Here is a 576,716-nt window from a genome sequence, read left to right as displayed (position 1 = left end):
TCATACTCTGGGTTCCACATGAATGATGTAGCTGAAGGAAGAATCCCTTAAACCTGGAGAGTTGAGACCCGTGGAATGGGTACCATGCAATATGACTTCAAAGGGTCTTCATTTGCTCACCGAACCTCTCCAATCCTATCATTGCTGCATTTATGCCCCTGTACACACGCTTGATTCTCTTTCGGAGACATAGCAATCCATAGGTTTAAAATACTTACAAGGCAGGTACATTCTTAGGCGTTTAAGATGGGGTGTTGTGTCCATTTCGTTGAGCAAGGAGTAGCTCTTGTCTATTACATATTTGGCTTAAGGAACTTTATCTGTGCTCATTTCAATCTCTGGTTTTATGCAGCACCCCAACTCACCTTTCCCCTTAAGCAAGCATAAGGTGGTTTTCTAAATTTGAGACCCTGTTCTGTTTTGTAATCCAGTTCCTGTGTAGCCAAGTTTACATTCCGTGTATTAGTGATATCTTATGATGTTTCTTTTTCTGTGTGACTTATTTCAGTTAGAATCATCATACCTGAACCCACTAATTTTCTGCTACAGGCCTGTTGACATAGATTTCATTGCTGAGTGATATTGCATTGTACGTAAGTTCCAGAAATTCTTTACCCATTTTTCACTTTCTGCGATATTGAACATGTACCATATACGAGGTTCTTGTAAACAGAGCCTTCCCAAATTTTGGGTGGCTGTGTCTTTTTGATTTTAATTTCCCTAAACTATAGGACCATAAGTGGAAGTGCCCTAGGCTCTGTTGCTTTGTTTTTCAGATGTTTCAGGAAACACCATACACTTCTCCAGAGTGGCTGTTGGCAATATACATCCCGCCCTTCAGCATAACAAGGCTCCCAGTTCTCCATGGCCTGTCCTGCCTTTCTGGATTTTACACTTTTTTCAGATGGCCCTTTTGACAGGGGGGAAGTGAGACTTCATTGTAGTGCAGATTTCCTTTGCAAGCTTGCTTGGTTGGCCAAGAAGTGTGTATGCGTTTTTTCCTGAATATATTCAGGAAAAAACGCATACACCATTTTTGGCCAAGTGCATCATTGTGGACGTTCTGCCTCTTTTCCTATGCTTTAAATGCAATTCCAGTCTACCTCCTGAAATCGGTTTCCTGTAATTCTGCCCCGCTCTCAAGTCCTCTTGGCAGCCTTACTTCAGTATATTCATGGACGATAGCTGTCATTTATAACTCTGCAGGTTTGTGAATTACAGTGTCCCTGAGCTCCTTTCTTCAACTCGCTTTCTTGTGAGCTGGCCGCAACACCGCAGGATTGCTTCAGGCCCTAATCTGGTTTCGGCACGGCAGGTTGAGCCTTTGGTTAATTCCTCTTCCTGGTGGGAAATGAGAGTTAAATTTGCCCGTCCAGACACCTCCAGCTAGTCTCTCATTGGTTCTCCCTATTCCTGTTCATCTTCCGCAGAAATTGCAAACTGGGCCAAACAGGAGGTTAAAGGCATTGACTCTCCAGGTCGGGAGAGTGTTAGTAAAGCGTCTGGAATGTTGCACCCGAGTACCAGGGGACGAGAACTGAGACATATTGGAACACGTCTCCCGATCACACGGTTGATCATACTCTGGGTTCCACATGCATGTTTCAGCTGAAGGAAGAATCCCTTAAACCTGGAGAGTTGAGACCCATGGAATGAGTACCATGCAATACGACTTCAAAGGGTCTTCGTTTGCTCACCGAACCTCTCCAATCCTATCACTGCTGCGTTTATGCCCCTGTACACACGCTTGATTCTCTTTCGGAGACATAGCAATCCATAGCTTTTAAGATACTTTCTAGTCAGCTACATTCTTAGGCGTTTAATATGGGGTGTTGAGTCCATTTCGTTGAGCAAGGAGTAGCTCTTGTCTATTACATATTTGGCTTAAGGAACTTTATCTGTGCTCATTTCAATCTCTGGTTTTATGCAGCACCCCAACTCACCTTTCCCCTTAAGCAAGCATAAAATGGTTTTCTAAATTTGAGACCCTGTTCTCTTTTGTAATCCAGTTCCTGTGTAGCCAAGTTTACATTCCGTGTATTAGTGATATCTTATGATGTTTCTTTTTCTGTGTGACTTATTTCAGTTAGAATCATCATACCTGAACCCACTCATTTTCTGCTACGGGCCTGTTGACATAGATTTCATAGCTGAGTGATATTGCATTGTACGTAAGTACCACAACTTCTTTATCCATTTTTCACTTTCTGTGATATTGAACTTGTTCCGTAAACGAGTTTGTTGTAAACAGAGCCGTCCCAAACATACGGGTGGCTGTGTCTTTTTGATTTTAATTTCCCTAAGCTATAGGGCCATAAGTGGAAGTGCCCTAGGCTCTGTTGCTTTGTTTTTTAGATGTTTCAGGAAACACCATACACTTCTCCCGAGTGGCTGTTGGCATATACATCCCGCCCATCAGCGTAACAAGGCTCCCAGTTCTCCATGGCCTGTCCTGCCTTTCTGGATTTTACACTTTTTTCAGTTGGCTCTTTTAACCGGGGTTAGGTGAGACTTCATTGTAGTGCAGATTTCCTTTGCAAGCTTGCTTGGTTGGCCAAAAAGGGCGTATGCGTTTTTTCCTGAATATATTCAGGAAAAAACGCATACGCCCTTTTTGGCCAAGTGCATCATTGTCGACCTTCTGCCTCCTTTCCTATGCTTTAAATGCAATTCCAGTGTACCTCCTGAAATTGGTTTCCTGCAATTCTGCCCCGCTTTCATGTCCTCTTGGCAGCCTTACTTCAGTATATTTTTGGACGATAGCTGTCATTTATAACTCTGCAGGTTTGTGAATTACAGTGCCCCTGAGCTCCTTTCTTCAACTCGCTTTCTTGTGAGCTGGCCGCAACACCGCAGGATTGCTTCAGGCCCTAATCTGGTTCCGGCACGGCACGCTGAGCCTTTGGTTAATTCCTCTTCCTGGTGGGAAATGAGAGTTAAATTTGCCTGTCCAGACACCTCCAGCTAGTCTCTCATTGGTTCTCCCTATTCCTGTTCATCTTCCGCAGAAATTGCAAACTGGGCCAAACAGGAGGTTAAAGGCACTGACTCTCCAAGTCGGGAGAGTGTTAGTAAAGCATCTGGAAAGTTGCACCCGAGTACCAGGGGATGAGAACTGAGACATATTGGAACACGTCTCCCGATCACATGGTTGATCATACTCTGGGTTCCACATGCATGATTTAGCTGAAGGAAGAATCCCTTAAACCTGGAGAGTTGAGACCCGTGGAATGGGTACCATGCAATATGACTTCAAAGGGTCTTCATTTGCTCACCGAACCTCTCCAATCCTATCATTGCTGCATTTATGCCCCTGTACACACGCTTGATTCTCTTTCGGAGACATAGCAATCCATAGGTTTAAAATACTTACAAGGCAGGTACATTCTTAGGCGTTTAAGATGGGGTGTTGTGTCCATTTCGTTGAGCAAGGAGTAGCTCTTGTCTATTACATATTTGGCTTAAGGAACTTTATCTGTGCTCATTTCAATCTCTGGTTTTATGCAGCACCCCAACTCACCTTTCCCCTTAAGCAAGCATAAGGTGGTTTTCTAAATTTGAGACCCTGTTCTGTTTTGTAATCCAGTTCCTGTGTAGCCAAGTTTACATTCCGTGTATTAGTGATATCTTATGATGTTTCTTTTTCTGTGTGACTTATTTCAGTTAGAATCATCATACCTGAACCCACTAATTTTCTGCTACAGGCCTGTTGACATAGATTTCATTGCTGAGTGATATTGCATTGTACGTAAGTTCCACAAATTCTTTACCCATTTTTCACTTTCTGCGATATTGAACATGTACCATATACGAGGTTCTTGTAAACAGAGCCTTCCCAAATTTTGGGTGGCTGTGTCTTTTTGATTTTAATTTCCCTAAACTATAGGACCATAAGTGGAAGTGCCCTACGCTCTGTTGCTTTGTTTTTTAGATGTTTCAGGAAACACCATACACTTCTCCCGAGTGGCTGTTGGCAATTTACATCCCGCCCATCAGCATAACAAGGCTCCCAGTTCTCCATGGCCTGTCCTGCCTTTCTGGATTTTACACTTTTTTCAGTTGGCCCTTTTGACCGGGGGCAAGTGAGACTTCATTGTAGTGCAGATATCTTTGCAAGCTTGCTTGGTTGGCCAAAAAGGGTGTATGCGTTTTTTCCTGAATATATTCAGGAAAAAACGCATACGCCCTTTTTGGCCAAGTGCATCATTGTCTACGTTCTGCCTCTTTTCCTATGCTTTAAATGCAATTCCAGTCTACCTCCTGAAATAGGTTTCCTGCAATTCTGCCCCACTTTCAAGTCCTCTTGGGAGCCTTACTTCAGTATATTTTTGGATGATAGCTGTCATTTATAACTCTGCAGGTTTGTGAATTACAGTGCCCCTGAGCTCCTTTCTTCAACTCGCTTTCTTGTGAGGTGGCCGCAACACCGCAAGATTGCTTGAGGCCCTAATCTGGTTCCGGCACGGCACACTGAGCCTTTGGTTATTTCCCCTTCCTGGTGGGAAATGAGAGTTAAATTTGCCCGTCTAGACACCTCCAGCTAGTCTCTCATTGGTCCTCCCTATTCCTGTTCATCTTCCGCAGAAATTGCAAACTGGGCCAAACAGGAGGTTAAAGGCAGTGACTCTCCAAGTCGGGAGAGTGTTAGTAAAGCATCTGGAATGTTGCACCCGAGTACCAGGGGACGAGAACTGAGACATATTGGAACACGTCTCCCGATCACACGGTTGATCATACTCTGGGTTCCACATGAATGATGTAGCTGAAGGAAGAATCCCTTAAACCTGGAGAGTTGAGACCCGTGGAATGGGTACCATGCAATATGACTTCAAAGGGTCTTCATTTGCTCACCGAACCTCTCCAATCCTATCATTGCTGCATTTATGCCCCTGTACACACGCTTGATTCTCTTTCAGAGACATAGCAATCCATAGGTTTAAAATACTTACAAGGCAGGTACATTCTTAGGCGTTTAAGATGGGGTGTTGTGTCCATTTCGTTGAGCAAGGTGTAGCTCTTGTGTATTTCATATTTGGCTTAAGGAACTTTATCTGTGCTCATTTCAATGTCTGGTTTTATGCAGCACCCCAACTCACCTTTCCCCTTAAGCAAGCATAATTTGGTTTTCTAAATTTGAGACCCTGTTCTCTTTTGTAATCCAGTTCCTGTGTAGCCAAGTTTATATTCCGTGTATTAGTGATATCTTATGATGTTTCTTTTTCTGTGTGACTTATTTCAGTTAGAATCATCATACCTGAATCCACTCATTATGCTGCTACGGGCCTGATGACATAGATTTCATTGCTGAGTGATATTGCATTGTACGTAAGTACCACAACTTCTTTATCCATTTTTCACTTTCTGCGATATTGTACTTGTACCGTAAACCAGGTTCTTGTAAACAGAGCCGTCCCAAACTTTGGGGTGGCTGTGTCTTTTTGATTTTAATTTCCCTAAGCTATAGGACCATAAGTGGAAGTGCCCTAGGCTCTGTTGCTTTGTTTTTTAGATGTTTCAGGAAACACCATACACTTCTCCCGAGTGGCTGTTGGCATATACATCCCGCCCATCAGCATAACAAGGCTCCCAGTTCTCCATGGCCTGTCCTGCCTTTCTGGATTTTACACTTTTTTCAGTTGGCCCTTTTGACCGGAGGGAAGTGAGACTTCATTGTAGTGCAGATATCCATTGCAAGCTTGCTTGGTTGGCCAAAAAGGGCGTATGCGTTTTTTCCTGAATATATTCAGGAAAAAACGCATACGCCCTTTTTGGCCAAGTGCATCATTGTGGACGTTCTGCCTCTTTTCCTATGCTTTAAATGCAATTCCAGTCTACCTCCTGAAATCGGTTTCCTGCAATTCTGCCCCTCTTTGAAGTCCTCTTGGCAGCCTTACTTCAGTATATTTTTGGACGATAGCTGTCATTTATAACTCTGCAGGTTTGTGAATTACAGTGTCCCTGAGCTCCTTTCTTCAACTCGCTTTCTTGTGAGCTGGCCGCAACACCGCAGGATTGTTTCAGGCCCTAATCTGGTTCCGGCACGGCACGCTGAGCCTTTGGTTAATTCCTCTTCCTGGTGGGAAATGAGAGTTAAATTTGCCCGTGTAGACACCTCCAGCTAGTCTCTCATTTGTTCTCCCTATTCCTGTTCATCTTCCGCAGAAATTGCAAACTGGGCCAAACAGGAGGTTAAAGGCACTGACTCTCCAAGTCGGGAGAGTGTTAGTAAAGCGTCTGGAATGTTTCACCCGAGTACCAGGGGACGAGAACTGAGACATATTGGAACACATCTCCCGATCACATGGTTGATCATACTCTGGGTTCCACATGCGTGATTTAGCTGAAAGAAGAATCCCTTAAACCTGGAGCGTGGAGACCCGTGGAATGGGTACCATGCAATATTACTTCAAAGGGTCTTCATTTGCTCACCGAACCTCTCCAATCCTATCACTGCTGCGTTTATGACCCTGTACACACCCTTGATTCTCTTTCGGAGACATAGCGATCCATAGGTTTTAAGATACTTACTAGTCAGGTACATTCTTAGGCGTTTAATATGGGGTGTTGAGTCCATTTCGTTGAGCAAGGAGTAGCTCTTGTCTATTACATATTTGGCTTAAGGAACTTTATCTGTGCTCATTTCAATCTCTGGTTTTATGCAGCACCCCAACTCACCTTTCCCCTTAAGCAAGCATAAGTTGGTTTTCTAAATTTGAGACCCTGTTCTCTTTTGTAATCCAGTTCCTGTGTAGCCAAGTTTACATTCCGTGTATTAGTGATATCTTATGATGTTTCTTTTTCTGTGTGACTTATTTCAGATAGAATCATCATACCTGAATCCACTCATTATGCTGCTACGGGCCTGATAACATAGATTTCATTGCTGAGTGATATTGCATTGTACGTAAGTACCACAACTGCTTTATGCATTTTTCACTTTCTGCGATATTGAACTTGTCCCCTAAACGAGTTTCTTGTAAACAGAGCCGTCCCAAACTTAGGGGTGGCTGTGTCTTTTTGATTTTAATTTCCCTAAGCTATAGGACCATATGTGGAAGTGCCCTAGGCTCTGTTGCTTTGTTTTTTAGATGTTTCAGGAAACATCATACACTTCTCCCCAGTGGCTGTTGGCAATTTACATCCCGCCCATCAGCATAACAAGGCTCCCAGTTCTCCATGGCCTGTCCTGCCTTTCTGGATTTTACACTTTTTTCAGTTGGCCCTTTTGACCTGGGGGAAGCGAGACTTCATTGTAGTGCAGATTTCCTTTGCAAGCTTGCTTGGTTGGCCAAAAAGGGCGTATGCGTTTTTTCCTGAATATATTCAGGAAAAAACGCATATGCACTTTTTGGCCAAGTGCATCATTGCGAACGTTTTGCCTCTTTTCCTATGCTTTAAATGCAATTCCAGTGTACCTCCTGAAATTGGCTTCCTGCAATTCTGCCCCGCTTTCAAGTCCTCTTGGCAGCCTTACTTCAGTATATTTTTGGACAATAGCTGTCATTTATAACTCTGCAGGTTTGTGAATTACAGCGCCCCTGAGCTCCTTTCTTCAACTCGCTTTCTTGTGAGCTGGCTGCAACACCGCAGGATTGCTTCAGGCCCTAATCTGGTTCCGGCACGGCACGCTGAGCCTTTGGTTAATTCCTCTTCCTGGTGGGAAATGAGAGTTAAATTTGCCTGTCCAGACACCTCCAGCTAGTCTCTCATTGGTTCTCCCTATTCCTGTTCATCTTCCGCAGAAATTGCAAACTGGGCCAAACAGGAGGTTAAAGGCAGTGACTCTCCAAGTCGGGAGAGTGTTAGTAAAGCATCTGGAATGTTGCACCCGAGTACCAGGGGACGAGAACTGAGACATATTGGAACACGTCTCCCGATCACATGGTTGATCATACTCTGGGTTCCACATGAATGATGTAGCTGAAGGAAGAATCCCTTAAACCTGGCGAGTTGAGACTCGTGGAATGAGTACCATGCAATATGACTTCAAAGGGTCTTCATTTGCTCACCGAACCTCTCCAATCCTATCATTGCTGCATTTATGCCCCTGTACACACGCTTGATTCTCTTTCGGAGACATAGCAATCCATAGGTTTAAAATACTTACAAGGCAGGTACATTCTTAGGCGTTTAAAATGGGGTGTTGTGTCCATTTCGTTGAGCAAGGTGTAGCTCTTGTGTATTACATATTTGGCTTAAGGAACTTTATCTGTGCTCATTTCAATCTCTGGTTTTATGCAGCACCCCAACTCACCTTTCCCCTTAAGCAAGCATAAGTTTGTTTTCTAAATTTGAGACCCTGTTCTCTTTTGTAATCCAGTTCCTGTGTAGCCAAGTTTACATTCCGTGTATTAGTGATATCTTATGATGTTTCTTTTTCTGTGTGACTTATTTCAGTTAGAATCATCATACCTGAATCCACTCATTATGCTGCCAGGGGCCTGATGACATAGATTTCATTGCTGAGTGATATTGCATTGTACGTAAGTACCACAATATCTTTATCCATTTTTCACTTTCTGCGATATTGTACTTGTACCGTAAACCAGGTTCTTGTAAACAGAGCCGTCCCAAACTTAGGGGTGGCTGTGTCTTTTTGATTTTCATTTCCCTAAGCTATAGGACCATAAGTGGAAGTGCCCTAGGCTCTGTTGCTTTGTTTTTTAGATGTTTCAGGAAACACCATACACTTCTCCCGAGTGGCTGTTGGCAATTTACATCCCTCCCATCAGCATAACAAGGCTCCCAGTTCTCCATGGCCTGTCCTGCCTTTCTGGATTTTACACTTTTTTCAGTTGGCCCTTTTAACCGGAGGGAAGTGAGACTTCATTGTAGTGCAGATATCCTTTGCAAGCTTGCTTGGTTGGCCAAAAAGGGCGTATGCGTTTTTTCCTGAATATATTCAGGAAAAAACGCATACGCCCTTTTTGGCCAAGTGCATCATTGTGGACGTTCTGCCTCTTTTCCTATGCTTTAAATGCAATTCCAGTCTACCTCCTGAAATCGGTTTCCTGCAATTCTGCCCCGCTTTCAAGTCCTCTTGGCAGCCTTACTTCAGTATATTTTTGGACGATAGCTGTCATTTATAACTCTGCAGGTTTGTGAATTACAGTGCCCCTGAGCTCCTTTCTTCAACTCGCTTTCTTGTGAGCTGGCCGCAACACCGCAGGATTGCTTCAGGCCCTAATCTGGTTCCGGCACGGCACGCTGAGCCTTTGGTTAATTCCTCTTCCTGGTGGGAAATGAGAGTTAAATTTGCCCGTGTAGACACCTCCAGCTAGTCTCTCATTTGTTCTCCCTATTCCTGTTCATCTTCCGCAGAAATTGCAAACTGGGCCAAACAGGAGGTTAAAGGCACTGACTCTCCAAGTCGGGAGAGTGTTAGTAAAGCGTCTGGAATGTTTCACCCGAGTACCAGGGGACGAGAACTGAGACATATTGGAACACATCTCCCGATCACATGGTTGATCATACTCTGGGTTCCACATGCGTGATTTAGCTGAAAGAAGAATCCCTTAAACCTGGAGCGTGGAGACCCGTGGAATGGGTACCATGCAATATTACTTCAAAGGGTCTTCATTTGCTCACCGAACCTCTCCAATCCTATCACTGCTGCGTTTATGACCCTGTACACACGCTTGATTCTCTTTCGGAGACATAGCGATCCATAGGTTTTAAGATACTTACTAGTCAGGTACATTCTTAGGCGTTTAATATGGGGTGTTGAGTCCATTTCGTTGAGCAAGGAGTAGCTCTTGTCTATTACATATTTGGCTTAAGGAACTTTATCTGTGCTCATTTCAATCTCTGGTTTTATGCAGCACCCCAACTCACCTTTCCCCTTAAGCAAGCATAAGTTGGTTTTCTAAATTTGAGACCCTGTTCTCTTTTGTAATCCAGTTCCTGTGTAGCCAAGTTTACATTCCGTGTATTAGTGATATCTTATGATGTTTTTTTTCTGTGTGACATATTTCAGTTAGAATCATCATACCTGAATCCACTCATTATGCTGCTACGGGCCTGATGACATAGATTTCATTGCTGAGTGATATTGCATTGTACGTAAGTACCACAACTTCTTTATCCATTTTTCACTTTCTGCGATATTGAACTTGTCCCGTAAACGAGTTTCTTGTAAACAGAGCCGTCCCAAACTTTGGGGTGGCTGTGTCTTTTTGATTTTAATTTCCCTAAGCTATAGGACCATAAGTGGAAGTGCCCTAGGCTCTGTTGCTTTGTTTTTTAGATGTTTCAGGAAACACCATACACTTCTCCCGAGTGGCTGTTGGCAATTTACATCCCGCCCATCAGCAAAACAAGTCTCCCAGTTCTCCATGGCCTGTCCTGCCTTTCTGGATTTTACACTTTTTTCAAATGGCCCTTTTGACCGGGGGGAAGTGAGACTTCATTTTAGTGCAGATTTCCTTTGCAAGCTTGCTTGGTTGGCCAAAAAGGGCGTATGCGATTTTCCTGAATATATTCAGGAAAAAACGCATACGCCCTTTTTGGCCAAGTGCATCATTGTCGACGTTTTGCCTCTTTTCCTATGCTTTAAATGCAATTCCAGTCTACCTCCTGAAATTGGTTTCCTGCAGTTGTGCCCCGCTTTCAAGTCCTCTTGGCAGCCTTACTTCAGTATATTTTTGGACGATAGCTGTCATTTATAACTATGCAGGTTTGTGAATTACAGTGCCCCTGAGCTCCTTTCTTCAACTCGGTTTCTTGTGAGCTGGCCGCTACACCGCAGGATTGCTTCAGGCCCTAAACTGGTTCCGGCACGGCACGCTGAGCCTTAGGTTAATTCCTCTTTCTGGTGGGAAATGAGAGTTAAATTTGCCCGTCCAGACACCTCCAGCTAGTCTCTCATTGGTTCTCCTTATTCCTGTTCATCTTCCGCAGAAATTGCAAACTGGGCCAAACAGCAGGTTAAAGGCACTGACTCTCCAAGTCGGGAGAGTGTTAGTAAAGCGTCTGGAATGTTGCACCCGAGTACCAGGGGACGAGAACTGAGACATATTGGAACACGTCTCCCGATCACACGGTTGATCATACTCCGGGTTCCACATGCCTGATTTAGCTGAAGGAAGAATCCCTTAAACCTGGAGAGTTGAGACCCGTGGAATGCGTACCATGCAATATGACTTCAAAGGGTCTTCATTTGCTCACCGAACCTGTCCAATCTTATCAAAGCTGCGTTTATGCCCCTGTACACACGCTTGATTCTCTTTCGGAGACATAGCGATCCATAGGTTTTAAGATACTTACTAGTCAGGTACATTCTTAGGCGTTTAATATGGGGTGTTGAGTCCATTTCGTTGAGCAAGGAGTAGCTCTTGTCTATTACATATTTGGCTTAAGGAACTTTATCTGTGCTCATTTCAATCTCTGGTTTTATGCAGCACCCCAACTCACCTTTCCCCTTAAGCAAGCATAAGTTGGTTTTCTAAATTTGAGACCCTGTTCTGTTTTGTAATCCAGTTCCTGTGTAGCCAAGTTTACATTCCGTGTATTAGTGATATCTCATGATGTTTCTTTTTCTGTGTGACTTATTTCAGTTAGAATCATCATACTTGAATCCACTCATTATGCTGCTATGGGCCTGATGACATAGATTTCATTGCTGAGTGATATTGCATTGTACGTAAGTACCACAACATCTTTATCCATTTTTCACTTTCTGCGATATTGTACTTGTACCGTAAACAAGGTTCTTGTAAACAGAGCCGTCCCAAACTTTGGGGTGGCTGTGTCTTTTTGATTTTAATTTCCCTAAGCTATAGGACCATAAGTGGAAGTGTCCTAGGCTCTGTTGCTTTGTTTTTTAGATGTTTCAGGAAACACCATACACTTCTCCTGAGTGGCTGTTGGCAATTTACATCCCGCCCATCAGCATAACAAGGCTCCCAGTTCTCCATGGCCTGTCCTGCCTTTCTGTATTTTACACTTTTTTCAGTTGGCCCTTTTGACCGGAGGGAAGTGAGACTTCATTGTAGTGCAGATATCCTTTGCAAGCTTGCTTGGTTGGCCAAAAAGGGCGTATGCGTTTTTTCCTGAATATATTCAGGAAAAAACGCATACGCCCTTTTTGGCCAAGTGCATCATTGTGGACGTTCTGCCTCTTTTCCTATGCTTTAAATGCAATTCCAGTCTACCTCCTGAAATCGGTTTCCTGCAATTCTGCCCCGCTTTCAAGTCCTCTTGGCAGCCTTACTTCAGTATATTTTTGGACAATAGCTGTCATTTATAACTCTGCAGGTTTGTGAATTACAGTGCCCCTGAGCTCCTTTCTTCAACTCGCTTTCTTGTGAGCTGGCCGCAACACCGCAGGATTGCTTCAGGCCCTAATCTGGTTCCGGCACGGCACGCTGAGCCTTTGGTTAATTCCTCTTCCTGGTGGGAAATGAGAGTTAAATTTGCCCGTCCAGACACCTGCAGCTAGTCTCTCATTGGTTCTCCCTATTCCTGTTCATCTTCCGCAGAAATTGCAAACTGGGCCAAACAGGAGGTTAAAGGCACTTACTCTCCAAGTCGGGAGAGTGTTAGTAAAGCGTCTGGAATGTTGCACCCGAGTACCAGGGGACGAGAACTGAGACATATTGGAACACGTCTCCCGATCACATGGTTGATCATACTCTGGGTTCCACATGCATGATTTAGCTGAAGGAAGAATCCCTTAAACCTGGAGAGTTGAGACCCGTGGAATGGGTTCCATGCAATATGACTTCAAAGGGTCTTCATTTGCTCACCGAACCTCTCCAATCCTATCACTGCTGCGTTTATGCCCCTGTACACATGCTTGATTCTCTTTCGGAGACATAGCAATCCATAGGTTTTAAGATACTTACTAGTCAGGTACGTTCTTAGGCGTTTAATATGGGGTGTTGAGTCCATTTCGTTGAGCAAGGAGTAGCTCTTGTCTATTCCATATTTGGCTTAAGGAACTTTATCTGTGCTCATTTCAATCTCTGGTTTTATGCAGCACCCCAACTCACCTTTCCCCTTAAGCAAGCATAAGTTGGTTTTCTAAATTTGAGACCCTGTTCTCTTTTGTAATCCAGTTCCTGTGTAGCCAAGTTTATATTCCGTGTATTAGTGATATCTTATGATGTTTCTTTTTCTGTGTGACTTATTTCAGTTAGAATCATCATACCTGAATCCACTCATTATGCTGCTACGGGCCTGATGACATAGATTTCATTGCTGAGTGATATTACATTGTACGTAAGTACCACAACTTCTTTATCCATTTTTCACTTTCTGTGATATTGAACTTGTCCCGTAAACGAGTTTCTTGTAAACAGAGCCGTCCCAAACTTTGGGGTGGCTGTGTCTTTTTGATTTTAATTTCCCTAAGCTATAGGACCATAAGTGGAAGTGCCCTAGGCTCTGTTGCTTTGTTTTTTAGATGTTTCAGGAAACACCATACACTTCTCCCAAGTGGCTGTTGGCAATTTACATCCCGTCCATCAGCATAACAAGGCTCCCAGTTCTCCATGGCCTTTCCTGCCTTTCTGGATTTTACACTTTTTTCAGATGGCCCTTTTGACTGTGGGAAGTGAGACTTCATTGTAGTGCAGATATCCTTTGCAAGCTTGCTTGGTTGGCCAAAAAGGGCGTATGCGTTTTTTCCTGAATATATTCAAGAGAAAATGCATACGACCATTTTGGCCAAGTGCATCATTGTGGACGTTCTGCCTCTTTTCCTATGCTTTAAATGCAATTCCAGTCTACCTCCTGAAATCGGGTTCCTGCAATTCTGCCCCACTTTCAAGTCCTCTTGGCAGCCTTACTTCAGTATATTTTTGGAAGATAGCTGTCATTTATAACTCTGCAGGTTTGTGAATTACAGTGCCCCTGAGCTCCTTTCTTCAACTCGCTTTCTTGTGAGCTGGCTACAACACCGCAGGATTGCTTCAGGCCCTAATCTGGTTCTGGCACGGCCCGTTGAGCCTTTGGTTAATTCCTCTAACTGGTGCGAAATGAGAGTTAAATTTGCCCGTCCACACACCTCCAGCTAGTCTCTCCTTGGTTCTCCCTATTCCTGTTCATCTTCCGCAGAAATTGCAAACTGGGCCAAACAGGAGGTTAAAGGCACTGACTCTCCAAGTCGGGAGAGTGTTAGTAAAGCGTCTGGAATTTTGCACCCGAGTACCAGGGGACGAGAACTGAGACATATTGGAACACGTCTCCCGATCAAACGGTTGATCATACTCTGGGTTCCACATGCATGTTTTAGCTGAAGGAAGAATCCCTTAAACCTGGAGAGTTGAGACCCGTGGAATGGTTACCATGCAATATGACTTCAAAGGGTCTTCATTTGCTCACCGAACCCATCAAATCCTATCACTGCTGCGTTTATGCCCCTGTACACACGCTTGATTCTCTTTCGGAGACATAGCGATCCATAGGTTTTAAGATACTTACTAGTCAGGTACATTCTTAGGCGTTTAATATGGGGTGTTGAGTCCATTTCGTTGAGCAAGGAGTAGCTCTTGTCTATTACATATTTGGCTTAAGGAACTTTATCTGTGCTCATTTCAATCTCTGGTTTTATGCAGCACCCCAACTCACCTTTCCCATTAAGCCAGCATAAGTTGGTTTTCTAAATTTGAGACCCTGTTGTGTTTTGTAATCCAGTTCCTGTGTAGCCAAGTTTACATTCCGTGTATTAGTGATATCTTATGATGTTTCTTTTTCTGTGTGACTTATTTCAGTTAGAATCATCATACCTGAATCCACTCATTATGCTGCTACGGGCCTGATGACATAGATTTCATTGCTGAGTGATATTGCATTGTACGTAAGTACCACAGCTTCTTTATCCATTTTTCACTTTCTGCGATATTGAAGTTGTCCCGTAAACGAGTTTCTTGTAAACAGAGCTGTCCCAAACTTTGGGGTGGCTGTATCTTTTTGATTTTAATTTCCCTAAGCTATAGGACCATAAGTGGAAGTGCCCTAGGCTCTGTTCCTTTTTTTCTTAGATGTTTCAGGAAACACCATACACTTCTCCCAACTGGCTGTTGGCAATTTACATCCCGCCCATCAGCATAACAAGGCTCCTAGTTCTCCATGTCCTGTCCTGCCTTTCTGGATTTTACACTTTTTTCAGATGGCCCTTTTGACCTTGGGGAAGTGAGAGTTCATTGTAGTGCAGATTTCCTTTGCAAGCTTGCTTCGTTGGCCAAAATGGGCGTATGCGTTTTTTCCTGAATATATTCAGGAAAAAACACATGCGCACATTTTGGCCAAGTGCATCATTGTCGACGTTCTGCCTCTTTTCCTATGCTTTAAATGCAATTCCAGTCTACCTCCTGAAATCGGTTTCCTGCAATTCTGCCCCGCTTTCAAGTCCTCTTGGCAGCCTTACTTCAGTATATTTTTGGACGATAACTGTCATTTATAACTCTGCAGGTTTGTGAATTACAGTGCCCCTGAGCTCCTTTCTTCAACTCGCTTTCTTGTGAGCTGGCCGCAACACCGCAGGATTGCTTCAGGCCCGAATCTGGTTCCGGCACGGCATGCTGAGCCTTTGGTTAATTCCTCTTTCTGGTGGGAAATGAGAGTTAAATTTGCCCGTCCAGACACCTCCAGCTAGTCTCTCGTTGGTTCTCCCTATTCCTGTTCATCTTCCGCAGAAATTGCAAACTGGGCCAAACAGGAGGTTAAAGGCACTGACTCTCCAAGTCGGGAGAGTGTTAATAAAGTGTCTGGAATGTTGCACCCGAGTACCAGGGGAGGAAAACTGAGATATATTTGAACACGTGTCCCGATCACACGGCGGAACATACTCTGGGTTCCACATGCATGTTTTAGCTGAAGGAAGAATCCCTTAAACCTGGAGAGTTGAGACCCGTGGAATGGGTACCATGCAATATGACTTCAAAGGGTCTTCATTTGCTCCCCGAACCTCTCCAATCCTATCACTGCTGCATTTATGCCCCTGTACTCACGCTTGATTCTCTTTCAGAGACATAGCAATCTTTAGGTTTTAAGATACTTACTAGTCAGGTACATTATAAGGTGTTTAACATGGGGTTTTGAGTCCATTTCGTTGAGCAAGGAGTAGCTCTTGTCTATTACATATTTGGCTTAAGGAACTTTATCTGTGCTCATTTCAATCTCTGGTTTTATGCAGCACCCCACCTCACCTTTCCCCTTAAGCAAGCATAAGTTGGTTTTCTAAATTTGAGACCCTGTTCTGTTTTGTAATCCAGTTCCTGTGTAGCCAAGTTTACATTCCGTGTATTAGTGATATCTTATGATGTTTCTTTTTCTTGTGACTTATTTCAGTTAGAATCATCATACCTGAACCCACTCATTTTCTGCTACAGGCCTGTTGACAGAGATTTCATTGCTGAGTGATATTGCATTGTACGTAAGTACCACAACTTCTTTATCCATTTTTCGCTTTCTGCGATATTGAACTTGTACCATAAATGAGGTTCTTGTAAACAGAGCCGTCCCAAACTTTGGGGTGGCTGTGTCTTTTTGAATTTAATTTCCCTAAGCTATAGGACCATAAGTGGAAGTGCCCTAGGCTCTGTTGCTTTGTTTTTTAGATGTTTCAGGAAACACCATACACTTCTCCCGAGTGGCTGTTGGCAATTTACATCCCGCCCATCAGCATAACAAGGCTCCCAGTTCTCCATGGCCTGTCCTGCCTTTCTGGATTTTACACTTTTTTCAGATGGCCCTTTTGACCGGGGGGAAGTGAGACATAATTGTGGTGCAGATTTCCTGTGCAATCTTGCTTGGTTGGCCAAAAAGGGCATATGCGTTTTTTCCTGAATATATTCAGAAAAAAACGCATACGCCCTTTTTGGCCAAGTGCATCATTGTCGACCTTCTGCCTCTTTTCCTATGCTTTAAATACAATTCCAGTCTACCTCCTGAAATCGGTTTCCTGCAATTCTGTCCCGCCCTCAAGTCCTCTTGGCAGCCTTACTTCAGTATATTTTTGGACGATAGCTGTCATTTATAACTCTGCAGGTTTGTGCATTACAGTGCCCGTGAGCTCCTTTCTTCAACTCGCTTTCTTGTGAGCTGGCCGCAACACCGCAGGATTGCTTCAGGCCCTAATCTGGTTCAGGCACGGCACGCTGAGCCTTTGGTTAATTCCTCTTTCTGGTGGGAAATGAGAGTTAAATTTGCCCGTCCAGACACCTCCAGCTAGTCTCTCATTGGTTCTCCCTATTCCTGTTCATCTTCCGCAGAAATTGCAAACTGGGCCAAACAGGAGGTTAAAGGCACTGACTCTCCAAGTCGGGAGAGTGTTAGTAAAGCATCTGGAATGTTGCACCCGAGTACCAGGGGACGAGAACTGAGACATATTTCAACACGTCTCCCGATCACACGGTTGATCATACTCTGGGTTCCACATGCATGTTTTAGCTGAAGGAAGAATCCCTTAAAACTGGAGAGTTGAGACCCGTGGAATGGGTACCATGCAATATGACTTCAAAGGGTCTTCATTTGCTCACCAAAACTCTCCAATCCTATCACTGCTGCGTTTACGCCCCTGTACTCACGATTGATTCACTTTCAGAGACATAGCAATCCATAGGTTTTAAGATACTTACTAGTCAGGTACATTATTAGGCATTTAATATGGGGTGTTGAGTCCATTTCATTGAGCAAGGAGTAGCTCTTGTCTATTCCATATTTGGCTTAAGGAAGTTTATCTGTGCTCATTTCAATCTCTGGTTTTATGCAGCACCCCAACTCACCTTTCCCCTTAAGCAAGCATAAGTTGGTTTTCTATATTTGAGCCCCTGTTCTGTTTTGTAATCCAGTTTCTGTGTAGCCAAGTTTACATTCCGTGTATTAGTGATATCTAATGATGTTTCTTTTTCTGTGTGACTTATTTCAGTTAGAATCATCATACCTGAATCCACTCATTATGCTGCTGTGGGCCTGATGACATAGATGTCATTGCTGAGTGATATTGCATTGTACGTAAGTACCACAACTTCTTTATCCATTTTTCGCTTTATGCGATATTGAACTTGTACCGTAAACGAGTTTCTTGTAAACAGAGCCATCCCAAACTTTGGGGTGGCTGTGTCTTTTTGATTTTAATTTCCCTAAGCTATAGGACCATAAGTGGAAGTGCCCTAGGCTCTGTTGCTTTGTTTTTTAGATGTTTCAGGAAACACCATACACTTCTCCCGAGTGGCTGTTGGCAATTTACATCCCGCCCATCAGCATAACAAGGCTCCCAGTTCTCCATGGCCTGTCCTGCCTTTCTGGATTTTACACTTTTTTCAGATGGCCCTTTTGACAGGGGGGAAGTGAGACTTCATTGTAGTGCAGATTTCCTTTGCAAGCTTGCTTGGTTGGCCAAAAAGGGCGTATGCGTTTTTTCCTGAATTTATTCAGGAAAAAACGCATACGCCCTTTTTGGCCAAGTGCATCATTGTCGACCTTCTGCCTCTTTTCCTATGCTTTAAATGCAATTCCTGTCTACCTCCTGAAATCGGTTTCCTGCAATTCTGCCCCGCTTTCAAGTCCGCTTGGCAGCCTTACTTCAGTATATTTTTGGACGATAGCTGTCATTTATAACTCTGCAGGTTTGTGAATTACAGTGCCCATGAGCTCCTTTCTTCAACTCGCTTTCTTGTGAGCTGGCCGCAACACCGCAGGATTGCTTCAGGCCCTAATCTGGTTCAGGCACGGCACGCTGAGCCTTTGGTTAATTCCTCTTCCTGGTGGGAAATGAGAGTTAAATTTTCCCGTCCAGACACCTCCAGCTAGTCTCTCATTGGTTCTCCCTATTCCTGTTCATCTTCCGCAGAAATTGCAAACTGGGCCAAACAGGAGGTTAAAGGCACTGACTCTCCAAGTCGGGAGAGTGTTAGTAAAGCATCTGGAATGTTGCACCCGAGTACTAGGGGAGGAAAACTGAGACATATTTGAACAAGTCTCCCGGTCACACGGTTGATCATACTCTGGGTTCCACATGCATGTTTTAGCTGAAGGAAGAATCCCTTAAACCTGGAGAGTTGAGACCCGTGGAATGGGTACCATTCAATATGACTTCAAAGGGTGTTCGTTTGCTCACCGAACCTCTCCAATCCTATCACTGCTGCGTTTATGCCCCTCTACACATGCTTGACTCTCTTTCGGAGACATAGCAATCCATAGATTTTAAGATATTACTAGTCAGGTACATTCTTAGGCGTTTAATATGGGGTTTTGAATCCATTTCGTTTAGCAAGGAGTAGCTCGTGTCTATTACATATTTGGCTTAAGGAACTTTATCTGTGCTCATTTCAATCTCTGGTTTTATGCAGCACCCCAACTCACCTTTCCCCTTAAGCAAGCATAAGTTGATTTTCTAAATTTGGGACCATGTTCTGTTTTGAAATTCAGTTCCTGTGTAGCCAAGTTTACATTCCGTGTATTAGTGATATCTTATGATGTTTCTTTTTCTGTGTGACTTATTTCAGTTAGAATCATCATACCTGAATCCACTCATTATGCTGCTATGGGCCTGATGACATAGATGTCATTGCTGAGTGATATTGCATTGTACGTAAGTACCACAACTTCTTTATCCATTTTTCGCTTTATGCGATATTGAACTTGTACCGTAAACGAGTTTCTTGTAAACAGAGCCATCCCAAACTTTGGGGTGGCTGTGTCTTTTTGATTTTAATTTCCCTAAGCTATAGGACCATAAGTGGAAGTGCCCTAGGCTCTGTTGCTTTGTTTTTTAGATGTTTCAGGAAACACCATACACTTCTCCTGAGTGGCTGTTGGCAATTTACATCCCGCCCATCAGCATAACAAGGCTCCCAGTTCTCCATGGCCTGTCCTGCCTTTCTGGATTTTACACTTTTTTCAGATGGCCCTTTTGACGGGGGAACTGAGACTTCATTGTAGTGCAGATTTCCTTTGCAAGCTTGCTTGGTTGGCCAAAAAGGGCGTATGCGTTTTTTCCTGAATATATTCAGGAAAAAACGCATACGCCCTTTTTGGCCAAGTGCATCATTGTCGACCTTCTGCCTCTTTTCCTATGCTTTAAATGCAATTCCAGTCTACCTCCTGAAATCGGTTTCCTGCAATTGTGCCTTGCTTTCAATGCCTCTTCATAGCCTTATCTCAATATATTTTTTGAAAATTGTTGGCCTTTATAACTCTGCAGGTTTTTGAATTGCAGTGGCCCTTAGCTCCATTTTTCAGCTCTTATTTTTGTTATCTTGCCTCATAACCACAGGATTCCTTCAGGCCCTATTCTTCTTCTGGGGCACCTTGCTGTGCCTTTGGTTTATTCTTCTTACTGATGTGAAATTAGAGTGACATGTGCCCATTGAAACTGTTACAGCTAGTTTCTCACTGGTTCCCCCTATTCCCATTCATCCTCCGCACTAACTGCAGACTGTGCGATACCAGAACTTAAAGGCATTGACTCTCCATGTGGGGATATTGTTAGTAAAGCGGCTGGAATGTCGATCTGGAGCCCCAGGAGAGGAAAAATGATGTGTGTTTTAGAAACCTTTCCCGATCATATGGTATACCAGTCGCTGGGTTTTCCAAGCATGGTTTAGCTGTAGGAAGATTCCCTTCAACCTGGAGTTTTGGGACCCTTGGAATGAGTAGCATGAAGTATTGCATTAAACTTTTGGCAGTTGCTCACCAAAGCTCACCAATCCTCTCAGCCCCAAGTGTCCAGCCTTATGTCTTATCCAGCTGTGGGTTTATATGTGGTCAATCCAGGTTGCATCACAGCCCCTGAGCAAATTTTGTAAGAATTTTTCTCTCTTTCATTGTTTCTGCGTTTTGTTTTTAAAATTTATTTCTATAATGGGGTTTAGCTCATTTTCACTGCTGTGTTTGTGCCGCTCTGCACACACTTGATTCCCTTATGGAGATATATCAATACATGGGTTTTAAGATTCTTATTACTCAGATATATTTCTCTGCGGTGTATAGGGTGTGTTGAGGCCAGTTCATTGAGCAAGGTGTAGATCTTGTCTAATATCTATTTGGTTTATTGAACGGTATCTGTGCTAATTTCAAACTCTGGTTTTATGCATCACCCCACCTCTCCTTTCCCCTTAAGCTGACATAAGTGTGTTTTCTAAATGTGAGACACTGTTCTGTTCTGTAATTCATTTCTTGTGCAGCCATATTTACCCTCCCTCTATAAGTGATATCTTATGATATGTTTCTTTTTCTGTTTGACTTATTTCAAGTAGTATTATCGGACCTAAATCCACTCTTTATCCTTCTACTAGCCTTATTACCTTGATTTCATGGTGAAGAGATATTCCATTGTACATAAGTACCACATCTTCTTTATCCATTGTTCTCTTTCCTGGGATATTTAAGGTGTACTGAAGTTGAGGTTCTTGTAAACAGAGTAGCCCTAAACTGTGGTGTGCTTGTGTCTTGTTGATTTTTAGACTTCCCTAGATATACTCCCATGATTGGAAGTGTCCTATGCTCTGTAGCTCTGTTTTTTAGATGATTTAGGAACCACCATACACTACTCCAGAGTGGCTCTCGGCAGTTCACACACTGCCCATCAGCGTATAAAGGCTCCCTGTTCTCCATGGCCTGTCCTGCATTTCTGGTTTTTACAAATTTTTAGGATGGCCCTTTTGACCGGTGGGAAATGAGACTTCTTTGTTGTGCACATTTGCATTGCTTGCTTGCTTCGTTGCCCATAAAGTGCGTATGCGTTTTTTCCTGGATATAATCAGGAAAAAACGCATACGCCCTTTTGGGCCAACTGCATCATTGTCGAAATTCTGCCGCTTTTCATGTGCTTTAAAGACGAGTCCAATCTATCTCTTGAAATCTGTTTCTTGCAATTCTGTCTTGCATTCAGATCCTCTTCTTTGCCTTACCTCAACATATTTTTGGACGTTAGTTTTCATTTATAACTCTGCAGGTTTGTGAATTGCAGTGACCCTGAGCTCCATTTTTTAAGTTGCTCTTTTGTGAGCTGGCCTCAAACCCGCAGGATTGCTTCAGGCCCTATTTTGGCTCCGGCGAGGCGGGCTGAGCCTTTTTTCAATTCTTATTCTTAATGGGAAATTAGAGTGATATGTGCCCGTCCAAACCCCTACAACTATTCTCTCATTGGTTCCCCCTCTTCCCATTCATCCTCCTCACAATTTGCAAAATGTGTGAAACAGAAGTTGAAATGTGCTGATTCTCCAAGTGGGGAGATTCTAAGTAACGTGGCTGGAATGGTGAACAGGTGCACCAGGAGAGGATAAATGAGCTGCATTTTAGACACATCTCCCGATCACATGGTGTACAGTCCTCTGGGTTTTCCATGCATGTTTTAGCTGTAGGTAGATCCCTTGAACCTGCAGATTTGGGACCCATTGAATGGGTACCAGGTAGTATTACTTTAAAGGGTGTGCATTTCCTCACCCAACCTCACATTTCTCTTAGTGCAAACAGTTTGCAGCCTTATGTCTCATCCTGCTGTGGGTCTAGATGTGTTCAATCCATGTTGCATCACCGTCCCTGAGGAAAAGTTGTAAGAGGTTTTCTCTGTCTCTCTGTCGTTTATTTTTTTCAATTTATTACTATATTGGTTACAGCTGATTTTCAAAGCTCTGTTTCTTGCTGCTGTACATCCACTTGATTCACGTACAGAGAGACATCAGTAAATTCTTTTTCAGATTCTTACCAGTCGTATATATTCTTTTCCGGTGACTTGAGTGTGCTGAGTGCAGTTCTTTTAGCTACCGTGTAGGCCTTGTTGATTATCAGTTTGGTATTTGGAATGGTATCTTTGCTAATTTCAACCTCCTGGATGATGCCTCACCCCTCCCCACCTTTCCCGTTTAGCAGCCTTATGCGTCTTTTCTACATATTTGACTATGTTTTTGTTTTGTAATTTATTTCATGTGTAGCCATTTTGGATTCCACCTTTAAGTGATATCTTATGATATGTGTCTTTTTCTTTTTGAATTATGTCACTTAGAAAGATCATACGTAACTCCTCCGGAGTTGTTACAACTGGCCATATTTCATTGATTTCCAGGCTGAATAATATTCCACTCTATCTAAGTACCACATCTCTATCCATTTTTTCCCTCCAGAGACATTTAAGTTATATCCTAGTCGAGGATCTTTTAAACAGAGAGGGGGTAAACATTGGGGTGCCTGTGTCCTCTCAATTTTTGTTTTTCCCAAGATATACGCCCATGAGTGCAAGTGCCCTATGCTCTGTAGCTCATTTTTTAGATGCTTTAGTAAACACAATACACTTCTCCAGAATGGCCGTTGGCAATATACATTTCCACTATAAGTCTCACAGGGCTCACTCTTCTCCTTGCCCTGTCCTGCATTTCTGTTGTTTACGCTTTATGAGGATGGCTCTTCTGACTGATGCGAAGTGATATCTTTTGTAGTATTGACTTCCAGTGCCCACCTGTTTGGTTGGCTAAAAAAGTGTATGCCCTTTTCTTGAATATATACAGAAAAAAACGCATACACCCTTTTTGGCCAACTGCAATGTTGGCAATGTTCAGCTCCTTTTCTTGTGCTTAATGGCGAGTCCTTTCTACCTCCTCAAATCCCTTTCCTGCCATTCTCCCTTGCTTACAAGTCCTTTTCTCTGACTTTCCTCAAGACATTTTTCAGTGATGGATATTTTCAACTCTGCAGTTTCATGAATTTTACTGCCCCTGAGTTCCATTGTTCAACTTGTGTTTATGGGAACTGGCCACAAAGCAGCGGGATTTCCTCAAGCCCTATACTGTTTCCATGGGCAATCCTAGCCTTTGGTCAGTTCATCTTCCTGATTGGAAATTAGAGTGACATGTGCCTGTCTGAACACCTAGGACTTGTCTCTCATTGTTCCTCATCCTTCTGCTTCATCCTCTGGACAAATTCCAAACTGTACACAACAGGATGTTGACAGTGCTGACATCTCCAAGTGGGGAGACTGTTAGTAAAGACGCTGGAGGGGTGAACCCGAGCACCAGGAGATGAGGAGATGAGATGCTTTTTCCAAACTCTTCCCGATCAGACGGTATATCATCCTCTGGGTGTGACAGACATGTTTTAGCAGTAGGAAGAGTCCCATTCATGTAAGGAGAACACCAGGGCTTTTTCAAAATCAGTGTCTCCCCGAAACCCAAACTGGAGAATTTTTTAAGCTACGGCTACACATATGTTCATTAAGGGCCTTGGGAAGTAGGCAGAGTCCAAACTTTAGATGATTGAAGTCTTCAGGGTCAGAAGCACTCACCACCAGCTTCCCTTAGGTTACACTTTAACTGTCATTGATAGATGATGTCAATAAAAATATCTATTCTTTTTCAGATTATTTCCCCTTATAGCTTATTGCAAAATGTTGAGTGTAGTTCCCTGTGCTATACAGTAGTTCCTTGTTGATGATCTATTTTATACATGGCAGTGTGTATGTGTTAATCCCAAACTGTTAATTTATCCCTCCTCCCACCTTTCCCCTTTGGTAATAATAAATTATAAGATTTTATACTTCTCAGAAATGGGGGAGCTGAAAGAGAGGTATCATTTTCAATGGAAAAGCATTTAAAACAAGATTGAAGCTTTAACCAAGATTATTAGATGTACATCCTTGGAAAGAAATCACTTCGTTTCTCTAATATTGACCTGACAAATAAGACAAACCTTTTCACTGAACTTGCTTATAATAAAGTGATGGAAATATCAAATGGAAGTGTTAGAAACATCTTATTTTACCCGAGCCTTATACACTGTTCTATGTTAACTACAGTTTGGCTCACACATCTGTTCATTGAGGTTACAATAGTCTCAATTTCTGTTACTGATCCTCCAGAGTGGACCCCAACAAGTGTCCCCCTGCCCAGTGTCATTGGGGCCAACAGATCGAGACTGAGTTTGGTTCACAAGCAAAGGTAACTTTATATTTTGATCAGAGAATGGAGAGGTGAGAGCATGCACTACCCCGTGGGCTGTGGGCTGGGCTGCTGTGTAGAGATCCTGTCAGAGTCAGTGGGAGGGAGGGGGCGGAGCTCTCGAGGGCCGGGTTGGCTGCAGCTCAGGCTCTATATCGCGGAGTCTGCACTGGGCCCCAGGAGCTGAGGTGTCGTCCCAGCCATTCTGCACTAGGAAATCTGGTCTGAAGTGCCGGGTGTGGAACCTCTGCATGCGGGACCCTAGGAGCACATGAAATTAGACAAAGCACAAAGGATAAAAACGGTTAGACTTGACTTTATTGCCCAGATTCTATTTTTATCTCCCAGGGATTTTTAATGGGCTTTGCTGGGGACAAACCCCTCCTCTGCCTTTTGTCCCGTTCCTCATTCTTGGAGTGCTGAGGGTGCAGACCCTTCTTCTGTAACTGCTGAGTGCTGAGTTGGGAGCCCTCATACCCGGGGGCGAGGGTCAGAGCTTCTTCCCAGCAGCCTCCAGATGACGTTGATTGTCCCCAGGCCCCCTGCCTCCCTGCTCGTCCACCTGAGCACCAGCATTGGAAATGTTATAGATTCTAATGACCTTTAAGGGTCCAGGAAAGAGATGTGCAGAGACGCTGTGGGGACCGGTGTCACCCCGCCCCACATTTGTTCGGCCACCTTAGGCTGAGCGTTTCTGCCAGCCTAGATGCTCTGACCAGTAGTCTGCGCTTTCTTCAATTAGGCCCCTGAATTAACGTACAAACAGCACCAGGTGTCAGAGCCCTGCCCGCTCAACTCCCAGACAGTCCAGGGTCAGTGCTGATCAAGGACCATGATGGCCACTGAGTCAACAGCCTTTTTTTTTTTTGAACAGTAAATTAAAGGACCATTTTGGGGGTTTTTTTGTATTTATTTATTTGTTGGCTATGCTAGGTCATTTCTGTGTGAGGGCTTTCCCTATTTGCGGCAAGCGGGGGCCACTCCTCATCGCGGTGCGCAGGCCTCTCACTATCGCGGCCTCTCTTGTTGTGGAGCACAGGCTCCAGACGCGCAGGCTCAGCAGTTGTGGCTCACGGGCCTAGTTGCTCCGCGGCATGGAGGATCCTCCCAGACCAAGGCTCGAACCCGCGTCCCCTGCATTGGCAGGCAGACTCTCAACCACTGTGCCACCAGGGCAGCCCACCTCAACAGCCTTTTGAAGTAAACAGGAGTCCAGCCAGTCTCATTGGCCACCATCATCACGGTGTCTGTAGGCTTTTCTATGGTGACAGTGTGATATACGGTTCCCCCGCCAAGATTATTAGCTCCCCTCTGGGTGCAGTAAGTCCTGCAAGCAGTAGTCTACTCTTTTGGGACACACTCTTGTTGTTTTATGAGAGAAACTCCAGGTCAAGTGATGTTCACATGAGTCGTCATGGTGCCCTGTTGCTCCCGTTTATCTCTCTGGATGTTGGAGTTGGAAGGCCTCCTCACTCGAGGTTGGTGTGCCCACAGAGCGAACCCTGCAACTTCAGAGCATGGTTGGTGGTTAGGATCACCACGTGGGGTCCTTTTCCCTTAGGAGGGAGGTGGCCTTTGGGGCTGCTGATTTCCAGGTTTTTAGATACCGCCAGTATCTTGGCCAGATGTGGCAGTGGGCCAAGCCCCTTGGTGACCGTAGTTTATCCTACCTGGATGGCATTCTTGCATTGTTCCATTTCAAGTGGTCCCAGTTTTTGCACTAATTCTCCAATGGCGATTCACCTTTCACCGGGAATGTAAAGGTCAAAGGGTTTAGCTAAATTAGGGAGTTCCAGGGCAAGGGTCTGAATTGACTGCTCTTTCCATTCTTGAAAGGCCACTTCTGGATTCTATTCAAAAGGATCATCAACTTTTCCTTTCAGTGTTTCATATAGAGGCCCAGCTAGTAGACTGTAGTTAGGGATCCAGAAGCAGCAAACCCTGGCCTCCCCAGGAACCCCTAAGCTGTCTTCTAGTTTTAGAAAGGGGTAAGGCTGAAAATGGTTTCTTTCCTTTCCTGGGATGGGCTTCTCCGACCTTCTGTGAGAATGAAGCCCAGGCAGGTCACCGCAGTCTGTGATATTTGAGCTTTTTCTTGGACAACTTCTATCCTTTATTGGCTTGGTAGTTCAGAGGCCTCCTTAGTAGGGCTGGCGATCAGAATGTCGTCTGCGTACTGAAGGAGAGTTTCCTTTTCCAGAGGTAGAACTTTTAGGTCTTTAGCTAAGCTTTCCCCAAAGATGGTGTGGGAATTTTTGCACCCTTGGGGCAAGACGGCCCAGAAGTATTGTTTTAGTTGTATGTTGAGTCCTGCCACTCACAAGCCAAAATTTCTTGTGACTCTGGGACTAATGGAATACAAAAGAAGGCATCATTGAAGACTAATACAGAATACCATGTCCTGGTGGTTGGTAGAATGACCAGCAGGGTGTAAGAATTAGGAGCAGTTGGAGGTATATCCTCGGTGGCTTCACTGACTGTCCTGACATCCTTTACCAGGTCCCCAGCGCCCATGGGGCTCCCGTGGTCAGACCAATCCCAGAATATTGAGCTCACCTGGGCAGGTACCCCACCCCCACCCCAGCTCACGGGGCTCTCGTGGTCAGGCCCCTCCCAGGATACAGAGCTACCCTTGCAGGTACCGTGGCTGGGCTGGGCACACAGGAACCGTGCACATAGCCCTCATTGCAGAGCATCCCCAGCTCACCTGTCGCTCAGAGCTGACACAGAACACCTCAGAGCAGGACTTGAACTAACAAACAGCAGCTGCGACAGGTCTGTGACCCTGGGCATCACTCTGTGCGGCCTCCCTCCACCTGGTCTTCCAGAGACTTCCACTGCACCCGGGGCACCAGGCCTCTGTCTCCAACCACCACCCACCCCTCCTCTCCCTGACTCCTGGGTTCCTCTCATTAGGAGAGGGTTTTCTTGAAGTTGTCTCCCACTCATGGGCCAGATAAAATGATTAGAAAACAAGCCAAAGCTGCAGCCCCTTGTCTATCCTGACTCTCAGGAGCCCACACCTGTTCCTTGGACCTGGCCGGTTCAGCAAGTTCCATTTTCTGCAACTGTGAGCCCCTGAGGGGTGATGATTGGCTGACCTGGGCAGCCTTACCGTGCCGGCCAGCCCTCCCCAGGTGTGCCTGGGTTGAGATCAATATAAATACCACTCCAGGCAGCAAGAGCCCCTGCAGCCATGCCTGACGCCATTTTCTCTGCCCTGTCAGCAGTCTCGGGGCTGGGCTGGTGGGAGGGAGTGAGAGGCCACGGCTTTGTGGGTGGCCCAGTGTGAGTGGGGCTCTGCTGGACTTTCTGCAGCAGTTGCCAGGCTGCCACCTGCTAAAGAAGAGGATTTGTCACCTATACCTGCTGCTGGAATTTCTCCCTGGGCAGAGGTGAGAAAGGAAAAAAGCAGTGGGGGCAGGGACAGGACGGGTATCTCAGGCAGGGAAATGGAAATCTTCCAGAAGAGCACCCAGGGCCAGGACCATCCTGGCTGGCCTGCAGGCACCAAGTCGGCCAGCATGCTGTCACTCGTGTGGCTCTATGGCCCTTCCTCTAGGCTTTCAAGTCCTTGTATATATTCAGGTGTTTTACCTGGGACGGGTGGGAATAGTTCAGCAGCAACTGGCCTGGGGCTCAGCTCACGTTTACTCACAGATGCCTCGGCACGGTGCCCCAGCTTTGCAATGAGGACGCTTGTTGCGTGGGGGCTGCTGGCTGAATGGGAGACGATTCCCCACCACTGACCAACTTCAGAATTGTTTACAACTGGAGCAAGTGCCCTGATACGGTTTTCCTCTGTGGAACTGGTGGGTTCTGTGTTTTTTTTCTCTTTTTCGTTTTTGGTTCAAGGTAGATTTTATTCCTCTTTTTTGTATTTACAGATATAAGCATGGAAATAATTTATTCATATAAATACATGTATGTGAAGGGAATAATTGTTTTTTCTGTTTTATTTTTTAAATTTTATTTCTTTTTAATTTTGAATTTTATTTTATATTTTTATACAGCAGGTTCTTATTGGTTATCTATTTTATACATATAAATGTATACATGCCAATCCCAGTCTCTCAACTCCTCCCACCACCACCCCCCCAACAGCTTTCCCCCCTTGTTGTCCATACGTTTGTTGTCTACATCTGTTGCTCTATTTATGCCTTGCAAAATGGTTAACCTGTACAGTTTTTCTAGGTTCCACATATATGCATGAATATACAAGATTTGTTTTTCTCTTTCTGACTTACTTCACTCTGTATGACACTCTCTAGATCCATCGACGTCTCTACAAATGACCCAATTTCATTCCTTTTAATGGCTTAGTAATATTCCATTTTATATATGTACCACAGCTTTATGCATTCGTCTGTCTGTGGGCATTTAGGTTGCTTCCATTACCTCGATATAGTAAAGAGTGAGGCAATGAACATTGCAGTGAATGTCTCTTTTTGATTTATGGTTTTGTCTGGGTATATGTCCAGAACAGGGATTGCTGTATCATATGGTAATTCTACTGTTAGTTTCTTAAGAAACTCCATATTGTTCTCCATAGTGACTGTATCAATTTATATTCCCAACAATAGTGGAAGAGGGTTCCTTTTCTCCACACCCTTTCCAGCATTTTTTGTTTATAGAATTTGTGATGATGCCCATTGTACCAGGTGTGAGGTGATACCTCATTGTTCAGTCCATTTCCTTGAGTAAGGGTTAGGTCTTGTCTATTACATATTTAGCTTATGGAACGGTATCTGTGCTAATTTCAAACTCTGGTTTTATGCAGCACCCCAACTCACGTTCCCCCTTAAGCAAGCATAAGTTGGTTTTCTAAACATGAGACCCTGTTCTGTTTTGTAATTCAGTTCATGTGTAGCCAAGTTCTCATTCCATGTATTAGTGGTACCTTATGATGTTTCTTTTTCTGTGTGACATTTTTCACTTAGAATCACCATGCCTCAATCCACTCATTATGCTCGCACGGGCTTGGTGACATAGTTTTCATTGCTGAGAGGTATTCTGTTGTTCGTAAGTACGGCAACTTCTTTATCCATTATTTGCTCTCTGGCATATTTAACATGTGCTGCAGAAGAGGTTCCTGTAAACAGAGCCATCCCAAATTTTGGGGTGGCTGTGTCTTTTTGATTTTAATTTCCCTAAGCTATAGGACTATAAGTGGAAGTGCCCTAGGCTCTGTTGCTTTGTTTTTTAGATGTTTCAGGAAACACCATACACTTCTCCCGACTGGCTGTTGGCAATTTACATCCCGCCCATCAGCATAACAAGGCTCCCAGTTCTCCATGGCCTGTCCTGCCTTTCTGGATTTTACACTTTTTTCAGATGGCCCTTTTGACCAGGGGGAACTGAGACTTCATTGTAGTGCAGATTTCCTTTGCAAGCTTCCTTGGTTGGCCAAAAAGGGCGTATGCGTTTTTTCCTGAATATATTCAGGAAAAAACGCATACGTCTTTTTGGCCAAGTACATCATTGTGGACGTTCTGCCTCTTTTCCTATGCTTTAAATGCAATTCCAGTCTACCTCCAGAAATCGCTTTCCTGCAATTCTGCCCCACTTTCAAATCCTCTTGGCAGGCTTACTTCAGTATATTTTTGGACGATAGCTGTCATTTATAACTCTGCAGGTTTGTGAATTACAGTGGCCCTGAGCTCCTTTCTTCAACTCGCTTTCTTGTGAGCTGACCGCAACACCGCAGGATTGCTTCAGGCCCTAATCTGATTCCGGCATGGCACGCTGAGCCTTTGGTTAATTCCTCTTCCTGGTGGGAAATGAGAGTTAAATTTGCCCGTCCAGACACCTCCAGCTAGTCTCTCATTGGTTCTCCCTATTCCTGTTAATCTTCCGCAGAATTTGCAAACTGGGCCAAACAGGAGGTTAAAGGCACTGACTCTCCAAGTCGGGAGAGTGTTAGTAAAGCGTCTGGAATGTTGCACCCGAGTACCAGGGGACGAGAACTGAGACATATTGGAACACGTCTCCCGATCACACGGTTGATCATACTCTGGGTTCCACATGCATGTTTTAGCTGAAGGAAGAATCCCTTAAACCTGGAGAGTTGAGACCCGTGGAATGGGTACCATGCAATATGACTTCAAAGGGTCTTCATTTGCTCACCGAACCTCTCCAATCCTATCACTGCTGCGTTTATGCCCCTGTAAACACGCTTGAGTCTCTTTCGGAGAGATAGCAATACATAGGTTTTAAGACACTTACTAGTCTGGTACATTCTTAGGCGTTTAATATGGGGTGTTGAGTCCATTTCGTTGAGCAAGGAGTAGCTCTTGTCTATTCCATATTTGGCTTAAGGAACTTTATCTGTGCTCATTCCAATCTCTGGTTTTATGCAGCACCCCAACTCACCTTTCCCCTTAAGCAAGCATAAGTTGGTTTTCTAAATTTGAGACCCTGTTCTGTTTTGTAATCCAGTTCCTGTGTAGCCAAGTTTACATTCCGTGTATTAGTGATATCTTATGATGTTTCTTTTTCTGTGTGACTTATTTCAGTTAGAATCATCATACCTGAATCCACTCCTTATGCTGCTACGGGCCTGATGACATAGATTTCATTGCTGAGTGATACTGCATTGTACATAAGTACCACAACTTCTTTATCCATTTTTCACTTTCTGCAAAATTGAACTTGTACCGTAAACGAGGTTCTTGTAAACAGAGCCGTCCCAAACTTTGGGGTGGCTGTGTCTTTTTGATTTTAATTTCCCTAAGCTATAGGACCATAAGTGGAAGTGCCCTACGCTCTGTTGCTTTTTTTTATATGTTTCAGGAAACACCATACACTTCTCCAGAGTGGCTGTTGGCAATTTACATCCCGCCCATCAGCATAACAAGGCTCCCAGTACTCCATGGCCTGTCCTGCCTTTCTGGATTCTACACTTTTTTCAGATAGCCCTTTTGACCGGGGGGAAGTGAGACTTCATTGTAGTGCAGATTTCCTTTGCAAGCTTGCTTGGTTGGCCAAAAAGGGCGTATGCGTTTTTTCCTGAATATATTCAGGAAAAAACGCATACGCCCTTTTTGACCAAGTGCATCATTGTCGACGTTCTGCCTCTTTCCCGATGCTTTAAATGCAATGCCAGTCTACCTCCTGATCGGTTTCCTGCAATTCTGCCCCGCTTTCAAATCCTCTTGGCAGCCATTCTTCAGTATATTTTTGGATGATTGCTGTCATTTATAACTCTGCAGGTTTGTAAATTACAGTGCCCCTGAGCTCCTTTCTTCAACTCGTTTTCTTGTGAGCTGGCCGCAATACCGCAGGATTGCTTCAGGCCCTAATCTTGTTCTGGCATGGCACGCTGAGCCTTTGGTTAATTCCTCTTCCTGGTGGGAAATGAGAGTTAAATTTGCCCGTCCAGACACCTCCAGCTAGTCTCTCATCGGTTGTCCTTATTCCTGTTCATCTTCCGCAGAAATTTCAAACTGGGCCAAACAGCAGGTTAAAGGCACTGACTCTCCAACTCGGGAGAGTGTTAGTAAAGTTTCGGGAATGTTGCACCCGAGTACCAGGGGAGGAAAACTGAGACATATTGGAACACGTCTCCCGATCATACGGTTGATCATACTGTGGGTTCCGCAAGCATGTTTTAGCTGAAGGAAGAAACCCTTAAACCTGGAGTGTTGAGACCCGTGGAATGGGTTCCATGCAATATGACTTCAAAGGGTCTTCATTTGCTCACCGAACCCATCAAATCCTATCACTGCTGCGCTTATGCCCCTGTACACACGCTTGATTCTCTTTCAGAGATATAGCAATCCATAAGTTTTAGATACTTACTAGTCAGGTACATTCTTAGGCGTTTAATATGGGGTGTTGAGTCCATTTCGTTGAGCAAGGAGTAGCTCTTGTCTATTACGTGTTTGGCTCAAGGAACCTTATCTGTGCTCATTTAAATCTCTGGTTTTATGCAGTACCCCAACTCACCTTTCCCCTTATGCAAGCATAAGTTGGTTTCCTAAATTTGAGATCCTGTTCTATTTTGTAATTCAGTACCTGTGTAGCCAAGTTTACATTCCGTGTATTAGTGATATCTTATGATGTTTCTTTTTCTGTGTGACTTATTTCAGTTATAATCATCATACCTGAATCAACTCATTATGCTGCTACGGGCCTGATGACATAGATTTCATTGCTGAGTGATAGTGCATTGTACGTAAGTACCAGAAGTTCTTTTTCCATTTTTCGCTTTCTGTGATATTCAACTTGTACCGTAAAGGAGGTTCTTGTAAACAGAGCCATCCCAAACTTTGGGGTGGCTGTGTCTTTTTGATTTTAATTTCCCTAAGCGATAGGACCATAAGTGGAAGTGACCTAGGCTCTGTTGCTTTGTTTTTTAGATGTTTCAGGAAACACCATACACTTCCCCCCAGTGCCTGTTGGCAATTTACATCCCGCCCATCAGCATAACAAGTCTCCCAGTTCTCCATGGCCTGTCGTGCCTTTCTGGATTTTAAACTTTTTTCAGATGGCCCTTTTGACTGGGGGGAAGTGAGACTTCATTGTAGTGCAGATTTCCTTTGCAAGCTTGCTTGGTTGGCCAAAAAGGGCGTATGCGTTTTTTCCTGAATATATTCAAGAAAAAACGCATACGTCCTTTGTGGCCAAGTGCATCATTGTCGACGTTCTGTCTCTTTTCCTATGCTTTAAATGCAATTCCAGTCTACCTCCGGAAATCGCTTTCCTGCAATTCTGCCCCACTTTCAAGTCCTCTTGGCAGGCTTACTTCAGTATATATTTGGACGATAGCTGTCATTTATAACTCTGCAGGTTTGTGAATTACAGTGGCCCTGAACTCCTTTCTTCAACTCGCGTTCTTGTGAGCTGGCCACAATACCGCAGGATTGCTTCAGGCCCTAATCTGATTCCGGCATGGCACACTGAGCCTTTGGTTAATTCCTCTTCCTGGTTGGAAATGAGAGTTAAATTTGCCGGTCCAGACACCTCCAGCTAGTCTCTCATTGGTTCTCCCTTTTCCTGTTCATCTTCGGCAGAAATTACAAAGTGCGCAAAACATGAGGTTAAAGGCACTGACTCTCCAAGACGGAAGAGTGTTAGTAAAGCATCTGGAATGTTGCACCTGAGTACCAGGGAACGAGAACTGAGACATATTGGAACCCATCTCCCGATCACACGGTTGATCATACTTTGGGTTCCACATGCATGTTTTAGCTGAAGGAAGAATCCCTTAAACCTGGAGAGTTGAGACCCGTGGAATGGGTACCATGCAATATGATTTCAAAGGGTCTTCATTTGCTCACCGAACCTCTCCAATCCTATCACGGCTGCATTTATGCCCCTGTACACATGCTTGATTCTCTTTTGGAGACATAGCAATCCATAGGTTTTAAGATACTTACTAGTCAGCTACATTCTTAGGTGTTTAATATGGGGTGTTGAGTCCATTTCGTTGAGCAAGCAGTAGCTCTTGTCTATTACATGTTTGGCTTAACGAACTTTATCTGTGCTCATTTCAATCTCTGGTTTTATGCAGTACCCCAACTCACCTTTCCCCTAAGCAAGCATAAGTTGATTTTCTAAATTTGAGACACTGTTCCGTTTTGTAATTCAGTTCCTGTGTAGCCAAGTTTACATTCCCTGTATTAGTGATATCTTATGATGTTTCTTTTTCTGTGTGACTTATTTCAGTTAGAATCATCATACCTGAATCCACTCATTATGCTGCTACGGGCCTGATGACATAGATTTCATTGCTGAGTGATATTGCATTGTACGTAAGTACCACAACTTCTTTATCCATTTTTCGCTTTCTGCGATATTGAACATGTACCGAAAACGAGGTTCTTGTAAACAGAGCCGTCCCAAACTTTGGGGTGGCTGTGTCTTTTTGATTTTAATTTCCCTAAGCTATAGGACCATAAGTGGAAGTGCCCTACGCTCTGTTGCTTTTTTTTTATATGTTTCAGGAAACACCATACACTTCTCCAGAGTGGCTGTTGGCAATATACATGCCGCCCATCAGCATAACAAGGCTCCCAGTTCTCCATGGCCTGTCCTGCCTTTCTGGATTCTACACTTTTTTCAGATAGCCCTTTTGACCTGGGGGAAGTGAGACTTCATTGTAGTGCAGATTTCCTTTGCAAGCTTGCTTGGTTGGCCAAAAAGGGCGTATGCGTTTTTTCCTGAATATATTCAGGAAAAAACGCATACACCCTTTTTGACCAAGTGCATCATTGTCGACGTTCTGCCTCTTTTCCTATGCTTTAAATGCAATGCCAGTCTACCTCCTGATCGGTTTCCTGCAATTCTGCCCCGCTTTCAAATCCTCTTGGCAGCCATTCTTCAGTATATTTTTGGATGATTGCTGTCATTTATAACTCTGCAGGTTTGTGAATTACAGTGCCCAGGAGCTCCTTTCTTCAACTCGTTTTCTTGTGAGCTGGCCGCAATACCGCAGGATTGCTTCAGGCCCTAATCTTGTTCTGGCATGGCACGCTGAGCCTTTGGTTAATTCCTCTTCCTGGTGGGAAATGAGAGTTAAATTTGCCCGTCCAGACACCTCCAGCTAGTCTCTCATTGGTTCTCCCTACTCGTGTTCATCTTCCGCGGAATTTGCAAACTGGGCCAAACAGGAGGTTAAAGGCACTGACTCTCCAAGTTGGGAGAGTGTTAGTAAAGCATCTAGAATGTTGCACCCGAGTACCAGGGGAGGAAAACTGAGACATATTGGAACACGTCTCCCGATCATACGGTTGATCATACTGTGGGTTCCGCAAGCATGTTTTAGCTGAAGGAAGAAACCCTTAAACCTGGAGTGTTGAGACCCGTGGAATGGGTTCCATGCAATATGACTTCAAAGGGTCTTCATTTGCTCACCGAACCCATCAAATCCTATCACTGCTGCGCTTATGCCCCTGTACACACGCTTGATTCTCTTTCAGAGATATAGCAATCCATAAGTTTTAGATACTTACTAGTCAGGTACATTCTTAGGCGTTTAATATGGGGTGTTGAGTCCATTTCGTTGAGCAAGGAGTAGCTCTTGTCTATTACGTGTTTGGCTCAAGGAACCTTATCTGTGCTCATTTAAATCTCTGGTTTTATGCAGTACCCCAACTCACCTTTCCCCTTATGCAAGCATAAGTTGGTTTCCTAAATTTGAGATCCTGTTCTATTTTGTAATTCAGTACCTGTGTAACCAAGTTTACATTCCGTGTATTAGTGATATCTTATGATGTTTCTTTTTCTGTGTGACTTATTTCAGTTATAATCATCATACCTGAATCAACTCATTATGCTGCTACGGGCCTGATGACATAGATTTCATTGCTGAGTGATAGTGCATTGTACGTAAGTACCAGAAGTTCTTTTTCCATTTTTCGCTTTCTGTGATATTCAACTTGTACCGTAAAGGAGGTTCTTGTAAACAGAGCCATCCCAAACTTTGGGGTGGCTGTGTCTTTTTGATTTTAATTTCCCTAAGCGATAGGACCATAAGTGGAAGTGACCTAGGCTCTGTTGCTTTGTTTTTTAGATGTTTCAGGAAACACCATACACTTCCCCCCAGTGCCTGTTGGCAATTTACATCCCGCCCATCAGCATAACAAGTCTCCCAGTTCTCCATGGCCTGTCGTGCCTTTCTGGATTTTAAACTTTTTTCAGATGGCCCTTTTGACTGGGGGGAAGTGAGACTTCATTGTAGTGCAGATTTCCTTTGCAAGCTTGCTTGGTTGGCCAAAAAGGGCGTATGCGTTTTTTCCTGAATATATTCAAGAAAAAACGCATACGTCCTTTGTGGCCAAGTGCATCATTGTCGACGTTCTGTCTCTTTTCCTATGCTTTAAATGCAATTCCAGTCTACCTCCGGAAATCGCTTTCCTGCAATTCTGCCCCACTTTCAAGTCCTCTTGGCAGGCTTACTTCAGTATATATTTGGACGATAGCTGTCATTTATAACTCTGCAGGTTTGTGAATTACAGTGGCCCTGAACTCCTTTCTTCAACTCGCGTTCTTGTGAGCTGGCCACAATACCGCAGGATTGCTTCAGGCCCTAATCTGATTCCGGCATGGCACACTGAGCCTTTGGTTAATTCCTCTTCCTGGTTGGAAATGAGAGTTAAATTTGCCGGTCCAGACACCTCCAGCTAGTCTCTCATTGGTTCTCCCTTTTCCTGTTCATCTTCGGCAGAAATTACAAAGTGCGCAAAACATGAGGTTAAAGGCACTGACTCTCCAAGACGGAAGAGTGTTAGTAAAGCATCTGGAATGTTGCACCTGAGTACCAGGGAACGAGAACTGAGACATATTGGAACCCATCTCCCGATCACACGGTTGATCATACTTTGGGTTCCACATGCATGTTTTAGCTGAAGGAAGAATCCCTTAAACCTGGAGAGTTGAGACCCGTGGAATGGGTACCATGCAATATGATTTCAAAGGGTCTTCATTTGCTCACCGAACCTCTCCAATCCTATCACGGCTGCATTTATGCCCCTGTACACATGCTTGATTCTCTTTTGGAGACATAGCAATCCATAGGTTTTAAGATACTTACTAGTCAGCTACATTCTTAGGTGTTTAATATGGGGTGTTGAGTCCATTTCGTTGAGCAAGCAGTAGCTCTTGTCTATTACATGTTTGGCTTAACGAACTTTATCTGTGCTCATTTCAATCTCTGGTTTTATGCAGTACCCCAACTCACCTTTCCCCTAAGCAAGCATAAGTTGATTTTCTAAATTTGAGACACTGTTCCGTTTTGTAATTCAGTTCCTGTGTAGCCAAGTTTACATTCCGTGTATTAGTGATATCTTATGATGTTTCTTTTTCTGTGTGACTTATTTCAGTTAGAATCATCATACCTGAATCCACTCATTATGCTGCTACGGGCCTGATGACATAGATTTCATTGCTGAGTGATATTGCATTGTACGTAAGTACCACAACTTCTTTATCCATTTTTCGCTTTCTGCGATATTGAACATGTACCGAAAACGAGGTTCTTGTAAACAGAGCCGTCCCAAACTTTGGGGTGGCTGTGTCTTTTTGATTTTAATTTCCCTAAGCTATAGGACCATAAGTGGAAGTGCCCTACGCTCTGTTGCTTTTTTTTTATATGTTTCAGGAAACACCATACACTTCTCCAGAGTGGCTGTTGGCAATATACATGCCGCCCATCAGCATAACAAGGCTCCCAGTTCTCCATGGCCTGTCCTGCCTTTCTGGATTCTACACTTTTTTCAGATAGCCCTTTTGACCTGGGGGAAGTGAGACTTCATTGTAGTGCAGATTTCCTTTGCAAGCTTGCTTGGTTGGCCAAAAAGGGCGTATGCGTTTTTTCCTGAATATATTCAGGAAAAAACGCATACACCCTTTTTGACCAAGTGCATCATTGTCGACGTTCTGCCTCTTTTCCTATGCTTTAAATGCAATGCCAGTCTACCTCCTGATCGGTTTCCTGCAATTCTGCCCCGCTTTCAAATCCTCTTGGCAGCCATTCTTCAGTATATTTTTGGATGATTGCTGTCATTTATAACTCTGCAGGTTTGTGAATTACAGTGCCCAGGAGCTCCTTTCTTCAACTCGTTTTCTTGTGAGCTGGCCGCAATACCGCAGGATTGCTTCAGGCCCTAATCTTGTTCTGGCATGGCACGCTGAGCCTTTGGTTAATTCCTCTTCCTGGTGGGAAATGAGAGTTAAATTTGCCCGTCCAGACACCTCCAGCTAGTCTCTCATTGGTTCTCCCTACTCGTGTTCATCTTCCGCGGAATTTGCAAACTGGGCCAAACAGGAGGTTAAAGGCACTGACTCTCCAAGTTGGGAGAGTGTTAGTAAAGCATCTAGAATGTTGCACCCGAGTACCAGGGGATGAGAACTGAGACATATTTGAACATGACTCACGATCAGACGGTTGATCATAGTCTGGGTTCCACATGCATGTTTAGCTGAAAGTAGAATCCCTTAAACCTGGAGAGTTGAGACCCGTGGAATGGGTACCATGCAATATGACTTCAAAGGGTCTTCATTTGCTCACGAAACTTCTCCAATCCTATCACTGCTGCGTTTATGCCCCTGTACTCACGCTTGATTCTCTTTCAGAGACATAGCAATGGATAGGTTTTAAGATACTTACTAGTCAGTTACATCCTTAGGCGTTTAATATGGGGTGTTGAGTCCATTTCGTTGAGCAAGGAGTAGCTCTTTTCTATTCCATATTTGGCTTAAGGAACTTTATCTGTGCTCATTTCAATCTCTGGTTTTATGCAGCACCCCAACTCACCTTTCCCCTTAAGCAAGCATAAGTTGGTTTTCTAAATTTGAGACACTGTTCTGTTTTGTAATCCAGTTCCTGTGTAGCCAAGTTTACATTCCGTGTATTAGTAATATCTTATGATGTTTCTTTTTCTGTGTGACTTATTTCAGTTAGAATCATCATACCTGAATCCACTCATTATGCTGCTACGTGCCTGATGGCATAGATTTCTTTGCTGAGTGATATTGCATTGTACGTAAGTACCAAATTCTTTATCCATTTTTCACTTTCTGTGATATTGAACTTGTACCGTAAATGAGGTTCTTGTAAACAGAGCCGTCCCAAATTTTGGGGTGGCTGTGTCTTTTTGATTTTAATTTTCCTAAGCTATAGGACCATAAGTGGAAGTGCCCTAGGCTCTGTTGCTTTGTTTTTTAGATGTTTCAGGAAACACCATACACTTCTCCCAAGTGGCTGTTGGCAATTTACATCCCACCCATCAGCATAACAAGGCTCCCAGTGCTCCATGGCCTGTCCTGACTTTCTGGATTTTACACTTTTTTCAGATGGCCCTTTTGACCGGGGGGAAGTGAGACTTCATTGTAGTGCAGATTTCCTTTGCAAGCTTGCTTGGTTGGCCAAAAAGGGCGTATGCGTTTTTTCCTGAATATATTCAGGAAAAAACGCATACGCCCTTTTTGGCCAAGTGCATCATTGTCGACGTTCTGCCTCTTTTCCTATGCTTTAAATGCAATTCCAGTCTACCTCCTGAAATCGGTTTCGTGCAATTCTGCGCCGCTTTCAAGTCCTCTTGGCAGCCTTACTTCAGTATATTTTTGGACAATAGCTGTCATTTATAACTCTGCAGGTTTGTGAATTACAGTGCCCCTGAGCTCCTTTCTTCAACTCGCTTTCTTGTGAGCTGGCCGCAACACCGCAGGATTGCTTCAGGCCCTAATCTGGTTCTGGCACGGCACGCTGAACCTTTGGTTAATTCCTCTTCATGGTGGGAAATGAGAGTTAAATTTGCCCGTCCAGACACCTCCAGCTAGTCTCTCATTGGTTCTCCCTATTCCTGTTCATCTTCCGCAGAAATTGCAAACTGGCCCAAATAGGAGGTTAAAGGCACTGACTCTCCAAGTTGGGAGAGTGTTAGTAAAGCATCTGGAATGTTGCACCCGAGTACCAGGGGAGGAAAACTGAGATATATTTGAACACGTGTCCCGATCACACGGCTGATCATACTCTGGGTTCCACATGCATGTTTTAGCTGAAGGAAGAATCCCTTAAACCTGGAGAGTTGAGACCCGTGGAATGGGTACCATGCAATATGACTTCAAAGGGTCTTCATTTGCTCACCGAACCTCTCCAATCCTATAACTGCTGCGTTTATGCCCCTGTACACACGCTTGATTCTCTTTCAGAGACATAGCAATCCATAGGTTTTAAGATACTTTCTAGTCAGGTACATTCTTAGGCGTTTAATATGGGGTGTTGAGTCCATTTCGTTGAGCAAGGAGTAGCTCTTGTCTGTTAAGTATTTGGCTTAAGGAAATTTATCTGTGCTCATTTCAATCACTGGTTTTATGCAGCACCCCAACTCACCTTTCCCCTTAAGCAAGCATAAGTTGGTTTTCTAAATTTGAGACCCTCTTCTGTTTTGTAATCAGGTTCCTGTGTAGCCAAGTTTACATTCCGTGTATTACTGATATCTTATGATGTTTCTTTTTCTGTGTGACTTATTTCACTTAGAATCATCATACCTGAATCCACTCATTATGCTGCTACGGGCCTGATGACATAGATTTCATTGCTGAGTGATATTGCTTTGTACGTAAGTACCACAACTTCTTTATCGATTTTTCGCTTTCTGCGATATTGAACTTGTACCATAAACGAGGTTCTTGTAAACAGAGCCGTCCCAAACTTTGGGGTGGCTGTGTCTTTTTGATTTTAATTTCCCTAAGCTATAGGACCATAATTGGAAGTGCCCTAGGCTCTGTTGCTTTGTTTTTTAGATGTTTCAGGAAACACCATACACTTCTCCCCAGTGGCTGTTGGCAATTTACATCCCGCCCATCAGCATAACAAGGCTCCCAGTTCTCCATGTCCTGTCCTGCCTTTCTGGATTTTACACGTTTATCAGATGGCCCTTTTGACCGGGGTCTAGTGAGACTGCATTGTAGTGCAGATTTCCTTTGCAAGCTTGCTTTGTTGGCCAAAAAGGGTGTATGCGTCTTTTCCTGAATATATTCAGGAGAAAATGCATACGCCCGTTTTGGCCAAGTCCATCATTGTCGACGTTCTGCCTCTTTTCCTATGCTTTAAATGCAATTCCAGTCTACCTCCTGAAATCGGATTCCTACAATTATGCCCCACTTTCAATTCCTCTTGGCAGCCTTACTTCAGTATATTTTTGGACGATAGCTGTCATTTATAACTCTGCAGGTTTGTGATTACAGTGCCCCTGAGCTCCTTTCCTCAACTCGCTTTCTTGTGAGCTGGCCGCAACACCGCAGGATTTCTTCAGGCCCTAATCTGGCTCCGGCATGGCACGCTGAGCCTTTGGTTAATTCTTCCTCCTGGGGGGAAATGAGAGTTAAATTTGCCGTCCAGACACCTCCAGCTAGTCTCTCATTGATTCTCCCTATTCCTGTTCATCTTTCGCAGAAATTGAAAACTGGGCCAAACAGAAGGTTAAAGGCACTGACTCGCCAAGTCGGGAGAGTGTTAGTAAAGCATCTGGAATGTTGCACCCAAGTACCAGGGGATGAGAACTGAGACATATTTCAACACGTCTCCCGATCACACGGTTGATGATACTCTGGGTTCCAGATGCATGTTTTAGCTGAAGGAAGAATCCCTTAAACCTGGAGAGTTGAGAACCATGGAATGGGTACCATGCAATATGACTTCAAAGGGTCTTCATTTGCTCACCGAACCTCTCCAATCCTATCACTGCTGCGTTTATGCCCCTGTACACACGCTTGATTCTCTTTTGGAGACATAGCAATCCATAGGTTTTAAGATACTTACTAGTCAGGTACATTCTTAGACGTTTAATATGGGGTGTTGAGTCCATTTCGTTGAGCAAGGAGTAGCTCTTGTCTATTACATATTTGGCTTAAGGAAGTTTATCTGTGCTCATTTCAATCTCTGGTTTTATGCAGCACCCCAACTCACCTTTCCCCTTAAGCAAGCATAAGTTGGTTTTCTAAATTTGAGACCCTCTTCTGTTTTGTAATCCAGTTCCTGTGTAGCCAAGTTTACATTCCGTGTATTAGTGATATCTTATGTTTCTTTTTCTGTGTGACTTATTTCAGTTAAAATCATCATACCTGAATCCACTCATTATGCTGCTATGGGCCTGATGACATAGATTTCATTGCTGAGTGATATTGCATTGTACGTAAGTACCACAACTTCTTTATCCAATTTTCGCTTTCTGCGATATTGAACTTGTACCGTAAACGAGGTTCTTGTAAACAGAGCCGTCCCAAACTTTGGGGTGGCTGTGTCTTTTTGATTTTAATTTCCCTAAGCTATAGGAGCATAAGTGGAAGTGCCCTTGGCTCTGTTGCTTTGTTTTTTAGATGTTTCAGGAAACACCATACACTTCTCCAGAGTGGCTGTTGGCAACTTATATCCCACCCATTAGCATAACAAGGCTCCCAGTTCTCCATGGCCTGTCCTGCCTTTCTGGATGTTACACTTTTTTCAGATGGCCCTTTTGACCGGGGGGAAGTGAGACTTCATTGTAGTGCAGATTTCCTTTGCAACCTTGCTTGGTTGGCCAAAAAGGGCGTATGCGTTTTTTCCTGAAGATATTCAGGAAAAAACGCATATGCCCTTTTTGGCCAAGTGCATCATTGTCGACGTTCTGCCTCTTTTCCTATGCTTTAAATGCAATTCCAGTCTACCTCCTGAAATCGGTTTCCTGCAATTCTGCGCCGCTTTCACGTCCTCTTGGCAGCCTTACTTCAGTATATTTTTGGATGATAGCTGTGATTTATAACTCTGCAGGTTTGTGAATTACAGTGCCCCTGAGCTCCTTTCTTCAACTCGCTTTCTTGTGAGCTGGCCGCAACACTGCAGGATTGCTTCAGGCCCTAATCTGGCTCCGGCATGGCACGCTGAGCCTTTGGTTAATTCTTCCTCCTGGGGGGAAATGAGAGTTAAATTTGCCCGTCCAGACACCTCCAGCTAGTCTCTCATTGATTCTCCCTATTCCTGTTCATCTTTCGCAGAAATTGAAAACTGGGCCAAACAGGAGGTTAAAGGCACTGACTCTGCAAGTCGGGAGAGTGTTAGTAAAGCATCTGGAATGTTGCACCCAAGTACCAGGGGACGAGAACTGAGACATATTTCAACACGTCTCCCGATCACACGGTTGATCATACTCTGGGTTCCACATGCATGTTTTAGCTGAAGGAAGAATCCCTTAAACCTGGAGAGTTGAGAACCATGGAATGGGTACCATGCAATATGACTTGAAAGGGTCTTCATTTGCTCACCGAAACTCTCCAATCCTATCACTGCTGCGTTTATGCCCCTGTACTCACGCTTGATTCTCTTTCAGAGACATAGCAATCCATAGGTTTTAAGATACTTACTAGTCAGGTACATTCTTAGGCGTTTAATATGGGGTGTTGAGTCCATTTCGTTGAGCAAGGAGTAGCTCTTGTCTATTACATATTTGGCTTAAGGAACTTTACCTGTGCTCATTTCAATCTCTGGTTTTATGCAGCACCCCAACTCCCCTTTCCCCTTAAGCAAGCATAAGTTGGTTTTCTAAATTTGAGACCCTCTTCTGTTTTGTAATCAGGTTCCTGTGTAGCCAAGTTTACATTCCGTGTATTAGTGATATCTTATGATGTTTCTTTTTCTGTGTGACTTATTTCAGTTAGAATCATCATACCTGAATCCACTCATTATGCTGCTATGGGCCTGATGACATAGATTTCATTGCTGAGTGATATTGCATTGTACGTAAGTACCACAACTTCTTTATCCATTTTTCGCTTTCTGCGATATTGAACATGTACCATAAACGAGGTTCTTGTACACAGAGCCGTCCCAAACTTTGGGGTGGCTGTGTCTTTTTGATTTTAATTTCCCTAAGCTATAGGACCATAATTGGAAGTGCCCTAGGCTCTGTTGCTTTGTTTTTTAGATGTTTCAGGAAACACCATACACTTCTCCCCAGTGGCTGTTGTCAATTTACATCCCGCCCATCAGCATAACAAGGCTCCCAGTTCTCCATGTCCTGTCCTGCCTTTCTGGATTTTACACTTTTATCAGATGGCCCTTTTGACCAGGGTGAAGTGAGACTTCATTGTAGTGCAGATTTCCTTTGCAAGCTTGCTTGGTTGGCCAAAAAGAGCGTATGCGTCTTTTCCTGAATATATTCAGGAGAAAATGCATATGCCCGTTTTGGCCAAGTGCATCATTGTCGACGTTCTGCCTCTTTTCCTATGCTTTAAATGCAATTCCAGTCTACCTCCTGAAATCGGATTCCTGCAATTATGCCCCGCTTTCAACTCCTCTTGGCAGCCTTACTTCAGTATATTTTTGGACGATAGCTGTCATTTATAACTCTGCAAGTTTGTGATTACAGTGACCCTGAGCTCCTTTCCTCAACTCGCTTTCTTGTGAGCTGACCGCAACACCGCAGGATTTCTTCAGGCCCTAATCTGGCTCCGGCATGGCACGCTGAGCCTTTGGTTAATTCTTCCTCCTGGGGGGAAATGAGAGTTAAATTTTCCCGTCCAGACACCTCCAGCTAGTCTCTCATTGATTCTCCCTATTCCTGTTCATCTTTCGCAGAAATTGAAAACTGGGCCAAACAGGAGGTTAAAGGCACTGACTCTCCAAGTCGGGAGAGTGTTAGTAAAGCATGTGGAATGTTACACCCAAGTACCAGGGGACGAGAACTGAGATATATTTCAACACGTCTCCCGATCACACGGTTGATCATACTCTGGGTTCCACATGCATGTTTTAGCTGAAGGAAGAATCCCTTAAACCTGGAGAGTTGAGAACCATGGAATGGGTACCATGCAATATGACTTCAAAGGGTCTTCATTTGCTCACCGAACCTCTCCAATCCTATCACTGCTGCGTTTATGCCCCTGTACACACGCTTGATTCTATTTTGGAGACATAGCAATCCATAGGTTTTAAGATACTTACTAGTCAGGTACATTCTTAGGCGTTTAATATGGGGTGTTGAGTCCATTTCGTTGAGCAAGGAGTAGCTCTTGTCTATTACATATTTGGCTTAAGGAAGTTTATCTGTGCTCATTTCAATCTCTGGTTTTATGCAGCACCCCAACTCACCTTTCCCCTTAAGCAAGCATAAGTTGGTTTTCTAAATTTGAGACCCTCTTCTGTTTTGTAATCCAGTTCCTGTGTAGCCAAGTTTACATTCCGTGTATTAGTGATATCTTATGTTTCTTTTTCTGTGTGACTTATTTCAGTTAGAATCATCATACCTGAATCTACTCATTATGCTGCTATGGGCCTGATGACATAGATTTCATTGCTGAGTGATATTGCATTGTACCTAAGTACCACAACTTCTTTATCCATTTTTCGCTTTCTGCGATATTGAACTTGTACCGTAAACGAGGTTCTTGTAAACAGAGCCTTCCCAAACATTGGGGTGGCTGTGTCTTTTTGATTTTAATTTCCCTAAGCTATAGGACCATAAGTGGAAGTGCCCTTGGCTCTGTTGCTTTGTTTTTTACATGTTTCAGGAAACACCATACACTTCTCCAGAGTGGATGTTGGCAACTTACATCCCGCCCATCAGCATAACAAGGCTCCCAGTTCTCCATGGCCTGTCCTGCCTTTCTGGATGTTACACTTTTTTCAGATGGCCCTTTTGACCGGGGGCAAGTGAGACTTCATTGTAGTGCAGATTTCCTTTGCAAGCTTGCTTGGTTGGCCAAAAAGGGCGTATGCGTTTTTTCCTGAATATATTCAGGAAAAAATGCATACGCCCTTTTTGGCCAAGTGCATCATTGTGGACGTTCTGCCTCTTTTCCTATGCTTTAAATGCAATTCCAGTCTACCTCCTGAAATCGGTTTCCTGCAATTCTGCGCCGCTTTCAAGTCCTCTTGGCAGCCTTACTTCAGTATATTTTTGGATGATAGCTGTCATTTATAACTCTGCAGGTTTGTGAATTACAGTGCCCCTGAGCTCCTTTCTTCAACTCGCTTTCTTGTGAGCTGGCCGCAACACCGCAGGATTGCTTCAGGCCCTAATCTGTTTCGGGCACAGCACGCTGAGCCTTTGGTTAATTCCTCTTCCTGGTGGGAAATGAGAGTTAAATTTTCCCTCCAGACACCTCCAGCTAGTCTCTCATTGGTTCTCCCTATTCCTGTTCATGTTCCGCAGAAATTGCAAACTGGGACAAACAGGAGGTTAAAGGCACTGACTCTCCAAGTTGGGAGAGTGTTAGTAAAGCATCTGGAATGTTGCACCCGAGTACCAGGGGAGGAAAACTGAGATATATTTGAACACGTGTCCCGATCACACGGCTGATCATACTCTGGGTTCCACATGCATGTTTTAGCTGAAGGAAGAATCCCTTAAACCTGGAGAGTTGAGACCCGTGGAATGGGTACCATGCAATATGACTTCAAAGGGTCTTCATTTGCTCACCGAACCTCTCCAATCCTATCACTGCTGCGTTTATGCCCCTATACACACGCTTGATTCTCTTTTGGAGACATAGCAATCCATAGGTTTTAAGATACTTACTAGTCAGGTACATTCTTAGGCGTTTAATATGGGGTGTTGAGTCCATTTCGTTGAGCAAGGAGTAGCTCTTGTCTGTTATATATTTGGCTTAAGGAACTTTATCTGTGCTCATTTCAATCTCTGGTTTTATGCAGCACCCCAACTCTCCTTTCCCGTTAAGCAAGCATAAGTTGGTTTTCTAAATTTGAGACCCTCTTCTGTTTTGTAATCAGGTTCCTGTGTAGCCAAGTTTACATTCCGTGTGTTACTGATATCTTATGATGTTTCTTTTTCTGTGTGACTTATTTCAGTTAGAATCATCATACCTGAATCCACTCATTATGCTGCTACGGGCCTGATGACATAGATTTCTTTGCTGAGTGATATTGCTTTGTACGTAAGTACCACAACTTCTTTATCCATTTTTCGCTTTCTGCGATACTGAACTTGTACCATAAACGAGGTTCTTGTAAACAGAGCCGTCCCAAACTTTGGGGTGGCTGTGTCTTTTTGATTTTAATTTCCCTAAGCTATAGGACCATAATTGGAAGTGCCCTAGGCTCTGTTGCTTTGTTTTTTAGATGTTTCAGGAAACACCATACACTTCTCCAGAGTGGCTGTTGGCAATTTACATCCCGCCCATCAGCATAACAAGGCTTCCAGTTCTCCATGTCCTGTCCTGCCTTTCTGGATTTTACACTTTTATCAGATGGCCCTTCTGACCGGGGTGAAGTGAGACTTCATTGTAGTGCAGATTTCCTTTGCAAGCTTGCTTGGTTGGCCAAAAAGGGCGTATGCATCTTTTCCTGAATATATTCAGGAGAAAATGCATACGCCCGTTTTGGCCAAGTGCATCATTGTCGACGTTCTGCCTCTTTTCCTATGCTTTAAATGCAATTCCAGTCTACCTCCTGAAATCGGATTCCTGCAATTATGCTCCGCTTTCAACTAGTCTTGGCAGCCTTACTTCAGTATATTTTTGGACGATAGCTGTCATTTATAACTCTGCAGGTTTGTGATTACAGTGCCCCTGAGCTCCTTTCTTCAACTCGCTTTCTTGTGAGCTGGCCGCAACACCGCAGGATTTCTTCAGGCCCTAATCTGGCACCGGCACGGCACGCTGAGCCTTTGGTTATTTCCTCCTGCTGGGGGGAAATGAGAGTTAAATTTGCCCGTCCAGACACCTCCAGCTAGTCTCTCATTGATTCTCCCTATTCCTGTTCATCTTTCGCAGAAATTGCAAACTGGGCCAAACAGGAGGTTAAAGGCACTGACTCTCCAAGTCGGGAGAGTATTACTAAAGCATCTGGAATGTTGCACCCAAGTACCAGGGGACGAGAACTGAGACATATTTCAACACGTCTCCCGATCACACGGTTGATCATACTCTGGGTTCCACATGCATGTTTTAGCTGAAGGAAGAATCCCTTAAACCTGGAGAGTTGAGACCCGTGGAATGGGTACCATGCAATATGTCTTCAAAGGGTCTTCATTTGCTCACCGAACTTCTCCAGTCCTATCACTGCTGCGTTTATGCCTCTGTACACACGCTTGATTCTCTATCGGAGACATAGCAATCCATAAGTTTTAAGATACTTACTAGTCAGGTACATTCTTAAGCGTTTATTATGGGGTGTTGAGTCCATTTCGTTGAGCAAGGAGTAGCTCTTGTCTATTCCATAATTGGCTTAAGGAACTTTATCTGTGCTCATTTCAATCTCTGGTTTTATACAGCACCCCAACTCACCTTTCCCCTTAAGCAAGCATAAGTTGGTTTTCTAAATTTGAGACCCTGTTCTGTTTTGTAATTCAGTTCCTGTGTAGCCAAGTTTACATTCCATGTATTAGTGATATCTTATGATGTTTCTTTTTCTGTGTGACATATTTCAGTTAGAATCATCATACCTGAATCCACTCATTATGCTGCTATGGGCCTGATGACATAGATTTCATTGCTGAGTGATATTGCATTGTACTTAAGTAACACAACTTCTTTATCCATTTTTTGCTTTCTGCGATATTGAACTTGTACCATAAACGAGGTTCTTGTAAACAGAGCCGTCCCAAACTTTGGGGTGGCTGTGTCTTTTTGATTTTAATTTCCCTAAGCTATAGGACCATAAGTGGAAGTGCCCTAGGCTCTGTTGCTTTGTTTTTTAGATGTTTCAGGAAACACCATACACATCTCCCAAGTGGCTGTTGGGAATTTACATCCCGCCCATCAGCATAACAAGGCTCCCAGTTCTCCATGGCCTGTCCTGCCTTTCTGGATTTTACACTTTTTTCAGATGGCCCTTTTGACCAGGGGGAAGTGAGACTTCATTGTAGTGCAGATTTCCTTTGCAAGCTTGCTTGGTTGTCCAAAAAGGGCGTATGCGTTTTTTCCCTGAATATATTCAAGAAAAAACGCATATGCCCGTTTTGGCCAAGTGCATCATTGTCGACATTCTGCCTCTTTTCCTATGCTTTAAATGCAATTCCAGTCTACCTCCTGAAATCGGTTTCCTGCAATTCTGCCCCGCTTTCAAGTCCTCTTGGCAGCCTTACTTCAGTATATTTTTGGACGATAGCTGTCATTTATAACTCTGCAGGTTTGTGAATTACAGTGCCCCTGGGCTGCTTTCTTCAACTCGCTTTCTTGTGAGATGGCCGCAACACCGCAGGATTGCTTCAGGCCCTAATCTGGTTCTGGCATGGCACGCTGAGCCTTTGGCTAATTCCTCTTCCTGGTGGGAAATGAGAGTTAAATTTGCCTGTCCAGACACCTCCAGGTAGTCTCTCATTGGTTCTCCCTATTCCTGTTCATCTTCCACGGAATTTGCAAACTGGGCCAAACAGGAGGTTAAAGGCACTGACTCTCCATGTCGGCAGAGTGTTAGTAAAGCGTCTGGAATGTTGCACCCGAGTACCAGGGGACGAGAACTGAGACATATTTGAACACGTCTCCCAATCACACGGTTGATCATACTCTGGGTTCCACATGCATGCTTTAGCTGAAGGAAGAATCCCTTAAACTTGGAGAGTTGAGACCCGTGCAATGGGTACCATGCAATATGACTTGAAAGGGTCTTCATTTTCTCACCGAACCTCTCCAATCCTATCACTGCTGCGCTTATGCCCCTGTACACATGCTTGATTCTCTTTCGGAGACATAGCAATCCATAGGTTTTAAGATACTTACTAGTCAGGTACCTTCTTAGGCATTTAATATGGGGTGTTGAGTCCATTTCGTTGAGCAAGGAGTATCTCTTGACTATTACATATTTGGCTTAAGGAACTTTATCTGTGCTCATTTCAATCTCTGGTTTTATGCAGCACCCCAACTCACCTTTCCCCTTAAGCAAGCATAAGGTGGTTTTCTACATTTTAGGCCCTGTTGTGTTTTGTAATTCAGTTCCTGTGTAGCTTAGTTTACATTCCGTGTATTAGTGATATCTTATGATGTTTCTTTTTCTGTGTGATTTATTTCAGTTGAAATCATCATACCTGAATCCACTCATTATGCTGCTATGGGCCTGATGACATAGATTTCATTGCTGAGTGATATTGCATTGTACGTAAGTACCACAACTTCTTTCTCCATTTTTCGCTTTCTGCGATATTGAACTTGTACCGTAAACGAGGTTCTTGTAAACAGAGCCGTCCCAAACTTTGGGGTGGCTGTGTCTTTTTGATTTTAATTTCCCTAAGCTATAGGACCATAAGTGGAAGTGCCCTAGGCTCTGTTGCTGTGTTTTTTAGATGTTTCAGGAAACACCATACACTTCTCCCGAGTGGCTGTTGGCAATTTACATCCTGCTCATCAGCATAACAAGGCTCCCAGTACTCCATGGCCTGTCCTGCCTTTCTAGATTTTACACTTTTTTCAGATGGCCCTTTTGACCGGGGGGAAGTGAGACTTCATTGTAGTGCAGATTTCCTTTGCAAGCGTGCTTGGTTGGCCAAAAAGGGCATATGCGTTTTTTCCTCAATATATTCAGGAAAAAACGCATACGCCCTTTTTGTCCAAGTGCATCATTGTGGACGTTCTGCCTCTTTTCCTATGCTTTAAATGCAATTCCAGTCTACCTCCTGAAATCGGTTTCCTGCAATTCTGCCCCGCATTCAAGTCCTCTTGTCAGGCTTACTTCAGTATATTTTTGGATGATAGCTGTCATTTATAACTCTGCAGGTTTGTGAATTACAGTGCCCCTGAGCTACTTTCTTCAACTCGCTTTCTTGTGAGCTGGCCGCAACACCGCAGGATTGCTTCAGGCCTTAATCTGCTTCCGGCACGGAACGCTGAGCCTTTGCTTAATTCCTCTTCCTGGTGGGAAATGAGAGTTAAATTTGCCCTTCCAGACACCTCCAGCTAGTCTCTCATTGGTTCTCCCTATTCCTGTTCATCTTCCGCAGAAAATGCAAACTGGGCCAAACAGGAGGTTAAAGGCACTGACTCTCCAAGTTGGGAAAGTGTTAGTAAAGCATCTGGAATGTTGCACCCGAGTACCAGGGGACGAGAACTGAGACATATTGGAACACGTCTCCCGATCACATGGTTGATCATACTCTGGGTTCCACATGCATGTTTTAGCTGAAGGAAGAATCCCTTAAACCTGGAGAGTTGAGACCCGTGGAATGGGTACCATGCAATATGACTTCAAAGGGTCTTCATTTGCTCACCGAACCTCTCCAATCCTATCACTGCTGCGTTTATGCCCCTATACACACGCTTGATTCTCTTTCGGAGACATAGCAATCCATAGGTTTTAAGATACTTACTAGTCAGGTACATTCTTAGGTGTTTAATATGGGTTGTTGAGTCCATTTCGTTGAGCAAGGAGTAGCTCTTGTCTATTCCATATTTGGCTTAAGGAACTTTATCTGTGCTCATTTCAATCTCTGGTTTTATGCAGCACCCCAACTCCCCTTTCCCCTTAAGCAAGCATAAGTTGGTTTTCTGAATTTGAGACCCTGTTCTGTTTTGTAATCCAGTTCCTGTGTAGCCAAGTTTACATTCCATGTATTAGTTATATCTTATGATGTTTGTTTATCTGTGTGACTTATTTCAGTTAGAATCATCATACCTGAATCCACTCATTATGCTGCTATGGGCCTGATGACATAGATTTCATTGCTGAGTGATATTGCATTGTACGTAAGTACCACAACTTCTTTATCCATTTTTCACTTTCTGTGATATTGAACTTGTCCCGTAAATGAGTTTCTTGTAAACAGAGCCGTCCCAAACTTTGGGGTGGCTGTGTCTTTTTGATTTTAATTTCCCTAAGCTATAGGACCATAAGTGGAAGTGCCCTAGGCTCTGTTGCTTGGTTTCTTAGATGTTTCAGGAAACACCATACACTTCTCCCGAGTGTCTGTTGGCAACTTACATCCCGCCCATCAGCATAACAAGGCTCCCAGTTCTCCATGGCCTGTCCTGCCTTTCTAGATTTTACACGTTTTCAGATGGCGCTTTTGACCAGGGGGAAGTGAGACTTCATTGTAGTGCAGATTTCCTTTGCAAGCTTGCTTGGTTGGCCAAAAAGGGCGTATGCGTTTTTTCCTGAATATATTCAGGAAAAAACACATACGCACTTTTTGGCCAAGTGCATCATTGTTGACGTTCTGCCTCTTTTCCTATGCTTTAAAGGCAATTCCAGTCTACCTCCTGAAATTGGTTTCCTGCAATTCTGCCCCGCTTTCAAGTCCTCTTGGCAGCCTTACTTCAGTATATTTTTGGACGATAGCTGTCATTTATAACTCTACATGTTTGTGAATTACAGTGCCCCTGAGCTCCTTTCCTGAACTCGCTTTCTTGTGAGCTGGCCGCAACACCGCAGGATTGCTTCAGGCCTTAATCTGGTTCCGGCACGGCACGCTGAGCCTTTGGTTAATTCCTCTTCCTGGTGGGAAATGAGAGTTAAATTTGCCCGTCCAGACACCTCCAGCTAGTCTCTCATTGGTTCTCCCTATTCCTGTTTATCTTCCGCAGAAATTGCAAACTGGGCCAAACAGGAGGTTAAAGGCACTGACTCTCCAAGTCGGGAGAGTGTTAGTAAAGCATCTGGAATGTTGTACCCGAGTACCAGGGGACGAGAACTGAGACATATTGGAACACGTCTCCCGATCACATGGTTGATCATACTCTGGGTTCCACTGAATGTGGAACTCAAAGAAGGAATGTTTTAGCTGAAGGAAGAAACCCTTAAACCTGGAGAGTTGAGACCCGTGGAATGGGTACCATGCAATATGACTTCAAAGGGTCTTCATTTGCTCACCGAACCTCTCCAATCCTATCACTGCTGCGTTTATGCCCCTGTACACACGTTTGATTCTCTTTTGGAGACATAGCAATCCATAGGTTTTAAGATACTTACTAGTCAGGTACATTATTAGGCGTTTAATATGGGGTTTTGATTCCATTTCGTTAAGCAAGGAGTAGCTCTTGTCTATTACATATTTGGCTTAAGGAACTTTATCTGTGTTCATTTCAATCTCTGGTTTTATGCAGCACCCCAACTCACCTTTCCCCTTAAGCAAGCATAAGTTGGTTTTCTAAATTTGAGACCCTGTTCTGTTTTGTAATCCAGTTCCTGTGTAGCCAAGTTTCCATTCCGTGTATTAGTGATAACTTATGATGTTTCTTTTTCTGTGTGACTTATTTCAGTTAGAATCATCATACCTGAATCCACTCATTATGCTGCTACGGGCCTGATGACATAGATTTCATTGCTGAGTGGTATTGCATTGTACATAAGTACCACAATTTCTTTATCCATTTTTCACTTTCTGCGATATTTAACTTGTCCTGTAAACGAGGTTCTTGTAAACAGAGCCGTCCCAAACTTAGGGGTGGCTGTGTCTTTCTGATTTTAATTTCCCTAAGCTATAGGACCATAAGTGGAAGTGCCCTAGGCTCTGTTGCTTTGTTTTTTAGATATTTCAGGAAACACCATACACTTCTCCCTAGTGGCTGTTGGCAATTTACATCCCACCCATCAGCATAACAAGGCTCCCAGTTCTCCATGGCCTCTCCTGCCTTTCTGGATTTTACACTTTTTTCAGATGGCCCTTTTGACTGGGGGGAAGTGAGACTTCATTGTATTGCAGATTTCCTTTGCAAGCTTGCTTGGTTGGCCAAAAAGGGCGTATGCGTTTTTTCCTGAACATATTAAGGAAAAAACGCATACGCTCTTTTTGGCCAAGTGCATCATTGTCGACGTTCTGCCTCTTTTCCTGTGCTTTAAATGCAATTCCATTCTACCTCCTGAAATCGGTTTCCTGCAATTCTGCCCCGCTTTCAAGTCCTCTTGGCAGCCTTACTTCAGTATATCTTTGGACGATAGCTGTCATTTATAACTCTGCAGGTTTGTGAATTACAGTGCCCCTGAGCTGCTTTCTTCAACTCGCTTTCTTGTGAGCTGGCCTCAACACCGCCGGATTGATTCAGGCCCTAATCTGGTTCCGGCACGGCACGCTGAACCTTTGGTTAATTCCTCTTCCTGGTGGGAAATGAGAGTTAAATTTGCCCGTCCAGACACCTCCAGCTAGTCTCTCATTGGTTCTCCCTATTCCTGTTCATCTTCCGCAGAAATGGCAAACTGGGCCAAACAGGAGGTTAAAGGCACTGACTCTCCAAGACGGGAGAGTGTTAGTAAAGCGTCTGGAATGTTGCACCCGAGTACCAGGGGACGAGAACTGAGACATATTGGAACACGTCTCCCGATCCCACGGTTGATCATACTCTGGGTTCCACATGCATAATTTAGCTGAAGGAAGAATCCCTTAAACCTGATGAGTTGAGACCCGTGGAATGGGTACCATGCAATATGACTTCAAAGGGTCTTCATTTGCTCACCGAACCTCTCCAATCCTATCACTGCTGCATTTATGCCCCTGTACACGGTTGATTCTCTTTCGGAGACATAGCAATCCATAGGTTTTAAGATACTTACTAGTCAGATACATTCTTAGGCGTTTAATATGGGGTGTTGAGTCCATTTCGTTGAGCAAGGAGTAGCTCTTGTCTATTCCATATTTGGCTTAAGGAACTTTATCTGTGCTCATTTCAATCTCTGGATTTATGCAGCACCCCAACTCACCTTTCCCCTTAGGCAAGCATAAGGTGGTTTTCTAAATTTGAGACCCTGTTCTGTTTTGTAATCCAGTTCCTGTGTATCTAAGTTTACACTCCGTGTATTAGTGTTATCTTAAGATGTTTCTTTTTCTGTGTGACTTATTTCAGTTAGAATCATCATACCTGAATCCACTCATTATGCTGCTACGGGCCTCATGACATAGATTTCATTGCTGAGTGATATTGCATTGTACGTAAGTACCACAACTTCTTTATCCATTTTTCACTTTCTGCGATATTGATTATGTACCGTAAACGAGGTTCTTGTAAACAGAGCCATCCCAAACTTTGGGGTGGCTGTGTCTTTTTGATTTTAATTTCCCTAAGCTGTAGGACCATAAGTGGAAGTGCCCTAGGCTCTGTTGCTTTGTTTTTTAGATGTTTCAGGAAACACCATACACTTCTCCCGACTGGCTGTTGGCAATTTACATCCCGCCCATCAGCATAACAAGGCTCCCAGTTCTCCATTGCCTGTCCTGCCTTTCTGGATTTTACACTTTTTTCAGATGGCCCTTTTGACCGGGGAGAAGTGAGACTTCATTGTAGTGCAGATTTCCTTTGCAAGCTTGCTTGGTTGGCCAAAAAGGGCGTATGCGTTTTTTCCTGAATATATTCAGGAAAAAACGCATACGCCCTTTTTGGCCAAGTGCATCATTGTCGACGTTCTGCCTCTTTTCCTATGCTTTACATGCAATTCCAGTCTACCTCCTGAAATCGGTTTCCTGCAATTCTGCCCCGCTTTCAAGTCCTCTTGGCAGCCTTACTTCAGTATATTTTTGGACGATAGCTGTCATTTATAACTCTGCAGGTTTGTGAATTACAGTGCCCCTGAGCTCCTTTCCTGAACTCGCTTTCTTGTGAGCTGGCCGCAACACCGCAGGATTGCTTCAGGCCAAATTCTGGTTCCGGCATGGCACGCTGAGCCTTTGGTTAATTCCTCTTCCTGGTGGGAAATGAGAGTTAAATTTGCCCGTCCAGACACCTCCGGCTAGTCTCTCATTGTTTCTCCCTATACCTGTTCATCCTCCACAGAAATTTCAAACTGGGCCAAACAGGAGGTTAAAGGCCCTGACTCTCCATGTCGGGAGAGTGTTAGTTAAACTTCTGGAATGTTGCACCCGAGTACCAGGGGACAAGAACTGAGACATATTGGAACACATCTCCCGATCACACGGTTGATCATACTCTGGGTTCCACATGCATGTTTTAGCTGAAGGAAGAATCCCTTAAACCTGGAGAGTTGAGACCCGTGTAATGGGTACCATACAATACGACTTCAAAGGGTCTTCATTTGCTCACCAAAACTCTCCAATCCTATCACTGCTGCGTTTATGCCCCTGTACACACGCTTGATTCACTTTCAGAGACATAGCAATCCATAGGTTTTAAGATACTTACTACTCAGGTACATTATTAGGCGTTTAATATGGGGTTTTGAGTCCATTTCGTTGAGCAAGGAGTAGCTCTTGTCTATTACATATTTGGCTTAAGGAACTTTATCTGTGCTCATTTCAATCTCTGGTTTTATGCGGCACCCCAACTCACCTTTCCCCTTAAGCAAGCATAAGTTGGTTTTCTAAATTTGAGACTCTGTTCTGTTTTGTCATCCAGTTCCTGTGTAGCCAAGTTTACATTCCGTGTATTAGTGATATCTTATGATGTTTCTTATTCTGTGGAACTTATTTCAGTTAGAATCATCATACCTGAATCCACTCTATGCTGCTACGGGCCTGATGACATAGATTTCATTGTTGAGTGATATTGCATTGTACGTAAGTACCACAACTTCTTTATCCATTTTTCACTTTCTGTGATATTGAACTTGTACCGTAAACGAGGTTCTTGTAAACAGAGCCGTCCCAAACATTGGGGTGGCTGTGTCTTTTTGATTTTAATTTCCCTAAGCTACAGGACCATAAGTGGAAGTGCCCTAGGCTCTGTTGCTTTGTTTTAGATGTTCCAGGAAACACCATACACTTCTCCCGAGTGGCTGTTGGCAATTTACATCCCGCCCATCAGCATAACAAGGCTCCCAGTTCTCCATGGCCTGTCCTGCCTTTCTGGATTTTACACTTTTTTCAGATGGCCCTTTTGACTGGGGGGAAGTGAGACTTCATTGTAGTGCAGATTTCCTTTGCAAGCTTGCTTGGTTGGCCAAAAAGGGCGTATGCTTTTTTTCCTGAATATATTCAGGAAAAAAAGCATATGCCCTTTTTGGCCAAGTGCATCCTTGTCGTCGTTCTGCCTCTTTTCCTGTGCTTTAAATGCAAATCCAGTCTACCTCCTGAAATCGGTTTCCTGCAGTTCTGCCCCGCTTTCAAGTCCTCTTGGCAGCCTTACTTCAGTATATTTTTGGACGATAGCTGTCATTTATAACTCTGTAGGTTTCTGAATTACAGTGCCCCTGAGCTCCTTTCTTCAACTCGCTTTCTTGTGAGCTGGCCGCAACACCCAGGATTGCTTCACGCCCTAATCTGGTTCTGGCACGGCACGCTGAGCTTTTGGTTAATTACTCTCCCTGGTGGGAAGTGAGAGATAAATTTGCCCGTCCAGACGCCTCCAGCTACTCTCTCATTTTTTCTCCCTATTCCTGTTCATATTCCGTGGAATTTGCAAACTGGGCCAAACAGGAGGTTAAAGGCAATGACTCTCCAAGTCGGGAGAGTGTTAGTAAAGCATCTGGAATGTTGCACCCGAGTACCAGGGGAGGAAAACTGAGACATATTTGAACACGTCTCCTGATCACACGGTTGATCATACTCTGGGTTCCACATGCATGTTTTAGCTGAAGGAAGAATCCCTTAAACCTGGAGAGTTGAGACCCGTGGAATGGGTACCATGCAATATGACATCAAAGGGTCTTCGTTTGCTCACCGAACCTCTCCAATCCTATCACGGCTGCGTTTATGCCCCTCTACACATGCTTGATTCTCTTTCGGAGACATAGCAATCCATAGATTTTAAGATATTACTAGTCAGGTACATTCTTAGGCGTTTAATATGGGGTTTTGAGTCCATTTCGTTGAGCAAGGAGTAGCTCTTGTCTATTACATATTTGGCTTAAGGAACTTTATTTGTGCTCATTTCAATCTCTGGTTTTATGCAGCACCCCAACTCACCTTTCCCCTTAAGCAAGCATAAGTTGATTTTCTAAATTTGGGACAATGTTCTGTTTTGAAATTCAGTTCCTGTGTAGCCAAGTTTACATTCCGTGTATTAGTGATATCTTATGATGTTTCTTTTTCTGTGTGACTTATTTCAGTTAGAATCATCATACCTGAATCCACTCATTATGCTGCCAGGGGCCTGATGACATAGATTTCATTGCTGAGTGATATTGCATTGTACGTAAGTACCACAACTTCTTTATCCATTTTTCACTTTCTGCGATATTGATTATGTACAGTAAACGAGGTTCTTGTAAACAGAGCCATCCCAAACTTTGGGGTGGCTGTGTCTTTTTGATTTTAATTTCCCTAAGCTATAGGACCATAAGTGGAAGTGCCCTAGGCTCTGTTGCTTTGTTTTTTAGATGTTTCAGGAAACACCATACACTTCTCCCGAGTGGCTGTTGGCAATTTACATCCCGCCCATCAGCATAACAAGGCTCCCAGTTCTCCATGGCCTGTCCTGCCTTTCTGGATTTTACACTTTTTTCAGATGGCCCTTTTGACCCGGGGGAAGTGAGACTTCATTGTAGTGCAGATTTCCTTTGCAAGCTTGCTTGATGGCCTAAAACTGCATATGCGTTTTTTCATGAATATATTCAGGAAAAAACGCATATGCCCTTTTTGGCCAAGTGCATCATTGTCGACGTTCTGCCTCTTTTCCTATGCTTTAAATGCAATTCCAGTCTACCTCCTGAAATTGGTTTCCTGCATTTCTGCCCCGCATTCAAGGACTCTTGGCAGCCTTACTTCGTATATTTTTGGACGATAGCTGTCATTTATAACTGTGCAGGGTTGTGAATTACAGTGCCCCTGAGCTCCTTTCTTCAACTCGCTTTCTTGTGAGCTGGCCGCAACACCGCAGGATTGCTTCAGGCCCTAATCTCGTTCCGGCACGGCATGCTGTGCCTTTGGTTAATGCGTCTTCCTGGTGGGAAATGAGAGTTAAATTTGCCCGTCCAGACACCTCCAGCTAGTCTCTCATTGGTTCTCCCTATTCCTGTTCATCTTCCACAGAAATTGCAAACTGAGTCAAACAGCAGGTTAAAGGCACTGACTCTCCAAGTCGGGAGAGTGTTAGTAAAGCGTCTGGAATTTTGCACCCGAGTACCAGGCGACGAGAACTGAGACATAATTGAACACGTCTCCCGATCACACGGTTGATCATACTCTGGGTTCCACATGCATGTTTTAGCTGAAGGAAGAATCCCTTAAACCTGGAGAGTTGAGACCCGTGGAATGGGTACCATGCAATATGACATCAAAGGGTCTTCGTTTGCTCACCGAACCTCTCCAATCCTATCACGGCTGCGTTTATGCCCCTCTACACATGCTTGATTCTCTTTCGGAGACATAGCAATCCATAGATTTTAAGATATTACTAGTCAGGTACATTCTTAGGCGTTTAATATGGGGTTTTGAGTCCATTTCGTTGAGCAAGGAGTAGCTCTTGTCTATTACATATTTGGCTTAAGGAACTTTATTTGTGCTCATTTCAATCTCTGGTTTTATGCAGCACCCCAACTCACCTTTCCCCTTAAGCAAGCATAAGTTGATTTTCTAAATTTGGGACAATGTTCTGTTTTGAAATTCAGTTCCTGTGTAGCCAAGTTTACATTCCGTGTATTAGTGATATCTTATGATGTTTCTTTTTCTGTGTGACTTATTTCAGTTAGAATCATCATACCTGAATCCACTCATTATGCTGCCAGGGGCCTGATGACATAGATTTCATTGCTGAGTGATATTGCATTGTACGTAAGTACCACAACTTCTTTATCCATTTTTCACTTTCTGCGATATTGATTATGTACAGTAAACGAGGTTCTTGTAAACAGAGCCATCCCAAACTTTGGGGTGGCTGTGTCTTTTTGATTTTAATTTCCCTAAGCTATAGGACCATAAGTGGAAGTGCCCTAGGCTCTGTTGCTTTGTTTTTTAGATGTTTCAGGAAACACCATACACTTCTCCCGAGTGGCTGTTGGCAATTTACATCCCGCCCATCAGCATAACAAGGCTCCCAGTTCTCCATGGCCTGTCCTGCCTTTCTGGATTTTACACTTTTTTCAGATGGCCCTTTTGACCCGGGGGAAGTGAGACTTCATTGTAGTGCAGATTTCCTTTGCAAGCTTGCTTGATGGCCTAAAACTGCATATGCGTTTTTTCATGAATATATTCAGGAAAAAACGCATATGCCCTTTTTGGCCAAGTGCATCATTGTCGACGTTCTGCCTCTTTTCCTATGCTTTAAATGCAATTCCAGTCTACCTCCTGAAATTGGTTTCCTGCATTTCTGCCCCGCATTCAAGGACTCTTGGCAGCCTTACTTCGTATATTTTTGGACGATAGCTGTCATTTATAACTGTGCAGGGTTGTGAATTACAGTGCCCCTGAGCTCCTTTCTTCAACTCGCTTTCTTGTGAGCTGGCCGCAACACCGCAGGATTGCTTCAGGCCCTAATCTCGTTCCGGCACGGCATGCTGTGCCTTTGGTTAATGCGTCTTCCTGGTGGGAAATGAGAGTTAAATTTGCCCGTCCAGACACCTCCAGCTAGTCTCTCATTGGTTCTCCCTATTCCTGTTCATCTTCCACAGAAATTGCAAACTGAGTCAAACAGCAGGTTAAAGGCACTGACTCTCCAAGTCGGGAGAGTGTTAGTAAAGCGTCTGGAATTTTGCACCCGAGTACCAGGCGACGAGAACTGAGACATAATTGAACACGTCTCCCGATCACACGGTTGATCATACTCTGGGTTCCACATGCATGTTTTAGCTGAAGGAAGAATCCCTTAAACCTTGAGAGTTGAGACCCGTGGAATGGGTACCATGCAATATGACTTCAAAGGGTCTTCATTTGCTCACCGAACCTCTCCAATCCTATCACGGCTGCGTTTATGCCCCTCTACACATGCTTGATTCTCTTTCGGAGACATAGCAATCCATAGATTTTAAGATATTACTAGTCAGGTACATTCTTAGGCGTTTAATATGGGGTTTTGAGTCCATTTCGTTGAGCAAGGAGTAGCTCTTGTCTATTCCATATTTGGCTTAAGGAACTTTATCTGTGCTCATTTCAATCTCTGGTTTTATGCAGCACCCCAACTCACCTTTCCCCTTAAGCAAGCATAAGTTGATTTTCTAAATTTGGGAGCATGTTCTGTTTTAAAATTCAGTTCCTGTGTAGCCAAGTTTACATTCCGTGTATTACTGATATCTTATGATGTTTCTTTTTCTGTGTGACTTATTTCAGTTAGAATCATCATACCTGTATCCACTCATTATGCTGCTACGGGCCTGATGATATAGATTTCATTGCTGAGTGATATTGCATTGTACGTAAGTACCACAACTTCTTTATCCATTTTTCACTTTCTGCGATATTGATTATGTACCGTAAACGAGGTTCTTGTAAACAGAGCCATCCCAAACTTTGGGGTGGCTGTGTCTTTTTGATTTTAATTTCCCTAAGCTGTAGGACCATAAGTGGAAGTGCCCTAGGCTCTGTTGCTTTGTTTTTTAGATGTTTCAGGAAACACCATACACTTCTCCCGACTGGCTGTTGGCAATTTACATCCCGCCCATCAGCATAACAAGGCTCCCAGTTCTCCATGGCCTGTCCTGCCTTTCTGGATTTTACACTTTTTTCAGATGGCCCTTTTGACCGGGGAGAAGTGAGACTTCATTGTAGTGCAGATTTCCTTTGCAAGCTTGCTTGGTTGGCCAAAAAGGGCGTATGCGTTTTTTCCTGAATATATTCAGGAAAAAACGCATACGCCCTTTTTGGCCAAGTGCATCATTGTCGACGTTCTGCCTCTTTTCCTATGCTTTACATGCAATTCCAGTCTACCTCCTGAAATCGGTTTCCTGCAATTCTGCCCCGCTTTCAAGTCCTCTTGGCAGCCTTACTTCAGTATATTTTTGGACGATAGCTGTCATTTATAACTCTGCAGGTTTGTGAATTACAGTGCCCCTGAGCTCCTTTCTTCAACTCGCTTTCTTGTGAGCTGGCCGCAACACCGCAGGATTGCTTCAGGCCAAAATCTGGTTCCGGCATGGCACGCTGAGCCTTTGGTTAATTCCTCTTCCTGGTGGGAAATGAGAGTTAAATTTGCCCGTCCAGACACCTCCGGCTAGTCTCTCATTGTTTCTCCCTATACCTGTTCATCCTCCACAGAAATTTCAAACTGGGCCAAACAGGAGGTTAAAGGCACTGACTCTCCATGTCGGGAGAGTGTTAGTTAAACTTCTGGAATGTTGCACCCGAGAACCAGGGGACGAGAACTGAGACATATTGGAACACATCTCCCGATCACACGGTTGATCATACTCTGGGTTCCACATGCATGTTTTAGCTGAAGGAAGAATCCCTTAAACCTGGAGAGTTGAGACCCGTGTAATGGGTACCATACAATACGACTTCAAAGGGTCTTCATTTGCTCACCAAAACTCTCCAATCCTATCACTGCTGCGTTTATGCCCCTCTACACATGCTTGATTCTCTTTCGGAGACATAGCAATCCATAGATTTTAAGATATTACTAGTCAGGTACATTCTTAGGCGTTTAATATGGGGTTTTGAGTCCATTTCGTTGAGCAAGGAGTAGCTCTTGTCTATTACATATTTGGCTTAAGGAACTTTATTTGTGCTCATTTCAATCTCTGGTTTTATGCAGCACCCCAACTCACCTTTCCCCTTAAGCAAGCATAAGTTGATTTTCTAAATTTGGGACAATGTTCTGTTTTGAAATTCAGTTCCTGTGTAGCCAAGTTTACATTCCGTGTATTAGTGATATCTTATGATGTTTCTTTTTCTGTGTGACTTATTTCAGTTAGAATCATCATACCTGAATCCACTCATTATGCTGCTATGGGCCTGATGACATAGATTTCATTGCTGAGTGATATTGCATTGTACGTAAGTAAAACAAATTCGTTATTCATTTTTCGCTTTATGCGATATTGAACTTGTACCGTAAATGAGGTTCTTGTAAACAGAGCCATCCCAAACTTTGGGGTGGCTGTGTCTTTTTGATTTTAATTTCCCTAAGCTATAGGACCATAAGTGGAAGTGCCCTAGGCTCTGTTGCTTTGTTTTTTAGATGTTTCAGGAAACACCATACACTTCTCCCGAGTGGCTGTTGGCAATTTACATCCCGCCCATCAGCATAACAAGGCTCCCAGTTCTCCATGGCCTGTCCTGCCTTTCTGGATTTTACACTTTTTTCAGATGGCCCTTTTGACCGGGGGGAAGTGAGACTTCATTGTAGTGCAGATTTCCTTTGCAAGCTTGCTTGGTTGGCCAAAAAGGGCGTATGCGTTTTTTCCTGAATATATTCAGGAAAAAACGCATACGCCCTTTTTGGCCAAGTGCATCATTGTCAACGTTTTGCCTCTTTTCCTATTCTTTAAATGCAATTCCAGTCTACCTCCTGAAATCGGTTTCCTGCAATTCTGCCCGGCTTTCAAGTCCTCTTGGCAGCCTTACTTCAGTATATTTTTGGATGATAGCTGTCATTTATAACTCGGCAGGTTTGTGAATTACAGTGCCCCTGAGCTCCTTTCTTCAACTCGCTTTCTTGTGAGCTGGCCGCAACACCGCAGGATTGCTTCAGGCCCTAATCTGGTTCCGGCATGGCACGCTGAGCCTTTGGTTAATTCCTCTTCCTGGTGGGAAATGAGAGTTAAATTTGCCCGTCCAGACACCTCCAGCTAGTCTCTCATTGGTTCTCCCTATTCCTGTTCATCTTCCGCGGAATTTGCAAACTGGGTCAAACAGGAGGTTAAAGGCACTGACTCTCCAAGTCGGGAGAGTGTTAGTAAAGCATCTGGAATGTTGCACCCGAGTACCAGGGGATGAGAACTGAGACATATTTCAACACGTCTCCCGATCACACGGTTGATCATACTCTGGGTTCCACATGCATGCTTTAGCTGAAGGAAGAATCCCTTAAACCTGGAGAGTTGAGACCCGTGGAATGGGTACCATGCAATATGACTTCAAAGGGTCTTCATTTGCTCACCGAACCTCTCCAATGCTATCACTGCTGCGTTTATGCCCCTGTACACACGCTTGATTCTCTTTCGGAGACATAGCAATCCATAGGTTTTAAGATACTTAATAGTCAGGTACATTCTTAGGCATTTAATATGGGGTGTTGAGTCCATCTAGTTGAGCAAGGAGTAGCTCTTGTCTATTACATATTTGGCTTAAGGAACTTTATCTGTGCTCATTTCAATCTCTGGTTTTATGCAGCACCCCAACTCACCTTTCCCCTTAAGCAAGCATAAGTTGGTTTTCTAAATTTGAGACCCTGTTCTCTTTTTAATCCAGTTCTGTGTAGCCAAGTTTACATTCCGTGTATTAGTGATATCTTATGATGTTTCTTTTTCTGTGTGACTTATTTCAGTTAGAATCATTATACCTGAATCCACTCATTATGCTGCTACAGGCCTGATGACATAGATGTCAAGGCTGAGTGATATTGCATTGTACGTAAGTACCACAAATTCTTTATCCATTTTTCACTTTCTGCGATATTGAACTTGTACCGTAAACGAGGTTTTTGTAAACAGAGCCGTCCCAAATATTGGGGTGGCTGTGTCTTTTTGATTTTAATTTCCCTAAGCTATAGGACCATAAGTGGAAGTGCCCTAGGCTCTGTTGCTTTGTTTTGTAGATGTTTCAGGAAACACCATACACTTCTCCTGAGTGCCTGTTGGCAATTTGCATCCCGCCCATCAGCATAACAAGGCTCCCAGTTCTCCATGGCCTGTCCTGCCTTTCTGGATTTTACACTTTTTTCAGATGGCCCTTTTGACCGGGGGGAAGTGAGACTTCATTGTAGTGCAGATTTCCTTTGCAAGCTTGCTTGGTTGGCCAAAAAGGGCGTATGCATTTTTTCCTGAATATATTCAGGAAAAATCCCATACGCCCTTTTTGACCAAGTGCATCATTGTCGACGTTCTGCCTCTTTTCCTATGCTTTAAAGGCAATTCCAGTCTACCTCCTGAAATTGGTTTCCTGCAATTCTGCCCCGCTTTCAAGTCCTCTTGGCAGCCTTACTTCAGTATATTTTTGGACGATAGCTGTCATTTATAACTCTACATGTTTGTGAATTACAGTGCCCCTGAGCTCCTTTCCTGAACTCGCTTTCTTGTGAGCTGGCCGCAACACCGCAGGATTGCTTCAGGCCTTAATCTGGTTCCGGCACGGCACGCTGAGCCTTTGGTTAATTCCTCTTCCTGGTGGGAAATGAGAGTTAAATTTGCCCGTCCAGACACCTCCAGCTAGTCTCTCATTGGTTCTCCCTATTCCTGTTCATCTTCCGCAGAAATTGCAAACTGGGCCAAACAGGAGGTTAAAGGCACTGACTCTCCAAGTTGGGAGAGTGTTAGTAAGGCGTCTGGAATGTTGCACCCGAGTACCAAGTGACGAGAACTGAGACATATTTGAACACGTCTCCCGATCACACGGTTGATCATACTCTGGGTTCCACATGCATGTTTTAGCTGAAGGAAGAATCCCTTAAACCTGGAGAGTTGAGACCCGTGGAATGGGTAACATGCAATATGACTTCAAAGGGTCTTCATTTGCTCACCGAACCTCTCCAATCCTATCACTGCTGCTTTTATGCCCCTGTACTCACGCTTGATTCTCTTTCAGAGACATAGCAATCCATAGGTTTTAAGATACTTACTAGTCAGGTACATTCTTAGGCGTTTAATATGCGGTTTTGAGTCCATTTCGTTGAGCAAGGAGTAGCTCTTGTCTATTACATATTTGGCTTAAGGAACTTTATCTGTGGTCATTTCAATCTCTGGTTTTATGCAACACCCCAACTCCCCTTTCCCCATAAGCAAGCATAAGTTGGTTTTCTAAATTTCAGACCCTGTTCTGTTTTGTAATCCATTTCCTGTGTAGCCAAGTTTACAGTCCGTGTATTAGTGATATCTTATGATGCTTCTTTTTCTTGTGACTTATTTCAGTTAGAATCATCATACCTGAATCCACTCATTATGCTGCTACGGGCCTGATGACATAGATTTCATTGCTGAGTGGTATTGCATTGTACGTAAGTACCACAACTTCTTTATCCATTTTTCACTTTCTGCGATATTGAACTTGTAGCGTAGACTAGGTTCTTGTAAACAGAGCTGTCCCAAACTTTGGGGTGGCTGTGTCTTTTTGATTTTAATTTCCCTAAGCTATAGGACCATAAGTGGAAGTGCCCTAGGCTCTGTTGCTTTGTTTATAGATGTTTCAGGAAACACCATACACTTCCCCCCAGTGGCTGTTGGCAATTTACATCCCGCCCATCAGCATAACAAGGCTCCCAGTTCTCCATGGCCTGTCCTGCCTTTCTGGATTTTACACTTTCTTCAGATGGCCCTTTTGACTGGGGGGAAGTGAGACTTCATTGTAGTGCAGATTTCCTTTGCAAGCTTGCTTGGTTGGCCAAAAAGGGCGTATGCGTTTTTTCCTGAATATATTCAGGAAAAAATGCATACGCCCTTTTTGTCCAAGTGCATCATTGTCGACGTTCGGCCTCTTTCCTATGGTTTAAATGCAATTCCAGTCTACCTCCTGAAATCGGTTTCCTGCAATTCTGCCCCGCTTTCAAGTCCTCTTGGCAGCCTTACTTCAGTATATTTTTGGACGATACCTGTCATTTATAACTCGGCAGGTTTGTGAATTACAGTGCCCCTGAGCTCCTTGCTTCAACTCGCTTTCTTGTGAGCTGGCCGCAACACCGCAGGATTGCTTCAGGCCTTAATCTGGTTCCGGCACGGCACACTGAGCCTTTGGTTTATTCCTCTACCTGGTGGGAAATGAGAGTTAAATTTGCCCGTCCAGACACCTCCAGCTAGTCTCTCATTGGTTCTCCCTATTCCTGTTTATCTTCCGCAGAAATTGCAAACTGGGCCAAACAGGAGGTTAAAGGCACTGACTCTCCAAGTCGGGAGAGTGTTAGTAAAGCATCTGGAATGTTGTACCCGAGTACCAGGGGACGAGAACTGAGACATATTGGAACACGTCTCCCGATCACATGGTTGATCATACTCTGGGTTCCACTGAATGTGGAACTCAAAGAAGGAATGTTTTAGCTGAAGGAAGAATCCCTTAAACCTGGAGAGTTGAGACCCGTGGAATGGGTACCATGCAATATGACTTCAAAGGGTCTTCATTTGCTCACCGAACCTCTCCAATCCTATCACTGCTGCGTTTATGCCCCTGTACACACGTTTGATTCTCTTTTGGAGACATAGCAATCCATAGGTTTTAAGATACTTACTAGTCAGGTACATTATTAGGCGTTTAATATGGGGTTTTGATTCCATTTCGTTAAGCAAGGAGTAGCTCTTGTCTATTACATATTTGGCTTAAGGAACTTTATCTGTGTTCATTTCAATCTCTGGTTTTATGCAGCACCCCAACTCACCTTTCCCCTTAAGCAAGCATAAGTTGGTTTTCTAAATTTGAGACCCTGTTCTGTTTTGTAATCCAGTTCCTGTGTAGCCAAGTTTCCATTCCGTGTATTAGTGATAACTTATGATGTTTCTTTTTCTGTGTGACTTATTTCAGTTAGAATCATCATACCTGAATCCACTCATTATGCTGCTACGGGCCTGATGACATAGATTTCATTGCTGAGTGGTATTGCATTGTACATAAGTACCACAATTTCTTTATCCATTTTTCACTTTCTGTGATATTTAACTTGTCCTGTAAACGAGGTTCTTGTAAACAGAGCCGTCCCAAACTTAGGGGTGGCTGTGTCTTTCTGATTTTAATTTCCCTAAGCTATAGGACCATAAGTGGAAGTGCCCTAGGCTCTGTTGCTTTGTTTTTTAGATATTTCAGGAAACACCATAAACTTCTCCCTAGTGGCTGTTGGCAATTTACATCCCACCCATCAGCATAACAAGGCTCCCAGTTCTCCATGGCCTCTCCTGCCTTTCTGGATTTTACACTTTTTTCAGATGGCCCTTTTGACTGGGGGGAAGTGAGACTTCATTGTATTGCAGATTTCCTTTGCAAGCTTGCTTGGTTGGCCAAAAAGGGCGTATGCGTTTTTTCCTGAACATATTAAGGAAAAAACGCATACGCTCTTTTTGGCCAAGTGCATCATTGTCGACGTTCTGCCTCTTTTCCTATGCTTTAAATGCAATTCCATTCTACCTCCTGAAATCGGTTTCCTGCAATTCTGCCCCGCTTTCAAGTCCTCTTGGCAGCCTTACTTCAGTATATCTTTGGACGATAGCTGTCATTTATAACTCTGCAGGTTTGTGAATTACAGTGCCCCTGAGCTGCTTTCTTCAACTCGCTTTCTTGTGAGCTGGCCTCAACACCGCCGGATTGATTCAGGCCCTAATCTGGTTCCGGCACGGCACGCTGAACCTTTGGTTAATTCCTCTTCCTGGTGGGAAATGAGAGTTAAATTTGCCCGTCCAGACACCTCCAGCTAGTCTCTCATTGGTTCTCCCTATTCCTGTTCATCTTCCGCAGAAATGGCAAACTGGGCCAAACAGGAGGTTAAAGGCACTGACTCTCCAAGACGGGAGAGTGTTAGTAAAGCGTCTGGAATGTTGCACCCGAGTACCAGGGGACGAGAACTGAGACATATTGGAACACGTCTCCCGATCCCACGGTTGATCATACTCTGGGTTCCACATGCATAATTTAGCTGAAGGAAGAATCCCTTAAACCTGGAGAGTTGAGACCCGTGGAATGGGTACCATGCAATATGACTTCAAAGGGTCTTCATTTGCTCACCGAACCTCTCCAATCCTATCACTGCTGCATTTATGCCCCTGTACACGGTTGATTCTCTTTCGGAGACATAGCAATCCATAGGTTTTAAGATACTTACTAGTCAGATACATTCTTAGGCGTTTAATATGGGGTGTTGAGTCCATTTCGTTGAGCAAGGAGTAGCTCTTGTCTATTCCATATTTGGCTTAAGGAACTTTATCTGTGCTCATTTCAATCTCTGGATTTATGCAGCACCCCAACTCACCTTTCCCCTTAGGCAAGCATAAGGTGGTTTTCTAAATTTGAGACCCTGTTCTGTTTTGTAATCCAGTTCCTGTGTATCTAAGTTTACACTCCGTGTATTAGTGTTATCTTAAGATGTTTCTTTTTCTGTGTGACTTATTTCAGTTAGAATCATCATACCTGAATCCACTCATTATGCTGCTACGGGCCTCATGACATAGATTTCATTGCTGAGTGATATTGCATTGTACGTAAGTACCACAACTTCTTTATCCATTTTTCACTTTCTGCGATATTGATTATGTACCGTAAACGAGGTTCTTGTAAACAGAGCCATCCCAAACTTTGGGGTGGCTGTGTCTTTTTGATTTTAATTTCCCTAAGCTGTAGGACCATAAGTGGAAGTGCCCTAGGCTCTGTTGCTTTGTTTTTTAGATGTTTCAGGAAACACCATACACTTCTCCCGACTGGCTGTTGGCAATTTACATCCCGCCCATCAGCATAACAAGGCTCCCCGTTCTCCATGGCCTGTCCTGCCTTTCTGGATTTTACACTTTTTTCAGATGGCCCTTTTGACCGGGGAGAAGTGAGACTTCATTGTAGTGCAGATTTCCTTTGCAAGCTTGCTTGGTTGGCCAAAAAGGGCGTATGCGTTTTTTCCTGAATATATTCAGGAAAAAACGCATACGCCCTTTTTGGCCAAGTGCATCATTGTCGACGTTCTGCCTCTTTTCCTATGCTTTACATGCAATTCCAGTCTACCTCCTGAAATCGGTTTCCTGCAATTCTGCCCCGCTTTCAAGTCCTCTTGGCAGCCTTACTTCGTATATTTTTGGACGATAGCTGTTATTTATAACTGTGCAGGGTTGTGAATTACAGTGCCCCTGAGCTCCTTTCTTCAACTCGCTTTCTTGTGAGCTGGCCGCAACACCGCAGGATTGCTTCAGGCCAAATTCTGGTTCCGGCATGGCACGCTGAGCCTTTGGTTAATTCCGCTTCCTGGTGGGAAATGAGAGTTAAATTTGCCCGTCCAGACACCTCCGGCTAGTCTCTCATTGTTTCTCCCTATACCTGTTCATCCTCCACAGAAATTTCAAACTGGGCCAAACAGGAGGTTAAAGGCCCTGACTCTCCATGTCGGGAGAGTGTTAGTTAAACTTCTGGAATGTTGCACCCGAGTACCAGGGGACAAGAACTGAGACATATTGGAACACATCTCCCGATCACACGGTTGATCATACTCTGGGTTCCACATGCATGTTTTAGCTGAAGGAAGAATCCCTTAAACCTGGAGAGTTGAGACCCGTGTAATGGGTACCATACAATACGACTTCAAAGGGTCTTCATTTGCTCACCAAAACTCTCCAATCCTATCACTGCTGCGTTTATGCCCCTGTACACACGCTTGATTCACTTTCAGAGACATAGCAATCCATAGGTTTTAAGATACTTACTACTCAGGTACATTATTAGGCGTTTAATATGGGGTTTTGAGTCCATTTCGTTGAGCAAGGAGTAGCTCTTGTCTATTACATATTTGGCTTAAGGAACTTTATCTGTGCTCATTTCAATCTCTGGTTTTATGCGGCACCCCAACTCACCTTTCCCCTTAAGCAAGCATAAGTTGGTTTTCTAAATTTGAGACTCTGTTCTGTTTTGTCATCCAGTTCCTGTGTAGCCAAGTTTACATTCCGTGTATTAGTGATATCTTATGATGTTTCTTATTCTGTGGAACTTATTTCAGTTAGAATCATCATACCTGAATCCACTCTATGCTGCTACGGGCCTGATGACATAGATTTCATTGTTGAGTGATATTGCATTGTACGTAAGTACCACAACTTCTTTATCCATTTTTCACTTTCTGCGATATTGATTATGTACCGTAAACGAGGTTCTTGTAAACAGAGCCATCCCAAACTTTGGGGTGGCTGTGTCTTTTTGATTTTAATTTCCCTAAGCTGTAGGACCATAAGTGGAAGTGCCCTAGGCTCTGTTGCTTTGTTTTTTAGATGTTTCAGGAAACACCATACACTTCTCCCGACTGGCTGTTGGCAATTTACATCCCGCCCATCAGCATAACAAGGCTCCCAGTTCTCCATGGCCTGTCCTGCCTTTCTGGATTTTACACTTTTTTCAGATGGCCCTTTTGACCGGGGAGAAGTGAGACTTCATTGTAGTGCAGATTTCCTTTGCAAGCTTGCTTGTTTGGCCAAAAAGGGCGTATGCGTTTTTTCCTGAATATATTCAGGAAAAAACGCATACGCCCTTTTTGGCCAAGTGCATCATTGTCGACGTTCTGCCTCTTTTCCTATGCTTTACATGCAATTCCAGTCTACCTCCTGAAATCGGTTTCCTGCAATTCTGCCCCGCTTTCAAGTCCTCTTGGCAGCCTTACTTCAGTATATTTTTGGACGATAGCTGTCATTTATAACTCTGCAGGTTTGTGAATTACAGTGCCCCTGAGCTCCTTTCTTCAACTCGCTTTCTTGTGAGCTGGCCGCAACACCGCAGGATTGCTTCAGGCCAAAATCTGGTTCCGGCATGGCACGCTGAGCCTTTGGTTAATTCCTCTTCCTGGTGGGAAATGAGAGTTAAATTTGCCCGTCCAGACACCTCCGGCTAGTCTCTCATTGTTTCTCCCTATACCTGTTCATCCTCCACAGAAATTTCAAACTGGGCCAAACAGGAGGTTAAAGGCACTGACTCTCCATGTCGGGAGAGTGTTAGTTAAACTTCTGGAATGTTGCACCCGAGAACCAGGGGACGAGAACTGAGACATATTGGAACACATCTCCCGATCACACGGTTGATCATACTCTGGGTTCCACATGCATGTTTTAGCTGAAGGAAGAATCCCTTAAACCTGGAGAGTTGAGACCCGTGGAATGGGTACCATACAATACGACTTCAAAGGGTCTTCATTTGCTCACCAAAACTCTCCAATCCTATCACTGCTGCGTTTATGCCCCCGTACTCACGATTGATTCACTTTCAGAGACATAGCAATCCATAGGTTTTAAGATACTTACTACTCAGGTACATTATTAGGCGTTTAATATGGGGTTTTGAGTCCATTTCGTTGAGCAAGGAGTAGCTCTTGTCTATTACATATTTGGCTTAAGGAACTTTATCTGTGCTCATTTCAATCTCTGGTTTTATGCGGCACCCCAACTCACCTTTCCCCTTAAGCAAGCATAAGTTGGTTTTCTAAATTTGAGAATCTGTTCTGTTTTGTAATCCAGTTCCTGTGTAGCCAAGTTTACATTCCGTGTATTAGTGATATCTTATGATGTTTCTTATTCTGGGTGACTTATTTCAGTTAGAATCATCATACCTGAATCCACTCTATGCTGCTATGGGCCTGATGACATAGATTTCATTGTTGAGTGATATTGCATTGTACGTAAGTACCACAACTTCTTTATCCATTTTTCACTTTCTGTGATATTGAACTTGTACCGTAAACGAGGTTTTTGTAAACAGAGCCGTCCCAAACTTTGGGGTGGCTGTGTCTTTTTGATTTTAATTTCCGTAAGCTACAGGACCATAAGTGGAAGTGCCCTAGGCTCTGTTGCTTTGTTTTAGATGTTCCAGGAAACACCATACACTTCTCCCTAGTGGCTGTTGGCAATTTACATCCCGCCCATCAGCATAACAAGGCTCCCAGTTCTCCATGGCCTGTCCTGCCTTTCTGGATTTTACACTTTTTTCATATGGCACTTTTGACTGGGGGGAAGTGAGACTTCATTGTACTGCAGATTTCCTTTGCAAGCTTGCTTGGTTGGTCAAAAAGGGCGTATGCTTTTTTCCCTGAATATATTCAGGAAAAAAAGCATACGCCCTTTTTGGCCAAGTGCATCATTGTCGACGTTCTGCCTCTTTTCCTATGCTTTAAATGCAAATCCAGTCTACCTCCTGAAATCAGTTTCGTGCAATTCTGCCCCACTTTCAAGTCCTCTTGGCAGACTTACTTCAGTATATTTTTGGACGATAGCTGTCATTTATAACTCTGCAGGTTTGTGAATTACAGTGCCCCTGAGCTCCTTTCTTCAACTCGCTTTCTTGTGAGCTGGCCGCAACACCGCAGGATTGCTTCAGGCCGTAATCTGGTTCCGGCACGGCACGCTGAGTCTTTGGTTAATTCCTCTTCCTGGTGGGAAATGAGAGATAAATTTGCCCGTCCAGACGCCTCCAGCTAGTCTCTCATTGGTTCTCCCTATTCCTGTTCATCTTCCGCGGAATTTGCAAACTGGGCCAAATAGGAGGTTAAAGGCACTGACTCTCCAAGTCGGGAGAGTGTTAGTAAAGCATCTGGAATGTTGCACTCGAGTACCAGGGGAGGAAAACTGAGACATATTTGAACACGTCTCCCGATCACACGGTTGATCATACTCTGAGTTCCACATGCATGTTTTAGCTGAAGGAAGAATCCCTTAAACCTGGAGAGTTGAGACCCGTGGAATGGGTACCATGCAATATGACATCAAAGGGTCTTCGTTTGCTCACCGAACCTCTCCAATCCTATCACTGCTGCGTTTATGCCCCTCTACACATGCTTGATTCTCTTTCGGAGACATAGCAATCCATAGATTTTAAGATATTACTAGTCAGGTACATTCTTAGGCGTTTAATATGGGGTTTTGAGTCCATTTCGTTGAGCAAGGAGTAGCTCTTGTCTATTACATATTTGGCTTAAGGAACTTTATTTGTGCTCATTTCAATCTCTGGTTTTATGCAGCACCCCAACTCACCTTTCCCCTTAAGCAAGCATAAGTTGATTTTCTAAATTTGGGACAATGTTCTGTTTTGAAATTCAGTTCCTGTGTAGCCAAGTTTACATTCCGTGTATTAGTGATATCTTATGATGTTTCTTTTTCTGTGTGACTTATTTCAGTTAGAATCATCATACCTGAATCCACTCATTATGCTGCTATGGGCCTGATGACATAGATTTCATTGCTGAGTGATATTGCATTGTACGTAAGTAAAACAAATTCGTTATTCATTTTTCGCTTTATGCGATATTGAACTTGTACCGTAAATGAGGTTCTTGTAAACAGAGCCATCCCAAACTTTGGGGTGGCTGTGTCTTTTTGATTTTAATTTCCCTAAGCTATAGGACCATAAGTGGAAGTGCCCTAGGCTCTGTTGCTTTGTTTTTTAGATGTTTCAGGAAACACCATACACTTCTCCCAAGTGGCTGTTGGCAATTTACATCCCGCCCATCAGCATAACAAGGCTCCCAGTTCTCCATGGCCTGTCCTGCCTTTCTGGATTTTACACTTTTTTCAGATGGCCCTTTTGACCGGGGGGAAGTGAGACTTCATTGTAGTGCAGATTTCCTTTGCAAGCTTGCTTGGTTGGCCAAAAAGGGCGTATGCGTTTTTTCCTGAATATATTCAGGAAAAAACGCATACGCCCTTTTTGGCCAAGTGCATCATTGTCAACGTTTTGCCTCTTTTCCTATTCTTTAAATGCAATTCCAGTCTACCTCCTGAAATCGGTTTCCTGCAATTCTGCCCGGCTTTCAAGTCCTCTTGGCAGCCTTACTTCAGTATATTTTTGGATGATAGCTGTCATTTATAACTCTGCAGGTTTGTGAATTACAGTGCCCCTGAGCTCCTTTCTTCAACTCGCTTTCTTGTGAGCTGGCCGCAACACCGCAGGATTGCTTCAGGCCCTAATCTGGTTCCGGCATGGCACGCTGAGCCTTTGGTTAATTCCTCTTCCTGGTGGGAAATGAGAGTTAAATTTGCCCGTCCAGACACCTCCAGCTAGTCTCTCATTGGTTCTCCCTATTCCTGTTCATCTTCCGCGGAATTTGCAAACTGGGTCAAACAGGAGGTTAAAGGCACTGACTCTCCAAGTCGGGAGAGTGTTAGTAAAGCATCTGGAATGTTGCACCCGAGTACCAGGGGATGAGAACTGAGACATATTTCAACACGTCTCCCGATCACACGGTTGATCATACTCTGGGTTCCACATGCATGCTTTAGCTGAAGGAAGAATCCCTTAAACCTGGAGAGTTGAGACCCGTGGAATGGGTACCATGCAATATGACTTCAAAGGGTCTTCATTTGCTCACCGAACCTCTCCAATGCTATCACTGCTGCGTTTATGCCCCTGTACACACGCTTGATTCTCTTTCGGAGACATAGCAATCCATAGGTTTTAAGATACTTAATAGTCAGGTACATTCTTAGGCATTTAATATGGGGTGTTGAGTCCATCTAGTTGAGCAAGGAGTAGCTCTTGTCTATTACATATTTGGCTTAAGGAACTTTATCTGTGCTCATTTCAATCTCTGGTTTTATGCAGCACCCCAACTCACCTTTCCCCTTAAGCAAGCATAAGTTGGTTTTCTAAATTTGAGACCCTGTTCTCTTTTTAATCCAGTTCTGTGTAGCCAAGTTTACATTCCGTGTATTAGTGATATCTTATGATGTTTCTTTTTCTGTGTGACTTATTTCAGTTAGAATCATTATACCTGAATCCACTCATTATGCTGCTACAGGCCTGATGACATAGATGTCAAGGCTGAGTGATATTGCATTGTACGTAAGTACCACAAATTCTTTATCCATTTTTCACTTTCTGCGATATTGAACTTGTACCGTAAACGAGGTTTTTGTAAACAGAGCCGTCCCAAATATTGGGGTGGCTGTGTCTTTTTGATTTTAATTTCCCTAAGCTATAGGACCATAAGTGGAAGTGCCCTAGGCTCTGTTGCTTTGTTTTGTAGATGTTTCAGGAAACACCATACACTTCTCCTGAGTGCCTGTTGGCAATTTGCATCCCGCCCATCAGCATAACAAGGCTCCCAGTTCTCCATGGCCTGTCCTGCCTTTCTGGATTTTACACTTTTTTCAGATGGCCCTTTTGACCGGGGGGAAGTGAGACTTCATTGTAGTGCAGATTTCCTTTGCAAGCTTGCTTGGTTGGCCAAAAAGGGCGTATGCGTTTTTTCCTGAATATATTCAGGAAAAATCCCATACGCCCTTTTTGACCAAGTGCATCATTGTCGACGTTCTGCCTCTTTTCCTATGCTTTAAATGCAATTCCAGTCTACCTCCTGAAATCGGTTTCCTGCAATTCTGCCCCGCTTTCAAGTCCTCTTGGCAGCCTTACTTCAGTATATTTTTGGACGATAGCTGTCATTTATAACTATGCAGGTTTGTGAATTACAGTGCCCCTGGGCTCCTTTCTTTAACTCACTTTCTTGTGAGCTGGCCGCAACACCGCAGGATTGCTTCCGGCCCTAATCAGGTTCCGGCACGGCACGCTGAGCCTTTGGTAAATTCCTCTTCCTGGTGGGAAATGAGAGTTAAATTTGCCCGTCCAGACACCTCCAGCTAGTCTCTCATTGGTTCTCCCTATTGCAGTTCATCTTCTGGAGAAATTGCAAACTGGGCCAAACAAGAGGTTAAAGGCACTGACTCTCCAAGTCGGGAGAGTGTTAGTAAACCGTCTGGAATGTTGCACCCGAGTACCAGGGGATGAAAACTGAGACATATTGGAATACGTCTCCCCATCACATGGTTGATCATACTCTGGGTTCCACATGCATGTTTTAGCCGAAGGAAGAATCCCTTAAACCTGGAGAGTTGAGACCCGTGGAAATGGTACCATGCAATATGACTTCAAAGGGTCTTCATTTGCTCACCGAACCTCTCCAATCCTATCACTGCTGCGTTTATGCCCCTGTACACATGCTTGATTCTCTTTCGGAGACATAGCAATCCATAGGTTTTAAGATACTTACAAGTCAGGTACATTCTTAGGCGTTTAATATGGGGTGTTGAGTCCATTTCGTTGAACAAGGAGTAGCTCTTGTCTATTACATATTTTGCTTAAGGAACTTTATCTGTGATCATTTCAATCTCTGGTTTTATGCAGCACCCCAACTCACCTTTCCCCTTAAGCAAGCATAAGTTGGTTTTCTAAATTTGAGACCCTGTTCTGTTTTGTAATCCAGTTCCTGTGTAGCCAAGTTTACATTCCGTGTATTAGTGATATCTTATGATGTTTCTTTTTCTGTGTGACTTATTTCAGTTAGAATCATCATACCTGAATCCACTCATTATCCTGCTACGGGCCTGATGACATAGATGTCATTGCTGAGTGATATTGCATTGTACATAAATACCACAACTTCTTTATCCATTTTTCCCTTTCTGTAATATTGAACTTGTACCGTAAAGGAGGTACTTGTAAACAGAGCCGTCCCAAACTTTGGGGTGGCTGTGTCTTTTTGATTTTAATTTCCCTAAGCTATAGGACCATAAGTGGAAGTGCCGTAGGCTCTGTTGCTTTGTTTTTTAGATTTTTCAGGAAACACCATACACTTCTCCTGAGTGGCTATTGGCAATTTACATCCGGCCCATCAGCATAACAAGGCTCCCAGTTCTCCAAGGCCTGTCCTGCCTTTCTGGATTTTACACTTTTTTCAGATGGCCCTTTTGACCGGGGGGAAGTGAGACTTCATTGTAGTGCAGATTTCCTTTGCAAGCTTGCTTGGTTGGCCAAAAAGGGCGTATGCGTTTTTTCCTGAATATATTCAGGAAAAAACGCATACGCCCTTTTTGGCCAAGTGCATCATTGTTGACTTTCTGCCTCTTTTCCTATGCTTTAAATGCAATTCCAGTCTACCTCCTGAAATCGGTTTCCTGCAATTGTGCCTTGCTTTCAATGCCTCTTCATAGCCTTATCTCAATATATTTTTTGAAAATAGTTGGCCTTTATAACTCTGCAGGTTTTTGAATTGCAGTGGCCCTTAGCTCCATTTTTCAGCTCTTATTTTTGTGATCTTGCCTCATAACCACAGGATTCCTTCACGCCCTATTCTTCTTCTGGGGCACCTTGCTGTGCCTTTGGTTTATTCTTCTTACTGATGTGAAATTAGAGTGACATGTGCCCATTGAAACTGCTACAGCTAGTTTCTCACTGGTTCCCCCTATTCCCATTCATCCTCCGCACTAACTGCAGACTGTGCGATACCAGAACTTAAAGGCATTGACTCTCCATGTGGGGATATTGTTAGTAAAGCGGCTGGAATGTCGATCTGGAGCCCCAGGAGAGGAAAAATGAGGTGTGTTTTAGAAACCTTTCCCGATCATATGGTATACCAGTCGCTGGGTTTCCCAAGCATGGTTTAGCTGTAGGAAGATTCCCTTCAACCTGGAGTTTTGGGACCCTTGGAATGAGTAGCATGAAGTATTGCATTAAACTTTTGGCAGTTGCTCACCAAAGCTCACCAATCCTCTCAGTCCCAAGTGTGCAGCCTTATGTCTTATCCAGCTGTGGGTTTATATGTGGTCAATCCAGGTTGCATCACAGCCCCTGAGCAAATTTTGTAAGAATTTTTCTCTCTTTCATTGTTTCTGCGTTTTGTTTTTAAAATTTATTTCTATAATGGGGTTTAGCTCATTTTCACTGCTGTGTTTGTCCCGCTCTGCACACACTTGATTCCCTTATGGAGATATATCAATACATGGGTTTTAAGATTCTTATTACTCAGATATATTTCTCTGCGGTGTATAGGGTGTGTTGAGGCCAGTTCATTGAGCAAGGTGTAGATCTTGTCTAATATCTATTTGGTTTATTGAACGGTATCTGTGCTAATTTCAAATTCTGGTTTTATGCATCACCCCACCTCTCCTTTCCCCTTAAGCTGACATAAGTGTGTTTTCTAAATGTGAGACACTGTTCTGTTCTGTAATTCATTTCTTGTGCAGCCATATTTACCCTCCCTCTATAAGTGATATCTTATGATATGTTTCTTTTTCTGTTTGACTTATTTCAAGTAGTATTATCGGACCTAAATCCACTCTTTATCCTTCTACTAGCCTTATTACATTGATTTCATGGTGAAGAGATATTCCATTGTACATAAGTACCACATCTTCTTTATCCATTGTTCTCTTTCCTGGGATATTTAAGGTGTACTGAAGTTGAGGTTCTTGTAAACAGAGTAGCCCTAAACTGTGGTGTGCTTGTGTCTTGTTGATTTTTAGACTTCCCTAGATATACTCCCATGATTGGAAGTGTCCTATGCTCTGTAGCTGTTTTTTAGATGATTTGGGAACCACCATACACTTCTCCAGAGTGGCTCTCGGCAGTTCACACACTGCCCATCAGCGTATAAAGGCTCCCTGTTCTCCATGGCCTGTCCTGCATTTCTGGTTTTTACAATTTTTTAGGATGGCCCTTTTGACCGGTGGGAAATGAGACTTCTTTGTTGTGCACATTTGCATTGCTTGCTTGCTTCGTTGCCCATAAAGTGCGTATGCGTTTTTTCCTGGATATAATCAGGAAAAAACGCATACGCCCTTTTGGGCCAACTGCATCATTGTCGAAATTCTGCCGCTTTTCATGTGCTTTAAAGACGAGTCCAATCTATCTCTTGAAATCTGTTTCTTGCAATTCTGTCTTGCATTCAGATCCTCTTCTTTGCCTTACCTCAACATATTTTTGGACGTTAGTTTTCATTTATAACTCTGCAGGTTTGTGAATTGCAGTGACCCTGAGCTCCATTTTTTAAGTTGCTCTTTTGTGAGCTGGCCTCAAACCCACAGGATTGCTTCAGGCCCTATTTTGGCTCCGGTGAGGCGGGCTGAGCCTTTTTTCAATTCTTATTCTTAATGGGAAATTAGAGTGATATGTGCCCGTCCAAACCCCTACAACTATTCTCTCATTGGTTCCCCCTCTTCCCGTTCATCCTCCTCACAATTTGCAAAATGTGTGAAACAGAAGTTGAAATGTGCTGATTCTCCAAGTGGGGAGATTCTAAGTAACGTGGCTGGAACGGTGAACAGGAGCACCAGGAGAGGATAAATGAGCTGCATTTTAGACACATCTCCCGATCACATGGTGTACAGTCCTCTGGGTTTTCCATGCATGTTTTAGCTGTAGGAAGATCCCTTGAACCTGCAGATTTGGGACCCATTGAATGGGTACCAGGTAGTATTACTTTAAAGGGTGTGCATTTCCTCACCCAACCTCACATTTCTCTTAGTGCAAACAGTTTGCAGCCTTATGTCTCATCCTGCTGTGGGTCTAGATGTGTTCAATCCATGTTGCATCACCGTCCCTGAGGAAAAGTTGTAAGAGGTTTTCTCTGTCTCTCTGTCGTTTATTTTTTTCAATTTATTACTATATTGGTTACAGCTGATTTTCAAAGCTCTGTTTCTTGCTGCTGTACATCCACTTGATTCACGTACAGAGAGACATCAGTAAATTCTTTTTCAGATTCTTACCAGTCGTATATATTCTTTTCCGGTGACTTGAGTGTGCTGAGTGCAGTTCTTGTAGCTACCGTGTAGGCCTTGTTGATTATCAGTTTGGTATTTGGAATGGTATCTTTGCTAATTTCAACCTCCTGGATGATGCCTCACCCCTCCCCACCTTTCCCGTTTAGCAGCCTTATGCGTGTTTTCTACATATTTGACTATGTTTTTGTTTTGTAATTTATTTCATGTGTAGCCATTTTGGATTCCACCTTTAAGTGATATCTTATGATATGTGTCTTTTTCTTTTTGAATTATGTCACTTAGAAAGATCATACGTAACTCCTCCGGAGTTGTTACAACTGGCCATATTTCATTGATTTCTAGGCTGAATAATATTCCACTCTACCTAAGTACCACATCTCTATCCATTTTTTCTCTCCAGAGACATTTAAGTTATATCCTAGTCGAGGATCTTTTAAACAGAGAGAGGGTAAACTTTGGGGTGCCTGTGTCCTCTCAATTTTTGTTTTTCCCAAGATATACGCCCATGAGTGCAAGTGCCCTATGCTCTGTAGCTCATTTTTTAGATGCTTTAGTAAACACAATACACTTCTCCAGAATGGCCCTTGGCAATATACATTTCCACTATAAGTCTCACAGGGCTCCCTCTTCTCCTTGCCCTGTCCTGCATTTCTGTTGTTTATGCTTTATGAGGATGGCTCTTCTGACTGATGCGAAGTGATATCTTTTGTAGTATTGACTTCCAGTGCCCACCTGTTTGGTTGGCTAAAAAAGTGTATGCCCTTTTCTTGAATATATACAGAAAAAAACGCATACACCCTTTTTGGCCAACTGCAATGTTGGCAATGTTCAGCTCCTTTTCTTGTGCTTAATGGCGAGTCCTTTCTACCTCCTCAAATCCCTTTCCTGCCATTCTCCCTTGCTTACAAGTCCTTTTCTCTGACTTTCCTCAAGACATTTTTCAGTGATGGATATTTTCAACTCTGCAGTTTCGTGAATTTTACTGCCCCTGAGTTCCATTGTTCAACTTGTGTTTATGGGAACTGGCCACAAAGCAGCGGGATTTCCTCAAGCCCTATACTGTTTCCATGGGCAATCCTAGCCTTTGGTCAATTCGTCTTCCTGATTGGAAATTAGAGTGACATGTGCCTGTCTGAACACCTAGGACTTGTCTCTCATTGTTCCTCACCCTTCCGCTTCATCCTCTGGACAAATTCCAAACTGTACACAACAGGATGTTGACAGTGCTGACATCTCCAAGTGGGGAGACTGTTAGTAAAGACGCTGGAGGGGTGAACCCGAGCACCAGGAGATGAGGAGATGAGATGCCTTTTCCAAACTCTTCCCGATCAGATGGTATACCATCCTCTGGGTGTGACAGACATGTTTTAGCAGTAGGAAGAGTCCCATTCATGTAAGGAGAATACCAGGGCTTTTTCAAAATCAGTGTCTACCCGAAACCCAAACTGGGAAATTTTTTAAGCTACGGCTACACATATGTTCATTAAGGGCCTTGGGAAGTAGGCAGAGTCCAAACTTTAGATGATTGAAGTCTTCAGGGTCAGAAGCACTCACCACCAGCTTCCCTTAGGTTACACTTTTACTGTCATTGATAGATGATGTCAATAAAAATATCTATTCTTTTTCAGATTATTTCCCCTTATAGGTTTTAGCAAAATGTTGAGTGTAGTTCCCTGTGCTATACAGTAGTTCCTTGTTGATGATCTATTTTATACATAGCAGTGTGTATGTGTTAATCCCAAACTGTTAATTTATCCCTCCTCCCACCTTTCCCCTTTGGTAATAATAAATTATAAGATTTTATACTTCTCAGAAATGGGGGAGCTGAAAGAGAGGTATCATTTTCAATGGAAAAGCATTTAAAACAAGATTGAAGCTTTAACCAAGATTATTAGATGTACATCCTTGGAAAGAAATCACTTCGTTTCTCTAATATTGACCTGACAAATAAGACAAACCTTTTCACTGAACTTGCTTATAATAAAGTGATAGAAATATCAAATGGAAGTGTTAGAAACATCTTATTTTACCCGAGCCTTATACACTGTTCTATGTTAACTACAGTTTGGCTCACACATCTGTTCATTGAGGTTACAATAGTCTCAATTTCTGTTACTGATCCTCCAGAGTGGACCCCAACAAGTGTCCCCCTGCCCAGTGTCATTGGGGCCAACAGATCGAGACTGAGTTTGGTTCACAAGCAAAGGAAACTTTATATTTTGATCAGAGAATGGAGAGGTGAGAGCATGCACTAACCCGTGGGCTGTGGGCTGGGCTGTTGTGTAGAGATCCTGTCAGAGTCAGTGGGAGGGAGGGGGCGGAGCTCTCGAGGGCCGGGTTGGCTGCAGCTCAGGCTCTATATCGCGGAGTCTGCACTGGGCCCCAGGAGCTGAGGTGTCGTCCCAGCCATTCTGCACTAGGAAATCTGGTCTGAAGTGCCGGGTGTGGAACCTCTGCATGCGGGACCCTAGGAGCACATGAAATTAGACAAAGCACAAAGGATAAAAAAGGTTAGACTTGACTTTATTGCCCAGATTCTATTTTTATCTCCCAGGGATTTTTAATGGGCTTTGCTGGGGACAAACCCCTCCTCTGCCTTTTGTCCCATTCCTCATTCTTGGAGTGCTGAGGGTGCAGACCCTTCTTCTGTAACTGCTGAGTGCTGAGTTGGGAGCCCTCATACCCGGGAGCGAGGGTCAGAGCTTCTCGGCAGCAGCCTCCAGGTGACGTTGATTGTCCCCAGGCCCCCTGTCTCCCTGCTCGTCCACCTGAGCACCAGCATTGGAAGTGTTATAGATTCTAATGACCTTTAAGGGTCCAGGAAAGAGATGTGCAGAGACGCTGTGGGGGCCGGTTTCACCCCGCCCCACATTTGTTCGGCCACCTTAGGCTGACCGTTTCTGCCAGCCTAGATGCTCTGACCAGTAGTCTGCGCTTTCTTCAATTAGGCCCCTGAATTAACGTACAAACGGCACCAGGTGTCAGAGCCCTGCCTGCTCAACTCCCAGACAGTCCAGGGTCAGTGGTGATCAAGGACCATGATGGCCACTGAGTCAACAGCCTTTTGAAGTAAACAGGAGTCCAGCCAGTCTTATTGGCCACCATCATCAAGGTGTCTGTAGGCTTTTCTATGGTGACAGTGTGATATACGGTTCCCCCGCCAAGATTATTAGCTCCCCTCTGCGTGCAGTAAGTCCTGCAAGCAGTAGTCTACTCTTTTGGGACACACTCTTGTTGTTTTATGAGAGAAACTCCAGGTCAAGTGATGTTCACATGAGTCGTCATGGTGCCCTGTTGCCCCCGGTTATCTCTCTGGATGTTGGAGTTGGAGGGCCTCCTCACTCGAGGTTGGTGTGCCCACGGAGCGAACCCTGCAACTTCAGGGCATGGTTGGTGGTTAGGATCACCACGTGGGGTCCTTTTCCCTTAGGAGGGAGGTGGCCTTTTGGGCTGCTGATTTCCAGGTTTTTAGATACCGCCAGTATCTTGGCCAGATGTGGCAGTGGGCCAAGCCCCTTGGTGACCGTAGTTTATCCTACCTGGATGGCATTCTTGCATTGTTCCATTTCAAGTGGTCCCAGTTTTTGCACTAATTCTCCAATGGCGATTCACCTTTCACCGGGAATGTAAAGGTCAAAGGGTTTAGCTAAATTAGGGAGTTCCAGGGCAAGGGTCTGAATTGACTGCTCTTTCCATTCTTGAAAGGCCACTTCTGGATTCTATTCAAAAGGATCATCATCTTTTCCTTTCAGTGTTTCATATAGAGGCCCAGCTAGTAGACTGTAGTTAGGGATCCAGAAGCAGCAAACCCTGGCCTCCCCAGGAACCCCTAAGCTGTCTTCTAGTTTTAGAAAGGGGTAAGGCTGAAAATGGTTTCTTCCCTTTCCTGGGATGGGCTTCTCCGACCTTCTGTGAGAACGAAGCCCAGGCAGGTCACCGCAGTCTGTGATATTTGAGCTTTTTCTTGGACAACTTCTATCCTTTATTGGCTTGGTAGTTCAGAGGCCTCCTTAGTAGGGCTGGCGATCAGAATGTCGTCTGCGTACTGAAGGAGGGTTTCCTTTTCCAGAGGTAGAACTTTTAGGTCTTTAGCTAAGCTTTCCCCAAAGATGGTGTGGGAATTTTTGCACCCTTGGGGCAAGACGGCCCGGAAGTATTGTTTTAGTTGTATGTTGAGTCCTGCCACTCACAAGCCAAAATTTCTTGTGACTCTGGGACTAATGGAATACAAAAGAAGGCATCATTGAAGACTAATACAGAATACCATGTCCTGGTGGTTGGTAGAATGACCAGCAGGGTGTAGGAATTAGGAGCAGCTGGAGGTATATCCTCGGTGGCTTCACTGACTGTCCTGACATCCTTTACCAGGTCCCCAGCAGCCCATGGGGCTCTCGTGGTCAGACCAATCCCAGAATATGGAGCTCACCTGGGCAGGTACCCCACCCCCACCCCAGCCCACGGGGCTCTCGTGGTCAGGCCCCTCCCAGGATACAGAGCTACCCTTGCAGGTACTGTGGCAGGACTGGGTACACAGGAACCGTGCACATAGCCCTCATTGCAGAGCACCCCCAGCTCACCTGTCGCTCAGAGCTGACACAGAGCACCTCAGAGCAGGACTTGAACTAACAAACAGCAGCTGCGACAGGTCTGTGACCCTGGGCATCACTCTGTGCGGTCTCCCTCCACCTGGTCTTCCAGAGACTTCCACTGCACCCGGGGCACCAGGCCTCTGTCTCCAACCACCACCCACCCCTCCTCTCCCTGACTCCTGGGTTCCTCTCATTAGGAGAGGGTTTTCTTGAAGTTGTCTCCCACTCATGGGCCAGATAAAATGATTAGAAAACAAGCCAAAGCTGCAGCCCCTTGTCTATCCTGACTCTCAGGAGCCCACACCTGTTCCTTGGACCTGGCCGGTTCAGCAAGTTCCATTTTCTGCAACTGTGAGCCCCTGAGGGGTGATGATTGGCTGACCTGGGCAGCCTTACCGTGCCGGCCAGCCCTCCCCAGGTGTGCCTGGGTTGAGATCAATATAAATACCACTCCAGGGAGCAAGAGGCCCTGCAGCCGTGCCTGACGCCATTTTCTCTGCCCTGTCAGCAGTCTCGGGGCTGGGCTGGTGGGAGGGAGTGAGAGGCCACGGCTTTGTGGGTGGCCCAGTGTGAGTGGGGCTCTGCTGGACTTTCTGCAGCAGTTGCCAGGCTGCCACCTGCTAAAGAAGAGGATGTGTCACCCATACCTGCTGCTGGAATTTCTCCCTGGGCAGAGGTGAGGAAGGAAAAAAGCAGTGGGGGCAGGGACAGGACGGGTATCTCAGGCAGGGAAATGGAAATCTTCCAGAAGAGCACCCAGGGCCAGGACCATCCTGGCTGGCCTGCAGGCACCAAGTCGGCCGGTATGCTGTCACTCGTGTGGCTCTATGGCCCTCCCTCTAGGCTTTCAAGTCCTTGTATATATTCAGGTGTTTTACCTGGGACGGGTGGGAATAGTTCAGCAGCAACTGGCCTGGGGCTCAGCTCACATTTACTCACAGATGCCTCGGCACGGTGCCCCAGCTTTGCAATGAGGACGCTTGTTGCATGGGGGCTGCTGGCTGAATGGGAGACAATTCCCCACCACTGACCAACTTCAGAATTGTTTACAACTGGAGCAAGTGCCCTGATACGGTTTTCCTCTGTGGAACTGGTGGGTTCTGTGTTTTTTTTCTCTTTTTCGTTTTTGGTTCAAGGTAGATTTTATTCCTCTTTTTTGTATTTACAGATATAAGCATGGAAATAATTTATTCATATAAATACATGTATGTGAAGGGAATAATTGTTTTTTCTGTTTTATTTTTTAAATTTTATTTCTTTTTAATTTTGAATTTTATTTTATATTTTTATACAGCAGGTTCTTATTGGTTATCTATTTTATACATATAAATGTATACATGCCAATCCCAGTCTCACAACTCCTCCCACCACCAACCCCCCCAAGAGCTTTCCCCCTTGTTGTCCATACGTTTGTTGTCTACATGTGTTGCTCTATTTATGCCTTGCAAAATGGTTAATCTGTACAGTTTTTCTAGGTTCCACATATATGCATGAATATACAAGATTTGTTTTTCTCTTTCTGACTTACTTCACTCTGTATGACAGTCTCTAGATCCATCGACGTCTCTACAAATGACCCAATTTCATTCCTTTTCATGGCTTAGTAATATTCCATTTTATATATGTACCACTGCTTTATGCATTCGTCTGTCTGTGGGCATTTAGGTTGCTTCCATTACCTCGATGTTGTAAAGAGTGAGGCAATGAACATTGCGGTGAATGTCTCTTTTTGATTTATGGTTTTGTCTGGGTATATGTCCAGAACAGGGATTGCTGTATCATATGGTAATTCTACTGTTAGTTTCTTAAGAAACTCCATATTGTTCTCCATAGTGACTGTATCAATTTATATTCCCAACAATAGTGGAAGAGGGTTCCTTTTCTCCACACCCTTTCCAGCATTTTTTGTTTGTAGATTTTCTGATGATGCCCATTCTACCAGGTGTGAGGTGATACCTCATTGTTGAGTCCATTTCCTTGAGCAAGGGGTAGGTCTTGTCTATTACATATTTAGCTTATGGAACGGTATCTGTGCTAATTTCAAACTCTGGTTTTATGCAGCACCCCAACTCACCTTTCCCCTTAAGCAAGCATAAGTTGGTTTTCTAAACATGAGAGCCTGTTCTGTTTTGTAATTCAGTTCATGTGTAGCCAAGTTCTTATTCCATGTATTAGTGGTACCTTATGATGTTTCCTTTTCTGTGTGACTTTTTTCACTTAGAATCACCATGCCTCAATCTACTCATTAGGCTGGTACGGGCCTGGTGACATAGTTTTCATTGCTGAGAGGTATTCTGTTGTATGTAAGTACTGCAATTTCTTTATCCATTATTTGCTCTCTGGCATATTTAACTTGTGCTGCAGAAGAGGTTCCTGTAAACAGAGCCATCCCAAATTTTCGGGTGGCTGTGTCTTTTTGATTTTAATTTCCCTAAGCTATAGGACCATAAGTGGAAGTGCCCTAGGCTCTGTTGCTTTGTTTTTTAGATGTTTCAGGAAACACCATACACTTTTCCGGAGTGGCTGTTGGCAATTTACATCCCGCCCATGAGTATAACAAGGCTCCCAGTTCTCCATGGCCTGTCCTGCCTTTCTGGATTTTACACTTTTTTCAGATGGCCCTTTTGACCGGGGGGAAGTGAGACTTCATTGTAGTGCAGATTTCCTTTGAAAGCTTGCTTGGTTGGCCAAAAAGGGCGTATGCATTTTTTCCTGAATATATTCAGGAAAAAACGCATACGTCCTATTTGGCCAAGTGCATCATTGTCGGCGTTCTGCCTCTTTTCCTATGCTTTAAATACAATTCCAGTCTACCTCCTGAAATCGATTTCCTGCAATTCTGAACCGCTTTCAAGTCCTCTTGGCAGCCTTACTTCAGTATATTTTTGGACGATAGCTGTCATTTATAACTCTGCAGGTTTGTGAATTACAGTGCCCCTGAGCTCCTTTCTTCAACTCGCTTTCTTGTGAGCTGGCCGCAACACCGCAGGATTGCTTCAGCGCCTAATCTGGTTCCGGCACAGCACGCTGATCCTTTGGTTAATTCCTCTTCCTGGTGGGAAATGAGAGTTAAATTTGCCCGTCCAGACACTTCCAGCTAGTCTCTCATTGGTTCTCCCTCTTCCTGTTCATCTTCCGCAGAAATTGCAAACTGGGCCAAACAGGAGGTTAAAGGCACTGACTCTCCAAGTCGGGAGAGTGTTAGTAAAGCGTCTGGAATGTTGCACCCGAGTACCAGGGGACAAGAAATGAGACATACTGGAACACGTCTCCCGATCACATGGTTGATCATACTCTGGGTTCCACATGCATGATTTAGCTGAAGGAAGAATCCCTTAAACCTGGAGAGTTGAGACCCGTGGAATGGGTACCATGCAATATGACTTCAAAGGGTCTTCATTTTCTCACCGAACCTCTCCAATCCTATCACTGCTGCGTTTATGCCCCTGTACACACGCTTGATTCTCTTTTGGAGACAAGCAATCCATAGGTTTAAGATACTTACTAGTCAGGTACATTCTTAGGCGTTTAATATGGGGTGTTGAGTCCATTTCGTTGAGCAAGGAGTAGCTCTTGTCTATTTCATATTTTGCTTAAGGAACTTTATCTGTGCTCATTTCAATCTCTGGTTTTATGCAGCACACCAACTCACCTTTCCCCTTAAGCAAGCATAAGTTGGTTTTCTAAATTTGAGACCCTGTTCTCTTTTGTAATCCAGTTCCTGTGTATACAAGTTTACATTCTGTGTATTAGTGATATCTTAAGATGTTTCTTTTTCTGTGTGAATTATTTCAGTTAGAATCATCATACCTGAATCCACTCATTATGCTGCTATGGGCCTGATGACATAGATTTCATTGCTGAGTGATATTGCATTGTACATAAGTACCACAACTTCTTTATCCATTTTTCACTTTCTGCGATATTGAACTTGTACCGTAAACGAGGTTCTTGTAAACAGAGCCGTCCCAAACTTTGGGGTGGCTGTGTCTTTTTGAATTTAATTTCCCTGAGCTATAGGACCATAAGTGGAAGTGCCCTAGGCTCTGTTGCTTTGTTTTTTAGATGTTTCAGGAAACACCATACACTTCTCCAGAGTGGCTGTTGGCAACTTATATCCCGCCCATCAGCATAACAAGGCTTCCAGTTCTCCATGGCCTGTCCTGCCTTTCTGGATTTTACACTTTTTTCAGATGGCCCTTTTGACCGGGGGAAAGTGAGACTTCATTGTAGTGCAGATTTCCTTTGCAAGCTTGCTTGGTTGTCCAAAAAGGGCGTATGCGTTTTTTCCTGAATATATTCAGGAAAAAACGCATACGGCCTTTTTGGCCAAGTGCATCACTGTCGACGTTCTGCCTCTTTTCCTATGCTTTAAATGCAATTCCAGTCTACCTCCTGAAATGGGTTTCCTGCAATTCTGCCCCGCTTTCAAGTCCTCTTGGCAGCCTTACTTCAGTATATTTTTGGACGAGAGCTGTCATTTATAACTCTGCAGGTTTGTGAATTACAGTGCCCCTGAGCTCTTTTCTTCAACTCGCTTTCTTGTGAGCTGGCCGCAAGAACGCAGGATTGCTTCAGGCCCTAATCTTGTTCTGGCATTGCACGCTGAACCTTTGGTTAATTCCTCTTCCTGGTGGGAAATGAGAGTTAAATTTGCCCGTCCAGACACCTCCAGCTAGTCTCTCATTGGTTCTCCCTATTCCTGTTCATCTTCCGCAGAAATTGCAAACTGGGCCAAACAGGAGGTTAAAGGCACTGACTCTCCAAGTCGGGAGAGTGTTAGTAAAGCGTCTGGAATGTTGCACCCGAGTACCAGGGGACGAGAACTGAGACATATTGGAACACGTCTCCCGATCACACGGTTGATCATACTCTGGGTTCCACATGCATGCTTTAGCTGAAGGAAGAATCCCTTAAACGTGGAGAGTTGAGACCCGTGGAATGGGTACCATGCAATATGACTTCAAAGGGTCTTCATTTGCTCACCGAACCTCTCCAATCCTATCACTGCTGCATTTACGCCCCTGTACACACGCTTGATTCTCTTTTGGAGACATAGCAATCCATAGGTTTTAAGATACTTTCTAGTCAGCTACTTTCTTAGGCGTTTAATATGGGGTGTTGAGTCCATTTCTTTGAGCAAGGAGTAGCTCTTGTCTATTACATATTTGGCTTAAAGAACTTTATCTGTGCTCATTTTAATCTCTGGTTTTATGCAGCACCCCAACTCACCTTTCCCCTTAAGCAAGCATAAGTTGGTTTTCTAAATTTGAGACCCTGTTCTCTTTTGTAATCCAGTTCCTGTGTAGCCAAGTTTACATTCCGTGTATTAGTGATATCTTATGATGTTTCTTTTTCTGTGTGAATTATTTCAGTTAGAATCATCATACCTGAATCCACTCATTATGCTGCTATGGGCCTGATGACATAGATTTCATTGCTGAGTGATATTGCATTGTACTTAATACCACAACTTCTTTATCCATTTTTCACTTTCTGCGATATTGAACTAGTCCTGTAACGAGTTTCTTGTAAACAGAGCTGTCCCAAAGTTTGGGGTGGCTGTGTCTTTTTGATTTTAATTTCCCTAAGCTATAGGGCCATAAGTGGAAGTGCCCAGGCTCTGTTGCTTTGTTTTTTAGATGTTTCAGGAAACACCATACACTTCTCCAGAGTGGCTGTTGGTAATATACATCCCGCCCATCAGCATAACAAGGCTCCCAGTTCTCCATGGCCTGTCCTGCCTTTTTGGATTTTACACTTTTTTCAGATGGCCCTTTTGACCGGGGGGAAGTGAGACTTCATTGTAGTGCAGATTTCCTTTGCAAGCTTGCTTGGTTGGCCAAAAAGGGCGTATGCGTTTTCTCCTGAATATATTCAGGAAAAAACGCATACGCCCTTTTTGGCCAAGTGCATCATTGTCGACGTTCTGCCTCTTTTCCTATGCTTTAAATGCAATTCCAGTCTACCTCCTGAAATCGGTTTCCTGCAATTCTGCCCCGCTTTCAAGTCCTCTTGGCAGCCTTACTTCAGTATATTTTTGGACGAGAGCTGTCATTTATAACTCTGCAGGTTTGTGAATTACAGTGCCCCTGAGCTCCTTTCTTCAACTCGCTTTCTTGTGAGCTGGCCGCAACACCGCAGGATTGCTTCAGGCCCTAATCTGGTTCCGGCACGGCACGCTGAGCCTTTGGTTAATTCCTCTTCCTGGTGGGAAATGAGAGTTAAATTTGCCCGTCCAGAGACCTCCAGCTAGTCTCTCATTGGTTCTCCCTATTCCAGTTCATCTTCCGCAGAAATTGCAAACTGGGCCAAACAAGAGGTTAAAGGCACTGACTCTCCAACTCGGGAGAGTGTTAGTAAAGCGTCTGGAATGTTGCACCCGAGTACTAGGGGACGAAAACTGAGAAATATTGGAATACGTCTCCCGATCACACGGTTGATCATACTCTGGGTTCCACATGTATGTTTTAGCCGAAGGAAGAATCCCTTAAACCTGGAGTGTTGAGACCCGTGGAAAGGGTACCATGCAATATGACTTCAAAGGGTCTTCATTTGCTCACCGAACCTCTCCAATCCTATCACTGCTGCGTTTATGCCCCTGTACACATGCTTGATTCTCTTTCGGAGACATAGCAATCCATAAGTTTTAAGATACTTATTAGTCAGCTACATTCTTAGGCGTTTAATATGGGGTGTTGAGTCCATTTCGTTGAGCAAGGAGTAGCTCTTGTCTATTACATATTTGGCTTAAGGAACTTTATCTGTGCTCATTTCAATCTCTGGTTTTATGCAGCACCCCAACTCACCTTTCCCCTTAAGCAAGCATAAGTTGGTTATCTAAATTTGAGACCCTGTTCTGTTTTGTAATCCAGTTCCTGTGTCGCCAAGTTTACATTCCATGTATTAGTGATATCTTATGATGTTTCTTTTTCTGTGTGACTTATTTCAGTTAGAATCATTATACCTGAATCCACTCATTATGCTGCTACGGGCCTGATGACATAGATGTCATTGCTGAGTGATATTGCATTGTACGTAAGTACCACAACTTCTTTATCCATTTTTCGCTTTCTGCGATATTGAACTTGTACCGTAAACGAGGTTCTTGTAAACAGAGCCGTCCCAAACTTTGGGGTGGCTGTGTCTCTTTGATTTTAATTTCCCTAGGCTATAGGACCATAAGTGGAAGTGCCCTAGGCTCTGTTGCTTTGTTTTTTACATGTTTCAGGAAACACCATACACTTCTCCCGAGTGGCTGTTGGCAATTTCATCCCGCCCATCAGCATAACAAGGCTCCCAGTTCTCCATGGCCTGTCCTGCCTTTCTGGATTTTACACTTTTTTCAGATGGCCCTTTTGACCATGGGGAAGTGAGACTTCATTGTAGTGCAGATTTCTTTTGCAAGCTTGCTTGATTGGTCAAAAAGTGCGTATGCATTTTTTCCTGAATATATTCAGGAAAAAACACATAAGTCCTCTTTGGCCAAGTGCATCATTGTCGACGTTCTGCCTCTTTTCCTATGCTTTAAATGCAATTCCAGTCTACCTCCTGAAATCGGTTTCCTGCAATTGTGCCTTGCTTTCAATGCCTCTTCATAGCCTTATCTCAATATATTTTTTGAAAACAGTTGGCCTTTATAACTCTGCAGGTTTTTGAATTGCAGTGGCCCTTAGCTCCATTTTTCAGCTCTTATTTTTGTGATCTTGCCTCATAACCACAGGATTCCTTCAGGCCCTATTCTTCTTCTGGGGCACCTTGCTGTGCCTTTGGTTTATTCTTCTTACTGATGTGAAATTAGAGTGACATGTGCCCATTGAAACTGCTACAGCTAGTTTCTCACTGGTTCCCCCTATTCCCATTCATCCTCCGCACTAACTGCAGACTGTACGATACCAGAACTTAAAGGCATTGACTCTCCATGTGGGGATATTGTTAGTAAAGCGGCTGGAATGTCGATCTGGAGCCCCAGGAGAGGAAAAATGATGTGTGTTTTAGAAACCTTTCCCGATCATATGGTATACCAGTCGCTGGGTTTCCCAAGCATGGTTTAGCTGTAGGAAGATTCCCTTCAACCTGGAGTTTTGGGACCCTTGGAATGAGTAGCATGAAGTATTGCATTAAACTTTTGGCAGTTGCTCACCAAAGCTCACCAATCCTCTCAGCCCCAAGTGTGCAGCCTTATGTCTTATCCAGCTGTGCGTTTATATGTGGTCAATCCAGGTTGCATCACAGCCCCTGAGCAAATTTTGTAAGAATTTTTCTCTCTTTCATTGTTTCTGCGTTTTGTTTTTAAAATTTATTTCTATAATGGGGTTTAGCTCATTTTCACTGCTGTGTTTGTGCCGCTCTGCACATACTTGATTCCCTTATGGAGATATATCAATACATGGGTTTTAAGATTCTTATTACTCAGATATATTTCTCTGTGGTGTATAGGGTGTGTTGAGGCCAGTTCATTGAGCAAGGTGTAGATCTTGTCTAATATCTTTTTGGTTTATTGAACGGTATCTGTGCTAATTTCAAACTCTGGTTTTATGCATCACCCCACCTCTCCTTTCCCCTTAAGCTGACATAAGTGTGTTTTCTAAATGTGAGACACTGTTCTGTTCTGTAATTCATTTCTTGTGCAGCCATATTTACCCTCCCTCTATAAGTGATATCTTATGATATGTTTCTTTTTCTGTTTGACTTATTTCAAGTAGTATTATCGGACCTAAATCCACTCTTTATCCTTCTACTAGCCTTATTACCTTGATTTCATGGTGAAGAGATATTCCATTGTACATAAGTACCACATCTTCTTTATCCATTGTTCTCTTTCCTGGGATATTTAAGGTGTACTGAAGTTGAGGTTCTTGTAAACAGAGTAGCCCTAAACTGTGGTGTGCTTGTGTCTTGTTGATTTTTAGACTTCCCTAGATATACTCCCATGATTGGAAGTGTCCTATGCTCTGTAGCTCTGTTTTTTAGATGATTTAGGAACCACCATACACTTCTCCAGAGTGGCTCTCGGCAGTTCACACACTGCCCATCAGCGTATAAAGGCTCCCTGTTCTCCATGGCCTGTCCTGCATTTCTGGTTTTTACAATTTTTTAGGATGGCCCTTTTGACCGGTGGGAAATGAGACTTCTTTGTTGTGCACATTTGCATTGCTTGCTTGCTTCGTTGCCCATAAAGTGCGTATGCGTTTTTTCCTGGATATAATCAGGAAAAAACGCATACGCCCTTTTGGGCCAACTGCATCATTGTCGAAATTCTGCCGCTTTTCATGTGCTTTAAAGACGAGTCCAATCTATCTCTTGAAATCTGTTTCTTGCAATTCTGTCTTGCATTCAGATCCTCTTCTTTGCCTTACCTCAACATATTTTTGGACGTTAGTTTTCATTTATAACTCTGCAGGTTTGTGAATTGCAGTGACCCTGAGCTCCATTTTTTAAGTTGCTCTTTTGTGAGCTGGCCTCAAACCCGCAGGATTGCTTCAGGCCCTATTTTGGCTCCGGCGAGGCGGGCTGAGCCTTTTTTCAATTCTTATTCTTAATGGGAAATTAGAGTGATATGTGCCCGTCCAAACCCCTACAACTATTCTCTCATTGGTTCCCCCTCTTCCCGTTCATCCTCCTCACAATTTGCAAAATGTGTGAAACAGAAGTTGAAATGTGCTGATTCTCCAAGTGGGGAGATTCTAAGTAACGTGGCTGGAACGGTGAACAGGAGCACCAGGAGAGGATAAATGAGCTGCATTTTAGACACATCTCCCGATCACATGGTGTACAGTCCTCTGGGTTTTCCATGCATGTTTTAGCTGTAGGAAGATCCCTTGAACCTGCAGATTTGGGACCCATTGAATGGGTACCAGGTAGTATTACTTTAAAGGGTGTGCATTTCCTCACCCAACCTCACATTTCTCTTAGTGCAAACAGTTTGCAGCCTTATGTCTCATCCTGCTGTGGGTCTAGATGTGTTCAATCCATGTTGCATCACCGTCCCTGAGGAAAAGTTGTAAGAGGTTTTCTCTGTCTCTCTGTCGTTTATTTTTTTCAATTTATTACTATATTGGTTACAGCTGATTTTCAAAGCTCTGTTTCTTGCTGCTGTACATCCACTTGATTCACGTACAGAGAGACATCAGTAAATTCTTTTTCAGATTCTTACCAGTCGTATATATTCTTTTCCGGTGACTTGAGTGTGCTGAGTGCAGTTCTTTTAGCTACCGTGTAAGCCTTGTTGATTATCAGTTTGGTATTTGGAATGGTATCTTTGTTAATTTCAACTTCCTGGATGATGCCTCACCCCTCCCCACCTTTCCCGTTTAGCAGCCTTATGCGTGTTTTCTACATATTTGACTATGTTTTTGTTTTGTAATTTATTTCATGTGTAGCCATTTTGGATTCCACCTTTAAGTGATATCTTATGATATGTGTCTTTTTCTTTTTGAATTATGTCACTTAGAAAGATCATACGTAACTCCTCCGGAGTTGTTACAACTGGCCATATTTCATTGATTTCCAGGCTGAATAATATTCCACTCTACCTAAGTACCACATCTCTATCCATTTTTTCTCTCCAGAGACATTTAAGTTATATCCTAGTTGAGGATCTTTTAAACAGAGAGGGGGTAAACATTGGGGTGCCTGTGTCCTCTCAATTTTTGTTTTTCCCAAGATATACGCCCATGAGTGCAAGTGCCCTATGCTCTGTAGCTCATTTTTTAGATGCTTTAGTAAACACAATACACTTCTCCAGAATGGCTGTTGGCAATATACATTTCCACTATAAGTCTCACAGGGCTCCCTCTTCTCCTTGCCCTGTCCTGCATTTCTGTTGTTTACGCTTTATGAGGATGGCTCTTCTGACTGATGCGAAGTGATATCTTTTGTAGTATTGACTTCCAGTGCCCACCTGTTTGGTTGGCTAAAAAAGTGTATGCCCTTTTCTTGAATATATACAGAAAAAAACGCATACACCCTTTTTGGCCAACTGCAATGTTGGCAATGTTCAGCTCCTTTTCTTGTGCTTAATGGCGAGTCCTTTCTACCTCCTCAAATCCCTTTCCTGCCATTCTCCCTTGCTTACAAGTCCTTTTCTCTGACTTTCCTCAAGACATTTTTCAGTGATGGATATTTTCAACTCTGCAGTTTCATGAATTTTACTGCCCCTGAGTTCCATTGTTCAACTTGTGTTTATGGGAACTGGCCACAAAGCAGCGGGATTTCCTCAAGCCCTATACTGTTTCCATGGGCAATCCTAGCCTTTGGTCATTTCATCTTCCTGATTGGAAATTAAAGTGACATGTGCCTGTCTGAACACCTAGGACTTGTCTCTCATTGTTCCTCATCCTTCCGCTTCATCCTCTGGACAAATTCCAAACTGTACACAACAGGATGTTGACAGTGCTGACATCTCCAAGTGGGGAGACTGTTAGTAAAGACGCTGGAGGCGTGAACCCGAGCACCAGGAGATGAGGAGATGAGATGCCTTTTCCAAACTCTTCCCGATCAGATGGTATACCATCCTCTGGGTGTGACAGACATGTTTTAGCAGTAGGAAGAGTCCCATTCATGTAAGGAGAACACCAGGGCTTTTTCAAATTCAGTGTCTCCCCGAAACGCAAACTGGGAAATTTTTTAAGCTATGGCTACACATATGTTCATTAAGGGCCTTGGGAAGTAGGCAGAGTCCAAACTTTAGATGATTGAAGTCTTCAGGGTCAGAAGCACTCACCACCAGCTTCCCTTAGGTTACACTTTAACTGTCATTGATAGATGATGTCAATAAAAATATCTATTCTTTTTCAGATTATTTCCCCTTATAGGTTATAGCAAAATGTTGAGTGTAGTTCCCTGTGCTATACAGTAGTTCCTTGTTGATGATCTATTTTATACATAGCAGTGTGTATGTGTTAATCCCAAACTGTTAATTTATCCCTCCTCCCACCTTTCCCCTTTGGTAATAATAAATTATAAGATTTTATACTTCTCAGAAATGGGGGAGCTGAAAGAGAGGTATCATTTTCAATGGAAAAGCATTTAAATCAAGATTGAAGCTTTAACCAAGATTATTAGATGTACATGCTTGGAAAGAAATCACTTCATTTCTCTAATATTGACCTGACAAATAAGACAAACCTTTTCACTGAACTTGCTTATAATAAAGGGATGGAAATATCAAATGGAAGTGTTAGAAACATCTTATTTTACCCGAGCCTTATACACTGTTGTATGTTAACTACAGTTTGGCTCACACATCTGTTCATTGAGGTTACAATAGTCTCAATTTCTGTTACTGATCCTCCAGAGTGGACCCCAACAAGTGTCCCCCTGCCCAGTGTCATTGGGGCCAACAGATCGAGACTGAGTTTGGTTCACAAGCAAAGGAAACTTTATATTTTGATCAGAGAATGGAGAGGTGAGAGCATGCACTACCCCCTGGGCTGTGGGCTGGGCTGCTGTGTAGAGATCCTGTCAGAGTCAGTGGGAGGGAGGGGGCGGAGCTCTCGAGGGCCGGGTTGGCTGCAGCTCAGGCTCTGTATCGCGGAGTCTGCACTGGGCCCCAGGAGCTGAGGTGTCGTCCCAGCCATTCTGCACTAGGAAATCTGGTCTGAAGTGCCGGGTGTGGAACCTCTGCATGCGGGACCCTAGGAGCACATGAAATTAGACAAAGCACAAAGGATAAAAAAGGTTAGACTTGACTTTATTGCCCAGATTCTATTTTTATCTCCCAGGGATTTTTAATGGGCTTTGCTGGGGACAAACCCCTCCTCTGCCTTTTGTCCCGTTCCTCATTCTTGGAGTGCTGAGGGTGCAGACCCTTCTTCTGTAACTGCTGAGTGCTGAGTTGGGAGCCCTCATACCCGGGGACGAGGGTCAGAGCTTCTCCCCAGCAGCCTCCAGGTGACGTTGATTGTCCCCAGGCCCCCTGCCTCCCTGCTCGTCCACCTGAGCACCAGCATTGGAAGTGTTATAGATTCTAATGACCTTTAAGGGTCCAGGAAAGAGATGTGCAGAGACGCTGTGGGGGCCGGTTTCACCCCGCCCCACATTTGTTCAGCCACCTTAGGCTGACCGTTTCTGCCAGCCTAGATGCTCTGACCAGTAGTCTGCGCTTTCTTCAATTAGGCCCCTGAATTAACGTACAAACAGCACCAGGTGTGAGAGCCCTGCCTGCTCAACTCCCGGACAGTCCAGGGTCAGTGGTGATCAAGGATCATGATGGCCACTGAGTCAACAGCCTTTTGAAGTAAACAGGAGTCCAGCCGGTCTTATTGGCCACCATCATCACGGTGTCTGTAGGCTTTTCTATGGTGACAGTGTGATATACGGTTCCCCCGCCAAGATTATTAGCTCCCCTCTGGGTGCAGTAATTCCTGCAAGCAGTAGTCTACTCTTTTGGGACACACTCTTGTTTTATGAGAGAAACTCCAGGTCAAGTGATGTTCACATGAGTCGTCATGGTGCCCTGTTGCCCCCGGTTATCTCTCTGGATGTTGGAGTTGGAGGGCCTCCTCACTCGAGGTTGGTGTGCCCACAGAGCGAACCCTGCAACTTCAGGGCATGGTTGGTGGTTAGGATCACCACGTGGGGTCCTTTTCCCTTAGGAGGGAGGTGGCCTTTGGGGCTGCTGATTTCCAGGTTTTTAGATACCGCCAGTATCTTGGCCAGATGTGGCAGTGGGCCAAGCCCCTTGGTGACCGTAGTTTATCCTACCTGGATGGCATTCTTGCATTGTTCCATTTCAAGTGGTCCCAGTTTTTGCACTAATTCTCCAATGGCGATTCACCTTTCACCGGGAATGTAAAGGTCAAAGGGTTTAGCTAAATTAGGGAGTTCCAGGGCAAGGGTCTGAATTGACTACTCTTTCCATTCTTGAAAGGCCACTTCTGGATTCTATTCAAAAGGATCATCATCTTTTCCTTTCAGTGTTTCATATAGAGGCCCAGCTAGTAGACTGTAGTTAGGGATCCAGAAGCAGCAAACCCTGGCCTCCCCAGGAACCCCTAAGCTGTCTTCTAGTTTTAGAAAGGGGTAAGGCTGAAAATGGTTTCTTCCCTTTCCTGGGATGGGCTTCTCCGACCTTCTGTGAGAACGAAGCCCAGGCAGGTCACCGCAGTCTGTGATATTTGAGCTTTTTCTTGGACAACTTCTATCCTTTATTGGCTTGGTAGTTCAGAGGCCTCCTTAGTAGGGCTGGCGATCAGAATGTCGTCTGCGTACTGAAGGAGGGTTTCCTTTTCCAGAGGTAGAACTTTTAGGTCTTTAGCTAAGCTTTCCCCAAAGATGGTGTGGGAATTTTTGCACCCTTGGGGCAAGACGGCCCGGAAGTATTGTTTTAGTTGTATGTTGAGTCCTGCCACTCACAAGCCAAAATTTCTTGTGACTCTGGGACTAATGGAATACAAAAGAAGGCATCATTGAAGACTAATACAGAATACCATGTCCTGGTGGTTGGTAGAATGACCAGCAGGGTGTAGGAATTAGGAGCAGCTGGAGGTATATCCTCGGTGGCTTCACTGACTGTCCTGACATCCTTTACCAGGTCCCCAGCAGCCCATGGGGCTCTCGTGGTCAGACCAATCCCAGAATATGGAGCTCACCTGGGCAGGTACCCCACCCCCACCCCAGCCCACGGGGCTCTCGTGGTCAGGCCCCTCCCAGGATACAGAGCTACCCTTGCAGGTACCGTGGCAGGGCTGGGCACACAGGAACTGTGCACATAGCCCTCATTGCAGAGCACCCCCAGCTCACCTGTCGCTCAGAGCTGACACATAGCACCTCAGAGCAGGACTGGAACTAACAAACAGCAGCTGCGACAGGTCTGTGACCCTGGGCATCACTCTGTGCGGTCTCCCTCCACCTGGTCTTCCAGAGATTTCCACTGCACCCGGGGCACCAGGCCTCTGTCTCCAACCACCACCCACCCCTCCTCTCCCTGACTCCTGGGTTCCTCTCATTAGGAGAGGGCTTTCTTGAAGTTGTCTCCCACTCATGGGCCAGATAAAATGATTAGAAAACAAGCCAAAGCTGCAGCCCCTTGTCTATCCTGACTCTCAGGAGCCCACACCTGTTCCTTGGACCTGGCCGGTTCAGCAAGTTCCATTTTCTGCAACTGTGAGCCCCTGAGGGGTGATGATTGGCTGACCTGGGCAGCCTTACCGTGCCGGCCAGCCCTCCCCAGGTGTGCCTGGGTTGAGATCAATATAAATACCACTCCAGGCAGCAAGAGCCCCTGCAGCCATGCCTGACGCCATTTTCTCTGCCCTGTCAGCAGTCTCGGGGCTGGGCTGGTGGGATGGAATGAGAGGCCACGGCTTTGTGGGTGGCCCAGTGTGAGTGGGGCTCTGCTGGACTTTCTGCAGCAGTTGCCAGGCTGCCACCTGCTAAAGAAGAGGATGTGTCACCCATACCTGCTGCTGGAATTTCTCCCTGGGCAGAGGTGAGGAAGGAAAAAAGCAGTGGGGGCAGGGACAGGACGGGTATCTCAGGCAGGGAAATGGAAATCTTCCAGAAGAGCACCCAGGGCCAGGACCATCCTGGCTGGCCTGCAGGCACCAAGTCGGCTGGCATGCTGTCACTCGTGTGGCTCTATGGCCCTTCCTCTAGGCTTTCAAGTCCTTGTATATATTCAGGTGTTTTACCTGGGACGGGTGGGAATAGTTCAGCAGCAACTGGCCTGGGGCTCAGCTCACGTTTACTCACAGATGCCTCGGCACGGTGCCCCAGCTTTGCAATGAGGTCGCTTGTTGCGTGGGGGCTGCTGGCTGAATGGGAGACGATTCCCCACCACTGACCAACTTCAGAATTGTTTACAACTGGAGCAAGTGCCCTGATACGGTTTTCCTCTGTGGAACTGGTGGGTTCTGTGTTTTTTTTCTCTTTTTCGTTTTTGGTTCAAGGTAGATTTTATTCCTCTTTTTTGTATTTACAGATATAAGCATGGAAATAATTTATTCATATAAATACATGTATGTGAAGGGAATAATTGTTTTTTCTGTTTTATTTTTTAAATTTTATTTCTTTTTAATTTTGAATTTTATTTTATATTTTTATACAGCAGGTTCTTATTGGTTATCTATTTTATACATATAAATGTATACATGCCAATCCCAGTCTCTCAACTCCTCCCACCACCACCACCCCAACAGCTTTCCCCCCTTGTTGTCCATACGTTTGTTGTCTACATCTGTTGCTCTATTTATGCCTTGCAAAATGGTTAACCTGTACAGTTTTTCTAGGTTCCACATATATGCATGAATATACAAGATTTGTTTTTCTCTTTCTGACTTACTTCACTCTGTATGACACTCTCTAGATCCATCGACGTCTCTACAAATGACCCAATTTCATTCCTTTTCATGGCTTAGTAATATTCCATTTTATATATGTACCACAGCTTTATGCATTCGTCTGTCTGTGGGCATTTAGGTTGCTTCCATTACCTCGATATTGTAAAGAGTGAGGCAATGAACATTGCGGTGAATGTCTCTTTTTGATTTATGGTTTTGTCTGGGTATATGTCCAGAACTGGGATTGCTGTATCATATGGTAATTCTACTGTTAGTTTCTTAAGAAACTCCATATTGTTCTCCATAGTGACTGTATCAATTTATATTCCCAACAATAGTGGAAGAGGGTTCTTTTTCTCCACACCCTTTCCAGCATTTTTTGTTTGTAGATTTTCTGATGATGCCCATTCTACCAGGTGTGAGGTGATATCTCATTGTTGAGTCCATTTCCTTGAGCAAGGGGTAGGTCTTGTCTATTACATATTTAGCTTATGGAACGGTATCTGTGCTAATTTCAAACTCAGGTTTTGTGCAGCACCCAACTCACCTTCCCCCTTAAGCAAGCATAAGTTGGTTTTCTAAACATGAGACCCTGTTCTGTTTTGTAATTCAGTTCATGTGTAGCCAAGTTCTCATTCCATGTATTAGTGGTACCTTATGATTTTTTTTTCTGTGTGACATTTTTTACTTAGAATCACCGTGCCTCAATCCACTCATTATGCTGGTACGGGCCTGGTGACATAGTTTTCATTGCTGAGAGGTATTCTGTTGTACGTAAGTACCGCAACTTCTTTATCCATTATTTGCTCTCTGGCATATTTAACTTGTGCTGCAGAAGAGGTTCCTGTAAACAGAGCCATCCCAAATTTTGCGGTGGCTGTGTCTTTTTGATTTTAATTTCCCTAAGCTATAGAACCATAAGTGGAAGTGCCCTAGGCTCTGTTGCTTTGTTTTTTAGATGTTTCAGGAAACACCATACACTTCTCCAGAGTGGCTGTTGGCAATTTACATCCCGCCTATCAGTATAACAAGGCTCCCAGTTCTCCATGGCCTGTCCTGCCTTTCTGGATTTTACACTTTTTTCAGATGGCCCTTTTGATCTGGGGGAAGTGAGACTTCATTGTAGTGCAGATTTCCTTTGCAAGCTTGCTTGGTTGGCCAAAAAGGGCGTATGCGTCTTTTCCTGAATATATTCAGGAAAAAACGCATACGCCCTTTTTGGCCAAGTGCATCATTGTCCACGTTCTGCCTCTTTTCCTATGCTTTAAATGCAATTCCAGTCTACCTCCTGAAATCGGTTTCCTGAAATTCTGCGCCGCTTTCAAGTCCTCTTGGCAGCCTTACTTCAGTATATTTTTGGATGATAGCTGTCATTTATAACTCTGCAGGTTTGTGATTACAGTGCCCCTGAGCTCCTTTCTTCAACTCGCTTTCTTGTGAGCTGGCCGCAACACCTCAGGATTGTGTCAGGCCCTAATCTGGTTCTGGCACGGCACGCTGAGCCTTTGGTTAATTCCTCTTCCTGGTGGGAAATGAGAGTGAAATTTGCCCGTCCAGACACCTCCAGCTAGTCTCTCATTTGTTCTCCCTATTCCTGTTCATCTTCCGCGGAATTTGCAAACTGGGCCAAACAGGAGGTTAAAGGCACTGACTCTGCAAGTCGAGAGAGTGTTAGTAAAGCGTCTGGAATGTTGCACCCGAGTACCAGGGGATGAGAACTGAGACATATTTCAACACGTCTCCCGATCACATGGTTGATCATACTCTGTGTTCCACATGCATGTTTTAGCTGAAGGAAGAATCCCTTAAACCTGGAGAGTTGAGACCCGTGGAATGGGTACCATGCAATATGACTTCAAAGGGTCTTCATTTGCTCACCGAACCTCTCCAATCCTCTCACTGCTGCTTTTATGCCCCTGTACTCACGCTTGATTCTCTTTCAGAGACATAGCAATCCATAGGTTTTAAGATACTTACTAGTCAGGTACATTATTAGGCGTTTAATATGTGGTGTTGAGTCCATTTCGTTGAGCAAGGAGTAGCTCTTGTCTATTACATATTTGGCTTAAGGAACTTTATCTGTGCTCATTTCAATCTCTGGTTTTATGCAGCACCCCAACTCACCTTTCCCCTTAAGCAAGCATAAGTTGGTTTTCTAAATTTGAGACCCTGTTCTGTTTTGTAATCCAATTCCTGTGTAGCCAAGTTTACATTCCGTGTATTAGTGATATCTTATGATGTTTCTTTTTCTGTGTTACTTATTTCAGTTGGAATCATCATACCTGAATCCATTCATTATGCTGCTACGGACCTAATGACATAGATGTCATTGCTGAGTGATATTGCATTGTACGTAAGTACCACAACTTCTTTATCCATTTTTCACTTTCTGCGATATTGAACTTGTACCGTAAACGAGGTTCTTGTAAACAGAGCTGTCCCAAACTTTCGGGTGGCTGTGTCTTTTTGATTTTAATTTCCCTAAGCTATAGCACCATAAGTGGAAGTGCCCTAGGCTCTGTTCCTCAGTTTTTTAGATGTTTCAGGAAACACCATACACTTCTCCCGAGTGGCTGTTGGCAATTTACATCCCGCCCATCAGCATAACAAGGCTCCCAGTTCTCCATGGCCTGTCCTGCCTTTCTGGATTTTACACTTTTTTCAGATGGTCCTTTTGACCAGGGGGAAGTGAGACTTCATTGTAGTGCAGATTTCCTTTGCAAGCTTGCTGGGTTGGCCTAAAAAGGCGTATGCTTTTTTTCCTGAATATATTCAGGAAAAAAAGCATACGCCCTTTTTGGCAAGTGCATCATTGTCGTCGTTCTGCCTCTTTTCCTATGCTTTAAATGCAAATCAAGTCTACCACCTGAAATCGGTTTCCTGCAATTCTGCCCCGGTTTCAAGCCCTCTTGGCAGCCTTACTTCAGTAGATTTTTGTACGATAGCTGTCATTTATAACTCTGCAGGTTTGTGAATTACAGTGCCCCTGAGCTCCTTTCTTCAACTCGCTTTCTTGTGAGCTGGCCTCAACACCGCAGGATTGCTTCAGGCCCTAATCTGGTTCTGGCACGGCACGCTGAGCCTTTGGTTAATTCCTCTTCCTGGTGGGAAATGAGAGTTAAATTTGCCCGTCCAGACACCTCCAGCTAGTCTCTCATTGGTTCTCCCTATTCCTGTTCATCTTCCGCAAAAATTGCAAACTGGGCCAAACAGGAGGTTAAAGGCACTGTCTCTCCAAGTCGGGAGAATATTAGTAAAGCGTCTGCAATTTTGCACCCGAGTACCAGGGGATGAGAACTGAGACATATTAGAACACATCTCTCGATCACACGGTTGATCACACTCTGTGTTCCACATGCATTTTTTAGCTGAAGGAACAATCCCATAAACTTGGAGAGTTGAGACCCGTGGAATGGGTACCATGCAATATGACTTCAAAGGGTCTTCATTTGCTCACCGAACCTCTCCAATCCTATCACTGCTGCGTTTATGCCCCTGTACTCACGCTTGATTCTCTTTCAGAGACATAGCAATCCATAAGTTTTAAGATACTTACTAGTCAGGTACATCATTAGGCGTTTAATAAGGGGTTTTGAGTCCATTTCGTTGAGCAAGGAGTAGCCCTTGTCTATTACATATTTGGCTTAAGGAACATTATCTGTGCTCATTTCAATCTCTGGTTTTATGCAGCACCCCAACTCACCTTTCCCCTTAAGCAAGCATAAGTTGGTTTTCTCAATTTGACACCCTGTTCTGTTTTGTAATCCAGTTCCTGTGTAGCCAAGTTTACACTCCGTGTATTAGTGTTATCTTATGATGTTTCTTTTTCTGTGTAACTTATTTCAGTTAGAATCATCATACCTGAATCCACTCTATGCTTTACAGGCCTGATGTCATAGATTTCATTGCTGATTGATATTGCATTGTACGTAAGTACCACAACTTCTTTATCCAGTTTTCACTTTCTGCGATATTGAACTTGTACCATAAACGGGGTTCTTGTAAACAGAGCCGTCCCAAACTTTGGGGTGGCTGTGTCTTTTTGATTTCAATTTCCCTAAGCTATAGGACCATAAGTGGAACTGCCCTAGGCACTGTTGCTTTGTTTTTTCGATGTTTCAGGAAACACCATACACTTCTCCTGAGTGGCTGTTGGCAATTTACATCCCGCCCATCAGCATAACAAGGCTCCCAGTTCTCCATGGCCTGTCCTGCCTTTCTGGATTTTACACTTTTTTCAGATGGCCCTTTTGACTGGGGGGAAGTGAGACTTCATTGTAGTGCAGATTTCCTTTGCAAGCTTGCTTGGCTGGCCAAAAAGTGTGTATGTGTTTTTTCCTGAATATATTCAGGAAAAAACGCATACGCCCTTTTTGGCCAAGTGCATCATTGTGGACGTTCTGCCTCTTTTCCTATGCTTTAAGTGCAATTCCTGTCTACCTCCTGAAATCGGTTTCCTGCAATTCTGCCCCGCTTTCAAGTCCTCTTGGCAGCCTTACTTCAGTATATTTTTGGACGATAGCTGTCATTTATAACTCTGCAGCTTTGTGAATTACAGTGCCCCTGAGCTGCTTTCTTAAACTCGCTTTCTTGTGAGCTGGCCGCAACACCGCAGGATTCCTTCAGGCCCTAATCTGGTTCCGGCACGGCACGCTGAGCCTTTGGTTAATTCCTCTTCCTGGTGGGAAATGGGAGTTAAATTTGCCCGTCCAGACACCTCCAGCTAGTCTCTCATTGGTTCTCCCTATTCCTGTTCATCTTCCGCGGAATTTGCAAACTGGGCCAAACAGGAGGTTAAAGGCACTGACTCTCCAAGTCGGGAAAGTGTTAGTAAAGCGTCTGGAATGTTGCACCCGAGTACCAGGGGACGAGAACTGAGACATATTGGAACACGTCTCCCGATCACACGGTTGATCATACTCTGGGTTCCACATGCATGTTTTAGCTGAAGGAAGAATCCCTTAAACATGGAGAGTTGAGACCCGTGGAATGGGTACCATGCAATATGACTTCAAAGGGTCTTCATTTGCTCACCGAACCTCTCCAATCCTATCACTGCTGCGTTTATGCCCCTGGACTCACGCTTGATTCTCTTTCAGAGACATAGCAATCTTTAGGTTTTAAGATACTTACTAGTCAGGTACATTCTTAGGCGTTTAATATGGGGTGTTGAGTCCATTTTGTTGAGCAAGGAGTAGCTCTTGTCTATTACATATTTGCCTTAAGGAACTTTATCTGTGCTCATTTCAATCTCTGGTTTTATGCAGCACCCCAACTCACCTTTCCCCTTAAGCAAGCATAAGTTGGTTTTCTAAATTTGAGACCCTGTTCTCTTTTGTAATCCAGTTCCTGTGTAGCCAAGGTTACATTCCGTGTATTAGTGATATCTTATGATGTTTCTTTTTCTGTGTGACTTATTTCAGTTAGAATAATCATAACTGAATCCACTCATTATGCTGCTACGGGCCTGATGACATAGATTTCATTGCTGAGTGATATTACATTGTACGTAAGTACCACAACTTCTTTATCCATTTTTCACTTTCTGTGATATTGAACTTGTCCCGTAAACGATTTTCTTGTAAACAGAGCTGTCCCAAACGTTGGGGTGGCTGTGTCTTTTTGATTTTAATTTCCCTAAGCTATAGGGCCATAAGTGGAAGTGCCCTAGGCTCTGTTGCTTTGTTTTTTAGATGTTTCAGGAAACAGCATACACTTCCCCTGAGTGGCTGTTGGCAATATACATCCCACCCATCAGCATAACAAGGCTCCCAGTTCTCTATGGCCTGTCCTGCCTTTCTGGATTTTACACATTTTTCAGTGGCCCTTTTGACCGGGGGGAAGTGAGACTTCATTGTAGTGCAGATTTCCTTTGCAAGCTTGCTTGGTTGGCCAAAAAGGGCGTATGCGTTTTTTCCTGAATATATTCAGGAAAAAATGCATACGCCCTTTTTGGCCAAGTGCATCATTGTCGACGTTCTGCCTCTTTTCCTATGCTTTAAGTGCAATTCCAGTCTACCTCCTGAAATCGGTTTCCTGCAATTTTGCCCCACTTTCAAGTCCTCTTGGCAGCCTTACTTCAGTATATTTTTGGACGATAGCTGTCATTTATAACTCTGCAGGTTTGTGAATTACAGTGCCCCTGAGCTCCTTTCTTCAACACGGTTTCTTGTGAGCTGCCCGCAACACCGCAGGATTGCTTCAGTCCCTAATCTGCTTCTGGCACGGCACGCTGAGCCTTTGGTTAATTCCTCTTCCTGGTGGGAAATGAGAGTTAAATTTGCCCGTCCAGACACCTCCAGCTAGTCTCTCATTGGTTCTCCCTATTCCTGTTCATCTTCCGCAGAAATTGCAAACTGGGCCAAACAGGAGGTTAAAGGCACTGACTCTCCAAGTCGGGAGAGTGTCAGTTAAGCATCTGGAATGTTGCACCCGAGTACCAGGGGAATAGAACTGAGACATATTAGAACACGTCTCCCGATCACACGGTTGATCATACTCTGGGTTCCACATGCATGTTTTAGCTGAAAGAAGAATCCCTTAAACCTGGAGAGTTGAGACCCGTGGAATGGGTACCATGCAATATGACTTCAAAGGGTCTTCATTTGCTCACCGAAGCTCTCCAATCCTATCACTGCTGCGTTTATGCCCCTGTACTCACGCTTGATTCTCTTTCAGAGACATAGCAATCCATAGGTTTTAATATACTTACTAGTCAGGTACATTATTAGGCGTTTAATTTTGGATTTTGAGTCCATTTCGTTGAGCAAGGAGTAGCTCTTGTCTATTCCATATTTGGCTTAAGGAACCTTATCTGTGCTCATTTCAATCTCTGGTTTTATGCAGCACCCCAACTCACCTTTCCCCTTAAGCAAGCATAAGTTGGTTTTCTAAATTTGAGACCCTGTTCTGTTTTGTAATTCAGTTCTGTGTAGCCAAGTTTACATTCCGTGTATTAGTGATATCTTATGATGTTTCTTTTCCTGTGTGACTTATTTCAGTTAGAATCATCATACCTGAATCCACTCATTATGCTGCTATGGGCCGATGACATAGATTTCATTGCTGAGTGATATTGCATTGTACGTAAGTACCACAACTTCTTTATCCATCTTTCGCTTTCTGCGATATTGAACTTGTACTGTAAACGAGGTTCTTGTAAACAGAGCCGTTCCAAACTTTCGGGTGGCTGTGTCTTTTTGATTTTAATTTTCCTAAACTATAGGACCATAAGCGGAATTGACCTAGGCTCTGTTGCTTTGTTTTTTAGATGTTTCAGGAAACACCATACACTTCTCCTGAGTGGCTGTTGGCAATTTACATCCCGCCCATCAGCATAACAAGGCTCCCAGTTCTCCATGGCCTGTCCTGCCTTTCTGGATTTTACACTTTTTTCAGATGGCCCTTTTGACTGGGGGGAAGTGAAACTTCATTGTAGTGCAGATTTCCTTTGCAAGCTTGCTTGGTTGGCCAAAAAGGGCGTATGCGTTTTCTCCTGAATATATTCAGGAAAAAAAGCATACGCCCCTTTTGGCCAAGTGCATCATTGTGGATGTTCTGCCTCTTTTCCTATGCTTTAAATGCAATTCCAGTCCACCTCCAGAAATCGGTTTCCTGCAATTCTGCCCCACTTTCAAGTCCTCTTGGCTGCCTTACTTCAGTATATTTTTGGACGATAGCTGTCATTTATAACTCTGCAGGTTTGTGAATTACAGTGCCCCTGAGCTCCTTTCTTCAACTCGCTTTCTTGTGAGCTGGCCGCAACACCGCAGGATTGCTTCAGGCCCTGATCTGGTTCCCGCACGGCATGCTGAGACTTTGGTTAATTTCTCTTCCTGGTGGGAAATGAGAGTTAAATTTGCCCGTCCAGACACCTCCAGATAGTCTCTCATTGGTCCTGCCTATCTCTGTTCATCTTCCGCAGAAATTGCAAACTGGGCCAAACAGGAGGTTAAAGGCACTGACTCTCCAAATCGGGAGAGTGTTAGTAAAGCGTCTGGAATGTTGCACCCGAGTACAAGGGGACGAAAACTGAGACATATTTGAACACATCTCCCGATCACACGGTTATCATACTCTGGGTTCCACATGCATGTTTCAGCTGAAGGAAGAATCCCTTAAACCTGGAGAGTTGAGACCCGTGGAATGGGTACCATGCAATATGACTTCAAAGGGTCTTCATTTTCTCACCGAACCTCTCCAGTCCTATCACTGCTGCGTTTATGCCCCTGTACACACGCTTGACTCTCTTTCGGAGACATAGTAATTCATAGTTTTTAAGATACTTACTAGTCAGGTACATTCTCAGGCGTTTAATATGGGGTGTTGAGTCCATTTCGTTGAGCAAGGAGTAGCTCTTGTCTATTCCATATTTGGCTTAAGGAACTTTATCTGTGCTCATTTCAATCTCTGGTTTTATGCAGCACCCCAACTCACCTTTCCCCTAAAGCAAGCGTAAGTTGGTTTTCTAAATTTGAGACCCTGTTCTGTTTTGTAATCCAGTTCCTGTGTAGCCAAGTTTACATTCCGTGTATTAGTGATATCTTATGATGTTTCTTTTTCTGTGTGACTTATTTCAGTTAGAATCATCATACCTGAATCCACTCATTATGCTGTTACGGGCCTGATGACATAGATTTCATTGCTGAGTGATATTGTATTGTACGTAAGTACCACAACTTCTTTATCCATTTTTCACTTTCTGCGATATTGAACTTGTACCATAAACGAGGTTCTTGTAAACAGAGCCATCCGAAACTTTTGGGTGGCTGTGTCTTTTTGATTTTAATTTCCCTAAGCTATAGGACCATAAGTGGAAGTGCCCTAGGCTCTGTTCATCTGTTTTTTAGATGTTTCAGGAAACACCGTACACTTCTCCCGAGTGGCTGTTGGCAATTTACATCCCGCCCATCAGCATAACAGGGCTCCCAGTTCTCCATGGCCTGTCCTGCCTTTCTGGATTTCACACTTCTTTCAGTGGCCGTTTTGACCGGGGAGAAGTGAGACTTCATTGTAGTGCAGATTTCTTTTGCAAGCTTGCTTGGTTGGCCAAAAAGGACTTATGCCTTTTTTCCTGAATATATTCAGGAAAAAACAAATACGCCCTTTTTGGCCAAGTGCATCATTGTCGACTTTCTGCCTCTTTTCCTATGCTTTAAATGCAATTCCAGTCTACCTCCTGAAATCGGTTTCCTGCAATTCTGCCCCGCTTTCAAGTCCTCTTGGCAGCCTTACTTCAGTATATTTTTGGACGATAGCTGTCATTTATAACTCTGCAGGTTTGTGAATTACAGTGCCCCTGAGCTCCTTTCTTCAACTCACTTTTTTGTGAGCTGGCCGCAACACCGCAGGATTGCTTCAGGCCCTAATCTGCTTCCGGCACGGCATGCTGAGCCTTTGGTTAATTCCTCTTCCTGGTGGGAAATGAGAGTTAAATTTGGCCGTCCAGACACCTCCAGCTAGTCTCTCATTGGTTCTCCCTATTCCTGTTCATTTTCCGCAGAAATTGCAAACTGGGCCAAACAGGAGGTTAAAGGCACTGACTCTCCAAGTCGGGAGAGTGTCAGTTAAGCGTCTGGAATGTTGCACCCGAGTACCAGGGGAATAGAACTGAGACATATTGGAACACGTCTCCTGATCACACGGTTGATCATACTCTGGGTTCCACATGCATGATTTAGCTGAAGGAAGAATCCCTTAAACCTGGAGAGTTGAGACCCGTGGAATGGGTACCATGAAATATGACTTCAAAGGGTCTTTGTTTGCTCACCGAACCTCTCCAATCCTATCACTGCTGCGTTTATGCCCCTGTACACATGCTTGATTCTCTTTCGGAGACATAGCAATCCATAGGTTTTAAGATACTTACTAGTCAGGTACATTATAAGGCGTTAAACATGGGGTTTTGAGTCCATTACGTTGAGCAAGGAGTAGCTCTTGTCTATTACATATTTGGCTTAAGGAACTTTATCTATGCTCATTTCAATCTCTGGTTTTATGCAGCACCCCAACTCATCTTTCCCCTTAAGCAAGCATAAGTTTGTTTTCTAAATTTGAGACCATGTTCTGTTTTGTAATCCAGTTCCTGTGTAGCCAAGTTTACATTCCGTGTATTGGTGATATCTTAAGATGTTTCTTTTTCTGTGTTACATATTGTAGTTAGAATCATCATACCTGAATCCACTCATTATGCTGCTACGGGCCTGATGACATAGATTTAATTGCTGAGTGATATTGCATTGTACGTAAGTACCACAACTTCTTTATCCATTTTTCACTTTCTGCGATATTGAACTTGTGCCGTAAATGAGGTTCTTGTAAACAGAGCCGTCCCAAACTTTGGGGTGGCTGTGTCTTTTTGATTTTAATTTCCCTAAGCTATAGGACCATAAGTGGAAGTGCCCTAGGCTCTGTTGCTTTGTTTTTTAGATGTTTCAGGAAACACCATACAATTTTCCCAAGTGGCTGTTGGAAATTTACATCCCGCCCATCAGCATAACAAGGCTCCCAGTTCTCCATGGCCTGTCCTGCCTTTCTGGATTTTACACTTTTTACAGATGGCCCTTTTGACCCGGGGGAAGTGAGACTTCATTGTAGTGCAGATTTCCTTTGCAAGCTTGCCTGGTTGGCCAAAAAGTGCGTATGCTTTTTTTCCTGAATATATTCAGGAAAAAACGCATATGCCCTTTTTGGCCTAGTGCATCATTGTCGACGTTCTGCCTCTTTTCCTATGCTTTAAATGCAATTCCAGTCTACCTCCTGAAATCGGTTTCCTGCAATTCTGCCCCGCTTTCAAGTCCTCTTGGCAGCCTTACTTCAGTATATTTTTGGACGATAGCTGTCATTTATAACTCTGCAGGTTTGTGAATTACAGTGCCCCTGAACTCCTTTCTTCAACTCGCTTTCTTGTGAGCTGGCCGCAACACCGCAGGATTGCTTCAGGCCCTAATCTGGTTCCGGCACGGCACGCTGAGCCTTTGCTTAATTCCTCTTCCTGGTGGGAAATGAGAGTTAAATTTGCCCGTCCAGACACCTCCAGCTAGTCTCTCATTGGTTCTCCCTATTCCTGTACATCATCCGCGGAATTTGCAAACTGGGCCAAACAGGTGGTTAAAGGCACTGACTCTCCAAGTCGGGAGAGTGTTAGTAAAGTGTCTGGAATGTTGCACCCGAGTACCAGGGGATGAGAACTGAGACATATTTGAACATGACTCACGATCACACGGTTGATCATAGTCTGGGTTCCAAATGCATGTTTAGCTGAAGGAAGAATCCCTTAAACCTGGAGAGTTGAGACCCGTGGAATGGGTACCATGCAATATGACTTCAAAGGGTCTTCATTTGCTCACCGAACCTCTCCAATCCTATCACTGCTGCGTTTATGGCGCTGTACTCACGCTTGATTCTCTTTCGGAGACATAGCAATCCATAGGTTTTAAGATACTTATTGTCAGGTACATTATTAGAGGTTTAATATGGGGTTTTGAGTCCATTTCGTTGAGCAAGGAGTAGCTCTTGTCTATTACATATTTGGCTTAAGGTACCTTATCTGTGCTCATTTCAATCTCTGGTTTTATGCAGCACCCGAACTCACCTTTCCCCTTAAGCAAGCATAAGTTGGTTTTCTAAATTTGAGACCCTGTTCTGTTTTGTAATTCAGTTCTGTGTAGCCAAGTTTACATTCCGTGTATTAGTGATATCTTATGATGTTTCTTTTCCTGTGTGACTTATTTCAGTTAGAATCATCATACCTGAATACACTCATTATTGTGCTACGGGCCTGATGACATAGATTTCATTGCTGGGTGATATTGCATTGTATGTAAGTACCACAACTTCTTTATCCATTTTTCACTTTCTGCGATATTGAACTTGTACCGTAAACGAGGTTCTTGTAAACAGAGCCGTCCCAAACTTTGGGGTGGCTGTGTCTTTTTGATTTTAATTTCCCTAAGCTACAGGACCATAAGTGGAAGTGCCCTAGGCTCTGTTGCTTTGTTTTTTAGATGTTTCAGGAAAAACCATACACTTCTCCCGAGTGGCTGTTGGCAATTTACATCCCGCCCATCAGCATAACAAGGCTCCCAGTTCTCCATGGCCTGTCCTGCCTTGCTGGATTTTACACTTTTTTCAGATGGCCCTTTTGACCGGGGGGATGTGAGACTTCATTGTAGTGCAGATTTCCTTTGCAAGCTTGCTTGGTTGGCCAAAAAGGGCGTATGCGTTTTTTCCTGAATATATTCAGGAAAAAACGCATACGCCCTTTTGGCCAAGTGCATCATTGTCGACGTTCTGCCTCTTTTCCTATGCTTTAAATGCAATTCCAGTCTACGTCCTGAAATCGGTTTCCTGCAATTCTGCCCCGCTTTCAAGTCCTCTTGGCAGGCTTACTTCAGTATATTTTTAGACGATAGCTGTCATTTATAACTCTGCAGGTTTGTGAGTTACAGTGCCCCTGAGCTCCTTTCTTCAACTCTCTTTCTTGTGAACTGGCCGCAACACCGCAGGATTGCTTCAGGCCCTAATCTGGTTCCGGCACGGCATGCTGATCCTTTGGTTAATTCTTCTTCCTGGTGGGAAATGAGAGTTAAATTTGCCCGTCCAGACACCTCCAGCTAGTCTCTCATTGGTTCTCCCTATTCCTGTTCATTTTCAGCAGATATTGCAAAATGGGCCTAACAGGAGGTTAAAGGCACTGACTCTCCACGTCGGGAGAGTTTTAGTAAAGTGTCTGGAATGTTGCACCCAAGTACCAGGGGACGAGAACGCAGACATATTGGAACACGTCTCCCGATCACATGGTTGATCATACTCTGGGTTCCACATGCATGTTTTAGCTGAAGGAAGAATCCCTTAAACCTGGAGAGTTGAGACCCGTGGAATGGGTACCATGCAATATTCCTTCAAAGGGTCTTCATTTGCTCACCGAACCTCTCCAATCCTATCACTGCTGCGTTTATGCCCCTGTACACATGCTTGATTCTCTTTCGGAGACATAGCAATCCATAGGTTTTAAGATACTTACTAGTCAGGTACATTCTTAGGCGTTTAATATGGGATGTTGAGTCCATTTCGTTGACCAAGGAGTAGCTCTTGTCTATTACATATTTGGCTTAAGGAACTTTATCTCTGCTCATTTCAATCTCTGGTTTTATGCAGCACCCCAACTCACCTTTCCCCTTAAGCAAGCATAAGTTGATTTTCTATATTTGAGACCCTGTTCTGTTTTGTAATCCAGTTCCTGTGTAGCCAAGTTTACATTCCGTGTATTAGTGATATCTTATGATGTTTCTTTTTCTGTGTGACTTATTTCAGTTAGAATCATCATACCTGAATCCACTCATTATGCTGCTACGGGCCTGATGACATAGATTTCATTGCTGAGTGATATTGCATTGTACGTAAGTACCACAACTTCTTTATCCATTTCTCGCTTTCTGCGATATTGAACTTGTACCGTAAACGAGGTTCTAGTAAACAGAGCCATCCCAAACTTTGCGGTGGCTGTGTCTTTTCGATTTTAATATCCCTAAGCTATAGGACCATAAGTAGAAGTGCCCTAAGCTCTGTTGCTTTGTTTTTTAGATCTTTCTGGAAACAGCATACACTTCTCCGGAGTGGCTGTTGGCAATTTACATCCCGCCCATCAGCATAACAAGGCTCCCAGTTCTCCATGGCCTGTCCTGCCTTTCTGGATTTTACACTTTTTTCAGATGGCCCTTTTGACCAGGTGAAAGTGAGACTTCATTGTAGTGCAGATTTCCTTTGCAAGCTTGCTTGGTTTGCCAAAAAGTGCGTATGCGTTTTGTCCTGAATACATTCAGGAAAAAACGCATACGCCCTTTTTTGCCAAGTGTATCAGGGTCGACGTTCTGCCTCTTTTCCTATGCTTTAAATGCAATTCCAGTCTACCTCCTGAAATCGGTTTCCTGCAATTCTGCCCTGCTTTCAAGTACTCTTGGCAGGCTTACTTCAGTATATTTTTGGACGATAGCTGTCATTTATAACTCTGCAGGTTTGTGAATTACAGTGCCCCTGAGCTCCTTTTTTCAACTCGCTTTCTTGTGAGATGGCCGCAACACTGCAGGATTGCTTCAGGCCCTAATCTGGTTCCGGCACGGCACACTGAGCCTTTGGTTAATTCCTCTTCCTGGTGGGAAATGAGAGTTAAATTTGCCCGTCCAGACACCTCCAGCTGGTCTCTCATTGGTTCTCCCTATTCCTGTTCATCTTCCGCAGAAATTGCAAACTGGGCCAAACAGGAGGTTAAAGGCACTGACTCTCCAAGTCGGGAGAGTGTTAGTAAAGCGTCTGGAATGTTGCACACGAGAACCAGGGTTTGAATACTGAGACATATTTGAACACGTCTACCGATCACACGGTTGATCATACTCTGGGTTCCACAAGCATGTTTTAGCTGAAGGAAGAATCCCTTAAAGCTGGAGAGTTGAGACCCGTGGAATGGGTACCATGCAATATAACTTCAAAGGGTCTTCATTTGCTCACCGAACCTCTCCAATCCTATCACTGCTGCGTTTATGCCCCTGAACACACGCTTGATTCTCTTTTGGAGACATAGCAATCCATAGGTTTTAAGATACTTACAAGTCAGGTACATTCTTATTCGTTTATTATGGGGTGTTCAACCCATTTCTTTGAGCAAGGAGTAACTCTTGTCTATTACATGTTTGGCTTAAGGAACTTTATCTGTGCTCATTTCAATCTCTGGTTTTATGCAGCACCCCAACTCACCTTTCCCCTTAAGCAAGCATAAGTTGGTTTTCTAAATTTGAGACCCTGTTCTGTTTTGTAATCCAGTTCCTGTGTAGCCAAGTTTACATTCCTTGTATTAGTTATATCTTATGATGTTTCTTTTTCTGTGTGACTTATTTCAGTTAGAATCATCATACCTGAATCCACTCATTATGCTGCTATGGGCCTGATGACATAGATTTCATTGCTGAGTGATATTGCATTGTACGTAAGTACCACAATTTCTTTATCCATTTTTCGCTTTCTGCGATATTGAACTTGTACCATAAATGAGGTTCTTGTAAACAGAGCCGTCCCAAACTTTGGTGTGGCTGTGTCTTTTTGATTTTAATTTCCCTAAGCTATAAGGCCATAAGTGGAATTGACCTAGGCTCTGTTGCTTTGTCTTTTAGATGTTTCAGGAAACACCATACACTTTTCCCGAGTGGCTGTTGTCAATTTACATCCCGCCCATTAGCTTACAAGGCTCCCAGTTCTCCATGGCCTGTCCTGCCTTTCTGGATTTTACACTTTTTTCAGATGGCCCTTTTGATCTGGGGGAATTGAGACTTCATTGTAGTGCAGATTTCCTTTGCAAGCTTGCCTGGTTGGCCAAAAAGGGCGTATGCGTTTTTTTCCTGAATATAATCAGGAAAAAACGCATACGCCCTTTTTGGCCAAGTGCATCATTGTCGACGTTCTGCCTCTTTTCCTATGCTTTAAATGCAATTCCAGTCTACGTCCTGAAATCGGTTTCCTGCAATTCTGTCCCGGTTTCAAGTCCTCTTGGCAGCCTTACTTCAGTATATTTTTGGACGATAGCTGTCATTTATAACTCTGCAGGTTTGTGAATTACAGTGCCCCTGAGCTCCTTTCTTCAACTCCTTTTCTTGTGAGCTGGCCGCAACACCGCAGGATTGCTTCAGGCCCTAATCTGGTTCCGGCACGGCACACTGAGCCTTTGGTTAATTCCTCTTCCTGGTGGGAAATGAGAGTTAAATTTGCCCGTCCAGACACCTCCAGCTAGTCTCTCATTGGTTCTCCCTATTCCTGTTCATCTTCCGCAGAAATTGCAAACTGGGCCAAACAGGAGGTTAAAGGCACTGACTCTCCACGTCGGGAGAGTGTTAGTAAAGTGTCTGGAATGTTGCACCCAAGTACCAGGGGACAAGAACGGAGACATATTGGAACACGTCTCCCGATCACACGGTTGATCATACTCTGGGTTCCACATGCATGTTTTAGCTGAAGGAAGAATCCCTTAAACCTGGAGAGTTGAGACCCGTGGAATGGGTACCATGCAATATTCCTTCAAAGGGTCTTCATTAGCTCACCGAACCTCTCCAATCCTATCACTGCTGCGTTTATGCCCCTGTACACATGCTTGATTCTCTTTCGGAGACATAGCAATCCATAGGTTTTAAGATACTTACAAGTCAGGTACATTCTTAGTCCTTTATTATGGGGTGTTGAGTCCATTTCGTTGAGCAAGGAGTAGCTCTTGTCTATTACATATTTGGCTTAAGGAACTTTATCTGTGCTCATTTCAATCTGTGGTTTTATGCAGCACCCCAACTCACCTTTCCCCTTAAGCAAGCATAAGTTGATTTTCTAAATTTGAGACCCTGTTCTGTTTTGTAATCCAGTTCCTGTGTAGCCAAGTTTACATTCCGTGTATTAGTGATATCTTATGATGTTTCTTTTTCTGTGTGACTTATTTCAGTTAGAATCATCATACCTGAATCCACTCATTATGCTGCTATGGGCCTGATGACATAGATTTCATTGCTGAGTGATATTGCATTGTACGTAAGTACCACAACTTCTTTATCCATTTTTCGCTTTCTGCGATATTGAACTTGTACCGTAAACGAGGTTCTTGTAAACAGAGCCATCCCAAACTTTGCGGTGGCTGTGTCTTTTCGATTTTAATATCCCTAAGCTATAGGACCATAAGTAGAAGTGCCCTAAGCTCTGTTGCTTTGTTTTTTAGATCTTTCTGGAAACAGCATACACTTCTCCGGAGTGGCTGTTGGCAATATACATCCCGCCCATCAGCATAACAAGGCTCCCAGTTCTCCATGGCCTGTCCTGCCTTCTGGATTTTACACATTTTTCAGATGGCCCTTTTGACCAGGTGAAAGTGAGACTTCATTGTAGTGCAGATTTCCTTTGCAAGCTTGCTTGGTTTGCCAAAAAGTGCGTATGCGTTTTGTCCTGAATACATTCAGGAAAAAACGCATACGCCCTTTTTTGCCAAGTGTATCAGGGTCGACGTTCTGCCTCTTTTCCTATGCTTTAAATGCAATTCCAGTCTACCTCCTGAAATTGGTTTCCTGCAACTCTGCCCTGCTTTCAAGTCCTCTTGGCAGGCTTACTTCAGTATATTTTTGGATGATAGCTGTCATTTATAACTCTGCAGGTTTGTGAATTACAGTGCCCCTGAGCTCCTTTCTTCAACTCGCTTTCTTGTGAGCTGGCCGCAACACCACAGGATTGCTTCAGGCCCTAATCTGGTTCCGGCACGGCACGCTGAGCCTTTGGTTAATTCCTCTTCCTGGTGGGAAATGAGAGTTAAATTTGCCCGTCCAGACACCTCCAGCTAGTCTCTCATTGTTTCTCCCTATTCCTGTTCATCTTCCGCAGAAATTGCAAACTGGGCCAAACAGGAGGTTAAAGGCACTGACTCTCCAAGTCGGGAGAGTGTTAGTAAAGCGTCTGGAATGTTGAACCTGAGTACCAGGGGCGAGAACTGAGACATATTGGAACATGTCTCCCGATCTCACGGTTGATCATACTCTGAGTTCCACATGCATGTTTTAGCTGAAGGAAGAATCCCTTAAACCTGGAGAGTTGAGACCCGTGGAATGGGTACCATGCAATATGACTTCAAAGGGTCTTCATTTGCTCACCGAACTTCTCCAATCCTATCACTGCTGCGTTTATGCCCCTGTACACACGCTTGATTCTCTTTCGGAGACATAGCAATCCATAGGTTTTAAGATACTTACAAGTCAGCTACATTCTTAGTCGTTTATTATGGGGTGTTGAGCCCATTTCTTTGAGCAAGGAGTAGCTCTTGTCTATTACATGTTTGGCTTAAGGAACTTTATCTGTGCTCATTTCAATCTCTGGTTTTATGCAGCACCCCAACTCACCTTTCCCCTTAAGCAAGCATAAGTTGTTTTCTAAATTTGAGACCCTGTTCTGCTTTGTAATCCAGTTCCTGTGTAGCCAAGTTTACATTCCGTGTATTAGTGATATCTTATGATGTTTCTTTTTCTGTGTGACTTATTTCAGTTAGAATCATCATACCTGAATCCACTCATTATGCTGCTATGGGCCTGATGACATAGATTTCATTGCTGAGTGATATTGCATTGTACATAAGTACCACAACTTCTTTATCCATTTTTCGCTTTCTGCGATATTGAACTTGTACCCTAAATGACGTTATTATAAACAGAGCTATCCCAAACTTTGGGGTGGCTGTGTCTTTTTGATTTTAATTTCCCTAAGCTATAGGACCATAAGTGGAAGTGCCCTAGGCTCTGTTCCTCTGTTTTTTAGATGTTTCAGGAAACACCATACACTTCTAACCAGTGGCTGTTGGCAATTTACATCCCGCCCATCAGCATAACAAGGCTCCCAGTTCTCCATGGCCTGTCCTGCCTTTCTGGATTTTACACTATTTTCAGATGGCCCTTTTGACCGGGGGGAAGTGAGACTTCATTGTAGTGCAGATTTCTTTGCAGGCTTGCTTGGTTGGCCAAAAAGTGCGTATGCGTTTTTTCCTGAATATATTCAGGAAAAAACGCATACGCCCTTTTTGGCCAAGTGCATCATTGTGGACGTTCTGCCTCTTTTCCTATGCTTTAAATGCAATTCCAGTCTACCTCCTGAAATCGGTTTCCTGCAATTCTGCCCCGCTTTCAAGTCCTCTTGGCAGCCTTACTTCAGTATATTTTTGGACGATAGCTGTCATTTATAACTCTGCAGGTTTGTGAATTACAGTGCCCCTGAGCTCCTTTCTTCAACTCGCTTTCTTGTGAGCTGGCCGCAACACCGCAGGATTGCTTCAGGCCCTAATCTAGTTCCGCCACGGCACGCTGAGCCTTTGGTTAATTCCTCTTCCTGGTGGGAAATGAGAGTTAAATTTGCCCGTCCAGACACCTCCAGCTAGTCTCTCATTGGTTCTCCCTATTCCTGTTCATCTTCCGCAGAAATTGCAAACTGGGCCAAACAGGAGGTTAAAGGCACTGACACTCCAAGTCGGGAGAGTGTTAATAAAGCGTCTGGAATGTTGCACCCGAGTACCAGGGGACGAGAACTGAGACATATTTCAACACGTCTCCCGATCACACGGTTGATCATACTCTGGGTTCCACATGCATGTTTTAGCTGAAGGAAGAATCCCTTAAACCTGGAGAGTTGAGACCCGTGGAATGGGTACCATGCAATATGACATCAAAGGGTCTTCATTTGCTCACCGAACCTCTCCAATCCTATCACTGCTGCGTTTATGCCCCTGCACACAATCTTGATTCTCTTTCAGAGACATAGCAATCCATAGGTTTTAAGATACTTACTTGTCAGGTACATTCTTAGGTATTTAATATGGGGTGTTGAGTCCATTTCGTTGAGCAAGGAGTAGCTCTTGTCTATTACATATTTGGCTTAAGGAACTTTATCTGTGCTCATTTCAATCTGTGGTTTTATGCAGCACCCCAACTCACCTTTCCCCTTAAGCAAGCATAAGTTGGTTTTCTAAATTTGAGACCCTCTTCGTCTTTGTAAACCAGTTCCTGTGTAGCCAAGTTTACATTCCGTGTATTAGTGATATCTTATGATGTTTCTTTTTCTGTGTGACTTATTTCAGTTAGAATCATCATACCTGAATCCACTCATTATGCTGCTATTGGCCTGATGACATAGATTTAATTGCTGAGTGATATTGCATTGTACATAAGTACCACAACTTCTTTATCCATTTTCCACTTTCTGCGATATTGAACTTGTACCATAAATGCGGTTCTTGTAAACAGAGCCGTCCCAAACTTTGGGGTGGCTGTGTCTTTTTGATTTTAATTTCCCTAAGCTATAGTACCATAAGTGGAAGTGCCCTAGGCTCTGTTGCTTTGTTTTTTAGATGTTTCAGGAAACACCATACACTTCTCTGGAGTGGCTGTTGGCAATTTACATCCCGCCCATCAGCATAACAAGGCTCCCAGTTCTCCATGGCCTGTCCTGCCTTTCTGGATTTTACACTTTTTTCAGATGGCCCTTTTGACCAGGGGGAAGTGAGACTTCATTGTAGTGCAGATTTCCTTTGCAAGCTTGCTTGGTTGGCCAAAAAGGGCGTATGCGTTTTTTCCTGAATATATTCAGGAAAAACGCATACGCCCTTTTTGGCCAAGTGCATCATTGTGGACGTTCTGCCTCTTTTCCTATGCTTTAAATGCAATTCCAGTCTACCTCCTGAAATCGGTTTCCTGCAATTCTGCCTTGCCTCCAATGCCTCTTCATAGCCTTATCTCAATATATTTTTTGAAAATAGTTGGCCTTTATAACTCTGCAGGTTTTTGAATTGCAGTGGCCCTTAGCTCCATTTTTCTGCTCTTATTTTTGTGATCTTGCCTCATAACCACAGGATTCCTTCAGGCCCTATTCTTCTTCTGGGGCACCTTGCTGTGCCTTTGGCTTATTCTTCTTACTGATGTGAAATTAGAGTGACATGTGCTCATTGAAACTGCTACAGCTAGTTTCTCACTGGTTCCCCCTATTCCCATTCATCCTCCGCACTACCTGCAGACTGTGCGATACCAGAACTTAAAGGCATTGACTCTCCATGTGGGGATATTGTTAGTAAAGTGGCTGGAATGTCGATCCGGAGTCCCAGGAGAGGAAAAATGAGGTGCGTTTTAGAAACCTTTCCCGATCATATGGTATACCAGTCGCTGGGTTTCCCAAGCATGGTTTAGCTGTAGGAAGATTCCCTTCAACCTGGAGTTTTGGGACCCTTGGATGAGTAGCATGAAGTATTGCATTAAACTTTTGGCAGTTGCTCACCAAAGCTCACCAATCCTCTCAGCCCCACGTGTGCAGCCTTATGTCTTATCCAGCTGTGGGTTTATATGTGGTCAATCCAGGTTGCATCACAGCCCCTGAGCAAATTTTGTAAGAATTATTCTCTCTTTCATTGTTTCTGCATTTTGTTTTTAAAATTTATTTCTATAATGGGGTTTAGCTCATTTTCACTGCTGTGTTTGTGCCACTCTGCACACACTTGATTCCCTTATGGAGATATATCAATACATGGGTTTTAAGATTCTTATTACTCAGATATATTTCTCTGCGGTATATAGGGTGTTTTGAGGCCAGTTCATTGAGCAAGGTGTAGATCTTGTCTAATATCTATTTGGTTTATTGAACGGTATCTGTGCTAATTTCAAACTCTGGTTTAATGCATCACCCCACCTCTCCTTTCCCCTTAAGCTGACATAAGTGTGTTTTCTAAATGTGAGACACTGTTCTGTTCTGTAATTCATTTCTTGTGCAGCCATATTTACCCTCCCTCTATAAGTGATATCTTATGATATGTTTCTTTTTCTGTTTGACTTATTTCAAGTAGTATTATCGGACCTAAATCCACTCTTTATCCTTCTACTAGCCTTATTACCTTGATTTCATGGTGAAGAGATATTCCATTGTACATAAGTACCGCATCTTCTTTATCCATTGTTCTCTTTCCTGGGATATTTAAGGTGTACTGAAGTTGAGGTTCTTGTAAACAGAGTAGCCCTAAACTGTGGTGTGCTTGTGTCTTGTTGATTTTTAGACTTCCCTAGATATACTCCCATGATTGGAAGTGTCCTATGCTCTGTAGCTCTGTTTTTTAGATGATTTAGGAACCACCATACACTTCTCCAGAGTGGCTCTCGGCAGTTCACACACTGCCCATCAGCGTATAAAGGCTCCCTGTTCTCCATGGCCTGTCCTGCATTTCTGGTTTTTACAATTTTTTAGGATGGCCCTTTTGACCGGTGGGAAATGAGACTTCTTTGTTGTGCACATTTGCATTGCTTGCTTGCTTCGTTGCCCATAAAGTGCGTATGCGTTTTTTCCTGGATGTAATCAGGAAAAAACGCATACGCCCTTTTGGGCCAACTGCATCGTTGTCGAAATTCTGCCGCTTTTCATGTGCTTTAAAGACGAGTCCAATCTATCTCTTGAAATCTGTTTCTTGCAATTCTGTCTTGCATTCAGATCCTCTTCTTTGCCTTACCTCAACATAGTTTTGGACGTTAGTTTTCATTTATAACTCTGCAGGTTTGTGAATTGCAGTGACCCTGAGCTCCATTTTTTAAGTTGCTCTTTTGTGAGCTGGCCTCAAACCCACAGGATTGCTTCAGGCCCTATTTTGGCTCCGGCGAGGCGGGCTGAGCCTTTTTTCAATTCTTATTCTTAATGGGAAATTAGAGTGATATGTGCCCGTCCAAACCCCTACAACTATTCTCTCATTGGTTCCCCCTCTTCCCGTTCATCCTCCTCACAATTTGCAAAATGTGTGAAACAGAAGTTGAAATGTGCTGATTCTCCAAGTGGGGAGATTCTAAGTAACGTGGCTGGAATGGTGAACAGGAGCACCAGGAGAGGATAAATGAGCTGCATTTTAGACACATCTCCCGATCACATGGTGTACAGTCCTCTGGGTTTTTCATGCATGTTTTAGCTGTAGGAAGATCCCTTGAACCTGCAGATTTGGGACCCATTGAATGGGTACCAGGTAGTATTACTTTAAAGGGTGTGCATTTCCTCACCCAACCTCACATTTCTCTTAGTGCAAACAGTTTCCAGCCTTATGTCTCATCCTGCTGTGGGTCTAGATGTGTTCAATCCATGTTGCATCACCGTCCCTGAGGAAAAGTTGTAAGAGGTTTTCTCTGTCTGTCGTTTATTTTTTTCAATTTATTACTATATTGGTTACAGCTGATTTTCAAAGCTCTGTTTCTTGCTGCTGTACATCCACTTGATTCACGTACAGAGAGACATCAGTAAATTCTTTTTCAGATTCTTACCAGTCGTATATATTCTTTTCCGGTGACTTGAGTGTGCTGAGTGCAGTTCTTTTAGCTACCGTGTGGGCTTTGTTGATTATCAGTTTGGTATTTGGAATGGTATCTTTGCTAATTTCAACCTCCTGGATGATGCCTCACCCCTCCCCACCTTTCCCGTTTAGCAGCCTTATGCGTGTTTTCTACATATTTGACTATGTTTTTGTTTTGTAATTTATTTCATGTGTAGCCATTTTGGATTCCACCTTTAAGTGATATCTTATGATATGTGTCTTTTTCTTTTTGAATTATGTCACTTAGAAAGATCATACGTAACTCCTCCGGAGTTGTTACAACTGGCCATATTTCATTGATTTCCAGGCTGAATAATATTCCACTCTACCTAAGTACCACATCTCTATCCATTTTTTCCCTCCAGAGACATTTAAGTTATATCCTAGTCGAGGATCTTTTAAACAGAGAGGGGGTAAACATTGGGGTGCCTGTGTCCTCTCAATTTTTGTTTTTCCCAAGATATACGCCCATGAGTGCAAGTGCCCTATGCTCTGTAGCTCATTTTTTAGATGCTTTAGTAAACACAATACACTTCTCCAGAATGGCCGTTGGCAATATACATTTCCACTATAAGTCTCACAGGGCTCCCTCTTCTCCTTGCCCTGTCCTGCATTTCTGTTGTTTACGCTTTATGAGGATGGCTCTTCTGACTGATGCGAAGTGATATCTTTTGTAGTATTGACTTCCAGTGCCCACCTGTTTGGTTGGCTAAAAAAGTGTATGCCCTTTTCTTGAATATATACAGAAAAAAACGCATACACCCTTTTTGGCCAACTGCAATGTTGGCAATGTTCAGCTCCTTTTCTTGTGCTTAATGGCGAGTCCTTTCTACCTCCTCAAATCCCTTTCCTGCCATTCTCCCTTGCTTACAAGTCCTTTTCTCTGACTTTCCTCAAGACATTTTTCAGTGATGGATATTTTCAACTCTGCAGTTTCGTGAATTTTACTGCCCCTGAGTTCCATTGTTCAACTTGTGTTTATGGGAACTGGCCACAAAGCAGCGGGATTTCCTCAAGCCCTATACTGTTTCCATGGGCAACCCTAGCCTTTGGTCAGTTCGTCTTCCTGATTGCAAATTAGAGTGACATGTGCCTGTCTGAACACCTAGGACTTGTCTCTCATTGTTCTTCATCCTTCCGCTTCATCCTCTGGACAAATTCCAAACTGTACACAACAGGATGTTGACAGTGCTGACATCTCCAAGTGGGGAGACTGTTAGTAAAGACGCTGGAGGGGTGAACCCGAGCACCAGGAGATGAGGAGATGAGATGCCTTTTCCAAACTCTTCCCGATCAGACGGTATACCATCCTCTGGGTGTGACAGACATGTTTTAGCAGTAGGAAGAGTCCCATTCATGTAAGGAGAACATCAGGGCTTTTTCAAAATCAGTGTCTCCCCGAAACACAAACTGGGGAATTTTTTAAGCTATGGCTACACATATGTTCATTAAGGGCCTTGGGAAGTAGGCAGAGTCCAAACTTTAGATGATTGAAGTCTTCAGGGTCAGAAGCACTCACCACCAGCTTCCCTTAGGTTACACTTTAACTGTCATTGATAGATGATGTCAATAAAAATATCTATTCTTTTTCAAATTATTTCCCCTTATAGCTTATTGCAAAATGTTGAGTGTAGTTCCCTGTGCTATACAGTAGTTCCTTGTTGATGATCTATTTTATACATAGCAGTGTGTATGTGTTAATCCCAAACTGTTAATTTATCCCTCCTCCCACCTTTCCCCTTTGGTAATAATAAATTATAAGATTTTATACTTCTCAGAAATGGGGGAGCTGAAAGAGAGGTATCATTTTCAATGGAAAAGCATTTAAATCAAGATTGAAGCTTTAACCAAGATTATTAGATGTACATGCTTGGAAAGAAATCACTTCATTTCTCTAATATTGACCTGACAAATAAGACAAACCTTTTCACTGAACTTGCTTATAATAAAGGGATGGAAATATCAAATGGAAGTGTTAGAAACATCTTATTTTACCCGAGCCTTATACACTGTTCTATGTTAACTACAGTTTGGCTCACACATCTGTTCATTGAGGTTACAATAGTCTCAATTTCTGTTACTGATCCTCCAGAGTGGACCCCAACAAGTGTCCCCCTGCCCAGTGTCATTGGGGCCAACAGATCGAGACTGAGTTTGGTTCACAAGCAAAGGAAACTTTATATTTTGATCAGAGAATGGAGAGGTGAGAGCATGCACTACCCCCTGGGCTGTGGGCTGGGCTGCTGTGTAGAGATCCTGTCAGAGTCAGTGGGAGGGAGGGGGCGGAGCTCTCGAGGGCCGGGTTGGCTGCAGCTCAGGCTCTGTATCGCGGAGTCTGCACTGGGCCCCAGGAGCTGAGGTGTCGTCCCAGCCATTCTGCACTAGGAAATCTGGTCTGAAGTGCCGGGTGTGGAACCTCTGCATGCGGGACCCTAGGAGCACATGAAATTAGACAAAGCACAAAGGATAAAAAAGGTTAGACTTGACTTTATTGCCCAGATTCTATTTTTATCTCCCAGGGATTTTTAATGGGCTTTGCTGGGGACAAACCCCTCCTCTGCCTTTTGTCCCATTCCTCATTCTTGGAGTGCTGAGGGTGCAGACCCTTCTTCTGTAACTGCTGAGTGCTGAGTTGGGAGCCCTCATACCCGGGGGCGAGGGTCAGAGCTTCTCCCCAGCAGCCTCCAGGTGACGTTGATTGTCCCCAGGCCCCCTGCCTCCCTGCTCGTCCACCTGAGCACCAGCATTGGAAGTGTTATAGATTCTAATGACCTTTAAGGGTCCAGGAAAGAGATGTGCAGAGACGCTGTGGGGGCCGGTTTCACCCCGCCCCACATTTGTTCAGCCACCTTAGGCTGACCGTTTCTGCCAGCCTAGATGCTCTGACCAGTAGTCTGCACTTTCTTCAATTAGGCCCCTGAATTAACGTACAAACAGCACCAGGTGTCATAGCCCTGCCTGCTCAACTCCCAGACAGTCCAGGGTCAGTGGTGATCAAGGACCATGATGGCCACTGAGTCAACAGCCTTTTGAAGTAAACAGGAGTCCAGCCAGTCTTCTTGGCCACCATCATCAAGGTGTCTGTAGGCTTTTCTATGGTGACAGTGTGATATACGGTTCCCCCGCCAAGATTATTAACTCCCCTCTGGGTGCAGTAAGTCCTGCAAGCAGTAGTCTACTCTTTTGGGACACACTCTTGTTGTTTTATGAGAGAAACTCCAGGTCAAGTGATGTTCACATGAGTCGTCATGGTGCCCTGTTGCCCCCGGTTATCTCTCTGGATGTTGAAGTTGGAAGGCCTCCTCACTCGAGGTTGGTGTGCCCACAGAGCGAACCCTGAAACTTCAGGGCATGGTTGGTGGTTAGGATCACCACGTGGGGTCCTTTTCCCTTAGGAGGGAGGTGGCCTTTGGGGCTGCTGATTTCCAGGTTTTTAGATACCGCCAGTATCTTGGCCAGATGTGGCAGTTGGCCAAGCCCCTTGGTGACCGTAGTTTATCCTACCTGGATGGCATTCTTGCATTGTTCCATTTCAAGTGGTCCCAGTTTTTGCACTAATTCTCCAATGGCGATTCACCTTTCACCGGGAATGTAAAGGTCAAAGGGTTTAGCTAAATTAGGGAGTTCCAGGGCAAGGGTCTGAATTGACTGCTCTTTCCATTCTTGAAAGGCCACTTCTGGATTCTATTCAACAGGATCATCATCTTTTCCTTTCAGTGTTTCATATAGAGGCCCAGCTAGTAGACTGTAGTTAGGGATCCAGAAGCAGCAAACCCTGGTCTCCCCAAGAACCCCTAAGCTGTCTTCTAGTTTTAGAAAGGGGTAAGGCTGAAAATGGTTTCTTTCCTTTCCTGGGATGGGCTTCTCCGACCTTCTGTGAGAATGAAGCCCAGGCAGGTCACCGCAGTCTGTGATATTTGAGCTTTTTCTTGGACAACTTCTATCCTTTATTGGCTTGGTAGTTCAGAGGCCTCCTTAGTAGGGCTGGCGATCAGAATGTCGTCTGCGTACTGAAGGAGGGTTTCCTTTTCCAGAGGTAGAACTTTTAGGTCTTTAGCTAAGCTTTCCCCAAAGATGGTGTGGGAATTTTTGCACCCTTGGGGCAAGACGGCCCGGAAGTATTGTTTTAGTTGTATGTTGAGTCCTGCCACTCACAAGCCAAAATTTCTTGTGACTCTGGGACTAATGGAATACAAAAGAAGGCATCATTGAAGACTAATACAGAATACCATGTCCTGGTGGTTGGTAGAATGACCAGCAGGGTGTAGGAATTAGGAGCAGCTGGAGGTATATCCTCGGTGGCTTCACTGACTGTCCTGACATCCTTTACCAGGTCCCCAGCAGCCCATGGGGCTCTCGTGGTCAGACCAATCCCAGAATATGGAGCTCAACTGGGCAGGTACCCCACCCCCACCCCAGCCCACGGGGCTCTCGTGGTCAGGCCCCTCCCAGGATACAGAGCTACCCTTGCAGGTACCGTGGCAGGGCTGGGCACACAGGAACCGTGCACATAGCCCTCATTGCAGAGCACCCCCAGCTCACCTGTCGCTCAGAGCTGACACAGAGCACCTCAGAGCAGGACTTGAACTAACAAACAGCAGCTGCGACAGGTCTGTGACCCTGGGCATCACTCTGTGCGGCCTCCCTCCACCTGGTCTTCCAGAGACTTCCACTGCACCCGGGGCACCAGGCCTCTGTCTCCAACCACCACCCACCCCTCCTCTCCCTGACTCCTGGGTTCCTCTCATTAGGAGAGGGTTTTCTTGAAGTTGTCTCCCACTCATGGGCCAGATAAAATGATTAGAAAACAAGCCACAGCTGCAGCCCCTTGTCTATCCTGACCCTCAGGAGCCCACACCTGTTCCTTGGACCTGGCCGGTTCAGCAAGTTCCATTATCTGCAACTGTGAGCCCCTGAGGGATGATGATTGGCTGACCTGGGCAGCCTTACCATGCCGGCCAGCCCTCCCCAGGTGTGCCTGGGTTGAGATCAATATAAATACCACTCCAGGCAGCAAGAGCCCCTGCAGCCGTGCCTGACGCCATTTTCTCTGCCCTGTCAGCAGTCTCGGGGCTGGGCTGGTGGGAGGGAGTGAGAGGCCACGGCTTTGTGGGTGGCCCAGTGTGAGTGGGGCTCTGCTGGACTTTCTGCAGCAGTTGCCAGGCTGCCACCTGCTAAAGAAGAGGATGTGTCACCCATACCTGCTGCTGGAATTTCTCCCTGGGCAGAGGTGAGGAAGGAAAGAAGCAGTGGGGGCAGGGACAGGACGGGTATCTCAGGCAGGGAAATGGAAATCTTCCAGAAGAGCACCCAGGGCCAGGACCATCCTCGCTGGCCTGCAGGCACCAAGTCGGCCGGCATGCTGTCACTCGTGTGGCTCTATGGCCCTTCCTCTACGCTTTCAAGTCCTTGTATATATTCAGGTGTTTTACCTGGGACGGGTGGGAATAGTTCAGCAGCAACTGGCCTGGGGCTCAGCTCACGTTTACTCACAGATGCCTCGGCACGGTGCCCCAGCTTTGCAATGAGGTCGCTTGTTGCGTGGGGGCTGCTGGCTGAATGGGAGACGATTCCCCACCACTGACCAACTTCAGAATTGTTTACAACTGGAGCAAGTGCCCTGATACGGTTTTCCTCTGTGGAACTGGTGGGTTCTGTGTTTTTTTTCTCTTTTTCGTTTTTGGTTCAAGGTAGATTTTATTCCTCTTTTTTGTATTTACAGATATAAGCATGGAAATAATTTATTCATATAAATACATGTATGTGAAGGGAATAATTGTTTTTTCTGTTTTATTTTTTAAATTTTATTTCTTTTTAATTTTGAATTTTATTTTATATTTTTATACAGCAGGTTCTTATTGGTTACCTATTTTATACGTATAAATGTATACATGCCAATCCCAGTCTCTCAACTCCTCCCACCACCACCCCCCCAACAGCCTTCCACCCTTGTTGTCCATACGTTTGTTGTCTACATCTGTTGCTCTATTTATGCCTTGCAAAATGGTTAACCTGTACAGTTTTTCTAGGTTCCACATATATGCATGAATATACAAGATTTGTTTTTCTCTTTCTGACTTACTTCACTCTGTATGACACTCTCTAGATCCATCGACGTCTTGACAAATGATCCAATTTCATTCCTTTTCATGGCTTAGTAATATTCCATTTTATATATGTACCACAGCTTTATGCATTCGTCTGTCTGTGGGCATTTAGGTTGCTTCCATTACCTCGATATTGTAAAGAGTGAGGCAATGAACATTGCAGTGAATGTCTCTTTTTGATTTATGGTTTTGTCTGGGTATATGTCCAGAACTGGGATTGCTGTATCATATGGTAATTCTACTGTTAGTTTCTTAAGAAACTCCATATTGTTCTCCATAGTGACTGTATCAATTTATATTCCCAACAATAGTGGAAGAGGGTTCCTTTTCTCCACACCCTTTCCAGCATTTTTTGTTTGTAGATTTTCTGATGATGCCCATTCTACCAGGTGTGAGGTGATACCTCATTGCTGAGTCCATTTCCTTGAGCAAGGGGTAGGTCTTGTCTATTAAATATTTGGCTTATGGAACGGTATCTGTGCTAATTTCAAACTCTGGTTTTATGCAGCACCCCAACTCACCTTCCCACTTAAGCAAGCATAAGTTGGTTTTCTAAATTTGAGACCGTGTTCTGTTTTGTAAATCAGTTCATGTGTAGCCAAGTTCTCATTCCATGTATTAGTGGTACCTTATGATGTTTCTTTTTCTGTGTGACTTTTTTCACTTAGAATCACCGTGCCTCAATCCACTCATTATGCTGGTACGGGCCTGGTGACATAGTTTTCATTGCTGAGAGGTATTCTGTTGTACGTAAGTACCGCAACTTCTTTATCCATTATTTGTTCTCTGGCATATTTAACTTGTGCTGCAGAAGAGGTTCCTGTAAACAGAGCCGTCCCAAACTTTGGGGTGGCTGTGTCTTTTTGATTTTAATTTCCCTTATCTATAGGACCATAAGTGGAAGTGCCCTAGGCTCTGTTGCTTTGTTTCTTAGATGTTTCAGGAAACACCATACACTTCTCCCAAGTGGCTGTTGGCAATTTACATCCCACCCATCAGCATAACAAGGCTCCCAGTTCTCCATGGCCTGTCCTGCCTTTCTGGATTTTAAACTTTTTTCAGATGCCCCTTTTGACCGGGGGGAAATGAGACTTCATTGTAGTGCAGATTTCCTTTGCAAGCTTGCTTGGTTGGCCAGAAAGGGCGTATGCGTTTTTTCCTGAATATATTCAGGAAAAAACGCATACGCGCTTTTTGGCCAAGTGCATCATTGTCCACGTTCTGCCTCTTTTCCTATGCTTTAAATGCAATTCCAGTCTACCTCCTGAAATCGGTTGCCTGCAATTCTGGCCCGCTTTCAAGTCCTCTTGGCAGCCTTACTTCAGTATACTTTTGGACGATAGCTGTCATTTATAACTCTGCAGGTTTGTGAATTACAGTGCCCCTGAGCTCCTTTCTTCAACTCGCTTTCTTGTGAGCTGGCCGCAACACCGCAGGATTGCTTCAGGCCCTAATCTGGTTCCAGCACGGCACGCTGAGCCTTTGGTTAATTCCTCTTCCTGGTGGGAAATGAGAGTTAAATTTGCCCGTCCAGACACCTCCTGCTAGTCTCTCATTGGTTATCCTTATTCCTGTTCATCTTCCGCAGAAATTGCAAACTTGGCCAAACAGGAGGTTAAAGGCACTGACTCTCCAAGTCGGGAGAGTGTTAGTAAAGCGTCTGGAATGTTGCACCCGAGTACCAGGGGACGAGAACTGAGACATATTGGAACACGTCTCCCAATCACACAGTTGATCATACTCTGGGTTCCACATGCATGCTTTATCTGAAGGAAGAATCCCTTAAACGTGAAGAGTTGAGACCCGTGGAATGGGTACCATGCAATATGACTTCAAAGGGTCTTCATTTGCTCACCGAAACTCTCCAATCCTATCACTGCTGCGTTTATGCCCCTGTACACACGCTTGATTCTCTTTTGGAGACGTAGCAATCCATAGGTTTTAAGATACTTACTAGTCAGCTACATTCTTAGGCGTTTAATATGGGGTGTTGAGTCCATTTCGTTGAGCAAGGAGTAGCTCTTTTGTATTACATATTTGGCTTAAGGAACTTTATCTGTGCTCATTTCAATCTCTGGTTTTATGCAGCACCCCAACTCACCTTTCCCCTTAAGCAAGCATAAGTTGGTTTTCTAAATTTGAGACCCTGTTGTGTTTTGTAATCCAGTTCCTGTGTAGCCAAGTTTACATTCCGTGTATTAGTGATATCTTATGATGTTTCTTTTTCTGTGTGACTTATTTCAGTTAGAATCATCATACCTGAATCCACTCATTATGCTGCTACGGGCCTGATGACATAGATTTCATTACTGAGTGATATTGCATTGTACGTAAGTACCACAATTTCTTTATCCATTTTTTGCTATCTGCGATATTGAACTTGTACCGTAAACGAGGTTCTTGTAAACAGAGCCGTCCCAAACTTTGGGGTGGCTGTGTCTTTTTGATTTTAATTTCCCTAAGCTATAGGACCATAAGTGGAAGTGCCCTAGCCTCTGTTGCTTTGTTTTTTATATGTTTCAGGAAACACCATACACTTCTCCCCAGTGGCTGTTGGCAATTTACACCCCGCCCATCAGCATAACAAGGCTCCCAGTTCTCCATGGCCTGTCCTGCCTTTCTGGATTTTACACTTTTTTCAGATGGCCCTTTTGACCGGGGGGAAGTGAGACTTCATTTTAGTGCAGATTTCCTTTGCAAGCTTGCTTGGTCGGCCAAAAAGGGCGTATGCGTTTTTCCCTGAATATATTCAGGAAAACACGCATACGCCCTTTTTGGCCAAGTGCATCATTGTCGACGTTCTGCCTCTTTTCCTATGCTTTAAATGCAATTCCAGTCTGCCTCCTGAAATCGGTTTCCTGCAATTCTGCCCCGCTTTCAAGTCCTCTTGGCAGCCTTACTTCAGTATATTTTTGGACGATAGCTGTCATTTATAACTCTGCAGGTTTGTGAATTACAGTGCTCTTGAGCTCCTTTCTTCAACTCGCTTTCTTGTGAGCTGCCCGCGACACCGCAGGATTGCTTCAAGCCCTAATCTGGGTCCGGCACGGCACTCTGAGCCTTTGGTTAATCCTCTTCCTGGTGGGAAATGAGAGTTAAATTTGCCCGTCCAGACACCTCCAGCTAGTCTCTCATTGGTTCTCCCTATTCCTGTTCATCTTCCGCAGAAATTGCAAACTGGGCCAAACAGGAGGTTAAAGGCACTGACTCTCCAAGTCGGGAGAGTGTTAGTAAAGCGTGTGGAATGTTGCACCCGAGTACCAGGGGACGAGAACTGAGACATATTGGAACACGTCTCCCGATCACACGGTTGATCATACTCTGGGTTCCACAAGCATGTTTTAGCTGAAGGAAGAATCCCTTCAACCTGGAGAGTTGAGACCCGTGGAATGGGTACCATGCAATATTACTTCAAAGGGTCTTCATTTGCTCACCGAACCTCTCCAATCCTATCACTGCTGCATTTATGCCCCTGTACACATGCCTGATTCTCTTTCAGAGACATAGCAATCCATAGGTTTTAAGATACTTACTAGTCAGGTACATACTTTGGCGTTTAATATGGGGTGTTGAGTCCATTTCGTTGAGCAAGGAGTAGCTCTTGTCTAATACATAAGTGGCTTAAGGAACTTTATCTGTGCTCATTTCAATCTCTGGTTTTATGCAGCACCCCAACTCACCTTTCCCCTTAAGCAAGCGTAAGTTGGTTTTCTAAATTTCAGACCCTGTTTTGTTTTGTAATTCAGTTCCTGTGTAGCAAGTTTACATTCCGTGTATTAGTGATATCTTATGATGTTTCTTTTTCTGTGTGACTTATCTCAGTTAGAATCATCATACCTGAATCCACTCATTATGCTGCTACGGGCCTGATGACGTAGATTTCATTGCTGAGTGATATTGCATTGTACGTAAGTACCAAAACTTCTTTATCCATTTTTTGCTTTCTGCGGTATTGAACTTGTACCGTAAACGAGGTTCTTGTAAACAGAGCCGTCCCAAACTTTGGCGTTGCTGTGTCTTTTTGATTTTAATTTCCCTAAGCTATAGGACCATAAGTGGAAGTGCCCTAAGCTCTGTTGCTTTGTTTCTCAGATGTTTCAGGAAACACCATACACTTCTCCCAAGTGGCTGTTGGCAATTTACATCCTGCCCATCAGGATAACAAGGCTCCCAGTTCTCCATGGCCTGTCCTGCCTTTCTGGATTTTACACTTTTTTCAGATGGCCCTTTTGACTGGGGGGAAGTGAGACTTCATTGTAGTGCAGATTTCCTTTGCAAGCTTGCTTGGTTGGCCAAAAAGGGCGTATGCGTTTTTTCCTGAATATATTCAGGAAAAAATGCATACGCCCTTTTTGACAAGTGCATCATTGTCGACGTTCTGCCTCTTTTCTTATGCTTTAAATTCAATTCCAGTCTACCTCCTGAAATCGGTTTCCTGCAATTCTGCCCCACTTTCAAGTCCTCTTGGCAGCCTTACTTCAGTATATTTTTGGACGATAGCTGTCATTTATAACTCTGCATGTTTGTGAATTACAGTGCCCCTGAGCTCTTTTCTTCAACTCGCTTTCTTGTGAGCTGGCCGCAACACCGCAGGATTGCTTCAGGCCCTAATCTTGTTCTGGCATGGCCCGCTGAGCCTTTGGTTAATTCCTCTTCCTGGTGGGAAATGAGAGTTAAATTTGCCCGTCCAGACACCTCCAGCTAGTCTCTCATCGGTTCTCCCTATTCCTGTTCATCTTCCGCAGAAATTGCAAACTGGGCCAAACAGGAGGTTAAAGGCACTGACTCTCCAAGTCGGCAGAGCGTTAGTAAAGCGTCTGGAATGTTGCACCCGAGTACCAGGGGACGAGAACTGAGACATATTGGAACACGTCTCCCGATCACACGGTTGATCATACTCTGGGTTCCACATGCATGCTTTAGCTGAAGGAAGAATCCCTTAAACCTGGAGAGTTGAGACCCGTGGAACCGTTACCATGCAATATGACTTCAAAGGGTCTTCATTTGCTCACCGCACCTCTCCAATCCTATCACTGCTGCGTTTATGCCCCTGTACACACGCTTGATTCTCTTTCGGAGACATAGCAATCCATAGGTTTTAAGATACTTACTGGTCAGGCACATTCTTAGACGTTTAATATGGGGTGTTGATTCCATTTCGTTGAGCAAGGTGTAGCTCTTGTCTATTACATATTTGGCTTAAGGAACTTTATCTGTGCTCATTTCAATCTCTGGTTTTATGCAGCAACCCAACTCACCTTTCCCCTTAAGCAAGCATAAGTTGGTTTTCTAAATTTGAGACCCTGTTCTGTTTTGTAATCCACTTCCTGTGTAGCCAAGTTTACATTCCGTGTATTAATGATATCTTATGATGTTTCTTTTTCTTGTGACATATTTCAGTTAGAATCATCATACTTGAATTCACTCATTATGCTGCTACGGGCCTGATGACATAGATTTCATTGCTGTGTGATATTGCATTGTACGTAAGTGCCAAAACTTCTTTATCCATTTTTCACTTTCTGCGATATTGAACTTGTCCCGTAAACGAGGTTCTTGTAAACAGAGCTGTCCCAAACTTTGGGGTGGCTGTGTCTTTTTGATTTTAATTTCCGTAAGCTATAGGACCATAAGTGGAATTGCCCTAAGCTCTGTTGCTTTGTTTCTCAGATGTTTCAGGAAACACCATACACTTCTCCCAAGTGGCTGTTGGCAATTTACATCCTGCCCATCAGCATAACAAGTCTCCCAGTTCTCCATGGCCTGTCCTGCCTTTCTGGATTTTACACTTTTTTCAGATGGCCCTTTTGACCGGTGGGAAGTGAGACTTCATTGTAGTGCAGATTTCCTTTGCAAGCTTGCTTGGTTGGCCAAAAAGGGCGTATGCGCTTTTTCCTGAATATATTCAGGAAAACACGCATACGCCCTTTTTGGCCAAGTGCATCATTGTCGACGTTCTGCCTCTTTTCCTATGCTTTAAATGCAATTCCAGTCTACCTCCTTAAATCGGTTTCCTGCAATTCTGCCCCGCTTTCAAGTCCGCTTGGCAGCCTTACTTCAGTATATTTTTGGACGATAGCTGTCATTTATAACTCTGCAGGTTTGTGAATTACAGTGCCCCTGAGCTCCTTTCTTCAACTCGCTTTCTTGTGAGCTGGCCGCAACACCGCAGGATTTCATCAGGCCCTAATCTGGTTCCGGCACGGCCCGCTGAGCCTTTGGTAAATTCCTCTAACTGGTGGGAAATGAGAGTTAAATTTGCACGTCCAGACACCTCCAGCTAGTCTCTCATCGGTTCTCCCTATTCCTGTTCATCTTCCACAGAAATTGCAAACTGGGCCAAACAGGAGGTTAAAGGCACTGACTCTCCAAGTCGGCAGAGCGTTAGTAAAACGTCTGGAATGTTGCACCCGAGTACCAGGGGACGAGAACTGAGACATATTTCAACACGTCTCCCGATCACACGGTTGATCATACTCTGGGTTCCACATGCATGCTTTAGCTGAAGGAAGAATCCCTTAAACCTGGAGAGTTGAGACCCGTGGAACCGTTATCATGCAATATGACTTCAAAGGGTCTTCATTTGCTCACCGCACCTCTCCAATCCTATCACTGCTGCGTTTATTCCCCTGTACACACGCTTGATTCTCTTTCGGAGACATAGCAATCCATAGGTTTTAAGATACTTACTAGTCAGGTACATTCTTAGGCGTTTAATATGGGGTGTTGAGTCCATTTCGTTGAGAAAGTAGTAGCTCTTGTCTATTACATATTTGGCTTAAGGAACTTTATCTGTGCTCATTTCAATCTCTGGTTTTATGCAGCACCCCAACTCACCTTTCCCCTTAAGCAAGCATAAGTTGGTTTTCTAAATTTCAGACCCTGTTTTGTTTTGTAATTCAGTTCCTGTGTAGCAAGTTTACATTCCGTGTATTAGTGATATCTTCTGATGTTTCTTTTTCTGTGTGACTTATCTCAGTTAGAATCATCATACCTGAATCCACTCATTATGCTGCTACGGGCCTGATGACGTAGATTTCATTGCTGAGTGATATTGCATTGTACGTAAGTACCAAAACTTCTTTATCCATTTTTCGCTTTCTGCGATATTGAACTTGTACCGTAAACGAGGTTCTTGTAAACAGAGCCGTCCCAAACTTTGGCGTGGCTGTGCCTATTTGATTTTAATTTCCCTAAGCTATAGGACCATAAGTGGAAGTGCCCTAGGCTCTGTTCCTCTGTTTTTTAGATGTTTCAGGAAGCACCATACACTTCTCCCCAGTGGCTGTTGGCAATTTACATCACGCCCATCAGCATAACAAGGCTCCCAGTTCTCCATGGCCTGTCCTGCCTTTCTGGATTTTACAGTTTTTTCAGATGGCCCTTTTGACCGGGGGGAATTGAGACTTCATTGCAGTGCAGATTTCCTTTGCAAGCTTGCTTGGTTGGCCAAAAAGTGCGTGTGCGTTTTTTCCTGAATATATTCAGGAAGAAACACATACGCCCTTTTTGGCCAAGTGCATCATTGTGGACGTTCTGCCTCTTTTCCTATGCTTTAAATGCAATTCCAGTCTACCTCCTGAAATCGGTTTCCTGCAATTCTGCCCTGCATTCAAGTCCTCTTGGCAGCCTTACTTCAGTATATTTTTGGATGATAGCTGTCATTTATAACTCTGCAGATTTGTGAATTACAGTGCCCCTGAGCTCCTTTGTTCAACTCACTTTCTTGTGAGCTGGCCGCAACACCGCAGGATTGCTTCAGGCCCTAATCTTCTTCTGGTACGGCACGCTGAGCCTTTTGTTAATTTCTCTTCCTGGTGGGAAATGAGAGTTAAATTTGCCCGTCCAGACACCTCCAGCTAGTCTCTCATCGGTTCTCCCTATTCCTGTTCATCTTCCGCAGAAATTGCAAACTGGGCCAATCAGGAGGTTAAAGGCACTGACTCTCCATGTCGGGAGAGTGTTATTAAAGCGTCTGGAATGTTGCACCCGAGTACCAGGGGACGAGAACTGAGACATATTTGAACACGCCTCCCGATCACACAGTTGATCATACTCTGGGCTCCACATGCATGTTTTAGCTGAAGGAAGAATCCCTTAAACCAGGAGAGTTGAGACCCGTGGAATGGGTACCATGCAATATGACTTCAAAGGGTCTTCATTTGCTCACCGAACCTCTCCAATCCTATCACTGCTGTGTTTATGCCCCTGTACACACGCTTGATTCTCTTTTGGAGACATAGCAAGCCATAGGTTTTAAGATACTTACTAGTCAGGTACATTCTTTGGCGTTTAATATGGGGTGTTGAGTCCATTTCGTTCAGCAAGGAGTAGCTCTTGTCTATTACGTATTTGGCTTAAGGAACTTTATCTGTGTTCATTTCAATCTCTGGTTTTATGCAGCACCCCAACTCACCTTTCCCCTTAAGCAAGCATAAGTTGATTTTCTAAATTTGAGACCCTCTTCTGTTTTGTAATCCAGTTCCCGTGTAGCCAAGTTTACATTCCGTGTATTAGTGATATCTTATGATGTTTCTTTTTCTGTGTGACTTATTTCAGTTAGAATCATCATACCTGAATCCACTCATTATGCTGCTATGGGCCTGATGACATAGATTTCATTGCTGAGGGATATTGCATTGTACGTAAGTACCACAACTTCTTTATCCATTTTTCACTTTCTGCGATATTGAACTTGCACCGTAAACGAGGTTCTTGTAAACAGAGCCGTCCCAAACTTTGGGGTCGCTGTGTCTTTTTGATTTTAATTTCCCTAAGCTATAGGACCATAAGTGGAACTGCCCTAGGCTTTGTTGCTTTGTTTTTTAGATATTTCAGGAAACACCATACACTTCTCCCGAGTGCCTGTTGGCAATATACATCCCGCCCATCAGCATAACAAGGCTCCCAGTTCTCCATGGCCTGTCTTGCCTTTCTGGATTTTACACTTTTTTCAGATGGCCCTTTTGACCAGGGGTAAGTGAGACTTCATTGTAGTGCAGATTTCCTTTGCAAGCTTGCTTGGTTGGCCAAAAAGTTCCTATGCATTTTTTCCTGAATATATTCAGGAAAAAACGCATACGCCCTTTTTGGCCAAGTGCATCATTGTCAACGTTCTGCCTCTTTTCCTATGTTTTAAATGCAATTCCAGTCTACCTCCTGAAATCGGTTTCCTGCAATTCTGCCCCGCTTTCAAGTCCTCTTGGCAGCCTTACTTCAGTATATTTTTGGACGATAGCTGTCATTTATAACTCTGCAGGTTTGTGAATTATAGTGCCCCTGAGCTCCTTTGTTCAACTCGCTTTCTTGTGAGCTGGCCGCAACACCGCAGGATTGCTTCAGGCCCTAATCTTGTTCCGGCACGGCACGCTGAGCCTTTGGTTAATTCCTCTTCCTGGTGGGAAATGAGAGTTAAATTTCCCCGTCCAGACACCTCCAGCTAGTCTCTCATTGGTTCTCCCTATTCCTGTTCATCTTCCGCGGAATTTGCAGACTGGGCCAAACAGGAGGTTAAAGGCACTGACTCTCCAAGTCGGGAGAGTGTTAGTAAAGCGTCTGGAATGTTGCACCCGAGTACCAGGGGACGAGAACTGAGACATATTTCAACACGTCTCCCGATCACATGGTTGATCATACTCTGGGTTCCACATGCATGTTTTAGCTGAAGGAAGAATCCCTTAAACCTGGAGAGTTGAGACCCGTGGAATGGGTACCATGCAATATGACTTCAAAGGGTCTTCATTTGCTCACCAAAACTCTCCAATCCTATCACTGCTGCGTTTATGCCCCTGTACACATGCTTGATTCTCTTTCGGAGACATAGCAATCCATAGGTTTTAAGATACTTACTAGTCAGGTACATTCTTAGGCGTTTAATATGGGGTGTTGAGTCCATTTCGTTGAGCAAGGAGTAGCTCTTGTGTATTACATATTTGGCTTAAGGAACTTTATCTGTGCTCATTTCAATCTCTGGTTTTATGCAGCACCCCAACTCACGTTTCCCCTTAAGCAAGCATAAGTTGTTTTCTAAATTTGAGACCCTGTTCTGTTTTGTAATTCAGTTCTGTGTAGCCAAGTTTACATTCCGTGTATTAGTGATATCTTATGATGTTTCTTTTTCTTGTGACTTATTTCAGTTAGAATCATCATACCTGAATCCACTCATTATGCTGCTACGGGCCTGATGACATAGATTTCATTGCTGAGTGATATTGCATTGTACGTAAGTACCACAACTTCTTTATCCATTTTTCACTTTCTGCGATATTGAACTTGTACTGTAAACGAGGTTCTTGTAAACAGAGCCGTCCCAAACTTTGGGTGGCTGTGTCTTTTTGATTTTAATTTCCCTAAGCTATAGGACCATAAGTGGAAGTGCCTTAGGCTCTGTTCATCTGTTTTTTAGATGTTTCAGGAAACACCATACACTTCTAACCAGTGGCTGTTAGCAATTTACATCCCGCCCATCAGCATAACAAGGCTCCCAGTTCTCCATGGCCTGTCCTGCCTTTCTGGATTTTACACTATTTTCAGATGGCCCTTTTGACCGGGGGGAAGTGAGACTTCATTGTAGTGCAGATTTCCTTTGCAGGCTTGCTTGGTTGGCCAAAAAGGGCGTATGCGTTTTTTCCTGAATATATTCAGGAAAAAACGCATACGCCCTTTTTGGCCAAGTGCATCATTGTCGACATTCTTCCTCTTTTCCTATGCTTTAAATGCAACTCCAGTCTACCTCCTGAAATCGGTTTCGTGCAATTCTGCCCCACTTTCAAGTCCTCTTGGCAGCCTTACTTCAGTATATTTTTGGACGATAGCTGTCATTTATAACTCTGCAGGTTTGTGAATTACAGTGTCCCTGAGCTCCTTTCTTCAACTCGCTTTCTTGTGAGCTGGCCGCAACACCGCAGAATTGCTTCAGGCCCTAATCTGGTTCTGGCACGGCACGCTGAGCCTTTGGTTAATTCCTCTTCCTGGTGGGAAATGAGAGTTAAATTTGCCCGTCCAGAAACCTCCAGCTAGTCTCTCATTGGTTCTCCCTATTCCTGTTCATCTTCCGCAGAAATTGCAAACTGGGCCAAACAGGAGGTTAAAGGCACTGACTGTCCAAGTCGGGAGAGTGTTAGTAAAGCGTCTGGAATGTTGAACCTGAGTACCAGGGGCGAGAACTGAGACATATTGGAACATGTCTCCCGATCTCACGGTTGATCATACTCTGAGTTCCACATGCATGTTTTAGCTGAAGGAAGAATCCCTTAAACCTGGAGAGTTGAGACCCGTGGAATGGGTACCATGCAATATGACTTCAAAGGGTCTTTGTTTGCTCACCGAACCTCTCCAATCCTATCACTGCTGCGTTTATGCCCCTGTACAGACGCTTGATTCTCTTTCAGAGACATAGCAATCCATAGGTTTTAAGATACTTACTAGTCAGGTACATTCTCAGGCGTTTAATATGGGGTGTTGAGTCCATTTCGTTGAGCAAGGAGTAGCTCTTGTCTATTCCATATTTGGCTTAAGGAACTTTATCTGTGCTCATTTCAATCTCTGGTTTTATGCAGCACCCCAACTCACCTTTCCCCTTAAGCAAGCATAAGTTGGTTTTCTAAATTTGACACCCTGTTCTATTTTGTAATCCAGTTCCTCTGTAGCCAAGTTTACATTCCGTGTATTAGTGATATCTTATGATGTTTCTTTTTCTGTGTGACTCATTTCAGTTAGAATCGTCATACCTGAATCCACTCATTATGCTGCTACGGGCCTGATGACATAGATTTCATTGCTGAGTGATATTGTATTGTACGTAAGTACCACAACTTCTTTATCTATTTTTGACTTTCTGCGATATTGAACTTGTACCATAAACGAGGTTCTTGTAAACAGAGCCATCCGAAACTTTTGGGTGGCTGTGTCTTTTTGATTTTAATTTCCCTAAGCTATAGGACCATAAGTGGAAGTGCCCTAGGCTCTGTTCATCTGTTTTTTAGATGTTTCAGGAAACACCATACACTTCTCCCGAGTGGCTGTTGGCAATTTACATCCCGCCCATCAGCATAACAAGGCTCCCAGTTCTCCATGACCTGTCCTGCCTTTCTGGATTTTACACTTTTTTCAGATGCCCCTTTTGACCGGGGAGAAATGAGACTTCATTGTAGTGCAGATTTACTTTTCAAGCTTGCTTGGTGGGCCAAAAAGGACCTATACATTTTTTCCTGAATATATTCAGGAAAAAACGAATATGCCGTTTTTGGCCAAGTGCATCATTGTCAACATTCTGCCTCTTTTCCTATGCTTTAAATGCAATTCCAGTCTACCTCCTGAAATCGGTTTCGTGCAATTCTGCCCCGCTTTCAAGTCCTCTTGGCAGCCTTACTTCAGTATATTTTTGGACGATAGCTGTCATTTATAACTCTGCAGGTTTGTGAATTACAGTGCCCCTGAGCTCCTTTCTTCAACTCGCTTTCTTGTGAGCTGGCCGCAACACCGCAGGATTGCTTCAGGCGCTAATCTGGTTCCGGCACGGCACGCTGAGCCTTTGCTTAATTCCTCTTCCTGGTGGGAAATGAGAGTTAAATTTGCCCGTCTAGACACCTCCAGCTAGTCTCTCATTGGTTCTCCCTATTCCTGTTCATCTTCCGCAGAAATTGCAAACTGGGCCAAACAGGAGGTTAAAGGCACTGACTGTCCAAGTCGGGAGAGTGTTAGTAAAGCGTCTGGAATGTTGCACCTGAGTACAAGGGGCGAGAACTGAGACATATTGGAACATGTCTCCCAAACTCACGGTTGATCATACTCTGAGTTCCACATGCATGTTTTAGCTGAAGGAAGAATCCCTTAAACCTGGAGAGTTGAGACCCGTGGAATGGGTACCATGCAATATGAGTTCAAAGGGTCTTCATTTGCTCACCGAACCTCTCCAATCCTATCACTGCTGCGTTTATGCCCCGGTACTCACGTTTGATTCTCTTTCAGAGACATAGCAATCCATAGGTTTTAAGATCCTTACTAGTCAGGTACATTCTTCGGCGTTTAATATGGGGTTTTGAGTCCATTTCTTTGAGCAAGGAGTAGCTCTTGTCTATTCCATATTTGGCTTAAGGAACTTTATCTGTGCTCATTTCAATCTCTGGTTTTATGCAGCACCCCAACTCACCTTTCCCCATAAACAAGTATAAGTTGGTTTTCTAAATTTGAGACCCTCTTGTGTTTTGTAATCCAGTTCCTGTGTAGCCAAGTTTACATTCCGTGTATTAGTGATATCTTATGATGTTTCTTTTTCTGTGTGACTTATTTGAGTTAGAATCATCATACCTGAATCCACTCATTATGCTGCTATGGGCCAGATGACATAGATTTCATTGCTGAGTGATATTGCATTGTACGTAAGTACCACAACTTCTTTATCCATTTTTCACTTTCTGCGATATTGAACTTGTACCATAAACGAGGTTCTTGTAAACAGAGCCATCCAAAACTTTTGGGTGGCTGTGTCTTTTTGATTTTAATTTCCCTAAGCTATAGGACCATAAGTGGAAGTGCCCTAGGCTCTGTTCATCTGTTTTTTAGATGTTTCAGGAAACACCATACACTTCTCCCGAGTGGCTGTTGGCAATTTACATCCCACCCATTAGCATAACAAGGCTCCCAGTTCTCCATGGCCTGTCCTGCCTTTCTGGATTTTACTCTTTTTACAGATGGCCCTTTTGACCCGGGGGAAGTGAGACTTCATTGTAGTGCAGATTTCCTTTCCAAGCTTGCCTGGTTGGCCAAAAAGTGCGTATGCTTTTTTTCCTGAATATATTCAGGAAAAAACGCATATGCCCTTTTTGGCCTAGTGCATCATTGTCGACGTTCTGCCTCTTTTCCTATGCTTTAAATGCAATTCCAGTCTACCTCCTGAAATCGGTTTCCTGCAATTCTGCCCCGCTTTCAAGTCCTCTTGGCAGCCTTACTTCAGTATATTTTTGGACGATAGCTGTCATTTATAACTCTGCAGGTTTGTGAATTACAGTGCCCCTGAGCTCCTTTCTTCAACTCGCTTTCTTGTGAGCTGGCCGCAACACCGCAGGATTGCTTCAGGCCCTAATCTGGTTCCGGCACGGCACGTTGAGGCTTTGGTTAATTCCTCTTCCTGGTGGGAAATGAGAGTTAAATTTGCCCGTCCAGACATCTCCTGCTAGTCTCTCATTGGTTTTCCCTATTCCTGTTCATCATCCGCGGAATTTGCAAACTGGGCCAAACAGGAGGTTAAAGGCACTGACTCTCCAAGTCGGGAGAGTGTTAGTAAAGTGTCTAGAATGTTGCACCCGAGTACCAGGGGATGAGAATTGAGACATATTTGAACATGACTCACGATCACACAGTTGATCATAGTCTGGGTTCCAAATGCATGTTTAGCTGAAGGAAGAATCCCTTAAACCTGGAGAGTTGAGACCCGTGGAATGGGTACCATGCAATATGACTTCAAAGGGTCTTCATTTGCTCACCGAACCTCTCCAATCCTATCACTGCTGCGTTTATGCCCCTGTACACACGCTTGATTCTCTTTTGGAGACATAGCAATCCATAGGTTTTAAGATACTTACAAGTCAGGTACATTCTTAGTCGTTTATTATGGGGTGTTCAGCCCATATCTTTGAGCAAGGAGTAACTCTTGTCTATTACATGTTTGGCTTAAGGAACTTTATCTGTGCTCATTTCAATCTCTGGTTTTATGCAGCACCCCAACTCACCTTACCCCTTAAGCAAGCATAAGTTGGTTTTCTAAATTTGAGACCCTCTTCGTCTTTGTAAACCAGTTCCTGTGTAGCCAAGTTTACATTCCGTGTATTAGTGATATCTTATGATGTTTCTTTTTCTGTGTGACTTATTTCAGTTAGAATCATCATACCTGAATCCACTCATTATGCTGCTATTGGCCTGATGACATAGATTTAATTGCTGGGTGATATTGCATTGTACATAAGTACCACAACTTCTTTATCCATTTTCCACTTTCTGCGATATTGAACTTGTACCATAAATGCGGTTCTTGTAAACAGAGCCGTCCCAAACTTTGGGGTGGCTGTGTCTTTTTGATTTTAATTTCCCTAAGCTATAGTACCATAAGTGGAAGTGCCCTAGGCTCTGTTGCTTTGTTTTTTAGATGTTTCAGGAAACACCATACACTTCTCCGGAGTGGCTGTTGGCAATTTACATCCCGCCCATCAGCATAACAAGGCTCCCAGTTCTCCATGGCCTGTCCTGCCTTTCTGGATTTTACACTTTTTTCAGATGGCCCTTTTGACCAGGGGGAAGTGAGACTTCATTGTAGTGCAGATTTCCTTTGCAAGCTTGCTTGGTTGGCCAGAAAGGGCGTATGCGTTTTTTTCTGAATATATTCAGGAAAAAACGCATACGCCCTTTTTGGCCAAGTGCATCATTGTGGACGTTCTGCCTCTTTTCCTATGCTTTAAATGCAATTCCAGTCTACCTCTTGAAATCGGTTTCCTGCAATTCTGCCTTGCCTCCAATGCCTCTTCATAGACTTACCTCAATATATTTTTTGAAAATAGTTGGCCTTTATAACTCTGCAGGTTTTTGAATTGCAGTGGCCCTTAGCTCCATTTTTCTGCTCTTATTTTTGTGATCTTGCCTCATAACCACAGGATTCCTTCAGGCCCTATTCTTCTTCTGGGGCACCTTGCTGTGCCTTTGGTTTATTCTTCTTACTGATGTGAAATTAGAGTGACATGTGCTCATTGAAACTGCTACAGCTAGTTTCTCACTGGTTCCCCCTATTCCCATTCATCCTCCGCACTAACTGCAGACTGTGCGATACCAGAACTTAAAGGCATTGACTCTCCATGTGGGGATATTGTTAGTAAAGTGGCTGGAATGTCGATCCAGAGTCCCAGGAGAGGAAAAATGAGGTGCGTTTTAGAAACCTTTCCCGATCATATGGTATACCAGTCGCTGGGTTTCCCAAGCATGGTTTAGCTGTAGGAAGATTCCCTTCAACCTGGAGTTTTGGGACCCTTGGAATGAGTAGCATGAAGTATTGCATTAAACTTTTGGCAGTTGCTCACCAAAGCTCACCAATCCTCTCAGCCCCAAGTGTCCAGCCTTATGTCTTATCCAGCTGTGGGTTTATATGTGGTCAATCCAGGTTGCATCACAGCCCCTGAGCAAATTTTGTAAGAATTTTTCTCTCTTTCATTGTTTCTGCGTTTTGTTTTTAAAATTTATTTCTATAATGGGGTTTAGCTCATTTTCACTGCTGTGTTTGTGCCGCTCTGCACACACTTGATTCCCTTATGGAGATATATCAATACATGGGTTTTAAGATTCTTATTACTCAGATATATTTCTCTGCGGTGTATAGGGTGTGTTGAGGCCAGTTCATTGAGCAAGGTGTAGATCTTGTCTAATATCTATTTGGTTTATTGAACGGTATCTGTGCTAATTTCAAACTCTGGTTTAATGCATCACCCCACCTCTCCTTTCCCCTTAAGCTGACATAAGTGTGTTTTCTAAATGTGAGACACTGTTCTGTTCTGTAATTCATTTCTTGTGCAGCCATATTTACCCTCCCTCTATAAGTGATATCTTATGATATGTTTCTTTTTCTGTTTGACTTATTTCAAGTAGTATTATCGGACCTAAATCCACTCTTTATCCTTCTACTAGCCTTATTACCTTGATTTCATGGTGAAGAGATATTCCATTGTACATAAGTACCACATCTTCTTTATCCATTGTTTTCTTTCCTGGGATATTTAAGGTGTACTGAAGTTGAGGTTCTTGTAAACAGAGTAGCCCTAAACTGTGGTGTGCTTGTGTCTTGTTGATTTTTAGACTTCCCTAGATATACTCCCATGATTGGAAGTGTCCTATGCTCTGTAGCTCTGTTTTTTAGATGATTTAGGAACCACCATACACTTCTCCAGAGTGGCTCTCGGCAGTTCACACACTGCCCATCAGCGTATAAAGGCTCCCTGTTCTCCATGGCCTGTCCTGCATTTCTGGTTTTTACAATTTTTTAGGATGGCCCTTTTGACAGGTGGGAAATGAGACTTCTTTGTTGTGCACATTTGCATTGCTTGCTTGCTTCATTGCCCATAAAGTGCGTATGCGTTTTTTCCTGGATATAATCAGGAAAAAACGCATACGCCCTTTTGGGCCAACTGCATCATTGTCGAAATTCTGCCGCTTTTCATGTGCTTTAAAGACGAGTCCAATCTATCTCTTGAAATCTGTTTCTTGCAATTCTGTCTTGCATTCAGATCCTCTTCTTTGCCTTACCTCAACATATTTTTGGACGTTAGTTTTCATTTATAACTCTGCAGGTTTGTGAATTGCAGTGACCCTGAGCTCCATTTTTTAAGTTGCTCTTTTGTGAGCTGGCCTCAAACCCACAGGATTGCTTCAGGCCCTATTTTGGCTCCGGCGAGGCGGGCTGAGCCTTTTTTCAATTCTTATTCTTAATGGGAAATTAGAGTGATATGTGCCCGTCCAAACCCCTACAACTATTCTCTCATTGGTTCCCCCTCTTCCCGTTCATCCTCCTCACAATTTGCAAAATGTGTGAAACAGAAGTTGAAATGTGCTGATTCTCCAAGTGGGGAGATTCTAAGTAACGTGGCTGGAATGGTGAACAGGAGCACCAGGAGAGGATAAATGAGCTGCATTTTAGACACATCTCCCGATCACATGGTGTACAGTCCTCTGGGTTTTTCATGTATGTTTTAGCTGTAGGAAGATCCCTTGAACCTGCAGATTTGGGACCCATTGAATGGGTACCAGGTAGTATTACTTTAAAGGGTGTGCATTTCCTCACCCAACCTCACATTTCTCTTAGTGCAAACAGTTTCCAGCCTTATGTCTCATCCTGCTGTGGGTCTAGATGTGTTCAATCCATGTTGCATCACCGTCCCTGAGGAAAAGTTGTAAGAGGTTTTCTCTGTCTCTCTGTCGTTTATTTTTTTCAATTTATTACTATATTGGTTACAGCTGATTTTCAAAGCTCTGTTTCTTGCTGCTGTACATCCACTTGATTCACGTACAGAGAGACATCAGTAAATTCTTTTTCAGATTCTTACCAGTCGTATATATTCTTTTCCGGTGACTTGAGTGTGCTGAGTGCAGTTCTTTTAGCTACCGTGTGGGCCTTGTTGATTATCAGTTTGGTATTTGGAATGGTATCTTTGCTAATTTCAACCTCCTGGATGATGCCTCACCCCTCCCCACCTTTCCCGTTTAGCAGCCTTATGCGTGTTTTCTACATATTTGACTATGTTTTTGTTTTGTAATTTATTTCATGTGTAGCCATTTTGGATTCCACCTTTAAGTGATATCTTATGATATGTGTCTTTTTCTTTTTGAATTATGTCACTTAGAAAGATCATACGTAACTCCTCCGGAGTTGTTACAACTGGCCATATTTCATTGATTTCCAGGCTGAATAATATTCCACTCTACCTAAGTACCACATCTCTATCCATTTTTTCTCTCCAGAGACATTTAAGTTATATCCTAGTCGAGGATCTTTTAAACAGAGAGGGGGTAAACATTGGGGTGCCTGTGTCCTCTCGATTTTTGTTTTTCCCAAGATATACGCCCATGAGTGCAAGTGCCCTATGCTCTGTAGCTCATTTTTTAGATGTTTTAGTAAACACAATACACTTCTCCAGAATGGCCGTTGGCAATATACATTTCCACTATAAGTCTCACAGGGCTCCCTCTTCTCCTTGCCCTGTCCTGCATTTCTGTTGTTTACGCTTTATGAGGATGGCTCTTCTGACTGATGCGAAGTGATATCTTTTGTAGTATTGACTTCCAGTGCCCACCTGTTTGCTTGGCTAAAAAAGTGTATGCCCTTTTCTTGAATATATACAGAAAAAAACGCATACACCCTTTTTGGCCAACTGCAATGTTGGCAATGTTCAGCTCCTTTTCTTGTGCTTAATGGCGAGTCCTTTCTACCTCCTCAAATCCCTTTCCTGCCATTCTCCCTTGCTTACAAGTCCTTTTCTCTGACTTTCCTCAAGACATTTTTCAGTGATGGATATTTTCAACTCTGCAGTTTCGTGAATTTTACTGCCCCTGAGTTCCATTGTTCAACTTGTGTTTATGGGAACTGGCCACAAAGCAGCGGGATTTCCTCAAGCCCTATACTGTTTCCATGGGCAACCCTAACCTTTGGTCAATTCGTCTTCCTGATTGGAAATTAGAGTGACATGTGCCTGTCTGAACACCTAGGACTTGTCTCTCATTGTTCTTCATCCTTCCGCTTCATCCTCTGGACAAATTCCAAACTGTACACAACAGGATGTTGACAGTGCTGACATCTCCAAGTGGGGAGACTGTTAGTAAAGACGCTGGAGGGGTGAACCCGAGCACCAGGAGATGAGGAGATGAGATGCCTTTTCCAAACTCTTCCCGATCAGACGGTATACCATCCTCTGGGTGTGACAGACATGTTTTAGCAGTAGGAAGAGTCCCATTCATGTAAGGAGAACATCAGGGCTTTTTCAAAATCAGTGTCTCCCCGAAACACAAACTGGGGAATTTTTTAAGCTACGGCTACACATATGTTCATTAAGGGCCTTGGGAAGTAGGCAGAGTCCAAACTTTAGATGATTGAAGTCTTCAGGGTCAGAAGCACTCACCACCAGCTTCCCTTAGGTTACACTTTAACTGTCATTGATAGATGATGTCAATAAAAATATCTATTCTTTTTCAAATTATTTCCCCTTATAGCTTATTGCAAAATGTTGAGTGTAGTTCCCTGTGCTATACAGTAGTTCCTTGTTGATGATCTATTTTATACATGGCAGTGTGTATGTGTTAATCACAAACTGTTAATTTATCCCTCCTCCCACCTTTCCCCTTTGGTAATAATAAATTATAAGATTTTATACTTCTCAGAAATGGGGGAGCTGAAAGAGAGGTATCATTTTCAATGGAAAAGCATTTAAAACAAGATTGAAGCTTTAACCAAGATTATTAGATGTACATGCTTGGAAAGAAATCACTTCGTTTCTCTAATATTGACCTGACAAATAAGACAAACCTTTTCACTGAACTTGCTTATAATAAAGGGATGGAAATATCAAATGGAAGTGTTAGAAACATCTTATTTTACCCAAGCCTTATACACTGTTCTATGTTAACTACAGTTTGGCTCACACATCTGTTCATTGAGGTTACAATAGTCTCAATTTCTGTTACTGATCCTCCAGAGTGGACCCCAACAAGTGTCCCCCTGCCCAGTGTCATTGGGGCCAACAGATCGAGACTGAGTTTGGTTCACAAGCAAAGGAAACTTTATATTTTGATCAGAGAATGGAGAGGTGAGAGCATGCACTACCCCCTGGGCTGTGGGCTGGGCTGCTGTGTAGAGATCCTGTCAGAGTCAGTGGGAGGGAGGGGGCGGAGCTCTCGAGGGCCGGGTTGGCTGCAGCTCAGGCTCTATATCGCGGAGTCTGCACTGGGCCCCAGGAGCTGAGGTGTCGTCCCAGCCATTCTGCACTAGGAAATCTGGTCTGAAGTGCCGGGTGTGGAACCTCTGCATGCGGGACCCTAGGAGCACATGAAATTAGACAAAGCACAAAGGATAAAAACGGTTAGACTTGACTTTATTGCCCAGATTCTATTTTTATCTCCCAGGGATTTTTAATGGGCTTTGCTGGGGACAAACCCCTCCTCTTCCTTTTGTCCCGTTCCTCATTCTTGGAGTGCTGAGGGTGCAGACCCTTCTTCTGTAACTGCTGAGTGCTGAGTTGGGAGCCCTCATACCCGGGGGCGAGGGTCAGGGCTTCTCCCCAGCATCCTCCAGGTGACGTTGATTGTCCCCAGGCCCCCTGCATCCCTGCTCGTCCACCTGAGCACCAGCATTGGAAGTGTTATAGATTCTAATGACCTTTAAGGGTCTAGGAAAGAGATGTGCAGAGACGCTGTGGGGGCCGGTTTCACCCCGCCCCACATTTGTTCAGCCACCTTAGGCTGAACGTTTCTGCCCGCCTAGATGCTCTGACCAGTAGTCTGCGCTTTCTTCAATTAGGCCCCTGAATTAACGTACAAACAGCACCAGGTGTCAGAGCCCTGCCTGCTCAACTCCCAGACAGTCCAGGGTCAGTGGTGATCAAGGACCATGATGGCCACTGAGTCAACAGCCTTTTGAAGTAAACAGGAGTCCAGCCAGTCTCATTGGCCACCATCATCACGGTGTCTGTAGGCTTTTCTATGGTGACAGTGTGATATACGGTTCCCCCGCCAAGATTATTAGCTCCCCTCTGGGTGCAGTAAGTCCTGCAAGCAGTAGTCTACTCTTTTGGGACACACTCTTGTTGTTTTATGAGAGAAACTCCAGGTCAAGTGATGTTCACATGAGTCGTCATGGTGCCCTGTTGCCCCCGGTTATCTCTCTGGATGTTGAAGTTGGAAGGCCTCCTCACTCGAGGTTGGTGTGCCCACAGAGTGAACCCTGAAACTTCAGGGCATGGTTGGTGGTTAGGATCACCACGTGGGGTCCTTTTCCCTTAGGAGGGAGGTGGCCTTTGGGGCTGCTGATTTCCAGGTTTTTAGATACCGCCAGTATCTTGGCCAGATGTGGCAGTTGGCCAAGCCCCTTGGTGACCGTAGTTTATCCTACCTGGATGGCATTCTTGCATTGTTCCATTTCAAGTGGTCCCAGTTTTTGCACTAATTCTCCAATGGCGATTCACCTTTCACCGGGAATGTAAAGGTCAAAGGGTTTAGCTAAATTAGGGAGTTCCAGGGCAAGGGTCTGAATTGACTGCTCTTTCCATTCTTGAAAGGCCACTTCTGGATTCTATTCAACAGGATCATCATCTTTTCCTTTCAGTGTTTCATATAGAGGCCCAGCTAGTAGACTGTAGTTAGGGATCCAGAAGCAGCAAACCCTGGTCTCCCCAAGAACCCCTAAGCTGTCTTCTAGTTTTAGAAAGGGGTAAGGCTGAAAATGGTTTCTTTCCTTTCCTGGGATGGGCTTCTCCGACCTTCTGTGAGAATGAAGCCCAGGCAGGTCACCGCAGTCTGTGATATTTGAGCTTTTTCTTGGACAACTTCTATCCTTTATTGGCTTGGTAGTTCAGAGGCCTCCTTAGTAGGGCTGGTGATCAGAACTTGTCCTGTAAACGAGGTTCTTGTAAACAGAGCTGTCCCAAACTTTGGGGTGGCTGTGTCTTTTTGATTTTAATTTCCCTAAGCTATAGGACCATAAGTGGAATTGCCCTAAGCTCTGTTGCTTTGTTTCTCAGATGTTTCAGGAAACACCAAACACTTCTCCCAAGTGGCTGTTGGCAATTTACATCCTGCCCATCAGCATAACAAGGCTCCCAGTTCTCCATGGCCTGTCCTGCCTTTCTGGATTTTACACTTTTTTCAGATGGCCCTTTTGACAGGGGGGAAGTGAGACTTCATTGTAGTGCAGATTTCCTTTGCAAGCTTGCTTGGTTGGCCAAAAAGGGCGTATGCGCTTTTTCCTGAATATATTCAGGAAAAAACGCATACGCCCTTTTTGGCCAAGTGCATCATTGTCGACGTTCTGCCTCTTTTCCTATGCTTTAAATGCAATTCCAGTCTACCTCCTGAAATCGGTTTCCTTCAATTCTGCCCCGCTTTCAAGTCCTCTTGGCAGCCTTACTTCAGTATATTTTTGGACGATAGCTGTCCTTTATAACTCTGCAGGTTTGTGAATTACAGTGCCCCTGAGCTCCTTTCTTCAACTCGCTTTCTTGTGAGCTGGCTGCAACACCGCAGGATTGCTTCAGGCCCTAATCTGGTTCCGGCACGGCCCGCTGAGCCTTTGGTAAATTCCTCTAACTGGTGGGAAATGAGAGTTAAATTTGCCCGTCCAGACACCTCCAGCTAGTCTCTCATCGGTTCTCCCTATTCCTGTTCATCTTCCGCAGAAATTGCAAACTGGGCCAAACAGGAGGTTAAAGGCACTGACTCTCCAAGTCGGCAGAGCGTTAGTAAAGCATCTGGAATGTTGCACCCGAGTACCATGGGACGAGAACTGAGACATATTGGAACACGTCTCCCGATCACACGGTTGATCATACTCTGGGTTCCACATGCATGCTTTAGCTGAAGGAAGAATCCCTTAAACCTGGAGAGTTGAGACCCGTGGAACCGTTACCATGCAATATGACTTCAAAGGGTCTTCATTTGCTCACCGCAGCTCTCCAATCCTATCACTGCTGCGTTTATGCCCCTGTACACACGCTTGATTCTCTTTCGGAGACATAGCAATCCATAGGTTTTAAGATACTTACTAGTCAGGCACATGCTTAGGCATTTAATATGGGGTGTTGAGTCCATTTCGTTGAGCAAGTAGTAGCTCTTGTCTATTACATATTTGGCTTAAGGAACTTTATCTGTGCTCCTTTCAATCTCTGGTTTTATGCAGCACCCCAACTCACCTTTCCCCTTAAGCAAGCATAAGTTGGTTTTCTAAATTTCAGACCCTGTTTTGTTTTGTAATTCAGTTCCTGTGTAGCAAGTTTACATTCCGTGTATTAGTGATATCTTATGATGTTTCTTTTTCTGTGTGACTTATCTCAGTTAGAATCATCATACCTGAATCCACTCATTATGCTGCTACGGCCCTGATGACGTAGATTTCATTGGTGAGTGATATTGCATTGTACGTAAGTACCAAAACTTCTTTATCCATTTTTTGCTTTCTGCGATATTGAACTTGTACCGTAAACGAGGTTCTTGTAAACAGAGCCGTCCCAGACTTTGGCGTGGCTGTGCCTTTTTGATTTTAATTTCCCTAAGCTATAGGACCATAAGTGGAAGTGCCCTAGGCTCTGTTCCTCTGTTTTTTAGAAGTTTCAGGAAGCACCATACACTTCTCCCGAGTGGCTGTTGGCAATTTACATCCCGCCCATCAGCATAACAAGGCTCCCAGTTCTCCATGGCCTGTCCTGCCTTTCTGGATTTTACACTTTCTTCAGATGGCCCTTTTGACCCAGGGGAAGTGAGACTTCATTGTAGTGCAGATTTCCTTTGCAAGCTTGCTTGGTTGGCCAAAAAGGGCGTATGCATTTTTTCCTGAATGTATTCAGGAAAAAACGCATACGCCCTTTTTGGCCAAGTGCATCATTGTCGACGTTCTGCCTCTTTTCCTATGCTTTAAATGCAATTCCAGTCTACCTCCTGAAATCGGTTTCCTGCAATTCTGCCACGCTTTCAAGTCCTCTTGGCAGGCTTAATTCAGTATATTTTTAGACGATAGCTGTCATTTATAACTCTGCAGGTTTGTGAATTACAGTGCCCCTGAGCTCCATTCTTCAACTTGCTTTCTTGTGAGCTGGCCGCAACACCGCAGGATTGCTTCAGGCCCTAATCTGGTTCCGGCATGGCATGCTGAGCCTTTGGTTAATTCCTCTTCCTGGTGGGAAATTAGAGTTAAATTTGCCCGTCCAGACACCTCCAGCTAGTCTCTCATTGATTCACCCTATTCCTGTTCATCTTGCGCAGAAATTGCAAACTGGGCCAAACAGGAGTTTAAAGGCACTGACTCTCCAAGTCGGCAGAGCGTTAGTAAAGCGTCTGGAATGTTGCACCCGAGTACCAGGGGACGAGAACTGAGACATATTGGAACACGTCTCCCGATCACATGGTTGATCATACTCTGGGTTCCACAAGCATGTTTTAGCTGAAGGAAGAATCCCTTAAACCTGGAGAGTTGAGACCCGTGGAATGGGTACCATGCAATATGACTTCAAAGGGTCTTTATTTGCTCACCAAACCTCTCCAATCCTATCACTGCTGTGTTTATGCCCCGGTACACACGCTTGATTCTCTTTCAGACACATAGCAATCCATAGGTTTTAAGATACTTACTAGTCAGGCACATTCTTAGGCGTTTAATATGGGGTGTTGAGTCCATTTCGTTGAGCAAGGTGTAGCTCTTGTCTATTACATATTTGGCTTAGGGAACTTTATCTGTGCTCATTTCAATCTCTGGTTTTATGCAGCAACCCAACTCACATTTCCCCTTAAGCAAGCATAAGTTGGTTTTCTAAATTTGATACCCTGTTCTGTTTTGTAATCTAGTTCCTGTGTAGCCAAGTTTACATTCCGTGTATTAATGATATCTTATGATGTTTCCTTTTCTTGTGACTTATTTCAGTTAGAATCATCATACTTGAATTCACTCATTATGCTGCTACGGGCCTGATGACATAGATTTCATTGCTGAGTGATATTGCATTGTACGTAAGTACCACAACTTCTTTATCCATTTTTCACTTTCTGCGATATTGAACTTGTCCTGTAAACGAGGTTCTTGTAAACAGAGCTGTCCCAAACTTTGGGGTGGCTGTGTCTTTTTGATTTTAATTTCCCTAAGCTATAGGACCATAAGTGGAATTGCCCTAAGCTCTGTTGCTTTGTTTCTCAGATGTTTCAGGAAACACCATACACTTCTCCCAAGTGGCTGTTGGCAATTTACATCCTGCCCATCAGCATAACAAGGCTCCCAGTTCTCCATGGCCTGTCCTGCCTTTCTGGATTTTACACTTTTTTCAGATGGCCCTTTTGACTGGTGGGAAGTGAGACTTCATTGTAGTGCAGATTTCCTTTGCAAGCTTGCTTGGTTGGCCAAAAAGGGCGTATGCGCTTTTTCCTGAATATATTCAGGAAAAAACGCATACGCTCTTTTTGGCCAAGTGCATCATTGTCGACGTTCTGCCTCTTTTCCTATGCTTTAAATGCAATTCCAGTCTACCTCCTGAAATCGGTTTCCTTCAATTCTGCCCCGCTTTCAAGTCCTCTTGGCAGCCTTACTTCAGTATATTTTTGGACGATAGCTGTCCTTTATAACTCTGCAGGTTTGTGAATTACAGTGCCCCTGAGCTCCTTTCTTCAACTCGCTTTCTTGTGAGCTGGCCGCAACACCGCAGGATTGCTTCAGGCCCTAATCTGGTTCCGGCACGGCATGCTGAGCCTTTGGTAAATTCCTCTAACTGGTGGGAAATGAGAGTTAAATTTGCCCGTCCAGACACCTCCAGCTAGTCTCTCATCGGTTCTCCCTATTCCTGTTCATCTTCCGCAGAAATTGCAAACTGGGCCAAACAGGAGGTTAAAGGCACTGACTCTCCAAGTCGGCAGAGCGTTAGTAAAGCATCTGGAATGTTGCACCCGAGTACCATGGGACGAGAACTGAGACATATTGGAACACGTCTCCCGATCACACGGTTGATCATACTCTGGGTTCCACATGCATGCTTTAGCTGAAGGAAGAATCCCTTAAACCTGGAGAGTTGAGACCCGTGGAATGGGTACCATGCAATATGACTTCAAAGGGTCTTCATTTGCTCACCGCAGCTCTCCAATCCTATCACTGCTGCGTTTATGCCCCTGTACACACGCTTGATTCTCTTTTGGAGACGTAGCAATCCATAGGTTTTAAGATACTTACTAGTCAGCTACATTCTTAGGCGTTTAATATGGGGTGTTGAGTCCATTTCGTTGAGCAAGGAGTAGCTCTTTTGTATTACATATTTGGCTTAAGGAACTTTATCTGTGCTCATTTCAATCTCTGGTTTTATGCAGCACCCCAACTCACCTTTCCCCTTAAGCAAGCATAAGTTGGTTTTCTAAATTTGAGACCCTGTTGTGTTTTGTAATCCAGTTCCTGTGTAGCCAAGTTTACATTCCGTGTATTAGTGATATCTTATGATGTTTCTTTTTCTGTGTGACTTATTTCAGTTAGAATCATCATACCTGAATCCACTCATTATGCTGCTACGGGCCTGATGACATAGATTTCATTGCTGAGTGATATTGCATTGTACGTAAGTACCACAATTTCTTTATCCATTTTTTGCTATCTGCGATATTGAACTTGTACCGTAAACGAGGTTCTTGTAAACAGAGCCGTCCCAAACTTTGGGGTGGCTGTGTCTTTTTGATTTTAATTTCCCTAAGCTATAGGACCATAAGTGGAAGTGCCCTAGCCTCTGTTGCTTTGTTTTTTATATGTTTCAGGAAACACCATACACTTCTCCCCACTGGCTGTTGGCAATTTACACCCCGCCCATCAGCATAACAAGGCTCCCAGTTCTCCATGGCCTGTCCTGCCTTTCTGGATTTTACACTTTTTTCAGATGGCCCTTTTGACCGGGGGGAAGTGAGACTTCATTTTAGTGCAGATTTCTTTGCAAGCTTGCTTGGTTGGCCAAAAAGTGCGTATGCGTTTTTCCCTGAATATATTCAGGAAAAAACGCATACGCCCTTTTTGGCCAAGTGCATCATTGTCGACGTTCTGCCTCTTTTCCTATGCTTTAAATGCAATTCCAGTCTGCCTCCTGAAATCGGTTTCCTGCAATTCTGCCCCGCTTTCAAGTCCTCTTGGCAGCATTACTTCAGTATATTTTTGGACGATAGCTGTCATTTATAACTCTGCAGGTTTGTGAATTACAGTGCTCTTGAGCTCCTTTCTTCAATTCGCTTTCTTGTGAGCTGCCCGCGACACCGCAGGATTGCTTCAAGCCCTAAACTGGGTCCGGCACGGCACGCTGAGCCTTTGGTTAATCTTCTTCCTGGTGTGAAATAAGAGTTAAATTTGCCCGTCCAGACACCTCCAGCTAGTCTCTCATTGGTTCTCCCTATTCCTGTTCATCTTCCGCAGAAATTGCAAACTGGGCCAAACAGGAGGTTAAAGGCACTGACTCTCTAAGTCGGGAGAGTGTTAGTAAAGTGTGTGGAATGTTGCACCCGAGTACCAGGGGACGAGAACTGAGACATATTGGAACACGTCTCCCGATCACACGGTTGATCATACTCTGGGTTCCACAAGCATGTTTTAGCTGAAGGAAGAATCCCTTAAACCTGGAGAGTTGAGACCCGTGGAATGGGTACCATGCAATATGACTTCAAAGGGTCTTCATTTGCTCACCGAACCTCTCCAATCCTATCACTGCTGCATTTATGCCCCTGTACACATGCCTGATTCTCTTTCGGAGACATAGCAATCCATAGGTTTTAAGATACTTACTAGTCAGGTACATACTTTGGCGTTTAATATGGGGTGTTGAGTCCATTTCGTTGAGCAAGGAGTAGCTCTTTTGTATTACATATTTGGCTTAAGGAACTTTATCTGTGCTCATTTCAATCTCTGGTTTTATGCAGCACCCCAACTCACCTTTCCCCTTAAGCAAGCATAAGTTGGCTTTCTAAATTTGAGATCCTGTTCTGTTTTGTAATCCAGTTCCTGTGTAGCCAAGTTTACATTCCGTGTATTAGTGATATCTTCTGATGTTTCTTTTTCTGTGTGACTTATCTCAGTTAGAATCATCATACCTGAATCCACTCATTATGCTGCTACGGGTCTGATGACGTACATTTCATTGCTGAGTGATATTGCATTGTACGTAAGTACCAAAACTTCTTTATCCATTTTTCGCTTTCTGCGATATTGAACTTGTACCGTAAACGAGGTTCTTGTAAACAGAGCCGTCCCAAACTTTGGCGTGGCTGTGCCTATTTGATTTTAATTTCCCTAAGCTATAGGACCATAAGTGGAAGTGCCCTAGGCTCTGTTCCTCTGTTTTTTAGATATTTCAGGAAGCACCATACACTTCTCCCCAGTGGCTGTTGGCAATTTACATCCCGCCCATCAGCATAACAAGGCTCCCAGTTCTCCATGGCCTGTCCTGCCTTTCTGGATTTTACAATTTTTTCAGATGGCCCTTTTGACCGGGGGGAATTGAGACTTCATTGCAGTGCAGATTTCCTTTGCAAGCTTGCTTGGTTGGCCAAAAAGGGCGTATGCGTTTTTTCCTGAATATATTCAGGAAGAAACACATACGCCCTTTTTGGCCAAGTGCATCATTGTGGACGTTCTGCCTCTTTTCCTATGCTTTAAATACAATTCCAGTCTACCTCCTGAAATCGGTTTCCTGCAATTCTGCCCTGCATTCAAGTCCTCTTGGCAGCCTTACTTCAGTATATTTTTGGATGATAGCTGTCATTTATAACTCTGCAGATTTGTGAATTACAGTGCCCCTGAGCTCCTTTGTTCAACTCGCTTTCTTGTGAGCTGGCCGCAACACCGCAGGATTGCTTCAGGCCCTAATCTGTTTCTGGCACAACACGCTGAGCCTTTTGTTTATTCCTCTTCCTGGTGGGAAACGAGAGTTAAATTTGTCCGTCCAGACACCTCCAGCTAGTCTCTCATTGGTTCTCCCTATTCCTGTTTATCTTCCGCAGAAATTGCAAACTGTGCCAAACAGGAGGTTAAAGGCACTGAATCTCCAAGTCGGGAGAGTGTTAGTAAAGCGTCTGGAATGTTGCACCCGAGTACCAGGGGACGAAAACTGAGACATATTGGAACACGTCTCCCGATCACATGGTTAATCATACTCTGGGTTCCACATGCATGTTTTAGCTGAAGGAAGAATCCCTTAAACCTGGAGAGTTGAGACCCATGGAATGGGTACCATGCAATATGACTTCAAAGGGTCTTCATTTGCTCACCGAATCTCTCCAGTCCTATCACTGCTGCGTTTATGCCCCTGTACACATGCATGATTCTCTTTCGGAGACATAGCAATCCATAGGTTTTATGATACTTACTAGTCAGGTACATTCTTAGGCGTTTAATATGGGGTGTTGAGTCCATTTCGTTGAGCAAGGAGTAGCTCTTGTCTATTCCATATTTGGCTTAAAGAACTTTATCTGTGCTCATTTCAATCTCTGGTTTTATGCAGCACCCCAACTCACCTTTCCCGTTAAGCAAGCATAAGTTGTTTTTCTAAATTTGAGACCCTGATCTGTTTGTAATCCAGTTCCTGTGTAGCCAAGTTTACATTCCGTGTATTAGTGATATCTTATGATGTTTCTTTTTCTGTGTGACTTATTTCAGTTAGAATCATCATACCTGAATACACTCATTATGCTGCTATGGGCCTGATGACATAGATTTCATTGCTGAGTGATATTGCATTGTACGTAAGTACCACAACTTCTTTATCCATTTTTCACTTTCTGCGATACTGAACTTGTACCGTAAACAAGGTTCTTGTAAACAGAGCTGTCCCAAACTTTACCATGGCTGTGTCTTTTTGATTTTAATTTCCCTAAGCTATAGGACCATAAGTGGAACTGCCCTAGGCTCTGTTGCTTTGTTTTTTAGATGTTTCAGGAAACACCACACACTTCTCGCCAGTGGCTGTTGGCAATTTACATCCCACCCACCAGCATAACAAGATTCCCAGTTCTCCATGGCCTGTCCTGCCTTTCTGGATTTTACACTTTTTTCAGATGGCCCTTTTGACCGGGGGGAAATGAGACTTCTTTGTAGTGCAGATTTCCTTTGCAAGCTTGCTTGTTTGGCCAAAAAGGGCGTACGTGTTTTTTTCCTGAATATATTCAGGAAAAAACGCATACGCCCTTTTTGGCCAAGTGCATCATTATCGACGTTCTGCCTCTTTTCCTATGCTTTAAATGCAATTCCAGTCTACATCCTGAAATCGTATTCTTGCAATTCTGCCCCGCTTTGAAGTCCTCTTGGTAGCCTTACTTCAGTATATTTTTGGACTATAGCTGTCATTTATAACTCTGCAGGTTTGTGATTACAGTGCCCCTGAGCTCCTTTCTTCAACTCGCTTTCTTGTGAGCTGGCCGCAACACCGCAGGATTCCTTCAGGCCCTAATCTGGTTCTGGTACGGCACGCTGAGCCTTTTGTTAATTTCTCTTCCTGGTGAGAAATGAGAGTTAAATTTGCCCGTCCAGACACCTCCAGCTAGTCTCTCATCGGTTCTCCCTATTCCTGTTCATCTTCCGCAGAAATTGCAAACTGGGCCAATCAGGAGGTTAAAGGCACTGACTCTCCATGTCGGGAGAGTGATATTAAAGCATCTGGAATGTTGCACCCGAGTACCAGGGGACGAGAACTGAGACATATTTGAACACGCCTCCCGATCACACAGTTGATCATACTCTGGGCTCCACATGCATGTTTTAGCTGAAGGAAGAATCCCTTAAACCAGGAGAGTTGAGACCCGTGGAATGGGTACCATGCAATATGACTTCAAAGGGTCTTCATTTGCTCACCGAACCTCTCCAATCCTATCACTGCTGTGTTTATGCCCCTGTACACACGCTTGATACTCTTTTGGAGACATAGCAAGCCATAGGTTTTAAGATACTTACTAGTCAGGTACATTCTTTGGCGTTTAATATGGGATGTTGAGTCCATTTCGTTGAGCAATGAGTAGCTCTTGTCTATTACATATTTGGCTTAAGGAACTTTATCTGTGCTCATTTCAATCTCTGGTTTTATGCAGCACCCCAACTCACCTTTCCCCTTAAGCAAGCATAAGTTGGTTTTCTAAATTTGAGACCCTGTTCTGTTTTGTAATCCAGTTCCTGTGTAGCCAAATTTACATTCCGTGTATTAGTGATATCTTATGATGTTTCTTTTTCTGTGTGGCTTATTTCAGTTAGAATCATCATACCTGAATCCACTCATTATGCTGCTACGGGCCTGATGACATAGATGTCATTGCTGAGTGATATTGCATTGTACGTAAGTACCACAACTTCTTTATCCATTTTTCGCTTTCTGCGATATTGAACTTGTACCTTAAACGAGGTTCTTGTAAACAGAGCTGTCCCAAACTTTGGTGTGGCTGTGTCTTTTTGATTTTAATTTCCCTAAGCTATAGGACCATAAGTGGAAGTGCCCTAGGCTCTGTTGCTTTGTTTTTTAGATGTTTCAGGAAACACCATACAGTTCTCCCAAGTGGCTGTTGGCAATTTACATCCCGCCCATCAGCATAACAAGGCTCCCAGTTCTCCATGGCCTGTTCTGCCTTTCTGGATTTTACACTATTTTCAGATGGCCCTTTTGACCGGGGGGAAGTGAGACTTCATTGTAGTGCAGATTTCCTTTGCAGGCTTGCTTGGTTGGCCAAAAAGTGTGTATGCGTTTTTTCCTGAATATATTCAGGAAAAAACGCATATGCCCTTTTTGGCCTAGTGCATCATTGTCGACGTTCTGCCTCTTTTCCTATGCTTTAAATGCAATTCCAGTCTACCTCCTGAAATCGGTTTCCTGCTATTCTGCCCCACTTTCAAGTCCTCTTGGCAGCCTTACTTCAGTATATTTTTGGACGATAGCTGTCATTTATAACTCTGCAGGTTTGTGAATTACAGTGCCCCTGAGCTCCTTTCTTCAACTCGCTTTCTTGTGAGCTGGCCGCAACACCGCAGGATTGCTTCAGGCCCTAATCTGGTTCTGGCACGGCACGCTGAGCCTTTGGTTAATTCCTCTTCCTGGTGGGAAATGAGAGTTAAATTTGCCCGTCCAGAAACCTCCAGCTAGTCTCTCATTGGTTCTCCCTATTCCTGTTCATCTTCCGCAGAAATTGCAAACTGGGCCAAACAGGAGGTTAAAGGCACTGACTGTCCAAGTCGGGAGAGTGTTAGTAAAGCGTCTGGAATGTTGAACCTGAGTACCAGGGGCGAGAACTGAGACATATTGGAACATGTCTCCCGATCTCATGGTTGATCATACTCTGAGTTCCACATGCATGTTTTAGCTGAAGGAAGAATCCCTTAAACCTGGAGAGTTGAGACCCGTGGAATGGGTACCATGCAATATGACTTCAAAGGGTCTTTGTTTGCTCACCGAACCTCTCCAATCCTATCACTGCTGCGTTTATGCCCCTGTACACACGCTTGATTCTCTTTCAGAGACATAGCAATCCATAGGTTTTAAGATACTTACTAGTCAGGTACATTATTAGGCGTTTAATATGGGGTGTTGAGTCCATTTCGTTGAGCAAGGAGTAGCTCTTGTCTATTCCATATTTGGCTTAAGGAACTTTATCTGTGCTCATTTCAATCTCTGGTTTTATGCAGCACCCCAACTCACCTTTCCCCTTAAGCAAGCATAAGTTGGTTTTCTAAATTTGAGACCCTGTTCTATTTTGTAATCCAGTTCCTCTGTAGCCAAGTTTACATTCCGTGTATTAGTGATATCTTATGATGTTTCTTTTTCTGTGTGACTTATTTCAGTTAGAATCATCATACCTGAATCCACTCATTATGCTGCTATGGGCCTGATGACATAGATTTCATTGCTGAGTGATATTGTATTGTACGTAAGTACCACAACTTCTTTATCTATTTTTGACTTTCTGCGATATTGAACTTGTACCATAAACGAGGTTCTTGTAAACAGAGCCATCCGAAACTTTTGGGTGGCTGTGTCTTTTTGATTTTAATTTCCCTAAGCTATAGGACCATAAGTGGAAGTGCCCTAGGCTCTGTTCATCTGTTTTTTAGATGTTTCAGGAAACACCATACACTTCTCCCGAGTGGCTGTTGGCAATTTACATCCCGCCCATCAGCATAACAAGGCTCCCAGTTCTCCATGACCTGTCCTGCCTTTCTGGATTTTACACTTTTTTCAGATGGCCCTTTTGACCGGGGACAAATGAGACTTCATTGTAGTGCAGATTTACTTTGCAAGCTTGCTTGGTGTGCCAAAAAGGACCTATGACTTTTTTCCTGAATATATTCAGGAAAAAACGAATATGCCGTTTTTGGCCAAGTGCATCATTGTCAACATTCTGCCTCTTTTCCTATGCTTTAAATGCAATTCCAGTCTACCTCCTGAAATCGGTTTCGTGCAATTCTGCCCCGCTTTGAAGTCCTCTTGGCAGCCTTACTTCAGTATATTTTTGGACGATAGCTGTCATTTATAACTCTGCAGGTTTGTGAATTACAGTGCCCCTGAGCTCCTTTCTTCAACTCGCTTTCTTGTGAGCTGGCCGCAACACTGCAGGATTGCTTCAGGCGCTAATCTGGTTCCGGCACGGCACGCTGAGCCTTTGCTTAATTCCTCTTCCTGGTGGGAAATGAGAGTTAAATTTGCCCGTCTAGACACCTCCAGCTAGTCTCTCATTGGTTCTCCCTATTCCTGTTCATCTTCCGCAGAAATTGCAAACTGGGCCAAACAGGAGGTTAAAGGCACTGACTGTCCAAGTCGGGAGAGTGTTAGTAAAGCGTCTGGAATGTTGCACCTGAGTACAAGGGGCGAGAACTGAGACATATTGCAACATGTCTCCCAAACTCACGGTTGATCATACTCTGAGTTCCACATGCATGTTTTAGCTGAAGGAAGAATCCCTTAAACCTGGAGAGTTGAGACCCGTGGAATGGGTACCATGCAATATGACTTCAAAGGGTCTTTGTTTGCTCACCGAACCTCTCCAATCCTATCACTGCTGCGTTTATGCCCCGGTACACATGCTTGATTCCCTTTCAGAGACATAGCAATCCATAGGTTTTAAGATACTTACTAGTCAGGTACATTCTTAGACCTTTAATATGGGGTGTTGAGTCCATTTCGTTGAACAAGGAGTAGCTCTTTTGTATTACATATTTGGCTTAAGGAACTTTATCTGTGCTCATTTCAATCTCTGGTTTTATGCAGCACCCCATCTCACCTTTCCCCTTAAGCAAGCATAAGTTGGTTTTCTAAATTTGAGACCCTGTTCTGTTTTGTAATTCAGTTCCTGTGTAGCCAAGTTTACATTCCGTGTATTAGTGATACCTTATGATGTTTCTTTTTCTGTGTGACTTATTTCAGTTAGAATCATCATACCTGAATCCACTCATTATGCTGCTACGGGCCTGATGACATAGATTTCATTGCTGAGTGATATTGCATTGTACGTAAGTACCACACCTTCTTTATCCATTTTTCGCTTTCTGCGATATTGAACTTGTACCATAAACGAGGTTCTTGTAAACAGAGCCGTCCCAAAATTTGGGGTGGCTGTGTCTTTTTGATTTTAATTTCCCTAAGCTATAGGACCATAAGTGGAAGTGCCCTAGGCTCTGTTCCTCTGTTTTTTAGATGTTTCAGGAAATACCATACACTTCTCCCGAGTGGCTGTTGGCAATTTACATCCCGCCCATCAGCATAACAAGGCTCCCAGTTCTCCATGGCCTGTCCTGCCTTTCTGTATTTTACACTTTTTTCAGATGGCCCTTTTGACCAGGGAGAAGTGAGACTTCATTGTAGTGCAGATTTCCTTTGCAAGGTTGCTTGGTTGGCCAAAATGGACGTATGCCTTTTTTCCTGAATATATTCAGGAAAAAACGAATACGCCCTTTTTGGCCAAGGGCATCATTGTGGACTTTCTGCCTCTTTTCCTTTGCTTTAAATGCAATTCCAGTCTACCTCCTGAAATCGGTTTCCTGCAATTCTGCCCCGCTTTCAAGTCCTCTTGGCAGCCTTACTTCAGTATATTTTTGGACGATAGCTGTCATTTATAACTCTGCAGGTTTGTGAATTACAGTGCCCCTGAGCTCCTTTCTTCAACTCGCTTTCTTGTGAGCTGGCCGCAACACCGCAGGATTGCTTCAGGCCCTAATCTGCTTCTGGCACGGCACGCTGAGCCTTTGCATAATTCCTATTCCTGGTGGGAAATGAGAGTTAAATTTGCCCGTCCAGACACCTCCAGCTAGTCTCTCATTGGTTCTCCCTATTCCTGTTCATCTTCCACAGAAATTGCAAACTGGGCCAAACAGGAGGTTAAAGGCACTGACTCTCCAAGTCGGGAGAGTGTCATTTAAGCATCTGGAATGTTGCACCCGAGTACCAGGGGAATAGAACTGAGACATATTGGAACACGTCTCCCGATCACACGGTTGATCATACTCTGGTTTCCACATGCATGTTTTAGCTGAAGGAAGAATCCCTTAAACCTGGAGAGTTGAGACCCGTGGAATGCGTACCATGCAATATGACTTCAAAGGGTCTTCATTTGCTCACCGAAGCTCTCCAATCCTATCACTGCTGCGTTTGTGCCCCTGTACTCACGCTTGATTCTCTTTCAGAGACATAGCAATCCATAGGTTTTAATATACTTACTAGTCAGGTACATTATTAGGCATTTAATTTTGGATTTTGAGTCCATTTCGTTGAGCAAGGAGTAGCTCTTGTCTATTATATATTTGGCTTAAGGAACTTTATCTGTGCTCATTTCAATCTCTGGTTTTATGCAGCACCCCAACTCACCTTTCCCCTTAAGCAAGCATAAGTTGGTTTTCTAAATTTGAGACCCTGTTCTGTTTTGTAATTCAGTTCTGTGTAGCCAAGTTTACATTCCGTGTATTAGTGATATCTTATGATGTTTCTTTTCCTGTGTGACTTATTTCAGTTAGAATCATCATACCTGAATCCACTCATTATGCTGCTATGGGCCGATGACATAGATTTCATTGCTGAGTGATATTGCATTGTACGTAAGTACCACAACTTCTTTATCCATTTTTCGCTTTCTGCGATATTGAACTTGTACCGTAAACGAGGTTCTTGTAAACAGAGCCGTCCCAAACTTTGGGGTGGCTGTGTCTTTTTGATTTTAATTTCCCTAAGCTATAGGACGATAAGTGGAAGTGCCCTAGGCTCTGTTCCTCTGTTTTTTAGATGTTTCAGGAAACACCATACACTTCTAACCAGTGGCTGTTGGCAATTTACATCCCGCCCATCAGCATAACAAGGCTCCCAGTTCTCCATGGCCTGTCCTGCCTTTCTGGATTTTACACTTTTTTCAGATGGCCCTTTTGACTGGGGGGAAGTGAGACTTCATTGTAGTGCAGATTTCCTTTGCAGGCTTGCTTGGTTGGCCAAAAAGTGCGTATGCGTTTTTTCCTGAATATATTCAGGAAAAAACGCATACGCCCTTTTTGGCCAAGTGCATCATTGTGGACGTTCTGCCTCTTTTCCTATGCTTTAAATGCAATTCCAGTCTACCTCCTGAAATCGGTTTCCTGCAATTCTGCCCCGCTTTCAAGTCCTCTTGGCAGCCTTACTTCAGTATATTTTTGGACGATAGCTGTCATTTATAATTCTGCAGGTTTGTGAATTACAGTGCCCCTGAGCTCCTTTCTTCAACTCGCTTTCTTGTGAGCTGGCCGCAACACCGCAGGATTGCTTCAGGCCCTAATCTGGTTCCACCACGGCACGCTGAGCCTTTGGTTAATTCCTCTTCCTGGTGGGAAATGAGAGTTAAATTTGGCCGTCCAGACACCTCCAGCTAGTCTCTCATTGGTTCTCCATATTCCTGTTCATATTCCGCAGAAATTGCAAACTGGGCCAAACAGGAGGTTAAAGGCACTGACTCTCCAAGTCGGGAGAGTGTTAATAAAGCGTCTGGAATGTTGCACCCGAGTACCAGGGGACGAGAACTGAGACATATTTCAACACGTCTCCCGATCACACGGTTGATCATACTCTGGGTTCCACATGCATGTTTTAGCTGAAGGAAGAATCCCTTAAACCTGGAGAGTTGAGACCCGTGGAATGGGTACCATGCAATATGACATCAAAGGGTCTTCATTTGCTCACCGAACCTCTCTAATCCTATCACTGCTGCGTTTATGCCCATGCACACATGCTTGATTCTCTTTCAGAGACAAAGCAATCCATAGGTTTTAAGATACTTACTAGTCAGGCACATTCTTAGGCATTTAATATGGGGTGTTGAGTCCATTTCGTTGAGCAAGTAGTAGCTTTTGCCTATTACATATTTGGCTTAAGGAACTTTATCTGTGCTCATTTCAATCTGTGGTTTTATGCAGCACCCCAACTCACCTTTCCCCTTAAGCAAGCATAAGTTGGTTTTCTAAATTTGAGACCCTCTTCGTCTTTGTAAACCAGTTCCTGTGTAGCCAAGTTTACATTCCGTGTATTAGTGATATCTTATGATGTTTCTTTTTCTGTGTGACTTATTTCAGTTAGAATCATCATACCTGAATCCACTCATTATGCTGCTATTGGCCTGATGACATAGATTTAATTGCTGGGTGATATTGCATTGTACATAAGTACCACAACTTCTTTATCCATTTTCCAGTTTCTGCGATATTGAACTTGTACCATAAATGCGGTTCTTGTAAACAGAGCCGTCCCAAACTTTGGGGTGGCTGTGTCTTTTTGATTTTAATTTCCCTAAGCTATAGTACCATAAGTGGAAGTGCCCTAGGCTCTGTTGCTTTGTTTTTTAGATGTTTCAGGAAACACCATACACTTCTCCGGAGTGGCTGTTGGCAATTTACATCCCGCCCATCAGCATAACAAGGCTCCCAGTTCTCCATGGCCTGTCCTGTCTTTCTGGATTTTACACTTTTTTCAGATGGCCCTTTTGACCAGGGGGAAGTGAGACTTCATTGTAGTGCACATTTCCTTTGCAAGCTTGCTTGGTTGGCCAGAAAGGGCGTATGCGTTTTTTTCTGAATATATTCAGGAAAAAACGCATACGCCCTTTTTGGCCAAGTGCATCATTGTGGACGTTCTGCGTCTTTTCCTATGCTTTAAATGCAATTCCAGTCTACCTCCTGAAATCGGTTTCCTGCAATTCTGCCTTGCCTCCAATGCCTCTTCTTAGCCTTACCTCAATATATTTTTTGAAAATAGTTGGCCTTTATAACTCTGCAGGTTTTTGAATTGCAGTGGCCCTTAGCTCCATTTTTCTGCTCTTATTTTTGTGATCTTGCCTCATAACCACAGGATTCCTTCAGGCCCTATTCTTCTTCTGGGACACCTTGCTGTGCCTTTGGTTTATTCTTCTTACTGATGTGAAATTAGAGTGACATGTGCTCATTGAAACTGCTACAGCTAGTTTCTCACTGGTTCCCCCTATTCCCATTCATCCTCCGCACTAACTGCAGACTGTGCGATACCAGAACTTAAAGGCATTGACTCTCCATGTGGGGATATTGTTAGTAAAGTGGCTGGAATGTCGATCCGGAGTCCCAGGAGAGGAAAAATGAGGTGCGTTTTAGAAACCTTTCCCGATCATATGGTATACCAGTCGCTGGGTTTCCCAAGCATGGTTTAGCTGTAGGAAGATTCCCTTCAACCTGGAGTTTTGGGACCCTTGGAATGAGTAGCATGAAGTATTGCATTAAACTTTTGGCAGTTGCTCACCAAAGCTCACCAATCCTCTCAGCCCCAAGTGTGCAGCCTTATGTCTTATCCAGCTGTGGGTTTATATGTGGTCAATCCAGGTTGCATCACAGCCCCTGAGCAAATTTTGTAAGAATTTTTCTCTCTTTCATTGTTTCTGCATTTTGTTTTTAAAATTTATTTCTATAATGGGGTTTAGCTCATTTTCACTGCTGTGTTTGTGCCGCTCTGCACACACTTGATTCCCTTATGGAGATATATCAATACATGGGTTTTAAGATTCTTATTACTCAGATATATTTCTCTGCGGTATATAGGGTGTGTTGAGGCCAGTTCATTGAGCAAGGTGTAGATCTTGTCTAATATCTATTTGGTTTATTGAACGGTATCTGTGCTAATTTCAAACTCTGGTTTAATGCATCACCCCACCTCTCCTTTCCCCTTAAGCTGACATAAGTGTGTTTTCTAAATGTGAGACACTGTTCTGTTCTGTAATTCATTTCTTGTGCAGCCATATTTACCCTCCCTCTATAAGTGATATCTTATGATATGTTTCTTTTTCTGTTTGACTTATTTCAAGTAGTATTATCGGACCTAAATCCACTCTTTATCCTTCTACTAGCCTTATTACCTTGATTTCATGGTGAAGAGATATTCCATTGTACATAAGTACCACATCTTCTTTATCCATTGTTTTCTTTCCTGGGATATTTAAGGTGTACTGAAGTTGAGGTTCTTGTAAACAGAGTAGCCCTAAACTGTGGTGTGCTTGTGTCTTGTTGATTTTTAGACTTCCCTAGATATACTCCCATGATTGGAAGTGTCCTATGCTCTGTAGCTCTGTTTTTTAGATGATTTAGGAACCACCATACACTTCTCCAGAGTGGCTCTCAGCAGTTCACACACTGCCCATCAGCGTATAAAGGCTCCCTGTTCTCCATGGCCTGTCCTGCATTTCTGGTTTTTACAATTTTTTAGGATGGCCCTTTTGACTGGTGGGAAATGAGACTTCTTTGTTGTGCACATTTGCATTGCTTGCTTGCTTCATTGCCCATAAAGTGCGTATGCGTTTTTTCCTGGATATAATCAGGAAAAAACGCATACGCCCTTTTGGGCCAACTGCATCATTGTCGAAATTCTGCCGCTTTTCATGTGCTTTAAAGACGAGTCCAATCTATCTCTTGAAATCTGTTTCTTGCAATTCTGTCTTGCATTCAGATCCTCTTCTTTGCCTTACCTCAACATATTTTTGGACGTTAGTTTTCATTTATAACTCTGCAGGTTTGTGAATTGCAGTGACCCTGAGCTCCATTTTTTAAGTTGCTCTTTTGTGAGCTGGCCTCAAACCCACAGGATTGCTTCAGGCCCTATTTTGGCTCCGGCGAGGCGGGCTGAGCCTTTTTTCAATTCTTATTCTTAATGGGAAATTAGAGTGATATGTGCCCGTCCAAACCCCTACAACTATTCTCTCATTGGTTCCCCCTCTTCCCGTTCATCCTCCTCACAATTTGCAAAATGTGTGAAACAGAAGTTGAAATGTGCTGATTCTCCAAGTGGGGAGATTCTAAGTAACGTGGCTGGAATGGTGAACAGGAGCACCAGGAGAGGATAAATGAGCTGCATTTTAGACACATCTCCCGATCACATGGTGTACAGTCCTCTGGGTTTTTCATGCATGTTTTAGCTGTAGGAAGATCCCTTGAACCTGCAGATTTGGGACCCATTGAATGGGTACCAGGTAGTATTACTTTAAAGGGTGTGCATTTCCTTACCCAACCTCACATTTCTCTTAGTGCAAACAGTTTCCAGCCTTATGTCTCATCCTGCTGTGGGTCTAGATGTGTTCAATCCATGTTGCATCACCGTCCCTGAGGAAAAGTTGTAAGAGGTTTTCTCTGTCTCTCTGTCGTTTATTTTTTTCAATTTATTACTATATTGGTTACAGCTGATTTTCAAAGCTCTGTTTCTTGCTGCTGTACATCCACTTGATTCACGTACAGAGAGACATCAGTAAATTCTTTTTCAGATTCTTACCAGTCGTATATATTCTTTTCCGGTGACTTGAGTGTGCTGAGTGCAGTTCTTTTAGCTACCGTGTGGGCTTTGTTGATTATCAGTTTGGTATTTGGAATGGTATCTTTGCTAATTTCAACCTCCTGGATGATGCCTCACCCCTCCCCACCTTTCCCGTTTAGCAGCCTTATGCGTGTTTTCTACATATTTGACTATGTTTTTGTTTTGTAATTTATTTCATGTGTAGCCATTTTGGATTCCACCTTTAAGTGATATCTTATGATATGTGTCTTTTTCTTTTTGAATTATGTCACTTAGAAAGATCATACGTAACTCCTCCGGAGTTGTTACAACTGGCCATATTTCATTGATTTCCAGGCTGAATAATATTCCACTCTACCTAAGTACCACATCTCTATCCATTTTTTCTCTCCAGAGACATTTAAGTTATATCCTAGTCGAGGATCTTTTAAACAGAGAGGGGGTAAACATTGGGGTGCCTGTGTCCTCTCGATTTTTGTTTTTCCCAAGATATACGCCCATGAGTGCAAGTGCCCTATGCTCTGTAGCTCATTTTTTAGATGCTTTAGTAAACACAATACACTTCTCCAGAATGGCCCTTGGCAATATACATTTCCACTATAAGTCTCACAGGGCTCCCTCTTCTCCTTGCCCTGTCCTGCATTTCTGTTGTTTACGCTTTATGAGGATGGCTCTTCTGACTGATGCGAAGTGATATCTTTTGTAGTATTGACTTCCAGTGCCCACCTGTTTGGTTGGCTAAAAAAGTGTATGCCCTTTTCTTGAATATATACAGAAAAAAACGCATACACCCTTTTTGGCCAACTGCAATGTTGGCAATGTTCAGCTCCTTTTCTTGTGCTTAATGGCGAGTCCTTTCTACCTCCTCAAATCCCTTTCCTGCCATTCTCCCTTGCTTACAAGTCCTTTTCTCTGACTTTCCTCAAGACATTTTTCAGTGATGGATATTTTCAACTCTGCAGTTTCGTGAATTTTACTACCCCTGAGTTCCATTGTTCAACTTGTGTTTATGGGAACTGGCCACAAAGCAGCGGGATTTCCTCAAGCCCTATACTGTTTCCATGGGCAACCGTAGCCTTTGGTCAGTTCGTCTTCCTGATTGGAAATTAGAGTGACATGTGCCTGTCTGAACACCTAGGACTTGTCTCTCATTGTTCTTCATCCTTCCGCTTCATCCTCTGGACAAATTCCAAACTGTACACAACAGGATGTTGACAGTGCTGACATCTCCAAGTGGGGAGACTGTTAGTAAAGACGCTGGAGGGGTGAACCCGAGCACCAGGAGATGAGGAGATGAGATGCCTTTTCCAAACTCTTCCCGATCAGACGGTATACCATCCTCTGGGTGTGACAGACATGTTTTAGCAGTAGGAAGAGTCCCATTCATGTAAGGAGAACATCAGGGCTTTTTCAAAATCAGTGTCTCCCCGAAACACAAACTGGGGAATTTTTTAAGCTACGGCTACACATATGTTCATTAAGGGCCTTGGGAAGTAGGCAGAGTCCAAACTTTAGATGATTGAAGTCTTCAGGGTCAGAAGCACTCACCACCAGCTTCCCTTAGGTTACACTTTAACTGTCATTGATAGATGATGTCAATAAAAATATCTATTCTTTTTCAAATTATTTCCCCTTATAGCTTATTGCAAAATGTTGAGTGTAGTTCCCTGTGCTATACAGTAGTTCCTTGTTGATGATCTATTTTATACATGGCAGTGTGTATGTGTTAATCCCAAACTGTTAATTTATCCCTCCTCCCACCTTTCCCCTTTGGTAATAATAAATTATAAGATTTTATACTTCTCAGAAATGGGGGAGCTGAAAGAGAGGTATCATTTTCAATGGAAAAGCATTTAAAACAAGATTGAAGCTTTAACCAAGATTATTAGATGTACATGCTTGGAAAGAAATCACTTCGTTTCTCTAATATTGACCTGACAAATAAGACAAACCTTTTCACTGAACTTGCTTATAATAAAGGGATGGAAATATCAAATGGAAGTGTTAGAAACATCTTATTTTACCCAAGCCTTATACACTGTTCTATGTTAACTACAGTTTGGCTCACACATCTGTTCATTGAGGTTACAATAGTCTCAATTTCTGTTACTGATCCTCCAGAGTGGACCCCAACAAGTGTCCCCCTGCCCAGTGTCATTGGGGCCAACAGATCGAGACTGAGTTTGGTTCACAAGCAAAGGAAACTTTATATTTTGATCAGAGAATGGAGAGGTGAGAGCATGCACTACCCCCTGGGCTGTGGGCTGGGCTGCTGTGTAGAGATCCTGTCAGAGTCAGTGGGAGGGAGGGGGCGGAGCTCTCGAGGGCCGGGTTGGCTGCAGCTCAGGCTCTGTATCGCGGAGTCTGCACTGGGCCCCAGGAGCTGAGGTGTCGTCCCAGCCATTCTGCACTAGGAAATCTGGTCTGAAGTGCCGGGTGTGGAACCTCTGCATGAGGGACCCTAGGAGCACATGAAATTAGACAAAGCACAAAGGATAAAAACGGTTAGACTTGACTTTATTGCCCAGATTCTATTTTTATCTCCCAGGGATTTTTAATGGGCTTTGCTGGGGACAAACCCCTCCTCTGCCTTTTGTCCCGTTCCTCATTCTTGGAGTGCTGAGGGTGCAGACCCTTCTTCTGTAACTGCTGAGTGCTGAGTTGGGAGCCCTCATACCCGGGGGCGAGGGTCAGGGCTTCTCCCCAGCAGCCTCCAGGTGACGTTGATTGTCCCCAGGCCCCCTGCCTCCCTGCTCGTCCACCTGAGCACCAGCATTGGAAGTGTTATAGATTCTAATGACCTTTAAGGGTCCAGGAAAGAGATGTGCAGAGACGCTGTGGGGGCCGGTTTCACCCCGCCCCACATTTGTTCAGCCACCTTAGGCTGAACGTTTCTGCCCGCCTAGATGCTCTGACCAGTAGTCTGCGCTTTCTTCAATTAGGCCCCTGAATTAACGTACAAACAGCACCAGGTGTCAGAGCCCTGCCTGCTCAACTCCCAGACAGTCCAGGGTCAGTGGTGATCAAGGACCATGATGGCCACTGAGTCAACAGCCTTTTGAAGTAAACAGGAGTCCAGCCAGTCTCATTGGCCACCATCATCACGGTGTCCGTAGGCTTTTCTATGGTGACAGTGTGATATACGGTTCCCCCGCCAAGATTATTAGCTCCCCTCTGGGTGCAGTAAGTCCTGCAAGCAGTAGTCTACTCTTTTGGGACACACTCTTGTTGTTTTATGAGAGAAACTCCAGGTCAAGTGATGTTCACATGAGTCGTCATGGTGCCCTGTTGCCCCCGGTTATCTCTCTGGATGTTGAAGTTGGAAGGCCTCCTCACTCGAGGTTGGTGTGCCCACAGAGCGAACCCTGAAACTTCAGGGCATGGTTGGTGGTTAGGATCACCACGTGGGGTCCTTTTCCCTTAGGAGGGAGGTGGCCTTTGGGGCTGCTGATTTCCAGATTTTTAGATACCGCCAGTATCTTGGCCAGATGTGGCAGTTGGCCAAGCCCCTTGGTGACCGTAGTTTATCCTACCTGGATGGCATTCTTGCATTGTTCCATTTCAAGTGGTCCCAGTTTTTGCACTAATTCTCCAATGGCGATTCACCTTTCACCGGGAATGTAAAGGTCAAAGGGTTTAGCTAAATTAGGGAGTTCCAGGGCAAGGGTCTGAATTGACTGCTCTTTCCATTCTTGAAAGGCCACTTCTGGATTCTATTCAACAGGATCATCATCTTTTCCTTTCAGTGTTTCATATAGAGGCCCAGCTAGTAGACTGTAGTTAGGGATCCAGAAGCAGCAAACCCTGGTCTCCCCAAGAACCCCTAAGCTGTCTTCTAGTTTTAGAAAGGGGTAAGGCTGAAAATGGTTTCTTTCCTTTCCTGGGATGGGCTTCTCCGACCTTCTGTGAGAATGAAGCCCAGGCAGGTCACCGCAGTCTGTGATATTTGAGCTTTTTCTTGGACAACTTCTATCCTTTATTGGCTTGGTAGTTCAGAGGCCTCCTTAGTAGGGCTGGTGATCAGAACTTGTCCTGTAAACGAGGTTCTTGTAAACAGAGCTGTCCCAAACTTTGGGGTGGCTGTGTCTTTTTGATTTTAATTTCCCTAAGCTATAGGACCATAAGTGGAATTGCCCTAAGCTCTGTTGCTTTGTTTCTCAGATGTTTCAGGAAACACCATACACTTCTCCCAAGTGGCTGTTGGCAATTTACATCCTGCCCATCAGCATAACAAGGCTCCCAGTTCTCCATGGCCTGTCCTGCCTTTCTGGATTTTACACTTTTTTCAGATGGCCCTTTTGACAGGGGGGAAGTGAGACTTCATTGTAGTGCAGATTTCCTTTGCAAGCTTGCTTGGTTGGCCAAAAAGGGCGTATGCGCTTTTTCCTGAATATATTCAGGAAAAAACGCATACGCCCTTTTTGGCCAAGTGCATCATTGTCGACGTTCTGCCTCTTTTCCTATGCTTTAAATGCAATTCCAGTCTACCTCCTGAAATCGGTTTCCTTCAATTCTGCCCCGCTTTCAAGTCCTCTTGGCAGCCTTACTTCAGTATATTTTTGGACGATAGCTGTCCTTTATAACTCTGCAGGTTTGTGAATTACAGTGCCCCTGAGCTCCTTTCTTCAACTCGCTTTCTTGTGAGCTGGCTGCAACACCGCAGGATTGCTTCAGGACCTAATCTGGTTCAGGCACGGCCCGCTGAGCCTTTGGTAAATTCCTCTAACTGGTGGGAAATGAGAGTTAAATTTGCCCGTCCAGACACCTCCAGCTAGTCTCTCATCGGTTCTCCCTATTCCTGTTCATCTTCCGCAGAAATTGCAAACTGGGCCAAACAGGAGGTTAAAGGCACTGACTCTCCAAGTCGGCAGAGCGTTAGTAAAGCATCTGGAATGTTGCACCCGAGTACCATGGGACGAGAACTGAGACATATTGGAACACGTCTCCCGATCACACGGTAGATCATACTCTGGGTTCCACACGCATGCTTTAGCTGAAGGAAGAATCCCTTAAACCTGGAGAGTTGAGACCCGTGGAACCGTTACCATGCAATATGACTTCAAAGGGTCTTCATTTGCTCACCGCAGCTCTCCAATCCTATCACTGCTGCGTTTATGCCCCTGTACACATGCTTGATTCTCTTTCGGAGACATAGCAATCCATAGGTTTTAAGATACTTACTAGTCAGGCACATTCTTAGGCATTTAATATGGGGTGTTGAGTCCATTTCGTTGAGCAAGTAGTAGCTCTTGTCTATTACATATTTGGCTTAAGGAACTTTATCTGTGCTCATTTCAATCTGTGGTTTTATGCAGCACCCCAACTCACCTTTCCCCTTAAGCAAGCATAAGTTGGTTTTCTAAATTTGAGACCCTCTTCGTCTTTGTAAACCAGTTCCTGTGTAGCCAAGTTTACATTCCGTGTATTAGTGATATCTTATGATGTTTCTTTTTCTGTGTGACTTATTTCAGTTAGAATCATCATACCTGAATCCACTCATTATGCTGCTATTGGCCTGATGACATAGATTTAATTGCTGGGTGATATTGCATTGTACATAAGTACCACAACTTCTTTATCCATTTTCCAGTTTCTGCGATATTGAACTTGTACCATAAATGCGGTTCTTGTAAACAGAGCCGTCCCAAACTTTGGGGTGGCTGTGTCTTTTTGATTTTAATTTCCCTAAGCTATAGTACCATAAGTGGAAGTGCCCTAGGCTCTGTTGCTTTGTTTTTTAGATGTTTCAGGAAACACCATACACTTCTCCGGAGTGGCTGTTGGCAATTTACATCCCGCCCATCAGCATAACAAGGCTCCCAGTTCTCCATGGCCTGTCCTGCCTTTCTGGATTTTACACTTTTTTCAGATGGCCCTTTTGACCAGGGGGAAGTGAGACTTCATTGTAGTGCAGATTTCCTTTGCAAGCTTGCTTGGTTGGCCAGAAAGGGCGTATGCGTTTTTTTCTGAATATATTCAGGAAAAAACGCATACGCCCTTTTTGGCCAAGTGCATCATTGTGGACGTTCTGCGTCTTTTCCTATGCTTTAAATGCAATTCCAGTCTACCTCCTGAAATCGGTTTCCTGCAATTCTGCCTTGCCTCCAATGCCTCTTCTTAGCCTTACCTCAATATATTTTTTGAAAATAGTTGGCCTTTATAACTCTGCAGGTTTTTGAATTGCAGTGGCCCTTAGCTCCATTTTTCTGCTCTTATTTTTGTGATCTTGCCTCATAACCACAGGATTCCTTCAGGCCCTATTCTTCTTCTGGGGCACCTTGCTGTGCCTTTGGTTTATTCTTCTTACTGATGTGAAATTAGAGTGACATGTGCTCATTGAAACTGCTACAGCTAGTTTCTCACTGGTTCCCCCTATTCCCATTCATCCTCCGCACTAACTGCAGACTGTGCGATACCAGAACTTAAAGGCATTGACTCTCCATGTGGGGATATTGTTAGTAAAGTGGCTGGAATGTCGATCCGGAGTCCCAGGAGAGGAAAAATGAGGTGCGTTTTAGAAACCTTTCCCGATCATATGGTATACCAGTCGCTGGGTTTCCCAAGCATGGTTTAGCTGTAGGAAGATTCCCTTCAACCTGGAGTTTTGGGACCCTTGGAATGAGTAGCATGAAGTATTGCATTAAACTTTTGGCAGTTGCTCACCAAAGCTCACCAATCCTCTCAGCCCCAAGTGTGCAGCCTTATGTCTTATCCAGCTGTGGGTTTATATGTGGTCAATCCAGGTTGCATCACAGCCCCTGAGCAAATTTTGTAAGAATTTTTCTCTCTTTCATTGTTTCTGCATTTTGTTTTTAAAATTTATTTCTATAATGGGGTTTAGCTCATTTTCACTGCTGTGTTTGTGCCGCTCTGCACACACTTGATTCCCTTATGGAGATATATCAATACATGGGTTTTAAGATTCTTATTACTCAGATATATTTCTCTGCGGTATATAGGGTGTGTTGAGGCCAGTTCATTGAGCAAGGTGTAGATCTTGTCTAATATCTATTTGGTTTATTGAACGGTATCTGTGCTAATTTCAAACTCTGGTTTAATGCATCACCCCACCTCTCCTTTCCCCTTAAGCTGACATAAGTGTGTTTTCTAAATGTGAGACACTGTTCTGTTCTGTAATTCATTTCTTGTGCAGCCATATTTACCCTCCCTCTATAAGTGATATCTTATGATATGTTTCTTTTTCTGTTTGACTTATTTCAAGTAGTATTATCGGACCTAAATCCACTCTTTATCCTTCTACTAGCCTTATTACCTTGATTTCATGGTGAAGAGATATTCCATTGTACATAAGTACCACATCTTCTTTATCCATTGTTCTCTTTCCTGGGATATTTAAGGTGTACTGAAGTTGAGGTTCTTGTAAACAGAGTAGCCCTAAACTGTGGTGTGCTTGTGTCTTGTTGATTTTTAGACTTCCCTAGATATACTCCCATGATTGGAAGTGTCCTATGCTCTGTAGCTCTGTTTTTTAGATGATTTAGGAACCACCATACACTTCTCCAGAGTGGCTCTCGGCAGTTCACACACTGCCCATCAGCGTATAAAGGCTCCCTGTTCTCCATGGCCTGTCCTGCATTTCTGGTTTTTACAATTTTTTAGGATGGCCCTTTTGACTGGTGGGAAATGAGACTTCTTTGTTGTGCACATTTGCATTGCTTGCTTGCTTCATTGCCCATAAAGTGCGTATGCGTTTTTTCCTGGATATAATCAGGAAAAAACGCATACGCCCTTTTGGGCCAACTGCATCATTGTCGAAATTCTGCCGCTTTTCATGTGCTTTAAAGACGAGTCCAATCTATCTCTTGAAATCTGTTTCTTGCAATTCTGTCTTGCATTCAGATCCTCTTCTTTGCCTTACCTCAACATAGTTTTGGACGTTAGTTTTCATTTATAACTCTGCAGGTTTGTGAATTGCAGTGACCCTGAGCTCCATTTTTTAAGTTGCTCTTTTGTGAGCTGGCCTCAAACCCACAGGATTGCTTCAGGCCCTATTTTGGCTCCGGCGAGGCGGGCTGAGCCTTTTTTCAATTCTTATTCTTAATGGGAAATTAGAGTGATATGTGCCCGTCCAAACCCCTACAACTATTCTCTCATTGGTTCCCCCTCTTCCCGTTCATCCTCCTCACAATTTGCAAAATGTGTGAAACAGAAGTTGAAATGTGCTGATTCTCCAAGTGGGGAGATTCTAAGTAACGTGGCTGGAATGGTGAACAGGAGCACCAGGAGAGGATAAATGAGCTGCATTTTAGACACATCTCCCGATCACATGGTGTACAGTCCTCTGGGTTTTTCATGCATGTTTTAGCTGTAGGAAGATCCCTTGAACCTGCAGATTTGGGACCCATTGAATGGGTACCAGGTAGTATTACTTTAAAGGGTGTGCATTTCCTTACCCAACCTCACATTTCTCTTAGTGCAAACAGTTTCCAGCCTTATGTCTCATCCTGCTGTGGGTCTAGATGTGTTCAATCCATGTTGCATCACCGTCCCTGAGGAAAAGTTGTAAGAGGTTTTCTCTGTCTCTCTGTCGTTTATTTTTTTCAATTTATTACTATATTGGTTACAGCTGATTTTCAAAGCTCTGTTTCTTGCTGCTGTACATCCACTTGATTCACGTACAGAGAGACATCAGTAAATTCTTTTTCAGATTCTTACCAGTCGTATATATTCTTTTCCGGTGACTTGAGTGTGCTGAGTGCAGTTCTTTTAGCTACCGTGTGGGCTTTGTTGATTATCAGTTTGGTATTTGGAATGGTATCTTTGCTAATTTCAACCTCCTGGATGATGCCTCACCCCTCCCCACCTTTCCCGTTTAGCAGCCTTATGCGTGTTTTCTACATATTTGACTATGTTTTTGTTTTGTAATTTATTTCATGTGTAGCCATTTTGGATTCCACCTTTAAGTGATATCTTATGATATGTGTCTTTTTCTTTTTGAATTATGTCACTTAGAAAGATCATACGTAACTCCTCCGGAGTTGTTACAACTGGCCATATTTCATTGATTTCCAGGCTGAATAATATTCCACTCTACCTAAGTACCACATCTCTATCCATTTTTTCTCTCCAGAGACATTTAAGTTATATCCTAGTCGAGGATCTTTTAAACAGAGAGGGGGTAAACATTGGGGTGCCTGTGTCCTCTCGATTTTTGTTTTTCCCAAGATATACGCCCATGAGTGCAAGTGCCCTATGCTCTGTAGCTCATTTTTTAGATGCTTTAGTAAACACAATACACTTCTCCAGAATGGCCCTTGGCAATATACATTTCCACTATAAGTCTCACAGGGCTCCCTCTTCTCCTTGCCCTGTCCTGCATTTCTGTTGTTTACGCTTTATGAGGATGGCTCTTCTGACTGATGCGAAGTGATATCTTTTGTAGTATTGACTTCCAGTGCCCACCTGTTTGGTTGGCTAAAAAAGTGTATGCCCTTTTCTTGAATATATACAGAAAAAAACGCATACACCCTTTTTGGCCAACTGCAATGTTGGCAATGTTCAGCTCCTTTTCTTGTGCTTAATGGCGAGTCCTTTCTACCTCCTCAAATCCCTTTCCTGCCATTCTCCCTTGCTTACAAGTCCTTTTCTCTGACTTTCCTCAAGACATTTTTCAGTGATGGATATTTTCAACTCTGCAGTTTCGTGAATTTTACTGCCCCTGAGTTCCATTGTTCAACTTGTGTTTATGGGAACTGGCCACAAAGCAGTGGGATTTCCTCAAGCCCTATACTGTTTCCATGGGCAACCGTAGCCTTTGGTCAGTTCGTCTTCCTGATTGGAAATTAGAGTGACATGTGCCTGTCTGAACACCTAGGACTTGTCTCTCATTGTTCTTCATCCTTCCGCTTCATCCTCTGGACAAATTCCAAACTGTACACAACAGGATGTTGACAGTGCTGACATCTCCAAGTGGGGAGACTGTTAGTAAAGACGCTGGAGGGGTGAACCCGAGCACCAGGAGATGAGGAGATGAGATGCCTTTTCCAAACTCTTCCCGATCAGACGGTATACCATCCTCTGGGTGTGACAGACATGTTTTAGCAGTAGGAAGAGTCCCATTCATGTAAGGAGAACATCAGGGCTTTTTCAAAATCAGTGTCTCCCCGAAACACAAACTGGGGAATTTTTTAAGCTACGGCTACACATATGTTCATTAAGGGCCTTGGGAAGTAGGCAGAGTCCAAACTTTAGATGATTGAAGTCTTCAGGGTCAGAAGCACTCACCACCAGCTTCCCTTAGGTTACACTTTAACTGTCATTGATAGATGATGTCAATAAAAATATCTATTCTTTTTCAAATTATTTCCCCTTATAGCTTATTGCAAAATGTTGAGTGTAGTTCCCTGTGCTATACAGTAGTTCCTTGTTGATGATCTATTTTATACATGGCAGTGTGTATGTGTTAATCCCAAACTGTTAATTTATCCCTCCTCCCACCTTTCCCCTTTGGTAATAATAAATTATAAGATTTTATACTTCTCAGAAATGGGGGAGCTGAAAGAGAGGTATCATTTTCAATGGAAAAGCATTTAAAACAAGATTGAAGCTTTAACCAAGATTATTAGATGTACATGCTTGGAAAGAAATCACTTCGTTTCTCTAATATTGACCTGACAAATAAGACAAACCTTTTCACTGAACTTGCTTATAATAAAGGGATGGAAATATCAAATGGAAGTGTTAGAAACATCTTATTTTACCCAAGCCTTATACACTGTTCTATGTTAACTACAGTTTGGCTCACACATCTGTTCATTGAGGTTACAATAGTCTCAATTTCTGTTACTGATCCTCCAGAGTGGACCCCAACAAGTGTCCCCCTGCCCAGTGTCATTGGGGCCAACAGATCGAGACTGAGTTTGGTTCACAAGCAAAGGAAACTTTATATTTTGATCAGAGAATGGAGAGGTGAGAGCATGCACTACCCCCTGGGCTGTGGGCTGGGCTGCTGTGTAGAGATCCTGTCAGAGTCAGTGGGAGGGAGGGGGCGGAGCTCTCGAGGGCCGGGTTGGCTGCAGCTCAGGCTCTGTATCGCGGAGTCTGCACTGGGCCCCAGGAGCTGAGGTGTCGTCCCAGCCATTCTGCACTAGGAAATCTGGTCTGAAGTGCCGGGTGTGGAACCTCTGCATGAGGGACCCTAGGAGCACATGAAATTAGACAAAGCACAAAGGATAAAAACGGTTAGACTTGACTTTATTGCCCAGATTCTATTTTTATCTCCCAGGGATTTTTAATGGGCTTTGCTGGGGACAAACCCCTCCTCTGCCTTTTGTCCCGTTCCTCATTCTTGGAGTGCTGAGGGTGCAGACCCTTCTTCTGTAACTGCTGAGTGCTGAGTTGGGAGCCCTCATACCCGGGGGCGAGGGTCAGGGCTTCTCCCCAGCAGCCTCCAGGTGACGTTGATTGTCCCCAGGCCCCCTGCCTCCCTGCTCGTCCACCTGAGCACCAGCATTGGAAGTGTTATAGATTCTAATGACCTTTAAGGGTCCAGGAAAGAGATGTGCAGAGACGCTGTGGGGGCCGGTTTCACCCCGCCCCACATTTGTTCAGCCACCTTAGGCTGAACGTTTCTGCCCGCCTAGATGCTCTGACCAGTAGTCTGCGCTTTCTTCAATTAGGCCCCTGAATTAACGTACAAACAGCACCAGGTGTCAGAGCCCTGCCTGCTCAACTCCCAGACAGTCCAGGGTCAGTGGTGATCAAGGACCATGATGGCCACTGAGTCAACAGCCTTTTGAAGTAAACAGGAGTCCAGCCAGTCTCATTGGCCACCATCATCACGGTGTCCGTAGGCTTTTCTATGGTGACAGTGTGATATACGGTTCCCCCGCCAAGATTATTAGCTCCCCTCTGGGTGCAGTAAGTCCTGCAAGCAGTAGTCTACTCTTTTGGGACACACTCTTGTTGTTTTATGAGAGAAACTCCAGGTCAAGTGATGTTCACATGAGTCGTCATGGTGCCCTGTTGCCCCCGGTTATCTCTCTGGATGTTGAAGTTGGAAGGCCTCCTCACTCGAGGTTGGTGTGCCCACAGAGCGAACCCTGAAACTTCAGGGCATGGTTGGTGGTTAGGATCACCACGTGGGGTCCTTTTCCCTTAGGAGGGAGGTGGCCTTTGGGGCTGCTGATTTCCAGATTTTTAGATACCGCCAGTATCTTGGCCAGATGTGGCAGTTGGCCAAGCCCCTTGGTGACCGTAGTTTATCCTACCTGGATGGCATTCTTGCATTGTTCCATTTCAAGTGGTCCCAGTTTTTGCACTAATTCTCCAATGGCGATTCACCTTTCACCGGGAATGTAAAGGTCAAAGGGTTTAGCTAAATTAGGGAGTTCCAGGGCAAGGGTCTGAATTGACTGCTCTTTCCATTCTTGAAAGGCCACTTCTGGATTCTATTCAACAGGATCATCATCTTTTCCTTTCAGTGTTTCATATAGAGGCCCAGCTAGTAGACTGTAGTTAGGGATCCAGAAGCAGCAAACCCTGGTCTCCCCAAGAACCCCTAAGCTGTCTTCTAGTTTTAGAAAGGGGTAAGGCTGAAAATGGTTTCTTTCCTTTCCTGGGATGGGCTTCTCCGACCTTCTGTGAGAATGAAGCCCAGGCAGGTCACCGCAGTCTGTGATATTTGAGCTTTTTCTTGGACAACTTCTATCCTTTATTGGCTTGGTAGTTCAGAGGCCTCCTTAGTAGGGCTGGTGATCAGAACTTGTCCTGTAAACGAGGTTCTTGTAAACAGAGCTGTCCCAAACTTTGGGGTGGCTGTGTCTTTTTGATTTTAATTTCCCTAAGCTATAGGACCATAAGTGGAATTGCCCTAAGCTCTGTTGCTTTGTTTCTCAGATGTTTCAGGAAACACCATACACTTCTCCCAAGTGGCTGTTGGCAATTTACATCCTGCCCATCAGAATAACAAGGCTCCCAGTTCTCCATGGCCTGTCCTGCCTTTCTGGATTTTACACTTTTTTCAGATGGCCCTTTTGACAGGGGGGAAGTGAGACTTCATTGTAGTGCAGATTTCCTTTGCAAGCTTGCTTGGTTGGCCAAAAAGGGCGTATGCGCTTTTTCCTGAATATATTCAGGAAAAAACGCATACGCCCTTTTTGGCCAAGTGCATCATTGTCGACGTTCTGCCTCTTTTCCTATGCTTTAAATGCAATTCCAGTCTACCTCCTGAAATCGGTTTCCTTCAATTCTGCCCCGCTTTCAAGTCCTCTTGGCAGCCTTACTTCAGTATATTTTTGGACGATAGCTGTCCTTTATAACTCTGCAGGTTTGTGAATTACAGTGCCCCTGAGCTCCTTTCTTCAACTCGCTTTCTTGTGAGCTGGCTGCAACACCGCAGGATTGCTTCAGGACCTAATCTGGTTCAGGCACGGCCCGCTGAGCCTTTGGTAAATTCCTCTAACTGGTGGGAAATGAGAGTTAAATTTGCCCGTCCAGACACCTCCAGCTAGTCTCTCATCGGTTCTCCCTATTCCTGTTCATCTTCCGCAGAAATTGCAAACTGGGCCAAACAGGAGGTTAAAGGCACTGACTCTCCAAGTCGGCAGAGCGTTAGTAAAGCATCTGGAATGTTGCACCCGAGTACCATGGGACGAGAACTGAGACATATTGGAACACGTCTCCCGATCACACGGTAGATCATACTCTGGGTTCCACACGCATGCTTTAGCTGAAGGAAGAATCCCTTAAACCTGGAGAGTTGAGACCCGTGGAACCGTTACCATGCAATATGACTTCAAAGGGTCTTCATTTGCTCACCGCAGCTCTCCAATCCTATCACTGCTGCGTTTATGCCCCTGTACACATGCTTGATTCTCTTTCGGAGACATAGCAATCCATAGGTTTTAAGATACTTACTAGTCAGGCACATTCTTAGGCATTTAATATGGGGTGTTGAGTCCATTTCGTTGAGCAAGTAGTAGCTCTTGTCTATTACATATTTGGCTTAAGGAACTTTATCTGTGCTCATTTCAATCTGTGGTTTTATGCAGCACCCCAACTCACCTTTCCCCTTAAGCAAGCATAAGTTGGTTTTCTAAATTTGAGACCCTCTTCGTCTTTGTAAACCAGTTCCTGTGTAGCCAAGTTTACATTCCGTGTATTAGTGATATCTTATGATGTTTCTTTTTCTGTGTGACTTATTTCAGTTAGAATCATCATACCTGAATCCACTCATTATGCTGCTATTGGCCTGATGACATAGATTTAATTGCTGGGTGATATTGCATTGTACATAAGTACCACAACTTCTTTATCCATTTTCCAGTTTCTGCGATATTGAACTTGTACCATAAATGCGGTTCTTGTAAACAGAGCCGTCCCAAACTTTGGGGTGGCTGTGTCTTTTTGATTTTAATTTCCCTAAGCTATAGTACCATAAGTGGAAGTGCCCTAGGCTCTGTTGCTTTGTTTTTTAGATGTTTCAGGAAACACCATACACTTCTCCGGAGTGGCTGTTGGCAATTTACATCCCACCCATCAGCATAACAAGGCTCCCATTTCTCCATGGCCTGTCCTGCCTTTCTGGATTTTACACTTTTTTCAGATGGCCCTTTTGACCAGGGGGAAGTGAGACTTCATTGTAGTGCAGATTTCCTTTGCAAGCTTGCTTGGTTGGCCAGAAAGGGCGTATGCGTTTTTTTCTGAATATATTCAGGAAAAAACGCATACGCCCTTTTTGGCCAAGTGCATCATTGTGGACGTTCTGCGTCTTTTCCTATGCTTTAAATGCAATTCCAGTCTACCTCCTGAAATCGGTTTCCTGCAATTCTGCCTTGCCTCCAATGCCTCTTCTTAGCCTTACCTCAATATATTTTTTGAAAATAGTTGGCCTTTATAACTCTGCAGGTTTTTGAATTGCAGTGGCCCTTAGCTCCATTTTTCTGCTCTTATTTTTGTGATCTTGCCTCATAACCACAGGATTCCTTCAGGCCCTATTCTTCTTCTGGGGCACCTTGCTGTGCCTTTGGTTTATTCTTCTTACTGATGTGAAATTAGAGTGACATGTGCTCATTGAAACTGCTACAGCTAGTTTCTCACTGGTTCCCCCTATTCCCATTCATCCTCCGCACTAACTGCAGACTGTGCGATACCAGAACTTAAAGGCATTGACTCTCCATGTGGGGATATTGTTAGTAAAGTGGCTGGAATGTCGATCCGGAGTCCCAGGAGAGGAAAAATGAGGTGCGTTTTAGAAACCTTTCCCGATCATATGGTATACCAGTCGCTGGGTTTCCCAAGCATGGTTTAGCTGTAGGAAGATTCCCTTCAACCTGGAGTTTTGGGACCCTTGGAATGAGTAGCATGAAGTATTGCATTAAACTTTTGGCAGTTGCTCACCAAAGCTCACCAATCCTCTCAGCCCCAAGTGTGCAGCCTTATGTCTTATCCAGCTGTGGGTTTATATGTGGTCAATCCAGGTTGCATCACAGCCCCTGAGCAAATTTTGTAAGAATTTTTCTCTCTTTCATTGTTTCTGCATTTTGTTTTTAAAATTTATTTCTATAATGGGGTTTAGCTCATTTTCACTGCTGTGTTTGTGCCGCTCTGCACACACTTGATTCCCTTATGGAGATATATCAATACATGGGTTTTAAGATTCTTATTACTCAGATATATTTCTCTGCGGTATATAGGGTGTGTTGAGGCCAGTTCATTGAGCAAGGTGTAGATCTTGTCTAATATCTATTTGGTTTATTGAACGGTATCTGTGCTAATTTCAAACTCTGGTTTAATGCATCACCCCACCTCTCCTTTCCCCTTAAGCTGACATAAGTGTGTTTTCTAAATGTGAGACACTGTTCTGTTCTGTAATTCATTTCTTGTGCAGCCATATTTACCCTCCCTCTATAAGTGATATCTTATGATATGTTTCTTTTTCTGTTTGACTTATTTCAAGTAGTATTATCGGACCTAAATCCACTCTTTATCCTTCTACTAGCCTTATTACCTTGATTTCATGGTGAAGAGATATTCCATTGTACATAAGTACCACATCTTCTTTATCCATTGTTTTCTTTCCTGGGATATTTAAGGTGTACTGAAGTTGAGGTTCTTGTAAACAGAGTAGCCCTAAACTGTGGTGTGCTTGTGTCTTGTTGATTTTTAGACTTCCCTAGATATACTCCCATGATTGGAAGTGTCCTATGCTCTGTAGCTCTGTTTTTTAGATGATTTAGGAACCACCATACACTTCTCCAGAGTGGCTCTCGGCAGTTCACACACTGCCCATCAGCGTATAAAGGCTCCCTGTTCTCCATGGCCTGTCCTGCATTTCTGGTTTTTACAATTTTTTAGGATGGCCCTTTTGACTGGTGGGAAATGAGACTTCTTTGTTGTGCACATTTGCATTGCTTGCTTGCTTCATTGCCCATAAAGTGCGTATGCGTTTTTTCCTGGATATAATCAGGAAAAAACGCATACGCCCTTTTGGGCCAACTGCATCATTGTCGAAATTCTGCCGCTTTTCATGTGCTTTAAAGACGAGTCCAATCTATCTCTTGAAATCTGTTTCTTGCAATTCTGTCTTGCATTCAGATCCTCTTCTTTGCCTTACCTCAACATATTTTTGGACGTTAGTTTTCATTTATAACTCTGCAGGTTTGTGAATTGCAGTGACCCTGAGCTCCATTTTTTAAGTTGCTCTTTTGTGAGCTGGCCTCAAACCCACAGGATTGCTTCAGGCCCTATTTTGGCTCCGGCGAGGCGGGCTGAGCCTTTTTTCAATTCTTATTCTTAATGGGAAATTAGAGTGATATGTGCCCGTCCAAACCCCTACAACTATTCTCTCATTGGTTCCCCCTCTTCCCGTTCATCCTCCTCACAATTTGCAAAATGTGTGAAACAGAAGTTGAAATGTGCTGATTCTCCAAGTGGGGAGATTCTAAGTAACGTGGCTGGAATGGTGAACAGGAGCACCAGGAGAGGATAAATGAGCTGCATTTTAGACACATCTCCCGATCACATGGTGTACAGTCCTCTGGGTTTTTCATGCATGTTTTAGCTGTAGGAAGATCCCTTGAACCTGCAGATTTGGGACCCATTGAATGGGTACCAGGTAGTATTACTTTAAAGGGTGTGCATTTCCTTACCCAACCTCACATTTCTCTTAGTGCAAACAGTTTCCAGCCTTATGTCTCATCCTGCTGTGGGTCTAGATGTGTTCAATCCATGTTGCATCACCGTCCCTGAGGAAAAGTTGTAAGAGGTTTTCTCTGTCTCTCTGTCGTTTATTTTTTTCAATTTATTACTATATTGGTTACAGCTGATTTTCAAAGCTCTGTTTCTTGCTGCTGTACATCCACTTGATTCACGTACAGAGAGACATCAGTAAATTCTTTTTCAGATTCTTACCAGTCGTATATATTCTTTTCCGGTGACTTGAGTGTGCTGAGTGCAGTTCTTTTAGCTACCGTGTGGGCTTTGTTGATTATCAGTTTGGTATTTGGAATGGTATCTTTGCTAATTTCAACCTCCTGGATGATGCCTCACCCCTCCCCACCTTTCCCGTTTAGCAGCCTTATGCGTGTTTTCTACATATTTGACTATGTTTTTGTTTTGTAATTTATTTCATGTGTAGCCATTTTGGATTCCACCTTTAAGTGATATCTTATGATATGTGTCTTTTTCTTTTTGAATTATGTCACTTAGAAAGATCATACGTAACTCCTCCGGAGTTGTTACAACTGGCCATATTTCATTGATTTCCAGGCTGAATAATATTCCACTCTACCTAAGTACCACATCTCTATCCATTTTTTCTCTCCAGAGACATTTAAGTTATATCCTAGTCGAGGATCTTTTAAACAGAGAGGGGGTAAACATTGGGGTGCCTGTGTCCTCTCGATTTTTGTTTTTCCCAAGATATACGCCCATGAGTGCAAGTGCCCTATGCTCTGTAGCTCATTTTTTAGATGCTTTAGTAAACACAATACACTTCTCCAGAATGGCCCTTGGCAATATACATTTCCACTATAAGTCTCACAGGGCTCCCTCTTCTCCTTGCCCTGTCCTGCATTTCTGTTGTTTACGCTTTATGAGGATGGCTCTTCTGACTGATGCGAAGTGATATCTTTTGTAGTATTGACTTCCAGTGCCCACCTGTTTGGTTGGCTAAAAAAGTGTATGCCCTTTTCTTGAATATATACAGAAAAAAACGCATACACCCTTTTTGGCCAACTGCAATGTTGGCAATGTTCAGCTCCTTTTCTTGTGCTTAATGGCGAGTCCTTTCTACCTCCTCAAATCCCTTTCCTGCCATTCTCCCTTGCTTACAAGTCCTTTTCTCTGACTTTCCTCAAGACATTTTTCAGTGATGGATATTTTCAACTCTGCAGTTTCGTGAATTTTACTGCCCCTGAGTTCCATTGTTCAACTTGTGTTTATGGGAACTGGCCACAAAGCAGCGGGATTTCCTCAAGCCCTATACTGTTTCCATGGGCAACCGTAGCCTTTGGTCAGTTCGTCTTCCTGATTGGAAATTAGAGTGACATGTGCCTGTCTGAACACCTAGGACTTGTCTCTCATTGTTCTTCATCCTTCCGCTTCATCCTCTGGACAAATTCCAAACTGTACACAACAGGATGTTGACAGTGCTGACATCTCCAAGTGGGGAGACTGTTAGTAAAGACGCTGGAGGGGTGAACCCGAGCACCAGGAGATGAGGAGATGAGATGCCTTTTCCAAACTCTTCCCGATCAGACGGTATACCATCCTCTGGGTGTGACAGACATGTTTTAGCAGTAGGAAGAGTCCCATTCATGTAAGGAGAACATCAGGGCTTTTTCAAAATCAGTGTCTCCCCGAAACACAAACTGGGGAATTTTTTAAGCTACGGCTACACATATGTTCATTAAGGGCCTTGGGAAGTAGGCAGAGTCCAAACTTTAGATGATTGAAGTCTTCAGGGTCAGAAGCACTCACCACCAGCTTCCCTTAGGTTACACTTTAACTGTCATTGATAGATGATGTCAATAAAAATATCTATTCTTTTTCAAATTATTTCCCCTTATAGCTTATTGCAAAATGTTGAGTGTAGTTCCCTGTGCTATACAGTAGTTCCTTGTTGATGATCTATTTTATACATGGCAGTGTGTATGTGTTAATCCCAAACTGTTAATTTATCCCTCCTCCCACCTTTCCCCTTTGGTAATAATAAATTATAAGATTTTATACTTCTCAGAAATGGGGGAGCTGAAAGAGAGGTATCATTTTCAATGGAAAAGCATTTAAAACAAGATTGAAGCTTTAACCAAGATTATTAGATGTACATGCTTGGAAAGAAATCACTTCGTTTCTCTAATATTGACCTGACAAATAAGACAAACCTTTTCACTGAACTTGCTTATAATAAAGGGATGGAAATATCAAATGGAAGTGTTAGAAACATCTTATTTTACCCAAGCCTTATACACTGTTCTATGTTAACTACAGTTTGGCTCACACATCTGTTCATTGAGGTTACAATAGTCTCAATTTCTGTTACTGATCCTCCAGAGTGGACCCCAACAAGTGTCCCCCTGCCCAGTGTCATTGGGGCCAACAGATCGAGACTGAGTTTGGTTCACAAGCAAAGGAAACTTTATATTTTGATCAGAGAATGGAGAGGTGAGAGCATGCACTACCCCCTGGGCTGTGGGCTGGGCTGCTGTGTAGAGATCCTGTCAGAGTCAGTGGGAGGGAGGGGGCGGAGCTCTCGAGGGCCGGGTTGGCTGCAGCTCAGGCTCTGTATCGCGGAGTCTGCACTGGGCCCCAGGAGCTGAGGTGTCGTCCCAGCCATTCTGCACTAGGAAATCTGGTCTGAAGTGCCGGGTGTGGAACCTCTGCATGCGGGACCCTAGGAGCACATGAAATTAGACAAAGCACAAAGGATAAAAACGGTTAGACTTGACTTTATTGCCCAGATTCTATTTTTATCTCCCAGGGATTTTTAATGGGCTTTGCTGGGGACAAACCCCTCCTCTGCCTTTTGTCCCGTTCCTCATTCTTGGAGTGCTGAGGGTGCAGACCCTTCTTCTGTAACTGCTGAGTGCTGAGTTGGGAGCCCTCATACCCGGGGGCGAGGGTCAGGGCTTCTCCCCAGCAGCCTCCAGGTGACGTTGATTGTCCCCAGGCCCCCTGCCTCCCTGCTCGTCCACCTGAGCACCAGCATTGGAAGTGTTATAGATTCTAATGACCTTTAAGGGTCCAGGAAAGAGATGTGCAGAGACGCTGTGGGGGCCGGTTTCACCCCGCCCCACATTTGTTCAGCCACCTTAGGCTGAACGTTTCTGCCCGCCTAGATGCTCTGACCAGTAGTCTGCGCTTTCTTCAATTAGGCCCCTGAATTAACGTACAAACAGCACCAGGTGTCAGAGCCCTGCCTGCTCAACTCCCAGACAGTCCAGGGTCAGTGGTGATCAAGGACCATGATGGCCACTGAGTCAACAGCCTTTTGAAGTAAACAGGAGTCCAGCCAGTCTCATTGGCCACCATCATCACGGTGTCCGTAGGCTTTTCTATGGTGACAGTGTGATATACGGTTCCCCCGCCAAGATTATTAGCTCCCCTCTGGGTGCAGTAAGTCCTGCAAGCAGTAGTCTACTCTTTTGGGACACACTCTTGTTGTTTTATGAGAGAAACTCCAGGTCAAGTGATGTTCACATGAGTCGTCATGGTGCCCTGTTGCCCCCGGTTATCTCTCTGGATGTTGAAGTTGGAAGGCCTCCTCACTCGAGGTTGGTGTGCCCACAGAGCGAACCCTGAAACTTCAGGGCATGGTTGGTGGTTAGGATCACCACGTGGGGTCCTTTTCCCTTAGGAGGGAGGTGGCCTTTGGGGCTGCTGATTTCCAGATTTTTAGATACCGCCAGTATCTTGGCCAGATGTGGCAGTTGGCCAAGCCCCTTGGTGACCGTAGTTTATCCTACCTGGATGGCATTCTTGCATTGTTCCATTTCAAGTGGTCCCAGTTTTTGCACTAATTCTCCAATGGCGATTCACCTTTCACCGGGAATGTAAAGGTCAAAGGGTTTAGCTAAATTAGGGAGTTCCAGGGCAAGGGTCTGAATTGACTGCTCTTTCCATTCTTGAAAGGCCACTTCTGGATTCTATTCAACAGGATCATCATCTTTTCCTTTCAGTGTTTCATATAGAGGCCCAGCTAGTAGACTGTAGTTAGGGATCCAGAAGCAGCAAACCCTGGTCTCCCCAAGAACCCCTAAGCTGTCTTCTAGTTTTAGAAAGGGGTAAGGCTGAAAATGGTTTCTTTCCTTTCCTGGGATGGGCTTCTCCGACCTTCTGTGAGAATGAAGCCCAGGCAGGTCACCGCAGTCTGTGATATTTGAGCTTTTTCTTGGACAACTTCTATCCTTTATTGGCTTGGTAGTTCAGAGGCCTCCTTAGTAGGGCTGGTGATCAGAACTTGTCCTGTAAACGAGGTTCTTGTAAACAGAGCTGTCCCAAACTTTGGGGTGGCTGTGTCTTTTTGATTTTAATTTCCCTAAGCTATAGGACCATAAGTGGAATTGCCCTAAGCTCTGTTGCTTTGTTTCTCAGATGTTTCAGGAAACACCATACACTTCTCCCAAGTGGCTGTTGGCAATTTACATCCTGCCCATCAGCATAACAAGGCTCCCAGTTCTCCATGGCCTGTCCTGCCTTTCTGGATTTTACACTTTTTTCAGATGGCCCTTTTGACAGGGGGGAAGTGAGACTTCATTGTAGTGCAGATTTCCTTTGCAAGCTTGCTTGGTTGGCCAAAAAGGGCGTATGCGCTTTTTCCTGAATATATTCAGGAAAAAACGCATACGCCCTTTTTGGCCAAGTGCATCATTGTCGACGTTCTGCCTCTTTTCCTATGCTTTAAATGCAATTCCAGTCTACCTCCTGAAATCGGTTTCCTTCAATTCTGCCCCGCTTTCAAGTCCTCTTGGCAGCCTTACTTCAGTATATTTTTGGACGATAGCTGTCCTTTATAACTCTGCAGGTTTGTGAATTACAGTGCCCCTGAGCTCCTTTCTTCAACTCGCTTTCTTGTGAGCTGGCTGCAACACCGCAGGATTGCTTCAGGACCTAATCTGGTTCAGGCACGGCCCGCTGAGCCTTTGGTAAATTCCTCTAACTGGTGGGAAATGAGAGTTAAATTTGCCCGTCCAGACACCTCCAGCTAGTCTCTCATCGGTTCTCCCTATTCCTGTTCATCTTCCGCAGAAATTGCAAACTGGGCCAAACAGGAGGTTAAAGGCACTGACTCTCCAAGTCGGCAGAGCGTTAGTAAAGCATCTGGAATGTTGCACCCGAGTACCATGGGACGAGAACTGAGACATATTGGAACACGTCTCCCGATCACACGGTAGATCATACTCTGGGTTCCACACGCATGCTTTAGCTGAAGGAAGAATCCCTTAAACCTGGAGAGTTGAGACCCGTGGAACCGTTACCATGCAATATGACTTCAAAGGGTCTTCATTTGCTCACCGCAGCTCTCCAATCCTATCACTGCTGCGTTTATGCCCCTGTACACATGCTTGATTCTCTTTCGGAGACATAGCAATCCATAGGTTTTAAGATACTTACTAGTCAGGCACATTCTTAGGCATTTAATATGGGGTGTTGAGTCCATTTCGTTGAGCAAGTAGTAGCTCTTGTCTATTACATATTTGGCTTAAGGAACTTTATCTGTGCTCATTTCAATCTCTGGTTTTATGCAGCACCCCAACTCACCTTTCCCCTTAAGCAAGCATAAGTTGGTTTTCTAAATTTGAGACCCTCTTCGTCTTTGTAAACCAGTTCCTGTGTAGCCAAGTTTACATTCCGTGTATTAGTGATATCTTATGATGTTTCTTTTTCTGTGTGACTTATCTCAGTTAGAATCATCATACCTGAATCCACTCATTATGCTGCTACGGGCCTGATGACGTAGATTTCATTGCTGAGTGATATTGCATTGTACGTAAGTACCACAACTTCTTTATCCAGTTTTCGCTTTATGCGATATTGAACTTGTACCGTAAACGAGGTTCTTGTAAACACAGCCGTCCCAAACTTTGGCGTGGATGTGTCTTTTTGATTTTAATTTCCCTAAGCTATAGGACCATAAGTGGAAGTGCCCTAGGCTCTGTTGCTTTGTTTTTTAGATGTTTCAGGAAACACCATACAGTTCTCCCAAGTGGCTGTTGGCAATTTACATCCCGCCCATCAGCATAACAAGGCTCCCAGTTCTCCGTGGCCTGTCCTGCCTTTCTGGATTGTACACTTTTTTCAGATGGCCCTTTTGACCGGGGGGAAGTGAGACTTCATTGTAGTGCAGATTTCCTTTGCAAGCTTGCTTGGTTGGCCAAAAAGTTCGTACACGTTTTTTCCTGAATATATTCAGGAAAAAACGTATACGCCCTTTTTGGCCAAGTGCATCATTGTGGACGTTCTGCCTCTTTTCCTATGCTTTAAATGCAATTCCAGTCTACCTCCTGAAATCGGTTTCCTGCAATTGTGCCCCGCTTTCAAGTCCTCTTGGCAGCCTTACTTCAGTATATTTTTGGACGAGAGCTGTATTTATAACTCTGCAGGTTTGTGAATTACAGTGCCCCTGAGCTCCTTTCTTCAACTCGCTTTCTTGTGAGCTGGCCGCAACACCGCAGGATTGCTTCAGGCCCTAATCTGGTTCCGGCACGGCACGCTGAGCCTTTGGTTAATTCCTCTTCCTGGTGGGAAATGAGAGTTAAATTTCCCCGTCCAGACACCTCCAGCTAGTCTCTCATTGGTTCTCCCTATTCCTGTTCATCTTCCACGGAAATTGCAAACTGGGCTAAACAAGAGGTTAAAGGCACTGACTCTCCAAGTCGGGAGAGTGTTAGTAAAGCATCTGGAATGTTGCACCCGAGTACCAGGGGAGGAAAACTGAGACATATTTGAACACGTCTCCCGATCACACGGTTGATCATACTCTGGGTTCCACATGCATGTTTTAGCTGAAGGAAGAATCCCTTAAACCTGGAGAGTTGAGACCCGTAAAATGGGTACCATGCAATATGATTTCAAAGGGTCTTCATTTGCTCACCGAACCTCTCCAATCCTATCACTGCTGTGTTTATGCCCCTGTACACACGCTTGATTCTCTTTCGGAGACATAGCAATCCATAGGTTTTAAGATACTTACTAGTCAGGTACATTCTTAGGCGTTTAATATGGGGTGTTGAGTCCATTTCGTTGAGCAAGGAGTAGCTCTTGTCTATTACGTATTTGGCTTAAGGAACTTTATCTGTGTTCATTTCAATCTCTGGTTTTATGCAGCACCCCAACTCACCTTTCCCCTTAAGCAAGCATAAGTTGATTTTCTAAATTTGAGACCCTGTTCTGTTTTGTAATCCAGTTCCCGTGTAGCCAAGTTTACATTCCGTGTATTAGTGATATCTTATGATGTTTCTTTTTCTGTGTGACGTATTTCAGTTAGAATCATCATACCTGAATCCACTCTATGCTGCTATGGGCCTGATGACATAGATTTCATTGCTGAGTGATATTGCATTGTACGTAAGTACCACAACTTCTTTATCCATTTTTCACTTTCTCTTATATTGAACTTGTACCGTAAATGAGGTTCTTGTAAACAGAGCCGTCCCAAACATTGGGGTGGCTGTGTCTTTTTGATTTTAATTTCCCTAAGCTGCAGGACCATAAGTGGAAGTGCCCTAGGCTCTGTTGCTTTGTTTTCGATGTTCCAGGAAACACCATACACTTCTCCTGAGTGGCTGTTGGCAAGTTACATCCCGCCCATCAGCATAACAAGGCTCCCAGTTCTCTATGGCCTGTCCTGCCTTTCTGGATTTTACACTTTTTTCAGATGGCCCTTTTGACTGGGGGGAAGTGAGACTTCATTGTAGTGCAGATTTCCTTTGCAAGCTTGCTTGGTTGGCCAAAAAGGTCGTATGCACATTTTCCTGAATATATTCAGGAAAAAACGCATACGCCCTTTTTGGCCAAGTGCATCATTGTCAACGTTCTGCCTCTTTTCCTATGTTTTAAATGCAATTCCAGTCTACCTCCTGAAATCGGTTTCCTGCAATTCTGCCCCGCTTTCAAGTCCTCTTGGCAGCCTTACTTCAGTATATTTTTGGACGATAGCTGTCATTTATAACTCTGCAGGTTTGTGAATTACAGTGCCCCTGAGCTCCTTTCTTCAACTCGCTTTCTTGTGAGCTGGCCGCAACACCGCAGGATTGCTTCAGGCCCTAATCTGGTTCCGGCACTGCACGCTGAGCCTTTGGTTAATTCCTCTTCCTGGTGGGAAATGAGAGTTAAATTTGCCCGTCCAGACACCTCCAGCTAGTCTCTCATTGGTTCTCCCTATTCCTGTTCATCTTCCGCAGAAATTGCAAACTGGGCCAAACAGGAGGTTAAAGGCACTGACTCTCCAAGTCGGGAGAGTGTTAGTAAAGCATCTGGAATGTTGCACCCGAGTACCAGGGGAGGAAAACTGAGACATATTTGAACAAGTCTCCCGATCACACAGTTGATCATACTCTGGGTTCCACATGCATGTTTTAGCTGAAGGAAGAATCCCTTAAACCTGGAGAGTTGAGACCCGTGGAATGGGTACCATTCAATATGACTTCAAAGGGTCTTCGTTTGCTCACCGAACCTCTCCAATCCTATCACTGCTGCGTTTATGCCCCTCTACACATGCTTGATTCTCTTTCGGAGACATAGCAATCCATAGATTTTAAGATATTACTAGTCAGGTACATTCTTAGGCGTTTAATATGGGGTGTTGAGTCCATTTCGTTCAGCAAGGAGTAGCTCTTGTCTATTACATATTTGGCTTAAGGAACTTTATTTGTGCTCATTTCAATCTCTGGTTTTATGCAGCACCCCAACTCACCTTTCCCCTTAAGCAAGCATAAGTTGATTTTCTAAATTTGGGACCATGTTCTGTTTTGAAATTCAGTTCCTGTGTAGCCAAGTTTACATTCCGTGTATTAGTGATATCTTATGATGTTTCTTTTTCTGTGTGACTTATTTCAGTTAGAATCATCATACCTGAATCCACTCATTATGCTGCTACGGGCCTGATGACATAGATTTCATTGCTGAGTGATATTGCATTGTACGTAAGTACCACAACTTCTTTATCCATTTTTCACTTTCTGCGAAATTGAACTTGTACCGTAAAGGAGTTCTTGTAAACAGAGCCGTCCCAAACTTTGGGGTCGCTGTGTCTTTTTGATTTTAATTTCCCTAAGCTATAGGACCATAAGTGGAAGTGCCCTAGGCTCTGTTGCTTTGTTTTTTAGATGTTTCAGGAAACACCATACACTTCTCCCCAGTGACTGTTGGCGATTTACATGCCGCCCATCAGCATAACAAGGCTCCCAGTTCTCCATGGCCTGTCTTGCCTTTCTGGATTTTACACTTTTTTCAGATGGCCCTTGTGACCGGGGGGAAATGAGACTTCATTGTAGTGCAGATTTCCTTTGCAAGCTTGCTTGGTTGGCCAAAAAGGGCCTATGCGCTTTTTCCTGAATATATTCAGGAAAAAACGCATACGCCCTTTTTGGCCAAGTGCATCATTGTCGACCTTCTGCCTCTTTTCCTATGCTTTAAATGCAATTCCAGTCTACCTCCTGAAATCTGTTTCCTGCAATTCTTCCCGGCTTTCAAGTCCTCTTGGCAGCCTTACTTCAGTATATTTTTGGATGATAGCTGTCATTTATAACTCTGCAGGTTTGTGAATTACAGTGCCCCTGAGCTCCTTTCTTCAACTCGCTTTCTTGTGAGCTGGCCGCAACACCGCAGGATTGCTTCAGGCCCTAATCTGGTTCCTGCATGGCACGCTGAGCCTTTGGTTAATTCATCTTCCCGGTGGGAAATGAGAGTTAAATTTTCCCATCCAGACACCTCCAGCTAGTCTCTCATTGGTTCTCCCTATTCTTGTTCATCTTCCGCGGAATTTGCAAACTGGGCCAAACAGGAGGTTAAAGGCACTGACTCTCCAAGTCGGGAGAGTGTTAGTAAAGCATCTGGAATGTTGCACCCGAGTACCAGGAGAGGAAAACTGAGACATATTTGAACACGTCTCCCGATCACACGGTTGATCATACTCTGGGTTCCACATGCATGTTTTAGCTGAAGGAAGAATCCCTTAAACCTGGAGAGTTGAGACCCGTGGAATGGGTACCATGCAATATGATTTCAAAGGGTCTTCATTTGCACACCGAACCTCTCCAATCCTATCACTGCTGTGTATATGACCCTGTACACACGCTTGATTCTCTTTCGGAGACATAGCAATCCATAGGTTTTAAGATACTTACTAGTCAGGTACATTCTTAGGCGTTTAATATGGGGTGTTGAGTCCATTTCGTTGAGCAAGGAGTAGCTCTTGTCTATTACGTATTTGGCTTAAGGAACTTTATCTGTGTTCATTTCAATCTCTGGTTTTATGCAGCACCCCAACTCACCTTTCCCCTTAAGCAAGCATAAGTTGATTTTCTAAATTTGATACTCTCTTCTGTTTTGTAATCCAGTTCCCGTGTAGCCAAGTTTACATTCCGTGTATTAGTGATATCTTATGATGTTTCTTTTTCTGTGTGACTTATTTCAGTTAGAATCATCATACCTGAATCCACTCATTATGCTGCTATGGGCCTGATGACATAGATTTCATTGCTGAGGGATATTGCATTGTACGTAAGTACCACAACTTCTTTATCAAGTTTTCACTTTCTACGATATTGAACTTGCACCATAAACGAGGTTCTTGTAAACAGAGCCATCCCAAACTTTGGGGTGGCTGTGTCTTTTTGATTTTAATTTCCCTAAGCTATAGGACCATAAGTGGAACTGCCCTAGGCTCTGTTGCTGTGTTTTTTAGATATTTCAGGAAACACCATACACTTCTCCCAAGTGCCTGTTGGCAATTTACATCACACCCTCCAGCATAACAAGGCTCCCAGTTCTCCATGGCCTGTCTTGCCTTTCTGGATTTTACACTTTTTTCAGATGGCCCTTTTGACCAGGGGTAAGTGAGACTTCATTGTAGTGCAGATTTCCTTTACAAGCTTGCTTGGTTGGCCAAAAAGGTCGTATGCGCTTTTTCCTGAATATATTCAGGAAAAAACGCATACGCCCTTTTTGGCCAAGTGCATCATTGTGGACGTTCTGCCTCTTTTCCTATGCTTTAAATGCAATTCCAGTCTACCTCCTGAAATCGGTTTCCTGCAATTCTGCCGCGCTTTCAAGTCCTCTTGGCAGCCTTACTTCAGTATATTTTTGGACGATAGCTGTCATTTATAACTCTGCAGGTTTGTGAATTACAGTGCCCCTGAGCTCCTTTCTTCAACTCGCTTTCTTGTGAGCTGGCCGCAACACCGCAGGATTGCTTCAGGCCCTAATCTGGTTCCGGCACGGCACGCTGAGCCTTTGGTTAATTCCTCTTCCTGGTGGGAAATGAGAGTTAAATTTGCCCGTCCAGACACCTCCAGCTAGTCTCTCATTGGTTCTCCCTATTCCTGTTCATCTTCCGCAGAAATTGCAAACTGGGCCAAACAGGAGGTTAAAGGCACTGACTCTCCAAGTCGGGAGAGTGTTAATAAAGCATCTGGAATGTTGCACCCGAGTACCAGGGGAGGAAAACTGAGACATATTTGAACAAGTCTCCCAATCACATGGTTGATCATACTCTGGGTTCCACATGCATGTTTTAGCTGAAGGAAGAATCCCTTAAACCTGGAGAGTTGAGACCCGTGGAATGGGTACCATGCAATATGACTTCAAAGGGTCTTCGTTTGCTCACCGAACCTCTCCAATCCTATCACTGCTGCGTTTATGCCCCTCTACACATGCTTGATTCTCTTTCGGAGACATAGCAATCCATAGATTTTAAGATATTACTAGTCAGGTACATTCTTAGGCGTTTAATATGGGGTTTTGAGTCCATTTCGTTGAGCAAGGAGTAGCTCTTGTCTATTACATATTTGGCTTAAGGAACTTTATTTGTGCTCATTTCAATCTCTGGTTTTATGCAACACCCCAACTCACCTTTCCCCTTAAGCAAGCATAAGTTGATTTTCTAAATTTGGGACCATGTTCTGTTTTGAAATTCAGTTCCTGTGTAGCCAAGTTTACATTCCGTGTATTAGTGATATCTTATGATGTTTCTTTTTCTGTGTGACTTATTTCAGTTAGAATCATCATACCTGAATCCACTCATTATGCTGCTACGTGCCTGATGACATAGATGTCATTGCTGAGTGATATTGCATTGTATGTAAGTACCACAACATCTTTATCTATTTTTCACTTTCTGCGATATTGAACTTGTACCGTAAACGAGGTTCTTGTAAACAGAGACGTCCCAAACTTTGGGGTGGCTGTGTCTTTTTGATTTTAATTTCCCTAAGCTATAGGACCATAAGTGGAAGTGCCCTAGGCTCTGTTGCTTTGTTTTTTAGATGTTTCAGGAAACACCATACACTTCTCCCGAGTGGCTGTTGGCAATTTACATCCCGCCCATCAGCATAGCAAGGCTCCCAGTTCTCCATTGCCTTTCCTGCCTTTCTGGATTTTACACTTTTTTCAGATGGTCCTTTTGACCGGGGGGGGGAGTGAGACTTCATTGTAGTGCAGATTTCCTTTGCAAGCTTGCTTGGTTGTCCAAAAAGTGCGTATGCGTTTTTTCCTGAATATATTCAGGAAAAAACGCATACGCCCTTTTTGGCCAAGTGCATCATTGTCGACGTTCTGCCTCTTTTCCTATGCTTTAAATGCAATTCCAGTCTAACTCCTGAAATCGGTTTCCGGCAATTCTGCGCCGCATTCAAGTTCTCTTGGCAGCCTTATTTCAGTATATTTTTGGATGATAGCTGTCATTTATAACTCTGCAGGTTTGTGAATTACAGTTCCCCTGAGCTCCTTTCTTCAACTCGCTTTCTTGTGAGCTGGCCACAACACCGCAGGATTGCTTCTGGCCCTAATCTGGTTCCGGCACGGCATGCTGAGCCTTTGGTTAATTCCTCTTCCTGGTGGGAAATGAGAGTTAAATTTGCCCGTCCAGACACCTCCAGCTAGTCTCTCATTGGTTCTTCCTATTCCTGTTCATCTTCCGCAGAAATTGCAAACTGGGCCAAACAGGAGGTTAAAGGCCCTGACTCTCCAAGACGGGAGAGTGTTAGTAAAGCGTCTGTAATGTTGCACCCGAGTACCAGGGGACGAAAACTGAGACATATTTGAACACATCTCCCGATCACACAGTTGATCATACTCTGGGTTCCACATGCATGCTTTAGCTGAAGGAAGAATCCCTTAAACCTGGAGAGTTGAGACCCGTGGAATGGGTACCATGCAATATGACTTCAAAGGGTCTTCATTTGCTCACCGAACCTCTCCAATCCTATCACTGCTGCGTTTATGCCCCTGTACACACGCTTGATTCTGTTTCGGAGACATAGCGATCCATAGGTTTTAAGATACTTACTAGTCAGGTACATTCTTAGGCGTTTAATATGGGGTGTTGAGTCCATTTCGTTGAGCAAGGAGTAGCTCTTGTCTATTACATATTTCGCTTAAGGAACTTTATCTGTGCTCATTTCAATCTCTGGTTTTTTGCAGCACCCCAACTCACCTTTCCCCTTAAGCAAGCATAAGTTGGTTTTCTAAATTTGAGACCCTGTTCTGTATTGTAATCCAGTTCTGTGTAGCCAAGTTTACATTCCGTGTATTAGTGATATCTTATGATGTTTCTTTTTCTCTGTGACTTATTTCAGTTAGAATCATCATACCTGAATCCACTCATTATGCTGCTATGGGCATGATGACATAGATTTCATTGCTGAATGATATTGCATTGTACGTAAGTACCACAACTTCTTTATCCATTTTTCACTTTCTGCGATATTGAACTTGTCCCGTAAAAGAGTTTCTTGTAAACAGAGCCGTCCCAAACTTTGGGGTGGCTGTGTCTTTTTGATTTTAATTTCCCTAACCTATAGGACTATAAGTGGAAGTGCCCTAGGCTCTGTTGCTTTGTTTTAAATGTTCCAGGAAACAGCCTACACTTCTCCTGAGTGGCTGTTGGCAATTTACATCCCGCCCATCAGCATAACAAGGCTCCCAGTTCTCCATGGCCTGTCCTGCCTTTCTGGATTTTACACTTTTTTCAGATGGCCCTTTTGACTGGGGGGAAGTGAGACTTCATTGTAGTGCAGATTTCCTTTGCAAGCTTGCTTGGTTGGCCAAAAAGGGCGTATGTGTTTTGTCCTGAATATATTCAGGAAACAACGCATATGCCCTTTTTGGCCAAGTGCATCATTGTGGACGTTCTGCCTCTTTTCCTATGCTGTAAATGCAATTCCAGTCTACCTCCTGAAATCGGTTTCCTGCAATTCTGCCCCGCTTTCAAGTCCTCTTGGCAGCCTTACTTCAGTATATTTTTGGACGATAGCTGTCATTTATAACTCTGCAGGTTTGTGAATTACAGTGCCCCTGAGCTCCTTTCTTCAACTCGCTTTCTTGTGAGCTGGCCGCAACACCGCAGGATTGCTTCAGGCCCTAATCTGGTCCCGGCACGGTATGCTGAGACTTTGCTTAATTGCTATTCCTGGTGGGAAATGAGAGTTAAATTTGCCCGTCCAGACACCTCCAGCTAGTCTCTCATTGGATCTCCCTATTCCTGTTCATCTTCCGCAGAAATTGCAAACTGGGGCAAACAGGAGTTTAAAGGCACTGACTATCCAAGTCGGGAGAGTGTTAGTAAAGCGTCTGGAATGTTGCACCCGAGTACCAGGGGATGAAAACTGAGACATATTTGAACACGTGTCCCGATCACATGGTTAATCATACCCTGGTTTCCACATGCATGTTTTAGCTGAAGGAAGAATCCCTTAAACCTGGAGAGTTGAGACCCGTGGAATGGGTACGATGCAATATGACTTCAAAGGGTCTTTATTTGCTCACCGAACCTCTCCAATCCTATCACAGCTACGTTTATGCCCCTGTACACACGCTTGATTCTCTTTCGGATACATAGCAATCCATAGGTTTTAAGATACTTACTAGTTAGGGACATTATTAGGCGTTTAATATGGGGTTTTGAGTCCATTTCGTTGAGCAAGGAGTAGCCCTTGTCTATTACATATTTGGCTTAAGGAACTTTATCTGTGCTCATTTCAATCTCTGGTTTTATGCAGCACCCCAACTCACCTTTCCCCTTAAGCAAGCATAAGTTGGGTTTCTAAATTTGAGACACTGTTTTGTTTTGTAATCCAGTTCCTGTGTAGCCAAGTTTATATTCCGTGTATTAGTGATATCTTATGATGTTTCTTTTTCTGTGTGACTTATTTCAGTTAGAATCATCATACCAGAACCCAGTCATTTTCTGCTACAGGCCTGATGACATAGATTTCATTGCTGTGTGATATTGCATTGTATGTAAGTACCACAACTTCTTTATCCATTTTTCACTTTCTGTGATATTGAACTTGTACCATAAACGAGGTTCTTGTAAACAGAGCCGTCCCAAACTTTGGGGTGGCTGTGTCTTTTTGATTTTAATTTCCCTAAGCTATAGGACCATAAGTGGAAGTGCCCTAGGCTCTCTTGCTTTGTTTTTTAGATGTTTCAGGAAACACCATACACTTCTCCCTAGTGGCTGTTGGCAATTTACATCCCGCCCATCAGCATAGCAAGGCTCCCAGTTCTCCATTGCCTTTCCTGCCTTTCTGGATTTTACACTTTTTTCAGATGGTCCTTTTGACCAGGGGGGAAGTGAGACTTCAATGTAGTGCAGATTTCATTTGCAAGCTTGCTGGATTGGCAAAAAAGGGCGTATGCGTTTTTTCCTGAATATATTCAGGAAAAAACGCATACGCCCTTTTTGGCCAAGTGCATCATTGTCGACGTTCTGCCTCTTTTCCTATGCTTTAAATGCAATTCCAGTCTACCTTCTGAAATCGGTTTCCTGCAATTCTGCCCCGATTTCAAGTCCTCTTGGCAGCGTTACTTCAGTATATTTTTGGACGATAGCTGTCATTTATAACTCTGCAGGTTTGTGAATTACAGTGCCACTGAGCTCCTATCTTCAACTCGCTTTCTTGTGAGCTGGCCGCAACACCGCAGGATTGCTTCAGGCCCTAATCTGGTTCCGGCACGGCATGCTGAGCCTTTGGTTAATTCCTCTTCTTGGTGGGAAATGAGAGTTAAATTTGCCCATCCAGACACCTCCAAGTAGTCTCTCATTGGTTCTCCCTATTCTTGTTCATCTTCCGCAGAAATTGCAAACTGGGCCAAACAGGAGTTTAAAGGCACTATCTCTCCAAGTCGGGTGAGTGTTAGTAAAACATCTGCAATTTTGCACCCGAGTACCAGGGGAGGAGAACTGAGACATATTGGAACACGTCTCCCGATCACATGATTGATCATACTCTGGGTTCCACATGCATGCTTTAGCTGAAGGAAGAATCCCTTAAACCTGGAGAGTTGAGACCCGTGGAATTGGTACCATACAATATGACTTCAAAGGGTCTTCATTTGCTCACCGAACCTCTCCAATCCTATCACTGCTGCGTTTATGCCCCTGTACCCACGCTTGATTCTCTTTTGGAGACATAGCAATCCATAGGTTTTAAGAAACTTACTAGTCAGCTACATTCTTAGGCGTTTAATATGGGGTGTTGAGTCCATTTCGTTGAGCAAGGAGTAGCTCTTGTCTATTCCATGTTTGGCTTAAGGAAATTTATCTGTGCTCATTTCAATCTCTGGTTTTATGCAGCACCCCAACTCACCTTTCCCCTTAAGCAAGCATAAGTTGGTTTTCTAAATTTGAGACCCTGTTCTGTTTTGTAATCCAGTTCGTGTGTAGCCAAGTTTACATTCCATGTATTAGTGATATCTTATGAGGTTTCTTTTTCTGTGTGACTTATTTCAGTTAGAATCATCATACCTGAATCCACTCATTATGCTGCTACGGGCCTGATGACATAGATTTCATTGCTTAGTGATATTGCATTGTACGTAAGTATCACAACTGCTTTATCCATTTTTCACTTTCTGTGATATTGAACTTGTACCATAAACGAGGTTCTTGTAAACAGAGCCATCCCAAACTTTGGGGTGGCTGTGTCATTTTGATTTTAATTTCCCTAAGCTATAGGACCATAACTGGAAGTGCCCTAGGCTCTGTTGCTTTGTTTTTTAGATGTTTCAGGAAACACCATACACTTTTCCCGAGTGGCTGTTGGCAATTTACATCCCGCCCATCAGCATAACAAGGCTCCCAGTTCTCCATGGCCTGTCCTGCCTTTCTGGATTTTACACTTTTTTCAGATGGCCCTTTTGACCGGGTGGAAGTGAGACTTCATTGTAGTGCAGATTTCCTTTGCAAGCTTGCTTGGTTGGCCAAAAAGTGCGTATGCTTTTTTTCCTGAATATATTCAGGAAAAAACGCATACGCCCTTTTTGGCCAAGTGCATCATTGTCGACGTTCTGCCTCTTTTCCTATGCTTTAAATGCAATTCCAGTCTACCTCCTGAAATCAGTTTCCTGCAATTCTGACACACTTTCAAGTCCTCTTGGCAGCCTTACTTCAGTATATTTTTGGACGATAGCTGTCATTTATAACTCTGCAGGTTTGTGAATTACAGTGCCAATGAGCTCCTTTCTTCAACTCGCTTTCTTGTGAGCTGGCCGCAACACCGCACGATTGCTTCAGGCCCTAATCTGGTTCCGGCATGGCACGCTGAGCCTTTGCTTAATTGCTATTCCTGGTGGGAAATGAGAGTTAAATTTGCCCGTCCAGACACCTCCAGCTAGTCTCTCATTGGTCCTCCCTATCCCTGTTCATCTTCCGCAGAAATTGCAAACTGGGCCAAGCAGGAGTTTAAAGGCACTGACTCTCCAAGTCGGGAGAGTGTTAGTAAAGCGTCTGGAATGTTGCACCTGAGTACCAGCGGACGAAAACTGAGACACATTTGAACACGTCTCCCAATCACACGGTTGATCATACTCTGGGTTCCACATGCATGTTTCAGCTGAAGGAAGAATCCCTTAAACCTGGAGAGTTGAGACCCGTGGAATGGGTACCATGCAATATGACTTCAAAGGGTCTTCATTTGCTCACCGAACCTCTCCAATCCTATCACTGCTGCGTTTATGTCCCTGTACTCACGCTTGATTCTCTTTCAGAGACATAGCAATCCATAGGTTTTAAGATACTTACTAGTCAGGTACATTATTAGGAATTTAATATGGTGTTTTGTGTACATTACGTTGAGCAAGGAGTAGCTCTTGTCTATTCCATATTTGGCTTAAGGAACTTTATCTGTGCTCATTTCAATCTCTGGTTTTATGCAGCACCCCAACTCACCTGTCCCCTTAAGCAAGCATAAATTCCTTTTCTACATTTGAGACCCTGTTCTGTTTTGTAATCCAGTTCCTGTGTAGCCAAGTTTACATTCCATGTGTTAGTGATATCTTATGATGTTTCTTTTTCTGTGTGACTTATTTCAGTTAGAATCATCATACCTGAATCCACTCTATGCTGCTACTGGCCTGATGAAATAGATTTCATTGCTGAGTGATATTGCATTGTACGTAAGTACCACAACTTCTTTATCCATTTTTCACTTTCTGCGATATTGAACTTGTACCGTAAACGAGGTTCTTGTAAACAGAGCCGTCCCATACTTTGGGGTGGCTGTGTCTTTTTGATTTTAATTTCCCTAAGCTATAGGACTATAAGTGGAAGTGCCCTAGGCTCTGTTGCTTTGTTTTTTAGATGTTTCAGGAAACACCATACACTTCTCCCTAGTGGCTGTTGGCAATTTACATCCCGCCCATCAGCATAACAAGGCTCCCAGTTCTCCATGGCCTGTCCTGCCTTTCTGGATTTTACACTTTTTTCAGATGGCCCTTTTGACCGGGGGGAAGTGAGACTTCATTGTAGTGCAGATTTCCTTTGCAAGCTTGCTTGGTTGGCCAAAAAGTGCGTATACGTTTTTTCCTGAATATATTCAGGAAAAAATGCATACGCCCTTTTAGGCCAAGTGCATCATTTTGGACGTTCTGCCTCTTTTCCTATGCTTTAAATGGAATTCCAGTCTACCTCCTGAAATCAGTTTCCTGCAATTCTGCCCAGCTTTCAAGTCCTCTTGGCAGCCTTACTTCAGTATATTTTTGGACGATAGCTGTCATTTATAACTCTGCAGGTTTGTGAATTACAGTGCCCCTGAACTACTTTCTTCAACTCGCTTTCTTGTGAGCTTGCCGCAACACCGCAGGATTGCTTCAGGCCCTAATCTGGTTCCGGCACGGCACGTTGAGCCTTTGCTTAATTGCTATTCCTGGTGGGAAATGAGAGTTAAATTTGCCCGTCCAGACACCTCCAGCTAGTCTCTCATTGGTCCTCCCTATCCCTGTTCATCTTCCGCAGAAATTGCAAACTGGGCCAAACAGGAGGTTAAAGGCACTGACTCTCCAATTCGGCAGAGTCTTAGTAAAGCGTGTGGAATGTTGCACCCGAGTACCAGGGGACAAGAATTGAGACATATTTGAACCCGTCTCCTGATCACATGGTTGATCATACTCTGGGTTCCACATGCATGTTTTAGCTGAAGGAAGAATCCCTTAAACCTGGAGAGTTGAGACCCGTGGAATGGGTACCATGCAATATGACTTCAAAGGGTCTTCATTTGCTCACCGAACCTCTCCAATCCTATCACTGCTGCGTTTATGCCCCTGTAGACATGCTTGATTCTCTTTCGGAGACATAGCAATCCATAGGTTTTAAGATACTTACTAGTCAGGTACATTATTAGGCGTTTAATATGGGGTTTTGAGTCCATTTCGTTGAGCAAGGAGTAGCTCTTGTCTATTACATATTTGGCTTAAGGAACTTTATTTGTGCTCATTTCAATCTCTGGTTTTATGCAACACCCCAACTCACCTTTCCCCTTAAGCAAGCATAAGTTGATTTTCTAAATTTGGGACCATGTTCTGTTTTGAAATTCAGTTCCTCTGTAGCCAAGTTTACATTCCGTGTATTAGTGATATCTTATGATGTTTCTTTTTCTGTGTGACTTATTTCAGTTAGAATCATCATACCTGAATCCACTCATTATGCTGCTACGTGCCTGATGACATAGATGTCATTGCTGAGTGATATTGCATTGTATGTAAGTACCACAACATCTTTATCTATTTTTCACTTTCTGCGATATTGAACTTGTACCGTAAACGAGGTTCTTGTAAACAGAGACGTCCCAAACTTTGGGGTGGCTGTGTCTTTTTGATTTTAATTTCCCTAAGCTATAGGACCATAAGTGGAAGTGCCCTAGGCTCTGTTGCTTTGTTTTTTAGATGTTTCAGGAAACACCATACACTTCTCCCGAGTGGCTGTTGGCAATTTACATCCCGCCCATCAGCATAGCAAGGCTCCCAGTTCTCCATTGCCTTTCCTGCCTTTCTGGATTTTACACTTTTTTCAGATGGTCCTTTTGACCGGGGGGGGGGAGTGAGACTTCATTGTAGTGCAGATTTCCTTTGCAAGCTTGCTTGGTTGTCCAAAAAGTGCGTATGCGTTTTTTCCTGAGTATATTCAGGAAAAAACGCATACGCCCTTTTTGGCCAAGTGCATCATTGTCGACGTTCTGCCTCTTTTCCTATGCTTTAAATGCAATTCCAGTCTAACTCCTGAAATCGGTTTCCTGCAATTCTGCGCCGCATTCAAGTTCTCTTGGCAGCCTTATTTCAGTATATTTTTGGATGATAGCTGTCATTTATAACTCTGCAGGTTTGTGAATTACAGTTCCCCTGAGCTCCTTTCTTCAACTCGCTTTCTTGTGAGCTGGCCACAACACCGCAGGATTGCTTCTGGCCCTAATCTGGTTCCGGCACGGCATGCTGAGCCTTTGGTTAATTCCTCTTCCTGGTGGGAAATGAGAGTTAAATTTGCCCGTCCAGACACCTCCAGCTAGTCTCTCATTGGTTCTTCCTATTCCTGTTCATCTTCCGCAGAAATTGCAAACTGGGCCAAACAGGAGGTTAAAGGCCCTGACTCTCCAAGACGGGAGAGTGTTAGTAAAGCGTCTGTAATGTTGCACCCGAGTACCAGGGGACGAAAACTGAGACATATTTGAACACATCTCCCGATCACACAGTTGATCATACTCTGGGTTCCACATGCATGCTTTAGCTGAAGGAAGAATCCCTTAAACCTGGAGAGTTGAGACCCGTGGAATGGGTACCATGCAATATGACTTCAAAGGGTCTTCATTTGCTCACCGAACCTCTCCAATCCTATCACTGCTGCGTTTATGCCCCTGTACACACGCTTGATTCTGTTTCGGAGACATAGCGATCCATAGGTTTTAAGATACTTACTAGTCAGGTACATTCTTAGGCGTTTAATATGGGGTGTTGAGTCCATTTCGTTGAGCAAGGAGTAGCTCTTGTCTATTACATATTTCGCTTAAGGAACTTTATCTGTGCTCATTTCAATCTCTGGTTTTTTGCAGCACCCCAACTCACCTTTCCCCTTAAGCAAGCATAAGTTGGTTTTCTAAATTTGAGACCCTGTTCTGTTTTGTAATCCAGTTCTGTGTAGCCAAGTTTACATTCCGTGTATTAGTGATATCTTATGATGTTTCTTTTTCTCTGTGACTTATTTCAGTTAGAATCATCATACCTGAATCCACTCATTATGCTGCTATGGGCATGATGACATAGATTTCATTGCTGAGTGATATTGCATTGTACGTAAGTACCACAACTTCTTTATCCATTTTTCACTTTCTGCGATATTGAACTTGTCCCGTAAAAGAGTTTCTTGTAAACAGAGCCGTCCCAAACTTTGGGGTGGCTGTGTCTTTTTGATTTTAATTTCCCTAACCTATAGGACTATAAGTGGAAGTGCCCTAGGCTCTGTTGCTTTGTTTTAAATGTTCCAGGAAACAGCCTACACTTCTCCTGAGTGGCTGTTGGCAATTTACATCCCGCCCATCAGCATAACAAGGCTCCCAGTTCTCCATGGCCTGTCCTGCCTTTCTGGATTTTACACTTTTTTCAGATGGCCCTTTTGACTGGGGGGAAGTGAGACTTCATTGTAGTGCAGATTTCCTTTGCAAGCTTGCTTGGTTGGCCAAAAAGGGCGTATGTGTTTTGTCCTGAATATATTCAGGAAACAACGCATATGTCCTTTTTGGCCAAGTGCATCATTGTGGACGTTCTGCCTCTTTTCCTATGCTGTAAATGCAATTCCAGTCTACCTCCTGAAATCGGTTTCCTGCAATTCTGCCCCGCTTTCAAGTCCTCTTGGCAGCCTTACTTCAGTATATTTTTGGACGATAGCTGTCATTTATAACTCTGCAGGTTTGTGAATTACAGTGCCCCTGAGCTCCTTTCTTCAACTCGCTTTCTTGTGAGCTGGCCGCAACACCGCAGGATTGCTTCAGGCCCTAATCTGGTCCCGGCACGGTATGCTGAGACTTTGCTTAATTGCTATTCCTGGTGGGAAATGAGAGTTAAATTTGCCCGTCCAGACACCTCCAGCTAGTCTCTCATTGGATCTCCCTATTCCTGTTCATCTTCCGCAGAAATTGCAAACTGGGGCAAACAGGAGTTTAAAGGCACTGACTCTCCAAGTCGGGAGAGTGTTAGTAAAGCGTCTGGAATGTTGCACCCGAGTACCAGGGGATGAAAACTGAGACATATTTGAACACGTGTCCCGATCACATGGTTAATCATACCCTGGTTTCCACATGCATGTTTTAGCTGAAGGAAGAATCCCTTAAACCTGGAGAGTTGAGACCCGTGGAATGGGTACGATGCAATATGACTTCAAAGGGTCTTTATTTGCTCACCGAACCTCTCCAATCCTATCACAGCTACGTTTATGCCCCTGTACACACGCTTGATTCTCTTTCGGATACATAGCAATCCATAGGTTTTAAGATACTTACTAGTTAGGGACATTATTAGGCGTTTAATATGGGGTTTTGAGTCCATTTCGTTGAGCAAGGAGTAGCCCTTGTCTATTACATATTTGGCTTAAGGAACTTTATCTGTGCTCATTTCAATCTCTGGTTTTATGCAGCACCCCAACTCACCTTTCCCCTTAAGCAAGCATAAGTTGGTTTTCTAAATTTGAGACCCTGTTTTGTTTTGTAATCCAGTTCCTGTGTAGCCAAGTTTATATTCCGTGTATTAGTGATATCTTATGATGTTTCTTTTTCTGTGTGACTTATTTCAGTTAGAATCATCATACCAGAACCCAGTCATTTTCTGCTACAGGCCTGATGACATAGATTTCATTGCTGTGTGATATTGCATTGTATGTAAGTACCACAACTTCTTTATCCATTTTTCACTTTCTGTGATATTGAACTTGTACCATAAACGAGGTTCTTGTAAACAGAGCCGTCCCAAACTTTGGGGTGGCTGTGTCTTTTTGATTTTAATTTCCCTAAGCTATAGGACCATAAGTGGAAGTGCCCTAGGCTCTCTTGCTTTGTTTTTTAGATGTTTCAGGAAACACCATACACTTCTCCCTAGTGGCTGTTGGCAATTTACATCCCGCCCATCAGCATAGCAAGGCTCCCAGTTCTCCATTGCCTTTCCTGCCTTTCTGGATTTTACACTTTTTTCAGATGGTCCTTTTGACCAGGGGGGAAGTGAGACTTCAATGTAGTGCAGATTTCATTTGCAAGCTTGCTGGATTGGCAAAAAAGTGCGTATGCGTTTTTTCCTGAATATATTCAGGAAAAAACGCATACACCCTTTTTGGCCAAGTGCATCATTGTCGACGTTCTGCCTCTTTTCCTATGCTTTAAATGCAATTCCAGTCTACCTTCTGAAATCGGTTTCCTGCAATTCTGCCCCGATTTCAAGTCCTCTTGGCAGCGTTACTTCAGTATATTTTTGGACGATAGCTGTCATTTATAACTCTGCAGGTTTGTGAATTACAGTGCCACTGAGCTCCTTTCTTCAACTCGCTTTCTTGTGAGCTGGCCGCAACACCGCAGGATTGCTTCAGGCCCTAATCTGGTTCCGGCACGGCATGCTGAGCCTTTGGTTAATTCCTCTTCTTGGTGGGAAATGAGAGTTAAATTTGCCCATCCAGACACCTCCAAGTAGTCTCTCATTGGTTCTCCCTATTCTTGTTCATCTTCCGCAGAAATTGCAAACTGGGCCAAACAGGAGTTTAAAGGCACTATCTCTCCAAGTCGGGTGAGTGTTAGTAAAACATCTGCAATTTTGCACCCGAGTACCAGGGGAGGAGAACTGAGACATATTGGAACACGTCTCCCGATCACATGATTGATCATACTCTGGGTTCCACATGCATGCTTTAGCTGAAGGAAGAATCCCTTAAACCTGGAGAGTTGAGACCCGTGGAATTGGTACCATACAATATGACTTCAAAGGGTCTTCATTTGCTCACCGAACCTCTCCAATCCTATCACTGCTGCGTTTATGCCCCTGCACTCACGCTTGATTCTCTTTCGGAGACTTAGCAATCCATAGGTTTTAAGAAACTTACTAGTCAGCTACATTCTTAGGCGTTTAATATGGGGTGTTGAGTCCATTTCGTTGAGCAAGGAGTAGCTCTTGTCTATTCCATGTTTGGCTTAAGGAAATTTATCTGTGCTCATTTCAATCTCTGGTTTTATGCAGCACCCCAACTCACCTTTCCCCTTAAGCAAGCATAAGTTGGTTTTCTAAATTTGAGACCCTGTTCTGTTTTGTAATCCAGTTCGTGTGTAGCCAAGTTTACATTCCATGTATTAGTGATATCTTATGAGGTTTCTTTTTCTGTGTGACTTATTTCAGTTAGAATCATCATACCTGAATCCACTCATTATGCTGCTACGGGCCTGATACCATAGATTTCATTGCTTAGTGATATTGCATTGTACGTAAGTATCACAACTGCTTTATCCATTTTTCACTTTCTGTGATATTGAACTTGTACCATAAACGAGGTTCTTGTAAACAGAGCCATCCCAAACTTTGGGGTGGCTGTGTCATTTTGATTTTAATTTCCCTAAGCTATAGGACCATAACTGGAAGTGCCCTAGGCTCTGTTGCTTTGTTTTTTAGATGTTTCAGGAAACACCATACACTTTTCCCGAGTGGCTGTTGGCAATTTACATCCCGCCCATCAGCATAACAAGGCTCCCAGTTCTCCATGGCCTGTCCTGCCTTTCTGGATTTTACACTTTTTTCAGATGGCCCTTTTGACGGGGTGGAAGTGAGACTTCATTGTAGTGCAGATTTCCTTTGCAAGCTTGCTTGGTTGGCCAAAAAGTGCGTATGCTTTTTTTCCTGAATATATTCAGGAAAAAACGCATACGCCCTTTTTGGCCAAGTGCATCATTGTCGACGTTCTGCCTCTTTTCCTATGCTTTAAATGCAATTCCAGTCTACCTCCTGAAATCGGTTTCCTGCAATTCTGACACACTTTCAAGTCCTCTTGGCAGCCTTACTTCAGTATATTTTTGGACGATAGCTGTCATTTATAACTCTGCAGGTTTGTGAATTACAGTGCCAATGAGCTCCTTTCTTCAACTCGCTTTCTTGTGAGCTGGCCGCAACACCGCACGATTGCTTCAGGCCCTAATCTGGTTCCGGCACGGCACGCTGAGCCTTTGCTTAATTGCTATTCCTGGTGGGAAATGAGAGTTAAATTTGCCCGTCCAGACACCTCCAGCTAGTCTCTCATTGGTCCTCCCTATCCCTGTTCATCTTCCGCAGAAATTGCAAACTGGGCCAAGCAGGAGTTTAAAGGCACTGACTCTCCAAGTCGGGAGAGTGTTAGTAAAGCGTCTGGAATGTTGCACCTGAGTACCAGCGGACGAAAACTGAGACACATTTGAACACGTCTCCCAATCACACGGTTGATCATACTCTGGGTTCCACATGCATGTTTCAGCTGAAGGAAGAATCCCTTAAACCTGGAGAGTTGAGACCCTTGGAATGGGTACCATGCAATATGACTTCAAAGGGTCTTCATTTGCTCACCGAACCTCTCCAATCCTATCACTGCTGCGTTTATGCCCCTGTACACACGCTTGATTCACTTTTGGAGACATAGCAATCCATAGGTTTTAAGATACTTACTAGTCAGGTACATTCTTAGGCGTTTAATATGGGGTGTTGAGTCCATTTCGTTGAGCAAGGAGTAGCTCTTGTCTATTCCATATTTGGCTTAAGGAACTTTATCTGTGCTCATTTCAATCTCTGGTTTTATGTAGCACTCCAACTCACCTTTCCCCTTAAGCAAGCATAAGTTGGTTTTCTAAATTTGAGACCCTCTTCTGTTTTGTAATCCAGTTCCTGTGTAGCCAAGTTTACATTCCGTGTATTAGTGATATCTTATGATGTTTCTTTTTCTGTGTGACTTATTTCAGTGAGAATCATCATTCCTGAATCCAGTCTATGCTGCTACGGGCCTGATGACATAGATTTCATTGCTGAGTGATATTGCATTGTACGTAACTACCACAACTTCTTTATCCATTTTTCACTTTCTGCGATATTGAACTTCTACCGTAAATGAGGTTCTTGTAAACAGAGAGGTCCCAAACTTTGGGGTGGCTGTGTCTTTTTGATTTTAATTTCCCTAAGCTATAGGACTATAAGTGGAAGTGCCCTAGGCTCTGTTGCTTTGTTTTTTAGATGTTTCAGGAAACACCATACACTTCTCCTGAGTGGCTGTTGGCAATATTCATCCCGTCCATCAGCATAACAAGGCTCCCAGTTCTCCATGGCCTGTCCTGCCTTTCTGGATTTTACACTTTTTTTACATGGCCCTTTTGACCGGGGGGAGGTGAGACTTCATTGTAGTGCAGATTTCCTTTGCAAGCTTGCTTGGTTGGCCAAAAACGGCGTATGCGTTTTTTCCTGAATATATGCAGGAAAAAACTCATACGCTCTTTTAGGCCAAGTGCATCATTGTCGACGTTCTGCCTCTTTTCCTATGCTTTAAATGCAATTCCAGTCTACCTCCTGAAATTGGATTCCTGCAATTCTGCCCCGCTTTCAAGTCCTCTTGGCAGCCTTACTTCAGTATATTTTTGGACGAAAGCTATCATTCATAACTCTGCAGGTTTGTGATAACAGTGCCCCTGAGCTCCTTTCTTCAACTCGCTTTCTTGTGAGCTGGCCGCAACACCGCAGGATTGCTTCAGGCCCTAATCTGGTTCTGGCACGGCATGCTGAGCCTTTGCTTAATTCCTCTTCCTGGTGGGAAATGAGAGTTAAATATGCCCGTCCAGACACCTCCATCTAGTCTCTCATTGGTTCTCCCTATTCCTGTTCATCTTCCGCGGAATTTGCAAACTGGGCCAACAGGAGGTTAAAGGCACTGACTCTCCAAGTCGGGAGAGTGTTAGTAAAGCATCTGGAATGTTGCACCCGAGTACCAGGGGATGAGAACTGAGACATATTTGAACACGTCACCCGATCACATGGTTGATCATACTCTGGGTTCCACATGCATGTTTTAGCTGAAGGAAGAATCCCTTAAACCTGGAGAGTTGAGACCCGTGGAATGGGTACCATGCAATATGACTTCAAAGGGTCTTCATTTGCTCACCGAACCTCTCCAATCCTATCACTGCTGCGTTTATGTCCCTGTACTCACGCTTGATTCTCTTTCAGAGACATAGCAATCCATAGGTTTTAAGATACTTACTAGTCAGGTACATTATTAGGAATTTAATATGGTGTTTTGTGTACATTACGTTGAGCAAGGAGTAGCTCTTGTCTATTCCATATTTGGCTTAAGGAACTTTATCTGTGCTCATTTCAATCTCTGGTTTTATGCAGCACCCCAACTCACCTGTCCCCTTAAGCAAGCATAAATTCCTTTTCTACATTTGAGACCCTGTTCTGTTTTGTAATCCAGTTCCTGTGTAGCCAAGTTTACATTCCATGTGTTAGTGATATCTTATGATGTTTCTTTTTCTGTGTGACTTATTTCAGTTAGAATCATCATACCTGAATCCACTCTATGCTGCTACTGGCCTGATGAAATAGATTTCATTGCTGAGTGATATTGCATTGTACGTAAGTACCACAACTTCTTTATCCATTTTTCACTTTCTGCGATATTGAACTTGTACCGTAAACGAGGTTCTTGTAAACAGAGCCGTCCCATACTTTGGGGTGGCTGTGTCTTTTTGATTTTAATTTCCCTAAGCTATAGGACTATAAGTGGAAGTGCCCTAGGCTCTGTTGCTTTGTTTTTTAGATGTTTCAGGAAACACCATACACTTCTCCCTAGTGGCTGTTGGCAATTTACATCCCGCCCATCAGCATAACAAGGCTCCCAGTTCTCCATGGCCTGTCCTGCCTTTCTGGATTTTACACTTTTTTCAGATGGCCCTTTTGACCGGGGGGAAGTGAGACTTCATTGTAGTGCAGATTTCCTTTGCAAGCTTGCTTGGTTGGCCAAAAAGTGCGTATACGTTTTTTCCTGAATATATTCAGGAAAAAATGCATACGCCCTTTTAGGCCAAGTGCATCATTTTGGACGTTCTGCCTCTTTTCCTATGCTTTAAATGGAATTCCAGTCTACCTCCTGAAATCAGTTTCCTGCAATTCTGCCCAGCTTTCAAGTCCTCTTGGCAGCCTTACTTCAGTATATTTTTGGACGATAGCTGTCATTTATAACTCTGCAGGTTTGTGAATTACAGTGCCCCTGAACTACTTTCTTCAACTCGCTTTCTTGTGAGCTTGCCGCAACACCGCAGGATTGCTTCAGGCCCTAATCTGGTTCCGGCACGGCACGTTGAGCCTTTGCTTAATTGCTATTCCTGGTGGGAAATGAGAGTTAAATTTGCCCGTCCAGACACCTCCAGCTAGTCTCTCATTGGTCCTCCCTATCCCTGTTCATCTTCCGCAGAAATTGCAAACTGGGCCAAACAGGAGGTTAAAGGCACTGACTCTCCAATTCGGCAGAGTCTTAGTAAAGCGTGTGGAATGTTGCACCCGAGTACCAGGGGACAAGAATTGAGACATATTTGAACCCGTCTCCTGATCACATGGTTGATCATACTCTGGGTTCCACATGCATGTTTTAGCTGAAGGAAGAATCCCTTAAACCTGGAGAGTTGAGACCCGTGGAATGGGTACCATGCAATATGACTTCAAAGGGTCTTCATTTGCTCACCGAACCTCTCCAATCCTATCACTGCTGCGTTTATGCCCCTGTAGACATGCTTGATTCTCTTTCGGAGACATAGCAATCCATAGGTTTTAAGATACTTACTAGTCAGGTACATTATTAGGCGTTTAATATGGGGTTTTGAGTCCATTTCGTTGAGCAAGGAGTAGCTCTTGTCTATTCCATATTTGGCTTAAGGAACTTTATCTGTGCTCATTTCAATCTCTGGTTTTATGCAGCACCCCAACTCACCTTTCCCCTTAAGCAATCATAAGTTGGTTTTGTAAATTTGAGACACTGTTCTCTTTTGTAATCCAGTTCCTGTGTAGCCAAGTTTACATTCCATGTATTAGTGATATCTTATGATGTTTCTTTTTCTGTGTGACTTATTTCAGTTAGAATCATCATACCTGAATCCACTCATTATGCTGCTATGGGCCAGATGACATAGATTTCATTGCTGAGTGATATTGCATTGTACGTGAGTACCACAACTTCTTTATCCATTTTTCACTTTCTGCGATATTGAACTTGTCCCGTAAAAGAGTTTCTTGTAAACAGAGCCATCCCAAACTTTGGGGTGGCTCTGTCTTTTTGATTTTAATTTCCCTAAGCTATAGGACCATAAGTGGAAGTGCCCTAGGCTCTGTTGCTTTGTTTTTTAGATGTTTCAGGAAACACCATACACTTCTCCTGAGTGTCTGTTGGCAATTTACATCCCGCCCATCAGCATAACAAGGCTCCCAGTTCTCCATGGTCTGTCCTGCCTTTCTGGATTTTACACTTTTTTCACATGACCCTTGTGACCGGGAGGAAGTGAGACTTCATTGTAGTGCAGATTTCCTTTGCAAGCTTGCTTGGTTGGCCAAAAAGGGCGTATGCGTTTTTTCCTGAATATATTCAGGAAAAAACGCATATGCCCTTTTTGGCCAAGTGCATCATTGTCGACGTTCTGCCTCTTTTCCTATGCTTTAAATGCAATTCCAGTCTACCTCCTGAAATCGGTTTCCTGCAATTCTGCCCCGCTTTCAAGTCCTCGTGGCAGCCTTACTTCAGTATATTTTTGGACGATAGCTGTCATTTATAACTCTGCAGGTTTGTGAATTACAGTGCCCCTGAACTCCTTTCTTCAACTCGCTTTCTTGTGAGCTGGCCGCAACACCGCAGGATTGCTTCAGGCCCTAATCTGGTTCCGGCACGGCACGCTGAGCCTTTGTTTAATTGCTTTTCCTGGTGGGAAATGAGAGTTAAATTTGCCCGTCCAGACACCTCCAGCTAGTCTCTCATTGGTCCTCCCTATCCCTGTTCATCTTCCGCAGAAACTGCAAACTGGGCCAAGCAGGAGGTTAAAGGCACTGACTCTCCAAGTCGGGAGAGTGTTAGTAAAGCGTCTGGAATGTTGCACCTGAGTACCAGCGGTCGAAAACTGAGACATATTTGAACACGTCTCCCAATCACACGGTTGATCATACTCTGGGTTCCACATGCATGTTTCATCTGAAGGAAGAATCCCTTAAAGTTGGAGAGTTGAGACCCGTGGAATGGGTACCATGCAATATGACTTCAAAGGGTATTCATTTGCTCACCGAACCTCTCCAATCCTATCACTGCTGCGTTTATGCCCCTTTACACATGCTTGATTCTCTTTTGGAGACATAGCAATCCATAGGTTTTAAGATACTTACTAGTCAGGTACATTCTTAGGCGTTTAATATGGGATGTTGAGTCCATTTCGTTGAGCAAGGAGTAGCTCTTGTCTATTCCATATTTGGCTTAAGGAAATTTATCTGTGCTCATTTCAATCTCTGGTTTTATGTAGCACCCCAACTCACCTTTCCCCTTAAGCAAGCATAAGTTGGTTTTCTAAATTTGAGACCCTCTTCTGTTTTGTAATCCAGTTCCTGTGTAGCCAAGTTTAAATTCCGTGTATTAGTGATATCTTATGATGTTTCTTTTTCTGTGTGACTTATTTCAGTGAGAATCATCATACCTGAATCCAGTCTATGCTGCTACGGGCCTGATGACATAGATTTAATTGCTGAGTGATATTGCATTGTACGTAACTACCACAACTTCTTTATCCATTTTTCACTTTCTGCGATATTGAACTTCTACTGTAAATGAGGTTCTTGTAAACAGAGAGGTCCCAAACTTTGGGGTGGCTGTGTCTTTTTGATTTTAATTTCCCTAAGCTATAGGACTATAAGTGGAAGTGCCCTAGGCTCTGTTGCTTTGTTTTTTAGGTGTTTCAGGAAACACCATACACTTCTCCTGAGTGGCTGTTGGCAATTTTCATCCCGCCCATCAGCATAACACGGCTCCCAGTTCTCCATGGCCTGTCCTGCCTTTCTGGATTTTACACTTTTTTCACATGGCCCTTTTGACCGGGGGGAAGTGAGACTTCATTGTAGTGCAGATTTCCTTTGCAAGCTTGCTTGGTTGGCCAAAAAGGGCGTATGCGTTTTTTCCTGAATATATTCAGGAAAAAACGCATACGCCCTTTTAGGCCAAGTGCATCATTGTCGACGTTCTGCCTCTTTTCCTATGCTTTAAATGCAATTCCAGTCTACCTCCTGAAATCGGTTTACTGCATTTCTGGCCCGCTTTCAAGTCCTCTTGGCAGCCTTACTTCAGAATACTTTTGGACGATAGCTGTCATTTATAACTCTGCATGTTTGTGAATTACAGTGCCCCTGAGCTCCTTTCCTCAACTCGCTTTCTTGTGAGCTGGCCACAACACTGCAGGATTGCTTCAGGCCCTAATCTGGTTCCGGCACGGCACACTGAGCCTTTGGTTAATTCCTCTTCCTAGTGGGAAATGAGAGTTAAATTTGCCCGTCCAGACACCTCCAGCTAGTCTCTCACTGGTTCTCCCTATTCCTGTTCATCTTCCGCGGAAATTGCAAACTGGGCGAAACAGGAGGTTAAAGGCACTGACTCTCCAAATCTGGAGTGTGTTACTAAAGCGTGTGGAATGTTGCACCCGAGTACCAGGGGAGGAGAACTGAGAAATATTTGAACACGTCTTCCGATCACACGGTTGATCATACTCTGGGTTTCACATGCATGTTTTAGCTGAAGGAAGAATCCCTTAAACCTGGAGAGTTGAGACCCGTGGAATGGGTACCATGCAATATGACTTCAAAGGGTCTTCATTTGCTCACCGAACCTCTCCAATCCTATCACTGCTGCGTTTATGCCCCTGTACACACGCTTGTTTCTCTTTCGGAGACATAGCAATCCATAGGTTTTAAGATACTTACTAGTCAGGTACATTCTTAGGCGTTTAATATGGGGTGTTGATTCCATTACGTTGAGCAAGGAGTAGCTCTTATCTATTACATATTTGGCTTAAGGAACTTTATCTGTGCTCATTTCAATCTCTGGTTTTATGCAGCACCCCAACTCACCTTTCCCCTTAAGCAAGCATAAGTTGGGTTTCTAAATTTGAGACACTGTTCTCTTTTGTAATCCAGTTCCTGTGTAGCCAAGTTTACATTCCGTGTATTGGTGATATCTTAAGATGTTTCTTTTTCTGTGTGACTTATTTCAGTTAGAATCATCATACCTGAATCCACTCATTATGCTGTTACGGGCCTGATGACATAGATTTCATTGCTGAGTGATATTGAATTGTACGTAAGTACCACAACTTCTTTATCCAATTTTCGCTTTCTGCGATATTGAACTTGTACTGTAAAGGAGGTTCTTGTAAACACAGCCGTCCCAAACTTTGGGTTGGCTGTGTGTTTTTGATTTTAATTTCCCTAAGCTATAGGACCATAAGTGGAAGTGCCCTAGGCTCTGTTGCTTTGTTTTTTAGATGTTTCAGGAAACACCATACACTTCTCCAGAGTGGCTGTTGGTAATTTACATCCCGCCCATCAGCATAACAAGGCTCCCAGTTCTCCATGGCCTGTCCTGCCTTTCTGGATTTTACACTTTTTTCAGATGGCCCTTTTGACTGGGGGGGAAGTGAGACTTCATTGTAGTGCAGATTTCCTTTGCAAGCTTGCTTGGTTGGCCAAAAAGGGCGTATGCGTTTTTTCCTGAATATATTCAGGAAAAAACGCATACGCCCTTTTTGGCCAAGTGCATCATTGTCTACGTTCTGCCTCTTTTCCTATGCTTAAATGCAATTCCAGTCTACCTCCTGAAATCGGGTTCTTGCCATTCTGCCCCGCTTTCTAGTCCTCTTGGCATCCTTACTTCTGTATATTTTTGGAGGATAGCTGTCATTTATAACTCTGCAGGTTTGTGAATTACAGTGCCCCTGAGCTCCTTTCTTCAACTTGCTTTCTTGTGAGCTGGCCGCAACACCGCTGGATTGCTTCAGGCCCTAATCTGGTTCCAGCACGGCACACTGAGCGTTTGGTTAATTCCTCTTCCTGGTGGGAAATGAGAGTTAAATTTGCCCGTCCAGACACCTCCAGTTTGTCTCTCATCGGTTCTCCCTATCCCTGTTCATCTTCCGCAGAAATTGCAAACTGGGCCAAACAGGAGGTTAAAGGCACTGACTCTCCAATTCGGCAGAGTCTTAGTAAAGCGTGTGGAATGTTGCACCCGAGTTCCAGGGGACAAGAACTGAGACATATTTGAACCCGTCTCCTGATCACATGGTTGATCATACTCTGGGTTCCACATGCATGTTTTAGCTGAAGGAAGAATCCCTTAAACCTGGAGAGTTGAGACCCGTGGAATGGGTACCATGCAATATGACTTCAAAGGGTCTTCATTTGCTCACCGAACCTCTCCAATCCTATCACTGCTGCGTTTATGCCCCTGTAGACATGCTTGATTCTCTTTTGGAGACATAGCAATCCATAGGTTTTAAGATACTTACTAGTCAGGTACATTATTAGGCGTTTAATATGGGGTTTTGAGTCCATTTCGTTGAGCAAGGAGTAGCTCTTGTCTATTCCATATTTGGCTTAAGGAACTTTATCTGTGCTCATTTCAATCTCTGGTTTTATGCAGCACCCCAACTCACCTTTCCCCTTAAGCAAGCATAAGTTGGTTTTCTAAATTTGAGACCCTGTTCTCTTTTGTAATCCAGTTCCTGTGTAGCCAAGTTTACATTCCATGTATTAGTGATATCTTATGATGTTTCTTTTTCTGTGTGACTTATTTCAGTTAGAATCATCATACCTGAATCCACTCATTATGCTGCTATGGGCCAGATGACATAGATTTCATTGCTGAGTGATATTGCATTGTACGTGAGTACCACAACTTCTTTATCCATTTTTCACTTTCTGCGATATTGAACTTGTCCCGTAAAAGAGTTTCTTGTAAACAGAGCCATCCCAAACTTTGGGGTGGCTCTGTCTTTTTGATTTTAATTTCCCTAAGCTATAGGACCATAAGTGGAAGTGCCCTAGGCTCTGTTGCTTTGTTTTTTAGATGTTTCAGGAAACACCATACACTTCTCCCGAGTGGCTGTTGGCAATTTACATCCCGCCCATCAGCATAACAAGGCTCCCAGTTCTCCATGGCCTGTCCTGCCTTTCTGGATTTTACACTTTTTTCACATGACCCTTGTGACCGGGGGGAAGTGAGACTTCATTGTAGTGCAGATTTCCTTTGCAAGCTTGCTTGGTTGGCCAAAAAGGGCGTATGCGTTTTTTCCTGAATATATTCAGGAAAAAACGCATACGCCCTTTTTGGCCAAGTGCATCATTGTCGACGTTCTGCCTCTTTTCCTATGCTTTAAATGCAATTCCAGTCTACCTCCTGAAATCGGTTTCCTGCAATTCTGCCCCGCTTTCCAGTCCTCGTGGCAGCCTTACTTCAGTATATTTTTGGACGATAGCTGTCATTTATAACTCTGCAGGTTTGTGAATTACAGTGCCCCTGAACTCCTTTCTTCAACTCGCTTTCTTGTGAGCTGGCCGCAACACCGCAGGATTGCTTCAGGCCCTAATCTGGTTCCGGCACGGCACGCTGAGCCTTTGTTTAATTGCTTTTCCTGGTGGGAAATGAGAGTTAAATTTGCCCGTCCAGACACCTCCAGCTAGTCTCTCATTGGTCCTCCCTATCCCTGTTCATCTTCCGCAGAAACTGCAAACTGGGCCAAGCAGGAGGTTAAAGGCACTGACTCTCCAAGTCGGGAGAGTGTTAGTAAAGCGTCTGGAATGTTGCACCTGAGTACCAGCGGTCGAAAACTGAGACATATTTGAACACGTCTCCCAATCACACGGTTGATCATACTCTGGGTTCCACATGCATGTTTCAGCTGAAGGAAGAATCCCTTAAAGTTGGAGAGTTGAGACCCGTGGAATGGGTACCATGCAATATGACTTCAAAGGGTATTCATTTGCTCACCGAACCTCTCCAATCCTATCACTGCTGCGTTTATGCCCCTTTACACATGCTTGATTCTCTTTTGGAGACATAGCAATCCATAGGTTTTAAGATACTTACTAGTCAGGTACATTCTTAGGCGTTTAATATGGGATGTTGAGTCCATTTCGTTGAGCAAGGAGTAGCTCTTGTCTATTCCATATTTGGCTTAAGGAACTTTATCTGTGCTCATTTCAATCTCTGGTTTTATGCAGCACCCCAACTCACCTTTCCCCTTAAGCAAGCATAAGTTGGTTTTCTAAATTTGAGACCCTGTTCTGTTTTGTAATTCAGTTCCTGTGTAGCCAAGTTTACATTCCGTGTATTGGTGATATCTTAAGATGTTTCTTTTTCTGTGTTACATATTGTAGTTAGAATCATCATACCTGAATCCACTCATTATGCTGCTACGGGCCTGATGACATAGATTTCATTGCTGAGTGATATTGCATTGTACATAAGTACCACAACTTCTTTATCCATTTTTCACTTTCTGCGATATTAAACTTGCCCCGTAAACGAGTTTCTTGTAAACAGAGCCATCCCAAACTTTGGGGTGGCTGTGTGTTTTTGATTTTAATTTCCCTAAGCTATAGGAACATAAGTGTAAGTGCTCTAGGCTCTGTTGCTTTGTTTTTTAGATGTTTCAGGAAACACCATACACTTCTCCCTAGTGGCTGTTGGCAATTTACATCCCGCCCATCAACATAAGAAGGCTCCCAGTTCTCCATTGCCTTTCCTGCCTTTCTGGATTTTACACTTTTTTCAGATGGTCCTTTTGACCAGAGGGGAAGTGAGACTTCAATGTAGTACAGATTTCCTTTGCAAGCTTGCTTGGTTGGCCAAAAAGTGCGTATGCGTTTTTTCCTGAATATATTCAGGAAACAACGCATATGCCCTTTTTGGCCAAGTGCATCATTGTCGACGTTCTGCCTCTTTTCCTATGCTTTAAATGCAATTCCAGTCTACCTCCTGAAATCGGTTTCCTGCAATTCTGCCCCGCTTTCAAGTCCTCTTCGCAGCGTTACTTCAGTATATTTTTGGACAATAGCTGTCATTTATAACTCTGCAGGTTTGTGAATTACAGTGCCACTGAGCTCCTATCTTCAACTCGCTTTCTTGTGAGCTGGCCGCAACACCGCAGGATTGCTTCGGGCACTAATCTGGTTCCGGCCCGGCATACTGAGCCTTTGGTTAATTCCTCTTCCTGGTGGGAAATGAGAGTTAAATTTGCCCGTCCAGACACCTCCAGCTAGTCTCTCATTGGTCCTCCCTATTCCTGTTCATCTTCCGCAGAAATTGCAAACTGGGCCAAACAGGAGATTAAAGGCACTGACTCTCCAATTCAGGAGAGTGTTAATAAAGCGTTTGGAATGTTGCACCCGAGTACCAGGGTACGAGCACTGAGACATATTTGAACACGTCTCCCGATCACACGGTTGATCATACTCTGGGTTCCACATGCATGTTTTAGCTGAAGGAAGAATCCCTTAAACCTGGAGAGTTGAGACCCGTGGAATGGGTACCATGCAATGTGACTTCAAAGGGTCTTCATTTGCTCACCGAACCTCTCCAATCCTATCACTGCTGCGTTTATGCCCCTGTACACACGCTTGATTCTCTTTCGGAGACATAGCAATCCATAGGTTTTAAGATACTTACTAGTCAGGTACATTCTTAGGCGTTTAATATGGGGTGTTGAGTCCATTTCGTTGAGCAAGGAGTAGCTCTTGTCTATTCCATATTTGGCTTAAGGAAATTTATCTGTGCTCATTTCAATCTCTGGTTTTATGTAGCACCCCAACTCACCTTTCCCCTTAAGCAAGCATAAGTTGGTTTTCTAAATTTGAGACACTTTTCTGTTTTGTAATCCAGTTCCTGTGTAGCCAAGTTTACATTCCGTGTATTAGTGATATCTTATGATGTTTCTTTTTCTGTGTGACTTATTTCAGTGAGAATCATCATACCTGAATCCAGTCTATGCTGCTACGGGCCTGATGACATAGATTTCATTGCTGAGTGATATTGCATTGTACGTAAGTACCACAACTTCTTTATCCATTTTTCACTTTCTGCGATATTGAACTTGTACCGTAAACGAGGTTCTTATAAACAGAGCCGTCCCAAACTTTGTGGTGGCTGTGTCTTTTTGATTTTAATTTCCCTAAGCTATAGGACTATAAGTGGAAGTGCCCTAGGCTCTGTTGCTTTGTTTTTTAGATGTTTCAGGATACACCATACACTTCTACCGAGTGGCTGTTGGCAGTTTACATCCCGACCATCAGCATAACAAGGCTCCCAGTTCTCCATGGCCTGTCCTGCCTTTCTGGATTTTACACTTTTTTCAGATGTCCCTTTTGACCGGGGGGAAGTGAGACTTCATTGTAGTGCAGATTTCCTTTGCAAGCTTGCTTGGTTGGCCAAAAAGTGCGTATGCGTTTTTTCCTGAATATATTCAGGAAAAAACGCATACGCCCTTTTTGGCTAAGTGCATCATTGTCGACGTTCTGCCTCTTTTCCTATGCTTTAAATGCAATTCCAGTCTACCTCCTGAAATCGGTTTCCTGCAATTCTGCCCAGCTTTCAAGTCCTCTTGGCAGCCTTACTTCAGTATATTTTTGGACGATAGCTGTCATTTATAACTCTGCAGGTTTGTGAATTACAGTGCCCCTGAGCTCCTTTCTTCAACTCGCTTTCTTGTGAGCTGGCCGCAACACCGCAGGATTGCTTCAGGCCCTAATCTTGTTCCGGCACGGCACGTTGAGCCTTTGCTTAATTCCTCTTCCTGGTGGGAAATGAGAGTTCAATTTGCCCGTCCAGACACCTCCAGCTAGTCTCTCATTGGTCCTCCCTATCCCTGTTCATCTTCCGCAGAAATTGCAAACTGGTCCAAACAGGAGGTTAAAGGCACTGACTCTCCAAGTCGGGAGAGTCTTAGTAAAGCGTGTGGAATGTTGCACCTGAGTACCAGGGGACAAGAACTGAGACATATTTGAACCCGTCTCCCGATCACATGGTTGATCATACTCTGGGTTCCATATGCATGCTTTAGCTGAAGGAAGAATCCCTTAAACCTGGAGAGTTGAGACCCGTGGAATGGGTACCATGCAATATGACTTCAAAGGGTCTTCATTTGCTCACCGAACCTCTCCAATCCTATCACTGCTGCGTTTATGCCCCGGTACTCACGCTTGATTCTCTTTCAGAGACATAGCAATCCATAGGTTTTCAGATACTTACTAGTCAGGTACATTATTAGGCGTTTAATATGGGGTGTTGAGTCCATTTCGTTGAGCGAGGAGTAGCTCTTGTCTATTACATATTTGGCTTAAGGAACTTTATCTGTGCTCATTTCAATCTCTGGTTTTATGTAGCACCCCAACTCACCTTTCCCCTTAAACAAGCATAAGTTGGTTTTCTAAATTTGAGAACCTCTTCTGTTTTGTAATCCAGTTCCTGTGTAGCCAAGTTTACATTCCGTGTATTAGTGATATCTTATGATGTTTCTTTTTCTGTGTGACTTATTTCAGTTAGAATCATCATACCTGAATCCACTCATTATGCTGCTATGGGCCAGATGACATAGATTTCATTGCTGAGTGATATTGCATTGTACGTGAGTACCACAACTTCTTTATCCATTTTTCACTTTCTGCGATATTGAACATGTACCGTAAACGAGGTTCTTGTAAACAGAGCCGTCCCAAACTTTGGGGTGGCTGTGTCTTTTTGATTTTAATTTCCCTAAGTTATAGGACCATAAGTGGAAGTGCCCTAGGCTCTGTTGCTTTGTTTTTTAGATGTTTCAGGAAACACCATACACTTCTCCCGAGTGGCTGTTGGCAATTTACATCCCGCCCATCAGCATAACAAGGCTCCCAGTTCTCCATGGTCTGTCCTGCCTTTCTGGATTTTCCACTTTTTTCAGATGGCCCTTTTGACCGGGGGGAAGTGAGACTTCATTGTAGTGCAGCTTTCCTTTGCAAGCTTGCTTGGTTGGCCAAAAAGGGCGTATGCGTTTTTTCCTGAATATATTCAGGAAAAAACGCATACGCACTTTTTGGGCAAGTGCATCATTGTCGACGTTCTGCCTCTTTTCCTAGGCTTTAAATGCAATTCCAGTCTACCTCCTGAAATCGGTTTCCTGCAATTCTGCCCCGCTTTCAAGTCCTCGTGGCAGCCTTACTTCAGTATATTTTTGGACGATAGCTGTCATTTATAACTCTGCAGGTTTGTGAATTACAGTGCCCCTGAACTCCTTTCTTCAACTCGCTTTCTTGTGAGCTGGCCGCAACACCGCAGGATTGCTTCAGGCCCTAATCTGGTTCCGGCACGGAACGCTGAGCCGTTGCTTAATTGCTCTTCCTGGTGGGAAATGAGAGTTAAATTTGCCCGTCCAGACACCTCCAGCTAGTCTCTCATTGGTCCTCCCTATCCCTGTTCATCTTCCGCAGAAATTGCAAACTGGGCCAAGCAGGAGGTTAAAGGCACTGACTGTCCAAGTCGGGAGAGTGTTAGTAAAGCATCTGGAATGTTGCACCTGAGTACCAGCAATCGAAAACTGAGACATATTTGAACACGTCTCCCAATCACACAGTTGATCATACTCTGGGTTCCACATGCATGTTTCAGCTGAAGGAAGAATCCCTTAAAGCTGGAGAGTTGAGACCCGTGGAATGGGTACCATGCAATATGACTTCAAAGGGTCTTCATTTGCTCACCGAACCTCTCCAATCCTATCACTGCTGCGTTTATGCCCCTGTACACACGCTTGATTCTCTTTTGGAGACATATCAATCCATAGGTTTTAAGATACTTACTAGTCAGGTACATTCTTAGGCGTTTAATATGGGGTGTTGAGTCCATTTCGTTTAGCAAGGAGTAGCTCTTGTCTATTACATATTTGGCTTAAGGAAATTTATCTGTGCTCATTTCAATCTCTGGTTTTATGTAGCACCCCAACTCACCTTTCCCCTTAAGCAAGCATAAGTTGCTTTTCTAAATTTGAGATCCTCTTCTCTTTTGTAATCCAGTTCCTGTGTAGCCAAGTTTACATTCCATGTATTAGTGATATCTTATGATGTTTCTTTTTCTCTGTGACTTATTTCAGTTAGAATCATCATACCTGAATCCACTCATTATGCTGCTATGGGCCAGATGACATAGATTTCATTGCTGAGTGATATTGCATTGTACGTGAGTACCACAACTTCTTTATCCGTTTTTCACTTTCTGCGATATTGAACTTGTCCCGTAAAAGAGTTTCTTGTAAACAGAGCCATCCCAAACTTTGGGGTGGCTCTGTCTTTTTGATTTTAATTTCCCTAAGCTATAGGACCATAAGTGGAAGTGCCCTAGGCTCTGTTGCTTTGTTTTTTAGATGTTTCAGGAAACACCATACACTTCTCCCTAGTGGCTGTTGGCAATTTACATCCCGCCCATCAGCATAACAAGGCTCCCAGTTCTCCATGGCCTGTCCTGCCTTTCTGGATTTTACACTTTTTTCACATGACCCTTGTGACCGGGGGGAAGTGAGACTTCATTGTAGTGCAGATTTCCTTTGCAAGCTTGCTTGGTTGGCCAAAAAGGGCGTATGCGTTTTTTCCTGAATATATTCAGGAAAAAACGTATACGCCCTTTTTGGCCAAGTGCATCATTGTCGACGTTCTGCCTCTTTTCCTATGCTTTAAGTGCAATTCCAGTCTACCTCCTGAAATCGGTTTCCTGCAATTCTGCCCCGCTTTCAAGTCCTCTTGGCAGCCTTACTTCAGTATATTTTTGGACGATAGCTGTCATTTATAACTCTGCAGGTTTGTGAATTACAGTGCCCCTGAGCTCCTTTCTTCAACTCGCTTTCTTGTGAGCTGGCCGCAACACCGCAGGATTGCTTCAGGCCCTAATCTTGTTCCGGCACGGCACGTTGAGCCTTTGCTTAATTCCTCTTCCTGGTGGGAAATGAGAGTTCAATTTGCCCGTCCAGACACCTCCAGCTAGTCTCTCATTGGTCCTCCCTATCCCTGTTCATCTTCCGCAGAAATTGCAAACTGGTCCAAACAGGAGGTTAAAGGCACTGACTCTCCAAGTCGGGAGAGTCTTAGTAAAGCGTGTGGAATGTTGCACCTGAGTACCAGGGGACAAGAACTGAGACATATTTGAACCCGTCTCCCGATCACATGGTTGATCATACTCTGGGTTCCATATGCATGCTTTAGCTGAAGGAAGAATCCCTTAAACCTGGAGAGTTGAGACCCGTGGAATGGGTACCATGCAATATGACTTCAAAGGGTCTTCATTTGCTCACCGAACCTCTCCAATCCTATCACTGCTGCGTTTATGCCCCGGTACTCACGCTTGATTCTCTTTCAGAGACATAGCAATCCATAGGTTTTCAGATACTTACTAGTCAGGTACATTATTAGGCGTTTAATATGGGGTGTTGAGTCCATTTCGTTGAGCAAGGAGTAGCTCTTGTCTATTACATATTTGGCTTAAGGAAATTTATCTGTGCTCATTTCAATCTCTGGTTTTATGTAGCACCCCAACTCACCTTTCCCCTTAAGCAAGCATAAGTTGCTTTTCTAAATTTGAGATCCTCTTCTGTTTTGTAATCCAGTTCCTGTGTAGCCAAGTTTACATTCCGTGTATTAGTGATATCTTATGATGTTTCTTTTTCTGTGTGACTTATTTCATTGAGAATCATCATACCTGAATCCAGTCTATGCTGCTACGGGCCTGATGACATAGATTTCATTGCTGAGTGATATTGCATTGTACGTAACTACCACAACTTCTTTATCCATTTTTCACTTTCTGCGATATTGAACTTGTACCGTAAACGAGGTTCTTATAAACAGAGCCGTCCCATACTTTGGGGTGTCTGTGTCTTTTTGATTTTAATTTCCCTAAGGTATAGGACTATAAGTGGAAGTGCCCTAGGCTCTGTTGCTTTGTTTTTTAGATGTTTCAGGAAACACCATACACTTCTCCGGAGTGGCTGTTGGCAATTTACATCCCGCCCATCAGCATAACAAGGCTCCCAGTTCTCCATGGCCTGTCCTGCCTTTCTGGATTTTACACTTTTTTCAGATGGCCCTTTTGACCGGGGGGAAGTGAGACTTCATTGTAGTGCAGATTTCCTTTGCAAGCTTGCTTGGTTGGCCAAAAAGTGCGTATACGTTTTTTCCTGAATATATTCAGGAAAAAATGCATACGCCCTTTTAGGCCAAGTGCATCATTTTGGACGTTCTGCCTCTTTTCCTATGCTTTAAATGGAATTCCAGTCTACCTCCTGAAATCAGTTTCCTGCAATTCTGCCCAGCTTTCAAGTCCTCTTGGCAGCCTTACTTCAGTATATTTTTGGACGATAGCTGTCATTTATAACTCTGCAGGTTTGTGAATTACAGTGCCCCTGAGCTACTTTCTTCAACTCGCTTTCTTGTGAGCTTGCCGCAACACCGCAGGATTGCTTCAGGCCCTAATCTGGTTCCGGCATGGCACGTTGAGCCTTTGCTTAATTGCTATTCCTGGTGGGAAATGAGAGTTAAATTTGCCCGTCCAGACACCTCCAGCTAGTCTCTCATTGGTCCTCCCTATCCCTGTTCATCTTCCGCAGAAATTGCAAACTGGGCCAAACAGGAGGTTAAAGGCACTGACTCTCCAATTCGGCAGAGTCTTAGTAAAGCGTGTGGAATGTTGCACCCGAGTACCAGGGGACAAGAACTGAGACATATTTGAACCCGTCTCCCGATCACATGGTTGATCATACTCTGGGTTCCACATGCATGTTTTAGCTGAAGGAAGAATCCCTTAAACCTGGAGAGTTGAGACCCGTGGAATGGGTACCATGCAATATGACTTCAAAGGGTCTTCATTTGCTCACCGAACCTCTCCAATCCTATCACTGCTGCGTTTATGCCTCTGTAGACATGCTTGATTCTCTTTCGGAGACATAGCAATCCATAGGTTTTAAGATACTTACTAGTCAGGTACATTATTAGGCGTTTAATATGGGGTTTTGAGTCCATTTCGTTGAGCAAGGAGTAGCTCTTGTCTATTACATATTTGGCTTAAGGAACTTTATCTGTGCTCATTTCAATCTCTGGTTTTATGCAGCACCCCAACTCACCTTTCCCCTTAAGCAATCATAAGTTGGTTTTCTAAATTTGAGACCCTGTTCTCTTTTGTAATCCAGTTCCTGTGTAGCCAAGTTTACATTCCATGTATTAGTGATATCTTATGATGTTTCTTTTTCTGTGTGACTTATTTCAGTTAGAATCATCATACCTGAATCCACTCATTATGCTGCTATGGACCAGATGACATAGATTTCATTGCTGAGTGATATTGCATTGTACGTGAGTACCACAACTTCTTTATCCATTTTTCACTTTCTGCGATATTGAACTTGTCCCGTAAAAGAGTTTCTTGTAAACAAAGCCATCCCAAACTTTGGGGTGGCTCTGTCTTTTTGATTTTAATTTCCCTAAGCTATAGGACCATAAGTGGAAGTGCCCTAGGCTCTGTTGCTTTGTTTTTTAGATGTTTCAGGAAACACCATACACTTCTCCCGAGTGGCTGTTGGCAATTTACATCCCGCCCATCAGCATAACAAGGCTCCCAGTTCTCCATGGCCTGTCCTGCCTTTCTGGATTTTACACTTTTTTCACATGACCCTTGTGACCGGGGGGAAGTGAGACTTCATTGTAGTGCAGATTTCCTTTGCAAGCTTGCTTGGTTGGCCAAAAAGGGCGTATGCGTTTTTTCCTGAATATATTCAGGAAAAAAACGCATACGCCCTTTTTGGCCAAGTGCATCATTGTCGACGTTCTGCCTCTTTTCCTATGCTTTAAATGCAATTCCAGTCTACCTCCTGAAATCGGTTTCCTGCAATTCTGCCCCGCTTTCCAGTCCTCGTGGCAGCCTTACTTCAGTATATTTTTGGACGATAGCTGTCATTTATAACTCTGCAGGTTTGTGAATTACAGTGCCCCTGAACTCCTTTCTTCAACTCGCTTTCTTGTGAGCTGGCCGCAACACCGCAGGATTGCTTCAGGCCCTAATCTGGTTCCGGCACGGCACGCTGAGCCTTTGTTTAATTGCTTTTCCTGGTGGGAAATGAGAGTTAAATTTGCCCGTCCAGACACCTCCAGCTAGTCTCTCATTGGTCCGCCCTATCCCTGTTCATCTTCCGCAGAAACTGCAAACTGGGCCTAGCAGGAGGTTAAAGGCACTGACTCTCCAAGTCGGGAGAGTGTTAGTAAAGCGTCTGGAATGTTGCACCTGAGTACCAGCGGTCGAAAACTGAGACATATTTGAACACGTCTCCCAATCACACAGTTGATCATACTCTGGGTTCCACATGCATGTTTCAGCTGAAGGAAGAATCCCTTAAAGCTGGAGAGTTGAGACCCGTGGAATGGGTACCATGCAATATGACTTCAAAGGGTCTTCATTTGCTCACCGAACCTCTCCAATCCTATCACTGCTGCGTTTATGCCCCTGTACACACGCTTGATTCTCTTTTGGAGACATATCAATCCATAGGTTTTAAGATACTTACTAGTCAGGTACATTCTTAGGCGTTTAATATGGGGTGTTGAGTCCATTTCGTTGAGCAAGGAGTAGCTCTTGTCTATTACATATTTGGCTTAAGGAAATTTATCTGTGCTCATTTCAATCTCTGGTTTTATGTAGCACCCCAACTCACCTTTCCCCTTAAGCAAGCATAAGTTGCTTTTCTAAATTTGAGATCCTCTTCTGTTTTGTAATCCAGTTCCTGTGTAGCCAAGTTTACATTCCGTGTATTAGTGATATCTTATGATCTTTCTTTTTCTGTGTGACTTATTTCAGTGAGAATCATCATACCTGAATCCAGTCTATGCTGCTACGGGCCTGATGACATAGATTTCATTGCTGAGTGATATTGCATTGTACGTAACTACCACAACTTCTTTATCCATTTTTCACTTTCTGCGATATTGAACTTGTACCGTAAACGAGGTTCTTATAAACAGAGCCGTCCCATACTTTGGGGTGTCTGTGTCTTTTTGATTTTAATTTCCCTAAGGTATAGGACTATAAGTGGAAGTGCCCTAGGCTCTGTTGCTTTGTTTTTTAGATGTTTCAGGAAACACCATACACTTCTCCCGAGTGGCTATTGGCAATTTACATCTCGCCCATCAGCATAACAAGGCTCCCAGTTCTCCATGGCCTGTCCTGCCTTTCTGGATTTTACACTTTTTTCAGATGGCCCTTTTGACCGGGGGGAAGTGAGACTTCATTGTAGTGCAGATTTCCTTTGCAAGCTTGCTTGGTTGGCCAAAAAGTGCGTATACGTTTTTTCCTGAATATATTCAGGAAAAAATGCATACGCCCTTTTAGGCCAAGTGCATCATTTTGGACGTTCTGCCTCTTTTCCTATGCTTTAAATGGAATTCCAGTCTACCTCCTGAAATCAGTTTCCTGCAATTCTGCCCAGCTTTCAAGTCCTCTTGGCAGCCTTACTTCAGTATATTTTTGGACGATAGCTGTCATTTATAACTCTGCAGGTTTGTGAATTACAGTGCCCCTGAGCTACTTTCTTCAACTCGCTTTCTTGTGAGCTTGCCGCAACACCGCAGGATTGCTTCAGGCCCTAATCTGGTTCCGGCACGGCACGTTGAGCCTTTGCTTAATTGCTATTCCTGGTGGGAAATGAGAGTTAAATTTGCCCGTCCAGACACCTCCAGCTAGTCTCTCATTGGTCCTCCCTATCCCTGTTCATCTTCCGCAGAAATTGCAAACTGGGCCAAACAGGAGGTTAAAGGCACTGACTCTCCAATTCGGCAGAGTCTTAGTAAAGCGTGTGGAATGTTGCACCCGAGTACCAGGGGACAAGAACTGAGACATATTTGAACCCGTCTCCCGATCACATGGTTGATCATACTCTGGGTTCCACATGCATGTTTTAGCTGAAGGAAGAATCCCTTAAACCTGGAGAGTTGAGACCCGTGGAATGGGTACCATGCAATATGACTTCAAAGGGTCTTCATTTGCTCACCGAACCTCTCCAATCCTATCACTGCTGCGTTTATGCCCCTGTAGACATGCTTGATTCTCTTTCGGAGACATAGCAATCCATAGGTTTTAAGATACTTACTAGTCAGGTACATTATTAGGCGTTTAATATGGGGTTTTGAGTCCATTTCGTTGAGCAAGGAGTAGCTCTTGTCTATTCCATATTTGGCTTAAGGAACTTTATCTGTGCTCATTTCAATCTCTGGTTTTATGCAGCACCCCAACTCACCTTTCCCCTTAAGCAATCATAAGTTGGTTTTCTAAATTTGAGACCCTGTTCTCTTTTGTAATCCAGTTCCTGTGTAGCCAAGTTTACATTCCATGTATTAGTGATATCTTATGATGTTTCTTTTTCTGTGTGACTTATTTCAGTTAGAATCATCATACCTGAATCCACTCATTATGCTGCTATGGGCCAGATGACATAGATTTCATTGCTGAGTGATATTGCATTGTACGTGAGTACCACAACTTCTTTATCCATTTTTCACTTTCTGCGATATTGAACTTGTCCCATAAAAGAGTTTCTTGTAAACACAGCCGTCCCAAACTTTGGGTTGGCTGTGTGTTTTTGATTTTAATTTCCCTAAGCTATAGGACCATAAGTGGAAGTGCCCTAGGCTCTGTTGCTTTGTTTTTTAGATGTTTCAGGAAACACCATACACTTCTCCAGAGTGGCTGTTGGTAATTTACATCCCGCCCATCAGCATAACAAGGCTCCCAGTTCTCCATGGCCTGTCCTGCCTTTCTGGATTTTACACTTTTTTCAGATGGCCCTTTTGACTGGGGGGAAGTGAGACTTCATTGTAGTGCAGATTTCCTTTGCAAGCTTGCTTGGTTGGCCAAAAAGGGCGTATGCGTTTTTTCCTGAATATATTCAGGAAAAAACGCATACGCCCTTTTTGGCCAAGTGCATCATTGTCTACGTTCTGCCTCTTTTCCTATGCTTAAATGCAATTCCAGTCTACCTCCTGAAATCGGGTTCTTGCCATTCTGCCCCGCTTTCTAGTCCTCTTGGCATCCTTACTTCTGTATATTTTTGGAGGATAGCTGTCATTTATAACTCTGCAGGTTTGTGAATTACAGTGCCCCTGAGCTCCTTTCTTCAACTCGCTTTCTTGTGAGCTGGCCGCAACACCGCTGGATTGCTTCAGGCCCTAATCTGGTTCCAGCACGGCACACTGAGCCTTTGGTTAATTCCTCTTCCTGGTGGGAAATGAGAGTTAAATTTGCCCGTCCAGACACCTCCAGCTTGTCTCTCATCGGTTCTCCCTATTCCTGTTCATCTTTTGCAGAAATTTCAAACTGGGCCAAACAGGAGGTTAAAGGCACTGACTCTCCAAGTCGGCAGAGTGTTAGTAAAGCGTGTGGAATGTTGCACCCGAGTACCAGGGGACGAGAACTGAGACATATTTGAACACGTCTCCCGATCACATGGTTGATCATACTCTGGGATCCACATGCATGTTTTAGCTGAAGGAAGAATCCCTTAAACCTGGAGAGTTGAGACCCGTGGAATGGGTACCATGCAATATGCCTTCAAAGGGTCTTCATTTGCTTACCAAAATTCTCCAATTTTATCACTGCTGCGTTTATGCCCCTGTACACACGCTTGTTTCTCTTTCGGAGACATAGCAATCCATAGGTTTTAAGATACTTACTAGTCAGATACATTCTTAGGCCTTTAATATGGGGTGTTGAGTCCATTTCGTTGAGCAAGGAGTAGCTCTTGTCTATTACATATTTGGCTTAAGGAACTTTATCTGTGCTCATTTCAATCTCTGGTTTTATGCAGCACCCCAACTCACCTTTCCCCTTAAGCAAGCATAAGTTGGTTTTCTAAATTTGAGACCCTGTTCTGTTTTGTAATTCAGTTCCTGTGTAGCCAAGTTTACATTCCGTGTATTGGTGATATCTTAAGATGTTTCTTTTTCTGTGTTACATATTGTAGTTAGAATCATCATACCTGAATCCACTCATTATGCTGCTACGGGCCTGATGACATAGATTTCATTGCTGAGTGATATTGCATTGTACATAAGTACCACAACTTCTTTATCCATTTTTCACTTTCTGCGATATTGAACTTGTCCCGTAAAAGAGTTTCTTGTAAACAGAGCCATCCCAAACTTTGGGGTGGCTCTGTCTTTTTGATTTTAATTTCCCTAAGCTATAGGACCATAAGTGGAAGTGCCCTAGGCTCTGTTGCTTTGTTTTTTAGATGTTTCAGGAAACACCATACACTTCTCCCGAGTGGCTGTTGGCAATTTACATCCCGCCGATCAACATAAGAAGGCTCCCAGTTCTCCATTGCCTTTCCTGCCTTTCTGGATTTTACACTTTTTACAGATGGCCCTTTTGACCTGGGGGAAGTGAGACTTCATTGTAGTGCAGATTTCCTTTGCAAGCTTGCCTGGTTGGCCAAAAAGTGCGTATGCTTTTTTTCCTGAATATATTCAGGAAAAAACGCATATGCCCTTTTTGGCCTAGTGCATCATTGTCGACGTTCTGCCTCTTTTCCTATGCTTTAAATGCAATTCCAGTCTACCTCCTGAAATCGGTTTCCTGCAATTCTGCCCCGCTTTCAAGTCCTCTTCGCAGCGTTACTTCAGTATATTTTTGGACAATAGCTGTCATTTATAACTCTGCAGGTTTGTGAATTACAGTGCCACTGAACTCCTATCTTCAACTCGCTTTCTTGTGAGCTGGCCGCAACACCGCAGGATTGCTTCGGGCACTAATCTGGTTCCGGCCTGGCATACTGAGCCTTTGGTTAATTCATCTTCCTGGTGGGAAATGAGAGTTAAATTTGCCCGTCCAGATACCTCCAGCTAGTCTCTCATTGGTCCTCCCTATTCCTGTTCATCTTCCGCAGAAATTGCAAACTGGGCCAAACAGGAGATTAAAGGCACTGACTCTCCAATTCAAGAGAGTTTTAATAAAGCGTTTGGAATGTTGCACCCGAGTACCAGGGTACGAGCACTGAGACATATTTGAACACGTCTCCCAATCACACGGTTGATCATACTCTGGGTTCCACATGCATGTTTTAGCTGAAGGAAGAATCCCTTAAACCTGGAGAGTTGAGACCCGTGGAATGGGTACCATGCAATGTGACTTCAAAGGGTCTTCATTTGTTCACCGAACCTCTCCAATCCTATCACTGCTGCGTTTATGCCCCTGTACACACGCTTGATTCTCTTTCGGAGACATAGCAATCCATAGGTTTTAAGATACTTACTAGTCAGGTACATTCTTAGGCGTTTAATATGGGGTGTTGAGTCCATTTCGTTGAGCAAGGAGTAGCTCTTGTCTATTCCATATTTGGCTTAAGGAAATTTATCTGTGCTCATTTGAATCTCTGGTTTTATGTAGCACCCAAACTCACCTTTCCCCTTAAGCAAGCATAAGTTGGTTTTCTAAATTTGAGACCCTGTTCTGTTTTGTAATCCAGTTCCTGTGTAGCCAAGTTTACATTCCGTGTATTAGTGATATCTTATGATCTTTCTTTTTCTGTGTGACTTATTTCAGTGAGAATCATCATACCTGAATCCAGTCTATGCTGCTACGGGCCTGATGACATAGATTTCATTGCTGAGTGATATTGCATTGTACGTAAGTACCACAACTTCTTTATCCATTTTTCACTTTCTGCGATATTGAACTTGTACCGTAAACGAGGTTCTTATAAACAGAGCCGTCCCAAACTTTTGGGTGGCTGTGTCTTTTTGATTTTAATTTCCCTAAGCTGTAGGACCATAAGTGGAAGTGCCCTAGGCTCTGTTGCTTTCTTTTTTAGATGTTTCAGGAAACACCATACAATTTTCCCGAGTGGCTGTTGGAAATTTACATCCCGCCCATCAGCATAACAAGGCTCCCAGTTCTCCATGGCCTGTCCTGCCTTTCTGGATTTTACACTTTTTACAGATGGCCCTTTTGACCCGGGGGAAGTGAGACTTCATTGTAGTGCAGATTTCCTTTGCAAGCTTGCCTGGTTGGCCAAAAAGTGCGTATGCTTTTTTTCCTGAATATATTCAGGAAAAAACGCATATGCCCTTTTTGGCCTAGTGCATCATTGTCGACGTTCGGCCTCTTTTCCTATGCTTTAAATGCAATTCCAGTCTACCTCCTGAAATCGGTTTCCTGCAATTCTGCCCCGCTTTCAAGTCCTCTTGGCAGCCTTACTTCAGTATATTTTTGGACGATAGCTGTCATTTATAACTCTGCAGGTTTGTGAATTACAGTGCCCCTGAGCTCCTTTCTTCAACTCGCTTTCTTGGGAGCTGGCCGCAACACCGCAGGATTGTTTCAGGCCCTAATCTGGTTCCGGCACGGCACGCTGAGCCTTTGCTTAATTCCTCTTCCTGGTGGGAAATGAGAGTTAAATTTGCCCGTCCAGACATCTCCAGCTACTCTCTCATTGGTTCTCCCTATTCCTGTTCATCATCCGCGGAATTTGCAAACTGGGCCAAACAGGAGGTTAAAGGCACTGACTCTCCAAGTCGGGAGAGTGTTAGTAAAGTGTCTGGAATGTTGCACCCGAGTACCAGGGGATGAGAACTGAGACATATTTGAACATGACTCACGATCACACGGTTGATCATAGTCTGGGTTCCAAATGCATGTTTAGCTGAAGGAAGAATCCCTTAAACCTGGAGAGTTGAGACCCGTGGAATGGGTACCATGCAATAATACTTCAAAGGGTCTTCATTTGCTCACCGAACCTCTCCAATCCTATCACTGCTGCGTTTATGGCGCTGTACTCACGCTTGATTCTCTTTCAGAGACATAGCAATCCATAGGTTTTAAGATACTTACTAGTCAGATACATTGTTAGGCGTTTAATATGGGGTGTTGAGTCCATTTCGTTGAGCAAGGAGTAGCTCTTGTCTATTCCATATTTGGCTTAAGGAACTTTATCTGTGCTCATTTCAATGTCTGGTTTTATGCAGCACCCCAACTCACCTTTCCCCTTAAGCAAGCATAAGTTGCTTTTCTACATTTGAGACCCTGTTCTGTTTTGTAATCCAGTTCCTGTGTAGCCAAGTTTACATTCCGTGTATTAGTGATATCTTATGATGTTTCATTTTCTGTGTGACTTATTTCAGTTAGAATCATCATACCTGAATCCACTGATTATTCTGCTACGGGCCTGATGACATAGATTTCATTGCTGAGTGATATTGCATTGTACGTAAGTACCACAACTTCTTTATCCATTTTTCACTTTCTGCGATATTGAACTTGTACCGTAAACGAGGTTCTTATAAACAGAGCCGTCCCAAACTTTTGGGTGGCTGTGTCTTTTTGATTTTAATTTCCCTAAGCTGTAGGACCATAAGTGGAAGTGCCCTAGGCTCTGTTGCTTTCTTTTTTAGATGTTTCAGGAAACACCATACACTTCTCCCGAGTGGCTGTTGGCAATTTACATCCCGCCCATCAGCATAACAAGGCTCCCAGTTCTCCATGGCCTGTCCTGCCTTTCTGGATTTTACACTTTTTACAGATGGCCCTTTTGACCTGGGGGAAGTGAGACTTCATTGTAGTGCAGATTTCCTTTGCAAGCTTGCCTGGTTGGCCAAAAAGTGCGTATGCTTTTTTTCCTGAATATATTCAGGAAAAAACGCATATGCCCTTTTTGGCCTAGTGCATCATTGTCGACGTTCTGCCTCTTTTCCTATGCTTTAAATGCAATTCCAGTCTACCTCCTGAAATCGGTTTCCTGCAATTCTGCCCTGCTTTCAAGTCCACTTGGCAGCCTTACTTCAGTATATTTTTGGACGATAGCTGTCATTTATAACTCTGCAGGTTTGTGAATTACAGTGCCCCTGAGCTCCTTTCTTCAACTCGCTTTCTTGTGAGCTGACCGCAACACCACAGCATTGCTTCAGGCCCTAATCTGGTTCCGGCACGGCACGCTGAGCCTTTGCTTAATTCCTCTTCCTGGTGGGAAATGAGAGTTAAATTTGCCCGTCCAGACATCTCCAGCTACTCTCTCATTGGTTCTCCCTATTCCTGTTCATCATCCGCGGAATTTGCAAACTGGGCCAAACAGGAGGTTAAAGGCACTGACTCTCCAAGTCGGGAGAGTGTTAGTAAAGTGTCTGGAATGTTGCACCCGAGTACCAGGGGATGAGAACTGAGACATATTTGAACATGACTCACGATCACACGGTTGATCATAGTCTGGGTTCCAAATGCATGTTTAGCTGAAGGAAGAATCCCTTAAACCTGGAGAGTTGAGACCCGTGGAATGGGTACCATGCAATATGACTTCAAAGGGTCTTCATTTGCTCACCGAACCTCTCCAATCCTATCACTGCTGCGTTTATGCCCCTGCACTCACGCTTGATTCTCTTTCAGAGACTTAGCAATCCATAGGTTTTAAGATACTTACTAGTCAGGTACATTGTTAGGCGTTTAATATGCGGTGTTGAGTCCATTTCGTTGAGCAAGGAGTAGCTCTTGTCTATTACATATTTGGCTTAAGGAACTTTATCTGTGCTCATTTCAATCTCTGGTTTTATGCAGCACCCCAACTCACCTTTCCCCTTAAGCAAGCATAAGTTGGTTTTCTAAATTTGAGACCCTCTTCTCTTTTGTAATCCAGTTCCTGTGTAGCCAAGTTTACATTCCGTGTATTAGTGATATCTTATGATGTTTCTTTTTCTGTGTGACTTATTTCAGTTAGAATCATCATACCTGAATCCACTCATTATGCTGCTACGGGCCTGATGACATAGATTTCATTTCTGAGTGATATTGCATTGTACGTAAGTACCACAACTTCTTTATCCATTTTTCACTTTCTGCGATATTGAACTTGTACCGTAAACGAGGTTCTTGTAAACAGAGCCGTCCCAAACTTTGGGGTGGCTGTGTCTTTTTGATTTTAATTTCCCTAAGCTATAGGACCATAAGTGGAATTGACCTAGGCTCTGTTGCTTTGTCTTTTAGATGTTTCAGGAAACACCATACACTTCTCCCGAGTGGCTGTTGGCAATTTATATCCTGCCCATCAGCTTACAAGGCTCCCAGTTCTCCATGGCCTGTCCTGCCTTTCTGGATTTTACACTTTTTTCAGATGGCCCTTTTGATCGGGGGGAAGTGAGACTTCATTGTAGTGCAGATTTGCTTTGCAAGCTTGCTTGGTTGGCCAAAAAGGGCGTATGCGTTTTTTTCCTGAATATAATCAGGAAAAAACGCATACGCCCTTTTTGGCCAAGTGCATCATTGTCGACGTTCTGCCTCTTTTCCTATGCTTTAAATGCAATTCCAGTCTACGTCCTGAAATCGGTTTCCTGCAATTCTGTCCCGCTTTCAAGTCCTCTTGGCAGCCTTACTTCAGTATATTTTTGGACGAGAGCTGTCATTTATAACTCTGCAGGTTTGTGAATTACAGTGCCCCTGAGCTCCTTTCTTCAACTTGCTTTCTTGTGAGCTGGCCGCAACACCGCAGGATTGCTTCAGGCCCTAATCTGGTTCCGGCACGGCACGCTGAGCCTTTGCTTAATTCCTCTTCCTGGTGGGAAATGAGAGTTAATTTTGCCCGTCCAGACATCTCCAGCTAGTCTCTCATTGGTTCTCCCTATTCCTGTTCATCATCCGCGGAATTTGCAAACTGGGCCAAACAGGAGGTTAAAGCTACTGACTCTCCACGTCGGGAGAGTGTTAGTAAAGCGTCTAGAATGTTGCACTCGAGTACCAAGGGATGAGAAGTGAGACATATTTGAACATGACTCATGATCACACGGTTGATCATAGTCTGGGTTCCAAATGCATGTTTAGCTGAAGGAAGAATCCCTTAAACCTGGAGAGTTGAGACCCGTGGAATGGGTACCATGCAATATGACTTCAAAGGGTCTTCATTTGCTCACCGAGCCTCTCCAATCCTATCACTGCTGCATTTATGGCGCTGTACTCACGCTTGATTCTCTTTCAGAGACATAGCAATCCATACGTTTTAAGATACTTACTAGTCAGGTACAGTATTAGGCATTTAATATGGGGTGTTGAGTCCATTTCATTGAGCAAGGAGTAGCTCTTGTCTATTCCATATTTGGCTTAAGGAACTTTATCTGTGCTCATTTCAATCTCTGGTTTTATGCAGCACCCCAACTCACCTTTCCCCTTAAGCAAGCATAAGTTGCTTTTCTACATTTGAGACCCTGTTCTGTTTTGTAATCCAGTTCCTGTGTAGCCAAGTTTACATTCCGTGTATTAGTGATATCTTATGATGTTTCATTTTCTGTGTGACTTATTTCAGTTAGAATCATCATACCTGAATCCACTCATTATGCTGCTACGGGCCTGATGACATAGATTTCATTGCTGAGTGATATTGCATTGTACGTAAGTACCACAACTTCTTTATCCATTTTTCACTTTCTGCGATATTGAACTTGTACCGTAAACGAGGTTCTTATAAACAGAGCCGTCCCAAACTTTTGGGTGGCTGTGTCTTTTTGATTTTAATTTCCCTAAGCTGTAGGACCATAAGTGGAAGTGCCCTAGGCTCTGTTGCTTTCTTTTTTAGATGTTTCAGGAAACACCATACAATTTTCCCGAGTGGCTGTTGGAAATTTACATCCCGCCCATCAGCATAACAAGGCTCCCAGTTCTCCATGGCCTGTCCTGCCTTTCTGGATTTTACACTTTTTACAGATGGCCCTTTTGACCTGGGGGAAGTGAGACTTCATTGTAGTGCAGATTTCCTTTGCAAGCTTGCCTGGTTGGCCAAAAAGTGCGTATGCTTTTTTTCCTGAATATATTCAGGAAAAAACGCATATGCCCTTTTTGGCCTAGTGCATCATTGTCGACGTTCTGCCTCTTTTCCTATGCTTTAAATGCAATTCCAGTCTACCTCCTGAAATCGGTTTCCTGCAATTCTGCCCCGCTTTCAAGTCCACTTGGCAGCCTTACTTCAGTATATTTTTGGACGATAGCTGTCATTTATAACTCTGCAGGTTTGTGAATTACAGTGCCCCTGAGCTCCTTTCTTCAACTCGCTTTCTTGTGAGCTGACCGCAACACCACAGCATTGCTTCAGGCCCTAATCTGGTTCCGGCACGGCACGCTGAGCCTTTGCTTAATTCCTCTTCCTGGTGGGAAATGAGAGTTAAATTTGCCCGTCCAGACATCTCCAGCTACTCTCTCATTGGTTCTCCCTATTCCTGTTCATCATCCGCGGAATTTGCAAACTGGGCCAAACAGGAGGTTAAAGGCACTGACTCTCCAAGTCGGGAGAGTGTTAGTAAAGTGTCTGGAATGTTGCACCCGAGTACCAGGGGATGAGAACTGAGACATATTTGAACATGACTCACGATCACACGGTTGATCATAGTCTGGGTTCCAAATGCATGTTTAGCTGAAGGAAGAATCCCTTAAACCTGGAGAGTTGAGACCCGTGGAATGGGTACCATGCAATATGACTTCAAAGGGTCTTCATTTGCTCACCGAACCTCTCCAATCCTATCACTGCTGCGTTTATGCCCCTGCACTCACGCTTGATTCTCTTTCAGAGACTTAGCAATCCATAGGTTTTAAGATACTTACTAGTCAGGTACATTGTTAGGCGTTTAATATGCGGTGTTGAGTCCATTTCGTTGAGCAAGGAGTAGCTCTTGTCTATTACATATTTGGCTTAAGGAACTTTATCTGTGCTCATTTCAATCTCTGGTTTTATGCAGCACCCCAACTCACCTTTCCCCTTAAGCAAGCATAAGTTGGTTTTCTAAATTTGAGACCCTCTTCTCTTTTGTAATCCAGTTCCTGTGTAGCCAAGTTTACATTCCGTGTATTAGTGATATCTTATGATGTTTCTTTTTCTGTGTGACTTATTTCAGTTAGAATCATCATACCTGAATCCACTCATTATGCTGCTACGGGCCTGATGACATAGATTTCATTTCTGAGTGATATTGCATTGTACGTAAGTACCACAACTTCTTTATCCATTTTTCACTTTCTGCGATATTGAACTTGTACCGTAAACGAGGTTCTTGTAAACAGAGCCGTCCCAAACTTTGGGGTGGCTGTGTCTTTTTGATTTTAATTTCCCTAAGCTATAGGACCATAAGTGGAATTGACCTAGGCTCTGTTGCTTTGTCTTTTAGATGTTTCAGGAAACACCATACACTTCTCCCGAGTGGCTGTTGGCAATTTATATCCTGCCCATCAGCTTACAAGGCTCCCAGTTCTCCATGGCCTGTCCTGCCTTTCTGGATTTTACACTTTTTTCAGATGGCCCTTTTGATCGGGGGGAAGTGAGACTTCATTGTAGTGCAGATTTGCTTTGCAAGCTTGCTTGGTTGGCCAAAAAGGGCGTATGCGTTTTTTTCCTGAATATAATCAGGAAAAAACGCATACGCCCTTTTTGGCCAAGTGCATCATTGTCGACGTTCTGCCTCTTTTCCTATGCTTTAAATGCAATTCCAGTCTACGTCCTGAAATCGGTTTCCTGCAATTCTGTCCCGCTTTCAAGTCCTCTTGGCAGCCTTACTTCAGTATATTTTTGGACGAGAGCTGTCATTTATAACTCTGCAGGTTTGTGAATTACAGTGCCCCTGAGCTCCTTTCTTCAACTTGCTTTCTTGTGAGCTGGCCGCAACACCGCAGGATTGCTTCAGGCCCTAATCTGGTTCCGGCACGGCACGCTGAGCCTTTGCTTAATTCCTCTTCCTGGTGGGAAATGAGAGTTAATTTTGCCCGTCCAGACATCTCCAGCTAGTCTCTCATTGGTTCTCCCTATTCCTGTTCATCATCCGCGGAATTTGCAAACTGGGCCAAACAGGAGGTTAAAGGCACTGACTCTCCACGTCGGGAGAGTGTTAGTAAAGCGTCTAGAATGTTGCACCCGAGTACCAAGGGATGAGAAGTGAGACATATTTGAACATGACTCATGATCACACGGTTGATCATAGTCTGGGTTCCAAATGCATGTTTAGCTGAAGGAAGAATCCCTTAAACCTGGAGAGTTGAGACCCGTGGAATGGGTACCATGCAATATGACTTCAAAGGGTCTTCATTTGCTCACCGAGCCTCTCCAATCCTATCACTGCTGCATTTATGGCGCTGTACTCACGCTTGATTCTCTTTCAGAGACATAGCAATCCATACGTTTTAAGATACTTACTAGTCAGGTACAGTATTAGGCATTTAATATGGGGTGTTGAGTCCATTTCATTGAGCAAGGAGTAGCTCTTGTCTATTCCATATTTGGCTTAAGGAACTTTATCTGTGCTCATTTCAATCTCTGGTTTTATGCAGCACCCCAACTCACCTTTCCCCTTAAGCAAGCATAAGTTGCTTTTCTACATTTGAGACCCTGTTCTGTTTTGTAATCCAGTTCCTGTGTAGCCAAGTTTACATTCCGTGTATTAGTGATATCTTATGATGTTTCATTTTCTGTGTGACTTATTTCAGTTAGAATCATCATACCTGAATCCACTCATTATGCTGCTACGGGCCTGATGACATAGATTTCATTGCTGAGTGATATTGCATTGTACGTAAGTACCACAACTTCTTTATCCATTTTTCACTTTCTGCGATATTGAACTTGTACCGTAAACGAGGTTCTTATAAACAGAGCCGTCCCAAACTTTTGGGTGGCTGTGTCTTTTTGATTTTAATTTCCCTAAGCTGTAGGACCATAAGTGGAAGTGCCCTAGGCTCTGTTGCTTTCTTTTTTAGATGTTTCAGGAAACACCATACAATTTTCCCGAGTGGCTGTTGGAAATTTACATCCCGCCCATCAGCATAACAAGGCTCCCAGTTCTCCATGGCCTGTCCTGCCTTTCTGGATTTTACACTTTTTACAGATGGCCCTTTTGACCTGGGGGAAGTGAGACTTCATTGTAGTGCAGATTTCCTTTGCAAGCTTGCCTGGTTGGCCAAAAAGTGCGTATGCTTTTTTTCCTGAATATATTCAGGAAAAAACGCATATGCCCTTTTTGGCCTAGTGCATCATTGTCGACGTTCTGCCTCTTTTCCTATGCTTTAAATGCAATTCCAGTCTACCTCCTGAAATCGGTTTCCTGCAATTCTGCCCCGCTTTCAAGTCCTCTTGGCAGCCTTACTTCAGTATATTTTTGGACGATAGCTGTCATTTATAACTCTGCAGGTTTGTGAATTACAGTGCCCCTGAGCTCCTTTCTTCAACTCGCTTTCTTGTGAGCTGGCCGCAACACCACAGCATTGCTTCAGGCCCTAATCTGGTTCCGGCACGGCACGCTGAGCCTTTGCTTAATTCCTCTTCCTGGTGGGAAATGAGAGTTAAATTTGCCCGTCCAGACATCTCCAGCTACTCTCTCATTGGTTCTCCCTATTCCTGTTCATCATCCGCGGAATTTGCAAACTGGGCCAAACAGGAGGTTAAAGGCACTGACTCTCCAAGTCGGGAGAGTGTTAGTAAAGTGTCTGGAATGTTGCACCCGAGTACCAGGGGATGAGAACTGAGACATATTTGAACATGACTCACGATCACACGGTTGATCATAGTCTGGGTTCCAAATGCATGTTTAGCTGAAGGAAGAATCCCTTAAACCTGGAGAGTTGAGACCCGTGGAATGGGTACCATGCAATATGACTTCAAAGGGTCTTCATTTGCTCACCGAACCTCTCCAATCCTATCACTGCTGCGTTTATGCCCCTGCACTCACGCTTGATTCTCTTTCAGAGACTTAGCAATCCATAGGTTTTAAGATACTTACTAGTCAGGTACATTGTTAGGCGTTTAATATGCGGTGTTGAGTCCATTTCGTTGAGCAAGGAGTAGCTCTTGTCTATTACATATTTGGCTTAAGGAACTTTATCTGTGCTCATTTCAATCTCTGGTTTTATGCAGCACCCCAACTCACCTTTCCCCTTAAGCAAGCATAAGTTGGTTTTCTAAATTTGAGACCCTCTTCTCTTTTGTAATCCAGTTCCTGTGTAGCCAAGTTTACATTCCGTGTATTAGTGATATCTTATGATGTTTCTTTTTCTGTGTGACTTATTTCAGTTAGAATCATCATACCTGAATCCACTCATTATGCTGCTACGGGCCTGATGACATAGATTTCATTTCTGAGTGATATTGCATTGTACGTAAGTACCACAACTTCTTTATCCATTTTTCACTTTCTGCGATATTGAACTTGTACCGTAAACGAGGTTCTTGTAAACAGAGCCGTCCCAAACTTTGGGGTGGCTGTGTCTTTTTGATTTTAATTTCCCTAAGCTATAGGACCATAAGTGGAATTGACCTAGGCTCTGTTGCTTTGTCTTTTAGATGTTTCAGGAAACACCATACACTTCTCCCGAGTGGCTGTTGGCAATTTATATCCTGCCCATCAGCTTACAAGGCTCCCAGTTCTCCATGGCCTGTTCTGCCTTTCTGGATTTTACACTTTTTTCAGATGGCCCTTTTGATCGGGGGGAAGTGAGACTTCATTGTAGTGCAGATTTGCTTTGCAAGCTTGCTTGGTTGGCCAAAAAGGGCGTATGCGTTTTTTTCCTGAATATAATCAGGAAAAAACGCATACGCCCTTTTTGGCCAAGTGCATCATTGTCGACGTTCTGCCTCTTTTCCTATGCTTTAAATGCAATTCCAGTCTACGTCCTGAAATCGGTTTCCTGCAATTCTGTCCCGCTTTCAAGTCCTCTTGGCAGCCTTACTTCAGTATATTTTTGAACGAGAGCTGTCATTTATAACTCTGCAGGTTTGTGAATTACAGTGCCCCTGAGGTCCTTTCTTCAACTTGCTTTCTTGTGAGCTGGCCGCAACACCGCAGGATTGCTTCAGGCCCTAATCTGGTTCCGGCACGGCACGCTGAGCCTTTGCTTAATTCCTCTTCCTGGTGGGAAATGAGAGTTAATTTTGCCCGTCCAGACATCTCCAGCTAGTCTCTCATTGGTTCTCCCTATTCCTGTTCATCATCCGCGGAATTTGCAAACTGGGCCAAACAGGAGGTTAAAGGCACTGACTCTCCACGTCGGGAGAGTGTTAGTAAAGCGTCTAGAATGTTGCACCCGAGTACCAAGGGATGAGAAGTGAGACATATTTGAACATGACTCATGATCACACGGTTGATCATAGTCTGGGTTCCAAATGCATGTTTAGCTGAAGGAAGAATCCCTTAAACCTGGAGAGTTGAGACCCGTGGAATGGGTACCATGCAATATGACTTCAAAGGGTCTTCATTTGCTCACCGAGCCTCTCCAATCCTATCACTGCTGCATTTATGGTGCTGTACTCACGCTTGATTCTCTTTCAGAGACATAGCAATCCATACGTTTTAAGATACTTACTAGTCAGGTACAGTATTAGGCATTTAATATGGGGTGTTGAGTCCATTTCGTTGAGCAAGGAGTAGCTCTTGTCTATTCCATATTTGGCTTAAGGAACTTTATCTGTGCTCATTTCAATCTCTGGTTTTATGCAGCACCCCAACTCACCTTTCCCCTTAAGCAAGCATAAGTTGGTTTTCTAAATTTGAGACCCTGTTCTGTTTTCTAATGCAGTTCCTGTGTAGCCAAGTTTACATTCCATGTATTAGTGATATCTAATGATGTTTCTTTTTCTGTGTGACTTATTTCAGTGAGAATCATCATACCTGAATCCACTCATTATGCTGCTACGTGCCTGATGACATAGATTTCATTTCTGAGTGATATTGCATTGTACGTAAGTACCACAACTTCTTTATCCATTTTTCACTTTCTGCGATACTGAACATGTACCGTAAACGAGGTCCTTGTAAACAGAGCCGTCCCAAACTTTGGGGTGGCTGTGTCTTTTTGATTTTAATTTCCCTAAGCTATAGAACCATAAGTGGAAGTGCCCTAGGCTCTGTTGCTTTGTTTTTTAGATGTTTCAGGAAACACCATACACTTCTCCCGAGTGGCTGTTGGCAATTTACATCCCGCCCATCAGCATAACAAGGCTCCCAGTTCTCCATGGCCTGTCCTGCCTTTCTGGATTTTACACTTTTTACAGATGGCCCTTTTGACCCGGGGGAAGTGAGACTTCATTGTAGTGCAGATTTGCTTTGCAAGCTTGCTTGGTTGGCCAAAAAGGGCGTATGCGTTTTTTTCCTGAATATAATCAGGAAAAAACGCATACGCCCTTTTTGGCCAAGTGCATCATTGTCGACGTTCTGCCTATTTTCCTATGCTTTAAATGCAATTCCAGTCTACGTCCTGAAATCGGTTTCCTGCAATTCTGTCCCGCTTTCAAGTCCTCTTGGCAGCCTTACTTCAGTATATTTTTGGACGAGAGCTGTCATTTATAACTCTGCAGGTTTGTGAATTACAGTGCCCCTGAGCTCCTTTCTTCAACTCGCTTTCTTGTGAGCTGGCCGCAACACCGCAGGATTGCTTCAGGCCCTAATCTGGTTCCGGCACGGCACGCTGAGCCTTTGCTTAATTCCTCTTCCTGGTGGGAAATGAGAGTTAAATTTGCCCGTCCAGACATCTCCAGCTAGTCTCTCATTGGTTCTCCCTATTCCTGTTCATCATCCGCGGAATTTGCAAACTGGGCCAAACAGGAGGTTAAAGGCACTGACTCTCCACGTTGGGAGAGTGTTAGTAAAGCGTCTAGAATGTTGCACCCGAGTACCAAGGGATGAGAAGTGAGACATATTTGAACATGACTCATGATCACACGGTTGATCATAGTCTGGGTTCCAAATGCATGTTTAGCTGAAGGAAGAATCCCTTAAACCTGGAGAATTGAGACCCGTGGAATGGGTACCATGCAATATGACTTCAAAGGGTCTTCATTTGCTCACCGAGCCTCTCCAATCCTATCACTGCTGCATTTATTGTGCTGTACTCACGCTTGATTCTCTTTCAGAGACATAGCAATCCATAGGTTTTAAGATACTTACTAGTCAGGTACAGTATTAGGCATTTAATATGGGGTGTTGAGTCCATTTCGTTGAGCAAGGAGTAGCTCTTGTCTATTCCATATTTGGCTTAAGGAACTTTATCTGTGCTCATTTCAATCTCTGGTTTTATGCAGCACCCCAACTCACCTTTCCCCTTAAGCAAGCATAAGTTGGTTTTCTAAATTTGAGACCCTGTTCTGTTTTCTAATGCAGTTCCTGTGTAGCCAAGTTTACATTCCATGTATTAGTGATATCTTATGATGTTTCTTTTTCTGTGTGACTTATTTCAGTTAGAATCATCATACCTGAATCCACTCATTATGCTGCTACGTGCCTGATGACATAGATTTCATTTCTGAGTGATATTGCATTGTACGTAAGTACCACAACTTCTTTATCCATTTTTCACTTTCTGCGATATTGAACATGTACCGTAAACGAGGTCCTTGTAAACAGAGCCGTCCCAAACTTTGGGGTGGCTGTGTCTTTTTGATTTTAATTTCCCTAAGCTATAGGACCATAAGTGGAAGTGCCCTAGGCTCTGTTGCTTTGTTTTTTAGATGTTTCAGGAAACACCATACACTTCTCCCGAGTGGCTGTTGGCAATTTACATCCCGCCCATCAGCATAACAAGGCTCCCAGTTCTCCATGGCCTGTCCTGCCTTTCTGGATTTTACCCTTTTTACAGATGGCCCTTTTGACCCGGGGGAAGTGAGACTTCATTGTAGTGCAGATTTCCTTTGCAAGCTTGCCTGGTTGGCCAAAAAGTGCTTATGCTTTTTTTCCTGAATATATTCAGGAAAAAACGCATATGCCCTTTTTGGCCTAGTGCATCATTGTCGACGTTCTGCCTCTTTTCCTATGCTTTAAATGCAATTCCAGTCTACCTCCTGAAATCGGTTTCCTGCAATTCTGCCCCGCTTTCAAGTCCTCTTGGCAGCCTTACTTCAGTATATTTTTGGATGATAGCTGTCATTTATAACTCTGCAGGTTTGTGAATTACAGTGCCCCTGAGCTCCTTTCTTCAACTCGCTTTCTTGTGAGCTGGCCGCAACACCGCAGGATTGCTTCAGGCCCTAATCTGGTTCCGGCACGGCACGCTGAGCCTTTGCTTAATTCCTCTTCCTGGTGGGAAATGAGAGTTAAATTTGCCCGTCCAGACATCTCCAGCTAGTCTCTCATTGGTTTTCCCTATTCCTGTTCATCATCCGCGGAATTTGCAAACTGGGCCAAACAGGAGGTTAAAGGCACTGACTCTCCAAGTCGGGAGAGTGTTAGTAAAGTGTCTAGAATGTTGCACCCGAGTACCAGGGGATGAGAATTGAGACATATTTGAACATGACTCACGATCACACGGTTGATCATAGTCTGGGTTCCAAATGCATGTTTAGCTGAAGGAAGAATCCCTTAAACCTGGAGAGTTGAGACCCGTGGAATGGGTACCATGCAATATGACTTCAAAGGGTCTTCATTTGCTCACCGAACCTCTCCAATCCTGTCACTGCTGCGTTTATGGCGCTGTACTCACGCTTGATTCTCTTTCAGAGACATAGCAATCCATAGGTTTTAAGATACTTATTGTCAGGTACATTATTAGGCGTTTAATATGGGGTTTTGAGTCCATTTCGTTGAGCAAGGAGTAGCTCTTGTCTATTACATATTTGGCTTAAGGAGCCTTATCTGTGCTCATTTCAATCTCTGGTTTTATGCAGCACCCCAACTCACCTTTCCCCTTAAGCAAGCATAAGTTGCTTTTCTACATTTGAGACCCTCTTCTCTTTTGTAATCCAGTTCCTGTGTAGCCAAGTTTACATTCCGTGTATTAGTGATATCTTATGATGTTTCATTTTCTGTGTGACTTATTTCAGTTAGAATCATCATACCTGAATCCACTCATTATGCTGCTACGGGCCTGATGACATAGATTTCATTGCTGAGTGATATTGCATTGTACGTAAGTACCACAACTTCTTTATCCATTTTTCACTTTCTGCGATATTGAACTTGTACCGTAAACGAGGTTCTTATAAACAGAGCCGTCCCAAACTTTTGGGTGGCTGTGTCTTTTTGATTTTAATTTCCCTAAGCTGTAGGACCATAAGTGGAAGTGCCCTAGGCTCTGTTGCTTTCTTTTTTAGATGTTTCAGGAAACACCATACAATTTTCCCGAGTGGCTGTTGGAAATTTACATCCCGCCCATCAGCATAACAAGGCTCCCAGTTCTCCATGGCCTGTCCTGCCTTTCTGGATTTTACACTTTTTACAGATGGCCCTTTTGACCTGGGGGAAGTGAGACTTCATTGTAGTGCAGATTTCCTTTGCAAGCTTGCCTGGTTGGCCAAAAAGTGCTTATGCTTTTTTTCCTGAATATATTCAGGAAAAAACGCATATGCCCTTTTTGGCCTAGTGCATCATTGTCGACGTTCTGCCTCTTTTCCTATGCTTTAAATGCAATTCCAGTCTACCTCCTGAAATCGGTTTCCTGCAATTCTGCCCCGCTTTCAAGTCCTCTTGGCAGCCTTACTTCAGTATATTTTTGGACGATAGCTGTCATTTATAATTCTGCAGGTTTGTGAATTACAGTGCCCCTGAGCTCCTTTCTTCAACTCGCTTTCTTGTGAGCTGGCCGCAACACCACAGCATTGCTTCAGGCCCTAATCTGGTTCCGGCACGGCACGCTGAGCCTTTGCTTAATTCCTCTTCCTGGTGGGAAATGAGAGTTAAATTTGCCCGTCCAGACATCTCCAGCTACTCTCTCATTGGTTCTCCCTATTCCTGTTCATCATCCGCGGAATTTGCAAACTAGGCCAAACAGGAGGTTAAAGGCACTGACTCTCCAAGTCGGGAGAGTGTTAGTAAAGTGTCTGGAATGTTGCACCCGAGTACCAGGGGATGAGAACTGAGACATATTTGAACATGACTCACGATCACACGGTTGATCATAGTCTGGGTTCCAAATGCATGTTTAGCTGAAGGAAGAATCCCTTAAACCTGGAGAGTTGAGACCCGTGGAATGGGTACCATGCAATATGACTTCAAAGGGTCTTCATTTGCTCACCGAACCTCTCCAATCCTATCACTGCTGCGTTTATGGCGCTGTACTCACGCTTGATTCTCTTTCGGAGACATAGCAATCCATAGGTTTTAAGATACTTACTAGTCAGGTACATTGTTAGGCGTTTAATATGCGGTGTTGAGTCCATTTCGTTGAGCAAGGAGTAGCTCTTGTGTATTACATATTTGGCTTAAGGAACTTTATCTGTGCTCATTTCAATCTCTGGTTTTATGCAGCACCCCAACTCACCTTTCCCCTTAAGCAAGCATAAGTTGGTTTTCTAAATTTGAGACCCTCTTCTCTTTTGTAATCCAGTTCCTGTGTAGCCAAGTTTACATTCCGTGTATTAGTGATATCTTATGATGTTTCTTTTTCTGTGTGACTTATTTCAGTTAGAATCATCATACCTGAATCCACTCATTATGCTGCTACGGGCCTGATGACATAGATTTCATTTCTGAGTGATATTGCATTGTACGTAAGTACCACAACTTCTTTATCCATTTTTCACTTTCTGCGATATTGAACTTGTACCGTAAACGAGGTTCTTGTAAACAGAGCCGTCCCAAACTTTGGGGTGGCTGTGTCTTTTTGATTTTAATTTCCCTAAGCTATAGGACCATAAGTGGAATTGACCTAGGCTCTGTTGCTTTGTCTTTTAGATGTTTCAGGAAACACCATACACTTCTCCCGAGTGGCTGTTGGCAATTTATATCCTGCCCATCAGCTTACAAGGCTCCCAGTTCTCCATGGCCTGTCCTGCCTTTCTGGATTTTACACTTTTTTCAGATGGCCCTTTTGATCGGGGGGAAGTGAGACTTCATTGTAGTGCAGATTTGCTTTGCAAGCTTGCTTGGTTGGCCAAAAAGGGCGTATGCGTTTTTTTCCTGAATATAATCAGGAAAAAACGCATACGCCCTTTTTGGCCAAGTGCATCATTGTCGACGTTCTGCCTCTTTTCCTATGCTTTAAATGCAATTCCAGTCTACGTCCTGAAATCGGTTTCCTGCAATTCTGTCCCGCTTTCAAGTCCTCTTGGCAGCCTTACTTCAGTATATTTTTGGACGAGAGCTGTCATTTATAACTCTGCAGGTTTGTGAATTACAGTGCCCCTGAGCTCCTTTCTTCAACTTGCTTTCTTGTGAGCTGGCCGCAACACCGCAGGATTGCTTCAGGCCCTAATCTGGTTCCGGCACGGCACGCTGAGCCTTTGCTTAATTCCTCTTCCTGGTGGGAAATGAGAGTTAAATTTGCCCGTCCAGACATCTCCAGCTAGTCTCTCATTGGTTCTCCCTATTCCTGTTCATCATCCGCGGAATTTGCAAATTGGGCCAAACAGGAGGTTAAAGGCACTGACTCTCCACGTCGGGAGAGTGTTAGTAAAGGGTCTAGAATGTTGCACCCGAGTACCAAGGGATGAGAAGTGAGACATATTTGAACATGACTCATGATCACACGGTTGATCATAGTCTGGGTTCCAAATGCATGTTTAGCTGAAGGAAGAATCCCTTAAACCTGGAGAGTTGAGACCCGTGGAATGGGTACCATGCAATATGACTTCAAAGGGTCTTCATTTGCTCACCGAGCCTCTCCAATCCTATCACTGCTGCATTTATGGTGCTGTACTTACGCTTGATTCTCTTTCAGAGACATAGCAATCCATAGGTTTTAAGATACTTACTAGTCAGGTACAGTATTAGGCATTTAATATGGGGTGTTGAGTCCATTTCGTTGAGCAAGGAGTAGCTCTTGTCTATTCCATATTTGGCTTAAGGAACTTTATCTGTGCTCATTTCAATCTCTGGTTTTATGCAGCACCCCAACTCACCTTTCCCCTTAAGCAAGCATAAGTTGGTTTTCTAAATTTGAGACCCTGTTCTGTTTTCTAATCCAGTTCCTTTGTAGCCAAGTTTACATTCCATGTATTAGTGATATCTTATGATGTTTCTTTTTCTGTGTGACTTATTTCAGTGAGAATCATCATACCTGAATCCACTCATTATGGTGCTACGTGCCTGATGACATAGATTTCATTTCTGAGTGATATTGCATTGTACGTAAGTACCACAACTTCTTTATCCATTTTTCACTTTCTGCGATATTGAACATGTACCATAAACGAGGTCCTTGTAAACAGAGCCGTCCCAAACTTTGGGGTGGCTGTGTCTTTTTGATTTTAATTTCCCTAAGCTATAGGACCATAAGTGGAAGTGCCCTAGGCTCTGTTGCTTTGTTTTTTAGATGTTTCAGGAAACACCATACACTTCTCCCGAGTGGCTGTTGGCAATTTACATCCCGCCCATCAGCATAACAAGGCTCCCAGTTCTCCATGGCCTGTCCTGCCTTTCTGGATTTTACACTTTTTACAGATGGCCCTTTTGACCCGGGGGAAGTGAGACTTCATTGTAGTGCAGATTTCCTTTGCAAGCTTGCCTGGTTGGCCAAAAAGTGCTTATGCTTTTTTTCCTGAATATATTCAGGAAAAAACGCATATGCCCTTTTTGGCCTAGTGCATCATTGTCGACGTTCTGCCTCTTTTCCTATGCTTTAAATGCAATTCCAGTCTACCTCCTGAAATCGGTTTCCTGCAATTCTGCCCCGCTTTCAAGTCCTCTTGGCAGCCTTACTTCAGTATATTTTTGGACGATAGCTGTCATTTATAACTCTGCAGGTTTGTGAATTACAGTGCCCCTGAGCTCCTTTCTTCAACTCGCTTTCTTGTGAGCTGGCCGCAACACCGCAGGATTGCTTCAGGCCCTAATCTGGTTCCGGCACGGCACGCTGAGCCTTTGCTTAATTCCTCTTCCTGGTGGGAAATGAGAGTTAAATTTGCCCGTCCAGACATCTCCAGCTAGTCTCTCATTGGTTTTCCCTATTCCTGTTCATCATCCGCGGAATTTGCAAACTGGGCCAAACAGGAGGTTAAAGGCACTGACTCTCCAAGTCGGGAGAGTGTTAGTAAAGTGTCTAGAATGTTGCACCCGAGTACCAGGGGATGAGAATTGAGACATATTTGAACATGACTCATGATCACACGGTTGATCATAGTCTGGGTTCCAAATGCATGTTTAGCTGAAGGAAGAATCCCTTAAACCTGGAGAGTTGAGACCCGTGGAATGGGTACCATGCAATATGAATTCAAAGGGTCTTCATTTGCTCACCGAACCTCTCCAATCCTATCACTGCTGCGTTTATGGCACTTTACTCACGCTTGATTCTCTTTCAGAGACATAGCAATCCATAGGTTTTAAGATACTTATTGTCAGGTACATTATTAGGCGTTTAATATGGGGTTTTGAGTCCATTTCGTTGAGCAAGGATTAGCTCTTGTCTATTACATATTTGGCTTAAGGAACCTTATCTGTGCTCATTTCAATCTCTGGTTTTATGCAGCACCCCAACTCACCTTTCCCCTTAAGCAAGCATAAGTTGCTTTTCTACATTTCAGACCCTGTTCTGTTTTGTAATCCAGTTCCTGTGTAGCCAAGTTTACATTCCGTGTATTAGTGATATCTTATGATGTTTCATTTTCTGTGTGACTTATTTCAGTTAGAATCATCATACCTGAATCCACTCATTATGCTGCTACGGGCCTGATGACATAGATTTCATTGCTGAGTGATATTGCATTGTACGTAAGTACCACAACTTCTTTATCCATTTTTCACTTTCTGCGATATTGAACTTGTACTGTAAACGAGGTTCTTATAAACAGAGCCGTCCCAAACTTTTGGGTGGCTGTGTCTTTTTGATTTTAATTTCCCTAAGCTGTAGGACCATAAGTGGAAGTGCCCTAGGCTCTGATGCTTTGTTTTTTAGATGTTTCAGGAAACACCATACAATTTTCCCGAGTGGCTGTTGGAAATTTACATCCCGCCCATCAGCATAACAAGGCTCCCAGTTCTCCATGGCCTGTCCTGCCTTTCTGGATTTTACACTTTTTACAGATGGCCCTTTTGACCCGGGGGAAGTGAGACTTCATTGTAGTGCAGATTTCCTTTGCAAGCTTGCCTGGTTGGCCAAAAAGTGCGTATGCTTTTCTTCCTGAATATATTCAGGAAAAAACGCATATGCCCTTTTTGGCCTAGTGCATCATTGTCGACGTTCTGCCTCTTTTCCTATGCTTTAAATGCAATTCCAGTCTACCTCCTGAAATCGGTTTCCTGCAATTCTGCCCAGCTTTCAAGTCCTCTTGGCAGCCTTACTTCAGTATATTTTTGGACGATAGCTGTCATTTATAACTCTGCAGGTTTGTGAATTACAGTGCCCCTGAGCTCCTTTCTTCAACTCGCTTTCTTGTGAGCTGGCCGCAACACCGCAGGATTGCTTCAGGCCCTAATCTGGTTCCGGCACGGCACGCTGAGCCTTTGCTTAATTCCTCTTCCTGGTGGGAAATGAGAGTTAAATTTGCCCGTCCAGACACCTCCAGCTAGTCTCTCATTGGTTCTCCCTATTCCTGTTCATCATCCGCGGAATATGCAAACTGGGCCAAACAGGAGGTTAAAGGCACTGACTCTCCAAGTCGGGAGAGTGTTAGTAAAGTGTCTGGAATGTTGCACCCGAGTACCAGGGGATGAGAACTGAGACATATTTGAACATGACTCACGATCACACGGTTGATCATAGTCTGGGTTCCAAATGCATGTTTAGCTGAAGGAAGAATCCCTTAAACCTGGAGAGTTGAGACCCGTGGAATGGGTACCATGCAATATGACTTCAAAGGCTCTTCATTTGCTCACCGAACCTCTCCAATCCTATCACTGCTGCGTTTATGGCGCTGTACTCACGCTTGATTCTCTTTCAGAGACATAGCAATCCATAGGTTTTAAGATACTTACTAGTCAGGTACATTGTTAGGCGTTTAATATGGGGTGTTGAGTCCATTTCGTTGAGCAAGGAGTAGCTCTTGTCTATTACATATTTGGCTTAAGGAACTTTATCTGTGCTCATTTCAATCTCTGGTTTTATGCAGCACCCCAACTCACCTTTCCCCTTAAGCAAGCATAAGTTGGTTTTCTAAATTTGAGACCCTCTTCTCTTTTGTAATCCAGTTCCTGTGTAGCCAAGTTTACATTCCGTGTATTAGTGATATCTTATGATGTTTCTTTTTCTGTGTGACTTATTTCAGTTAGAATCATCATACCTGAATCCACTCATTATGCTGCTACGGGCCTGATGACATAGATTTCATTGCTGAGTGATATTGCATTGTACGTAAGTACCACAACTTCTTTATCCATTTTTCACTTTCTGCGATATTGAACTTGTACCGTAAACGAGGTTCTTGTAAACAGAGCCGTCCCAAACTTAGGGGTGGCTGTGTCTTTTTGATTTTAATTTCCCTAAGCTATAGGACCATAAGTGGAATTGACCTAGGCTCTGTTGCTTTGTCTTTTAGATGTTTCAGGAAACACCATACACTTCTCCCGAGTTGCTGTTGGCAATTTATATCCTGCCCATCAGCTTACTAGGCTCCCAGTTCTCCATGGCCTGTCCTGCCTTTCTGGATTTTACACTTTTTTCAGATGGCCCTTTTGATCGGGGGGAAGTGAGACTTCATTGTAGTGCAGATTTGCTTTGCAAGCTTGCTTGGTTGGCCAAAAAGGGCGTATGCGTTTTTTTCCTGAATATAATCAGGAAAAAACGCATACGCCCTTTTTGGCCAAGTGCATCATTGTCGACATTCTGCCTCTTTTCCTATGCTTTAAATGCAATTCCAGTCTACGTCCTGAAATCGGTTTCCTGCAATTCTGCCCCGCTTTCAGGTCCTCTTGGCAGCCTTACTTCAGTATATTTTTGGACGAGAGCTGTCATTTATAACTCTGCAGGTTTGTGAATTACAGTGCCCCTGAGCTCCTTTCTTCAACTCGCTTTCTTGTGAGCTGGCCGCAACACCGCAGGATTGCTTCAGGCCCTAATCTGGTTCCGGCACGGCACGCTGAGCCTTTGCTTAATTCCTCTTCCTGGTGGGAAATGAGAGTTAAATTTGCCCGTCCAGACATCTCCAGCTAGTCTCTCATTGGTTCTCCCTATTCCTGTTCATCATCCGCGGAATTTGCAAACTGGGCCAAACAGGAGGTTAAAGGCACTGACTCTCCACGTCGGGAGAGTGTTAGTAAAGCGTCTAGAATGTTGCACCCGAGTACCAAGGGATGAGAAGTGAGACATATTTGAACATGACTCATGATCACACGGTTGATCATAGTCTGGGTTCCAAATGCATGTTTAGCTGAAGGAAGAATCCCTTAAACCTGGAGAGTTGAGACCCGTGGAATGGGTACCATGCAATATGACTTCAAAGTGTCTTCATTTGCTCACCGAGCCTCTCCAATCCTATCACTGCTGCATTTATGGCGCTGTACTCACGCTTGATTCTCTTTCAGAGACATAGCAATCCATAGGTTTTAAGATACTTACTAGTCAGGTACAGTATTAGGTGTTTAATATGGGGTGTTGAGTCCATTTCGTTGAGCAAGGAGTAGCTCTTGTCTATTCCATATTTGGCTTAAGGAACTTTATCTGTGCTCATTTCAATCTCTGGTTTTATGCAGCACCCCAACTCACCTTTCCCCTTAAGCAAGCATAAGTTGGTTTTCTAAATTTGAGACCCTGTTCTGTTTTCTAATCCAGTTCCTGTGTAGCCAAGTTTACATTCCATGTATTAGTGATATCTTATGATGTTTCTTTTTCTGTGTGACTTATTTCAGTGAGAATCATCATACCTGCATCCACTCATTATGCTGCTACGTGCCTGATGACATAGATTTCATTTCTGAGTGATATTGCATTGTACGTAAGTACCACAATTTCTTTATCCATTTTTCACTTTCTGCGATATTGAACATGTACCGTAAACGAGGTTCTTGTAAACAGAGCCGTCCCAAACTTTGGGGTGGCTGTGTCTTTTTGATTTTAATTTCCCTAAGCTATAGGACCATAAGTGGAAGTGCCCTAGGCTCTGTTGCTTTGTTTTTTAGATGTTTCAGGAAACACCATACACTTCTCCCCAGTGGCTGTTGGCAATTTACATCCCGCCCATCAGCATAACAAGGCTCCCAGTTCTCCATGGCCTGTCCTGCCTTTCTGGATTTTACACTTTTTACAGATGGCCCTTTTGACCCGGGGGAAGTGAGACTTCATTGTAGTGCAGATTTCCTTTGCAAGCTTGCCTGGTTGGCCAAAAAGTGGTTATGCTTTTTTTCCTGAATATATTCAGGAAAAAACGCATATGCCCTTTTTGGCCTAGTGCATCATTGTCGACGTTCTGCCTCTTTTCCTATGCTTTAAATGCAATTCCAGTCTACCTCCTGAAATCGGTTTCCTGCAATTCTGCCCCGCTTTCAAGTCCTCTTGGCAGCCTTACTTCAGTATATTTTTGGACGATAGCTGTCATTTATAACTCTGCAGGTTTGTGAATTACAGTGCCCCTGAGCTCCTTTCTTCAACTCGCTTTCTTGTGAGCTGGCCGCAACACCGCAGGATTGCTTCAGGCCCTAATCTGGTTCCGGCACGGCACGCTGAGCCTTTGCTTAATTCCTCTTCCTGGTGGGAAATGAGAGTTAAATTTGCCCGTCCAGACATCTCCAGCTAGTCTCTCATTGGTTTTCCCTATTCCTGTTCATCATCCACGGAATTTGCAAACTGGGCCAAACAGGAGGTTAAAGGCACTGACTCTCCAAGTCGGGAGAGTGTTAGTAAAGTGTCTAGAATGTTGCACCCGAGTACCAGGGGATGAGAATTGAGACATATTTGAACATGACTCACGATCACACGGTTGATCATAGTCTGGGTTCCAAATACATGTTTAGCTGAAGGAAGAATCCCTTAAACCTGGAGAGTTGAGACCCGTGGAATGGGTACCATGCAATATGAATTCAAAGGGTCTTCATTTGCTCACCGAACCTCTCCAATCCTATCACTGCTGCGTTTATGGCGCTGTACTCACGCTTGATTCTCTTTCAGAGACATAGCAATCCATAGGTTTTAAGATACTTATTGTCAGGTACATTATTAGGCGTTTAATATGGGGTTTTGAGTCCATTTCGTTGAGCAAGGAGTAGCTCTTGTCTATTACATATTTGGCTTAAGGAACCTTATCTGTGCTCATTTCAATCTCTGGTTTTATGCAGCACCCCAACTCACCTTTCCCCTTAAGCAAGCATAAGTTGCTTTTCTACATTTGAGACCCTCTTCTCTTTTGTAATCCAGTTCCTGTGTAGCCAAGTTTACATTCCGTGTATTAGTGATATCTTATGATGTTTCATTTTCTGTGTGACTTATTTCAGTTAGAATCATCATACCTGAATCCACTCATTATGCTGCTACGGGCCTGATGACATAGATTTCATTGCTGAGTGATATTGCATTGTACGTAAGTACCACAACTTCTTTATCCATTTTTCACTTTCTGTGATATTGAACTTGTACTGTAAACGAGGTTCTTATAAACAGAGCCGTCCCAAACTTTTGGGTGGCTGTGTCTTTTTGATTTTAATTTCCCTAAGCTGTAGGACCATAAGTGGAAGTGCCCTAGGCTCTGTTGCTTTGTTTTTTAGATGTTTCAGGAAACACCATACAATTTTCCGGAGTGGCTGTTGGCAATTTACATCCCGCCCATCAGCATAACAAGGCTCCCAGTTCTCCATGGCCTGTCCTGCCTTTCTGGATTTTACACTTTTTACAGATGGCCCTTTCGACCCGGGGGAAGTGAGACTTCATTGTAGTGCAGATTTCGTTTGCAAGCTTGCCTGGTTGGCCAAAAAGTGCGTATGCTTTTTTTCCTGAATATATTCAGGAAAAAACGCATATGCCCTTTTGGCCTAGTGCATCACTGTCGACGTTCTGCCTCTTTTCCTATGCTTTAAATGCAATTCCAGTCTACGTCCTGAAATCGGTTTCCTGCAATTCTGCCGTGCTTTCAAGTCGTCTTGGCAGGCTTACTTCAGTATATTTTTGGACGATAGCTGTCATTTATAACTCTGCAGGTTTGTGAATTACAGTGCCCCTGAGCTCCTTTCTTCAACTCGCTTTCTTGTGAGCTGGCCGCAACACCGCAGGATTGCTTCAGGCCCTAATCTGGTTCCGGCACGGCACGCTGAGCCTTTGCTTAATTCCTCTTCCTGGTGGGAAATGAGAGTTAAATTTGCCCGTCCAGACATCTCCAGCTAGTCTCTCATTGGTTCTCCCTATTCCTGTTCATCATCCGCGGAATTTGCAAACTGGGCCAAAGAGGAGGTTAAAGGCACTGACTCTCCACGTCGGGAGAGTGTTAGTAAAGCGTCTAGAATGTTGCACCCGAGTACCAAGGGATGAGAAGTGAGACATATTTGAACATGACTCATGATCACACGGTTGATCATAGTCTGGGTTCCAAAGGCATGTTTAGCTGAAGGAAGAATCCCTTAAACCTGGAGAGTTGAGACCTGTGGAATGGGTACCATGCAATATGACTTCAAAGGGTCTTCATTTGCTCACCGAGCCTCTCCAATCCTATCACTGCTGCATTTATGGCGCTGTACTCACGCTTGATTCTCTTTCAGAGACATAGCAATCCATAGGTTTTAAGATACTTACTAGTCAGGTACAGTATTAGGCGTTTAATATGGGGTGTTGAGTCCATTTCGTTGAGCAAGGAATAGCTCTTGTCTATTCCATATTTGGCTTAAGGAACTTTATCTGTGCTCATTTCAATCTCTGGTTTTATTCAGCACCCCAACTCACCTTTCCCCTTAAGCAAGCATAAGTTGGTTTTCTAAATTTGAGACCGTCTTCTCTTTTGTAATCCAGTTCCTGTGTAGCCAAGTTTACATTCCATGTATTAGTGATATCTTATGATGTTTCTTTTTCTGTGTGACTTATTTCAGTGAGAATCATCATACCTGAATCCACTCATTATGCTGCTACGGGCCTGATGACATAGATTCATTGCTGAGTGATATTGCATTGTACGTAAGTACCACAACTTCTTTATCCATTTTTCACTTTCTGCGATATTGAACATGTACCGTAAACGAGGTTCTTGTAAACAGAGCCGTCCCAAACTTTGGGGTGGCTGTGTCTTTTTGATTTTAATTTCCCTAAGCTATAGGACCATAAGTGGAAGTGCCCTAGGCTCTGTTGCTTTGTTTTTTAGATGTTTCAGGAAACACCATACACTTCTCCCAAGTGGCTGTTGGCAATTTACATCCCGCCCATCAGCATAACAAGGCTCCCAGTTCTCCATGACCTGTCCTGCCTTTCTGGATTTTACACTTTTTACAGATGGCCCTTTTGACCCGGGGGAAGTGAGACTTCATTGTAGTGCAGATTTCCTTTGCAAGCTTGCCTGGTTGGCCAAAAAGTGCTTATGCTTTTTTTCCTGAATATATTCAGGAAAAAACGCATATGCCCTTTTTGGCCTAGTGCATCATTGTCGACGTTCTGCCTCTTTTCCTATGCTTTAAATGCAATTCCAGTCTACCTCCTGAAATCGGTTTCCTGCAATTCTGCCCCGCTTTCAAGTCCTCTTGGCAGCCTTACTTCAGTATATTTTTGGACGATAGCTGTCATTTATAACTCTGCAGGTTTGTGAATTACAGTGCCCCTGAGCTCCTTTCTTCAACTCGCTTTCTTGTGAGCTGGCCGCAACACCGCAGGATTGCTTCAGGCCCTAATCTGGTTCCGGCACGGCACGCTGAGCCTGTGCTTAATTCCTCTTCCTGGTGGGAAATGAGAGTTAAATTTGCCCGTCCAGACATCTCCAGCTAGTCTCTCATTGGTTTTCCCTATTCCTGTTCATCATCCGCAGAATTTGCAAACTGGGCCAAACAGGAGGTTAAAGGCAGACTCTCCAAGTCGGGAGAGTGTTAGTAAAGTGTCTAGAATGTTGCACCCGAGTACCAGGGGATGAGAATTGAGACATATTTGAACATGACTCACGATCACACGGTTGATCATAGTCTGGGTTCCAAATGCATGTTTAGCTGAAGGAAGAATCCCTTAAACCTGGAGAGTTGAGACCCGTGGAATGGGTACCATGCAATATGACTTCAAAGGGTCTTCATTTGCTCACCGAACCTCTCCAATCCTATCACTGCTGCGTTTATGGCGCTGTACTCACGCTTGATTCTCTTTCAGAGACATAGCAATCCATAGGTTTTAAGATACTTACTAGTCAGGTACATTATTGGGCGTTTAATATGGGGTGTTGAGTCCATTTCGTTGAGCAAGGAGTAGCTCTTGTCTATTACATATTTGGCTTAAGGAACTTTATCTGTGCTCATTTCAATCTCTGGTTTTATGCAGCACCCCAACTCACCTTTCCCCTTAAGCAAGCATAAGTTGGTTTTCTAAATTTGAGACCCTCTTCTCTTTTGTAATCCAGTTCCTGTGTAGCCAAGTTTACATTCCGTGTATTAGTGATATCTTATGATGTTTCTTTTTCTGTGTGACTTATTTCAGTTAGAATCATCATACCTGAATCCACTCATTATGCTGCTACGGGCCTGAAGACATAGATTTCATTGCTGAGTGATATTGCATTGTACGTAAGTACCACAACTTCTTTATCCATTTTTCACTTTCTGCGATATTGAACTTGTACCGTAAACGAGGTTCTTGTAAACAGAGCCGTCCCAAACTTTGGGGTGGCTGTGTCTTTTTGATTTTAATTTCCCTAAGCTATAGGACCATAAGTGGAATTGACCTAGGCTCTGTTGCTTTGTCTTTTAGATGTTTCAGGAAACACCATACACTTCTCCCGAGTGGCTGTTGGCAATTTATATCCTGCCCATCAGCTTACAAGGCTCCCAGTTCTCCATGGCCTGTCCTGCCTTTCTGGATTTTACACTTTTTTCAGATGGCCCTTTTGACCCGGGGGAAGTGAGACTTCATTGTAGTGCAGATTTCCTTTGCAAGCTTGCTTGGTTGGCCAAAAAGGGCGTATGCGTTTTTTCCTGAATATATTCCGGAATATATTCAGGAAAAAACGCATACGCCCTTTTTGGCCCAGTGCATCATTGTGGACGTTCTGCCTCTTTTCCTATGCTTTAAATGCAATTCCAGTCTACCTCCTGAAATCGGTTTCCGGCAATTCTGCCCCACTTTCAAGTCCTCTTGGCAGCCTTACTTCAGTATATTTTTGGACGATAGCTATCATTTATAACTCTGCAGGTTTGTGAATTGCAGTGCCCCTGAGCTCCATTCTTCAACTCGCTTTCTTGTGAGCTGGCCGCAACACCGCAAGATTGCTTCAGGCCCTAATCTGGTCCCGGCACGGCACGCTGAGCCTTTGGTTAATTCCTCTTCCTGGTGGGAAACGAGAGTTAAATTTGCCCGTCCAGACACTTCCAGCTAGTCTCTCATTGGTCCTCCCTATTCCTGTTCATCTTCCGCAGAAATTGCAAACTGGGCCAAACAGGAGGTTAAAGGCACTGACTCTCCAAGTCGGGAGATTGTTAGTAAAGCGTCTGGAATGTTGCACCCGAGTACAAGGGGACGAAAACTGAGACATATTGGAACATGTCTCCCGATCACACGGTTGATCATACTCTGGGTTCCACATGCATGCTTTAGCTGAAGGAAGAATCCCTTAAACCTGGAGAGTTGAGACCCGTGGAATGGGTACCATGCAATATGAATTCAAAGGGTCTTCATTTGCTCACCGAACCTCTCCAATCGTATCACTGCTGCGTTTATGCCCTTGTACACACGCTTGATTCTCTTTTGGAGACATAGCAATCCATAGGTTTTAAGATACTTACTAGTCAGGTACATTCTTAGGCGTTTAATATGGGTTGTTGAGTCCATTTCGTTGAGCAGGAGTAGCTCTTGTCTATTACATATTTGGCTTAAGGAACTTTATCTGTGCTCATTTCAATCTCTGGTTTTATGCAGCACCCCAACTCACCTTTCCCCTTAAGCAAGCATAAGTTGGTTTTCTAAATTTGAGACCCTGTTCTGTTTTGTAATCCAGTTCCTGTGTAGCCAAGTTTACATTCTGTGTATTAATGATATCTTATGATGTTTCTTTTACTTGTGACTTATTTCAGTTAGAATCATCATACCTGAATCCACTCATTATGCTGCTACGTGCCTGATGACATAGATTTCATTTCTGAGTGATATTGCATTGTACGTAAGTACCAAAACTTCTTTATCCATTTTTCACTATCTGCGATATTGATCTTGTCCTGTAAACGAGGTTCTTGTAAACAGAGCCGTCCCAAACTTTCGGGTGGCTGTCTCTTTTTGATTTTAATTTCCCTAAGCTATAGGACCATAAGTGGAAGTGCCCTAGGCTCTCTTGCTTTGTTCCTTAGATGTTTCAGGAAACACCATACACTTCTCCCGAGTGGCTGTTGGCAATATACATCCCGCCCATCAGCAAAACAAGGCTCCCAGTTCTCCATGGCCTGTCCTGCTTTTCTGGATTTTACACTTTTTTCAGATGGCCCTTTTGACCGGGGGGATGTGAGACTTCATTGTAGTGCAGATTTCCTTTGCAAGCTTGCTTGGTTGGACAAAAAGGGCGTATGCGTTTTTTCCTGAATATATTCAGCAAAATCTCATACGCCCTTTTTGGCCAAGTGCATCATTTTCGACGTTCTGCCTCTTTTCCTATGCTTTAAATGCAATTCCAGTCTACCTCCTGAAATCGGTTTCCTGCAATTCTGCCCCGCTTTCAAGTCCTCTTGGCAGCCTTACTTCAGTATATTTTTGGACGATAGCTGTCATTTATAACTCTGCAGGTTTGTGAATTACAGTGCCCCTGAGCTCCTTTCTTCAACTCGCTTTCTTGTGAGCTGGCCGCAACACCGCAGGATTGCTTCAGGCCCTAATCTTGTTCTGGCACGGCCCCCTGAGCCTTTGCTTAATTCCTCTTCCTGGTGGGAAATGAGAGTTAAATTTGCCCGTCCAGACACCTCCAGCTAGTCTCTCATCGGTTCTCCCTATTCCTGTTCATCTTCCGCAGAAATTGCAAACTGGACCAAACAGGAGGTTAAAGGCACTGACTCTCCAAGTTGGGAGAGTGTTGGTAAAGCGTCTGGAATGTTGCACCCGAGTACCAGGGGACGAGAACTGAGACATATTGGAACACGTCTCCCGATCACACGGTTGATCATACTCTGGGTTCCACATGCATGATTTAGCTGAAGGAAGAATCCCTTAAACCTGGAGAGTTGAGACCCGTGGAATGGGTACCATGCAATGTGACTTCAAAGGGTCTTCATTTGCTCACCGAACCTCTCCAATCCTATCACTGCTGTGTTTATGCCCCTGTACACACGCTTGATTCTCTTTCGGAGACATAGCGATCCATAGGTTTTAAGATACTTCCTAGTCAGGTACATTCTTAGGCGTTTAGTATGGGGTGTTGTGTCCATTTCGTTGAGCAAGGAATAGCTCTTGTCTATTCCATATTTGGCTTAAGGAACTTTATCTGTGCTCATTTCAATCTCTGGTTTTATGCAGCTCCCCAACTCACCTTTCCCCTTAAGCAAGCATAAGTTGGTTTTCTAAATTTGAGACCCTGTTCTGTTTTTTAATCCAGTTCCTGTGTAGCCTAGTTTACATTCCGTGTATTAATGATATCTTATGATGTGTCTTTTTCTTGTGACTTATTTCAGTTAGAATCATCATACCTGAATCCACTCATTATGCTGCTATGGGCCTGATGACATAGATTTCATTGCTGAGTGATATTGCATTGTACGTAAGTACCAAAATTTCTTTATCCATTTTTCACTTTCTGCGATATTGAACTTGTCCCATAAATGAGTTTCTTGTAAACAGAGCCGTCCCAAACTTAGGGGTGGTTGTGTCTTTTTGATTTTAATTTCCCTAAGCTATAGGACCATAAGTGGAAGTGCCCTAGGCTCTGTTGCTTTGTTTTTTAGATGTTTCAGGAAACACCATACACTTCTCCAGAGTGGCTGTTGGCAATATACATCCTGCCCATCAGCATAACAAGGCTCCCAGTTCTCCATGGCCTGTCCTGCCTTTCTGGATTTTACACTTTTTTCAGATGGCCCTTTTGACCGGGGGAAGTGAGACTTCATTGTAGTGCAGATTTCGTTTGCAAGCTTGCTTGGTTGGCGAAAAAGTGCGTATGCGTTTTTTCCTGAATATATTTAGGAAAAAACGCATACGCCCTTTTTGGCCAAGTGCATCATTGTCGACGTTCTGCCTCTTTTCCTATGCTTTAAATGCAATTCCAGTCTACCTCCTGAAATCGGTTTCCTGCAATTCTGCCCCGCTTTGAAGTCCTCTTGGCAGCCTTACTTCAGTATATTTTTGGACGATAGCTGTCATTTATAACTCTGCAGGTTTGTGAATTACAGTGCCCCTGAGCTCCTTTCTTCAACTCGCTTTCTTGTGAGCTGGCCGCAACACCGCAGGATTGCTTCAGGCCCTAATCTGTTTCCGGAACGGCATGCTGAGCCTTTGGTTAATTCCTCTTCCTGGTGGGAAATGAGAGTTAAATTTGCCCGTCCAGACACCTCCAGCTAGTCTCTCATTGTTTCTCGCTATTCCTGTTCATCTTCCGCAGAAATTGCAAACTGGGCCAAACAGGAGGTTAAAGGCACTGACTCTCCAAGTCGGGAGAGTGTTAGTAAAGCGTCTGGAATGTTGCACCTGAGTACCAGTGGACGAGAACTGAGACATATTGGAACACGTCTCCCGATCACATGGTTGATCATACTCTGGGATCCACATGAATGCTTTAGCTGAAGGAAGAATCCCTTAAACCTGGAGAGTTGAAACCCGTGGAATGGGTACCATGCAATATGATTTCAAATGGTCTTCATTTGCTCACCAAACCTCTCCAATCCTATCACTGCTGCGTTTATGCCCCTGTACACACGCTTGATTCTCTTTTGGAGACATAGCCATTCATAGGTTTTAAGAACTTACTAGTCAGGTACATTCTTAGGCGTTTAATATGGGCTGTTGAGTCCATTTCATTGAGCAAGGAGTAGCTCTTCTCTATTACATATTTGGCTTCAGGAACTTTCTCTGTGCTCATTTCAATCTCTGGTTTTATGCAGCACCCCAACTCACCTTTCCCCTTAAGCAAGCATAAGTTGGTTTTCTAAATTTGAGACCCTGTTCTGTTTTGTAATCCAGTTCCTGTGTAGCCAAGTTTACATTCCGTGTATTAGTGATATCTTATGATGTTTCTTTTTCTGTGTGATTTATTTCAGTTAGAATCATCATACCTGAATCCACTCATTATGCTGCTACGGGCCTGATGACATAGATTTCATTGCTGAGTGATATTGCATTGTACGTAAGTACCAAAACTTCTTTATCCATTTTTCACTTTCTGCGATATTGAACTAGTCCCGTAAAAGAGTTTCTTCTAAACAGAGCTGTCCCAAACTTAGGGGTGGCTGTGTCTTTTTGATTTTAATTTCCCTAAGCTATAGGGCCATAAGTGGAAGTGCCCTAGGCTCTGTTGCTTTGTTTTTTAGATGTTTCAGGAAACACCATACACTTCTCCCGAGTGGCTGTTGGCAATATACATCCCGCCCATCAGCAAAACAAGGCTCCCAGTTCTCCATGGCCTGTCCTGCCTTTCTGGATTTTACACTTTTTTCAGATGGCCCTTTTGATCGGGGGGATGTCAGACTTCATTGTAGTGCAGATTTCCTTTGCAAGCTTGCTTGGTTGGCCAAAAAGGGCGTATGCGTTTTTTTCTGAATATATTAAGGAAAAAACGCATACGCCCTTTTTGGCCAAGTGCATCATTGTCGACCTTCTGCCTCTTTTCCTATGCTTTAAATGCAATTAAAGTCTACCTCCTGAAATCGGTTTCCTGCAATTCTGCCCCGCTTTCAAGTCCTCTTGGCAGCCTTACTTCAGTATATTTTTGGACGATAGCTGTCATTTATAACTCTGCAGGTTTGTGAATTACAGTGCCCCTGAGCTCCTTTCTTCAACTCGCTTTCTTGTGAGCTGGCCGCAACACCGCAGGATTGCTTCAGGCCCTAATCTGCTTCCGGCACGGCATGCTGAGCCTTTGGTTAATTCCTCTTCCTGGTGGGAAATGAGAGTTAAATTTGCCCGTCCAGACACCTCCAGCTAGTCTCTCATTGTTTCTCGCTATTCCTGTTCATCTTCCGCAGAAATTGCAAACTGGGCCAAACAGGAGGTTAAAGGCACTGACTCTCCAAGTCGGGAGAGTGTTAGTAAAGCGTCTGGAATGTTGCACCCGAGTACCAGGGGACGAGAACTGAGACATATTGGAACACATCTCCCGATCACACGGTTGATCATACTCTGGGTTCCACATGAATGCTTTAGCTGAAGGAAGAATCCCTTAAACCTGGAGAGTTGAAACCCGTGGAATGGGTACCATGCAATATGATTTCAAATAGTCTTCATTTGCTCACCAAACCTCTCCAATCCTATCACTGCTGCGTTTATTCCCCTGTACACACGCTTGATTCTCTTTTGGAGACATAGCAATCCATAGGATTTAAGATACTTACTAGTCACCTACATTCTTAGGCGTTTAATATGGGGTGTTGAGTCCATTTCGTTGAGCAAGGAGTAGCTCTTGTCTATTACATATTTGGCTTCAGGAACTTTATCTGTGCTCATTTCAATCTCTGGTTTTATGCAGCACCCCAACTCACCTTTCCCCTTAAGCAAGCATAAGTTGGTTTTCTAAATTTGAGACCCTGTTGTGTTTTGTAATCCAGTTCCTGTATAGCCAAGATTACATTCCGTGTATTAGTGATATCTTATGATGTTTCTTTTTCTGTGTGACTTATTTCAGTTAGAATCATCATACCTGAATCCACTCATTATGCTGCTACGGGCCTGATGACATAGATTTCATTGCTGAGTGATATTGCATTGTACGTAAGTACCACAACTTCTTTATCCATTTTTCACTTTCTGCGATATTGAACTTGTCCCGTAAACGAGTTTCTTCTAAACAGAGCTGTCTCAAACTTAGGGGTGGCTGTGTCTTTTTGATTTTAATTTCCCTAAGCTATAGGGCCATAAGTGGAAGTGCCCTAGGCTCTGTTGCTTTGTTTTTTAGATGTTTCAGGAAACACCATACACTTCTCCCGAGTGGCTGTTGGCAATATACATCCCGCCCATCAGCAAAACAAGGCTCCCAGTTCTCCATGGCCTGTCCTGCTTTTCTGGATTCTACACTTTTTTCAGATGGCCCTTTTGACCGGGGGGATGTGAGACTTCATTGTAGTGCAGATTTCCTTTTCAAGCTTGCTTGGTTGACCAAAAAGGGCGTATGCGTTTTTTCCTGAATATATTCAGCAAAAAACTCATACGCCCTTTTTGGCCAAGTGCATCATTGTCGACGTTCTGCCTCTTTTCGTATGCTTTAAATGCAATTCCAGTGTACCTCCTGAAATCGGTTTCCTGCAATTCTGCCCCACTTTGAAGTCCTCTTGGCAGCCTTACTTCAGTATATTTTTGGACGATAGCTGTCATTTATAACTCTGCAGGTTTGTGAATTACAGTGCCCCTGAGTTCCTTTCTTCAACTCGCTTTCTTGTGAGCTGGCCGCAACACCGCATGATTGCTTCAGGTCCTAATCTGGTTCCGGCACGGCAGGCTGAGCCTTTGGTTAATTCCTCTTCCTGGTGGGAAATGAGAGTTAAATATTCCCGTCCCGACACCTCCAGCTAGTCTCTCATTGTTTCTCGCTATTCCTGTTCATCTTCCGCAGAAATTGCAAACTGGGCCAAACAGGAGGTTAAAGGCACTGATTCTCCAAGTCGGGAGAGTGTTAGTAAAGAGTCTGGAATATTGCACCCTAGTACCAGGGGACGAGAACTGAGACATATTGGAACACGTCTCCCGATCACACGGTTGATCATACTCTGGGTTCCACATGCATGTTTTAGCTGAAGGAAGAATCCCTTAAACCTGGAGAGTTGAGACCCGTGGAATGGGTACCATGCAATATGACTTCAAAGGGTCTTCATTTGCTCACCGAACCTCTCCAATCCTATCACTGCTGCGTTTATGCCCCTGTACACACGCTTGATTCTCTTTCGGAGACATAGCGATCCATAGGTTTTAAGATACTTACTAGTCAGGTACATTCTTAGGCGTTTAATATGGGGTGTTGAGTCCATTTCTTTGAGCAAGGAGTAGCTCTTGTGTATTACATATTTGGCTTAAGGAACTTTATCTGTGCTCATTTCAATCTCTGGTTTTATGCAGCACCCCAACTCACCTTTCCCCTTAAGCAAGCATAAGTTGGTTTTCTAAATTTGAGACCCTGTTCTGTTATGTAATCCAGTTCCTCTGTAGCCAAGTTTACATTCCGTGTATTAGAGATATCTTATGATGTTTCTTTTTCTGTGTGACTTATTTCAGTTAGAATCATCATACCTGAATCCACTCATTATGCTGTTACGGGCCTGATGACATAGATTTCATTGCTGAGTGATATTGCATTGTACGTAAGTACCACAACTTCTTTATCCATTTTTCACTTTCTGCGATATTGAACTTGTCCCGTAAATGAGGTTCTTGTAAACAGAGCCGTCCCAAACTTTGGGGTGGCTGTGTCTTTTTGATTTTAATTTCCCTAAGCTATAGGACCATAAGTGGAAGTGCCCTAGGCTCTGTTGCTTTGTTTCTTAGATGTTTCAGGAAACACCATACACTTCTCCCAAGTTGCTGTTGGCAATTTACATCCCGCCCATCAGCATAACAAGGCTCCCAGTTCTACATGGCCTGTCCTGCCTTTCTGGATTTTACACTTTTTTCAAATGGCCCTTTTGACCGGGGGGAAGTGAGACTTCATTGTAGTGCAGATTTCCTTTGCAAGCTTGCTTGGTTGGCCAAAAAGGGCGTATGCGTTTTTTCCTGAATATATTCAGGAAAAAACGCATACGCCCTTTTTGGCCAAGTGCATCATTGTCGATGTTCTGCCTCTTTTCCTATGTTTTAAATGCAATTCCAGTCTACCTCCTGAAATCGGTTTCCTGCAATTCTGCCCCACTTTCAAGTCCTCTTGGCAGCCTTACTTCAGTATATTTTTGGACGATAGCTGTCATTTATAACTCTGCAGGTTTGTGAATTACAGTGCCCCTGAGCTCCTTTCTTCAACTCGCTTTCTTGTGAGCTGGCCGCAACACCGCAGGATTGCTTCAGGCCCTAATCTGGTTCCGGCACGGCATGCTGAGCCTTTGGTTAATTCTTCTTCCTGGTGGGAAATGAGAGTTAAATTTGCCCGTCCAGACACCTCCAGCTAGTCTCTCATTGTTTCTCGCTATTCCTGTTCATCTTCCGCAGAAATTGCAAACTGGGCCAAACAGGAGGTTAAAGGCACTGACTCTCCAAGTCGGGAGAGTGTTAGTAAAGCGTCTGGAATGTTGCACCCGAGTACCAGGGGACGAGAACTGAGACATATTGGAACACGTCTCCCGATCACACGGTTGATCATACTCTGGGTTCCACATGAATGCTTTAGCTGAAGGAAGAATCCCTTAAACCTGGAGAGTTGAAACCCGTGGAATGGGTACCATGCAATGTGATTTCAAATGGTCTTCATTTGCTCACCAAACCTCTCCAATCCTATCACTGCTGCGTTTATGCCCCTGTACACACGCTTGATTCTCTTTTGGAGACATAGCGATCCATAGGTTTTAAGATACTTACTAGTCACCTACATTCTTAGGCGTTTAATATGGGGTGTTGAGTCCATTTCGTTGAGCAAGGAGTAACTCTTGTCTATTACATATTTGGCTTCAGGAACTTTATCTGTGCTCATTTCAATCTCTGGTTTTATGCAGCACCCCATCTCACCTTTCCCCTTAAGCAAGCATAAGTTGGTTTTCTAAATTTGAGACCCTGTTCTGTTTTGTAATCCAGTTCCTGTGTAGCCAAGATTACATTCCGTGTATTAGTGATATCTTATGATGTTTCTTTTTCTGTGTGACTTATTTCAGTTAGAATCATCATACCTGAATCCACTCATTATGCTGCTACGGGCCTGATGACATAGATTTCATTGTTGAGTGATATTGCATTGTACGTAAGTACCACAGTTTCTTTACCCATTTTTCACTTTCTGCGATATTGAACTAGTCCCGTAAACGAGTTTCTTCTAAACAGAGCTGTCCCAAACTTAGGGGTGGCTGTCTCTTTTTGATTTTAATTTCCCTAAGCTATAGGGCCATAAGTGGAAGTGCCCTAGGCTCTGTTGCTTTGTTTTTTAGATGTTTCAGGAAACACCATACACTTCTCCCGAGTGGCTGTTGGCAATATACATCCCGCCCATCAGCAAAACAAGGCTGCCAGTTCTCCATGGCCTGTCCTGCCTTTCTGGATTTTACACTTTTTTCAGATGGCCCTTTTGACCGGGGGGATGTGAGACTTCATTGTAGTGCAGATTTCCTTTGCAAGCTTGCTTGGTTGGCCAAAAAGGGCATATGCGTTTTTTCCTGAATATATTCAGGAAAAAACGCATACGCCCTTTTTGGCCAAGTGCATCATTGTTGACGTTCTGCCTCTTTTCCTATGCTTTAAATGCAATTCCAGTCTACCTCCTGAAATCGGTTTCCTGCAATTCTGCCCCGCTTTCAAGTCCTCTTGGCAGCCTTACTTCAGTATATTTTTGGACGATAGCTGTCATTTATAACTCTGCAGGTTTGTGAATTACAGTGCCCCTGAGTTCCTTTCTTCAACTCGCTTTCTTGTGAGCTGGCCGCAACACCGCATGATTGCTTCAGGTCCTAATCTGGTTCCGGCACGGCACGCTGAGCCTTTGGTTAATTCCTCTTCCTGGTGGGAAATGAGAGTTAAATATTCCTGTCCCGACACCTGCAGCTAGTCTCTCATTGGTTCTCCCTATTACTGTTCATCTTCCGCAGAAATTGCAAACTGGGCCAAACAGGAGGTTAAAGGCACTGATTCTCCAAGTCGGGAGAGTGTTAGTAAAGCGTCTGGAATATTGCACCCGAGTACCAGGGGACGAGAACTGAGACATATTGGAACACGTCTCCCGATCACACGGTTGATCATACTCTGGGTTCCACATGCATGTTTTAGCTGAAGGAAGAATCCCTTAAACCTGGAGAGTTGAGACCCGTGGAATGGGTACCATGCAATATGACTTCAAAGGGTCTTCATTTGCTCACCGAACCTCTCCAATCCTATCACTGCTGCGTTTATGCCCCTGTACACACGCTTGATTCTCTTTCGGAGACATAGCGATCCATAGGTTTTAAGATACTTACTAGTCAGGTACATTCTTAGGTGTTTAATATGGGGTGTTGAGTCCATTTCTTTGAGCAAGGAGTAGCTCTTGTGTATTACATATTTGGCTTAAGGAACTTTATCTGTGCTCATTTCAATCTCTGGTTTTATGCAGCACCCCAACTCACCTTTCCCCTTAAGCAAGCATAAGTTGGTTTTCTAAATTTGAGACCCTGTTCTGTTATGTAATCCAGTTCCTGTGTAGCCAAGTTTACATTCCGTGTATTAGAGATATCTTATGATGTTTCTTTTTCTGTGTGACTTATTTCAGTTAGAATCATCATACCTGAATCCACTCATTATGCTGTTACGGGCCTGATGACATAGATTTCATTGCTGAGTGATATTGCATTGTACGTAAGTACCACAACTTCTTTATCCATTTTTCACTTTCTGCGATATTGAACTTGTCCCGTAAATGAGGTTCTTGTAAACAGAGCCGTCCCAAACTTTGGGGTGGCTGTGTCTTTTTGATTTTAATTTCCCTAAGCTATAGGACCATAAGTGGAAGTGCCCTAGGCTCTGTTGCTTTGTTTCTTAGATGTTTCAGGAAACACCATACACTTCTCCCAAGTTGCTGTTGGCAATTTACATCCCGCCCATCAGCATAACAAGGCTCCCAGTTCTACATGGCCTGTCCTGCCTTTCTGGATTTTACACTTTTTTCAAATGGCCCTTTTGACCGGGGGGAAGTGAGACTTCATTGTAGTGCAGATTTCCTTTGCAAGCTTGCTTGGTTGGCCAAAAAGGGCGTATGCGTTTTTTCCTGAATATATTCAGGAAAAAACGCATACGCCCTTTTTGGCCAAGTGCATCATTGTCGACGTTCTGCCACTTTTCCTATGCTTTAAATGCAATTCCAGTCTACCTCCTGAAATCGGTTTCCTGCAATTCTGCCCCGCTTTCAAGTCCTCTTGGCAGCCTTACTTCAGTATATTTTTGGACGATAGCTGTCATTTATTACTCTGCAGGTTTGTGAATTACAGTGCCCCTGAGCTCCTTTCTTCAACTCGCTTTCTTGTGAGCTGGCCGCAACACCGCAGGATTGCTTCAGGCCCTAATCTGGTTCCGGCACGGCATGCTGAGCCTTTGGTTAATTCTTCTTCCTGGTGGGAAATGAGAGTTAAATTTGCCCGTCCAGACACCTCCAGCTAGTCTCTCATTGTTTCTCGCTATTCCTGTTCATCTTCCGCAGAAATTGCAAACTGGGCCAAACAGGAGGTTAAAGGCACTGACTCTCCAAGTCGGGAGAGTGTTAGTAAAGCGTCTGGAATGTTGCACCCGAGTACCAGGGGACGAGAACTGAGACATATTGGAACACGTCTCCCGATCACACGGTTGATCATACTCTGGGTTCCACATGAATGCTTTAGCTGAAGGAAGAATCCCTTAAACCTGGAGAGTTGAAACCCGTGGAATGGGTACCATGCAATGTGATTTCAAATGGTCTTCATTTGCTCACCAAACCTCTCCAATCCTATCACTGCTGCGTTTATGCCCCTGTACACACGCTTGATTCTCTTTTGGAGACATAGCGATCCATAGGTTTTAAGATACTTACTAGTCACCTACATTCTTAGGCGTTTAATATGGGGTGTTGAGTCCATTTCGTTGAGCAAGGAGTAGCTCTTGTCTATTACATATTTGGCTTCAGGAACTTTATCTGTGCTCATTTCAATCTCTGGTTTTATGCAGCACCCCATCTCACCTTTCCCCTTAAGCAAGCATAAGTTGGTTTTCTAAATTTGAGACCCTGTTCTGTTTTGTAATCCAGTTCCTGTGTAGCCAAGATTACATTCCGTGTATTAGTGATATCTTATGATGTTTCTTTTTCTGTGTGACTTATTTCAGTTAGAATCATCATACCTGAATCCACTCATTATGCTGCTACGGGCCTGATGACATAGATTTCATTGTTGAGTGATATTGCATTGTACGTAAGTACCACAATTTCTTTACCCATTTTTCACTTTCTGCGATATTGAACTAGTCCCGTAAACGAGTTTCTTCTAAACAGAGCTGTCCCAAACTTAGGGGTGGCTGTCTCTTTTTGATTTTAATTTCCCTAAGCTATAGGGCCATAAGTGGAAGTGCCCTAGGCTCTGTTGCTTTGTTTTTTAGATGTTTCAGGAAACACCATACACTTCTCCCGAGTGGCTGTTGGCAATATACATCCCGCCCATCAGCAAAACAAGGCTCCCAGTTCTCCATGGCCTGTCCTGCCTTTCTGGATTTTACACTTTTTTCAGATGGCCCTTTGGACTGGGGGGAAGTGAGACTTCATTGTAGTGCAGATTTCCTTTGCAAGCTTGCTTGGTTGGCCAAAAAGGGCGTATGCGTTTTTTCCTGAATATATTCAGGAAAAAACGCATACGCCCTTTTTGGCCAAGTGCATCATTGTGGACGTTCTGCCTCCTTTCCTATGCTTTAAATGCAATTCCAGTCTACCTCCTGAAATCGGTTTCCTGCAATTCTGCCCCGCTTTCAAGTCCTCTTGGCAGCCTTACTTCAGTATATTTTTGGACGATAGCTGTCATTTATAACTCTGCAGGTTTGTGAATTACAGTGCCCCTGAGCTCCTTTCTTCAACTCGCTTTCTTGTGAGCTGGCCGCAACACCGCAGGATTGCTTCAGGCCCTAATCTGGTTCTGGCACGGCCCGCTGAGCCTTTGGTTAATTCCTCTTCCTGGTGGGAAATGAGAGTTAAATTTGCCCATCCAGACACCTCCAGCTAGTCTCCCATCGGTTCTCCCTATTCCTGTTCATCTTCCGCAGAAATTGCAAACTGGACCAAACAGGAGGTTAAAGGCACTGACTCTCCAAGTTGGGAGAGTGTTAGTAAAGCGTCTGGAATATTGCACCCGAGTATCAGGGGACGAGAACTGAGACATATTGGAACACGTCTCCCGATCACACGATTTATCATACTCTGGGTTCCACATGCATGTTTTAGCTGAAGGAAGAATCCCTTAAACCTGGACAGGTGAGACCCGTGGAATGGGTACCATGCAATATGACTTCAAAGGGTCTTCATTTGCTCACCAAACCTCTCCAATCCTATCACTGCTGTGTTTATGCCCCTGTACACACGCTTGATTCTCTTTTGGAGACATAGCAATCCATAGGTTTTAAGATACTTACTAGTCAGCTACATTCTTAGGCGTTTAATATGGGGTGTTGAGTCCATTTCGTTGAGCAAGGAGTAGCTCTTGTCTATTACATATTTGGCTTCAGGAACTTTATCTGTGCTCATTTCAATCTCTGGTTTTATGCAGCACCCCAACTCACCTTTCCCCTTAAGCAAGCATAAGTTGGTTTTCTAAATTTGAGACCCTGTTCTGTTTTGTAATCCAGTTCCTGTGTAGCCAAGATTACATTCCGTGTATTAGTGATATCTTATGATGTTTCTTTTTCTGTGTGACTTATTTCAGTTGGAATCATCATACCTGAATCCACTCATTATGCTGCTACGGGCCTGATGACATAGATTTCATTGTTGAGTGATATTGCATTGTACGTAAGTACCACCATTTCTTTACCCATTTTTCACTTTCTGCGATATTGAACTAGTCCCGTAAATGAGTTTCTTCTAAACAGAGCTGTCCCAAACTTTGGGGTGGCTGTGTCTTTTTGAATTTAATTTCCCGAAGCTATAGGACCATAAGTGGAAGTGCCCTAGGCTCTGTTGCTTTGTTTTTTAGATGTTTCAGGAAACACCATACACTTCTCCCGAGTGGCTGTTGGCAATATACATCCCGCCCATCAGCAAAACAAGGCTCCCAGTTCTCCATGTCCTGTCCTGCCTTTCTGGATTTTACACTTTTTTCAGATGGCCCTTTTGACCGGGGGGATGTGAGACTTCATTGTAGTGCAGATTTCCTTTTCAAGCTTGCTTGGTTGGCCAAAAAGGGCGTATGCGTTTTTTCCTGAATATATTCAGGAAAAAACGCATACGCCCTTTTTGGCCAAGTGCCTCATTGTCGACGTTCCGCCTCTTTTCCTATGCTTTAAATGCAATTCCAGTCTACCTCCTGAAATCGGTTTCCTGCAATTCTGCCCCGCTTTCAAGTCCTCTTGGCAGCCTTACTTCAGTATATTTTTGTACGATAGCTGTCATTTATAACTCTGCAGGTTTGTGAATTACAGTGCCCCTGAGCTCCTTTCTTCAACTCGCTTTCTTGTGAGCTGGCCGCAACACCGCAGGATTGCTTCAGGCCCTAATCTAGTTCTGGCACGGCATGCTGAGCCTTTGGTTAATTCCTCTTCCTGGTGAGAAATGAGAGTTAAATTTGCCCGTCCAGACACCTCCAGCTAGTCTCTCATTGTTTCTCGCTATTCCTGTTCATCTTCCGCAGAAATTGCAAACTGGGCCAAACAGGAGGTTAAAGGCACTGACTCTCCAAGTCGGGAGAGTGTTAGTAAAGCGTCTGGAATGTTGCACCCGAGTACCAGGGGACGAGAACTGAGACATATTGGAACACGTCTCCCAATCACACGGTTGATCATACTCTGGGTTCCACATGAATGCTTTAGCTGAAGGAAGAATCCCTTAAACCTGGAGAGTTGAAACCCGTGGAATGGGTACCATGCAATATGATTTCAAATGGTCTTCATTTGCTCACCAAACCTCTCCAATCCTATCACTGCTGCGTTTATGCCCCTGTACACACGCTTGATTCTCTTTTGGAGACATAGCAATCCATAGGATTTAAGATACTTACTAGTCACCTACATTCTTAGGCGTTTAATATGGGGTGTTGAGTCCATTTCGTTGAGCAAGGAGTAGCTCTTGTCTATTACATATTTGGCTTCAGGAACTTTATCTGTGCTCATTTCAATCTCTGGTTTTATGCAGCACCCCAACTCACCTTTCCCCTTAAGCAAGCATAAGTTGGTTTTCTAAATTTGAGACCCTGTTCTGTTTTCTAATCCAGTTCCTGTATAGCCAAGATTACATTCCGTGTATTAGTGATATCTTATGATGTTTCTTTTTCTGTGTGACTTATTTCAGTTAGAATCATCATACCTGAATCCACTCATTATGCTGCTACGGGCCTGATGACATAGATTTCATTGCTGAGTGATATTGCATTGTACGTAAGTACCACAACTTCTTTATCCATTTTTCACTTTCTGCGATATTGAACTTGTCCCGTAAACGAGTTTCTTCTAAACAGAGCTGTCTCAAACTTAGGGGTGGCTGTGTCTTTTTGATTTTAATTTCCCTAAGCTATAGGGCCATAAGTGGAAGTGCCCTAGGCTCTGTTGCTTTGTTTTTGGATGTTTCAGGAAACACCATACACTTCTCCCGAGTGGCTGTTGGCAATATACATCCCGCCCATCAGCAAAACAAGGCTCCCAGTTCTCCATGGCCTGTCCTGCTTTTCTGGATTTTACACTTTTTTCAGATGGCCCTTTTGACCGGGGGGATGTGAGACTTCATTGTAGTGCAGATTTCCTTTGCAAGCTTGCTTGGTTGGCCAAAAAGGGCGTATGCGTTTTTTCCTGAATATATTCAGCAAAAAACTCATACGCCCTTTTTGGCCAAGTGCATCATTGTCGACGTTCTGCCTCTTTTCGTATGCTTTAAATGCAATTCCAGTGTACCTCCTGAAATCGGTTTCCTGCAATTCTGCCCCACTTTGAAGTCCTCTTGGCAGCCTTACTTCAGTATATTTTTGGACGATAGCTGTCATTTATAACTCTGCAGGTTTGTGAATTACAGTGCCCCTGAGTTCCTTTCTTCAACTCGCTTTCTTGTGAGCTGGCCGCAACACCGCATGATTGCTTCAGGTCCTAATCTGGTTCCGGCACGGCACGCTGAGCCTTTGGTTAATTCCTCTTCCTGGTGGGAAATGAGAGTTAAATATTCCCGTCCCGACAGCTGCAGCTAGTCTCTCATTGGTTCTCCCTATTACTGTTCATCTTCCGCAGAAATTGCAAACTGGGCCAAACAGGAGGTTAAAGGCACTGATTCTCCAAGTCGGGAGAGTGTTAGTAAAGCGTCTGGAATATTGCACCCGAGTACCAGGGGACGAGAACTGAGACATATTGGAACACGTCTCCCGATCACACGGTTGATCATACTCTGGGTTCCACATGCATGTTTTAGCTGAAGGAAGAATCCCTTAAACCTGGAGAGTTGAGACCCGTGGAATGGGTACCATGCAATATGACTTCAAAGGGTCTTCATTTGCTCACCGAACCTCTCCAATCCTATCACTGCTGCGTTTATGCCCCTGTACACACGCTTGATTCTCTTTCGGAGACATAGCGATCCATAGGTTTTAAGATACTTACTAGTCAGGTACATTCTTAGGCGTTTAATATGGGGTGTTGAGTCCATTTCTTTGAGCAAGGAGTACCTCTTGTGTATTACATATTTGGCTTAAGGAACTTTATCTGTGCTCATTTCAATCTCTGGTTTTATGCAGCACCCCAACTCACCTTTCCCCTTAAGCAAGCATAAGTTGGTTTTCTAAATTTGAGACCCTGTTCTGTTATGTAATCCAGTTCCTGTGTAGCCAAGTTTACATTCCGTGTATTAGAGATATCTTATGATGTTTCTTTTTCTGTGTGACTTATTTCAGTTAGAATCATCATACCTGAATCCACTCATTATGCTGTTATGGGCCTGATGACATAGATTTCATTGCTGAGTGATATTGCATTGTACGTAAGTACCACAACTTCTTTACCCATTTTTCACTTTCTGCGATATTGAACTTGTCCCGTAAATGAGGTTCTTGTAAACAGAGCCGTCCCAAACTTTGGGGTGGCTGTGTCTTTTTGATTTTAATTTCCCTAAGCTATAGGACCATAAGTGGAAGTGCCCTAGGCTCTGTTGCTTTGTTTCTTAGATGTTTCAGGAAACACCATACACTTCTCCCAAGTTGCTGTTGGCAATTTACATCCCGCCCATCAGCATAACAAGGCTCCCAGTTCTCCATGGCCTGTCCTGCCTTTCTGGATTTTACACTTTTTTCAAATGGCCCTTTTGACCGGGGGGAAGTGAGACTTCATTGTAGTGCAGATTTCCTTTGCAAGCTTGCTTGGTTGGCCAAAAAGGGCATATGCGTTTTTTCCTGAATATATTCAGGAAAAAACGCATACGCCCTTTTTGGCCAAGTGCATCATTGTCGACGTTCTGCCTCTTTTCCTATGCTTTAAATGCAATTCCAGTCTACCTCCTGAAATCGGTTTCCTGCAATTCTGCCCCACTTTCAAGTCCTCTTGGCAGCCTTACTTCAGTATATTTTTGGACGATAGCTGTCATTTATAACTCTGCAGGTTTGTGAATTACAGTGCCCCTGAGCTCCTTTCTTCAACTCGCTTTCTTGTGAGCTGGCCGCAACACCGCAGGATTGCTTCAGGCCCTAATCTGGTTCCGGCACGGCATGCTGAGCCTTTGGTTAATTCTTCTTCCTGGTGGGAAATGAGAGTTAAATTTGCCCGTCCAGAGACCTCCAGCTAGTCTCTCATTGTTTCTCGCTATTCCTGTTCATCTTCCGCAGAAATTGCAAACTGGGCCAAACAGGAGGTTAAAGGCACTGACTCTCCAAGTCGGGAGAGTGTTAGTAAAGCGTCTGGAATGTTGCACCCGAGTACCAGGGGACGAGAACTGAGACATATTGGAACACGTCTCCCGATCACACGGTTGATCATACTCTGGGTTCCACATGAATGCTTTAGCTGAAGGAAGAATCCCTTAAACCTGGAGAGTTGAAACCCGTGGAATGGGTACCATGCAATGTGATTTCAAATGGTCTTCATTTGCTCATCAAACCTCTCCAATCCTATCACTGCTGCGTTTATGCCCCTGTACACACACTTGATTCTCTTTTGGAGACATAGCGATCCATAGGTTTTAAGATACTTACTAGTCACCTACATTCTTAGGCGTTTAATATGGGGTGTTGAGTCCATTTCGTTGAGCAAGGAGTAGCTCTTGTCTATTACATATTTGGCTTCAGGAACTTTATCTGTGCTCATTTCAATCTCTGGTTTTATGCAGCACCCCATCTCACCTTTCCCCTTAAGCAAGCATAAGTTGGTTTTCTAAATTTGAGACCCTGTTCTGTTTTGTAATCCAGTTCCTGTGTAGCCAAGATTACATTCTGTGTATTAGTGATATCTTATGATGTTTCTTTTTCTGTGTGACTTATTTCAGTTAGAATCATCATACCTGAATCCACTCATTATGCTGCTACGGGCCTGATGACATAGATTTCATTGTTGAGTGATATTGCATTGTACGTAAGTACCACAATTTCTTTACCCATTTTTCACTTTCTGCGATATTGAACTAGTCCCGTAAACGAGTTTCTTCTAAACAGAGCTGTCCCAAACTTAGGGGTGGCTGTCTCTTTTTGATTTTAATTTCCCTAAGCTATAGGGCCATAAGTGGAAGTGCCCTAGGCTCTGTTGCTTTGTTTTTTAGATGTTTCAGGAAACACCATACACTTCTCCCGAGTGGCTGTTGGCAATATACATCCCGCCCATCAGCAAAACAAGGCTCCCAGTTCTCCATGGCCTGTCGTGCCTTTCTGGATTTTACACTTTTTTCAGATGGCCCTTTGGACCGGGGGGAAGTGAGACTTCATTGTAGTGCAGATTTCCTTTGCAAGCTTGCTTGGTTGGCCAAAAAGGGCGTATGCGTTTTTTCCTGAATATATTCAGGAAAAAACGCATACGCCCTTTTTGGCCAAGTGCATCATTGTGGACGTTCTGCCTCTTTTCCTATGCTTTAAATGCAATTCCAGTCTACCTCCTGAAATCGGTTTCCTGCAATTCTGCCCCGCTTTCAAGTCCTCTTGGCAGCCTTACTTCAGTATATTTTTGGACGATAGCTGTCATTTATAACTCTGCAGGTTTGTGAATTACAGTGCCCCTGAGTTCCTTTCTTCAACTCGCTTTCTTGTGAGCTGGCCGCAACACCGCAGGATTGCTTCAGGCCCTAATCTGGTTCCGGCACAGCACGCTGAGCCTTTGGTTAATTCCTCTTCCTGGTGGGAAATGAGAGTTAAATTTGCCCGTCCTGACACCTCCAGTTAGTCTCTCATTGGTTCTCCCTATTCCTGTTCATCTTCCGCAGAAATTGCAAACTGGACCAAACAGGAGGTTAAAGGCACTGATTCTCCAAGTCGGGAGAGTGTTAGTAAAGCGTCTGGAATATTGCACCCGAGTACCAGGGGACGAGAACTGAGACATATTGGAACACGTCTCCCGATCACATGGTTGATCATACTCTGGGTTCCACATGCATGTTTTAGCTGAAGGAAGAATCCCTTAACCCTGGAGAGTTGAGACCCGTGGAATGGGTACCATGCAATATGATTTCAAAGGGTCTTCGTTTGCTCACCAAACCTCTCCAATCCTATCACTGCTGCGTTTATGCCCCTGTACACATGCTTGATTCTCTTTCGGAGGCATAGCAATCCATAGGTTTTAAGATACTTACTAGTCAGCTACATTCTTAGGCGTTTAATATGGGGTGTTGAGTCCATTTCTTTGAGCAAGGAGTAGCTCTTGTGTATTACATATTTGGCTTAAGGAACTTTATCTGTGCTCATTTCAATCTCTGGTTTTATGCAGCACCCCAACTCACCTTTCCCCTTAAGCATGCATAAGATGGTTTTCTAAATTTGACACCCTGTTCTGTTATGTAATCCAGTTCCTGTGTAGCCAAGTTTACATTCCGTGTATTAGTGATATCTTATGATGTTTCTTTTTCTGTGTGACTTATTTCAGTTAGAATCATCATACCTGAATCCACTCATTATGCTGCTACGGGCCTGATGACATAGATTTCATTGCTGAGTGATATTGCATTGTACGTAAATACCAAAACTTCTTTATCCATTTTTCACTTTCTGCGATATTGAACTTGTCCCGTAAATGAGGTTCTTGTAAACAGAGCCGTCCCAAACTTTGGGGTGGCTGTGTCTTTTTGATTTTAATTTCCCTAAGCTATAGGACCATAAGTGGAAGTGCCCTAGGCTCTGTTGCTTTGTTTCTTAGATGTTTCAGGAAACACCATACACTTCTCCCAAGTGGCTGTTGGCAATTTAAATCCCGCCCATCAGCATAACAAGGCTCCCAGTTCTACATGGCCTGTCCTGCCTTTCTGGATTTTACACTTTTTTCAAATGACCCTTTTGACTGGGGGGAAGTGAGACTTCATTGTAGTGCAGATTTCCTTTGCAAGCTTGCTTGGTTGGCCAAAAAGGGCGTATGCGTTTTTTCCTGAATATATTCAGGAAAAAACGCATACGCCCTTTTTGGCCAAGTGCATCATTGTGGATGTTCTGCCTCTTTTCCTATGCTTTAAATGCAATTCCAGTCTACCTCCTGAAATCTGTTTCCTGCAATTCTGCCCCGCTTTCAAGTCCTCTTGGCAGCCTTACTTCAGTATATTTTTGGACGATAGCTGTCATTTATAACTCTGCAGATTTGTGAATTACAGTGCCCCTGAGCTCCTTTCTTCAACTCGCTTTCTTGTGAGCTGGCCGCAACACCGCAGGATTGCTTCAGGCCCTAATCTGGTTCCGGCACGGCATGCTGAGCCTTTGGTTAATTCTTCTTCCTGGTGGGAAATGAGAGTTAAATTTGCCCGTCCAGACACCTCCAGCTAGTCTCTCATTGTTTCTCGCTATTCTTGTTCATCTTCCGCAGAAATTGCAAACTGGGCCAAACAGGAGGTTAAAGGCACTGACTCTCCAAGTCGGGAGAGTGTTAGTAAAGCGTCTGGAATGTTGCACCCGAGTACCAGGGGACGAGAACTGAGACATATTGGAACACGTCTCCCGATCACACGGTTGATCATACTCTGGGTTCCACATGAATGCTTTAGCTGAAGGAAGAATCCCTTAAACCTGGAGAGTTGAGACCCGTGGAATGGGTACCATGCAATGTGATTTCAAAAGGTCTTCATTTGCTCACCAAACCTCTCCAATCCTATCACTGCTGCGTTTATGCCCCTGTACACACGCTTGATTCTCTTTTGGAGACATAGCGATCCATAGGTTTTAAGATACTTACTAGTCACCTACATTCTTAGGCGTTTAATATGGGGTGTTGAGTCCATTTCGTTGAGCAAGGAGTAGCTCTTGTCTATTCCATATTTGGCTTAAGGAACTTTATCTGTGCTCATTTCAATCTCTGGTTTTATGCAGCACCCCAACTCACCTTTCCCCTTAAGCAAGCATAAGTTGGTTTTCTAAATTTGAGACCCTGTTCTGTTTTGTAATCCAGTTCCTGTGTAGCCAAGATTACATTCCGTGTATTAGTGATATCTTATGATGTTTCTTTTTCTGTGTGACTTATTTCAGTTAGAATCATCATACCTGAATCCACTCATTATGCTGCTACGGGCCTGATGACATAGATTTCATTGCTGAGTGATATTGCATTGTACGTAAGTACCACAACTTCTTTATCCATTTTTCACTTTCTGCGATATTGAACTTGTCCCGTAAACGAGTTTCTTCTAAACAGAGCTGTCTCAAACTGAGGGGTGGCTGTGTCTTTTTGATTTTAATTTCCCTAAGCTATAGGGCCATAAGTGGAAGTGCCCTAGGCTCTGTTGCTTTGTTTTTTAGATGTTTCAGGAAACACCATACACTTCTCCCGAGTGGCTGTTGGCAATATACATCCCGCCCATCAGCAAAACAAGGCTCCCAGTTCTCCATGGCCTGTCCTGCTTTTCTGGATTTTACACTTTTTTCAGATGGCCCTTTTGACCGGGGGGATGTGAGACTTCATTGTAGTGCAGATTTCCTTTGCAAGCTTGCTAGGTTGGCCAAAAAGGGCGTATGCGTTTTTTCCTGAATATATTCAGGAAAAAACGCATACGCCCTTTTTGGCCAAGTGCATCATTGTCGACGTTCTGCCTCTTTTCCTATGCTTTAGATGCAATTCCAGTCTACCTCCTGAAATCGGTTTCCTGCAATTCTGCCCCGCTTTCAAGTCCTCTTGGCAGCCTTACTTCAGTATATTTTTGGACGATAGCTGTCATTTATAACTCTGCAGATTTGTGAATTACAGTGCCCCTGAGCTCCTTTCTTCAACTCGCTTTCTTGTGAGCTGGCCGCAACACCGCATGATTGCTTCAGGTCCTAATCTGGTTCCGGCACGGCACGCTGAGCATTTGGTTAATTCCTCTTCCTGGTGGGAAATGAGAGTTAAATATTCCCGTCCCGACACCTGCAGCTAGTCTCTCATTGGTTCTCCCTATTACTGTTCATCTTCCGCAGAAATTGCAAACTGGGCCAAACAGGAGGTTAAAGGCACTGATTCTCCAAGTCGGGAGAGTGTTAGTAAAGCGTCTGGAATATTGCACCCGAGTACCAGGGGACGAGAACTGAGACATATTGGAACACGTCTCCCGATCACACGGTTGATCATACTCTGGGTTCCACATGCATGTTTTAGCTGAAGGAAGAATCCCTTAAACCTGGAGAGTTGAGACCCGTGGAATGGGTACCATGCAATATGACTTCAAAGGGTCTTCATTTGCTCACCGAACCTCTCCAATCCTATCACTGCTGCGTTTATGCCCCTGTACACACGCTTGATTCTCTTTCGGAGACATAGCGATCCATAGGTTTTAAGATACTTACTAGTCAGGTACATTCTTAGGCGTTTAATATGGGGTGTTGAGTCCATTTCTTTGAGCAAGGAGTAGCTCTTGTGTATTACATAATTGGCTTAAGGAACTTTATCTGTGCTCATTTCAATCTCTGGTTTTATGCAGCACCCCAACTCACCTTTCCCCTTAAGCAAGCATAAGTTGGTTTTCTAAATTTGAGACCCTGTTCTGTTTTGTAATCCAGTTCCTGTGTAGCCAAGATTACATTCCGTGTATTAGTGATATCTTATGATGTTTCTTTTTCTGTGTGACTTATTTCAGTTAGAATCATCATACCTGAATCCACTCATTATGCTGCTACGGGCCTGATGACATAGATTTCATTGTTGAGTGATATTGCATTGTACGTAAGTACCACAATTTCTTTACCCATTTTTCACTTTCTGCGATATTGAACTAGTCCCGTAAACGAGTTTCTTCTAAACAGAGCTGTCCCAAACTTAGGGGTGGCTGTCTCTTTTTGATTTTAATTTCCCTAAGCTATAGGGCCATAAGTGGAAGTGCCCTAGGCTCTGTTGCTTTGTTTTTTAGATGTTTCAGGAAACACCATACACTTCTCCCGAGTGGCTGTTGGCAATATACATCCCGCCCATCAGCAAAACAAGGCTCCCAGTTCTCCATGGCCTGTCCTGCCTTTCTGGATTTTACACTTTTTTCAGATGGCCCTTTGGACCGGGGGGAAGTGAGACTTCATTGTAGTGCAGATTTCCTTTGCAAGCTTGCTTGGTTGGCCAAAAAGGGCGTATGCGTTTTTTCCTGAATATATTCAGGAAAAAACGCATACGCCCTTTTTGGCCAAGTGCATCATTGTGGACGTTCTGCCTCTTTTCCTATGCTTTAAATGCAATTCCAGTCTACCTCCTGAAATCGGTTTCCTGCAATTCTGCCCCGCTTTCAAGTCCTCTTGGCAGCCTTACTTCAGTATATTTTTGGACGATAGCTGTCATTTATAACTCTGCAGGTTTGTGAATTACAGTGCCCCTGAGTTCCTTTCTTCAACTCGCTTTCTTGTGAGCTGGCCGCAACACCGCAGGATTGCTTCAGGCCCTAATCTGGTTCCGGCACGGCACGCTGAGCCTTTGGTTAATTCCTCTTCCTGGTGGGAAATGAGAGTTAAATTTGCCCGTCCTGACACCTCCAGTTAGTCTCTCATTGGTTCTCCCTATTCCTGTTCATCTTCCGCAGAAATTGCAAACTGGACCAAACAGGAGGTTAAAGGCACTGATTCTCCAAGTCGGGAGAGTGTTAGTAAAGCGTCTGGAATATTGCACCCGAGTACCAGGGGACGAGAACTGAGACATATTGGAACACGTCTCCCGATCGCACGGTTGATCATACTCTGGGTTCCACATGCATGTTTTAGCTGAAGGAAGAATCCCTTAACCCTGGAGAGTTGAGACCCGTGGAATGGGTACCATGCAATATGACTTCAAAGGGTCTTCATTTGCTCACCGAACCTCTCCAATCCTATCACTGCTGCGTTTATGCCCCTGTACACACGCTTGATTCTCTTTCAGAGACATAGCGATCCATAGGTTTTAAGATACTTACTAGTCAGGTACATTCTTAGGCGTTTAATATGGGGTGTTGGGTCCATTTCTTTGAGCAAGGAGTAGCTCTTGTGTATTACATATTTGGCTTAAGGAACTTTATCTGTGCTCATTTCAATCTCTGGTTTTATGCAGCACCCCAACTCACCTTTCCCCTTAAGCAAGCATAAGTTGGTTTTCTAAATTTGAGACCCTGTTCTGTTATGTAATCCAGTTCCTGTGTAGCCAAGCTTACATTCCGTGTATTAGTGATATCTTATGATGTTTCTTTTTCTGTGTGACTTATTTCAGTTAGAATCATCATACCTGAATCCACTCATTATGCTGCTACGGGCCTGATGACATAGATTTCATTGCTGAGTGATATTGCATTGTACGTAAGTACCACAACTTCTTTATCCATTTTTCACTTTCTGCGATATTGAACTTGTCCCGTAAATGAGGTTCTTGTAAACAGAGCCATCCCAAACTTTGGGGTGGCTGTGTCTTTTTGATTTTAATTTCCCTAAGCTATAGGACCATAAGTGGAAGTGCCCTAGGCTCTGTTGCTTTGTTTCTTAGATGTTTCAGGAAACACCATACACTTCTCCCAAGTTGCTGTTGGCAATTTACATCCCGCCCATCAGCATAACAAGGCTCCCAGTTCTACATGGCCTGTCCTGCCTTTCTGGATTTTACACTTTTTTCAAATGGCCCTTTTGACCGGGGGGAAGTGAGACTTCAGTGTAGTGCAGATTTCCTTTGCAAGCTTGCTTGGTTGGCCAAAAAGGGCGTATGCGTTTTTTCCTGAATATATTCAGGAAAAAACGCATACGCCCTTTTTGGCCAAGTGCATCATTGTCGACGTTCTGCCTCTTTTCCTATGCTTTAGAAGCAATTCCAGTCTACCTCCTGAAATCGGTTTCCTGCAATTCTGCCCCACTTTCAAGTCCTCTTGGCAGCCTTACTTCAGTATATTTTTGGACGATAGCTGTCATTTATAACTCTGCAGGTTTGTGAATTACAGTGCCCCTGAGCTCCTTTCTTCAACTCGCTTTCTTGTGAGCTGGCCGCAACACCGCAGGATTGCTTCAGGCCCTAATCTGGTTCCGGCACGGCATGCTGAGCCTTTGGTTAATTCTTCTTCCTGGTGGGAAATGAGAGTTAAATTTGCCCGTCCAGACACCTCCAGCTAGTCTCTCATTGTTTCTCGCTATTCTTGTTCATCTTCCGCAGAAATTGCAAACTGGGCCAAACAGGAGGTTAAAGGCACTGACTCTCCAAGTCGGGAGAGTGTTAGTAAAGCGTCTGGAATGTTGCACCCGAGTACCAGGGGACGAGAACTGAGACATATTGGAACACGTCTCCCGATCACACGGTTGATCATACTCTGGGTTCCACATGAATGCTTTAGCTGAAGGAAGAATCCCTTAAACCTGGAGAGTTGAAACCCGTGGAATGGGTACCATGCAATGTGATTTCAAAAGGTCTTCATTTGCTCACCAAACCTCTCCAATCCTATCACTGCTGTGTTTATGCCCCTGTACACACGCTTGATTCTCTTTTGGAGACATAGCGATCCATAGGTTTTAAGATACTTACTAGTCACCTACATTCTTAGGCGTTTAATATGGGGTGTTGAGTCCATTTCGTTGAGCAAGGAGTAGCTCTTGTCTATTACATATTTGGCTTCAGGAACTTTATCTGTGCTCATTTCAATCTCTGGTTTATGCAGCACCCCAACTCACCTTTCCCCTTAAGCCAGCATAAGTTGGTTTTCTAAATTTGAGACCCTGTTCTGTTTTGTAATCCAGTTCCTGTGTAGCCAAGATTACATTCCGTGTATTAGTTATATCTTATGATGTTTCTTTTTCTGTGTGACTTATTTCAGTTAGAATCATCATACCTGAATCCACTCATTATGCTGCTATGGGCCTGATGACATAGATTTCATTGTTGAGTGATATTGCATTGTACGTAAGTACCACAATTTCTTTACCCATTTTTCACTTTCTGCGATATTGAACTAGTCCCGTAAACGAGTTTCTTCTAAACAGAGCTGTCCCAAACTTAGGGGTGGCTGTGTCTTTTTGATTTTAATTTCCCTAAGCTATAGGGCCATAAGTGGAAGTGCCCTAGGCTCTGTTGCTTTGTTTTTTAGATGTTTCAGGAAACACCATACACTTCTCCCGACTGGCTGTTGACAATATACATCCCGCCCATCACCAAAACAAGGCTCCCAGTTCTCCATGGCCTGTCCTGCCTTTCTGGATTTTACACTTTTTTCAGATGGCCCTTTGGACCGGGGGGAAGTGAGACTTCATTGTAGTGCAGATTTCCTTTGCAAGCTTGCTTGGTTGGCCAAAAAGGGCGTATGCGTTTTTTCCTGAATATATTCAGGAAAAACCGCATACGCCCTTTTTGGCCAAGTGCATCATTGTGGACGTTCTGCCTCTTTTCCTATGCTTTAAATGCAATTCCAGTCTACCTCCTGAAATCGGTTTCCTGGAATTCTGCCCCGCTTTCAAGTCCTCTTGGCAGCCTTACTTCAGTATATTTTTGGACGATAGCTGTCATTTATAACTCTGCAGGTTTGTGAATTACAGTGCCCCTGAGTTCCTTTCTTCAACTCGCTTTCTTGTGAGCTGGCCGCAACACCGCAGGATTGCTTCAGGCCCTAATCTGGTTCCGGCACGGCACACTGAGCCTTTGGTTAATTCCTCTTCCTGGTGGGAAATGAGAGTTAAATTTGCCCGTCCCGACACCTCCAGTTAGTCTCTCATTGGTTCTCCCTATTCCTGTTCATCTTCCGCAGAAATTGCAAACTGGGCCAAACAGGAGGTTAAAGGCACTGATTCTCCAAGTCGGAAGAGTGTTAGTAAAGCGTCTGGAATATTGCACCCGAGTACCAGGGGACGAGAACTGAGACATATTGGAACACGTCTCCCGATCACACGGTTGATCATACTCTGGGTTCCACATGCATGTTTTAGCTGAAGGAAGAATCCCTTAAACCTGGAGAGTTGAGACCCGTGGAATGGGTACCATGCAATATGATTTCAAAGGGTCTTCGTTTGCTCACCAAACCTCTCCAATCCTATCACTGCTGCGTTTATGCCCCTGTACACATGCTTGATTCTCTTTCGGAGGCATAGCAATCCATAGGTTTTAAGATACATACTAGTCAGCTACATTCTTAGGCGTTTAATATGGGGTGTTGAGTCCATTTCTTTGAGCAAGGAGTAGCTCTTGTGTATTACATATTTGGCTTAAGGAACTTTATCTGTGCTCATTTCAATCTCTGGTTTTATGCAGCACCCCAACTCACCTTTCCCCTTAAGCAAGCATAAGATGGTTTTCTAAATTTGACACCCTGTTCTGTTATGTAATCCAGTTCCTGTGTAGCCAAGTTTACATTCCGTGTATTAGTGATATCTTATGATGTTTCTTTTTCTTGTGACTTATTTCAGTTAGAATCATCATACCTGAATCCACTCATTATGCTGTTACGGGCCTGATGACATAGATTTCATTGCTGAGTGATATTGCATTGTACGTAAATACCAAAACTTCTTTATCCATTTTTCACTTTCTGCGATATTGAACTTGTCCCGTAAATGAGGTTCTTGTAAACAGAGCCGTCCCAAACTTTGGGGTGGCTGTGTCTTTTTGATTTTAATTTCCCTAAGCTATACGGCCATAAGTGGCAATGCCCTAGGCTCTGTTGCTTTGTTTCTTAGATGTTTCAGGAAACACCACACACTTCTCCCAAGTGGCTGTTGGCAATTTACATCCCGCCCATCAGCATAACAAGGCTCCCAGTTCTACATGGCCTGTCCTGCCTTTCTGGATTTTACACTTTTTTCAAATGACCCTTTTGACTGGGGTGAAGTGAGACTTCATTGTAGTGCAGATTTCCTTTGCAAGCTTGCTTGGTTGGCCAAAAAGGGCGTATGCGTTTTTTCCTGAATATATTCAGGAAAAAACGCATACGCCCTTTTTGGCCAAGTGCATCATTGTGGACGTTCTGCCTCTTTTCCTATGCTTTAAATGCAATTCCAGTCTACCTCCTGAAATCTGTTTCCTGCAATTCTGCCCCGCTTTCAAGTCCTCTTGGCAGCCTTACTTCAGTATATTTTTGGACGATAGCTGTCATTTATAACTCTGCAGGTTTGTGAATTACAGTGCCCCTGAGCTCCTTTCTTCAACTCGCTTTCTTGTGAGCTGGCCGCAACACCGCAGGATTGCTTCAGGCCCTAATCTGGTTCCGGCATGGCATGCTGAGCCTTTGGTTAATTCCTCTTCCTGGTGGGAAATGAGAGTTAAATTTGCCCGTCCAGACACCTCCAGCTAGTCTCTCATTGGTTCTCCCTATTCCTGTTCATCTTCCGCAGAAATTGCAAACTGGGCCAAACGGGAGGTTAAAGGCACTGACTCTCCAAGTCGGGAGAGTGTTACTAAAGCGTCTGGAAGGTTGCACCCGAGTACCAGGGGACGAGAACTGAGACATATTGGAACACATCTCCCGATCACACGGTTGATCATACTCTGGGTTCCACATGAATGCTTTAGCTGAAGGAAGAATCCCTTAAACCTGGAGAGTTGAAACCCGTGGAATGGGTACCATGCAATATGACTACAAAGGGTCTTCATTTGCTCACCAAACCTCTCCAATCCCATCACTGCTGCGTTTATGCCCCTGTACACACTCTTGATTCTCTTTTGGAGACATAGCAATCCATAGGTTTTAAGATACTTACTAGTCAGCTACATTCTTAGGCGTTTAATATGGGCTGTTGAGTCCATTTCGTTGAGCAAGGAGTAGCTCTTGTCTATTACATATTTGGCTTCAGGAACTTTATCTGTGCTCATTTCAATCTCTGGTTTTATGCAGCACCCCAACTCACCTTTCCCCTTAAGCAAGCATAAGTTGGTTTTCTAAATTTAAGACCATGTTCCGTTTTGTAATCCAGTTCCTGTGTAGCCAAGATTACGTTCCGTGTATTAGTGATATCTTATGATGTTTCTTTTTCTGTGTGACTTATTTCAGTTAGAATCATCATACCTGAATCCAGTCATTATGCTGCTACGGGCCTGATGACATAGATTTCATTGTTGAGTGATATTGCATTGTACGTAAGTACCACAACTTCTTTATCCATTTTTCACTTTCTGCGATATTGAACTAGTCCCGTAAACGAGTTTCTTCTAAACAGAGCTGTCCCAAACTTAGGGGTGGCTGTGTCTTTTAGATTTTAATTTCCCTAAGCTATAGGGCCATAAGTGGAAGTGCCCTAGGCTCTGTTGCTTTGTTTTTTAGATGTTTCAGGAAACACCATACACTTCTCCCCAGTGGCTGTTGGCAATATACATCCCGCCCATCAGCAAAACAAGGCTCCCAGTTCTCCATGGCCTGTCCTGCCTTTCTGGATTTTACACTTTTTTCAGATGGCCCTTTGGACCGGGGGGAAGTGAGACTTCATTGTAGTGCAGATTTCCTTTTCAAGCTTGCTTGGTTGGCCAAAAAGGGCGTATGCGTTTTTTCCTGAATATATTCAGGAAAAAACGCATACGCACATTTTGGCCAAGTGCATCATTGTCGATGTTCTGCCTCTTTTCCTATGCTTTAAATGCAATTCCAGTCTACCTCCTGAAATCTTTTTCCTGCAATTCTGCCCCGCTTTCAAGTCCTCTTGGCAGCCTTACTTCAGTATATTTTTGGACGATAGCTGTCATTTATAACTCTGCAGGTTTGTGAATTACAGTGCCCCTGAGCTCCTTTCTTCAACTCGCTTTCGTGTGAGCTGGCCGCAACACCGCAGGATTGCTTCAGGCTCTAATCTGTTTCCGGCACGGCATGCTGAGCCTTTGGTTAATTCCTCTTCCTGGTGGGAAATGAGAGTTAAATTTGCACGTCCAGACACTTCCAGCTAGTCTCTCATTGGTTCTCCCTATTCCTGTTCATCTTCCGCAGAAATTGCAAACTGGGCCAAACAGGAGGTTAAAGGCACTGACTCTCCAAGTTGGGAGACAATTAGTAAAGTGTCTGGAATGTTGCACCCGAGTACCAGGGGACGAGAACTGAGACATATTGGAACACGTCTCCTGATCACACAGTTGATCATACTCTGGGTTCCACATGCATGTTTTAGCTGAAGGAAGAATCCCTTAAACCTGGAGAGTTGAGACCCGTGGAATGGGTACCATGCAATATGACTTCAAAGGGTCTTCATTTGCTCACCGAACCTCTCCAATCCTATCACTGCTGCGTTTATGCCCCTGTACACATGTTTGATTCTCTTTCGGAGACATAGCAATCCATAGGTTTTAAGATACTTACTAGTCAGGTACATTCTTAAGCGTTTAATATGGGGTGTTGAGTCCATTTCTTTGAGCAAGGAGTAGCGCTTTTCTATTCCATATTTGGCTTAAGGAATTTATCTGTGCTCATTTCAATCTCTGGTTTTATGCAGCACCCCAACTCACCTTTCCCCTTAAGCAAGCATAAGTTGGTTTTCTAAATTTGAGACCCTGTTCTGTTATGTAATCCAGTTCCTGTGTAGCCAAGTTTACATTCCGTGTATTAGTGATATCTTATGATGTTTCTTTTTCTGTGTGACTTATTTCAGTTAGAATCATCATACCTGAATCCACTCATTATGCTGCTACGGGCCTGATGACATAGATTTCATTGCTGAGTGATATTGCATTGTACGTAAGTACCACAACTTCTTTATCCATTTTTCACTTTCTGCAATATTGAACTTGTCCCGTAAACGAGGTTCTTTTAAACAGAGCTGTCCCAAACTTTGGGGTGGCTGTGTCTTTTTGATTTTAATTTCCCTAATATATAGGACCATAAGTGGAAGTGCCCTAGGCTCTGTTGCTTTGTTTTTTAGATGTTTCAGGAAACACCATACACTTCTCCCAAGTGGCTGTTGGCAATTTACATCCCGCCCATCAGCATAACAAGTCTCCCAGTTTTAATTGGCCTGTCCTGCCTTTCTGGATTTTACACTTTTTTCAGATGGCCCATTTGACTTTGGGAAGTGAGACTTCATTGTATTGCAGATTTCCTTTGCAAGCTTGCTTGGTTGGCCAAATAGGGCGTATGCGTTTTTTCCTCAATATATTCAGGAAAAAACGCATACGCACTTTTTGGCCAAGTGCATCATTGTGGACGTTCTGCCTCTTTTCCTATGCTTTAAATGCAATTCCAGTCTACCTCCTGCAATCGGTTTCCTGCAATTCTGCCCCGCTTTCAAGTCCTCTTGGCAGCCTTACTTCAGTATATTTTTGTACGATAGCTGTCATTTATAACTCTGCAGGTTTGTGAATTACAGTGCCCCTGAGCTCCTTTCTTCAACTTGCTTTCTTGTGAGCTGGCCGCAACACCGCAGGATTGCTTCAGGCCCTAATCTGGTTCCGGCATGGCATGCTGACCCTTTGGTTAATTCCTCTTCCTGGTGGCAAATGAGAGTTAAATTTGCTCTTCCAGACACCTCCGGCTAGTCTCTCATTGGTTCTCCCTATTCCTGTTCATCTTCTGCCGAAATTGCAAACTGGGCCAAACAGGAGGTTAAAGGCACTGACTCTGCAAGTCGGGAGAGTTTTAGTAAAGCGTCTGGAATGTTGCACCCGACTACCAGGGGTCGAAAACTGAGACATATTTGAACACGTCTCCCGATCACACGGTTGATCATACTCTGGGTTCCACATTCATGTTTTAGCTGAAGGAAGAATCCCTTAAACCTGGAGAGTTGAGACCCGTGGAATGGGTACCATGCAATATGACTTCAAAGGGTCTTCATTTGCTCACCGAACCTCTCCAATCCTATCACTGCTGCGTTTATGCCCCTGTACACACACTTGATTCTCTTTCGGAGATATAGCAATCCATAGGTTTTAAGATACTTACTAGTCAGGTACATTCTTAGTCGTTTAATATGGGGTGTTGAGCCCATTTCGTTGAGCTAGGAGTAGCTCTTGTCTATTCCATATTTGGCTTAAGGAAGTTTACATGTGCTCATTTCAATCTCTGGTTTTATGCAGCACCCCAACTCACCTTTCCCCTTAAGCAAACATAAGTTGGTTTTCTAAATTTGAGACCCTGTTCTGTTTTGTAATTCAGTTCCTGTGTAGCCAAGTTTACATTCCATGTATTAGTGATATCTTATGATGTTTCTTTTTCTGTGTGACTTATTTCAGTTAGAATCATCATACCTGAATCCACTCATTATGCTGCTACGGGCCTGATGACGTAGATTTCATTTCTGAGTGATATTGCATTGGAAGTAAGTACCACAACTTCTTTATCCATTTTTCGCTTTCTGCTCTATTGAACTTGTACCGTAAACGAGGTTCTTGTAAACAGAGCCGCCCCAAAATTTGGGGTGGCTGTGTCTTTTTTATTTTAATGTCCCTAAGCTATAGGACCATAAGTGGAAGTGCCCTAGGCTCTGTTGCTTTGTTTTTTTAGATGTTTCAGGAAACACCATACACTTCTCCCGAGTGGCTGTTGGCAATTTACATCCCACCCATCAGCATAACAAGGCTCCCAGTTCTCCATGGCCTGTCCTGCCTTTCTGGATTTTACACTTTTTTCAGATGGCCCTTTTGTCCGGGGGGAAGTGAGACTTCATTGTAGTGCAGATTTCCTTTGCAAGCTTGCTTGGTTGGCCAAAAAGGGCGTATGGTTTTTTCCTGAATATATTCAGGAGAAAACGCATACGCCCTTTTTGGCCAAGTGCATCATTGCGACGTTCTTCCTCTTTTCCAATGCTTTAAATGCAATTCCAGTCTACCTCCTGAAATCGGTTTCCTGCAATTCTGCCCCACTTTGCAGTCCTCTTGGCAGCCTTACTTCAGTATATTTTTGGATGATAGCTGTCATTTATAACTCTGCAGGTTTGTGAATTACCGTGTCCCTGAGCTCCTTTCTTCAACTCGCTTTCTTGTGAGCTGGCCGCAACACCGCAGGATTGCTTCACGCCCTAATCTGGTTCCGGCACAGCACGCTGAGCCTTTGGTTAATTCCTCTTCCTGGTGGGAAATGAGAGTTAAATTTGCCCGTCCAGACACCTCCAGCTAGTCTCTCATTGGTTCTCCCTATTCCTGTTTATCTTCCGCAGAAATTGCAAACTGTGCAAAACAGGAGGTTAAAGGCACTGAATCTCCAAGTCGGGAGAGTGTTAGTAAAGCATCTGGAATGTTGCACCCGAGTACCAGGGGACGAAAACTGAGACATATTTGAACACGTGTCCCGATCACATGGTTGATCATACTCTGGGTTCCACATGCATGTTTTAGCTGAAGGAAGAATCCCTTAAACCTGGAGTGTTGAGACCCGTGGAATGGGTACCATGCAATATGACTTCAAAGGGTCTTCATTTGCTCACCGAACATCTCCAATTCTATCACTGCTGCGTTTATGCCCCTGTGCACATGCTTGATTCTCTTTCAGAAACATAGCAATCCATAGGTTTTAAGATACTTACTAGTCAGGTACATTCTTAGGCGTTTAATATGGGGTGTTGAGTCCATTTCGTTGAGCAAGGAGTAGCTCTTGTCTATTACATATTTGGCTTAAGGAACTTTATCTGTGGTCATTTCAATCTCTGGATTTATGCATCACCCCAACTCACCTTTCCCCTTAAGCAAGCATAAGTTGTTTTTCTAAATTTGAGACCCTGTTCTGTTTTGTAATCCAGTTCCTGTGTAGCCAAGTTTACATTCCGTGTATTAGTGATATCTTATGATGTTTCTTTTTCTGTGTGACCTATTTCAGTTAGAATCATCATACCTGAATCCACTCATTATGCTGCTACGGGCCTGATGACATAGATTTCATTGCTGAGTGATATTGCATTGTACGTAGGTACCACAACTTCTTTATCCATTTTTCACTTTCTGCGATATTGAACTTGTACCGTAAACGAGGTTCTTGTAAACAGAGCCGTCCCAAACTTTGGGGTGGCTGTGTCTTTTTGATTTTAATTTCCCTAAACTATAGGACCATAAGTGGAAGTGCCCTAGGCTCTGTTGCTTTGTTTTTTAGATGTTTCAGGAAACACCATACACTTCTAACCAGTGGCTGTTGGCAATTTACATCCCGCCCATCAGCATAACAAGGCTCCCAGTTCTCCATGCCCTGTCCTGCCTTTCTGGATTTTACACTTTTTTCAGATGGCCCTTTTGACCGGGGGGAAGTGAGACTTCATTGTAGTGCAGATTTCCTTTGCAAGCTTGCTTGGTTGGCCAAAAAGGGCGTATGCGTTTTTTCCTGAATATATTCAGGAAAAAACGCATTCGCCCTTTTTGGCCAAGTGCATCATTGTCGACGTTCTGCCTCTTTTCCTATGCTTTAAATGCAATTCCAGTCTACCTCCTGAAATCGGTTTCCTGCAATTCTGCTTTGCCTTCAATGCCTCTTCATAGCCTTACCTCAATATATTTTTTGAAAATAGTTGACCTTTATAACTCTGCAGGTTTTTGAATTGCAGTGGCCCTTAGCTCCATTTTTCAGCTCTTATTTTTGTGATCTTGCCTCATAACCACAGGATTCCTTCAGGCCCTATTCTTCTTCTGGGACACCTTGCTGTGCCTTTGGTTTATTCTTCTTACTGATGTGAAATTAGAGTGACATGTGCCCACTGAAACTGCTACAGCTAGTTTCTCACTGGTTCCCCCTATTCCCATTCGTCATCGGCACTAACTGCAGACTGTGCGATACCATAACTTAAAGGCATTGACTCTCCATGTGGGGATATTGTTAGTAAAGCGGCTGGAATGTCGATCCGGAGTCCCAGGAGAGGAAAAATGAGGTGCGTTTTAGAAACCTTTCCCGATCATATGGTATACCAGTCGCTGGGTTTCCCAAGCATCGTTTAGCTGTAGGAAGATTCCCTTCAACCTGGAGTTTTGGGACCCTTGGAATGAGTAGCATGAAGTATTGCATTAAACTTTTGGCAGTTGCTCACCAAAGCTCACCAATCCTCTCAGCCCCAAGTGTGCAGCCTTATGTCTTATCCAGCTGTGGGTTTATATGTGGTCAATCCAGGTTGCATCACAGCCCCTGAGCAAATTTTGTAAGAATTTTTCTCTCTTTCATTGTTTCTGCGTTTTGTTTTTAAAATTTATTTCTATAATGGGGTTTAGCTCATTTTCACTGCTGTGTTTGTGCCGCTCTGCACACACTTGATTCCCTTATGGAGATATATCAATACATGGGTTTTAAGATTCTTATTACTCAGATATATTTCCTGCAGTGTATAGGGTGTGTTGAGGCCAGTTCATTGAGCAAGGTGTAGATCTTGTCTAATATCTATTTGGTTTATTGAACGGTATCTGTGCTAATTTCAAACTCTGGTTTTATGCATCACCCCACCTCTCCTTTCCCCTTAAGCTGACATAAGTGTGTTTTCTAAATGTGAGACACTGTTCTGTTCTGTAATTCATTTTTTGTGCAGCCATATTTACCCTCCCTCTATAAGTGATATCTTATGATATGTTTCTTTTTCTGTTTGACTTATTTCAAGTAGTATTATCGGACCTAAATCCACTCTTTATCCTTCTACTAGCCTTATTACATTGATTTCATGGTGAAGAGATATTCCATTGTACATAAGTACCACATCTTCTTTATCCATTGTTCTCTTTCCTGGGATATTTAAGGTGTACTGAAGTTGAGGTTCTTGTAAACAGAGTAGCCCTAAACTGTGGTGTGCTTGTGTCTTGTTGATTTTTAGACTTCCCTAGATATACTCCCATGATTGGAAGTGTCCTATGCTCTGTAGCTCTGTTTTTTAGATGATTTAGGAACCACCATACACTTCTCCAGAGTGGCTCTCGGCAGTTCACACACTGCCCATCAGCGTATAAAGGCTCCCTGTTCTCCATGGCCTGTCCTGCATTTCTGGTTTTTACAATTTTTTAGGATGGCCCTTTTGACCGGTGGGAAATGAGACTTCTTTGTTGTGCACATTTGCATTGCTTGCTTGCTTCGTTGCCCATAAAGTGCGTATGCGTTTTTTCCTGGATATAATCAGGAAAAAACGCATACGCCCTTTTGGGCCAACTGCATCATTGTCGAAATTCTGCCGCTTTTCATGTGCTTTAAAGACGAGTCCAATCTATCTCTTGAAATCTGTTTCTTGCAATTCTGTCTTGCATTCAGATCCTCTTCTTTGCCTTACCTCAACATAGTTTTGGACGTTAGTTTTCATTTATAACTCTGCGGGTTTGTGAATTGCAGTGACCCTGAGCTCCATTTTTTAAGTTGCTCTTTTGTGAGCTGGCCTCAAACCCGCAGGATTGCTTCAGGCCCTATTTTGGCTCCGGCGAGGTGGGCTGAGCCTTTTTTCAATTCTTATTCTTAATGGGAAATTAGAGTGATATGTGCCCGCCCAAACCCCTACAACTATTCTCTCATTGGTTCCCCCTCTTCCCGTTCATCCTCCTCACAATTTGCAAAATGTGTGAAACAGAAGTTGAAATGTGCTGATTCTCCAAGTGGGCAGACTCTAAGTAACGTGGCTGGAACGGTGAACAGGAGCACCAGGAGAGGATAAATGAGCTGCATTTTAGACACATCTCCCGATCACATGGTGTACAGTCCTCTGGGTTTTCCATGCATGTTTTAGCTGTAGGAAGATCCCTTGAACCTGCAGATTTGGGACCCATTGAATGGGTACCAGGTAGTATTACTTTAAAGGGTGTGCATTTCCTCACCCAACCTCACATTTCTCTTAGTGCAAACAGTTTCCAGCCTTATGTCTCATCCTGCTGTGGGTCTAGATGTGTTCAATCCATGTTGCATCACCGTCCCTGAGGAAAAGTTGTAAGAGGTTTTCTCTGTCTCTCTGTCGTTTATTTTTTTCAATTTATTACTATATTGGTTACAGCTGATTTTCAAAGCTCTGTTTCTTGCTGCTGTACATCCACTTGATTCACGTACAGAGAGACATCAGTAAATTCTTTTTCAGATTCTTACCAGTCGTATATATTCTTTTCCGGTGACTTGAGTGTGCTGAGTGCAGTTCTTTTAGCTACCGTGTGGGCCTTGTTGATTATCAGTTTGGTATTTGGAATGGTATCTTTGCTAATTTCAACCTCCTGGATGATGCCTCACCCCTCCCCACCTTTCCCGTTTAGCAGCCTTATGCGTGTTTTCTACATATTTGACTATGTTTTTGTTTTGTAATTTATTTCATGTGTAGCCATTTTGGATTCCACCTTTAAGTGATATCTTATGATATGTGTCTTTTTCTTTTTGAATTATGTCACTTAGAAAGATCATACGTAACTCCTCCGGAGTTGTTACAACTGGCCATAGTTCATTGATTTCCAGGCTGAATAATATTCCACTCTACCTAAGTACCACATCTCTATCCATTTTTTCCCTCCAGAGACATTTAAGTTATATCCTAGTCGAGGATCTTTTAAACAGAGAGGGGGTAAACATTGGGGTGCCTGTGTCCTCTCGATTTTTGTTTTTCCCAAGATATACGCCCATGAGTGCAAGTGCCCTATGCTCTGTAGCTCATTTTTTAGATGCTTTAGTAAACACAATACACTTCTCCAGAATGGCCGTTGCCAATATACATTTCCACTATAAGTCTCACAGGGCTCCCTCTTCTCCTTGCCCTGTCCTGCATTTCTGTTGTTTACGCTTTATGAGGATGGCTCTTCTGACTGATGCGAAGTGATATCTTTTGTAGTATTGACTTCCAGTGCCCACCTGTTTGGTTGGCTAAAAAAGTGTATGCCCTTTTCTTGAATATATACAGAAAAAAACGCATACACCCTTTTTGGCCAACTGCAATGTTGGCAATGTTCAGCTCCTTTTCTCGTGCTTAATGGCGAGTCCTTTCTACCTCCTCAAATCCCTTTCCTGCCATTCTCCCTTGCTTACAAGTCCTTTTCTCTGACTTTCCTCAAGACATTTTTCAGTGATGGATATTTTCAACTCTGCAGTTTCATGAATTTTACTGCCCCTGAGTTCCATTGTTCAACTTGCGTTTATGGGAACTGACCACAAAGCAGCGGGATTTCCTCAAGCCCTATACTGTTTCCATGGGCAACCCTAGCCTTTGGTCAATTCGTCTTCCTGATTGGAAATTAGAGTGACATGTGCCTGTCTGAACACCTAGGACTTGTCTCTCATTGTTCCTCATCCTTCCGCTTCATCCTCTGGACAAATTCCAAACTGTACGCAACAGGATGTTGACAGTGCTGACATCTCCAAGTGGGGAGACTGTTAGTAAAGACGCTGGAGGGGTGAACCCGAGCACCAGGAGATGAGGAGATGAGATGCCTTTTCCAAACTCTCCCCGATCAGACGGTATACCATCCTCTGGGTGTGACAGACATGTTTTAGCAGTAGGAAGAGTCCCATTCATGTAAGGAGAACACCAGGGCTTTTTCAAAATCAGTGTCTGCCCGAAACCCAAACTGGGGGATTTTTTAAGCTACGGCTACACATATGTTCATTAAGGGCCTTGGGAAGTAAACAGAGTCCAAACTTTAGATGATTGAAGTCTTCAGGGTCAGAAGCACTCACCACCAGCTTCCCTTAGGTTACACTTTAACTGTCATTGATAGATGACAATGACAATAAAAATATCTATTCTTTTCCAGATTATTTCCCCTTATAGCTTATTGCAAAATGTTGAGTGTAGTTCCCTGTGCTATACAGTAGTTCCTTGTTGATGATCTATTTTATACATAGCAGTGTGTATGTGTTAATCCCAAACTGTTAATTTATCCCTCCTCCCACCTTTCCCCTTTGGTAATAATAAATTATAAGATTTTATACTTCTCAGAAATGGGGGAGCTGAAAGAGAGGTATCATTTTCAATGGAAAAGCATTTAAAACAAGATTGAAGCTTTAACCAAGATTATTAGATGTACATCCTTGGAAAGAAATCACTTCGTTTCTCTAATATTGACCTGACAAATAAGACAAACCTTTTCACTGAACTTGCTTATAATAAAGTGATGGAAATATCAAAATGAAGTGTTAGAAACATCTTATTTTACCCAAGCCTTATACACTGTTCTATGTTAACTACAGTTTGGCTCACACATCTGTTCATTGAGGTTACAATAGTCTCAATTTCTGTTACTGATCCTCCAGAGTGGACCCCAACAAGTGTCCCCCTGCCCAGTGTCATTGGGGCCAACAGATCGAGACTGAGTTTGGTTCACAAGCAAAGGAAACTTTATATTTTGATCAGAGAATGGAGAGGTGAGAGCATGCACTACCCCGTGGGCTGTGGGCTGGGCTGTTGTGTAGAGATCCTGTCAGAGTCAGTGGGAGGGAGGGGGCAGAGCTCTCGAGGGCCAGGTTGGCTGCAGCTCAGGCTCTATATCGCGGAGTCTGCACTGGGCCCCAGGAGCTGAGGTGTCGTCCCAGCCATTCTGCACTAGGAAATCTGGTCTGAAGTGCCGGGTGTGGAACCTCTGCATGCGGGACCCTAGGAGCACATGAAATTAGACAAAGCACAAAGGATAAAAAAGGTTAGACTTGACTTTATTGCCCAGATTCTATTTTTATCTCCCAGGGATTTTTAATGGGCTTTGCTGGGGACAAACCCCTCCTCTGCCTTTTGTCCCGTTCCTCATTCTTGGAGTGCTGAGGGTGCAGACCCTTCTTCTGTAACTGCTGAGTGCTGAGTTGTGAGCCCTCATACTCGGGGGCGAGGGTCAGAGCTTCTCCCCAGCAGCCTCCAGGTGACGTTGATTGTCCCCAGGCCCCCTGCCTCCCTGCTCGTCCAACTGAGCACCAGCATTGGAAGTGTTATAGATTCTAATGACCTTTAAGGGTCCAGGAAAGAGATGTGCAGAGACGCTGTGGGGGCCGGTTTCACCCCGCCCCACATTTGTTCGGCCACCTTAGGCTGACCGTTTCTGCCAGCCTAGATGCTCTGACCAGTAGTCTGCGCTTTCTTCAATTAGGCCCCTGAATTAATGTACAAACAGCACCAGGTGTCAGAGCCCTGCCCGCTCAACTCCCAGACAGTCCAGGGTCAGTGGTGATCAAGGACCATGATGGCCACTGAGTCAACAGCCTTTTGAAGTAAACAGGAGTCCAGCCAGTCTCATTGGCCACCATCATCAAGGTGTCTGTAGGCTTTTCTCTGGTGACAGTGTGATGTACGGTTCCCCCGCCAAGATTATTAGCTCCCCTCTGGGTGCAGTATGTCCTGCAAGCAGTAGTCTACTCTTTTGGGACACACTCTTGTTGTTTTATGAGAGAAACTCCAGGTCAAGTGATGTTCACATGAGTCGTCATGGTGCCCTGTTGCCCCCGGTTATCTCTCTGGATGTTGGAGTTGGAAGGCCTCCTCACTCGAGGTTGGTGTGCCCACAGAGCAAACCCTGCAACTTCAGGGCATGGTTGGTTGTTAGGATCACCACGTGGGGTCCTTTTCCCTTAGGAGGGAGGTGGCCTTTGGGGCTGCTGATTTCCAGGTTTTTAGATACCACCAGTATCTTGGCCAGATGTGGCAGTGGGCCAAGCCCCTTGGTGACCGTAGTTTATCCTACCTGGATGGCATTCTTGCATTGTTCCATTTCAAGTGGTCCCAGTTTTTGCACTAATTCTCCAATGGCGATTCACCTTTCACCGGGAATGTAAAGGTCAAAGGGTTTAGCTAAATTAGGGAGTTCCAGGGCAAGGGTCTGAATTGACTGCTCTTTCCATTCTTGAAAGGCCACTTCTGGATTCTATTCAAAAGGATCATCATCTTTTCCTTTCAGTGTTTCATATAGAGGCCCAGCTAGTAGATTGTAGTTAGGGATCCAGAAGCAGCAAACCCTGGCCTCCCCAGGAACCCCTAAGCTGTCTTCTAGTTTTAGAAAGGGATAAGGCTGAAAATGGTTTCTTCCCTTTCCTGGGATGGGCTTCTCCGACCTTCTGTGAGAACGAAGCCCAGGCAGGTCACCGCAGTCTGTGATATTTGAGCTTTTTCTTGGACAACTTCTATCCTTTATTGGCTTGGTAGTTCAGAGGCCTCCTTAGTAGAGCTGGCGATCAGAATGTCGTCTGCATACTGAAGGAGGGTTTCCTTTTCCAGAGGTGGAAGTTTTAGGTCTTTAGCTAAGCTTTCCCCAAAGATGGTGTGGGAATTTTTGCACCCTTGGGGCAAGACGGCCCGGAAGTATTGTTTTAGTTGTATGTTGAGTCCTGCCACTCACAAGCCAAAATTTCTTGTGACTCTGGGACTAATGGAATACAAAAGAAGGCATCATTGAAGACTAATACAGAATACCATGTCCTGGTGATTGGTAGAATGACCAGCAGGGTGTAGGAATTAGGAGCAGCTGGAGGTATATCCTCGGTGGCTTCACTGACTGTCCTGACATCCTTTACCAGGTCCCCAGCAGCCCATGGGGCTCTCGTGGTCAGACCAATCCCAGAATATGGAGCTCACCTGGGCAGGTACCCCACCCCCACCCCAGCCCACGGGGCTCTCGTGGTCAGGCCCCTCCCAGGATACAGAGCTACCCTTGCAGGTACCGTGGCAGGGCTGGGCACACAGGAACCGTGCACATAGCCCTCATTGCAGAGCACCCCCAGCTCACCTGTCGCTCAGAGCTGACACAGAGCACCTCAGAGCAGGACTTGAACTAACAAACAGCAGCTGCGACAGGTCTGTGACCCTGGGCATCACTCTGTGCGGCCTCCCTCCACCTGGTCTTCCAGAGACTTCCACTGCACCCGGGGCACCAGGCCTCTGTCTCCAACCACCACCCACCCCTCCTCTCCCTGACTCCTGGGTTCCTCTCATTAGGAGAGGGTTTTCTTGAAGTTGTCTCCCACTCATGGGCCAGATAAAATGATTAGAAAACAAGCCAAAGCTGCAGCCCCTTGTCTATCCTGACTCTCAGGAGCCCACACCTGTTCCTTGGACCTGGCAGGTTCGGCAAGTTCCATTTTCTGCAACTGTGAGCCCCTGAGGGGTGATGATTGGCTGACCTGGGCAGCCTTACCGTGCCGGCCAGCCCTCCCCAGGTGTGCCTGGGTTGAGATCAATATAAATACCACTCCAGGCAGCAAGAGGCCCTGCAGCCGTGCCTGACGCCATTTTCTCTGCCCTGTCAGCAGTCTCGGGGCTGGGCTGGTGGGAGGGAGTGAGAGGCCACGGCTTTGTGGGTGGCCCAGTGTGAGTGGGGCTCTGCTGGACTTTCTGCAGCAGTTGCCAGGCTGCCACCTGCTAAAGAAGAGGATGTGTCACCCATACCTGCTGCTGGAATTTCTCCCTGGGCAGAGGTGAGGAAGGAAAAAAGCAGTGGGGGCAGGGACAGGACGGGTATCTCAGGCAGGGAAATGGAAATCTTCCAGAAGAGCACCCAGGGCCAGGACCATCCTGGCTGGCCTGCAGGCACCAAGTCGGCCGGTATGCTGTCACTCGTGTGGCTCTATGGCCCTTCCTCTAGGCTTTCAAGTCCTTGTATATATTCAGGTGTTTTACCTGGGACGGGTGGGAATAGTTCAGCAGCAACTGGCCTGGGGCTCAGCTCACGTTTACTCACAGATGCCTCGGCACGGTGCCCCAGCTTTGCAATGAGGACGCTTGTTGCGTGGGGGCTGCTGGCTGAATGGGAGACGATTCCCCACCACTGACCAACTTCAGAATTGTTTACAACTGGAGCAAGTGCCCTGATACGGTTTTCCTCTGTGGAACTGGTGGGTTCTGTGTTTTTTTTCTCTTTTTCGTTTTTGGTTCAAGGTAGATTTTATTCCTCTTTTTTGTATTTACAGATATAAGCATGGAAATAATTTATTCATATAAATACATGTATGTGAAGGGAATAATTGTTTTTTCTGTTTTTTTTTTAATTTTATTTCTTTTTAATTTTGAATTTTATTTTATATTTTTATACAGCAGGTTCTTATTGGTTACCTATTTTATACATATAAGTGTATACATGTCAATCCCAGTCTCTCAACTCCTCCCACCACCACCCCCCCAACAGCTTTCCACCCTTGTTGTCCATACGTTTGTTGTCTACATCTGTTGCTCTATTTATGCCTTGCAAAATGGTTAACCTGTACAGTTTTTCTAGGTTCCACATATATGCATGAATATACAAGATTTGTTTTTCTCTTTCTGACTTACTTCACTCTGTATGACACTCTCTAGATCCATCGACGTCTTGACAAATGACCCAATTTCATTCCTTTTCATGGCTTTGTAATATTCCATTTTATATATGTACCACAACTTTATGCATTCCTCTGTCTATGGGCATTTAGGTTGCTTCCATTACCTCGATATTGTAAAGAGTGATACAATGAACATTGCGGTGAATGTCTCTTTTTGATTTATGGTTTTGTCTGGGTATATGTCCAGAACTGGGATTGCTGTATCATATGGTAATTCTACTGTTAGTTTCTTAAGAAACTCCATATTGTTCTCCATAGTGACTGTATCAATTTATATTCCCAACAATAGTGGAAGAGGGTTCCTTTTCTCCACACCCTTTCCAGCATTTTTTGTTTGTAGATTTTCTGATGATGCCCATTCTACCAGGTGTGAGGTGATACCTCATTGTTGAGTCCATTTCCTTGAGCAAGGGGTAGGTCTTGTCTATTAAATATTTGGCTTATGGAATGGTATCTGTGCTAATTTCAAACTCTGGTTTTATGCAGCACCCCAACTCACCTTCCCCCTTAAGCAAGCATAAGTTGGTTTTCTAAATTTGAGATCCTGTTCTGTTTTGTAATTCAGTTCATGTGTAGCCAAGTTCTCATTCCATGTATTGGTGGTACCTCATGATGTTTCTTTTTCTGTGTGACTTTTTTCACTTAGAATCACCGTGCCTCAATCCACTCATTATGCTGGTACGGGCCTGGTGACATAGTTTTCATTGCTGAGAGGTATTCTGTTGTACGTAAGTACCGCAACTTCTTTATCCATTATTTGCTCTCTGGCATATTTAACTTGTGCTGCAGAAGAGGTTCCTGTAAACAGAGCCGTCCCAAATTTTGGGGTGGCTGTGTCTTTTTGATTTTAATTTCCCTAAGCTATAGGACCATAAGTGGAAGTGCCCTAGGCTCTGTTGCTTTGTTTTTTAGATGTTTCAGGAAACACCATACACTTCTCCAGAGTGGCTGTTGGCAATTTACATCCCGCCCATCAGCATACAAGGTTCCCAGTTCTCCATGGCCTGTCCTGCCTTTCTGGATTTTACACTTTTTTCAGATGGCCCTTTTGTCCGGGGGGAAGTGAGACTTCATTTTAGTGCAGATTTACTTTGCAAGCTTGCTTGGTTGGCCAAAAAGGGCGTATGGTTTTTTCCTGAATATATTCAGGAAAAAACGCATACGCCCTTTTTGGCCAAGTGCATCATTGCGACGTTCTTCCTCTTTTCCTATGCTTTAAATGCAATTCCAGTCTACCTCCTGAAATCGGTTTCCTGCAATTCTGCCCCACTTTGCAGTCCTCTTGGCAGCCTTACTTCAGTATATTTTTGGATGATAGCTGTCATTTATAACTCTGCAGGTTTGTGAATTACCGTGTCCCTGAGCTCCTTTCTTCAACTCGCTTTCTTGTGAGCTGGCCGCAACACCGCAGGATTGCTTCACACCCTAATCTGGTTCCGGCACAGCACGCTGAGCCTTTGGTTAATTCCTCTTCCTGGTGGGAAATGAGAGTTAAATTTGCCCGTCCAGACACCTCCAGCTAGTCTCTCATTGGTTCTCCCTATTCCTGTTTATCTTCCGCAGAAATTGCAAACTGTGCAAAAGAGGAGGTTAAAGGCACTGAATCTCCAAGTCGGGAGAGTGTTAGTAAAGCGTCTGGAATGTTGCACCCGAGTACCAGGGGACGAAAACTGAGACATATTTGAACACGTGTCCCGATCACATGGTTGATCATACTCTGGGTTCCACATGCATGTTTTAGCTGAAGGAAGAATCCCTTAAACCTGGAGTGTTGAGACCCGTGGAATGGGTACCATGCAATATGACTTCAAAGGGTCTTCATTTGCTCACCGAACATCTCCAATTCTATCACTGCTGCGTTTATGCCCCTGTACACATGCTTGATTCTCTTTCAGAAACATAGCAATCCATAGGTTTTAAGATACTTACTAGTCAGGTACATTCTTAGGCGTTTAATATGGGGTGTTGAGTCCATTTCGTTGAGCAAGGAGTAGCTCTTGTCTATTACATATTTGGCTTAAGGAACTTTATCTGTGGTCATTTCAATCTCTGGATTTATGCATCACCCCAACTCACCTTTCCCCTTAAGCAAGCATAAGTTGTTTTTCTAAATTTGAGACCCTGTTCTGTTTTGTAATCCAGTTCCTGTGTAGCCAAGTTTACATTCCGTGTATTAGTGATATCTTATGATGTTTCTTTTTCTGTGTGACCTATTTCAGTTAGAATCATCATACCTGAATCCACTCATTATGCTGCTACGGGCCTGATGACATAGATTTCATTGCTGAGTGATATTGCATTGTACGTAGGTACCACAACTTCTTTATCCATTTTTCACTTTCTGCGATATTGAACTTGTACCGTAAACGAGGTTCTTGTAAACAGAGCCGTCCCAAACTTTGGGGTGGCTGTGTCTTTTTGATTTTAATTTCCCTAAACTATAGGACCATAAGTGGATGTGCCCTAGGCTCTGTTGCTTTGTTTTTTAGATGTTTCAGGAAACACCATACACTTCTCCCAAGTGGCTGTTGGCAATTTACATCCCGCCCATCAGCATAACAAGGCTCCCAGTTCTCCATGGCCTGTCCTGCCTTTCTGGATTTTACACTTTTTTCAGATGGCCCTTTTGACCGGGGGGAAGTGAGACTTCATTGTAGTGCAGATTTCCTTTGCAAGCTTGCTTGGTTGGCCAAAAAGGGCATATGCGTTTTTTCCTGAATATATTCAGGAAAAAACGCATACGCCCGTTTTGGCCAAGTGCATGATTGTCGATGTTCTGCCTCTATTCCTATGCTTTAAATGCAATTCTAGTCTACCTCCTGAAATCGGTGTCCTGCAATTCTGCCCCGCTTTCAAGTCCTCTTGGCAACCTTACTTCAGTATATTTTTGGACGATAGCTGTCATTTATAAGTCTGCAGGTTTGTGAATTACAGTGCCCCTGAGCTCCTTTCTTCAACTCGCTTTCTTGTGAGCTGGCCGCAACACCGCAGGATTTCTTCAGGCCCTAATCTGGTTCCGGCACGGCACGCTGAGCCTTTGGTTAATTCCTCTTCCTTGTGGGAAATGAGAGTTAAATTTGCCCGTCCAGACACCTCCATCTTGTCTCTCATTGGTTCTCCCTATTCCTGTTCATCTTCCGCAGAAATTGCAAACTGGGCCAAACAGGAGGTTAAAGGCACTGACTTTCCAAGTCGGGAGAGTGTTAGTAAAGCGTCTGGAATGTTGCACCCGAGTACCAGGGGACGAACACTGAGACATATTTGAACACGTCTCCCTATCACACGGTTGATCATACTCTGGGTTCCACATGCGTGTTTTAGCTGAAGGAAGAATCCCTTAAACCTGGAGAGTTGAGATCCGTGGAATGGGTACCATGCAATATGACTTCAAAGGGTCTTCATTTGCTCACTGAACCTCTCCAATCCTATCAGTGCTGCTTTTATGCCCCTGTACACATGCTTGATACTCTTTCGCAGACATAACAATCCATAGGTTTTAAGATACTTACTAGTCAGGTACATTCTTAGGCGTTTAATATGGGGTGTTGAGTCCATTTCGTTGAGCAAGGAGTAGCTCTTGTCTATTCCATATTTGGCTTAAGGAACTTTATCTGTGCTCATTTCAATCTCTGGTTTTATGCAGCACCCCAACTCACCTTTCCCCTTAAGCAAGCATAAGTTGGTTTTCTAAATTTGAGACCTTATTCTGTTTTGTAACTCTGTTCCTGTGTAGCAAGTTTACATTCCGTGTATTAGTGATATCTTATGATGTTTCTTTTTCTGTGTGACTTATTTCAGTTAGAATCATCATACCTGAATCCACTCATTATGCTGCTACGGGCCTGATGACATAGATTTCATTGCTGAGTGATATTGCATTGTACGTAAGTACCACAACTTCTTTATCCATTTTTCGCTTTCTGCAATATTGAACTTGTCCCGTAAACGAGGTTCTTGTAAACAGAGCCGTCCCAAACTTTGGGGTGGCTGTGTCTTTTTGATTTTAATTTCCCTAAGCTATAGCACCATAAGTGGAAGTGCCCTAGGCTCTGTTGCTTTGTTTTTTAGATGTTTCAGGAAACACCATACACTTCTCCCGAGTGGCTGTTGGCAATTTACATCCCACCCATCAGCATAACAATGCTCCCAGTTCTCCATTGCCTGTCCTGCCTTTCTGGATTTTACACTTTTTTCAGATGGCCCTTTTGACTGGGGGGAAGTGAGACTTCATTGTAGTGCAGATTTCCTTTGCAAGCTTGCTTGGTTGGCCAAAAAGGGCGTATGCGTTTTTTCCTGAATATATTCAGGAAAAAACGTATACGCCCTTTTTGGCCAATTGCATCATTGTCGTCGTTCTGCCTCTTTTCCTATGCTTTAAATGCAATTCCTGTCTACCTCCTGAAATAGGTTTCCTGCAATTCTGCCTTGCTTTCAATGCCTCTTCATAGCCTTACCTCAATATAGTTTTTGAAAATAGTTGGCCTTTATATCTCTGCCCATTTTTGAATTGCAGTGGCCCTTAGCTCCATTTTTCAGCTCATATTTTTGTGATCTTGCCTCATAACCACAGGATTCCTTCAGGCCCTATTCTTCTTCTGGGGCACCTTGCTGTGCCTTTGGTTTATTCTTCTTACTGATGTGAAATTAGAATGACATGTGCCCATTGAAACCGCTACAGCTTGTTTCTCACTGGTTCCCCCTATTCCCATTCATCCTCCGCAATAACTGCAGACTGTGCGATACCAGAACTTAAAGGCATTGACTCTCCATGTGAGGATGTTGTTAGTAAAGTGGCTGGAATGTCGATCCGGAGCCCCAGGAGAGGAAAAATGAGGTGCGTTTTAGAAACCTTTCCCGATCATATGGTATACCAGTCGCTGGGTTTCCCAAGCATGGTTTAGCTGTAGGAAGATTCCCTTCAACCTGGATTGTTGGGACCCTTGGAATGAGTAGCATGAAGTATTGCATTAAACTTTTGGCAGTTGCTCACCAAAACTCACCAATCCTCTCAGCCCCAAGTGTCCAGCCTTATGTGTTATCCAGCTGTGGGTTTATATGTGGTCAATCCAGGTTGCATCACAGCCCCTGAGCAAATTTTGTAAGAATTTTTCTCTCTTTCATTGTTTCTGCGTTTTGTTTTTAAAATTTATTTCTATAATGGGGTTTAGCTCATTTTCACTGCTGTGTTTGTGCTGCTCTGCACACACTTGATTCCCTTATGGAGATATATCAATACATGGATTTTTTTTTTTCTTTTGCGATACGTGGGCCTCTCACTGTTGTGGCCTCTCCCGCCGCGGAGCACAGGCTCCGGACGCGCAGGCTCAGCGGCCATGGCTCACGGGCCCAGCCACTCCGCGGCACATGGGATCCTCCCGGACCAGGGCACGAACCCGCGTCCCCTGCATCGGCAGGCGGACTCTCAACCACTGTGCAACCAGGGAAGCCCAATACATGGATTTTAAGATTCTTATTACTCAGATATATTTCTCTGTGGTTTATAAGGTGTGTTGAGGCCAGTTCATTGAGCAAGGTGTAGATCTTGTCTAATATCTATTTGGTTTATTGAACGGTATCTGTGCTAATTTCAAACTCTGGTTTTATGCATCACCCCACCTCTCCTTTCCCCTTAAGCTGACATAAGTGTGTTTTCTAAATGTGAGACACTGTTCTGTTCTGTAATTCATTTTTTGTGCAGCCATATTTACCCTCCCTCTATAAGTGATATCTTATGATATGTTTCTTTTTCTGTTTGACTTATTTCAAGTAGTATTATCGGACCTAAATCCACTCTTTATCCTTCTACTAGCCTTATTACATTGATTTCATGGTGAAGAGATATTCCATTGTACATAAGTACCACATCTTCTTTATCCATTGTTCTCTTTCCTGGGATATTTAAGGTGTACTGAAGTTGAGGTTCTTGTAAACAGAGTAGCCCTAAACTGTGGTGTGCTTGTGTCTTGTTGATTTTTAGACTTCCCTAGATATACTCCCATGATTGGAAGTGTCCTATGCTCTGTAGCTCTGTTTTTTAGATGATTTAGGAACCACCATACACTTCTCCAGAGTGGCTCTCGGCAGTTCACACACTGCCCATCAGCGTATAAAGGCTCCCTGTTCTCCATGGCCTGTCCTGCATTTCTGGTTTTTACAATTTTTTAGGATGGCCCTTTTGACCGGTGGGAAATGAGACTTCTTTGTTGTGCACATTTGCATTGCTTGCTTGCTTCGTTGCCCATAAAGTGCGTATGCGTTTTTTCCTGGATATAATCAGGAAAAAACGCATACGCCCTTTTGGGCCAACTGCATCATTGTCGAAATTCTGCCGCTTTTCATGTGCTTTAAAGACGAGTCCAATCTATCTCTTGAAATCTGTTTCTTGCAATTCTGTCTTGCATTCAGATCCTCTTCTTTGCCTTACCTCAACATAGTTTTGGACGTTAGTTTTCATTTATAACTCTGCAGGTTTGTGAATTGCAGTGACCCTGAGCTCCATTTTTTAAGTTGCTCTTTTGTGAGCTGGCCTCAAACCCTCAGGATTGCTTCAGGCCCTATTTTGGCTCCGGCGAGTTGGGCTGAGCCTTTTTTCAATTCTTATTCTTAATGGGAAATTAGAGTGATATGTGCCCGTCCAAACCCCTACAACTATTCTCTCATTGGTTCCCCCTCTTCCCGTTCATCCTCCTCACAATTTGCAAAATGTGTGAAACAGAAGTTGAAATGTGCTGATTCTCCAAGTGGGGAGATTCTAAGTAACGTGGCTGGAATGGTGAACAGGAGCACCAGGAGAGGATAAATGAGCTGCATTTTAGACACATCTCCCGATCACATGGTGTACAGTCCTCTGGGTTTTCCATGCATGTTTTAGCTGTAGGAAGATCCCTTGAACCTGCAGATTTGGGACCCATTGAATGGGTACCAGGCAGTATTACTTTAAAGGGTGTGCATTTCCTCACCCAACCTCACATTTCTCTTAGTGCAAACAGTTTCCAGCCTTATGTCTCATCCTGCTGTGGGTCTAGATGTGTTCAATCCATGTTGCATCACCGTCCCTGAGGAAAAGTTGTAAGAGGTTTTCTCTGTCTCTCTGTCGTTTATTTTTTTCAATTTGTTACTATATTGGTTACAGCTGATTTTCAAAGCTCTGTTTCTTGCTGCTGTACATCCACTTGATTCACGTACAGAGAGACATCAGTAAATTCTTTTTCAGATTCTTACCAGTCGTATATATTCTTTTCCGGTGACTTGAGTGTGCTGAGTGCAGTTCTTTTAGCTACCGTGTAGGCTTTGTTGATTATCAGTTTGGTATTTGGAATGGTATCTTTGCTAATTTCAACCTCCTGGATGATGCCTCACCCCTCCCCACCTTTCCCGTTTAGCAGCCTTATGCGTGTTTCCTACATATTTGACTATGTTTTTGTTTTGTAATTTATTTCATGTGTAGCCATTTTGGATTCCACCTTTAAGTGATATCTTATGATATGTGTCTTTTTCTTTTTGAATTATGTCACTTAGAATGATCATACGTAACTCCTCCGGAGTTGTTACAACTGGCCATATTTCATTGATTTCCAGGCTGAATAATATTCCACTCTACCTAAGTACCACATCTCTATCCATTTTTTCTCTCCAGAGACATTTAAGTTATATCCTAGTCGAGGATCTTTTAAACAGAGAGGGGGTAAACATTGGGGTGCCTGTGTCCTCTCGATTTTTGTTTTTCCCAAGATATACGCCCATGAGTGCAAGTGCCCTATGCTCTGTAGCTCATTTTTTAGATGCTTTAGTAAACACAATACACTTCTCCAGAATGGCCGTTGCCAATATACATTTCCACTATAAGTCTCACAGGGCTCCCTCTTCTCCTTGCCCTGTCCTGCATTTCTGTTTTTTACGCTTTATGAGGATGGCTCTTCTGACTGATGCGAAGTGATATCTTTTGTAGTATTGACTTCCAGTGCCCACCTGTTTGGTTGGCTAAAAAAGTGTATGCCCTTTTCTTGAATATATACAGAAAAAAACGCATACACCCTTTTTGGCCAACTGCAATGTTGGCAATGTTCAGCTCCTTTTCTCGTGCTTAATGGCGAGTCCTTTCTACCTCCTCAGATCCCTTTCCTGCCATTCTCCCTTGCTTACAAGTCCTTTTCTCTGACTTTCCTCAAGACATTTTTCAGTGATGGATATTTTCAACTCTGCAGTTTCGTGAATTTTACTGCCCCTGAGTTCCATTGTTCAACTTGTGTTTATGGGAACTGGCCACAAAGCAGCGGGATTTCCTCAAGCCCTATACTGTTTCCATGGGCAACCCTAGCCTTTGGTCAATTCGTCTTCCTGATTGGAAATTAGAGTGACATGTGCCTGTCTGAACACCTAGGACTTGTCTCTCATTGTTCCTCATCCTTCCGCTTCATCCTCTGGACAAATTCCAAACTGTACGCAACAGGATGTTGACAGTGCTGACATCTCCAAGTGGGGAGACTGTTAGTAAAGATGCTGGAGGGGTGAACCCGAGCACCAGGAGATGAGGAGATGAGATGCCTTTTCCAAACTCTCCCCGATCAGACGGTATACCATCCTCTGGGTGTGACAGACATGTTTTAGCAGTAGGAAGAGTCCCATTCATGTAAGGAGAACACCAGGGCTTTTTCAAAATCAGTGTCTGCCCGAAACCCAAACTGGGGAATTTTTTAAGCTACGGCTACACATATGTTCATTAAGGGCCTTGGGAAGTAGGCAGAGTCCAAACTTTAGATGATTGAAGTCTTCAGGGTCAGAAGCACTCACCACCAGCTTCCCTTAGGTTACACTTTAACTGTCATTGATAGATGATGTCAATAAAAATATCTATTCTTTTCCAGATTATTTCCCCTTATAGCTTATTGCAAAATGTTGAGTGTAGTTCCCTGTGCTATACAGTAGTTCCTTGTTGATGATCTATTTTATACATAGCAGTGTGTATGTGTTAATCCAAAACTGTTAATTTATCCCTCCTCCCACCTTTCCCCTTTGGTAATAATAAATTATAAGATTTTATACTTCTCAGAAATGGGGGAGCTGAAAGAGAGGTATCATTTTCAATGGAAAAGCATTTAAAACAAGATTGAAGCTTTAACCAAGATTATTAGATGTACATCTTTGGAAAGAAATCACTTCGTTTCTCTAATATTGACCTGACAAATAAGACAAACCTTTTCACTGAACTTGCTTATAATAAAGTGATGGAAATATCAAATGGAAGTGTTAGAAACATCTTATTTTACCCGAGCCTTATACACTGTTCTATGTTAACTACAGTTTGGCTCACACATCTGTTCATTGAGGTTACAATAGTCTCAATTTCTGTTACTGATCCTCCAGAGTGGACCCCAACAAGTGTCCCCCTGCCCAGTGTCATTGGGGCCAACAGATCGAGACTGAGTTTGGTTCACAAGCAAAGGAAACTTTATATTTTGATCAGAGAATGGAGAGGTGAGAGCATGCACTACCCCGTGGGCTGTGGGCTGGGCTGTTGTGTAGAGATCCTGTCAGAGTCAGTGGGAGGGAGGGGGCGGAGCTCTCGAGGGCCGGGTTGGCTGCAGCTCAGGCTCTATATCGCGGAGTCTGCACTGGGCCCCAGGAGCTGAGGTGTCGTCCCAGCCATTCTGCACTAGGAAATCTGGTCTGAAGTGCCGGGTGTGGAACCTCTGCATGCGGGACCCTAGGAGCACATGAAATTAGACAAAGCACAAAGGATAAAAATGGTTAGACTTGACTTTATTGCCCAGATTCTATTTTTATCTCCCAGGGATTTTTAATGGGCTTTGCTGGGGACAAACCCCTCCTCTGCCTTTTGTCCCGTTCCTCATTCTTGGAGTGCTGAGGGTGCAGACCCTTCTTCTGTAACTGCTGAGTGCTGAGTTGGGAGCCCTCATACCCGGGGGCGAGGGTCAGGGCTTCTCCCCAGCAGCCTCCAGGTGACGTTGATTGTCCCCAGGCCCCCTGCCTCCCTGCTCGTCCACCTGAGCACCAGCATTGGAAGTGTTATAGATTCTAATGACCTTTAAGGGTCCAGGAAAGAGATGTGCAGAGACGCTGTGGGGGCCGGTTTCACCCCGCCCCACATTTGTTCGGCCACCTTAGGCTGACCGTTTCTGCCAGCCTAGATGCTCTGACCAGTAGTCTGCGCTTTCTTCAATTAGGCCCCTGAATTAATGTACAAACAGCACCAGGTGTCAGAGCCCTGCCTGCTCAACTCCCAGACAGTCCAGGGTCAGTGGTGATCAAGGACCATGATGGCCACTGAGTCAACAGCCTTTTGAAGTAAACAGGAGTCCAGCTGGTCTTATTGGCCACCATCATCACGGTGTCTGTAGGCTTTTCTATGGTGACAGTGTGATATACGGTTCCCCCGCCAAGATTATTAGCTCCCCTCTGGGTGCAGTAAGTCCTGCAAGCAGTAGTCTACTCTTTTGGGACACACTCTTGTTGTTTTATGAGAGAAACTCCAGGTCAAGTGATGTTCACACGAGTCGTCATGGTGCCCTGTTGCCCCCGGTTATCTCTCTGGATGTTGGAGTTGGAGGGCCTCCTCACTCGAGGTTGGTGTGCCCACGGAGCGAACCCTGAAACTTCAGGGCATGGTTGGTGGTTAGGATCACCACGTGGGGTCCTTTTCCCTTAGGAGGGAGGTGGCCTTTTGGGCTGCTGATTTCCAGGTTTTTAGATACCGCCAGTATCTTGGCCAGATGTGGCAGTGGGCCAAGCCCCTTGGTGCCCGTAGTTTATCCTACCTGGATGGCATTCTTGCATTGTTCCATTTCAAGTGGTCCCAGTTTTTGCACTAATTCTCCAATGGCGATTCACCTTTCACCGGGAATGTAAAGGTCAAAGGGTTTAGCTAATTTAGGGAGTTCCAGGGCAAGGGTCTGAATTGACTGCTCTTTCCATTCTTGAAAGGCCACTTCTGGATTCTATTCAAAAGGATCATCATCTTTTCCTTTCAGTGTTTCATATAGAGGCCCAGCTAGTAGACTGTAGTTAGGGATCCAGAAGCAGCAAACCCTGGCCTCCCCAGGAACCCCTAAGCTGTCTTCTAGTTTTAGAAAGGGGTAAGGCTGAAAATGGTTTCTTCCCTTTCCTGGGATGGGCTTCTCCGACCTTCTGTGAGAACGAAGCCCAGGCAGGTCACTGCAGTCTGTGATATTTGAGCTTTTTCTTGGACAACTTCTATCCTTTATTGGCTTGGTAGTTCAGAGGCCTCCTTAGTAGGGCTGGCGATCAGAATGTCGTCTGCGTACTGAAGGAGGGTTTCCTTTCCCAGAGGTAGAACTTTTAGGTCTTTAGCTAAGCTTTCCCCAAAGATGGTGTGGGAATTTTTGCACCCTTGGGGCAAGACGGCCCGGAAGTATTGTTTTAGTTGTATGTTGAGTCCTGCCACTCACAAGCCAAAATTTCTTGTGACTCTGGGACTAATGGAATACAAAAGAAGGCATCATTGAAGACTAATACAGAATACCATGTCCTGGTGGTTGGTAGAATGACCAGCAGGGTGTAGGAATTAGGAGCAGCTGGAGGTATATCCTCGGTGGCTTCACTGACTGTCCTGACATCCTTTACCAGGTCCCCAGCAGCCCATGGGGCTCTCGTGGTCAGACCAATCCCAGAATATGGAGCTCACCTGGGCAGGTACCCCACCCCCACCCCAGCCCACGGGGCTCTCGTGGTCAGGCCCCTCCCAGGATACAGAGCTACCCTTGCAGGTACCATGGCAGGGCTGGGCACACAGGAACCGTGCACATAGCCCTCATTGCAGAGCACCCCCAGCTCACTTGTCGCTCAGAGCTGACACAGAGCACCTCAGAGCAGGACTGGAACTAACAAACAGCAGCTGCGACAGGTCTGTGACCCTGGGCATCACTCTGTGCGGCCTCCCTCCACCTGGTCTTCCAGAGACTTCCACTGCACCCGGGGCACCAGGCCTCTGTCTCCAACCACCACCCACCCCTCCTCTCCCTGACTCCTGGGTTCCTCTCATTAGGAGAGGGTTTTCTTGAAGTTGTCTCCCACTCATGGGCCAGATAAAATGATTAGAAAACAAGCCAAAGCTGCAACCCCTTGTCTATCCTGACTCTCAGGAGCCCACACCTGTTCCTTGGACCTGGCCGGTTCAGCAAGTTCCATTTTCTGCAACTGTGAGCCCCTGAGGGATGATGATTGGCTGCCCTGGGCAGCCTTACCGTGCCGGCCAGCCCTCCCCAGGTGTGCCTGGGTTGAGATCAATATAAATACCACTCCAGGCAGCAAGAGGCCCTGCAGCCGTGCCTGACGCCATTTTCTCTGCCCTGTCAGCAGTCTCGGGGCTGGGCTGGTGGGAGGGAGTGAGAGGCCACGGCTTTGTGGGTGGCCCAGTGTGAGTGGGGCTCTGCTGGACTTTCTGCAGCAGTTGCCAGGCTGCCACCTGCTAAAGAAGAGGATGTGTCACCCATACCTGCTGCTGGAATTTCTCCCTGGGCAGAGGTGAGGAAGGAAAAAAGCAGTGGGGGCAGGGACAGGACGGGTATCTCAGGCAGGGAAATGGAAATCTTCCAGAAGAGCACCCAGGGCCAGGACCATCCTGGCTGGCCTGCAGGCACCAAGTCGGCCGGTATGCTGTCACTCGTGTGGCTCTATGGCCCTTCCTCTAGGCTTTCAAGTCCTTGTATATATTCAGGTGTTTTACCTGGGACGGGTGGGAATAGTTCAGCAGCAACTGGCCTGGGGCTTTACTCACAGATGCCTCGGCACGGTGCCCCAGCTTTGCAATGAGGACGCTTGTTGCATGGGGGCTGCTGGCTGAATGGGAGACGATTCCCCACCACTGACCAACTTCAGAATTGTTTACAACTGGAGCAAGTGCCCTGATACGGTTTTCCTCTGTGGAACTGGTGGGTTCTGTGTTTTTTTTCTCTTTTTCGTTTTTGGTTCAAGGTAGATTTTATTCCTCTTTTTTGTATTTACAGATATAAGCATAGAAATAATTTATTCATATAAATACATGTATGTGAAGGGAATAATTGTTTTTTCTGTTTTATTTTTTTAATTTTATTTCTTTTTAATTTTGAATTTTATTTTATATTTTTATACAGCAGGTTCTTATTGGTTATCTATTTTATACATATAAATGTATACATGCCAATCCCAGTCTCTCAACTCCTCCCACCACCAACCCCCCCAACAGCTTTCCCCCCTTGTTGTCCATACGTTTGTTGTCTACATCTGTTGCTCTATTTATGCCTTGCAAAATGGTTAATCTGTACAGTTTTTCTAGGTTCCACATATATGCATGAATATACAAGATTTGTTTTTCTCTTTCTGACTTACTTCACTCTGTATGACAGTCTCTAGATCCATCGACGTCTCTACAAATGACTAATTTCATTCCTTTTCATGGCTTAGTAATATTCCATTTTATATATGTACCACTGCTTTATGCATTCGTCTGTCTGTGGGCATTTAGGTTGCTTCCATTACCTCGATATTGTAAAGAGTGATACAATGAACATTGCGGTGAATGTCTCTTTTTGATTTATGGTTTTGTCTGGGTATATGTCCAGAACTGGGATTGCTGTATCATATGGTAATTCTACTGTTAGTTTCTTAAGAAACTCCATATTGTTCTCCATAGTGACTGTATCAATTTATATTCCCAACAATAGTGGAAGAGGGTTCCTTTTCTCCACACATTTCCAGCATTTTTTGTTTGTAGATTTTCTGATGATGCCCATTCTACCAGGTGTGAGGTGATACCTCATTGTTGAGTCCATTTTGTTGAGCAAGGGGTAGGTCTTGTCTATTACATATTTAGCTTATGGAACGGTATCTGTGCTAATTTCAAACTCTGCTTTTGTGCAGCACCACAACTCACCTTCCCCCTTAAGCAAGCATAAGTTGGTTTTCTAAACATGAGACCCTGTTCTGTTTTGTAATTCAGTTCATGTGTAACCAAGTTCACATTCCATGTATTAGTGATACCTTATGATGTTTCTCTTTCTGTGTGACTTTTTTCACTTAGAATCACCGTGCCTCAATCCACTCATTATGCTGGTACGGGCCTGGTGACATAGTTTTCATTGCTGAGAGGTATTCTGTTGTACGTAAGTACCGCAACTTCTTTATCAATTATTTGCTCTCTGGCATATTTAACTTGTGCTGAAGAAGAGGTTCCTGTAAAAGAGCCGTCCCAAATTTTGGGGTGGCTGTGTCTTTTTGATTTTAATTTCCCTAAGCTATAGGACCATAAGTGGAAGTGCCCTAGGCTCTGTTGCTTTGTTTTTTAGATGTTTCAGGAAACACCATACACTTCTCCCGAGTGGCTGCTGGCAATTTACATCCCACCCATCAGCATAACAAGGCTCCCAGTTCTCCATGGCCTGTCCTGTCTTTCTGGATTTTACACTTTTTTCAGTTGTCCCTTTTGACTGGGGGAAGTGAGACTTCATTGTAGTGCAGATTTCCTTTGCAAGCTTGCTTGGTTGGCTAAAAAGGGCGTAGGCGTTTTCTCATAAATATATTCAGGAAAAAACGCATACGCCCTTTTTGGCCAAGTGCATCATTGTGGACGTTCTGCCTCTTTTCCTATGCTTTAAATGCAATTCCAGTCTACCTCCTGAAATCGGGTTCCTGCAATTCTGCCCCGCTTTCAAGTCCTCTTTGCAGCCTTACTTCAGTATATTTTTGGATGATATCTGTCATTTATAACTCTGCAGGTTTGTGAATTACAGTGCCCCTGAGCTCCTTTCTTCAACTCGCTTTCTTGTGAGCTGCCCGGAACACCGCAGGATTGATTCAGGCCCTAATCTGGTTCCGGCATGGCACGCTGAGCCTTTGGTTAATTCCTCTTCCTGGTGGGAAATGAGAGTTAAATTTGCCCGTCCAGACACCTCCAGCTAGTCTCTCATTGGTTCTCCCTATTCCTGTTCATCTTCCGCAGAAAATGCAAACTGGGCCAAACAGGGGGTTAAAGGCACTGACTCTCCAAGTCGGGAGAGTGTTAGTAGCGTCTGGAATGTTGCACCCGAGTACCAGGGGAGAAAACTGAGACATATTGGAACACGTCTCCCGATCACACGGTTGATCATACTCTGGGTTCCACATGCATGTTTTAGCTGAAGGAAGAATCCCTTAAACCTGGAGAGTTGAGACCCGTGGAATGGGTACCATGCAATATGACTTCAAAGGGTCTTCATTTGCTCACCGAACCTCTCCAATCCTATCACTGCTGCGTTTATGTCCCTGTACACACGCTTGATTCTCTTTCGGAGACATAGCAATCCATAGGTTTTAAGATACTTACTAGTCAGGTACATTCTTAGGCGTTTAATATGGGGTGTTGAGTCCATCTAGTTGAGCAAGGAGTAGCTCTTGTCTATTACACATTTGACTTAAGGAACTTTATCTGTGATCATTTAAATCTCTGGTTTTATGCACCACCCCAACTCACGTTTCCCCTTAAGCAAGCATAAGTTGGTTTTCTAAATTTGAGACTCTCTTCTGTTTTGTAATTCAGTTAGTGTGTAGCCAAGTTTACATTCCGTGTGTTAGTGATATCTTATGATGTTTCTTTTTCTGTGTGACTTATTTCAGTTAGAATCATCATACTTGAATCCACTCATTATGCTGCTACGGGCCTGATGACATAGATGTCATTGCTGAGGGATATTGCATTGTACGTAAATACCACAACATCTTTATCCATTTTTCGCTTTCTGTGATGTTGAACTTGTACCGTAAACGAGGTTCTTGTAAACAGAGCCGTCCCAAACTTTGGGGTGGCTGTGTCTTTTTGATTTTAATTTCCCTAAGCTATAGGACCATAAGTGGAAGTGCCCTAGGCTCTGTTGCTTTGTTTTTTAGATGTTTCAGGAAACACCATACATTGCTCCCGAGTGGCTGTTGGCAATTTACATCCGGCCCATCAGCATAACAAGGCTCCCAGTTCTCTATGGCCTGTCCTGCCTTTCTGGATTTTACACTTTTTTCAGATGGCCCTTTTGACCGTGGGGAAGTGAGACTTCATTGTAGTGCAGATTTCCTTTGCAAGCTTGCTTGGTTGGCCAAAAAGGGCGTATGCGTTTTTTCCTGAATATATTCAGGAAAAAACGCATACGCCCTTTTTGGCCAAGTGCATCATTGTCGACGTTCTGCCTCTTTTCCTATGCTTTAAATGCAATTCCAGTCTACCGCCTGAAACCGGTTTCCTGCAATTCTGCCCCCTTTCAAGTCCTCTTGGCAGCCTTACTTCAGTATATTTTTGGACGATAGCTGTCATTTATAACTGTGCAGGTTTGTGAATTACAGTGCCCCTGAGCTCCTTTCTTCAACTCGCTTTCTTGTGAGCTGGCCGCAGCACCGCAAGATTGCTTCAGGCCCTAATCTGGTTCTGGAAAAGCACGCTGAGCCTTTGGTTAATTACTCTTCCTGGTGGGAAATGAGAGTTAAATTTGCCCGTCCAGACACCTCCAGCTAGTCTCTCATTGGTTCTCCCTATTCCTGTTCATCTTCTGCAGAAATTGCAAACTGGGCCAAACAGGAGGTTAAAGGCACTGACTCTCCAAGTCGGGAGAGTGTTAGTAAAGCGTCTGGAATGTTGCACCCGAGTACCAGGGGACGAGAACTGAGACATATTGGAACACGTCTCCCGATCACATGATTGATCATACTCTAGGTTCCACATGCCTGTTTTAGCTGAAGGAAGAATCCCTTAAACCTGGAGAGTTGAGAACCGTGGAATGGGTACCATGCAATATGACTTCAAAGGGTCTTCATTTGCTCACCGAACCTCTCCAATCCTATCACTGCTGCGTTTATGCCCCTGTACACACGCTGGATTCTCTTTCGGCGACATAGCAATCCATAGGTTTTAAGATACTTACTAGTCAGGTACATTCTTAGGCGTTTAATATGGGGTGTTGAGTCCATCTCGTTGAGCAAGGAGTAGCTCTTGTCTATTCCATATTTGGCTTAAGGAACTTTATCTGTGCTCATTTCAATCTCTGGTTTTATGCAGCACCCCAACTCACCTTTTCCCTTAAGCAAGCATAAGCTGGTTTTCTAAATTTGAGACCCTGTTCTGTTTTGGAATTCAGTTCTTGTGTAGCCAAGTTTACATTCCGTGTATTAATGATATCTTATGATGTTTCTTTTTCTGTGTGACTTATTTCAGTTAGAATCATCATACCTGAATCCACTCATTATGCTGCTCTGGGCCTGATGACATAGATTTCATTGCTGAGTGATATTGCATTGTATGTAAGTACCACAACTTCTTTATCCATTTTTCGCTTTCTGCGCTATTGAACTTGTACCGTAAACGAGGTTCTTGTAAACAGAGCCGTCCCAAACTTTGGGGTGGCTGTGTCTTTTTGATTTTAATTTCCCTAAGCTATAGGACCATAAGTGGAAATGCCCTAGGCTCTGTTGCTTTGTTTGTTAGATGTTTCAGGAATCAGCATACACTTCTTCCGTTTGGCTTTTGGGAATGTACATCCCGCCCATCAGCATAACAAGGCTCCCAGTTCTCCATGGCCTGTCCTGCCTTTCTGGATTTTACACTTTTTTCAGATGGCCCTTTTGACCGGGGGGAAGTGAGACTTCATTGTAGTGCAGATTTCTTTTGCAAGCTTGCTTGGTTGGCCAAAAACGGCGTATGCGTTTTTTCCTGAATATATTCAGGAAAAAACGCATACGCACTTTTTGGCCAAGTGCATCATTGTCGACGTTCTGCTTCTTTTCCTATGCTTTAAATGCAATTCCAGTCTACCTCCTGAAATCGGTTTCCTGCAATTCTGCCCCGCTTTCAAGTCCGCTTGGCAGCCTTACTTCAGTATATTTTTGGACGATAGCTGTCATTTATAACTCTGCAGGTTTGTGAATTACAGTGCCCCTGAGCTCCTTTCTTCAACTCGCTTTCTTGTGAGCTGGCCGCAACACCGCAGGATAGCTTCAGGCCCTAATCTGGTTCTGGCACGTCATGCTGAGCTTTTGGTTAACTCCTCTTCCTGGTGGGAAATGAGAGTTAAATTTGCCCGTCCGGACACCTCCAGCTAGTCTCTCATTGGTCCTCCCTATTCTTGTTCATTTTCCGCAGAAATTGCAAACTGGGCCAAACAGGAGGTTAAAGGCACTGACTCTCCAAGTCGGGAGAGTGTTAGTAAAGCGTCTGGAATGTTGCACCCGAGTACCAGGGGACGAGAACTGAGACATATTGGAACACGTTTCCCGATCACACGGTTGATCATACTCTGGGTTCCACATGCATGTTTTAGCTGAAGGAAGAATCCCTTAAACCTGGAGAGTTGAGACCCGTGGAATGGGTACCATGCAATATGACTTCAAAGGGTCTTCATTTGCTCACCGAACCTCTCCAATCCTATCACTGCTGCGTTTATGCCCCTGTACACACGCTTGATTCTCTTTCGGAGACATAGCAATCCATAGGTTTTAAGATACGTAATGGTCAGGTACATTATGAGGCATTTAATATGGGGTGTTGAGTCCATCTAGTTGAGCAAGGAGTAGCTCTTGTCTATTACATATTTGGCTTAAGGAACTTTATCTGTGCTCATTTCAATCTCTGGTTTTATGCAACACCCCAACTAACTTTTGCCCTTAAGCAAGCATAAGTTGGTTTTCTAAATTTGAGACCCTGTTCTGTTTTGTAATCCAGTTCTGTGTAGCCAAGTTTACATTCCGTGTATTAGTGATATCTTATGATGTTTCTTTTTCTGTGTGACTTATTTCAGTTAGAATCATCATACCTGAATCCACTCATTATGCTGCTACAGGCCTGATGACATAGATGTCAATGCTGAGTGATATTGCATTGTACATAAGTACCACAAATTCTTTATCCAGTTTTCACGTTCTGCGATATTGAACTTGTACCGTAAACGAGGTTCTTGTAAACAGAGCTGTCCCAAATTTTTGGGTGGCTGTGTCTTTTTGATTTTAATTTCCCTAAGCTATAGGACCATAAGTGGAAGTGCCCTAGGCTCTGTTGCTTTGTTTTTTAGATGTTTCAGGAAACACCATACACTTCTCCCAGGTGGCTGTTGGCAATTTACATCCCGCCCATCAGCATAACAAGGCTCCCAGTTCTCCATGGCCTGTCCTGTCTTTCTGGATTTTACACTTTTTTCAGATGACCCTTTGGACCGGGGGGAAGTGAGACTTCATTGTAGTGCAGATTTCCTTTGCAAGCTTGCTTGGTTGGCCAAAAAGGGCGTATGCGTTTTTTCCTGAATATATTCAGGAAAAAACGCATACGCCCTTTTTGGCCAAGTGCATCATTGTCGACGTTCTGTCTCTTTTCCTATGCTTTAAATGCAATTCCAGTCTACCTCCTGAAATCGGTTTCCTGCAATTCTGTCCCGCTTGCAAGTCCTCTTGGCAGCCTTACTTCAGTATATTTTTGGACGATAGCTGTCATTTATAACTCTGCAGGTTTGTGAATTACAGTGCCCCTGAGCTCCTTTCTTCAACTCGCTTTCTTGTGAGCTGGCCGCAACACTGCAGGATTGCTTCAGGCCCTAATCTGGTTCCAGCACAGCACGCTGAGCCTTTGGTTAATTCCTCTTCCTGGTGGGAAATGAGAGTTAAATTTGCCCGTCCAGACACCTCCAGCTAGTCTCTCATTGTTTCTCGCTATTCCTGTTCATCTTCCGCAGAAATTGCAAACTGGGCCAAACAGGAGGTTAAAGGAACTGACTCTCCAAGTCGGGAGAGTGTTAGTAAAGCGTCTGGAATGTTGCACCCAGTACCAGGAGACGAGAACTGAGATATATTGGAACACGTCTCCCGATCACACGGTTGATCATACTCTGGGTTCCACATGCATGTTTCAGCTGAAGGAAGAATCCCTTAAACCTTCAGAGTTGAGACCCGTGGAATGGGTACCATGCAATATGATTTCAAAGGGCCTTCATTTGCTCACCGAACCTCTCCAATCCTATCACTGCTACGTTTATGCCCCTGTACACACGCTTGATTCTCTTTCGGAGACATAGCAATCCAGAGGTTTTAAGATACTTACTAGTCAGGTACATTCTTAGGCATTTAATATGGGGTGTTGAGTCCATTTCACTGAGCAAGGAGTAGCTCTAGTCTATTCCATATTTGGCTTAAGGAACTTTATCTGTGCTCATTTCAATCTCTGGTTTTATGCAGCACCCCAACTCACCTTTCCCCTTAAGCAAGCATAAGTTGGTTTTCTCAATTTGAGACCCTGTTCTGTTTTGTAATCCAGTTCCTGTGTAGCCAAGTTTACATTCCGTGTATTAGCGATATCTTATGATGTTTCTTTTTCTGTGTGACTTATTTCAGTTAGAATCATCATACCTGAATCCACTCATTATGCTGCTATGGGCCTGATGACATAGATTTCATTGCTGAGTGATATTGCATTGTACGTAAGTACCACAACTTCTTTATCCATTTTTCGCTTTCTGCGATATTGAACTTGTACCGTAAACGAGGTTCTTGTAAACAGAGCCGTCCCAAACTTTGGGGTGGCTGTGTCTTTTTAATTTTAATTTCCCTAAGCTATAGGACCATAAGTGGAAGTGCCCTAGGCTCTGTTGCTTTGTTTTTTAGATGTTTCAGGAAACACCATACACTTCTCCCGAGTGGCTGTTGGCAATTTACATCCCGCCCATCAGCATAACAAGGCTCCCAGTTCTCCATGGCCTGTCCTGCCTTTCTGGATTTTATACTTTTTTCAGATGGCCCTTTTGACTGGGGGGAAGTGAGACTTCATTGTAGTGCAGATATCCTTTGCAACCTCTCTTGGTTGGCCAAAAAGGGCGTATGCGTTTTTTCCTGAATATATTCAGGAAAAAACGCATACGCCCTTTTTGGGCAAAGCGTCATTGTCGACGTTTTGCCTCTTTTCCTATGCTTTAAATGCAATTCCAGTGTACCTCCTGAAATTGCTTTCCTGCAATTCTGCCCCGCTTTCAAGTCCTCTTGGCAGCCTTACTTCAGTATATTTTTGGACGAAAGCTGTCATTTATAACTCTGCAGGTTTGTGAATTACAGTGCCCCTGAGCTCCTTTCTTCAACTCGCTTTCTTGTGAGCTGGCCGCAACACCGCAGGATTGCTTCAGGCCCTAATCTGGTTGCGGCACGGCACACTGAGCCTTTGGTTAATTCCTCTTCCTGGTGGGAAATGAGAGTTAAATTTGCCCGTCCAGACACCTCCAGCTAGTCTCTCATTGGTTCTCCCTATTCCTGTTCATCTTCCGCAGAAATTGCAAACTGGGCCAAACAGGAGGTTAAAGGCACTGACTCTCCAAGTCAGGAGAGTGTTAGTAAAGCGTCTGGAATGTTGCACCCGAGTACCAGGGGACGAGAACTGAGACATATTGGAACACGTCTCTCGGTCACACGGTTGATCATACTCTTGGTTCCACATGCATGATTTAGCTGAAGGAAGAATCCCTTAAACCTGGAGAGTTGAGACCCGTGGAATGGGTACCATGCAATATGACTTCAAATGGTCTTCATTTGCTCACCGAACCTCTCCAATCCTATCACTGCTGCGTTTATGTCCCTGTACACACGCTTGATTCTCTTTTGGAGACATAGCAATCCATAGGTTTTAAGATACTTACTAGTCAGGTACATTCTTAGGCGTTTAAGATGGGGGTTTGTGTCCATTTCGTTGAGCAAGGTGTAGCTCTTGTGTATTACATATTTGGCTTAAGGAACTTTATCTGTGCTCATTTCAATCTCTGGTTTTATGCAGCACCCCAACTCAACTTTCCCCTGAAGCAAGCATAAGTTGGTTTTCTAAATTTGAGACCCTGTTCTCTTTTGTAATCCAGTTCCTGTGTAGCCAAGTTTACATTCCATGTATTAGTGATATCTTATGATGTTTCTTTTTCTGTGTGACTTATTTCAGTTAGAATCATCATACCTGAACCCACTCATTTTCTGCTACAGGACTGTTGACATAGATTTCATTGCTGAGTGATATTGCATTGTACGTAAGTACCACAAATTCTTTATCCATTTTTCACTTTCTGCGATATTGAACATGTACCATATACGAGGTTCTTGTAAACAGAGCCGTCCCAAATTTTGGGTGGCTGTGTCTTTTTGATTTTAATTTCCCTAAACTATAGGACCATAAGTGGAAGTGCCCTAGGCTCTGTTGCTTTGTTTTTTAGATGTTTCAGGAAACACCATACACTTCTCCCGAGTGGCTGTTGGCAATTTTTATTCCGCCCATCAGCATAACAAGGCTCCCAGTTCTCCATGGCCTGTCCTGCCTTTCTGGATTTTACACTTTTTTCAGATGGCCCTTTTGACCTGGGGGAAGTGAGACTTCATTTTAGTGCAGATTTCCTTTGCAAGCTTGCTTGGTTGGCCTAAAAGGGCGTATGCGTTTTTTCCTGAATATATTCAGGAAATAACGTATACGCCCTTTTTGGCCAAGTGCATCATTGTCGACGTTCTGCCTCTTTTCCTATGCTTTAAGTGCAATTCCAGTCTACCTCCTGAAATCGGTTTCCTGCAATTCTGCCCCGCTTTCAAGTCCTCTTGGCAGCCTTACTTCAGTATATTTTTAGACGATAGCTGTCATTTATAACTCTGCAGGTTTGTGAATTACAGTGCCCCTGAGCTCCTTTGTTCAACTCGCTTTTTTGTGAGCTGGCCGCAACACCGCAGGATTGCTTCAGGCCCTAATCTTGTTCTGGCACGGCCCGCTGAGCCTTTGGTTAATTCCTCTTCCTGGTGGGAAATGAGAGTTAAATTTGCCCGTCCAGACACCTCCAGCTAGTCTCTCATTGGTTCTCCCTATTCCTGTTCATCTTCCACAGAAATTGCAAACTGGGCCAAACAGGAGGTTAAAGGCACTTACTCTCCAAGTCGGGAGAGTGTTAGTAAAGAGTCTGGAATGTTGCACCCGAGTACCAGGGGACGAGAACTGAGACATATTGGAACACGTCTCCCAATCACACGGTTGATCATACTCTGGGTTCCACATGCATGCTTTAGCTGAAGGAAGAATCCCTTAAACGTGGAGAGTTGAGACCCATGGAATGGGTACCATGCAATATGACTTCAAAGGGTCTTCATTTGCTCACCGAACCTCTCCAATCCTATCACTGGTGCGTTTATGCCCCTGTACACACGCTTGATTCTCTTTCGGAGACATAGCGATCCATAGGTTTTAAGATACTTACTAGTCAGGTACATTCTTAGGCGTTTAATATGGGGTGTTGAGTCCATTTCGTTGAGCAAGGAGTAGCTCTTGTCTATTATATATTTGGCTTAAGGAACTTTATCTGTGCTCATTTCAATCTCTGGTTTTATGCAGCACCCCAACTCACCTTTCCCCTTAAGCAAGCATAAGTTGGTTTTCTAAATTTGAGACCCTGTTCTCTTTTGTAATCCAGTTCCTGTGTAGCCAAGTTTACATTCCGTGTATTAGTGATATCTTATGATGTTTCTTTTTCTGTGTATCTTATTTCAGTTAGAATCATCATACCTGAATCCACTCATTATGCTGCTCTGGGCCTGATGACATAGATTTCATTGCTGAGTGATATTGCATTGTACGTAAGTACCACAACGTCTTTATCCATTTTTCGCTTTCTGCGATATTGAACTTGTACTGTAAACGAGGTTCTTGTAAACACAGCCGTCCCAAATTTTGGGGTGGCTGTGTCTTTTTGATTTTAATTTCCCTAAGCTATAGGACCATAAGTGGAAATGACCTGGGCTCTGTTGCTTTGTTTTTTAGATGTTTCAGGAATCAGCATACACTTCTCCCGTTTGGCTTTTGGGAATGTACATCCCGCCCATCAGCATAACAAGGCTCCCAGTTCTCCATGGTCTGTCCTGCCTTTCTGGATTTTACACTTTTTTCAGATGGCCCTTTTGACCGGGGGGAAGTGAGACTTCATTGTAGTGCAAATTTCTTTTGCAAGCTTGCCTGGTTGGCCAAAAAGGGCGTATGCGTTTTTTCCTGAATATATTCAGGAAATAACGTATACGCCCTTTTTGGCCAAGTGCATCATTATCGACGTTCTGCCTCTTTTCCTATGCTTTAAGTGCAATTCCAGTCTACCTCCTGAAATTGGTTTCCTGCAATTCTGCCCCGCTTTCAAGTCCTCTTGGCAGCCTTACTTCAGTATATTTTTAGACGATAGCTGTCATTTATAACTCTGCAGGTTTGTGAATTACAGTGCCCCTGAGCTCCTTCCTTCAACTCGCTTTCTTGTGAGCTGACCGCAACACCGCAGGATTGCTTCAGGCCCTAATCTTGTTCTGGCACGGCCCGCTGAGCCTTTGGTTAATTCCTCTTCCTGGTGGGAAATGAGAGTTAAATTTGCCCGTCCAGACACCTCCAGCTAGTCTCTCATTGGTTCTCCCTATTCCTGTTCATCTTCCGCTGAAATTGCAAACTGGGCCAAACAGGAGGTTAAAGGCACTTACTCTCCAAGTCGGGAGAGTGTTAGTAAAGCGTCTGGAATGTTGCACCCGAGTACCAGGGGACGAGAACTGAGACATATTGGAACACGTCTCCCAATCACATGGTTGATCATACTCTGGGTTCCACATGCATGCTTTAGCTGAAGGAAGAATCCCTTAAACGTGGAGAGTTGAGACCCATGGAATGGGTACCATGCAATATGACTTCAAAGCGTCTTCATTTGCTCACCGAACCTCTCCAATCCTATCACTGCTGCGTTTATGCCCCTGTACACACGCTTGATTCTCTTTCGGAGACATAGCGATCCATAGGTTTTAAGATACTTACTAGTCAGGTACATTCTTAGGCGTTTAATATGGGGTGTTGAGTCCATTTCGTTGAGCAAGGAGTACCTCTTGTGTATTACATATTTGGCTTAAGGAACTTTATCTGTGCTCATTTCAATCCCTGGTTTTATGCAGCACCCCAACTCACCTTTCCCCTTAAGCAAGCATAAGTTGGTTTTCTAAATTTGAGACCCTGTTCTCTTTTGTAATCCAGTTCCTGTGTAGCCAAGTTTACATTCCGTGTATTAGTGATATCTTATGATGTTTCTTTTTCTGTGTATCTTATTTCAGTTAGAATCATCATACCTGAATCCACTCATTATGCTGCTACGGGCCTGATGACATAGATTTCATTGCTGAGTGATATTGCATTGTACGTAAGTACCACAACGTCTTTATCCATTTTTCGCTTTCTGCGATATTGAACTTGTACTGTAAACGAGGTTCTTGTAAACACAGCCGTCCCAAACTTTGGGGTGGCTGTGTCTTTGTGATTTTAATTTCCCTAAGCTATAGGACCATAAGTGGAAGTGCCTTAGGCTCTGTTGCTTTGTTTCTTAGATGTTTCAGGAAACACCATACACTTCTCCCAAGTGGCTGTTGGCAATTTACATCCCGCCCATCAGCATAACAAGGCTTCCAGTTCTCCATGGCCTGTCCTGCCTTTCTGGATTTTACACTTTTTTCAGATGGCCCTTTGACTGGGGGGAAGTGAGACTTCATTGTAGTGCAGATTTCCTTTGCAAGCTTGCTTGGTTGGCCAAAAAGGGCGTATGCGTTTTTTCCTGAATATATTCAGGAAAAAACGCATACGCCCTTTTTGGCCAAGTGCATCATTGTCGACGTTCTGACTCTTTTCCTATGCTTCAAATGCAATTCCAGTCTACCTCCTGAAATCGGTTTCCTGCAATTCTGCCCCGCTTTCAAGTCCTCTTGGCAGCCTTACTTCAGTATATTTTTGGATGATAGCTGTCATTTATAACTCTGCAGGTTTGTGAATTACAGTGCCCCTGAGCTCCTTCCTTCAACTCGCTTTCTTGTGAGCTGGCTGCAACACCGCAGGATTGCTTCAGGCCCTAATCTGGTTCCGGCACGGCACGCTGAGCCTTTGGTTAATTCCTCTTCCTGGTGGGAAATGAGAGTTAAATTTGCCCGTCCAGACACCTCCAGCTAGTCTCTCATTGGTTCTCCCTATTCCTGTTCATCTTCCGCAGAAATTGCAAACTGGGCCAAACAGGAGGTTAAAGGCACTGACTCTCCAAGTCGGGAGAGTGTTAGTAAAGCGTCTGGAATGTTGCACCCGAGTACCAGGGGACGAGAACTGAGACATATTGGAACACGTCTCCCGATCACACGGTTGATCATACTCTGGGTTCCACATGCATGTTTTAGCTGAAGGAAGAATCCCTTAACCCTGGAGAGTTGAGACCCGTGGAATGGGTACCATGCAATATGACTTCAAAGGGTCTTCATTTGCTCACCGAACCTCTCCAATCCTATCACTGCTGCGTTTATGCCCCTGTACACACACTTGATTCTCTTTCGGAGACATAGCAATCCGTAGCTTTTAAGATACTTACTAGTCAGGTACATTCTTAGGCGTTTAATATGGGGTGTTGAGTCCATTTCGTTGAGCAAGGAGTAGCTCTTGTCTATTAGATATTTGGCTTAAGGAACTTTATCTGTGCTCGTTTCAATCTCTGGTTTTATTCAGCACCCCAACTCACCTTTCCCCTTAAGCAAGCATAAGTTGGTTTTCTAAATTTGAGACCCTGTTCTGTTTTGTAATCCAGTTCCTGTGTAGCCAAGTTTACATTCCGTGTATTAGTGATATCTTATGATGTTTCTTTTTCTGTGTGACTTATTTCAGTTAGAATCATCATACCTGAATCCACTCATTATGCTGCTCTGGGCCTAATGACATAGATTTCATTGCTGAGTGATATTGCATTGTATGTAAGTACCACAACTTCTTTATCCATTTTTCGCTTTCTGCGCTATTGAACTTGTACCGTAAACGAGGTTCTTGTAAACAGAGCCGTCCCAAACTTTGGGGTGGCTGTGTCTTTTTGATTTTAATTTCCCTAAGCTATAGGACCATAAGTGGAAATGCCCTAGGCTCTGTTGCTTTGTTTTTTAGATGTTTCAGGAATCAGCATACACTTCTCCCGTTTGGCTTTTTGGAATGTACATCCCGCCCATCAGCATAACAAGGCTCCCAGTTCTCCATGGCCTGTCCTGCCTTTCTGGATTTTACACTTTTTTGAGATGGCCCTTTTGACCGGGGGGAAGTGAGACTTCATTGTAGTGCAAATTTCTTTTGCAAGCTTCCTTGGTTGGCCAAAAACGGTGTATGCGTTTTTTCCTGAATATATTCAGAAAAAAACGCATACGCCCTTTTTGGCCAAGTGCATCATTGTGGACGTTCTGCTTCTTTTCCTATGCTTTAAATGCAATTCCAGTCTACCTCCTGAAATCGGTTTCCTGCAATTCTGCCCCGTTTTCAAGTCCGCTTGGCAGCCTTACTTCAGTATATTTTTGGACGATAGCTGTCATTTATAACTCTGCAGGTTTGTGAATTACAGTGCCCCTGAGCTCCTTTCTTCAACTCGCTTTCTTGTGAGCTGGCCGCAACACCGCAGGATAGCTTCAGGCCCTAATCTGGTTCTGGCACGTCATGCTGAGCTTTTGGTTAACTCCTCTTCCTGGTGGGAAATGAGAGTTAAATTTGCCCGTCCGGACACCTCCAGCTAGTCTCTCGTTAGTCCTCCCTATTCTTGTTCATTTTCCGCAGAAATTGCAAACTGGGCCAAACAGGAGGTTAAAGGCACTGACTCTCCAAGTCGGGAGAGTGTTAGTAAAGCGTCTGGAATGTTGCACCCGAGAACCAGGGGACGAGAACTGAGACATATTGGAACACGTCTCCCAATCACACGGTTGATCATACTCTGGGTTCCACATGCATGCTTTAGCTGAAGGAAGAATCCCTTAAACGTGGAGAGTTGAGACCCATGGAATGGGTACCATGCAATATGACTTCAAAGGGTCTTCATTTGCTCACCGAACCTCTCCAATCCTATCACTGGTGCGTTTATGCCCCTGTACACACGCTTGATTCTCTTTCGGAGACATAGCGATCCATAGGTTTTAAGATACTTACTAGTCAGGTACATTCTTAGGCGTTTAATATGGGGTGTTGAGTCCATTTCGTTGTCAAGGAGTAGCTCTTGTCTATTATATATTTGGCTTAAGGAACTTTATCTGTGCTCATTTCAATCTCTGGTTTTATGCAGCACCCCAACTCACCTTTCCCCTAAGCAAGCATAAGTTGGTTTTCTAAATTTGAGACCCTGTTCTGTTTTGTAATCCAGTTCCTGTGTAGCCAAGTTTACATTCCGTGTATTAGTGATATCTTATGATGTTTCTTTTTCTGTGTGACTTATTTCAGTTAGAATCATCATACCTGAATCCACTCATTATGCTGCTCTGGGCCTGATGACATAGATTTCATTGCTGAGTGATATTGCATTGTATGTAAGTACCACAACTTCTTTATCCATTTTTCGCTTTCTGCGCTATTGAACTTGTACCGTAAACGAGGTTCTTGTAAACAGAGCCGTCCCAAACTTTGGGGTGGCTGTGTCTTTTTGATTTTAATTTCCCTAAGCTATAGGACCATAAGTGGAAATGCCCTAGGCTCTGTTGCTTTGTTTTTTAGATGTTTCAGGAATCAGCATACACTTCTCCCATTTGGCTTTTGGGAATGTACATCCCGCCCATCAGCATAACAAGGCTCCCAGTTCTCCATGGCCTGTCCTGCCTTTCTGGATTTTACACTTTTTTGAGATGGCCCTTTTGACCGGGGGGAAGTGAGACTTCATTGTAGTGCAAATTTCTTTTGCAAGCTTGCTTGGTTGGCCAAAAACTGTGTATGCGTTTTTTCCTGAATATATTCAGAAAAAAACGCATACGCCCTTTTTGGCCAAGTGCATCATTGTGGACGTTCTGCTTCTTTTCCTATGCTTTAAATGCAATTCCAGTCTACCTCCTGAAATCGGTTTCCTGCAATTCTGCCCCACTTTCAAGTCCTCTTGGTAGCCTTACTTCAGTATATTTTTGGACGATAGCTGTCATTTATAACTCTGCAGGTTTGTGAATTACAGTGCCCCTGAGCTCCTTTCTTCAACTCGCTTTCTTGTGAGCTGGCCGCAACACCGCAGGATAGCTTCAGGCCCTAATCTGGTTCTGGCACGTCATGCTGAGCTTTTGGTTAACTCCTCTTCCTGGTGGGAAATGAGAGTTAAATTTGCCCGTCCGGACACCTCCAGCTAGTCTCTCATTGGTCCTCCCTATTCTTGTTCATTTTCCGCAGAAATTGCAAACTGGGCCAAACAGGAGGTTAAAGGCACTGACTCTCCAAGTCGGGAGAGTGTTAGTAAAGCGTCTGGAATGTTGCACCCGAGTACCAGGGGACGAGAACTGAGACATATTGGAACACGTCTCCCGATCACACGGTTGATCATACTCTGGGTTCCACATGCATGTTTTGGCTGAAGGAAGAATCCCTTAAACCTGGAGAGTTGAGACCCGTGGAATGGGTACCATGCAATATGACTTCAAAGGGTCTTCATTTGCTCACCGAAACTCTCCAATCCTATCACTGCTGCGTTTATGCCCCTGTACACACGCTTGATTCTCTTTCAGAGACATAGCAATCCATAGGTTTTAAGATACTTAATAGTCAGGTACATTATTAGGCATTTAATATGGGGTGTTGAGTCCATCTAGTTGAGCAAGGAGTAGCTCTTGTCTATTACATATTTGGCTTAAGGAACTTTATCTGTGCTCATTTCAATCTCTGGTTTTATGCAGCACCCCAACTCACCTTTCCCCTTAAGCAAGCATAAGTTGTTTTTCTAAATTTGAGACCCTGTTCTGTTTTGTAATCCAGTTCTGTGTAGCCAAGTTTACATTCCGTGTATTAGTGATATCTTATGATGTTTCTATTTCTGTGTGACTTATTTCAGTTAGAATCATCATACCTGAATCCACTCATTATGCTGCTACAGGCCTGATGACATAGATGTCAATGCTGAGTGATATTGCATTGTACATAAGTACCACAAATTCTTTATCCAGTTTTCACTTTCTGCGATATTGAACTTGTACCGTAAACGAGGTTCTTGTAAACAGAGCTGTCCCAAATTTTTGGGTGGCTGTGTCTTTTTGATTTTAATTTCCCTAAGCTATAGGACCATAAGTGGAAGTGCCCTAGGCTCTGTTGCTTTGTTTGTTAGATGTTTCAGGAAACACCATACACTTCTCCGGAGTGGCTGTTGGCAATTTACATCCCGCCCATCAGCATAACAAGGCTCCCAGTTCTCCATGGCCTGTCCTGTCTTTCTGGATTTTACACTTTTTTCAGATGGCCCTTTTGACTGGGGGGAAGTGAGACTTCATTGTAGTGCAGATTTCCTTTGCAAGCTTGCTTGGTTGGCCAAAAAGGACATATGCGTTTTTTCCTGAATATATTCAGGAAATAACGTATACGCCCTTTTTGGCCAAGTGCATCATTATCGACGTTCTGCCTCTTTTCCTATGCTTTAAGTGCAATTCCAGTCTACCTCCTGAAATTGGTTTCCTGCAATTCTGCCCCGCTTTCAAGTCCTCTTGGCAGCCTTACTTCAGTATATTTTTAGACGATAGCTGTCATTTATAACTCTGCAGGTTTGTGAATTACAGTGCCCCTGAGCTCCTTTCTTCAACTCGCTTTTTTGTGAGCTGACCGCAACACCGCAGGATTGCCTCAGGCCCTAATCTTGTTCTGGCACGGCCCGCTGAGCCTTTGGTTAATTCCTCTTCCTGGTGGGAAATGAGAGTTAAATTTGCCCGTCCAGACACCTCCAGCTAGTCTCTCATTGGTTCTCCCTATTCCTGTTCATCTTCCGCAGAAATTGCAAACTGGGCCAAACAGGAGGTTAAAGGCACTGACTCTCCAAGTCGGGAGAGTGTTAGTAAAGCGTCTGGAATGTTGCACCCGAGTACCAGGGGACGAGAACTGAGACATATTGGAACACGTCTCCCGATCACACGGTTGATCATACTCTGGGTTCCACATGCATGTTTTAGCTGAAGGAAGAATCCCTTAACCCTGGAGAGTTGAGACCCGTGGAATGGGTACCATGCAATATGACTTCAAAGGGTCTTCATTTGCTCACCGAACCTCTCCAATCCTATCACTGCTGCGTTTATGCCCCTGTACACACACTTGATTGTCTTTCGGAGACATAGCAATCCGCAGCTTTTAAGATACTTACTAGTCAGGTACATTCTTAGGCGTTTAATATGGGGTGTTGAGTCCATTTCGTTGAGCAAGGAGTAGCTCTTGTCTATTAGATATTTGGCTTAAGGAACTTTATCTGTGCTCGTTTCAATCTCTGGTTTTATTCAGCACCCCAACTCACCTTTCCCCTTAAGCAAGCATAAGTTGGTTTTCTAAATTTGAGACCCTCTTCTGTTTTGTAATCCAGTTCCTGTGTAGCCAAGTTTACATTCCGTGTATTAGTGATATCTTATGATGTTTCTTTTTCTGTGTGACTTATTTCAGTTAGAATCATCATACCTGAATCCACTCATTATGCTGCTCTGGGCCTGATGACATAGATTTCATTGCTGACTGATATTGCATTGTATGTAAGTACCACAACTTCTTTATCCATTTTTCGCTTTCTGCGCTATTGAACTTGTACCGTAAACGAGGTTCTTGTAAACAGAGTCGTCCCAAACTTTGGGGTGGCTGTGTCTTTTTGATTTTAATTTCCCTAAGCTATAGGACCATAAGTGGAAATGCCCTAGGCTCTGTTGCTTTGTTTTTTAGATGTTTCAGGAATCAGCATACACTTCTCCCGTTTGGCTTTTGGGAATGTACATCCCGCCCATCAGCATAACAAGGCTCCCAGTTCTCCATGGCCTGTCCTGCCTTTCTGGATTTTACACTTTTTTGAGATGGCCCTTTTGACCGGGGGGAAGTGAGACTTCATTGTAGTGCAAATTTCTTTTGCAAGCTTGCTTGGTTGGCCAAAAACGGTGTATGCGTTTTTTCCTGAATATATTCAGAAAAAAACGCATACGCCCTTTTTGGCCAAGTGCATCATTGTGGACGTTCTGCTTCTTTTCCTATGCTTTAAATGCAATTCCAGTCTACCTCCTGAAATCGGTTTCCTGCAATTCTGCCCCGTTTTCAAGTCCGCTTGGCAGCCTTACTTCAGTATATTTTTGGACGATAGCTGTCATTTATAACTCTGCAGGTTTGTGAATTACAGTGCCCCTGAGCTCCTTTCTTCAACTCGCTTTCTTGTGAGCTGGCCGCAACACCGCAGGATAGCTTCAGGCCCTAATCTGGTTCTGGCACGTCATGCTGAGCTTTTGGTTAACTCCTCTTCCTGGTGGGAAATGAGAGTTAAATTTGCCCGTCCGGACACCTCCAGCTAGTCTCTCGTTGGTCCTCCCTATTCTTGTTCATTTTCCGCAGAAATTGCAAACTGGGCCAAACAGGAGGTTAAAGGCACTGACTCTCCAAGTCGGGAGAGTGTTAGTAAAGCGTCTGGAATGTTGCACCCGAGAACCAGGGGACGAGAACTGAGACATATTGGAACACGTCTCCCAATCACACGGTTGATCATACTCTGGGTTCCACATGCATGCTTTAGCTGAAGGAAGAATCCCTTAAACGTGGAGAGTTGAGACCCATGGAATGGGTACCATGCAATATGACTTCAAAGGGTCTTCATTTGCTCACCGAACCTCTCCAATCCTATCACTGGTGCGTTTATGCCCCTGTACACACGCTTGATTCTCTTTCGGAGACATAGCGATCCATAGGTTTTAAGATACTTACTAGTCAGGTACATTCTTAGGCGTTTAATATGGGGTGTTGAGTCCATTTCGTTGTCAAGGAGTAGCTCTTGTCTATTATATATTTGGCTTAAGGAACTTTATCTGTGCTCATTTCAATCTCTGGTTTTATGCAGCACCCCAACTCACCTTTCCCCTAAGCAAGCATAAGTTGGTTTTCTAAATTTGAGACCCTGTTCTCTTTTGTAATCCAGTTCCTGTGTAGCCAAGTTTACATTCCGTGTATTAGTGATATCTTATGATGTTTCTTTTTCTGTGTATCTTATTTCAGTTAGAATCATCATACCTGAATCCGCTCATTATGCTGCTACGGGCCTGATGACATAGATTTCATTGCTGAGTGATATTGCATTGTACGTAAGTACCACAACGTCTTTATCCATTTTTCGCTTTCTGCGATATTGAACTTGTACTGTAAATGAGGTTCTTGTAAACACAGCCGTCCCAAACTTTGGGGTGGCTGTGTCTTTGTGATTTTAATTTCCCTAAGCTATAGGACCATAAGTGGAAGTGCCTTAGGCTCTGTTGCTTTGTTTCTTAGATGTTTCAGGAAACACCATACACTTCTCCCAAGTGGCTGTTGGCAATTTACATCCCGCCCATCAGCATAACAAGGCTCCCAGTTCTCCATGGCCTGTCCTGCCTTTCTGGATTTTACACTTTTTTCAGATGGCCCTTTGACTGGGGGGAAGTGAGACTTCATTGTAGTGCAGATTTCCTTTGCAAGCTTGCTTGGTTGGCCAAAAAGGGCGTATGCGTTTTTTCCTGAATATATTCAGGAAAAAACGCATACGCCCTTTTTGGCCAAGTGCATCATTGTCGACGTTCTGACTCTTTTCCTATGCTTTAAATGCAATTCCAGTGTACCTCCTGAAATCGGTTTCCTGCAATTCTGCCCCGCTTTCAAGTCCTCTTGGCAGCCTTACTTCAGTATATTTTTGGATGATAGCTGTCATTTATAACTCTGCAGGTTTGTGAATTACAGTGCCCCTGAGCTCCTTCCTTCAACTCGCTTTCTTGTGAGCTGGCTGCAACACCGCAGGATTGCTTCAGGCCCTAATCTGGTTCCGGCACGGCACGCTGAGCCTTTGGTTAATTCCTCTTCCTGGTGGGAAATGAGAGTTAAATTTGCCCGTCCAGACACCTCCAGCTAGTCTCTCATTGGTTCTCCCTATTCCTGTTCATCTTCCGCAGAAATTGCAAACTGGGCCAAACAGGAGGTTAAAGGCACTGACTCTCCAAGTCGGGAGAGTGTTAGTAAAGCGTCTGGAATGTTGCACCCGAGTACCAGGGGACGAGAACTGAGACATATTGGAACACGTCTCCCGATCACACGGTTGATCATACTCTGGGTTCCACATGCATGTTTTAGCTGAAGGAAGAATCCCTTAACCCTGGAGAGTTGAGACCCGTGGAATGGGTACCATGCAATATGACTTCAAAGGGTCTTCATTTGCTCACCGAACCTCTCCAATCCTATCACTGCTGCGTTTATGCCCCTGTACACACACTTGATTCTCTTTCGGAGACATAGCAATCCGCAGCTTTTAAGATACTTACTAGTCAGGTACATTCTTAGGCGTTTAATATGGGGTGTTGAGTCCATTTCGTTGAGCAAGGAGTAGCTCTTGTCTATTAGATATTTGGCTTAAGGAACTTTATCTGTGCTCGTTTCAATCTCTGGTTTTATTCAGCACCCCAACTCACCTTTCCCCTTAAGCAAGCATAAGTTGGTTTTCTAAATTTGAGACCCTGTTCTGTTTTGTAATCCAGTTCCTGTGTAGCCAAGTTTACATTCCGTGTATTAGTGATATCTTATGATGTTTCTTTTTCTGTGTGACTTATTTCAGTTAGAATCATCATACCTGAATCCACTCATTATGCTGCTACGGGCCTGATGACATAGATTTCATTGCTGAGTGATATTGCATTGTACCTAAGTACCACAACTTCTTTATCCATTTTTAACTTTCTGCGATATTGAACCTGTCCCATAATAGAGTTTCTTGTAAACAGAGCCGTCCCAAACTTTGGGGTGGCTGTGTCTTTTTGATTTTAATTTCCCTAAGCTATAGGACCATAAGTGGAAGTGCCCTAGGCTCTGTTGCTTTGTTTTTTAGATGTTTCAGGAAACACCATACACTTCTCCAGAGTGGCTGTTGGCAATATACATCCCGCCCATCAGCATAACAAGGCTCCCAGTTCTCCATGGCCTGTCCTGCCTTTCTGGATTTTATACTTTTTTCAGATGGCCCTTTTGACCGGGAGGAAGTGAGACTTCATTGTAGTGCAGATTTCCTTTGCAAGCTTGCTTGGTTGGCCAAAAATTGCGTATGCGTTTTTTCCTAAATATATTCAGGAAAAAACGCATACGTCCTTTTTGGCCAAGTGCATCATTGTCGACGTTTTTCCTCTTTTCCTATGCTTTAAATGCAATTCCTGTGTACCTCCTGAAATCGGTTTCCTGCAATTCTGCCCCGCTTTCAAGTCCTCTTGGCAGCCTTACTTCAGTATATTTTTGGACGATAGCTGTCATTTATAACTCTGCAGGTTTGTGAATTACAGTGCCCCTGAGTTCCTTTCTTCAACTCGCTTTCTTGTGAGATGGCCGCAACACCGCAGGATTGCTTCAGGCCCTAATCTGGTTCCGGCTCGGCACGCTGAGCCTTTGGTTAATTCCTCTTCCTGGTGGGAAATGAGAGTTAAATTTGCCCGTCCAGACACCTCCAGCTAGTCTCTCATTGGTTCTCCCTATTCCTGTTCATCTTCCGCAGAAATTGCAAACTGGGCCAAACAGGAGGTTAAAGGCACTGACTCTCCAAGTCGGGACAGTTTTAGTAAAGCGTCTGGAATATTGCACCCGAGTACCAGGGGACGAGAACTGAGACATATTGGAACACGTCTCCCAATCACACGGTTGATCATACTCTGGGTTCCACATGCATGTTTTAGCTGAAGGAAGAATCCCTTAAACCTGGAGAGTTGAGACCCGTGGAATGGGTACCATGCAATATGACTTCAAAGGGTCTTCATTTGCTCACCGAAACTCTCCAATCCTATCACTGCTGCGTTTATTCCCCTGTTCACACGCTTGATTCTCTTTCGGAGACATAGCGATGCATAGCTTTTAAGATACTTACTAGTAAGGTACATTCTTAGGCGTTTAATATGGGGTGTTGAGTCCATTTCATTGAGCAAGGAGTAGCTCTTGTCTATTCCATATTTGGCTTAAGGAACTTTATCTGTGCTCATTTCAATCTCTGGTTTTATGCAGCACCCCAACTCACCTTTCCCCTTAAGCAAGCATAAGTTGGTTTTCTCAATTTGAGACCCTGTTCTGTTTTGTAATACAGTTCCTGTGTAGCCAAGTTTACATTCCGTGTATTAGTGATATCTTATGATGTTTCTTTTTCTGTGTGACTTATTTCAGTTAGAATCATCATACCTGAATCCACTCATTATGCTGTTACGGGCCTGATGACATAGATTTCATTGCTGAGTGATATTGCATTGTACCTAAGTACCACAACGTCTTTATCCATTTTTAACTTTCTGCGATATTGAACCTGTCCCATAATAGAGTTTCTTGTAAACAGAGCCGTCCCAAACTTTGGGGTGGCTGTGTCTTTTTGATTTTAATTTCCCTAAGCTATAGGACCATAAGTGGAAGTGCCCTAGGCTCTGTTGCTTTGTTTTTTAGATGTTTCAGGAAACACCATACACTTCTCCAGAGTGGCTGTTGGCAATATACATCCCGCCCATCAGCATAACAAGGCTCCCAGTTCTCCATGGCCTGTCCTGCCTTTCTGGATTTTACACTTTTTTCAGATGGCCCTTTTGACCGGGAGGAAGTGAGACTTCATTGTAGTGCAGATTTCCTTTGCAAGCTTGCTTGGTTGGCCAAAAATTGCGTATGCGTTTTTTCCTAAATATATTCAGGAAAAAACGCATACGCCCTTTTTGGCCAAGTGCATCATTGTCGACGTTTTTCCTCTTTTCCTATGCTTTAAATGCAATTCTAGTGTACCTCCTGAAATTGGTTTCCTGCAATTCTGCCCCGCTTTCAAGTCCTCTTGGCAGCCTTACTTCAGTATATTTTTGGACGATAGCTGTCATTTATAACTCTGCAGGTTTGTGAATTACAGTGCCCCTGAGTTCCTTTCTTCAACTCGCTTTCTTGTGAGCTGGCCGCAACACCGCAGGATTGCTTCAGGCCCTAATCTGGTTCCGGCTCGGCACGCTGAGCCTTTGGTTAATTCCTCTTCCTGGTGGGAAATGAGAGTTAAATTTGCCCGTCCAGACACCTCCAGCTAGTCTCTCATTGGTTCTCCCTATTCCTGTTCATCTTCCGCAGAAATTGCAAACTGGGCCAAACAGGAGGTTAAAGGCACTGACTCTCCAAGTGGGGACAGTTTTAGTAAAGCGTCTGGAATATTGCACCCGAGTACCAGGGGACGAGAACTGAGACATATTGGAACACGTCTCGCAATCACACGGTTGATCATACTCTGGGTTCCACATGCATGTTTTAGCTGAAGGAAGAGTCCCTTAAACCTGGAGAGTTGAGACCCGTGGAATGGGTACCATGCAATATGACTTCAAAGGGTCTTCATTTGCTCACCGAACCTCTCCAATCCTATCACTGCTGCGTTTATTCCCCTGTTCACACGCTTGATTCTCTTTCAGAGACATAGCGATGCATAGCTTTTAAGATACTTACTAGTAAGGTACATTCTTAGGCGTTTAATATGGGGTGTTGAGTCCATTTCATTGAGCAAGGAGTAGCTCTTGTCTATTCCATATTTGGCTTAAGGAACTTTATCTGTGCTCATTTCAATCTCTGGTTTTATGCAGCACCCCAACTCACCTTTCCCCTTAAGAAAGCATAAGTTGGTTTTCTAAATTTGACACCCTGTTCTGTTATGTAATCCAGTTCCTATGTAGCCAAGTTTACATTCCATGTATTAGTGATATCTTATGATGTTTCTTTTTCTGTGTGACTTATTTCAGTTAGAATCATCATACCTGAATCCACTCATTATGCTGCTACGGGCCTGATGACATAGATTTCATTGCTGAGTGATATTGCATTGTACGTAAGTACCACAACTTCTGTATCCATTTTTCACTTTCTGGAATATTGAACTAGTCCCGTAAACGAGTTTCTTCTAAACAGAGCCGTCCCAAACTTTGGGGTGGCTGTGTCTTTTTGATTTTAATTTCCCTAAGCTATAGGGCCATAAGTCGAAGTGCCCTCGGCTCTGTTGCTTTGTTTTTTAGATATTTCAGGAAACACCATACACTTCTCCCAAGTGGCTGTTGGCAATTTACATCCCACCCATCAGCATAACAAGGCTCCCAGTTCTCCATGGCCTGTCCTGCCTTTCTGGATTTTACACTTTTTTCAGTTGGCCCTTTTGACCGGGGGGAAGTGAGACTTCATTGTAGTGCAGATATCATTGCAAGCTTGCTTGGTTGGCCAAAAAGGGCGTATGCCTTTTTTCCTGAATATATTCAGGAAAAAACGCATACGCACTTTTTGGCCAAGTGCATCATTGTCGACGTTTTGCCTCTTTTCCTATGCTTTAAATGCAATTCCAGTGTACCTCCTGAAATTGGTTTCCTGCAGTTCTGCCCCGCTTTGAAGTCCTCTTGGCAGCATTACTTCAGTATATTTTTGGACGATAGCTGTCATTTATAACTCTGCAGGTTTGTGAATTACAGTGCCCCTGAGCTCCTTTCTTCAACTCGCTTTCTTGTGAGCTGGCCGCAACACCGCAGGATTGCTTCAGGCCCTAATCTGGTTCCGGCACGGCACACTGGGCCTTCGGTTAATTCCTCTTCCTGGTGGGAAATGAGAGTTAAATTTGCCCGTCCAGACACCTCCAGCTAGTCTCTCATTGGTTCTCCCTATTCCTGTTCATCTTCCACAGAAATTGCAAACTGGGCCAAACAGCAGGTTAAAGGCACTGACTCTCCAACTCGGGAGAGTGTTAGTGAAGCGTCTGGAATGTTGCACCCGAGTACCAGGGGACGAGAACTTAGACATATTGAAACACGTCTCCCGATCACACGGTTGATCATACTCTGGGTTCCACATGCATGATTTAGCTGAAGGAAGAATCCCTTAAACCTGGAGAGTTGAGACCCGTGGAATGGGTACCATGCAATATGACTTCAAAGGGTCTTCATTTGCTCACCGAACCTCTCCAATGCTATCACTGCTGCGTTTATGCCCCTGTACACACGCTTGATTCCCTTTCGGAGACATAGCGATCCATAGGTTTTAAGATACTTACTAGTCAAGTACATTCTTAGGCGTTTAATATGGGGTGTTGAGTCCATTTCGTTGAGCAAGGAGTAGCTCTTGTCTATTATATATTTGGCTTAAGGAACTTTATCTGTGCTCATTTCAATCTCTGGTTTTATGCAGCACCCCAACTCACCTTTCCCCTTAAGCAAGCATAAGTTGGTTTTCTAAATTTGAGACCTTATTCTGTTTTGTAACTCTGTTCCTGTGTAGCAAGTTTACATTCCGTGTATTAGTGATATCTTATGATGTTTCTTTTTCTGTGTGACTTATTTCAGTTAGAATCATCATACCTGAATCCACTCATTATGCTGCTATGGGCCTGATGACATAGATTTCATTGCTGAGTGATATTGCATTGTACGTAAGTACCACAACTTCTTTATCCATTTTTCACTTTCTGCGATATTGAACTAGTCCCGTAAACGAGTTTCTTCTAAACAGAGCCGTCCCAAACTTTGGGGTGGCTGTGTCTTTTTGATTTTAATTTCCCTAAGCTATAGGGCCATAAGTGGAAGTGCCCTAGGCTCTGTTGCTTTGTTTTTTAGATGTTTCAGGAAACACCATACACTTCTCCCTAGTGGCTGTTGGCAATTTACATCCCGCCCATCAGCATAACAAGGCTCCCTGTTCTCCATGGCCTGTCCTGCCTTTCTGGATTTTACACTTTTTACAGATGGCCCTTTTTCCGGGGGGAAGTGAGACTTCACTGTAGTGCAGATATACTTTGCAAGCTTGCTTGGTTGGCCAATAAGGGCGTATGCGTTTTTTCCTGAATATATTCAGGAAAAAACGCATACCCCCTTTTTGGCCAAGTGCATCATTGTCGACGTTCTGCCTCTTTTCCTATGCTTTAAATGCAATTCCAGTCTACCTCCTGAAATCGGTTTCCTGCAATTCTGCCCCGCTTTCAAGTCCTCTTGGCAGCCTTACTTCAGTATATTTTTGGACGATAGCTGTCATTTATAACTCTGCAGGTTTGTGAATTACAGTGCCCCTGAGCTCCTTTCTTCAACTCGCTTTCTTGTGAGCTGGCCGCAACACCGCAGGATTGCTTCAAGCCCTAATCTGGTTCCGGCACGGCACGCTGAGCCTTTGGTTAATTCCTCTTCCTGGTGGGAAATGAGAGTTAAATTTGCCCGTCCAGACACCTCCAGCTAGTCTCTCATTGCTTCTCCCTATTCCTGTTCATCTTCCGCAGAAATTGCAAACTGGGCCAAACAGGAGGTTAAAGGCACTGACTCTCCAAGTCGGGAGAGTGTTAGTAAAGCGTCTGGAATGTTTCACCCGAGTACCAGGGGACGAGAACTGAGACATATTGGAACACGTCTCCCGATCACACGGTTGATCATACTCTGGGTTCCACATGCATGCTTTAGCTGAAGGAAAAATCCCTTAAACGTGGAGAGTTGAGACCCGTGGAATGGGTACCATGCAATATGACTTCAAAGGGTCTTCATTTGCTCACCGAACCTCTCCAATCCTATCACTGCTGCGTTTATGCCCCTGTACACACGCTTGATTCTCTTTTGGAGACATAGCGATCCATAGGTTTTAAGATACTTTCTAGTCAGCTACATTCTTAGGCGTTTAATATGGAGTGTTGAGTCCATTTCGTTGAACAAGGAGTAGCTCTTGTCTATTACATATTTGGCTTAAGGAACTTTATCTGTGCTCATTTCAATCTCTGGTTTTATGCAGCACCCCAACTCACCTTTCCCCTTAAGCAAGCATAAGTTGGTTTTCTAAATTTGAGACCCTGTTCTGTTTTGTAATCCAGTTCCTGTGTAGCCAAGTTTACATTCCGTGTATTAGTGATATCTTATGATGTTTCTTTTTCTGTGTGACTTATTTCAGATAGAATCATCATACCTGAATCCACTCATTATGCTGCTACAGGCCTGATGACATAGATTTCATTGCTGAGTGATATTGCATTGTACGTAAGTACCACAACTTCTTTATCCATTTTTCGCTTTCTGCAATATTGAACTTGTTCCGTAAACGAGGTTCTTGTAAACAGAGCCGTCCCAAACTTTGGGGTGGCTGTGTCTTTTTGATTTTAATTTCCCTAAGCTATAGGGCCATAAGTGGAAGTGCCCTAGGCTCTGTTGCTTTGTTTCTTAGATATTTCAGGAAACACCATACACTTCTCCCGAGTGGCTGTTGGCAATTTACATCCCGCCCATCAGCATAACAAGGCTCCCAGTTCTCCATGGCCTGTCCTGCCTTTCTGGATTTTACACTTTTTTCAGATGGCCCTTTTGACTGGGGGGAAGTGAGACTTCATTGTAGTGCAGATATCTTTTGCAAGCTTGCTTGGTTGGCCAAAAAGGGCGTATGCGTTTTTTCCTGAATATATTCAGGAAAAAACGCATACGCCCTTTTTGGGCAAAGCATCATTGTCGACGTTTTGCCTCTTTTCCTATGCTTTAAATGCAATTCCAGGGTACCTCCTGAAATTGGTTTCCTGCAATTCTGCCCCGCTTTCAAGTCCTCTTGGCAGCCTTACTTCAGTATATTTTTGGACGATAGCTGTCATTTATAATTCTGCATGTTTGTGAATTACAGTGCCCCTGAGTTCCTTTCTTCAACTCGCTTTCTTGTGAGCTGGCCGCAACACCGCAGGATTGCTTCAAGCACTAATCTGGTTCCGGCACGGCACGCTGAGCCTTCGGTTAATTCCTCTTCCTGGTGGGAAATGAGAGTTAAATTTGCCCGTCCAGACACCTCCAGCTAGTCTCTCATTGGTTCTCCCTATTCCTGTTCATCTTCCGCAGAAATTGCAAACTGGGCCAAACAGGAGGTTAAAGGCTCTGACTCTCCAAGTCGGGAGAGTGTTAGTAAAGCGTCTGGAATGTTGCACCCGAGTACCAGGGGATGAGAACTGAGACATATTGGAACACGTCTCCCGATCACACGGTTGATCATACTCTGGGTTCCACATGCATGTTTTAGTTGAAGGAAGAATCCCTAAAACGTGGAGAGTTGAGACCCGTGGAATGGGTACCATGCAATATGACTTCAAAGGGTCTTCATTTGCTCACCGAACCTCTCCAATCCTATCACTGCTGCGTTTATGCCCCTGTACACACGCTTGATTCTCTTTCGGAGACATAGCGATCCATAGGTTTTAAGATACTTACTAGTCAGGTACATTCTTAGTCGTTTAATATGGGGTGTTGAGTCCATTTCGTTGAGCAAGGAGTAGCTCTTGTCTATTATATATTTGGCTTAAGGAAATTTATCTGCGCTCATTTCAATCTCTGATTTTATGCAGCACCCCAACTCACCTTTCCCCTTAAGCAAGCATAAGTTGGTTTTCTAAATTTGAGAACCTGTTCTCTTTTGTAATCCAGTTCCTGTGTAGCCAACTTTACATTCCGTGTATTAGTGATATCTTATGATGTTTCTTTTTCTGTGTGACTTATTTCAGTTAGAATCATCATACCTGAATCCACTCATTATGCTGCTACGGGCCTGATGACATAGATTTCATTGCTGAGTGATATTGCATTGTACGTAAGTACCACAACTGCTTTATCCATTTTTCACTTTCTGCGATATTGAACTAGTCCCGTAAACGAGTTTCTTCTAAACAGAGCCGTCCCAAACTTTGGGGTGGCTGTGTCTTTTTGATTTTAATTTCCCTAAGCTATAGGACCATAAGTGGAAGAGCCCTAGGCTCTGTTGCTTTGTTTTTTAGATGTTTCAGGAAACACCATACACTTCTCCAGAGTGGCTGTTGGCAATTTACATCCCACCCATCAGCATAACAAGGCTCCCAGTTCTCCATGGCCTGTCCTGCCATTCTGGATTTTACACTTTTTTCAGTTGGCCCGTTTGACCGGAGGGAAGTGAGACTTCATTGTAGTGCAGATTTCCTTTGCAAGCTTGCTTGGTTGGCCAAAAAGGGCGTATGCGTTTTTTCCTGAATATATTCAGGAAAAAACGCATACGCCCTTTTTGGCCAAGTGCATCATTGTCGACGTTATGCCTCTTTTCCTATGCTTTAAATGCAATTCCAGTGTACCTCCTGAAATTGGTTTCCTGCAGTTCTGCCCCGCTTTGAAGTCCTCTTGGCAGCATTACTTCAGTATATTTTTGGACGATAGCTGTCATTTATAACTCTGCAGGTTTGTGAATTACAGTGCCCCTGAGCTCCTTTCTTCAACTCGCTTTCTTGTGAGCTGGCCGCAACACCGCAGGATTGCTTCAGGCCCTAATCTGGTTCCGGCACGGCACGCTGAGCCTTTGGTTAATTCCTCTTCCTGGTGGGAAATGAGAGTTAAATTTGCCCGTCCAGACACCTCCAGCTAGTCTCTCATTGGTTCTCCCTATTCCTGTTCATCTTCCGCAGAAATTGCAAACTGGGCCAAACAGGAGGTTAAAGGCACTGACTCTCCAACTCGGGAGAGTGTTAGTAAAGCGTCTGGAATGTTGCACCCGAGTACCAGGGGACGAGAACTGAGACATATTGAAACACGTCTCCCGATCACACGGTTGATCATACTCTGGGTTCCACATGCATGATTTAGCTGAAGGAAGAATCCCTTAAACCTGGAGAGTTGAGACCCGTGGAATGGGTACCATGCAATATGACTTCAAAGGGTCTTCATTTGCTCACCGAACCTCTCCAATCCTATCACTGCTGCGTTTATGCCCCTGTACACACGCTTGATTCTCTTTCGGAGACATAGCGATCCATAGGTTTTAAGATACTTACTAGTCAGGTACATTCTTAGGCGTTTAATATGGGGTGTTGAGTCCATTTCGTTGAGCAAGGAGTATCTCTTGTCTATTATATATTTGGCTTAAAGAACTTTATCTGTGCTCATTTCAATCTCTGGTTTTATGCAGCACCCCAACTCACCTTTCCCCTTAAGCAAGCATAAGTTGGTTTTCTAAATTTGAGACCTTATTCTGTTTTGTAACTCTGTTCCTGTGTAGCAAGTTTACATTCCGTGTATTAGTGATATCTTATGATGTTTCTTTTTCTGTGTGACTTATTTCAGTTAGAATCATCATACCTGAATCCACTCATTATGCTGCTACGGGCCTGATGACATAGATTTCATTGCTGAGTGATATTGCATTGTACGTAAGTACCACAACTTCTTTATCCATTTTTCGCTTTCTGCAATATTGAACTTGTTCCGTAAACGAGGTTCTTGTAAACAGAGCCGTCCCAAACTTTGGGGTGGCTGTGTCTTTTTGATTTTAATTTCCCTAAGCTATAGGGCCATAAGTGGAAGTGCCCTAGGCTCTGTTGCTTTGTTTCTTAGATATTTCAGGAAACACCATACACTTCTCCCGAGTGGCTGTTGGCAATTTACATCCCGCCCATCAGCATAACAAGGCTCCCAGTTCTCCATGGCCTGTCCTGCCTTTCTGGATTTTACACTTTTTTCAGATGGCCCTTTTGACTGGGGGGAAGTGAGACTTCATTGTAGTGCAGATATCTTTTGCAAGCTTGCTTGGTTGGCCAAAAAGGGCGTATGCGTTTTTTCCTGAATATATTCAGGAAAAAACGCATACGCCCTTTTTGGGCCAAGCATCATTGTCGACGTTTTGCCTCTTTTCCTATGCTTTAAATGCAATTCCAGGGTACCTCCTGAAATTGGTTTCCTGCAATTCTGCCCCGCTTTCAAGTCCTCTTGGCAGCCTTACTTCAGTATATTTTTGGACGATAGCTGTCATTTATAATTCTGCATGTTTGTGAATTACAGTGCCCCTGAGTTCCTTTCTTCAACTCGCTTTCTTGTGAGCTGGCCGCAACACCGCAGGATTGCTTCAAGCACTAATCTGGTTCCGGCACGGCACGCTGAGCCTTCGGTTAATTCCTCTTCCTGGTGGGAAATGAGAGTTAAATTTGCCCGTCCAGACACCTCCAGCTAGTCTCTCATTGGTTCTCCCTATTCCTGTTCATCTTCCGCAGAAATTGCAAACTGGGCCAAACAGGAGGTTAAAGGCTCTGACTCTCCAAGTCGGGAGAGTGTTAGTAAAGCGTCTGGAATGTTGCACCCGAGTACCAGGGGATGAGAACTGAGACATATTGGAACACGTCTCCCGATCACACGGTTGATCATACTCTGGGTTCCACATGCATGTTTTAGTTGAAGGAAGAATCACTAAAACGTAGAGAGTTGAGACCCGTGGAATGGGTACCATGGAATATGACTTCAAAGGGTCTTCATTTGCTCACCGAACCTCTCCAATCCTATCACTGCTGCGTTTATGCCCCTGTACACACGCTTGATTCTCTTTCGGAGACATAGCGATCCATAGGTTTTAAGATACTTACTAGTCAGGTACATTCTTAGTCGTTTAATATGGGGTGTTGAGTCCATTTCGTTGAGCAAGGAGTAGCTCTTGTCTATTATATATTTGGCTTAAGGAAATTTATCTGCGCTCATTTCAATCTCTGATTTTATGCAGCACCCCAACTCACCTTTCCCCTTAAGCAAGCATAAGTTGGTTTTCTAAATTTGAGAACCTGTTCTCTTTTGTAATCCAGTTCCTGTGTAGCCAACTTTACATTCCGTGTATTAGTGATATCTTATGATGTTTCTTTTTCTGTGTGACTTATTTCAGTTAGAATCATCATACCTGAATCCACTCATTATGCTGCTACGGGCCTGATGACATAGATTTCATTGCTGAGTGATATTGCATTGTACGTAAGTACCACAACTGCTTTATCCATTTTTCACTTTCTGCGATATTGAACTAGTCCCGTAAACGAGTTTCTTCTAAACAGAGCCGTCCCAAACTTTGGGGTGGCTGTGTCTTTTTGATTTTAATTTCCCTAAGCTATAGGACCATAAGTGGAAGAGCCCTAGGCTCTGTTGCTTTGTTTTTTAGATGTTTCAGGAAACACCATACACTTCTCCCGAGTGGCTGTTGGCAATTTACATCCCACCCATCAGCATAACAAGGCTCCCAGTTCTCCATGGCCTGTCCTGCCATTCTGGATTTTACACTTTTTTCAGTTGGCCCGTTTGACCGGAGGGAAGTGAGACTTCATTGTAGTGCAGATTTCCTTTGCAAGCTTGCTTGGTTGGCCAAAAAGGGCGTATGCGTTTTTTCCTGAATATATTCAGGAAAAAACGCATACGCCCTTTTTGGCCAAGTGCATCATTGTCGACGTTTTGCCTCTTTTCCTATGCTTTAAATGCAATTCCTGTGTACCTCCTGAAATCGGTTTCCTGCAGTTCTGCCCCGCTTTCAAGTCCTCTTGGCAGCCTTACTTCAGTATATTTTTGGACGATAGCTGTCATTTATAACTCTGCAGGTTTGTGAATTACAGTGCCCCTGAGCTCCTTTCTTCAACTCGCTTTCTTGTGAGCTGGCCGCAACACCGCAGGATTGCTTCAGGCCCTAATCTGGTACCGGCACGGCACGCTGAGCCTTTGGTTAATTCCTCTTCCTGGTGGGAAATGAGAGTTAAATTTGCCCGTCCAGACACCTCCAGCTAGTCTCTCATTGGTTCTCCCTATTCCTGTTCATCTTCCGCAGAAATTGCAAACTGGGCCAAACAGGAGGTTAAAGGCACTGTCTCTCCAAGTCAGGAGAGTGTTAGTAAAGCGTCTGGAATGTTGCACCCGAGTACCAGGGGACGAGAACTGAGACATATTGGAACACGTCTCCCGATCACACGGTTGATCATACTCTGTGTTCCACATGCATGATTTAGCTGAAGGAAGAATCCCTTAAACCTGGAGAGTTGAGACCCGTGGAATGGGTACCATGCAATATGACTTCAAAGGGTCTTCATTTGCTCACCGAACCTCTCCAATCCTATCACTGCTGCGTTTATGCCCCTGTACACACGCTTGATTCTCTTTCGGAGACATAGTGATCCATAGGTTTTAAGATACTTACTAGTCAGGTACATTCTTAGGCGTTTAATATGGGGTGTTGAGTCCATTTCGTTGAGCAAGGAGTAGCTCTTGTCTATTACATATTTGGCTTAAGGAACTTTATCTGTGCTCATTTCAATCTCTGGTTATATGCAGCACCCCAACTCACCTTTCCCCTTAAGCAAGCATAAGTTGGTTTTCTAAATTTGAGAACCTGTTCTCTTTTGTAATCCAGTTCCTGTGTAGCCAAGTTTACATTCCGTGTATTAGTGATATCTTATGATGTTTCTTTTTCTGTGTGACTTATTTCAGTTAGAATCATCATACCTGAATCCACTCATTATGCTGCTATGGGCCTGATGACATAGATATCATTGCTGAGTGATATCGCATTGTACGTAAGTACCACAACTTCTTTATCCATTTTTCACTTTCTGTGATATTGAACTTGTCCCGTAAATGAATTTCTTGTAAACAGAGCCGTCCCAAACTTTGGGGTGGCTGTGTCTTTTTGATTTTAATTTCCCTAAGCTATAGGGCCATAAGTGGAAGTGCCCTAGGCTCTGTTGCTTTGTTTTTTAGATGTTTCAGGAAACACCATACACTTCTCCCGAGTGGCTGTTGGCAATATACATCCCGCCCATCAGCATAACAAGGCTCCCAGTTCTCCATGGCCTGTCCTGCCTTTCTGGATTTTACACTTTTTTCAGTTGGCCCTTTTGACCAGGGGGAAGTGAGACTTCATTGTAGTGCAGATTTCCTTTGCAAGCTTGCTTGGTTGGCCAAAAAGGGCGTATGCGTTTTTTCCTGAATATATTCAGGAAAACACGCATACGCCCTTTTTGCCCAAGTGCATCATTGTCGACGTTTTGCTTCTTTTCCTATGCTTTAAATGCAATTCCAGTGTACCTCCTGAAATTGTTTTCCTGCAGTTCTGCCCCGGTTTCAAGTCCTCTTGGCAGCCTTACTTCAGTATATTTTTGGACGATAGCTGTCATTTATAACTCTGCAGGTTTGTGAATTACAGTGCCCCTGAGCTCCTCTCTTCAACTCGCTTTCTTGTGAGCTGGCCGCAACACCGCAGGATTGCTTCAGGCCCTAATCTGGTTCCGGCATGGCATGCTGAGCCTTTGGTTAATTCCTCTTCCTGGTGGGAAATGAGAGTTAAATTTGCCCGTCCAGAAACCTCCAGCTAGTCTCTCATTGGTTCTCCCTATTCCTGTTCATCTTCCGCAGAAATTGCAAACTGGGCCAAACAGGAAGTTAAAGGCACTGACTCTCCAAGTCGGGAGGGTGTTAGTAAAGCGTCTGGAATGTTGCACGCGAGTTCCAGGGGACGAGAACTGAGACATATTGGAACACGTCTCCCGATCACACGGTTGATCATACTCTGGGTTCCACATGCATGATTTAGCTGAAGGAAGAATCCCTTAAACCTGGAGAGTTGAGACCCGTGGAATGGGTACCATGCAATATGACTTCAAAGGGTCTTCATTTGCTCACCGAACCTCTCCAATCCTATCACTGCTGCGTTTATTCCCCTGTTCACACGCTTGATTCTCTTTCAGAGACATAGCGATGCATAGCTTTTAAGATACTTACTAGTAAGGTACATTCTTAGGCGTTTAATATGGGGTGTTGAGTCCATTTCATTGAGCAAGGAGTAGCTCTTGTCTATTCCATATTTGGCTTAAGGAACTTTATCTGTGCTCATTTCAATCTCTGGTTTTATGCAGCACCCCAACTCACCTTTCCCCTTAAGCAAGCATAAGTTGGTTTTCTAAATTTGACACCCTGTTCTGTTATGTAATCCAGTTCCTATGTAGCCAAGTTTACATTCCATGTATTAGTGATATCTTATGATGTTTCTTTTTCTGTGTGACTTATTTCAGTTAGAATCATCATACCTGAATCCACTCATTATGCTGCTACGGGCCTGATGACATAGATTTCATTGCTGAGTGATATTGCATTGTACGTAAGTACCACAACTTCTGTATCCATTTTTCACTTTCTGGAATATTGAACTAGTCCCGTAAACGAGTTTCTTCTAAACAGAGCCGTCCCAAACTTTGGGGTGGCTGTGTTTTTGATTTTAATTTCCCTAAGCTATAGGGCCATAAGTGGAAGTGCCCTCGGCTCTGTTGCTTTGTTTTTTAGATATTTCAGGAAACACCATACACTTCTCCCGAGTGGCTGTTGGCAATTTACATCCCGCCCATCAGCATAACAAGGCTCCCAGTTCTCCATGGCCTGTCCTGCCTTTCTGGATTTTACACTTTTTTCAGATGGCCCTTTTGACTGGGGGGAAGTGAGACTTCATTGTAGTGCAGATATCTTTTGCAAGCTTGCTTGGTTGGCCAAAAAGGGCGTATGCGTTTTTTCCTGAATATATTCAGGAAAAAACGCATACGCCCTTTTTGGGCAAAGCATCATTGTCGACGTTTTGCCTCTTTTCCTATGCTTTAAATGCAATTCCTGTGTACCTCCTGAAATTGGTTTCCTGCAATTCTGCCCCGCTTTCAAGTCCTCTTGGCAGCCTTACTTCAGTATATTTTTGGACGATAGCTGTCATTTATAATTCTGCATGTTTGTGAATTACAGTGCCCCTGAGTTCCTTTCTTCAAATCGCTTTCTTGTGAGCTGGCTGCAACACCGCAGGATTGCTTCAAGCACTAATCTGGTTCCGGCACGGCACGCTGAGCCTTCGGTTAATTCCTCTTCCTGGTGGGAAATGAGAGTTAAATTTGCCCGTCCAGACACCTCCAGCTAGTCTCTCATTGGTTCTCCCTATTCCTGTTCATCTTCCGCAGAAATTGCAAACTGGGCCAAACAGGAGGTTAAAGGCTCTGACTCTCCAAGTCGGGAGAGTGTTAGTAAAGCGTCTGGAATGTTGCACCCGAGTACCAGGGGATGAGAACTGAGACATATTGGAACACGTCTCCCGATCACACGGTTGATCATACTCTGGGTTCCACATGCATTTTTTAGTTGAAGGAAGAATCCCTTAAACGTGGAGAGTTGAGACCCGTGGAATGGGTACCATGCAATATGACTTCAAAGGGTCTTCATTTGCTCACCGAACCTCTCCAATCCTATCACTGCTTCGTTTATGCCCCTGTACACACGCTTGATTCTCTTTCGGAGACATAGCGATCCATAGGTTTTAAGATACTTACTAGTCAGGTACATTCTTAGGCGTTTAATATGGGGTGTTGAGTCCATTTCGTTGAGCAAGGAGTAGCTCTTGTCTATTATATATTTGGCTTAAGGAAATTTATCTGTGCTCATTTCAATCTCTGGTTTTATGCAGCACCCCAACTCACCTTTCCCCTTAAGCAAGCATAAGTTGGTTTTCTAAATTTGAGACCCTGTTCTCTTTTGTAATCCAGTTCCTGTGTAGCCAAGTTTACATTCCGTGTATTAGTGATATCTTATGATGTTTCTTTTTCTGTGTGACTTATTTCAGTTAGAATCATCATACCTGAATCCACTCATTATGCTGCTACGGGCCTGATGACATAGATTTCATTGCTGAGTGATATTGCATTGTACCTAAGTACCACAACTTCTTTATCCATTTTTAACTTTCTGCGATATTGAACCTGTCCCATAATAGAGTTTCTTGTAAACAGAGCCGTCCCAAACTTTGGGGTGGCTGTGTCTTTTTGATTTTAATTTCCCTAAGCTATAGGACCATAAGTGGAAGTGCCCTAGGCTCTGTTGCTTTGTTTTTTAGATGTTTCAGGAAACACCATACACTTCTCCAGAGTGGCTGTTGGCAATATACATCCCGCCCATCAGCATAACAAGGCTCCCAGTTCTCCATGGCCTGTCCTGCCTTTCTGGATTTTACACTTTTTTCACATGGCTCTTTTGACCGGGAGGAAGTGAGACTTCATTGTAGTGCAGATTTCCTTTGCAAGCTTGCTTGGTTGGCCAAAAATTGCGTATGCGTTTTTTCCTAAATATATTCAGGAAAAAACGCATACGCCCTTTTTGGCCAAGTGCATCATTGTCGATGTTTTTCCTCTTTTCCTATGCTTTAAATGCAATTCCTGTGTACCTCCTGAAATTGGTTTCCTGCAATTCTGCCCCGCTTTCAAGTCCTCTTGGCAGCCTTACTTCAGTATATTTTTGGACGATAGCTGTCATTTATAACTCTGCAGGTTTGTGAATTACAGTGCCCCTGAGTTCCTTTCTTCAACTCGCTTTCTTGTGAGATGGCCGCAACACCGCAGGATTGCTTCAGGCCCTAATCTGGTTCCGGCTCGGCACGCTGAGCCTTTGGTTAATTCCTCTTCCTGGTGGGAAATGAGAGTTAAATTTGCCCGTCCAGACACCTCCAGCTAGTCTCTCATTGGTTCTCCCTATTCCTGTTCATCTTCCGCAGAAATTGCAAACTGGGCCAAACAGGAGGTTAAAGGCACTGACTCTCCAAGTCGGGACAGTTTTAGTAAAGCGTCTGGAATATTGCACCCGAGTACCAGGGGACGAGAACTGAGACATATTGGAACACGTCTCCCAATCACACGGTTGATCATACTCTGGGTTCCACATGCATGTTTTAGCTGAAGGAAGAATCCCTTAAACCTGGAGAGTTGAGACCCGTGGAATGGGTACCATGCAATATGACTTCAAAGGGTCTTCATTTGCTCACCAAACCTCTCCAATCCTATCACTGCTGCGTTTATTCCCCTGTTCACACGCTTGATTCTCTTTCGGAGACATAGCGATGCATAGCTTTTAAGATACTTACTAGTAAGGTACATTCTTAGGCGTTTAATATGGGGTGTTGAGTCCATTTCATTGAGCAAGGAGTAGCTCTTGTCTATTCCATATTTGGCTTAAGGAACTTTATCTGTGCTCATTTCAATCTCTGGTTTTATGCAGCACCCCAACTCACCTTTCCCCTTAAGCAAGCATAAGTTGGTTTTCTCAATTTGAGACCCTGTTCTGTTTTGTAATACAGTTCCTGTGTAGCCAAGTTTACATTCCGTGTATTAGTGATATCTTATGATGTTTCTTTTTCTGTGTGACTTATTTCAGTTAGAATCATCATACCTGAATCCACTCATTATGCTGCTACGGGCCTGATGACATAGATTTCATTGCTGAGTGATATTGCATTGTACCTAAGTACCACAACTTCTTTATCCATTTTTAACTTTCTGCGATATTGAACCTGTCCCATAATAGAGTTTCTTGTAAACAGAGCCGTCCCAAACTTTGGGGTGGCTGTGTCTTTTTGATTTTAATTTCCCTAAGCTATAGGACCATAAGTGGAAGTGCCCTAGGCTCTGTTGCTTTGTTTTTTAGATGTTTCAGGAAACACCATACACTTCTCCAGAGTGGCTGTTGGCAATATACATCCCGCCCATCAGCATAACAAGGCTCCCAGTTCTCCATGGCCTGTCCTGCCTTTCTGGATTTTACACTTTTTTCAGATGGCCCTTTTGACCGGGAGGAAGTGAGACTTCATTGTAGTGCAGATTTCCTTTGCAAGCTTGCTTGGTTGGCCAAAAATTGCGTATGCGTTTTTTCCTAAATATATTCAGGAAAAAACGCATACGCCCTTTTTGGCCAAGTGCATCATTGTCGACGTTTTTCCTCTTTTCCTATGCTTTAAATGCAATTCTAGTGTACCTCCTGAAATTGGTTTCCTGCAATTCTGCCCCGCTTTCAAGTCCTCTTGGCAGCCTTACTTCAGTATATTTTTGGACGATAGCTGTCATTTATAACTCTGCAGGTTTGTGAATTACAGTGCCCCTGAGCTCCTTTCTTCAACTCGCTTTCTTGTGAGCTGGCCGCAACACCGCAGGATTGCTTCAAGCCCTAATCTGGTTCCGGCACGGCACGCTGAGCCTTTGGTTAATTCCTCTTCCTGGTGGGAAATGAGAGTTAAATTTGCCCGTCCAGACACCTCCAGCTAGTCTCTCATTGCTTCTCCCTATTCCTGTTCATCTTCCGCAGAAATTGCAAACTGGGCCAAACAGGAGGTTAAAGGCACTGACTCTCCAAGTCGGGAGAGTGTTAGTAAAGCGTCTGGAATGTTTCACCCGAGTACCAGGGGACGAGAACTGAGACATATTGGAACACGTCTCCCGATCACACGGTTGATCATACTCTGGGTTCCACATGCATGCTTTAGATGAAGGAAGAATCCCTTAAACGTGGAGAGTTGAGACCCGTGGAATGGGTACCATGCAATATGACTTCAAAGGGTCTTCATTTGCTCACCGAACCTCTCCAATCCTATCACTGCTGCGTTTATGCCCCTGTACACACGCTTGATTCTCTTTTGGAGACATAGCGATCCATAGGTTTTAAGATACTTTCTAGTCAGCTACATTCTTAGGCGTTGAATATGGAGTGTTGAGTCCATTTCGTTGAGCAAGGAGTAGCTCTTGTCTATTACATATTTGTCTTAAGGAACTTTATCTGTGCTCATTTCAATCTCTGGTTTTATGCAGCACCCCAACTCACCTTTCCCCTTAAGCAAGCATAAGTTGGTTTTCTAAATTTGAGACCCTCTTCTCTTTTGTAATCCAGTTCCTGTGTAGCCAAGTTTACATTCCGTGTATTAGTGATATCTTATGATGTTTCTTTTTCTGTGTGACTTATTTCAGTTAGAATCATCATACCTGAATCCACTCATTATGCTGCTATGGGCCTGATGACATAGAATTCATTGCTGAGTGATATTGCATTGTACGTAAGTATCACAACTTCTTTATCCATTTTTCACTTTCTGTGATATTGAACTTGTCCCGTAAACGAGTTTCTTGTAAACAGAGCCGTCCCAAACTTTGGGGTGGCTGTGTCTTTTTGATTTTAATTTCCCTAAGCTATAGGCCCATAAGTGGAAGTGCCCTAGGCTCTGTTGCTTTGTTTTTTAGATGTTTCAGGAAACACCATACACTTCTCTCGAGTGGCTGTTGGCAATATACATCCCGCCCATAAGCAAAACAAGGCTCCCAGTTCTCCATGGCCTGTCCTGCCTTTCTGGATTTTACACTTTTTTCAGTTGGCCCTTTTGACCGGGTGGAAGTGAGACTTCATTGTAGTGCAGATTTCCTTTGCAAGCTTGCTTGGTTGGCCAAAAAGGGCGTATGCGTTTTTTCCTGAATATATTCAGGAAAAAACGCATACGCACTTTTTGGCCAAGTGCATCATTGTCGACGTTTTGTTTCTTTTCCTATGCTTTAAATGCAATTCCAGTGTACCTCCTGAAATTGGTTTCCTGCAGTTCTGCCCCGCTTTCAAGTCCTCTTGACAGCCTTACTTCAGTATATTTTTGGACGATAGCTGTCATTTATAACTCTGCAGGTTTGTGAATTACAGTGCCCCTGAGCTCCTTTCTTCAACTCGCTTTCTTGTGAGCTGGCCGCAACACCGCAGGATTGCTTCAGGCCCTAATCTGGTTCCGGCACGGCACGCTGAGCCTTTGGTTTATTCCTCTTCCTGGTGGGAAATGAGAGTTAAATTTGCCCGTCCAGACACCTCCAGCTAGTCTCTCATTGGTTCTCCCTATTCCTGTTCATCTTCCGCAGAAATTGCAAACTGGGCCAAACAGGAGGTTAAAGGCACTGACTCTCCAAGTCGGGAGAGTGTTAGTAAAGCGTCTGGAATGTTGCACCCGAGTACCAGGGGACGAGAACTGAGACATATTGGAACACGTCTCCCGATCACACGGTTGATCATACTCTGGGTTCCACATGCATGATTTAGCTGAAGGAAGAATCCCTTAAACCTGGAGAGTTGAGACCCGTGGAATGGGTACCATGCAATATGACTTCAAAGGGTCTTCATTTGCTCACCGAACCTCTCCAATGCTATCACTGCTGCGTTTATGCCCCTGTACACACGCTTGATTCTCTTTCGGAGACATAGTGATCCATAGGTTTTAAGATACTTACTAGTCAGGTACATTCTTAGGCGTTTAATATGGGGTGTTGAGTCCATTTCGTTGAGCAAGGAGTAGCTCTTGTCTATTACATATTTGGCTTAAGGAACTTTATCTGTGCTCATTTCAATCTCTGGTTTTATGCAGCACCCCAACTCACCTTTCCCCTTAAGCAAGCATAAGTTGGTTTTCTAAATTTGAGAACCTGTTCTGTTTTGTAACCCAGTTCCTGTGTAGCCAAGTTTACATTCCGTGTATTAGTGATATCTTATGATGTTTCTTTTTCTGTGTGACTTATTTCAGTTAGAATCATCATACCTGAATCCACTCATTATGCTGCTACGGGCCTGATGACATAGATTTCATTGCTGAGTGATATTGCATTGTACGTAAGTACCAAAACTTCTTTATCCATTTTTCACTTTCTGTGATATTGAACTAGTCCCGTAAAAGAGTTTCTTCTAAACAGAGCTGTCCCAAACTTAGGGTTGGCTGTGTCTTTTTGATTTTAATTTCCCTAAGCTATAGGCCCATAAGTGGAAGTGCCCTAGGCTCTGTTGCTTTGTTTTTTAGATGTTTCAGGAAACACCATACACTTCTCCCGAGTGGCTGTTGGCAATATACATCCCGCCCATCAGCAAAACAAGGCTCCCAGTTCTCCATGGCCTGTCCTGCCTTTCTGGATTTTACACTTTTTTCAGTTGGCCCTTTTGACCGGGGGGAAGTGAGACTTCATTGTAGTGCAGATTTCCTTTGCAAGCTTGCTTGGTTGGCCAAAAAGGGCCTATGCGTTTTTTCCTGAATATATTCAGGAAAAAACGCATAGGCCCTTTTTGGCCAAGTGCATCATTGTCGACGTTTTGCCTCTTTTCCTATGCTTTAAATGCAATTCCAGTGTACCTCCTGAAATTGGTTTCCTGCAGTTCTGCCCCGCTTTCAAGTCCTCTTGGCAGCCTTACTTCAGTATACTTTTGGACGATAGCTGTCATTTATAACTCTGCAGGTTTGTGAATTACAGTGCCCCTGAGCTCCTTTCTTCAACTCGCTTTCTTGTGAGCTGGCCGCAACACCGCAGGATTGCTTCAGGCCCTAATCTGGTTCCGGCACGGCATGCTGAGCCTTTGGTTAATTCCTCTTCCTGGTGGGAAATGAGAGTTAAATTTGCCCGTCCAGACACCTCCAGCTAGTCTCTCATTGGTTCTCCCTATTCCTGTTCATCTTCCGCAGAAATTGCAAACTGGGCCAAACAGGACGTTAAAGGCACTGACTCTCCAAGTCGGGAGAGTGTTAGTAAAGCGTCTGGAATGTTGCACCCGAGTACCAGGGTACGAGCACTGAGACATATTGGCACACGTCTCCCGATCACACGGTTGATCATACTCTGGGTTCCACATGCATGATTTAGCTGAAGGAAGAATCCCTTAAACCTGGAGAGTTGAGACCCGTGGAATGGGTACCATGCAATATGACTTCAAAGGGTCTTCATTTGCTCACCGAACCTCTCCAATGCTATCACTGCTGCGTTTATGCCCCTGTACACACGCTTGATTCTCTTTTGGAGACATAGTGATCCATAGGTTTTAAGATACTTACTAGTCAGGTACATTCTTAGGCGTTTAATATGGGGTGTTGAGTCCATTTCGTTGAGCAAGGAGTAGCTCTTGTCTATTACATATTTGGCTTAAGGAACTTTATCTGTGCTCATTTCAATCTCTGGTTTTATGCAGCACCCCAACTCACCTTTCCCCTTAAGCAAGCATAAGTTGGTTTTCTAAATTTGAGACCCTCTTCTCTTTTGTAATCCAGTTCCTGTGTAGCCAAGTTTACATTCCGTGTATTAGTGATATCTTATGATATTTCTTTTTCTGTGTGACTTATTTCAGTTAGAATCATCATACCTGAATCCACTCATTATGCTGCTATGGGCCTGATGACATAGATTTCATTGCTGAGTGATATTGCATTGTACGTAAGTACCACAACTTCTTTATCCATTTTTCACTTTCTGCGATATTGAACTTGTCCCGTAAACGAGTTTCTTGTAAACAGAGCCATCCCAAACTTAGGGGTGGCTGTGTCTTTTTGATTTTAATTTCCCTAAGGTATTGGACCATAAGTGGAAGTGCCCTAGGCTCTGTTGCTTTGTTTTTTAGATGTTTCAGGAAACACCATACACTTCTCCTGAGTGGCTGTTGGCAATTTACATCCCGCCCATCAGCATAACAAGGCTCCCAGTTCTCCATGGCCTGTCCTGCCTTTCTGGATTTTACACTTTTTTCAGATGGCCCTTTTGACCGGGGGGAAGGGATACTTCATTGTAGTGCAGATTTCCTTTGCAATCTTGCTTGGTTGGCCATAAAGTGCGTATGCGTTTTTTCCTGAATATATTCAGGAAAAAACGCATACGTCCTTTTTGGCCAAGTGCATCATTGTCGACGTTCTGCCTCTTTTCCTATGCTTTAAATGCAATTCCAGTCTACCTACTGAAATCGATTTCGTGCAATTCTTCCCCGCTTTCAAGTACTCTTGGCAGCCTTACTTCAGTATATTTTTGGACGATAGCTGTCATTTATAACTCTGCAGGTTCGTGAATTACAGTGCCCCTGAGCTCCTTTCTTCAACTCGCTTTCTTGTGAGCGGGCCGCAACACCGCAGGATTGCTTCAGGCCCTAATCTGGTTCCGGCACGGCACGCTGAGCCTTTGGTTAATTCCTCTTCCTGGTGGGAAATGAGAGTTAAATTTGCCCGTCCAGACACCTCCAGCTAGTCTCTCATTGGTCCTACCTATTCCTGTTCATCTTCCGCAGAAATTGCAAACTGGGCCAAAGAGGAGGTTAAAGGCTCTGACTCTCCAAGTCGGGAGAGTGTTAGTAAAGCGTCTGGAATGTTGCACCCGAGTACCAGTGCACGAAAACTGAGACATATTTGAACACGTCTCCTGATCACACGGTTGATCATACTCTGGGTTCCACATGCATGTTTTAGCTGAAGGAAGAATCCCTTAAACCTGGAGAGTTGAGACCCGTGGAATGGGTACCATGCAATATGACTTCAAAGGGTCTTCATTTGCTAACCGAACCTCTCCAATCCTATCACTGCTGCGTTTATACCCTGTACACATGCTTGATTCTCTTTCAGAGACATAGCAATCCATAGGTTTTAAGATACTTACTAGTCAGGTAAATTCTTAGGCGTTTAATATGGGGTTTTGAGTCCATTTCGTTGAGCAAGGAGTAGCTCTTGTCTATTCCATATTTGGCTTAAGGAACTTTATCTGTGCTCATTTCAATCTCTGGTTTTATGCAGCACCCCAACTCACCTTTCCCCGTAAGCAAGCATAAGTTGGTTTTCTAAATTTGAGACCCTGTTCTGTTTTGTAATCCACTTCCTGTGTAGCCAAGTTTACATTCCGTGTATTTGTGATATCTTATGATGTTTCTTTTTCTGTGTGACTTATTTCAGTTAGAGTCGTCATACCTGAACCCACTCATTTTCTGCTACAGGCCTGTTGACATAGATTTCAATGCTGAGTGATACTGCATTGTACGTAAGTACCACTAATTCTTTATCCATTTTTCACTTTCTGTGATATTGAACTTGTACCATAAATGAGGTTCTTGTAAACAGAGCCGTCCCAAATTTTGGGTGGCTGTGTCTTTTTGATTATAATTTCCCTAAGCAATAGGACCATAAGTGGAAGTGCCCTAGGCTCTGTTCCTTTGTTTTTTAGATATTTCAGGAAACACCATACACTTCTCCCAAGTGGCTGTTGGCAATTTACATCCCGCCCATCAGCACAACAAGGCTCCCAGTTCTCCATGGCCTGTCCTGCCTTTCTGGATTTTACACTTTTTTCAGATGGCCCTTTTGACCGGGAGGAAGTGAGACTTCATTGTAGTGCAGATTTCCTTTGCAAGCTTGCTTGGTTGGCCAAGAAGGGCGTATGCGTCTTTTCCTGAATATATTCAGGAAAAAACGCATACGCCCTTTTTGGCCAAGTACATCATTGTCCACGTTCTGCCTCTTTTCCTCTGCTTTAAATGCAATTCCAGTCTACCTCCTGAAATCGGTTTCCTGCAATTCTGCCCCGCTTTCAGTCCTCTTGGCAGCCTTACTTCAGTATATTTTTGGACGATAGCTGTCATTTATAACTCTGCAGGTTTGTGAATTACAGTGCCCCTGAGCTCCTCTCTTCAACTCGCTTTCTTGTGAGCTGGCCGCAACACCGCAGGATTGCTTCAGGCCCTAATCTGGTTCCGGCACGGCACGCTGAGCCTTTGGTTAATTCCTCTTCCTGGTGGGAAATGAGAGTTAAATTTGCCCGTCCAGACACCTCCAGCTAGTCTCTCATTGGTCCTCCCTATTCCTGTTCATCTTCCGCAGAAATTGCAAACTGGGCCAAACAGGAGGTTAAAGGCACTGACTCTCCAAGTCGGGAGAGTGTTAGTAAAGCATCTGGAATGTTGCACCCGAGTACCAGGGGACGGGAACTGAGACATATTTCAACACATCTCCCGATCTCACGGTTGATCATACTCTGGGTTCCACATGCATGATTTAGCTGAAAGAAGAATCCCTTAAACCTGGAGAGTTGAGACCCGTGGAATGGGTACCATGCAATATGACTTCAAAGGGTCTTCATTTGCTCACCGAACCTCTCCAATCCTATCATTGCTGCATTTATGCATCTGTACACACGCTTGATTCTCTTTCTGAGACATAGCAATCCATAGGTTTTAAGATACTTACTAGTCAGCTACATTCTTAGGCGTGTAATATGGGGTGTTGAGTCCATTTCGTTGAGCAAGGAGTAGCTCTTGTCTATTCCATATTTGGCTTCAGGAACTTTATCTGTGCTCATTTCAATCTCTGGTTTTATGCAGCACCCCAACTCACCTTTCCCCTTAAGCAAACAAATGTTGGTTTTCTAAATTTGAGACCCTGTTCTCTTTTGTAATCCAGTTCCTTTGTAGCCAAGTTTACATTCCGTGTATTAGTGATATCTTATGATGTTCCTTTTTCTGTGTGACTTATTTCAGTTAGAATCATCATACCTGAATCCACTCATTATGCTGCTATGGGCCTGATGACATAGATTTCATTGCTGAGTGATATTGCATTGTATGTAAGTACCACAACTTCTTTATCCATTTTTCACTTTCTGTGATATTGAACCTGTCCCGTAAAAGATTTTCTTGTAAACAGAGCTGTCCCAAACTTTGGGGTGGCTGTGTCTTTTTGATTTTAATTTCCCTAAGCTATAGCACCATAAGTGGAAGTGCCCTAGGCTCTGTTGCTTTGTTTTTTAGATGTTTCAGGAAACACCATACACTTCTCCCCAGTGGCTGTTGGCAATTTACATCCTGCCCATCAGCATAACAAGGCTCCCAGTTCTCCATTGCCTGTCCTGCCTTTCTGGATTTTACACTTTTTTCAGATGGCCCTTTTGACCGGGGGGAAGTGAGACTTCATTGTAGTGCAGATTTCCTTTGCAAGCTTGCTTGGTTGGCCAAAAAGGGCGTATGCGTTTTTTCCTGGATATATTCGGGAAAAAACGCATACGCCCTTTTTGGCCAAGTGCATCATTGTCGACGTTCTGCCTCTTTTCCTATGCTTTAAATGCAATTCCTGTCTACCTTCTGAAATAGGTTTCCTGCAATTCTGCCTTGCTTTCAATGCCTCTTCATAGCCTTACCTCAATATATTTTTTGAAAATAGTTGGCCTTTATAACTCTGCACGTTTTTGAATTTCAGTGGCCCTTTGCTCCATTTTTCTGCTCATATTTTTGTGATCTTGCCTCATAACCACAGGATTCCTTCAGGCCCTATTCTTCTTCTGGGGCACTTTGCTGTGCCTTTGGTTTATTCTTCTTACTGATGTGAAATTAGAGTGACATGTGCCCATTGAAACCGCTACAGCTAGTTTCTCACTGGTTCCCCCTATTCCCATTCATCCTCCGCACTAACTGCAGACTGTGCGATACCAGAACTTAAAGGCATTGACTCTCCATGTGGGGATGTTGTTAGTAAAGCGGCTGGAATGTCTATCCGGAGCCCCAGGAGAGGAAAAATGAGGAGCATTTTAGAAACCTTTCCCGATCATATGGTATACCAGTCGCTGGGTTTCCCAAGCATGGTTTAGCTGTAGGAAGATTCCCTTCAACCTGGATTGTTGGGACCCTTGGAATGAGTAGCATGAAGTATTGCATTAAACTTTTGGCAGTTGCTCACCAAAACTCACCAATCCTCTCAGCCCCAAGTGTCCAGCCTTATGTGTTATCCAGCTGTGGGTTTATATGTGGTCAATCCAGGTTGCATCACAGCCCCTGAGCAAATTTTGTAAGAATTTTTCTCTCTTTCATTGTTTCTGCGTTTTGTTTTTAAAATTTATTTCTATAATGGGGTTTAGCTCATTTTCACTGCTGTGTTTGTGCCGCTCTGCACACACTTGATTCCCTTATGGAGATATATCAATACATGGATTTTAAGATTCTTATTACTCAGATATATTTCTCTGCAGTTTATAAGGTGTGTTGAGGCCAGTTCATTGAGCAAGGTGTAGATCTTGTCTAATATCTATTTGGTTTATTGAACGGTATCTGTGCTAATTTCAAACTCTGGTTTTATGCATCACCCCACCTCTCCTTTCCCCTTAAGCTGACATAAGTGTGTTTTCTAAATGTGAGACACTGTTCTGTAATTCATTTCTTGTGCAGCCATATTTACCCTCCCTGTATAAGTGATATCTTATGATATGTTTCTTTTTCTGTTTGACTTATTTCAAGTAGTATTATCGGACCTAAATCCACTCTTTATCCTTCTACTAGCCTTATTACATTGATTTCATGGTGAAGAGATATTCCGTTGTACATAAGTACCACATCTTCTTTATCCATTGTTCTCTTTCCTGGGATATTTAAGGTGTACTGAAGTTGAGGTTCTTGTAAACAGAGTAGCCCTAAACTGTGGTGTGCTTGTGTCTTGTTGATTTTTAGACTTCCCTAGATATATTCCCATGATTGGAAGTGTCCTATGCTCTGTAGCTCTGTTTTTTAGATGATTTAGGAACCACCATACACTTCTCCAGAGTGGCTCTCGGCAGTTCACACACTGCCCATCAGCGTATAAAGGCTCCCTGTTCTTCATGGCCTGTCCTGCATTTCTGGTTTTTACAATTTTTTAGGATGGCCCTTTTGACCGGTGGGAAATGAGACTTCTTTGTTGTGCACATTTGCATTGCTTGCTTACTTCGTTGCCCATAAGGGCGTATGCGGTTTTTCCTGGATATAATCAGGAAAAAACGCATACGCCCTTTTGGGCCAACTGCATCATTGTCGAAATTCTGCCGCTTTTCATGTGCTTTAAAGACGAGTCCAATCTATCTCTTGAAATCTGTTTCTTGCAATTCTGTCTTGCATTCAGATCCTCTTCTTTGCCTTACCTCAACATAGTTTTGGATGTTAGTTTTCATTTATAACTCTGCAGGTTTGTGAATTGCAGTGACCCTGAGCTCCATTTTTTAAGTTGCTCTTTTGTGAGCTGGCCTCAAACCCGCAGGATTGCTTCAGGCCCTATTTTGGCTCCGGCGAGGCGGGCTGAGCCTTTTTTCAATTCTTATTCTTAATGGGAAATTAGAGTGATATGTGCCCGTCCAAACCCCTACAACTATTCTCTCATTGGTTCCCCCTCTTCCCGTTCATCCTCCTCACAATTTGCAAAATGTGTGAAACAGAAGTTGAAATGTGCTGATTCTCCAAGTGGGGAGATTCTAAGTAACGTGGCTGGAATGGTGAACAGGAGCACCAGGAGAGGATAAATGAGCTGCATTTTAGACACATCTCCCGATCACATGGTGTACAGTCCTCTGGGTTTTCCATGCATGTTTTAGCTGTAGGAAGATCCCTTGAACCTGCAGATTTGGGACCCATTGAATGGGTACCAGGCAGTATTTTGGGACCCATTGAATGGGTACCAGGTAGTATTACTTTAAAGGGTGTGCATTTCCTCACCCAACCTCACATTTCTCTTAGTGCAAACAGTTTCCATCCTTATGTCTCATCCTGCTGTGGGTCTAGATGTGTTCAATCCATGTTGCATCACCGTCCCTGAGGAAAAGTTGTAAGAGGTTTTCTCTGTCTCTCTGTCGTTTATTTTTTTCAATTTATTACTATATTGGTTACAGCTGATTTTCAAAGCTCTGTTTCTTGCTGCTGTACATCCACTTGATTCACGTACAGAGAGACATCAGTAAATTCTTTTTCAGATTCTTACCAGTCGTATATATTCTTTTCCGGTGACTTGAGTGTGCTGAGTGCAGTTCTTTTAGCTACCGTGTAGGCCTTGTTGATTATCAGTTTGGTATTTGGAATGGTATCTTTGCTAATTTCAACCTCCTGGATGATGCCTCACCCCTCCCCACCTTTCCCGTTTAGCAGCCTTATGCGTGTTTCCTACATATTTGACTATGTTTTTGTTTTGTAATTTATTTCATGTGTAGCCATTTTGGATTCCACCTTTAAGTGATATCTTATGATATGTGTCTTTTTCTTTTTGAATTATGTCACTTAGAATGATCATACGTAACTCCTCCGGAGTTGTTACAACTGGCCATATTTCATTGATTTCCAGGCTGAATAATATTCCACTCTACCTAAGTACCACATCTCTATCCATTTTTTCTCTCCAGAGACATTTAAGTTATATCCTAGTCGAGGATCTTTTAAACAGAGAGGGGGTAAACATTGGGGTGCCTGTGTCCTCTCGATTTTTGTTTTTCCCAAGATATACGCCCATGAGTGCAAGTGCCCTATGCTCTGTAGCTCATTTTTTAGATGCTTTAGTAAACACAATACACTTCTCCAGAATGGCCGTTGCCAATATACATTTCCACTATAAGTCTCACAGGGCTCCCTCTTCTCCTTGCCCTGTCCTGCATTTCTGTTGTTTACGCTTTATGAGGATGGCTCTTCTGACTGATGCGAAGTGATATCTTTTGTAGTATTGACTTCCAGTGCCCACCTGTTTGCTTGGCTAAAAAAGTGTATGCCCTTTTCTTGAATATATACAGAAAAAAACGCATACACCCTTTTTGGCCAACTGCAATGTTGGCAATGTTCAGCTCCTTTTCTTGTGCTTAATGGCGAGTCCTTTCTACCTCCTCAGATCCCTTTCCTGCCATTCTCCCTTGCTTACAAGTCCTTTTCTCTGACTTTCCTCAAGACATTTTTCACTGATGGATATTTTCAACTCTGCCGTTTCGTGAATTTTACTGCCCCTGAGTTCCATTGTTCAACTTGTGTTTATGGGAACTGGCCACAAAGCAGCGGGATTTCCTCAAGCCCTATACTGTTTCCATGGGCAACCCTAGCCTTTGGTCAGTTCGTCTTCCTGGTTGGAAATTAGAGTGACATGTGCCTGTCTGAACAACTAGGACTTGTCTCTCATTGTTCCTCATCCTTCCGCTTCATCCTCTTGACAAATTCCAAACTGTACGCAACAGGATGTTGACAGTGCTGACACCTCCAAGTGGGGAGACTGTTAGTAAAGACGCTGGAGGGGTGAACCCGAGCACCAGGAGATGAGGAGATGAGATGCCTTTTCCAAACTCTTCCCGATCAGACGGTATACCATCCTCTGGGTGTGACAGACATGTTTTAGCAGTAGGAAGAGTCCCATTCATGTAAGGAGTACACCAGGGCTTTTTCAAAATCAGTGTCTGCCCAAAACCCAAACTGGGGAATTTTTTAAGCTACGGCTACACATATGTTCATTAAGGGCCTTGGAAAGTAGGCAGAGTCCAAACTTTAGATGATTGAAGTCTTCAGGGTCAGAAGCACTCACCACCAGCTTCCCTTAGGTTACACTTTAACTGTCATTGATAGATGACAATGACAATAAAAATATCTATTCTTTTCCAGATTATTTCCCCTTATAGGTTATTGCAAAATGTTGAGTGTAGTTCCCTGTGCTATACAGTAGTTCCTTGTTGATGATCTATTTTATACATGGCAGTGTGTATGTGTTAATCCCAAACTGTTAATTTATCCCTCCTCCCACCTTTCCCCTTTGGTAATAATAAATTATAAGATTTTATACTTCTCAGAAATGGGGGAGCTGAAAGAGAGGTATCATTTTCAATGGAAAAGCATTTAAAACAAGATTGAAGCTTTAACCAAGATTATTAGATGTACATCCTTGGAAAGAAATCACTTCGTTTCTCTAATATTGACCTGACAAATAAGACAAACCTTTTCACTGAACTTGCTTATAATAAAGTGATGGAAATATCAAATGGAAGTGTTAGAAACATCTTATTTTACCCGAGCCTTATACACTGTTCTATGTTAACTACAGTTTGGCTCACACATCTGTTCATTGAGGTTACAATAGTCTCAGTTTCTGTTACTGATCCTCCAGAGTGGACCCCAACAAGTGTCCCCCTGCCCAGTGTCATTGGGGCCAACAGATCGAGACTGAGTTTGGTTCACAAGCAAAGGAAACTTTATATTTTGATCAGAGAATGGAGAGGTGAGAGCATGCACTACCCCGTGGGCTGTGGGCTGGGCTGTTGTGTAGAGATCCTGTCAGAGTCAGTGGGAGGGAGGGGGCGGAGCTCTCGAGGGCCGGGTTGGCTGCAGCTCAGGCTCTATATCGCGGAGTCTGCACTGGGCCCCAGGAGCTGAGGTGTCGTCCCAGCCATTCTGCACTAGGAAATCTGGTCTGAAGTGCCGGGTGTGGAACCTCTGCATGCGGGACCCTAGGAGCACATGAAATTAGACAAAGCACAAAGGATAAAAACGGTTAGACTTGACTTTATTGCCCAGATTCTATTTTTATCTCCCAGGGATTTTTAATGGGCTTTGCTGGGGACAAACCCCTCCTCTGCCTTTTGTCCCGTTCCTCATTCTTGGAGTGCTGAGGGTGCAGACCCTTCTTCTGTAACTGCTGAGTGCTGAGTTGGGAGCCCTCATACCCGGGGGCGAGGGTCAGAGCTTCTCCCCAGCAGCCTCCAGGTGACGTTGATTGTCCCCAGGCCCCCTGCCTCCCTGCTCGTCCACCTGAGCACCAGCATTGGAAGTGTTATAGATTCTAATGACCTTTAAGGGTCCAGGAAAGAGATGTGCAGAGACGCTGTGGGGGCCGGTTTCACCCCGCCCCACATTTGTTCGGCCACCTTAGGCTGACCGTTTCTGCCCGCCTAGATGCTCTGACCAGTAGTCTGCGCTTTCTTCAATTAGGCCCCTGAATTAACGTACAAACAGCACCAGGTGTCAGAGCCCTGCCTGCTCAACTCCCAGACAGTCCAGGGTCAGTGGTGATCAAGGACCATGATGGCCACTGAGTCAACAGCCTTTTGAAGTAAACAGGAGTCCAGCTGGTCTTATTGGCCACCATCATCACGGTGTCTGTAGGCTTTTCTATGGTGACAGTGTGATATACGGTTCCCCCGCCAAGATTATTAGCTTCCCTCTGCGTGCAGTAAGTCCTGCAAGCAGTAGTCTACTCTTTTGGGACACACTCTTGTTGTTTTATGAGAGAAACTCCAGGTCAAGTGATGTTCACACGAGTCGTCATGGTGCCCTGTTGCCCCCGGTTATCTCTCTGGATGTTGGAGTTGGAGGGCCTCCTCACTCGAGGTTGGTGTGCCCACGGAGCGAACCCTGCAACTTCAGGGCATGGTTGGTGGTTAGGATCACCACGTGGGGTCCTTTTCCCTTAGGAGGGAGGTGGCCTTTGGGGCTGCTGATTTCCAGGTTTTTAGATACCGCCAGTATCTTGGCCAGATGTGGCAGTGGGCCAAGCCCCTTGGTGCCCGTAGTTTATCCTACCTGGATGGCATTCTTGCATTGTTCCATTTCAAGTGGTCCCAGTTTTTGCACTAATTCTCCAATGGCGATTCACCTTTCACCGGGAATGTAAAGGTCAAAGGGTTTAGCTAAATTAGGGAGTTCCAGGGCAAGGGTCTGAATTGACTGCTCTTTCCATTCTTGAAAGGCCACTTCTGGATTCTATTCAAAAGGATCATCATCTTTTCCTTTCAGTGTTTCATATAGAGGCCCAGCTAGTAGACTGTAGTTAGGGATCCAGAAGCAGCAAACCCTGGCCTCCCCAGGAACCCCTAAGCTGTCTTCTAGTTTTAGAAAGGGGTAAGGCTGAAAATGGTTTCTTCCCTTTCCTGGGATGGGCTTCTCCGACCTTCTGTGAGAACGAAGCCCAGGCAGGTCACCGCAGTCTGTGATATTTGAGCTTTTTCTTGGACAACTTCTATCCTTTATTGGCTTGGTAGTTCAGAGGCCTCCTTAGTAGGGCTGGCGATCAGAATGTCGTCTGCGTACTGAAGGAGGGTTTCCTTTTCCAGAGGTGGAACTTTTAGGTCTTTAGCTAAGCTTTCCCCAAAGATGGTGTGGGAATTTTTGCACTCTTGGGGCAAGACGGCCCGGAAGTATTGTTTTAGTTGTATGTTGAGTCCTGCCACTCACAAGCCAAAATTTCTTGTGACTCTGGGACTAATGGAATACAAAAGAAGGCATCATTGAAGACTAATACAGAATACCATGTCCTGGTGGTTGGTAGAATGACCAGCAGGGTGTAGGAATTAGGAGCAGCTGGAGGTATATCCTCGGTGGCTTCACTGACTGTCCTGACATCCTTTACCAGGTCCCCAGCAGCCCATGGGGCTCTCGTGGTCAGACCAATCCCAGAATATGGAGCTCACCTGGGCAGGTACCCCACCCCCACCCCAGCCCACGGGGCTCTCGTGGTCAGGCCCCTCTCAGGATACAGAGCTACCCTTGCAGGTACCGTGGCAGGGCTGGGCACACAGGAACCGTGCACATAGCCCTCATTGCAGAGCACCCCCAGCTCACCTGTCGCTCAGAGCTGACACAGAGCACCTCAGAGCAGGACTTGAACTAACAAACAGCAGCTGCGACAGGTCTGTGACCCTGGGCATCACTCTGTGCGGCCTCCCTCCACCTGGTCTTCCAGAGACTTCCACTGCACCCGGGGCACCAGGCCTCTGTCTCCAACCACCACCCACCCCTCCTCTCCCTGACTCCTGGGTTCCTCTCATTAGGAGAGGGTTTTCTTGAAGTTGTCTCCCACTCATGGGCCAGATAAAATGATTAGAAAACAAGCCAAAGCTGCAGCCCCTTGTCTATCCTGACTCTCAGGAGCCCACACCTGTTCCTTGGACCTGGCCGGTTCAGCAAGTTCCATTTTCTGCAACTGTGAGCCCCTGAGGGATGATGATTGGCTGCCCTGGGCAGCCTTACCGTGCCGGCCAGCCCTCCCCAGGTGTGCCTGGGTTGAGATCAATATAAATACCACTCCAGGCAGCAAGAGGCCCTGCAGCCGTGCCTGACGCCATTTTCTCTGCCCTGTCAGCAGTCTCGGGGCTGGGCTGGTGGGAGGGAGTGAGAGGCCACGGCTTTGTGGGTGGCCCAGTGTGAGTGGGGCTCTGCTGGACTTTCTGCAGCAGTTGTCAGGCTGCCACCTGCTAAAGAAGAGGATGTGTCACCCATACCTGCTGCTGGAATTTCTCCCTGGGCAGAGGTGAGGAAGGAAAAAAGCAGTGGGGGCAGGGACAGGACGGGTATCTCAGGCAGGGAAATGGAAATCTTCCAGAAGAGCACCCAGGGCCAGGACCATCCTGGCTGGCCTGCAGGCACCAAGTCGGCCGGCATGCTGTCACTCGTGTGGCTCTATGGCCCTTCCTCTAGGCTTTCAAGTCCTTGTATATATTCAGGTGTTTTACCTGGGACGGGTGGGAATAGCTCAGCAGCAACTGGCCTGGGGCTCAGCTCACGTTTACTCACAGATGCCTTGGCACGGTGCCCCAGCTTTGCAATGAGGACGCTTGTTGCATGGGGGCTGCTGGCTGAATGGGAGACGATTCCCCACCACTGACCAACTTCAGAATTGTTTACAACTGGAGCAAGTGCCCTGATACGGTTTTCCTCTGTGGAACTGGTGGGTTCTGTGTTTTTTTTCTCTTTTTCGTTTTTGGTTCAAGGTAGATTTTATTCCTCTTTTTTGTATTTACAGATATAAGCATGGAAATAATTTATTCATATAAATACATGTATGTGAAGGGAATAATTGTTTTTTCTGTTTTATTTTTTAAATTTTATTTCTTTTTAATTTTGAATTTTATTTTATATTTTTATACAGCAGGTTCTTATTGGTTATCTATTTTATACATATAAATGTATACATGCCAATCCCAGTCTCTCAACTCCTCCCACCACAAACCCCCCCAACAGCTTTCCCCCCTTGTTGTCCATATGTTCGTTGTCTACATCTGTTGCTCTATTTATGCCTTGCAAAATGTTTAATCTGTACAGTTTTTCTAGGTTCCACATATATGCATGAATATACAAGATTTGTTTTTCTCTTTCTGACTTACTTCACTCTGTATGACAGTCTCTAGATCCATCGACGTCTCTACAAATGACCTAATTTCATTCCTTTTCATGGCTTAGTAATATTCCATTTTATATATGTACCACTGCTTTATGCATTCGTCTGTCTGTGGGCATTTAGGTTGCTTCCATTACCTCGATATTGTAAAGAGTGATACAATGAACATTGTGGTGAATGTCTCTTTTTGATTTATGGTTTTGTCTGGGTATATGTCCAGAACTGGGATTGCTGTATCATATGGTAATTCTACTGTTAGTTTCTTAAGAAACTCCATATTGTTCTCCATAGTGACTGTATCAATTTATATTCCCAACAATAGTGGAAGAGGGTTCCTTTTCTCCACACATTTCCAGCATTTTTTGTTTGTAGATTTTCTGATGATGCCCATTCTACCAGGTGTGAGGTGATACCTCATTGTTGAGTCCATTTTGTTGAGCAAGGGGTAGGTCTTGTCTATTACATATTTAGCTTATGGAACGGTATCTGTGCTAATTTCAAACTCTGCTTTTATGCAGCACCACAACTCACCTTCCCCCTTAAGCAAGCATAAGTTGGTTTTCTAAACATGAGACCCTGTTCTGTTTTGTAATTCAGTTCATGTGTAACCAAGTTCACATTCCATGTATTAGTGATACCTTATGATGTTTCTTTTTCTGTGTGACTTTTTTCACTTAGAATCACCGTGCCTCAATCCACTCATTATGCTGGTACGGGCCTGGTGACATAGTTTTCATTGCTGAGAGGTATTCTGTTGTAAGTAAGTACCGCAACTTCTTTATCCATTATTTGCTCTCTGGCATATTTAACTTGTGCTGAAGAAGAGGTTCCTGTAAAAGAGCCGTCCCAAATTTTGGGGTGGCTGTGTCTTTTTGATTTTAATTTCCCTAAGCTATAGGACCATAAGTGGAAGTGCCCTAGGCTCTGTTGCTTTGTTTTTTAGATGTTTCAGGAAACACCATACACTTCTCCAGAGCGGCTGTTGGCAATGTACATCCAGCCCATCAGCATAACAAGGCTCCCAGTTCTCCATGGCCTGTCCTGCCTTTCTGGATTTTACACTTTTTTCAGATGGCCCTTTTGACTGGGGGAAGTGAGACTTCATTGTAGTGCAGATTTCCTTTGCAAGCTTGCTTGGTTGGCAAAAAGGGCGTATGCGTTTTTTCCTGAATATATTCAGGAAAAAACGCATACGCCCTTTGTGGCCAAGTGCATCATTGTCGACGTTCTGCCTCTTTTCCTATGCTTTAAATGCAATTCCAGTCTACCTCCTGAAATCGGTGGCCTGCAATTCTGCCCCGCTTTCAAGTCCTCTTGGCAGCCTTACTTCAGTATATTTTTGGACGATAGCTGTCATTTATAACTCTGCAGGTTTGTGAATTACAGTGCCACTGAGCTCCTTTCTTCAACTCGCTTTCTTGTGAGCTGGCCGCAACACCGCAGGATTGCTTCAGGCCCTAATCTGGTTCCGGCACGGCATGCTGAGCCTTTGGTTAATTCCTCTTCCTGGTGTGAAATGAGAGTTAAATTTGCCCGTCCAGACACCTCCATCTAGTCTATCATTGGTTCTCCCTATTCCTGTTCATCTTCCGCAGAAATTGCAAACTGGGCCAAATAGGAGGTTAAAGGCCCTGACTCTCCAAGTCGGGAGAGTGTTAGTAAAGCGTCTGGAATGTTGCACCCGAGTACCAGGGGACGAGAACTGAGACATATTTGAACACGTCTCCCGATCACACGGTTGATCATACTCTGGTTCCACATGCATGTTTTAGCTGAAGGAAGAATCCCTTAAACCTGGAGAGTTGAGACCCGTGGAATGGGTACCATGCAATATGACTTCAAAGGGTCTTCATTTGCTCACCGAACCTCTCCAATCCTATCACTGCTGCGTTTATGCCCCTGTACACACGCTTGATTCTCTTTTGGAGACATAGCAATCCATAGGTTTTAAGATACTTACTAGTCAGGTACATTCTTAGGCGTTTAATATGGGGTGTTGAGTCCATTTCGTTGAGCAAGGAGTAGCTCTTGTCTATTACATATTTGGCTTAAGGAACTTTATCTGTGCTCATTTCAATCTCTGGTTTTATGCAGCACCCCAACTCACCTTTCCCCTTAAGCAAGCATAAGTTGGTTTTCTAAATTTGAGACCCTGTTCTCTTTTGTAATCCAGTTCCTGTGTAGCCAAGTTTACATTCCGTGTATTAGTGATATCTTATGATGTTTCTTTTTCTGTGTGAGTTATTTCAGTTACAATCATCATACCTGAATCCACTCATTATGCTGCTATGGGCCTGATGACATAGATTTCATTGCTGAGTGATATTGCATTGAACGTAAGTACCAAAACTTCTTTATCCATTTTTCACTTTCTGTGATATTGAACTTGTCCCGTAAACGAGGTTCTTGTAAACAGAGCCGTCCCAAACTTTGGGGTGGCTGTGTCTTTTTGATTTTAATTTCCCTAAGCTATAGAACCATAAGTGGAAGTGCGCTAGGCTCTGTTGCTTTGTTTCTTAGATGTTTCAGGAAACTCCATACACTTCTCCCAAGTGGCTGTTGGCAATTTACATCCCACCCATCAGCATAACAATGCTCCCATTTCTCCATAGCCTGTCCTGCGTTTCTGGATTTTACACTTTTTTCAGATGGCGCTGTTGACCAGGGGGAAGTGAGACTTCATTGTAGTGCAGATTTCCTTTGCAAGCTTGCTTGGTTGGCCAAAAAGGGCGTATGCGTTTTTTCCTGAATATATTCAGGAAAAAACGCATACGCCCTTTTTGGCCAAGTGCATCATTGTCGACGTTCTGCCTCTTTTCCTATGCTTCAAATGCAATTCCAGTCTACCTCCTGAAATCGGTGTCCTGCAATTCTGCCCCGCTTTCAAGCCCTCTTGGCAGCCTTACTTCAGTATATTTTTGGACGATAGCTGTCATTTATAACTCTGCAGGTTTGTGAAATACAGTGCCCCTGAGCTCCTTTCTTCAACTCGCTTTCTTGTGAGCTGGCCGCAACACCGCAGGATTGCTTCAGGCCCTAATCTGGTTCCGGCACGGCACGCTGAGCCTTTGGTTAATTCCTCTTCCTGGTGGGAAATGAGAGTTAAATTTGCCCGTCCAGACACCTCCAGCTAGTCTCTCATTGGTTCTCCCTATTCCTGTTCATCTTCCGCAGAAATTGCAAACTGGGCCAAACAGGAGGTTAAAGGCACTGACTCTCCAAGTCGGGAGAGTGTTAGTAAAGCGTCTATAAAGTTGCACCCGAGTACCAGGGGACGAGAACGGAGACATCTTTGAACACGTCTCCTGATCACACGGTTGATCATACTCTGGGTTCCACATGCACGTTTTAGGTGAAGGAAGAATGCCTTAAACCTGGGGAGTTGAGACCCGTGGAATGGGTACCAGGCAATATGATTTCAAAGGGTCTTCATTTGCTCACTGAACCTCTCCAATCCTATCACTGCTGCGTTTATGCCCCTGTACACATGCTTGATTCTCTTTCTGAGACATAGCAATTCATAGATTTAAGATACTTACTAGTCAGGTACATTCTTAGGCGTTTAATATGTGGTGTTGAGTCCATTTCGTTAAGCAAGGAGTAGCTCTTGTCTATTCCATATTTGGCTTAAGGAACTTTATCTGTGCTCATTTCAATCTCTGGTTTTATGCAGCACCCCAACTCACCTTTGCCTTAAGCAAGCATAAGTTGGTTTTCTCAATTTGAGACCCTGGTCTGTTTTGTAATCCAGTTCGTGTGTAGCCAAGTTTACATTCCGTGTATTAGTGATATCTTCTGATGTTTCTTTTCCTGTGTGACTTATTTCAGTTAGAATCATCATACCTGAATCCACTCATTATGCTGCTACGGGCCTGATGACATAGATTTCATTGCTGAGTGATATTGGATTGTACGTAAGTACCACAACTTCTTTATCCATTTTGCAATTTCTGCGATATTGAACTTGTACTGTAAACGAGGTTCTTGTAAACAGAGCCATCCCAAACTTTGGGGTGGCTGTGTCTTTTTGATTTTAATTTCCCTAAGCTATAGGACCATAAGTGGAAGTGCCCTAGGCTCTGTTGCTTTGTTTTTTAGATGTTTCAGTAAACACCATACACTTCTCCCGAGTGGCTGTTGGCAATTTACATCCCACCCATCAGCATAACAAGGCTCCCAGTTCTCCATGGCCTGTCCTGACTTTCTGGATTTTACACTTTTTTCAGATGGCCCTTTTGACCGGGGGGAAGTGCGACTTCATTGTAGTGCAGATTTCCTTTGCAAGCTTGCTTGGTTGGCCAAAAAGGGCCTATGCGTTTTTTCCTGAATATATTCAGGAAAAAACGCATACGCCCTTTTTGGCCAAATGCATCATTGTCGACGTTCTGCCTCTTTTCCTATGCTTTAAATGCAATTCCAGTCTACCTCCTGAAATCGGTTGCCTGCAATTCTGCCCCGCTTTCAAGTCCTCTTGGCAGCCTTACTTCAGTATATTTTTGGACGATAGCTGTCATTTATAACTCTGCAGGTTTGTGAATTAAAGTGCCCCTGAGCTCCTTTCTTCAACTCGCTTTCTTGTGAGCTGGCCGCAACACCGCAGGATTGCTCCAGGCCCTAATCTTGTTCCGGCACGGCACGCTTAGCCTTTGGTTAATTCCTCTTCCTGGTGGGAAATGAGAGTTACATTTGCCCGTGCAGACACCTCCAGCTAGTCTCTCATTGCTCCTCCCTATTCCTGTTCATCTTCCACAGAAATTGCAAACTGGGCCAAACAGTAGGTTAAAGGCTCTGACTCTCCAAGTCGGGAGAGTGTTAGTAAAGCGTCTGGAATGTTGCACCCGAATACCAGGGGACAAGAACTGAGACATATTGGAACACGTCTCTCGATCACACGGTTGATCATACTCTGGGTTCCACATGCATGTTTTAGCTGAAGGAAGAATCCCTTAAACCTGGAGAGTTGAGACCCGTGGAATGGGTACCATGCAATATGACTTCAAAGGGTCTTCATTTGCTCACCGAACCTCTCCAATCCTATCAGTGCTGCGTTTATGCCCCTGTACACACGCTTGATTCTCTTTCGGAGACATAACGATCCATAGGTTTTAAGATACTTACTAGTCAGGTACATTCTTAGGCGTTTAATATGGGGTGTTGAGTCCATTTCGTTGAGCAAGGAGTAGCTCTTGTCTATTACATATTTGGCTTAAGGAACTTTATCTGTGCTCATTTCAATCTCTGGTTTTATGCAGCACCCCAACTCACCTTTCCCCTTAAGCAAGCATAAGTCGGTTTTCTAAATTTGAGACCCTGTTCTGTTTTGTAATCCAATTCCTGTGTAGCCAAGTTTACATTCCGTGTATTAATGATATCTTATGATGTTTCTTTTTCTTGTGACTTATTTCTGTTAGAATCATCATACCTGAATCCACTCATTATGCTGCTACGGGCCTGATGACATAGATTTCATTGCTGAGTGATATTGCATTGTACGTAAATACCAACACTTCTTTATCCATTTTTCACTTTCTGCGTTATTGAACTTGTCCCGTAAATGAGGGTCTTGTAAGCAGAGCCGTCCCAAACTTTGGGGTGGCTGTGTCTTTTTGATTTTAATTTCCCTAAGCTATAGTACCATAAGTGGAAATGCCCTAGGCTCTGTTGCTTTGTTTCTTAGATGATACAGGAAACACCATACACTTCTCCCAAGTGGCTGTTGGCAATTTACATCCCGCCCGTCAGCATAACAAGGCTCCCAGTTCTCCATGGCCTGTCCTGCCTTTCTGGATTTTACACTTTTTTCACATGGCCCTTTTGACCGGGGGGAAGTGAGACTTCATTGTAGTGCAGATTTCCTTTGCAAGCTTGCTTGGTTGGCCAAAAAGGGCGTATGCGTTTTTTCCTGAATATATTCAGGAAAAAACGCATACGCCCTTTTTGGCCAAGTGCATCATTGTCGACGTTCTGCCTCTTTTCCTATGCTTTAAATGCAATTCCAGTCTCCCTCCTGAAATCGGTTTCCTGCAATTCTGCCCCGCTTTCAAGTCCTCTTGGCAGCCTTACTTCAGTATATTTTTGGAAGATAGCTGTCATTTATAACTCTGCAGGTTTGTGAATTACAGTGCCCCTGAGCTCCTTTCTTCAACTCGCTTTCTTGTGAGCTGGCCGCAACACCACACGATTGCTTCAGGCCCTAATCTGGTTCCGGCACGGCCCGCTGAGCCTTTGGTTAATTCCTCTCCCTGGTGGGAAATGAGAGTTAAATTTGCCCGTCCAAACAATTCCAGCTAGTCTCTCATTGGTTCTCCCTATTCCTGTTCATCTTCCGCAGAAATTGCAAACTGGGCCAAACAGGAGGTTAAAGGCCCTGACTCTCCAAGTCGGGAGAGTGTTAGTAAAGCGTCTGGAATGTTGCACCCGAGTACCAGGGGACGAGAACTGAGACATATTGGAACAAGTCTCCCGATCACACGGTTGATCATACTCTGGGTTCCACATGCATGATTTAGCTGAAGGAAGAATCCCTTAAACCTGGAGAGTTGAGACCCGTGGAATGGGTACCATGCAATATGACTTCAAAGGGTCTTCATTTGCTCACCGAACCTCTCCAATCCTATCACTGCTGCGTTTATGCCCCTGTACACATGCTTGATTCTCTTTCAGAGACATAGCGATCCATAGGTTTTAAGATTCTTACTAATCATGTACATTCTTAGGCGTTTAATATGGGGTTTCAGTCCATTTCGTTGAGCAAGGAGTAGCTCTTGTCTATTACATATTTGGCTTAAGGAACTTTATCTGTGCTCATTTCAATCACTGGTTTTATGCAGCACCCCAACTCACCTTTCCCCTTAAGCAAGCATAAGTTGGATTTCTAAATTTGAGACCCTGTTCTGTTTTGTAATCCAGTTCCTGTGTAGCCAAGTTTACATTCCATGTATTAGTGATATCTTATGATGTTTCATTTACTGTGACTTATTTCAGTTAGAATCATCATACCTGAATCCACTCATTATGCTGCTACGGGCCTGATGACATAGATTTCATTGCTGAGTGATATTGCATTGTACGTAAGTACCACAACTTCTTTATCCATTTTCCCCTTTCTGCGATATTGAACTTGTACCGTAAACGCGGTTATTGTAAACAGAGCCATCCCAAACTTTGGGGTGGCTGTGTCTTTTTGATTTTAATTTCCCTAAGCTATAGGACCATAAGTGGAAGTGCCTTAGGCTCTGTTGCTTTGTTTTTTAGATGTTTCAGGAAACACCATACACTTCTCCCTAGTGGCTGTTGGCAATTTACATCCCGCCCATCAGCATAACAAGGCTCCAAGTTCTCCATGGCCTGTCCTGCCTTTCTGGATTTTACACTTTTTTCAGATGGCCCCTTTGACCAGGGGGAAGTGAGACTTCATTGTAGTGCAGATTTCCTTTGCAAGCTTGCTTGGTTGGCCAAAAAGGGCGTATGCGTTTTTTCCTGAATATATTCAGGAAAAAACGTATACGCCCTTTTTGTCCAAGTGCATCATTGTGGACATTCTGCCTCTTTTCCTATGCTTTAAATGCAATTCCAGTCTACCTCCTGAAATCGGTTGCCTGCAATTCTGCCCCGCTTTCAAGTCCTCTTGGCAGCCTTACTTCAGTATATTTTTGGACGATAGCTGTCATTTATAACTCTGCAGGTTTCTGAATTACAGTGCCCCTGAGCTCCTTTCTTCAACTCGCTTTCTTGTGAGGTGGCTGCAACACCGCAGGATTGCTCCAGGCCCTAATCTGGTTCCGGCACGGCACGCTTAGCCTTTGCTTAATTCCTCTTCCTGGTGGGAAATGAGAGTTACATTTGCCCGTCCAGACACCTCCAGCTAGTCTCTCATTGCTCCTCCCTATTCCTTTTCATCTTCCACAGAAATTGCAAACTGGGCCAAACAGGAGGTTAAAGGCACTGACTCTCCAAGTCGGGAGAGTGTTAGTAAAGCCTCTAGAATGTTGCACCCGAGTACCAGGGGACAAGAATGAGACATATTGGAACACGTCTCCCGATCACATGGTTGATAATACTCTGGGTTCCACATGCATGATTTAGCTGAAGGAAGAATCCCTTAAACCTGGAGAGTTGAGACCCGTGGAATGGGTACCATGCAATATGACTTCAAAGGGTCTTCATTTGCTCACCAAACCTCTGCAATCCTATCACTGCTGCGTTTATGCCCCTGTACACACGCTTGATTATCTTTCGGAGACATAGTGATCCATAGGTTTTAAGATACTAGTCAGGTACATTCTTAGGTGTTTAATATGGGGTGTTGAGTCCATTTCATTGAGCAAGGAGTAGCTCTTGTCTATTACATATTTGGCTTAAGGAACTTTATCTGTGCTCATTTCAATCTCTGGTTTTATGCAGCACCACAACTCACCTTTCCCCTTAAGCAAGCATAAGTTGGTTTTCTAAATTTGAGACCCTGTTCTGTTTTGTAATCCAGCTCCTGTGTAGCCAAGTTTACATTCCGTGTATTAGTGATATCTTATGATGTTTCTTTTTCTGTGTGACTTATTTCAGTTAGAATCATCATACCTGAATCCACTCATTATGCTGCTATGGGCCTGATGACATAGATTTCATTGCTGAGTGATATTGCATTGTACGTAAGTACCACAACTTCTTTATCCATTTTTCACTTTCTGCGATATAGAACTTGTCCCGTAAACGAGGTTCTTGTAAACAGAGCCGTCCCAAACTTTGGGGTGGCTGTGTCTTTTTGATTTTAATTTCCCTAAGCTATAGGGCCATAAGTGGAAGTGCCCTAGGCTCTGTTGCTTTGTTTTTTAGATGTTTCAGGAAACACCATACACTTCTCCCAAGTGGCTGTTGGCAATATACATCCTGCCCATCAGCATAACAAGGCTCCCAGTTCTCCATGGCCTGTCCTGCCGTTCTGGATTTTACACTTTTTTCAGATGGCCCTTTTGACCGGGGGGAAGTGAGACTTCACTGTAGTGCAGATTTCCTTTGCAAGCTTGCTTGGTTGGCCAAAAAGGGCGTATGCGTTTTTTCCTGAATATATTCAGGAAAAAACGCATACGCCCTTTATGGCCAAGTGCGTCATTGTCGACGTTCTGCCTCTTTTCTTATGCTTTAAATGCAATTCCAGTCTACCTCCTGAAATCAGTTTCCTGCAATTCTGGCCCGCTTTCAAGTCCTCTTGGCAGCCTTACTTCAGTATATTTTTGGACGATAGCTGTCATTTATAACTCTGCAGGTTTGTGAATTACAGTGCCCCTGAGCTCCTTTCTTCAACTCGCTTTCTTGTGAGGTGGCCGCAACACCGCAGGATTGCTTCAGGCCCTAATCTGGTTCCGGCACGGCACGCTGAGCCTTTGGTTAATTCCTCTTCCTGGTGGGAAATGAGAGTTAAATTTGCCCGTCCAGACACCTCCAGCTAGTCTCTCATTGGTTCTCCCTATTCCTGTTCATCTTCTGCAGAAATTGCAAACTGGGCCAAACTGGAGGTTAAAGGCCCTGACTCTCCAAGTCGGGAGAGTGTTAGTAAAGCGTCTGGAATGTTGCACCCGAGTACCAGGGGACGAGAACTGTGACATATTGGAACACGTCTCCCGATCACATGTTTGATCATACTCTGGGTTCCACATGCATGATTTAGCTGAAGGAAGAATCCCTTAAACCTGGAGAGTTGAGACCCGTGGAATGGGTACCATGCAATATGACTTCAAAGGGTCTTCATTTGCTCACCGAACCTCTCCAATCCTATCTCTGCTGCGTTTATGCCCCTGTACACACGCTTGATTCTCTTTTGGAGACATAGCAATCCATAGGTTTTAAGATACTTACTAGTCTGGTACATTATTAGGCGTTTAATATGGGGTGTTGAGTCCATTTCGTTGAGCAAGGAGTAGCTCTTGTCTATTAGATATTTGGCTTAAGGAACTTTATCTGTGCTCATTTCAATCTCTGGTTTTATGCAGCACCCCAACTCACCTTTCCCCTTAAGCAAGCATAAGTTGGTTTTCTAAATTTGAGACCCTGTTCTCTTTTGTAATCCAGTTCCTGTGTAGCCAAGTTTACATTCCGTGTATTAGTGATATCTTATGATGTTTCTTTTTCTGTGTGACTTATTTCAGTTAGAATCATCATACCTGAATCCACTCATTATGCTGCTACGGGCCTCATGACATAGATTTCATTGCTGAGTGATATTGCATTGTATGTAAGTACCACAACTTCTTTATCCATTTTTCGCTTTCTGCGCTATTGAACTTGTACCGTAAACGAGGTTCTTGTAAACAGAGCCGTCCCAAACTTTGGGGTGGCTGTGTCTTTTTGATTTTAATTTCCCTAAGCTATAGGACCATAAGTGGAAGTGCCCTAGGCTCTGTTGCTTTGTTTTTTAGATGTTTCAGGAAACACCATACACTTCTCCCGAGTGGCTGTTGGCAATTTACATCCCGCCCATCAGCATAACAAGGCTCCCAGTTCTCCATGGCCTGTCCTGCCTTTCTGGATTTTACACTTTTTTCAGATGGCCCTTTTGACCAGGGGGAAGTGAGACTTCACTGTAGTGCAGATTTCCTTTGCAAGCTTGCTTGGTTGGCCAAAAAGGGCGTATGCGTTTTTTCCTGAATATATTCAGGAAAAAACGTATACAAACTTTTTGGCCAAGTGCATCATTGTCGACGTTCTGCCTCTTTTCCTATGCTTTAAGTGCAATTCCTGTCTACCTCCTGAAATCGGTTTCCTGCAATTCTGCCCCGCTTTCAAGTCCTCTTGGCAGCCTTACTTCAGTATATTTTTGGACGATAGCTGTCATTTATAACTCTGCAGGTTTGTGAATTACAGTGCCCCTGAGCTCCTTTCTTCAACTCGCTTTCTTGTGAGCTGGCCGCAACTCCGCAGGATTGCTTCAGGCCCTAATCTGGTTCCGGCACGGCACGCTGAGCCTTTGGTTAATTCCTCTTCCTAGTGGGAAATGAGAGTTAAATTTGCCCGTCCAGACACCTCCAGCTAGTCTCTCATTGGTTCTCCCTATTCCTGTTCATCTTCCGCAGAAATTGCAAACTGGGACAAAGAGGAGGTTAAAGGCACTGACTCTCCAAGTCGGGAGAGTGTTAGTAAAGCGTCTGGAATGTTGCACCCGAGTACCAGGGGACGAGTACTGAGACATATTGGAACAAGTCTCCCGATCACACGGTTGATCATACTCTGGGTTCCACATGCATGATTTAGCTGAAGGAAGAATCCCTTAAACCTGGAGAGTTGAGACCCGTGGAATGGGTACCATGCAATATGACTTCAAAGGGTCTTCATTTGCTCACCGAACCTCTCCAATCCTATCACTGCTGCGTTTATGCCCCTGTACACATGCTTGATTCTCTTTCAGAGACATAGCGATCCATAGGTTTTAAGATACTTACTAGTCAGGTACATTCTTAGGCGTTTAATATGGGGTTTCAGTCCATTTCGTTGAGCAAGGAGTAGCTCATGTCTATTACATATTTGGCTTAAGGAACTTTATCTGTGCTCATTTCAATCTCTGGTTTTATGCAGCACCCCAACTCACCTTTCCCGTTAAGCAAGCATAAGTTGGTTTTCTAAATTTGAGACCCTGTTCTGTTTTGTAATCCAGTTCCTGTGTAGCCAAGTTTACATTCTGTGTATTAGTGATATCTTATGTTGTTTCTTTTTCTTGTGACTTATTTCAGTTAGAATCATCATACCTGAATCCACTCATTATGCTGCTATGGGCCTGATGACATAGATTTCATTGCTGAGTGATATTGCATTGTACGTAAGTACCAGAACTTCTTTATCCATTTTTCACTTTCTGCGATATTGAAGTTGTCCCGTAAACGAGTTTCTTGTAAACAGAGCCGTCCCAAACTTTGGGGTGGCTGTGTCTTTTTGATTTTTATTTCCCTAAGCTATAGGACTATAAGTGGAAGTGCCCTAGGCTCTGTTGCTTTGTTTTTTAGATGGTTCAGGAAACACCATAGGCTTCTCCCGAGTGGCTGTTGGCAATTTACATCCCACCCATCAGCATAACAAGGCTCCCAGTTCTCCATTGCCTGTCCTGCCTTTCTGGATTTTACACTTTTTTCAGATGGCCCTTTTGACCGGGGGGAAGTGAGACTTCATTGTAGAGCAGATTTCCTTTGCAAGCTTGCTTGGTTGGCCAAAAAGGGCGTATGCGTTTTTTCCTGAATATATTCAGGAAAAAACGTATACGCCCTTTTTGGCCAAGTGCATCATTGTCGACGTTCTGCCTCTTTTCCTATGCTTTAAATGCAATTCCAGTCTACCTCCTGAAATCGGTTTCCTGCAATTCTGGCCCGCTTTCAAGTCCTCTTGGCAGCCTTACTTCAGTATATTTTTGGACGATAGCTGTCATTTATAACTCTGCAGGTTTGTGAATTACAGTGCCCCTGAGCTCCTTTCTTCAACTCGCTTTCTTGTGAGGTGGCCGCAACACCGCAGGATTGCTTCAGGCCCTAATCTGGTTCCGGCTCGGCACGCTGAGCCTTTGGTTAATTCCTCTTCCTGGTGGGAAATGAGAGTTAAATTTGCCCGTCCAGACACCTCCAGCTAGTCTCTCATTGGTTCTCCCTATTCCTGTTCATCTTCCGCAGAAATTGCAAACTGGGCCAAACAGGAGGTTAAAGGCACTGACTCTCCAAGTCGGGAGAGTGTTAGTAAAGCGTCTGGAATGTTGCACCCGAGTACCAGGGGACGAGAACTGAGACATATTGGAACACGTCTCCCGATCACACGGTTGATCATACTCTGGGTTCCACATGCATGATTTAGCTGAAGGAAGAATCCCTTAAACCTGGAGAGTTGAGACCCGTGGAATGGGTACCATGCAATATGACTTCAAAGGGTCTTCATTTGCTCACCGAACCTCTCCAATCCTATCAGTGCTGCGTTTATGCCCCTGTACACACGCTTGATTCTCTTTCGGAGACATAGCGATCCATAGGTTTTAAGATACTTACTAGTCAGGTACATTCTTAGGCGTTTAATATGGGGTGTTGAGTCCATTTCGTTGAGCAAGGAGTAGCTCTTGTCTATTAGATATTTGGCTTAAGGAACTTTATCTGTGCTCATTTCAATCTCTGGTTTTATGCTGCACCCCAAGTCACCTTTCCCCTTAAGCAAGCATAAGTTGGTTTTCTAAATTTGAGACCCTGTTCTGTTTTGTAATCCAGTTCCTGTGTAGCCAAGTTTACATTCCGTGTATTAGTGATATCTTATGATGTTTCTTTTTCTGTGTGAATTATTTCAGTTAGAATCATCATACCTGAATCCACTCATTATGCTGCTACGGGCCTGATGACATAGATTTCATTGCTGAGTGATATTACATTGTATGTAAGTACCACAACTTCTTTATCCATTTTTCACTTTCTGCGATATTGTACTTGTACCATAAACAAGGTTCTTGTAAACAGAGCCGTCCCAAACTTTAGGGTGGCTGTGTCTTTTTGATTTTAATTTCCCTAAGCTATAGGACCATAAGTGGAAGTGCCCTAGGCTCTGTTGCTTTGTTTTTTAGATGTTTCAGGAAACACCATACACTTCTCCCGAGTGGCTGTTGGCAATTTGCATCCCGCCCATCAGCATAACAAGTCTCCCAGTTCTCCATGGCCTGTCCTGCCTTTCTGGATTTTACACTTTTTTCAGATGGCCCTTTTGACCAGGGGGAAGTGAGACTTCACTGTAGTGCAGATTTCCTTTGCAAGCTTGCTTGGTTGGCCAAAAAGGGCATATGCGTTTTTTCCTGAATATATTCAGGAAAAAACGTATACGCCCTTTTTGGCCAAGTGCATTATTGTGGACGTTCTGCCTCTTTTCCTATGCTTTAAATGCAATTCCAGTCTCCCTCCTGAAATCGGTTTCCTGCAATTCTGCCCCGCTTTCAAGTCCTCTTGGCAGCCTTACTTCAGTATATTTTTGGACGATAGCTGTCATTTATAACTCTGCAGGTTTGTGAATTACAGTGCCCCTGAGCTCCTTTCTTCAACTCGCTTTCTTGTGAGCTGGCCGCAACACCGCAGGATGCTTCAGGCCCTAATCTGCTTCTGGCACGGCATGCTGAGCCTTTGGTTAATTAATCTTCCTGGTGGGAAATGAGAGTTAAATTTGCCCGTCCAGACACCTCCAGCTAGTCTCTCATTCTTTCTCGCTATTCCTGTTCATCTTCTGCAGAAATTGCAAACTGGGCCAAACAGGAGGTTAAAGTCACTGACTCTCCAAGTCGGGAGAGTGTTAGTAAAGCATCTGGAATGTTGCACCCGAATACCAGGGGACAAGAACTGAGACATATTGGAACACGTCTCTCGATCACACGGTTGATCATACTCTGGGTTCCACATGCATGATTTAGCTGAAGGAAGAATCCCTTAAACCTGGAGAGTTGAGACCCGTGGAATGGGTACCATGCAATATGACTTCAAAGGGTCTTCATTTGCTCACCGAACCTCTCCAATCCTATCAGTGCTGCGTTTATGCCCCTGTACACACGCTTGATTCTCTTTCGGAGACATAGCGATCCATAGGTTTTAAGATACTTACTAGTCAGGTACATTCTTAGGCGTTTAATATGGGGTGTTGAGTCCATTTCGTTGAGCAAGGAGTAGCTCTTGTCTATTACATATTTGGCTTAAGGAACTTTATCTGTGCTCATTTCAATCTCTGGTTTTATGCAGCACCCCAACTCACCTTTCCCCTTAAGCAAGCATAAGTCGGTTTTCTAAATTTGAGACCCTGTTCTGTTTTGTAATCCAATTCCTGTGTAGCCAAGTTTACATTCCGTGTATTAATGATATCTTATGATGTTTCATTTTCTTGTGACTTATTTCTGTTAGAATCATCATACCTGAATCCACTCATTATGCTGCTACGGGCCTGATGACATAGATTTCATTGCTGAGTGATATTGCATTGTACGTAAATACCAACACTTCTTTATCCATTTTTCACTTTCTGCGTTATTGAACTTGTCCCGTAAATGAGGGTCTTGTAAGCAGAGCCGTCCCAAACTTTGGGGTGGCTGTGTCTTTTTGATTTTAATTTCCCTAAGCTATAGTACCATAAGTGGAAATGCCCTAGGCTCTGTTGCTTTGTTTCTTAGATGATACAGGAAACACCATACACTTCTCCCAAGTGGCTGTTGGCAATTTACATCCCGCCCGTCAGCATAACAAGGCTCCCAGTTCTCCATGGCCTGTCCTGCCTTTCTGGATTTTACACTTTTTTCACATGGCCCTTTTGACCGGGGGGAAGTGAGACTTCATTGTAGTGCAGATTTCCTTTGCAAGCTTGCTTGGTTGGCCAAAAAGGGCGTATGCGTTTTTTCCTGAATATATTCAGGAAAAAACGCATACGCCCTTTTTGGCCAAGTGCATCATTGTCGACGTTCTGCCTCTTTTCCTATGCTTTAAATGCAATTCCAGTCTCCCTCCTGAAATCGGTTTCCTGCAATTCTGCCCCGCTTTCAAGTCCTCTTGGCAGCCTTACTTCAGTATATTTTTGGACGATAGCTGTCATTTATAACTCTGCAGGTTTGTGAATTACAGTGCCCCTGAGCTCCTTTCTTCAACTCGCTTTCTTGTGAGCTGGCCGCAACACCACACGATTGCTTCAGGCCCTAATCTGGTTCCGGCACGGCCCGCTGAGCCTTTGGTTAATTCCTCTCCCTGGTGGGAAATGAGAGTTAAATTTGCCCGTCCAAACAATTCCAGCTAGTCTCTCATTGGTTCTCCCTATTCCTGTTCATCTTCCGCAGAAATTGCAAACTGGGCCAAACAGGAGGTTAAAGGCACTGACTCTCCAAGTCGGGAGAGTGTTAGTAAAGCGTCTGGAATGTTGCACCCGAGTACCAGGGGACGAGAACTGAGACATATTGGAACAAGTCTCCCGATCACACGGTTGATCATACTCTGGGTTCCACATGCATGATTTAGCTGAAGGAAGAATCCCTTAAACCTGGAGAGTTGAGACCCGTGGAATGGGTACCATGCAATATGACTTCAAAGGGTCTTCATTTGCTCACCGAACCTCTCCAATCCTATCACTGCTGCGTTTATGCCCCTGTACACATGCTTGATTCTCTTTCAGAGACATAGCGATCCATAGGTTTTAAGATTCTTACTAATCATGTACATTCTTAGGCGTTTAATATGGGGTTTCAGTCCATTTCGTTGAGCAAGGAGTAGCTCTTGTCTATTACATATTTGGCTTAAGGAACTTTATCTGTGCTCATTTCAATCACTGGTTTTATGCAGCACCCCAACTCACCTTTCCCCTTAAGCAAGCATAAGTTGGATTTCTAAATTTGAGACCCTGTTCTGTTTTGTAATCCAGTTCCTGTGTAGCCAAGTTTACATTCCATGTATTAGTGATATCTTATGATGTTTCATTTACTGTGACTTATTTCAGTTAGAATCATCATACCTGAATCCACTCATTATGCTGCTACGGGCCTGATGACATAGATTTCATTGCTGAGTGATATTGCATTGTACGTAAGTACCACAACTTCTTTATCCATTTTCCCCTTTCTGCGATATTGAACTTGTACCGTAAACGCGGTTATTGTAAACAGAGCCATCCCAAACTTTGGGGTGGCTGTGTCTTTTTGATTTTAATTTCCCTAAGCTATAGGACCATAAGTGGAAGTGCCTTAGGCTCTGTTGCTTTGTTTTTTAGATGTTTCAGGAAACACCATACACTTCTCCCTAGTGGCTGTTGGCAATTTACATCCCGCCCATCAGCATAACAAGGCTCCAAGTTCTCCATGGCCTGTCCTGCCTTTCTGGATTTTACACTTTTTTCAGATGGCCCCTTTGACCAGGGGGAAGTGAGACTTCATTGTAGTGCAGATTTCCTTTGCAAGCTTGCTTGGTTGGCCAAAAAGGGCGTATGCGTTTTTTCCTGAATATATTCAGGAAAAAACGTATACGCCCTTTTTGTCCAAGTGCATCATTGTGGACATTCTGCCTCTTTTCCTATGCTTTAAATGCAATTCCAGTCTACCTCCTGAAATCGGTTGCCTGGAATTCTGCCCCGCTTTCAAGTCCTCTTGGCAGCCTTACTTCAGTATATTTTTGGACGATAGCTGTCATTTATAACTCTGCAGGTTTGTGAATTACAGTGCCCCTGAGCTCCTTTCTTCAACTCGCTTTCTTGTGAGGTGGCCGCAACACCGCAGGATTGCTCCAGGCCCTAATCTGGTTCCGGCACGGCACGCTTAGCCTTTGCTTAATTCCTCTTCCTGGTGGGAAATGAGAGTTACATTTGCCCGTCCAGACACCTCCAGCTAGTCTCTCATTGCTCCTCCCTATTCCTTTTCATCTTCCACAGAAATTGCAAACTGGGCCAAACAGGAGGTTAAAGGCACTGACTCTCCAAGTCGGGAGAGTGTTAGTAAAGCGTCTGGAATGTTGCACCGGAGTACCAGGGGACGAGAACTGAGACATATTGGAACACGTCTCCCGATCACACGGTTGATCATACTCTGGGTTCCACATGCATTTTTTAGCTGAAGGAAGAATCCCTTAAACCTGGAGAGTTGAGACCCGTGGAATGGGTACCATGCAATATGACTTCAAAGGGTCTTCATTTGCTCACCGAACCTCTCCAATCCTATCACTGCTGTGTTTATGCCCCTGTACACACGCTTGAATCTCTTTCGGAGACATAGCAATCCATAGGTTTTAAGATACTTACTAGTCAGATACATTCTTAGGCGTTTAATATGGGGAGTTGAGCCCATTTGGTTGAGCAAGGAGTAGCCCTTGTCTATTACATATTTGACTTAAGGAATTTATCTGTGCTCATTTCAATCTCTGGTTTTATGCAGCACCCCAAATCACCTTTCCCCTTAAGCAAGCATAAGTTGATTTTCTAAATTTGAGACCCTGTTCTGTTTTGTATTTCTGTTCCTGTGTAGCCAAGTTTTCATTCCGTGTATTAGTGATATCTTATGATGTTTCTTTTTCTGTGTGACTTATTTCAGTTAGAATCATCATACCTGAATCCACTCATTATGCTGCTACGGGCCTGATGACATAGATTTCATTGCTGAGTGATATTGCATTGTACGTAAGTACCACAACTGCTTTATCCATTTTTCACTTTGTGCGATATTGAACTTGTACCGTAAATGCGGTTCTTGTAAACTGAGCCGTCCCAAACTTTGGGGTGGCTGTGTCTTTTTGATTTTAATTTCCCTAAGCTATAGGGCCATAAGTGGAAGTGCCCTAGGCTCTGTTGCTTTGTTTTTTAGATGTTTCAGGAAACACCATACACTTCTCCCGAGTGGCTGTTGGCAATTTACATCCCGCCCATCAGCATAACAAGGCTCCCAGTTCTCCATGGCCTGTCCTGCCTTTCTGGATTTTACACTTTTTTCAGATGGCCCTTTTGACCAGGGGGAAGTGAGACTTCACTGTAGTGCAGATTTCCTTTGCAAGCTTGCTTGGTTGGCCAAAAAGGGCGTATGCGTTTTTTCCTGAATATATTCAGGAAAAAACTTATACGCTCTTTTTGGCCAAGTGCATCATTGTCGACGTTCTGCCTCTTTTCCTATGCTTTAAGTGCAATTCCAGTCTACCTCCTGAAATCGGTTTCCTGCAATTCTGCCCCGCTTTCAAGTCCTCATGGCAGCCTTACTTCAGTATATTTTTGGACGATAGCTGTCATTTATAACTCTGCAGTTTGTGAATTACAGTGCCCCTGAGCTCCTTTCTTCAACTTGCTTTCTTGTGAGCTTGCCGCAACACCGCAGGATTGCTTCAGGCCCTAATCTGGTTCCGGCACGGCACGCTGAGCCTTTGGTTAATTCCTCTTCCTGGTGGGAAATGAGAGTTAAATTTGCCCGTCCAGACACCTCCAGCTAGTCTCTCGTTGGTTCTCCTTATTCCTGTTCATCTTCCACAGAAATTGCAAACTGGGCCAAACAGGAGGTTAAAGGCACTGACTCTCCAAGTCGGGAGAGTGTTAGTAAAGCCTCTAGAATGTTGCACCCGAGTACCAGGGGACAAGAATGAGACATATTGGAACACGTCTCCCGATCACATGGTTGATAATACTCTGGGTTCCACATGCATGATTTAGCTGAAGGAAGAATCCCTTAAACCTGGAGAGTTGAGACCCGTGGAATGGGTACCATGCAATATGACTTCAAAGGGTCTTCATTTGCTCACCAAACCTCTGCAATCCTATCACTGCTGCGTTTATGCCCCTGTACACACGCTTGATTATCTTTCGGAGACATAGTGATCCATAGGTTTTAAGATACTAGTCAGGTACATTCTTAGGTGTTTAATATGGGGTGTTGAGTCCATTTCATTGAGCAAGGAGTAGCTCTTGTCTATTACATATTTGGCTTAAGGAACTTTATCTGTGCTCATTTCAATCTCTGGTTTTATGCAGCACCACAACTCACCTTTCCCCTTAAGCAAGCATAAGTTGGTTTTCTAAATTTGAGACCCTGTTCTGTTTTGTAATCCAGCTCCTGTGTAGCCAAGTTTACATTCCGTGTATTAGTGATATCTTATGATGTTTCTTTTTCTGTGTGACTTATTTCAGTTAGAATCATCATACCTGAATCCACTCATTATGCTGCTATGGGCCTGATGACATAGATTTCATTGCTGAGTGATATTGCATTGTACGTAAGTACCACAACTTCTTTATCCATTTTTCACTTTCTGCGATATAGATCTTGTCCCGTAAACGAGGTTCTTGTAAACAGAGCCGTCCCAAACTTTGGGGTGGCTGTGTCTTTTTGATTTTAATTTCCCTAAGCTATAGGGCCATAAGTGGAAGTGCCCTAGGCTCTGTTGCTTTGTTTTTTAGATGTTTCAGGAAACACCATACACTTCTCCCAAGTGGCTGTTGGCAATATACATCCTGCCCATCAGCATAACAAGGCTCCCAGTTCTCCATGGCCTGTCCTGCCGTTCTGGATTTTACACTTTTTTCAGATGGCCCTTTTGACCGGGGGGAAGTGAGACTTCACTGTAGTGCAGATTTCCTTTGCAAGCTTGCTTGGTTGGCCAAAAAGGGCGTATGCGTTTTTTCCTGAATATATTCAGGAAAAAACGCATACGCCCTTTATGGCCAAGTGCGTCATTGTCGACGTTCTGCCTCTTTTCCTATGCTTTAAATGCAATTCCAGTCTACCTCCTGAAATCAGTTTCCTGCAATTCTGGCCCGCTTTCAAGTCCTCTTGGCAGCCTTACTTCAGTATATTTTTGGACGATAGCTGTCATTTATAACTCTGCAGGTTTGTGAATTACAGTGCCCCTGAGCTCCTTTCTTCAACTCGCTTTCTTGTGAGGTGGCCGCAACACCGCAGGATTGCTTCAGGCCCTAATCTGGTTCCGGCACGGCACGCTGAGCCTTTGGTTAATTCCTCTTCCTGGTGGGAAATGAGAGTTAAATTTGCCCGTCCAGACACCTCCAGCTAGTCTCTCATTGGTTCTCCCTATTCCTGTTCATCTTCTGCAGAAATTGCAAACTGGGCCAAACTGGAGGTTAAAGGCCCTGACTCTCCAAGTCGGGAGAGTGTTAGTAAAGCGTCTGGAATGTTGCACCCGAGTACCAGGGGACGAGAACTGTGACATATTGGAACACGTCTCCCGATCACATGTTTGATCATACTCTGGGTTCCACATGCATGATTTAGCTGAAGGAAGAATCCCTTAAACCTGGAGAGTTGAGACCCGTGGAATGGGTACCATGCAATATGACTTCAAAGGGTCTTCATTTGCTCACCGAACCTCTCCAATCCTATCTCTGCTGCGTTTATGCCCCTGTACACACGCTTGATTCTCTTTCGGAGACATAGCAATCCATAGGTTTTAAGATACTTACTAGTCTGGTACATTATTAGGCGTTTAATATGGGGTGTTGAGTCCATTTCGTTGAGCAAGGAGTAGCTCTTGTCTATTAGATATTTGGCTTAAGGAACTTTATCTGTGCTCATTTCAATCTCTGGTTTTATGCAGCACCCCAACTCACCTTTCCCCTTAAGCAAGCATAAGTTGGTTTTCTAAATTTGAGACCCTGTTCTCTTTTGTAATCCAGTTCCTGTGTAGCCAAGTTTACATTCCGTGTATTAGTGATATCTTATGATGTTTCTTTTTCTGTGTGACTTATTTCAGTTAGAATCATCATACCTGAATCCACTCATTATGCTGCTACGGGCCTGATGACATAGATTTCATTGCTGAGTGATATTGCATTGTACGTAAGTACCACAACTTCTTTATCCATTTTTCACTTTCTGCGATATTGAACTTGTCCCGTAAACGAGTTTCTTGTAAACAGAGCCGTCCCAAACTTTGGGGTGGCTGTGTCTTTTTGATTTTAATTTCCCTAAGCTATAGGGCCATAAGTGGAAGTGCCCTAGGCTCTGTTGCTTTGTTTTTTAGATGTTTCAGGAAACACCATACACTTCTCCCAAGTGGCTGTTGGCAATATACATCCTGCCCATCAGCATAACAAGTCTCCCAATTCTCCATGGCCTGTCCTGCCTTTCTGGATTTTACACTTTTTTCAGATGGCCCTTTTGACCGGGGGGAAGTGAAACTTCATTGTAGTGCAGATTTCCTTTGCAAGCTTGCTTCGTTGGCCAAAAAGGGCGTATGCGTTTTTTCCTGAATATATTCAGGAAAAAACGCATACGCCCTTTATGGCGAAGTGCATCATTGTTGACGTTCTGCCTCTTTTCCTATGCTTTAAATGCAATTCCAGTCTACCTCCTGAAATCGGTTTCCTGCAATTCTGCCCCGCTTTCAAGTCCTCTTGGCAGCCTTACTTCAGTATATTTTTGGACGATAGCTGTCATTTATAACTCTGCAGGTTTGTGAATTACAGTGCCCCTGAGCTCCTTTCTTCAACTCGCTTTCTTGTGAGCTGGCCGCAACACCGCAGGATTGCTTCAGGCCCTAATCTGGTTCCGGCACGGCACACTGAGCCTTTGGTTAATTCCTCTTCCTGGTGGGAAATGAGAGTTAAATTTGCCCGTCCAGACACCTCCAGCTAGTCTCTCATTGGTTCTCCCTATTCCTGTTCATCTTCCGCAGAAATTGCAATCTGCGCCAAACAGGAGGTTAAAGGCACTGACTCGCCAAGTCGGGAGAGTGTTAGTAAAGCGTCTGGAATGTTGCACCCGAGTACCAGGGGACGAGAACTGAGACATATTGGAACACGTCTCCCGATCACACGGTTGATCATACTCTGGGTTCCACATGCATGATTTAGCTGAAAGAAGAATCCCTTAAACCTGGAGCGTTGAGACCCGTGGAATGGGTACCATGCAATATGACTTCAAAGGGTCTTCATTTGCTCACCAAACCTCTCCAATCCTATCACTGCTGCGTTTATGCCCCTGTACACATGCTTGATTCTCTTTCGGAGACATAGCGATCCATAGGTTTTAAGATACTTACTAGTCAGGTACATTCTTAGGCGTTTAATATGGGGTGTTGAGTCCATTTCGTTGAGCAAGCAGTAGCTCTTGTCTATTCCATATTTGGCTTAAGGAACTTTATCTGTGCTCATTTCAATCTCTGGTTTTATGCAGCACCCCAACTCACCTTTCCCCTTAAGCAAGCATAAGTTGGTTTTCTAAATTTGGGACCCTGTTCTCTTTTGTAATCCAGTTCCTGTGTAGCCAAGTTTACATTCCGTGTATTAGTGATATCTTATGATGTTTCTTTTTCTGTGTGACTTATTTCAGTTAGAATCATCATACCTGAATCCACTCATTATGCTGCTACGGGCCTGATGACATAGATTTCATTGCTGAGTGATATTGCATTGTACATAAGTACCACAACTTCTTTATCCATTTTTCGCTTTATGCGATATTGAACTTGTACTGTAAACGAGTTTCTTGTAAACAGAGCCATCCCAAACTTTGGGGTGGCTGTGTCTTTTTGATTTTAATTTCCCTAAGCTGCAGGACCATAAGTGGAAGTGCCCTAGGCTCTGTTGCTTTGTTTTTTAGATGTTTCAGGAAACACCATACACTTCTCCCGAGTGGCTGTTGGCAATTTACATCCCGCCCATCAGCATAACAAGGCTCCCAGTTCTCCATGGCCTGTCCTGCCTTTCTGGATTTTACACTTTTTTCAGATGGCCCTTTTGACCGGGGGGAAGTCAGACTTCATTGTAGTGCAGATATCCTTTGCAAGCTTGCTTGTTTGGCCAAAAAGGGCGTATGCGTTTTTTCCTGAATATATTCAGGAAAAAACGTATACGCCCTTTTTGGCCAAGTGCATCATTGTGGACGTTCTGCCTCTTTTCCTATGCTTTAAATGCAATTCCAGTCTACCTCCTGAAATCGGTTTCCTCCAATTCTGCCGCACTTTCAAGTCGTCTTGGCAGCCTTACTTCAGTATATTTTTGGACGATAGCTGTCATTTATAACTCTGCAGGTTTGTGAATTACAGTTCCCCTGAGCTCCTTTCTTCAACTCGCTTTCTTGTGAGCTGGCCGCAACACCACAGGATTGCCTCAGGCCCTAATCTGGTTCCAGCACGGCACACTGAGCCTTTGGTTAATTCCTCTTCCTGGTGGGAAATGAGAGTTAAATTTGCCCGTCCAGACACCTCCAGCTAGTCTCTCATTGGTTCTCCCTATTCCTGTTCATCTTCCGCAGAAATTGCAAACTGGGCCAAACAGGAGGTTAAAGGCACTGACTCTCCAAGTCGGGAGAGTGTTAGTAAAGCGTCTGGAATGTTGCACCCGAGTACCAGGGGACGAGAACTGAGACATATTGCAACACGTCTCCCAATCACACGGTTGATTATACTCTGCGTTCCACATGCATGATTTAGCTGAAGGAAGAATCCCTTAAACCTGGAGCGTTGAGACCCGTGGAATGGGTACCATGCAATATGACTTCAAAGGGTCTTCATTTGCTCACCGAACCTCTCCAATCCTATCACTGCTGCGTTTATGCCCCTGTACACATGCTTGATTCACTTTCGGAGACATAGCGATCCATAGGTTTTAAGATACTTACTAGTCAGGTACATTCTTAAGCGTTTAATATGGGGTGTTGAGTCCATTTCGTTGAGCAAGGAGTAGCTCTTGTCTATTACATATTTGGCTTAAGGAACTTTATCTGTGCTCATTTCAATCTCTGGTTTTATGCAGCACCCCAACTCACCTTTCCCCTTAAGCAAGCATAAGTTGGTTTTCTAAATTTGAGACCCTGTTCTGTTTTGTAACCCAGTTCCTGTGTAGCCAAGTTTACATTCCGTGTATTAGTGATATCTTATGATGTTTCTTTTTCTGTGTGACTTATTTCAGTTAGAATCATCATACCTGAATCCACTCATTATGCTGCTACGGGCCTGATGACATAGATTTCATTGCTGAGTGATATTGCATTGTACGTAAGTACCACAACTTCTTTATCCATTTTTCACTTTCTGTGATATTGAACTTGTCCCGTAAATGAGTTTCTTGTAAACAGAGCCGTCCCAAACTTTGGGGTGGCTGTGTCTGTTTGATTTTAATTTCCCTAAGCTATAGGGCCATAAGTGGCAGTGCCCTAGGCTCTGTTGCTTTGATTTTAGATGTTTCAGGAAACACCATACACTTCTCCCGAGTGGCTGTTGGCAATATACATCCCGCCCATCAGCATAACAAGTCTCCCAGTTCTCCATGGCCTGTCCTGCCTTTATGGATTTTACACTTTTTTCAGTTGGCCCTTTTGACCGGGGGGAAGTGAGACTTCATTGTAGTGCAGATTTCCTTTGCAAGCTTTCTTGGTTGGCCAAAAAGTGCGTAGGCGTTTTTTCCTGAATATATTCAGGAAAAAACGCATACGCCCTTTTTGGCCAAGTGCATCATTGTGGACGTTCTGCCTCTTTTCCTATGCTTTAATTGCTATTCCAGTCTTCCTCCTGAAATCGGTTTCCTGCAATTCTGCCCTGCTTTCAAGTCCTCTTGGCAGCCTTACTTCAGTATATTTTTGGACGATAGCTGTCATTTATAACTCTGCAGGTTTGTGAATTACAGTGCCCCTGAGCTCCTTTCTTCAACTCACTTTCTTGTGAGCTGGCCGCAACACCACAGGATTGCTTCAGGCCCTAATCTGGTTCCGGCACGGCATGCTGAGCCTTTGGTTAATTCTTCTTCCTGGTGGGAAATGAGAGTTAAATTTGCCCGTCCAGACACCTCCAGCTAGTCTCTCATTGGTTCTCCCTATTCCTGTTCATCTTCCACAGAAATTGCAAACTGGGCCAAACAGTAGGTTAAAGGCACTGACTCTCCAAGTTGGGAGAGTGTTAGTAAAGCGTCTGGAATGTTGCACCCGAGTACCAGGGAACGAGAACTGAGACATATTTGAACACTTCTCCCGATCACACGGTTGATCATACTCTGGGTTCCATATGAATGATTTACCTGAAGGAAGAATCCCTTAAACCTGGAGCGTTGAGATCCGTGGAATGGGTACCATGCAATATGACTTCAAAGGGTCTTCATTTGCTCACCGAACCTCTCCAATCCTATCACTGCTGCGTTTGTGCCCCTGTACACACGCTTGATTCTCTTTCGGAGACATAGCAATCCATAGCTTTTAAGATACTTACTAGTCAGGTACATTCTTAGGCGTTTAATATGGGGTGTTGAGTCCATTTCGTTGAGCAAGGAGTAGCTCTTGTCTATTACATATTTGGCTTAAGGAACTTTATCTGTGCTCATTTCAATCTCTGGTTTTATGCAGCACCCCAACTCACCTTTCCCCTTAAGCAAGCATTAGTTGGTTTTCTGAATTTGAGACCCTGCTCTGTTTTGTAATCCAGTTCCTGTGTAGCCAAGTTTACATTCCGTGTATTAGTGATATCTTATGATGTTTCTTTTTCTGTGTGACTTATTTCAGTTAGAATCATCATACCTGAATCCACTCATTATGCTGCTACGGGCCTGATGACATAGATTTCATTGCTGAGTGATATTGCATTGTACGTAAGTACCACAACTTCTTTATCCATTTTTCACTTTCTGCGATATTGTACTTGTACCGTAAACAAGGTTCTTGTAAACAGAGCCGTCCCAAACTTTGGGGTGGCTGAGTCTTTTTGATTTTAATTTCCCTAAGCTATAGGACCATAAGTGGAAGTGCCCTAGGCTCTGTTGCTTTGTTTTTTTAGATGTTTCAGGAAACACCATACACTTCTCCCAAGTGGCTGTTGGCAATTTACATCCCGCCCATCAGCATAACAAGGCTCCCAGTTCTCCATGGCCTGTCCTGCCTTTCTGGATTTTACACTTTTTTCAGATGGCCCTTTTGACCGGGGGGAAGTGAGACTTCATTGTAGTGCAGATATCCTTTGCAAGCTTGCTTGTTTGGCCAAAAAGGGCGTATGCGTTTTTTCCTGAATATAGTCAGGAAAAAACGTATACGCCCTTTTTGGCCAAGTGCATCATTGTGGACGTTCTGCCTCTTTTCCTATGCTTTAAATGCAATTCCAGTCTACCTCCTGAAATCGGTTTTCTCCAATTCTGCCGCACTTTCAAGTCGTCTTGGCAGCCTTACTTCAGTATATTTTTGGACGATAGCTGTCATTTATAACTCTGCAGGTTTGTGAATTACAGTTCCCCTGAGCTCCTTTCTTCAACTCGCTTTCTTGTGAGCTGGCCGCAACACCACAGGATTGCCTCAGGCCCTAATCTGGTTCCAGCACGGCACACTGAGCCTTTGGTTAATTCCTCTTCCTGGTGGGAAATGAGAGTTAAATTTGCCCGTCCAGACACCTCCAGCTAGTCTCTCATTGGTTCTCCCTATTCCTGTTCATCTTCCGCAGAAATTGCAAACTGGGCCAAACAGGAGGTTAAAGGCACTGACTCTCCAAGTCGGGAGAGTGTTAGTAAAGCGTCTGGAATGTTGCACCCGAATACCAGGGGACGAGAACTGAGACATATTGGAACACGTCTCCCAATCACACGGTTGATCATACTCTGGGTTCCACATGCATGATTTAGCTGAAGGAAGAATCCCTTAAACCTGGAGCGTTGAGACCCGTGGAATGGGTACCATGCAATATGACTTCAAAGGGTCTTCATTTGCTCACCGAACCTCTCCAATCCTATCACTGCTGCGTTTATGCCCCTGTACACATGCTTGATTCACTTTCGGAGACATAGCGATCCATAGGTTTTAAGATACTTACTAGTCAGGTACATTGTTAGGCGTTTAATATGGGGTGTTGAGTCCATTTCGTTGAGCAAGGAGTAGCTCTTGTCTATTACATATTTGGCTTAAGGAACATTATCTGTGCTCATTTCAATCTCTGGTTTTATGCAGCACCCCAACTCACCTTTCCCCTTAAGCAAGCATAAGTTGGTTTTCTAAATTTGAGACCCTGTTCTCTTTTGTAATCCACTTCCTGTGTAGCCAAGTTTACATTCCGTGTATTAGTGATATCTTATGATGTTTCTTTTTCTGTGTGACTTATTTCAGTTAGAATCATCATACCTGAATCCACTCATTATGCTGCTATGGGCCTGATGACATAGATTTCATTGCTGAGTGATATTGCATTGTACGTAAGTACCACAACTTCTTTATCCATTTTTCACTTTCTGCGATATTGAACTTGTCCCGTAAACGAGTTTCTTGTAAACAGAGCCGTCCCAAACTTTGGGGTGGCTGTGTCTGTTTGATTTTAATTTCCCTAAGCTATAGGGCCATAAGTGGCAGTGCCCTAGGCTCTGTTGCTTTGATTTTAGATGTTTCAGGAAACACCATACACTTCTCCCGAGTGGCTGTTGGCAATATACATCCCGCCCATCAGCATAACAAGTCTCCCAGTTCTCCATGGCCTGTCCTGCCTTTCTGGATTTTACACTTTTTTCAGTTGGCCCTTTTGACAGGGGGGAAGTGAGACTTCATTGTAGTGCAGATTTCCTTTGCAAGCTTGCTTGGTTGGCCAAAAAGGGCGTATGCTTTTTTTCCTGAATATATTCAGGAAAAAACGCATACGCCCTTTTTTGCCAAGTGCATCATTGTCGACGTTTTGCCTCTTTTCCTATGCTTTAAATGCAATTCCAGTGTACCTCCTGAAATTGGTTTCCTGCAATTCTGCCCCGCTTTCAAGTCCTCTTGGCAGCCTTACTTCAGTATATTTTTGGACGATAGCTGTCATTTATAACTCTGCAGGTTTGTGAATTCAGTGCCACTGAGTTCCTTTCTTCAACTCTCTTTCTTGTCAGCTGGCCGCAACACCGCAGGATTGCTTCAGGCCCTAATCTGGTTCCGGCACGGCACGCTGAGCCTTTGGTTAATTCCTCTTCCTGGTGGGAAATGAGAGTTAAATTTGCCCGTCCAGACACCTCCAGCTAGTCTCTCATTGGTTCTCCCTATTCCTGTTCATCTTCCACTGAAATTGCACACTGGGCCAAACAGGAGGTTAAAGGCACTGACTCTCCAAGTCGGGAGAGTGTTAGTAAAGCATCTGGAATGTTGCACCCGAGTACCAGGGGACGAGAACTGAGACATATTGGAACACGTCTCCCGATCACACGGTTGATCATACTCTGGGTTCCACATGCATGATTTAGCTGAAGGAAGAATCCCTTACACCTGGAGCGTTGAGACCCGTGGAATGGGTACCATGCAATATGACTTCAAAGGGTCTTCATTTGCTCACCGAACCTCTCCAATCCTATCACTGCTGCGTTTATGCCCCTGTACACATGCTTGATTCTCTTTCGGAGACATAGCGATCCATAGGTTTTAAGATACTTACTAGTCAGGTACATTCTTAGGCGTTTAATATGGGGTGTTGAGTCCATTTCGTTGAGCAAGGAGTAGCTCTTGTCTATTACATATTTGGCTTAACGAACTTTATCTGTGCTCATTGCAATCTCTGGTTTTATGCAGCACCCCAACTCACCTTTCCCCTTAAGCAAGCGTAAGATGGTTTTCTAAATTTGAGACCCTGTTCTGTTTTGTAATCCAGTTCCTGTGTAGCCAAGTTTACATTCCGTGTATTAGTGATATCTTATGATGTTTCTTTTTCTGTGTGACTTATTTCAGTTAGAATCATCATACCTGAATCCACTCATTATGCTGCTATGGGCCTGAGGACATAGATTTCATTGCTGAGTGATATTGCATTGTACGTATGTACCACAACTTCTTTATCCATTTTTCACTTTCTGTGATATTGAACTTGTCCCGTAAACGAGTTTCTTGTAAACAGAGCCGTCCCAAACTTTGGGGTGGCTCTGTCTTTTTGATTTTAATTTCCCTAAGCTATAGGGCCATAAGTGGCAGTGCCCTAGGCTCTGTTGCTTTGTTTTTTAGATGTTTCAGGAAACACCATACACTTCTCCCGAGTGGCTGTTGGCAATATACATCCCGCCCATCAGCATAACAAGGCTCCCAGTTCTCCATGGCCTGTCCTGCCTTTCTGGATTTTACACTTTTTTCAGTTGGCCCTTTTGACTGGGGGGAAGTGAGACTTCATTGTAGTGCAGATTTCCTTTGCAAGCTTGCTTGGTTGGCCAAAAAGGGCATATGCGTTTTTTCCTGAATATATTCAGGAAAAAACGCATATGCCCTTTTTGGCCAAGTGCATCATTGTCAACGTTTTGCCTCTTTTCCTATGCTTTAAATGCAATTCCAGTTTACCTCCTGAAATCGGTTTCCTGCAATTCTGGCCCACTTTCAAGTCCTCTTGGCAGCCTTACTTCAGTATATTTTTGGACGATAGCTGTCATTTATAACTCTGCAGGTTTGTGAATTACAGTGCCCCTGAGCTCCTTTCTTCAACTCGCTTTCTTGTGAGCTGGCCGCAACACCACAGGATTGCTTCAGGGCCTAATCTGTTTCTGGCATGGCATGCTGATCCTTTGGTTAATTCCTCTTCCTGGTGGGAAATGAGAGTTAAATTTGCCCATCCAGACACCTCCAGCTAGTCTCTCATTGGTTCTCCCTATTCCTGTTCATCTTCCGCAGAAATTGCAAACTGGGCCAAACAGGAGGTTAAAGGCACTGACTCTCCAAGTCGGGAGAGTGTTAGTAAAGCGTCTGGAATGTTGCACCCGAGTACCAGGGGACGAGAACTGAGACCTATTGGAACACGTCTCCCGATCACATGGTTGATCATACTCTGGGTTCCACATGCATGATTTAGCTGAAGGAAGAATCCCTTAAACCTGGAGCGTCGAGACCCGTGGAATGGGTACCATGCAATATGACTTCAAAGGGTCTTCATTTGCTCACCGAACCTCTCCAATTCTATCACTGCTGCGTTTATGCCCCTGTACACATGCTTGATTCTCTTTCAGAGACATAGCAATCCATAGGTTTTAAGATACTTACTAGTCAGGTACATTCTTAGGCGTTTAATATGGTGTTTCAGTCCATTTCGTTGAGCAAGGAGTAGCTCTTGTCTATTACATATTTGGCTTAAGGAACTTTATCTGTGCTCATTTCAATCTCTGGTTTTATGCAGCACCCCAACTCACCTTTCCCCTTAAGCAAGCATAAGTTGGTTTTCTAAATTTGAGACCCTGTTCTGTTTTGTAATCCAGTTCCTGTGTAGCCAAGTTTACATTCCGTGTATTAGTGATATCTTATGATGTTTCTTTTTCTGTGTGACTTATTTCAGTTAGAATCATCATACCTGAATCCACTCATTATGCTGCTACGGGCCTGATGACATAGATTTCATTGCTGAGTGATATTGCATTGTACGTAAGTACCACAACTTCTTTATCCATTTTTCACTTTCTGTGATATTGAACTTGTCCCGTAAACGAGTTTCTTGTAAACAGAGCCGTCCCAAACTTTGGGGTGGCTGTGTCTTTTTGATTTTAATTTCCCTAAGCTATAGGGCCATAAGTGGAAGTGCCCTAGGCTCTGTTGCTTTGTTTCTTAGACGTTTCAGGAAACACCATACACTTCTCCCAAGTGGCTGTTGGCAATATACATCCTGCCCATCAGCATAACAAGTCTCCCAGTTCTCCATGGCCTGTCCTGCCTTTCTGGATTTTACACTTTTTTCAGATGGCACTTTTGACCGGGGGGAAGTGAGACTTCATTGTAGTGCAGATTTCCTTTGCAAGCTTGCTTGGTTGGCCAAAAAGGGCGTATGCGTTTTTTCCTGAATATATTCAGGAATAAATGCATATGCCCTTTATGGCCAAGTGCATCATTGTCGACGTTCTGCCTCATTTCCTATGCTTTAAATGCAATTCCACTCTACCTCCTGAAATCGGTTTCCTGCATTTCTGCCCCGCCTTCAAGTCCTCTTCGCAGCCTTACTTCAGTATATTTTTGGACGATAGCTGTCATTTATAACTCTGCAGGTTTGTGAATTACAGTGCCCCTGAGCTCCTTTCTTCAACTCGCTTTCTTGTGAGCTGGCCGCAACACCGCAGGATTGCTTCAGGCCCTAATCTGGTTCCGGCACGGCCCGCTGAGCCTTTGGTTAATTCCTCTTCCTGGTTCGAAATGAGAGTTAAATTTGCCCGTCCAGACACCTCCAGCTAGTCTCTCGTTGGTTCTCCCTATTCCTGTTCATCTTCCACAGAAATTGCAAACTGTTCCAAACAGCAGGTTAAAGGCACTGACTCGCCAAGTCGGGAGAGTGTTAGTAAAGCGTCTGGAATGTTGCACCCGAGTACCAGGGGACGAGAACTGAGACATATTGGAACACGTCTCCCGATCACACGGTTGATCATACTCTGGGTTCCACATGCATGATTTAGCTGAAGGAAGAATCCCTTAAACCTGGAGAGTTGAGACCCGTGGAATGGGTACCATGCAATATGACTTCAAAGGGTCTTCATTTGCTCACCGAACCTCTCCAATCCTATCACTGCTGCGTTTATGCCCCTGTACACACGCTTGATTCTCTTTTGGAGACATAGTGATCCATAGGTTTTAAGATACTTACTAGTCAGGTACATTCTTAGGCGTTTAATATGGGGTTTTGAGTCCATTTCGTTGAGCAAGGAGTAGCTCTTGTCTATTACATATTTGGCTTAACGAACTTTATCTGTGCTCATTGCAATCTCTGGTTTTATGCAGCACCCCAACTCACCTTTCCCCTTAAGCAAGCGTAAGTTGGTTTTCTAAATTTGAGACCCTGTTCTGTTTTGTAATCCAGTTCCTGTGTAGCCAAGTTTACATTCCGTGTATTAGTGATATCTTATGATGTTTCTTTTTCTGTGTGACTTATTTCAGTTAGAATCATCATACCTGAATCCACTCATTATGCTGCTATGGGCCTGAGGACATAGATTTCATTGCTGAGTGATATTGCATTGTACGTAAGTACCACAACTTCTTTATCCATTTTTCACTTTCTGTGATATTGAACTTGTCCCGTAAACGAGTTTCTTGTAAACAGAGCCGTCCCAAACTTTGGGGTGGCTCTGTCTTTTTGATTTTAATTTCCCTAAGCTATAGGGCCATAAGCGGCAGTGCCCTAGGCTCTGTTGCTTTTTTTTTCAATGTTTCAGGAAACACCATACATTTCTCCCGAGTGGCTGTTGGCAATATACATCCCGCCCATCAGCATAACAAGGCTCCCAGTTCTCCATGGCCTGTCCTGCCTTTCTGGATTTTACACTTTTTTCAGTTGGCCCTTTTGACTGGGGGGAAGTGAGACTTCATTGTAGTGCAGATTTCCTTTGCAAGCTTGCTTGGTTGGCCAAAAAGGGCGTATGCGTTTTTTCCTGAATATATTCAGGAAAAAACGCATACGCCCTTTTTGGCCAAGTGCATCATTGTCGACCTTCTGCCTCTTTTCCTATGCTTTAAATGCAATTCCAGTGTACCTCCTGAAATTGGTTTCCTGCAATTCTGCCCCGCTTTCAAGTCCTCTTGGCAGCCTTACTTCAGTATATTTTTGGATGATAGCTGTCATTTATAACTCTGCAGGTTTGTGAATTACAGTGCCACTGAGCTCCTTTCTTCAACTCGCTTTCTTGTGAGCTGGCCGCAGCACCGCAGGATTGCTTCAGGCCCTAATCTGGTTCCGGCACGGCCCGCTGAGCCTTTGGTTAATTCCTCTTCCTGGTTCGAAATGAGAGTTAAATTTGCCCGTCCAGACACCTCCAGCTAGTCTCTTGTTGGTTCTCCCTATTCCTGTTCATCTTCCGCAGAAATTGCAAACTGGGCCAAACAGGAGGTTAAAGGCACTGACTCTCCAAGTCGGGAGAGGTTTAGTAAAGTGTCTGGAATGTTGCACCCGAGTACCAGGGGACGAGAACTGAGACATATTGGAACACGTCTCCCGATCACACGGTTGACCATACTCTGGGTTCCACATGCATGATTTAGCTGAAGGAAGAATCCCTTAAACCTGGAGAGTTGAGACCCGTGGAATGGGTACCATGCAATATGACTTCAAAGGGTCTTCATATGCTCACCGAACCTCTCCAATCCTATCACTGCTGCGTTTATGCCCCTGTACACACGCTTGATTGTCTTTCGGAGACATAGCAATCCATAGCTTTTAAGATACTTTCTAGTCAGCTACATTCTTAGGCGTTTAATAGGGGGGGTTGAGTCCATTTCGTTGAGCAAGGAGTAGCTCTTGTCTATTCCATATTTGGCTTAAGGAACTTTATCTGTGCTCATTTCAATCTCTGGTTTTATGCAGCACCCCAACTCACCTTTCCCCTTAAGCAAGCATAAGTTGGTTTTCTAAATTTGAGACCCTGTTCTCTTTTGTAATCCAGTTCCTGTGTAGCCAAGTTTACATTCCGTGTATTAGTGATATCTTATGATGTTTTTTTTCTGTGTGACTTATTTCAGTTAGAATCATCATACCTGAATCCACTCATTATGCTGCTACGGGCCTGATGACATAGATTTCATTGCTGAGTGATATTGCATTGTACATTAGTACCACAACTTCTTTATCCATTTTTTACTTTCTGCGATATTGAACTAGTCCCTTAAACGAGTTTCTTCTAAACAGAGCCGTCCCAAACTTTGGGGTGGCTGTGTCTTTTTGATTTTAATTTCCCTAAGCTATAGGGCCATAAGTGGAAGTGCCCTAGGCTCTGTTGCTTTGTTTCTTAGATGTTTCAGGAAACACCATACACTTCTCCCAAGAGGCTGTTGTCAATATACATCCCGCCCATCAGCATAAAAATGCTCCCAGTTCTCCATGGCCTGTCCTGCCTTTCTGGATTTTACACTTTTTTCAGATGGCCCTTTTGACCGGGGGGATGTGAGATTTCATTGTAGTGCAGATTTCCTTTGCAAGCTTGCTTGGTTGGCCAAAATATGCGTATGCGTCTTTTCCTGAATATATTCAGGAAAAAACGCATACGCCCATTTTGGCCAAGTGCATCATTGTCGACGTTCTGCCTCTTTTCCTATGCTTTAAATGCAATTCCAGTCTCCCTCCTGAAATCGGTTTCCTGCAATTCTGCCCCTCTTTCAAGTCCTCTTGGCAGCCTTACTTCAGTATATTTTTGGACGATAGCTGTCATTTATAACTCTGCAGGTTTGTGAATTACAGTGCCCCTGAGCTCCTTTCTTCAACTCGCTTTCTTGTGAGCTGGCCGCAACACCGCAGGATTGCTTCAGGCCCTAATCTGGTTCCGGCACGGCATGCTGATCCTTTGGTTAATTCCTCTTCCTGGTGGGAAATGAGAGTTAAATTTGCCCGTCTAGACACCTCCAGCTAGTCTCTCATTGGTTCTCCCTATTCCTGTTCATCTTCCGCAGAAATTGCAAACTGGGCCAAACAGGAGGTTAAAGGCACTGACTCTCCAAGTCGGGAGAGTTTTAGTAAAGCGTCTGGAATGTTGCACCCGAGTACCAGGGGACGAGAACTGAGACATATTTGAACACTTCTCCTGATCACATGGTTGATCATACTCTGGGTTCCACATGAATGATTTAGCTGAAGGAAGAATCCCTTAAACCAGGAGCGTCGAGACCCGTGGAATGGGTACCATGCAATATGACTTCAAAGGGTCTTCATTTGCTCACCGAACCTCTCCAATCCTATCACTGCTGCGTTTATGCCCCTGTACACATGCTTGATTCTCTTTCAGAGACATAGCAATCCATAGGTTTTAAGATACTTACTAGTCAGGTACATTCTTAGGCGTTTAATATGGGGTGTTGAGTCCATTTCGTTGAACAAGGAGTAGGTCTTTTCTATTACATATTTGGCTTAAGGAACTTTATCTGTGCTCATTTCAATGTCTGGTGTTATGCAGCACCCCATCTCACCTTTCCCCTTAAGCAAGCATAAGTTGGTTTTCTAAATTTGAGACCCTGTTCTGTTTTGTAATTCAGTTCCTGTGTAGCCAAGTTTACATTCCGTGTATTAGTGATATCTTATGATGTTTCTTTTTCTGTGTGACTTATTTCAGTTAGAATCATCATAGCTGAATCCCCTCATTATGCTGCTACGGGCCTGATGACATAGATTTCATTGCTGAGTGATATTGCATTGTACGTAAGTACCACAACTTCTTTATCCATTTTTTGCTTTCTGCGATATTGAACTTGTACAGTAAACGAGGTTCTTGTAAACAGAGCCATCCCAAACTTTGGGGTGGCTGTGTCTTTTTGATTTTAATTTCCCTAAGCTATAGGACCATAAGTGGAAGTGCCCTAGGCTCTGTTCCTCTTTTTTTTCGATGTTTTAGGAAGCACCATACACTTCTCTCGAGTGGCTGTTGGCAATTTACATCCCACCCATCAGCATAACAAGGCTCCCAGTTCTCCATGGCCTGTCCTGCCTTTCTGGATTTTACACTTTTTTCAGATGGCCCTTTTGACCCGGGGGAAGTGAGACTTCATTGTAGTGCAGATTTCCTTTGCAAGCTTGCTTGGTTGGCCAAAAAGGGCGTATGCGTTTTTTCCTGAATATATTCAGGAAAAATCGCATACGCCCTTTTTGGCCAAGTGCATCATTGTCGACGTTCTGCCTCTTTTCCTATGCTTCAAATGCAATTCCAGTCTACCTCCTGAAATCGGTGTCCTGCAATTCTGCCCCGCTTTCAAGCCCTCTTGGCAGCCTTACTTCAGTATATTTTTGGACGATAGCTGTCATTTATAACTCTGCAGGTTTGTGAAATACAGTGCCCCTGAGCTCCTTTCTTCAACTCGCTTTCTTGTGAGCTGGCCGCAACACCGCAGGATTGCTTCAGGCCCTAATCTGGTTCCGGCACGGCACGCTGAGCCTTTGGTTAATTCCTCTTCCTGGTGGGAAATGAGAGTTAAATTTGCCCGTCCAGACACCTCCAGCTAGTCTCTCATTGGTTCTCCCTATTCCTGTTCATCTTCCGCAGAAATTGCAAACTGGGCCAAACAGGAGGTTAAAGGCACTGACTCTCCAAGTCGGGAGAGTGTTAGTAAAGCGTCTATAAAGTTGCACCCGAGTACCAGGGGACGAGAACGGAGACATCTTTGAACACGTCTCCTGATCACACGGTTGATCATACTCTGGGTTCCACATGCATGTTTTAGGTGAAGGAAGAATGCCTTAAACCTGGGGAGTTGAGACCCGTGGAATGGGTACCAGGCAATATGATTTCAAAGGGTCTTCATTTGCTCACTGAACCTCTCCAATCCTATCACTGCTGCGTTTATGCCCCTGTACACATGCTTGATTCTCTTTCTGAGACATAGCAATTCATAGATTTAAGATACTTACTAGTCAGGTACATTCTTAGGCGTTTAATATGTGGTGTTGAGTCCATTTCGTTAAGCAAGGAGTAGCTCTTGTCTATTCCATATTTGGCTTAAGGAACTTTATCTGTGCTCATTTCAATCTCTGGTTTTATGCAGCACCCCAACTCACCTTTGCCTTAAGCAAGCATAAGTTGGTTTTCTCAATTTGAGACCCTGGTCTGTTTTGTAATCCAGTTCGTGTGTAGCCAAGTTTACATTCCGTGTATTAGTGATATCTTCTGATGTTTCTTTTCCTGTGTGACTTATTTCAGTTAGAATCATCATACCTGAATCCACTCATTATGCTGCTACGGGCCTGATGACATAGATTTCATTGCTGAGTGATATTGGATTGTACGTAAGTACCACAACTTCTTTATCCATTTTGCACTTTCTGCGATATTGAACTTGTACTGTAAACGAGGTTCTTGTAAACAGAGCCATCCCAAACTTTGGGGTGGCTGTGTCTTTTTGATTTTAATTTCCCTAATCTATAGGACCATAAGTGGAAGTGCCCTAGGCTCTGTTGCTTTGTTTTTTAGATGTTTCAGTAAACACCATACACTTCTCCCGAGTGGCTGTTGGCAATTTACATCCCACCCATCAGCATAACAAGGCTCCCAGTTCTCCATGGCCTGTCCTGACTTTCTGGATTTTACACTTTTTTCAGATGGCCCTTTTGACCGGGGGGAAGTGCGACTTCATTGTAGTGCAGATTTCCTTTGCAAGCTTGCTTGGTTGGCCAAAAAGGGCCTATGCGTTTTTTCCTGAATATATTCAGGAAAAAACGCATACGCCCTTTTTGGCCAAATGCATCATTGTCGACGTTCTGCCTCTTTTCCTATGCTTTAAATGCAATTCCAGTCTACCTCCTGAAATCGGTTGCCTGCAATTCTGCCCCGCTTTCAAGTCCTCTTGGCAGCCTTACTTCAGTATATTTTTGGACGATAGCTGTCATTTATAACTCTGCAGGTTTGTGAATTAAAGTGCCCCTGAGCTCCTTTCTTCAACTCGCTTTCTTGTGAGCTGGCCGCAACACCGCAGGATTGCTCCAGGCCCTAATCTGGTTCCGGCACGGCACGCTTAGCCTTTGGTTAATTCCTCTTCCTGGTGGGAAATGAGAGTTACATTTGCCCGTGCAGACACCTCCAGCTAGTCTCTCATTGCTCCTCCCTATTCCTGTTCATCTTCCACAGAAATTGCAAACTGGGCCAAACAGTAGGTTAAAGGCTCTGACTCTCCAAGTCGGGAGAGTGTTAGTAAAGCGTCTGGAATGTTGCACCCGAGTACCAGGGGACGAGAACTGAGACATATTGGAACACATCTCCCGATCACATGGTTGATCATACTCTGGGTTCCACATGCATGGTTTAGCTGAAGGAAGAATCCCTTAAACCTGGAGAGTTGAGACCCGTGGAATGGGTACCATGCAATATGACTTCAAAGGGTCTTCATTTGCTCACCGAACCTCTCCAATCGTATCACTGCTGTGATTATGCCCCTGTACACATGCTTGAATCTCTTTCGGAGACATAGCAATCCATAGGTTTTAAGATACTTACTAGTCAGATACATTCTTAGGCGTTTAATATGGGGAGTTGAGCCCATTTCGTTGAGCAAGGAGTAGCCCTTGTCTATTACATATTTGACTTAAGGAACTTTATCTGTGCTCATTTCAATCTCTGGTTTTATGCAGCACCCCAACTCACCTTTCCCCTTAAGCAAGCATAAGTTGGTTTTCTAAATTTGAGACCCTGTTGTGCTTTGGAATTCAGTTCCAGTATAGCCAAGTTTACATTCCGTGTATTAGTGATATCTTAAGATGTTTCTTTTTCTGTGTGACTTATTTCAGTTAGAATCATCATACCTGAATCCACTCATTATGCTGCTACGGGCCTGATGACATAGATTTCATTGCCTAGTGATATTGCATTGTACGTAAGTACCACAACTTCTTTATCCATTTTCCCCTTTCTGCGATATTGAACTTGTACCATAAACGCGGTTATTGTAAACAGAGCCATCGCAAACTTTGGGGTGGCTGTGTCTTTTTGATTTTAATTTCCCTAAGCTATAGGACCATAAGTGGAAGTGCCTTAGGCTCTGTTGCTTTGTTTTTTAGATGTTTCAGGAAACACCATACACTTCTCCCTAGTGGCTGTTGGCAATTTACATCCCGCCCTTCAGCATAACAAGGCTCCAAGTTCTCCATGGCCTGTCCTGCCTTTCTGGATTTTACACTTTTTTCAGATGGCCCCTTTGACCAGGGGGAAGTGAGACTTCATTGTAGTGCAGATTTCCTTTGCAAGCTTGCTTGGTTGGCCAAAAAGGGCGTATGCGTTTTTTCCTGAATATATTCAGGAAAAAACGTATAGGCCCTTTTTGTCCAAGTGCATCATTGTGGACATTCTGCCTCTTTTCCTATGCTTTAAATGCAATTCCAGTCTACCTCCTGAAATCGGTTTCCTGCAATTCTGCCCCGCTTTCAAGTCCTCTTGGCAGCCTTACTTCAGTATATTTTTGGACGATAGCTGTCATTTATAACTCTGCAGGTTTGTGAATTAAAGTGCCCCTGAGCTCCTTTCTTCAACTCGCTTTCTTGTGAGGTGGCCGCAACACCGCAGGATTGCTCCAGGCCCTAATCTGGTTCCGGCACGGCACGCTTAGCCTTTGGTTAATTCCTCTTCCTGGTGGGAAATGAGAGTTACTTTTGCCCGTCCAGACACCTCCAGCTAGTCTCTCATTGCTCCTCCCTATTCCTGTTCATCTTCCACAGAAATTGCAAACTGGGCCAAACAGGAGGTTAAAGTCACTGACTCTCCAAGTCGGGAGAGTGTTAGTAAAGCGTCTGGAATGTTGCACCCGAGTACCAGGGGACGAGAACTGAGACATATTGGAACACGTCTCCCGATCACACGGTTGATCATACTCTGGGTTCCACATGCATGGTTTAGCTGAAGGAAGAATCCCTTAAACCTGGAGAGTTGAGACCCGTGGAATGGGTACCATGCAATATGACTTCAAAGGGTCTTCATTTGCTCACCGAACCTCTCCAATCCTATCACTGCTGTGTTTATGCCCCTGTACACACGCTTGAATCTCTTTCGGAGACATAGCAATCCATAGGTTTTAAGATACTTACTAGTCAGATACATTCTTAGGCGTTTAATATGGGGAGTTGAGTCCATTTGGTTGAGCAAGGAGTAGCCCTTGTCTATTACATATTTGACTTAAGGAACTTTATCTGTGCTCATTTCAATCTCTGGTTTTATGCAGCACCCCAAATCACCTTTCCCCTTAAGCAAGCATAAGTTGATTTTCTAAATTTGAGACCCTGTTCTGTTTTGTATTTCAGTTCCTGTGTAGCCAAGTTTTCATTCCGTGTATTAGTGATATCTTATGATGTTTCTTTTTCTGTGTGACTTATTTCAGTTAGAATCATCATACCTGAATCCACTCATTATGCTGCTACGGGCCTGATGACATAGATTTCATTGCTGAGTGATATTGCATTGTACGTAAGTACCACAACTGCTTTATCCATTTTTCACTTTGTGTGATATTGAGCTTGTACCGTAAATGAGGTTCTTGTAAACTGAGCCGTCCCAAACACTGGGGTGGCTGTGTCTTTTTGATTTTAATTTCCCTAAGCTATAGGACCATAAGTGGAAGTGCCTTAGGCTCTGTTGCTTTGTTTTTTAGATGTTTCAGGAAACACCATACACTTCTTCCCAGTGGCTGTTGGCAATTTACATCCCACCCATCAGCATAACAAGGCTCCCAGTTCTCCATGGCCTGTCCTGCCTTTCTGGATTTTACACTTTTTTCAGATGGCCCTTTTGACCGGGGGAATGTGAGACTTCACTGTAGTGCAGATTTCCTTTGCAAGCTTGCTTGGTTGACCAAAAAGGGCGTATGCGTTTTTTCCTGAATATATTCAGGAAAAAACGCATATGCCCATTTTGGCCAAGTGCATCATTGTCGACGTTCTGCCTCTTTTCCTATGCTTTAAATGCAATTCCAGTCTACCTCCTGAAATCAGTTTCCTGCAATTCTGGCCCGCTTTCAAGTCCTCTTGGCAGCCTTACTTCCGTATACTTTTGGACTATAGCTGTCATTTATAACTCTGCTTGTTTGTGAATTACAGTGCCCCTGAGCTCCTTTCTTCAACTCGCTTTATTGTGAGCTGGCCGCAACACCACAGGCTTGCTTCAGGCCCTAATCTGGTTCCGGCACGGCACGCTGAACCTTTGGTTAATTCCTCTTCCTGGTGGGAAATGAGAGTTAAATTTGCCCGTCCAGACACCTCCAGCTAGTCTCTCATTGGTTCTCCCTTTTCCTGTTCATCTTCCGCAGAAATTGCAAAATGGGCCAAACAGGAGGTTAAAGGCACTGACTCTCCAAGTCGGCAGAGTGTTAATAAAGCATCTGGAATGTTGCACCCGAGTACCAGGGTACGAGAACTGAGACATATTGGAACACGTCTCCCAATCACATGGTTGATCATACTCTGGGTTCCACATGCATGTTTTAGCTGAAGGAAGAATCCCTTAAACCTGGAGAGTTGAGACATGTGGAATGGGTACCATGCAATATGACTTCAAAGGGTCTTCATTTGCTCACCGAACCTCTCCAATCCTATCAGTGCTGCGTTTATGCCCCTGTACACACGCTTGATTCTCTTTCGGAGACATAGCAATCCATAGGTTTTAAGATACTTACTAGTCAGGTACATTCTTAGGCGTTTAATATGGGGTGTTGAGTCCATTTCGTTGAGCAAGGAGTAGCTCTTGTCTATTCCATATTTGGCTTAAGGAACTTTATCTGTGCTCATTTCAATCTCTGGTTTTATGCAGCACCCCAACTCACCTTTCCCCTTAAGCAAGCATAAGTTGGTTTTCTAAATTTGAGACCCTGTTCTGTTTTGTAATCCAGTTCCTGTGTAGGCAAGTTTACATTCCGTGTATTAGTGATATCTTATGATGTTTCTTTTTCTGTGTGACTTATTTCAGTTAGAATCATCATACCTGAATCCACTCATTATGCTGCTACGGGCCTCATGACATAGATTTCATTGCTGAGTGATATTGCATTGTATGTAAGTACCACAACTTCTTTATCCATTTTTCGCTTTCTGCGCTATTGAACTTGTACCGTAAACGAGGTTCTTGTAAACAGAGCCGTCCCAAACTTTGGGGTGGCTGTGTCTTTTTGATTTTAATTTCCCTAAGCTATAGGACCATAAGTGGAAGTGCCCTAGGCTCTGTTGCTTTGTTTTTTAGATGTTTCAGGAAACACCATACACTTCTCCCGAGTGGCTGTTGGCAATTTACATCCCGCCCATCAGCATAACAAGGCTCCCAGTTCTCCATGGCCTGTCCTGCCTTTCTGGATTTTACACTTTTTTCAGATGGCCCTTTTGACCAGGGGGAAGTGAGACTTCACTGTAGTGCAGATTTCCTTTGCAAGCTTGCTTGGTTGGCCAAAAAGGGCGTATGCGTTTTTTCCTGAATATATTCAGGAAAAAACGTATACAACCTTTTTGGCCAAGTGCATCATTGTCGACGTTCTGCCTCTTTTCCTATGCTTTAAGTGCAATTCCTGTCTACCTCCTGAAATCGGTTTCCTGCAATTCTGCCCCGCTTTCAAGTCCTCTTGGCAGCCTTACTTCAGTATATTTTTGGACGATAGCTGTCATTTATAACTCTGCAGGTTTGTGAATTACAGTGCCCCTGAGCTCCTTTCTTCAACTCGCTTTCTTGTGAGCTGGCCGCAACTCCGCAGGATTGCTTCAGGCCCTAATCTGGTTCCGGCACGGCACGCTGAGCCTTTGGTTAATTCCTCTTCCTAGTGGGAAATGAGAGTTAAATTTGCCCGTCCAGACACCTCCAGCTAGTCTCTCATTGGTTCTCCCTATTCCTGTTCATCTTCCGCAGAAATTGCAAACTGGGACAAAGAGGAGGTTAAAGGCACTGACTCTCCAAGTCGGGAGAGTGTTAGTAAAGCGTCTGGAATGTTGCACCCGAGTACCAGGGGACGAGTACTGAGACATATTGGAACAAGTCTCCCGATCACACGGTTGATCATACTCTGGGTTCCACATGCATGATTTAGCTGAAGGAAGAATCCCTTAAACCTGGAGAGTTGAGACCCGTGGAATGGGTACCATGCAATATGACTTCAAAGGGTCTTCATTTGCTCACCGAACCTCTCCAATCCTATCACTGCTGCGTTTATGCCCCTGTACACATGCTTGATTCTCTTTCAGAGACATAGCGATCCATAGGTTTTAAGATACTTACTAGTCAGGTACATTCTTAGGCGTTTAATATGGGGTTTCAGTCCATTTCGTTGAGCAAGGAGTAGCTCATGTCTATTACATATTTGGCTTAAGGAACTTTATCTGTGCTCATTTCAATCTCTGGTTTTATGCAGCACCCCAACTCACCTTTCCCCTTAAGCAAGCATAAGTTGGTTTTCTAAATTTGAGACCCTGTTCTCTTTTGTAATCCACTTCCTGTGTAGCCAAGTTTACATTCCATGTATTAGTGATATCTTATGATGTTTCTTTTTCTTGTGACTTATTTCAGATAGAATCATCATACCTGAATCCACTCATTATGCTGCTACTGGACTGATGACATAGATTTCATTGCTGAGTGATATTGCTTTGTACATAAGTACCACAACTGCTTTATCCATTTTTCACGTTCTGCGATATTGAACTTGTACCCTAAATGAGGTTCTTGTAAACAGAGCCGTCCCAAACTTTGGGGTGGCTGTGTCTTTTTGATTTTAATTTCCCTAAGCTATAGGACCATAAGTGGAAGTGCCCTAGGCTCTGTTGCTTTGTTTTTTAGATGTTTCAGGAAACACCATACACTTCTCCCCAGTGGCTGTTGTCAATTTACATCCCGCCCATCAGCATAACAAGGCTCCCAGTTCTCCATGGCCTGTCCTGCCTTTCTGGATTTTACACTTTTTTCAGATGGCCCTTTTGACCTGGGGAGAATGAGACTTCATTGTAGTGCAGATTTCCTTTGCAAGCTTGTTTGGTTGGCCAAAAAGGGCGTATGCGTTTTTTCCTGAATATATTCAGGAAAAAACGCATACGCCCTTTTTGGCCAAGTGCATCATTGTCGACGTTTTGCCTCTTTTCCTATGCTTTAAATGCAATTCCATTCTACCTCCTGAAATTGGTTTCCTGCAATTCTGCCCGGCTTTCAAGTCCTCTTGGCAGCCTTACTTCAGTATATTTTTGGACGATAGCTGTCATTTATAACTCTGCAGGTTTGTGAATTACAGTGCCCCTGAGCTCCTTTCTTCAACTCGCTTTCTTGTGAGCTGGCCGCAACACCGCAGGATTGCTTCAGGCCCTAATCTGGTTCCGGCACGGCACACTGAGCCTTTGGTTAATTCCTCTTCCTGGTGGGAAATGAGAGTTAAATTTGCCCGTCCAGACACCTCCAGCTAGTCTCTCATTGGTTCTCCCTATTCCTGTTCATCTTCCGCAGAAATTGCAATCTGCGCCAAACAGGAGGTTAAAGGCACTGACTCGCCAAGTCGGGAGAGTGTTAGTAAAGCGTCTGGAATGTTGCACCCGAGTACCAGGGGACGAGAACTGAGACATATTGGAACACGTCTCCCGATCACACGGTTGATCATACTCTGGGTTCCACATGCATGATTTAGCTGAAAGAAGAATCCCTTAAACCTGGAGCGTTGAGACCCGTGGAATGGGTACCATGCAATATGACTTCAAAGGGTCTTCATTTGCTCACCAAACCTCTCCAATCCTATCACTGCTGCGTTTATGCCCCTGTACACATGCTTGATTCTCTTTCGGAGACATAGCGATCCATAGGTTTTAAGATACTTACTAGTCAGGTACATTCTTAGGCGTTTAATATGGGGTGTTGAGTCCATTTCGTTGAGCAAGCAGTAGCTCTTGTCTATTCCATATTTGGCTTAAGGAACTTTATCTGTGCTCATTTCAATCTCTGGTTTTATGCAGCACCCCAACTCACCTTTCCCCTTAAGCAAGCATAAGTTGGTTTTCTAAATTTGGGACCCTGTTCTCTTTTGTAATCCAGTTCCTGTGTAGCCAAGTTTACATTCCGTGTATTAGTGATATCTTATGATGTTTCTTTTTCTGTGTGACTTATTTCAGTTAGAATCATCATACCTGAATCCACTCATTATGCTGCTACGGGCCTGATGACATAGATTTCATTGCTGAGTGATATTGCATTGTACATAAGTACCACAACTTCTTTATCCATTTTTCGCTTTATGCGATATTGAACTTGTACTGTAAACGAGTTTCTTGTAAACAGAGCCATCCCAAACTTTGGGGTGGCTGTGTCTTTTTGATTTTAATTTCCCTAAGCTGCAGGACCATAAGTGGAAGTGCCCTAGGCTCTGTTGCTTTGTTTTTTAGATGTTTCAGGAAACACCATACACTTCTCCCGAGTGGCTGTTGGCAATTTACATCCCGCCCATCAGCATAACAAGGCTCCCAGTTCTCCATGGCCTGTCCTGCCTTTCTGGATTTTACACTTTTTTCAGATGGCCCTTTTGACCGGGGGGAAGTGAGACTTCATTGTAGTGCAGATATCCTTTGCAAGCTTGCTTGTTTGGCCAAAAAGGGCGTATGCGTTTTTTCCTGAATATATTCAGGAAAAAACGTATACGCCCTTTTTGGCCAAGTGCATCATTGTGGACGTTCTGCCTCTTTTCCTATGCTTTAAATGCAATTCCAGTCTACCTCCTGAAATCGGTTTCCTCCAATTCTGCCGCACTTTCAAGTCGTCTTGGCAGCCTTACTTCAGTATATTTTTGGACGATAGCTGTCATTTATAACTCTGCAGGTTTGTGAATTACAGTTCCCCTGAGCTCCTTTCTTCAACTCGCTTTCTTGTGAGCTGGCCGCAACACCACAGGATTGCCTCAGGCCCTAATCTGGTTCCAGCACGGCACACTGAGCCTTAGGTTAATTCCTCTTCCTGGTGGGAAATGAGAGTTAAATTTGCCCGTCCAGACACCTCCAGCTAGTCTCTCATTGGTTCTCCCTATTCCTGTTCATCTTCCGCAGAAATTGCAAACTGGGCCAAACAGGAGGTTAAAGGCACTGACTCTCCAAGTCGGGAGAGTGTTAGTAAAGCGTGTGGAATGTTGCACCCGAGTACCAGGGGACGAGAACTGAGACATATTGCAACACGTCTCCCAATCACACGGTTGATTATACTCTGCGTTCCACATGCATGATTTAGCTGAAGGAAGAATCCCTTAAACCTGGAGCGTTGAGACCCGTGGAATGGGTACCATGCAATATGACTTCAAAGGGTCTTCATTTGCTCACCGAACCTCTCCAATCCTATCACTGCTGCGTTTATGCCCCTGTACACATGCTTGATTCACTTTCGGAGACATAGCGATCCATAGGTTTTAAGATACTTACTAGTCAGGTACATTCTTAAGCGTTTAATATGGGGTGTTGAGTCCATTTCGTTGAGCAAGGAGTAGCTCTTGTCTATTACATATTTGGCTTAAGGAACTTTATCTGTGCTCATTTCAATCTCTGGTTTTATGCAGCACCCCAACTCACCTTTCCCCTTAAGCAAGCATAAGTTGGTTTTCTAAATTTGAGACCCTGTTCTGTTTTGTAACCCAGTTCCTGTGTAGCCAAGTTTACATTCCGTGTATTAGTGATATCTTATGATGTTTCTTTTTCTGTGTGACTTATTTCAGTTAGAATCATCATACCTGAATCCACTCATTATGCTGCTATGGGCCTGATGACATAGATTTCATTGCTGAGTGATATTGCATTGTACGTAAGTACCACAACTTCTTTATCCATTTTTCACTTTCTGTGATATTGAACTTGTCCCGTAAATGAGTTTCTTGTAAACAGAGCCGTCCCAAACTTTGGGGTGGCTGTGTCTGTTTGATTTTAATTTCCCTAAGCTATAGGGCCATAAGTGGCAGTGCCCTAGGCTCTGTTGCTTTGATTTTAGATGTTTCAGGAAACACCATACACTTCTCCCGAGTGGCTGTTGGCAATATACATCCCGTCCATCAGCATAACAAGTCTCCCAGTTCTCCATGGCCTGTCCTGCCTTTATGGATTTTACACTTTTTTCAGTTGGCCCTTTTGACCGGGGGGAAGTGAGACTTCATTGTAGTGCAGATTTCCTTTGCAAGCTTTCTTGGTTGGCCAAAAAGTGCGTATGCGTTTTTTCCTGAATATATTCAGGAAAAAACGCATACGCCCTTTTTGGCCAAGTGCATCATTGTGGACGTTCTGCCTCTTTTCCTATGCTGTAATTGCTATTCCAGTCTTCCTCCTGAAATTGGTTTCCTGCAATTCTGCCCTGCTTTCAAGTCCTCTTGGCAGCCTTACTTCAGTATATTTTTGGACGATAGCTGTCATTTATAACTCTGCAGGTTTGTGAATTACAGTGCCCCTGAGCTCCTTTCTTCAACTCGCTTTCTTGTGAGCTGGCCGCAACACCACAGGATTGCTTCAGGCCCTAATCTGGTTCCGGCACGGCATGCTGAGCCTTTGGTTAATTCTTCTTCCTGGTGGGAAATGAGAGTTAAATTTGCCCGTCCAGACACCTCCAGCTAGTCTCTCATTGGTTCTCCCTATTCCTGTTCATCTTCCACAGAAATTGCAAACTGGGCCAAACAGTAGGTTAAAGGCACTGACTCTCCAAGTTGGGAGAGTGTTAGTAAAGCGTCTGGAATGTTGCACCCGAGTACCAGGGAACGAGAACTGAGACATATTTGAACACTTCTCCCGATCACACGGTTGATCATACTCTGGGTTCCATATGAATGATTTACCTGAAGGAAGAATCCCTTAAACCTGGAGCGTTGAGATCCGTGGAATGGGTACCATGCAATATGACTTCAAAGGGTCTTCATTTGCTCACCGAACCTCTCCAATCCTATCACTGCTGCGTTTGTGCCCCTGTACACACGCTTGATTCTCTTTCGGAGACATAGCAATCCATAGCTTTTAAGATACTTACTAGTCAGGTACATTCTTAGGCGTTTAATATGGGGTGTTGAGTCCATTTCGTTGAGCAAGGAGTAGCTGTTGTCTATTACATATTTGGCTTAAGGAACTTTATCTGTGCTCATTTCAATCTCTGGTTTTATGCAGCACCCCAACTCACCTTTCCCCTTAAGCAAGCATTAGTTGGTTTTCTGAATTTGAGACCCTGCTCTGTTTTGTAATCCAGTTCCTGTGTAGCCAAGTTTACATTCCGTGTATTAGTGATATCTTATGATGTTTCTTTTTCTGTGTGACTTATTTCAGTTAGAATCATCATACCTGAATCCACTCATTATGCTGCTACGGGCCTGATGACATAGATTTCATTGCTGAGTGATATTGCATTGTACGTAAGTACCACAACTTCTTTATCCATTTTTCACTTTCTGCGATATTGTACTTGTACCGTAAACAAGGTTCTTGTAAACAGAGCCGTCCCAAACTTTGGGGTGGCTGAGTCTTTTTGATTTTAATTTCCCTAAGCTATAGGACCATAAGTGGAAGTGCCCTAGGCTCTGTTGCTTTGTTTTTTTAGATGTTTCAGGAAACACCATACACTTCTCCCAAGTGGCTGTTGGCAATTTACATCCCGCCCATCAGCATAACAAGGCTCCCAGTTCTCCATGGCCTGTCCTGCCTTTCTGGATTTTACACTTTTTTCAGATGGCCCTTTTGACCGGGGGGAAGTGAGACTTCATTGTAGTGCAGATATCCTTTGCAAGCTTGCTTGTTTGGCCAAAAAGGGCGTATGCGTTTTTTCCTGAATATAGTCAGGAAAAAACGTATACGCCCTTTTTGGCCAAGTGCATCATTGTGGACGTTCTGCCTCTTTTCCTATGCTTTAAATGCAATTCCAGTCTACCTCCTGAAATCGGTTTTCTCCAATTCTGCCGCACTTTCAAGTCGTCTTGGCAGCCTTACTTCAGTATATTTTTGGACGATAGCTGTCATTTATAACTCTGCAGGTTTGTGAATTACAGTTCCCCTGAGCTCCTTTCTTCAACTCGCTTTCTTGTGAGCTGGCCGCAACACCACAGGATTGCCTCAGGCCCTAATCTGGTTCCAGCACGGCACACTGAGCCTTTGGTTAATTCCTCTTCCTGGTGGGAAATGAGAGTTAAATTTGCCCGTCCAGACACCTCCAGCTAGTCTCTCATTGGTTCTCCCTATTCCTGTTCATCTTCCGCAGAAATTGCAAACTGGGCCAAACAGGAGGTTAAAGGCACTGACTCTCCAAGTCGGGAGAGTGTTAGTAAAGCGTCTGGAATGTTGCACCCGAATACCAGGGGACGAGAACTGAGACATATTGGAACACGTCTCCCAATCACACGGTTGATCATACTCTGGGTTCCACATGCATGATTTAGCTGAAGGAAGAATCCCTTAAACCTGGAGCGTTGAGACCCGTGGAATGGGTACCATGCAATATGACTTCAAAGGGTCTTCATTTGCTCACCGAACCTCTCCAATCCTATCACTGCTGCGTTTATGCCCCTGTACACATGCTTGATTCACTTTCGGAGACATAGCGATCCATAGGTTTTAAGATACTTACTAGTCAGGTACATTGTTAGGCGTTTAATATGGGGTGTTGAGTCCATTTCGTTGAGCAAGGAGTAGCTCTTGTCTATTACATATTTGGCTTAAGGAACATTATCTGTGCTCATTTCAATCTCTGGTTTTATGCAGCACCCCAACTCACCTTTCCCCTTAAGCAAGCATAAGTTGGTTTTCTAAATTTGAGACCCTGTTCTCTTTTGTAATCCACTTCCTGTGTAGCCAAGTTTACATTCCGTGTATTAGTGATATCTTATGATGTTTCTTTTTCTGTGTGACTTATTTCAGTTAGAATCATCATACCTGAATCCACTCATTATGCTGCTATGGGCCTGATGACATAGATTTCATTGCTGAGTGATATTGCATTGTACGTAAGTACCACAACTTCTTTATCCATTTTTCACTTTCTGCGATATTGAACTTGTCCCGTAAACGAGTTTCTTGTAAACAGAGCCGTCCCAAACTTTCGGGTGGCTGTGTCTGTTTGATTTTAATTTCCCTAAGCTATAGGGCCATAAGTGGCAGTGCCCTAGGCTCTGTTGCTTTGATTTTAGATGTTTCAGGAAACACCATACACTTCTCCCGAGTGGCTGTTGGCAATATACATCCCGCCCATCAGCATAACAAGGCTCCCAGTTCTCCATGGCCTGTCCTGCCTTTCTGGATTTTACACTTTTTTCAGTTGGCCCATTTGACTGGGGGGAAGTGAGACTTCATTGTAGTGCAGATTTCCTTTGCAAGCTTGCTTGGTTGGCCAAAAAGGGCGTATGCGTTTTTTCCTGAATATATTCAGGAAAAAACGCATATGCCCTTTTTGGCCAAGTGCATCATTGTCAACGTTTTGCCTCTTTTCCTATGCTTTAAATGCAATTCCAGTTTACCTCCTGAAATCGGTTTCCTGCAATTCTGGCCCACTTTCAAGTCCTCTTGGCAGCCTTACTTCAGTATATTTTTGGACGATAGCTGTCATTTATAACTCTGCAGGTTTGTGAATTACAGTGCCCCTGAGCTCCTTTCTTCAACTCGCTTTCTTGTGAGCTGGCCGCAACACCACAGGATTGCTTCAGGGCCTAATCTGTTTCTGGCATGGCATGCTGATCCTTTGGTTAATTCCTCTTCCTGGTGGGAAATGAGAGTTAAATTTGCCCATCCAGACACCTCCAGCTAGTCTCTCATTGGTTCTCCCTATTCCTGTTCATCTTCCGCAGAAATTGCAAACTGGGCCAAACAGGAGGTTAAAGGCACTGACTCTCCAAGTCGGGAGAGTGTTAGTAAAGCGTCTGGAATGTTGCACCCGAGTACCAGGGGACGAGAACTGAGACATATTGGAACACGTCTCCCGATCACATGGTTGATCATACTCTGGGTTCCACATGCATGATTTAGCTGAAGGAAGAATCCCTTAAACCTGGAGCGTCGAGACCCGTGGAATGGGTACCATGCAATATGACTTCAAAGGGTCTTCATTTGCTCACCGAACCTCTCCAATTCTATCACTGCTGCGTTTATGCCCCTGTACACATGCTTGATTCTCTTTCAGAGACATAGCAATCCATAGGTTTTAAGATACTTACTAGTCAGGTACATTCTTAGGCGTTTAATATGGTGTTTCAGTCCATTTCGTTGAGCAAGGAGTAGCTCTTGTCTATTACATATTTGGCTTAAGGAACTTTATCTGTGCTCATTTCAATCTCTGGTTTTATGCAGCACCCCAACTCACCTTTCCCCTTAAGCAAGCATAAGTTGGTTTTCTAAATTTGAGACCCTGTTCTGTTTTGTAATCCAGTTCCTGTGTAGCCAAGTTTACATTCCGTGTATTAGTGATATCTTATGATGTTTCTTTTTCTGTGTGACTTATTTCAGTTAGAATCATCATACCTGAATCCACTCATTATGCTGCTACGGGCCTGATGACATAGATTTCATTGCTGAGTGATATTGCATTGTACGTAAGTACCACAACTTCTTTATCCATTTTTCACTTTCTGCGATATTGAACTTGTCCCGTAAACGAGTTTCTTGTAAACAGAGCCGTCCCAAACTTTGGGGTGGCTGTGTCTTTTTGATTTTAATTTCCCTAAGCTATAGGGCCATAAGTGGAAGTGCCCTAGGCTCTGTTGCTTTGTTTCTTAGACGTTTCAGGAAACACCATACACTTCTCCCAAGTGGCTGTTGGCAATATACATCCTGCCCATCAGCATAACAAGTCTCCCAGTTCTCCATGGCCTGTCCTGCCTTTCTGGATTTTACACTTTTTTCAGATGGCACTTTTGACCGGGGGGAAGTGAGACTTCATTGTAGTGCAGATTTCCTTTGCAAGCTTGCTTGGTTGGCCAAAAAGTGCGTATGCGTTTTTTCCTGAATATATTCAGGAATAAATGCATATGCCCTTTATGGCCAAGTGCATCATTGTCGACGTTCTGCCTCATTTCCTATGCTTTAAATGCAATTCCACTCTACCTCCTGAAATCGGTTTCCTGCATTTCTGCCCCGCCTTCAAGTCCTCTTCGCAGCCTTACTTCAGTATATTTTTGGACGATAGCTGTCATTTATAACTCTGCAGGTTTGTGAATTACAGTGCCCCTGAGCTCCTTTCTTCAACTCGCTTTCTTGTGAGCTGGCCGCAACACCGCAGGATTGCTTCAGGCCCTAATCTGGTTCCGGCACGGCCCGCTGAGCCTTTGGTTAATTCCTCTTCCTGGTTCGAAATGAGAGTTAAATTTGCCCGTCCAGACACCTCCAGCTAGTCTCTCGTTGGTTCTCCCTATTCCTGTTCATCTTCCACAGAAATTGCAAACTGTTCCAAACAGGAGGTTAAAGGCACTGACTCGCCAAGTCGGGAGAGTGTTAGTAAAGCGTCTGGAATGTTGCACCCGAGTACCAGGGGACGAGAACTGAGACATATTGGAACACGTCTCCCGATCACACGGTTGATCATACTCTGGGTTCCACATGCATGATTTAGCTGAAGGAAGAATCCCTTAAACCTGGAGAGTTGAGACCCGTGGAATGGGTACCATGCAATATGACTTCAAAGGGTCTTCATTTGCTCACCGAACCTCTCCAATCCTATCACTGCTGCGTTTATGCCCCTGTACACACGCTTGATTCTCTTTTGGAGACATAGTGATCCATAGGTTTTAAGATACTTACTAGTCAGGTACATTCTTAGGCGTTTAATATGGGGTTTTGAGTCCATTTCGTTGAGCAAGGAGTAGCTCTTGTCTATTACATATTTGGCTTAACGAACTTTATCTGTGCTCATTGCAATCTCTGGTTTTATGCAGCACCCCAACTCACCTTTCCCCTTAAGCAAGCGTAAGTTGGTTTTCTAAATTTGAGACCCTGTTCTGTTTTGTAATCCAGTTCCTGTGTAGCCAAGTTTACATTCCGTGTATTAGTGATATCTTATGATGTTTCTTTTTCTGTGTGACTTATTTCAGTTAGAATCATCATACCTGAATCCACTCATTATGCTGCTATGGGCCTGAGGACATAGATTTCATTGCTGAGTGATATTGCATTGTACGTAAGTACCACAACTTCTTTATCCATTTTTCACTTTCTGTGATATTGAACTTGTCCCGTAAACGAGTTTCTTGTAAACAGAGCCGTCCCAAACTTTGGGGTGGCTCTGTCTTTTTGATTTTAATTTCCCTAAGCTATAGGGCCATAAGCGGCAGTGCCCTAGGCTCTGTTGGTTTGTTTTTTCAATGTTTCAGGAAACACCATACATTTCTCCCGAGTGGCTGTTGGCAATATACATCCCGCCCATCAGCATAACAAGGCTCCCAGTTCTCCATGGCCTGTCCTGCCTTTCTGGATTTTACACTTTTTTCAGATGGCCCTTTTGACTGGGGGGAAGTGAGACTTCATTGTAGTGCAGATTTCCTTTGCAAGCTTGCTTGGTTGGCCAAAAAGGGCGTATGCGTTTTTTCCTGAATATATTCAGGAAAAAACGCATACGCCCTTTTTGGCCAAGTGCATCATTGTCGACCTTCTGCCTCTTTTCCTATGCTTTAAATGCAATTCCAGTGTACCTCCTGAAATTGGTTTCCTGCAATTCTGCCCCGCTTTCAAGTCCTCTTGGCAGCCTTACTTCAGTATATTTTTGGATGATAGCTGTCATTTATAACTCTGCAGGTTTGTGAATTACAGTGCCACTGAGCTCCTTTCTTCAACTCGCTTTCTTGTGAGCTGGCCGCAGCACCGCAGGATTGCTTCAGGCCCTAATCTGGTTCCGGCACGGCCCGCTGAGCCTTTGGTTAATTCCTCTTCCTGGTTCGAAATGAGAGTTAAATTTGCCCGTCCAGACACCTCCAGCTAGTCTCTTGTTGGTTCTCCCTATTCCTGTTCATCTTCCGCAGAAATTGCAAACTGGGCCAAACAGGAGGTTAAAGGCACTGACTCTCCAAGTCGGGAGAGGTTTAGTAAAGTGTCTGGAATGTTGCACCCGAGTACCAGGGGACGAGAACTGAGACATATTGGAACACGTCTCCCGATCACACGGTTGACCATACTCTGGGTTCCACATGCATGATTTAGCTGAAGGAAGAATCCCTTAAACCTGGAGAGTTGAGACCCGTGGAATGGGTACCATGCAATATGACTTCAAAGGGTCTTCATATGCTCACCGAACCTCTCCAATCCTATCACTGCTGCGTTTATGCCCCTGTACACACGCTTGATTGTCTTTCGGAGACATAGCAATCCATAGCTTTTAAGATACTTTCTAGTCAGCTACATTCTTAGGCGTTTAATAGGGGGGGTTGTGTCCATTTCGTTGAGCAAGGAGTAGCTCTTGTCTATTCCATATTTGGCTTAAGGAACTTTATCTGTGCTCATTTCAATCTCTGGTTTTATGCAGCACCCCAACTCACCTTTCCCCTTAAGCAAGCATAAGTTGGTTTTCTAAATTTGAGACCCTGTTCTCTTTTGTAATCCAGTTCCTGTGTAGCCAAGTTTACATTCCGTGTATTAGTGATATCTTATGATGTTTTTTTTCTGTGTGACTTATTTCAGTTAGAATCATCATACCTGAATCCACTCATTATGCTGCTACGGGCCTGATGACATAGATTTCATTGCTGAGTGATATTGCATTGTACATTAGTACCACAACTTCTTTATCCATTTTTTACTTTCTGCGATATTGAACTTGTACAGTAAACGAGTTTCTTCTAAACAGAGCCGTCCCAAACTTTGGGGTGGCTGTGTCTTTTTGATTTTAATTTCCCTAAGCTATAGGACCATAAGTGGAAGTGCCCTAGGCTCTGTTCCTCTTTTTTTTCGATGTTTTAGGAAGCACCATACACTTCTCTCGAGTGGCTGTTGGCAATTTACATCCCACCCATCAGCATAACAAGGCTCCCAGTTCTCCATGGCCTGTCCTGCCTTTCTGGATTTTACACTTTTTTCAGATGGCCCTTTTGACCCGGGGGAAGTGAGACTTCATTGTAGTGCAGATTTCCTTTGCAAGCTTGCTTGGTTGGCCAAAAAGGGCGTATGCGTTTTTTCCTGAATATATTCAGGAAAAATCGCATACGCCCTTTTTGGCCAAGTGCATCATTGTCGACCTTCTGCCTCTTTTCCTATGCTTTAAATGCAATTCCAGTGTACCTCCTGAAATTGGTTTCCTGCAATTCTGCCCCGCTTTCAAGTCCTCTTGGCAGCCTTACTTCAGTATATTTTTGGATGATAGCTGTCATTTATAACTCTGCAGGTTTGTGAATTACAGTGCCACTGAGCTCCTTTCTTCAACTCGCTTTCTTGTGAGCTGGCCGCAGCACCGCAGGATTGCTTCAGGCCCTAATCTGGTTCCGGCACGGCCCGCTGAGCCTTTGGTTAATTCCTCTTCCTGGTTCGAAATGAGAGTTAAATTTGCCCGTCCAGACACCTCCAGCTAGTCTCTTGTTGGTTCTCCCTATTCCTGTTCATCTTCCGCAGAAATTGCAAACTGGGCCAAACAGGAGGTTAAAGGCACTGACTCTCCAAGTCGGGAGAGGTTTAGTAAAGTGTCTGGAATGTTGCACCCGAGTACCAGGGGACGAGAACTGAGACATATTGGAACACGTCTCCCGATCACACGGTTGACCATACTCTGGGTTCCACATGCATGATTTAGCTGAAGGAAGAATCCCTTAAACCTGGAGAGTTGAGACCCGTGGAATGGGTACCATGCAATATGACTTCAAAGGGTCTTCATATGCTCACCGAACCTCTCCAATCCTATCACTGCTGCGTTTATGCCCCTGTACACACGCTTGATTGTCTTTCGGAGACATAGCAATCCATAGCTTTTAAGATACTTTCTAGTCAGCTACATTCTTAGGCGTTTAATAGGGGGGGTTGTGTCCATTTCGTTGAGCAAGGAGTAGCTCTTGTCTATTCCATATTTGGCTTAAGGAACTTTATCTGTGCTCATTTCAATCTCTGGTTTTATGCAGCACCCCAACTCACCTTTCCCCTTAAGCAAGCATAAGTTGGTTTTCTAAATTTGAGACCCTGTTCTCTTTTGTAATCCAGTTCCTGTGTAGCCAAGTTTACATTCCGTGTATTAGTGATATCTTATGATGTTTTTTTTCTGTGTGACTTATTTCAGTTAGAATCATCATACCTGAATCCACTCATTATGCTGCTACGGGCCTGATGACATAGATTTCATTGCTGAGTGATATTGCATTGTACATTAGTACCACAACTTCTTTATCCATTTTTTACTTTCTGCGATATTGAACTTGTACAGTAAACGAGTTTCTTCTAAACAGAGCCGTCCCAAACTTTGGGGTGGCTGTGTCTTTTTGATTTTAATTTCCCTAAGCTATAGGACCATAAGTGGAAGTGCCCTAGGCTCTGTTCCTCTTTTTTTTCGATGTTTTAGGAAGCACCATACACTTCTCTCGAGTGGCTGTTGGCAATTTACATCCCACCCATCAGCATAACAAGGCTCCCAGTTCTCCATGGCCTGTCCTGCCTTTCTGGATTTTACACTTTTTTCAGATGGCCCTTTTGACCCGGGGGAAGTGAGACTTCATTGTAGTGCAGATTTCCTTTGCAAGCTTGCTTGGTTGGCCAAAAAGGGCGTATGCGTTTTTTCCTGAATATATTCAGGAAAAATCGCATACGCCCTTTTTGGCCAAGTGCATCATTGTCGACGTTCTGCCTCTTTTCCTATGCTTCAAATGCAATTCCAGTCTACCTCCTGAAATCGGTGTCCTGCAATTCTGCCCCGCTTTCAAGCCCTCTTGGCAGCCTTACTTCAGTATATTTTTGGACGATAGCTGTCATTTATAACTCTGCAGGTTTGTGAAATACAGTGCCCCTGAGCTCCTTTCTTCAACTCGCTTTCTTGTGAGGTGGCCGCAACACCGCAGGATTGCTTCAGGCCCTAATCTGGTTCCGGCACGGCACGCTGAGCCTTTGGTTAATTCCTCTTCCTGGTGGGAAATGAGAGTTAAATTTGCCCGTCCAGACACCTCCAGCTAGTCTCTCATTGGTTCTCCCTATTCCTGTTCATCTTCCGCAGAAATTGCAAACTGGGCCAAACAGGAGGTTAAAGGCACTGACTCTCCAAGTCGGGAGAGTGTTAGTAAAGCGTCTATAAAGTTGCACCCGAGTACCAGGGGACGAGAACGGAGACATCTTTGAACACGTCTCCTGATCACACGGTTGATCATACTCTGGGTTCCACATGCATGTTTTAGGTGAAGGAAGAATGCCTTAAACCTGGGGAGTTGAGACCCGTGGAATGGGTACCAGGCAATATGATTTCAAAGGGTCTTCATTTGCTCACTGAACCTCTCCAATCCTATCACTGCTGCGTTTATGCCCCTGTACACATGCTTGATTCTCTTTCTGAGACATAGCAATTCATAGATTTAAGATACTTACTAGTCAGGTACATTCTTAGGCGTTTAATATGTGGTGTTGAGTCCATTTCGTTAAGCAAGGAGTAGCTCTTGTCTATTCCATATTTGGCTTAAGGAACTTTATCTGTGCTCATTTCAATCTCTGGTTTTATGCAGCACCCCAACTCACCTTTGCCTTAAGCAAGCATAAGTTGGTTTTCTCAATTTGAGACCCTGGTCTGTTTTGTAATCCAGTTCGTGTGTAGCCAAGTTTACATTCCGTGTATTAGTGATATCTTCTGATGTTTCTTTTCCTGTGTGACTTATTTCAGTTAGAATCATCATACCTGAATCCACTCATTATGCTGCTACGGGCCTGATGACATAGATTTCATTGCTGAGTGATATTGGATTGTACGTAAGTACCACAACTTCTTTATCCATTTTGCACTTTCTGCGATATTGAACTTGTACTGTAAACGAGGTTCTTGTAAACAGAGCCATCCCAAACTTTGGGGTGGCTGTGTCTTTTTGATTTTAATTTCCCTAAGCTATAGGACCATAAGTGGAAGTGCCCTAGGCTCTGTTGCTTTGTTTTTTAGATGTTTCAGTAAACACCATACACTTCTCCCGAGTGGCTGTTGGCAATTTACATCCCACCCATCAGCATAACAAGGCTCCCAGTTCTCCATGGCCTGTCCTGACTTTCTGGATTTTACACTTTTTTCAGATGGCCCTTTTGACCGGGGGGAAGTGCGACTTCATTGTAGTGCAGATTTCCTTTGCAAGCTTGCTTGGTTGGCCAAAAAGGGCCTATGCGTTTTTTCCTGAATATATTCAGGAAAAAACGCATACGCCCTTTTTGGCCAAATGCATCATTGTCGACGTTCTGCCTCTTTTCCTATGCTTTAAATGCAATTCCAGTCTACCTCCTGAAATCGGTTGCCTGCAATTCTGCCCCGCTTTCAAGTCCTCTTGGCAGCCTTACTTCAGTATATTTTTGGACGATAGCTGTCATTTATAACTCTGCAGGTTTGTGAATTAAAGTGCCCCTGAGCTCCTTTCTTCAACTCGCTTTCTTGTGAGCTGGCCGCAACACCGCAGGATTGCTCCAGGCCCTAATCTGGTTCCGGCACGGCACGCTTAGCCTTTGGTTAATTCCTCTTCCTGGTGGAAAATGAGAGTTACATTTGCCCGTGCAGACACCTCCAGCTAGTCTCTCATTGCTCCTCCCTATTCCTGTTCATCTTCCACAGAAATTGCAAACTGGGCCAAACAGTAGGTTAAAGGCTCTGACTCTCCAAGTCGGGAGAGTGTTAGTAAAGCGTCTGGAATGTTGCACCCGAGTACCAGGGGACGAGAACTGAGACATATTGGAACACGTCTCCCGATCACATGGTTGATCATACTCTGGGTTCCACATGCATGGTTTAGCTGAAGGAAGAATCCCTTAAACCTGGAGAGTTGAGACCCGTGGAATGGGTACCATGCAATATGACTTCAAAGGGTCTTCATTTGCTCACCGAACCTCTCCAATCCTATCACTGCTGTGATTATGCCCCTGTACACACGCTTGAATCTCTTTCGGAGACATAGCAATCCATAGGTTTTAAGATACTTACTAGTCAGGTACATTCTTAGGCGTTTAATATGGGGAGTTGAGCCCATTTCGTTGAGCAAGGAGTAGCCCTTGTCTATTACATATTTGCCTTAAGGAACTTTATCTGTGCTCATTTCAATCTCTGGTTTTATGCAGCACCCCAACTCACCTTTCCCCTTAAGCAAGCATAAGTTGGTTTTCTAAATTTGAGACCCTGTTGTGCTTTGGAATTCAGTTCCAGTATAGCCAAGTTTACATTCCGTGTATTAGTGATATCTTAAGATGTTTCTTTTTCTGTGTGACTTATTTCAGTTAGAATCATCATACCTGAATCCACTCATTATGCTGCTACGGGCCTGATGACATAGATTTCATTGCCTAGTGATATTGCATTGTACGTAAGTACCACAACTTCTTTATCCATTTTCCCCTTTCTGCGATATTGAACTTGTACCATAAACGCGGTTATTGTAAACAGAGCCATCGCAAACTTTGGGGTGGCTGTGTCTTTTTGATTTTAATTTCCCTAAGCTATAGGACCATAAGTGGAAGTGCCTTAGGCTCTGTTGCTTTGTTTTTTAGATGTTTCAGGAAACACCATACACTTCTCCCTAGTGGCTGTTGGCAATTTACATCCCGCCCTTCAGCATAACAAGGCTCCAAGTTCTCCATGGCCTGTCCTGCCTTTCTGGATTTTACACTTTTTTCAGATGGCCCCTTTGACCAGGGGGAAGTGAGACTTCATTGTAGTGCAGATTTCCTTTGCAAGCTTGCTTGGTTGGCCAAAAAGGGCGTATGCGTTTTTTCCTGAATATATTCAGGAAAAAACGTATACGCCCTTTTTGTCCAAGTGCATCATTGTGGACATTCTGCCTCTTTTCCTATGCTTTAAATGCAATTCCAGTCTACCTCCTGAAATCGGTTTCCTGCAATTCTGCCCCGCTTTCAAGTCCTCTTGGCAGCCTTACTTCAGTATATTTTTGGACGATAGCTGTCATTTATAACTCTGCAGGTTTGTGAATTACAGTGCCACTGAGCTCCTTTCTTCAACTCGCTTTCTTGTGAGGTGGCCGCAACACCGCAGGATTGCTCCAGGCCCTAATCTGGTTCCGGCACGGCACGCTTAGCCTTTGGTTAATTCCTCTTCCTGGTGGGAAATGAGAGTTACTTTTGCCCGTCCAGACACCTCCAGCTAGTCTCTCATTGCTCCTCCCTATTCCTGTTCATCTTCCACAGAAATTGCAAACTGGGCCAAACAGGAGGTTAAAGTCACTGACTCTCCAAGTCGGGAGAGTGTTAGTAAAGCGTCTGGAATGTTGCACCCGAGTACCAGGGGACGAGAACTGAGACATATTGGAACACGTCTCCCGATCACACGGTTGATCATACTCTGGGTTCCACATGCATGGTTTAGCTGAAGGAAGAATCCCTTAAACCTGGAGAGTTGAGACCCGTGGAATGGGTACCATGCAATATGACTTCAAAGGGTCTTCATTTGCTCACCGAACCTCTCCAATCCTATCACTGCTGTGTTTATGCCCCTGTACACACGCTTGAATCTCTTTCGGAGACATAGCAATCCATAGGTTTTAAGATACTTACTAGTCAGATACATTCTTAGGCGTTTAATATGGGGAGTTGAGCCCATTTGGTTGAGCAAGGAGTAGCCCTTGTCTATTACATATTTGACTTAAGGAACTTTATCTGTGCTCATTTCAATCTCTGGTTTTATGCAGCACCCCAAATCACCTTTCCCCTTAAGCAAGCATAAGTTGATTTTCTAAATTTGAGACCCTGTTCTGTTTTGTATTTCAGTTCCTGTGTAGCCAAGTTTTCATTCCGTGTATTAGTGATATCTTATGATGTTTCTTTTTCTGTGTGACTTATTTCAGTTAGAATCATCATACCTGAATCCACTCATTATGCTGCTACGGGCCTGATGACATAGATTTCATTGCTGAGTGATATTGCATTGTACGTAAGTACCACAACTGCTTTATCCATTTTTCACTTTGTGTGATATTGAGCTTGTACCGTAAATGAGGTTCTTGTAAACTGAGCCGTCCCAAACACTGGGGTGGCTGTGTCTTTTTGATTTTAATTTCCCTAAGCTATAGGACCATAAGTGGAAGTGCCTTAGGCTCTGTTGCTTTGTTTTTTAGATGTTTCAGGAAACACCATACACTTCTTCCCAGTGGCTGTTGGCAATTTACATCCCACCCATCAGCATAACAAGGCTCCCAGTTCTCCATGGCCTGTCCTGCCTTTCTGGATTTTACACTTTTTTCAGATGGCCCTTTTGACCGGGGGAATGTGAGACTTCACTGTAGTGCAGATTTCCTTTGCAAGCTTGCTTGGTTGACCAAAAAGGGCGTATGCGTTTTTTCCTGAATATATTCAGGAAAAAACGCATATGCCCATTTTGGCCAAGTGCATCATTGTCGACGTTCTGCCTCTTTTCCTATGCTTTAAATGCAATTCCAGTCTACCTCCTGAAATCAGTTTCCTGCAATTCTGGCCCGCTTTCAAGTCCTCTTGGCAGCCTTACTTCCGTATACTTTTGGACTATAGCTGTCATTTATAACTCTGCTTGTTTGTGAATTACAGTGCCCCTGAGCTCCTTTCTTCAACTCGCTTTATTGTGAGCTGGCCGCAACACCACAGGCTTGCTTCAGGCCTTAATCTGGTTCCGGCACGGCACGCTGAACCTTTGGTTAATTCCTCTTCCTGGTGGGAAATGAGAGTTAAATTTGCCCGTCCAGACACCTCCAGCTAGTCTCTCATTGGTTCTCCCTTTTCCTGTTCATCTTCCGCAGAAATTGCAAACTGGGCCAAACAGGAGGTTAAAGGCACTGACTCTCCAAGTCGGCAGAGTGTTAATAAAGCATCTGGAATGTTGCACCCGAGTACCAGGGTACGAGAACTGAGACATATTGGAACACGTCTCCCAATCACATGGTTGATCATACTCTGGGTTCCACATGCATGTTTTAGCTGAAGGAAGAATCCCTTAAACCTGGAGAGTTGAGACATGTGGAATGGGTACCATGCAATATGACTTCAAAGGGTCTTCATTTGCTCACCGAACCTCTCCAATCCTATCAGTGCTGCGTTTATGCCCCTGTACACACGCTTGATTCTCTTTCGGAGACATAGCAATCCATAGGTTTTAAGATACTTACTAGTCAGGTACATTCTTAGGCGTTTAATATGGGGTGTTGAGTCAATTTCGTTGAGCAAGGAGTAGCTCTTGTCTATTCCATATTTGGCTTAAGGAACTTTATCTGTGCTCATTTCAATCTCTGGTTTTATGCAGCACCCCAACTCACCTTTCCCCTTAAGCAAGCATAAGTTGGTTTTCTAAATTTGAGACCCTGTTCTGTTTTGTAATCCAGTTCCTGTGTAGGCAAGTTTACATTCCGTGTATTAGTGATATCTTATGATGTTTCTTTTTCTGTGTGACTTATTTCAGTTAGAATCATCATACCTGAATCCACTCATTATGCTGCTACGGGCCTCATGACATAGATTTCATTGCTGAGTGATATTGCATTGTATGTAAGTACCACAACTTCTTTATCCATTTTTCGCTTTCTGCGCTATTGAACTTGTACCGTAAACGAGGTTCTTGTAAACAGAGCCGTCCCAAACTTTGGGGTGGCTGTGTCTTTTTGATTTTAATTTCCCTAAGCTATAGGACCATAAGTGGAAGTGCCCTAGGCTCTGTTGCTTTGTTTTTTAGATGTTTCAGGAAACACCATACACTTCTCCCGAGTGGCTGTTGGCAATTTACATCCCGCCCATCAGCATAACAAGGCTCCCAGTTCTCCATGGCCTGTCCTGCCTTTCTGGATTTTACACTTTTTTCAGATGGCCCTTTTGACCAGGGGGAAGTGAGACTTCACTGTAGTGCAGATTTCCTTTGCAAGCTTGCTTGGTTGGCCAAAAAGGGCGTATGCGTTTTTTCCTGAATATATTCAGGAAAAAACGTATACAACCTTTTTGGCCAAGTGCATCATTGTCGACGTTCTGCCTCTTTTCCTATGCTTTAAGTGCAATTCCTGTCTACCTCCTGAAATCGGTTTCCTGCAATTCTGCCCCGCTTTCAAGTCCTCTTGGCAGCCTTACTTCAGTATATTTTTGGACGATAGCTGTCATTTATAACTCTGCAGGTTTGTGAATTACAGTGCCCCTGAGCTCCTTTCTTCAACTCGCTTTCTTGTGAGCTGGCCGCAACTCCGCAGGATTGCTTCAGGCCCTAATCTGGTTCCGGCACGGCACGCTGAGCCTTTGGTTAATTCCTCTTCCTAGTGGGAAATGAGAGTTAAATTTGCCCGTCCAGACACCTCCAGCTAGTCTCTCATTGGTTCTCCCTATTCCTGTTCATCTTCCGCAGAAATTGCAAACTGGGACAAAGAGGAGGTTAAAGGCACTGACTCTCCAAGTCGGGAGAGTGTTAGTAAAGCGTCTGGAATGTTGCACCCGAGTACCAGGGGACGAGTACTGAGACATATTGGAACAAGTCTCCCGATCACACGGTTGATCATACTCTGGGTTCCACATGCATGATTTAGCTGAAGGAAGAATCCCTTAAACCTGGAGAGTTGAGACCCGTGGAATGGGTACCATGCAATATGACTTCAAAGGGTCTTCATTTGCTCACCGAACCTCTCCAATCCTATCACTGCTGCGTTTATGCCCCTGTACACATGCTTGATTCTCTTTCAGAGACATAGCGATCCATAGGTTTTAAGATACTTACTAGTCAGGTACATTCTTAGGCGTTTAATATGGGGTTTCAGTCCATTTCGTTGAGCAAGGAGTAGCTCATGTCTATTACATATTTGGCTTAAGGAACTTTATCTGTGCTCATTTCAATCTCTGGTTTTATGCAGCACCCCAACTCACCTTTCCCGTTAAGCAAGCATAAGTTGGTTTTCTAAATTTGAGACCCTGTTCTGTTTTGTAATCCAGTTCCTGTGTAGCCAAGTTTACATTCTGTGTATTAGTGATATCTTATGTTGTTTCTTTTTCTTGTGACTTATTTCAGTTAGAATCATCATACCTGAATCCACTCATTATGCTGCTATGGGCCTGATGACATAGATTTCATTGCTGAGTGATATTGCATTGTACGTAAGTACCAGAACTTCTTTATCCATTTTTCACTTTCTGCGATATTGAAGTTGTCCCGTAAACGAGTTTCTTGTAAACAGAGCCGTCCCAAACTTTGGGGTGGCTGTGTCTTTTTGATTTTTATTTCCCTAAGCTATAGGACTATAAGTGGAAGTGCCCTAGGCTCTGTTGCTTTGTTTTTTAGATGGTTCAGGAAACACCATAGGCTTCTCCCGAGTGGCTGTTGGCAATTTACATCCCACCCATCAGCATAACAAGGCTCCCAGTTCTCCATTGCCTGTCCTGCCTTTCTGGATTTTACACTTTTTTCAGATGGCCCTTTTGACCGGGGGGAAGTGAGACTTCATTGTAGAGCAGATTTCCTTTGCAAGCTTGCTTGGTTGGCCAAAAAGGGCGTATGCGTTTTTTCCTGAATATATTCAGGAAAAAACGTATACGCCCTTTTTGGCCAAGTGCATCATTGTCGACGTTCTGCCTCTTTTCCTATGCTTTAAATGCAATTCCAGTCTACCTCCTGAAATCGGTTTCCTGCAATTCTGGCCCGCTTTCAAGTCCTCTTGGCAGCCTTACTTCAGTATATTTTTGGACGATAGCTGTCATTTATAACTCTGCAGGTTTGTGAATTACAGTGCCCCTGAGCTCCTTTCTTCAACTCGCTTTCTTGTGAGCTGGCCGCAACACCGCAGGATTGCTTCAGGCCCTAATCTGGTTCCGGCTCGGCACGCTGAGCCTTTGGTTAATTCCTCTTCCTGGTGGGAAATGAGAGTTAAATTTGCCCGTCCAGACACCTCCAGCTAGTCTCTCATTGGTTCTCCCTATTCCTGTTCATCTTCCGCAGAAATTGCAAACTGGGCCAAACAGGAGGTTAAAGGCACTGACTCTCCAAGTCGGGAGAGTGTTAGTAAAGCGTCTGGAATGTTGCACCCGAGTACCAGGGGACGAGAACTGAGACATATTGGAACACGTCTCCCGATCACACGGTTGATCATACTCTGGGTTCCACATGCATGATTTAGCTGAAGGAAGAATCCCTTAAACCTGGAGAGTTGAGACCCGTGGAATGGGTACCATGCAATATGACTTCAAAGGGTCTTCATTTGCTCACCGAACCTCTCCAATCCTATCAGTGCTGCGTTTATGCCCCTGTACACACGCTTGATTCTCTTTCGGAGACATAGCGATCCATAGGTTTTAAGATACTTACTAGACAGGTACATTCTTAGGCGTTTAATATGGGGTGTTGAGTCCATTTCGTTGAGCAAGGAGTAGCTCTTGTCTATTAGATATTTGGCTTAAGGAACTTTATCTGTGCTCATTTCAATCTCTGGTTTTATGCTGCACCCCAAGTCACCTTTCCCCTTAAGCAAGCATAAGTTGGTTTTCTAAATTTGAGACCCTGTTCTGTTTTGTAATCCAGTTCCTGTGTAGCCAAGTTTACATTCCGTGTATTAGTGATATCTTATGATGTTTCTTTTTCTGTGTGAATTATTTCAGTTAGAATCATCATACCTGAATCCACTCATTATGCTGCTACGGGCCTGATGACATAGATTTCATTGCTGAGTGATATTACATTGTATGTAAGTACCACAACTTCTTTATCCATTTTTCACTTTCTGCGATATTGTACTTGTACCATAAACAAGGTTCTTGTAAACAGAGCCGTCCCAAACTTTAGGGTGGCTGTGTCTTTTTGATTTTAATTTCCCTAAGCTATAGGACCATAAGTGGAAGTGCCCTAGGCTCTGTTGCTTTGTTTTTTAGATGTTTCAGGAAACACCATACACTTCTCCCGAGTGGCTGTTGGAAATTTGCATCCCGCCCATCAGCATAACAAGTCTCCCAGTTCTCCATGGCCTGTCCTGCCTTTCTGGATTTTACACTTTTTTCAGATGGCCCTTTTGACCAGGGGGAAGTGAGACTTCACTGTAGTGCAGATTTCCTTTGCAAGCTTGCTTGGTTGGCCAAAAAGGGCATATGCGTTTTTTCCTGAATATATTCAGGAAAAAACTTATACGCCCTTTTTGGCCAAGTGCATTATTGTGGACGTTCTGCCTCTTTTCCTATGCTTTAAATGCAATTCCAGTCTCCCTCCTGAAATCGGTTTCCTGCAATTCTGCCCCGCTTTCAAGTCCTCTTGGCAGCCTTACTTCAGTATATTTTTGGACGATAGCTGTCATTTATAACTCTGCAGGTTTGTGAATTACAGTGCCCCTGAGCTCCTTTCTTCAACTCGCTTTCTTGTGAGCTGGCCGCAACACCGCAGGATGCTTCAGGCCCTAATCTGCTTCTGGCACGGCATGCTGAGCCTTTGGTTAATTAATCTTCCTGGTGGGAAATGAGAGTTAAATTTGCCCGTCCAGACACCTCCAGCTAGTCTCTCATTCTTTCTCGCTATTCCTGTTCATCTTCTGCAGAAATTGCAAACTGGGCCAAACAGGAGGATAAAGTCACTGACTCTCCAAGTCGGGAGAGTGTTAGTAAAGCGTCTGGAATGTTGCACCCGAATACCAGGGGACAAGAACTGAGACATATTGGAACACGTCTCTCGATCACACGGTTGATCATACTCTGGGTTCCACATGCATGATTTAGCTGAAGGAAGAATCCCTTAAACCTGGAGAGTTGAGACCTGTGGAATGGGTACCATGCAATATGACTTCAAAGGGTCTTCATTTGCTCACCGAACCTCTCCAATCCTATCAGTGCTGTGTTTATGCCCCTGTACACACGCTTGATTCTCTTTCGGAGACATAGCGATCCATAGGTTTTAAGATACTTACTAGTCAGGTACATTCTTAGGCGTTTAATATGGGGTGTTGAGTCCATTTCGTTGAGCAAGGAGTAGCTCTTGTCTATTACATATTTGGCTTAAGGAACTTTATCTGTGCTCATTTCAATCTCTGGTTTTATGCAGCACCCCAACTCACCTTTCCCCTTAAGCAAGCATAAGTCGGTTTTCTAAATTTGAGACCCTGTTCTGTTTTGTAATCCAGTTCCTGTGTAGCCAAGTTTACATTCCGTGTATTAATGATATCTTATGATGTTTCTTTTTCTTGTGACTTATTTCTGTTAGAATCATCATACCTGAATCCACTCATTATGCTGCTACGGGCCTGATGACATAGATTTCATTGCTGAGTGATATTGCATTGTACGTAAATACCAACACTTCTTTATCCATTTTTCACTTTCTGCGTTATTGAACTTGTCCCGTAAATGAGGGTCTTGTAAGCAGAGCCGTCCCAAACTTTGGGGTGGCTGTGTCTTTTTGATTTTAATTTCCCTAAGCTATAGTACCATAAGTGGAAATGCCCTAGGCTCTGTTGCTTTGTTTCTTAGATGATACAGGAAACACCATACACTTCTCCCAAGTGGCTGTTGGCAATTTACATCCCGCCCGTCAGCATAACAAGGCTCCCAGTTCTCCATGGCCTGTCCTGCCTTTCTGGATTTTACACTTTTTTCACATGGCCCTTTTGACCGGGGGGAAGTGAGACTTCATTGTAGTGCAGATTTCCTTTGCAAGCTTGCTTGGTTGGCCAAAAAGGGCGTATGCGTTTTTTCCTGAATATATTCAGGAAAAAACGCATACGCCCTTTTTGGCCAAGTGCATCATTGTCGACGTTCTGCCTCTTTTCCTATGCTTTAAATGCAATTCCAGTCTCCCTCCTGAAATCGGTTTCCTGCAATTCTGCCCCGCTTTCAAGTCCTCTTGGCAGCCTTACTTCAGTATATTTTTGGACGATAGCTGTCATTTATAACTCTGCAGGTTTGTGAATTACAGTGCCCCTGAGCTCCTTTCTTCAACTCGCTTTCTTGTGAGCTGGCCGCAACACCACACGATTGCTTCAGGCCCTAATCTGGTTCCGGCATGGCCCGCTGAGCCTTTGGTTAATTCCTCTCCCTGGTGGGAAATGAGAGTTAAATTTGCCCGTCCAAACAATTCCAGCTAGTCTCTCATTGGTTCTCCCTATTCCTGTTCATCTTCCGCAGAAATTGCAAACTGGGCCAAACAGGAGGTTAAAGGCCCTGACTCTCCAAGTCGGGAGAGTGTTAGTAAAGCGTCTGGAATGTTGCACCCGAGTACCAGGGGACGAGAACTGAGACATATTGGAACAAGTCTCCCGATCACACGGTTGATCATACTCTGGGTTCCACATGCATGATTTAGCTGAAGGAAGAATCCCTTAAACCTGGAGAGTTGAGACCCGTGGAATGGGTACCATGCAATATGACTTCAAAGGGTCTTCATTTGCTCACCGAACCTCTCCAATCCTATCACTGCTGCGTTTATGCCCCTGTACACATGCTTGATTCTCTTTCAGAGACATAGCGATCCATAGGTTTTAAGATTCTTACTAATCATGTACATTCTTAGGCGTTTAATATGGGGTTTCAGTCCATTTCGTTGAGCAAGGAGTAGCTCTTGTCTATTACATATTTGGCTTAAGGAACTTTATCTGTGCTCATTTCAATCACTGGTTTTATGCAGCACCCCAACTCACCTTTCCCCTTAAGCAAGCATAAGTTGGATTTCTAAATTTGAGACCCTGTTCTGTTTTGTAATCCAGTTCCTGTGTAGCCAAGTTTACATTCCATGTATTAGTGATATCTTATGATGTTTCATTTACTGTGACTTATTTCAGTTAGAATCATCATACCTGAATCCACTCATTATGCTGCTACGGGCCTGATGACATAGATTTCATTGCTGAGTGATATTGCATTGTACGTAAGTACCACAACTTCTTTATCCATTTTCCCCTTTCTGCGATATTGAACTTGTACCGTAAACGCGGTTATTGTAAACAGAGCCATCCCAAACTTTGGAGTGGCTGTGTCTTTTTGATTTTAATTTCCCTAAGCTATAGGACCATAAGTGGAAGTGCCTTAGGCTCTGTTGCTTTGTTTTTTAGATGTTTCAGGAAACACCATACACTTCTCCCTAGTGGCTGTTGGCAATTTACATCCCGCCCATCAGCATAACAAGGCTCCAAGTTCTCCATGGCCTGTCCTGCCTTTCTGGATTTTACACTTTTTTCAGATGGCCCCTTTGACCAGGGGGAAGTGAGACTTCATTGTAGTGCAGATTTCCTTTGCAAGCTTGCTTGGTTGGCCAAAAAGGGCGTATGCGTTTTTTCCTGAATATATTCAGGAAAAAACGTATACGCCCTTTTTGTCCAAGTGCATCATTGTGGACATTCTGCCTCTTTTCCTATGCTTTAAATGCAATTCCAGTCTACCTCCTGAAATCGGTTGCCTGCAATTCTGCCCCGCTTTCAAGTCCTCTTGGCAGCCTTACTTCAGTATATTTTTGGACGATAGCTGTCATTTATAACTCTGCAGGTTTCTGAATTACAGTGCCCCTGAGCTCCTTTCTTCAACTCGCTTTCTTGTGAGGTGGCCGCAACACCGCAGGATTGCTCCAGGCCCTAATCTGGTTCCGGCACGGCACGCTTAGCCTTTGCTTAATTCCTCTTCCTGGTGGGAAATGAGAGTTACATTTGCCCGTCCAGACACCTCCAGCTAGTCTCTCATTGCTCCTCCCTATTCCTTTTCATCTTCCACAGAAATTGCAAACTGGGCCAAACAGGAGGTTAAAGGCACTGACTCTCCAAGTCGGGAGAGTGTTAGTAAAGCGTCTGGAATGTTGCACCGGAGTACCAGGGGACGAGAACTGAGACATATTGGAACACGTCTCCCGATCACACGGTTGATCATACTCTGGGTTCCACATGCATTTTTTAGCTGAAGGAAGAATCCCTTAAACCTGGAGAGTTGAGACCCGTGGAATGGGTACCATGCAATATGACTTCAAAGGGTCTTCATTTGCTCACCGAACCTCTCCAATCCTATCACTGCTGTGTTTATGCCCCTGTACACACGCTTGAATCTCTTTCGGAGACATAGCAATCCATAGGTTTTAAGATACTTACTAGTCAGATACATTCTTAGGCGTTTAATATGGGGAGTTGAGCCCATTTGGTTGAGCAAGGAGTAGCCCTTGTCTATTACATATTTGACTTAAGGAATTTATCTGTGCTCATTTCAATCTCTGGTTTTATGCAGCACCCCAAATCACCTTTCCCCTTAAGCAAGCATAAGTTGATTTTCTAAATTTGAGACCCTGTTCTGTTTTGTATTTCTGTTCCTGTGTAGCCAAGTTTTCATTCCGTGTATTAGTGATATCTTATGATGTTTCTTTTTCTGTGTGACTTATTTCAGTTAGAATCATCATACCTGAATCCACTCATTATGCTGCTACGGGCCTGATGACATAGATTTCATTGCTGAGTGATATTGCATTGTACGTAAGTACCACAACTGCTTTATCCATTTTTCACTTTGTGCGATATTGAACTTGTACCGTAAATGCGGTTCTTGTAAACTGAGCCGTCCCAAACTTTGGGGTGGCTGTGTCTTTTTGATTTTAATTTCCCTAAGGTATAGGGCCATAAGTGGAAGTGCCCTAGGCTCTGTTGCTTTGTTTTTTAGATGTTTCAGGAAACACCATACACTTCTCCCCAGTGGCTGTTGGCAATTTACATCCCGCCCATCAGCATAACAAGGCTCCCAGTTCTCCATGGCCTGTCCTGCCTTTCTGGATTTTACACTTTTTTCAGATGGCCCTTTTGACCAGGGGGAAGTGAGACTTCACTGTAGTGCAGATTTCCTTTGCAAGCTTGCTTGGTTGGCCAAAAAGGGCGTATGCGTTTTTTCCTGAATATATTCAGGAAAAAACTTATACGCTCTTTTTGGCCAAGTGCATCATTGTCGACGTTCTGCCTCTTTTCCTATGCTTTAAGTGCAATTCCAGTCTACCTCCTGAAATCGGTTTCCTGCAATTCTGCCCCGCTTTCAAGTCCTCATGGCAGCCTTACTTCAGTATATTTTTGGACGATAGCTGTCATTTATAACTCTGCAGTTTGTGAATTACAGTGCCCCTGAGCTCCTTTCTTCAACTTGCTTTCTTGTGAGCTTGCCGCAACACCGCAGGATTGCTTCAGGCCCTAATCTGGTTCCGGCACGGCACGCTGAGCCTTTGGTTAATTCCTCTTCCTGGTGGGAAATGAGAGTTAAATTTGCCCGTCCAGACACCTCCAGCTAGTCTCTCGTTGGTTCTCCTTATTCCTGTTCATCTTCCACAGAAATTGCAAACTGGGCCAAACAGGAGGTTAAAGGCACTGACTCTCCAAGTCGGGAGAGTTGTAGTAAAGCCTCTAGAATGTTGCACCCGAGTACCAGGGGACAAGAATGAGACATATTGGAACACGTCTCCCGATCACATGGTTGATAATACTCTGGGTTCCACATGCATGATTTAGCTGAAGGAAGAATCCCTTAAACCTGGAGAGTTGAGACCCGTGGAATGGGTACCATGCAATATGACTTCAAAGGGTCTTCATTTGCTCACCAAACCTCTGCAATCCTATCACTGCTGCGTTTATGCCCCTGTCACACGCTTGATTATCTTTCGGAGACATAGTGATCCATAGGTTTTAAGATACTAGTCAGGTACATTCTTAGGTGTTTAATATGGGGTGTTGAGTCCATTTCATTGAGCAAGGAGTAGCTCTTGTCTATTACATATTTGGCTTAAGGAACTTTATCTGTGCTCATTTCAATCTCTGGTTTTATGCAGCACCACAACTCACCTTTCCCCTTAAGCAAGCATAAGTTGGTTTTCTAAATTTGAGACCCTGTTCTGTTTTGTAATCCAGCTCCTGTGTAGCCAAGTTTACATTCCGTGTATTAGTGATATCTTATGATGTTTCTTTTTCTGTGTGACTTATTTCAGTTAGAATCATCATACCTGAATCCACTCATTATGCTGCTATGGGCCTGATGACATAGATTTCATTGCTGAGTGATATTGCATTGTACGTAAGTACCACAACTTCTTTATCCATTTTTCACTTTCTGCGATATAGAACTTGTCCCGTAAACGAGGTTCTTGTAAACAGAGCCGTCCCAAACTTTGGGGTGGCTGTGTCTTTTTGATTTTAATTTCCCTAAGCTATAGGGCCATAAGTGGAAGTGCCCTAGGCTCTGTTGCTTTGTTTTTTAGATGTTTCAGGAAACACCATACACTTCTCCCAAGTGGCTGTTGGCAATATACATCCTGCCCATCAGCATAACAAGGCTCCCAGTTCTCCATGGCCTGTCCTGCCGTTCTGGATTTTACACTTTTTTCAGATGGCCCTTTTGACCGGGGGGAAGTGAGACTTCACTGTAGTGCAGATTTCCTTTGCAAGCTTGCTTGGTTGGCCAAAAAGGGCGTATGCGTTTTTTCCTGAATATATTCAGGAAAAAACGCATACGCCCTTTATGGCCAAGTGCGTCATTGTCGACGTTCTGCCTCTTTTCCTATGCTTTAAATGCAATTCCAGTCTACCTCCTGAAATCAGTTTCCTGCAATTCTGGCCCGCTTTCAAGTCCTCTTGGCAGCCTTACTTCAGTATATTTTTGGACGATAGCTGTCATTTATAACTCTGCAGGTTTGTGAATTACAGTGCCCCTGAGCTCCTTTCTTCAACTCGCTTTCTTGTGAGGTGGCCGCAACACCGCAGGATTGCTTCAGGCCCTAATCTGGTTCCGGCACGGCACGCTGAGCCTTTGGTTAATTCCTCTTCCTGGTGGGAAATGAGAGTTAAATTTGCCCGTCCAGACACCTCCAGCTAGTCTCTCATTGGTTCTCCCTATTCCTGTTCATCTTCTGCAGAAATTGCAAACTGGGCCAAACTGGAGGTTAAAGGCCCTGACTCTCCAAGTCGGGAGAGTGTTAGTAAAGCGTCTGGAATGTTGCACCCGACTACCAGGGGACGAGAACTGTGACATATTGGAACACGTCTCCCGATCACATGTTTGATCATACTCTGGGTTCCACATGCATGATTTAGCTGAAGGAAGAATCCCTTAAACCTGGAGAGTTGAGACCCGTGGAATGGGTACCATGCAATATGACTTCAAAGGGTCTTCATTTGCTCACCGAACCTCTCCAATCCTATCTCTGCTGCGTTTATGCCCCTGTACACACGCTTGATTCTCTTTCGGAGACATAGCAATCCATAGGTTTTAAGATACTTACTAGTCTGGTACATTATTAGGCGTTTAATATGGGGTGTTGAGTCCATTTCGTTGAGCAAGGAGTAGCTCTTGTCTATTAGATATTTGGCTTAAGGAACTTTATCTGTGCTCATTTCAATCTCTGGTTTTATGCAGCACCCCAACTCACCTTTCCCCTTAAGCAAGCATAAGTTGGTTTTCTAAATTTGAGACCCTGTTCTCTTTTGTAATCCAGTTCCTGTGTAGCCAAGTTTACATTCCGTGTATTAGTGATATCTTATGATGTTTCTTTTTCTGTGTGACTTATTTCAGTTAGAATCATCATACCTGAATCCACTCATTATGCTGCTACGGGCCTGATGACATAGATTTCATTGCTGAGTGATATTGCATTGTACGTAAGTACCACAACTTCTTTATCCATTTTTCACTTTCTGCGATATTGAACTTGTCCCGTAAACGAGTTTCTTGTAAACAGAGCCGTCCCAAACTTTGGGGTGGCTGTGTCTTTTTGATTTTAATTTCCCTAAGCTATAGGGCCATAAGTGGAAGTGCCCTAGGCTCTGTTGCTTTGTTTTTTAGATGTTTCAGGAAACACCATACACTTCTCCCAAGTGGCTGTTGGCAATATACATCCTGCCCATCAGCATAACAAGTCTCCCAATTCTCCATGGCCTGTCCTGCCTTTCTGGATTTTACACTTTTTTCAGATGGCCCTTTTGACCGGGGGGAAGTGAAACTTCATTGTAGTGCAGATTTCCTTTGCAAGCTTGCTTCGTTGGCCAAAAAGGGCGTATGCGTTTTTTCCTGAATATATTCAGGAAAAAACGCATACGCCCTTTATGGCGAAGTGCATCATTGTTGACGTTCTGCCTCTTTTCCTATGCTTTAAATGCAATTCCAGTCTACCTCCTGAAATCGGTTTCCTGCAATTCTGCCCCGCTTTCAAGTCCTCTTGGCAGCCTTACTTCAGTATATTTTTGGACGATAACTGTCATTTATAACTCTGCAGGTTTGTGAATTACAGTGCCCGTGAGCTCCTTTCTTCAACTCGCTTTCTTGTGAGCTGGCCGCAAAACCGCAGGATTGCTTCAGGCCCTAATCTGGTTCCGGCACGGCCCGCTGAGGCTTTGGTTAATTCCTCTTCCTGGTGGGAAATGAGAGTTAAATTTGCCCGTCCAGACACCTCCAGCTAGTCTCTCATTGGTTCTCCCTATTCCTGTTCATCTTCCGCAGAAATTGCAAACTGGGCCAAACAGGAGGTTAAAGGCACTGACTCTCCAAGTCGGGAGAGTGTTAGTAAAGCGTGTGGAATGTTGCACCCGAGTACCAGGGCACGAGAACTGAGACATATTTGAACACTTCTCCCGCTCACACGATTGATCATACTCTGGGTTCCACATGAATGATTTAGTTGAAGGAAGAATCCCTTAAACCTGGAGCGTTGAGACCCGTGGAATGGGTACCATGCAATATGACTTCAAAGGGTCTTCATTTTCTCACCGAACCTCTCCAATCCTATCACTGCTGCGTTTGTGCCCCTGTACACATGCTTGATTCTCTTTCGGAGACTTAGCAATCCATAGCTTTTAAGATACTTACTAGTCACGTACATTCTTAGGCGTTTAATATGGGGTGTTGAGTCCATTTCGTTGAGCAAGGAGTAGCTCTTGTCTATTCCATATTTGGCTTAAGGAACTTTATCTGTGCTCATTTCAATCTCTGGTTTTATGCAGCACCCCAACTCACCTTTCCCCTTAAGCAAGCATAAGTTGGTTTTCTAAATTTGAGACCCTGTTCTCTTTTGTAATCCACTTCCTGTGTAGCCAAGTTTACATTCCATGTATTAGTGATATCTTATGATGTTTCTTTTTCTTGTGACTTATTTCAGATAGAATCATCATACCTGAATCCACTCATTATGCTGCTACTTTACTGATGACATAGATTTCATTGCTGAGTGATATTGCTTTGTACATAAGTACCACAACTGCTTTATCCATTTTTCACGTTCTGCGATATTGAACTTGTACCCTAAATGAGGTTCTTGTAAACAGAGCCGTCCCAAACTTTGGGGTGGCTGTGTCTTTTTGATTTTAATTTCCCTAAGCTATAGGACCATAAGTGGAAGTGCCCTAGGCTCTGTTGCTTTGTTTTTTAGATGTTTCAGGAAACACCATACACTTCTCCCCAGTGGCTGTTGTCAATTTACATCCCGCCCATCAGCATAACAAGGCTCCCAGTTCTCCATGGCCTGTCCTGCCTTTCTGGATTTTACACTTTTTTCAGATGGCCCTTTTGACCTGGGGAGAATGAGACTTCATTGTAGTGCAGATTTCCTTTGCAAGCTTGCTTGGTTGGCCAAAAAGGGCGTATGCGTTTTTTCCTGAATATATTCAGGAAAAAACACATACGCCCTTTTTGGCCAAGTGCATCATTGTCGACGTTTTGCCTCTTTTCCTATGCTTTAAATGCAATTCCATTCTACCTCCTGAAATTGGTTTCCTGCAATTCTGCCCGGCTTTCAAGTCCTCTTGGCAGCCTTACTTCAGTATATTTTTGGACGATAGCTGTCATTTATAACTCTGCAGGTTTGTGAATTACAGTGCCCCTGAGCTCCTTTCTTCAACTCGCTTTCTTGTGAGCTGGCCGCAACACCGCAGGATTGCTTCAGGCCCTAATCTGGTTCCGGCACGGCACACTGAGCCTTTGGTTAATTCCTCTTCCTGGTGGGAAATGAGAGTTAAATTTGCCCGTCCAGACACCTCCAGCTAGTCTCTCATTGGTTCTCCCTATTCCTGTTCATCTTCCGCAGAAATTGCAATCTGCGCCAAACAGGAGGTTAAAGGCACTGACTCGCCAAGTCGGGAGAGTGTTAGTAAAGCGTCTGGAATGTTGCACCCGAGTACCAGGGGACGAGAACTGAGACATATTGGAACACGTCTCCCGATCACACGGTTGATCATACTCTGGGTTCCACATGCATGATTTAGCTGAAAGAAGAATCCCTTAAACCTGGAGCGTTGAGACCCTTGGAATGGGTACCATGCAATATGACTTCAAAGGGTCTTCATTTGCTCACCAAACCTCTCCAATCCTATCACTGCTGCGTTTATGCCCCTGTACACATGCTTGATTCTCTTTCGGAGACATAGCGATCCATAGGTTTTAAGATACTTACTAGTCAGGTACATTCTTAGGCGTTTAATATGGGGTGTTGAGTCCATTTCGTTGAGCAAGCAGTAGCTCTTGTCTATTCCATATTTGGCTTAAGGAACTTTATCTGTGCTCATTTCAATCTCTGGTTTTATGCAGCACCCCAACTCACCTTTCCCCTTAAGCAAGCATAAGTTGGTTTTCTAAATTTGGGACCCTGTTCTCTTTTGTAATCCAGTTCCTGTGTAGCCAAGTTTACATTCCGTGTATTAGTGATATCTTATGATGTTTCTTTTTCTGTGTGACTTATTTCAGTTAGAATCATCATACCTGAATCCACTCATTATGCTGCTACGGGCCTGATGACATAGATTTCATTGCTGAGTGATATTGCATTGTACATAAGTACCACAACTTCTTTATCCATTTTTCGCTTTATGCGATATTGAACTTGTACTGTAAACGAGTTTCTTGTAAACAGAGCCATCCCAAACTTTGGGGTGGCTGTGTCTTTTTGATTTTAATTTCCCTAAGCTGCAGGACCATAAGTGGAAGTGCCCTAGGCTCTGTTGCTTTGTTTTTTAGATGTTTCAGGAAACACCATACACTTCTCCCGAGTGGCTGTTGGCAATTTACATCCCGCCCATCAGCATAACAAGGCTCCCAGTTCTCCATGGCCTGTCCTGCCTTTCTGGATTTTACACTTTTTTCAGATGGCCCTTTTGACCGGGGGGAAGTGAGACTTCATTGTAGTGCAGATATCCTTTGCAAGCTTGCTTGTTTGGCCAAAAAGGGCGTATGCGTTTTTTCCTGAATATATTCAGGAAAAAACGTATACGCCCTTTTTGGCCAAGTGCATCATTGTGGACGTTCTGCCTCTTTTCCTATGCTTTAAATGCAATTCCAGTCTACCTCCTGAAATCGGTTTCCTCCAATTCTGCCGCACTTTCAAGTCGTCTTGGCAGCCTTACTTCAGTATATTTTTGGACGATAGCTGTCATTTATAACTCTGCAGGTTTGTGAATTACAGTTCCCCTGAGCTCCTTTCTTCAACTCGCTTTCTTGTGAGCTGGCCGCAACACCACAGGATTGCCTCAGGCCCTAATCTGGTTCCAGCACGGCACACTGAGCCTTTGGTTAATTCCTCTTCCTGGTGGGAAATGAGAGTTAAATTTGCCCGTCCAGACACCTCCAGCTAGTCTCTCATTGGTTCTCCCTATTCCTGTTCATCTTCCGCAGAAATTGCAAACTGGGCCAAACAGGAGGTTAAAGGCACTGACTCTCCAAGTCGGGAGAGTGTTAGTAAAGCGTCTGGAATGTTGCACCCGAGTACCAGGGGACGAGAACTGAGACATATTGCAACACGTCTCCCAATCACACGGTTGATTATACTCTGCGTTTCACATGCATGATTTAGCTGAAGGAAGAATCCCTTAAACCTGGAGCGTTGAGACCCGTGGAATGGGTACCATGCAATATGACTTCAAAGGGTCTTCATTTGCTCACCGAACCTCTCCAATCCTATCACTGCTGCGTTTATGCCCCTGTACACATGCTTGATTCACTTTCGGAGACATAGCGATCCATAGGTTTTAAGATACTTACTAGTCAGGTACATTCTTAAGCGTTTAATATGGGGTGTTGAGTCCATTTCGTTGAGCAAGGAGTAGCTCTTGTCTATTACATATTTGGCTTAAGGAACTTTATCTGTGCTCATTTCAATCTCTGGTTTTATGCAGCACCCCAACTCACCTTTCCCCTTAAGCAAGCATAAGTTGGTTTTCTAAATTTGAGACCCTGTTCTGTTTTGTAACCCAGTTCCTGTGTAGCCAAGTTTACATTCCGTGTATTAGTGATATCTTATGATGTTTCTTTTTCTGTGTGACTTATTTCAGTTAGAATCATCATACCTGAATCCACTCATTATGCTGCTACGGGCCTGATGACATAGATTTCATTGCTGAGTGATATTGCATTGTACGTAAGTACCACAACTTCTTTATCCATTTTTCACTTTCTGTGATATTGAACTTGTCCCGTAAATGAGTTTCTTGTAAACAGAGCCGTCCCAAACTTTGGGGTGGCTGTGTCTGTTTGATTTTAATTTCCCTAAGCTATAGGGCCATAAGTGGCAGTGCCCTAGGCTCTGTTGCTTTGATTTTAGATGTTTCAGGAAACACCATACACTTCTCCCGAGTGGCTGTTGGCAATATACATCCCGCCCATCAGCATAACAAGTCTCCCAGTTCTCCATGGCCTGTCCTGCCTTTATGGATTTTACACTTTTTTCAGTTGGCCCTTTTGACCGGGGGGAAGTGAGACTTCATTGTAGTGCAGATTTCCTTTGCAAGCTTTCTTGGTTGGCCAAAAAGTGCGTATGCGTTTTTTCCTGAATATATTCAGGAAAAAACGCATACGCCCTTTTTGGCCAAGTGCATCATTGTGGACGTTCTGCCTCTTTTCCTATGCTTTAATTGCTATTCCAGTCTTCCTCCTGAAATCGGTTTCCTGCAATTCTGCCCTGCTTTCAAGTCCTCTTGGCAGCCTTACTTCAGTATATTTTTGGACGATAGCTGTCATTTATAACTCTGCAGGTTTGTGAATTACAGTGCCCCTGAGCTCCTTTCTTCAACTCGCTTTCTTGTGAGCTGGCCGCAACACCACAGGATTGCTTCAGGCCCTAATCTGGTTCCGGCACGGCATGCTGAGCCTTTGGTTAATTCTTCTTCCTGGTGGGAAATGAGAGTTAAATTTGCCCGTCCAGACACCTCCAGCTAGTCTCTCATTGGTTCTCCCTATTCCTGTTCATCTTCCACAGAAATTGCAAACTGGGCCAAACAGTAGGTTAAAGGCACTGACTCTCCAAGTTGGGAGAGTGTTAGTAAAGCGTCTGGAATGTTGCACCCGAGTACCAGGGAACGAGAACTGAGACATATTTGAACACTTCTCCCGATCACACGGTTGATCATACTCTGGGTTCCATATGAATGATTTACCTGAAGGAAGAATCCCTTAAACCTGGAGCGTTGAGATCCGTGGAATGGGTACCATGCAATATGACTTCAAAGGGTCTTCATTTGCTCACCGAACCTCTCCAATCCTATCACTGCTGCGTTTGTGCCCCTGTACACACGCTTGATTCTCTTTCGGAGACATAGCAATCCATAGCTTTTAAGATACTTACTAGTCAGGTACATTCTTAGGCGTTTAATATGGGGTGTTGAGTCCATTTCGTTGAGCAAGGAGTAGCTGTTGTCTATTACATATTTGGCTTAAGGAACTTTATCTGTGCTCATTTCAATCTCTGGTTTTATGCAGCACCCCAACTCACCTTTCCCCTTAAGCAAGCATTAGTTGGTTTTCTGAATTTGAGACCCTGCTCTGTTTTGTAATCCAGTTCCTGTGTAGCCAAGTTTACATTCCGTGTATTAGTGATATCTTATGATGTTTCTTTTTCTGTGTGACTTATTTCAGTTAGAATCATCATACCTGAATCCACTCATTATGCTGCTACGGGCCTGATGACATAGATTTCATTGCTGAGTGATATTGCATTGTACGTAAGTACCACAACTTCTTTATCCATTTTTCACTTTCTGCGATATTGTACTTGTACCGTAAACAAGGTTCTTGTAAACAGAGCCGTCCCAAACTTTGGGGTGGCTGAGTCTTTTTGATTTTAATTTCCCTAAGCTATAGGACCATAAGTGGAAGTGCCCTAGGCTCTGTTGCTTTGTTTTTTTAGATGTTTCAGGAAACACCATACACTTCTCCCAAGTGGCTGTTGGCAATTTACATCCCGCCCATCAGCATAACAAGGCTCCCAGTTCTCCATGGCCTGTCCTGCCTTTCTGGATTTTACACTTTTTTCAGATGGCCCTTTTGACCGGGGGGAAGTGAGACTTCATTGTAGTGCAGATATCCTTTGCAAGCTTGCTTGTTTGGCCAAAAAGGGCGTATGCGTTTTTTCCTGAATATAGTCAGGAAAAAACGTATACGCCCTTTTTGGCCAAGTGCATCATTGTGGACGTTCTGCCTCTTTTCCTATGCTTTAAATGCAATTCCAGTCTACCTCCTGAAATCGGTTTTCTCCAATTCTGCCGCACTTTCAAGTCGTCTTGGCAGCCTTACTTCAGTATATTTTTGGACGATAGCTGTCATTTATAACTCTGCAGGTTTGTGAATTACAGTTCCCCTGAGCTCCTTTCTTCAACTCGCTTTCTTGTGAGCTGGCCGCAACACCACAGGATTGCCTCAGGCCCTAATCTGGTTCCAGCACGGCACACTGAGCCTTTGGTTAATTCCTCTTCCTGGTGGGAAATGAGAGTTAAATTTGCCCGTCCAGACACCTCCAGCTAGTCTCTCATTGGTTCTCCCTATTCCTGTTCATCTTCCACTGAAATTGCACACTGGGCCAAACAGGAGGTTAAAGGCACTGACTCTCCAAGTCGGGAGAGTGTTAGTAAAGCATCTGGAATGTTGCACCCGAGTACCAGGGGACGAGAACTGAGACATATTGGAACACGTCTCCCGATCACACGGTTGATCATACTCTGGGTTCCACATGCATGATTTAGCTGAAGGAAGAATCCCTTACACCTGGAGCGTTGAGACCCGTGGAATGGGTACCATGCAATATGACTTCAAAGGGTCTTCATTTGCTCACCGAACCTCTCCAATCCTATCACTGCTGCGTTTATGCCCCTGTACACATGCTTGATTCTCTTTCGGAGACATAGCGATCCATAGGTTTTAAGATACTTACTAGTCAGGTACATTCTTAGGCGTTTAATATGGGGTGTTGAGTCCATTTCGTTGAGCAAGGAGTAGCTCTTGTCTATTACATATTTGGCTTAACGAACTTTATCTGTGCTCATTGCAATCTCTGGTTTTATGCAGCACCCCAACTCACCTTTCCCCTTAAGCAAGCGTAAGATGGTTTTCTAAATTTGAGACCCTGTTCTGTTTTGTAATCCAGTTCCTGTGTAGCCAAGTTTACATTCCGTGTATTAGTGATATCTTATGATGTTTCTTTTTCTGTGTGACTTATTTCAGTTAGAATCATCATACCTGAATCCACTCATTATGCTGCTATGGGCCTGAGGACATAGATTTCATTGCTGAGTGATATTGCATTGTACGTAAGTACCACAACTTCTTTATCCATTTTTCACTTTCTGTGATATTGAACTTGTCCCATAAACGAGTTTCTTGTAAACAGAGCCGTCCCAAACTTTGGGGTGGCTCTGTCTTTTTGATTTTAATTTCCCTAAGCTATAGGGCCATAAGTGGCAGTGCCCTAGGCTCTGTTGCTTTGTTTTTTAGATGTTTCAGGAAACACCATACACTTCTCCCGAGTGGCTGTTGGCAATATACATCCCGCCCATCAGCATAACAAGGCTCCCAGTTCTCCATGGCCTGTCCTGCCTTTCTGGATTTTACACTTTTTTCAGTTGGCCCTTTTGACTGGGGGGAAGTGAGACTTCATTGTAGTGCAGATTTCCTTTGCAAGCTTGCTTGGTTGGCCAAAAAGGGCGTATGCGTTTTTTCCTGAATATATTCAGGAAAAAACGCATATGCCCTTTTTGGCCAAGTGCATCATTGTCAACGTTTTGCCTCTTTTCCTATGCTTTAAATGCAATTCCAGTTTACCTCCTGAAATCGGTTTCCTGCAATTCTGGCCCACTTTCAAGTCCTCTTGGCAGCCTTACTTCAGTATATTTTTGGACGATAGCTGTCATTTATAACTCTGCAGGTTTGTGAATTACAGTTCCCCTGAGCTCCTTTCTTCAACTCGCTTTCTTGTGAGCTGGCCGCAACACCACAGGATTGCCTCAGGCCCTAATCTGGTTCCAGCACGGCACACTGAGCCTTTGGTTAATTCCTCTTCCTGGTGGGAAATGAGAGTTAAATTTGCCCGTCCAGACACCTCCAGCTAGTCTCTCATTGGTTCTCCCTATTCCTGTTCATCTTCCACTGAAATTGCACACTGGGCCAAACAGGAGGTTAAAGGCACTGACTCTCCAAGTCGGGAGAGTGTTAGTAAAGCATCTGGAATGTTGCACCCGAGTACCAGGGGACGAGAACTGAGACATATTGGAACACGTCTCCCGATCACACGGTTGATCATACTCTGGGTTCCACATGCATGATTTAGCTGAAGGAAGAATCCCTTACACCTGGAGCGTTGAGACCCGTGGAATGGGTACCATGCAATATGACTTCAAAGGGTCTTCATTTGCTCACCGAACCTCTCCAATCCTATCACTGCTGCGTTTATGCCCCTGTACACATGCTTGATTCTCTTTCGGAGACATAGCGATCCATAGGTTTTAAGATACTTACTAGTCAGGTACATTCTTAGGCGTTTAATATGGGGTGTTGAGTCCATTTCGTTGAGCAAGGAGTAGCTCTTGTCTATTACATATTTGGCTTAACGAACTTTATCTGTGCTCATTGCAATCTCTGGTTTTATGCAGCACCCCAACTCACCTTTCCCCTTAAGCAAGCGTAAGATGGTTTTCTAAATTTGAGACCCTGTTCTGTTTTGTAATCCAGTTCCTGTGTAGCCAAGTTTACATTCCGTGTATTAGTGATATCTTATGATGTTTCTTTTTCTGTGTGACTTATTTCAGTTAGAATCATCATACCTGAATCCACTCATTATGCTGCTATGGGCCTGAGGACATAGATTTCATTGCTGAGTGATATTGCATTGTACGTAAGTACCACAACTTCTTTATCCATTTTTCACTTTCTGTGATATTGAACTTGTCCCATAAACGAGTTTCTTGTAAACAGAGCCGTCCCAAACTTTGGGGTGGCTCTGTCTTTTTGATTTTAATTTCCCTAAGCTATAGGGCCATAAGTGGCAGTGCCCTAGGCTCTGTTGCTTTGTTTTTTAGATGTTTCAGGAAACACCATACACTTCTCCCGAGTGGCTGTTGGCAATATACATCCCGCCCATCAGCATAACAAGGCTCCCAGTTCTCCATGGCCTGTCCTGCCTTTCTGGATTTTACACTTTTTTCAGTTGGCCCTTTTGACTGGGGGGAAGTGAGACTTCATTGTAGTGCAGATTTCCTTTGCAAGCTTGCTTGGTTGGCCAAAAAGGGCGTATGCGTTTTTTCCTGAATATATTCAGGAAAAAACGCATATGCCCTTTTTGGCCAAGTGCATCATTGTCAACGTTTTGCCTCTTTTCCTATGCTTTAAATGCAATTCCAGTTTACCTCCTGAAATCGGTTTCCTGCAATTCTGGCCCACTTTCAAGTCCTCTTGGCAGCCTTACTTCAGTATATTTTTGGACGATAGCTGTCATTTATAACTCTGCAGGTTTGTGAATTACAGTGCCCCTGAGCTCCTTTCTTCAACTCGCTTTCTTGTGAGCTGGCCGCAACACCACAGGATTGCTTCAGGGCCTAATCTGTTTCTGGCATGGCATGCTGATCCTTTGGTTAATTCCTCTTCCTGGTGGGAAATGAGAGTTAAATTTGCCCATCCAGACACCTCCAGCTAGTCTCTCATTGGTTCTCCCTATTCCTGTTCATCTTCCGCAGAAATTGCAAACTGGGCCAAACAGGAGGTTAAAGGCACTGACTCTCCAAGTCGGGAGAGTGTTAGTAAAGCGTCTGGAATGTTGCACCCGAGTACCAGGGGACGAGAACTGAGACATATTGGAACACGTCTCCCGATCACATGGTTGATCATACTCTGGGTTCCACATGCATGATTTAGCTGAAGGAAGAATCCCTTAAACCTGGAGCGTCGAGACCCGTGGAATGGGTACCATGCAATATGACTTCAAAGGGTCTTCATTTGCTCACCGAACCTCTCCAATTCTATCACTGCTGCGTTTATGCCCCTGTACACATGCTTGATTCTCTTTCAGAGACATAGCAATCCATAGGTTTTAAGATACTTACTAGTCAGGTACATTCTTAGGCGTTTAATATGGTGTTTCAGTCCATTTCGTTGAGCAAGGAGTAGCTCTTGTCTATTACATATTTGGCTTAAGGAACTTTATCTGTGCTCATTTCAATCTCTGGTTTTATGCAGCACCACAACTCACCTTTCCCCTTAAGCAAGCATAAGTTGGTTTTCTAAATTTGAGACCCTGTTCTGTTTTGTAATCCAGTTCCTGTGTAGCCAAGTTTACATTCCGTGTATTAGTGATATCTTATGATGTTTCTTTTTCTGTGTGACTTATTTCAGTTAGAATCATCATACCTGAATCCACTCATTATGCTGCTACGGGCCTGATGACATAGATTTCATTGCTGAGTGATATTGCATTGTACGTAAGTACCACAACTTCTTTATCCATTTTTCACTTTCTGCGATATTGAACTTGTCCCGTAAACGAGTTTCTTGTAAACAGAGCCGTCCCAAACTTTGGGGTGGCTGTGTCTTTTTGATTTTAATTTCCCTAAGCTATAGGGCCATAAGTGGAAGTGCCCTAGGCTCTGTTGCTTTGTTTCTTAGACGTTTCAGGAAACACCATACACTTCTCCCAAGTGGCTGTTGGCAATATACATCCTGCCCATCAGCATAACAAGTCTCCCAGTTCTCCATGGCCTGTCCTGCCTTTCTGGATTTTACACTTTTTTCAGATGGCACTTTTGACCGGGGGGAAGTGAGACTTCATTGTAGTGCAGATTTCCTTTGCAAGCTTGCTTGGTTGGCCAAAAAGGGCGTATGCGTTTTTTCCTGAATATATTCAGGAATAAATGCATATGCCCTTTATGGCCAAGTGCATCATTGTCGACGTTCTGCCTCATTTCCTATGCTTTAAATGCAATTCCACTCTACCTCCTGAAATCGGTTTCCTGCATTTCTGCCCCGCCTTCAAGTCCTCTTCGCAGCCTTACTTCAGTATATTTTTGGACGATAGCTGTCATTTATAACTCTGCAGGTTTGTGAATTACAGTGCCCCTGAGCTCCTTTCTTCAACTCGCTTTCTTGTGAGCTGGCCGCAACACCGCAGGATTGCTTCAGGCCCTAATCTGGTTCCGGCACGGCCCGCTGAGCCTTTGGTTAATTCCTCTTCCTGGTTCGAAATGAGAGTTAAATTTGCCCGTCCAGACACCTCCAGCTAGTCTCTCGTTGGTTCTCCCTATTCCTGTTCATCTTCCACAGAAATTGCAAACTGTTCCAAACAGGAGGTTAAAGGCACTGACTCGCCAAGTCGGGAGATTGTTAGTAAAGCGTCTGGAATGTTGCACCCGAGTACCAGGGGACGAGAACTGAGACATATTGGAACACGTCTCCCGATCACACGGTTGATCATACTCTGGGTTCCACATGCATGATTTAGCTGAAGGAAGAATCCCTTAAACCTGGAGAGTTGAGACCCGTGGAATGGGTACCATGCAATATGACTTCAAAGGGTCTTCATTTGCTCACCGAACCTCTCCAATCCTATCACTGCTGCGTTTATGCCCCTGTACACACGCTTGATTCTCTTTCGGAGACATAGTGATCCATAGGTTTTAAGATACTTACTAGTCAGGTACATTCTTAGGCGTTTAATATGGGGTTTTGAGTCCATTTCGTTGAGCAAGTAGTAGCTCTTGTCTATTACATATTTGGCTTAACGAACTTTATCTGTGCTCATTGCAATCTCTGGTTTTATGCAGCACCCCAACTCACCTTTCCCCTTAAGCAAGCGTAAGTTGGTTTTCTAAATTTGAGACCCTGTTCTGTTTTGTAATCCAGTTCCTGTGTAGCCAAGTTTACATTCCGTGTATTAGTGATATCTTATGATGTTTCTTTTTCTGTGTGACTTATTTCAGTTAGAATCATCATACCTGAATCCACTCATTATGCTGCTATGGGCCTGAGGACATAGATTTCATTGCTGAGTGATATTGCATTGTACGTAAGTACCACAACTTCTTTATCCATTTTTCACTTTCTGTGATATTGAACTTGTCCCGTAAACGAGTTTCTTGTAAACAGAGCCGTCCCAAACTTTGGGGTGGCTCTGTCTTTTTGATTTTAATTTCCCTAAGCTATAGGGCCATAAGCGGCACTGCCCTAGGCTCTGTTGCTTTGTTTTTTCAATGTTTCAGGAAACACCATACATTTCTCCCGAGTGGCTGTTGGCAATATACATCCCGCCCATCAGCATAACAAGGCTCCCAGTTCTCCATGGCCTGTCCTGCCTTTCTGGATTTTACACTTTTTTCAGTTGGCCCTTTTGACTGGGGGGAAGTGAGACTTCATTGTAGTGCAGATTTCCTTTGCAAGCTTGCTTGGTTGGCCAAAAAGGGCGTATGCGTTTTTTCCTGAATATATTCAGGAAAAAACGCATACGCCCTTTTTGGCCAAGTGCATCATTGTCGACCTTCTGCCTCTTTTCCTATGCTTTAAATGCAATTCCAGTGTACCTCCTGAAATTGGTTTCCTGCAATTCTGCCCCGCTTTCAAGTCCTCTTGGCAGCCTTACTTCAGTATATTTTTGGATGATAGCTGTCATTTATAACTCTGCAGGTTTGTGAATTACAGTGCCACTGAGCTCCTTTCTTCAACTCGCTTTCTTGTGAGCTGGCCGCAGCACCGCAGGATTGCTTCAGGCCCTAATCTGGTTCCGGCACGGCCCGCTGAGCCTTTGGTTAATTCCTCTTCCTGGTTCGAAATGAGAGTTAAATTTGCCCGTCCAGACACCTCCAGCTAGTCTCTTGTTGGTTCTCCCTATTCCTGTTCATCTTCCGCAGAAATTGCAAACTGGGCCAAACAGGAGGTTAAAGGCACTGACTCTCCAAGTCGGGAGAGGTTTAGTAAAGTGTCTGGAATGTTGCACCCGAGTACCAGGGGACGAGAACTGAGACATATTGGAACACGTCTCCCGATCACACGGTTGACCATACTCTGGGTTCCACATGCATGATTTAGCTGAAGGAAGAATCCCTTAAACCTGGAGAGTTGAGACCCGTGGAATGGGTACCATGCAATATGACTTCAAAGGGTCTTCATATGCTCACCGAACCTCTCCAATCCTATCACTGCTGCGTTTATGCCCCTGTACACACGCTTGATTGTCTTTCGGAGACATAGCAATCCATAGCTTTTAAGATACTTTCTAGTCAGCTACATTCTTAGGCGTTTAATAGGGGGGGTTGAGTCCATTTCGTTGAGCAAGGAGTAGCTCTTGTCTATTCCATATTTGGCTTAAGGAACTTTATCTGTGCTCATTTCAATCTCTGGTTTTATGCAGCACCCCAACTCACCTTTCCCCTTAAGCAAGCATAAGTTGGTTTTCTAAATTTGAGACCCTGTTCTCTTTTGTAATCCAGTTCCTGTGTAGCCAAGTTTACATTCCGTGTATTAGTGATATCTTATGATGTTTTTTTTCTGTGTGACTTATTTCAGTTAGAATCATCATACCTGAATCCACTCATTATGCTGCTACGGGCCTGATGACATAGATTTCATTGCTGAGTGATATTGCATTGTACATTAGTACCACAACTTCTTTATCCATTTTTTACTTTCTGCGATATTGAACTAGTCCCTTAAACGAGTTTCTTGTAAACAGAGCCGTCCCAAACTTTGGGGTGGCTGTGTCTTTTTGATTTTAATTTCCCTAAGCTATAGGGCCATAAGTGGAAGTGCCCTAGGCTCTGTTGCTTTGTTTCTTAGATGTTTCAGGAAACACCATACACTTCTCCCAAGAGGCTGTTGTCAATATACATCCCGCCCATCAGCATAAAAATGCTCCCAGTTCTCCATGGCCTGTCCTGCCTTTCTGGATTTTACACTTTTTTCAGATGGCCCTTTTGACCGGGGGGATGTGAGATTTCATTGTAGTGCAGATTTCCTTTGCAAGCTTGCTTGGTTGGCCAAAATATGCGTATGCGTCTTTTCCTGAATATATTCAGGAAAAAACGCATACGCCCATTTTGGCCAAGTGCATCATTGTCGACGTTCTGCCTCTTTTCCTATGCTTTAAATGCAATTCCAGTCTCCCTCCTGAAATCGGTTTCCTGCAATTCTGCCCCTCTTTCAAGTCCTCTTGGCAGCCTTACTTCAGTATATTTTTGGACGATAGCTGTCATTTATAACTCTGCAGGTTTGTGAATTACAGTGCCCCTGAGCTCCTTTCTTCAACTCGCTTTCTTGTGAGCTGGCCGCAACACCGCAGGATTGCTTCAGGCCCTAATCTGGTTCCGGCACGGCATGCTGATCCTTTGGTTAATTCCTCTTCCTGGTGGGAAATGAGAGTTAAATTTGCCCGTCTAGACACCTCCAGCTAGTCTCTCATTGGTTCTCCCTATTCCTGTTCATCTTCCGCAGAAATTGCAAACTGGGCCAAACAGGAGGTTAAAGGCACTGACTCTCCAAGTCGGGAGAGTGTTAGTAAAGCGTCTGGAATGTTGCACCCGAGTACCAGGGGACGAGAACTGAGACATATTTGAACACTTCTCCTGATCACATGGTTGATCATACTCTGGGTTCCACATGAATGATTTAGCTGAAGGAAGAATCCCTTAAACCTGGAGCGTCGAGACCCGTGGAATGGGTACCATGCAATATGACTTCAAAGGGTCTTCATTTGCTCACCGAACCTCTCCAATCCTATCACTGCTGCGTTTATGCCCCTGTACACATGCTTGATTCTCTTTCAGAGACATAGCAATCCATAGGTTTTAAGATACTTACTAGTCAGGTACATTCTTAGGCGTTTAATATGGTGTTTCAGTCCATTTCGTTGAGCAAGGAGTAGCTCTTGTCTATTACATATTTGGCTTAAGGAACTTTATCTGTGCTCATTTCAATCTCTGGTTTTATGCAGCACCCCAACTCACCTTTCCCCTTAAGCAAGCATAAGTTGGTTTTCTAAATTTGAGACCCTGTTCTGTTTTGTAATCCAGTTCCTGTGTAGCCAAGTTTACATTCCGTGTATTAGTGATATCTTATGATGTTTCTTTTTCTGTGTGACTTATTTCAGTTAGAATCATCATACCTGAATCCACTCATTATGCTGCTACGGGCCTGATGACATAGATTTCATTGCTGAGTGATATTGCATTGTACGTAAGTACCACAACTTCTTTATCCATTTTTCACTTTCTGTGATATTGAACTTGTCCCATAAACGAGGTTCTTGTAAACAGAGCCGTCCCAAACTTTGGGGTGGCTGTGTCTTTTTGATTTTAATTTCCCTAAGCTATAGGGCCATAAGTGGAAGTGCCCTAGGCTCTGTTGCTTTGTTTCTTAGATGTTTCAGGAAACACCATACACTTCTCCCAAGTGGCTGTTGGCAATATACATCCTGCCCATCAGCATAACAAGTCTCCCAGTTCTCCATGGCCTGTCCTGCCTTTCTGGATTTTACACTTTTTTCAGATGGCCCTTTTGACCGGGGGGAAGTGAGACTTCATTGTAGTGCAGATTTCCTTTGCAAGCTTGCTTGGTTGGCCAAAAAGGGCGTATGCGTTTTTTCCTGAATATATTCAGGAAAAAATGCATATGCCCTTTATGGCCAAGTGCATCATTGTCGACGTTCTGCCTCTTTTCCTATGCTTTAAATGCAATTCCACTCTACCTCCTGAAATCGGTTTCCTGCAATTCTGCCCCGCTTTCAAGTCCTCTTGGCAGCCTTACTTCAGTATATTTTTGGACGATAGCTGTCATTTATAACTCTGCAGGTTTGTGAATTACAGTGCCCCTGAGCTCCTTTCTTCAACTCGCTTTCTTGTGAGCTGGCCACAACACCGCAGGATTGCTTCAGGCCCTAATCTGGTTCCGGCACGGCCCGCTGAGCCTTTGGTTAATTCCTCTTCCTGGTTCGAAATGAGAGTTAAATTTGCCCGTCCAGACACCTCCAGCTACTCTCTCGTTGGTTCTGCCTATTCCTGTTCATCTTCCGCAGAAATTGCAAACTGGGCCAAACAGGAGGTTAAAGGCACTGACTCTCCAAGTCGGGAGAGTGTTAGTAAAGTGTCTGGAATGTTGCACCCGAGTACCAGGGGATGAGAACTGAGACATATTTGAACACTTCTCCTGATCACATGGTTGATCATACTCTGGGTTCCACATGAATGATTTAGCTGAAGGAAGAATCCCTTAAACCTGGAGCGTCGAGACCCGTGTAATGGGTACCATGCAATATGACTTCAAAGGGTCTTCATTTGCTCACCGAACCTCTCCAATCCTATCACTGCTGCGTTTACGCCCCTGTACACATGCTTGATTCTCTTTCAGAGACATAGCAATCCATAGGTTTTAAGATACTTACTAGTCAGGTACATTCTTAGGTGTTTAATATGGTGTTTCAGTCCATTTCGTTGAGCAAGGAGTAGCTCTTGTCTATTACATATTTGGCTTAAGTAACTTTATCTGTGCTCATTTCAATCTCTGGTTTTATGCAGCACCCCAACTCACCTTTCCCCTTAAGCAAGCATAAGTTGGTTTTCTAAATTTGAGACCCTGTTCTCTTTTGTAATCCAGTTCCTGTGTAGCCAAGTTTACATTCCGTGTATTAGTGATATCTTATGATGTTTTTTTTCTGTGTGACTTATTTCAGTTAGAATCATCATACCTGAATCCACTCATTATGCTGCTACGGGCCTGATGACATAGATTTCATTGCTGAGTGATATTGCATTGTACATTAGTACCACAACTTCTTTATCCATTTTTTACTTTCTGCGATATTGAACTAGTCCCTTAAACGAGTTTCTTGTAAACAGAGCCGTCCCAAACTTTGGGGTGGCTGTGTCTTTTTGATTTTAATTTCCCTAAGCTATAGGGCCATAAGTGGAAGTGCCCTAGGCTCTGTTGCTTTGTTTCTTAGATGTTTCAGGAAACACCATAAACTTCTCCCAAGTGGCTGTTGTCAATTTACATCCCGCCCATCAGCATAAAAAGGCGCCCAGTTCTCCATGGCCTGTCCTGCCTTTCTGGATTTTACACTTTTTTCAGATGGCCCTTTTGACCGGGGGGAAGTGAGATTTCATTGTAGTGCAGATTTCCTTTGCAAACTTGCTTGGTTGGCCAAAATGGGCGTATGCGTCTTTTCCTGAATATATTCAGGAAAAAACGCATACGCCCATTTTGGCCAAGTGCATCATTCTCGACGTTCTGCCTCTTTTCCTATGCTTTAAATGCAATTCCAGTCTCCCTCCTGAAATCGGTTTCCTGCAATTCTGCCCCGCTTTCAAGTCCTCTTGGCAGCCTTACTTCAGTATATTTTTGGACGATAGCTGTCATTTATAACTCTGCAGGTTTGTGAATTACAGTGCCCCTGAGCTCCTTTCTTCAACTCGCTTTCTTGTGAGCTGGCCGCAACACCGCAGGATTGCTTCAGGCCCTAATCTGGTTCCGGCACTGCACGCTGAGCCTTTGGTTAATTCCTCTCCCTGGTGGGAAATGAGAGATAAATTTGCCCGTCCAGACACCTCCAGCTAGTCTCTCATTGGTTCTCCCTATTCCTGTTCATCTTCCGCGGAATTTGCAAACTGGGCAGAACAGGAGGTTAAAGGCACTGACTGTCCAAGTCGGGAGAGTGTTAGTAAAGCGTCTGGAATGTTGTACCCGAGTACCAGGGGACGAGAACTGAGACATATTGGAACACATCTCCCGATCACACGGTTGATCATACTCTGGGTTCCACATGCATGTTTTAGCTGAAGGAAGAATCCCTTAAACCTGGAGAATTGAGACCCGTGGAATGGGTACCATGCAATATGACTTCAAAGGGTCTTCGTTTGCTCACCGAACCTCTCCAATCCTATCACTGCTGCGTTTATGCCCCTGTACACATGCTTGATTCTCTTTCGCAGACATAGCAATCCATAGGTTTTAAGATACTTACTAGTCAGGTACATTCTTAGGCGTTTAATATGGGGTGTTGAGTCCATTTCGTTGAACAAGGAGTAGGTCTTTTCTATTACATATTTGGCTTAAGGAACTTTATCTGTGCTCATTTCAATGTCTGGTGTTATGCAGCACCCCATCTCACCTTTCCCCTTAAGCAAGCATAAGTAGGTTTTCTAAATTTGAGACCCTGTTCTGTTTTGTAATTCAGTTCCTGTGTAGCCAAGTTTACATTCCGTGTATTAGTGATATCTTATGATGTTTCTTTTTCTGTGTGACTTATTTCAGTTAGAATCATCATAGCTGAATCCCCTCATTATGCTGCTACGGGCCTGATGACATAGATTTCATTGCTGAGTGATATTGCATTGTACGTAAGTACCACAACTTCTTTATCCATTTTTTGCTTTCTGCGATATTGAACTTGTACAGTAAACGAGGTTCTTGTAAACAGAGCCATCCCAAACATTGGGGTGGCTGTGTCTTTTTGATTTTAATTTCCCTAAGCTACAGGACCATAACTGGAAGTGCCCTAGGCTCTGTTGCTTTGTTTTAGATGTTCCAGGAAACACCATACACTTCTCCCGAGTGGCTGTTGTCAATTTGCATCCCGCCCATCAGCATAACAAGGCTCCCAGTTCTCCATGGCCTGTCCTGCCTTTCTGGATTTTACACTTTTTTCAGATGGCCGTTTTGACTGGGGGGAAGTGAGACTTCATTGTAGTGCAGATTTCCTTTGCAAGCTTGCTTGGTTGGCCAAAAAGGGCGTATGCTTTTTTTCCTGAATATATTCAGGAAAAAAAGGATACGTCCTTATTGGCCAAGTGCATCATTGTCGACGTTCTGCCTCTTATCCTACGCTTTAAATGCAAATCCAGTCTACCTCCTGAAATCGGTTTCCTGCAATTCTGCCCCGCTTTCAAGTCCTCTTGGCAGCCTTACTTCAGTATATTTTTGGACGATAGCTGTCATTTATAACTCTGCAGGTTTGTGAATTACAGTGCCCCTGAGCTCCTTTCTTCAACTCGCTTTCTTGTGAGCTGGCCGCAACACCGCAGGATTGCTTCAGGAACTAATCTGGTTCCGGCACGGCACACTGAGCCTTTGGTTAATTCCTCTCCCTGGTGGGAAATGAGAGATAAATTTGCCCGTCCAGACACCTCCAGCTAGTCTCTCATTGGTTCTCCCTATTCCTGTTCATCTTCCGTGGAATTTGCAAACTGGGCCAAACAGGAGGTTAAAGGCACTGACTCTCCAAGTCGGGAGAGTGTTAGTAAAGCGTCTGGAATGTTGCACCCAAGTACCAGGTGACGAGAACTGAGACATATTGGAACACATCTCCCGATCACATGGTTGATCATACTCTGGGTTCCACATGCATGTTTTAGCTGAAGGAAGAATCCCTTAAACCTGGAGAGTTGAGACCCGTGGAATGGGTACCATGCAATATGACTTCAAAGGGTCTTCGTTTGCTCACCGAACCTCTCCAATCCTATCACTGCTGCGTTTATGCCCCTGTACACATGCTTGATTCTCTTTCGGAGACATAGCAATCCATAGGTTTTAAGATACTTACTAGTCAGGTACATTCTTAGGCGTTTAATATGGGGTGTTGAGTCCATTTCGTTGAACAAGGAGTAGGTCTTGTCTATTACATATTTGGCTTAAGGAACTTTATCTGTGCTCATTTCAATGTCTGGTGTTATGCAGCACCCCATCTCACCTTTCCCCTTAAGCAAGCATAAGTTGGTTTTCTAAATTTGAGACCCTGTTCTGTTTTGTAATTCAGTTCCTGTGTAGCCAGGTTTACATTCCGTGTATTAGTGATATCTTATGATGTTTCTTTTTCTGTGTGACTTATTTCAGTTAGAATCATCATAGCTGAATCCACTCATTATGCTGCTACGGGCCTGATGACATAGATGTCATTGCTGAGTGATATTGCATTGTACGTAAGTACCACAACTTCTTTATCCATTTTTCGCTTTCTGCGATATTGAACTTGTACCGTAAACGAGGTTCTTGTAAACAGAGCTGTCCCAAACTTTGGGGTGGCTGTGTCTTTTTGATTTTAATTTCCCTAAGCTAAAGGACCATAAGTGGAAGTGCTCTAGGCTCTGTGGCTTTGTCTTTTACATGTTTCAGGAAACACCATACACTTCTCCCGAGTGGCTGTTGGCAACTTACATCCCGCCCATCAGCATAACAAGGCTCCGAGTTCTCCATGGCCTGTCCTGCCTTTCTGGATTTTACAATTATTTCAGATGGCCCTTTTCACCAGGGGGAAGTGAGACTTCATTGTAGTGCAGATTTCCTTTGGAAGCTTGCTTGGTTGGCGAAAAAGGGCGTATGCTTTTTTTCCTGAATATATTCAGGAAAAAACGCATACGCCCTTTTTGGCCAAGTGCATCATTGTGGACGTTCTGCCTCTTTTCCTATGCTTTAAATGCAATTCCAGTCTACCTCCTGAAATCGGTTTCCTGCAATTCTGCCCCGCTTTCAAGTCCTCTTGGTAGCCTTACTTCAGTATATTTTTGGACGATAGCTGTCATTTATAACTCTGCAGGTTTGTGAATTACAGTGCCCCTGAGCTCCTTTCTTCAACTCGCTTTCTTGTGAGCTGGCCGCAACACCGCAGGATTGCTTCAGGCCCTAATCTGCTTCCGGAATGACACGCTGAGCCTTTGGTTAATTCCTCTTCCTGGTGGGAAATGAGAGTTAAATTTGCCCTTCCAGACACTTCCAGCTAGTCTCTCATTGGTTCTCCCTATTCCTGTTCATCTTTTGCAGAAATTGCAAACTGGGCCAAACAGGAGGTTAAAAGCACTGACTCTCCAAGTCGGGAGAGTGTTAGTAAAGCGTCTGGAATGTTGCACCCGAGTACCAGGGGACGAGAACTGAGACATATTTGAACACGTCTCCCAATCACACGGTTTATCATACTCTGGGTTCCACATGCATGTTTTAGCTGAAGGAAGAATCCCTTAAACCTGGAGAGTTGAGACCTGTGGAATGGGTACCATGCAATATTATTTCAAAGGGTCTTCATTTGCTCACCGAACCTCTCCAATCCTATCACTGCTGCGGTTATGGCCCTGTACACACGCTTGATTCTCTTTCGGAGACCTAGCAATCCATAGGTTTTAAGATACTTACTAGTCAGGTAAATTCTTAGGCGTTTAATATGGGGTGTTGAGTCCATTTCGTTGAGCTTGGAGTAGCTCTTTTCTATTACATATTTGGCTTAAGGAACTTTATCTGTGCTCATTTCAATCTCTGGTTTTATGCAGCACCCTAACTCACCTTTCCCCTTAAGCAAGCATAAGTTGGTTTTCTAAATTTGAGACCCTCTTCTGTTTTGTAATCCAGTTCCTGTGTAGCCATGTTTACATTCCGTGTATTAGTGATATCTTATGATGTTTCTTTTTCTGTGTGACTTGTTTCAGTTAGGATCATCATAGCTGAATCCACTCATTATGCTGCTATGGGCCTGATGACATAGATTTCATTGCTGAGTGATATTGCATTGTACGTAAGTACCACAACTTCTTTATCCATTTTTCACTTTCTGCGATATTGAACTTGTACCGTAAACGAGGTTATTGTAAACAGAGCCGTCCCAAACTTTGGGGAGGCTGTGTCTTTTTTATTTTAATTTGCCTAAGCTATAAGACCATAAGTGGAAGTGCCCTAGGCTCTGTTGCTTTGTTTTTTAGATGTTTCAGGAAACACCATACACTTCTCCGAGTGGCTGTTGGCAATTTACATCCGGCCCATCAGCATAACAAGGCTCCCAGTTCTCCATGGCCTGTCCTGCCTTTCTGGATTTTACACTTTTTTCAGATGGCCCTTTTGACCGGGGGGGAGTGAGACTTCATTGTAGTGCAGATTTCCTTTGCAAGCTTGCTTGGTTGGCCAAAAAGGGCTATGCGTTTTTTTCTGAATATATTCAGGAAAAAACGCATACGCCCTTTTTGGCCAAGTGCATCATTGTCGACGTTCTGCCTCTTTTCCTATGGTTTAAATGCAATTCCAGTCTACCTCCTGAAATCGGTTTCCTGCAATTGTGCCTTGCTTTCAATGCCTCTTCATAGCCTTATCTCAATATATTTTTTGAAAATAGTTGGCCTTTATAACTCTGCAGGTTTTTGAATTGCAGTGGCCCTTAGCTCCATTTTTCAGCTCTTATTTTTGTGATCTTGCCTCATAACCACAGCATTCCTTCAGGCCGTATTCTTCTTCTGGGGCACCTTGCTGTGCCTTTGGTTTATTCTTCTTACTGATGTGAAATTAGAGTGACATGTGCCCATTGAAACTGCTACAGCTAGTTTCTCACTGGTTCCCCCATTCCCATTCATCCTCCGCACTAACTGCAGACTGTGCGATACCAGAACTTAAAGGCATTGACTCTCCATGTGGGGATATTGTTAGTAAAGCGGCTGGAATGTCGATCTGGAGCCGCAGGAGAGGAAAAATGATGTGTGTTTTAGAAACCTTTCCCGATCATATGGTATACCAGTCGCTGGGTTTCCCAAGCATGGTTTAGCTGTAGAAAGATTCCCTTCAACCTGGAGTTTTGGGACCCTTGGAATGAGTAGCATGAAGTATTGCATTAAACTTTTGGCAGTTGCTCACCAAAGCTCACCAATCCTCTCAGCCCCAAGTGTGCAGCCTTATGTGTTATCCAGCTGTGGGTTTATATGTGGTCAATCCAGGTTACATCACAGCCCCTGAGCAAATTTTGTAAGAATTTTTCTCTCTTTCATTGTTTCTGCGTTTTGTTTTTAAAATTTATTTCTATAATGGGGTTTAGCTCATTTTCACTGCTGTGTTTGTGCCGCTCTGCACACACTTGATTCCCTTATGGAGATATATCAATACATGGGTTTTAAGATTCTTATTACTCAGATATATTTCTCTGCGGTGTATAGGGTGTGTTGAGGCCAGTTCATTGAGCAAGGTGTAGATCTTGTCTAATATCTATTTGGTTTATTGAACGGTATCTGTGCTAATTTCAAACTCTGGTTTTATGCATCACCCCACCTCTCCTTTCCCCTTAAGCTGACATAAGTGTGTTTTCTAAATGTGAGACACTGTTCTGTTCTGTAATTCATTTCTTGTGCAGCCATATTTACCCTCCCTGTATAAGTGATATCTTATGATATGTTTCTTTTTCTGTTTGACTTATTTCAAGTAGTATTATCGGACCTAAATCCACTCTTTATCCTTCTACTAGCCTTATTACCTTGATTTCATGGTGAAGAGATATTCCATTGTACATAAGTACCACATCTTCTTTATCCATTGTTCTCTTTCCTGGGATATTTAAGGTGTACTGAAGTTGAGGTTCTTGTAAACAGAGTAGCCCTAAACTGTGGTGTGCTTGTGTCTTGTTGATTTTTAGACTTCCCTAGATATACTCCCATGATTGGAAGTGTCCTATGCTCTGTAGCTCTGTTTTTTAGATGATTTAGGAACCACCATACACTTCTCCAGAGTGGCTCTCGGCAGTTCACACACTGCCCATCAGCGTATAAAGGCTCCCTGTTCTCCATGGCCTGTCCTGCATTTCTGGTTTTTACAAATTTTTAGGATGGCCCTTTTGACCGGTGGGAAATGAGACTTCTTTGTTGTGCACATTTGCATTGCTTGCTTGCTTCGTTGCCCATAAAGTGCGTATGCCTTTTTTCCTGGATATAATCAGGAAAACACGCATACGCCCTTTTGGGCCAACTGCATCATTGTCGAAATTCTGCCGCTTTTCATGTGCTTTAAAGACGAGTCCAATCTATCTCTTGAAATCTGTTTCTTGCAATTCTGTCTTGCATTCAGATCCTCTTCTTTGCCTTACCTCAACATATTTTTGGACGTTAGTTTTCATTTATAACTCTGCAGGTTTGTGAATTGCAGTGACCCTGAGCTCCATTTTTTAAGTTGCTCTTTTGTGAGCTGGCCTCAAACCCGCAGGATTGCTTCAGGCCCTATTTTGGCTCCGGCGAGGCGGGCTGAGCCTTTTTTCAATTCTTATTCTTAATGGGAAATTAGAGTGATATGTGCCCGTCCAAACCCCTACAACTATTCTCTCATTGGTTCCCCCTCTTCCCGTTCATCCTCCTCACAATTTGCAAAATGTGTGAAACAGAAGTTGAAATGTGCTGATTCTCCAAGTGGGGAGATTCTAAGTAACGTGGCTGGAATGGTGAACAGGAGCACCAGGAGAGGATAAATGAGCTGCATTTTAGACACATCTCCTGATCACATGGTGTACAGTCCTCTGGGTTTTCCATGCATGTTTTAGCTGTAGGAAGATCCCTTGAACCTGCAGATTTGGGACCCATTGAATGGGTACCAGGTAGTATTACTTTAAAGGGTGTGCATTTCCTCACCCAACCTCACATTTCTCTTAGTGCAAACAGTTTCCAGCCTTATGTCTCATCCTGCTGTGGGTCTAGATGTGTTCAATCCATGTTGCATCACCGTCCCTGAGGAAAAGTTGTAAGAGGTTTTCTCTGTCTCTCTGTCATTTATTTTTTTCAATTTATTACTATATTGGTTACAGCTGATTTTCAAAGCTCTGTTTCTTGCTGCTGTACATCCACTTGATTCACGTACAGAGAGACATCAGTAAATTCTTTTTCAGATTCTTACCAGTCGTATATATTCTTTTCCGGTGACTTGAGTGTGCTGAGTGCAGTTCTTTTAGCTACCGTGTGGGCCTTGTTGATTATCAGTTTGGTATTTGGAATGGTATCTTTGCTAATTTCAACCTCCTGGATGATGCCTCACCCCTCCCCACCTTTCCCGTTTAGCAGCCTTATGCGTGTTTTCTACATATTTGACTATGTTTTTGTTTTGTAATTTATTTCATGTGTAGCCATTTTGGATTCCACCTTTAAGTGATATCTTATGATATGTGTCTTTTTCTTTTTGAATTATGTCACTTAGAAAGATCATACGTAACTCCTCCGGAGTTGTTACAACTGGCCATATTTCATTGATTTCCAGGCTGAATAATATTCCACTCTACCTAAGTACCACATCTCTATCCATTTTTTCTCTCCAGAGACATTTAAGTTATATCCTAGTCGAGGATCTTTTAAACAGAGAGGGGGTAAACATTGGGGTGCCTGTGTCCTCTCGATTTTTGTTTTTCCCAAGATATACGCCCATGAGTGCAAGTGCCCTATGCTCTGTAGCTCATTTTTTAGATGCTTTAGTAAACACAATACACTTCTCCAGAATGGCCGTTGGCAATATACATTTCCACTATAAGTCTCACAGGGCTCCCTCTTCTCCTTGCCCTGTCCTGCATTTCTGTTGTTTACGCTTTATGCGGATGGCTCTTCTGACTGATGCGAAGTGATATCTTTTGTAGTATTGACTTCCAGTGCCCACCTGTTTGGTTGGCTAAAAAAGTGTATGCCCTTTTCTTGAATATGTACAGAAAAAAACGCATACACCCTTTTTGGCCAACTGCAATGTTGGCAATGTTCAGCTCCTTTTCTTGTGCTTAATGGCGAGTCCTTTCTACCTCCTCAGATCCCTTTCCTGCCATTCTCCCTTGCTTACAAGTCCTTTTCTCTGACTTTCCTCAAGACATTTTTCAGTGATGGATATTTTCAACTCTGCAGTTTCGTGAATTTTACTGCCCCTGAGTTCCATTGTTCAACTTGTGTTTATGGGAACTGGCCACAAAGCAGAGGGATTTCCTCAAGCCCTATACTGTTTCCATGGGCAACCCTAGCCTTTGGTCAATTCGTCTTCCTGATTGGAAATTAGAGTGACATGTGCCTGTCTGAACACCTAGGACTTGTCTCTCATTGTTCCTCATCCTTCCGCTTCATCCTCTGGACAAATTCCAAACTGTACGCAACAGGATGTTGACAGTGCTGACATCTCCAAGTGGGGAGACTGTTAGTAAAGACGCTGGAGGGGTGAACCCGAGCACCAGGAGATGAGGAGATGAGATGCCTTTTCCAAACTCTTCCCGATCAGACGGTATACCATCCTCTGGGTGTGACAGACATGTTTTAGCAGTAGGAAGAGTCCCATTCATGTAAGGAGAACACCAGGGCTTTTTCAAAATCAGTGTCTCCCCGAAACCCAAACTGGGGAATTTTTTAAGCTACGGCTACACATATGTTCATTAAGGGCCTTGGGAAGTAGGCAGAGTCCAAACGTTAGGTGATTGAAGTCTTCAGGGTCAGAAGCACTCACCACCAGCTTCCCTTATGTTACACTTTAACTGTCATTGATAGATGATGTCAATAAAAATATCTATTCTTTTCCAGATTATTTCCCCTTATAGGTTATAGCAAAATGTTGAGTGTAGTTCCCTGTGCTATACAGTAGTTTCTTGTTGATGATCTATTTTATACATAGCAGTGTGTATGTGTTAATCCCAAACTGTTAATTTATCCCTCCTCCCACCTTTCCCCTTTGGTAATAATAAATTATAAGATTTTATACTTCTCAGAAATGGGGGAGCTGAAAGAGAGGTATCATTTTCAATGGAAAAGCATTTAAAACAAGATTGAAGCTTTAACCAAGATTATTAGATGTACATCCTTGGAAAGAAATCACTTCGTTTCTCTAATATTGACCTGACAAATAAGACAAACCTTTTCACTGAACTTGCTTATAATAAAGTGATGGAAATATCAAATGGAAGTGTTAGAAACATCTTATTTTACCCGAGCCTTATACACTGTTCTATGTTAACTACAGTTTGGCTCACACATCTGTTCATTGAGGTTACAATAGTCTCAATTTCTGTTACTGATCCTCCAGAGTGGACCCCAACAAGTGTCCCCCTGCCCAGTGTCATTGGGGCCAACAGATCGAGACTGAGTTTGGTTCACAAGCAAAGGAAACTTTATATTTTGATCAGAGAATGGAGAGGTGAGAGCATGCACTACCCCGTGGGCTGTGGGCTGGGCTGTTGTGTAGAGATCCTGTCAGAGTCAGTGGGAGGGAGGGGGCTGAGCTCTCGAGGGCCGGGTTGGCTGCAGCTCAGGCTCTATATCGCGGAGTCTGCACTGGGCCCCAGGGGCTGAGGTGTCGTCCCAGCCATTCTGCACTAGGAAATCTGGTCTGAAGTGCCGGGTGTGGAACCTCTGCATGCGGGACCCTAGGAGCACATGAAATTAGACAAAGCACAAAGGATAAAAACGGTTAGACTTGACTTTATTGCCCAGATTCTATTTTTATCTCCCAGGGATTTTTAATGGGCTTTGCTGGGGACAAACCCCTCCTCTGCCTTTTGCCCCGTTCCTCATTCTTGGAGTGCTGAGGGTGCAGACCCTTCTTCTGTAACTGCTGAGTGCTGAGTTGGGAGCCCTCATACCCGGGGGCGAGGGTCAGAGCTCTCCCCAGCAGCCTCCAGGTGACGTTGATTGTCCCCAGGCCCCCTGCCTCCCTGCTCGTCCACCTGAGCACCAGCATTGGAAGTGTTATAGATTCTAATGACCTTTAAGGGTCCAGGAAAGAGATGTGCAGAGACGCTGTGGGGGCCGGTTTCACCCCGCCCCACATTTGTTCGGCCACCTTAGGCTGACCGTTTCTGCCAGCCTAGATGCTCTGACCAGTAGTCTGCGCTTTCTTCAATTAGGTCCCTGAATTAACGTACAAACAGCACCAGGTGTCAGAGCCCTGCCCGCTCAACTCCCAGACAGTCCAGGGTCAGTGGTGATCAAGGACCATGATGGCCACTGAGTCAACAGCCTTTTGAAGTAAACAGAAGTCCAGCCGGTCTCATTGGCCACCAACATCACGGTGTCTGTAGGCTTTTCTTTGGTGACAGTGTGATATACGGTTCCCCCGCCAAGATTATTAGCTCCCCTCTGGGTGCAGTATGTCCTGCAAGCAGTAGTCTATTCTTTTGGGACACACTCTTGTTGTTTTATGAGAGAAACTCCAGGTCAAGTGATGTTCACATGAGTCGTCATGGTGCCCTGTTGCCCCCGGTTATCTCTCTGGATGTTGGAGTTGGAAGGCCTCCTCACTCGAGGTTGGTGTGCCCACAGAGCGAACCCTGCAACTTCAGGGCATGGTTGGTGGTTAGGATCACCATGTGGGGTCCTTTTCCCTTAGGAGTGAGGTGGCCTTTGGGGCTGCTGATTTCCAGGATTTTAGATACCGCCAGTATCTTGGCCAGATGTGGCAGTGGGCCAAGCCCCTTGGTGACCGTAGTTTATCCTACCTGGATGGCATTCATTGCATTCTTGCATTGTTCCATTTCAAGTGGTCCCAGATTTTGCACTAATTCTCCAATGGCGATTCACTGGGAATGTAAAGGTCAAAGGGTTTAGCTAAATTGGGGAGTTCCAGGGCAAGGGTCTGAATTGACTGCTCTTTCCATTCTTGAAAGGCCACTTCTGGATTCTATTCAAAAGGATCATCATCTTTTCCTTTCAGTGTTTCATATAGAGGCCCAGCTAGTGGACTGTAGTTAGGGATCCAGAAGCAGCAAACCCTGGCCTCCCCAGGAACCCCTAAGCTGTCTTCTAGTTTTAGAAAGGGGTAAGGCTGAAAATGGTTTCTTTCCTTTCCTGGGATGGGCTTCTCCGACCTTCTGTGAGAATGAAGCCCAGGCAGGTCACCGCAGTCTGTGATATTTGAGCTTTTTCTTGGACAACTTCTATCCTTTATTGGCTTGGTAGTTCAGAGGCCTCCTTAGTAGGGCTGGCGATCAGAATGTCGTCTGTGTACTGAAGGAGGGTTTCCTTTTCCAGAGGTAGAACTTTTAGGTCTTTAGCTAAGCTTTCCCCAAAGATGGTGTGGGAATTTTTGCACCCTTGGGGCAAGACGGCCCGGAAGTATTGTTTTAGTTGTATGTTGAGTCCTGCCACTCACAAGCCAAAATTTCTTGTGACTCTGGGACTAATGGAATACAAAAGAAGGCATCATTGAAGACTAATACAGAATACCATGTCCTGGTGGTTGGTAGAATGACCAGCAGGGTGTAGGAATTAGGAGCAGCTGGAGGTATATCCTCGGTGGCTTCACTGACTGTCCTGACATCCTTTACCAGGTCCCCAGCAGCCCATGGGGCTCTCGTGGTCAGACCAATCCCAGAATATGGAGCTCACCTGGGCAGGTACCCCACCCCCACCCCAGCCCACGGGGCTCTCGTGGTCAGGCCCCTCCCAGGATACAGAGCTACCCTTGCAGGTACCGTGGCAGGGCTGGGCACACAGGAACCGTGCACATAGCCCTCATTGCAGAGCACCCCCAGCACACCTGTCGCTCAGAGCTGACACAGAGCACCTCAGAGCAGGACTTGAACTAACAAACAGCAGCTGCGACAGGTCTGTGACCCTGGGCATCACTCTGTGCGGCCTCCCTCCACCTGGTCTTCCAGAGACTTCCACTGCACCCGGGGCACCAGGCCTCTGTCTCCAACCACCACCCACACCTCCTCTCCCTGACTCCTGGGTTCCTCTCATTAGGAGAGGGTTTTCTTGAAGTTGTCTCCCACTCATGGGCCAGATAAAATGATTAGAAAACAAGCCAAAGCTGCAGCCCCTTGTCTATCCTGACTCTCAGGAGCCCACACCTGTTCCTTGGACCTGGCCGGTTCAGCAAGTTCCATTTTCTGCAGCTGTGAGCCCCTGAGGGGTGATGATTGGCTGACCTGGGCAGCCTTACCATGCCGGCCAGCCCTCCCCAGGTGTGCCTGGGTTGAGATCAATATAAATACCACTCCAGGCAGCAAGAGGCCCTGCAGCCGTGCCTGATGCCATTTTCTCTGCCCTGTCAGCAGTCTCGGGGCTGGGCTGGTGGGAGGGAGTGAGAGGCCACGGCTTTGTGGGTGGCCCAGTGTGAGTGGGGCTCTGCTGGACTTTCTGCAGCAGTTGCCAGGCTGCCACCTGCTAAAGAAGAGGATGTGTCACCTATACCTGCTGCTGGAATTTCTCCCTGGGCAGAGGTGAGGAAGGAAAAAAGCAGTGGGGGCAGGGACAGGACGGGTATCTCAGGCAGGGAAATGGAAATCTTCCAGAAGAGCACCCAGGGCCAGGACCATCCTGGCTGGCCTGCAGGCACCAAGTCGGCCGGCATGCTGTCACTCGTGTGGCTCTATGGCCCTTCCTCTAGGCTTTCAAGTCCTTGTATATATTCAGGTGTTTTACCTGGGACGGGTGGGAATAGTTCAGCAGCAACTGGCCTGGGGCTCAGCTCACGTTTACTCACAGATGCCTCAGCACGGTGCCCCAGCTTTGCAATGAGGATGCTTGTTGCGTGGGGGCTGCTGGCTGAATGGGAGACGATTCCCCACCACTGACCAACTTCAGAATTGTTTACAACTGGAGCAAGTGCCCTGATACGGTTTTCCTCTGTGGAACTGGTGGGTTCTGTGTTTTTTTTTCTCTTTTTCATTTTTGGTTCAAGGTAGATTTTATTCCTCTTTTTTGTATTTACAGATATAAGCATGGAAATAATTTATTCATATAAATACATGTATGTGAAGGGAATAATTGTTTTTTCTGTTTTATTTTTTAAATTTTATTTCTTTTTAATTTTGAATTTTATTTTATATTTTTATACAGCAGGTTCTTATTGGTTATCTATTTTATACATATAAATGTATACATGCCAATCCCAGTCTCTCAACTCCTCCCACCACCACCCCCCCAACAGCTTTCCCCCCTTGTTGTCCATACGTTTGCTGTCTACATCTGTTGCTCTATTTATGCCTTGCAAAATGGTTAACCTGTACAGTTTTTCTAGGTTCCACATATATGCATGAATATACAAGATTTGTTTTTCTCTTTCTGACTTACTTCACTCTGTATGACACTCTCTAGATCCATCGACGTCTCTACAAATGACCCAATTTCATTCCTTTTCATGGCTTAGTAATATTCCATTTTATATATGTACCACAGCTTTATGCATTCGTCTGTCTGTGGGCATTTAGGTTGCTTCCATTACCTCGATATTGTAAAGAGTGAGGCAATGAACATTGCGGTGAATGTCTCTTTTTGATTTATGGTTTTGTCTGGGTATATGTCCAGAACTGGGATTGCTGTATCATATGGTAATTCTACTGTTAGTTTCTTAAGAAACTCCATATTGTTCTCCATAGTGACTGTATCAATTTATATTCCCAAAAATAGTGGAAGAGGGTTCCTTTTCTCCACACCCTTTCCAGCATTTTTTGTTTGTAGATTTTCTGATGATACCCATTCTACCAGGTGTGAGGTGATACTTCATTGTTGAGTCCATTTTGTTGAGCAAGGGGTAGGTCTTGTCTATTACATATTTAGCTTATGGAATGGTATCTCTGCTAATTTCAAACTCTGGTGTTATGCAGCACCCCAACTCACCTTCCCCCTTAAGCAAGCATAAGTTGGTTTTCTAAATTTGAGACCCTGTTCTGTTTTGTAATTCAGTTAGTGTGTAGCCAAGTTTACATTCCGTGTATTAGTGATATCTTATGATGTTTCTTTTTCTGTGTGACTTATTTCAGTTAGAATCATCATACCTGAATCCACTCATTATGCTGCTACGGGCCTGATGACATAGATGTCATTGCTGAGTGATATTGCATTGTACGTAAGTACCAAAACTTCTTTATCCATTTTTCACTTTCTGTGATATTGAACTTGTACCGTAAACGAGGTTCTTGTAAACAGAGCCGTCCCAAACTTTGGGGTGGCTGTGTCTTTTTGATTTTAATTTCCCTAAGCTATAGGACCATAAATGGAAGTGCCCTAGGCTCTGTTGCTTTGTTGTTTAGATGTTTCCGGAAACACCATACACTTCTCCCAAGTGGCTGTTGGCAATTTACATCCCGCCCATCAGCATAACAAGGCTCCCAGTGCTCCATGGCCTGTCCTGCCTTTCTGGATTTTACAATTTTCTCAGATGGCCCTTTTGACCAGGGGGAAGTGAGACTTCATTGTAGTGCAGATTTCCTTTGCAAGCTTGCTTGGTTGGCCAAAACGGGCGTATGCGTTTTTTCCTGATATATATTCAGGAAAAAACGCATACGCCCTTTTTGGCCAAGTGCATCATTGTCGACGTTCTGCCTCTTTTCCTATGCTTTAAATGCAATTCCAGTCTACCTCCTGAAATCGGTTTCCTGCAATTCTGCCCCGCTTTCAAGTCCTCTTGGCAGCCTTACTTCAGTATATTTTTGGACGATAGCTGTCATTTATAACTCTGCAGGTTTGTGAATTACAGTGCCCCTGAGCTCCTTTCTTCAACTCGCTTTCTTGTGAGCTGGCCGCAACACCGCAGGATTGCTTCAGGCCCTAATCTGGTTCCGGCACGGCACGCTGAGCCTTTGGTTAATTCCTCTTCCTGGTGGGAAATGAGAGTTAAATTTGCCCGTCCAGACACCTCCAGCTAGTCTCTCATTGGTTCTCCCTATTCCTGTTCATCTTCCGCAGAAATTGCAAACTGGGCCAAACAGGAGGTTAAAGGCACTGACTCTCCAAGTCGGGAGAGTGTTAGTAAAGCGTCTGGAATGTTGCACCCGAGTACCAGGGGACGAGAACTGAGACATATTTCAACACGTCTCCCGATCACACGGTTGATCATACTCTGGGTTCCACATGCATGTTTTAGCTGAAGGAAGAATCCCTTAAACCTGGAGAGTTGAGACCCGTGGAATGGGTACCATGCAATAAGAGTTCAAAGGGTCTTCATTTGCTCACCGAACCTCTCCAATCCTATCACTGCTGTGTTTATGCCCCTGTACACACGGTTGATTCTCTTTTGGAGACATAGCGATCCATAGCTTTTAAGATACTTACTAGTCAGGTACATTCTTAGGTGTTTAATATGTGGTGTTGAGTCTATTTCGTTGAGAAAGGAGTAGCTCTTGTCTATTCCATATTTGGCTTAAGGAACTTTATCTGTGCTCATTTCAATCTCTGGTTTTATGCAGCACCCCACCTCACCTTTCCCCTTAAGCAAGCATAAGTTGGTTTTCTAAATTTGAGACCCTGTTCTGTTTTGTAATCCAGTTCCTGTGTAGCCAAGTTTACATTCCGTGTATTAGTGATATCTTATGATGTTTCTTTTTCTGTGTGACTTATTTCAGTTAGAATCATCATACCTGAATCCACTCATTATGCTGCTACGGGCCTGATTACATAGATTTCATTGCTGAGTGATATTGCATTGTACGTAAGTACCACAACTTCTTTATCCATTTTTCACTTTCTGCGATATTGATTATGTACCGTAAACGAGGTTCTTGTAAACAGAGCCATCCCAAACTTTGGGGTGGCTGTGTCTTTTTGATTTTAATTTCCCTAAGCTATAGGACCAGAAGTGGAAGTGCCCTAGGCTCTGTTGCTTTGTTTTTTAGATGTTTCAGGAAACACCATACACTTCTCCCAAGTGGCTGTTGGCAATTTACATCCCGCCCATCAGCATAACAAGGCTCCCAGTTCTCCATGGCCTGTCCTGCCTTTCTGGATTTTACACTTTTTTCAGATGGCCCTTTTGACTTGGGGGAAGTGAGACTTCATTGTAGTGCAGATTTCCTTTGCAAGCTTGCTTGGTTGGCCAAAAAGGGCGTATGCGTTTTTTCCTGAATATATTCAGGAAAAAACGCATACGCCCTTTTTGGCCAAGTGCATCATTGTTGACGTTCTGCCTCTTTTCCTATGCTTTAAATGCAATTCCAGTCTACCTCCTGAAATCAGTTTCCTGCAATTCTGCCCCGCTTTCAAGTCCTCTTGGCAGCCTTACTTCAGTATATTTTTGGACTATAGCTGTCATTTATAACTCTGCAGTTTTGTGAATTACAGTGCCCCTGAGCTCCTTTCTTCAACTCGCTTTCTTGTGAGCTGGCCGCAACACCGCAGGATTGCTTCAGGCCCTAATCTGGTTCCGGCACGGCACACTGAGCCTTTGGTTAATTCCTCTTCCTGGTCGGAAATGAGAGTTAAATTTGCCCGTCCAGACACCTCCAGCTAGTCTCTCATTGGTTCTCCTTATTCCTGTTCATCTTCCCCAGAAATTGCAAATAGGGCTAAACAGGCGGTTAAAGGCACTGACTCTCCAAGTCAGGAGAGTGTTAGTAAAGCATCTGGAATATTGCATCCGAGTACCAGGTGACGAAAACTGCGACATATTAGAACACATCTCCCAATCACATGGTTGATCATACTCTGGGTTCCACATGCATGATTTAGCTGAAGGAAGAATCCCTTAAACCTGGAGAGTTGAGACCCTTGGAATGGTACCATGCAATATGACATCAAAGGGTCTTCATTTGCTCACCGAACCTCTCCAATCCTATCACTGCTGGGTTTGTGCCCCTGTACACACGCTTGATTCTCTTTCGGAGACATAGCAATCCATAGCTTTTAAGATACTTACTAGTCAGGTACATTCTTAGGCGTTTAATATGAGGTGTTGAGTCCATTTCGTTGAGCAAGGAGTAGCTGTTGTCTATTCCATATTTGGCTTAAGGAACTTTATCTGTGCTCATTTCAATCTCTGGTTTTATGCAGCACCTCAACTCAACATTCCCCTTAAGCAAGCATAAGTTGGTTTTCGAAATTTGAGACACTGTTCTGTTTTGTAATCCAGTTCCTGTATAGCCAAGTTTACATTCCATGTATTAGTGATATCTTATGATGTTTCTTTTTCTGTGTGACTTATTTCAGTTAGAATCATCATACCTGAATCCACTCATTATGCTGCTACGGGCCTGATGACATAGATTTCATTGCTGAGTGATATTGCATTCTACGTAAGTACCACAACTTCTTTATCCATTTTTCAATTTCTGTGATACTGAACTTGTACCGTAAACGAGGTTCTTGTAAACAGAGCCGTCCCAAACTTTGGGGTGGCTGTGTCTTTTTGATTTTAATTTCCCTAAGCTATAGGACCATAAGTGGAAGTGCCCTAGGCTCTGTTGCTTTGTTTATTAGATGTTTCAGGAAACACCATACACTTCTCTCGAGTGGCTGTTGGCAATTTACATCCCGCCCAACAGCATAACAAGGCTCCCAGTTCTCCATGGCCTGTCCTGCCTTTCTGGATTTTACACATTTTTCAGATGGCCCTTTTGACCCGGGGGAAGTGAGACTTCATTGTACTGCAGATTTCCTTTGCAAGCTTGCTTGGTTGGCCAAAAAGGGCGTATGCGTTTTTTCCTGAATATATTCAGGAAAAAACGCATACGCCCTTTTTGGCCAAGTCATCATTGTGCACGTTCTGCCTCTTTTCCTATGCTTTAAATGCAATTCCAGTCTACCTCCTGAAATCGGTTTCCTGCAATTCTGCCCCGCTTTCAAGTCCTCTTGGCAGCCTTACTTCAGTATATTTTTGGACGATAGCTGTCATTTATAACTCTGCAGGTGTGTGAATTACAGTGCCCCTGAGCTCCTTTCTTCAACTCGCTTTCTTGTGAGCTGGCCGCAACACCGCAGGATTGCTTCAGGCCCTAATCTGGTCCGGCATTGCATGCTGAGCCTTTGGTTAATTCCTCTTCCTGGTGGGAAATGAGAGTTAAATTTGCCTGTCCAGACACCTCCAGCTAGTCTCTCATTGGTTCTCCCTATTCCTGTTCATCTTCCGCAGAAATTGCAAACTGGGCCAAACAGGAGGTTAAAGGCACTGACTCTCCAAGTCGGGAGAGTGTTAGTAAAGCGTCTGGAATGTTGCCCCCGAGTACCAGGGGAGGAAAACTGAGACATATTTGAACACGTCTCCTGATCACACGGTTGATCATACTCTGGGTTCCACATGCATGTTTTACCTGAAGGAAGAATCCCTTAAACCTGGAGAGTTGAGACCCGTGGAATGGGTACCATGCAATTTGACTTCAAAGGGTCTTCATTTGCTCACCGAACCTCTACAATCCTATCACTGCTGCGTTTATGCCCCTGTACACATGCTTGATTCTCTTTCAGAGGCATAGCAATCCATTGGTTTTAAGATACTTTCTAGTCAGGTACATTCTTAGGCGTTTAATATGGGGTGTTGAGTCCATTTCGTTGAGCAAGGAGTAGCTCTTGTCTATTACATATTTGGCTTAAGGAACTTTATCTGTGCTCATTTCAATCTCTGGTTTTATGCAGCACCCCAACTCACCTTTCCCCTTAAGCAAGCATAAGTTGGTTTTCTACATTTGAGACCCTGTTCTGTTTTGTAATTCAGTTCCTGTGTAGCCAAGTTTACATTCCGTGTATTAGTGATATTTTATGATGTTTCTTTTCCTGTGTGACTTATTTCAGTTAGAATCATCATACCTGAATCCACTCATTATGCTGCTACGGGCCTGATTACATAGATTTCATTGCTGAGTGATATTGCATTGTACGTAAGTACCACAACTTCTTTATCCATTTTTCACTTTCTGCGATATTGATTATGTACCGTAAACGAGGTTCTTGTAAACAGAGTCATCCCAAACTTTGGGGTGGCTGTGTCTTTTTGATTTTAATTTCCCTAAGCTATAGGACCATAAGTGGAAGTGCTCTAGCCTCTGTTGCTTTGTTTTTTAGATGTTTCAGGAAACACCATACACTTCTCCCAAGTGGCTGTTGGCAATTTACATCCCGCCCATCAGCATAACAAGGCTCCCAGTTCTCCATGGCCTGTCCGGCCTTTCTGGATTTTACACTTTTTTCAGATGGCCCTTTTGACCCGGGGGAAGTGAGACTTCATTGTAGTGCAGATTTCCTTTGCAAGCTTGCTTGGTTGGCCAAAAAGGGCGTATGCGTTTTTTCCTGAATATATTCAGGAAAAAACGCATACGCCCTTTTTGGCCAAGTGCATCATTGTTGACGTTCTGCCTCTTTTCCTATGCTTTAAATGCAATTCCAGTCTACCTCCTGAAATCGGTTTCCTGCAATTCTGCCCCGCTTTCAAGTCCTCTTGGCAGCCTTACTTCAGTATATTTTTGGACTATAGCTGTCATTTATAACTCTGCAGGTTTGTGAATTACAGTGCCCCTGAGCTCCTTTCTTCAACTCGCTTTCTTGTGAGCTGGCCGCAACACCGCAGGATTGCTTCAGGCCCTAATCAGGTTCCGGCACGGCACACTGAGCCTTTGGTTAATTCCTCTTCCTGGTCGGAAATGAGAGTTAAATTTGCCCGTCCAGACACCTCCAGCTAGTCTCTCATTGGTTCTCCTTATTCCTGTTCATCTTCCCCAGAAATTGCAAATAGGGCCAAACAGGCGGTTAAAGGCACTGACTCTCCAAGTCAGGAGAGTGTTAGTAAAGCGTCTGGAATGTTGCACCCGAGTACCAGGGGATGAGAACTGAGACATACTGGAACACATCTCCCGATCACACGGTTGATCATACTCTGGGTTCCACATGCATGTTTTAGCTCAAGGAAGAATCCCTTAAACCTGGAGAGTTGAGACCCGTGGAATGGGTACCATGCAATGTGACTTCAAAGGGTCTTCGTTTGCTCACCGAACCTCTCCAATCCTATCACTGCTGCGTTTATGCCCCTGTACACATGCTTGATTCTCTTTCGGAAACATAGCAATCCATAGGTTTTAAGATACTTACTAGTCAGGTACATTCTTAGGCGTTTTATATGGGGTGTTGAGTCCATTTCGCTGAACAAGGAGTAGCTCTTGTCTATTACATATTTGGCTTAAGGAACTTAATCTGTGCTCATTTCAATGTCTGGCTTTATGCAGCACCCCATCTCACCTTTCCCCTTAAGCAAGCATATGTTGGTTTTCTAAATTTGAGACCCTGTTCTGTTTTGTAATTCAGTTCCTGTGTAGCCAAGTTTACATTCCATGTATTAGTGATATCTTATGATGTTTCTTTTTCTGTGTGATTTATTTCAGTTAGAATCATCATACCTGAAATCACTCATTATGCTGCTAGGGGCCTGATGACATAGATTTCATTGCTGAATGATATTGCATTGTACGTAGGTACCACAAGTTCTTTATCCGGTTTTCACTTTCTGCGATATTGAACTTGCACCGTAAACGAGGTTCTTGTAAACAGAGCCGTCCCAAACTTTGGGGTGGCTGTGTGTTTGTCATTTTAATTTCCCTAAGCTATAGGACCATAAGTGGAAGTGCCCTAGACTCTGTTGCTTTGTTTTTTAGATATTTCAGGAAACACCATACACTTCTCCCAAGCGGCTGTTGGCAATTTACATCCCGCCCATCAGCATAACAAGGCTCCCAGTTCTCCATGGCCTGTCCTGCCTTTCTGGATTTTACACTTTTTTCAGATGGCCCTTTTGACCGGGGGGAAGTGAGACTTCATTGTAGTGCAGATTTCCTTTGCAAGCTTGCTTGGTTGTCCAAAAAGCGCGTATGCGTTTTTTCCTGAATATACTCAGGAAAAAACGCATACGCCCTTTTTGGCCAAGTGCATCATTGTCGACGTTCTGCCTCTTTTCCTATGCTTTAAGTGCAATTCCAGTCTACCTCCTGAAATCGGTTTCCTGCAATTCTGCCCCGCTTTCAAGTCCTCTTGGCAGCCTTACTTCAGTATATTTTTGGACGATAGCTGTCATTTATAACTCTGCAGGTTTGTTAATTACAGTGCCCCTGAGCTCCTTTCTTCAACTCGCTTTCTTGTGAGCTGGCCGCAACACCGCAGGATTGCTTCAGGCCCTAATCTGGGTCCGGCACGGCCCTCTGAGCCTTTGGTTAATTCCTTTTCCTGGTGGGAAATGAGAGTTAAATTTGTCCGTCCAGACACCTCCAGCTAGTCTCTCATTGGTTCTCCCTATTCCTGTTCATCTTCCGCAGAAATTGCAAACTGGGCCAAACAGGAAGTTAAAGGCACTGACTCTCCAAGTCGGGAGAGTGTTAGTAAAGCATCTGGAATGTTGCACCCGAGTACCAGGGGACGAGAACTGAGACATATTGGAACACGTCGCCATATCACATGGTTGATCATAGTCTGGGTTCCACATGCATGATTTAGCTGAAGGAAGAATCCCTTAAACCTGGAGAGTTGAGACCCGTGGAATGGGTACCATGCAGTATGATTTCAAAGGGTCTTCATTTGCTCACCGAACCTCTCCAATCCTATCACTGCTGCGTTTATTCCCCCTGTACACACGCTTGATTCTCTTTCGGAGACATAGCGATCCATAGGTTTTAAGATACTTACTAGTCAGGTACATTCTTAGGCGTTTAATATGGGGTGTTGAGTCCATTTCGTTGAGCAAGGAGTAGCTCTTGTCTATTCCATATTTGGCTTAAGGAAATTTATCTGTGCTCATTTCAATCTCTGGTTTTATGCAGCACCCCAACTGACCTTTCCCATTAAGCAAGCATAAGTTGGTTTTCTAAATTTGAGACCCTGTTCTGTTTTGTAATCCAGTTCCTGTGTAGCCAAGTTTACATTCCGTGTATTAGTGATATCTTATGATGTTTCTTTTTCTGTGTGACTTATTTCAGTTAGAATTATCATACCTGAATCCACTCATTATGCTGCTACGGGCCTGATGACATAGATTTCATTGCTGAGTGATATTTCATTGTACGTAAGTACCACAACTTCTTTATCCATTTTTCACTTTCTGCGATATTGAACTAGTACCGTAAACGAGTTTCTTTTAAACGGAGCCATCCCAAATTTAGTGGTGGCTGTGTCTTTTTGATTTTAATTTCCCTAAGCTATAGGGCCATAAGTGGATGTGCCCTAGGCTCTGTTGCTTTGTTTTTTAGATGTTTCAGGAAACACCATACACTTCTCCCCAGTGGCTGTTGGCAATTTACATCCCGCCCATCAGCATAACAAGGCTCCCAGTTCTCCATGGCCTGTCCTGCCTTTCTGGATTTTACACTTTTTTCAGATGGCCCTTTTGACCGGGGGGAAGTGAGACTTCATTGTAGTGCAGATTTCTTTTTCAAGCTTGCTTGGTTGGCCAAAAAGGGCGTATGCGTTTTTTCCTGAATATATTCAGGAAAAAACGCATACGCCCTTTTTGGCCAAGTGCATCATTGTTGACGTTCTGTCGCTTTTCCTATGCTTTAAATGTAATTCCAGTCTACCTCCTGAAATAGGTTTCCTGCAATTCTGCCCAGCTTTCAAGTCCTCTTGGCAGCCTTACTTCAGTATATTTTTGGACGATAGCTGTCATTTATAACTCTGCAGGTTTGTGAATTACAGTGCCCCTGAGCTCCTTTCTTCAACTCGCTTTCTTGTGAGCTGGCCGCAACACCGCAGGATTGCTTCAGGCCCTAATCAGGTTCCGGTACGGCACACTGAGCCTTTGGTTAATTCCTCTTCCTGTTGGGAAATGAGAGTTAAATTTGCCCGTCCAAACACCTCCAGCTAGTCTCTCATTGGTCCTCCCTATTCCTGTTCATCTTCCGCAGAAATTGCAAACTGGGCCAAACAGGAGGTTAAAGGCACTGACTCTCCAAGTCGGGAGAGTGTTAGTAAAGCATCTGGAATGTTGCACCCGAGTACCAGGGGACGAGAACTGAGACATATTGGAAGACGTCTCCCGATCACACGGTTGATCATACTCTGGGTTCCACATGCATGATTTAGCTGAAGGAAGAATCCCTTAAACCTGGAGAGTTGAGACCCGTGGAATAGGTACCATGCAATATGACTTCAAAGGGTCTTCATTTGCTCACCGAGCTTGTCCAATCCTATCACTGCTGCGTTTATGCCCCTGTACACATGCTTGATTCTCTTTCGGAGACATAGCAATCCATAGGTTTTAAGATACTTACAAGTCAGGTACATTCTTAGGCGTTTAATATGGGGTGTTGAGTCCATTTCGTTTAGCAAGGAGTAGCTCTTCTCTGTTACATATTTGGCTTAAGGGACTTTATCTGTGCTCATTTCAATCTCTGGTTTTATGCAGCACCCCAACTCACCTTTCCCCTTAAGCAAGCATAAGATGGTTTTCGAAATTTGAGACCCTGTTCTGTTTTGTAATTCAGTTCCTGTGTAGCTAAGTTTACATTCCGTGTGTTAGTGATATCTTACGTTGTTTCTTTTTCTGTGTGACTTATTTCAGTTAGAATCATCATACCTGAATCCACTCATTATGCTGCTACGGGCCTGATGACATAGATTTCATTGCTGAGTGATATTGCATTGTACGTAAGTACCACAACTTCTTTATCCATTTTTCACTTTCTGCGATATTGAACTAGTCCCGTAAACGAGTTTCTTTTAAACGGAGCCATCCCAAATTTAGGGGTGGCTGTGTCTTTTTGATTTTAATTTCCCTAAGCTATAGGGCCATAAGTGGATGTGCCCTAGGCTCTGTTGCTTTGTTTTTTAGATGTTTCAGGAAACACCATACACTTCTCCCGAGTGGCTGTTGGCAATTTACATCCCGCCCATCAGCATAACAAGGCTCCCAGTTCTCCATGGCCTGTCCTGCCTTTCTGGATTTTACACTTTTTTCAGATGGCCCTTTTGACCGGGGGGAAGTGAGACTTCATTGTAGTGCAGATTTCTTTTTCAAGCTTGCTTGGTTGGCCAAAAAGGGCGTATGCGTTTTTTCCTGAATATATTCAGGAAAAAACGCATACGCCCTTTTTGGCCAAGTGCATCATTGTTGACGTTCTGTCGCTTTTCCTATGCTTTAAATGTAATTCCAGTCTACCTCCTGAAATAGGTTTCCTGCAATTCTGCCCCGCTTTCAAGTCCTCTTGGCAGCCTTACTTCAGTATATTTTTGGACGATAGCTGTCATTTATAACTCTGCACGTTTGTGAATTACAGTGCCCATGAGCTCCTTTCTTCAACTCTCTTTCTTGTGAGCTGGCCACAACAGCGCAGGATTGCTTCAGACCCTAATCTGGTTCCAGCACGGCACGCTGAGCCTTTGGTTAATTCCTCTTCCTGGTGGGAAATGAGAGTTAAATTTGCCCGTCCAGAAACGTCCAGCTAGTCTCTCATTGGTTCTCCCTCTTCTTGTTCATCTTCCGCAGAAATTGCAAACTGGGCCAAATAGGAGGTTAAAGGCACTGACTCTCCAAGTCGGGAGAGTGTTAGTAAAGCGTCTGGAATGTTGCACCCGAGTACCAGGGGACGAAAACTGAGACATATTTGAACACGTCTCCCGATGACACGGTTGATCATACTCTGGGTTCCACATGCATGTTTCAGCTGAAGGAAGAATCCCTTAAACCTGGAGAGTTGAGACCCGTGGAATGGGTACCATGCAATATGACTTCAAAGGGTCTTCATTTGCTCACCGAACCTCTCCAATCCTATCACTGCTGCGTTTATGCAACTGTACACACGCTTGATTCTCTTTCGGAGACATAGCAATCCATAGGGTTTAAGATACTTACTAGTCAGGTATATTCTTAGGCGTTTAATATGGGGTGTTGAGTCCATTTCGTTGAGCAAGGAGTAGCTCTTCTCTGTTACATATTTGGCTTAAGGAACTTTATCTGTGCTCATTTCAATCTCTGGTTTTATGCAGCACCCCAACTCACCTTTCCCCTTAAGCAAGCATAAGTTGGTTTTCTTCATTTGAGACCCTGTTCTGTTTTGTAATTCAATTTCTGTATAGCCAAGTTTACATTCCATGTATTAGTGATATCTTATGATGTTTCTTTTTCTGTGTGAGTTATTTCAGTTAGAATCGTCATACCTGAATCCACTCACTATGCTCCTACGGGCCTGATGACATAGATTTCATTGCGGAGTGATATTGCATTGTACGTAAGTACCACAACTTCTTTATCCATTTTTCACTTTCTGCGATATTGAACTTGTACCATAAACAAGGTTCTTGTAAACAGAGCCGTCCCAAACTTTGGGGTGGCTGTGTCTTTTTGATTTTAATTTCCCTAAGCTATAGGACCATCAGTGGAAGTGCCCTAGGCTCTGTTGCTTTGTTTTTTAGATGTTTCAGGAAACGCCATACACTTCTCCCCAGTGGCTGTTGGCAATTTACATCCCGCCCATCAGCATAACAAGGCTCCCAGTTCTCCATGGCCTGTCCTGCCTTTCAGATTTTACACTTTTTTCAGATGGCCCTTTTGACCAGGGGGAAGTGAGACTTCATTGTAGTGCAGATTTCCTTTGCAAGCTTGCTTGGTTGGCCAAAAAGGGCGTATGCGTTTTTTCCTGAATATATTCAGGAAAAAACGCATACGCCCTTTTTGTCCAAGTGCATCATTGTGGACGTTCTGCCTCTTTTCCTATGCTTTAAATGCAATTCCAGTCTACCTCCTGAAATCGGTTTCCTGCAATTCTGCCCCGCTTTCAAGTCCTCTTGGCAGCCTTACTTCAGTATATTTTTGGACGATAGCTGTCATTTATAACTCTGCAGGTTTGTGAATTACAGTGCCCCTGAGCTCCTTTCTTCAACTCGCTTTCTTGTGAGCGGGCCGCAACACCGCAGGATTGCTTCAGGCCCTAATCTGGTTCCGGCACGGCACGCTGAGCCTTTGGTTAATTCCTCTTCCTGGTGGGAAATGACAGTTAAATTTGCCCGTCCAGACACCTCCAGCTAGTCTCTCATTGCTCCTACCTATTCCTGTTCATCTTCTGCAGAAATTGCAATCTGGGCCAAACAGGAGGTTAAAGGCACTGACTCTCCAAGTCAGGAGAGTGTTAGTAAAGCGTCTGGAATGTTGCACCCGAGTACCAGTGGAGGAAAACTGAGACATATTTGAAAACGTCTCCTGATCACACGGCTGATCATACTCTGGGTTCCACATGCATGTTTCAGCTGAAGGAAGAATCCCTTAAACCTGGAGAGTTGAGATCCGTGGAATGGGTAGCATGTAATATGACTTCAAAGGGTCATTCTTTGCTCACCGAACCTCTCAAATCCTATCACTGCTGCGTTTATGCCCCTGTACACATGCTTGATTCTCTTTCGGAGACATAGCAATCCATAGGTTTTAAGATACTTACTAGTCAGGTACATTCTTAGGCGTTTAATATGGTGTGTTGAGTCCATTTCGTTGAATAAGGAGTAGCTCTTGTCTATTACATATTTGGCTTAAGGAACTTTATCTGTGTTCATTTCAATCTCTGGTTTTATGCTGCATCCCAACTCACCTTTCCCCTTAAGCAAGCATAAGTTGGTTTTCTAAATTTGAGACCCTGTTCTGTTTTGTAATCCAGTTCCTCTGTAGCCAAGTTTACATTCCATGTATTAGTGATATCTTATGATGTTTCTTTTTCTGTGTGACTTATTTCAGTTAGAATCATCATACCTGAATCCACTCTATGCTGTTACGGGCCTGATGACGTAGATTTCATTGCTGAGTGATATTGCATTGTATGTAAATACCACAACTTCTTTATCCATTTTTCACTTTCTGCGATATTGAACTTGTACCGTAAACGAGGTTCTTGTAAGCAGAGCCGTCCCAAACTTTGGGGTGGCTGTGTCTTTTTGATTTTAATTTCCCTAAGCTATAGGACCATAAGTGGAAGTGCCCTAGGCTCCGTTGCTTTGTTTTTTAGATGTTTCAGGAAACACCATACACTTCTCCCAAGTGGCTGTTGGCAATTTACATCCCGCCCATCAGCATAACAAGGCTCCCAGTTCTCCATGGCCTGTCCTGCCTTTCTGGATTTTACACTTTTTTCAGATGGCCCTTCTGACCGGGGGAAGTGAGACTTCATTGTAGTGCAGATTTCCTTTGCAAGCTTGCTTGGTTGGCCAAAAATGGTGTATGCGTTTTTTCCTGAATATATTCAGGAAAAAACGCATACGAAATTTTTGGCCAAGTGCATCATTTTGGACGTTCTTCCTCTTTTCCTATGCTTTAAATGCAATTCCAGTCTACCTCCTGAAATCGGTTTCCTGCAATTCTGCCCCACTTTCAAGTCCTCTTGGCAGCCTTACTTCAGTATATTTTTGGACGATAGCTGTCATTTATAACTCTGCAGGTTTGTGAATTACAGTGCCCCTGAGCTCCTTTCTTCAACTCGCTTTCTTGTGAGCTGCCCGCAACACCGCAGGATTGCTTCAGGCCCTAATGTGGTTCCGGCATGGCACGCTGAGCCTTTGGTTAATTCTTCTTCCTGGTTGGAAATGAGAGTTAAATTTGCCCGTCCAGACACCTCCAGCTAGTCTCTCATTGGTCCTCCCTATTCCTGTTCATCTTCCGCAGAAATTGCAAACTGGGCCAAACAGGAGGTTAAAGGCACTGACTCTCCAAGTCGGGAGATTGTTAGTAAAGCATCTGGAATGTTGCACCCGAGTACCAGGGGACGAAAACTGAGACATATTTGAACACGTCTCCTGATCACACGGTTGATCATACTCTGGGTTCCACATGCATGTTTTAGCTGAAGGAAGAATCCCTTAAACCTGGAGAGTTGAGACTCGTGGAATGGGTACCATGCAATATGACTTCAAAGGGTCTTCATTTGCTCAACGAACCTTTCCAATCCTATCACTGCTGTGTTTATGCCCCTGAACACACGCTTGATTCTCTTTCGGAGGCATAGCAATCCATAGGTTTTAAGATACTTACTAATCAGGTACATTCTTAGGCGTTTAATATGGGGTGTTGAGTCCATTTCGTTGAGCAAGGAGTAGCTCTTGTCTATTACATATTTGGCTTAAGGAACTTTATCTGTGCTCATTTCAATCTCTGGTTTTATGCAGCACCCCAACTCACATTTCCCCTTAAGCAAGCATAAGTTGGTTTTCTAAATTTGAGACCCTGTTCTGTTTTGTAATCCAGTTCCTGTGTACCCAAGTTTACATTCCGTGTATTAGTGATATCTTATGATGTTTCTTTTTCTGTGTGACTTATTTCAGTTAGAATCATCATACCTGAGCCCACTCATTATGCTGCTATGGGCCTGATGACATAGATTTCATTGCTGAGTGATATTGCATTGTACGTAAGTACCACAACATCTTTATCCATTTTTCACTTTCTGTGATATTGAACTTGTCCCGTAAACGAGTTTCTTGTAAACAGAGCCGTCCCAAACTTTGGGGTGGCTGTGTCTTTTTGATGTTAATTTCCCTAAGCTATAGGGCCATAAGTGGAAGTGCCCTAGGCTCTGTTGCTTTGTTTTTTAGATGTTTCAGGAAACAACATACACTTCTCCCGTTTGGCTGTTGGCAATATACATCCCGCCCATCAGCATAACAAGGCTCCCAGTTCTCCATGGCCTGTCCTGCCTTTCTGGATTTTACACTTTTTTCAGTTGGCCGTTTTGACCGGGGGGAAGTGAGACTTCATTGTAGTGCAGATTTCTTTTGCAAGCTTGCTTGGTTGGCCAAAAAGGGCGTATGCGTTTTTTCCTGAATATATTCAGGAAAAAACGCATACGCCCTTTTTGGCCAAGTGCATCATTGTCGACGTTTTGCCTCTTTTCCTATGCTTTAAATGCAATTCCAGTGTACCTCCTGAAATTGGTTTCCAGCAGTTCTGCCCCGCTTTCAAGTCCTCTTGGCAGCCTTACTTCAGTATATTTTTGGATGATAGCTGTCATTTATAACTCTGCAGGTTTGTGAATTACAGTGCCCCTGAGCTCCTTTCTTCAACTCGCTTTCTTGTGAGCTGGCCGCAACACCGCAGGATTGCTTCAGGCCCTATACTGGTTCCGGCACGGCACACTGAGCCTTTGGTTAATTCCTCTTCCTGGTGGGAAATGAGAGTTAAATTTGCCCGTCCAGACACCTCCAGCTAGTCTCTCATTGGTTCTCCCTATTCCTGTTCATCTTCCGCAGAAATTGCAAACTGGGCCAAACAGGATGTTAAAGACACTGACTGTCCAAGTCGGGAGAGTATTAGTAAAGCACCTGGAATGTTGTACCCGAGTACCAGGGGATGAGAACTGTGACATATTGGAACACGTCTCCCAATCACACAGTTGATCATACTATGTGTTCCACATGCATGTTTTAGCTGAAGGCAGAAACCTTTAAACCAGGAGACGTGATATCCGTGGAATGGGTACCATTAATATGACTTCAAAGGGTCTTCATTTGCTTACCGAACCTCTCCAATCCTATCACTGCTGCGTTTATGCCCCTGTACTCATGCTTGATTCTCTTTCAGAGACATAGCAATCCATAGGTTTTAAGATACTTACTAGTCAGCTACATTCTTAGGAGTTTAATATGGGGTGTTGAGTCCATTTCATTGAGCAAGGTGTAGCTCTTGTCTATTCCAAATTTGGCTTAAGGAACTTTATCTGTGCTCATTTCAATCTCTGGTTTTATGCAGCACCCCAACTCACCTTTCCCCTTAAGCAAGCATATGTTGGTTTTCTAAATTTGAGACCCTCTTCTGTTTTATAATCCAGTTCCTGTGTAGCCAAGTTTACATTCCGTGTATTAGTGATATCTTATGATGTTTCTTTTTCTTTGTGACTTATTTCAGTTAGATTCATCATACCTGAATCCACCCATTATGCTGCTATGGGCCTGATGACATAGATTGCATTGCTGAGTGATATTGCATTGTACTGAAGTACCACAATTTCTTTATCCATTTTTCACTTTCTGCGATATTGAACTTGTACCGTAAACGAGGTTCTTGTAAACAGAACCATCCCAAACTTTGGGGTGGCTGTGTCTTTTTGATTTTAATTTCCCTAAGCTATAGGACCATAAGTGGAAGTGCCCTAGGCTCTGTTGCTTTGTTTTTTAGATGTTTCAGGAAACACCATACACTTCTCCCCAGTGGCTGTTGGCAATTTACATCCCGCCCATCAACATAACAAGGCTCCCAGTTCTCCATGGCCTGTCCTGCCTTTCTGGATTTTACACTTTTTTCAGATGGCCCTTTTGACCCAGGGGAAGTGAGACTTCATTGTAGTGCAGATTTCCTTTGCAAGCTTGCTTGGTTGGCCAAAAAGAGTGTATGCGTTTTTTCCTGAATATATTCAGGAAAAAACGCATACGCCCTTTTTGGCCAAGTGCATCATTGTGGACGTTCTGCCTCTTTTCCTATGCTTTAAATGCAATTCCAGTCTACCTCCTGAAATTGGTTTCCTGCAATTCTGCCCTGCTTTCAAGTCCTCTTGGCAGCCTTACTTCAGTATACTTTTGGACGATAGCTGTCATTTATAACTCTGCAGGTTTGTGAATTACAGTGCCCCTGAGCTCCTTTCTTCAACTCGCTTTCTTGTGAAATGGCCGCAACATGGCAGGATTGCTTCAGGCCCTAATCTAGTTCCGGCACGGCACACTGAGCCTTTGGTTAATTCCTCTTCCTGGTGGGAAATGAGAGTTAAATTTGCCCGTCCAGACACCTCCAGCTAGTCTCTCATTGCTCCTCCCTATTCCTGTTCATCTTCCGCAGAAATTGCAAACTGGGCCAAACAGGAGGTTAAAGGCACTGACTCTCCAAGTCGGGAGAGTGTTAGTAAAGCGTCTGGAATGTTGCACCCGAGTACCAGGGGACGAGAACTGAGACATATTGCAACACGTCTCCCGATCACATGGTTGATCATACTCTGGGTTCCACATGCATGATGTAGCTGAAGGAAGAATCCCTTAAACCTGGAGAGTTGAGACCCGTGGAATGGGTACCATGCAATATGACATCAAAGGGTCTTCATTTGCTCACCGAACCTCTCCAATCCTATCACTGCTTCATTTATGCCCCTGTACACACGCTTCATTCTCTTTCGGAGACATAGCGATCGATAGGTTTTAAGATACTTACTAGTCAGGTACATTCTTAGGCGTGTAATATGGGGTGTTCAGTCCATTTCGTTGAGCAAGGAGTAGCTCTTGTCTATTCCATATTTGGCTTAAGGAACTTTATCTGTGCTCATTTCAATCTCTGGTTTTATGCAGCACCCCAACTCACCTTTCCCCTTAAGCAAGCATAAGTTGGTTTTCTAAATTTGAGACACTGTTCTCTTTTGTAATCCAGTTCCTGTGTAGCAAGGTTTACATTCCGTGTATTAGTGATATCTTATGATGTTTCTTTTTCTGTGTGACTTATTTCAGTTAGAATCGTCATACCTGAATCCACTCAGTATGCTGCTACAGGCCTGATGACATAGATTTCATTGCTGAGTGATATTGCATTTTACGTAAGTACCACAACTTCTTTATCCATTTTTCCCTTTCTGCGATATTGAACCTGTCCCGTAAAAGAGTTTCTTGTAAACAGAGCCGTCCCAAACTTTGGGGTGGCTGTGTCTTTTTGATTTTAATTTCCCTAAGCTATAGGACCATAAGTGGAAGTGCCCTAGGCTCTGTTGCTTTGTTTTTTAGCTGTTTCAGGAAACACCATACACTTCTCCGGAGTGGCTGTTGGCAATTTACATCCAGCCCATCAGCATAACAAGGCTCCCAGTTCTCCATGGCCTGTCCTGCCTTTCTGGATTTTACACTTTTTTCAGATGGCCCTTTTGACGGGGGGAAGTGAGACTTCATTGTAGTGCAGATTTCCTTTGCAAGCTTGCTTGGTTGGCCAAAAAGGGCGTATGCGTTTTTTCCGGAAAAAACGCATACGCCCTTTTTGTCCAAGTGCATCATTGTCGACGTTCTGCCTCTTTTCCTATGCTTTAAATGCAATTCCAGTCTACCTCCTGAAATCGGTTTCCTGCAATTCTGCCCAGCTTTCAAGTCCTCTTGGCAGCCTTACTTCAGTATATTTTTGGACGATAGCTGTCATTTATAACTCTGCAGGTTTGTGAATTACAGTGCCCGTGCGCTCCTTTCTTCAACTCGCTTTCTTGTGAGCTGGCCGCAACACCGCAGGATTGCTTCAGGCCCTAATCTGGTTCCGGCACGGCACGCTGAGCCTTTGGTTAATTCCTCTTCCTGGTGGGAAATGAGAGTTAAATTTGCCCATCCAGACACCTCCAGCTAGTCTCTCATTGTTCTCCCTATTCCTGTTCATCTTCCGCAGAAATTGCAAACTGGGCCAAACAGGAGGTTAAAGGCACTGACTCTCCAAGTCGGGAGAGTGTTAGTTAAGCATCTGGAATGTTGCACCCGAGTACCAGGGGAAGAAAACTGAGACATATTTGAACCCGTCTCCCGATCACACGGTTGATCATACTCTGGGTTCCACATGCATGTTTTAGCTGAAGGAAGAATCCCTTAAACCTGGAGAGTTGAGACCCGTGGAATGGGTACCATGCAATATGACTTCAAAGGGTCTTCATTTGCTCACCGAACCTCTCCAATCCTATCACTGCTGCGTTTATGCCCCTGTACACACACATGATTCTCTTTCGGAGACATAGCAATCCATAGGTTTTAAGATACTTACTAGTCAGGTACATTCTCAAGCGTTTAATATGGGGTGTTGAGTCCATTTCGTTGAGCAATGAGTAGCTCTTGTCTATTACATATTTGGCTTAAGGAACTTAATCTGTGCTCATTTCAATGTCTGGCTTTATGCAGCACCCCATCTCACCTTTCCCCTTAAGCAAGCATAAGTTGGTTTTCTAAATTTGAGACCCTGTTCTGTTTTGTAATTCAGTTCCTGTGTAGCCAAGTTTACATTCCATGTATTAGTGATATCTTATGATGTTTCTTTTTCTGTGTGATTTATTTCAGTTAGAATCATCATACCTGAAATCACTCATTATGCTGCTAGGGGCCTGATGACATAGATTTCATTGCTGAATGATATTGCATTGTACGTAGGTACCACAAGTTCTTTATCCGGTTTTCACTTTCTGCGATATTGAACTTGCACCGTAAACGAGGTTCTTGTAAACAGAGCCGTCCCAAACTTTGGGGTGGCTGTGTGTTTGTGATTTTAATTTCCCTAAGCTATAGGACCATAAGTGGAAGTGCCCTAGACTCTGTTGCTTTGTTTTTTAGATATTTCAGGAAACACCATACACTTCTCCCGAGTGGCTGTTGGCAATTTACATCCCGCCCATCAGCATAACAAGGCTCCCAGTTCTCCATGGCCTGTCCTGCCTTTCTGGATTTTACACTTTTTTCAGATGGCCCTTTTGACCGGGGGGAAGTGAGACTTCATTGTAGTGCAGATTTCCTTTGCAAGCTTGCTTGGTTGTCCAAAAAGCGCGTATGCGTTTTTTCCTGAATATATTCAGGAAAAAACGCATACGCCCTTTTTGGCCAAGTGCATCATTGTCGACGTTCTGCCTCTTTTCCTATGCTTTAAGTGCAATTCCAGTCTACCTCCTGAAATCGGTTTCCTGCAATTCTGCCCCGCTTTCAAGTCCTCTTGGCAGCCTTACTTCAGTATATTTTTGGACGATAGCTGTCATTTATAACTCTGCAGGTTTGTTAATTACAGTGCCCCTGAGCTCCTTTCTTCAACTCGCTTTCTTGTGAGCTGGCCGCAACACCGCAGGATTGCTTCAGGCCCTAATCTGGGTCCGGCACGGCCCTCTGAGCCTTTGGTTAATTCCTTTTCCTGGTGGGAAATGAGAGTTAAATTTGTCTGTCCAGACACCTCCAGCTAGTCTCTCATTGGTTCTCCCTATTCCTGTTCATCTTCCGCAGAAATTGCAAACTGGGCCAAACAGGAAGTTAAAGGCACTGACTCTCCAAGTCGGGAGAGTGTTAGTAAAGCATCTGGAATGTTGCACCCGAGTACCAGGGGACGAGAACTGAGACATATTGCAACACGTCTCCCGATCACATGGTTGATCATACTCTGGGTTCCACATGCATGATGTAGCTGAAGGAAGAATCCCTTAAACCTGGAGAGTTGAGACCCGTGGAATGGGTACCATGCAGTATGATTTCAAAGGGTCTTCATTTGCTCACCGAACCTCTCCAATCCTATCACTGCTGCGTTTATTCCCCCTGTACACACGCTTGATTCTCTTTCGGAGACATAGCGATCCATAGGTTTTAAGATACTTACTAGTCAGGTACATTCTTAGGCGTTTAATATGGGGTGTTGAGTCCATTTCGTTGAGCAAGGAGTAGCTCTTGTCTATTCCATATTTGGCTTAAGGAAATTTATCTGTGCTCATTTCAATCTCTGGTTTTATGCAGCACCCCAACTCACCTTTCCCATTAAGCAAGCATAAGTTGGTTTTCTAAATTTGAGACCCTGTTCTGTTTTGTAATCCAGTTCCTGTGTAGCCAAGTTTACATTCCGTGTATTAGTGATATCTTATGATGTTTCTTTTTCTGTGTGACTTATTTCAGTTAGAATTATCATACCTGAATCCACTCATTATGCTGCTACGGGCCTGATGACATAGATTTCATTGCTGAGTGATATTTCATTGTACGTAAGTACCACAACTTCTTTATCCATTTTTCACTTTCTGCGATATTGAACTAGTACCGTAAACGAGTTTCTTTTAAACGGAGCCATCCCAAATTTAGTGGTGGCTGTGTCTTTTTGATTTTAATTTCCCTAAGCTATAGGGCCATAAGTGGATGTGCCCTAGGCTCTGTTGCTTTGTTTTTTAGATGTTTCAGGAAACACCATACACTTCTCCCGAGTGGCTGTTGGCAATTTACATCCCGCCCATCAGCATAACAAGGCTCCCAGTCCTCCATGGCCTGTCCTGCCTTTCTGGATTTTACACTTTTTTCAGATGGCCCTTTTGACCGGGGGGAAGTGAGACTTCATTGTAGTGCAGATTTCTTTTTCAAGCTTGCTTGGTTGGCCAAAAAGGGCGTATGCGTTTTTTCCGGAATATATTCAGGAAAAAACGCATACGCCCTTTTTGGCCAAGTGCATCATTGTTGACGTTCTGTCGCTTTTCCTATGCTTTAAATGTAATTCCAGTCTACCTCCTGAAATAGGTTTCCTGCAATTCTGCCCAGCTTTCAAGTCCTCTTGGCAGCCTTACTTCAGTATATTTTTGGACGATAGCTGTCATTTATAACTCTGCAGGTTTGTGAATTACAGTGCCCCTGAGCTCCTTTCTTCAACTTGCTTTCTTGTGAGCTGGCCGCAACACCGCAGGATTGCTTCAGGCCCTAATCAGGTTCCGGTACGGCACACTGAGCCTTTGGTTAATTCCTCTTCCTGGTGGGAAATGAGAGTTAAATTTGCCCGTCCAAACACCTCCAGCTAGTCTCTCATTGGTCCTCCCTATTCCTGTTCATCTTCCGCAGAAATTGCAAACTGGGCCAAACAGGAGGTTAAAGGCACTGACTCTCCAAGTCGGGAGAGTGTTAGTAAAGCATCTGGAATGTTGCACCCGAGTACCAGGGGACGAGAACTGAGACATATTGGAAGACGTCTCCCGATCACACGGTTGATCATACTCTGGGTTCCACATGCATGATTTAGCTGAAGGAAGAATCCCTTAAACCTGGAGAGTTGAGACCCGTGGAATAGGTACCATGCAATATGACTTCAAAGGGTCTTCATTTGCTCACCGAACTTGTCCAATCCTATCACTGCTGCGTTTATGCCCCTGTACACATGCTTGATTCTCTTTCGGAGACATAGCAATCCATAGGTTTTAAGATACTTACAAGTCAGGTACATTCTTAGGCGTTTAATATGGGGTGTTGAGTCCATTTCGTTTAGCAAGGAGTAGCTCTTCTCTGTTACATATTTGGCTTAAGGGACTTTATCTGTGCTCATTTCAATCTCTGGTTTTATGCAGCACCCCAACTCACCTTTCCCCTTAAGCAAGCATAAGATGGTTTTCGAAATTTGAGACCCTGTTCTGTTTTGTAATTCAGTTCCTGTGTAGCTAAGTTTACATTCCGTGTGTTAGTGATATCTTATGTTGTTTCTTTTTCTGTGTGACTTATTTCAGTTAGAATCATCATACCTGAATTCACTCATTATGCTGCTACGGGCCTGATGACATAGATTTCATTGCTGAGTGATATTGCATTGTACGTAAGTACCACAACTTCTTTATCCATTTTTCACTTTCTGCGATATTGAACTAGTCCCGTAAACGAGTTTCTTTTAAACGGAGCCATCCCAAATTTAGGGGTGGCTGTGTCTTTTTGATTTTAATTTCCCTAAGCTATAGGGCCATAAGTGGATGTGCCCTAGGCTCTGTTGCTTTGTTTTTTAGATGTTTCAGGAAACACCATACACTTCTCCCGAGTGGCTGTTGGCAATTTACATCCCGCCCATCAGCATAACAAGGCTCCCAGTTCTCCATGGCCTGTCCTGCCTTTCTGGATTTTACACTTTTTTCAGATGGCCCTTTTGACCGGGGGGAAGTGAGACTTCATTGTAGTGCAGATTTCTTTTTCAAGCTTGCTTGGTTGGCCAAAAAGGGCGTATGCGTTTTTTCCTGAATATATTCAGGAAAAAACGCATACGCCCTTTTTGGCCAAGTGCATCATTGTTGACGTTCTGTCGCTTTTCCTATGCTTTAAATGTAATTCCAGTCTACCTCCTGAAATAGGTTTCCTGCAATTCTGCCCCGCTTTCAAGTCCTCTTGGCAGCCTTACTTCAGTATATTTTTGGACGATAGCTGTCATTTATAACTCTGCACGTTTGTGAATTACAGTGCCCATGAGCTCCTTTCTTCAACTCTCTTTCTTGTGAGCTGGCCACAACAGCGCAGGATTGCTTCAGACCCTAATCTGGTTCCAGCACGGCACGCTGAGCCTTTGGTTAATTCCTCTTCCTGGTGGGAAATGAGAGTTAAATTTGCCCGTCCAGAAACGTCCAGCTAGTCTCTCATTGGTTCTCCCTCTTCTTGTTCATCTTCCGCAGAAATTGCAAACTGGGCCAAATAGGAGGTTAAAGGCACTGACTCTCCAAGTCGGGAGAGTGTTAGTAAAGCGTCTGGAATGTTGCACCCGAGTACCAGGGGACGAGAACTGAGACATATTTGAACACGTCTCCCGATGACACGGTTGATCATACTCTGGGTTCCACATGCATGTTTCAGCTGAAGGAAGAATCCCTTAAACCTGGAGAGTTGAGACCCGTGGAATGGGTACCATGCAATATGACTTCAAAGGGTCTTCATTTGCTCACCGAACCTCTCCAATCCTATCACTGCTGCGTTTATGCAACTGTACACACGCTTGATTCTCTTTCGGAGACATAGCAATCCATAGGGTTTAAGATACTTACTAGTCAGGTATATTCTTAGGCGTTTAATATGGGGTGTTGAGTCCATTTCGTTGAGCAAGGAGTAGCTCTTCTCTGTTACATATTTGGCTTAAGGAACTTTATCTGTGCTCATTTCAATCTCTGGTTTTATGCAGCACCCCAACTCACCTTTCCCCTTAAGCAAGCATAAGTTGGTTTTCTTCATTTGAGACCCTGTTCTGTTTTGTAATTCAATTTCTGTGTAGCCAAGTTTACATTCCATGTATTAGTGATATCTTATGATGTTTCTTTTTCTGTGTGAGTTATTTCAGTTAGAATCGTCATACCTGAATCCACTCACTATGCTCCTACGGGCCTGATGACATAGATTTCATTGCGGAGTGATATTGCATTGTACGTAAGTACCACAACTTCTTTATCCATTTTTCACTTTCTGCGATATTGAACTTGTACCATAAACAAGGTTCTTGTAAACAGAGCCGTCCCAAACTTTGGGGTGGCTGTGTCTTTTTGATTTTAATTTCCCTAAGCTATAGGACCATCAGTGGAAGTGCCCTAGGCTCTGTTGCTTTGTTTTTTAGATGTTTCAGGAAACGCCATACACTTCTCCCCAGTGGCTGTTGGCAATTTACATCCCGCCCATCAGCATAACAAGGCTCCCAGTTCTCCATGGCCTGTCCTGCCTTTCAGATTTTACACTTTTTTCAGATGGCCCTTTTGACCAGGGGGAAGTGAGACTTCATTGTAGTGCAGATTTCCTTTGCAAGCTTGCTTGGTTGGCCAAAAAGGGCGTATGCGTTTTTTCCTGAATATATTCAGGAAAAATCGCATACGCCCTTTTTGGCCAAGTGCATCATTGTCGACGTTCTGCCTCTTTTCCTATGCTTCAAATGCAATTCCAGTCTACCTCCTGAAATCGGTTTCCTGCAATTCTGCCCCGCTTTCAAGTCCTCTTGGCAGCCTTACTTCAGTATATTTTTGGACGATAGCTGTCATTTATAACTCTGCAAGTTTGTGAATTACAGTGCCCCTGAGCTCCTTTCTTCAACTCGCTTTCTTGTGAGCTGCCCGCAACACCGCAGGATTGCTTCAGGCCCTAATGTGGTTCCGGCATGGCACGCTGAGCCTTTGGTTAATTCTTCTTCCTGGTTGGAAATGAGAGTTAAATTTGCCCGTCCAGACACCTCCAGCTAGTCTCTCATTGGTCCTCCCTATTCCTGTTCATCTTCCGCAGAAATTGCAAACTGGGCCAAACAGGAGGTTAAAGGCACTGACTCTCCAAGTCGGGAGATTGTTAGTAAAGCATCTGGAATGTTGCACCCGAGTACCAGGGGACGAAAACTGAGACATATTTGAACACGTCTCCTGATCACACGGTTGATCATACTCTGGGTTCCACATGCATGTTTTAGCTGAAGGAAGAATCCCTTAAACCTGGAGAGTTGAGACTCGTGGAATGGGTACCATGCAATATGACTTCAAAGGGTCTTCATTTGCTCAACGAACCTTTCCAATCCTATCACTGCTGTGTTTATGCCCCTGAACACACGCTTGATTCTCTTTCGGAGGCATAGCAATCCATAGGTTTTAAGATACTTACTAATCAGGTACATTCTTAGGCGTTTAATATGGGGTGTTGAGTCCATTTCGTTGAGCAAGGAGTAGCTCTTGTCTATTACATATTTGGCTTAAGGAACTTTATCTGTGCTCATTTCAATCTCTGGTTTTATGCAGCACCCCAACTCACATTTCCCCTTAAGCAAGCATAAGTTGGTTTTCTAAATTTGAGACCCTGTTCTGTTTTGTAATCCAGTTCCTGTGTACCCAAGTTTACATTCCGTGTATTAGTGATATCTTATGATGTTTCTTTTTCTGTGTGACTTATTTCAGTTAGAATCATCATACCTGAGCCCACTCATTATGCTGCTATGGGCCTGATGACATAGATTTCATTGCTGAGTGATATTGCATTGTACGTAAGTACCACAACATCTTTATCCATTTTTCACTTTCTGTGATATTGAACTTGTCCCGTAAACGAGTTTCTTGTAAACAGAGCCGTCCCAAACTTTGGGGTGGCTGTGTCTTTTTGATGTTAATTTCCCTAAGCTATAGGGCCATAAGTGGAAGTGCCCTAGGCTCTGTTGCTTTGTTTTTTAGATGTTTCAGGAAACAACATACACTTCTCCCGTTTGGCTGTTGGCAATATACATCCCGCCCATCAGCATAACAAGGCTCCCAGTTCTCCATGGCCTGTCCTGCCTTTCTGGATTTTACACTTTTTTCAGTTGGCCGTTTTGACCGGGGGGAAGTGAGACTTCATTGTAGTGCAGATTTCTTTTGCAAGCTTGCTTGGTTGGCCAAAAAGGGCGTATGCGTTTTTTCCTGAATATATTCAGGAAAAAACGCATACGCCCTTTTTGGCCAAGTGCATCATTGTCGACGTTTTGCCTCTTTTCCTATGCTTTAAATGCAATTCCAGTGTACCTCCTGAAATTGGTTTCCAGCAGTTCTGCCCCGCTTTCAAGTCCTCTTGGCAGCCTTACTTCAGTATATTTTTGGATGATAGCTGTCATTTATAACTCTGCAGGTTTGTGAATTACAGTGCCCCTGAGCTCCTTTCTTCAACTCGCTTTCTTGTGAGCTGGCCGCAACACCGCAGGATTGCTTCAGGCCCTATACTGGTTCCGGCACGGCACACTGAGCCTTTGGTTAATTCCTCTTCCTGGTGGGAAATGAGAGTTAAATTTGCCCGTCCAGACACCTCCAGCTAGTCTCTCATTGGTTCTCCCTATTCCTGTTCATCTTCCGCAGAAATTGCAAACTGGGCCAAACAGGATGTTAAAGACACTGACTGTCCAAGTCGGGAGAGTATTAGTAAAGCACCTGGAATGTTGTACCCGAGTACCAGGGGATGAGAACTGTGACATATTGGAACACGTCTCCCAATCACACAGTTGATCATACTATGTGTTCCACATGCATGTTTTAGCTGAAGGCAGAAACCTTTAAACCAGGAGACGTGATATCCGTGGAATGGGTACCATTAATATGACTTCAAAGGGTCTTCATTTGCTCACCGAACCTCTCCAATCCTATCACTGCTGCGTTTATGCCCCTGTACTGATGCTTGATTCTCTTTCAGAGACATAGCAATCCATAGGTTTTAAGATACTTACTAGTCAGCTACATTCTTAGGAGTTTAATATGGGGTGTTGAGTCCATTTCATTGAGCAAGGTGTAGCTCTTGTCTATTCCAAATTTGGCTTAAGGAACTTTATCTGTGCTCATTTCAATCTCTGGTTTTATGCAGCACCCCAACTCACCTTTCCCCTTAAGCAAGCATATGTTGGTTTTCTAAATTTGAGACCCTCTTCTGTTTTATAATCCAGTTCCTGTGTAGCCAAGTTTACATTCCGTGTATTAGTGATATCTTATGATGTTTCTTTTTCTTTGTGACTTATTTCAGTTAGATTCATCATACCTGAATCCACCCATTATGCTGCTATGGGCCTGATGACATAGATTGCATTGCTGAGTGATATTGCATTGTACTGAAGTACCACAATTTCTTTATCCATTTTTCACTTTCTGCGATATTGAACTTGTACCGTAAACGAGGTTCTTGTAAACAGAACCATCCCAAACTTTGGGGTGGCTGTGTCTTTTTGATTTTAATTTCCCTAAGCTATAGGACCATAAGTGGAAGTGCCCTAGGCTCTGTTGCTTTGTTTTTTAGATGTTTCAGGAAACACCATACACTTCTCCCCAGTGGCTGTTGGCAATTTACATCCCGCCCATCAACATAACAAGGCTCCCAGTTCTCCATGGCCTGTCCTGCCTTTCTGGATTTTACACTTTTTTCAGATGGCCCTTTTGACCCAGGGGAAGTGAGACTTCATTGTAGTGCAGATTTCCTTTGCAAGCTTGCTTGGTTGGCCAAAAAGAGTGTATGCGTTTTTTTCCTGAATATATTCAGGAAAAAACGCATACGCCCTTTTTGGCCAAGTGCATCATTGTGGACGTTCTGCCTCTTTTCCTATGCTTTAAATGCAATTCCAGTCTACCTCCTGAAATTGGTTTCCTGCAATTCTGCCCTGCTTTCAAGTCCTCTTGGCAGCCTTACTTCAGTATACTTTTGGACGATAGCTGTCATTTATAACTCTGCAGGTTTGTGAATTACAGTGCCCCTGAGCTCCTTTCTTCAACTCGCTTTCTTGTGAAATGGCCGCAACATGGCAGGATTGCTTCAGGCCCTAATCTAGTTCCGGCACGGCACACTGAGCCTTTGGTTAATTCCTCTTCCTGGTGGGAAATGAGAGTTAAATTTGCCCGTCCAGACACCTCCAGCTAGTCTCTCATTGCTCCTCCCTATTCCTGTTCATCTTCCGCAGAAATTGCAAACTGGGCCAAACAGGAGGTTAAAGGCACTGACTCTCCAAGTCGGGAGAGTGTTAGTAAAGCGTCTGGAATGTTGCACCCGAGTACCAGGGGACGAGAACTGAGACATATTGCAACACGTCTCCCGATCACATGGTTGATCATACTCTGGGTTCCACATGCATGATGTAGCTGAAGGAAGAATCCCTTAAACCTGGAGAGTTGAGACCCGTGGAATGGGTACCATGCAATATGACATCAAAGGGTCTTCATTTGCTCACCGAACCTCTCCAATCCTATCACTGCTTCATTTATGCCCCTGTACACACGCTTCATTCTCTTTCGGAGACATAGCGATCGATAGGTTTTAAGATACTTACTAGTCAGGTACATTCTTAGGCGTGTAATATGGGGTGTTGAGTCCATTTCGTTGAGCAAGGAGTAGCTCTTGTCTATTCCATATTTGGCTTAAGGAACTTTATCTGTGCTCATTTCAATCTCTGGTTTTATGCAGCACCCCAACTCACCTTTCCCCTTAAGCAAGCATAAGTTGGTTTTCTAAATTTGAGACACTGTTCTCTTTTGTAATCCAGTTCCTGTGTAGCAAGGTTTACATTCCGTGTATTAGTGATATCTTATGATGTTTCTTTTTCTGTGTGACTTATTTCAGTTAGAATCGTCATACCTGAATCCACTCAGTATGCTGCTACAGGCCTGATGACATAGATTTCATTGCTGAGTGATATTGCATTTTACGTAAGTACCACAACTTCTTTATCCATTTTTCACTTTCTGCGATATTGAACCTGTCCCGTAAAAGAGTTTCTTGTAAACAGAGCCGTCCCAAACTTTGGGGTGGCTGTGTCTTTTTGATTTTAATTTCCCTAAGCTATAGGACCATAAGTGGAAGTGCCCTAGGCTCTGTTGCTTTGTTTTTTAGCTGTTTCAGGAAACACCATACACTTCTCCGGAGTGGCTGTTGGCAATTTACATCCAGCCCATCAGCATAACAAGGCTCCCAGTTCTCCATGGCCTGTCCTGCCTTTCTGGATTTTACACTTTTTTCAGATGGCCCTTTTGACGGGGGGAAGTGAGACTTCATTGTAGTGCAGATTTCCTTTGCAAGCTTGCTTGGTTGGCCAAAAAGGGCGTATGCGTTTTTTCCGGAAAAAACGCATACGCCCTTTTTGTCCAAGTGCATCATTGTCGACGTTCTGCCTCTTTTCCTATGCTTTAAATGCAATTCCAGTCTACCTCCTGAAATCGGTTTCCTGCAATTCTGCCCAGCTTTCAAGTCCTCTTGGCAGCCTTACTTCAGTATATTTTTGGACGATAGCTGTCATTTATAACTCTGCAGGTTTGTGAATTACAGTGCCCGTGCGCTCCTTTCTTCAACTCGCTTTCTTGTGAGCTGGCCGCAACACCGCAGGATTGCTTCAGGCCCTAATCTGGTTCCGACACGGCACGCTGAGCCTTTGGTTAATTCCTCTTCCTGGTGGGAAATGAGAGTTAAATTTGCCCATCCAGACACCTCCAGCTAGTCTCTCATTGTTCTCCCTATTCCTGTTCATCTTCCGCAGAAATTGCAAACTGGGCCAAACAGGAGGTTAAAGGCACTGACTCTCCAAGTCGGGAGAGTGTTAGTTAAGCATCTGGAATGTTGCACCCGAGTACCAGGGGACGAAAACTGAGACATATTTGAACCCGTCTCCCGATCACACGGTTGATCATACTCTGGGTTCCACATGCATGTTTTAGCTGAAGGAAGAATCCCTTAAACCTGGAGAGTTGAGACCCGTGGAATGGGTACCATGCAATATGACTTCAAAGGGTCTTCATTTGCTCACCGAACCTCTCCAATCCTATCACTGCTGCGTTTATGCCCCTGTACACACACATGATTCTCTTTCGGAGACATAGCAATCCATAGGTTTTAAGATACTTACTAGTCAGGTACATTCTCAAGCGTTTAATATGGGGTGTTGAGTCCATTTCGTTGAGCAATGAGTAGCTCTTGTCTATTACATATTTGGCTTAAGGAACTTAATCTGTGCTCATTTCAATGTCTGGCTTTATGCAGCACCCCATCTCACCTTTCCCCTTAAGCAAGCATAAGTTGGTTTTCTAAATTTGAGACCCTGTTCTGTTTTGTAATTCAGTTCCTGTGTAGCCAAGTTTACATTCCATGTATTAGTGATATCTTATGATGTTTCTTTTTCTGTGTGATTTATTTCAGTTAGAATCATCATACCTGAAATCACTCATTATGCTGCTAGGGGCCTGATGACATAGATTTCATTGCTGAATGATATTGCATTGTACGTAGGTACCACAAGTTCTTTATCCGGTTTTCACTTTCTGCGATATTGAACTTGCACCGTAAACGAGGTTCTTGTAAACAGAGCCGTCCCAAACTTTGGGGTGGCTGTGTGTTTGTGATTTTAATTTCCCTAAGCTATAGGACCATAAGTGGAAGTGCCCTAGACTCTGTTGCTTTGTTTTTTAGATATTTCAGGAAACACCATACACTTCTCCCGAGTGGCTGTTGGCAATTTACATCCCGCCCATCAGCATAACAAGGCTCCCAGTTCTCCATGGCCTGTGCTGCCTTTCTGGATTTTACACTTTTTTCAGATGGCCCTTTTGACCGGGGGGAAGTGAGACTTCATTGTAGTGCAGATTTCCTTTGCAAGCTTGCTTGGTTGTCCAAAAAGCGCGTATGCGTTTTTTCCTGAATATATTCAGGAAAAAACGCATACGCCCTTTTTGGCCAAGTGCATCATTGTCAACGTTCTGCCTCTTTTCCTATGCTTTAAGTGCAATTCCAGTCTACCTCCTGAAATCGGTTTCCTGCAATTCTGCCCCGCTTTCAAGTCCTCTTGGCAGCCTTACTTCAGTATATTTTTGGACGATAGCTGTCATTTATAACTCTGCAGGTTTGTTAATTACAGTGCCCCTGAGCTCCTTTCTTCAACTCGCTTTCTTGTGAGCTGGCCGCAACACCGCAGGATTGCTTCAGGCCCTAATCTGGGTCCGGCACGGCCCTCTGAGCCTTTGGTTAATTCCTTTTCCTGGTGGGAAATGAGAGTTAAATTTGTCCGTCCAGACACCTCCAGCTAGTCTCTCATTGGTTCTCCCTATTCCTGTTCATCTTCCGCAGAAATTGCAAACTGGGCCAAACAGGAAGTTAAAGGCACTGACTCTCCAAGTCGGGAGAGTGTTAGTAAAGCATCTGGAATGTTGCACCCGAGTACCAGGGGACGAGAACTGAGACATATTGCAACACGTCTCCCGATCACATGGTTGATCATACTCTGGGTTCCACATGCATGATGTAGCTGAAGGAAGAATCCCTTAAACCTGGAGAGTTGAGACCCGTGGAATGGGTACCATGCAGTATGATTTCAAAGGGTCTTCATTTGCTCACCGAACCTCCCCAATCCTATCACTGCTGCGTTTATTCCCCCTGTACACACGCTTGATTCTCTTTTGGAGACATAGCAATCCATAAGTTTTAAGATACTTACTAGTCAGCCACATTGTTAGGCGTTTAATAAGGGGTGTTGAGCCCATTTCGTTGAGCAAGGAGTAGCTCTTGTCTATTACATATTTGGCTTAAGGAACTTTATCTGTGCCCATTTCAATCTCTGCTTTTATGCAGCACCCCAACTCACCTTTCCCCTTAAGCAAGCATAAGTTGGTTTTCTAAATTTGAGACCCTGTTCTCTTTTGTAATCCAGTTCCTGTGTAGCCAAGTTTACATTCCGTGTATTAGTGATATCTTATGATGTTTCTTTTTCTGTGTGACTTATATCAGTTAGAATCATCATACCTGAATCCACTCATTATGCTTCTACGGGCCTGATGACATAGATTTCATTGCTGAGTGATATTGCATTGTACGTAAGTTCCACAACTTCTTTATCCGTTTTTCGCTTTCTGCGATATTGAACTTGTACCGTAAACGAGGTTCTTGTCAACAGAGCCGTCCCAAACTTTAGGGTGGTTGTGTCTTTTTGATTTTAATTTCCCTAAGCTATAGGACCATAAGTGGAAATGCCCTAGGCTCTGTTGCTTTGTTTTTTAGATGTTTCAGGAAGCACCATACACTTCTCCAGAGTGGCTGTTGGCAATTTACATCCCGCCCATCAGCATAACAACGCTCCCAGTTCTCCATGGCCTGTCCTGCCTTTCTGGATTTTACACTTTTTTCAGATGTCCCTTTTGACCGGGGGGAAGTGAGACTTCATTGTAGTGCAGATTTCCTTTGCAAGCTTGCTTGGTTGTACAAAGAGGGCGTATGCGTTTTTTCCTGAATATATTCAGGAAAAAACGCATACGCCCTTTTTGGCCAAGTGCATCATTGTCGACGTTCTGCCTCTTTTCCTATGCTTTAAATGCAATTCCAGTCTACCTCCTGAAATCGGTTTCCTGCAATTCTGCCCGGCTTTCAAGTCCTCTTGGCAGCCTTACTTCAGTGTATTTTTGGACTATAGCTGTCATTTATAACTCTGCAGGTTTGTGAATTACAGTGCCCCTGAGCTCCTTTCTTCAACTCGCTTTCTTGTGAGCTGGCCGCAACACCCCAGTATTGTTTCAGTCCCTTATCCGGTTTCGGCATGGCATGCTGAGCCTTTGGTTAATTCCTCTTCCTGGTTGGAAATGAGAGTTAAATTTGCCCGTCCAGACACCTCCAGCTAGTCTCTCATTGGTTCTCCCTATTCCTGTTCATCTTCCGTGGAATTTGCAAACTGGGTCAAACAGGAGGTTAAAGGCACTGACTCTCCAAGTCAGGAGAGTGTGAGTAAAGCGTCTGGAATGTTGCACCCGAGTACCAGGGGATGAGAACTGAGACATTGGAACACGTCTCCCGATCACACGGTTGATCATACTGTGGTTTCTACATGCATGTTTTAGCTGAAGGAAGAATCCCTTAAACCTGGAGAGTTGAGACCCGTCGAAAGGGTACCATGCAATATGACTTCAAAGGGTCTTCATTTGCTCACCGAACCTCTCCAACCCTAACACTGCTGCATTTATGCCCCTGTACACACGCTTGATTCTCTTTCAGAGACATAACAATCCACAGCTTTTAAGATATTTACTAGTCAGGTACATTCTTAGGCGTTTAATATGCGGTGTTGAGTCCATTTCGTTGAGCAAGGAGTAGCTCTTGTCTATTCCATATTTGGCTTAAGGAACTTTATCTGTGCTCATTTCAATCTCTGGTTTTATGCAGCACCCCAACTCACCTTTCCCCTTAAGCAAGCATAAGTTGGTTTTCTAAATTTGAGACCCTGTTCTGTTTTGTAATTCAGTTCCTGTGTAGCCAAGTTTACATTCCGTGTATTAGTGATATCTTATGATGTTTCTTTTTCTGTGTGACTTATTTCAGTTAGAATCATCATACCTGAATCCACTCAGTATGCTGCTACGGGCCTGATGACATAGATTTCATTGCTGAGTGATATTGTATTGTAGGTAAGTACCACAACTTCTTTATCCATTTTTCACTTTCTGCATTATTGAACTTGTACCATAAACGAGGTTTTTGTAAACAGAGCCATCCGAAACTTTTGGGTGGCTGTGTCTTTTTGATTTTAATTTCCCTAAGCTATAGGACCATAAGTGGAAATGCCCTAGGCTCTGTTCATGTGTTTTTTAGATGTTTCAGGAAGCACCATACACTTCTCTCGAGTGGCTGTTGGCAATTTACATCCCGCCCATCAGCATAACAAGGGTCCCAGTTCTCCATGGCCTGTCCTGCCTTTCTGGATTTTACACTTTTTTCAGATGGCCCTTTTGACCGGGGGGATGTGAGACTTCATTGTACTGCAGATTTCCTTTGCAAGCTTGCTTGGTTGGCCAAAAAGGGCGTATGCGTTTTTTCCTGAATATATTCAGGAAAAAACGCATACGCCCTTTTTGGCCAAGTGCATCATTGTGGACGTTCTGCCTCTTTTCCTATGCTTTAAATGCAATTCCAGTCTACCTCCTGAAATCGGTTTCCTGCAATTCTGCCCCGCTTTCAAGTCCTCTTGGCAGCCTTACTTCAGTATATTTTTGGACGATAGCTGTCATTTATAACTCTGCAGGTTTGTGAATTACAGTGCCCCTGAGCTCCTTTCTTCAACTCGCTTTCTTGTGAGCTGGCCGCAACACCGCAGGATTGCTTCAGGCCCTAATCTGTTTCCGGCACGGCACGCTGAGCCCTTGGTTAATTCCTCTTCCTGGTGGGAAATGAGAGTTAAATTTGCCCGTCCAGACACCTCCAGCTAGTCTCTCATTGGTCCTCCCTATTCCTGTTCATTTTCTGCAGAAATTGCAAACTGGGCCAAATAGGAGGTTAAAGGCACTGACTCTCCATGTTGGGAGAGTGTTAGTAAAGCGTCTGGAATGTTGCACCCGAGTACCAGGGGACGAAAACAGAGATATATTTGAACACGTCTCCTGATCACACGGTTGATCATACTCTGCGTTCCACATGCATGTTTCAGCTGAAGGAAGAATCCCTTAAACCTGGAGAGTTGACACCCGTGGAATGGGTACCATGCAATATGACTTCAAAGGGTCTTCGTTTGCTCACCGAACCTCTCCAATCCTATCACTGCTGCATTTATGCCCCTGTACACATGCTTGATTCTCTTATAGAGACATAGCAATCCATAGGTTTTAAGATACTTACTAGTCAGGTACATTCTTAGGTGTTTAATATGGGGTGTTGAGTCCATTTCGTTGAGCAAGGAGTAGCTCTTGTCTATTACATATTTGGCTTAAGGAACTTTATCTGTGCTCATTTCAATCTCTGGTTTTATGCAGCACCCCAACTCACCTTTCCCCTTAAGCAAGCATAAGTTGGTTTTCTAAATTTGAGACCCTGTTCTGTTATGTAATCCAGTTCCTGTGTAGCCAAGTTTACATTCCGTGTATTAGTGATATCTTATGATGTTTCTTTTTCTGTGTGACTCATTTCAGTTAGAATCATCATACTTGAACCCACTCATTTTCTGCTACGGGCCTGATGACATAGATTTCATTGCTGAGTGATATTGCATTGTACGTAAGTACCACAAATTCTTTATCCACGTTTCACTTTCTGCGATATTGAACTTGTATCATAAATGAGGTTCTTGTAAACAGAGCCGTCCCAAACTTTTGGGTGGCTGTGTCTTTCTGATTTTAATTTCCCTAAGCTATAGGACCATAAGTGGAAGTGCCCTAGGTTCTGTTGCTTTGGTTTTTTTTTTTATATGTTTCAGGAAACAGCATACACTTCTCCCCAGTGGCTGTTGGCAATTTACATCCCGCCCGTCAGCATAACAAGGCTCCCAGTTCTCCATGGCCTGTCCTGCCTTTCTGGATTTTACACTTTTTTCACATGGCCCTTTTGACCGGGGGGAAGTGAGACTTCATTGTAGTGCAGATTTCCTTTGCAAGCTTGCTTGGTTGGCCAAAAAGGGCGTATGCGTTTTTTCCTGAATATATTCAGGAAAAAACGCATACGCCCTTTTTGGCCAAGTGTATGATTGTCGAAGTTCTGCCTCTTTTACTATGCTTTAAATGCAATTCCAGTGTACCTCCTGAAATCGGTTTCCTGCAATTCTGCCCCGCTTTCAAGTCCTCTTGGCAGCCTTACTTCAGTATATTTTCGGACGACAGCTGTCCTTTATAACTCTGCAGGTTTGTGAATTACAGTGCCCCTGAGCTCCTTTCTTCAACTCGCTTTCTTGTGAGCTGGCCGAAACACCGCAGGATTGCTTCAGGCCCTAATCTGGTTCTGGTACGTCACGCTGAGCCTTTGGTTAATTCCTCTTCCTGGTGGGAAATGAGAGTTAAATTTGCCCATCCAGACACCTCCAGCTAGTCTCTCATTGGTTCTCCCTATTCCTGTTCATCCTCCACAGAAATTGAAAACTGGGCCTAACAGGAGGTTAAAGGCACTGACTCTCCAAGTCGGCAGAGTGTTAGTAAAGTGTCTGGAATGTTGCACCCGAGTACCAGGGGACGAGAACTGAGACATATTGGAACACATCTCCCGATCACACGGTTGATCATACTCTGGGTTCCACATGCATGTTTTAGCTGAAGGAAGAATCCCTTAAACCTGGAGAGTTGAGACCCGTGGAATGGGTACCATGCAATATGACTTCAAAGGGTCTTCATTTGCTCACCGAACCTCTCCAATCCTATCACTGCTGCGTTTATGCCCCTCTACACATGCTTGATTCTCTTTCGGAGACATAGCAATCCATAGATTTTAAGATATTACCAGTCAGGTACATTCTTAGGCGTTTAATATGGGGTTTTGAGTCCATTTCGTTGAGCAAGGAGTAGCTCTTGTCTATTACATATTTGGCTTAAGGAACATTATCTGTGCTCATTTCAATCTCTGGTTTTATGCAGCACCCCAACTCACCTTTCCCCTTAAGCAAGCATAAGTTTGTTTTCTAAATTTGAGACCCTGTTCTGTTTTGTAATTCAGTTCCTGTGTAGCCAAGTTTACATTCCGTGTATTAGTGATATCTTATGATGTTTCTTTTTCTGTGTGACTTATTTCAGTTAGAATCATCATACCTGAATCCACTCATTATGCTGCTACGGGCCTGATGACATAGATTTCATTTCTGAGTGCTATTGCATTGTACGTAAGTACCACAACGTCTTTATCCATTTTTTGCTTTCTGTGATATTGAACTTGTACCGTAAAGGAGGTTCTTGTAAAGAGAGCTGTCACAAACTTTGGGGTGGCTGTGTCTTTTTGATTTTAATTTCCCTAAACTATAGGACCATAAGTGGAAGTGCCCTAGGCTCTGTTCCTCTGTTTTTTAGATGTTTCAGGAAGCACCATACACTTCTCACGAGTGGCTGTTGGCAATTTACATCCCGCCCATCAGCATAACAAGGCTCCCAGTTCTCCATGGCCTGTCCTGGCTTTCTGGATTTTACACTTTATTCAGATGGCCCTTTTGAACGGGGGGGAAGTGAGACTTCATTGTAGTGCAGATTTCCTTTGCAAGCTTGCTTGGTTGGCCAAAAAGGGCGTATGCGTTTTTTCCTGAATATATTCAGGAAAAAACGCATACGCCCTTTTTGGCCAAGTGCATCATTGTCGACATTCTGCTTCTTTTCCTATGCTTTAAATGCAATTCCAGTCTACCTCCTGAAATCGGTTTCCTGCAATTCTGCACCACTTTCAAGATCTCTTGGCAGCCTTACTTCAGTATATTTTTGGACGATAGCTGTCATTTATAACTCTGCAGGTGTGTGAATTACAGTGCCACTGAGCTCCTTTCTTCAACTCGCTTTCTTGTGAGCTGGCCGCAACACCGCAGGATTGCTTCAGGCCCTAATCTGGTTCCGGCACGGCACGCTGAGCCTTTGGTTAATTCCTCTTCCTGGTGGGAAATGAGAGTTAAATTTGCCCGTCCAGACACCTCCAGCTAGTCTCTCATTGGTTCTCCCTATTCCTGTTCATCTTCCGCAGAAATTGCAAACTGGGCCAAACAGGAAGTTAAAGGCACTGACTCTCCAAGTTGGGAGAGTGTTATAAAGCGTCTGGAATGTTGCACCCGATTACCAGGGGACGAGAATTGAGACATATTTGAAGACATCTCCCGATCACACGGTTGATCATACTCCGGGTTCCACATGCATGTTTCAGCTGAAGGAAGAATCCCTTAAACCTGGAGAGTTGAGACCCGTGGAATGGGTACCATGCAATATGACTTCAAAGGGTCTTCGTTTGCTCACCGAACCTCTCCAATCCTATCACTGCTGCATTTATGCCCCTGTACACACGCTTGATTCTCTTTCGGAGACATAGCAATTCATAGGTTTTAAGATACTTACTAGTCAGGTACATTCTTAGGCGTTTAATATGGGGTGTTGAGTCCATTTCATTGAGCAAGGAGTAGCTCTTGTCTATTACATATTTGGCTTAAGGAACTTTATCTGTGCTGATTTCAATCTCTGGTTTTATGCAGCACCACAACTCACCTTTCCCCTTAAGCAAGCATAAGTTCGTTTTACAAATTTGAGACCCTGTTCTGTTTTGTAATCCAGTTCCTTTGTTGCCAAGTTTACATTCCGTGTATTAGTGATATCTTATGATGTTTCTTTTTCTGTGTGACTTATTTCAGTTAGAATCATCATACCTGAATCCACTCATTATGCTTTTACGGGCCTGATGACATAGATTTCATTGCTGAGTGATATTGCATTGTACGTAAGTACCACAACTTCTGTATCCATTTTTCACTTTCTGCGAAATTGAACTTGTACCGTAAATGAGGTTCTTGTAAACAGAGCCTTCCCAAACTTTGGGGTGGCTGTGTCTTTTTGATTTTAATTTCCCTAAGCTATAGGACCATAAGTGGAAGTGCCCTAGGCTCTGTTGCTTTGTTTTTTATATGTTTCAGAAAACACCATACACTTCTCCCGAGTGGCTGTTGGCAATTTACATCCCGCCCATCAGCATAACAAGGCTCCCAGTTCTCCATGGCCTGTCCTGCCTTTCTGGATTGTACACTTTTTTCAGATGGCCCTTTTGACCGGGGGGAAGTGAGACTTCATTGTAGTGCAGATTTCCTTGGCAAGCTTGCTTGGTTGGCCAAAACGGGCGTATGCGTTTTTTCCTGAATATATTCAGGAAAAAACGCATACGCCCTTTTTGGCCAAGTGCATCATTGTCCACGTTCTGCCTCTTTTCCTATGCTTTAAATGCAATTCCAGTCTACCTCCGGAAATTGGTTTCCTGCAATTCTGCCCCGCATTCAAGACCTCTTGGCAGCCTTACTTCAGTATATTTTTGGACGATAGCTGTCATTTATAACTCTGCATGTTTGTGAATTACAGTGCCCCTGAGCTCCTTTCTTCAACTCGCTTTCTTGTGAGCTGGCCGCAACACCGCAGGATTGCTTCAGGCCTTAATCTGGTTCCGGCACGGCACGCTGAGCCTTTGGTTAATTCCTCTTCCTTGTGGGAAATGTCAGTTAAATTTGCCCGTCCAGACACCTCCGGCTAGTCAGTCATTGGTCCTCCCTATTCGTGTTCATCTTCCGCAGAAATTGCAAACCGGGCCAAACAGGAGGTTAAAGGCACTGACTCTCCAAGTCGGGAGAGTGTTAGTAAAGCATCTGGAATGTTGCACCCGATTACCAGCAGACGAGAACTGAGACATATTGGAACACGTCTCCCGATCACACGGTTGATCATACTCTGGGTTTCACATGCATGTTTAGCTGAAGGAAGAATCCCTTAAACCTGGAGAGTTGAGACCCGTGGAATGGGTACCATGCAATATGACTTCAAAGGGTCTTCATTTGCTCACCGAACCTCTCCAATCCTATCACTGCTGCGTTTATGCCCCTGTACTCACGCTTGATTCTCTTCCGGAGACATAGCGATCCATAGGTTTTAAGATACTTACTAGTCAGTTACATTCTTAGGCGTTTAATATGGGGTGTTGAGTCCATTTCGTTGAGCAAGGAGTAGCTCTTGTCTATTCCATATTTGGCTTAAGGAACTTTATCTGTGCTCATTTCAATCTCTGGTTTTATGCAGCACCCCAACTCACCTTTCCCCTTAAGCAAGCATAAGTTGGTTTTCTAAATTTGAGACCCTGTTCTGTTTTGTAATTCAGTTCCTGTGTAGCCAAGTTTACATTCCGTGTATTAGTGATATCTTATGATGTTTCTTTTTCTGTGTGACTTATTTCAGTTAGAATCATCATACCTGAATCCACTCATTATGCTGCTACGGGCCTGATGACATAGATTTCATTTCTGAGTGATATTGCATTGTACGTAAGTACCACAACTTCTTTATCCATTTTTTGCTTTCTGTGATATTGAACTTGTACTGTAAAGGAGGTTCTTGTAAAGAGAGCCGTCACAAACTTTGGGGTGGCTGGGTCTTTTTGATTTTAATTTCCGTAAATTATAGGACCATAAGTGGAAGTGCCCTAGGCTCTGTTCCTCTGTTTTTTAGATGTTTCAGGAAGCACCATACAATTCTCCCGAGTGGCTGTTGGCAATTTACATCCCACACATCAGCATAACAAGGCACCCAGTTCTCCATGGCCTGTCCTGGCTTTCTGGATTTTACACTTTATTAAGATGGACCTTTTGACTGGGGGGAAGTGAGACTTCATTGTAGTGCAGATTTCCTTTGCAAGCTTGCTTGGTTGTACAAAGAGGGCGTATGCGTTTTTTCCTGAATATATTCAGGAAAAAACGCATACGCCCTTTTTGGCCAAGTGCATCATTGTCGACGTTCTGCCTCTTTTCCTATGCTTTAAATGCAATTCCAGTCTACCTCCTGAAATCGGTTTCCTGCAATTCTGCCCGGCTTTCAAGTCCTCTTGGCAGCCTTACTTCAGTGTATTTTTGGACTATAGCTGTCATTTATAACTCTGCAGGTTTGTGAATTACAGTGCCCCTGAGCTCCTTTCTTCAACTCGCTTTCTTGTGAGCTGGCCGCAACACCCCAGTATTGTTTCAGTCCCTTATCCGGTTTCGGCATGGCATGCTGAGCCTTTGGTTAATTCCTCTTCCTGGTTGGAAATGAGAGTTAAATTTGCCCGTCCAGACACCTCCAGCTAGTCTCTCATTGGTTCTCCCTATTCCTGTTCATCTTCCGTGGAATTTGCAAACTGGGTCAAACAGGAGGTTAAAGGCACTGACTCTCCAAGTCAGGAGAGTGTGAGTAAAGCGTCTGGAATGTTGCACCCGAGTACCAGGGGATGAGAACTGAGACATTGGAACACGTCTCCCGATCACACGGTTGATCATACTGTGGTTTCTACATGCATGTTTTAGCTGAAGGAAGAATCCCTTAAACCTGGAGAGTTGAGACCCGTCGAAAGGGTACCATGCAATATGACTTCAAAGGGTCTTCATTTGCTCACCGAACCTCTCCAACCCTAACACTGCTGCATTTATGCCCCTGTACACACGCTTGATTCTCTTTCAGAGACATAACAATCCACAGCTTTTAAGATATTTACTAGTCAGGTACATTCTTAGGCGTTTAATATGCGGTGTTGAGTCCATTTCGTTGAGCAAGGAGTAGCTCTTGTCTATTCCATATTTGGCTTAAGGAACTTTATCTGTGCTCATTTCAATCTCTGGTTTTATGCAGCACCCCAACTCACCTTTCCCCTTAAGCAAGCATAAGTTGGTTTTCTAAATTTGAGACCCTGTTCTGTTTTGTAATTCAGTTCCTGTGTAGCCAAGTTTACATTCCGTGTATTAGTGATATCTTATGATGTTTCTTTTTCTGTGTGACTTATTTCAGTTAGAATCATCATACCTGAATCCACTCAGTATGCTGCTACGGGCCTGATGACATAGATTTCATTGCTGAGTGATATTGTATTGTAGGTAAGTACCACAACTTCTTTATCCATTTTTCACTTTCTGCATTATTGAACTTGTACCATAAACGAGGTTTTTGTAAACAGAGCCATCCGAAACTTTTGGGTGGCTGTGTCTTTTTGATTTTAATTTCCCTAAGCTATAGGACCATAAGTGGAAATGCCCTAGGCTCTGTTCATGTGTTTTTTAGATGTTTCAGGAAGCACCATACACTTCTCTCGAGTGGCTGTTGGCAATTTACATCCCGCCCATCAGCATAACAAGGGTCCCAGTTCTCCATGGCCTGTCCTGCCTTTCTGGATTTTACACTTTTTTCAGATGGCCCTTTTGACCGGGGGGATGTGAGACTTCATTGTACTGCAGATTTCCTTTGCAAGCTTGCTTGGTTGGCCAAAAAGGGCGTATGCGTTTTTTCCTGAATATATTCAGGAAAAAACGCATACGCCCTTTTTGGCCAAGTGCATCATTGTGGACGTTCTGCCTCTTTTCCTATGCTTTAAATGCAATTCCAGTCTACCTCCTGAAATCGGTTTCCTGCAATTCTGCCCCGCTTTCAAGTCCTCTTGGCAGCCTTACTTCAGTATATTTTTGGACGATAGCTGTCATTTATAACTCTGCAGGTTTGTGAATTACAGTGCCCCTGAGCTCCTTTCTTCAACTCGCTTTCTTGTGAGCTGGCCGCAACACCGCAGGATTGCTTCAGGCCCTAATCTGGTTCCGGCACGGCACGCTGAGCCCTTGGTTAATTCCTCTTCCTGGTGGGAAATGAGAGTTAAATTTGCCCGTCCAGACACCTCCAGCTAGTCTCTCATTGGTCCTCCCTATTCCTGTTCATTTTCTGCAGAAATTGCAAACTGGGCCAAATAGGAGGTTAAAGGCACTGACTCTCCATGTTGGGAGAGTGTTAGTAAAGCGTCTGGAATGTTGAACCCGAGTACCAGGGGACGAAAACAGAGATATATTTGAACACGTCTCCTGATCACACGGTTGATCATACTCTGCGTTCCACATGCATGTTTCAGCTGAAGGAAGAATCCCTTAAACCTGGAGAGTTGACACCCGTGGAATGGGTACCATGCAATATGACTTCAAAGGGTCTTCGTTTGCTCACCGAACCTCTCCAATCCTATCACTGCTGCATTTATGCCCCTGTACACATGCTTGATTCTCTTATAGAGACATAGCAATCCATAGGTTTTAAGATACTTACTAGTCAGGTACATTCTTAGGTGTTTAATATGGGGTGTTGAGTCCATTTCGTTGAGCAAGGAGTAGCTCTTGTCTATTACATATTTGGCTTAAGGAACTTTATCTGTGCTCATTTCAATCTCTGGTTTTATGCAGCACCCCAACTCACCTTTCCCCTTAAGCAAGCATAAGTTGGTTTTCTAAATTTGAGACCCTGTTCTGTTATGTAATCCAGTTCCTGTGTAGCCAAGTTTACATTCCGTGTATTAGTGATATCTTATGATGTTTCTTTTTCTGTGTGACTCATTTCAGTTAGAATCATCATACTTGAACCCACTCATTTTCTGCTACGGGCCTGATGACATAGATTTCATTGCTGAGTGATATTGCATTGTACGTAAGTACCACAAATTCTTTATCCACGTTTCACTTTCTGCGATATTGAACTTGTATCATAAATGAGGTTCTTGTAAACAGAGCCGTCCCAAACTTTTGGGTGGCTGTGTCTTTCTGATTTTAATTTCCCTAAGCTATAGGACCATAAGTGGAAGTGCCCTAGGTTCTGTTGCTTTGGTTTTTTTTTTTATATGTTTCAGGAAACAGCATACACTTCTCCCCAGTGGCTGTTGGCAATTTACATCCCGCCCGTCAGCATAACAAGGCTCCCAGTTCTCCATGGCCTGTCCTGCCTTTCTGGATTTTACACTTTTTTCACATGGCCCTTTTGACCGGGGGGAAGTGAGACTTCATTGTAGTGCAGATTTCCTTTGCAAGCTTGCTTGGTTGGCCAAAAAGGGCGTATGCGTTTTTTCCTGAATATATTCAGGAAAAAACGCATACGCCCTTTTTGGCCAAGTGTATGATTGTCGAAGTTCTGCCTCTTTTACTATGCTTTAAATGCAATTCCAGTGTACCTCCTGAAATCGGTTTCCTGCAATTCTGCCCCGCTTTCAAGTCCTCTTGGCAGCCTTACTTCAGTATATTTTCGGACGACAGCTGTCCTTTATAACTCTGCAGGTTTGTGAATTACAGTGCCCCTGAGCTCCTTTCTTCAACTCGCTTTCTTGTGAGCTGGCCGAAACACCGCAGGATTGCTTCAGGCCCTAATCTGGTTCTGGTACGTCACGCTGAGCCTTTGGTTAATTCCTCTTCCTGGTGGGAAATGAGAGTTAAATTTGCCCATCCAGACACCTCCAGCTAGTCTCTCATTGGTTCTCCCTATTCCTGTTCATCCTCCACAGAAATTGAAAACTGGGCCTAACAGGAGGTTAAAGGCACTGACTCTCCAAGTCGGCAGAGTGTTAGTAAAGTGTCTGGAATGTTGCACCCGAGTACCAGGGGACGAGAACTGAGACATATTGGAACACATCTCCCGATCACACGGTTGATCATACTCTGGGTTCCACATGCATGTTTTAGCTGAAGGAAGAATCCCTTAAACCTGGAGAGTTGAGACCCGTGGAATGGGTACCATGCAATATGACTTCAAAGGGTCTTCATTTGCTCACCGAACCTCTCCAATCCTATCACTGCTGCGTTTATGCCCCTCTACACATGCTTGATTCTCTTTCGGAGACATAGCAATCCATAGATTTTAAGATATTACCAGTCAGGTACATTCTTAGGCGTTTAATATGGGGTTTTGAGTCCATTTCGTTGAGCAAGGAGTAGCTCTTGTCTATTCCATATTTGGCTTAAGGAACATTATCTGTGCTCATTTCAATCTCTGGTTTTATGCAGCACCCCAACTCACCTTTCCCCTTAAGCAAGCATAAGTTTGTTTTCTAAATTTGAGACCCTGTTCTGTTTTGTAATTCAGTTCCTGTGTAGCCAAGTTTACATTCCGTGTATTAGTGATATCTTATGATGTTTCTTTTTCTGTGTGACTTATTTCAGTTAGAATCATCATACCTGAATCCACTCATTATGCTGCTACGGGCCTGATGACATAGATTTCATTTCTGAGTGCTATTGCATTGTACGTAAGTACCACAACGTCTTTATCCATTTTTTGCTTTCTGTGATATTGAACTTGTACCGTAAAGGAGGTTCTTGTAAAGAGAGCTGTCACAAACTTTGGGGTGGCTGTGACTTTTTGATTTTAATTTCCCTAAACTATAGGACCATAAGTGGAAGTGCCCTAGGCTCTGTTCCTCTGTTTTTTAGATGTTTCAGGAAGCACCATACACTTCTCACGAGTGGCTGTTGGCAATTTACATCCCGCCCATCAGCATAACAAGGCTCCCAGTTCTCCATGGCCTGTCCTGGCTTTCTGGATTTTACACTTTATTCAGATGGCCCTTTTGAACGGGGGGGAAGTGAGACTTCATTGTAGTGCAGATTTCCTTTGCAAGCTTGCTTGGTTGGCCAAAAAGGGCGTATGCGTTTTTTCCTGAATATATTCAGGAAAAAACGCATACGCCCTTTTTGGCCAAGTGCATCATTGTCGACATTCTGCTTCTTTTCCTATGCTTTAAATGCAATTCCAGTCTACCTCCTGAAATCGGTTTCCTGCAATTCTGCACCACTTTCAAGATCTCTTGGCAGCCTTACTTCAGTATATTTTTGGACGATAGCTGTCATTTATAACTCTGCAGGTGTGTGAATTACAGTGCCACTGAGCTCCTTTCTTCAACTCGCTTTCTTGTGAGCTGGCCGCAACACCGCAGGATTGCTTCAGGCCCTAATCTGGTTCCGGCACGGCACGCTGAGCCTTTGGTTAATTCCTCTTCCTGGTGGGAAATGAGAGTTAAATTTGCCCGTCCAGACACCTCCAGCTAGTCTCTCATTGGTTCTCCCTATTCCTGTTCATCTTCCGCAGAAATTGCAAACTGGGCCAAACAGGAAGTTAAAGGCACTGACTCTCCAAGTTGGGAGAGTGTTATAAAGCGTCTGGAATGTTGCACCCGATTACCAGGGGACGAGAATTGAGACATATTTGAAGACATCTCCCGATCACACGGTTGATCATACTCCGGGTTCCACATGCATGTTTCAGCTGAAGGAAGAATCCCTTAAACCTGGAGAGTTGAGACCCGTGGAATGGGTACCATGCAATATGACTTCAAAGGGTCTTCGTTTGCTCACCGAACCTCTCCAATCCTATCACTGCTGCATTTATGCCCCTGTACACACGCTTGATTCTCTTTCGGAGACATAGCAATTCATAGGTTTTAAGATACTTACTAGTCAGGTACATTCTTAGGCGTTTAATATGGGGTGTTGAGTCCATTTCATTGAGCAAGGAGTAGCTCTTGTCTATTACATATTTGGCTTAAGGAACTTTATCTGTGCTGATTTCAATCTCTGGTTTTATGCAGCACCACAACTCACCTTTCCCCTTAAGCAAGCATAAGTTCGTTTTACAAATTTGAGACCCTGTTCTGTTTTGTAATCCAGTTCCTTTGTTGCCAAGTTTACATTCCGTGTATTAGTGATATCTTATGATGTTTCTTTTTCTGTGTGACTTATTTCAGTTAGAATCATCATACCTGAATCCACTCATTATGCTTTTACGGGCCTGATGACATAGATTTCATTGCTGAGTGATATTGCATTGTACGTAAGTACCACAACTTCTGTATCCATTTTTCACTTTCTGCGAAATTGAACTTGTACCGTAAATGAGGTTCTTGTAAACAGAGCCTTCCCAAACTTTGGGGTGGCTGTGTCTTTTTGATTTTAATTTCCCTAAGCTATAGGACCATAAGTGGAAGTGCCCTAGGCTCTGTTGCTTTGTTTTTTATATGTTTCAGAAAACACCATACACTTCTCCCGAGTGGCTGTTGGCAATTTACATCCCGCCCATCAGCATAACAAGGCTCCCAGTTCTCCATGGCCTGTCCTGCCTTTCTGGATTGTACACTTTTTTCAGATGGCCCTTTTGACCGGGGGGAAGTGAGACTTCATTGTAGTGCAGATTTCCTTGGCAAGCTTGCTTGGTTGGCCAAAACGGGCGTATGCGTTTTTTCCTGAATATATTCAGGAAAAAACGCATACGCCCTTTTTGGCCAAGTGCATCATTGTCCACGTTCTGCCTCTTTTCCTATGCTTTAAATGCAATTCCAGTCTACCTCCGGAAATTGGTTTCCTGCAATTCTGCCCCGCATTCAAGACCTCTTGGCAGCCTTACTTCAGTATATTTTTGGACGATAGCTGTCATTTATAACTCTGCATGTTTGTGAATTACAGTGCCCCTGAGCTCCTTTCTTCAACTCGCTTTCTTGTGAGCTGGCCGCAACACCGCAGGATTGCTTCAGGCCTTAATCTGGTTCCGGCACGGCACGCTGAGCCTTTGGTTAATTCCTCTTCCTTGTGGGAAATGTCAGTTAAATTTGCCCGTCCAGACACCTCCGGCTAGTCAGTCATTGGTCCTCCCTATTCGTGTTCATCTTCCGCAGAAATTGCAAACCGGGCCAAACAGGAGGTTAAAGGCACTGACTCTCCAAGTCGGGAGAGTGTTAGTAAAGCATCTGGAATGTTGCACCCGATTACCAGCAGACGAGAACTGAGACATATTGGAACACGTCTCCCGATCACACGGTTGATCATACTCTGGGTTTCACATGCATGTTTAGCTGAAGGAAGAATCCCTTAAACCTGGAGAGTTGAGACCCGTGGAATGGGTACCATGCAATATGACTTCAAAGGGTCTTCATTTGCTCACCGAACCTCTCCAATCCTATCACTGCTGCGTTTATGCCCCTGTACTCACGCTTGATTCTCTTCCGGAGACATAGCGATCCATAGGTTTTAAGATAATTACTAGTCAGTTACATTCTTAGGCGTTTAATATGGGGTGTTGAGTCCATTTCGTTGAGCAAGGAGTAGCTCTTGTCTATTCCATATTTGGCTTAAGGAACTTTATCTGTGCTCATTTCAATCTCTGGTTTTATGCAGCACCCCAACTCACCTTTCCCCTTAAGCAAGCATAAGTTGGTTTTCTAAATTTGAGACCCTGTTCTGTTTTGTAATTCAGTTCCTGTGTAGCCAAGTTTACATTCCGTGTATTAGTGATATCTTATGATGTTTCTTTTTCTGTGTGACTTATTTCAGTTAGAATCATCATACCTGAATCCACTCATTATGCTGCTACGGGCCTGATGACATAGATTTCATTTCTGAGTGATATTGCATTGTACGTAAGTACCACAACTTCTTTATCCATTTTTTGCTTTCTGTGATATTGAACTTGTACTGTAAAGGAGGTTCTTGTAAAGAGAGCCGTCACAAACTTTGGGGTGGCTGGGTCTTTTTGATTTTAATTTCCGTAAATTATAGGACCATAAGTGGAAGTGCCCTAGGCTCTGTTCCTCTGTTTTTTAGATGTTTCAGGAAGCACCATACAATTCTCCCGAGTGGCTGTTGGCAATTTACATCCCACACATCAGCATAACAAGGCACCCAGTTCTCCATGGCCTGTCCTGGCTTTCTGGATTTTACACTTTATTAAGATGGACCTTTTGACTGGGGGGAAGTGAGACTTCATTGTAGTGCAGATTTCCTTTGCAAGCTTGCTTGGTTAGCCAAAAAGGGCGTATGCGTTTTTTCCTGAATATATTCAGGAAAAAACGCATACGCCCTTTTTGGCCAAGTGCATCATTGTCGACATTCTGCCTCTTTTCCTATGCTTTAAATGCAATTCCAGTCTACCTATTGAAATCGGTTTCCTGCAATTCTGCCCCGCTTTCAACTCCTCTTGGCAGCCTTCCTTCAGTATATTTTTGGACGATAGCTGTCATTTATAACTGTGCAGGTTTGTGAATTACAGTGCCCCTGAGCTCCTTTCTTCAACTCGCTTTCTTGTGAGCTGGCCGCAACACCGCAGGATTGCTTCAGGCCCTAATCTGGTTCTGGCACGTCACGCTGAGCCTTTGGTTAATTCCTCTCCCTGGTGGGAAATGAGAGTTAAATTTGCCCGTCCAGACACCTCCAGCTAGTCTCTCATTGGTTCTCCCTATTACTGTTCATCCTCCACAGAAATTGCAAACTGGGCCAAACAGGAGGTTAAAGGCACTGACTCTCCAAGTCGGGAGAGTTTTAGTTAAGCTTCTGGAATGTTGCACCCGAGTACCAGGGGACGAGAACTGAGACATATTGGAACACGTCTCCCGATCACACGGTTGATCATACTCTGGGTTCCACATGCATGTTTTAGCTGAAGGAAGAATCCCTTAAACCTGGAGAGTTGAGACCCGTGGAATGGGTACCATGCAATATGACTTCAAAGGGTCTTCATTTGCTCACCGAACCTCTCCAATCCTATCACTGCTGCGTTTATGCCCCTGTACTCACGCTTGATTCTCTTCCGGAGACATAGCGATCCATAGGTTTTAAGATACTTACTAGTCAGTTACATTCTTAGGCGTTTAATATGGGGTGTTGTGTCCATTTCGTTGAGCAAGGAGTAGCTCTTGTCTATTACGTATTTGGCTTAAGGAACTTTATCTGTGCTCATTTCAATCTCTGGTTTTATGCAGCACCCCAACTCACCTTTCCCCTTAAGCAAGCATAAGTTGATTTTCTACATTTGAGAATCTTTTCTGTTTTGTAATCCAGTTCCTGTGTAGCCAAGTTTACATTCCGTGTATTAGTGATATCTTATGATGTTTCTTTTTCTGTGTGACTGATTTCAGTTAGAATCATCATACCTGAATCCACTCATTATGGTGCTACGGGCCTGATGACATAGATTTCATTGCTGAGTGATATTACATTCTACGTAAGTACCACAACTTCTTTATCCAGTTTTCACTTTCTGAGATATTGAACTTGCACCGTAAACGAGGTTCTTGTAAACAGAGCCGTCCCAAACTTTGGGGTGGCTGTGTCTTTTTTATTTTAATTTCCCTAAGCTATAGGACCATAAGTGGAAGTGCCCTAGACTCTGTTGCTTTGTTTTTTAGATGTTTCAGGAAACACCATACACTTCTCCCGAGTGGCTGTTGGCAATTTACATCCCGCCCATCAGCATAACAAGGCTCCCAGTTCTCCATGGCCTGTCCTGCCTTTCTGGATTTTACACTTTTTTCAGATGGCCCTTTTCACCGGGGGGAAGTGAGAGTTCATTGTAGTGCAGATTTCCTTTGCAAGCTTGCTTGGTTGGCCAAAAAGGGCGTATGCGTTTTTTCCTGAATATATTCAGGAAAAAACGCATACGCCCTTTTTGGCCAAGTGTATGATTGTCGAAGTTCCTCCTCTTTTACTATGCTTTAAATGCAATTCCAGTCTACCTCCTGAAATCGGTTTCCTGCAATTCTGCCCCGCTTTCAAGTCCTCTTGGCAGCCTTACTTCAGTATATTTTTGGACTATAGCTGTCATTTATAACTCTGCAGGTTTTTGAATTACAGTGCCCCTGAGCTCCTTTCTTCAACTCGCTTTCTTGTGAGCTGGCCGCAACACCGCAGGATTGCTTCAGGCCCTAATCTGGTTCCGGCATGGCACGCTGAGCTTTTGGTTAATTCCTCTTCCTGGTGGGAAATGAGAGTTAAATTTGCCCGTCCAGACACCTCCAGCTAGTCTCTCATTGGTTCTCCCTATTCCTGTTCATCTTCCGCAGAAATTGCAAACTGGGTCAAACAGGAGGTTGAAGGCACTGACTCTCCAAGTCGGGAGAGTGTTAGTAAAGCATCTGGAATGTTGCACCCGAGTACCAGGGGAGGAAAACTGAGACATATTTGAACACGTCTCCCGATCACACGGTTGATCATACTCTGGGTTCCACATGCATGTTTTAGCTGAAGGAAGAATCCCTTAAACCTGGAAAGTTGAGACCCGTGGATTGGGTACCATGCAATATGACTTCAAAGGGTCTTCATTTGCTCACCGAACCTCTCCAATCCTATCACTGCTGCGTTTATGCCCCTGTACACAGGCTTGATTCTCTTTCGGAGGCATAGCAATCCATAGGTTTTAAGTTACTTACTAGTCAGGTACATTCTTAGGCGTTTAATATGGGGTGTTGAGTCCATTTTGATGAGCAAGGAGTAGCTCTTGTCTATTACATATTTGGCTTAAGGAACTTTATCTGTGCTCATTTCAATCTCTGGTTTTATGCAGCACCCCAACTCACCTTTCCCCTTAAGCAAGCATAAGTTGGTTTTCTAAATTTGAGGTCCTGTTCTGTTTTGTAATCCAGTTCCTGTGAAACCAAGTTTACATTCCGTGTATTAGTGATATCTTATGATGTTTCTTTTTCTGTGTGACTTATTTCAGTTAGAATCATCATACCTGAATCCACTCATTATGCTGCTATGGGCCTGATGACATAGATTTCATTGCTGAGTGATATTGCATTGTACGTAAGTAGCACAATTTCTTTATCCATTTTTCACTCTCTGCGATATTGAACTTGTACCGTAAACGAGGTTCTTGTAAACAGAACCTTCCCAAACTTTGGGGTGGCTGAGTCTTTTTGATTATAATTTCCCTAAGCTATAGGACCATAAGTGGAAGTGCCCTAGGCTCTGTTGCTTTTTTTTTTAGATGTTTCAGGAAACACCATACACTTCTCCCCAGTGGCTGTTGGCAATTCACATCCCGACCATCAGCATAACAAGGCTCCCAGTTCTCCATGGCCTGTCCTGCCTTTCTGGATTTTACACTTTTTTCAGATGGCCCTTTTGACTGGGGGGAAGTGAGACTTCATTGTAGTGCAGATTTCCTTTGAAAGCTTGCTTGGTTGGCCAAAAAGGGCGTATGTGTTTTTTCCTGAATATATTCAGGAAAAAACATATACGCCCTTTTTGGCCAAGTGCATCATTGTGGATGTTCTGCCTCTTTTCCTATGCTTTAAATGCAATTCCAGTCTACCTCCTGAAATCGGTTTCCTGCAATTGTGCCCCGCTTTCAAGTCCTTTTGGCAGCCTTACTTCAGTATATTTTTGGACGATAGCTGTCATTTATAACTCTGCAGGTTTGTGAATTACAGTGCCCCTGAGCTCCTTTCTTCAACTTGCTTTCTTGTGAGCTGGCCGCAACACCGCAGGATTGCTTCAGGCCCTAATCTGGTTCCGGCACGTCACGCTGAGCCTTTCGTTAATTCCTCTTCCTGGTGGGAAATGGGAGTTAAATTTGCCCGTCCAGACACCTCCAGCTTGTCTCTCATTGGTTCTCCATATTCCTGTTCATCTTCCACGGAATTTGCAAACTGGGCCAAACAGGAGGTTAAAGGCACTGACTCTCCAAGTCGGGAGAGTGTTAGTAAAGCGTCTGGAATGTTGCACCTGAGTACCATGGGACGAGAACTGAGATAAATTTCAACATATCTCCCGATCACACGGTTGATCATACTCTGGGTTCCACATGCATGTTTTAGCTGAAGGAAGAATCCCTTAAACCTGGAGAGTTGAGACCCGTGGAATGGGTACCATGCAATATGACTTCAAAGGGTCTTCATTTGCTCACCGAACCTCTCCAATCCTATCACTGCGGCGTTTATGCCCCTGTACTCATGCTTGATTCTCTTTCAGAGACATAGCAATCCATAGGTTTTAAGATACTTACTAGTCAGGTACATTATAAGGCGTTAAACATGGGGTTTTGAGTCCATTACGTTGAGCAAGGAGTAGCTCTTGTCTATTACATATTTGGCTAAAGGAACTTTATCTGTGCTCATTTCAATCTCTGGTTTTATGCAGCACCCCAACTCACCTTTCCCCTTAAGCAAGAATAAGTTGCTTTTGTAAATTTGAGACCCTGTTCTCTTTTGTAATCCAGTTCCTGTGTAGCCAAGTTTACATTCCGTGTATTAGTGATATCTTATGATGTTTCTTTTTCTGTGTGACTGATTTCAGTTAGAATCATCATACCTGAATCCACTCATTATGCTGCTACGGGCCTAATGACATAGATGTCATTGCTGAGTGATATTGCATTGTACGTAAGTACCACAACTTCTTTATCCATTTTTCACTTTCTGTGATATTGAACTTGTACCGTAAACGAGGTTCTTGTAATAAGAGCCGTACCAAATTTTGGGGTGGCTGTGTCTTTTTGATTTTAATTTCCCTAAGCTCTAGGACCATAAGTGGAAGTGCCCTAGGCTCTGTTGCTTTGTTTTTTAAATGTTTCAGGAAACACCATACACTTCTCCCCTGTGGCTGCTGGCAATTTACATCCCACCCATCAGCATAACAAGGCTCCCAGTTCTCCAACGACTGTCCTGCCTTTCTGGATTTTACACTTTTTTCAGATGGCCCTTTTGACCGCGGGGAAGTGAGACTTCATTTTAGTGCAGATTTCCTTTGCAAGCTTGCTTGGTTGACCAAAAAGGGCGTATGCGTTTTTTCCTGAATATATTCAGGAAAAAACGCATACGCCCTTTTTGACCAAGTGCATCATTGTGGACGTTCTGCCTCTTTTCCTATGCTTTAAATGCAATTCCAGTCTACCTCCTGAAATCGGTTTCCTGCAATTCTGCCCCGCTTTCAAGTCCTCTTGGCAGCCTTACTTCAGTATATTTTTGGACGATAGCTGTCATTTATAACTCTGCAGTTTTGTGAATTACAGTGCCCCTGAGCTCCTTTCTTCAACTCGCTTTCTTGTTAGCTGACCGCAACACCGCAGGATTGCTTCAGTCCCTAATCTGGTTTCGGAACTGCACGCTGAGCCTTTGGTTAATTCCTCTTCCTGGTGGGAAATGAGAGTTAAAATTGCCCGTCCAGACACCTCCAGCTAGTCTCTCATTGGTCCTCCCTATCCCTGTTCATCTTCTGCAGAAATTGCAAACTGGGCCAAACAGGAGGTTAAAGGCACTGACTCTCCAAGTCGGGAGAGTGTTAGTTAAGCGTCTGGAATGTTGCACCCGAGTACCAGGGGACGAAAACTGAGACATATTTGAACACATCTCCCGATCACACGGTTGATCATCCTCTGGGTTCCACATGCATGTTTCAGCTGAAGGAAGAATCCCTTAAACCTGGAGAGTTGAGACCCGTGGCATGGGTACCATGCAATATGACTTCAAAGGGTCTTCATTTGCTCACCGTACCTCTCCAATCCTATCACTGCTGCGTTTATGCCCCTGTACACACGGTTGATTGTCTTTCAGAGACATAGCAATCCATAGGTTTTAAGATACTTACTAGTCAGGTACATTCATTGGCGTTTAATATGGGGTGTTGAGTCCATTTCGTTGAGCAAGGAGTAGCTCTTGTCTATTACATATTTGGCTTAAGGAACTTTACCTGTGCTCATTTCAATCTCTGGTTTTATGCAGCACCCCAACTCACCTTTCCCCTTAAGCAAGCATAAGTTGGTTTTCTAAATTTGAGACCCTGTTCTGTTTTGTAATCCAGTTCCTGTGTAGCCAAGTTTACATTCCGTGTATTAGTGATATCTTATGATGTTTCTTTTTCTGTGTGACTTATTTCACTTAGATTCATCATACCTGAACCCACTCATTTTCTGTTACAGGCCTGTTGACAGAGATTTCATTGCTGAGTGATATTGCATTGTACGTAAGTACCACAACTTCTTTATCCATTTTTCATTTTCTGCTATATTGAACTTGTACCATAAACGAGGTTCTTGTAAACAGAGCCGTCCCAAAATTTGGGGTGGCTGTGTCTTTTTGATTTTAATTTCCCTAAGCTATAGGACCATAAGTGGAAGTGCCCTAGGCTCTGTTGCTTTGTTTTTTAGATGGTTCAGGAAACACCATACACTTCTCCCCAGTGGCTTTTGGCAATTTACATCCCGCCCATCAGCATAACAAGGCTCCCAGTTCTCCATAGCCTGTCCTGCCTTTCTGGATTTTACACTTTTTTCAGATGGCCCTTTTGAGCAGGGGGAAGTGAGACTTCATTGTAGTGCAGATTTCCTTTGCAAGCTTGCTTGGTTGGCCAAAAACGGCGTATATGTTTTTTCCTGAATATATTCAGGAAAAAACGCATATGCCCGTTTTGGCCAAGTGCATCATTGTGGACGTTCTGCCTCTTTTCCTATGCTTTAAATGCAATTCCAGTGTACCTCCTGAAATTGGTTTCCTGCAATTCTGCCCCACTTTCAAGTCCTCTTGGCAGCCTTACTTCAGTATATTTTTGGATGATAGAGCTGTCATTTATAACTCTGCAGGTGTGTGAATTACAGTACCCCTGAGCTCCTTTCTTCAACTCGCTTTCTTGTGAGCTGGCCACAACACCGCAGTTTTGCTTCAGGCACTAAACTGGTTGCGGCACGGCACGCTGAGCCGTTGGTTAATTCCTCTTCTTGGTGGGAAATGAGAGTTAAATTTGCCCGTCCAGACACCTCCAGCTAGTCTCTCATTGGTTCTCCCTATTCCTGTTAATCTTCCGCAGAAATTGCAAACTGGGCCAAACAGGAGGTTAAAGGCACTGACTCTCCAAGTCGGGAGAGTGTTAATAAAGCGTCTGGAATGTTGCACCCGAGTACCAGGGCATAAAAACTGAGACATATTTGAACACGTCTCCCGATCACAGGGTGATCATACTCTGGGTTCCACATGCATGTTTTAGCTGAAGGAAGAATCCCTTAAACCTGGAGAGTTGAGACCCGTGGAATGGGTACCATGCAATATGACTTCAAAGGGTCTTCATTTGCTCACCGAACCTCTCCAACCCTATCACAGCTGCGTTTTTGCCCCTGTACACACGCTTGATTCTCTTTCGGAGACATAGCAATCCATAGGTTTTAAGATACTTACTAGTCAGGTACATTCTTAGGCGTTTAATATGGGGTGTTGAGTCCATTTCGTTGAGCAAGGAGTAGCTCTTGTCTGTTACATATTTGGCTTAAGGAACTTTATCAGTGCTCATTTCAGTCTCTGGTTTTATGCAGCACCCCAACTCATCTTTCCCCTTAAGCAAGCATAAGTTGGTTTTCTAAATTTGAGACCCTGTTCTGTTTTGTAATCCACTTCATGTGTATCCAAGTTTACATTCCGTGTATTAGTGATATCTTATGATGTTTCTTTTTCTGTGTGACTTATTTCAGTTAGAATCATCATACCTGAATCCACTCATTATGCTGCTACGGGCCTGATGACATAGATTTCATTGCTGAGTGATATTGCATTGTACGTAAGTACCACAACTTCTTTATCCATTTTTCACTTTCTGCGAAATTGAACTTGTACCGTAAAGGAGGTTCTTGTAAACAGAGCCGTCCCAAACTTTGGGGTGGCTGTGTCTTTTTGATTTTAATTTCCCTAAGCTATAGGACCATAAGTGGAAGTGCCCTAGGCTCTGTTGCTTTGTTTTTTATATATTTCAGGAAACACCATACACTTCTCCCTAGTGGCTGTCGGCAATTTACATCCCGTCCATCAGCATAACAAGGCTCCCAGTTCTCCATGGCCTGTCCTGCCTTTCTGGATTTTACACTTTTTTCAGATGGCCCTTTTGACCGGGGGGAAGTGAGACTTCATTATAGTGCAGATTTCCTTTGCAAGCTTGCTTGATTGGCCCAAAAGGGCGTATGCGTTTTTTCCTGAATATATTCATGAAAAAACGCATACGCCCTTTTTGGCCAAGTGCATCATTGTGGACGTTCTGCCTCTTTTCCTATGCTTTAAATGCAATTCCAGTCTACTTCCTGAAATCGGTTTCCTGCAATTCTGCCCCGCTTTCAAGTCCTCTTGGCAGCCTTACTTCAGTATATTTTTGGACGATAGCTGTCATTTATAACTCTGCAGGTTTGTGAATTACAGTGCCCCTGAGCTCCTTTCTTCAACTCGCTTTCTTGTGAGCTGGCCGCAACACCGCAGGATTGCTTCAGGCCCTAATCATGGTCTGGGACGGCACGCTGAGCCTTTGGTTAATTCCTCTTCCTGGTGGGAAATGAGAGTTAAATTTGCCCGTCCAGACACCTCCAGCTAGTCTCACATTGGTTCTCCCTATTCCTGTTCATCTTCCGCAGAAATTGCAAACTGGGCCAAACAGGAGGTTAAAGGCACTGACTCTCCAAGTCAGGAGAGTGTTAGTAAAGCATCTGGAATGTTGCACCGGAGTACCAGGGGACGAGAACTGAGACATATTTGAACACGTCTCCCGATCACACGGTTGATCATACTCCGGGTTCCACATGCATGATTTAGCTGAAGGAAGAATCCCTTAAACCTGGAGAGTTGAGACCCGTGGAATGGGTACCATGCAATATGACTTCAAAAAGTCTTCATTTGCTCACCGAACCTCTCCAATCCTATCACTGCTGCGTTTATGCCCCTGTACACACGCTTGATGCTCTTTCGGAGACATAGCGATCCATAGGTTTTAAGATTCTTACTAGTCAGGTACATTCTTAGGCGTTTAATATGGGGTGTTGAGTCCATTTCATTGAGCAAGGAGTAGCTCTTGTCTATTCCATATTTGGCTTAACGAACTTTATCTGTGCTCATTTCAATCTCTGGTTTTATGCAGCACCCCAACTCACCTTTCGCCTTAAGAAAGCATAAGTTGGTTTTCTAAATTTGAGACCCTGTTCTGTTTTGTAATCCAGTTCCTGTGTAGCCAAGTTTACATTCCGTGTATTACTGATATCTTATGATGTTTCTTTTTCTGTGTGACTTATTTCAGTTAGAATCATCATACCTGAATCCACTCATTATGCTGCTACGGGCCTGATGACATAGATTTCATTGCTGAGTGATATTGCATTGTACGTAAGTACCACAACTTCTTTATCCATTTTTCGCTTTCTGTGAAATTGAACTTGTACCGTAAACGAGGTTCTTGTAAACAGAGCTGTCCCAAACATTGGGTTGGCTGTGTCTTTTGATTTTAATTTCCCTAAGCTATAGGACCATAAGTGGAAGTGCCCTAGGCTCTGTTGCTTTTTTTTAGATGTTCCAGGAAACACCATACACTTCTCCTGAGTGGCTGTTGGCAATTTACATCCCGCCCAACAGCATAACAAGGCTCCCAGTTCTCCATGGCCTGTCCTGCCTTTCTGGATTTTACACTTTTTTCAGATGGGCCTTTTGACTGGGGGGAAGTGAGACTTCATTGTAGTGCTGATTTCCTTTGCAAGCTTGCTTTGTTGGCCTAAAAGGGCGTATGCTTTTTTTCCTGAATATATTCAGGAAAAAAAGCATACGCCCTTTTTGGCAAGTGCATCATTGTCGACGTTCTGCCTCTTTTCCTATGCTTTAAATGCAAATCATGTCTACCACCTGAAATCGGTTTCCTGCAATTCTGCCCCGCTTTCAAGTCTTCTTGGCAGCTTTACTTCAGTATATTTTTGGACGATAGCTGTCATTTATAACTCTGCAGGTTTGTGAATTACAGTGCCCCTGAGCTCCTTTCTTCAACTCGCTTTCTTGTGAGCTGGCCGCAACACCGCAGGATTGCTTCAGGCCCTAATCTGGTTCCGGCACGGCACGCTGAGCCTTTGCTTAATTCCTCTTCCTGGTGGGAAATGAGAGTTAATTTCGCCCGTCCAGACACCTCCAGCTAGTCTCTCATTGGTCCTCCCTATTCCTGTTCATCTTCCGCAGAAATTGCAAACTGGGCCATACAGGAGGTTAAAGGCACTGACTCTCCAAGTCGGGAGAGTGTTAATAAAGCGTCTGGAATGTTGCACCCGAGTACCAGGGGACGAGAACTGAGACATATTTGAAAACGTCTCCCACTCACACGGTTGATCATACTCTGGGATCCACATGCATGTTTTAGCTGAAGGAAGAATCCCTTAAACCTGGAGAGTTGAGACCCGTGGAATGGGTACCATGCAATGTGACTTTAAAGGGTCTTCATTTGCTCACCAAACCTCTCCAATCCTATCACTGCTGCGTTTATGCCCCTGTACACACGCTTGATTCTCTTTCGGAGACATAGCAATCCATAGGTTTTAAGATACTTACTAGTCAGGTACATTCTTAGGCGTTTAATATGGGGTGTTGAGTCCATTTCGTTGAGCAAGGAGTAGCTCTTGTCTTTTACATAATTGGCTTAAGGAACTTTATCTGTGCTCATTTCAATCTCTGGTTTTATGCAGCACCCCAACTCACCTTTCCCCTTAAGCAAGCATAAGTTGGTTTTCTAAATTTGAGACCCTGTTCTGTTTTGTAATTCAGTGCCTGTGTAGCCAAGTTTACATTCCGTGTATTAGTGATATCTTATGACGTTTCTTTTTCTGTGTGACTTATTTCAGTTAGAATCATCATACCTGAATCCACTCATTATGCTGCTACGGGCATGATGACATAGATTTCATTGCTGAGTGATATTGCATTGTACGTAAGTACCACAACTTTTTTATCCATTTTTCGCTTTCTGCGATATTGAACTTGTACCATAAACGAGGTTCTTGTAAACAGAGCTGTCCCAAACTTTGGGGTGGCTGTGTCTTTTTGATTTTAATTTCCCTAAGCTATAGGACCATAAGTGGAAGTGCCCTAGGCTCTGTTGCTTTGTTTTTTAGATGTTTCAGGAAACACCATACACTTCTCCCGAGTGGTTGTTGGCAATTCACATCCCGCCCATCAGCATAACAAGGCTCCCAGTTCTCCATGGCCTGTTCTGCCTTTCTGGATTTTACACTTTTTTCAGATGGCCCTTTTGTCCGGGGGCAAGTGAGACTTCATTGTAGTGCAGATTTCCTTTGCAAGCTTGCTTGGTTGGCCAAAAAGGGCGTATGCGTTTTTTCCTGAATATATTCAGGAAAAAACGCATACGCCCTTTTTGGCCAAGTGCATCATTGTGCACGTTCTGCCTCTTTTCCTATGCTTTAAATGCAATTCCAGTCTACCTCCTGAAATCGGTTTCCTGCAATTCTGCCCCGCTTTCAAGTCCTCTTGGCAGCCTTACTTCAGTATATTTTTGGACGATAGCTGTCATTTATAACTCTGCAGGTTTGTGAATTACAGTGCCCCTGACCTCCTTTCTTCAAATTGCTTTCTTGTGAGCTGACCGCAACACCGCAGGATTTCTTCAAGCCCTAATCTGATTCCGACATGGCACGCTGAGCCTTTGGTTAATTCCTCTTCCTGGTGGGAAATGAGAGTTAAATTTGCCCGTCCAGACACCTCCAGCTAGTCTCTCATTGGTTCTCCCTATTCCTGTTTATCTTCCGCAGAAATTGCAAACTGGGCCAAACAGGAGGTTAAAGGCACTGACTCTCCAAGTCGGGAGAGTGTTAGTAAAGCGTCTGGAATGTTGCACCCGAGTACCAGGGGACGAGAACTGAGACATATTTCAACACGTCTCCCGATCACACGGTTGATCATACTCTGGGTTCCACATGCATGTTTTAGCTGAAGGAAGAATCCCTTAAACCTGGAGAGTTGAGACCCGTGGAATGGGTACCATGCAATATGACTTCAAAGGGTCTTCATTTGCTCACCGAACCTCTCCAATCCTATCACTGCTGCGTTTATGCCCCTGTACACACGGTTGATTCTCTTTTGGAGACATAGCAATCCATAGCTTTTAAGATACTTACTAGTCAGGTACATTCTTAGGTGTTTAATATGTGGTGTTGAGTCTATTTCGTTGAGAAAGGAGTAGCTCTTGTCTATTCCATATTTGGCTTAAGGAACTTTATCTGTGCTCATTTCAATCTCTGGTTTTATGCAGCACCCCACCTCACCTTTCCCCTTAAGCAAGCATAAGTTTGTTTTCTAAATTTGAGACCCTGTTCTGTTTTGTAATCCAGTTCCTGTGTAGCCAAGTTTACATTCCGTGTATTAGTGATATCTTATGATGTTTCTTTTTCTGTGTGACTTATTTCAGTTAGAATCATCATACCTGAATCCACTCATTATGCTGCTACGGGCCTGATTACATAGATTTCATTGCTGAGTGATATTGCATTGTACGTAAGTACCACAACTTCTTTATCCATTTTTCACTTTCTGCGATATTGATTATGTACCGTAAACGAGGTTCTTGTAAACAGAGCCATCCCAAACTTTGGGGTGGCTGTGTCTTTTTGATTTTAATTTCCCTAAGCTATAGGACCAGAAGTGGAAGTGCCCTAGGCTCTGTTGCTTTGTTTTTTAGATGTTTCAGGAAACACCATACACTTCTCCCAAGTGGCTGTTGGCAATTTACATCCCGCCCATCAGCATAACAAGGCTCTCAGTTCTCCATGGCCTGTCCTGCTTTTCTGGATTTTACACTTTTTTCAGATGGCCCTTTTGACCCGGGGGAAGTGAGACTTCATTGTAGTGCAGATTTCCTTTGCAAGCTTGCTTGGTTGGCCAAAAAGGGCGTATGCGTTTTTTCCTGAATATATTCAGGAAAAAACGCATACGCCCTTTTTGGACAAGTGCATCATTGTTGACGTTCTGCCTCTTTTCCTATGCTTTAAATGCAATTCCAGTCTACCTTCTGAAATCGGTTTCCTGCAATTCTGCCCCGCTTTCAAGTCCTCTTGGCAGCCTTACTTCAGTATATTTTTGGACTCTAGCTGTCATTTATAACTCTGCAGTTTTGTGAATTACAGTGCCCCTGAGCTCCTTTCTTCAACTCGCTTTCTTGTGAGCTGGCCGCAACACCGCAGGATTGCTTCAGGCCCTAATCTGGTTCCGGCACGGCACACTGAGCCTTGGGTTAATTCCTCTTCCTGGTCGGAAATGAGAGTTAAATTTGCCCGTCCAGACACCTCCAGCTAGTCTCTCATTGGTTCTCCTTATTCCTGTTCATCTTCCGCAGAAATTGCAAATAGGGTTAAACAGGCGGTTAAAGGCACTGACTCTCCAAGTCAGGAGAGTGTTAGTAAAGCATCTGGAATATTGCACCCGAGTACCAGGTGACGAAAACTGCGACATATTAGAACACATCTCCCAATCACATGGTTGATCATACTCTGGGTTCCACATGCATGATTTAGCTGAAGGAAGAATCCCTTAAACCTGGAGAGTTGAGACCCTTGGAATGATACCATGCAATATGACATCAAAGGGTCTTCATTTGCTCACCGAACCTCTCCAATCCTATCACTGCTGGGTTTGTGCCCCTGTACACACGCTTGATTCTCTTTCGGAGACATAGCAATCCATAGCTTTTAAGATACTTACTAGTCAGGTACATTCTTAGGCGTTTAATATGAGGTGTTGAGTCCATTTCGTTGAGCAAGGAGTAGCTCTTGTCTATTACATATTTGGCTTAAGGAACTTTATCTGTGCTCATTTCAATCTCTGGTTTTATGCAGCACCTCAACTCAACATTCCCCTTAAGCAAGCATAAGTTGGTTTTCGAAATTTGAGACCCTGTTCTGTTTTGTAATCCAGTTCTTGTATAGCCAAGTTTACATTCCGTGTATTAGTGATATCTTATGATGTTTCTTTTTCTGTGTGACTTATTTCAGTTAGAATCATGATACCTGAATCCACTCATTATGCTGCTACGGGCCTGATGACATAGATTTCATTGCTGAGTGATATTGCATTCTACGTAAGTACCACAACTTCTTTATCCATTTTTCAATTTCTGTGATACTGAACTTGTACCGTAAACGAGGTTCTTGTAAACAGAGCTGTCCCAAACTTTGGGGTGGCTGTGTCTTTTTGATTTTAATTTCCGGAAGCTATAGGACTATAAGTGGAAGTGCCCTAGGCTCTGTTGCTTTGTTTATTAGAGGTTTCAGGAAACACCATACACTTCTCCCCAGTGGCTGTTGGCAATTTACATCCCGCCCAACAGCATAACAAGGCTCCCAGTTCTCCATGGCCTGTCCTGCCTTTCTGGATTTTACACATTTTTCAGATGGCCCTTTTGACCCGGGGGAAGTGAGACTTCATTGTAGTGCAGATTTCCTTTGCAAGCTTGCTTTGTTGGCCAAAAAGGGCGTATGCGTTTTTTCCTGAATATATTCAGGAAAAAAAGCATACGCCCTTTTTGGCCAAGTCATCATTGTGCACGTTCTGCCTCTTTTCCTATGCTTTAAATGCAATTCCAGTCTACCTCCTGAAATCGGTTTCCTGCTATTCTGCCCCGCTTTCAAGTCCTCTTGGCAGCCTTACTTCAGTATATTTTTGGACGATAGCTGTCATTTATAACTCTGCAGGTGTGTGAATTACAGTGCCCCTGAGCTCCTTTCTTCAACTCGCTTTCTTGTGAGCTGGCCGCAACACCGCAGGATTGCTTCAGGCCCTAATCTGGTCCGGCATTGCATGCTGAGCCTTTGGTTAATTCCTCTTCCTGGTGGGAAATGAGAGTTAAATTTGCCCGTCCAGACACCTCCAGCTAGTCTCTCATTGGTTCTCCCTATTCCTGTTCATCTTCCGCAGAAATTGCAAACTGGGCCAAACAGGAGGTTAAAGGCACTGACTCTCCAAGTCGGGAGAGTGTTAGTAAAGCATCTGGAATGTTGCACCCGAGTACCAGGGGAGGAGAACTGAGACATATTGGAACACGTCTCCCGATCACATGGTTGATCATACTCTGGGTTCCACATGCATGATTTAGCTGAAGGAAGAATCCCTTAAACCTGGAGAGTTGAGACCCGTGGAATGGGTACCATGCAATATGATTTCAAAGGGTCTTCATTTGCTCACCGAACCTCTCCAATCCTATCACTGCTGCGTTTATGCCCCTGTACACACGCTTGATTCTCTTTCGGAGACATAGCAATCCATAGCTTTTAATATACTTACTAGTCAGGTACATTCTTAGGCGTTTAATATGGGGTGTTGAGTCCATTTCGTTGAGCAAGGAGTAGCTCTTGTCTATTCCATATTTGGCTTAAGGAAATTTATCTGTGCTCATTTCAATCTCTGGTTTTATGCAGCACCCCAACTCACCTTTCCCCTTAAGCAAGCATAAGTTGGTTTTCTAAATTTGAGACCCTGTTCTGTTTTGAAATTCAGTTCCTTTGTAGCCAAGTTTACATTCCGTGTATTCGTGATATCTTATGATGTTTCTTTTTCTGTGTGACTTATTTCAGTTAGAATCATCATACCTGAGCCCACTCATTATGCTGCTATGGGCCTGATGACATAGATTTCATTGCTGAGTGATATTGCATTGTACGTAAGTACCACAACTTCTTTATCCATTTTTCACTTTCTGTGATATTGAACTTGTCCCGTAAACGAGTTTCTTGTAAACAGAGCCGTCCCAAACTTTGGGGTGGCTGTGTCTTTTTGATGTTAATTTCCCTAAGCTATAGGGCCATAAGTGGAAGTGCCCTAGGCTTTGTTGCTTTGTTTTTTAGATGTTTCAGGAAACACCATACACTTCTCCCATTTGGCTGTTGGCAATATACATCCCGCCCATCAGCATAACAAGGCTCCCAGTTCTCCATGGCCTGTCCTGCCTTTCTGGATTTTACAATTTTTTCAGTTGGCCGTTTTGACCGGGGGGAAGTGAGACTTCATTGTAGTGCAGATTTCCTTTGCAAGCTTGCTTGGTTGGCCAAAAAGGGCGTATGCGTTTTTTCCTGAATATATTCAGGAAAAAACGCATACGCCCTTTTTGGCCAAGTGCATCATTGTCGACGTTTTGCCTCTTTTCCTATGCTTTAAATGCAATTCCAGTGTACCTCCTGAAATTGGTTTCCTGCAGTTCTGCCCCGCTTTCAAGTCCTCTTGGCAGCCTTACTTCAGTATATTTTTGGATGATAGCTGTCATTTATAACTCTGCAGGTTTGTGAATTAGAGTGCCCCTGAGCTCCTTTCTTCAACTCGCTTTCTTGTGAGCTGGCCGCAACACCGCAGGATTGCTTCAGGCCCTATACTGGTTCCGGCACGGCATGCTGAGCCTGTGGTTAATTCCTCTTCCTGGTGGGAAATGAGAGTTAAATTTTCCCGTCCAGACACCTCCAGCTAGTCTCTCATTGGTTCTCCCTATTCCTGTTCATCTTCCACAGAAATTGCAAACTGGGCCAAACAGGATGTTAAAGACACTGACTGTCCAAGTCGGGAGAGTATTAGTAAAGCACCTGGAATGTTGTACCCGAGTACCAGGGGATGAGAACTGAGACATATTGGAACACGTCTCCCAATCACACAGTTGATCATACTATGTGTTCCACATGCATGTTTTAGCTGAAGGCAGAAACCTTTAAACCAGGAGACGTGATACCCGTGGAATGGGTACCATTAAATATGACTTCAAAGGGTCTTCATTTGCTCACCGAACCTCTCCAATCCTATCACTGCTGCGTTTATGCCCCTGTACTCACGCTTGATTCTCTTTCAGAGACATAGCAATCCATAGGTTTTAAGATACTTACTAGTCAGCTACATTCTTAGGAGTTTAATATGGGGTGTTGAGTCCATTTCATTGAGCAAGGGGTAGCTCTTGTCTATTCCAAATTTGGCTTAAGGAACTTTATCTGTGCTCATTTCAATCTCTGGTTTTATGCAGCACCCCAACTCACCTTTCCCCTTAAGCAAGCATATGTTGGTTTTCTAAATTTGAGACCCTCTGCTGTTTTATAATCCAGTTCCTGTGTAGCCAAGTTTACATTCCGTGTATTAGTGATATCTTATGATGTTTCTTTTTCTGTGTGACTTATTTCAGTTAGAATCGTCATACCTGAATCCACTCATTATGCTGCTACGGGCCTGATGACATAGATTTCATTGCTGAGTGATATTGCATTTTACGTAAGTACCACAACTTCTTTATCCATTTTTCACTTTCTGCGATATTGAACCTGTCCCGTAAAAGAGTTTCTTGTAAACAGAGCCGTCCCAAACTTTGGGGTGGCTGTGTCTTTTTGATTTTAATTTCCCTAAGCTATAGGACCATAAGTGGAAGTGCCCTAGGCTCTGTTGCTTTGTTTTTTAGATGTTTCAGGAAACACCATACACTTCTCCCCTGTGGCTGTTGGCAATTTACATCCCACCCATCAGCATAACAAGGCTCCCAGTTCTCCATGGCCTGTCCTGCCTTTCTGGATTTTACACTTTTTTCAGATGTCCCTTTTGACCGGGGGGAAGTGAGACTTCATTGTAGTGCAGATTTCCTTTGCAAGCTTGCTTGGTTGTACAAAGAGGGCGTATGCGTTTTTTCCTGAATATATTCAGGAAAAAACGCATACGCCCTTTTTGGCCAAGTGCATCATTGTCGACGTTCTGCCTCTTTTCCTATGCTTTAAATGCAATTCCAGTCTACCTCCTGAAATCGGTTTCCTGCAATTCTGCCCGGCTTTCAAGTCCTCTTGGCAGCCTTACTTCAGTGTATTTTTGGACTATAGCTGTCATTTATAACTCTGCAGGTTTGTGAATTACAGTGCCCCTGAGCTCCTTTCTTCAACTCGCTTTCTTGTGAGCTGGCCTCAACACCCCAGTATTGTTTCAGTCCCTAATCCGGTTTCGGCATGGCATGCTGAGCCTTTGGTTAATTCCTCTTCCTGGTTGGAAATGAGAGTTAAATTTGCCCGTCCAGACACCTCCAGCTAGTCTCTCATTGGTTCTCCCTATTCCTGTTCATCTTCCGTGGAATTTGCAAACTGGGTCAAACAGGAGGTTAAAGGCACTGACTCTCCAAGTCAGGAGAGTGTGAGTAAAGCGTCTGGAATGTTGCACCCGAGTACCAGGGGATGAGAACTGAGACATTGGAACACGTCCCCCGATCACATGGTTGATCATACTGTGGTTTCTACATGCATGTTTTAGCTGAAGGAAGAATCCCTTAAACCTGGAGAGTTGAGACCCGTGGAATGGGTACCATGCAATATGACTTCAAAGGGTCTTCATTTGCTCACCGAACCTCTCCAACCCTAACACTGCTGCATTTATGCCCCTGTACCCACGCTTGATTCTCTTTCAGAGACATAACAATCCATAGCTTTTAAGATATTTACTAGTCAGGTACATTCTTAGGCGTTTAATATGCGGTGTTGAGTCCATTTCGTTGAGCAAGGAGTAGCTCTTGTCTATTCCATATTTGGCTTAAGGAACTTTATCTGTGCTCATTTCAATCTCTGGTTTTATGCAGCACCCCAACTCACCTTTCCCCTTAAGCAAGCATAAGTTGGTTTTCTAAATTTGAGACCCTGTTCTGTTTTGTAATTCAGTTCCTGTGTAGCCAAGTTTACATTCCGTGTATTAGTGATATCTTATGATCTTTCTTTTTCTGTGTGACTTATTTCAGTTAGAATCATCATACCTGAATCCACTCATTATGCTGCTATGGGCCTGATGACATAGATTTCATTGCTGAGTGATATTGCATTGTACGTAAGTACCAAAACTTCTTTATCCATTTTTCACTTTCTGCAAAATTGAACTTGTACCATAAATGAGGTTCTTGTAAACAGAGCCATCCGAAATTTTGGGGTGGCTGTGTCTTTTTGATTTAAATTTCCCTAAGCTATAGGACCATAAGTGGAAGTGCTCTAGGCTCTGTTGCTTTGTTTTTTAGATGTTTCAGGAAACACCATACACTTCTCCCGAGTGGCTGTTGGCAATTTACATCCCGCCCATCAGCATAACAAGGCTCCCAGTACTCCATGGCCTGTCCTGCCTTTCTGGATTTTACACTTTTTTCAGATGGCCCTTTTGACCAGGGGGAAGTGAGACTTCATTTTAGTGCAGATTTCCTTTGCAAGCTTGCTTGGTTGGCCAAAAAGGGCGTATGCGTTTTTTCCGGAAAAAACTCATACGCCCTTTTTGGCCAAGTGCATCATTGTCAACGTTCTGCCTCTTTTCCTATGCTTTAAGTGCAATTCCAGTCTACCTCCTGAAATCGGTTTCCTGCAATTCTGCCCCGCTTTCAAGTCCTCTTGGTAGCCTTACTTCAGTATATTTTTGGACGATAGCTGTCATTTATAACTCTGCAGGTTTGTGAATTACAGTGCCCGTGCGCTCCTTTCTTAAACTCGCTTTCTTGTGAGCTGGCCGCAACACCGCAGGATTGCTTCAGGCCCTAATCTTGTTCTGGAACAGCACGCTGAGCCTTTGGTTAATTCCTCTTCCTGGTGGGAAATGAGAGTTAAATTTGCCCGTCCAGACACCTCCAGCTAGTCTCTCATTGGTTCTCCCTATTCCTGTTCATCTTCCGCAGAAATTGCAAACTGAGCCAAACAGGAGGTTAAAGGCACTGACTCTCCAAGTCGGGAGAGTTTTAGTAAAGCATCTGGAATGTTGCACCCGAGTACCAGGGGACGAGAACTGAGACATATTGGAACACGTCTCCCGATCACATGGTTGATCATACTCTGGGTTCCACATGCATGATGTAGATGAAGGAAGAATCCCTTAAACCTGGAGAGTTGAGACCCGTGGAATGGGTACCATGCAATATGACTTCAAAGGGTCTTCATTTGCTCACCGAACCTCTCCAATCCTATCACTGCTTCGTTTATGCCCCTGTACACACGCTTCATTCTCTTTCGGAGACATAGCGATCGATAGGTTGTAAGATACTTACTAGTCAGGTACATTCTTAGGCGTGTAATATGGGGTGTTGAGTCCATTTCGTTGAGCAAGGAGTAGCTCTTGTCTATTCCATATTTGGCTTAAGGAACTTTATCTGTGCTCATTTCAATCTCTGGTTTTATGCAGCACCCCAACTCACCTTTTCCCTTAAGCAAGCATAAGTTGGTTTTCTAAATTTGAGACACTGTTCTCTTTTGTAATCCAGTTCCTGTGTAGCAAGGTTTACATTCCGTGTATTAGTGATATCTTATGATGTTTCTTTTTCTGTGTGACTTATTTCAGTTAGAATCGTCATACCTGAATCCACTCAGTATGCTGCTACGGGCGTGATGACATAGATTTCATTGCTGAGTGATATTGCATTTTACGTAAGTACCACAACTTCTTTATCCATTTTTCACTTTCTGCGATATTGAACCTGTCCCGTAAAAGAGTTTCTTGTAAACAGAGCCGTCCCAAACTTTGGGGTGGCTGTGTCTTTTTGATTTTAATTTCCCTAAGCTATAGGACCATAAGTGGAAGTGCCCTAGGCTCTGTTGCTTTGTTTTTTAGATGTTTCAGGAAACACCATACACTTCTCCCCTGTGGCTGCTGGCAATTTACATCCCACCCATCAGCATAACAAGGCTCCCAGTTCTCCATGGCCTGTCCTGCCTTTCTGGATTTTACACTTTTTTCAGATGGCCCTTTTGACGGGGGGAAGTGAGACTTCATTGTAGTGCAGATTTCCTTTGCAAGCTTGCTTGGTTGGCCAAAAAGGGCGTATGCGTTTTTTCCTGAATATATTCAGGAAAAAACGCATACGCCCTTTTTGGCCAAGTGCATCATTGTCGACCTTCTGCCTCTTTTCCTATGCTTTAAATGCAATTCCAGTCTACCTCCTGAAATCGGTTTCCTGCAATTCTGCCCCGCTTTCAAGTCCTCTTGGCAGCCTTACTTCAGTATATTTTTGGACGATAGCTGTCATTTATAACTCTGCAGGTTTGTGAATTACAGTGCCCGTGCGCTCCTTTCTTCAACTCGCTTTCTTGTGAGCTGGCCGCAACACTGCAGGATTGCTTCAGGCCCTAATCTGGTTCCGGCACGGCACGCTGAGCCTTTGGTTAATTCCTCTTCCTGGTGGGAAATGAGAGTTAAATTTGCCCATCCAGACACCTCCAGCTAGTCTCTCATTGGTTCTCCCTATTCCTGTTCATCTTCCGCAGAAATTGCAAACTGGGCCAAACAGGAGGTTAAAGGCACTGACTCTCCATGTCGGGCGAGTGTTAGTAAAGCATCTGGAATGTTGCACCTGAGTACCAGGGGACGAGAACTGAGACATATTGGAACACGTCTCCCGATCACACGGTTGATCATACTCTGGGTTCCACATGCATGTTTTAGCTGAAGGAAGAATCCCTTAAACCTGGAGAGTTGAGACCCGTGGAATGGGTACCATGCAATATGACTTCAAAGGGTCTTCATTTGCTCACCGAACCTCTCCAATCCTATCACTGCTGCGTTTATGCCCCTGTACACACACATGATTCTCTTTCGGAGACATAGCAATCCATAGGTTTTAAGATACTTACTAGTCAGGTACATTCTCAAGCGTTTAATATGGGGTGTTGAGTCCATTTCGTTGAACAAGGAGTAGGTCTTGTCTATTACATATTTGGCTTAAGGAACTTTATCTGTGCTCATTTCAATCTCTGGTTTTATGCAGCACCCCAGCTCACCTTTCCCCTTAAGCAAGCATAAGTTGGTTTTCTAAATTTGAGACCCTGTTCTGTTTTGTAATTCAGTTCCTGTGTAGCCAAGTTTACATTCCGTGTATCAGTGATATCTTATGATGTTTCTTTTTCTGTGTGACTTATTTCAGTTAGAATCATCATACCTGAATCCACTCATTATGCTGCTACGGGCCTGATGACATACATTTCATTTCTGAGTGATATTGCATTGTACGTAAGTACCACAACTTTTTTATCCATTTTTCACTTTCTGTGATATTGAACTTGTAACGTAAACGTGGTTCTGGTAAACAGAGCCGTTCCAAACTTTGGGGTGGCTGTGTCTTTTTGATTTTAATATCCGTAAGCTATAGGACCATCAGTGGAAGTGCCCTAGGCTCTGATGCTTTGTTTTTTAGATATGTCAGGAAACACCATACACTTCTCCAGAGTGGCTGTTGACAATTTACATCCCGCCCATCAGCACAACAAGGTTCCCAGTTCTCCATGGCCTGTCCTGCCTTTCTGGATTTTACACTTTTTTTGAGATGGCCCTTTTGACCGGGGGGAAGTGAGACTTCATTGTAGTGCAGATTTCCTTTGCAAACTTGCTTGGTTGTACAAAGAGGGCGTATGCGTTTTTTCCTGAATATATTCAGGAAAAAACGTATACGCCCTTTTTGGCCAAGTGCATCATTGTCGACGTTCTGCCTCTTTTCCTATGCTTTAAATGCAATTCCAGTCTACCTCCTGAAATCGGTTTCCTGCAATTCTGCCCGGCTTTCAAGTCCTCTTGGCAGCCTTACTTCAGTGTATTTTTGGACTATAGCTGTCAATTATAACTCTGCAGGTTTGTGAATTACAGTGCCCCTGAGCTCCTTTCTTCAACTCGCTTTCTTGTGAGCTGGCCGCAACACCCCAGTATTGTTTCAGTCCCTAATCCGGTTTCGGCATGGCATGCTGAGCCTTTGGTTAATTCCTCTTCCTGGTTGGAAATGAGAGTTAAATTTGCCCGTCCAGACACCTCCAGCTAGTCTCTCATTGGTTCTCCCTATTCCTGTTCATCTTCCGTGGAATTTGCAAACTGGGTCAAACAGGAGGTTAAAGGCACTGACTCTCCAAGTCAGGAGAGTTTGAGTAAAGCGTCTGGAATGTTGCATCCGAGTACCAGGGGATGAGAACTGAGACATTGGAACACGTCTCCCGATCACACGGTTGATCATACTGTGGTTTCTACATGCATGTTTTAGCTGAAGGAAGAATCCCTTAAACCTGGAGAGTTGAGACCCGTGGAATGGCTACCATGCAATATGACTTCAAAGGGTCTTCATTTGCTCACCGAACCTCTCCAACCCTAACACTGCTGCATTTATGCCCCTGTACACACGCTTGATTCTCTTTCAGAGACATAACAATCCATAGCTTTTAAGATATTTACTAGTCAGGTACATTCTTAGGCGTTTAATATGCGGTGTTGAGTCCATTTCGTTGAGCAAGGAGTAGCTCTTGTCTATTCCATATTTGGCTTAAGGAACTTTATCTGTGCTCATTTCAATCTCTGGTTTTATGCAGCACCCCAACTCACCTTTCCCCTTAAGCAAGCATAAGTTGGTTTTCTAAATTTGAGACCATGTTCTGTTTTGTAATTCAGTTCCTGTGTAGCCAAGTTTACATTCCGTGTATTAGTGATATCTTATGATGTTTCTTTTTCTGTGTGACTTATTTCAGTTAGAATCAACATACCTGAATCCACTCAGTATGCTGCTACGGGCCTGATGACATAGATTTCATTGCTGAGTGATATTGTATTGTAGGTAAGTACCACAACTTCTTTATCCATTTTTAACTTTCTGCATTATTGAACTTGTACCATAAACGAGGTTTTTGTAAACAGAGCCATCCGAAACTTTTGGGTGGCTGTGTCTTTTTTATTTTAATTTCCCTAAGCTATAGGACCATAAGTGGAAGTGCCCTAGGCTCTGTTCATGTGTTTTTTAGATGTTTCAGGAAGCACCATACACTTCTCTCGAGTGGCTGTTGGCAATTTACATCCCGCCCATCAGCATAACAAGGCTCCCAGTTCTCCATGGCCTGTCCTGCCTTTCTGGATTTTACAATTTTTTCAGATGGCCCTTTTGACCGGGGGGAAGTGAGACTTCATTGTACTGCAGATTTCCTTTGCAAGCTTGCTTGGTTGGCCAAAAAGGGCGTATGCGTTTTTTCCTGAATATATTCAGGAAAAAACGCATACGCCCTTTTTGGCCAAGTGTATGATTGTCGAAGTTCTGCCTCTTTTACTATGCTTTAAATGCAATTCCAGTGTACCTCCTGAAATCGGTTTCCTGCAATTCTGCCCCGATTTCAAGTCCTCTTGGCAGCCTTACTTCAGTATATTTTTGGACGATAGCTGTCATTTATAACTCTGCAGGTTTGTGAATTACAGTGCCCCTGAGCTCCTTTCTTCAACTCGCTTTCTTGTGAGCTGGCCGCAACACCGCAGGATTGCTTCAGGCCCTAATCTGGTTCCGGCACGGCACGCTGAGCCCTTGGTTAATTCCTCTTCCTGGTGGGAAATGAGAGTGAAATTTGCCCGGCCAGACACCTCCAGCTAGTCTCTCATTGGTCCTCCCTATTCCTGTTCATTTTCTGCAGAAATTGCAAACTGGGCCAAACAGGAGGTTAAAGGCACTGACTCTCCATGTTGGGAGAGTGTTAGTAAAGCGTCTGGAATGTTGCACCCGAGTACCAGGCGACGAAAACAGAGATATATTTGAACACGTCTCCTGATCACACGGTTGATCATACTCTGGGTTCCACATGCATGTTTCAGCTGAAGGAAGAATCCCTTAAACCTGGAGAGTTGAGACCCGTGGAATGGGTACCATGCAATATGACTTCAAAGGGTCTTCGTTTGCTCACCGAACCTCTCCAATCCTATCACTGCTGCATTTATGCCCCTGTACACATGCTTGATTCTCTTTCAGAGACATAGCAATCCATAGGTTTTAAGATACTTACTAGTCAGGTACATTCTTAGGCGTTTAATATGGGGTGTTGAGTCCATTTCGTTGAGCAAGGAGTAGCTCTTGTCTATTACATATTTGGCTTAAGGAACTTTATCTGTGCTCATTTCAATCTCTGGTTTTATGCAACACCCCAACTCACCTTTCCCCTTAAGCAAGCATAAGTTGGTTTTCTAAATTTGAGACCCTGTTCTGTTATGTAATCCAGTTCCTGTGTAGCCAAGTTTACATTCCGTGTATTAGTGATATCTTATGATGTTTCTTTTTCTGTGTGACTCATTTCAGTTAGAATCATCATACTTGAACCCACTCATTTTCTGCTATGGGCGTGATGACATAGAGTTCATTGCTGAGTGATATTGCATTGTACGTAAGTACCACAAATTCTTTATCCACGTTTCACTTTCTGCGATATTGAACTTGTACCATAAATGAGGTTCTTGTAAACAGAGCCGTCCCAAACATTTGGGTGGCTGTGTCTTTCTGATTTTAATTTCCCTAAGCTATAGGACCATAAGTGGAAGTGCCCTAGGTTCTGTTGCTTTGGGTTTTTTTTTTATATGTTTCAGGAAACAGCATACACTTCTCCCCAGTGGCTGTTGGCAATTTACATCCCGCCCATCAGCATAACAAGGCTCCCAGTTCTCCATGGCCTGTCCTGCCTTTCTGGATTTTACCCTTTTTTCAGATGGCCCTTTGGACCGGGGGGAAGTGAGACTTCATTGTAGTGCAGATTTGCTTTGCAAGCTTGCTTGGTTGGCCAAAAAGGGCGTATGCGTTTTTTCCTGAATATATTCAGGAAAAAACGCATACGCCCTTTTTGGCCAAGTGCATCATTGTGGACGTTTTGCCTCTTTTCCTACGCTTTAAATGCAATTCCAGTGTACCTCCTGAAATCGGTTTCCTGCAATTCTGCCCCGCTTTCAAGTCCTCTTGGCAGCCTTACTACAGTATATTTTTGGACGCTAGCTGTCATTTATAACTCTGTAGTTTTGTGAATTACAGTGCCCCTGAGCTCCTTTCTTCAACTCGCTTTCTTGTGAGCTGGCCACAACACCGCAGGATTGCTTCAGGCCCTACTCTGGTTCCGGCACGGCATGCTGATCCTTTGGTTAATTCCTCTTCCTGGTGGGAAATGAGAGTTAAATTTGCCCGTCCAGACACCTCCAGCTAGTCTCTCATTGGTTCTCCCTATTCCTGTTCATCTTCCGCGGAATTTGCAAACTGGGCCAAACAGGAGGTTAAAGGCACTGACTCTCCAAGTCGGGAGAGTGTTAGTAAAGCGTCTGGAATGTTGCACCCGAGTACCAGGGGACGAAAACTGAGACATATTTGAACACGTCTCCCGATGACACGGTTGATCATACTCTGGGTTCCACATGAATGTTTCAGCTGAAGGAAGAATCCCTTAAACCTGGAGAGTTGAGACCCGTGGAATGGGTACCATGCAATATGACTTCAAAGGGTCTTCATTTGCTCACCGAACCTCTCCAATCCTATCACTGCTGCGTTTATGCCCCTGTACACACGCTTGATTCTCTTCCGGAGACATAGCGATCCATAGGTTTTAAGATACTTACTAGTCAGTTACATTCTTAGGCGTTTAATATGGGGTGTTGTGTCCATTTCGTTGAGCAAGGAGTAGCTCTTGTCTATTACATATTTGGCTTAAGGAACTTTATCTGTGCTCATTTCAATCTCTGGTTTTATGCAGCACCCCAACTCACCTTTCCCCTTAAGCAAGCATAAGTTGATTTTCTACATTTGAGACCCTGTTCTGTTTTGTAATCCAGTTCCTGTGTAGCCAAGTTTACATTCCATGTATTAGTGATATCTTATGATGTTTCCTTTTCTGTGTGACTTATTTCAATTAGAATCATCATACCTGAATCCACTCATTATGGTGCTACGGGCCTGATGACATAGATTTCATTGCTGAGTGATATTACATTCTACGTAAGTACCACAACTTCTTTATCCAGTTTTCACTTTCTGCGATATTGAACTTGCACCGTAAACGAGGTTCTTGTAAACAGAGCCGTCCCAAACTTTGGGGTGGCTGTGTCTTTTTGACTTTAATTTCCCTAAGCTATAGGACCATAAGTTGAAGTGCCCTAGACTCTGTTGCTTTGTTTTTTAGATGTTTCAGGAAACACCATACACTTCTCCCGAGTGGCTGTTGGCAATTTACATCCCGCCCGTCAGCATAACAAGGCTCCCAGTTCTCCATGGCCTGTCCTGCCTTTCTGGATTTTACACTTTTTTCACATGGCCCTTTTGACCGGGGGGAAGTGAGACTTCATTGTAGTGCAGATTTCCTTTGCAAGCTTGCTTGGTTGGCCAAAAAGGGCGTATGCGTTTTTTCCTGAATATATTCAGGAAAAAACGCATACGCCCTTTTTGGCCAAGTGTATGATTGTCGAAGTTCTGCCTCTTTTACTATGCTTTAATTGCAATTCCAGTGTACCTCCTGAAATCGGTTTCCTGCAATTCTGCCCCGCTTTCAAGTCCTCTTGGCAGCCTTACTTCAGTATATTTTCAGACGACAGCTGTCCTTTATAACTCTGCAGGTTTGTGAATTACAGTGCCCCTGAGCTCCTTTCTTCAACTCGCTTTCTTGTGAGCTGGCCGCAACACCGCAGGATTGCTTCAGGCCCTAATCTGGTTCTGGTACGTCACGCTGAGCCTTTGGTTAATTCCTCTTCCTGGTGGGAAATGAGAGTTAAATTTGCCCGTCCAGACACCTCCAGCTAGTCTCTCATTGGTTCTCCCTATTCCTGTTCATCCTCCACAGAAATTGAAAACTGGGCCTAACAGGAGGTTAAAGGCACTGACTCTCCAAGTGGGGAGAGTGTTAGTAAAGCGTCTGGAATGTTGCACCCGAGTACCAGGGGACGAGAACTGAGACATATTGGAACACATCTCCCGATCACACGGTTGATCATACTCTGGGTTCCACATGCATGTTTTAGCTGAAGGAAGAATCCCTTAAACCTGGAGAGTTGAGACCCGTGGAATGGGTACCATGCAATATGACTTCAAAGGGTCTTCGTTTGCTCACCGAACCTCTCCAATCCTATCACTGCTGCGTTTATGCCCCTCTACACATGCTTGATTCTCTTTCGGAGACATAGCAATCCACAGATTTTAAGATATTACTAGTCAGGTACATTCTTAGGCGTTTAATATGGGGTTTTGCGTCCATTTCGTTGAGCAAGGAGTAGCTCTTTTCTATTACATATTTGGCTTAAGGAACATTATCTGTGCTCATTTCAATCTCTGGTTTTATGCAGCACCCCAACTCACCTTTCCCCTTAAGCAAGCATAAGTTGGTTTTCTTCATTTCAGACCCTGTTCTGTTTTGTAATTCAGTTCCTGAGTAGCCAAGTTTACATTCCGTGTATTAGTGATATCTTATGATGTTTCTTTTTCTGTGTGACTTATTTCAGTTAGAATCATCATACCTGAATCCACTCATTATTCTGCTATGGGCCTGATGACATAGATTTCATTGCTGAGTGATATTGCATTGTACGTAAGTACCACAACTTCTTTATCCATTTCTCACTTTCTGAGATATTGAACTTGTACCGTAAATGAGGTTCTTGTAAACAGAGCCATCCGAAACTTTGGGGTGGCTGTGTCTTTTTGATTTTAATTTCCCTAAGCTATAGGACCATAAGTGGAAGTGCCCTAGGCTCTGTTGCTTTGTTTTTTAGATGTTTCAGGAAACACCATACACTTCTCCCGAGTGGCTGTTGGCAATTTACATCCCGCCCATCAGCATAACAAGGCTCCCAGTTCTCCATGGCCTGTCCTGCCTTTCTGGATTTTACACTTTTTTCAGATGGCCCTTTTGACCGGGGGGAAGTGAGACTTCATTGTAGTGCAGATTTCCTTTGCAAGCTTGCTTGGTTGGCCAAAAAGGGCATATGCGTTTTTTCCTGAATATATTCAGGAGAAAACGCATACGCCCTTTTGGCCAAGTGCATCATTGTCTACGTTCTGCCTCTTTTCCTATGCTTTAAATGCAATTCCAGTCTACGTTCTGAAATCGGTTTCCTGCAATTCTGCCCCGCTTTCAAGTCCTCTTGGCAGCCTTACTTCAGTATATTTTCGGACGACAGCTGTCATTTATAACTCTGCAGGTTTGTGAATTACAGTGCCCCTGAGCTCCTTTCTTCAACTCACTTTCTTGTGAGCTGGTCGCACACCGCATGATTGTATCAGGCCCTAATCTGGTTCCGGCATGGCACGCTGAGCCTTTGGTTAATTCCTCTTCCTGGTGGGAAATGAGAGTTAAATTTGCCCGTCCAGACACCTCCAGCTAGTCTCTCATTGGTTCTCCCTATTCCTGTTCATCTTCCGCGGAATTTGCAAACTGGGCCAAACAGGAGGTTAAAGGCACTGACTCCCCAAGTCGGGAGAGTGTTAGTAAAGCGTCTGGAATGTTGCACCCGAGTACCAGGGGACGAGAACTGGGACATATTGGAACACGTCTCCCGATCACATGGTTGATCATACGCTGGGTTCCACATGCATGTTTTAGCTGAAGGAAGAATCCCTTAAACCTGGAGTGTTGAGACCCGTGGAATGGGTTCCATGCAATGTGACTTCAAAGGGTATTCATTTGCTCACCGAACCTCTCCAATCCTATCACTGCTGCGTTTATGCCCCTGTACACACTCTTGATTCTCTTTTGGAGACATAGCAATCCATAGGTTTTAAGATACTTACTAGTCAGGTACATTCTTAGGCGTTTAATATGGGGTGTTGAGTCCATTTCGTTGAACAAGGAGTAGCTCTTGTGTATTCCATATTTGGCTTAAGGAACTTTATCTGTGCTCATTTCAATCTCTGGTTTTATGCAGCACCCCAACTCACCTTTCCCCTTAAGCAAGTATAAGTTAGTTTTCTAAATTTGAGACCCTGTTCTGTTTTGTAATTAAGTTCCTGTGTAGCCAAGTTTACATTCCATTTATTAGTGATATCTTATGATGTTTCTTTTTCTGTGTGACTTATTTCAGTTAGAATCATCATACCTGAATTCACTCATTATGCTGCTCTGGGCCTGATGACATAGATTTCATTGCTGAGTGATATTGCATTGTACATATGTACCACAACTTCTTTATCCATTTTTTGCTTTCTGCGATATTGTACTTGTACCGTAAATGAGGTTCTTGTTAAGAGAGCCGTCCCAAACTTTGGGGTGGCTGTGTCTTTTTGATTTTAATTTCCCTAAGCTATAGGACCATAAGTGGAAGTGCCCTAGGCTCTGTTGCTTTGTTTTTTAGCTGTTTCAGGAAACACCATACACTTCTCCCGAGTGGCTGTTGGCAATTTACTTCCAGCCCATCAGCATAACAAGGCTCCCAGTTCTCCATGGCCTGTCCTGCCTTTCTGGATTTTACACTTTTTTCAGATGGCCCTTTTGACCGGGGGAAAGTGAGACTTCATTGTAGTGCAGATTTCCTTTGCAAGCTTGCTTGGTTGGCCAAAAAGGGCGTATGCGTTTTTTCCTGAATATATTCAGGAAAAAACGCATACGCCCTTTTTGGCCAAGTGCATCATTGTCGATGTTCTGCCTCTTTTCCTATGCTTTAAATGCAATTCCAGTGTCTCTCCTGAAATCGATTTCCTGCAATTCTGCCCCGCTTTGAAGTCCTCTTGGCAGCCTTACTTCAGTATATTTTTGGACGATAGCTGTCATTTATAACTCTGCAGGTGTGTGAATTACAGTGCCCCTGAGCTCCTTTCTTCAACTCGCTTTCTTGTGAGCTGGCCGCAACACCGCAGGATTGCTTCAGGCCCTAATCTGGTTCCGGCACGGCACGCTGAGCCTTTGGTTAATTCCTCTTCCTGGTGGGAAATGAGAGTTAAATTTGCCCGTCCAGACACCTCCAGCTAGTCTCTCATTGGTTCTCCCTATTCCTGTTCATCTTCCGCAGAAATTGCAAACTGGGCCAAACAGGAAGTTAAAGGCACTGACTCTCCAAGTCGGGAGAGTGTTATAAAGCGTCTGGAATGTTGCACCCGAGTACCAGGGGACGAGAACTGAGACATATTTGAACACGTCTCCCGATCACACGGTTGATCATACTCTGGGTTCCACATGCATGTTTAGCTGAAGGAAGAATCCCTTAAACCTGGAGAGTTGAGACCCGTGGAATGGGTACCATGCAATATGACTTCAAATGGTCTTCGTTTGCTCACCGAACCTCTCCAATCCTATCACTGCTGCGTTTATGCCCCTGTACACATGCTTGATTCTCTTTCGGAGACATAGCAATCCATAGGTTTTAAGATAATTACTAGTCAGGTACATTCTTAGGCGTTTAATATGGGGTGTTGAGTCCATTTCATTGAGCAAGCAGTAGCTCTTGTCTATTCCATATTTGGCTTAAGGAACTTTATCTGTGCTCATTTCAATCTCTGGTTTTATGCAGCACCCCAACTCACCTTTCCCCTTAAGCAAGCATAAGTTGGTTTTCTAAATTTGAGACCCTGTTCTGTTTTGTAATTCAGTTCCTGTGTAGCCAAGTTTACATTCCGTGTATTAGTGATATCTTATGATGTTTCTTTTTCTGTGTGACTTATTTCAGTTAGAATCATCATACCTGAATCCACTCATTATGCTGCTACGGGCCTGATGACATAGATTTCATTGCTGAGTGATATTGCATTGTACGTAAGTACCACAACTTCTTTATCCATTTTTTGCTTTCTGTGATATTGAACTTGTACTGTAAAGGAGGTTCTTGTAAAGAGAGCCGTCACAAACTTTGGGGTGGCTGTGTCTTTTTGATTTTAATTTCCGTAAATTATAGGACCATAAGTGGAAGTGCCCTAGGCTCTGTTCCTCTGTTTTTTAGATGTTTCAGGAAGCACCATACAATTCTCCCGAGTGGCTTTGGCAATTTACATCCCACCCATCAGCATAACAAGACACCCAGTTCTCCATGGCCTGTCCTGGCTTTCTGGATTTTACACTTTATTAAGATGGACCTTTTGACTGGGGGGAAGTGAGACTTCATTGTAGTGCAGATTTCCTTTGCAAGCTTGCTTGGTTGGCCAAAAAGGGCGTATGCGTTTTTTCCTGAATATATTCAGGAAAAAACGCATACGCACTTTTTGGCCAAGTGCATCATTGTCGACATTCTGCCTCTTTTCCTATGCTTTAAATGCAATTCCAGTCTACCTATTGAAATCGGTTTCCTGCAATTCTGCCCCGCTTTCAACTCCTCTTGGCAGCCTTACTTCAGTATATTTTTGGACGATAGCTGTCATTTATAACTCTGCAGGTTTGTGAATTACAGTGCCCCTGAGCTCCTTTCTTCAACTCGCTTTCTTGTGAGCTGGCCGCAACACCGCAGGATTGCTTCAGGCCCTAATCTGGTTCTGGCACGTCACGCTGAGCCTTTGGTTAATTCCTCTTCCTGGTGGGAAATGAGAGTTAAATTTGCCCGTCCAGACACCTCCAGCTAGTCTCTCATTGGTTCTCCCTATTACTGTTCATCCTCCACAGAAATTGCAAACTGGGCCAAACAGGAGGTTAAAGGCACTGACTCTCCAAGTCGGGAGAGTTTTAGTTAAGCTTCTGGAATGTTGCACCCGAGTACCAGGGGACGAGAACTGAGACATATTGGAACACATCTCCCGATCACACGGTTGATCATACTCTGGGTTCCACATGCATGTTTTAGCTGAAGGAAGAATCCCTTAAACCTGGAGAGTTGAGACCCGTGGAATGGGTACCATGCAATATGACTTCAAAGGGTCTTCGTTTGCTCACCGAACCTCTCCAATCCTATCACTGCTGCGTTTATGCCCCTGTACACAGGCTTGATTCTCTTTCAGAGGCATAGCAATCCATAGGTTTTAAGATACTTACTAGTCAGGTACATTCTTAGGCGTTTAATATGGGGTGTTGAGTCCATTTTGATGAGCAAGGAGTAGCTCTTGTCTATTACATATTTGGCTTAAGGAACATTATCTGTGCTCATTTCAATCTCTGGTTTTATGCAGCACCCCAACTCACCTTTCCCCTTAAGCAAGCATAAGTTGGTTTTCTTCATTTCAGACCCTGTTCTGTTTTGTAATCCAGTTCCTGTGTAGCCAAGTTTACATTCCGTGTATTAGTGATATCTTATGAAGTTTCTTTTTCTGTGTGACTTATTTCAGTTAGAATCATCATACCTGAATCCACTCATTATGCTGCTACGGGCCTGATGACATAGATTTCATTGCTGAGTGATATTGCATTGTACGTAAGTACCACAACTTCTTTATCCATTTTTCGCTTTCTGCGATATTGAACTTGTACTGTAAACGTGGTTCTTGTAAACAGAGCCGTCCCAAACTTTGGGGTGGCTGTGTCTTTTTGATTTTAATTTCCCTAAGCTATAGGACCATAAGTGGAAGTGCCCTAGGCTCTGTTGCTTTGTTTCTTACATGTTTCAGGGAACACCATACACTTCTCCTGAGTGGCTGTTGGCAATTTACATCCCGCCCATCAGCATGACAAGGCTCCCAGTTCTCCATGGCCTGTCCTGCCTTTCTGGATTTTACACTTTTTTCACATGGCCCTTTTGACCCGGGGGAAGTGAGACTTCATTGTAGTGCAGATTTCCTTTGCAAGCTTGCTTGGTTGGCCTAAAAGTGCGTATGCGTTTTTTCCTGAATATATTCAGGAAAAAACGCATACGCCCTTTTTGGCCACGTGCATCATTGTCGACATTCTGCCTCTTTTCCTATGCTTTAAATGCAATTCCAGTGTACCTCCTGAAATCGGTTTCCTGCAATTCTGCCCCGCTTTCAAGTCCTCTTGGCAGCCTTACTTCAGTATATTTTTGGACGATAGCTGTCATTTATAACTCTGCAGGTGTGTGAATTACAGTGCCCCTGAGCTCCTTTCTTCAACTCGCTTTCTTGTGAGCTGGCCGCAACACCGCAGGATTGCTTCAGGCCCTAATCTGGTTCCGGCACGGCACGCTGAGCCTTTGGTTAATTCCTCTTCCTGGTGGGAAATGAGAGTTAAATTTGCCCGTCCAGACACCTCCAGCTAGTCTCTCATTGGTTCTCCCTATTCCTGTTCATCTTCTGCAGAAATTGCAAACTGGGCCAAACAGGAGGTTAAAGGCACTGACTCTCCAAGTCGGGAGAGTGTCAGTAAAGCGTCTGGAATGTTGCACCCGAGTACCAGGAGACGAGAACTGAGACATATTTGAACACTTCTCCCGATCACACGGTTGATCATACTCTGGTATCCACATGCATGTTTTAGCTGAAGGAAGAATCCCTTAAACCTGGAGAGTTGAGACCCGTGGAATGGGTTCCATGCAATAAGACTTCAAAGGGTATTCATTTGCTCACTGAACCTCTCCAATCCTATCACTGCTGCGTTTATGCCCCTGTACACACTCTTGATTCTCTTTTGGACACATAGCAATCCATAGGTTTTAAGATACTTACTAGTCAGTTACATTATTATGCGTTTAATATTGGGTGTTGAGTCTATTTCGTTGAGCAAGGAGTAGCTCTTGTCTATTACATATTTGCCTTAAGGAACTTTATCTGTGCTCATTTCAATCTCTGGTTTTATGCAACACCCCAACTCACCTTTCCCCTTAAGCAAGCATAAGTTTGTTTTCTCAATTTGAGACCCTGTTCTGTTTTGTAATTCATTTCCTGTGTAGCCAAGGTTACATTCCGTGTATTAGTGATATCTTATGATGTTTCTTTTTCTGTGTGACTTATTTCAGTTAGAATCATCATACCTGAATCCACTCATTATGCTGCTACGGCCCTGATGACATAGATTTCATTGCTGAGTGATATTGCATTGTACGTAAGTACCACAACTTCTTTATCCATTTTTCGCTTTCTGCGATATTGAACTTGTACCGGAAACGAGGTTCTTGTAAAGAGAGCCATCCCAAACTTTGGGGTGGCTGTGTCTTTTTTATTTTAATTTCCCTAACCTATAAGACCATAAGTAGAAGTGCTCTAGGCTCTGTTGCTTTGTTTTTTAGATGTTTTAGGAAACACCATACACTTCTCCCGAGTGGCTGTTGGCAATTTACATCCCGCCCATCAGCACAACAAGGCTCCCAGTTCTCCATGGCCTGTCCTGGCTTTCTGGATTTTACACTTTTTTCAGATGGCCCTTTTGACCGGGGGGAAGTGAGACTTCATTGTAGTGCAGATTTCCTTTGCAAGCTTGCTTGGTTGGCCAAAAAGGGCGTATGCTTTTTTTCCTGAATATATTCAGGAAAAAACGCATATGCCCTTTTTGGCCAAGTGCATCATTGTGCACGTTCTGCCTCTTTTCCTATGCTTTAAATGCAATTCCAGTCTAACTCATGAAATCGGTTTCCTGCAATTCTGCCCCACTTTCAAGTCTTCTTGGCAGCCTTACTTCAGTATATTTTTGGATGATAGCTGTCATTTATAACTCTGCAGGTTTGTGAATTACAGTGCCCCTGAGCTCCTTTCTTCAACTCGCTTTCTTGTGAGCTGGCCGCAACACCGCAGGATTGCTTCAGGCCCTAATCTGGTTCCGGCATGGCACGCTGAGCCTTTGGTTAATTCCTCTTTCTGGTGGGAAATGAGAGTTAAATTTGCCCATCGAGACACCTCCAGCTAGTCTCTCATTGGTTCTCCCTATTCCTGTTTATCTTCCGCAGAAATTGCAAACTGGGCCAAACAGGAGGTTAAAGGCACTGACTCTCCAAGTGGGGAGAGTGTTAGTAAAGCGTCTGGAATGTTGCACCCGAGTATCAGGGGACGAAAACTGAGACATATTTCAACACGTCTCCCGATCACACGGTTGATCATACTCTGGGTTTCACATGCTTGTTTTAGCTGAAGGAAGAATCCCTTAAATATGGAGAGTTGAGACCCGTGGAATGGGTACCATGCAATATGACTTCAAGGGTCTTCATTTGCTCACCGAACCTCTCCAATCCTATCACTGCTGCATTTATACCCCTGTACACACGCGTGATTCTCTTTTAGAGACATAGCAATCCATAGGTTTTAAGATACTTACTAGTCAGGTACATTCTTAGGCGTTTAATATGGGGTGTTGAGTCCATTTCGTTGAGCAAGGAGTAGCTCTTGTCTATTACATATTTGGCTTAAGGAACTTTATCTGTGCTCATTTCAATCTCTGGTTTTATGCAGCACCCCAACTCACCTTTCCCCTTAAGCAAGCATAAGTTGGTTTTCTGAATTTGAGACCCTGTTCTGTTTTGTAATCCAGTTCCTGTGTAGCCAAGTTTACATTCCGTGTATTAGTGATATCTTATGATGTTTCTTTTACTGTGTGACTTATTTCAGTTAGAATCATCATACCTGAATCCACTCATTATGCTGCTACGGGCCTGATGACATAGATTTCATTGCTGAGTGATATTGCATTGTACGTTAGTACCACAAGTTCTTTATCCATTTTCCGCTTTCTGCGATATTGAACTTGTACCACAAACGTGGTTCTTGTAAACAGAGCCGTCCAAAATTTTGGGTTGGCTGTGTCTTTTTGATTTTAATTTCCCTAAGCTATAGGACCATAAGTGGAAGTGCCCTAGGCTCTGTTGCTTTGTTTTTTAGATGTTTCAGGAAACACCATACACTTCTCCCGAGTGGCTGTTGACAGTTTACATCCCACCCATCAGCATAACAAGGTTCCCAGTTCTCCATGGCCTGTCCTGCCTTTCTGGATTTTACACTTTTCTCAGATGGCCCTTTTGTCCGGGGGGAAGTGAGACTTCATTGTAGTGCAGATTTCCATTGCAAGCTTGCTTGGTTGGCCAAAAAGGGCGTATGCGTTTTTTCCTGAATGTATTCAGGAAAAAACGCATATGCCCTTTTTGGCCAAGTGCATCATTGTCGACGTTCTACTTCTTTTCTTATGCTTCAAAAGCAATTCCAGTCTACCTCCTGAAATCGGTTTCCTGCAATTCTGCCCCGCATTCAAGTCCTCTTGGCAGCCTTACTTCAGTATATTTTTGGACGATAGCTGTCATTTATAACTCTGCAGTTTTGTGAATTACTGTGCCCCTGAGCTCCTTTCTTCAACTCGCTTTCTTGTGAGCTGGCCGCAACACCGCAGGCTTGCTTCAGGCCCTAATCTGGTTCCGGCACGTCACGCTGAGCCTTTGGTTAATTCCTCTTACTGGTGGGAAATGGGAGTTAAATTTGCCCGTCCAGACACCTCCAGCTAGTCTCTCATTGGTTCTCCCTATTCTTGTACATCTTCCACGCAATTTGCAAACTGGGCCAAACAGGAGGTTAAAGGCACTGACTCTCCAAGTCTGGAGAGTGTTAGTAAAGCGTCTGGAATGTGGCACCCGAGTACCAGGGGATGAGAACTGAGACATATTTCAACACGTCTAGCGATCACACGGTTGATCATACTCTGGGTTCCACATGCATGTTTTAGCTGAAGGAAGAATCCCTTAAACCTGGAGAGTTGAGACCTGTGGAATGGGTACCATGCAATATGACTTCAAAGAGTCTTCATTAGCTCACCGAACCTCTCCAATCCTCTCACTGCTGCGTTTATGCCACTGTACTCACGATTGATTCTCTTTCAGAGACATAGCAATCCATAGGTTTTAAGATACTTACTAGTCAGGTACATTATTAGGCGTTTAATATGGGGTTTTGACTCCATTTCGTTGAGCAAGGAGTAGCTCTTGTCTATTACATATTTGACTTAAGGAACTTTATCTGTGCTCATTTCAATCTCTGGTTTTATGCAGCACCCCAACTCACCTTTCCCCTTAAGCAAGCATAAGTTGGTTTTCTAAATTTGAGACCCTCTTCTGTTTTGTAATCCAGTTCCTGTGTACATAAGTTTACATTCCGTTTATTAGTGATATCTTATGATGTTTCTTTTTCTGTGTGACTTATTTCAGTTAGAATCATCATACCTGAATCCACTCATTATGATTCTAAGGGCCTGATGACATAGATTTCATTGCTGAGTGATATTGCATTGTCCATAAGTACCACAACTTCTTTATCCATTTTTCGCTTTCTGCGATATTGAACTTGTACCGTTAACGAGGTTCTTGTAAACAGAGCCGTCCCAAACTTTGGGGTGGCTGTGTCTTTTTTTTTTTTTTTTTTTTTTTTTTTTGCGGTACACGGACCTCTCACCGCCATGGCCTCTCCCGCTGCGGAGCACAGGCTCCGGACGCACAGGCCCAGCGGCCACGGCTCACGGGCCCAGCCGCCCCGCGGCACGCAGGATCCTCCCGGACCGGGGCACGAACCCGTGTCCCTTGCATCGGCAGGCAGACTCTCAACCACTGCGCAACCAGGGAAGCCCAAGGCTGTCTCTTTTTGATTTTAATTTCCCTAAGCTATAGGACCATAAGTGGAAGGGTCCTAGGCTCTGTTGCTTTGTTTTTTAGATGTTTCAGGAAACACCATACACTTCTCCCCAGTGGCTGTTGGCAATTTACATCCCGCCCATCAGCATAACAAGGCTCCCAGTTCTCCATGGCCTGTCCTGCCTTTCTGGATTTTACACTTTTTTCACATGGCCCTTTTGACCGGGGAGATGTGAGACTTCTTTGTAGTGCAGATTTCCTTTGTAAGCTTGCTCCGTTGGCCAAAGAGGGCGTATGCGTTTTTTTCCTGAATATATTCAGGAAAAAACGCATACGCCCTTTTTGGCCAAGTGCATCATTTTCAAAGTTCTGCCTCTTTTCCTATGCTTTAAATGCAATTCCAGTCTACCTCCTGAAATCGGTTTCCTGCAATTCTGCCCCGCTTTCAAGTCCTCTTGGCAGCCTTACTTCAGTATATTTTTGGACGATAGCTGTCATTTATAACTCTGCAGGTTTGTGAATTACAGTGCCCCTGAGCTCCTTTCTTCAACTCGCTTTCTTGTGAGCTGGCCGCAACACCGCAGGATTGCTTCAGGCCCTAATCTGTTTCTGGCACAGCACACTGAGCCTTTGGTTAATTCCTCTTCCTGGTGGGAAATGAGAGTTAAATTTGCCCGTCCAGAGACCTCCAGCTAGTCTCTCATTGGTTCTCCCTATTCCTGTTCATCTTCCGCGGAATTTGCAAACTGGGCCAAACAGGAGGTTAAAAGCACTGACTGTCCAAGTCGGGAGAGTGTTAGTACAGTTTCTGGAATGTTGTACCCGAGTACCAGGTGACGAGAACTGAGACATATTGGAACACGTCTCCTGATCACATGGTTGATCATACTCTGGGTTCCACATGCATGTTTTAGCTGAAGGAAGAATCCCTTAAAACTGGAGAGTTGAGACCCGTGGAATGGGTACCATGCAATATGACTTCAAAGGGTCTTCATTTGCTCACCGAACCTCTCCAATCCTATCAGCGCTGCGTTTATGCCCCTGTACACACGGTTGATTCTCTTTCGGAGACATAGCAATCCATAGGTTTTAAGATACTTACTAGTCAGGTACATTCTTAGGCGTTTAATATGGGGTGTTGAGTCCATTTCATTGAGCAAGGAGTAGCTCTTGTCTATTACATATTTGGCTTAAGGAAATTTATCTGTGCTCATTTCAATCTCTGGTTTTATGCAGCACCCCAACTCACCTTTCCCCTTAAGCAAGCATAAGTTGGTTTTCTAAATTTGAGACTCTGTTCTGTTTTGTAATCCAGTTCCTGTGTAACCAAGTTTACATTCCATGTATTAGTGATATCTTATGATGTTTCTTTTTCTTGTGACTTATTTCAGTTAGAATCATAATACCTGAATCCACTCATTATGCTGCTACGGGCCTGATGACATAGATTTCATTGCTGAGTGGTATTGCATTGTACATAAGTACCACAATTTCTTTATCCATTTTTCACTTTCTGCGATATTGAACTTGTCCTGTAAACGAGGTTCTTGTAAACAGAGCCGTCCCAAACTTAGGGGTGGCTGTGTCTTTCTGATTTTAATTTCCCTAAGCTATAGGACCATAAGTGGAAGTGCCCTAGGCTCTGTTGCTTTGTTTTTTAGATGTTTCAGGAAACACCATACACTTCTCCCTAGTGGCTGTTGGGCATTTACATCCCACCCATCAGCATAACAAGGCTCCCAGTTCTCCATGGCCTGTCCTGCCTTTCTGGATTTTACACTTTTTCACATGGCCCTTTTGACCGGGGGGAAGTGAGACTTAATTGTAGTGCAGATTTCCTTTGCAAGCTTGCTTGGTTGGCCAAAAAGTGCCTATGCGTTTTTTCCTGAACATATTCAGGAAAAAACGCATACGCCCATTTTGGCCAAGTGCATCATTGTCGACGTTCTGCCTCTTTTCCTATGCTTTAAATGCAATTCCAGTCTACCTCCTGAAATCGGTTTCCTGCAATTCTGCCCCGCTTTCAATTCCTCTTGGCAGCCTTACTTCAGTATATTTTTGGACGATAGCTGTCTTTTATAACTCTGCATGTTTGTGAATTACAGTGTCCCTAAGCTCCTTTCTTCAAGTCGCTTTCTTGTGAGCTGGCCGCAACACCGCAGGATTGCTTCAGGCCCTAAACTTGTTCTGGCACGGCACGCTGAGCCTTTGGTTAATTCCTCTTCCTGGTGGGAAATGAGAGTTAAATTTGCCCGTCCAGACACCTCCAGCTAGTCTCTCATTGGTTCTCCCTATTCCTGTTCATCTTCTGCAGAAATTGCAAACTGGGCCAAACAGGAGGTTAAAGGCACTGACTCTCCAAGTCGGCAGAGTTTTAGTAAAGCGTCTGGAATGTTGCACCCGAGTACCAGGGGACGAGAACTGAGACATATTGGAACACGTCTCCCGATCACACGGTTGATCATACTCTGGGTTCCACATGCATGTTTCAGATCAAGGAAGAATCCCTTAAACCTGGAGACTTGAGACCCGTGGAATGGGTACCATGCAATATGACTTCAAAGGGTCTTCATTTGCTCACCGAACCTCTCCAATCCTATCACTGCTGCGTTTATGCCCCTGTACACACTCTTGATTCTCTTTCGGAGACATAGCGATCCATAGGTTTTAAGATACTTACTAGTCAGGTACATTCGTAGGCGTTTAATATGGGGTGTTGAGTCCATTTCGTTGAGCAAGGAGTAGCTCTTGTCTATTACATATTTGGCTTAAGGAACTTTATCTGTGCTCATTTCAATCTCTGGTTTTATGTAGCACCCCAACTCACCTTTCCCCTTAAGCAAGCATAAGTTGGTTTTCTAAATTTGAGACCCTGTTCTGTTTTGTAATCCAGTTCCTGTGTAGCCAAGTTTACATTCCGTGTATTAGTGATATCTTATGATGTTTCTTTTTTTGTGTGACTTATTTCAGTTAGAATCATCATACCTGAATCCACTCATTATGCTGCTACGGGCCTGATGACATAGATTTCATTGCTGAGTGATATTGCATTGTACATACGTACCACATCTTCTTTATCCATTTCTCTCTTTCTGCGATATTGAACTTGTACCGTAAACGAGGTTCTTGTAAACAGAGCCGTCCCAAACTTTGGGGTGGCTGTGTCTTTTTGATTTTAATTTCCCTAAGCTATTGGACCATAAGTGGAAGTGCCCTAGGCTCTGTTGCTTTGTTTTTTAGATGTTTCAGGAAACACCATACACTTCTCCCGAGTGGCTGTTGGCAATTTACATCCCGCCCATCAGCATAACAAGGCTCCCAGTTCTCCATGGCCTGTCCTGCCTTTCTGGATTTTACACTTTTTTCAGTTGGCTCTTTTGACTGGGGGGAAGTGAGACTTCATTGTAGTGCAGATTTCCTTTGAAAGCTTGCTTTGTTGGCCAAAAAGTGCGTATGCTTTCTTTCCTGAATATATTCAGGAAAAAAAGCATAAGCCCTTTTTGGCAAGTGCATCATTGTCGACGTTCTGCCTCTTTTCCTATGCTTTAAATGCAAATCAGTTCTACCTCCTGAAATCGGTTTCCTGCAATTCTGCCCCGTTTTCAAGTCCTCTTGGCAGCCTTACTTCAGTAGATTTTTGGAAGATAGCTGTCATTTATAACTCTGCAGGTTTGTGAATTACAGTGCCCCTGAGCTCCTTTCTTCAACTCGCTTTCTTGTGAGCTGGCCGCAACACGGCTGGATTGCTTCAGGCCCTAATCTGGTTCCGGCACGACAGGTTGAGCCTTTGGTTAATTCCTCTTCCTGGTGGGAAATGAGAGTTAAATTTGCCCGTCCAGACACCTCCAGCTAGTCTCTCATTGGTTCTCCCTATTCCTGTTCATCTTCCGCAGAAATTGCAAACTGGGCCAAACAGGAGGTTAAAGGCACTGTCTCTCCAAGTCGGGAGAATGTTAGTAAAGCATCTGCAATGTTGCACCCGAGTACCAGGGGATAAGAACTGAGACATATTAGAACACGTCTCCCGATCACACGGTTAATCACACTCTGTGTTCCACATGCATTTTTTAGCTGAAGGAAGAATCCCTTAAACTTCGAGAGTTGAGACCCGTGGAATGGGTACCATGCAATATGACTTCAAAGCGTCTTCATTTGCTCATCAAACCTCTCCAATCCTATCACTGCTGCGTTTATGCCCCTGTACTCACGCTTGATTCTCTTTCAGAGACATAGCAATCCATAAGTTTTAAGATACTTACTAGTCAGGTACATTATTAGGCGTTTAATATGGGGTTTTGAGTCCATTTCGTTGAGCAAGCAGTAGCCCTTGTCTATTCCATATTTGGCTTAAGAAACATTATCTGTGCTCATTTCAATCTCTGGTTTTATGCAGCACCCGAACTCACCTTTCCCCTTAAGCAAGCATAAGTTGGTTTTCTAAATTTGAGACCCTGTTCTGTTTTGTAATCCAGTTCCTGTGTATCCAAGTTTACACTCCGTGTATTAGTGTTATCTTAAGATGTTTCTTTTTCTGTGTAACTTATTTCAGTTGGAATCATCATACCTGAATCCACTCTATGTTTTACAGGCCTGATGACATAGATTTCATTGCTGAGTGATATTGCATTTATGTAAGTACCACAACTTCTTTATCCATTTTTCACTTTCTGTGATATTGAATTTGTACCATAAACGAGGTTCTTGTAAACAGAGCCGTCCCAAAGTTTGGGGTGGCTGTGTCTTTTTGATTTTAATTTCCCTAAGCTATAGAACCATAAGTGGAAGTGCCCTATCCTCTGTTGCTTTGTTTTTTAGATGTTTCAGGAAACACCATACACTTCTCCCCAGTGACTATTGGCAATTTACATCCCGCCCATCAGCATAACAAGGCTCCCAGTTCTCCATGGCCTGTCCTGCCTTTCTGGATTTTACACTTTTTTCAGATGCTCCTTTTGACTGGGGGGGAAGTGAGACTTGAATGTAGTGCAGATTTCCTTTGCAAGCTTGCTTGGTTGGCCAAAAAGGACGTATGCGTTTTTTCCTGAATATATTCAGAAAAAAACGCTTATGCCCACTTTGGCCAAGTGCATCATTGTCGACGTTCTGCCTCTTTTCCTATGCTGTAAATGCAATTCCAGTCTACCTCCTGAAATCGGTTTCCTGCAATTCTGCCCCGTTTTCAAGTCCTCTTGGCAGCCTTACTTCAGTAGATTTTTGGACGATAGCTGTCATTTATAACTCTGCAGGTTTGTGAATTACAGTGTCCCTGAGCTCCTTTCTTCAACTCGCTTTCTTGTGAGCTGGCCGCAACACCGCAGGATTGCTTCAGGCCCTAATCTGGTTCCGGCACAGCACACTGAGCCTTTGGTTACTTCCTCTTCCTGGTGGGAAATGAGAGTTAAATTTGCCTGTCCAGACACCTCCAGCTAGTCTCTCATTGGTTCTCCCTATTCCTGTTCATCTTCTGTAGAAATTGCAAACTGGGCAAAACAGGAGGTTAAAGGCACTGACTCTCCAAGTCGGGAGAGTGTTAGTAAAGCGTCTGGAATGTTGCACCCGAGTACCAGGGGACGAGAATTGAGACATATTGGAATACATCTCCGGATCACACTGTTGATCATACTCTAGGTTCCACATGCATGTTTTAGCTGAAGGAAGAATCCCTTAAACCTGGAGAGTTGAGACCCGTTGAATGGGTGCCATGCAATATGACTTCAAAGGGTCTTTGTTTGCTCACCGAACCTCTCCAATCCTATCACTGCTGCGTTTATGCCCCTGTACACACGCTTGATTCTCTTTCGGAGACATAGCAATCCATAGGTTTTAAGATGCTTACTAGTCAGGTACATTCTTAGGCGTTTAATATGGGGTTTTGCGTCCATTTCGTTGAGCAAGGAGTAGCTCTTTTCTATTACATATTTGGCTTAAGGAACTTTATCTGTGCTCATTTCAATCTCTGGTTTTATGCAGCACCCCAACTCACCTTTCCCCTTAAGCAAGCATAAGTTGGTTTTCTGAATTTGAGACCCTGTTCTGTTTTGTAATTCAGTTCCTTTGTAGCCAAGTTTACATTCCGTGTATTAGTGATATCTTATGATGTTTCTTTTTCTGTGTGACTTATTTCAGTTAGAATCATCATACCTGAATCCACTCATTATGCTGCTACGGGCCTGATGACATAGATTTCATTGCTGAGTGATATTGCATTGTACGTAAGTACCACAACTTCTTTATCCATTTTTCGGTTTCTGCGATATTGAACTTGTACCGTAAACGAGGTTGTTGTAAACAGAGCCATCCCAAACTTTGGGGTGGCTGTGTCTTTTTGATTTTAATTTCCCTAAGCTATAGGACCATAAGTGGAAGTGCCCTAGGCTCTGTTGCTTTGTTTTTTAGATGTTTCAAGAAACACCATACACTTCTCCCCAGTGGCTGTTGGCAATTTACATCCCGCCCATCAGCATAACAAGGCTTCCAGTTCTCCATGGCCTGTCCTGCCTTTCTGGATTTTACACTTTTTTCAGATGGCCCTTTTGACCGGGGGGAAGTGAGACTTCATTGTAGTGCAGATTTCCTTTGCAAGCTTGCTTGGTTGGCCAAAAAGGGCGTATGCTTTTTTTCCTGAATATATTCAGGAAAAAACGCATACACCCTTTTTGGCCAAGTGCATCATTGTCGACGTTCTGCCTCTTTTCCTATGCTTTAAATGCACTTCCAGTCTACCTCCTGAAATCGCTTTCCTGCAATTCTGCCCCGCTTTCAAGTCCTCTTGGCATCCTTACTTCAGTATATTTTTGGATGATAGCTGTCATTTATAACTCTGCAGGTTTGTGAATTACTGTGCCCCTGAGCTCCTTTCTTCAACTCGCTTTCTTGTGAGCTGGCCGCAACACCGCAGGATTGCTTCAGGCCATAATCTGGTTCCGGCACGGCACGCTGAGCCTTTGGTTAATTCCTCTTCCTGGTGGGAAATGAGAGTTAAATTTGCCCGTCCAGACACCTCCAGCTAGTCTCTCATTGGTTCTCCCTATTCCTGCTCATCTTCCGCAGAAATTGCAAACTGGGCCAA

The sequence above is a fragment of the Orcinus orca genome, unplaced genomic scaffold (genome assembly GCF_937001465.1).
Source record: "Orcinus orca unplaced genomic scaffold, mOrcOrc1.1 scaffold_23, whole genome shotgun sequence".
Classification (NCBI taxonomy): domain Eukaryota; kingdom Metazoa; phylum Chordata; class Mammalia; order Artiodactyla; family Delphinidae; genus Orcinus; species Orcinus orca.
This window is presented reverse-complemented; position numbering follows the sequence as displayed.